This window comes from Tamandua tetradactyla, chromosome 14, assembly GCF_023851605.1.
Source record: "Tamandua tetradactyla isolate mTamTet1 chromosome 14, mTamTet1.pri, whole genome shotgun sequence".
Taxonomy (NCBI): Eukaryota; Metazoa; Chordata; class Mammalia; order Pilosa; family Myrmecophagidae; genus Tamandua; species Tamandua tetradactyla.
In genome coordinates, this window is record NC_135340.1 from 48,304,834 (window position 1) to 48,817,340 (window position 512,507).

At 35.8% G+C, this 512,507-nt stretch overlaps 1 protein-coding gene, 2 long non-coding RNA genes, 2 other non-coding genes and 2 pseudogenes across 11 annotated transcripts; 4 read left to right on the plus strand and 3 right to left on the minus strand.

The window, feature by feature from the left end:
- Window positions 1-93,960: 93,960 nt before the first annotated feature.
- Window positions 93,961-308,315, minus strand: DPH6 (diphthamine biosynthesis 6). Of its 6 annotated transcripts, XR_013162324.1 has the most exons (11): window positions 308,222-308,315; window positions 302,431-302,525; window positions 297,549-297,742; window positions 198,015-198,088; window positions 194,349-194,467; window positions 159,311-159,372; window positions 141,907-142,001; window positions 132,162-132,249; window positions 124,126-124,212; window positions 99,688-99,909; window positions 93,961-94,675 (listed from the first exon to the last, which is right to left on the minus strand). XR_013162324.1 is itself a non-coding variant. In XM_077127391.1 (10 exons), the coding sequence occupies exons 1-9, from the start codon at window positions 308,242-308,244 to the stop codon at window positions 124,174-124,176; spliced, it is 789 nt and encodes a 262-aa protein (XP_076983506.1). In that variant the 5' UTR covers window positions 308,245-308,315; the 3' UTR covers window positions 120,591-123,083; window positions 124,126-124,173. The 6 variants fall into 6 exon arrangements, 4 of the variants coding, with proteins under 4 accessions (XP_076983504.1, XP_076983506.1, XP_076983505.1 ...); XM_077127391.1 differs by lacking the exons at window positions 93,961-94,675; window positions 99,688-99,909 and adding an exon at window positions 120,591-123,083; XM_077127390.1 differs by lacking the exons at window positions 93,961-94,675; window positions 99,688-99,909 and adding an exon at window positions 120,591-123,107.
- LOC143655880 (uncharacterized) lies at window positions 142,490-167,622 on the plus strand. Its single transcript, XR_013162326.1, has 3 exons — window positions 142,490-142,820; window positions 143,094-143,251; window positions 167,426-167,622. It is a non-coding gene; the product is annotated as an uncharacterized LOC143655880 (long non-coding RNA).
- Window positions 247,209-253,576, minus strand: LOC143656492 (proteasome activator complex subunit 3 pseudogene; annotated as a pseudogene).
- Window positions 252,904-252,974, minus strand: TRNAE-UUC (transfer RNA glutamic acid (anticodon UUC)). Its single transcript has one exon. It is a non-coding gene; the product is annotated as a tRNA-Glu (tRNA).
- Window positions 308,316-308,338: 23 nt separating the features above from the next.
- Window positions 308,339-418,160, plus strand: LOC143655881 (uncharacterized). Of its 2 annotated transcripts, XR_013162328.1 has the most exons (4): window positions 308,339-308,520; window positions 345,990-346,116; window positions 415,501-415,739; window positions 417,530-418,160. It is a non-coding gene; the product is annotated as an uncharacterized LOC143655881 (long non-coding RNA). The 2 variants fall into 2 exon arrangements; XR_013162327.1 differs by lacking the exons at window positions 415,501-415,739; window positions 417,530-418,160 and adding an exon at window positions 367,280-368,714.
- Window positions 320,664-323,888, plus strand: LOC143655099 (peroxisome proliferator-activated receptor gamma pseudogene; annotated as a pseudogene).
- LOC143656606 (U6 spliceosomal RNA) lies at window positions 385,332-385,435 on the plus strand. Its single transcript, XR_013162523.1, has one exon. It is a non-coding gene; the product is annotated as a U6 spliceosomal RNA (small nuclear RNA).
- Window positions 418,161-512,507: the final 94,347 nt, after the last annotated feature.

Genomic DNA, 512,507 nt, shown 5'->3' on the forward strand with positions numbered 1-512,507 from the left:
AAGCACTGCTTATGTGCCTCTGCTGATGACTACAACAGAGCTAATGTTTAATTGTATTTCTCAACAATAAGGCAATTTTATCTAGACACTGGGTTCTAAAGGCAGGATAGATTGAGTTTCACAATTTAGATTAGTAATTCAAGTAATTAAATCAAGTTACATATTTTGTGCAGAATCATTTAAAAAATCCATAAAGGAGGCAGAATTAAATCCCAGAGGCTCATTTAGACCTCACGATGCTAAGCTTTCTTCTAATATTATCCACAGTGACTTCTTACCCACATTTATTGTGAAAACTTTCAAACAGAACAAAGAAAGAATTTTACAGTGAACATCCATATATCACCACCATTAACAGTTTACTATACTTGTATCATATATCTTTCCATTGACCAAAAAGATTTTTTAAAAGATGTTGAGAGTTTCAGTTTATTTTTAAAGAATAATTTTTTCAAAGAGTTGGAACAATTATAAATTTAAAGGAAAGTTGCAAAAATAATACAGGGATTTCCTGTTTATCCATCACCCACTCTCAACCCTTACTATCGTGGTACAATTGTCAAAACTAAAATGGCAACACTAAAACATTGCTAGTAATTAAACTCCAGACTTCATTCAGATTTTGCCAGTCTTTCTACTAATGTTCCCTTTTGTTCCTGATACTGCTAAACTGTCCTTTAGACAGGTTGATCAATGTACGCTCTCACCAGCAGAGATCTCATTATCTTAAGATTTCATTATCTTTGCTTCTAGCTTTAAAACATCATATGTCCAAGAATGACTTTCTTTTCATTCGTTCTGCTTGAGAAGTCTTTCTTCAATTCTGGAACATTCTCACTTGTTATCTTTTTTCATACTGATTTTACCCCATTCTTCCTATTTTCTTCTTGCAGAGTGCAACTGGACATATGCTGGATCCCCCTTTCTATCTTTCATGTTTCTCTCTTGTATTGTCCTTGATTTTTGCCCTGCTGTGCTGTATTTTGGATAATTACTTCAGGTCTATATTCCAGCTCATTCATTCTATCTTTCTGCTTGTCCAATCCATTCCCGGAACTTTAAATCTTATAGATTATAGTTTTTCCTTTCTAAATGCCTATTTTTAAAAAAATCTGCACACTTTCAGTAGTCTTCTGTTTCTCCACATTATGTATCCAATAACTCTAACATATGAGGTTCCTGGGTTTCTAATTCTGTTTTCTTTTTTTGTTGTTGTTGATCTGATAATTCTTTGTAGTACCTTGTTTGACGCACACTGTTATTTTGGACAGTGAACTAACATCTGGCATGGCTTTAGCTATGTAACTCCTGCAATACCTGGGTTAAATGTACATTTCTTCAGAGAAAATTTGTGCTTGATTCTGCCACATGCACCACACTACCAACTTACCAATTTGGGACTATCTGAAATTAATTTATCTACTAGGGTTTCCTGGACCACACTTATCATACAACTTCAGCTCCAACTTTGTATGAGGGAAAACCTGTGTGTATAAATTCCCAGGGGAATATATTTTGTTTTTTCATCCAGAGTCCAAACCAAAACAGATAAGTTTCTTGATGTCTCCTTTTGCTAGTAAGCATATTTTTTTCAGTCCATTATTTCACAGAGAATATAGCCCCTCAAGAGTCCTGGCTTCTTGTACAGTGGCCTCAGTCCCTACTCTCAACCTTATGCTGCTCCAAAGCTCTGTTTTCTAGTCCGAAATGCCATTCAAACACAAGAATTTTGGTGACCATGATAAGCAAATAACTTCCACAGTTTCAGTTTCTGTTTACCAATTTCTTTTCCTATGTTGATCTGGAGATTTATTTTGCTTTCTTGTGAGATTAGTCACAAATGGAAGATGATTCTACATGTCTTTTTATCCAACATTTTTGGATGTAAATTTTGATATGTCCTTTGGACTACCTAGGGTGGCTGAAAATACAGATGCCAAGTTAAATGTGGATTTCAAATAAACAAGAAATAAACTTTGAGTGCAAGCATAACCCAAATATTGCATGGGCCATACTTAAAATTGAAGATTATTCCTTGTTTAGGGCACCCTATATTTTTATTTACTAAAGCTGGTAGCCTTAGAATCCAAACTATCACATTGTTGGGTATGGAATATTAAGTACAATTTTGAGAAATCATACTTGGGTATGCATTTTCGGACTCTTACACATTTCAGAATATCATTTTCTTTTCTCAGGTATATCAATTTGGCTGACATATAGGGTTTTTAAAAAAATATTATTATTGAGAAATCTTCACACACATACAGTCAATACACGGTGTACAATCAATGGCTCACAATATCATCACATAGTTGTGTATTCATCACCAAGACCATTTTTAGAACATTTGCTTCACTCCAGGTAAAAAAATAAAAAGAAAAAAGAAAAAACTCATACATTCCATACCTCTTACCCCTCCCTCTCATTGACCACTAGGATTTCCAGCTACCCAATTAATTTTACTCCTTATCTCCCCTATTATTTATTTATTTTTTTATCCTTATTTTTTTTTTACTCATCTGTCCACACTCTGGATAAATGGAGCAACAGGCACAAGGTTTTCACAATCACACAGTCACACCATAAAAGCTATATCTTTATATAATCATCTTCAAGAATCAAGGCTACTGGAACACGGCTCAATAGTTGCAGGTACTTCCCTCCAGCCACTCCAATATACCGTAAACTAAAAAGGGATATCTATATAATGCATAAGAATAACCTCCAGGATAACCTCTTGACTCTATTTGAAATCTTTCAGCCACTGAGACCTTATTTTGTCTCATTTCTCTCTTCCCCCTTTTGGTCAAGAAGGCTTTCTCAATCCCTTGATTCCAGGTCCCAGCTCATCCCTTGGAGTCAGGTCCCATGTAGCCAGGGACATGTAAGGTTTAATTCGAAAATTCTAAGGATAATGTTCCATTGTCTTCACATCTGTAATAAGAAATCTGTGATATGAAAAAATCTGAGCCTGGGGTGGTGGTGCACAGGTAGTTCAGTGGTTAGAATGTCCACCTTCCATGCAGGAGACCTGGGTTCGATTCCTGGACCATGCACCACCACCCCCATTACCTCAAAACTCTGAGCCTATAAAGCCCCCCACCCCAAGTGATCTGCTTCTTTCTAAATGCTTTCTTTATTCTTGAAAGATATATCTTGATACTGGCCATTCTTCATAAGCATGAAACAAATTGAACCTTTTTAATCTATAGATTCTGGTCTTTTTTTCACTCCTGGAGACTTTTCATTGAACTTTTATGGGTTTCCTTTCTTCTGTTTTCTTTTGCCAGCATAAAATAACCATAAGTTAGTTTTCCATTGTTTTAATCTACTTTGGTATTTTTTAAATGCTTGACTTTTTATGACCTCTTATTATCGTGTGAGTTTTCACAATCTGTCCTCTATCACTGTATGAGTTTTTTACATTGCTGTTTCTAATACATCTTTTTCTTTTTGTAGTGTTATTTTCTTCTTAATTTCTTTAGGCCTGCCACCTTCCTTTTCATCCTTGTACTTATCCCATATCTGATCTTATTTCATAAAGTCCAAGTTCTTTTTTTCCCTTGAGAGTGCAAAGCAGCAGTTGCAAAAATTTTAGACTATTTTTTGAAGTGCATTTTCTTTGAAAGTATCCTCTCTACCTGAATTTTGTATGTTCTGATTCTTTGTTTCCTTTTTTCCTTTCTGTTAGATCTCATGTCAAAGTCTCCCTCTGCTAATAAGTAGAGTGGATGTACCCCTTGATTTCCTTTCCTGAACGCCTGGGCACTGAGTACATGCTGTGTCAGAACATACATAGTGGGCAGATGCCAAACTTAGGTATTATTTTTTTGCCTCAGAAGTATCAGAAAGGACAGGAGGAAGCATCAGAAAATTCTGCTTTTGATAGCCCCTCCCTCATTCTACCCATATACCAGGAGGGTTGGGGTGTCTGGTACTCTGCGCTTCATTTTAGTTTCCCACTTCACAGTAACCCAGATATTTCCTGAAAGGTCTGCATGGCTTGACAACACATTCCCCACCCCCTACGCATACTCTGATTTTGTTGACTACTGCTTTCCGCTCCTGAACAAGCCAATTGCTCCATAGAGAGCATTCCCCGTTACTCTCATTCTCTCTTACTGGTCTTGGCACAGAAATGGTCAAGCTTGGTAGCCCTTCCAGCTTAGGGCTCCAGGCGACTAAATTGAAAACATAAGAGATAGGTGCTCCCAAATGGTACAGTCACCATGTTTTTATTTGCCCTAATTTTTTTTTTTTAACATGGGCAGGCACCAGGAATCGAACCCGGGTCTTCTGGCATGGCAGGCGAGCATTCTTGCCTGCTGAGCCACCGTGGCCCGCCTTGCCCTAATTTTACTCCCAATTTGTTTCCTCCAAATTGAGGATAACATGTGGAAGAATGTCTAGAGGAGGATTCTGGGTCAGTTCTACCATCTTATATGTTGCAGTTGTTTTGTATTTAGAGACTGTATTTTGATCTTTTCCTGGTTATAGCACTGATCACACATTTTTGTTTTGTTTAGTTGTTATTTCTTTTTGTTCATTTTTGGTATGTTCTAGAAAAAATGTTTGTGAACCTATCATGTTGACTGCTATTTTCCCTCTAATTGACTATTTTAAAGAAAGGCATATGTCCTTGGGAAAGGCATTTTACTTCTTTAACTCTCAACTTGTAAAATGAGGAGGTAGGCTAAATAATTTACCATGTTCCTCCCATTTCCATGATGACATGAAATGTTATGTTACTTCCACTGTGATGTCAGCACACAGTGAGCACTGAAGAACATACTAACCCTTTGTGCTTTGCCTAGCCCATATGCAAAGATTAATTTAGTCCATAGCCAGTGTCCCTATTTATGACTTCAAGTTCCCTTGCTTCAAAATTGGCCTTGGATACGTGTTCAAACAGCTCATCTGCAGAAACAGGAGGAAGGAAAATGCAGATAGGATATTAAATGTGGAGGTGGAGAGTGAAAATTTTCCTCTGATTTCTTCCATTATTATCTCAGTAAATTAAAGTCTTCTTTAGCGAGTGAAGGAGGAGGAGGAAGTGTTGAAGGTCAGGGATGAGAGGGGAAACTGTGAACCAGTTTATCAAGGAGTGTAAGAGAGTGAATGAATTAGGGAATATAATAAAATTGCTGGATTAGCACTAAGTGCTTAGTTAGTAAAGACTCACAAATTTAAAGTGAAACCAGTTAGCAAGACTGTGGTTTTTCTTTAGCCATATCTAGCTGTCCAAGTGCAAGTGAACAGTAGGTAGCAAGCTGGATTAAACTGGAGTTGGGTTTTTTTCCAGGTGAGTGCAATGAAAGGAGGAAGAGAGCGGCAAGATAGCTGAGAGTAAATGTATGGAGTGATCATGATAGATCCTGAGATTTATCCAGGCAAAGGAAGAAAGAGAGGGCTAGAGGGAGCTAAGAAGCATTAAGAGATGGTAGGCTACAGCAGGTCACGGTGGCTCAGCAGGCAGGAATGCTTGCCTACGATGCCAGAGGACCCGGGTTCGTTTCCCGGTGCCTGCCCATGTGAGAAAAAAAAAAAAGAGAGACGGTAGGCTAAATGACTGTTGGTCCCTGTGGAATCTGAGCTCTACAGAGAGTATAGTATGGAAAGACAGGAGGTGGCAGTCAGAGAGTGAGATGCTTGAAATGAGATTATGGAAAAGTTGTTATCATTGGTAATGATAAGTGTTATCACTCGATGATATGACAACTTGATGAGGGTTAGGTTCCCGTGTCAATGTGGCCAAGTGATCGTGCCCAGTTGTCTGGTCAAGCAATCACTGTGCTAACCATTACTGCAAGGACATTTCATGGCTGGTTATAAACCAGAAGGTTGGCTTATTAAATCATTAACACATTGATTGCATCCAAGACTAATTACACCTGCAGTTGGCTAAAGGGGAGGTCTTCTGCAATTAGCAATATTTAATCAGTCAAAGGCTTTAAGGGAGAAGTCAGAAGAAAGAATCACTCTCTGCTTCAGCCAGGTAGCCGCTCTTGGGGATTCACTGAAGACCTTCATGGGAGCTGTCAGCCTGTGGCCTGCCCTGTGGAATTTGGACTTGTGCATCCCCACAGTTGCATGAGACACTTTTATATAATCTCATATTTACAGATATCTCCTTTTGGTTCTGTTTCCCTAGAGAACTTGACTAATACAATAAGTTTCCATGTGTGACCTTGGAATTTGGTTTCCGAGGGTGGAGAAGAGTAGGTAAGATACTGGAAGAACTGTCTACCTCCAAAGGATATTATAAGCACCAAGAATTGACAGAGAACTTGGTGCTAAAATATTCAAGAAATGTGGGGCAATAATCCAGGAGTCTGTAATGACTAAAATAAGAATTTCTGTAACGAGCTTATTCTACCAGATTTACAAAGATGTAAAAGACCAATAGATTCCAGTATTGGTCAAGTGTGGGAGTATGGTACAACATTTTCATATGGCAATCTGGCAATATTTATCTAATTCTCATACTCTTTCACTCAGCAATTCCATTTGGAGATTGTATTCTACATTAACAGTTGTGCAAGAATGCAAAGGCATTTGTACAAGAATGTTGAACTGCCAGAAATGTTTACAATATCAAAGAACTTTAAATACCTAGATGTCCCTCAATAGACAATTGGTGAAATAAATTATGGTATACCCTTCAATAAAACAATAAGGTTAACCATGAAAAAGAATGAAGAATGCTCTAAGTACAGATACGGAACAATGTGCACAGTATGTTATTAAGTGGGAAAAAAGACAAAATGATATGCACAAGACAGTTTTTGTTGTTAAAAAAGATTTAAGATATTTTAGATTTTATAAGCTTGTATGGTTCTTAAATAAGAAAAAAATGAAGATATTTTAATACAAAATCAACAAAAGGTCAAGAAATATGTGTTGCACAGAACAAATCATCTAGTCTTTGTCAGAGCTTTGTGGACTGTTCCAGTGGCTTCAAGAACTCTGGTCTCTGCCCTGGGCACAGAGTTGGAGAATGAACACTGCAGGAAGCTGAAGTTGGTCTCTAACTTAGCTCCATCCACTTGGCAGACTGAACACTAACTGGCCTTGGACACAGGCACAGAGGACTCGTGCAGATTCAGCCCCGAGTGGCTTCGGGCTGCACCCACTTCTCCCCTCATCACTCACGCCCTTCAACCACAGGGTGTTTTCCTCTGTTTTGCTATCATGCTGAGTTGACTCCTATGTCTTGCCTTTGCGCTTACTGTTTTCACTGCCTTTAATGCTCGTGTAGATCTTTGTATAGCTGGCTTCTTGTCAATCAAGTCTAGCTCAAACAGCACCTCTTCAGATAAATGTTCCATTTCCCTGACCTCAGGTCATCCTGTTTTATTTCATTCATAGTATTTATCACAATCCAAAAATATCATTTTTATTTGTTTACCTATTATTTCCCACTGAGAGAAGGACCCAGTGTGTTTTGTTCATCCTTGTACTTCTAGTATCTAGAAAAGTACCTGATATATAGTAGGTGCTTCATATCTATTAAGTGAAGGAATGGTTAAGAGACAGACATACAGCCTCACTCTTCTGGCCTGTCCCAGATTGGGGATATAGAAAATTCCTAGACATTTACTTAAAAAGCTGTATTTTATGGTAAATCTTTGTTCCAATAGAATAAGTATGGTAGTAAGGCTTCTTTTGTTTGCTTGCTTATGAGGGTGGGAAGATGAGGAAATGGTGGTTGTGGTCATAGTATATACTACCCCAGCCTTCACATAACACACCCTAACTTCTGGGAATTCCTTATCCCTCTTTCCACTCAAAGCCAATTCTGCTCATTCAAATTTTGTAACTTGGCTTAAATATAGTTAAGTTCAGAAAACAGAAAATCCAAATTACAGTAATAAGAAGAGAAACGTAGCTACATATTAATTTCTTCCTAGCATTTACGTTTCCCTTCTTCCTTTCTAATATTGTCCGAATTCCATTCCTAGACTTAATTAAGCCAGAACAGCGATGGGCATGTAACCCAGGCTGAAACCAATGAACATATTGCATTTCTATACAGCCTATAGCCTCATTAATTGGAATATGATAATATGATAGGGCATGTAATCTAAATTGGTTCAATTTGAGCAATCCAGTATATTTGCTGGGGAGATTGGAAAATAAATTCTCTTTTATTTACTTGCGCTTGGTAAAGCTTGGAAATGCTATTAGCATGAGGTTGGAGCTGCTGGAGTTTACATTAGAATGGAGTAAAGTCAGATGAATCAGAGTTGGGAGATAGTATTTGATATATGAATACTGGATGAAGCTACATCTTAAAAGAGATCTATTTGATCTCTGTATCCTGGAACAAAAATATTTTTAACCGATACTTAACTGACCATATTATCTTTTTTTTTTTTTTAGAGAGAGGGAGGAAGGGAAGGAAAGACAGAGAGAAGGAAGGAAGGATGGAAGGAAGAAAGGGAGGAAGAAAGGGAAACATCTTTAAACATTTTCTTGTTTTATTATATTTTGTTTGTTTGTTTGTTTTTTACATGGGCTGGGGCCGGGAATCGAACCGAGGTCCTCCGGCATGGCAGGCAAGCACTCTTGCCCGCTGAGCCACCGCGGCCCGCCATTAACTGACCATATTATCTTAAGTCAGGCTCTACTTCCATCTCTGGCATCTAGGAGACAGCCTGTCATAGACAATGCCATGCTTTGCCCAGATTCCCTTTTATGGTTTGTGTGCATTCACCTCCCTTCAATATGCTTTCAACAGTCATACTCCCGTGGGCTACTGGAACATAAGTGGCAGAGAATCTGGGAGTTTCCCAGTGATGGTCTAGTCCAGAAGTAGGAAAGTTCAGTTCCCTTGTTTTGGTTGGGACAACTCTGCAGCGTAATGCAAACCCCATAGTTTTCCTGTGGGACATTTGCCTGATATTGCACCCTGCCTGGCTTCCTTCCCTTTCCTGCCCTGTGCTTCCTTCATAAATCACTTGCAAACAAATCAGTGTCTCAGGATATGAATCCAAGACATCCTTACAACATGTACACAAGAATCAATCAGTGGGTAGAAAGGGCCAAGTAAAAATATTAGACCCCTGATATGAAAGGTTTCTTCTTTGCCTAATCTGTGTTGGCTCTAGAGAGAACAGTGCGAGCCTGACTATCCTGCAATTTCACAGACTCTTCCTATCAAAAATTCAATTTTAAATGCATGGATGTTCTTAAGAAGGTACAATGTTTAAAAACTCCAAATTCATAAAGACTATTTATAGTCTTTCCATTTTTTTAGGCTTTTGAAATGGAGAATTATTTCTCAAATACTTTAATTTCTATAAACCGAGGTCTCTGCTTATCAACATTATTCTTCCCACCGTGTGATAAATAGATTGTGGTAAACTTACTGTGTTGTAGGAAAATAAACTGCTGCTGCAGGTCATCCAACATAAAAACTACTGATGGTGCCTTCAAAGTTTAGCTTGTGGTAAGAATATTTTCTTGGTTAAAAATGAAACAAAGAAGACTGTGTCTAAGGTTTTTCTGAAATAACACCACCACATATGCTTAGTTTAATGTGTGATAAGATGGAATTAAAGAACTAAGTGCTTTCTATAATACTATTTAAATAGAAATGCACAAGTTTCTGGCTTTAAGCTTTATGTCCTTAGTCTCATTACATATATATATATATATACATATAAATAAGAGGTGTCACATATCTGAGGTCCTCCTTAAATATTGTTGGGATTTTATACTATTCATGGAAAAACAATTATTTCATTTTATAAAGTTAACTTCTAGGTTCATAAAAATGATGTAAAAGTAGAAAGTTTCAAATTGGATTTTGGTGATAATTTTCAAATATGTATAATTTTAGATAGCTAAAATGTAAGAATTATGGGCCATGGAATCTTTTAAAGGGATTTGTCTTACTCTAATTATATGTTAGAAAACCTCAAATGTTGCTGATAACAAGGGACCTACTATTTATATAAATTATGATGGTAATCCACCCACACTTTTTCATGTATTTTCTGTAGACCATCACTATCTGTTATCTGGTATAATCTGATGATTTTAGATAATCAGTTAATAAATAATCTGCTTCAATTAACTATTTTGGTAGTAATAATAATAATAATAATAATGGTAATCTGGAAGTCACTTACTCAATATTTTAAAAATCTGGAACTTTTATATACTACTTTCCCTGACAACTTTGATTCTGGCAAGAAATACTAGTCATAGTTCATAGTGGACAAAACTGACAGATAGAAAGTGGCTCACCCAAATTACGATCACCTGGTAAGTTGTTGAGGGACTTGGACCTGAGAATTTTGAAAGTAAATAGTGAAGTGGCTAAGAAAGTTTTTGGGGAATTTAAATAAAATGCTACTTGTAAACTGTATAAATGTTTTACTCATCTCTGACTATCATTAGTGGATATTTTATATCCAATAAAAAACAGATTAGAAATGTTTGCAACTTAACATTTGTATGTTGCAAATATAACATGGATAAGAAAAATATGGGTTTTGGGGTTAGACCTGAGTTAAGATCTCAGCTTTTCCATTTAAAAGCAGTCATGTTGGGCCACCTAGTTAACATGCAAGTCTCATTATCATGATGCATGCTACAACATGGACGGACCTTGAAACATTAAGAAAAATAAGCTAGACACGAACAGACAAATATTGCATGGTTCGACTTATATATGGGTTATCTAGAATAGGCTAAATTCATGGAGACCAAAAGTAGAATAGAGGTTGCTTGGGGCTGGGCTAGAGGGTGGCGGGGGTGGGGGAGGGAAATAGGGAATTATTGCTTAATGGGCATGGAGTTTTTGTATGGGATAATGAAAAAGTTCAAGAAACAGTAGTGATGGTTACACAATATTGGAAATGTACTTAATGCCAGCGAATTGTACACTTAAAAATGGTTAAAATGGTATATTTTAAATTATGCATATTTTACAAGAAAGAAAAAAAATGAGGTTAAAATACCTTCTTTAGACAGTGGTTGTGAGGTCTATGTGAGTTAAAGTATGGAAAACACCAGCCTATATTTGGCTTTCAGTAAATGATGGCTATTATTGTTAGCGTTGGTAGTGGAAAACTCATGAAATCAGAAAATTACTCCTGGTCTGAATTCTACCCTTGTCCCATAGTAATAGTAACCAAAGTGGAATGGTGGAAAGGATTGATGGATTATGTCCAGTTGGCTTATGAGTTTGTTTGGTCGTCATCGATAAAATTAAAATCAATGGTCATTTATCAAGTACCTCTTATATATAAAATACCATTTAGGCACTATGAGAATTAAGAGATTACTTAAGCTCAATTCTTATCCCCAATTAGTTTGTGGCCTAGTGGAGCAACAGATCAGCCTATGGCAAACTATAATATAAGACAAAGTATAAATGCTCAATTTTTAAAAGAAATGGTTGTTCTCTGTTTCAAGAGGGGTAAAAGAGGCAAGTGGAGGAAAGCAATGACCACCATCATTTTTTATTGCAATTCTCATATTTTACAGATGAAAAATGGAAATCTTTGGTCATGCAGCTAACAAATGGCAGAGGCAGAATTCAACCCTTAACTGTCCAATCCCCAGTCCATGCCTTCAATTTCTATACTTAAAACCACGTAGTGGGGTGAAGGGTAATTCAGTGGTAGAATTCTTGCCTGCCATGTGGGAGACCTGGGTTCGTGCACTTCCCAAAAAAGAAATAAACAAGCAAAAAACAAACAAACCAAAACAAACAAAAAATTCCACAAATGGTGCTGCAATAACGGGATACTCACATAGAAAAATAATGAAATGTGACCCTGCCATACAGCATACAAAAAGAAAACAAAACACAAAAAACCACATAGTGTCTTAGATGCTGTAGTTTTCAAATCGTACACAATGACTGATACAGTTTTTCTTGTATCCGAATAGATACCACTTAGTAAATCTACTTGGGTTTTCCTGCACAGTTTCACTTTGATGGTAATCCTTACATAATATTTGACGTGCCAGCATAGAAAAAGTGATCATTACACAGTACGTGAAGTTTTGATGTCAACATTGGGGCAAGAATTGCTTTCTGTTTACAAAGTTACTCTGTGGCAATAGCTGCCTTTCCCCACTACTGGGCAACATTTCATTAAGACATTTCAGTATGTTTCCTGCTTTAATTAGCGATGCAAATGGCACACCATCTTCAGGAACAAATACTTTACTGAGAGCTGGGCCACTTGGGCAACCTATGCTCACACCTGCAACTCAGTAATGAAATTATCTTGGATAAACTTTCATATTTCGAGACATTTTTATCTCCTTGGAAATTTGGGAAAAGACAATGTTGTCTATACAGTTTTGTCAATTAATTCCTTCCTACTTTATATCATAATTATGCATGAACTAATTTTATTTTCCTTATCAATCTATAGGCTACTTAAAGGCAGGAGCTAAGGTAATACCCACATGATGAATAATTATTGAATAAAAAGCCAAGATCTTAACTCAGGTCTAACCCCCAAACCCACATTTTTCCTATCCATGTTATATTTGCAACATACAAATGTCAAATTGCAAACATTTCTAATATGTTTTATTGGATGTACAATATCTACTAGTGATAGTCAGAAATGAGTAAAACATTTATGCAGTTTACAAGTAGCATTTCATTTAAATTCCCCAAAGACTTTCTTAACCACTTCACTATTTACTTTCAGAATTCTTAGGTCCAAGTCCCTCAACAACTTACCAGGTGACTGTAATTTGGGTAAGGCACTTATTATCTATCAGTTTTGTCCACTATGAACTATCGAATAAATGATTCAGAAAACTGAGATATTTCTAGCGAAGGTTTGCTTGCTTAATACTCAAGAAAGACAGGAGTATTGGATTATAATTTAGTGATGAAAGCTTTGAAAAATAAACACTTTTTAAGCTTTTAAGCTCCTTGAGGGCAGAAGTTGTCTATAATCGTCAATTTTTTAATGTCCAAATAAGAATGGGATATACAAAATGTTTAGTGAATGCCTCTGAATCAATATAAATGAGCATGATTCATAATGCAATCAGTAATCAACACTTTCCCCCAAATTCCAAACCATAAGATTTCTATAGCATTTGCCGCCTCTGTTTTCTTTTTCTGGAAAATGGAAGAGTCCCTTAAATGACCTCTTCAAATGCTAGGCTTCCTTTGTAGCATTTTAGTGTAAAATCTTTTTCTCCGTCTGAAAGCTGGAGGGAGCCTCCTGAGTGATTGATTGGTGAGGTGTCCCCTGGACACACAGGTGCAAACACCATGCAACCCCTGATTGATGGGCTCGCTCTTTCACGAACGCATTCATTTTCTCTTCTCTAACTCACACAATTTATTCATCCCATGATGCATTTTTGCATCTATTATCTCTTTCTTTCAATTTTTAGGCAAGTGAAAAGATGAAAAGTTAATGCTTAGAAGGTGGTAAGGCACACCTATCTTAAGTAACAGATCTGATCTCTCCATATATCCGGAAGGCTATTTCCTAAAGAGTTTTTTACTCTAATTAAGTTAATAAATTTAAAACAACTTTGGGATTATGAAAGACTTTAGCATGGGATGGGGGACTGAAGGTAGAGATACCTGGTTGAGTTAGCTCTTAACACCAGGGCTTTAACTGGAGAAAGACCAAAATTCTATTTATGGTTCTGCCACTCCCTGTGAGCTTGGGAAAATGAAACCTCTGGGACCTCAGTTTCATTATTTGTAAAATGTAAGGATTGAATTCGATGGCTTTGAAGGCCCTTCCAGCTACACTGTTCTCTGATTCTCAATTTGCCTCTATGTGACAGCTATTGACATGACATGAAAGAATCTGATTCTCCTGAAAAATTTAAGCAAAAACCATTATACTTTTGGGGGAAGGTTAGTCACAGCACACATTGGTAATGTCATTTAAATATGAACAACATGGCCACTCAGGCAAAATCTGCTCAGTTTATAAAATAATCTATCATGTAATTCAGGATTCTATAATGCCAGAAACAATTCTCAAACCCACATATAGTCTCGGAGCAAATAGAAACTTATGAATACTGTTGAGGCACTGCTCAAATGGGATAAAAAAGAATGGAGGGAGGGAAAGTGGAAGTTTAGTTTAAGACCTGGCTAGGCTCTGGACTTACAGAAGAGAAAAAGCCTTATCTGATGGGAGGCTGCTTTCATTTTCCAAAGCTTATTTCCACATGGCTTATCACTTCAGAGAACAGTTCTTTCAAATCGAGACAATCAACACATTTTACCTTTGCATGAAATTAAGTATTTTGAAATGTTTTAACTCAAGATATTTCATATTGTTATCTATGAGAAAATTACAATCATAGAGGAAGGTTTAAGAAAAAAGATCCAGGACATTTCCAAGTAAATACTAAAAGATTCTGAGAGATAAATTACATTAGCAGGTTAAAGCATATTGGTGAACATTTGTTCTTCATTTCATTCATTAAAATAGTATTTGTTGAGCACTTCATTGTCAGGCACTGTTTAAAATAATCTCTGGTTAATTCTGTTCATCCATGTATTCTTACTAGAAATGGCATATATTCAGATGATAATTTAGATATTCCAATGTCAGAACTAGTTCCCCCTTGCCCTCCGAACCTGTTTTCCCTTTCAGGGGCTCCCTTTTGAACAGTAGTTTTCTTCAAGGCTCTCCCTGCCATTTACTGAGCAATGGGATTCGTGCCAGACTGCAGTAAGCAATTTGTTCATCCTTGGAGAGCACATTTGCACTACCCCATGATACAGGCATTTAAATGATTTTATTCGTTCACCTGTGTTGAACATTAAGGGGGTAAGTTTTCAGTCCAGGGATTTGGCTTTAAAACTCCAATTGATGTTAATGAGAATTGGTAATGAGCCCCTTCTTCTTAATTAGTGGCACCATACCTGTGACTGTAGGAGGCATGGCTCAGACCTGGGGAGCTTAACGAGGTGATAACAAGGAGAAAATGTTCAAGCCTGGATTTTTGGCCTGGTACATACTTTACCATGCAAACATACTTTAGGAGCTGATGCTTTAAAGTAAATTTATTACCTGGATTTTACGATTTTGTAGACCTACCTTCCCTAAGAACCATCTGTCTTTTCTATAAAAATACCCTTGTTCCAAAGAAAAAAGAGTGAGGCGTGACAATCAAAAGAGCAATAATCTGATCAGATTTTCTTTTTCCATTCATGTACAGCAATTTTTACATTGAAACAAACTATCTCATGCTGATTCCGTTTGCCTCAATTAAGGAATATCACAGTTTATAAACCTCATTCCACACTGAGGGGTAAAATTCCTTTCTCTAGGTAATACTGTGTCTCTAAATATCATTCAGGACATTACAGGGATGATTTAAGGAAATAAAAGTCTGACTTTTATAGCATCTTTCCTTGAATATTATATGATCATTATGGTATGTTGGTAAAAGCACACGTTTTGATCTCGCATATTCTATCTTTTTGAGCTGCTTCTTACTGCTGCAGCACATGACCTAATGCAACAAGAATAAAATGATTGCAGAATAATAAAATTTTCACTGTACCTAGCAAAGGACATAAAAGGTGGATTATTGATTTTGTTTGAATGATGTGCCGTAATTTCATACACCATCAGAGTGGAGCACAAATCTTGGCCTGCCAGCTTTCATTACTGGAACTCACTCTCTTGCCACCAAGTAACTTCCACATAGTCACAAGATAAATCTGGATTTCTTAACTTACTGAAAATGAATTTTTTTTTTTTTAGCCCCAAGTAATTAATAGGAACTTTGGGACTGTAGTATATCTGCTCCAAGAAAAGAAGAGGGGAAACACCTGAGTGGAGACCTTGTATTATTTCTCTGGTTTGTAATTATCCCCCATGTCAAAGATAAATTAATACAAGTGAAATTTCTAAATCTTTTCTGGATTTCCTTTCCTCCATTGGAATGCTGTTTTTGTTCCTTCCACTGGTTTTACTGCTCTAGTTTAAAAAGTAGTAATAATAGAAGAAAGACCTGCACCTCCAAACAAGAAATAAAAGCCAGCTAAAAGACGGAAGCGGACAGATTTGATAGTTCTATACAGCATTTTGCTTTGCTGTCATACATCGCAGAGCCAAGCCCTGACTCACTGTCTAATGATTTGCATGATTCTAAAGGGGATTAATGTGGATGGCAGTGCAAAAGCAATGGTTATCAGCGAAAGGAACAGAATATAATTGTTACAAAAAAATACATTAGCAATTGGTAATGGATTGGATTGTATCTTTCTCCCCACCGCTCAAAAACAGATATGTTGAAATTCTAACCTCTGGTATCTCAGAATATAACCTATTTGGAAATAGGGTTGTTACAGATAGGCAAGCTAAAATGAGGTCAGACTGGAGTAGGGCGAGGCCTTAATTCCATATGACCAGTGTCCTTTTAAGAAGGGGAAATTTGGACAGACAGAGCAAGACAGAGGGGAGAATGCCGTGTAATTGAGGCAGAGAAGACCAAACCGCTGCCAGAGCCGGGGGAGAGGCAGGAACAGATTCTTCCCCGCAGACTTCAGAGGGAGAGGGTCCGCACCCGGATTTGGGGCTTCTAGTCTCCAGAATTGTGAGACAATAAATTTGTTGTTTCAAGCTACCCAGTTTGTGGTATTTTGTTATGGGTCACATTAGCAAACTAAGACAAGAGTCGGTGTGTATTTAGAGGTATACACTGTGCAGGAGACACACTAAGATTGACTTACATGAATGGCAAGTTTTGTACAACAAATCCCAGTAAGATTAGACTTTTACCCAATCTAGAGAGGTTTTGGAGCTAATTCCTATTAATGATTATATAATTACAGGGTAAATAACATCTAAACTTTCATGCACAACAATTTGCCTTGCTCTAATACATCGACTTAAAACGTGCTTATAGAATCACAGTTAACAATGAATAAAAATGGAGAGCCTGCAGGCCTAGAACATCCGTAGAATTATATTACGGAATTATACAATTTCAGACCTTTGGAATATTTTATAATTACTTGAAAGAGAAATGGTGCCTATCAAGACAGAGGCTTGTTTAGTGGTTGAACGCTCTAATAGGAATGTGCTCCATTTCCTGAACAACAGGATGGCCCATGTGTGCTTACGGACCACGGCCCCTGACTTGACCCTTGAACAAGCAGCCTCTTAAAAATCCCACTTTTTCCTGCGTAAGAAATTTCTCTATTATCTGGAGAAAAACTGGCCTGTGAAAGGGAATTAGGAAAAACTTGTGATTCAAGAAAAATACCTAGATTGAAAAAGTTTTGCATATTTAAACAGAAAAAGGTTATGGAACGAGAGCATTTTTCATGGTCATATTTCCTTTCTAAAGCATAAATTCCTTTCCTAAGAATAAAAATAAATCTTAGAAATACTTACATACTTTATACATGGTATAAATCTACACTCCTGTGGATAACATGGACCTGATTAGATTGCTTTATGGAAAACTCTTTTGGGTGGAATGGATAATTATTATAAGTTTTAAGACCTGCCACACTCTTTATATTGGATACTTTTTACTTCTTATCCCTTCGTAGGTGAGATTTATACTCTTGGTATTGGTTAAATAGAGTGGATGGTAGAAAGTAATATGCTGCTTCAATGTGGGAGTTGAGAACTTTAAAAATATTTAAAAATAGCACAGACAGTTCTGAATTTGGGGCGGATAATGTCTTTTCTGTTATCATTTAATTTTGTGTGATATTATGTTAGGGAATGGGGAAAACTGTCACAACGTAAAAGTAAATTAAAATACTTAAAAGCACAGCTTGAGATAGCAGGAATAGCAGTCAACTAACTTCTGACAAAACTGCATAAGGTATAGCATCTCCAGAAGATTTGAGATGCTTGTGTCTTCAAAGAGAAGGTCATGACAAGAGGGAGCCCCACACCCAGAAGAGAGGCTTATCGTTAAAATAGGTGATTATGAATGTTCTCACCACAAATGTGAGGTGCTGAATAAATCTGTGAAATTCTCATTTAAGAAACATCAAACTAGGAATTTGGGTTTATTTCTCATTAATATTCATGCAACAAATGGCAGTTAAAATTTCTGTCATAGGGCAATATAATCTAAAGGTTTTAAAGGTACAAGAGACACATTATTCAAAAGTTCTTACACATTTTATAACTAGGATTGCTGATTATTTTTTGAATTTCTATTTTCAGAATGAAATCAGAGTAATGGTGTTTCTACCATGCATTAAGTATCCAAAATATTTACTAAGCACCTACTATATGCCAAGTGTGGATGGGTCTGGAAATACAAAAAAGATGCAGGTTTCAAGAAACTTAGAATGGGAAAGGAGAAGAAGAGAGGAAAGGACTACATATACAACCATAAATATAAGAAAAATAGTACTTTAGCAGAGCCATGTATAAAGTTTTGTGAGTACATAGACAGGGAAGCAATTTTTCACTATGATTTTTAACTTTGTACATGGCAGTTTATATTTAATTTTGAAATGTATATTACTCACTTACAAGTAACTTAATGGATTGGTCATTTTTTACTTATTTTACAAGTTGTCTTCACAAATTGTGCCAAGCAATTCACACATTACCCTTGAAAAGAAGGTCATTGTTATAAAACTGCTGGTAGGCTGCAGGTACGGGAAACTGTGAAAGACTCTGTGCATCTATTTATAAAACTAAACCGAATCACCATCTATGTAGCCCTCCAAATTTTACATACCAGTGTTTTCCTCAGTTCCTCCATTACTCTGTAATCTCCTCCTCATAACCTCCAATGAATAAGGCATGGATTCTTGACAATTCTATCTCAGAAATGTCTCTTTAATGTCTCCATTCCCATTGTCTCTGCCTCAGTTTACACTCTTGAGTATGCCTGCCTCTCTTCTCTTTCGTTTCTCCAGCCTCATTATCAAGTTATCTTGATAAAGAAAAAAAAAAACACCACTAATCATGTCATTCTCTAGCATAAAAATTCTGTATTTGCTATGTTGTCTGCAGGATACAACTCAAACTTAATACAAGTTCCTTCACACTTTGGCTCCAACCTACCTTTCCACATACCCTATGTGCTTTAGTTTCCTAGGCTGCCCTGCCATGCGATAGGTTGGTTTAAACAATAGGAACTTATTAGCGCCTGGTTTTGAGGCTGGGAAAATTTTCTCATAAGGCATCATCAAGGTGATGCTCTCTCCCCAAAGATTGTGGCATCCTGGGGCTGCCTGCCAGTCATGCTTGGACCTTAGCTCCTCTGTCACATGGAAATACACATGGTGGCCTCTCTGTCCTCTTCCAGGTTTCATTGATTTCAGCTTCTTATTTCCTTGGGCTTTCTTTCATTCTGCCTGATTTTCATTCCACTTATAAAGGACTCCAGTAATAACATTAAGATCCATCCCAATTGAGGTGGGCTACAACTTCTTGACTGAAGTAATCTCACCAGAAGATCCTACTTACAATGGGTTCACACTCACAGGAATGTATTACATTTAAAGACATATCTTTGGGGGGGTACATACAGTTCCAAACTACCACATTATGTTTCCAAAAGCTTATACTTGCCCTCATTCCCCAGACACACTAGTGTCATTTACAAAAAATAAAGTTGTTCTCTCTGGAATTTCCCTACTCCTTCTTCTGACAGTTTCCCAGACATCCAGTAGCTTCTCAACTCCTGGAACTTTTGGGGTCTCCAAGAGTTGGAAATATACTCTTTGTCTTCAGAACTCCCATAGTGCTTTCCTTCTTAATTTTGTAATTGATCTTACCACTTTATTTTTACTTTGTAATTTATCAGCTTATCATGCATGCTTCCCCTTATTTATGCCTTATCTTACTTACTCATAAAATCTCTAGACTGGTCATAATGCCTTATACACAGTTTACTGCATATATATCATATATATATATATATATATATATATATATATATATATATATATATATATATAAGATATACGCTATTGGATATAACCATATGAATAAAATTATGATGCTGGTCTCATTCAATAATAACAGCACTAACAATATTACTATTAATAGTAATACTAAAAAAAATTACAAGAAATAGTAATACTAATAGCAAATACTTATATAACACAATGTGATACTGTTCGAAGTTTTCATGTCTACCAAGTAATTTAATCCCCATGCCAGTCGGTACTATTATTATCCTTGCTTAAAAGTGAGGAAAGTGAGGCACAGAGAATTCAAATAGTTTGCACAGGGTCACACTCATGTTGCAGCATCTCTTAAATATCCATGGAAGGAGATGTTAACAGATTACAGGATAAACGAATAAAGATACCGTGCTCAAATCAGATGGGGAAATGCTACCCTAAATACAGCTAAACAAGTTTCTTTAGTGCAGAACTTTCCAGGGTCTCCATCTATGCCCAGAAGCATTGTTACCACGTGCATCTCCACAAGGGGCATATTTGCCCTAATTCTCTAGCCATAGAACCTTTCTGTGGCCAAGCATCTAGTAAAATAGAGCTCCATGAAACACACTTTGGGAAACATTGCCAGATAGTTTTTATAAGGGATACACAATAAAATCTGTTACCAATTAACGTCTGCATGCCTCCTCCTTTCCTCTCTTTCCCCCATCCTGAGATAGGTCATAAGTTCTATGTTGCTGCCTAAGGACAAAGGGTAAAGAAAAAAACCATCTAAGGCAGCAGGCATTTTCCCTTCTTCCTTCTCTCCTCCTGATCTACAGATATTTTAGTTATATATCAAGAACTATAACCCTTGATAAATTTCTTTTTGCTGGTGTTGAATATAGTTCTTAATCTTAGATCATTGTATAAAGGTTTTTATTTTAGAGTCAGAAAGCTATGGTAGCTTCCTATGTCCAATTATGAAATGTACATTAGAATTACAGCAACCTTCAAATGAGCTCCTATGTGTTTCTGGAGCCAACAAGCACAATGTATACAGAGTTAGGAATAAAGACACCTGGGTGCTGAGTCTGCACCAACAATCTGTGAGGTCTATTTGCCTCAGTTTCCTTATCTGTGTTAAGGGCTTTAGAGAGGCAATCTCTCAAATAACATCTAATTCTAAAAGTCAAATACATGCAAATTGCTCCTCCAAATTCACTGAAGCACAGAACAGGAAAATATTAATTAAATATCAAAATTCCATGGATGGCTTTTTTCCTTTATCATAAAGAAACGTTGGCTGATGAAATTAAAATAGTAGGTTGTGGAAACCATCATCAAGGGAAGTGAAGAACAGGGGGGAAACGGAATAAAATTTTTACTGCTTCCTTGGTATAGACAATTTTTTTTTAGGCTACAGAAATGGCAGATTCTTATATTCTGGTGTACAGGAACTATATGAATAAAACATGGCTGTGCAAATGAACTCACAACCTTATTCCAAAGCATCATTCGGGAATAATACGTTTAATGTCTCATCAACTTCCCCTGCAAAGTGAGAGTAAACCTGTGCACACAGACAAAACAACCATCACAAAAACCAAGGTAGAAATAAATCTGCTATGGGGAACAGATTTGATCGACATTTGAAGGTTTTCAAAACTCCGAGTAATATGCTAGTCACTTAAAAATATTCCCACATTTCTGCTTTCTCCCTTCATTCTATGCCTTAAGATTCATCTGTCAACTTCGAAGCATTTTTTTAAGTACCCCTCCAAGCCTAAAAATCTAGACCACAGAAGAGCCCTCTTTGCTTTGAAACTAGCTGATCAATTCGTAGATCATTTACCTGCAAGGATTATTTGGTGAAGCTAAAGCGGCACATCAACCAGCAGCATCTGAGGGCTCAGGCGGCTGAACGTCAACAACAAATTGTCATTGGCATTCCATTTATGAACCTTCAAACGGCATCAGATCTTTTCCATGGGAAACCAGATCAGGTCAGACTAGAGCTGAATATTTCTTAACAAGCTAACCATCAAAAGAATTTACGTTTTGAATAAAAAGGCTATCATTTGTTGATTTGAATATCAAAGGGATCCACTGCAAACTCCCAGTCTAGAAAAACCTCCCTAAGCTACACTAGACAGGTGTTTAATAATCTATTATTAAGGCACTATTTTAGGTTACTCAGAATTATAAAAAATAGCTGTAACTGTGAAGCTGCAAATGGGACTGCACAAAGAAATGAATGCTATTAACATACTATTAACAATTCAAAAGAATGAGTTGACATACCAATCAAACTTGTTAATTGACTGTCAATGGCCTGTCCCTGAATATACAACATGACTGCATTATAGATTTCAAATGCTGACAGGAAGACAGTTCCATTTGCATTAACTTCATAAACTGATCAACAACCAAACTGCCACATACATTTATAATGGGAAGCTGAATCATTTCAATATTCATGGAGCTCTGTAATTGTAAATTAGGTACTGGCAAACAATACAATACTGTACATACTCTAAAATATCCTAAATTTCATTGACCTACTTTCATCTTGATTTTAAAAGACAGAAAAAAGTTTCATCTTGAAGAGATCATTAATTTATGGTTTGTGCCTTAAGCAAAATTTGTTTGTAATTGAATTGGCAACTATTGTTTATAGTCGTACTCTAGAAGCATCACTGGCCTGGAAAATATGAGGTATAAAAGGTGGTCTTGCCTTACTTGGGGTTTTGGAAAACAGAAATATGAAACATGATGATATCATACTTCCTTGTGTGACAGACGGATGATCCATTATGACAAGATCTTTAGCAAATAAACATTAACATAATGAAAAGAAGGTTATGTGTTAGTCCTGCTCTGGAGCTTTCTCAAATAGACCTGCTGTTCTGAAATCATACTTCAAAATGTTCTATCATCTATCAGTTTGGGAATCAATAGGACAAAAGTGACTGGAGATAAATTAGGACTAAAGACAATGCTTCACTAAGGGCTTCATGATAAATGATCTGAAATTCAATACCAATCAGCATGGAGATATTCCCTTCAATGCTTCTATGCTCTGTTCAAGAAGTAACACAGTTTTTTTTTTAAACCTGCTTTCCCCCGAGGTATATATTACCTATGTCTCTGATAGTTTCTCTGATCTCTAACTAGGCATTACTTCTCCAATCATTAGGAATCGCTCAAACTTTGTGGAGGAATCTTAGCATCTTTAGAGAATTCAAATATGTCTTTCCATATTTGGATATACCAGTTACTCTCATTATCTTCAGTAAGAATTGTATTAAAATGTTCTTGTTGGCAGGGTCAAGATGGCAACTTAACAATGTGCGCATTGTAGTTCGTCCTCCAGAACAACTATTAAATAACCGGAAACAGTTCAGAACAGCTCCTGGGGCCATGTCAGTGACCAGGCATACAGCGTACCCCAGTCTGGACCAGCTGGACCAGCTGTGAGCCCCAACAGAACCATGAGTTCCCTATGCCGCGGTGGCTGGCACCCCTCCCCCACAGGCTGCTTCCCAGAGGGTAAAGGAAAAGAACTTTACCAGCAGCAGGGACTGAGCACAATCAAACACCAATTGTGGAATTAATTAACAAATTCTGACTACTAAAAATATGCCCCCAGCTCAGGTGAACCTGGTCAAAGCAAAGGTTGCTCATTTTTGCCCCAGTGCCAAGGGGGCAGGACTGATGGGAAAAGGGGGGGGGGGGGAGAAGGAAACAGAGGTTTTGGTGGCGGTGTTTCTACAAAGGCTTCACTACCTTTGGATATAGCAGCAGGACTTATAAGGCTGAAACTGCCCCAGGCATAGGCAGAAGTGAGCTCTTTTGGGGGCTTGTCTGGAACCTGTACTTTCCCCAGGGGAGGGGTGAAGCCCAAGTCAGGTGGAATCCCTCCCTCAAGGAATTCAGACACCAGGGTTTGGTAATTTGAAGCCATTAAAACCAGCCTACAACCTCTCCTCTGTCTCCACCACGCCCCCAGCAGGGAGAGCCCACCAAAGATAAAGGTACCGCATCACCTTATGCTGGTGGGACCTGCAGGCAGACAAGCACCACATACTGGGCAGGATAAGAAAAACAGCGCCCAGAGACTTCACAGGAAAGTCTTTCAACCTGCTGGGTCTCACCCTCAGGGAAAACTGATGCAGGTGACTCTTTCCTCCTGACAGGAGGCCAGTTTGGTCTAGGAAAATCTGGCTGGGGTCTATAATATCTAAGTAGACCCTCCTAAGGGTGGGGGGTGGGGGGGAAGCACCATACAAGCAGGGCAAGAAACAAGAAAACAAGAACTGAAAAATTATCCTCTGTTAAACAAAACCTAAGCTAGTGGCCCAGATAAAGCTGAACTGAATGTCAAAGAACAGATAGGCAACAAATTCATCCAGCAAGAAAACCCTAGGTAAAAGAAGTGAAAGCAATCTCCAGAATAAACTAATTAAGGTAATTAAATGCCTAGATGCCAGCAAAAAATAACAGATCCCACTAGCAAAACTGAAGATATGACCCAGTCAAAGGAAGAAACCAACAATTCAAATGACATACAGGAGCTGAAACAATTAATTCAGAATATATGAACAGACATGGAAAACCTCATCAAAAACCAAATCAATGAATTGAGGGAGGATATAAAGAAGGCAAGGAATGAACAAAAAGAAGAAATTGAAAGTCTGAAAAAACAAATCACAGAACTTATGGGAATGAAAGGCAAGGTAGAAGAGATGAAAAAACAATGGAAACCTACAATGGTAGATTTCGAGAGACAGAACATAGGATTAGTGAACTGGAGGACGGAACATCTGAAATCCGACAAGAAAAAGAAAATATAGGGGGAAAATGGAAAAATATGAGCAGGGACTCAGGGAATTGAAAGACAATATGAAGCGCATGAATATACGTGTTGTGGGTGTCTCAGAAGGAGAAGAGAAGGGAAAAGGAGGAGAAAAACTAATGGAGGAAATTATCACTGAAAATTTCCCAACTCTTATGAAAGACTTAAAATTACAGATCTAAGAAGTGCAGTGTACCCCAAAGAGAATAGATCCAAATAGACATACTCCAAGACATTTACTATTCAGAATGTCAGAAGTCAAAGAGAAAGAGAGAATCTTGAAAGCAGCAAGAGAAAAGCAATCCATCACATACAAGGGAATCCCAATAAGACTATGTGCAGATCTTCCAGAAGAAACCATGGAGGCAAGAAGACAGTGGGAGGATATATTTAAATTATTAAAAGAGAAAAACTGCCAACCAAGAATTCTATATCCAGAAAAATTGTCCTTCAAAAATGAGGGAGAAATTAAAACATTTTCAGACAAAAAATCACTGAGAGAATTTGTGACCAAGAGACCAGCTCTGCAAGAAATACTAAAGGGAGCACTAGAGACAGATACGAAGACAGAAGAGAGAGGTGTGGAGAAGAGTGTAGAAAGGAAGACTATGAGTAAAGGTAAAAAGAAGGAAAATTAGATATGACCTATAAAATCCAGAAGGCAAAATAGCAGAAGAAAGTACTACCCATGCAGTAATAACACTGAATGTTAATGGATTAAACTCTCCAATCAAAAGACATAGTCTGGCAGAATGGATTAAAAAACAGGACCCATCTATATGCTGTCCCTACTCAAAGGACACGAGGCCAAGGACACAAATGGATATTTACACACCAATGTCTATAGCAGCATTATTAACAATTACCAAGAGATGGAAACAGCCAAAATGTCCATCAAAAGATGGACAAACAAACTGTGGCATTTACATAAGATGGAATATTATGCAGCTGTAAGACAGAATAAAGTTATGAAGTATGTAACAACATGAATGGACCTTAAGGACATTATGCTGAGTGTGATTATCCAGAAACAAAAGGACAAATACTGTATGGTCTCACTGATATGAACTGACATTAGTGAATAAACTTGGAATATTTTGTTGGTAACAGAGACCATCAGGAGATAGAAATAGGGTAAGGTATTGGGTAATTGGAGCTGAAGGGATACAGATTGTGCAACAGGACTGAATATAAAAACTCAGAAATGGACAGCACAATACTACCTAACTGTAATACAATTATGTTAAAACACTGAATGAAGCTGCATATGAGAATGATAGAGGGAGGAGGGCTGGGGCATAAATGAAATCACAAGGAAAGATAGACAATAAAGATTGAGATTGTATAATCTAGGAATGCCTGGAGTGTATAATGATAGTGACTAAATGTACAAATTTAAAAAATGTTTTTTGCATGAGGAAGAACAAAAGAATGTCATTACTGCAGTGTGCTGAAGATAGATGGTAATTAATATTTTAAAATTTCAATTTATGTGTTAGACTAAAGCAAAAAATGTTTATTTTGTACAAATTTATACTTTGACTAGTGCATCTCCTAATATAACTTATGTAGATAGTTGGTTGAACACCTTAAGTACATGGAACTTGCTATAGGACATGAGATTTTGTTGGTTTGTCCAGGTGATGCCCTGATGAATCCCAGAGTGATTTGATCAGTGAGTAGAAAAGTATTCGCAAAGTCCCCTTTGGGGAATGGTGAGAACGGGGGAAAATGCAACTTCCCCAAGTTGAATTCTTGATATTCTCACAAGCAGTGTGGGCAACCAAAGCTACAGGGTGAGCCCCCAGTCTTGGGGTTTGTTCATATGAAACTTAACCCCACATGGGATAGGTCAAGCCTACTTAAAATTAGCCCTAAGAATCACCCCCAGGAGAACATCTTTTGTTGCTCAGATGAGGCCTCTCTCTCCAGCCAACACAGCAAGCAAACTCACCACCTTACCCTTGTCTGCGTGGGGCATGACTCCCAGGGGTGTGGATCTTCCTGGCAACGTGGGACAGAAATCCCAGAATGAGCTGACAGTCAGCATCAAGGGATTGAGAAAAACTCTAGAATGAGCTGAGACCCAGCATCAAGGGACTGAGAGAAACTTCTTGACCAAAAGGGGGAAGAGTAAAATGAGACAAAGTGTCAATGTCTGAGAGATTCCAAACAGAGTCGAGAGGTTATCCTGGAGGTTATTCTTATGCATTAAGTAGATATCACCTTGTTAACCAAGATGTAATGGAGAGGCTGGAGGGAACTGCCTGAAAATGTAGAGCTGTGTTCCAGTAGCCATGTTTCTTGATGATGATTTTATAATGATATAGCTTTCACAATGTGACTGTGTGATTGTGAAAACCTTGTGTCTGATGCTCCTTTTATCTACCATGTCAACAGATGAGTAGAACATATGGAATAAAAATAAATAATAGGGGGAACAAATGTTAAAATAAATTTAGTTTGAAATGCTAGTGATCAATGAAAGGGAGGGGTAAGGGGTATGGTATGTAAGTTTTTTTCCCTGTTTTTGTTTTATTTTTCTGTTGTCTTTTTATTTCTTTTTCTGAATTGATGCAAATGTTCTGGGAAATGATCACGATGATGAATATGCAACTATGTGATGATATTGTGAATTGCTGAGTGTATGTGTTGGGAATGTTTGTGTTTCTTGTAATTTTTTTTAATTAATAAAAAATTTAAAAAAAAGTTCTTGTTGATTCTGAAAATCATTCCCTATTACTAATAATGAACCAGATAAGTTTATTTTTTGAATGGCAATCATCCTAAATAATTTGAATGTTAACCTTAGGAGATTTCTCATTATCGATTAGGGTTGGGTCCCCCCCCCCCCCATTTTTGTCTAATTAAGCAATAATATACCTTGTAAAGATAAGTGATGTAGACACACACACACACTGTGATTGTTAGATTGTGGTGTCAACTTGGCTAAATTATGATGTCCAGTAGTCTGGTCAGGCGAGCACTGACCTAACCATTGCTGCAAGGATATTTCGTGGCTGGTTGGTAAACCGGCAGGCTAATGTATTAAATCATCAGTCAGTTGGTAGCATCTGTGGCAGATCACATCTGCGATCAACTAAGGCTTGTCTTCCACCAAAGAAATAATCCAATCAGTTGGGGACTTTCTAAGGGAGGAGAGAGACATTTTCACTGCTTCTTTAGTCAGTAAGCCTCTTCTGTGGAGTTCATCCAGACCCTTAATTGGAGCTGCCAGCTTTACACACTGCCCTACAGATTTCGGACTCTTCCATTCTCACAGTTGCATGAAACTCCTTTATAAATCTCATATTTACAGATCTCTCCTGATGGTTCTGTTTCCCTAGAAAATGCTAATACAGCTTAGCACTGGGAGTAATTCTTGAGAAACAGAATCTTAAAAATGAGTTTTTACAATTGGTTTTTTACTCTGATTAGATTCAAAGGCACTAATGACTCTGTTTTGAATAATTAGGATGGCACAGACGGTCCATGGGGTGAGTTTGCAAAAGAGATATGCAAACTATTCCCATCAAATTCTGCTAATTGTACCCTTATATGAGGCAAGTCTCTGGGTGAAAGTATTTTTGACACCTTATGGAGTTTTGTGGAATTAAAACTGGCTGTTTGTTGTTAAATATGCCGGATACAGTGATTAGGGAAATGGTTAAGCTGAAGGCTTCAAATTTGCAACTTAAATGTTGTATGAATGATGTAAAAGTTTCCATGTTTGCCCTGAAAGAAAATCATATTTCCTGTAGTCATAGACTTGAGATCTCTGAAAACCAGACACAGAGCCTCATTGTGTGAGTAGTAGATTTAGAACGTAAACTAAAATCTCAAACTTGCAGGGTGTCTGCTATTAAAGTAAGGGCTTTGATTGAAAAAGAATGGGATCCTGAAACATGTGATGGGGATATATGGTTTGCTAATGATGGTGATGGGGAGATGGAATCCGTGGAATCTGCTGAGCCTTTGCTAGATAAACCTGTAATGGACTTTCCTGAGGAAAGCTTCTGGACCTCAAGCTTGCCTTGAGGAAATAGCTTCCTTACCTCCAGTATGCCCACAGGAGTCTGCCATCCAACCTCTACCTACTAAGAATAACCATTCAGTGTCTGCTCACCCTGTAACCACCTCCCCTGGGGAAACAACCCTCACTCCTTTGTCTGTAGTGACTACTCCTGTTTCACCAGATGAAACAGCAATGGAATGCCCTGAGCTAATTGGCTTGAAAGACACTTCTATTTCTTTTCATGACCCACCCCACTATCCCTCTTTTCCTCAAGACTTGTAACTGGACTTAAGTCCCAACAGGTCCCAAAGGTGAGGTAAAAGTGTGACCCATGAGGAGGTTCATTGTGAGTTTTCCGATCTATATGGACAGAAATCAGGGGAATATGTGTGGGAGTGGATAGTAAGTGTGTGGGATTATGGTGGAAGGAATATAAAGTTGGATCAAGCTGAATTTATTGATATGGGCCCAACTACACAGAGATTCTACATTCAATGTTGTAATTTGAGGGGCCAGAAAGGACATTAACAGTTTCTTTGGATGGCTGGCTGAAATATGGGTCAAAAGGTGGCTGACATTACCTGAGGTTGAAATACCAGAACTGCCCTGGGATAATATAGATGAGGGGATCCAGAGGCATAGAAAGATAGTAATGTTAGAGTGGATTTATCATGGATGATCTGCTTACACATCCCAGGAATGTCCAGAGGACTACACATCTTTTACCAGAACCTTGAGAAATAAATTCATAGGACTAGTTCCATCATCCCTAAAGAGCTCTGTAGTTACCCTTCTCTGGAGGTTAGATATTACTATGGGAATTAAAGTCACTGAGCTGGAATCCTTAAACAGAATGGGGATGATTGGATCCCGAGTTGGAAGAAGCCATATGACGACAGTTAATCATCTAGACAAGGTGAGAATGGCCACCATACTGGACAGCTCAAAGCAGCAGTCAAAATAATCTGATTTGCAGAGACTTGTGGTATTGGCTAGTAGATCATGGGGTACATAGAAGAAAATAGATGGGCAGTCTACTAAATCCTTATTTGAGCTGTATAAGCAGAAGAATTCTAGGTCAAGGGAAAAAAAGTCAAACTTGAATTATAAAAACCAAGAGTCATGGACCCTTAATCAATTCCCAGATTTGTGACAGTTTACAGACCCAGAGACTCTTGAATGAAGGGAGGGGCCAGGTACCCTTGGGGAAGGACCCTTTTACACTGCCCCAAATTTATGCTACTAACCTTCCTCTCAGCCTTCCCCAAGGAGATCTATGGCCTTTACCGATAGGTGACTGTGAAGTGGGGAAAAGGAAATGATCAGATATTTGGGGGATTATTAGATACTGGCTCAGAAACGACACTAATTCCAGGACACTCAAAACATCACTCTGGTCCACCAGTCAGAGTAACAGCTTATGGAGGTCAGGTGATCAACGGAATTTTAGCTCAGGTCCATCTCACAGTGGGTTCAGTAGATCCCTCGACCCATTCTGTGGTCATTTCCCCAGTTCAGGAATGCATAACTGAAATGGACATATTCTGCATCTGGCAAAATCCACTAAAACTGCCCTTACCTAGCAACTATTGAATCAGAAGCAATTCTGTATTACCGGAGGGACTGCAGAAATTATTGCCACTCTTAAGGACTTGAACTATGCAGGGGTGGTTATTCCCACCACATCCCCATTCAACTCTCCTAGTGGGCCTGTGCAGAAAAAAGATGGATCTTGGAGGATGACAGTGGATTATCATAAACTTAATCAGTTTGTGACTCCAGTTGCAGCTGCTGTCTCAGATGTGGTATCATTGTTTGAGCAAATCAACACATTGCTGGTACCTGGTATGTAGCCACTGATCTGGCAAATGCCTTTTCTCAATCGCTTTCAGTAAGGACCATCAGAAACAGTTTTCATTCAGCTGGAAAGGCCAGCAGTATACCTTAACTGACCTGCCTCAGGGATATATCAACTCTCTAGTCCTATGTTACAATCTTGTCCACAGGGACCTGATCATTTCTCCCTCCCATAAGACATCACACTGGTCCATTATATTGATGATATCATGCTGATTGGACCTAGTGAGCAAGAACTAGCAGCTACTCTAGACTTATTGGTAATACATTTGTGGGTCCGTGGATGGGTGATAAATCCAACAAAAATACAGACAACTTCCACCTCAGTGAAATTTCTAGGTGTCTAGTGGCATGGGACATGTCGAGATATCCCTTCTAAGGTGAAGGATAAGCAATTGCATCTGGCTCCTCCTATGACCAAAAATTAGGCACAATGCCCAGATGGCCTCTTTGGATTTTGGAGGCAACATTTTCGTCATTTGGGTGTGCAACTCTGGCCCATTTACCGAGTAACCAGAAAAGCTGCTAGTTTTGAGTGGGGACTGGAATAAGAGGAGGCTCTGCAACAGCTCCAGGCTGCTGTGCAAGCTACTCAGCCACTTGAGACATATGACCCAGCAGATCCAGTGGTGCTGGAAGTGTCAGTGGCAAATAAGAATGCTCTCTGGAAACTTTGGCAGGCCTCTATAGGAGAATCACAATGCAGGCCCTTAGGACTTTGGAGCAAAGCCTTACCATCTCCTGCAGATAACTACTCTCCTTTTGAGAAACAGCTTTTAGCCTGCTACTGGGTCTTAGTAGAGACTGAATGTTTAACCACAGTCCACAAAATTACTGTGAGACCTGAGTTGCCTATCATGAGTTGGGTGTTGTCTGACCCACCAAGTCATAAAGTTGGGTGTGTACAATAGTACTCCATCATAAAATGGAAATGGTATATAAGAGATAGGGCTCAAGCAGGTCCTGAAGGCACATAAGGAAGTGCCCCAAATGTCCATGGCCCCCCACTCCTGCCACATTACCTTCTCTCTCCCAGACCAGCTTCTTGGGGTGTTCCAACAGTCACATGACTGTGGAAGAGAAAACTCGAGCCTGGTTTACAGATGGTTCTGTACAGAACTACCTGGACGTGGACAGCTGCAGTACTACAATCCCTTTCTGGGATGTCCTTAAAAGACAGTGGTAAATGGAGAAGCTTCTACCTAAAGCTTAGCATACCTAAAGGTATGCCTAAGAGTCACCTCCAGAGGACCTCTTTTCTTGCTTAGATGTGTCCTTTCTCACTCTAAGCCCAACTCTTCAAGTGACACCATTGCCTCCCCTGTACATGAGACAATGACATCCAGGATGAAAGTCTCCCTGGAGGCATGGGAGATGATGTCCAGGGATGAGTCTGGCCCTGCCACTGTGGGATCAACAATACCATCCTTACCAAAAGGGGGGAAAGAAGTGTAACAAATAAGGTATCAGTGGCTAAGAGACTTCAAATAGAGTTAAGAGGCTGCATTGGGGGTCACTCTTATGCATGCTTCAGTTAGATATCACTACCTATCATAACTTGCCAAACCCCAACCAAAAACCATTCCTGCCAATCCCAAAGAATACCTAGGGCATTATATAAGATTCTACAGAGTTTCCATGCACTAGGATAACTCTTTAAAACCTACAACCTCCAGATGGGTTCCTGGACCAGATAAGTCCTGAAATGCAGAAGAGCCAGCCCTTCCAGAACATCAATCACTACTATCCCTTAATGCCATATTATCGATAGCCCCTTACAACATGAAAAAGTTAGAAAGGGTATAGTGCAAAATACCCCTAAAGAGTGGGAGAAAGATCAAAGGTGAAGGTAGAGTTATACAGAGAAGGTCAGGTTTAATAAATGAGTATGAGTGCTGAATCATACTAATATTTCTTTTAGCCTCCAGTACCTTAGAGCAGCTAGAAATAAAAACCTAAAATTTTGGAATTGTTACCCACACCAAACTCTGAGATCTGTTCTACAACTAATTGTTGCAATGTACTTTGAAATTTATTGCTTTTATGTATATAGGTTATTTAAAGAGAAGGAGGAGTATAACAGAGAAGACAGGATTTAACAATTGAGTATGACTGCTGAATCATTATATTGATATTTCTGTTGGTCTTCACTGTCTTGAAGGAACTAGAAGAAAAAACAAAAAATTGTGGAACTATAACCCATACCAAACTTTAAAATCTTTCTATAACTACTTGTTAAAATGTACTTGGATATTTAAAAACAACAACAAAAAGACAATAGTAACAGGAAATCCTCCTAGTGGGTGGAACTTTGAGCAATGCACCTGGTTGTTCATTTTTCTTTGAAGGAGAACTGGTCAAAGATGTGTTTGTATACTGACTCATGGGCTATTGCTAATGGTTTGGCTGGATGGCCAGGGACTTGGAAGGAGCATGATTGGAAAATTGGTGACAAAGAGGTCTGGGGAAAAGATATGTGGATAGAACTTTCTGAGTGGGCAAAGAACATGAAGATATATGTGCCCTGTGTGAATGCTCATCAGAAGGTGACTTCAGCAGAAGAAGTTCTTAATAATCAAGTGGAAAAGATGACCCATCCTGTGGATACAAGTCATCCTCTTTCCCCAGCCACTTCTGCCATTGCCCAGTGGGCTCATGAACAAAGTGGTCATGGTGGTAGGGTTGGAGGTTATGCATAGGCCCAGCAACATGGACTTCTACTTACCAAAGCTGACGTGGCTATGGCCACTGCTGAGGGCCCAATCAGCCAGCAGCAGAGACCCACACTCAGTCCCCGATATGGCACCATTTCCTGAGGTGATCAGCCTACTACCTGGTAGGCAGGTTGATTACATTAGACCACTTCCACCATGGAAGGGCAGCAATTTGTTCTGACTGGACTAGACATGTACTCTGGATATGGATTTGCCTTCTCTGCACACAATGCCTCTGCAAAAACTACCATCTGTGAACTTATGTAATGCCTTATCCACTGTCATGGTATTCCACACAGCATTATTTCTGATCAAAGAACCCACTTCACAGCAAATGAAGTATGGGAATGGGCACATACTCATGGAATTCTCTGGTCTTACATGTTTCCCATCATTCAGAGGCAGCTGGATTGACGCAATGGTGGAATGGCCTTTTGAAGACCCATTTATAGTGCCAATTAGGTGGCAATACCTTGCAGGGCTGGACCGGTGTTCTTCAGGAGGCTGTGTGTGCTCTGAATCAGCATCAAATTATTGTATGGTGCTGTTTCTCCCACAGCCAGGACTTAGGGGTCCAGGAATCAAGGGGTAGAAATGGGAGTGACACCACTCACTATCACCCCTAGTGATCCTTTAGGAAAATTTTTGCTTCCTATCCCTGAAACCTTAAGCTCTGCAGGTCTACAGGTCTTATTTCCAAAAGGAGGACTGCTTCTACCAGGAGACACAACGATTCCATTGAACTGGAAGTTAAGACTGCTGCCTAGCTACTTTGGGCTTCTCATGCCACGGAATCAACAGGCATGAAAAGGGATTACTATTCTGTCTGGGGTGATTGATCCTGACTAACAAGGGGATATAGGACTGCAACTACACAACGGAGGTAAAAAAGAGTTTTCCTGGAATGCAGGAGATCCCCTAGGGAATCTCTTAGTACTACCATGCCCTGTGATTAAAGTCAATGGAAAACTGCAACGACCCAATCCAGGTAGGACTACTAATGGCCCAGATAACCTCAGGAATGATGGTCTAGGTCACCTCACCTGGTAAAGAACCATGGCCAGCTGAAGTGCTTGCTGAGGGTAAAAGGAACACAGAATGGGTAGTAGAGGATAAATACGAACTGTGACCACATGACCAGTTACAGAAACGGGGACTGTGATTGCATGCATATTTCTTCCGTATTTTGTTATAAGCATGTTTACATCTGTACATAGGAAAATATCTTGTTTTACTCTTATCCTATGACCTAAGTTGTATTAGTCATGTTATAGTATTTAAGTCATAAGATATGAAGTTTAAGACTGAATGTTACCTAAGGACTTACACCTTATTCTGAAGAGATGTGAAGTGTTTCCGGCTGTATGCAGGACAGTTGAGTATTATTAGGTGAAAAATATTTCTGTTATTGTGTCCTATTTGGAAATTAAGGATGTTTCAAGGTCATGTGTATAGCTACCAAGTTGACATGGGTGAACTGTGATGGTTAGATTCTGTTGTCAACTTGGCCAAGTGATGATGCTCAGTTGTCTGGTCAGGCAAGCTCTGACCTGAATGTTGCTGCAAGGATATTTCATGGCTGGGTGATAAACCAGAAGGTCGGTGTATTAAATCATCCATCAGTTGATAGTATCTGTGGCTGATTACATCTGTAATCAATTAAGGCTTGTCTCCCACCAAAGAGATAATCCAGTCAGCTGGAGACTTTTTAAGGAAGGACAGAGACTTTTTCACTGCTTCTTTAGTCAGTAAACCTCTCCTGTGGAATTCATCCAGACCCTTCATTGGAGCTGCCAGCTTCACAGTCTTCCCTATGGATTGTGAACTCTTCCGTTCCCATGGTTGCATGAGACACCTTATAAATCTCATATTTACAGATACCTTCTGTTGGTTCTGTTTCTCTAGAGAACTTTGACTAATATACACACTCACAAGGTACACACACACACATAAACATGTTTATAAAAAATAATTATATAATATGTATATAAATATATCTTTATAAATTAATATAAAATTGGAATACTATATATGTATAAACACACATATACATACATAAGATTTTATTTATTTATTTATTATAGTGAGATATAACATACAAAGCAATAAATGTCAAAGCATACCACACAATTAGTTATAGAACAGACTTCAGAGTTTGGTATGGGTTACAGTTCCACAATTTTAGGTTTTTCTTTCTAGCTTCTCTTGGATACTGGAGACTAAAAGAGATAGCAATATGACTCAGCAGATTTTTAACATAATCATTTGTTAAATCCTATCTTCTCTGTGATAACTCCACCTTCTACTTTGAGCTTTCTCCCAATTTTTAGGAGTGTTTGGGCTATGCCTATTCTAATTTTTTCAGGTTGGAAAGGATTGTTGATAATATGGATAGGGGGATGGAAGTAGTTGATGTTCTGGAGAGGCTGGCCCCCCTGGGTTTTAGGACCTATCTGGCCTAGAAAACCATCTGGAGGTTGTAAGTTTCTGGAAAGTAATCATCTTGCATGTAACCTTTGTAGAATCTCAGATAAAGTCCTAGGTGTTCTTTAGGGTTGAAGGAATGGTTTTGGTTGGGGTTTAGCAAACCATGATAAACAGCGATATCTAGCTAAAGCTTGCATAAGAGTAGCCTCCAGAGTAGCCTCTCAACTCTGTTTGAACTCTCTCAGTCATTGACACCTTATTTGTTAAATTCTTTACCTTCTTTTGGTCAGGAAGGCATTGTCAATTCCACAGTGCCAGAGCCAGGCTCATCTTTGGGTGTCATATCCCACAATCCACAATATCCAGCGAGACTTTCACCCCTGGATATCATGCACCATATAGTGGGGAGGGTAATGATTTTCCTTGCAGAGTTGGGCTTAGAGAGAGAGAGGTCACATCTGGGCAACACAAGATGTCCTCTGAAGGTAACTCTTTAAGCATAACTTAGGTGGGCTTAGCTCCTCTTCTACATAAATAAGCTTCATGAGAGCAAGCCTCAAGATCAAGGGCTTGTCCTATTGGCTTGGGAGTCCCTAATGGTAGAGGCAGCATCCGGGTTTTACCGGTGGTAAAGCTTAATGGTTCCATATTTTACTCCCATCCCTCAAGGGACTTTGTCAATACTGTTTTTTTGTTTGTTTGTTTTTTGTTTTTGCATGGGCAGGCACCAGGAATCGAACCTGGGTCTCTGGCTTGGCAAGTGAGAACTCTGCCTGTTGAGCCACCATGGCCCGCCCTGTCAATTACTTTTTAATTATCTGCTCAACATACTCTGGGATGTAGCTGGGCATTATCTCAAGCTATACAGAATTACAAGCCCTCATTCCCATTCTGAGCTTGTTCTAGTTTGCTAGCTGCCGGAATGCAACACACCATAGATGGATTGGCTTTTAAATAAAAGGGGATTTATTTTGTTGGTTCTTCAGAGGAAAGGCAGCTAACTTTCCACTGAGGTTCTTTCTTACGTGGAAGGCACAAGATGGTCTCTGCTGGTCTTCTCTCCAGGCCTCTGGGTTCCAACAACTTTCCCCGGGGTGACGTCTTTCTGCATCTCCAAAGGCCTGGGCTGAGCTGCAAGTGCTGAGATGAGGAATGCCGAGCTGCTAGGCTGTGCTACGTTGCATTCTCTCATTTAAGCACCAGCCATTTAAGCCAAACATCACTCATTGCAGCAGACACGCCTCCTAGCCGATTGCAGATGTAATTAGCAACAGATGAGATTCACGTACCACTGGTTTGTGTCCGCAACAACAGAACTAGGTGCCTTTACCTGGCCAAGTTGACAACTGAATCTAACTACCACAGAGCTCTATGTGTTTGGGTTGTTTAAATGATCTATCCAGACAGTTTGAGTTAGATTTATGCGCTACAGAAAATTTAGGTTTTGGATTACATAAATGTTCTATAACATTTAGGTTATGGATACATAAACCTCTCTCCCTTTGGTCTCATAGAGTAGGTGAAGTTCTAAAGTACTTCTTTACCCCTGTATTCTGGTTTACTTTAGTCCTGACCTGATCAGCTTCATTCTTATCTCTAATTGAAGCCTGATCTCTTTCTCAATTTCTTCAACAGTTGTTGTACATGGCCATGCTGACTTTCAGACTTGCAGAACTACTTTTGGGTAACACAGGTACCCAGAGACCCAGGGAAATATCTGAGTATACATATATGGTATAGGATCTCAAAATCTAGAAATAAGAATTACAGCTCAGAATGAATGTGACAGCTATAAGAGCTTACAATCTAGGTATTAATTTTCTTATAACTTTTCTAATAGTTATATTAGAAACCATACAATTAGAACATTAGAGAACATACAATATTTGCTCTTTCGTTTCTTGTTTATTTTGCATCACCTGATATCCCAGAGGTTCATTCACATCATTGCATTCCTCACGACATCCTTCCTTTCTGCAGCAACACAATATTCGATCATATGTATACACCACCCTTTGCCATTCTATTTCTCAGGCAGTGTATCCTTCAGCCACCTCCATCCATTGGGAATCATGAGTAATGTCCAAAGTCAACAATCCATGTCTCACATTATTCTCATTTAGTGGTATAATCATCAACACTCTCAATTTTAGACCATTTTTATTGCTCCCAAGAGAAAAATAACTGATAAACACACCTTCACCAAAGAGAAGACAAATTTTTCTTCTTTGCCTTTCGTCCTTCCGCCCAATTATCTATCTGTGGTATTGCTGTGGTACTGTTGATGTCTTCCTATTAAACGCAGCCTATAGCATGCAATAGTAGTTTTCCTGCCATACCTTGATATTATAAACTCTTTGTACAAGATTCACACCTTTGAAGTAGTTCATGTAAGAACTTAATTCATATTTGTACTGTTAATCTGTGAGATACATGGCTCTATACAACCCCTTTCAATTATGTTCACCTTCAATATGACCATATTACTTATAGGCCCACTAATTAACTGCTTTAACTTCTATTCATTCCCTTACATTTAAGTTCAACCTCATTAGTTAACCGTTCACCCGTCTCTAGCTTCTGTGTATCTCTAGGTCCCCTATATTTTGTATTACAAGCCTCTGAGTTTACCTTTACCAAAATCATTAAAGCAAAATCATATAGTATCTATCCTTTCATGCCTGGCTTATTTCACTCAGCGTTATACCTTAAGGCTCCTAAGTTTCAGGACATCATTTTGTCTTACTGCTACATAACATTGCATCATATGTATATACCACATTTTGTTTATTCACTTGTCTGTTGATGGGCACTTGGATTGTTTCCATCTTCTGCCAATTGTGAATAATGTTGCTATGAACATTGGTGTGCAATTGTCTGTTTGTGCCACTGCTTTCCATGAGTAGTGGTATTGTTGGATCATAAAACAACTTAATATTTAGTTTTCTAAGGAACTGCCAAATTGTCTTCCATAGCGGTTGCACCATTATACATTTCCACCAGCTGTGCATAAGTGTCCCAATTTCTCCACATACTCTCCAAGATTTGTAGTTTCCTGTTTGTTTAACAGCAGCCATTCTCATAGATGTGAGGTGGTATCTCATTGTAGTCTTGATCTGTATTTCCCTCATAACCAATGGAAATGAACATCTCTTTAGGTGCTTTTAAGCCATCTGTGTTTGCTCTTTGTAAAAATGCCCATTTTTATCTTTAGCCTATTTTATATTGCGCTGTTCATTCTTTTGCTGTTGAGTTGTATGATTTCTTTATGTATACAGGATATCAAACTTTAATCTGACACACGATTTCCAAATATTTCCTCCCATTGGGCTGGTTGCTTCTTCACTTTTTTGATGCACTAAACCATTTGATTTTAAGGAGTTCATATGTAAGTTTTAATTATACTTTTTCTTTTAGAATAGTTTTAGAGTAATACAGAAGTTGCAAGGACAGTACAGAGATTCTTGTTTATTTAGCATCCAGTTTCCCCTATTTTAAGTTCTTAGCTCATCATTGTACTTTTTCACAACTGCTGAACTAGTATTTCAGAATTAACTAAAGTTGATATATTTATTCATATTTTCTGAGTTTTTGTCTAGTTTCCCTTTTTTGTTCTAGGATCCATCCATGGCACCACATTATATTTAGATGTCATATCTTAGGCTTCTCTAGACTGATGATCTCTCAGACATTCCTTCTTTTTTTTCATCTTGATAGTTTTGAGTACTACCAGTTAGGTATTTTATAGACTGTCCTTCAGTTTTGGTTTGTCTGATGGATAGATCGGGGTTATGGAAATTCATTCTCATAAGTGATATATTTTTATGTTTATCTTTGAAGGTTTTCAAGAAATTGAATATACTTAAAATACAATATTGTGTCTATTTAGAAATAGGGAAAGTCACTTAGTTATTAGTAATAATCTGCAAAAGAGTCTTTGTGGATATAACAAAAAGTACTTCATTACTAATTAGGAGTGTATACAGTATATATCAAAAGATCTGTGTTCACTCTAGGATTTAGCAATTTCTGGGCATGCCTGCAGGACGGATGGTTAGTTCCCTAAGAATCAATTTCCATGACAGTCAGGAGGCAGGAGATGGGGGTGGAAGAACACATACCCTGACCTAGGGGTAAGAGAGTACAAGTTGACAAACTTGCTTCAAGTAAGGGTTGGGGTCATACTTCTCCATAAGTTGTAGCCTAGAACTATTTTCCTCCACAAAGCTAATGGACAGGACAATTTCTCTTTAAAGGAAACAATGGTCATGGCAGTCTCCAGATAAGACATGAAAATGCAAGATATTTTGTGGCCTTAGTTGGCTATACAAATTCTAAATTAATATAATTTTCTCCTCGAATATCAGAGAATTTTAGACTTGGGAAAGATATTAGAAATCATTTGGTTGAAATCCCTCATTTTATACGTGAGAAACTCAAGTCTGAATTCTGTAACTGCTAGAGGTTGGAATACTCTTTAGTAACAGAGCTAGGCTTAGAGTATAATGTTGCTTTCTTCTACACCAAGCTATTTCAGAAAATTTAGAGATATAGTAATGTAGCAACAAATTTTAATCAAGACAGAAATTAGTTTTCTTTGAAATACATTCACTCATTTTTTGGATCCATACTTGGACATTTATCTTTTACAGTTACTACATGGTTTCATAAAGATTCCTTTGTTTTCACTAGATGGTGAATACACACACCTACACTTTAGTTCTCTAATTTCTCTAATTCCTCTCTTCTTTGCTATACATTTACTGCCCTCAGCAATCCATACTCTTACTTTCTTTAAGATTCTTCCTATGCAGTCATCCCTCCCCTACTTTTCCCTCTTGAATTTTATTATGCATAATGCAATTTCTATCAAATCTCTGTAGAGGCAAGTGGAAGCCAGTGCTCCTTGCTGCACTTCTCGTAAAATCTTATGGAACAACTCAGGAAGAGAAGAATTGTCTTAAATGTGAATTATTCAAAGTGGAGTTTTTACTATAAATATGACTATGCATGTACTACACTTCCCACTAGGAGGAACTGTCTTTGATACATATCACATCATAAAAAGGATACATTGCTATAATTAATGATAGTATTTATTCATCATGAGTAAGATTTCAATTGCAAAGCAAAGCTTCACAGATCTATTTTTGCAATACACTATCTCCCTTTTATATCTGGAATAAGGATCACACTGACAATTTCAAACAAGTTAATTGAAATACCGAAATAAGGAATGTCATAATGCTTATCATCCAGAGTGTAATCAAGAACTGGGAAACAAGTTCTTTCCCACCTTCCCAACCACAACAAAGCCACTGAGCAGCCAATACAGGTCTGAAAAGAGCCATATGCTTATGCTTACACATTATTAGCAAAGTTTCTCAGATGTCCTTTCAAAACTCACTTTATTTTAATTATGGTTATACCAAGCTTCTTGTCTGGTTTTCTGTCCACAATAAGTTAGATACAGCAAATTGACAGGAGATAGGAGGAAGTTACTGGACTAGACTCATAGACGATACCAAGTAGTGACAACAAGTCATCTAATAGCTAGGGAGGAAACGTAAGAACTACATAAAGCAAGTACATGTAGTCAGAAATCCAAGAAAGGAAAAACAGCCCCATTAACCTCAATAGCCCTTGAGAGAATTAATATTTTAGGGTAAAGTAGCTCTTGTTCATGATGTGACCTACAACTCATTATATTCTTTTTAACATGCAAAGAAAAGTGTATTTTAGAAATTTTTTCACTAAAAATATTAAGTAATCTGAATACTTCACTATATAGAATATTTTATTTCCTATGAATTCAGGGCAAATAAAATGACTCCACAACTTACTTAGCTCCGATGAAAATTCAGATACAAATTTTCATTTCTTTTATCTAGTTCCTTTTCCTTCTTCCCCATCTCAAGGGGACAGTTCCTTTACAACAACTGTATTATCTTCTGATACTTATTTTTGAGCCTCTGACTGCAGGCAATCCATTTCAGAAAGCCTCTCAACTCCTTCCGAGCATCCTTGTCTTTGTTTCTGGATGTACCAGGCCTAAGGACATCAAAGGGTCCTGGAGAGGATTCCAGCAAAATTGTTTCTTAGTGATGTTCATTAATTTTTCTTGAAGAACTTTAAGTCATTTCTTTCACTTTATATATTTTCTATATAACATTTTAATACCTAACTATCTTTAAAGTTATTCATGTTTTAACTATTGATATATGAAAAGAACTTCCTAGAAGTCAAATCCTACCATCAATTAAATAATTTCCTTTTGGAAGTCATTTCTGCATACCTGAGTCCTTCCTGCCCTATCTCCTACCCAGATGACTTCAGTTTTTATCTTTAATGGATGTTGCAAATACATTCTTTATGCAGTTTCACTAGGCATTTACAGAGAGATTTTATCTTTGCCATGCAGTACAGGGATAGTGAGCTGAGCCTCTGAGCACGGCGTCTGTGACCACACCATTCTCTCTGCTGTCAGGCAGAACAGGAAGCAGTCAGCTAATCTGATATCCAGTATTACCTCGTGGTCTCTGTTGGCTTTAAGGGTTTTTTTCCTTCTTCTCTTGAAGATCTTTTCCACTCTGTCTCTTAGCTCAAGCTAGTTATCTTCATGAGGATTATTTCTCATCATTACTATCTTCTCCAGATGACACTGCATAATTTCTCTTAATCTAACAGTTTCACTTTGACCATTAATTTAGCCCCAAATATAGATTTGGCTTCTCCAAATTATTAGATATTAACTTTTAGAAACTTCCTTTAGATCATTTTTAAATTAAGGAGAAAACAAAGTGAGCCAATTTGAGACAATGTTAACAACGTTTCACTTCATATGGGGGGAAATGGTTAGGTAGACTGATTTCTCAGGATGGAGTAGTGACTTAAACCTAAAAAATTGGTGGAAAAAGAAAACTTCTCCTCTGAACCAGAAAAAAATTGAAATTTTAAGTTAAACTGGGCCAAAACACAGAATAAAATAGTTTCACCTGAAGTTACAGTATGAAAGACAAGTAAATACTATGTATATTTAAAAGATGATATAGAGGGGGAGTAATATAATAAAAAGCCCTCTTGAGAACATCTGCAATCGGCCACTGCGCTCTGGTAGTTTTGTTTAATACAACTAATGAATATAACAGAAAGATTATTTGTAACAAGATTCCATTATAGTCAATAAGTATACATAGACTTGTACCACTTTCTTCCATTTCATTAAAGATTTAAATTTGAATTATGACATGGTGCCCTCTAGAGCCCCTCTACATTTCTGATTTCAAAAGCAATATCAAGGTTTTTCATGTAATCTCCAAAGGGCTTAAAAAATAAGATAAACTTGAGTTCCAAAAAAATTCTAATAATGATTCAAAATACATTTAATCCACAATTTACTATTTCTTCTAATATTATAAAAATGACCTTAGATATCTTCATGAATAACCATGTGTGCACTACATTCTTTACTTCCTCATTGTATAAACATACCTTTTTGTGTTCTTGTTAGATTCTGCAGAGATATTACAAGGTACCTGGTTTGTTTTATCTGGCTGCTAAAACAAATATCACATAATGGGTTGGTTTAACAATAGGAATTATAACAAAGGATGCCAGTAATCCAGATTAAGGCCTAATTTGATCCATTTGGGCATGCCTTAACTGAAATGACATAACATCTTGAAGAGACCTTATTTACAATGGGTGCACACCCACCAGAATGTGAGCCAAGGTCAAGAACATGCCCAAACTGGGGTACAAAATTTAATCCACTACAGTCCGCTGTCTGGACCACTCAGAGATATGTTATTCTACATGCAAAATACGTTATTTCCAATACAGCATCCCCAAAGCCTTAAGTCATTTTAGTAACAATGCAAAGTACAAAGTCCCATCAAAACCAGTTCTGGATATTGTCCGTCCTAGGGCAAAGCTGTCCATGGTCCTGTGGAACCAAGAAAACAAGTTATCTGTTTCCAATATGAAAATGGTAACATGCACAGAGTGAACATTCCCATTCCAGATGAGAGAAATTGTTAGGAAAATAGGGAACATGGTTTCCTGAAGAAGTCCAAAATACAGCAGGGCAAACTTCATTAGATTTTAAGGTCTGAGAATTATCTTTGGATAGATGGTTTGTCCTATAGGCCTGATAAAGCAACATCTCCACCCATGCCAAGTGCTTAAGCAGTGGCCATGCTCTCTATGAACACTGGGGTGAAGGCTCTACCCTTTCTGAGCATCAGGATAGTGGCCAGGCTCTTTGCAAATGGTGGGGGTTGGGGGGCAGGGGCATAGGCTTCACCATCTCTGAGCATTAGTGTGGCAGTATTTTTCTCTAACAACTGGGTGGAAGGCCCATCCCCTCCAAGAGCTGGGGCAGATGGTCTGGCCCTCCAAGCAAAGGGGTGAACTTGCCCTTTCCATATACATGAGTGGGACTGTTCTCTTGGCCTGAGACCTTTTTAGTCCAGACCTCTCCTTCCATGCTGCTGCTCTTGAAGTCATTCTTCATTCAATTTGTCCCTTCTTTGTCCCTTTTAGTCTACACTAGCAGGAGTTCTGCTTCATACACATTTTTCCCAGACATTGTTGGCTTTGCCTGCAGTTCAAGTGGGTCCAAAGCATCGGATGATAAAACTGTCCACTGATTCTTCCTGGGTAATTGCATTTCTAATCCTGACTTCTACTGAAATGGATGACTGGATTCATGTTCAGCCACATCCTCTTTAGTAAAGGGTTGTTCAATTAAAACCTCACATGGAGCCCCGTTCTCTGAGGCATCATATTCTGAAAACTCAGGGAGGTCCCTGATGTAGTCACTTCCGGGCCTAGTCTTAGAGCAAATTATCTGTCTAGTGTGAGAATTTTCCAAATCATCAATTTCTGGTTCCTTTGTGCTTAAACAGTTTCTCAGTTTATTCCTTTCCTTGCACATTTTACTAAAAGTTGCAAAGAGAAGCCAGTTTGTACCTTCCACACTTAGCTTGGAAATCTCCTTGGCTAAATATGTAGGTTCATCCCTTACATGTTCCACTTTCAATCCCCCCCCACAAAAAACACAAAAAACAATTTTGTGAAATTCTCTGCTACTTTTTTCCAGTTTTCAATAACATTCGTCATTTTCTCCTAAGTCTTCATCAGGTGTAACTTTAATGTCCATATTTCTACCAACAGTCTCTTCAAGGCAATCTAAGTTCTTTCTATCAACAGCTTTACCATTCTTCCAGCCTTTCCCATTAGTAAATTCCAAAGCTGTTTCCACAGTTTTAGATATTTGTAATAGCAGCACCCCACTTAATGCTAACAAAAACTGTTTGTTTCCCTGCTGCTAAGACAAATGCCATAAAATGGGTTGACTTAACAACTGGAATTGATTGGTTCACAGTTTCACAGGTCAAAAGGCTTGCTTCCTCCCCGTGGGTTGGTATCTTCTGGCTAGTTCATTGGCTTTTTCATCACATGGCAATGAATATGATAGTATCTTCTCCTTTCTCTTCTGGGTGCCATTAACTTCCAGCTTCTGGCTGCTACCCGTGGCGTCACCTTCTATATGACTTTCACTCTTATAGACTCCAGTAAGCTGGATTAAAGCCCAACTTGATTCAGCTGGACTACACCTTAACTGAAATAACATCTTGAAGAGGTCTTATTTACAATGGCTCTATACCTACCAGGGTGTGGACCAAGACCAAGGACCGTGAGGCGTACGGGTCAGTCTAATACAGTTCCCTCTAGGAGTCTGCTGTGAGATTGGTCTGATATTACAAGTCTCAATGTGGAAAGCTAACATGGGAGAATCCTGCAAGGTTTTGCCTTTACAAACAGAGAATTAAAATTTAAACCTGAATAAGGCATATGCTTTTAAAATATTTGAATCTTGCGCTGTTTTAACTTGATATGGACAATTATGTGCCAAAAATAAGATCTCAATTTAACACTATGAGAAAAAAAAATGAGTATTTTCTAATGAAAAGGTGGCTCAATGGATTTGAACTCATAGTTTTAATTTATTTTTATTAGAAAAGTTGTAGGTTTACAGAAAAATCATGCAGAAAAAAGTAGAGTTCCACATACGGTCTCTCTCAGATTCACTCTGCATGAGCGTGGTTACGTTAGGAAACAATATTATCAGAATTACATTATTACATACAGCCCACGGGTTACAGTAGGGCTCATTGTACTGTACAGTCATGTTATTTTAATCACATATATGCGACATAAATTTTCCTTTTAGTCACATTGAACTATGTAATTCAGTGGTGTTAATCACGTTAACAATGTTGTGCTACCATCAGCACCACCCAATATAAAAAAACTCCCATCACCCCAAACAGAAACTCTGTACCAAATAAACACCAATTCCCCATTTCCTCCACTGACTTCAGTCCCTGGTAACCTGTATTCTAACTTCTGACTCTACGAATTTGTTTATTTTATTTATTTCATATCAGTGAGATTATGCAATATTTTTCCCTCTGTGTCTGGCTTATTTTACTCAATCTGGTGTCTTCAAGGTTCATCTGTCATGTCACATATATCAGAACTTCATTCCTTTTTATGGCTGAATAATATCCTATTATATTAATAGGCCACACTGGTTGATGGACATTTGGGTTGCTTCCATGTTTTAGCAATTATGAATAATGCCACCATGAACATTGGTGTACATATCTCTGTTTAAGACCCTGCTTTCAATTCTTTCAGATATATACCTAGAAGTGGGATTGCTGGGTCATATGGTAATTCAATTTACTTTTCTGAGGAACTGTCAAACTGTTTTCTAGAGCTGTTGTGCCATTTTACATTCCCATCAACAATGAATGAGTGTTTCTATTTTTCCACATTTTCTAACACTTGTTATTTTCCATATTTTGAATAGTTACCATTCTAATGGGTATGAAATAGTATATAATTGTGGTTTTAATTTGAATTTCCCTGAAAGCTAATGATGTTGAGTATCTTTTCATCTGCTTTGCAGCAATTTGTGTGTCTTCTTTGGGGAAATGTCTATTCAGGTTTTTTGCCCATATTTTAATTGAGTTGTTAGTCTAAGTTGTTGTGTTGTAGGATTTCTTTATATATTCTGGATATGAAACCATTATCAGATATGTAGTTTCCAAATATTTTCTCCCATTCTGTAAGTTGTCTTTTTTACTTTCACGTTGAAGTCATTTGATGCACAAACTTTTTAATTTTGATGAAGTCCCCTTTAACAAATTTTTCTTTTGTTGCTTGTGCTTTTAGTATAACGTCTAAAAAATCATTACCTAACAGAAAATTCTGAAGATGTTTCTCTATGTTTTCTTGTAGGATGTTTGTGAGTTTGGTTCTTGTATTTAGAACTTGATCCATTTTTTTTCTTATTTATTTATTTATTTGCATGGGCAGGCACCAGGAATCAAACCTGGGTCTCTGGCATGGCAGACGAGAACTCTGCCATTGGCGCCACCATTGCTCGCCCGGACTTGATTCATTTTGAGCTAATTTACATATATGGTATGAGGTAGGCATCCATTTTCATTCTTTTGCAAATGAATATCATTTTCCCAGCACTATTTGTTGAAGAGACTATGCTTTCCCTATTGAAAGTACTTGGCAACTGTGTCAAAATGAATTGCCATAAGAAACAAAAAGACAAATACTGTATGGTCTCACTAATATGAACTAAATATAATGAGCAGACTCAGAGTTAAGGTTGAGAACACAGGTTATCAGGAGATAGAAAGAGGGTAGGGATTGGGCATTTGATGCTGAAGGAGTACAGAATGTTCAACAGAATTGGCTGTAAAATTCAGATATGGATAGCACAATACTGTGAGATGGTAGCACAAAATTGTAAGTATAATGAACAAAGCGTTGAGTGAAGGTACGGTTGAAAGAAGGCTAAGGGCATATATGATACCAGAAAGAAAGACAGGTGATAAAAACTGGGACTGTAACTAAGTGTAACCCAGAGTAGACAATGATGGTGATTAAATGTACAAATAAAAGGAGATGTTTATATGAGGGAGAACAAATGAATATGATCATTGCTATGTATTAAAAATGGGATGGTATATGGGAAAAATACAGTTAAGGCAAATTAGGGTCTATAGTTAACAGTAACATTGCAATGTTATCTTTCATTAACTGTAACAAAGGTAATAAATCAACGCTAAATGCCAATAAGATGGGGACATAAGGAAGGGTATAGGACTGTTGATGCTGTTGTTGTTTCTCTCTTTTTTATTTTTCCTTTCTCCTCTTCTTTCTTTGAGGAAGAAATTGAAATTCTCTCATACAGATTGTGGTGGTGAATGCATAATTACGAATTATACCAGGAGCCACTGATTGTGTACTTAGGATGGATAGTATGGTGTATGAATAAAACTGTTTAAAAGGTAAACAGAAAGTCACAAGTGCTGGAGAAGATGTTGAGAGAGAGGTATACCTATTAACTGTTGGTAGGGAAGCAGAATGGTGCAGTTCCTCTGGAGGGCAGTGTAGTGGTTCCACAGGAAGCTAAGTATTGGGTTGCCATATGATCCTGCAACCCCAGTACCAGGCAAATGCTAGGAAGAACTGAAAGTAGGGATACAAATAGACATTTGTACACTGGTGTTTATGGTGGCATTATTCGCAATTTGCAATGGATAGAGGTGCCTAAGGGTACATCAAATGATGAACAGAGGGGTGAACTGAGGTGTATGCATGCAATGGAATACTGAGCAACTGCAGGAAGGAACAAAGTTGTGTAATGTGCAACTATGTGAATGATTCTTGAGGACATTATGTTGAGTGGAATAAGCTGGAAATGAAAGGGCAAATACTTGTATGGTCTCACTAATATAAACTGACTATAATGAGCACACTCTGAGAATTGAATTATATATTATAGGGTATCAGGGGATAGAAACTACACAGAGATTGGGCAATAGATGTGTAAGGAGTATAGAATATTCAATAAGGCTCATTTTAAAGCTCTTACAGCAGTCACATCTATTACTGAGTTTTAGCTGTTATGTCTAAATTCTGAGATGCTGTGCTCTTTGTGTATTACCTGGTAGTTACATGGAACTTTGAGTATCTGTGTGAAATCTGAGGCTCAAAGATAGAACTTTGCAGCTCTGAAAATCACCATTTATCCATATAGCAAGTATTACAGGAGATGAAAAAGAGATCAGACTGCAATTAGTGATATGAATGAAAGGGATCTGGTTAGGACTAAGAACACAGGGTAAGGGATGATACTGTCTGGATTTTTAAACTTCTACTTCTATGTGAGACAAAGGAAGAGATGCTTTGTCTTACATAGAAGAGATGAAGAAAGAGATAAATTTTGTCCAAGATTTAAATTTTCTATAACATACTATCTAATGTAACCTGTCTGATCAGTTAATCTAAACAATCTAATACATGGAACCTAGAATAGGGAATGAGCTCTCATTATTTTGGGCAGGTTAAGTAACAGCCCAATACATTCCAGAGTATTTTGGGCAGAAAATAAAAAAGTATTTGGAAATCCCCATGAAGGACGATGCAAAATGTGGAATTATTAATCTTCCCCATATGGGGAATTCTTGATTTTCTCTCAAGCATCAGGGACTCCCAATTTCATAAACCCAGCCTTCAATCTTGAGGCATACCCTTTTGAAACTTCTCTCTGCAATGGCAAACCTAAGCCTACTTATAACCATGCCTAAGACACACTCCCAGAGATCTTCATTTGTTGCTCAGATGTGGCCTTTTTCTCTCTAAGCCAATTCTACAAATAAAATCACCACCCTCCCCACTATGTAACATTACTCCCCAGGGTGTAAGTCTCCCTGGCATTGTGGGCCATGACTCCCCAGGATGAGTCAGCCCTGGCATCATGGGATTGAGAATGTCTTCTTGACCAAAAGGGGAAAAAGAAATGAAACAAAATCATATTTCAGTGGCTAAGAGATTTCAAATAGACTTGAGAAGTCATTCTGGAAGTTACTCTTACACAAGCTGATATTGCAAATTGCCAGAGTATGCCAACTTTCAACCAACAGTATTCCTGAAAACCCTAAAGAATACCCTGGCTCTATGTAAGACTCTATAAATGTTTTACGTACTATGTTTATTTTTTCAGAAACTTAAGGCCTCTAGATTGTTTCTATGCCAGACCTGCCATGTTTGAAATTGTAGTTTTATAATAGGTTTTAAAATAGGAATGTGTGAATCCTCTTTGTTCTTTTTCAAGATGATTTTGATATTTGGAACCCCTTATCCATCTATAAAAATTTGATGATTGGCTTTTCCGGTTCAGCAAAGAAGACTGTTGGAATTTTGATTGGAATTGCCTTGAATTTGTAAATCACTTAGGGTAGAACTGACATCTTAACATTTAGTTTTCCAACTTGTGAATATGGAATATACTTCCATTTATTTAGGTCTTCTTTGGTTTCTTTTAGCAATATTTTATAGTTTTCTGTGTATAAGTCTTTTATATCTTGGTTATATTTATTTTAGATATTTGATTCTTTTAGTTGTTACTATGAATGGAATTTTTTTCTTGATTTTCCCTTCAGATTGTTTATTATTTGTGGACAGAAACACTGCTGATTTCTGTATGTTGATCTTGTACCCTGATACTTTGCTGAATTTATTAGCCAAATGGCTTTGTTGTAGGGTTCTCAGGGTTTGTTTTCTATAGATAGAATCCTATCATCTGCAAATAGGAAAAGTTTTATTTCTTCCTTCTCAATTTAGATGTCTTTTGTTTCTTGTTCTTACCTAATTGCTCTGGATAGTACTTCCAGAATAATGTTGACCAGCAGTGGTGACAGTGGGTAACTTTTGTTTTATTCCTGATCTTAGAGGGTATACTTGTATTCTTTCGCCATTGTATGATGCTAGCTGTGTGTTGAACTGATTACTTTTGATAACTAAGGAAAGCATTTTTTTTCACTACTTTATTAGACCAACTAATAATAATAGTACTACAGGTACATATAACATTTAATCCAGAGGTCTTAGAACATCTTATAAATCTCATTAATTATCACCTGCTCCCATTGTGACTATGTACACAGGAATATAATATGGGTATCAATTTAATTCTAGAAGATTCTTCTATATTGTTTCTGAATTCATATGAGGCTAATACTAAGAAAATATTTTAAATGGAGTCTAATGGTTATATTTTTTAATGGTCTTTTTTTTTTTTCGGTTCCATGTTACTTTTCACAGAGAAAATTTAGCCTTATTTATCAAGCCTTATATTTTTAATTCAAGATAAAAGGAAGGCCACAAGTATATTCTTAAATGTTATAGCTTATTTTTACTTCTAGAGCAAGGAGCAAAATCTATTTCAAGTAATTAAATGTAGTGTTTTTAAGAATGTTTTATAAAAAGCAAAGACTAAAACTGTGCTTCTTTTGCTTATTACTATATGGCTCATTAGGAATTAGATTCAATATGACATTCATTTCACCTAAAGTTTTCTTTTCTCTACTACAGGAACTGTTGCTCTTTCCCTTTAGTATTCTCAAAGCTTTGCTCAAATAGTATCTAAAGTTTTTACTCTGACTGACCCAACACTTTAATATCTCTCCTATATTATCTTGTGGTTGTGTATAAACCACAATGGACTCTCTTTGATTCTGAGAACGCACCTCTGGAAATACTGTCTACAAATGTATGAAAACCAAAAAAGGGTCACTATTTTTAACCTATAGTTAGTAAAGACAGAGATCCTGTGTTTCCCAATCATGTCACTGAACTTACCCTAAAATTCAGTAGGGAGAAATTCAGCAGCAGTCATTCAGAATGGCTGTTAGATGAGATAACAGACAGGGTACAATACAAATATTCATTTGTGAATTTATTCATTCAACAGACGGTGAGTTAGGTCCTGAGAATGCAGACATGAATAGGACATAGTCAGAATCATAATCAAATTCCCAGTACAATGTGGTAAGTGTACCAAGTGCTCTGGCAGCACACAGACTACCGAAACTCTGCTGCAATGTTAAGGAGACATTCGGCTGCCAAAGGCCTATTAGGAGCACAAGATGAAAGCAGGGTTTGGAAGCCCACCTGGGTGTTCAGAAACTACTGAATGAAAGTATAATATACTCCAATGTTCATAACTCTTATTGAGAGAAATAATTATACCATTTTAAGCTAAGCCATGCTGTCTGTAGTACGCACAGTGAAAAATAATCTACCACGGCTATTAGAAAGATAAACAAGCATAAGCCACAGGATCTAGTGGTCAGAAAATGCAAAAATAACAGTACTGTTTTTTTATTATAAGTACAGTAAAATAACTTTAAAGTAAGTTTACAATATAATGAGACTAAAACATATTTAATCCTGAAATGCTTTGAAAAGGGAAAAGCACTCGATATCATTATTGTGAAAAAGGAGTAAATTCTCAACCCAGTCAGGGAAAGCCAAAATACTTCCTTTTGATAACTCTTAAATTACATTTTTCAGAATGTGTCTTTTTTTCTTGAAGGCATCCACAATCTTCCACATGATTCCTAAGTGTAGCCAGACTGAAATGACATTCTTTAGGCATTTCTTCAAAGAAAGGAATAAGATCTGACAGATTCCTTTGCACAGGGGAAAAGGCATAGGAGGACAAGGTCTGGTGTGAATCTTAACATTACTTTCTCCATCTGCAGGATAGTCCTTCTCTGCTACATTTTAATAATAGCTTTTGAAGGTGCTACTACCCAGCAAGACACTTCTCTCTCTTTTAGAAAAACTTGCATAGCTTTTATTTTTTGGATTGAAATAATTTATTATCTTTAAAAACACATACATACATCCCCATAATGTGTTAAGAGTTCAGTTTAGAAATACACATTTTCACCATTTGACATGTAAAATATGGAACCAATAGAGGGGGGAAAAGTAAATTGACAAGTTAAAAAAACACAGCTTCTCTTTTATATTTCTGTCATACGACAGTTGGGGCATTATCAGTATTCTGAAGTAACATTAAAATATGACTGACTCAGTGCAACAAAACACCTAAATTACCTCATTAATGTCGAAGTGTGTAAGTAGCTCTTTTTATACTTAAACCACTTTGTTTACAGCTTTAACTGGTTGAATATAAGCACTCCAGGACACATGTAAGGAATATATTTTTGTAAAAGTGGGTGTGATCTAAAAACATAGGAGCCAAAAGTAATTTCTGCATAGGAAATAATCATAAAGGACTTCATTACATCATTTATAGAATATGGACTTCATTACATCATTTACAGAATATGCTCACTATTGCGTCTACTGCATAGTATTGGTGGCAGCCCATCCAGATGTTTATCACATTCTGTGGACCATAACATTCCAAATATGGAGCTTACAGGTTTATAAAAGTTTTCAATAGATAGTATAATCATACTGTAGTATACATACCCAGGAGAGCTATGGTAGCAAACGGAGAAAAAGAAAACATGGTCAGGCTAAGTATTAAATTAGCTCAACTGGCTTTGATTTGATTGGTTTTGTAGATCTAATAACAAAATAAGTTGAGATACAAGATATGGTGACAGACCAACTGTTGATCTCTAGAAAATCAGGGATTAAACTTTGAGTTTATTTAGTTCTAATTACTGGAGCTTGCATTGTAATATAAATTTGATAATGTATCAGAGTCCATTCTGAATGATCAGTGCCTATTCAATAATTATTGCTAAATATTTTAAACATTACTTCTGATTGGTCTAAAATGTCTGAAGGAGGGAGCCCAGGCTATACACCTTTAACATGATCTTATTTAATAGTACCATGTAGACAGAGATGAAGAATCAAAAAAGATAGTTATTCAATCGATCATTAACCATCATTATTGACAGTTCTCTTATAATCCTTTCTAGCCATGTGTCTACAATTTAATAGGTATGATGCCAGGAGTTTTACTTGAAAGGAAATAAGTATATAGTTCATGCATTGGAGCAGTTTACTAAGAGTACAATATTTAAAATAATGAGAGAATATTTAGTGCAAAACTGGATAGAAATGACTATAAAAATTATAAGAGCTTCAGAGGAACTTATAATCATTGCGGCCAGCAGAATGAGATTTCAACGAAGAGGTAGGTCATAAACTGGTCTTAGAAGAAAGCAAATTTTGGATAGATGAAGGATAAGATGAAGCAAAAGTTAGAATTCAGGAAGTGGAAATGAGGATGGGTAGTATAAAGGGTAGAACAACAACAAAAACAGACTAAGAGCAGTGAAAACTAAAACGATCAGGTCTTGCTTATAGAGAACCTTGTAAAACTGTGACAGGTATGCAGGGAGGAGCTGCTAATCCAATTGGGTGAGATGCCTGACTTAAACTGTGCCACTTTCACTAATGCGTGCCAAAAGATTGTATACAGGCTAGATGCTCTTTTGTGCTTTTCTCCCGCCCCTGAAACTCCAGCTAAACCTTCTGAGTCAGCTGGCTCTCTCTTTCTGTTGCTGGTTTTTTTCTTTGTTTGTTTTTAACTTAATATGCCAAAGAGGAAAAACTGACCCTCTCTCAGTCTGCCTCTCTGTCTTCCTCAATTCTACCAATCCTTAGCTTCCCAGGAGTTATCGCAGGCTTGGTGACTTGCTCATGGCAAATGAGCCTTTGCAGGATGGAGAGGCCATATTTAAGAAGGCCTGACCCACCACTTGCTCATCAGTTTTCTGGAAAACTCCAACCTGAAGTTTTCAGACACTCTGCTAAAATTATATTTAGCCATTATTCTCATTTGGCGTTGTTCCTTATGTATCTATCTCCCTTAGAAACTCCATGAAGACATGGGTAAATGGTAGAATGGGACATGGGAATTCCTGGGTATCATAATCCAATGCTCTGATAGGATCTTAATGCTAGCAATATAATCAAATGGAAGCTAGGTAAAATAATTTGTACTTGATATGGTACATTAAAGGCAGGTGAAGAGTTTTGAGCAGGAGAGCAGCGATGATAAAACAGTGTGGCAGCCACATTTGCAGGAAGAACCAGGAAGGTGGAAAACTGGAGACAGGCCAGATAGAAGGCAACTACACTAGTTCAAGGTGATAAGGATGGCAATGGTGGGACTGTCGATGAAATGACAAGTCTAAGGGACATTTCATGGGGAAAAAAAGGCAGGACTTGATGACAAATTTGATATAGAGTGATAACAAAATAGTCAAAGGTGGCTTGATGGCCCCTATTTTGGGAATCTCAAAGATTTGTGACTTTATAGCAATAAAGAGGACACTGGAGAAGAGACCTTTTTTTTTTATCTTCTTTTAAAGGGATGTAGAAAAAAATTAGTGAAGGTGAGATAACTACAGGGTATCTTCTAATACTATATATTTTTTTGAAACAAAGGATTAGAAGGCACGAAGACATGCTAGGGAACCTAAGGACAGATGTGCTAATCAACAGAAGGTATTACAAGCAAAAAACAAAAACAAAGGACCAGGAATTGAGCTTTGTGATACTATCCACAGTTAGGGCACATGAGGAGGAAAACAAGAAGAAAAGTGAGGTTGGCAAAGTAGGAGGAGAACCATGAAAGGCCATTAGGTAAAGAAGAATAAAATAGAATTAAAATAAAGAATACAAAATAGGTTACATATTGAATGTAACCTTTCAATATGAAAATCACTTTTTTATTATACAAATTTCTGAACAGATAATTACATTGATGAATCATTTAAATTAGATTCTTAGTATCAATCCCCAACTCTTTTGCTGCTATTCAGACTCACTCCTGCTTCCTATAAAAATAGAAAGCATATTATCAGGATCATCCAAATAAACTCCTTTCATATGTTGAAGACTATTAATTCTTCTTGAAGTCATTCCTCTCTAAGTTAAATAATTCCAATTTCTTAAGACACTGTGTTTTTAACTTTCATTGCTGTCATATGAACTCTCCACAAATTTATTAACTATTGTTTGCTTTTGGGATAAAATACCTGGTTTTAGGGTCTGTCTACATCTCTCAAAGTAGGGAGAACTTAAGCAACCCCCTGAAATCCTTAAGCACAATGACATGTTTAGACTTATTTAGAAAATCAGGGCTTTCAGTCAGTAAGAATAACCCATTTTAATGGATTTCAGGACTTTACTTTCTGTATTCTTTATTTTTCTTTCACATTGTTAGAGCTGTGTTTCTAAACCCTTAAAAATGTTAACTGAAATACAAGATACAGTCCACAGAGTCAGAACTGCTATCTGTTAGCAACCAAAAGAATGGTATCCATTGGCACCAACTAGGAAAATAAAAAATGTGAAAGGAAAAGAAACAATGAAAACAAAAGCACTTGCCATAAATCTTCAGCCTGTGCTGGGCTGAAGTAGAAGGTCACTTTCAGAGAAACAATATTGTGAAAAGAGTGTGCCCAGTTCTGCTAATCTTGTCGGCTCTTTTGTTATTTGTATTGAAAGTTAAAAGTAAGATCATTTCAATGGTGAACAGAAACATCTGGGCTTTGGTTCCCAAATCTTGGTCAGAGGTAGGCAGGAATGAATGTTAAATATCTTTTCCAGCCTTCACAAATTGTACCTTCAAATAGTATTATGCTAATAATATAGTCATAACTATTTTTTAATAGTTATTTCTACATAGTTTTTGAACGTAATTAATTAGTGCCTGTGGTCTATAATAAAGGGGACTTTGACTATCTTATGTTCTTAAGGGAATGTAGGGATAGTGATGCTATTTCTCCAATATACTCCGATATCCTGAAATCCTAAATATTCCTGTAAAATGCTCTTGTACATTCTTCCTAGAAGGACCCAGTCACCACATTTTTACATAGTCATATTCTTTTGGCAAAGAAATGGGGAAAGACAGCCAATATTGTTAAGCTCCTAACACATGAGAGAGAGAGATTTTTCATTTAATTCTTACAGTCATTTGATGACATAAGGATCACTTCCATTTTATAGCTCAGTAGACAGACTCCGAGAAGCTAAGTAACTTGCCAAAGGTCACATAGTTTGTAAAGTGGCAGAACTGGGAGTCAAAGCTAAGAGTATCTACATACAATTCTTTTCTTTACTTATTGGTTTAATCAAATAGAGAGAAGAATTTAAATTGAGGTAGGGTATGAACATGTCTAGGAAACCACTGGCAGCAAAACAAAAAGTTTTATACAAAAGGCTTAGGTCAAACTTCTTTTACATTATGAAACTAACCTTTAATTCCCACAAAGCTACCATGCTGCCCAAACCACACACAGTTCCCTGTAGAAGACAGGGATTCAAAGAGAAGTCCACTGATTAAAACAAACGAATACTACCAATCCTTCCTGGATTTTAAAAAAAATTTGATATTTTATTAGATAATTTTATTTTCATAATTCGAAAAAGAGGAGGAAGAAAATATATCCTTTGCAAACATTTCCTCGGGGCAAGAAGATAAAACTAACATCTGATAAGAAAATGAGCAACAATTAAACTTGCCTCAAAGGAAAGTGTCTGAATCAACATGCCATTTCAGGGAAGAACAATAGTTAGAAAAGATCAGTGAGCACAAAGAGAGCACGGTTTACGTATTAAAGAAGCTAGAGTAGCACATATAGGGTATAAACAGTATAGAGTAATACACAGTGATCACTTAGGTTTTCACTCCTTCAATCCGTACTGTTAGGCACTATGCAGGGCTGTGACCAACATGGTAGAATTTCTTTTAAATGTGTGGGGTGGGCATTGAGAGAGCTGTAATACATAAACGATAGTATTAAGGGGTGGCCAAATTCCTCCACGTGGTCTGAAGAAGAAGAAGCTATGTTGAAAGAATACGGAACAAAAGTAAACATGCAGATAAACGCAGAGACAACAGAAGGGAGTTCTGCAGGCTTCCAGAGGCGCAGGCTAATCCAGTGTGGAAAGGCATGGACTCTAGAGCCAGATGGCTTCATCATTCATAAGCTGCATGATCTTGGGCAAGTTACTTAACTTCTTCTGCTTTTGTTTCCTCATCTATGAAATGGTAGTAAATGGTGTCTACTTTAAAGGGTCATCATGGGCAATAAAAGAGTTAATAAATACAAAGTACTTATAATAAGGCCTGGTGTCTAGGAAGCATGACATAAAACTTTGCTATCATTATTGCTGTGATTCCAGTTTCTGGATTTAGTTCTCTCCTGAGGGTTAGCCAATTCCTACCTTGAGCATCATAATAACAGATTTCCTACTGTTTCTTTAAATAACTTAAGTAGTCTTCGATAATTGGTAATCAAAGCATATTAATTAATAAGTGATATTGAAGGTTAGGACAGACAAAAGTCACCTGCAGCTCAGGGCTGGGATGAAAGTAGCATGGAAAAGATAGACTTTAAATTGGAAATTTAAAAGTGGCTAGATTTTTCAAAGATAGAGACTATAGATAGACAAAATACAGTGATAGCAGAGGCCACAGCGCATAGTTACGCATGTTGTGCATATCACAACAGTACACATCAGCCCTGATGGGAATAATAAAAAATGAAATGGGCATCCCATGTTGAGTTTTCATAGCTACAGAGAACTATTTACTGATTTAACGCAAACATATTAAATAAATGCAAATTTTTAATGTAATTATATAGATATTTAAATAAAAAAACATTATTAAGTAAAGTTTAAAAATTGCTCTTTTATGTTCAGTAAGGGTGAAATACTATGAAATCTTTCAATTTTATTCTTTATTCTCTTTGGAAAAAGTTAGTTTAAAGTTCAAGATCTTCCAGGTATCAAACGGTAAATTTGTTAGCTCTGCTACGTCTTTGTTATACAGATAATTTACTATTTTTCTTTGTCTTCCACTGGTGAATACCTCTTCAAATGTAATGTTAAAATAAACAATTATTTTCATATCCGTCCTTTGGTACCACTTCATATACAATTCTGATTGACCTGTCCTGTAGAAATCAAAAGGACATCTGAGTCTTGTTCTCTCAAGAAACTCTTATTTCTAGAAGACTTCAAGGGTGAGTTTCATTGTTATTTTCTTTTAAAACTTTAAACATAATCAAGCATTCTGAAACAAGGTTACCAGAGTATATCTCCCCAAATAGCTTGTCAAATTAAAGACTCAGAAAAAAATTGCTTGAAAACTGTTATTCAAATACTCATTGGCATATTTTGAGCCATATTAATTTTTTTAATTCAGAAAACACGCACTAATAATACATGTTTTTTAGTGTTCCTGAAATGACCAAGAGGCTATATGCCTTCTGACCTGTGTGAATGGCTAGAAGCTAGAGAACTGAGTTTCTTTACTATGGCTTTTAACAAAGTCAAGATCTCTCCAGATCCATTCTTTTCTTCCTTTAAATTGACCCACTGTTCAAGTGTCATCCCTTTTTAGAAAGACATTCTTCAATCTCCAGACTAAATGAAAAAAAAAAAAGCGCTCATTCATTCAGTCATTCTTTCATCCCTAAAATATTTATCGACTCTCTTGCATGTGTCAGGCCCTGTTCTAGGTGCTTCGATTATACCGGTAATCAAGGTGGAAGGAGTCCCTTGCTCTCACGGTGCTTCTCATGGAAGCTCATGGAAGACATGCAGTGATAAAAAAAATTATAGTAAGGTATTTCAGATAGTGATAAGCACTGGGAGGAAAACAAAACATGGCACTGTGATAAAGAAGGTCTGGGAAAGGAGACACATGGCAAAGGTTGTTCTGAGGAGGGACACATTAGACCTAAACTATGAATGAAGAGAAAGAGTCAGCAAGGTGAAGACCTGAAGGCAGAGCATTCCAGGCTGAGCAATAAGCAAGTGCAAAGATGCTGAGACAGGAATGAGTTTGGTATGTTAGAGGAAGGGGAAAGTTTGCTTTAATAGTTGGATAGAAGAATGAATCAGTGAAGGTGACTAAGAAGAAGAAGCCAGAGATGGGAGAATCCAGAGAGTAGAGTGATATGAAAATGAGAGATTGTATTTTAAGGATATCGTGTCAGAGATGTTGAGCTGAAGGTAAAAAGAGGTCACAGTAACATCAAAACAAAGTTTCAGTATAAGAGTTACAGATGAAGTCAGATTTTAATGCTTTGAAGAAAGACAGGGAGAAGAAGTGAGATTTGTTTAACTTTTTATTTTGAAATAATTATAGAAGCACAGGAAGTTGCAAAAATAGTACAAAGAGACTTGTATATCCTTTGTTCAGCCTTCCCTATTAGTGACAATATAAAAATTAGGATATTGACATTGGTATATTACTATTACCTAGACTACAGACATTCAGCTTTCAACATTTTTTTCAAATTGTATTAATTTGTGCATATATATGTATGTGTGTACGCTTTATGCAGTTTTATCCCATGTAAAGACTTATGCAACCACTCTCACAATCAAGACACAGAACTGTTCCTTCACGACAAAAGAACTCCCTTGCCCTATCTCTTTGTGGTCGTACTATGTGCTACCTCCACCCCACTTCTTGTCCCTGTCCCCTGGCAACCACTAATCTTGTCCCCATTTCTACAGTTTTGTCATCAAGAATGTTATATAAATAGAATTATAAAGTCTGTATCTCTTTGAGATTGTAACTGTGAGTTTTGAAGAAGGCATTTTACAAGAGGTTTGGCAGAGATGAAAGGTGATGGGGCCATACGCTTAAGAAAGTAAACAGAGTGGAACAACAAATCTTTTTTTTAACATGGGGAAGTTAGACCACTTTGGAGGCTTATGGGAAGGAGACAATGGGAGGAAAGAGAGAGGATGGAGCAATCAATTTAGAGGTAGATGAGAGTGTATGGACTTAAGAGTGTAGCATTAGTGTTGGAAAGGAGGATTGCTGGATTCCTTTTCTAGAAACCATGTACCACACCCAGTTTCCTACATGCACTCCAGTGACAGCAGATCCAGGAAGGGAGCCTGTAAGTCTTTCAGTACCCTCTGGTCTAGGCATTATCATATGCAATGATTTTCTTTATGTTGGCTTGTTTTCTCTTAAATCTATTTCTTTATTATCTTCAGTTAATAAAAGAATAACTTTAGTATTTTTCTTTAGAAGATGCTTTATATGACTGTAGACAATATAACAATATTAACAGTATAGCAATATTTAACTCATTTTATTTTTATATTAGCTGCTTCTCAAGGAAAACTTCCAATTCTTCTGTTATCTTCTCAAATAAAACTAATTTCCCAACAAAAACAATTGCTTTTGTTACTCCTCCCACATGATTTAGTTTCTGCACAAGTTTTTACAGGACGTCAATCTTTACTTTTTTATTGGGTCCCTTCTTTCCCAAACTTGAAAAATGCCATATAATAAAAACAAAGATTTTAAGTCAGAATTGAAGTTAATATGCTTACTCCATCAGTTATCAGCTATGTGCTCTGGACAAGTCACACAACTTCTCTAAAACTCATTTCCATAACTGGAAATGGGAATAAAAATATTAGTCTCAAAGGATATCTGTGAGGTTTAAATGCTATAGAGTACATAAAATGCCTAGTATCATATGAGAAATATCCTGGGTCTCTTAGCTCTAGGTCCTGATCAGTTTCTCTCGTAGGTCTGTGCTAACCTTTGGTTAAGAATGGTCCACTATTCAGTAAAGCCAGATCTTCATTTATTTTTCTAATTTACTTTTGGGTCTTCTCTCATAACAACCATGTGGCCTTGGAGGGGGATATTATCTTTTCCTGGCACTTGAATCTATCACATTAGACCCCTTTCCTGGTCAGAAGCAAACTTCATGTGTTTTCCTGTTACAACTCTTCCCATGTAATGGGGCTCCTGAATGATGCACTACTTAGGTGGTCATTGGTCTCTCCGGCCCCAGTGTAGACCCACACTGAACTATGTACTCAAACAATCTCATTCCCTGTTCCTGTGGGTGGGAACCCATTGCAAATAGGACCTTTTTTTCAGATGTTATTCTCACTTAAGGTGTGGCCAAATGAAGTAGACTGGGCCTCAATCTGGGTTACTGGAAGCTTTATAAAGAGAAGGCCACAGGGAGAAGCAGGAAGTCAGCAGAAACTGGAAGAGCAGTCATAGAAAGGAAAGGACAGCGCCACGTGATGATGGGAAACAGAGACACAGACCAAGGACTCCAAGGATTGCTGGCAGCCAGCAGCACAATGTTATAGTCTTTGGGGAGAAAGCAAGTACTGCTGATTTTAAACTTCTAGCCTCAAAACCATGAGCCAATAAATTATCATTACTTAAGCCAACCATCATGTGGTATTTGTGACAGCAGTTCAGGCAAACTAAGACACCAGGGAAAAAGTCTAGAATCCCATCACTGACACTGAAATACCTTTATATTTTTGGCCAAAAGTAAACATTTTTTTTCCTGTATGCTTTACCTAAAGTAAAAACAATGGTCACCATTTCTGACAAGAAAGATCGTTTAACTTTTCTCACTGAGCTCATAACACATATATGGAGAGACACAGCCTCAGAAAACTTCAGAATGCCCTGGAAAACTACTTCTAACATTCTATATACAAGATATATTCCACAAAATATAAGTTGGTAGTAGGGAGAACTAGTGCTACCAGTGTCATATTAGTGTTTCTTCCTGCTCTCTCTATCTTCAGCGTATTCTTTAATCAAGCATACATTTTCAGGAGCCATTTTCTTCATCTAGTTCAAGGAGCTCACAGAACATAGAAATACTACTTCCTTTTCTGGACACAGTTCTGTGCTGTCAGCTCCATTTCCAGTGTGAGCTGATCATCTCCCACCGTTGAAATAGGGGCTTTTTTTTGTCAACTGGTTTTCACTAATCAACTGCCGTGAATTTTCAGAAACATTGAGAGCCTGATGACATCCCAATGTAATAAGTATACAGTATGATCTTACCACACATTTACAAATAATATCTTTCCCATATAATATATGCAAAAGTTAATCCTTCTGAATCACCTGTGAAGAATGTAATTACCATGTGTTTGAAGGAAATGAAGTACTGTTTTTCCGTTTTTAAAGGTAAAATGACTGTCATTGGTTAAATTCTTATCCTGAAACACCCCAAGGAGCCTTATCTACATTGTGGGCTAAAAGACTGCAAACAATTCCCGGGCAATAAAAATGGTGGTTTAAAAATTAATGAAGAGAAAAATAAGTGAAAGAACTCATTGTTTAATTTTATAACAAGAATGATTTTATAGTATAAACTATATATATATATATATATAAATAATAAGTTATTTAAATTTTTTGTTATTATTATTTTTTTGGCATGGGCAGGCTCCAGGAATCAAACCCGTGTCTCCGGCATAGCAGGTGAGAATTTTGCCACTGAGCCACTGTTACCCGCCCTATAAGTTATTTTAAACAACTAAATATTACCCTACTTTTCAGGGGGACAATGGGTTTGGAAAGGTAAAAATGGATGAAGGAAGGAACAACTGTCTTTTCCTACAACCCTAATAAAAGGACTTCAGGGCCATTGGCAAGTATGAGACAAAAACAAGTACAATTACTTTAATAGTAAAAGAAAGCAAACTTATAACAGATAAAAAAGGAAAATTCAAGGAGAGTATTCTAATATTTATGTACATTGAGGTGCATTAAAGCATTAAAGACATATACCCTGGTAGAAAACAAAGCACAACTATATATAAAATAAGTATATCCAATTCTTAGTCTTGATTTCTTCTTTCTAAGGTCTTTTTTATTATCAATAGTTTTTCAAAGAATTCACAGTGGTCAAATTTTTTAAACAATAATTTCCAAATTAAGATTTTCAATAAAAATTAGCTAAGCGATTAAGTAATTTGATGTAGCATCAAATTCAATGGATAATTGTTTAGCTAGCATTCTTATTTACTCAAAGAAGTTAACTATTCTGAAATGTCTACAATAAATGTCACTATGGAACATTCTTCCTTAAGCTATATTGGTTCTATAAGATTCTTTGCTGACCCAATCATCGTATTATTCACCGCCCCCCTCCAATTTAGACTACTTGCTCACCTTAGAGAATCCTAAAGAATAGCTATAAATTGATAGCAAGTATTAGTAGAAGCAGCTACTGAAGCTGGGACAAAATGGAAAAAAGACCCAAACACCATTAAGAATCTTTGAGGCGTGAAGTTTACTAAGAAGATAAGAAAGTAAAAGGCGAATGGAGAACAAGTACAGTGCTTCCTCAAGTCACCTATCCTGGGCAAAAGAAACATTTTATTCCCAAATAAACTGGTGATTTGGTTGAATGACAGACTATGTAGAAAAAGAAACAAGCTAGACCTCTTCTGTTAGAAAAGAATTATCAAGTACTTAGATAATTCAGCAGCAATGAATCTTCCAGGCAAGTACCAAGAACTGGATCCAATCCCAATGCAATGACAGCTAATTCCTCAGGCAACCCCTTCATTTGCTGAGACTCATTTGCAGAGTGGCAATAACATAACCCTGGTTGAGGCATTTTGCCCCATAAATACCTCTTGATTAAACTCATTGATTGGGCCTTCACTTCTCATTTCAATTCTCTGGAAATCCCTACTGGAAATAAACTTTCCCATCATATCTTTCATAGGACATAGTTGGGGCACTATGAATGGTATGATCATATGCAACCGAATAAACAAATGACTAAATAAGCAGGTCAGAAGAAATTAAGAGCTAAACTTGTATTGTTAAGTTAGTGGCACCAGACAGAATAATAGACTTTTTTTTTTTTTTTTTGCATGGGCAGGCTCCCTGGGAGAATTCTTGCAACTGAGCCACTGTTGCACCATCCAGAATAATAGAATTTTAAAGCTTAAAGACAGTGTAAAAATTACTGGTATTATCTACATTACCCTGCTTATTCAATTTAGAAAATTTGTATGAAAAATATAATTAAAACTTAATTTACTAAACTTTTGGGACATGGGTGGTGTGATATATACTTATTTGAAAAAGTTTCTTCATTATCTATCACCATTTTCTGCAACGAAGGCTAAGAGCATTTTTTTTTCCCCTGAGGATTATCTGAGATTCCTATGACTTTGCCACATAAGGAAAAATGCTAAAAAGGTTCTAACCAAGGCACTTAGAAACACATTTCCTCTGAGGGAAGAAATTTCACAAAAGTAACATGTACCTCTGATTTGTACTGTAGCATCCAGTGAAAAGATGACAGTGGGAAAAAATGGTTTAAATGTGGCATAAGATAAAATGAAAATGGAGTCTACAATGCCAGTTCTTAGATATGAAATAAATATCGTACAGGATATTCACTTATAACCACAATGCTGAAATGGGCTGAGACCTTATTACCCAGCAAATACGGTTTCATTAAAAACCCTTTCTATGAGTCAATATATGATATATTAGGGAAATAATGTGCATAAAAACCTAGTTTTTGACAATTGACACCATAAAGCAGCTATTATCTCTGATTAGTAAAACAGTTTGAAAGAGATCAGTTTGGAAGAATATAGACAAGAGGGCAGGAGGGACAGGTTTAAAAATTATGAGGTTTATATAGAAAGCTATATTTTACAAACAACAAATTATTCAAAATGGTCTCAACTAACATTATTCAGAGTCATATTCATGTTTTAGAACTCAATAAATAATATATTTTTTAAAACTTCACACAATTTTTCTTGATCTACTTGTAATTGTATGGCATTAATAGTTTCATGTGTATCATGTTTCCATATTCTGGGTGTTGAAAGATTTATTCCAGTTGAGCTGTGCCCTCAGGTAATTTTAGTTTTCATAAAATCTAATTCTACAATTATAACCATCTGTGAAAATGAGTAGTCTTCCTATATGACACCATAGTAAGAAGAAACATTTTTATTATGAGCCTGAACCTAACAAGTGATTATTATTTCATTGTCCTTAAACTCTTTAATTAAAAAAAAATTTTTATTAGACCCTCAACCCACAAATGTTCAACTGTCATAAAACTGATTAGTAAAAAATCAGTGTTACTAAACCCGCAGCATTAATCTTTTGTTTGAAATATATAAAGATAAAGAAATATAAGTCATTACAAAATGTCTTTGTGGAGTAGAGGCAGATATTGAAATGATAAATAACATAACCTGAAAAACGCCAGCTATAACGTTCTTGGAGAGAAGAAATTTCTAAATATCAAAGATAGTGGCATCACTGTCAGGTGCTCCATAAATAAACCATGGTCAATTCCTGACATTGGACCTTTTATTCTTGCTATGCTATGCTAAATAAGCATGCTCCCCTTGCCTGTCTGAATTCTACATGCCCATTTCCAGAAATGCTGCCACAGATAAGCAACACTGTCATGTTCGTTTTGTCAACTGCATGCCGATTATCCTTTCCTATCTGCAGTTTGGGAACATAATCAAGGTCAGAAGCAATTTGTCAGAAAACCTTTCTTAATGTAGCTGTATTTGATAATTTCTATAAGGTGCTTCCATCAATACATCTTGCAGGAACACACATGTATTTTTCATGATTTTACTCAGACCATGGAAAAGGCTTTGAGAATTTAAAGCCAAAACAGAGAATGAAGTCACTCTTTGTATATATTTTCATTTAATTACTGAAAATGTAATTTCGAAGAATGGCATATCCAATCCTTTGGGATGATTCCTCAAAGACCCTACTTTCTCTACTTCCTAACCTCTTGCATTTATTTTTGACAAATTGCTTATGAAGCATTTGCAACTGATGCACATATCACAAAATTATTTCTGCCAAGTTTCCTCTGTGACCTGCCCGTGGGACATGACATGCTCCAGGACGCATCGCTCTATCAACCCACATTTTTCCAGGACAATGCAAATTATGACAAATTCCATCATCCTGCATTATATGTTTCATGCTAATCTCACTAATTCTAAAGAATCAAGAGGGCTTGCTGTTCGGCTGAAGGGCATACTGTCTGATTGAATGATAGGAAAACAGGATTTGCCAGCCTCTTCTCACAATCTCAGCTGTGACCACCACTGCCCCATTTCTGCCAGGCAACTGCTCTTGCTGTGTAAGTTTCATGCCAGAATTAACTTTACATTAACTGAGCTGTTTTGATGAGAAACTCCTCATCACCCACAAAGATCGTTCTATAGTCTAGAAAATAAAAGGCAAGGCACATGGGAAAACGATGAAAAGTGACTATAGTGTTTTTACCGACTGTTTGATACCCTTCTTCATTTATAGTTAGAAGCGAACTCATTACTCATATGGTAAATAATCAGACAGTGTCTGGACTTGAATGCTTTTGATTGGAAGTTCCTTGCTGCTGGAATCACTTCAAATGGACATCTGAGGAAAGTCTCCCAAGAGTGAGACGGCTAACGTTGAAGACAATTCCTCTGTGCTTCAGAAGGTGGCAGTATTACTACGCGAAAGAAGCCTATAGGCGACGTGATAAGCCATGGCCACACTGCTGAAATAAACATGTTTAATTCCCAAAGAAACATATATTTTATCCGGTGGCATAATTTACTTATAGCATTAAAACTCAAACATGGAGCAATTTGTAGCAATAACCATGATTATGCTGTTAGCGGCCCAAATGTCACTGTCTAGATTAGGCAAAATGATACCCAGCACCAAAGAGCTTCTATGATTTATTTTTTATGATCATGGGTAGAACTTGCATGCTTAAAAGGCTCACCAGAAAACAGCCTTCAATAAATAAAAAAGGATGAAAAGATCGAAAGAATCTCATATTAGTGTTCAGAGATGTGATTGTAAAAAATCGTCACAGGAATGAGGCAAATTTTGAAGCTCAGAAACACTACTGGGAAAAAAGAGTAACTATCTTAAGCATTTCTAATGTTATATATTGGATTTTAAACTATTTGTTGTCAGCAAATGACTCACCTAATGGAATAGTAAATGATAATGTAACCGAACTTTTTTGTCTTTTTTGAGTATCTTCTAAAATGTCAGAAGAAAATAAAGGCTTTTTAACACTTGTAATGCACTAAAATAGATTATTTTAACTAATTCTAGAAAATGCAACAAAATAAATCTTTTGATAAGTGCTAAGAATAAAATATCTTATTCAAAACATTTGAATAATTTACTTTTGGGGAGTTCTGGTCTAATGTGCACTTCCACCTGGAAACTATATAATATGATAGATCGTTTTTGTCCATTTGTATACAACAGATTAAAATTATTGTTCATAATAAAAAAAAGGAATGTAAACTGTTCTATCTAAAGTTGAAAAAGGATTTTACAGTGAACACACATTCTACCAGTGACTGAAATAAGGGCAAATTTAAGTCAGCATTTATATCTGTGCTTTAATGGAATGTTGCATAATTGGTTTAATGTTTTAGTGAGTCCTTGCAGAAGCTTAATAAGTACACGGCACAAATCGACATTAAAGCATTACTAGGACGAGACAGGAAATCCTTTAGCTTTCTACTTTCCTCCCAGGGAGACACAAGCACCTCAGAGGAATATGACGATGTGAGCATCATTTCAGCCAAGGCACTGGGCACACCCATGCATGCTGTGGCTTGTTGACATGAACCAGGGCAGGCAGACACCAATAATACATGAAGTGCGGTTCAGAGGCAATTAGGATCAGTTGTCAAGGCCAGGCCATTAATGAAAGAACATGTCAGAGGAGCTGGAGACTTCAATGGTTGAGGGCAAGAAGGCGATTTAGTGTGACAGATCGAGTCCTTCCAATGTCCTCAGTGGTACATGCTAATACCAGCCTTAACAACCTTTTGTGGCAGTGTATAATGTGACTAACATAGACTTTGATTCAGCAAAATGACTGCTGCCACTGTTAGTCTGTCTCATTCGGACAACAGCAAAAGCATTGCTACAAATAATTACCCACTTTCATCCCTCCCTCTGCCACTTAATGCATCCGTCCTTTGTACATGCCATACTGTTTGTCACTAGCAGGTTAGGGTGCCTGGTGCTTCTGGTTTATGTGATACTTTTTTTTTTTCTGGCATGCATAATTCCAAATAATTAATAATGGATTTTAAAAGGTAAGAAAAAAAATTAAACCCCAACCCATTCTCATGTAATTAATAGAAAAAGTTCTCAGCACAAGTCAAATTTGCCCAAAAGAAACAGTGTCTAACATACTTCTCATCGGCAATAAGGAAAGTTACCTAAACTTCAAACCCATTAGCAGAAAATTAACCTAATCGTCAAAGAAGCGAAAGCAGAAGCACTACAGAAAATCACTGCACTGCCTTTTTTCAAGTTTCTACAATTTGATAGTAATTTAAAAGGCAATTCTATATCCCTATAACCTGACAATCAACAATAAGTAGGAAAACTATATTAAATACTGGTTAGCAATCCAGATTATTGGTAACAAGGGAATCATGCTAGTCTAACATATTTAGCCTATAGATTTCTACATTATGATAAAGTTCCACTGCATCACACTCAAGTTGTTTTTACATATGGACTGTTATTTATTAATTTTTGGCTCTTCTTTTGTATCTTCTGCTCATTTGAATAATATATTCTTATGAAAGGGAAAATGCCTTTAACTTAATAGAGAAAAATGGCTTAGGTTTTCTCATAATCTTTTAATGTTGGCACCTCCCTCCCAATTTTCCAGGATTTACTTCTACCATCTCAGCTACAAAAGAAGTATTACCTTAGGGCTTGAGGCAGATAGCTTAGCCTTGTCCGTTTATGACTGGCCAGGCAGGCATGAAGAAGGGTGTTCGGGTAGAGATTAACGAGAATCACGTTGTCAGAGTGGTACCTTCTTAGGAAATACACATTTTCTTTCTGGGTCTTATTTTCCTTTTAATTCTGAGATAGTCATTACTTCTTTATTTTCTACTCACACCACTGGTCTTTTCTTTTGTTATTTTTGTTCAATTCTCTCTGTACACTCCTTTTTTGTTGCTGACCTTAGCCACTACCACTCCCTTTGCCTATTATATGATTCACTACCAACATTCTTGCTTCCTCAAATAAGCATCTTCTTCCTTTCTCAGGAGGATTTTCATAACTGGGCCCTAAAAGAAAATACTAGTATTAAGAGAATTATCAGCATAAACATCTAAATGTTCATGCAATTCCAAAACACATTCATAAATAATTTTTTTTATTTAAAAAGTATTTAGGAAAAAAGGTTACTGTGCTAAAAAATATTCTTTATAGTTATAGCCAAATAAACACACTTCCGAAACATCTGGAAGTATTATTAAGCTATCACTATGTAAAAAATATACTACAAATGCAGATCATCTACCTGGTCCTCACTGATAATTAATACCTCCCCTTCTAGTTCACTAGTCCACTGATGTGCTCTCGGTGAGTCTGTAAAACATCTAACTTACCATCAGCTCTCCATGTCTGGTTCTCTGTTGTGAGAAAACTTCTGTGTCTTGATCTGAGAGTATTTGATATATGTGTGATGTATAGGATATATTTGATATATGTGATACATTTTCAGTGCTAGTATGATAATGGAACTGACCCAGCTGGTGATGGAGCCTACTTTTCACTATTTTATCAGGCTAGGTTTCATGACCCAGAAACAGGCTTACTGGGCAAAAAGTAAATCTCAAAGTCAGTGATGATCCCATTCATTGGTAGGATCAGGACTTTACAATATATTTATTCAAATCTATCAAAGAGAAATCATGAGAAACTTCCTATTATTAAAAATGAGTACATTTTTGAAGTGAAAAACACTTTTGAGAGAACCTTTGACACTGTGCTCTTTCCCCCACTTTCTCTTAAAATCTGGCATTTCTCATCTGTCATAATGCATTTACTTTGAGAATAACATTTTAAAGGTATTATTTTGTCTTCCAAAAACTGACTCCTAGAAGGTTTGTTTTCTTTTACAAGCATAATTATATCTAGTTTCTTCAATCATTACCTCATATTTTAATAATAGGTTGCCGTTTGGGTATAGCTATAACCATAATAATGAACATGGGGTTCAAAGATCACTAGATATATCGATGGTATGAACCATTAGCAAGAAATATTCTACACCATAAGAGATCACACATTAAAGAAACTGAAATTCACTATAGAATTTGCTGGTCTAAGGCATCTTACTATGTAATTAACATAAATCGCTTTACAAAACATGCTAGTTTTAATAACAAATAGGGACATTTTACAGGAAAAATAAAGAATAGAACACAAATAAATTATAATATGAATAATTTAGATATCTCCTCATATCTCATAATGACATTGTAGAGCTATAATGGACCTAAACCGGAACTATTTCCCTGAAAAAATAGGCTTATTTCCTTTTCTTCTATGCCATTGAAATTCATATCATCACTTCCACACACACACACACAAAACACATAATTAATCCTAGTTGTTTCCAACACTCGGGAAGAGAAAAGGAATCCGTGGTTTCTGCCTTTTATGTGTGTTAAGTCTTTCTGGCCACAAGGGCATAATTTGGTAAATTACTTCCTCCAAAATGCTGGCCAGTGTCCTTTTGGCTTGAAGGAGTTAATGCAGTTGCCAGAGGTGAGTCACTTGAATTCCTTTCTGACAGAAAGATGAGAATCAGTGATTGCTCAGAGGTGTCCCACTCTACTATTGAATGATGATTCAGAAAGGGTAAAAAAACAAACACTTCTCACACGCAGGTCTTAACAAGACAAATGAAGTGTATGCACAGAAGAAGCATGTGTGAAAAGAATGTGATGGTTTTTCTGCCTGGCACAAAATTAAAACGGAAACTGAAAAATTCCCTAAAGGTGAACGATTCTTCAACTTTGTTATGACTTTTGCCCAAGATGATCTACATTTCCATTATTGTCTTATAAGACTTGTCTTGTAAGATCTGTGTGCTTAACATCTGTGTAATTAACACTTACTAGCACAGGGGAAGATCAGTTCCCATAAAACCTTTGGCATTCTAAGCTCTAGGCTCCTTAGATCCTACTTGGTTGGGAAGGAGTCCCACATTTCAGCCAGTCTAGTTTACTTCACCTTTGACTAACTCTGTCTTTTCCCAGCTATCTTTGGTGTGACCAGACTTCTAAATGTGCCCTAGTTCCTGAATCTACTCCAAATTTGGCCAATTGTTTCCCAGCTTCTAAACGCTGCAATGTACTTGATATCTTCTCCCCACTCATCCCACTCCCCACCCCCAAATCATCTCTTCTTTTCTTGGGTCCACCTCTCCCCTTAGGTATTTACAGAGTTATAATTGATTGTCATTTCCATAGTCACGACTAGGTTCTTGCAAGAGTAATTGTCCCTAGAATTTTGCTGTCCTCCAAATTTCCATCTCACATCCATCTGGTGATTATTATTTATCATTAACACAGTATTTAAACAGGGCTCTGTTTTCAGATACTGAGTTTACAGTATTTTTCCTTTAAGGTCAGCTGGATCATGTCCATGAGGAGTGAGCCATAGACCTTCAGAAGAAGCCCCACTAATTGCAACAGGATGCTCGCTTTGCAACTTCAACGGTATCTCCTGTTGGCCCTTTTTTTTCTTAGCTCCCTTTGCATTTTTTTATCCTTCATCAACATCTACTAGCTCTGACTTCATTAATTCATACAATTTATCTTTACTGAGTAGCAGCCATGCCAGGGATGTTACTGTGTTAAAGGTACGACTGAACAAAAACAGGCATAGTTTCTGCATGGAGACTAGTCTAGTAAAGGAGTTGAACTTAATAAACTAATCTCAAAATAAATACAAAGCTGCAATCAACAACATACATATAAAGGTGAAGTACAAGGTGCTCTAAGAGCCTGGCTGGGAAGGTCAGGGTGTCAGGGAAGGTTTTCCTGAGGACATGAGGCCTGTACAGAGATCAGAGAGAAGATGAACAGCTAGTATTTTCCAGGCATAGGGTGAGGTAGGTGCAAAGGTCCTGCTGCAGGAAGGAGTATGGTGAGTTTGAGTGAAACTGTTTTACTTCAGTCTCAATCTACCGTGTGAATGCTACGACAGCTACCTCAGGATCTAAGGAACATCCCCCAACCTGCCTTGCACCCAGAGAGGTTGCCTTTCCTCATCTCAAACACTCATCATCTCACCACTATAAACTGGTGAAGAAACCAATCCTGTGAAGAAGACTAATATGGATGGATTATCTATTTTCCTACATTACCAACAAGACATCAGATCCATGCTATTCTCAGTACAAGCCTCCCAAGTTGTTTTTATTTGACTCCATCTCCCAGCCTAGGATTTTGGAAGTAATACGGTCACTGGTGGTGACAAGGTCAAACAGTGTTTCTCAAAGTTTTTGGACTGGACATAGGAAATAATATGATTTTTAAAACATTCCAGTATGCACTCACATATATGATAATTAATTGAAAAACCTTTTTAATGAAACAATGCTTACTTTACTGCATAAAATATACTGTGATTTTTAGTCTGTGCTGTGTTCCTTAAAAGAATAAACTCAGCTACAATTCATGAAATTGATTTTATGATCACTAATGGGCCCCCTCCTCTACATGGCGTAGTTCACCCTGCTACATATGAAGCCGAACAGTGTAGAAGTGAAGAGCCAGTCTGGGTTCAAATTTTGGTTCTGCCATTTGCTAGTTAATTATTTATCCTTTCTGCGCCATGGTTTCCTTAGCTATAAAGAGAGAATAATAATATCTATGTCGCTGGGTTGTAGGGAGAAGGACTTAATTCACGTAAAACCCAAGGAACAGTGCTAGCACACAGTAAGTGCCAGGTGCTATAAATGTTAGCTGGTATGGTGATATTTGGCAAAGTCAAATAACTTGAACTCTAGCTTCAAGTTATCGTTGTTGTTCCAGAACCAGGACAGGTGGCATGGGAGTTGGAGTAAGGGGTGAGTAGAAAGAGTACGTGAAAGGATAGTCAGGGCAGGCCTCTGAGAAGATAACTCAAATGACAATGAGGAGCCAGCCACGCAGGGACAATGGTAAGTGAGAATAAGCTTGCATACTAGATGAGTATAAATAGAAGACAGAGTGTTGGAGTATGATGAGATATGGCAGGAGATTATAAGAGATGGGGCAGACAGGGGTTTTTGTCATGTAGGGTTCATAAGACACAGCAAGGAGTTGGGATTTCATTCTAAATTTAGTGGGAAGCTATTGAATTACGAGGTCAGATTTATATTCCTAAAAACTTACTTTGAGTGCTATGTGGAGAACAAATTGTAGGGAAGGGAGCAAGAGGAAAACTAGGGAGACCAGATGACTTGGCTATTGTAAAATTCATGAAGGTAGCTTGGACTAGGATTGTAAAGATGGAGATGAAAAGCAGCAGGCAGATTTTGACTGCATTCTGAAAGTAGAAGTAGCAGGATTTGTTGGTGGACAAAAGAGGAAATATGAAAAATTCCTATATTTTTGGCTTGAACAACTCAGTGAATATTTATGTCATTTCCCAAGATAGGGAAGAATGAAGGAGAAATGAGTTTGGGAGAAAGGGTGGAAATCAAGTCAAGTTAATAAACCATTATGTTTTTTTATTGTATTTTGCCCATGTGCTCAGTCTAGATATCACCCACATGATTCTGCTGACTGTTTCCCTCCCAGAATTTCTTCACAAACACTTGAGGATGAAAGGATCTCCTGGACCACGTTGTCCCCATACCTCTGTAAGGTTACAGGCACATATAATGGTTATGCCAGGGTCTGCAGTTTATTCAGCTACATTACCTGCCTCATAGAGTACCAGCAGCATGAGTCAACAATCTATTCTATTACTATCTCTCAGGATATAAGAAAACCATCTACTTTGCCAAGTGAAAAAGGGAGCTGATGATAACTACAGATGTATCCCAGGACTATTCCGGGCACCCTGGGACCTTTGATCACTCCTCTCATAAAACACGATGCCTTGAGAATGAAAGCCCAGGATAGCACTTGGTTTATTTAGCTAAATTAAGTGATAAAATATGAAGAATAAAGTAAACAAAAATCAGGAATTCTGTATCTCCTTAATGTTTTCTTCTGTGTTTTCACTTGGTTGATTTAAATATATAATTACCTACTAAGTTTTGTGTTTACATACCTGTGAATTTAATTTGTGATACAAATCTAAATAATCTCATTTCATTACATCAACCCAAGTCATATATTGGGGCTATCTAGAGGATGTTATAGACTTAATATCATTCACACATTAAAAGAAAAATGAAACAAACACCAAGATAATAAAATTATAAAGATCAGAAAAAACTAATTCCAACATTTATTGTAGTAATACAATACATACCTTAATACTTTGCTAAAATGTATACATACAAAGCAAATATGATTTACACATAAAATAAGACTATACTATCTAAAACTAAGCCAAATAAGGGTGAATAACAAGTCTTTAGCAACCAAAGTGAAAAGGTTCTCCATAATGTAAATATATACTTGGGGATATTTATTTTCTCATTTCAGTTATCATTTTCAAAATATGCTGTATTTTCTGTGTAACCCATTTTTCATCTGCCCAATTACTAGCAATCTTTTTTCTACTATCAAAAATGATCATTTGTTTCTTTATTGTAGTAGATAAAACATCCTTTCATTGTTTCAGCTCACAAGCTGTGCAGATCCACTGTTCTTGCCTCCAGCACTTCACATTATTGGTGTATTATTTCATGCATGCCCTACTCTTTTATCAATTGCTTTTGAAGTAATGTTAATAGACTAGAAAATTGAGACATTTATGAAGTATAGGCAGTGTTTATGAAAAAATCCATAAAATATGACACAGGCAAGACAAGATAAAAGCAGCATTTTAATAGATTATGGCAAAGAGATCCCGTCAGAGTTGACAACTGACTCCTTCGAGATCACTAATTTTTATGAGATTAATTCTGTGGTATAAAAAAAAGAAGTTAAATGTTCTAATTAATCTGTAAATAGCACACACACAATTAAACCTTGTGGCCCCTTCTTGGATTGGAGCTGCAATGATTTTTGAAAAGTAATTATCGTACATTCATAATGAAGAAGGTTTCTTTTTTTTCATTTTTTTCTCATGGCATTTCAGCTAATGTTCACCTGAACCCAAAGGCAAACTGCAGTCTTCTGATATCCATATCAGTTCACAGTATGATGTGAAACCACACTGATTAGACTCACAAGCTATATACTTAAGAATGGCTTATATATTAAATAATAAAATTTGGAGAAATGGCTCAAGAGTGAGGTGGTAGAAGAAAGCCTAGAGTTCCCTCACAATGGAGAAATTGTCCTTTGTTTCACAATTTATGGCACCCAAAAAGTGGATTAACTAAAGTTGTCCCTTCTCTGTTGGAGGTGATAACGTGTCAAGGCCTTGTCTCTTACATAAGAGTCGGAAAATACACTCGACCGCTGGCTTTTCTTTGGTGCCGTGCTGTGTGTTCATTAAATGTTGGTTCCATTTCCCCTTCTTTCCTCCACCTTTAATATTCGACTCTAATAGTATGTCTGTCAGAATATGACATTGCCTATGAAATAGAATGTTATTAAATATAATATTTTAGAATATTTTTATGAGCCAACATTCGTAATATGCATTTATAATTCACATTATTTCATTTCATCCTGAAAGCACCTCCAAAGACAAATATTATTGCTACCACTTTGTTAAAAATAAGCTAACTGAGGCTCAGCGATATTAAAGAAATCACCTAAATCAAGTATATATTTATAGTAAGTGAAGGAACTGACTCTTGAAGTCAGATCTCCTAACTTCAAATCCTATGCTTTCTTCATTATAAGTGACTGTGAGGTTATGTCTTTGCAACCAGACGTCTTTTGATATAGGACACTATAAGTTTGGTGAAAGGGAAATTATTCAAATCAATGTGCTCTTGATTTAAAAAATGTTTAGTGACCAATTATTTTTCATTTGGATAGTCTGTGTTTCGTACAGCAGTAGGAATACGGTCATCATTTGTAAGGGTACAATTATTTTCTTCCTGAGTCCTGTGGGAAAGTAGGGGTTCTGAAAATTAATCATGTTTTCATTCATAGTTTATGGCCCCGGGGTAATAGGTAAATTATCTCAGATACAACAATCCAGTTTTCTGATTGCCTATAGTCTTATGTAAAAGGTTATATATTTTGGCTGAATTGATCCTTTGATGTGGTTAATTTGATTTAATAACTTATTTATCTGATGTCTGCCTGATGGAATGAATATATTTAGCACTGGAAGTCTCTTAAAGGCTCACCCAAACCCTTTACATTTCAAATGAGGAAAGGGGGACTCAAGAGACACTAAGCAATTTGCTCAAGATCATATAAAATTATGTTGTAGATTTCTGACTAAAACTAATTACTTCTGATTCCAACTTAATGCACTCTTCCAATAAATCATCTTATCGGATTTTATCAGACTATTATTCAATCAAAACCTTGTATACGCACGCTCTAAGATTTTAGCACATACTCTGATGGAGCATCCTTCAACAGGTGAAACATTTAAGAACAGGCAGTCCCAGTATTATAAGCATGATTGCAAAGAGAAGTCCTAAACTGACAGAAAGAGAAAATAATAAATGGCACCTTTTTCATCTCTAAACTCTCTAATTCCAAGAAAACACCCTAAAGCCATTGCCTTAGGTAAAAAATATTTGAAATGCCAAATCCGGTTATCAATTCATCTCTATGTGTGTCAGAAAGGATTACTATAGTTAAGTATATTCTAAGCCTGTTTATACCCAGTATTACTCCTGATGTTCCAATAAGAGTGTCTATTTTTATTTTTATTTTTGAAGTGACACTAACCTGAGAAGAAAGAAAAAAAAAAAAGAGTATGTTTAAGCCATTCTTCAAAGCTCATCTCTATGAAGCTATTTTGATGGTTTAAAAATAAAAAAGGAAGCAAGCTACATGCAGCTAAATTAGATAGCATTAGTCTAACATTCTATGAATACAAATAACAAATGGACATGATATACTTACAGATTTTGATAACCAAATCTGTAATTCTGCTTATTTTCTATTGTTACTATGTCCTAGAATTAGAGGGGCCCTTTTAATATGATTGTTTTCAGATCTTCATATTAGAGCAAATGAGGCAATCACCTGGTAGGACATGGATAAATGTAGCATGGAATTTTCATATGACCAAGCCATACAACCAATAATACTGCAGAAATATGAATAAAGCTTTTTTTAAATTAGTGTTTAATAATACTTGTTGAATGAACACACTTAGGTATCTCTGAGTCAGGTAATACGGGGTTGATTTGATTAAATATGATGATTTTAAATATCTTTAAAGGTTGCACAGTAACTTTTCTCTAGGGTGTGCAATTCTCCAAACTATTTTTAGTAATATTAATTACATTCACAAAGTGTTCAATATCATTGAATAGAAAACAATGACCATAGACTTTAGGATGTAGAATTACTTTTCATGACTTAACCACACACTCTCACAAACTCTGCATCAACAAAATTAATATTTTCCAAAGCATTTAGGTGTTCAGCTTTAGATCACTCCCTTGTAAATACAATTGCCACTTCAGAAGGATCACAATTGATTTGAAATATGCCATTTGTCTACTAGTCATAATTTCCCCTATGTGAGAGTTTGAGGAATGTTGAGGCAAGTGGAGAGGAAATTATAGATTCTTGCTTATTGTGCTTAGACCATTTAATAAACCTACCAAAGAACTTACATCAGCAGAATTCTACACATATTTCTAACAAAGATAGGGTGCATTTTAATATTCAAATTTTATAAGAATATGTGTTTTCACTTAACAACCATCAACCAGAAGACACGAAGTAAAACAACATTAAAATTGAAATAGAAAATCAACATGATGAACAAGAAACACACAAATAGACCTCAATGGTCAACATGGTAAATCAAGTTGTATAATTTTTCAAATAGTTATTATTCTATTATTCTTGCACTAGGTGTCGGTACTGTTCAAACAGTAAGCCTTTAACAGCTGTGCACTTTGGATCACCATAAGCCAGCTGGTTTCTCTCAAAATCGCTCATCTTTTGTTCTTACTACGTTCTGACCTGGGCCCCTAGACTTAAGAGAGCAATGTGCTTTCTGCAGCCAGGATATCCTCTTCAAGACTGTCAGACAATCTCGAATGATTGATGTGCTAGTCTGGTGCTCTGGTATTTTTCCCTTCGGTAAGTCTCCAGTAAATCCACGGCTCAATCAATAAGAATGCTAATTAGATCTACTCTTACTAACTTCATGCACATTTTTATTTTCCTGTATATTTGGAGGCAAGCTTGAAGTTTATAACACAGTGTGTTTCTAAAATAACTTTTACAGTAGTGTGTATAAATAAAACACATTTCCACTAAGGGAAACAATTTCAGCAGTAAACTCAGTTGGCTCTCTTCCCTCTGGAATTGTACTATGCATCCATGTTGCAAACCTGCAGCGTGATAGCTAGGCCCACTCTGGAGAGTAGAAATCATTTACCTACTTTCTCTTTACCCATTTTTTCAACTATTCTTTATTATGCTTGCCGCTATTTGGATCCTATTCTACCCTCTTTGTCCCTCATGATCAGAGATAACCAGTGTAGGAGGTCCTGGACTCCTTGAGCTCTAAAGTCCATTTCAGGATCTGGTCCAGAGGGTCATTGGTGGTGGGAATTCTCATCTCACATAAGCCATGCCCCTTAATGAGTCATGATCTTCTATCAGTCAAAGCCCAAGCAAGGCAGTGTCCCTCTTTTAGGTCATCAGGTTGGCTTCCTTGCTAAAGAGACATTTCCCCATAAAACAGTCCTCCATCCACTTGAGGACTGCAATTCTAGACCTCTTGCCTTATCAGATATTGTATCATGTCCCCCAACCTTTCCAAGTTGGCTTTGAATCTCATGACTGATTGTTCATTTCGGTCTTATACAATATCTCAGTCTGAGGCTTAGAACTGAGTTTCAGGCTTTAAACTTTTGCTTCCAGTCTTGACCATATTTGAACTTTCCATTCCAACAGGTCACTTCCTCAGTAAACTGCTGGGTCACTATGGCTCCCACAACCCTATAACTACCACAGTACAAGCCCCCATAGAGAACATACTAACTATGTTCACCCTGCTTCCAAAAGCAAGACCCAGACTGAGACAGGCCAGAAAGCACATGCTGGTTGGATACATTTGTGTGGCTTTGGGTAGACAAAACAGCATAACAGCACAGTAGATGAGAGGGAAGGTGTCAACCAAGGGCTAAAGAAAGGTAGAAAGGAACATTTAGACAATTTCAGGGCTTTTCCAGTTTAGCTGTGCACAGTAGAGTGATAAAAAATGTTTACTACGAGTCATTTAAAAAGATGTGATCTAAGATATTTGCATCAAGTCACCTCTCCACAGATTCCTTATTAATGGCAAGAGAAAAATTAATGACAAGAGGAGAAATTGGGAAATATACACCAAAATTAACACATCCCGTAAGTGACTGATGGATATAGTGCCCTGATAACAAAACAACATCACGTCAGTAATATCCGGGCACAGAATGCATAACTTGAACCTACCCATGAGGAAACATCACACACACAAAGAACAGAAATGAAGAACATTCTATAATTTTAAAAGAAGAGATCATGGTCTTCAAAAATGTCAGTCATATAAAGCAAGGAAAGCCATACAGAAGTGGTCTGTTTGAAGGAGACTAAGGAAACCAAGTATAATATCTGATCTTAGACTGAGTCCTGTAGTAGAGGGGGAAAAAAAAGTATAAAGGATATCTCTGGGTCAATTAACAAAATTAGATTACAGATGGAAGATTTTAAAAGTATTGTATTTTTAAAAATATTAATATTACTAATAATTAATATAATTAATAACATTAATATTTTAAAAATACTTTTTAAAATATTAAATATTTTAAATAAAATATTTTAAAAATAGTCTTCTTATTAATCAATAATATTATTAATAATTATTATTAAGAAGAATATTTAAAATATTCCTGTACATAAAAACAATCTTGTTATTCTTATTAAGAACCACACACTGAAGTAAAAGGTCTTTCAACTAATTTTTGGAAGATTCTAATAAAGTGTGTGTGTGTGTGTGGGTGGGTGTGTGTGTGTGCGTCTAATCCAAGAGAAAGAGAAAGTGAGCACACACATTCATTCGATAAAGCAAATAGGACAAAATTATCAACAAAAGCTAAATCAGGGCAGAGGGATATATGAGTGTTCTATGTGTTATTCTCATTCTTGCAACTTTTGTGTAAGCCTGAAACAATCTCAAAATAAAATAACAAAGAAGCAAATACTGGGCTCTGGAATGTAAACATCTTCTACCATATACAGTGAACATGGTGAGGGAGAGGGGGAGACTGAGGAAGGCAGGAGGATTTGGAAAGACACCCCTGAAAATTTTATGCAATAGATGGAAATATCTTAATTTAAATACCTGATGGACAAAAAGGGAGAGAAAATAGTTGGATAATCCACAGTTGGAAAGGCAATTCCTATTGAGATGAGAGTGCATACATTTTCATTCTTCTTTATATGCCATAAACATTTAGGAGTTGAAATATTTTGTGTTTTATGGAGACATGTATAAAAAGTGACTTCGTGGATTAATGTCTATGTTATTTACACTTCTATATACTAAATGGAATAAATGTAACTTGAATGTATCAAAACAAACAAGAAGAGGACCAACACTATGGATAGAATTAATATGTGCTTATCTGGAAGTTAGCAAATAAAGAGATACTGCCAAAATAAACAAGCCCAAAGTGCGAACGGACATTCAAAGCACATTTTTGTGTTACTGGAACATCTGATACTAACACTGTCAAGTTTACATATGTTCTCAAATACTTATTTATGTAACAATCAAATGCTAAGCATTCCAGCTGCACTTGTAAACTTTTTATGAACTGAAGTCATACGCACAAGCTCAGTTAAGTATACTCAACACAGGGAGGAGCGTGAGGAAACTATTAACTCTCAGAACTGAAGTCTGATTGTGGCACAGCCTTCTGGCAGTATCATGCGCCAGGGTTGAGGATGGGAGCTGAGCTTCTGGCTCATGTGAGATTCATTTCATTCCAGTTGATTGAAGCAGAAATACCTAACTCATGGGTCATAATCAGGATTTGGCAGCTACGTTTTTTGGGATATAATTTAGTCATACTCAGGAAAGAAAACGGGATGGAGAGAAAAAAAAACAGAGCAGAGGACATGATAATGCTCAACATATCCTAGAGCTAGCACAGGTGATCCGAATGATCGTAATAATGCACAGATTAGAAAAGACAGCACAAAAGAGGAGGTACTTTTGTGTGATGACCATCTAATATTTCTCATGAAAATTAATTGTGATAAACTAGTCTCCTTAGAAATAGAATAAATAGTAACAGTCTTAAACCTGTTTTAAAAAGTAAACAGGCAAAAATAAAGGGAAACAAGCATTTCAATGCTCTGTTTTTCACTTCTGCTAAGAAGAGAAAGCAGACTTTTTTCTATGTCTACCTAATCATTTATTTTTATAGTTTTTAGAGTATATAATATTGCAAAAAGAAACTTTATTTTATGAACAGAAGATCTCAATCAAGGTGATTTATCTAATTGAGGTCTTCTGGGGGATAAAAAATGCCCCTACCCACCCCTTTCTGACTGAAGATTCTGAAAGTTTCCTTTAGAAATAACCAGATGATTCACTGATCCTGAGGGGTGAATCTGTAATCAGTGTGATTCTGGTGCACTTTTTTTTTTTTTTTTTGCTGTTAGTAGCACTTGAAGCACGTCAGCACTTGGAATAGTCTTTCTTAAACCTAGAGAAAATCATATGGTTTTCTGTTTTTGTTTCTGTTTCATTTTTGCTCTATCATGATGGCTTTCAAACAGTGCTTCCAACTTTAGCTGCAAATTTGAATAACCTGGGGAGCTTTTAGAAATCCCCAAAAGGCCCCATCCCAGATCATCAGAATAGAACTCAGGCATCAGCATTTTTAAAGCTCTCCTCTTGTGCAGTCAAGGATGAGAACCCTGCTTAGGATAAGAATGGACATTCTTTCAAGACATTTGGATTCATTTTGTAGAAATGAAATTTTCAAAATAATGGAGGAACTAATTTTCAAAATAACAGAGGTGCTTCTCATCCTCTGTCTTTTAACTAGGCCTTGGAAATTCTGGAGATATGAATACAATAACCGAATCTTTAAATGGCCACCTCTTCTCATACCTTGAAAACACCTTAAGGGCAGATAGGGTTCTATTTGAGGGTAGAATTTGGGCCATTGAAGCCCTATGGCTTCCCCCAGTTTAGCTGAGGAAGGGTGGAGCAAACATAATTGATGTTTTGCACTTCTGATGGGTTATGAAAAAAATAGCAATTTTTGCTTGGGAAACTCTACTGTGCAATCATGAATGTAAGGAGTGGCTGGGGACGTAGATGAAAATGGGAGTTTAAATCATAAGCAGGATAGTCCAAAATAACCCTTTAACAGTGCCTTTGGTGTTATTTGAAAAAAATGTGGCATATATACACAAATTTCTGGGTAATAGTATCAAAATAGATTCAGTAAGAATAACCTGGAAATCAGCTTTAAGAAAAGTGAATTTAAGTCCTGGTCTGTCTAGATAGTTAGTCTTTAAGCTTATTGTCCCACTGTAATTACTAATAGTACCTGTTTTGACTCTCAAAGTGTCCTGTTTGTATTGTAAATTATATTAACAATGAATTGGAGTGCTCTTACTGAATAGAGAATTTAGTCTAAAAGTAGAAACACAATATATGAATTATACCATAAGTACCAAATAATTACTAACTGCTATATTATTACTGTTATTATTATTAATTCATAAATAAGTTTTGTAAAGACAGCCTATAACTATGAAAAGGAAACAAAATGCACCCTCTCCATACTTCAATCACATCATTGCAATTGAAGATTGGTTTTCTCTGCATCCTCATAAGCAGTATGTAGTCTTATCTTTGAAAAAGGATGGCAGTGTTCTATCTAAAAATATAATTCAAGATAACTACAAAAGGATTTATGTCTTCAAAAGGTCAGAGGAATTTGTATAATGTAGAGCTGTTTTAATTATTACCAAATAGATGCCCTTTCTCCATGATTATTAAGCCAAGCTTAGAAATTTATGTTCAATGTTTTGGTACCAGAAAGTTAAAAAAAAAAAAAAAAAAGCAGAAATGTCATTTATAGCTGCTTTAAGTACAGCTATCTGAAATGTTCTTATGTTTTGACTTACTCCAGAAGGAAAACGTGAAACAATGAGCAAATGAGTAGAAGTTACAAAGAGGCATATTTTAGCTTAACATAAGGATTTTTTAAAATAGAGTTGTCCAACAGAACGGATTGTTTCATGAAATTATGAGCTCCTTTGCTGAAGATATCCAAATTGAGACCGGATGAGCATATGCGAAAGATGCTGCAGGAAACATTTCTGTTCTGTGTGGGAGGTTAGCCAACAGTAGATGATGTTTTAGGTTCCTTCCAACATTAAATTTTATAATCTTATGACTATTCCAAACATGAATAACTATTTTAATGATACAAAGTCTAAAGCCTGATTGAGAAAATGAAAACAAACAAAAAAACAAACAAAGAAATAAACTTTATTTAGGTAACGGGAGAGAGCAGACTATAGGAAGAAGCTTATTTTTTAATGCTGAGATAAAGTATATATTTTTTTATGATGTGTGCAAGTATTTTATAAAATCTATTACAAACAGAAATGTTTACATTTACACAAGATAAATGGCTTGAAGAATAAGAAATGCACTGAAATGTACAAAAAAAGGCAGCTTGAATGCTAGGCAGAAAGCCACTGAAGTACTGAGAAAGGTTTTCCTTGTCTTACAGTGCTGAGACAAAACTTCCAGGGGGAGGGATTCTGATAAAAAACCCACGATCTAAATTGGGAATCCAGGTGTTCTAATACTAAAAGCAGAGACTAACCAAAGATAGACTGAATCTGCCACTCAATCCTAGAATTAGAATAAAGTAATCTGACAACGTTCTATTGGGCAACCAGCAATCAACAGATAAAGGAAACAATATCCAGAGTCATTAAAATCCAGTCATTACAGTTATATCAAACACAATATTTTGCTTTACTATAAAGAGAAAAAAACAGACAAGGCACAAAACAGAACAGGAGAAAAACAGATTCACAGATGACCCATTTATTGGAGTTATCAAGCTGTATAAATGTTATCAGGGTGCATGGGTGGTTCAGTGGTAGAATGCTTGTCTTCCATGCGGGAGACCCAGGTTAGATTCCTGGACCATGCACCAACACCCCCAACAAACAACAAAAAAAGAAATGTTGTCAATATATTAAAATTGCAGATGACATGGTGAAAGATTTATAGATTCTAAAGAGCTAGAATTTATGAAAAAGAATCAAGTAGAAATGCAAGGATAAAAAATGCAATAGTTGAAATAAAGAATTCAATAGGTGGTTAAGTGGCATATTAGAAGCCAGAGAGGGTTAGTAATCTGGGAAATAAGTCACTAGAAAATATTTGGGCCAAAATGTGGTGAACAAAGGGATATAATGTAAATAAAAATATTATAATATGGCATTAGCAAAATAGTATACCTAAATGGAGTCCCAGAGTGGGGAGGAGAGAAAAAGACAGGTCATAAGCAATAATGAAAGAGGTAAAGGCAAAGAATTTCTGAAATGAAAACCATAAAGGTCCAAACAGGGTAGATGCAAAGAAAACCTCACTGAGGTGCATCATGATAAAACTGCTGAAAATCAAAGCAAAGGAAAAACAAACCTCAAAAATAGCTAAAGGAAAAAAAGATACATTATATTCAAAGATACAGCATTAAGAATTATTGTTGGACTTCTCAATAGAAATAATCAAAGACAGACAACTGAATGGCATCTTCAAGCTACTGAAAGAAAACTGTCATCCAGAATTTTATACCTAGCAAAAATACCCTCCACAAGTAAAGGTGAAATCAAGATATTTCCATGCAAGCAAAAACCATTGATACCAATTAACTTCACCAAATAAACACTAAAGTTAGTTCTCCTAAAAGAAGTAACTGACCTCAAATGGAACACAGAAATTCAGGAAAGAATGAAATACAACTGAAAGAGTAAAAATGTGGGAAACATAAATGAATATTAACTGTACAAAACAGTAGTAAGGGAATTTCTTGGAATAAATATATGTAAGATTAAAATGTTTGATAACAACACAAAGGACATTCATATATGGACTTAAAATAATCTAAAGTCCTGGCATTGTCTGAGAAGTGTTAAATGTAAGAAATTATATTAGGGCATAGTAAGTCAAAGCTGGATATGGTATTCTTACAGGTATATAATAAAACATAGTAAAAGAATGTGTAACTGTAAACCAGTGAAGTGGATCAACAGAATAAAAGATGTCTGATTAACCTCAAATAATGCAAAGAAAAAAACAAGACATAAAACAAGTCAAGCAGAAAACATGATAAATATAAACATGAATATACCATTTATTACATTAAAAATGAATTGTTCCAATTAAAAGGCACATATTTTGAAAGTGGATTTTTAAAAAAAATCACACAACTACATAATGCTTATGAGAGTCATCCCTTCAATATAAGGATAGAGAAGGGATAGAAGTAAAATGATGCAAAAATATATCCCATGGAAACACTAACCAAAAGAAAGCTGGTGTAATTATTCTATTATTACAGTAGATGTTGTTTGTTTAAAGGAAATCCAGGGTAATTCACAAATATAGCAATGTAAGACATCCCTGGAAAAGTCCTCCCTCAAAACCATCAAATAAAAGGACAAATACTGCTTGGTTAGAACTCTGAAGGATGATAGAGAGTGGAGAAGGAATCCACAAATGCTGAATTGAAGAGAAAGAAAAATAATCTCCAAGATTAGATAGGAGATATTCTTCCCAGAGCTGCCAGTCTGGACAACTCCCCCTCATTGGGTCTGGTGCAGCTTGGAAGTCACACAGAGGAAGCAGGGCCTGGGTCTTCCTGCTGGTGATGCAGACTATAGAGTACACACAGCAGTGAGTTAGAACCCCAGCACATCTAGGCACAGAGACCAAAGTCCTCAGACACCCAAGGTGGAACATAAGCATCTGAGTGTGTCATGAACAAAATGGTCCACAGAGAAAACACACATACACACACACGCACAGACACAAAACAGGGACTGTGGCAGAACGTCTGCCAGGTGGTACACACACTCAATCCAATCTTTTTGTTGGACCACCTAAAAGCAAAATGGAATTTTCTGGATTGACTCCCACCTGGGTCCCAGAAGAAAGTGGAAGCAGAAAAGCCTCAAAAAATAAGAGGGGTAGGGCGGTGTGATGGTGGTTCACGGGCAGAATTCTTGCCTGCCATGCCAGAGACCTGGGTTTGATTCCCAGTGCCTGCCTGTGCAAAAAAAAAAAGAATAAAAGGGGTAGGGGAGTGAGGTGAGATGGTGTAAGACAGAATGGATGCCAGAACTGAAAAGTACAAGGAAAAGGGGTCACTAAGTGGGGGAATGAATTTAAATGAATCACAGCAGTTGGGGAGAAAATTCTGCACAAAAACAGAATAGATCAAGATTTAAGGAGAAGAAACAGTGGAAAGGAAGCTTTCTCCTGGAGGTAAAAGTGCACGAAAAGTGCAATCTTAAAAACTGTACCACATAAGCAGGGCAAAAATCAGATGAAGAATGTCTGAGAAAATCTGAACAATTAAACATGGGTTACTCTACAGATCCAGAATAAGTTAGACCAAGCTTCAATGAAGAGCCTTAACACAAAGCCAATCAACAATAAAACCCTGAGCAAGAGGGAAAAACTGACCTTTAAAGTTAATGAAATAATTAATAATTAACTTTAACTGATATCAAAATAATCAGATCCCAAATATCAGCAAAAAATTACAAAGTATACTAAGAAACAGGAAGATAAGGCTCAGTGAAGAGAATCATGAAAACTTCAGAGAAGAAGCAGATTTTGGAACAACTAGTCAAAGAAGTTCAAGCAAAACTCCTAAATCAATTCAAGGGAATGAAATAAAATATGGGTATAGATATAAGGATATTAAGAAAATAATGTGTGAGCAGAAAGAAGAATTTGAAATTTTCAAAAGCAACATAAATTATGGAGATGAAAGACATAATAATGTAGACTAAAACTACAATGGAGGCATACAACAGCAAATTTGAACAGGCATAAGAAAAGATCAGTGAACTAGAAGACAAGACAATTGAAATCATAGAGACAAAAATAGATAGAGAAAAGAAGAGAAAACCTGAGAGGGTCACAGGGATTTGAATGACAGCATGAAGCATCCAAACAAATGCATCCTGGGTATCCTAGAAGAAGAGAAGGGAAAAGAGGCAGAAAGAATGATGGAGGAAATAATTACTGAAAATTTCTCATTGCTTATGAATGATATAAATACACTTATACAAGAAATACAACTTACTCCAAATAGAATAAATCCTAACATACTTAATCCACAATATATACTAATCAGAATGTCAAATGCAAAAGACTAAAAGAAAATTCTGAAGGCAGCAAGAAAAAATCGATTTGTTCTAGTTTGTTAGCTGCCAGAATGCAATATACCAGAAACAGAATGGCTTTTTAAAAGGGGAATTTAATAAGTTGCTAGTTTACACTTCCAAGGCTGAGAAAATGTCCCAAATAAAACAAGGCTATAGAAATGTCCAATCAAAGGCATCCAGGGGAAGATACCTTGGTTCAAGAAGGCCGATGAAGTTCAGGGTTTCTCTCTCAAGTGAAAGGGCACATGGTGAACACAGTCAGAGTTTCTTTTTCATCTGGAAAGGCACATGGTGAACACAGCCAAGGTTCCTCTCTCATTTGGAAGGGCACATGGTGAACATGGCATCATCTGCTAGCTTCTTCTTCTGGCTTCCTTTTTCATGAAACTCCCCGGGAGGCGTGTTCCTTCTTCATCTCCAAAGGTCACTGGCTGGTGGACTCTGCTTCTCGTGGCTATGTCATTTTGCTCTGCTCTCTCTGAATCGCTCATTCTCCAAAATGTTTCCTCTTTTATAGGACTCCAGAAACTTATCAAGACCACCCAAATGGGTGGAGACATGTTGTCCCCTAATCCAATTTAACAACCACTCTTGATTAAATCACATCTCCAGGAAGATGATCTGATTACAGTTTCAAACATATAGTATTGAATAGGGATTATTCTGTCTTTATGAAATGGGATTTTGATTAAAACATGGCTCTTCTAGGGGACATACATCATTTCAAACCAGCACAGTCACATACAAGGGATCTTCAATAAGATTTAAGTGCCAATTTTTCATCAGAAACAATGGAGGCAAGAAGGCAGGGGTATGGAATATTTAAGGTACTAAAAGAGAAAAAGTCCCAAACCCAAATTCTTTATTTGGCAAAATTATCCTTCAAAAATGAGGAAGACAATAGAAGGAGGTGGCTGAAGGATACATCAACTGAAAAGTAGAATGGTAAACTGTGGTGTATACATATGATGGAATTTTTTGCAGCTATAGAAAGGAATGAAGTCATGAGACATGCAATGAGATGAATGAACCTTGGGGACATTATGTGGTACAGAAACAAAAGAAAAAATAATGTATGGTCTCTTTTAGAAAACACTTATAAGAAAATTGGGGACTAGATTGGAAGCTTTATAGCAGTTACATTCAGTCTGGAGCTGCAAATGTTATTTCTAGATTTTGAGATACTGTGCTATAGGTTTATAATCTGGTATCTCCATGGAACTGTGGCTACCTGTGTGACACCTAAGACTCAGGGGAGAAGTTCTGCAGGTCTGAAAGTCAGCATGGCTTTCAACTGTTACAGAAACTGACAAAGAGATCAGGCTTCAATTAGAGATAAGAACAAACCAATTAGGTTGGGACTAAGGTAAATCAGAATATAGGGGTAAAGATGACGTTGGTATTTTAGAATTTCATCTACTGTGCAAGACCAAAGGAAGAGAGGTTTATGTTGTCCAAAATCTAAATTTTCTATGGCACATAATCTAAGTCAGCATGTCTGGAGAGCTCATTTAACAACCCAAACATATGGAGCCCAGAATGGGAATGAGGGCTTGTGATTCTGTATAGCTTAATGTGATGCCCAGATACATCTCAGAGTATATTGAGCAGATAATTAAAAGTATTAACAAAGTCTCTTGACTTCTGGGAGACAAAATATGGATGTATTAAGTCTTATAACCAGGGAAAGCCCTGATACTGTCTCAAACATTAGGAACTCCGAAGTCAATAGGCTAAGCCCTTGATATTGAGGCTTGCCCTTGTGAAGCTTATTTCTGTAGCAGAGAGACTAAGTCTACCTACAGTTATGCCTAAGGTTACCTCCAGAGGACCTCTTTTGTTGCTCAGATGTGGCCCCCCTCTCTCTGTAAGTACAACTCTGCAAGTAAAATCATTACTTATCCCCCTACATGGGACATGACATCCAGGGGCAAAAGTCTCCCTGGCAACATGGGACATGACTCTCAGGGATGAGCCTGGCCCTGGTACCATGAGATTGACAATGCCTTTCATATAAAAAGAGGGAAAAGAAAGGTAACAAAATAAAGTATCAGTGGCTAAGAGACTTAAGAGGTTATTCTGGAGACTACTCTTATGCAAGCTTCAGCTAGATATTGCTAAACACCAGGGCTTGCCAAACCCCAACCAAAACCATTCCTGTCAACCCTAAAGAATACCTATGGCTTTATCTGAGATTCTATATAAGTCTCATGCAGTAAGATTACTTTCCAGAAAACTACAACCTCCGGATGAGTAACTAGGCCAAATAAGTCCTGAAATCCAGAGGCACCCAACACTTGAAGAACATCAACTAGTTCCATCCACCTATGTCATATTATTGACCCCACTTCCCAACATGAGAAAGTTAGAATGGGCAGAGCCCAAATACCCCTAAAGAGTGGGAGAAGGATCAAAGGAGAAGGAGGAGTTATAACAGAGAAGATAGGATTTAACAAATGAGTATGACTGCTGAATCATTATATTGATATTTCTTTTAGTCTCCAGTGTCTTGGAGCAGCAAGAAGAAAAAGCCTAAAATTGTGGAACTGTAACCCACCCCAAACTCTGAAATCTGTTCTATAATTTCCTGGCACAATGTACTTTGAAATATATTGCTTTCTTGTATACATATTTCACAATAAAGATTTTTTTAAAAAATGAGGGAGAGTTTAAAATATCCACAGATAAACAAAAAATGAGAGAGTTCATCAACAAGAGACTTGCCCTACAAGAAAAACTAAAGGGTGTACTTTAGTCTGAAAGAAAAAGACAGGAGAGAATGGCTTGGAGTAGTGTGAAGAAATGAAGATTATCAGTAAGGGTAACCAAAAAGGGAAACAGAGAGACCAAAAAAAAAAAAAAAATAGGACACATAAAAACCAAAGTATAAAATGGCTAAAGTAAGTACTACCTTTACAGCAAAAACACTGAATATTAATGGATTAAATATACCAATCAAAAGACACAGATTGGATGAATGAATACATAATCATGATCCAACTCTATGCTGTTTACAGGAGACTCACCTTAGACCCTAAGACACAAATAGATTGAAAGTGAAAGGTGAGAAAGAAGATATTCTATGCAAATAGTAACCGAAAAAGAACTGTGATAGCTATACTACTATTGGACAAAATAGACTTTTATATGCAAAACTGTTATAGGAGATTTATATTAATAAAATGGGCAATCAACCAAGAGGAAATAACAATCACAAATATTTATGCACCTAATCATGGTATCCCAAAATGCATGAGGCAAACAATGGCAAAAACGAAGGAAGAAAAAGATGCTTCTACAATAATATTTGGAAAATTCAATACATCACTTTCTACAAGAGGCAGAAAATCTAGAGAGAGCATACCATAAGAAAGATAATATGATGAAGGAACTATACCTAACAGCTATATACAGAGCACTGAACCCCAAAACAGCAGGATATACAGTTTTCTCATGTGTGCATGGATCATTCTTCACAGTAGACCACAAATTGTGTCAGAAAACACATCTCAATAAATTTCAAAAGGCTGAAATAAACAAAGCACTTTCTTTGACCTTCATGGAGTAAAGCTGTAAATAAATAATAGGCAGAGAACTAGAAATTTAATAAATACATAGAAGTTAAATAACACTCTTAAATGTTATCAGTGGGTCAAAAAATAAATTACAAGGAAATCAGTAAATGTTTTGAGATGAGTGAAACTAGAACACAACACATCAAAACTTATGGGATGCAGCGAAGGCAGTGCTGAAAAGGTAATTTATAGCCCTAAATGCCTACATTAAAAAAGAAGAAAGTGCTAAAATCAAAGACCTAACTGCACACCTGGAAGAACTAGAAAAAGTTCCAAATTAATTCCAAAGCAAGCAGAAGGAAAGAAATAACAAAGACTAGACAGAAACAAGAGATATTAAGAATAAAAAAACAATAGAAGGAATTAACAAAAACAGAAGTTGGTTCTTTGAGAAGACAAGTAAAATTGACAAACCCTTATCTAGATGGATAAAGAAAAAAAGAGAGAAGAGCAAATAAATAAAATTAGAAATAAGAGTGGGACATTACTATTGACCTCACAGAAATAAAAAGGATCATAAGAATATACCATGAACAAATATGCTAAAATATGAGATAACCTAGATGAAATGGACAAATTCCTAAAAACACACAAACAATCTATACTGAGTCTACAAGAAATAGAAGATCTGAACGGATTAATTATAAGCAAAGAGATTGAGTCAGTCATCAAAAATCTCCCAACAAAGAAAAGCCTAAAACCAGATGGCTTCACAGATCAATTCTACAAATTACTACTAATCCTACTCAAACTCTTCCAAAAAATTGAAGAGAAAAAAAACCCTACCTAACTCATTTTATGAGCCACCATTATTCTAATGTCAAAGCTAGATAAAGATACTACAAGAAAAAAAATTACAGACCAATTTCTCTTGCGAATGTAGATTCAAAAATCCTCAACAAAATACTTGCAAATTGAATCCAACAGGACATTGAAAGAATTATACACCATGATCAAGTGAGATTTATTCCAGGTATGCAATGTTGATTCAAAACAGAAAATCAATTAATGTAATATACTACATTAACAGAATAAAGAGATAAAAACAATATGATCACCTCAACTGATGCAGAAAAGGCATGTGACAAAATCTTGCATCCTTTTTTGATAAAAACACTGAAAAATAATGATGGAGGGAAACCTCCTCCACATGATAAAGAGCATATATGAAAAACCCACAGTTAACATCATACTCAGTGGGGAAAACTAAACGTTTTCCCGCTAAGATGTGGGACATAACAAGGATGCCCACTGTTAACATTGTTATTCAACAGAGAAGTTAGGCAAGAAAAAAGAAATGAAAGGTATTCAACTTTGAAAGGTAGAAGAAAAGTTTCACTATGTTCAGATGGTAAGACCACATATATAGAAAGTCCTGAAAAATTTAAACAAAGATACTAGAGCTAATAAACAAGTCCAGCAAAGTGAAGGCATGTAAGATCAACATGCGAAAATCAGTAGTATGCTTATACACTAGTAATGAGCAATCAGAGGAGGAAATCAAGAAATAAATTATTCGCAATTGCCAAAAGATGGAAGCAACCCAGGTGTCCATCAACTGATGAATGGATAAACAAAATGCAGTTTATACATACAATGGAATAAAATTCAGCCATATAAAGAAATGAAGTCCTGAGCATGCAGCAACATAGATGCACCTTGAGGACATTATGTTGAGTGAAATAAACAAGACAAAAAAGACACATATTGTATGATCTCACCGAACTGAAATAATTAGAATAGTAAACTCACAGGCTTAGAATTAGTATATAGATTACCAGATGCTGGGTTGGGGGTAGGGAATTTGGAATCAATGCTTAATTTGTACAGAATTTCTATTTGGGTTGATTGTAGAGTTTTGGAAATGGATGGTGATGATGGTAGCACAACACTGTGAACGTAATTAACAACACTAAATTAGACATGTCATTGTGGTTTAAAGGGGAAATTTTAAGCTGTATATATGTTACTAGGATAAAATTAAAAGATTAAATTCAGACTGTACAAAACAGTATACCCCATCAGGGTTATAGTAATAATACAATTATAAAAATGTTCTTTCATGAATTATAACACATACATCACACAAATGCAAGGTGTTAATAACAGAACAGTATACTGGAAAATAAATACCTCATGTAAATTTAAGGATAATATTTTTTTTTTAAAAAAGGAAATCCACCAGAAAGATAAAAGCCTTCAAAATTTGCTTTCACATACTTTCAAATATATAAAGCAAGAATTGATAGAACTTAAAGGAGAATTGAAACACATACAACCATCTTTCTCAATTAATGATAAAAAAAGGAAAGATAAAATCAACAAAGATATAGAAGATATGAAGAACATACTTAATACATCTTACTTAGTTGGTATATATGAAACACTGCACCCAACAATGGTAAAATACAAGTTCTTTATTAGTGGATGTGGATCATTTACCAAAACGGATCCTGTGCAGGCCCTTCACATGAGCTCCAACAAATCTGAAGAGATGAAAATCCTCTAGAGTACCTACTTCGACCAATATTTAATTAAGCTAGAAATGGATAACCAAAAATAACAACAAATATCTCTACAGCATACCATAAAGTAAGACTATAAAAACTAAAAAGCACTAGAAGCTTTCCCCTGCAGAAATGAATCCAGGAATCATTTTAAACACTTATAAAGCATACTTCTTTCACTTAATTATCAAAAAAAGTACATAGTACATGTTTTGATTTTTTTAGATGAAATAATATGTAGGATTACTTTTCTTATTTATTTTGGCCTACAAATCAAGTTTCCTCTTTCTAATTATGGCAATATAGATTACCTGGGATCATCAGTATGAAAACTATTTTAGTTGTAAACCATGTCATTAAAGAGCAGAAACTGGTCAACTTATTTCACATATTTAGTTGACTGCTACAAAACAAGGAGCTATAAGCAAATCTACTAACCTTGACGGAATGACTACACAGTCCAATGCTAGCAGATGCCCAGTAAGAAATAGTCTGAACATGTAAGTTCTCTTTGGGGTGAGAGAGACCATTGCCAAACTTTGTGCCATTCTGGTAGACAAGGCAATCTACTTAGAAAAAGAGTTCCGGTGACATAATTTCTACACACACCCTGAAAAAGAAATCAAATTTAAAAGAACTAAAAAAAAAGATTCTATTGTTGTGATCTAAGGTAACTAACTGAATATAGGCATTTATCTCTTGACCATCCCCCAATTCTAGTGAAATTATACTGGAAATACAGAAGTGTAAATCTAAAAATATATCTAGTGGTACTGTAAGGTTAGAGGGATGCTATTAGCATACAAAATTAGTAAGGAATTTCCAGGAGATATAAAGCAATATTGATACTGGGTTTATTTGTTTTGGAGGATCTTTACCATCTCTATGAAGCTGCAGGTTCTCCAGCTTTGCTGGTATTAGTCATCAATCTTGTCCTATCCCTGATAGTACCATTCTCATATTTCTAAAGCTGCTATAGATTTGTTATTAGTTTTATATTTCTTCTGTCATGTAAATGGAATTTTAGAAGGGAGGAGAGATAACAGTTGTCAAAATGTTCAGTCAGCTCTCTTGAACTAATATACAAGTTTCCATGTCAAGCCACTTGAATTATCTGAGCAATTAAACACATGCAATATAATGACACTTCCTAGTTTATTCAGATAGGTACCATGCAGTCTTAATTTCAACCTCCTTACTTCACATTAATTTTTCAGTAAATTAATCCAGAATTTCCTTTTTCAATCCTGCTTCAGCATAAGAAATAAACCTCTCCCCTCCCCCAACTTGTGCTTTGAGGGTGCCCCTTCTCATTTACTTTGTAATACTTTTCCTCTTTTGCATCTCTCCTCTTTCTCCTGTGGGCTCTTTCTCTTCTACTACAATAGATGCTAAATCTTCTCATCCTAAAACTACCTCTTCCATTTCATCTCCCTATTACCCTTCACAGCACTCTCATTAACTCCTAAATCCAAATGCCAATAAACATTGACCAACACTAAACCCTCTCCTAAAGGATGTCTCCCTTAGAATTCCATAGTCCTACTCTACTGCGGTCCTTGTCCTACTTTAATAACTCCTTAGTCTGAAAGTAGTGGGGTAGTGGGGGAGTTTTTTCAATGTAGAGAGGAAAGCATAGGAATACCTGAGATAAAGAATCCTTGAAATTTATATAAAAAAAAAATGGGATGGAAAACAGTGCTGAGTCTTTCACAGGTCAAAAGCTTGCGTTCTTTTCTTAATTTTCATCTACAACAATGAACTCTATTGAACTCTGACCCTCTCCTTATAGGTGCCTTTCCTAGAAGTTCAAGGATGTACTTGATCTTGATCCTTTTTCTAACTCTTCAACAATTCCTTCTAAGTATGAGGCAATTGATAAGTTTCCACAATATGGAGTTTAATCAGTAGGCGTGTCAAAGAATTTTTAAAAATCCTTGAAATCTATCAGGAATTGGAAGGAAAAGATGGAAAACAGGATTAAGTCTGAGATATAGGGCTTGAAGCATTATAAAGGGAAAGGTGGACCAAGACAGTCAGTTGGGGCACAGAACAAAAATCTCACCTGGGTTTCAGAACCACAGAGGTCTGTTTGGGAAACTGTAATATTTCACAATGTTATTCACATAGAGGAATGGTTGGCAGATGCCCAGGTGCTTGAGCCCCTAATTATAAAAGACTCTGATATAGATGACTCTTTCTGATCTCATTTGCCTCATGAAGAAAGAGCCTCTGGTATCTTGGGTCTCAGTCCTCCACTGTTCAAGGGGAGATGGGATAACCTGACAATGGCTGGATGCTGTTTCCTGTGACCAGCTGACACCGGTCTAGAACAAGGTAGAGATCTTACTAAAACTGCATTTTCCTTGATCAATGCCACCATAATCTGACCATTCTTTTTTACCATTTATCAAGTATTTGAATATTCTCATATCATTAAATCATTTTGTGTTAACTGACTTTTGATGGGCCTTGGTTTGTTTTATAGAAGAACTGTTTTTTTTTTTTTTAATCTCTAAGCTTGTTAAGGAAAAAGTCCTCTCTCTTTTCTCTTCCCTTCCCTCCCCTTCCCTTCCCTCCCTTTCTTTCTTTCCTATCCTTTAGTTAAGTGTTCTACATCAAAATTAAATGTATATCTATTTCTAGAAAATATCCTATAAAAGTTGGCATTTCTGTGAAATTACTGAGATTTTCCTTAAGCATTTTCTATTATATAAGGAAAGTCATTTTTCTTTATTCTTTCTGTTTTTATTTGATGTATGTTGAAACAATTGGACAACATAACCCAATATTAGCAAATTCCCTAGGTTAGTATTGTGTATACAAAACAAAACAAAACTCCTGGCATTTAGTTGTTTTTTTACTGTGTTTGAAATCATTTATTTCAAGGTAAGGAAACAGATCCATATTGGACCATTTGAAAGTGTCTAACGACTGGGGGCATAGATGAGAGTTGAGGGAGTAACAGGGAGGGTGCACGAGCTTCAAGAGATTCCTTCTTAGTCTCACTACCAAGGCCACTCTCCATGTTAATTTTCCTCTGCCTTATACCCCTGAATATCTCTACTTCTCTGACATTTACATGTATCTGCATCTATAGATTATTCACAGTGGTGTTAAACAGTAAGAACAGGTAAATAAGAGAGGGAAATAAAAGACATCTGCAGTAAAAATCCAAGTCAGGAAACACAGAAAACACAGTCACAAGAAGGAACAGCAACCGTGTGTCAGTTGAAGGGGGGATGATACAGAGCAGGGTTTAAAGCCAGAGAAATCAGAGCCTGAACCTTTGGTGAGTACTAAATGAGATAACCAGAAAAGTGACAGTAAAGGTTTCATACCTTGCGGGCAGGCAGAATTTGAGTGTGGTCTCATATGCTGAGTTTATAGCTGAAAAATCTGTCATGTTTTTCACATAAAAATGGACTAAAATAATATCTTTCAATTCTAATCCCTTAGATTTAATAGTAGCCGCAAAAGAAAGGATATATTGATAAGTTTTGAAAAATCAAAACCCGACTAAGAAAATTATGAATGCTATCTGGAGTAGACTTAAAAAAAATAAATTCCATCATGATAATGGATTACTGTGACTGCAGTATTTGGTGATGGAATAACGTAGGGACTAGAAAATAGTTTTCTGTAAAAGGACCAGACAGCAAATAGTTTAGGCCTTGCAGGTCAAGAGGGAAGATCAAAGATGTGATATAGAACATAAAAATTGTAGAAAATCTAACAAAGTATAAGAAAAAAATGTTTTACTGGTGAAATTCAAAACATAATAAAAATAATTGAGTACATTTAAAAAATACACATCTACTAATGAGAAGAATGGAATTCTTTTTTACTTTTTTTGATAATATTTTCCTCACTGAGGGTCCCTAACATTTAAGTTTCCTAAAGTTTAGATTCTCTAACACAGAATCAGTTGCTAATGTAAAAATTACTCGTAGTGTGGGGATAGTATAAAAGCAGGTAGCCAGTGGTTTTGGTGCTGTCTCCTGGAGTAATGTACTCTAAAGCATCATGATTTGGCCTTTTAAAAAATTGAAATGCAACTGTAAATTTTAGGTTTCTTGAAATCAATCAACTGTGACTCATCAAATTTTTTTCTTTATAAACTTCACATTAATAAAATTAAATTGATGAACACATTTCAAAGTGTTACCCATGGAAGAAACAATCCATTGGTTTTTATTTTAGAATTAATACTTCTAAAGAGGAATCTCAATGATTTTAATATCTTATCTCTTAGCAAATAATAGCCAGGGGTAAGAAAGAAACCATTTCTCAAATTTCAGTGAAAAACTGATCTTATTTTTAACTTCGGAAACTGCTTGGAATTTCTACACTAGATCTGAGATTTGAACATGTCCCAGATAAACTAAGTTTAGACAATAGATCGCAAATTCTATAGAGTTAAAATAAATACCACTTTCTTAAGGGTTGCTGATTGTATTCATTAAGTTATCTCTTACTTTCTCTAAACCTCCAGAAAATAATGAGATAACTCTTCTTGGAGCCAAGATAAAGAGAATTAACATGATAAGAGAAAAGCCAGAAGAAACATGTCTGATGAGACTGAACACAGAAAAGGACAGTAAAAGTCTTGGGATGAATTTAATCCAGGGATGATCATTAACTTTTCAGAGTTCAAATGTTAAGGGAACTTGAGAGAAAATATCTGTCTTCAAGGGTGTTCAGTTAGATCTAAGAATTACAGAGTGCTTGTAAGGTAATTGCACAGCCAGTCATCAAAAAGAAGAAAAAAGGATTAGGATTTTAAATATAATACATATTTGAAATAGAAGGAAATACTAGAAAACAAAAATAATAACTTAGAAAGAGTTCCATTTGAGGACGTTAAGCTGCTTTCTAAATCATATTATTTCATTCATACATACTGAAAAATTAAGTCAAATATAATAACCAATTTGCCTCGTGTCAACAGTCATTCCTGCAATGCCACATCTATTTCTTTTGGGGGTCACTATATTCACTTTTATTTTGGAGGGAGCATGGTCCAGCAATTGAACCTGGGTCTCCCGCATGGAAGGCAGGCATTCTATTCACTGAACCACCCGTGCACCCTATATTCACTTTTAAAAATTCATTGATTATATATTTTTTAACACATAATTACATACCAAGCATATGAATTAGAATGATTCTAAGGTGACAATAAAGATTTAATCTTAAAACCTAAAACAAAAAATAATTTTATATTTATTAAGAGCTTCCTCATTGCAAAAATTATAAAGCAATGGATCACTGGAAAGTCTTATTCTGTATATATTTCAAAGGAAAATAGACAGCTGTTTTTCTGAGTTAAAGTAGAATTCTTCCGAAGAGTAAAGATCTGGCACAGTGGAGCCCTTGCCATTCCTTTCTGTTCGGTGATTCTTTGATAAATCTGACACCACAGCATTCACACCTAGGAGGCAGAGGACAGTGCTAAGAGGCAAGGGATTTAAGTTCCCATGTAAGAATCTTTCTACATATTTCCTAGTCCTAGATGTAACAAGAAAATTTGAAACTTTCCTCATTCACATCTGCAGTTTAGTGTCTGACAAAGCTGAAGAGAGAGAATGAATAGGAAATTCTAGATTATACAAAATGTACCTGATTCTGAGACTTGGATCTTCCAGTTCAAAGCTGTACTTCAATGAAGATGTGCATGTTATAAGGGTTCCTTCTTCCAACTGCTGGCAAAATCTGGCTGGTTTGACTTCCTGCTACTCGCACTTGGGATGGAGTAACTTTGGCTCCTGGTGTTCTGGGAGCACTGAAGTCCTTAGACTCTCACACTGGAAATACTGGGTGTCCTGCCTACATGCAGTTAACCTGCAAGCAGGAACAAATTAGAGATGGGCTTAAAGTTTCACCATTAAACATGGCTTCCCAGAAGGTTCAAGTTCATCTGCTACTGTGGCCAATCTCCTTTTCTCCAAGTGAGTCTACATCAGCTACGGATGCCAAGGAAAGCTACCCTATGAGGATCAGGATACCCTCTATTGCTCTTTAGTCCTCTTGAGATGAAGTTTCTCACTGTGCCATTAGACTATCCAAGTTCATGACTCTAATGTTGGAGGTTTTAAACTAAATGAATTTCCCACAGAAACATTTTCATCCATGAAATCAGTTCATAAGATAAATCAATTCATCAACTCATATACATGTAAATCTCTCAGTCTAAAAATGACACCAGACAGACACTTGTGACAATTGACTTTGCCAGTAATTTTACAGAGATTTGTTATCATGTTAACTTTAAAAATAAGAGCTAACTGTCCACAAATCCTAAGGTTCTTCATCTCTTGAGCTTAGAAGATTGCATTTCAACCATCTCCCTTTTAAAAATCTGGGTTGTGGGAAGCGGGTGCTTTAAAATAATACTTTAATCATTTTTACATGTGTTGAGCATTTCATGAATTTTAAACAACAACCAGCTATCACTCATTTATTATATTGGTCTAGATAAAAGATATTAGTAACCATTTGAATAAGTATGTGAAGAAGCTGACACTCTCATGCACATTTACTTAAACAATTTATAAATTGGTTCAATATTTTGGAGAATAATTTAACAAAATGTTCATAACCCATATTTACAACTTGAAAGATAAAACAGTACAGCTTTTGGAAGGTAGAGTGGTTTCAAAACTTTGAAACAGGGAATGATTTTTGTTAAATGAGACATGGAAAGCATTAACCTTAAAGAACAAAAAAGGAATAAATTGTTCATTAAAGGAAGTGAAAAAGAAGCCAAAGAGTAGGTGAAAATACTGCAACACATGTTTGACAAAGGGATTGAATCTAAAATAATAAAAGAATGCTTAGAAATCAATTTAAAAAACATGTCAGACAATCATTTTAAAATTATGTGAGAGAATTGGACAGGCATTTCAAAAAGAAGATGCCCAAATGGCCAGAAAGCATGTAATCAGAGAAATACAAATTAAAACCACTATAAAGTCCATAAACATGATACAAACTCTATGAACACTAAAAGCTACTATAAGACTAACACTATCAAGTGTTGGTGTGGATATGAAGCAACTGGAACTCTATAAACTGCTGGTCGGTGTGCAAATTATTTTAAACATTTTGCAAAACTCAGCAATTCTATTCAATAGAAAGTCATACATATTTGCACCAATGATATAAATGTTCATGGCAGCATTATTTTTGTATTCTATTTATTTATCTTTATTTATTATTATTATCATTTTTTGCATGGGCAGGCACCAGGAATTGAACCCGGGTCTCTGGCACAGCAGGCTAGAACTCTGCCACTGAGCCACGGAGGCCCGCCCAAAGGCAGTATGATTTTTCAGTGTCATAAAACAGCCCAATGTCCATCATAGCAACATGGATAACAAAATTGTAGTACAGCCACACAATGGAATATTGGAAAAATAATAAAACAAAAAAACCAAATTACTTATATAATAACAAGGATGCATTTCATAACCATAATTTTGAAATAAGCCAGACACAAAATAATGCATAGGAATAAATACCAAATATTTTCATCTATCTAGAATTCAAAATAAAGCAAAACGAATTATCTGTGGTATTATTTGTAGGAACAGTGATCACCTTCAGGAAAATGGGAAGGAATTGTCACTTGGAAGGGTACAAAGCAGAGAAGAGAACTTCTGCAGTTCAGGTAATGTACCGTTTCTTGATCTGGGTAGTGGTTATACAGGTGGATCACTTTGTGAAAATTCAATAAGCTGTTCATTTGATTTGTGTTCTTTTCCATATGTATGTTATACTTCAAAAAAAAATAGCTGTATGGATTCCTTAAAACAGATTGTCCCAGTATTATTTCATTTATCAAAAGGTGACTCTAGACACATACATTTCTTTCCACTTCTCAATTTGCATTACCACATTTTCTAATAGGTTTTGGTCATATCCTGCTAGTATTATGTAAAATTCTCTCTCATTGTCCTTTCTATATCATTGCATTTATCTTGGAGTTATATTTTATCACCCTGGTGGCATCTGAGAGAGTTTTTGGTGGGAATACCAATCTGAATAATCATGTCTTTTAAAATTCAGGACAATTTTCTTCTATTTTCCAAAATTACCTTTTCACTACTTTCTATTTCTATTCTATTTATTTGAAAGTAGGACCATTACATCTGTTTTCTACATCTCTCAATTTTCTCCCATATTTTCCATATCTATTTGTTCTATATCCTGAGACATATCCTTGACTGGTAGGAAATGACCAGATCATCAGCTGGACCTTGTGTTTGGAACTGCATTTTATATGCCTCTGAACATCTAGTCAATCTCATGCCATATATACTTGATTGCAGGGATCCAAACAATATCTGGAAACCCTTGTCAGCTTTCAGAATAAATTTATAGTTTTCATTCAAATATTTTATTTTATCTAGAGTTGATGAAAGAATAAAGAAAATAATAAAGACAATGCTCATGGATGAGTCTGAGGACTTTAAACCCTTTCTCCTCAGATTTTATATTGTGGAGATATAATGTAAATAAATTGGACTTTAAAAGACTAAGATAAAATTCTGAATATGGTCTTTTTATTTTTTAAAATTACATTTAAGGATGATGCTATTAGGATATAATAGACTTTAGACATGCCAGTTTCCTATGAATGCTTTTCAAACAGTTTACTTATAGAGCATTTTTATTTTATGCCTGACTTTACAAATTTTGGGGGTCTTGTTTCAATGAACATATTTGTGGGATAACAGCCAAGAAAATGTGCCACTTGGGGAAGGAAGTGGGAAACATTTTGTTTCCTTTGGGTATTTTTGTTTATAGGGAGAACATAGAATGGCATCAAACTTCCAGATCTGAACAGTAGAGGTGACTGTGTCAGCATCACTCTGCTCCCAAAGCTTTCCAAAACAGTGCCTTTGTCAGCTGACCTCTTCAAGTTACCACCACATTTAGACTTTAATAAAAGCCTATTGTTCACCTTAACCAATATCATTTTATCTTTATGCACTATTTTCTCAAGATGAACTTATTTATAAGGATTAAATCTTGAAAGTTATTTTGCCATTGAGTTGCTCAGTAACTAATTTAAAACTAAATGCAGCCACAGAATTCATCTAGTAAGTATTTGCTATACTTCAGCACTGGGAAACCATTGCTATTAGCAGTTCATTGGAAGTAATTTATTTTATACCATGTGGCAAATTTCCACACTTAGTTTTCTCAATTAAAATTTCATAGTTTTTTTCAAGTAGCTTGAGAAAAGTACCCATATTTCAAGTAGCTTGAGAAAAGTACCCATATTTTTATAAATATCAATATTGTAGAAATATTTATCAATATTGTAGAAATCTCATTTTTTTTCCTAATTAATTTGTATATTTAATGCATTCACAATCTAAATTCTAGCACTTTTTGGTTGAAATTGATACACTAGTTCTAAAACTTTCACGGAACTGCAAAAGCTAAGGGCCAAGGTAATTTTAAGCTAGTGTGCTTGTGTGCATCCCACCACTGACTAGTATTGTAAACTTGGTCTGGTTAACTTCTAGATACCTGTTTCATCATCTGTAAAATGTAGATAGTAATAGTACCTAACTCATAGAGTGGTTGTGAGGATAAGTGAGTTAATACAGAGCCTGACACATAGTAATGCTGAACAAAATTTGATTCTTCACCCTTTATAGCGGGGAAACAATAGAGTATGTCTAAAGATGCAATGTGAGTGTATTGTATAAAGACCTACAATAGAATTTGTTAACTGCAGGAGTAGGGGGAATGGGAGGGGAAGATAGACCTTTATTTTTTTCTAATCTCGATAAAGAGAGAATGAAGGGTATAATAAAGACAAGTGCATAAATTAATTAAATATTAAACACTCCTTCTCACCGTGCCTTCCAATTCTGTTACTTCTGTTATTCTCAATGCTTCTAGCAGCTGCCTTTAAGACTTCAAATATTTCCTGTCTCCTATCTCCCAAAGAATGCACATACACATTCATAGGAATCTGAGGAATCTGCAAACCTAAAAGAAAGTAAGGGCTCCAAATGCAACAAACTCCCATAATTATTCACTTCTTTGTGATTCTGCCCTGGGTTATGTGGAAATTCTGTGGCCACCTTCTAGCTCACTAAACTGATGTTTAAACCTGTTTTTTTTTTTCCTACTATTTATTCCCAACACTAAGGTTTTGTTTTGCTTAAACATTTAACTTTCACTTCCATAGCAGCCTTTTTTCTAAGTCAGATATAATATTTTCCCTAATTTATTTGATACAGTTGTAATAATTTTAAATTTCTTTTGTTTCCATATTGACTCAGTCTCCTAAAAAGATAAATTATTTTTGATTGTTGAACTTGGTGCTTGTTTTCTGTGCCTTTGTTGGTTTTCCTTAAATTTTTGATGATTCTTTGTTATATGTTGATATTCATAAGCATCTAGATTCCTGATTATTGCCAGCTGCTGTATAGGTTCTTGGAGCAAGTGCAATCTTTTCTCTGAATACAGACTCTAATTACATAAACTCTGGCCATGCCGTCAGGCCAGCTCATGTAGGTCATTTATCTTTTAGAGGTAAGCATCCCTGTCTCTTGTGAGGCCACCCCTACTCTGACACAGAATACACCTCTGGGACTCTATCCAGCAGAGTTAGATTCACATACTTGGGGCTTTGGTTTAGGGGTGGATGGCAGATTCAGGTGCTTTGAGAGCAAGGCACTGATGAAATTGTTCTACCTTCTGTAAATAACTGCTCAGCCAGATCTAGCCTACTCCTCGAATTTCTGGTTTACAAATGCCATGCTATTTGCTTCAATCTTAAAATTCCCAGATAAATAAGCAATTGAAAAATAAATAACCTTAATGAGGTCTATACCATGTTCATGAATTGGAAGTATCAATATTGTAGAAATCTCATTTTTTTCCTAATTAATTTGTATATTTAATGTATTCCTGATCTACATTCCAGCATTTTTTTGGTTGAAATTGACAAACTGATTCTAAAACTTTCCATAGAACTGCAGAAGTTAAGAAGAACCAAGGTAATTTTAAAGATTTATTCTATTGGATAAGCTACTGTAATTCAGATAGCGTGGAACTAGAATAAAGAAGGAAAAACCGATAAATGGAACAGAAAAAACTTTGTAAGTAGAGTCACAGTTACATGAATACTTAATTTATAAGAAAGGTAATGTTGCAAATGAAAAACAATTGTCCTTTCAATCAGTGGTGCTGACTCCACTGTATACCCACCCATACGGAAAACATAAAACCTGAACTTTTCTTCACTCTATATACAAACATCAACTCCAGGGGAATTATATACCTAAATGTGAAAAGTAAACAATAAAGCTTCTAGAATATAACCTTCCACTTCTTCATGGTATTGGGCTTGGGGTTGTGCACCAATTTGAAAGGATTATGTACCCTAGCAAAGCCAAGTTTTAATCCTGATCCATCTCATGGAGGCAGCTGTTTCTTTTAATCCCTATTCAGCACTGTAGTTTGGAAATTTAACTAGATTATCTCCACGGAGATGCGACATGCCCAATTGTGGCTATTAGCCTTTGGTGAGAGGGAGATGTGGGTCCTGATTAGTTTACTGGAATCCTTTAAAAGAGGAAGCATTTTGGAAAAAGCTTGAGAGCAACAGAACCACAGGAGAGCCACAAGACCCACGAGAGTCCACACAGCCAGAGGCCTTTGGAGATGAAGAAGGAAAATGCCCCTGGGGGAGCTTCATGAAACAAGAAGCCTGGAGAGAAAGCTAGCAGACATTGCCACATTTGCCATGTGCGTTTGCAGTTGAGACAGAAACTCTGAACTTCACTGGCCTTTCTTGAATGAAGGTAACCTCTCCTTGGTGCCTTGATTTGGACATTTTCACAGCCTAGAACTGTAAACTTGTAACTTATTAAATTCCCCTTTTTAAAAGCCATTTTGCTTCTGATATATTGCATTCCAGCAACTAGCAAACTAGAACAGGATATTTTCTTAAACAAGACACAGAAAGCACTAACTATAAAGAAAAAAGTGATAAATTGCATTACACTGAATTAAGAAATTCTGTTTATAAAAGCTTTCATTAGAGAGTGAAAAGACAAGTTATAGAATGAGATAATATATTTGCAATATATGCATTTGACAATGTCTTTAGAATATATAAAGAACTCTTATGAATCAGTTAAAAAGCATGGATAATCCAAAAGAAAAATGGGTAAGACACTCAAACAAGCATATTACAAAAGGATGTCAAAATGGCTAGTAAATATATGAAAAGGTCTTCAGTCTCACAGTACTTAGAACAATGGCAATTAAAACTACAATATACACACAAGAATAGACAAAGTTGTAAAGAGATACAATATCAACTGCCAACAAGGATATAAAGCAATAACCACACACAGCAGGTGGAAGTAGAAACTGACACAACTTGTAACGTATATGGAAATATTAAGTTGTATACATAATTGATAAATCATTTTTTTACCTTCAATTTATTTTAGAAGTGTCAAAATGATCTTTGTGGTTCTAACTACATTTTTATTTAAACTCTCCTACAACTTAGGAACCTGCATTGGTTAGTTAATTTACTTTACTGTAACATGAACCATTAAAATTTCCATGCACTGGTATGAAGTTTAGCTAATCACATCTGTGAAAAATGATACTGAGCACCATATTTCCTCAGTGTGATAAAGGGAGAAGCTGGTTAGACACAAATATTGGGGCAGTTTGGAAGTAGCTGCCTTTACATAGCTAAGCTAGGTGAAGAGGTAGGGAGAGTCTTCATGGGGGTGAAAGTACAATTCTTTGAATAGCCTATAGAACTTACTTTTCCTACAAGAAAAGTCCATCTTAATCTTTAAACACCATTTTATAACTGTTGTCAGTCGACTGTAAACTCTTTTAGGGTCTCAATGGCATGACGCAGAAACCTACATAGTACATATTCCACGCATGCTGGTAGCGTGACTTATGTTGATCCTCCCTTTCCTGCCGCTATTTTCAGGCCCTCTGTGGTATCATACTCCCTCTTGCTTCTCAGCCTCACAAATACTATTTATTGCCTCTGGCAGGCAGCACTTTTCTCTTTCCTTTTCCTCTCTACTTGGCAGCTACCTAAACACACAACCCAAACATCTAGGTTAGGTGCATCTCACTCTCTCCTGCTCTCTCTCTCTCTCTCTCTCTCTCTAGCACTTACCCATTGTGTTTCATTAATGTACATTTTCTCCACTAGACTCGAAATCCTTTGAGTGCACAAATAAGTCTATTTTATTCTCTGTTGTAAACCCAGCATCTAGCACAGTATTTGGCACACAGTATTTACTAAGCAAGTATTTGTTGAATTAATGTTATGGAATAAAAGAATTCTAAAATGTGACTGGCCAAAAGGTAAAAGAAATATTGGAGGAAAAAGTGGTAAGAGGAAACAAAGACTTAAAATTATTTATCAAGAAAGATAAATAAAAATTAAGACTTAAAAAGTCATTGTAGGGTGGTGTGACAGTGGCTCAGTGGCAGAATTCTCCCCTGCTTTTTATGCCAGAGACCCAGGTTTGATTCCCAGTGCCTGCCCATGCAAAAAAAAAAAAAAAAAAAAAAAGTCATTGTAAACTAGTATTACAAAATGAGTGCTAAAAAATTAAACTGAAGAAGAATCCATATAAATCACAATCATTAGTATTAAGATTATTTTTCTATGAACTGTACCACATAGGTAGGAACATAGCATCATTATTCCAAGCAGTGGTACTTCCTTAGGAGTCAGTAAAAGATATTAGTACAAACTGATGGTTATTAAAGAGCATTTAAGTCTGTCAAATTATAGTATCAGATGATCACAACATAATAATTACAATGTAATCTGTATTATTAGCAGTCAAAATGTACTGATTTCTAAGATTAAAATGCACAGATGTGATCAGGCAATATTTGTTTTTCTATAAAATACAAGGAAATGAAATTGTGAAGGATGGGAGGGGTGTCAGCTTTCAATAAATTAATAACATGTATGCGTTTTCCAAGAACTACTTGCATTAAGAAATAACTCAGTCTTAATTTTAATATTACTTAAACTCAGTTGTAAAAGTAGATTTCTAGATTCCTCTGGAACAAAATGATCTTTTTTGGGGTTATTAAATCAATTAACCTTGCAAAGGGACAGTAAAAAGGACTTCTGAATGCTCCATTCTCACAGCATGAAAGAGAACAGGCAGAAGCCTGAGTAAACTGCTGATTGGGTTCAAGAGAAGGCTTATACCAGGAGATGATCTATTCTTGCTGAAATTTGACAAAGAAATACAGTGTGGTTTCTTCAGATGACAGCATCATAATTCATTTAGCTCTCCTCTAACTTTTCATAAAAAGGCCAAAACCCCATAGGAAATGTGAACACTGACATTTTCTACCCAGGATCAAAAACTGACTATTTTGTCAGAAATTGAAAACAATATAGCTAAAACAGTAAATACATGGTAATATGTTGAAAGAAATAGGCTGCTGGCCTGGCCAGTAACACAATCCATCACTTCTATTTTAAGTTCTGATGGATGGAAAAGCTATATATATATATATAGTTTGTATTGGCAGATGTCCATACAAATACAATGAAAACTAAATGAATATTAAAGAATACCTTTGTATTAATTTACAGATCATGCTCCAAAGATTTATACTGAACACAGTGCCTTTAATGGCAAGTTTGATTATACTTTCTAGCTGATTTCCAGGCAGTTAAAAGCTAGCTTAAGGGCCATCTAGAAGGCATGATTTCTTTGCTTTCTACAAAATGCTAAAGCTTCCTTATCATTCTGTATTCAGCCATGAACTCAGCTGCACAAGCCAAATGTAAAGATTTTATGGGCCAATCCATCATGCGAATTCGTGAACAAGAATACAAACCTTCTCATGCAATACTAAGGGTGATTTCCATTTTTATGAATGAAGAAGAACCCTGCATAAGCATTCTTTATTTAAAGTTTCAAATGAAGAAAGATGCAAAACAAAATGGGAGCATTTTGTTTTATACGTCAATATCTTCTAAGAGGGGCAAAGTAAGGAACCTGGCTCACATGACTCCCAAGACAGCACTATCTCCTTTGCATTAAGTACATAAATGAGATTTATGGTCACTGACCTAATCTTAGATGCCAAAATGTACAGCAGGAACAGCTTTCTGGAAAACTTAATTTAAAATTATGGTGTTAACGAAAGTACTTTAGGAAGCATACAACACACCCAGCATACATACACACATGCATCTAAGAGTCCAACAACAGAAAGAAGCCATGATTATTTGCATAAAGTTGTAGCATATATTTCAGAAAGAATTCTAATCCACGGGTTTTACTTTTTCTCCATATTACCTTGATGTTTGTGAATTTCCAAATAAATGCACATCCCTGGACAATCAATTTTAAATCAAAGGTAACCAATAAATGTCATTTAATGCTGGAAACACATTGACTAAGGTGTTTTTAGAGGCTTAGAATAAAGAAAAATAAACCTGTTAATTCTTTTTCTGAATTTTCAAAGTTGTTTTCTTTACTAAGTACTAACTAAATTAGCACCTTGGAGAGAAGAAAAGCCTTGAGCAGTTGCACTTATAACACTTTCTTCACTGAAGGAGAGAAAGGGGGCTGTGATCCTGCTAATCCACTAGTAACCACTTGGAGAGATTCCTGAACACAAAGGTTCTCAATCTTGAACAGAAAGGCAAAAAAAAAGAAAACAGTAAATGAAACCTATAATAGATATCAAATCAACATTTTCCTTATACAGCCTCATAAAACAGAATTACTGGATTTTTATTGAAGAAACAGAATTACTGGAAAAATGACATCCTACAGGATAAAATGTCAAATTAAGGAAACGTGTTCCTTCCCTAATCTACCTATTTATTTATTTATTTGTACGCTGTATGGCGGGGGTCACATTTCATTCTTTTTTCCATGTGAGTATCCCCTTATTGCAGCACCATTTGTTGAAATTTGGCTTGTTTGGTTTTCGTTTGTTTGTTTGCTTATTTGTTTGTTTGGGATGTATGAGCTGGAAATCAAACTCGGGTCTCCCGCATGGCAGGTGAGAATTCTACCAGTGAACTCCCCTTGCACCTCCTATCATTGGGTTTTAACAAGCAAACTGCATAGTCAGAGAAGGTAAACAAGTAGGAACGAATGTTTTCCAATGATTTCAAAAGTTTTCACTTTTAAATACAGATTTGACGCAAGGAAGTATCTGTGTCAGATATGCATAAACGTATCCTTTCCCTGATAAGAGACGAGCCATACACTATGTTTCATGTACACAGGGCTAAGTAGATTTTTAAAGAGAACGACTGAACATTTGAGTTCTTTAAGTTATGTGAAGATTCAGCTCCAAATTCCTGTCTTAGTTTGAGTTGCTCCCCAAAAGTCTACAATATAGACTTGGGATGTAGGAAATCTGTTTGGGTGACTCCTAGGAAGTAGTGTGAGGAGACATGGGAATGAAAGAGAGGAGTCACGACTACTATAGAGTTGGTTATGGCTCTGGGCAACTGAAGATCAATTCTACTGGGATTTCTCTGAGGAACACCGTAGAATGTGCCTCAATATAGATATCTGAAGGATGTCAGGCAGGAGCATTTATTCACAGATTTTGTGTTCCATTAGTTGAGGGTTGTTGTAGGTGGCCAGTTACCCCCTCACCTTTTCATTGTTCCTGGCTAAAAAGGCTGTATAAGCTCTCTTGGTTTCAGAGTAAGCCCTGAGGCAGAATGGAGAAATGCACAGCTAGTGCTTATTGTAGGACACTGTCATTGTGCCCAGAACCCTTCCTCACGGCTATAGCTGGGATCAGAGGTGGGCACTGGTGTGATGGGGGCACAATATCCTATGCCTAAGATGCCAGGTCGCCTAACAAAGGTCATCACCATACTACAAATCAGCCCACAGAATGAAGGTAGTAAGATTCTTCGTGTTTGTGTTCTAAAATACAATATTACTTCTACCTAAAAAAAAAAATCTTAAAACAATATAATTCACAAAATAATTTAAAGAAATAATTCGGGTGTCCATATAACGAATTGTTTCCTTTCAAGATTTATTATGTGTGTGAGAGTGTGCTTATGCTTTCAGAAGAAACTAACGTTAAAACTAGGCAAAAGTGGGATAAGTGAATAAAATATAAACAAAAGACCAGGCAGAAGGACAAATCAGAATTTTAAAGAAAAAGAGAAGCAGCCAATGATGTTAAAAGAAAAAGTATCACCTAAATATATATTTATGACAACAAATTTTCACATTGTGTCTACACTACACAATGATTTAAATAGAAAATAATATAATTCTATCAATATCATCTTTTTTTATCTTATTAAAGAACACTCAGATTTGGATTAGTTTTACATTTTCAATTGGTTGTTTCAGCTTCATGAGCACATTATCTTACTTCTTAAAAGGCCGAATATTATAGTGGTTAAAATTGTTAGGTCTTTGGGTCAGATCTTATATTTGAATTTCCACTCCACAACTCACCAGCTCTGCAACATGGTGACAATGAGAGTGTTTTGTAATATATTCAGTAACTGGTAATTTAGGATTAAATTATATGGCAAATATGGAGCTCTTTGAAAAGTTTCTATCTCATAATAACTGCTCAGTAATATTAGCCATTTGTCATTGTTAATATTCTGCAAAAACTAGGAAGTAAAATGTCCTAACAGCAAGTTTGTAATTATGTGCATTGACATGCAATTCCACCACAAAGCAATTAAGGAGATAAAGATAATATACAGTAAAATATAAACTCACTGTTTTGTAGAGGAGGAGTCAATGATTTCCAGATGTAAACTGGAATTTCATTTTGGTTCTCTTCCTCTGTTAAAGTAGGGATGTTATCCTCATTAGAGTTCACCTCACATGAGCAGTTGCCCCTAAACAGCTTGTCTAAGAATGCCAAATGCTAAGGAGAAAGATACTAGTGAGCAGAATAAGAAATGATGAACAAGAAGCTAAAAGATGCTGAAATTGGATGGGCAAGTACAATTTACATTTATTCAAGACAAAATATTAAGGAAAAGGAGTTAACTCATTAACAGTAACATTCAATATCTGAGAATGGCAACCCAACTTGATATTGGTCCCACTTTACATTGGCCAATGACCAATGTAAAGTGAAAGAAACCTTGTTATAATCATACAAATACTCCACCTATTACGATTATACAAAGTAACAAAGGCATAATGCTACAATAGCATAGAGTTAGGTTGTGAATTGCTCAGAGAAAAAAGGAAACATATCATATATCTATTAAAGCAGAAGAGACAAAATATAAAAGCATCATGTAAAAAAAAAAATCCAGTGGAAAGAAAGATTGATCATGTAGTGGCAGGCCACTATTAGAAAGTCACAGGTTAGTACCATTAATAAATGAGTCCAAATAAATTAATGAATTAACATATAAATTAATAACATTATACAAAGTATGGCAAAGTAATACAAATAAAGACACTTAAATCACTGGACATACCCACAAGAAACTAAATTTATGTTGAATCCGGGTTGAATTTGTGATTGCATGTTGGTACAATGGATATAAAATATTACAGGGATTTAATGGGCACCAAAAAGGCAGTAGACGCCCTTTTTTTTTAAAAAAAAAAATTTTCATTAGAGAAGTATAGGTTTACAGAATAACCATACATAAAATAATGTATTCCCACATATCACTCCACCAACCACACCTTGTATTGGTGTGGAATATATGTTACAATTGATGACAGCACTTTTTTATAATTACTTTTTTTTTTAATAGTAGTATCCAACATTATTTACATGAACTATCTCATTCAAAACACCTTGTCATGGTCAGGTTCATGTGTCAACTGGCCAGGTGGTATGTGTGGTTGGGCAAGTGCTAGCCTGTCTGTGGCTATGAGAACATTTCATAGAATTAAATTATGATCACATTGGCTGCATCCACAGCTGATTGCATTTGTAATCAGCCAAGAGGAGTGTCTTCTGCAATGAGTGACATTTAATCTAATCACTGGAAGGCTTTTAAGGAGGATTCAGAAGAGACAGTCTCTCTTCCTGCTTCGGCCAGCAAGCCTCTCCTGTGGAGTTCGTCCAGACCCTCTGTTCTAGTTTGCTAGCTGCTGGAATGCAATATACCAGAAACAGAATGGGCTTTTAAAAAGAGGAATTTAATGAGTTGCTAGTTTACAGTTCTAAGGCTGAGAAAATGACTCAAAGCAATCTAAGGCATCAAGGGAAAGATACCTTGGTTCAAGAAGGTCGATGAAGTTCAGGGTTTCTCTCTCAAGTGAGAAGGCACATGACGAACACAGTCAGAGTTTCTCTCTCATCCAGAAAGGCACATGGAGAACACAGTCAGGGTTCCTCTCTCTTCTAGAAGGGCACATGGCGAACACAGCATCATCTGCTAGCTTCTTCTCCTGGCTTCCTGTTTCATGAAGCTCCTTGGAAGGCATTTTCCTTCTTCTCTAAAGTTCGCTGGCTGGTGGATTCTGCTTCTCATGGCTATGTTGTTCTGCTGTCTCTGAATCTCCAATTCTCCAAAATGTTTCCTCTTTTATAGGACTCCAGAAACTTCTCAAGACCCACCCAAATGGGTGGAGACATGTCATCACCTAATCCAGCTTAATGACCACTCTTGAATAAATCACATCATCCAGGGAGATGATCTGATTACAGTTCAAACATACAGTATTGAATAGGGATTATTCTACCTTTATGAAATGGGATTTTGATTAAAACATGGTTTTTCTAGGGGACACACATAATTTCCAACCAGCACACCCTCCATCGGAGTCATCAGCTTCACAGCCTGCCCAGTGGTTTTTGGACTCTACATTCCCCAGGTTATATGAGACACTTTTATAAATCTTATATTTAAGGATATTTCCTGTTGATTCTGTTTCTCTAAAGAACCCTAGCTAATACAGTTTGGTACCAGGAGTGGGGTTTGAACCCATGTGGACACGTGTCCATTGGACCACTCCCTTCATGGAAGTGGCAGCAATTTTTTCTAACTGTAATAGACATATACTCTGGATATGGGTTTGCTTTCCATGCATGGAGTGCTTCTGCCAAAACTATCATCTGTGGACTTATGGAATGCCTTATCCTTATCCATCATCATGGTATTCCACACAGCATTGCTTCTGACCAAGGAACACACTTCACAGTAAATGAAGTGCGGGAATGGGGATATGCTCATGGAATTTTTTGGTTTTACCATGTTCCCCATCATCCAGAAGCAGTTGAATTGATAGAATGGTGGAATGTCCTTTTGAAAACTCAATTACAGTGCACACTAGGTGGCAATATCTTGTCAGGGGTAAGGTTCTCCAGGAAGCTGTGAATGCTCTGAATCAGCGTCCACTGTATGGTGCTATTTCTCCTATAGCCAGGATCCATGGGTCCAGGAACCAAGGGGTGGAAATGGGAATGACATCACTCACTATTACCCCTAGTGATTCACTAGGAAGATTTTTGCTTCCTGTCCCTGTGACCTTGAGCTCTGCTGGTCTACAGGTTTTAGTTCCATAACGGGGAGTGCTTCCACCAGAAGAGGCTGCCACCTGGTCACTTTGGGCTACTCATACCTTTGGATCAACAAGCCAAAAAAGGATTATTTTACTGATTGGGGTGATTGACCCTGACTATAAGAGGGAAATAGGACTGCAACTATACATTGGGGGTAAAGAAGAGTTTTCCTGCAATACAGGCGATTCCTTATGGCATCTTTTAGTACTACCATACCCTGTAATTAAAATCAATGGAAAACTGCAACAACTCAATCCAGTCTGGACTACCAATGGCTCTGAAACTTCAGGAATGAAGGTTTAGGTCAGCCCACCAGGCAAAGAACCACAGCCAGCTGAAGTGCTTGCTGAGGGTAAAGGGAGCATGGAATGGGTAGTGAAAGAAGGTAGTGATCAATATGAACTTCGGCCACGTGATCAGCTACAGAAACGATGACTGTAATGCTGTTTTGTTCATGTTATAGTATTTAAGTTGTAAGATATCAAGTTTAAGAATGACTATTACCCAAGGACTGCACCCTATTCTGGGGAGATTTAATGTGCTTCCAGTTGTATGTGGGACAGTTGAGTATTGTTGGGTGAAAAAAAGAAATGTGTTTTTTATTGTTTTCTGTTTAGAGATTAAGTATGGTTAAAGATGATGTGTATAGATGCCAAGTTGACAAGGGTTGGACTGTCATGGTCAGGTGGTTTGTCCAGTTGGGTAAGTGCTGGCCTGTCTGTTGCTATGAGGACATTTCATAGAACTAAATCATGATCACGTTGGCTGCATTCACAGCTGATTGCATTTGTAATTAGCCAAGGGGAGTGTCTCCTGCAATGAGTGATGTTTAATCTAATCACTGGAAGGTTTTTAAGTTCCTCGTCCTGTATTGGCTGGTGAGCCTCTCTTGTGGAATTCGTCCAGGGGTCGTCAGCTTCACAGACTGCCCTACGGATTTTGGACTCTATGTTCTTATAGTTATGTGAAACACTTATAAATTTTATATTTACGGATTATTTCCTGTTGATTCTGTTTCTCTAGAGAACTTAGCTAATACACACCCAACACACAGGCTTGTGAAATGACTTGTTATTTTTTTTAACATTTTACATTAGAGAAATGATAGGCTTACAGAAAAATAATGTAAAAACACAGCATTCCCATATACTTCGCTTCCCTATTAATACCTTGCATTAATGTGGTATATTTGTTATAATTCATGAAAGATCATTCTTATTATTGTACTATAAATCATTGTTTACAATACAGTTCACTATGCTGTAGTCATTTGTTTTATTTTATTTATCTATTTATTTATTTTGCATGGACAGGCACTGGGAATCGAACCTGGGTCTCTGGCATGGCAGGCAAGAATTTTGCCTGCTGAAGTTTTATTTTCTCACTTTTATTTTAGTAACACATATAAGGCTTAAAATTTCCCCTTTAAACCACATTCACATATATAATTAAGTGCTGTTAATTATACTTGCAATGTTGTGCTACCATCATCACTATTCATTTATAAAAACTTTACAACCCACTCAAATAGTTCTGCACAAATTAAACATTAACTCCCAATTCCCTAACTCCAACCCTGTACCTTATAATCTATATTCTAGATTCTAGCTCTGTGAGTTTCCTCATTCTAATTGTTTCAGTTCAGTATGAACATACAATATTTGTCCTTTTGTGTCTGGCTTATTTTACATAACAAAAATGTCCTCAAATTTCATCCATGTTGGACTTTATTTCTTTTTATGGCTGAATGATATTCCACTGTATGTGTATACTGCATTTTGTTTATTCATTCATCAGTTGATGGACACTTGGGTTGCTTCCATGTTTTGGCAATTGTGAATAATGCCACTATGAACATCAGTGTGCAAATATCTGTTGGAGTCCCTCTTTTCAGTTCTTTTGGGTATATAACATAGTAGTAGAATTGCCAGGTATGCCCATTTGAAACTACTGTGTACCCCAGAAAAGCCATGTTTTAATCCTGATCCAATCTTGTGAGGCTATACCTATTGTTTAGGGTGGGAAACTTTGATTGGATTGTTTCCATGGGGATGTAACACATTCAATTGTGGGTGTGGCTTTTTGATTAGAGGGAGATGTGACTTTACTCATTCCATTAGTTAATAGAGTCCTTTAAAAGGGGAAACAATTTGGAGAAACCTGAGATGCAGATGCTTGGAGAACAGCTGCTTCAGATCTGACAGAGACATAGATGTTTGGGAAGGTTTGGAATGCCGACAGAGAGAGTGGATGCCTAGCATGGGCACAGCCCAGCAGACATCACCATGTGCCTTCCCACGAGATGTTAAGCAAGCCACAACCTGGAGAGAACCAAGGGAAGACAAGAAATGAAATCCAGCCTTGGGGAGCCCAAGTGAGGAACTGCCACAGAAAACAGAGGCTGAAAGCAATGGAACCCTGGAGCAAGGGACTAGCAGATGCCAGCCATGTATCTCCCCAGCTAACAGAAGTGTTCCAGATGGCATCAGCCTTTTTGACTGAAGGTAATGTCTTGTTGGTGCTTTAATTTGGATATTTTCTTGGTCTCAGAATTATAAACTTGCAACTTTATAAAAGCCATTTCATTTCTGGTGTATTGCATTCCAGCAGCTTTAAAGAACTAAAAACATATGACCTGGTGATTCTATGTTTAGCTTTCTAAGGAACTGCCAAACTGACTTCTACAATGGCTGTACCATTTTGCATTCCCACCGGCAATGAATAATTATTCCTATTCCTCCACATCCTCTTCACACTTGTAATTTTCTGCTTTTTAAATAATAGTCATGACAATTTTTCTTTCTTTGCTTTTTTTTTTTTGGCATGGGCAGGCTCTGGGAATTGAACCAGGGTCTCCGGCATGGCAGGCAAGAATTCTGCCACTGAGCCACTGTTGCCTACCCCATGCCTATTTTTAATTCCCCAAATTTTGTATTTAAAAATGGAATAGGGAAGGATATCTATTTGAGAGTCTGCTAATTATAGGTCTAAAAGAAACATTTTAAAAAGATGAAATCTGTCTTTTTACCTTAAAGAGCAACCTATATTAATCAATTCAAACAGACTCCTGAATTTCTAATAAAGTTTGGTGTAAAATAGGTAGACAAACTAAAATACAGCTTGCAGGTAAGCTTGTAAAATAATAATTGTAAAATGCAGTACACTTCCTTTTTTCTTTTATATTTTTACTGAGAAATTTTCACACACATGCAGTCCACCATATGTGGTTTAATCACTGGCTCACAATATCATCAAATAGCTGTGAATTCATCACCATGATCAGTTTTAGAGCATTTGCATCACTCCAGAAAAAGAAATAAAAAGTAAAAAGAAAAATCTCATACATCCCATTCCCCTTACCCTTCCCTCTCATTGACCTCCAGTTTTTCAACTACCCAGTTTTTTTACGCTTTATCTCCCCTTATTGTTTTTCACTCATCTGTCCATACCCTGGATAAAAGGAGCATCAGACACAACACAATCACATAGTTACACTGTAAAACTACATAGTTATAGTTTCTCAAAGTGGTTTCTAAGTGTTTTCTTTAACCGAGCCTTCATAATGAAAATGTTTCTTATAATATGGTTTTCATAATATGAACCTGAGAAAAAATGGTGAATGTTTCCAGTAAAACTAACCAATGAATTTGATATTTTAGAGAAGTCAAAGCTGATTATGCCATGCTCACTAGATCTGTTTTTTTTTTCTTCTCAGTTTTCTGGAATGGAGTTGTATACATCATATACAGTCAAATAGAATAGAAACCCAGTCTTATAGTGCTGCCAGTCAGCGCCAACAATTATCAGCTCAAGGCAAATCTTTTTCTACTATACTCTCACCCACTTCCTCTTATCCACAACACAGATTATTTGAAAATGAATCCCAGATATCATAGCATTTCACCTGTAAATATTTCAGTAAGTAGACAGGGAACTCTTTTCCTTCTAAAATAAAACCAAAATACCATTGTCACACCTAAAATATTAATTCCTTGATATTATCAACAATCATAGCAATGTTTATATTAAAACTTAAGGAAATACAGCAAAATGAAAGACATACTACCACAAATGGTCAATGCAAAATCTATAATCTTTAAAAAGTCAAAATAACCACATGAAAAAACACAAACAAAAAAACACATGGGCTTTGATCTTTTAAAAGACAAAATTAAAAAACACCTATACTTAATCATATAAATGCCTTAATTTAAAAAACATGTTTGATAACAAATTGAATGTTGTTTTCTTCTGAATTATTATCAGGAAAAGTTCTCAAGTAAATATCATTATTTACTCTAAAATCTCCATTCGATACAGAAAAAAACTGACTTGAAGATTCAGCACTCAACACAGAATTATCTCCAGGGTGTCCACTTTATCCTGTGACCAACCCTCCTGACTCTACATTTTCACAAACACACAGACTAAAAAAGGATGATGATGTTTCTATACACCTGTTCTAGTTTGCTAGCTGCCGGAATGCAATATACCAGAAATGGAATGGCTTTTAAAAGGGGAATGTAATAAATTGCTAGTTTACAGTTCTAAGGCTGAAAAAAATGTCCTAATTAAAACAAGTCTATAGAAATGTCCAATCACAGGCATCCAGGGAAAGATACCTTGGTTCAAAAAGGCTCATGAAGTTCAGGGTGTCTCTCTCAAGTGAGAAGGCACATGGTGAACACAGTCATGGTTTCTCTCTCAGCTGGAAGGGCACATGGTGAGCACAGCGTCATCTGCTAGCTTTCTCTCCTGGCGTCTGGTTTCATGAAACTCCCTGGGAGGTGTTTTTCCTTCTTCATCTCCAAAGGTCGCTGGCTCGTGGACTCTGCTTTGTGGTGCTGCAGCATTCTCTGCTCTCTGAATCTCTTGCATTCTCCAAAATCCTTTCTCTTTTATAGGACTCCAGTAAACTAATCAAGACCCACCCAAATAGGTGGCAACACACCTCCACCTAATCCAGCCCAACAGCTACTCTTGATTAAATCTCGTCTCCAGGGAGATGATGTAATCAGTTTCAAATATACAATACTGAACAGGAATTAGAAGAAAGGGCTGCCTTTACAAAACGGGATTAGGAGTCAAACACGGCTTTTCTAGGGTACATACATCCTTTCAAACCAGCACAGTATCACACAAAAGTTCATGATGTTCTTACTTAGATCACTGCCTCATTTCCTATTACATACTGCCTTGTGCTCCAGTAACTATCTGTAGGTATAAACAGGTAGGAACCTACTGTACTTTAAAAGGTGGATTTTAAGTAAATCACTCATCCCTTGAAAAATGTAAAGGATTAGCTAATTTAAGTCAACTTAATTCAACAAATATTTATTGCATGCCTATCAAATACGAGGCCCTGTGATATTATAGCAGTAAATAGCAGAGAAAGGATCCTGATAGCACTTATAGTCTTTACAGTAAGAAACTATAAAAATATGTCAAGGCCATGTCCAAGTACTTTATCTCTAAAACCATTTTAGATATTGATATTTCCATCACAGGAAATGTGATGTATAAAACAATATCTGTCCAGCAATATTTATTTCACATGTGGAAAAATATGATGTTACTAGGAGAAACAAATGAGGAGAGGCAGGAAGGAAGCTTTGCATATAGACCATTCAGTGGGACTAGACTAATTAATGAGAGACATAGCTAGGTTTTCTCTGTATTAGGCATTATTTCTCATGTTTAACAAAGATTAGTTGCGCTTAAGGCAAATTAAAAATTAAGAAATTAAGATAACTGCCCATGTAAAAAAAAATTAAAAAAGAAAGAAGATAAGTTTGAAACATTAAGTCTACATTTTACTGTAAGATGGCTTTTTTTTTTTTTTTAAGAAGTTTATGATCACCATTGATGATAAAGAGGAGCTAGACAGGAAACAAAAAAGAAACAGAAGGACATACAGTAAGTCCAAAGAGGAAATACAAATTGTCAATCTTAAGCACATTTAAAAATGTCCTGTTATTAGAAAAATGTTGGTTCCAAGCTGAAAGCCAGATTATATGCACTGGAACTGACCCTTGGCTTATAATTAGGCCTCGATGCAAAGTCTAAACCAGAAATTCAAAATATACATAAATGTTTGACTTGAACAAGCAAAGAAAGTCTTTAGTTAATCAAAGTTCTACATTCAAAAGTTTTCAGGAAAGACTTCGGTTACCATCCCCCATTCTTTTAGGAAACATAATTCAGAAAAGGTTTAAAAGAAAGTTCAAAAATCTAGAATCCAAAAGGACTTTATATTCTCTCATTAGACATTAGTTTATTTAATTAAATAAATGACCAAATGACAGCCATCAAATTGAATCAACAAAAAATCAATTAAATAGTACATGATAAAATATGTTGTGAAATTTCCCTATACATGTGGACTACTGTGTAAATTATAAACAAAATAAAAACTTAGGTTTCTGGAATCCATAATTCTATTCTGAATTTTACTTGGTTACAATGAAGTTGGAAAATTATTTATCTATTATGTGGTAGTTAACATGTAAAAATAAAAGCAGGTAGTAACTCCTAACCTGTATCTCATTTTAACTGAACTTGAACTGCAGTGTTCCTAATCTAGGGGAATTACTTTTAAATTAGTGGGGAATCTTATTTCTGCAACGACCTTATAGTAGGTCTTTTAGTAAAATTATTAAGAGTCATTTTTTTGAGAGAAAATGTTTTTTTTTTTTGTTTAACATAGATCAACAATCCATCCACATGCACAAACGATCAACTGAGACTATAAAATGTGTAGTTGCAAAATATTAGATTACACTATTTTCTTAATAAGGATAAAATCTTTGGTGCAATGTGGCATTCAACCTACTGCTATCATTCATTATTAAAATATTATTACTCAAATAATATAAGAATTTAGACATTGTTTATGATTAACTAATTTTTACTATTTGAGACTGAACTACTTTTTTATCCTTGCTTTGCTTTAACCTTAAATTCTTGAGACTTTTTTTTTCTAGTCTGTCTACTACTACTTTACTGCTTCCAGGGATCTACTTTAATTCTTCATCTCACTTTTAATATGCTGAAAAGGTACCATATACTAATTTAAACATTATATTGAAAAAAAAATCAGTCTTTTGATTTCTCACAAAAATTCTGCATTTGTGATATATTGGGAAGTTGTTCCTTTTCTTTAAATGTGTACCTATAGATTGTTTTGTGTCCCTAGATTGTAAACCCTTGGCATTTTTAATAAATTATTACCTAACTTTAACACAAATAAGAAAAATTTTGAAAAAAAAAATCTAGAATTCCTTTCTGGCAAATCATTTTTCATGTTTTTTAGTCCTTTTTTCAGATGCATAAATTTTATATACCTACAATCTTACTGTAGACACAATTATCTGTTTACCTTTTAAAGATATGCAAAAAGAAAATTTCAATATTATATATTCTGCATGGTTAATATTTTCAATGGCTATATAATATTGCATGAACTTGATGTACCATAATTTAACTGTTGCCATTAAAAAGAAACAAAGCAAGGACCTTGACATGTAAAATGTTTAGAACAGCGCCTGATGGACAGCAGGCTCTACATTACTGCTGCTTAGCACCATCACCATTATTGTTAGCATTACTATTATCATTGAAATAACAATTGTCCTTTTTTTTAATTAGTTTTACTGATAAAATATACTTAACATTATCACCAGGTTAAAAACTAATACAATGACTGTATCTCATGAAGTTAAAGACAGGGAGGTAAAAAATGATTTGTCACACTGAAGATGTCAATAAGGCAGGAGCTCCCTCAGGTATCAGAATTCCCAAGATAGGAGCTGACTTATTTCTTCTTTTTTTTTTTTTAATATATATTTTTATTGATAAATCTTCACACACATACAGTTCATTTTTGGTGTCCAATCAATGGCTCACAATATCATCACATAGTTGGGTATTTATCACGATGATCATATTTTAGAACATTTGCATCACTCCAGAAAAAGAAATACAAAGAAAAAACTCATACACCCCATACCCTTTATCCTTCCCTCTTATTGATCACTAGTCCATCTACCCAATTTATTCTACCCTTTATACCCCCTATTATTTATTTATTTGTTATCCATATTTTTTTTACTCATCGGTCCATACCCTGGATAAAAGGAGCATCAGACACAAAGTTTTCACAATTACATGGTCACATTGTAAATGTTGTGTCTTTATACAATTGTCTTCAAAAATCAAGGCTACTGGAACACAGCTCAACAGTTTCAGGTACTTCCCTCCAGCTACTCCAATACGCCATAAACTAAAAAGGGATATCTATATAATGCATAAGAATAACCTCCAGGATAACCTCTCAGTCACTGGAACTTTATTTTGAATCATTTCTCTCTTCCCCCTTTTGGTCAAGAAGGCTTTCTCAATCCCATGATGCTGGGTCCTGGTGAAGTTTCATTTAATCTTAAGAAGGAAGATGGGCTCAAAGCCAATGAATTGTCCTTGAGGTACAGAAAAACATGGCACTCGAAATAATGAAATGAAATTTATAAATATTTAATATAAATTTATATGTCTAATAGTTTTGCAAAATTCAGGAGTCAGCTATAAATATATTAGAGGTAAAATTTTAACAGTTTTGAAAAATTAATTCATAAAAAATCAGAAGCTTTCTTTACACAAACAATAACTTGTTAGAAAACACAATGGAAGAAAACTGTAAGTATAGCTAACTTTTACTGAACATTTATTAAGTGCCAAGCTCCATGGTAAATACATTAAGTTTATTTACTCATTTAATCCTTAAAACCACCTTAATGCTGGTTCATGCTACAACATGGATATACCTTGAAAGCATTGCGTTGTGAAATAATACAGACACAAAAGGGCAAATATTGCACTGTTTTCTTATACGAAATACTTAGAATAAGTAAATCCCTCAGAAAAAAAGCGGAATAGTGATTACAAGGGGTAGCTGAATTGGGGAATGAGGAATGTGAGTTTTGGTTTGGATTGTAAAGTAGTCTGGAGTAGAGTGGTGAAAGTTACACAATATTGTCAATATACTAATGTTAAAGAATTGTCTGCTTAGTATAGTTTTGTTATGTGTATTTTAACAATTAAAAATAAGTAGATTTTTAAAAGATACCTTATGAGGTATATGCTACCATATTTCATCAAATTTAACACTCATCATAATTTCAAAGATGTTAAAATATGGAAAACGTGTCTTAGTATCAGTAAAATATAATAATATCATTTCCAATTTACAGATGAAGAAACTGAGGTAAGAGAGGTTAGGAAACTTGCCCAAGGTCACTCCACATGTTAAGTGGAAGGCAGCCTGGTTCACTTTCTATTTCTTGGTATACATAAACGAAACTTTTATTAAATTAACCTGTAGCTAGAAACATTGCCATATTTGCTATTAATCGTAAGAATGTGCCTGTATGTTATGCATTTTCCATGTATACGGTCATCATCTGCAAATAATGGTAGTTTTATTTCTTTTCCAGAACTTATACACTTGTTTATTTTTCTTACCTTACTCACTGGTTGAATGGAAGTGGTAATATCAGGCATTCTGTCTTGTCACACTAAACTCCAGCACAAAGGTTTTATCATTTCACCCTGAAGTATAATGTTAGCTGTATTTATTGATATGATCATATATTGTCTTTATTGTCTTTGTTATTTTGTTAATATGTGAATTTAATGGTTTCTTCTTAGATACCAAATCAACCTTGCATCTCTGAATTATTCAACTTAGTAGTAAAGAATTATTCATTTTATATTTCACTAGATTTGTGAAGGATTTAAAAATCTATATTCATGAATGTGACTTATAATTGTCCTTTTTTTAACATTATCAGGTTTTATCATTTCAAAATATATATGTGTCTATTGTTAAAGTTAGAATTATGAGACATGCAAATATAGATTGATCATGTATCAATATCAGAAAGATTTATTTACTCCACTGAATATAAAGTTGATACTAAGAGAATCAGAGGAAACATATACGTAAGGAAAGAATGCTATAATAAGATCAATGGGTAAAAATACACAACTGTTTAATGTCCTAAAGAGCAAAAATAAAAACACACTATCTTCTGGAGTTATTTTTTCTACCTGACAGAAATCATTCACACCCCTATGTGATTTTTTTTGTATACTTTCTAGTTTGTATACTTTCTAGTTTGTTTGAAAAGAGTATGCGTTTTGCAGTTATTGGATGTATACTTTCTAGTTTGAAAAGAATATGTGTTTTGCAGTTATTGGGTGTAGTGTTTCTATATGTATATTGGGACAAGCTTGTAATCATGTTGTTTTAATCTTCTATATTCTTAATGTTTTTTTTTCAGTCTGCTTTTTCCATTAATGCCTGAGAGAGGCATGTGCCAATCTCACCCATGACTGGATTTGTCTATTTCCCCTTATTGCCAGTTTTTGTTATATAAATTGTGAGACTATCACATGCATACAAATTTAGGACTGTTAAACCTCCCTGATGAATTAAACCTTTTAACACTATGAAATGTACTTTAAGTCAATAGATATGTTTTTCTTCTTAAAGCCTATTTTGTCTTCTATTAAAATCGCTACATGAACTCTCTTTTGCCTTGTGTTTACACAGCATGTGCTTTCCTATCCTTTTAATTTCAATCTTCCTGCACTACTATTTTTAGCTGTGACTCTTCCAAACAGCAAATAATTTAGGTTTCCTTTTTATAGTTTGATTTTCTTATCTTTTATTGGGACATTTGATTCATTTATCTTTAATTATTGACATATTTATGTTTAAATCTATACTCACACAAGATTTTTTTTATGCTACCTTTTCTGTTACTTATATACTCTTCTCTTGCCATTATAAAAATAATTTAATCTATTTTTCCCCTCCATTAGATTGCATGTTATACCTACTTAATTATATATTACAATTACTTAAAGTAGTTTATACTATGTTTTCTTGATTTATAAAAGTTTATCATTAATATAAACATAGGCCCTTTTCATTGACAGTGTAACACTTGACCAATTTAACTTGGTTTCCCCTGAACCCTGACTTATATGTGTTGCTGTATATTTAACTCATTGCTCTTTGATCTTTCCTGCATCTCTGATCCTCCATGTGGGATCATTTTCTTCTGCTAAACATCCTCTAGTATACTTTGGTGTGGGTCTGCTTATAGTGAATTGCCTTAGATTTTGTTTGAAAATTTCTTCACTTCTATTTGTTACTCAATATTTTATTAAGACATTTTTAAACATGTAGAAAAGTAAAGGATTTTACCATGAACATGCATTCATCCATTCACTTATTAATCCACCTTATATTTTTGGATGAATTTCAAAGTAAGTTGAAAAAATCATTATGCTCTATTCCTAAACACCTCAGCATGCACATTACCTAGATTCAATATTTGTTTATTATTTTGTGAAAAAAAAACATATATACTATGAAATGAACAAACCATAAGTTGTACAATTAAATGAGTTTTTTTTTTTAACTAATTCATTACTATTATGCCTGAAAGTTTTCTCACTGGTATTCTTGAAGGATATTTTTGCTGGGTACAGAATTATTGGATGGCGGTTATTTTTGTTCAATACCTAAAAGATATGATCTCATTGTCTTCTGGCTTCAATTTTTCTGTTGATAGGTTAGGTTTTGATTGTTGCTTCTTTTAAAGTAGCCTGTTTTTTTTTAATAGCCTGTTTTTAACCTGTTTTGGCTGTTATCAATTTTTTGTCTTTTGTTTTCAACAGTTTTATCATGATATGATTTTTATTTTGTTTGGGGTTCACAGGACTTCTTTGACTCTCTGCCCTGAGTGTATTTCATAAATTTTGGAAAGTTCTCAGCTAAAATCTTTTCAAATATTGCATCTTCCCCATTATTTCTCCTTCTTTTTGGTATTCTAACGTCATGTATTTTAGAACATCTGTTTCCATGTCTCTTATCCTCTTATGTGTATTTTCTACCTTTTCTTCTCTCCAGGCTTCATTCTGCATATTTTGTTCTTACCTATCTTTCAGTTCAGTGAGTCACTTTTCAGCTATGTCTACAGACTCGTAGCAAGACCCTTACCCCTTCCTTCCTGTCCCCCTCCCCAGTACTCACAGCTCACTCACTACCACTCTCTGCCTTGAGACCCAAAGAACAGTTTTGTTACCCTCAATTTGGGCTTAAATTTGTTACCACAAGAAACCCAGTATTCCCAGATCATGCTTATCCTCTGAAATCCATTCCCCATGTTTATGGACAATGAGGCAAATTTCCTATGATCCTTTCCATCCTATACATTTTATTTTACTTTTTTTGTCTGTCTCACTCCTTAAGATGTAAACTTCATGATATGTTCTTCAGGGAGGAACTTCTTTGCTTCCTTCCCTCTTTCTAGTTTATGGCTGCCCCAGAATTTCTTGGCTTGTAGCATCTCCAATCTCTGACTTCATCCTTATATGGCCATACTCACAATGTATTCTCCTCTCTGTGTCTATGTCGCCTCTCCATTTCACCCTGTTAACTTGATTACATCTACAAAAACCCTATTTCCAAATAAGATTACATTCAGAGGTACTGTGTGTTAGGACTTTAACATATCTTTTTGAGGGACAGAATTTAATCTAAAACAGGATCATATGATATTTATCACTCTAAACCTGGATCAAAAAAATAAATTATGGTCACAACTTCGAACTAAAGTTACACCAAACTAGCAATATCTATCCCTGGAATCATGATACTGGGTATAATGATTACTGGTAATCACTTCAACTTAGTTAAAATTAGAATTATTCTGTAATTTGTCAATATTTATGGTGAATTCCATGTGGACCTAACACAGTTTTTAAAACACAGTAGGTGCTCATAGGTATTTGTTGGATTAAAGGAAAAATAAAGCACAAAGATAGTTTAATATGACATAGTATGAAGTTTTTAAAAACCATTTGATGATATTTCTAAAATAAAGCATAAAAACTGAGAGTCAACAATGGACTATGAGACAGAAAGTGTCTTTCAAAAGTTATAACTTCTAATAATGTGAGTTTTTATAATTATATAAAATATGTAATATACAATTATCCCATGAGATTATTTCAAGTAAAACAAAATTAAATACTATGTGCTAGGCATATTATAACATTGGGACTAAATTTGTCTGAACCTAATCTCTTTAAAAATACAATGGCTTTGTTAGCAATTAATTAGTAACACCATTTAATGGAGTTTAATCACAAAGCTGTTTGGAAATTTAAAAATAACTATCTAAGGAAGAGAGAGCTTCCAAATAGTTAAAAGTAAAAATTTTGATTCTTCTGTAAAAGGTTATGCATTTTAATATGATTTTTTGCTTGATTTATGTAAAGCTTTGTATTTTTCATTTTCTCAAGCCTGTCATAGTAGTGATGTATGGTACATTTTAGCATCAAGTTTGCCAGAAGCAATAAAGTCAGGGCCCTAAAGAAATTTTAATATATTTCCTCATTTTTAACCCAGAGCTTTCCATTATCCAGCTATTTTGTTTGGGATCCCATGCTTAGTTGATATCATTTTTACACTCACATTAATAATTTAACATTTTACTTAAAGGTAAAATTCAAATGGATCAATTATTTAATAGGAAAGTTTAAGGGTCATGGTATAGAGAGTGAAAATCTAAGTGATAACTAAAATTTATATCAGCAACCTCCTTAAAAGTTGTATTTTATATTCTAGTTTGCTTGAAGCACTTTTTTCTAACAACCAGATATGAAAAAAAAATAAGAAGTAAATTGACATGACATTAAAAGATGTGAAACATGAAACAAAACCACAAGTATATCAAAAGTATATAGAAAGAAAAAATAAAGTTGAAAGTAACAATTAGTTAAATTCAAAAATTTTTACTGCAGACCTAATAACTGTTATAAAGGGTATATAAGAGAAAGAAAAAAGAAGAGTCTCAGTTTCCAAGATTTGTATTAGATTTTACTACAATCTAGCAGAAATAAAATAAGCCCTTCATCTATAAAGTAAAGCTGAAAAAATGTATTTGTCACAAGAAAGGGAGAAATAAAGGGCTACAGTAACTCTTCTGGTGAGACTAAAAAGATGAGAAAATATTTGAGGTAAACTCTATTTAACAGGCAGGATGTAAACAGTTAAAGAAAGGGAAGAAAGGAAGGCAGATAAGACAGAATGAGCCAAGGCAAGGGAGCAGAGAATCAGAAGGGATAAAAAGGGAGTGTTCAATGTTTCATTATTATTGGAGTAAAGGACACATGTAGGGGAGTCATGGGGCAGGACCAAAAAAAGACAAGGGATAATACGAGATAGCCCTTAATTCCCGTGAATTAAGGGGTCATTTATTTGTTTAGGAGACAATGCAGCATTATTGTGGATTTTTGTGTAGAAACTTAAAAAGTAGAAAGAAAAATCAATATGGCAGTGGAATCAAATTTGGGGAAAATGCAAGAAGTCCACTCAGAGATGTGTCATGCCTAAGAGTTTGGGCAAGAAACTACTTTAACTAGAGAGACAGGCATAGGGATGGAATGGTGTAAGAGACATTTAAAAATTTTATATTTTGGAACTAAAAAGGATTAGAACAAACTGAATGTCAATGATAAGGGAGCTGTCAGAGATGATGCCAATATACAGCACCTGGTAATAGGGGGAAGCAGTCATATTAAAAAAACAAAACAAAGAAACAAACAAACAAAAAAACAGGGAAAAAGAACATTTGGATAGGATAATGAGTTCAAGGATTGTATATACTGCAATTGCTAATACTGCCATGTGCAGCAGCAGCCAATCAGGATCTAGAGTTAAGGAGAAAGGATCGAAAGAGTAGTATAAAAACAAGAAATAGAATGATTTGGGAATGCATAGAGGTAATAAGTAAATTTGCAGGAACAGATAAAATTCCTGAAGGAGAGAATATTTGGGAAAAAGGGAAAAAAGAAGAGTGCCATAAAAAGAAATTGAGGAATAGGTACACAGAAGGGAACAACAAGAAGATAATCTACCAAAGGAGACAGATGAAAACTCGAGAGAGGCTGAATAAAAGTCAGAATAGAACAGTGATATATAAGCATTATAGGGGAAAATTTCAAAAAGGAGATGGTGGCCAATATTACCAAGGGAAAGGATTAGAATTATGAGGACTAAGAAAAGACAAAGCAGTTCATCAAGGTAACTGAGGTCAAGCTAAACTACAAAACATGTCATAGAGTAAGTGGAAACAGAAGGAATTTAGGGAACAGTTATGGATTTCAGAATGGTATTCTAATTGAGTACAGGATTCTAGGCCTCACTGTTAGTTGGGATAAAGTGTTCGTTAATTTGTTAATAAGAGTTTGAAATCACAATGTGATTTAAAAAAAAACACTTGGGTATCTGTCATTTTGGCTATCTAGCATCTATTCATCTGTTCTTTGGTAACCATACTTCTTTTTTGCCCCTAGAGAACCAACTTCTTACTGTTTTGGTGGGTTCAGAAGTAAAGATGGTGATGTGGCCAAAGCTGTATGCTGGACCCTGACCGATTCTGGAATGGGTATGCCAGCTAATCTGAGCCATTAATATGCAATGAGATTTCTGGTAACGTAGCTCTCACTATTTTTCTGAACTCACACTAAGAAGATGCCAAGTTTCCCATTTCTATAATAATCTTGCTACTTCAAAGTCTGTTTCCTGCTATAAAAACAGTTTTAACTAAGGCACCATTTAGCATACTAAGTTATAACACTGAAAATAAAACAAAGTTTTCTAAAGTCATTTAGAAATAAAAGAACCAGTAAGAGTTGATTATATTCTTCCAAAATGGTCAATAATGATGAAATGGTTCAACAATGAAAATATTCAAAACAAAAATGATAAATCACTTTGGTGATGTCCAGTAAAATAAGTTTGACAAGCTAAATAAAGTGATCGCCTTTTCATCCTCATTTTCAAAATCTCTGTATCATATTATTGGTAGAGATAGGAGGAAGGAAGAGAGGAGGAAAAGAAACCACTTTGATGAAAGCAAAGACAGGTTATAGAGATGGAGTAAAAAGGAAATAAAAGCATATTATCACATTCAGGTCAGGAGGAGGATGTGTTAACAAAAGACAGAAAGAACAAATCCTGAGGAAGTTGGCAATACCAAGGAGCAAGACATTCACATTTCCTCAATTAATCAATGGTTCTGTTAACTTCTCATGAAGGTATATAATTTCTAAGCAACCCAGAAAAAAACAGCAATTAGAAAATTCTAGTTACAATAATCAAGCAAATATTATATAACTTTTTCCATATAGAAATGATAGGTTAGTAAACCATGTACAAAAAACAAAAATGCTTTTCAACAGTTATATATATAATTAGATGTTCTGGAGTTATCAGGCACGGGGGACACCTAAAAAAAAGGAAAATGCACACATATTTTTATATTTTTTCAGTGTCAGTGTTTATCTCATCTGAAAGAAATAATGCTGTTTTATGCAATAGGCAAATGGACTATGAAAAACAAATACCAAAACTAGGTGGAGAGTGAGCTATTCATGTCAAACTGAACACATAATGGCAGAAACATCTAGACAAGAATTCGGTGTTTTAGATTTTTCTGTTTATGGATATGGGGGCAAAAGTAGCAGAGACCTAGAAGTAAGGGATTCCATTTAATGGATGTGAAATATTTTGGATAGCATAATTTCATATGCTTACCATCCAGCCCAATTCAATGACTTATTTTCTATCTTGTTTATCCTCATTTTTCTCTAGAATTGGTACCAACAGTCTCTATTTCTAGAAACTCTCTTTCTGAGATTTCTGGGTGATCATTTATTTCCTACCCTTGCCAAATGCTCATTAATCCTCTTGTTTCTTCAGACTCCCTATCATGTAACTGAATTTGCTCAAGACTTTGTAATATAACACTAATGATGGAGAGAATTTTTTTCAATCCTTTTAGTGTCACTACACTCATTCCCTCAAATAATTTCAGCTATCTTTTCTGTAGTGAGAAATATAAAGCAAACATCTCAAGGATCAGATCTTTCAAAGGATCAAATCCACATTTTTACCTATTTCATAAGACATCTTTAAATCAATAGTCTTCTGTACTTTGACAATGTATTTAAAAAACTCTTTATAACACTTCTTCTTTCTCACTTTACAGCTTACACTTATACTACTGCTCCCCTGTAAATTTTTTGAAAAATTATTTTCTCTTTTTTTCCCTCTCTTAAACCTTGTATAATGAAGATCTAATCAATCTTCAAACTTTTCCCCATTGCTTATGTGAAATAACTCTACCCTTATCTAACTAGTTATGTACTGTCCTGTCATTATCGTTTTAATGTATTAATGATTTTTTCCCAACTATACAACAAATTCATCAGAAATATCTTTTCTATCATGTAGAATTCTCAAAACTATAAACATATCCAAATTCTTATTTTTTGAGTGAAGATCTGACTAAAGTTTACTAAAGATAAAATAGGTATTTTACCCTTTTATCTGTTGCTACAGAATTACATATACAGAGCCAGTGCAAGTAGCTCAACTTTCTAATGAAATCAATGTTAATCTTAGATTTACTTGCCTTATCCTCTAAGTGCAATTCCAAAAAGTGTAGATAAGCCACAGGTGCAAATGCATCAGCTGAATGTATAACTACTTCTGATGAATCCCTGAAAAATAAAAAAATTTATAATGCATTTATCTAATATAAATTGTGAGAAACCATTTACAGCTATTGGCTAGAGAATACCAATGACCGTTGTTTAGTATTTATTTCCATTGACATACAATATTTAGTAATTAGCACACATTTTAATAATCCAATATTTCCCAGAGAAAAAGATTAGAAACACCAAACTTTTAAGAAAAGAAATGAAGCTTTTTATCTTTATAAGGACATACAGTTCAACTTTCAGGTTCACTCAAAGCACTTCGAATAGTTTTAAGACTTACATTTCTATTCAATTCCATTTTCACAAAGTTACTTGATATGGGATAAACATTAAACAATAGTGCTTCATCTTCATTATTCTTTTCATTTTCAAGAGGTAATTCATTCAGTGTTTCACACAAAATCTTAATTATCCTTCACAAAAGCAGTGCTGGTGATGGTTTTAAGCTCTAGATGAACTCTTCACACTGCAATATCATTGCTATTAAAATTGATTGTCTGACATAGTAATTACCACATTCAGGTAAAATGATATGAACTGCTTGCTGGCACCATATGGATACATGTAAATTAACTCAATTTTTATCAAAGACACCCTGTAAAGCACATATGAATAACTAACATTATGTGTGAAGTTCTAATAACTAATTATTTTTATTGTTGTTTATTATGAAAGCAATAATGTTTTACATTCCAATTGAAATTTTAAAAAATAGAAATTCTTCATGCCTAACGTTTCAGCAAACTAGTGCTATTATTGTTAATATTAATATATTATTAACATTTAACAGTAGTAGTACAGCAAAATAAATCCTTACTTTGACATTCAGCCACTAATGAAAAAAGAATTGAATCAACTTTGCAGTGCAAAGTTATTTAGTAGCAATAGAAGAGACCTCAAAATACTTGGCTCCAAACTGTTAAATTCTGTGAGCAAAATCTGTTTAATTGCCACTTGAAAGTTCCAAGATACAGAAAAAATATATTTGATGATAAAAAATAATCAATTATCATTCATGAACTTTCTGTATCAAATTTGCATCTTGCTAATGCTCAGGAATAAAAAAAGATACTAAAAATACCTTCTATAACATTAAATAGAAAGCAACTTACAATAGAAATAGAATCGTTAGAGTCCTGATAGAAAGTTATAACCTGCCTGTACAGGCTACATTTAAACACTATGAGGAAGCAAAAAGATAACTCCTGTTACAATGAGGAGGACAAAGAGGAGAAACTGAGGAAGCTCTCTTATTTGCTACCACCTGCTTCTCTGTCTTGACTACCTACCTCTTGGTTTATAGACCTAGTTTTGTTTATTTCTTTCAGAGTTGCCTGTTCTGGTCCTATCACAGCTTAGCAACCAGATTCAAACCTCAATTCCTGTTTACAATTGCACTCTTACTTCAAATCTATTCTCTCCATTCCTGACCCTAGCCTTGGAAATTGACCCCAATCCTTAATTATGCTGAAAGTAAGCAGCTTGGTTTTGATATCTTTGACAATGGAGACACCAAAACTATAATTAACCCCAACCAATACTACTTCGTAGAATGGGTTTCAGACTCTCCCTTCTCCTGACAGTTACCTCCACTAGAAACAGAAGGTTGACAGCAAATTGCCCGCTTAATTGATATAATTATTTCATTCTGAATTGAGATTGTTATCCTGAGAAAAGGTATAGCATTCTGAGCACTAAATGAAGAATAATGTAATTTTTATGGATTCTATTATAATCATAATCTCTAATTGACTAATGTCATTTTATTTACTTGTATAAAGCCTGAATCAACTGGGAAAGGCTATATCTCAAATAAACAGCTTTTGATCTCAAACAGAATAATGCCCCTTTTGCACTTCTTTTCTTCCACAAACTATTACCTGAAACTCAACTTTCAAGGATTTCTGTATCCATTTGCTTCACGGATTTTCCTATCCCTGAAACTTAGAGGCAGGATCTGTCGAACTATTCTCAGATTAACCCAGACAATTAAGACCAATGTGCCACAGCATAAATCTTTCCAGGTGGCTGCCTTCCTCCCCTTTCCTTTTAATGTAAGTAATCAGTGCAATCACTACCTCTCAGACTGAGGGTTCTCCCAGCTAAGAGCGTCTCCATGATCTCTTTTATCACTCTTTTGTCTCACCCCTATTCCCCTAGTCACAACTTCAAAAGGAAAGCTGGGTGCAGGTCTGAGATCCTCTTTCCTGATTGTACGCTCCTAAATATAAGGTCAGACCCTACCTCTCACTCCAAAAGAAAACAAAACAAATGCTATTATCTTGAGACTTAGGCATATTTTTTTGTTCTTACCGCTCCACTAAATAAGACGGGCCAGGCTGGAGCCGAGGCACTTTTTACTTCTCTTGCTCAAACATATGATCTCCAAACTCGAACTCATCAGAAGTGTACATATATTCCTTTTGAAATCACACTTTACCTCCCAGACATCTCAAATGTCATTTCTGTGACGCCTTCTCTGCATTGTCAGACAGTGCTCACATATGACTACTATGTTAACCTGTTGTGGTTTGAAACTGTATGTACCCCAGAAAATCATGTTCATAAAGCTAAACCATTCCTGTGGGTATAAATCTACTGCAAGTAGGACCTTTTGATTAGGTTACTTCAGTTAAGGGTGGCCCAGGTGGGTTTTAATCCTCTTACTGGAGTCTATCATAAATAGGATGAAGACAGAGAGAGAGGGAAAGTCACAGAAGCAAGAAGCTGAAGGTAAAGAAACCCAGAAGAGAAGGGACAGGCCAGCAAAATATGCCAAAAGTGCCTTGACATATGACAGCAGTGTCCAGAATAAGGTATCATCTTGATGATGACTTGATTTGAGTATTTACACAGTACTATAAGCTTGTAAGCTAATAAATTTCCATTGCTAAAAGCCAACCCATTTTACGGTCTCTGCTTTCAGCAACCAAGAAAATGAAAACCTCTTTCATAACAATCACATTATAATTATATGTTTGTGTGCTAGTCTTCCTTCTTAGAGAAGATCCAAGTTTTGTTCATTCTTTTTCACATTCCCCTACCCCACTCCACCACTGTCAGTACATACAGCTTGGTATTCATTAGAGATTTGTTGAATAAATAAATAACTGTATTATCAAATTATTGTTAAGTATCCTCACATTAACACGCATATGTAAACTGAAACTATCACACACCCACAATGATTTTTTCAATTATCTACCATCACATGACTAACTTCTCAGACATGCAAGCTCCACATATAAATTTATTTACACAGGCATACTATTATATACTAATGACAACACATAGCTTCTCTAGAATAACAAAAATAAAGGTTAATAGGTCAAAAATTTTAAATACAAGGAAAATAATTTATGAAAGTAAATAAATTCCCAGGTGATACTGGATAGATGTTATAAGGTAGTGAAGATTAAGTACTTGCTTCGCTTTCATCGCTAAATGCCACATTATGGTTCTCTGTACTGAGTTATACCTTGAATGGGTAGAATATATGAGTAGGTGGGTGTGCTGGTTTGAAACTGTTGCATACCCCAGAACAGCCATTTTTTAAAAATCCTTTTCAGTATTGTTGGATGGGATCTTTTTTGATTGTTCTCATGGAGATGTGACCAACCAACTGTGGATGGTAACTTTTGATTAGGAGGTGTGTCTCCATCCACTCAAGGTGGGGTTGCTATCGGAGCCTTTTAAGAGGGACCCATTTTGGAAAAAGTTTTAGTGTTGACAGAGCTCACACAACCAGAGATCTTTGGAGATGCAGAAGGAAAATGCTCCCCAGGGAAGCCTTATGAAATGAGGAGAGAAAGCTAGCAGATGTCCCATGTGCCTTCCCAGCTGAGAGAAGTGTCTAGAAGCCAGAGACCCCAGCAGACACCAGCCACATGCCTTCCCAACTGACAGAGGTGTTTCGGAGGGTATCAGCCTTTCTTCAGCGATGCTAACTTCTTGTTGGTGCTTTAATTTGGACATTTTCAAGGCCTTAGAAGTATAAACTTGCAACTTAATAAATTCCCTTTTTAAAAGCTTGTTCCATTTCTGGCATATTGTATTCCAACAGCTTTAACAAACTAAAGCAGTGGGGAAAGCAGAAAATGAGTGTATAGTGTTGCAACACAAGGATTTAACCATTTGTTCCTTCTTTCTTTACCTCCATCCATCCAATATTTAGTGACTATGTAGCTGTGGTAATAACTCAAATGCAAATATAAGGTTATATCAAATAACAATATCAAAAAATTTGTGTTCACTCAGAGTGAGAGGAAAATTACCAGTTTCATGAATACAACATTTGGATTTTAGTTCTTAATTCGTGTATATTTTAAAGTATGAAGTAATAATAAAGGAGATCCCATATTTGAGATTAAATATGTCTTGCAATTGTCCTCGTCTCTTAAAGACTAGACTGCAATTCTTTTCACTGGAGGTCCTTAGAAAGCTCATTTTCTGACCTAAAAATTTGTATCTAAAGGTGAGTGAATTCAGATACTAACTGACAGTGTTCTGGTTAGAAAATTTTTTATCATCACAATTGACTTTTTTTCCTTTTTTGTGTATGAAAACATATATACAAAAAGCTATAAATTTCAAAGCACAGCACCACAATTAGTTGTGGAACATATTTCAGACTTTGACATGGGTTACAATTTCACAATATCAGATTTTTACTTCTAGCTGCTCTAAAATATTGGGGACTTAAAGAGATATCAATTTAATGATTTAGCACTCATATTCATTTGTTAAGTCCTATCTTCTATATATACTTCCATCATCACTTTGATCATTCCATACCTCTCTTTGGGATTGTTTGGGCTATGGCGATTCTACATTTTTGATACTGGAAGGGTCTGTTCACTAATATGGGGTATGGAGATGGAACTATCTGATGTTCTGGAGAGACTGGGCTAGGTTTCAGGACTTATCTGGACCAGGGACCAATCTGGAGGTTGTAGGTTTCTGGAAAGTTACTCTAGTGCCTGGACCCTTGTGGAATCTTATATGTATTGCCTCTAGTGTTCTTTAGGACTGGCTGGAATGGTCCTGGTTGGGGTTTGGCAGGTTATGATAGGTAGCAAGGTCTACCTGAAGCTTGCATAAGAACAACCTCCAGAATAGCCTCTTGACTCTATTTGAACTCTCTCTGCCACTGACACTTTATTAATTACACTTATTTCCCCCCTTTTAGTCAGCATGTAATTGTTGATCCCATGGTGCCAGGTCTGGATTCATCCCTGGGAGTCATCTCAAACGCTGCCAGGGAGACTTTCACCCCTGAATGTCATGTCCCACATAGTGGGGAAGGCGATGATTTCACTTATAGAATTGGCCTTAGAGAGAGTGAGTCCACATCTAAGCAACAACAGAGGTCCCCCAGAAGTAACTCTTAGGCATCCCTATAGGTAGTCTAAGCTTCTCCACTACCTACATAAGCTTCACAAGATAAGTCTCATGATCGAGAGCATGGCCTATTGATTAGGGTGTCCCTAAAGTTTGACACAGTATCAGGGGATTCCCTAATGGTAAGGTTTACTAGTTCCAAATTCTTTCTCCCCTCCCTCAGGGGACTTTGCCAATACTTTTGGATTATATGCTTAATATACTTTAGGATGTTTCCAGGCATTACAATAATATATAGGATTAAAGGACTTCTTATTTTGTGCTTCCTGTGTTTCAGTTGTTCAAATGAACTATACAGATAGGTTGAATTAGATTATGCACTACAGAAAATTTCAGTTCCAGATCAAAGAAAACTTTCTTCCATTGGTCACAAAGAGTATGTGTGGTTCTAAAATATAGACACTGTCTTCCTTATCCCTATGTAGTGAATTACATTAACCCCAACCTCTTCAGCTAGAAAATTTTTAAATCACTTCCAGGTAAGGACTTTTCCCAGCCTTTCCCACAGGATTTTAAAAGCATTAATTGGAATTTGACACAAAATATATCTAGTAATAAACTTCTACAGCCACCTAAATTTCTGTAAATTATACTATTCAAAAAGGGTTCAACCTGTACTTTGAAAAGATTTATAATTATATTAAAATAATTTTGCATGTAAACATTTACTTCTTTTCCCTTAGAGGTCATCTTCTTTTGCTCAAAAACAAATACCATTTGAATCAGATATTTGAAATGAGATTCTTAATACATGATTACGTGCATGCTAAGTAATTATGATAAATTATAACAGAATTATGATAAAATATAACAGAATAAGTTATAAATTTGCCTCAAAAAAGGTATTCTAATTTACAGAATGCAGCATTTTAATGGTCTAATGTTAACAAATAATTATAGGAACTAAAGTTATGTTTTAATTGTATCTATCATATGGGAAATTATCTTTAAACAAAATAACTTTTGTTTACATCCAGCATTAGAAATTGCAATGCATGTTCAACCATATCAATCAAATAGATAGGATAAAGAGGAAGAATAACTTTGTTAATTATAGTAGATGACATTCTTTTTCCACTAGACCAAGATATGCCTCAACAGATACTCTCTAAAAAAGAAATGCATAAAAGTGAATGAAAACCAATTAGAAGATCAAGCAGAAGGGGAAAGGGCATTGAAGAAGAGGGATGCTATACTCTGACTACAGATGACCCGACAGCAAGGAAGGAAACTGTAAAAATTAACTACAAAATAGAGAAAGCATAATTATAGCCTTGAGTCACCTTAAATATCAAGACAATCAACCTAACTATGGCTGAAATGCATCTATGACATCTCAATATTATTACAGCACCATGTACTAATGGTAGGGTTGTCAGATTTAACGAATAAAAATACAGGATACCTAGTTGAATTTGAATTTTAGGTAAACAAGGAATAACTTTTTAGTGTCATGTATATTATCTGGCAGTCCTAAAAATGGTCTATAAGATGGTGACACTGAGTCATCAAGAAAAGTTCAAATTACAGCTAGTATGTGGTTCAAAAAGTGTTACAAAAAAAAGTGTGTTACAAATATAATATCAGAAAATGTCTCACTGAAGCATTTAAGACTAAATAAGTTAAAAAAAAGAAAAGCAAATGAAAAATAGAATATATAAACAAACACTAAAATGGCAAATTTATTCAGCAACAACTAACAAACACTTATTAGTGCCTACTGTGGTTTCTGAGAGTCCAGATATGAGAACAAGAAGTAGAAGTCGTGGGAGATGAAAGCTTTATAAATGAAAGCTTAGGAAAGTGGAAGAAATGGGAAGATGATCTAGGGAAAAGGAATCAAGTAAGGAAATTGTGAAGCTGAGATAAGGCACAGCCTACAAAGAAAAAGGCAAAGAATATGCTGAGTATCAAAACTAGATTGGTGATTGATAAATGATTAAGAAGACAGTGCTTCCTCTTACTCTCAAGGCATATACCTTTGTGGTAACACTTATCACATATTGGTGATGTGCCTGTTAGTCTCTTATTATGGGAAGAACTCCTAAAGAGCAGGGCAGCAGTTTGCAAAGTTCCACCTACTTAACTGGGTCTGTTCAGTTGAACTGAACTGAACAACTCATTTTGGCACTAGAAAGTTCTAATACCTCTCCTCTGGTGCCTGTCTTTTTAATACCGTTAACTATTTCCCCTCATGCCACTGTTTCAGTAGGCTTTAGTTTCCTTGTCTGCAAAATATGGAAGTCAAAAAAAGATTCATTTTCCAGGTCTTAGGTACTATGGTAAATAGGCATTCTGGTTATATAATGAAAAGCAGTAGATAGCTTATAATTCTGTGTTGTCCATAAAGACTTCTGGAAGTACTCTAGTGCCTCAAGTCTTCAGGCAAATAGGCAAATTACTATTCTTCAACAATTTTTTTCCTCCTGGTTATTGTGCTTTTGTCCCTAATTTGGTTAGTACCATATTAATAAGGAAATATCTCACAAGATTCCCATCATACTATAATTTCATTCTAGAGGATAAATGCATTTCTTGAATAACGAAACAGTATTATTTCATAGAAGTAGTAGCTCATGTAAACGTCATTCATGAATCATTTCAGGATCACCTTGGCCAGAAATAATATCTTCTATTCATGAACTTATTTTTATGATTTATCATTTACTTTGCAGCATAATTAAAAACAGATGTGTCTTCCTCCCACTGCAGTGGAAGGTGGACTATCTTTGAACAACAGTGATACCCAGTTGAATGCTTTGGACACAAGTAATTGATAAATAATTGCCAAATCATTATGATGATTACTATTAATGGAAAGGAAGTTATTTTGGTTTGCTAAAGCTGCTGGAATGCAAAATACCAGAAATGGGTAGGCTTTTACAATAGTGGTTTATTAGTTTACAAATGTACAGTTCTAAGTACATGAAAATGTCCAACTAAAGGCATCAAGAGGAAGACACCTTCTCTGAGGAAAGGTTGGTGGCATCCAGAAAGGCACATGGCCAATGTCTGCTGGTCCTCTTTCTCTTAGGTTTCATTGCCTTCAGGTTCTGGCTTCAGTGTCCTTTCTCTCAGCTCCTGTGGGTCCTTCTTGCTTCTCTGGGCATTTCTCCCCTTATAAAATCTCTCAGCTTTCCTGTCTTTCATCCTCTCATAAAGGACTCCAGGAAAGTATTAAGATCCACCTTGAATGGGCTGGGTCACATCTCAATCGAAACAACCTAATCAAATGTCCCAAACATAATAGGTCTGTCCCCACAGGGATAGACCAAAGAACATGGCCTTCTTTGGGGTACATAACAGCTTCAAACCAGCACAGAATTTAAAAAGTACACAATAGAAGCAAGAGTGGGTGGATATTGCAATATGGTAATAAAAATGCTTTGGCCATATTTCACTAGATAAATATATTGTTTTAAAAATCCACGTAGAGTTGTCTTAATTTTTGTAGATCACCCCTTCTGTCATTATTAATATGTACAAAGAAGTTGGCTCTCAGTGCAGAAAAGACTGAAGTTGCCCATTCAATAAAGGACTCCAACCTTTCATAAGATGAGGTTTATGAAATCAAGCATAATCAAAATTCTGAGAATCTTTTCCAAGAAGCATAAAAGCTTGGGGAAAGCAGAAAAAATGCTCTCTTAGCATATGAGAAGAGCTTCATAAATTAGAGCACAGATAATAATGCAACAAACTGAAGAAAGTTCTTGCTTTTACTACACTAATTTTAGCAATTTACGGCAAAGAAATTACACCATTCGTCATAAACTAAATTTATTTAAAAACAAAGTTTATATATAAAAACAACCCCAAATAATTGAAATGTTTAGTATTATTCTAAGTTGTTAAAGATAAGAAAAAGGAAAAAGAGGGTGGTGTTAATGGAACCCATAGGCTACTGATATGGCAGTTTATCAAATGTAGCTGTAATGAAAGATAAATAATACAGGCAATTCACACTTCATGAAAGGATAAAAGTGTCAGTGTGTAGGTACCAGTTTTACTGCAGGCCATAATCAGCAAGTAAAGGAAAGTGCAATGTCTAAAAACTTTATAGTCTTCTATGAAGGCCTCCTCTTGTCAGGTATTGATTTAGGTATTCAGAAGACTTCACCAGTATTAAACAAATTGAGTGTTTGTGAATTTAGAGGACAGATTCTATCTCTCCAGAAGAAAGTTGCCTCAAGCTTAATGTTAAGTTGCTTCCATCACTTAAATTCAAGGAATAGGAAGAATGAAATGATATCTTACACAATTATTTTCTTCTTAAATAGAGGGCAATCCAAAGTGAACGTTTCATACTCTCCACCTTCTCCACAAACATGGACTCCATATTTCTCAGAAAGCTGGAAATAGAAAAAAAGGAACAGAAAACCTAAAATTATACAACAAAAAAAATGCTCACTTAACTTATATTATTTTGTATTGAAAAAGTCCATGCAGAAAATTTTTTATTCCACAATAGACTGCAAACTTCAGGAAAATCACTTTATATTTATCTTTAAAAAATGTGTTTAAAGCCATTTCAAAAATGTTATCATAAGGCATAGGGTTTTTAACAATCCCAAGCCCCTTGTAAAAAGGTGTGAGAATCAACATGTTTGTGTATACTGAGAAAACTTAAACATACCCATAAATCTTAGGAATGACACTAGCTTTAGATTCAAAGGGAAGCTAAGAAGAAAGGTATTCAGTCACTATGTAGTAAATGAGAATATATGTAGCCAAATTATGCCCCTTATCCACCACCCCCCTTTTTGACCTATTTATGAAGGGGAAAAAATACACTGTATTTAATTTCTCAGGGACTCAGCGAAAGCAACCCAAGGTCTTTTCTGTGGAAAAAAAAAAAGAAATCACAGATACAGTTATTAAGCCTCGGTTTACTACTATTTGGAATGTTGTGAGGGTATTGAGAACTAGAGAAGTTCTAAAGTTGCAGATAAGACCTCAAAAGGTCTAACCCCAAGAAAGCTGAGGAACATTGTCTAATCCAACCTGAATTTGAAAGACAGACAAGCATGCAAGCAAACAAAAAAACTGTGATTTGCATTTAATATAAGCTATATTATTCATATGATGTTGATACTGAAAGTAAAATCTTTTATTTGGCTATTAAATGCTTGGATTTTTCCTGGAAAGCACTTTCACTGGCTGCGGTACAGGTAGGAATCTTTCTGTATATGTGTTGAGACTTTATCATTATGATTCCATCTCTTCATTCTGAATTTCATAGCTTTCCCTGCTTACAGCCTCTTCTAGCCCAGAGACCTCATAACCCAAAGGATGAGTGATTCCTTTGATGTTCTCTGTTATCTGGAGTCTTGGGACTATGACCTAAGTTTTTGGTTGTACTTGCAATTATGTGTCTACTTATTTGGTTATTTTTTTGTAGTTGTGTTACGATTCTGAATCCATTGTATTTCATGTGCTCTTAGGAATTTCAAGCATGGATCTTTGAGAATTTTGCTTCTCTCTCCAAGGATCAGTAAAAATGAGAATGACACTGAAATTATATTCCATTAAAGCTAAGCAGCAAGAAAAGAGAGAGTAAGAAAATTGGGTTACATTTGCTATAAGAGTTCAGAAGAGCAAGGTAGGTACATTTTCACAATGTTGGGTCATGAAGTAGAAAATCAACAAGGTAAAATTATGGAAGGTGGTCCTTATGGGGACAGAAAAAGGGATGAGATTACCATATTAAATTAGATTAAATTAATATATGCTTTATAGTAAAAATGTAGGGACAATAACAGGATATAGATTTCAGTGCTGCTTCCTTGTTCTTCCAAATAGTACCTGATCCCTTCTATTCTCTGCTGATTTCCCATTTTCCAGTCTTCCCATTCCAATAACTTTTCACCAAATGAACCTCCTAATTTCACTTTTATGTTAAGTCTCTTTATATAGGGGTATACCTTATCAATTATTAACTTCTTGTATTAGAAAATATTGTTTCATTAAGCTTTGCACAATTTCTATAATCCACTACCAAAGAATAACCAAACATTTTATTAAAATTGGCATGGCTCTAGGCTACTACATTAATATATTCAAGAGGGGACTCACTAAAATTTGGATGTACAACACTGATATTTTCAGTTCATATAAAATATTTCCACAATATTCATTAACTTAATCAGATCTTCAATAAATATTTATTGAACAATGATTATTACCACGCCTTGCTAGAGGATGAAAATCCAAAATTAAACAAGACAATGTCCCTGTTCTCTTGAAGCTTACCAAATACACTGCACTCTATATTTCAACACCACAGAATACTTATGAAACAGTGATGCTACCTTTATAAATGTATATGAGCTCTCTTCTCCCCTTCTATTACTGATTTGGGAGTACAGCACATAGATTCCAAGTCATGGAGCCTGGATAAAGAATCCAGTGGTTTCTGTGGCTGAGGAACCAAGAAATCTCTCTATGAAACCTTAGAATGTCCTTTGCAGCCTCAATAAACTCTACTAGCTTCGAGCTCTAATGTACACAAACACTCAGAGAAGAATCCATCATTTCTGGCTTACTGTTAGCCACTCCACGGCCTTTTTCTTTTTAACGCAATTTTATTTATATTCACATACCATACAATCCTTCCAAAGTGTACAATCAGTGGCTCACAGTATCATCACACAGTTGTGCAAACATCACAATCCATTTAGAACATTTTCATTACCCCAGTAACAACAATAATATAAAATAAAAATACAAAGGAAAACCCAAAATATCCCATGTCCTTTATTCCCCCCTATTGCTGACCCCTAGTATTAATGTGGTACATTTGTTAGTGTTGCTAAAAGAATATTAAGATATTACTGTTATTTATAGTATAGTTCATAGTTTGAGTTTGCAATAGCGACATTTACTCCCAAATATCCCTCTATTAAGTCCTTGTAATAGTGTCATAAATTTGTTCTAGTTCATAAAAGAATATTTTAAATCTGAACTGTTAATTATAGTCAATAGAAGACACTGTACTGTACATTCCCATATTTTCACTTCTAACTTTCCTTCTGGTGACATACATGACTCTAAACTACCCCTTTCAGCCATATTCACTTACAATTTAGCACTATTTATTATACTTACAGTAATATGCCATCATCACCTCTGTCAGTTTCCAAACCGCACATATCAAGCAACCATTTAATTTTGCACATATTTAAACATTCCACACTTATTAAGTAACTACTTTCCATTCTCTAGCCTCATTCTATATCCTGGTAAGCTATATTCTAGACCTTGTGTCTATGAGTTTACATATTATAATTAGTTCACATGAGATCATACAATATTTGTCCATTTGTATATGAACACTCAACATTATGTCCTCAAGGTTCATCCATGCTGTTACATGCTTCAAAATTTCATTCCTTCTTACTGCTGACTAAGATTCCATTGTATGTATATACCACATTTTATTTATCCATTCATCATTTGATGGACACTTGGGTGGTTTCCACTTTTTGGCAACTGTGAGCAATGCTGCTATCAACACTGGTATGCAAGTGTCTTCACTTCACAGCTTTCAGATCTCCAGGGTGTATACTGAGCAGTGGGATTGCTGGATCATAAGGTAATTCTATTCTTACCTTCCTGAGGAGCTGCTGTACCATTTTACATTCCTAGCAGAAGTGAATAAGTGTTCCTATTTCTCCACATCCTCTCCAACATCTGTGGAGAGGCCATTCTAGTAGGTGTGACATGATATTTCATTGTGGCTTTGACTTGCATTTTCCTAATAGCTAGTGAAGCTGGGCATCTTTTCATGTAGTTTTTAGACATTTGTATTTCTTCTTTGGAAAAAACGTCTATTCATGCCCTTTGTCCTTTTTTAAATTGGACTGTTCGTCTTTTACCGTTGAGTTGTAGGATTTCTTTAAATATCATATTTTCTCCCATAGAGTTGGTTGCCTTTTCACCTTTTGATTTCAATTTTGAGGAGGACTCATTTATCTAGATTTAAGTTTGTTGTCTGTGCTTTGGGTGTAAGGTCTAGATAACCACCTCTTATTTCTAGACCTTAAAGATGTTTCCCTATATTTTCTTCTAGTAGTTTTTTGGTATTGGCTCTTAAATTTTGGTCTCTGATCCATTTTGAGTTAATCTAGGTAGATGGTGTGAGATAGGGGTGCTCTTTCATTCTTTTGGGCAAGGAAATCTAGTTCTCTGAAAACCATTTATTGAAGAGATTGTTCTGTTCCTAATAGAACAATTGAGATATATTTTATTTTATATTTTATATTTATATAATATATTTATATTTTATATTTTATATTTTATTGAGATATATTACATATTCACACATCATATAATCATTCAAATTGTACAACCAGTGGTTCACAGTATCATCATATAGCTGTGCCTTTGTCATTTGTCATCACAATAGATTTTTGAACACGTTCATTAATCCAAAAAAAGAAAAAGAATGAGTAAAAATAAAAGTGAAAAAGAACATCCCATCCTTACCCACATTATTTAATTATTCTTTTCTTACTCATCTGGCCATATACTGGATAAAGACTGTATCAGTCACAAAGTTTCCACAATAACACTATCACACCTTAAAACTCCTTAGTTATTCAATCATCTTAAAAAATCCAGGTAATTGGATTACTGCTCAACAGTTTCAGGTATTTCCTTTTAGCTACTCCAGTACACCAAAAACTGAAAGGGGATATCTATATACTACATAAGAATAACCTCCAGAATGAATGTCTCAGCTCTATTTGAAATCTCTCAGCCACTGACTGAGAGATTTATAAATTTATAAAATTTATAAAAAATTTTATTTTGATTCATTTCTCTTCCCCCTTTTTTTCAAGAAGGCTCTCTCACTCCCATGATGCCAGGGCCAGGCTCTTTCACTGGAGTCCTGTCCCACGTAGGGATGAAGGCAGTGAGATCACCTGAGGCATTGGCTAATACAGAGTGGCCACATTTGAGCAACAAAAAAAGTTGTTTGGGGGGTGTCTCTCAGGCATAATCATAAGTAGGCTTAGCTGCTCCTTTGCAGGAATAAGTTCCATAAGGGAAAGCCCCAGAGATAGAGGGCCTGGCCCATCAAATTGGCAGTCCCCAATGACTGTGAGAATATCAGCTCTTCCCCAAGTTGGGAAGTTTAATATTTACACCTTTTTCCCCAGTCTTTCAAGGGGACTTTGCAAATATTTTTTAATCTCTGTTCAGATTACTCTGGAATATACTGGGGCATTCCATTAACTTGTAGGAACCAACAAATCTCACTCCCTCTTCAAGATTCCATGATTATGGTATTCAAATAAGCTGATCATACAAGTTAAATTAGTGTGTTACTGAAAAATATAAATTTTGCACCAAATAAGCACTTCTTCCTTTGGTCTCACACAGAAGTTGAAGTTTTAAAATACAGTCAATATCATCCTTTACTCTAATCTGTTTTACTTTAGTCCTACCCAACTCAGTCTCAGCCCTCTCTAATTGAAGTCTGATCACTTTTGCAGTGTTTTAACAGTTGTCGTACGGGGTAATGCTGACTTTCATAGCCGCAGAACTCCAGTTCTGAGTTTCTGGTGTCACACAGATACTCGAAGTTCCAGGGAACAACCAGGTTATACACAGAAAGTTCAGCATCTCAAAATTTAGAAATAATAATTACAACTCTGAATAGATGTAACTGCTGTAAGAGCTTACAATCTAGGAACCTTTACAACAGGCCTTCCTGTGATGACCTACGCTCTTGAAATCAATTCTCAGAGTATGCACATTATAGTTAGTCCATATTAGTGAGGCATAATAATATTTGTCTTTTCGTTTCTGGCTTATTTCAGTTAACCTAAAGTCCTCAAGGTTTATTCACTTAGTTGGATGCCTCATGACTTCATTCCTTCTTGCAGCCCCTCAACAGTCTCCTGTACATATACACCACAGTTTACCCTTCCATTTCAGTTAATGTACCCTGAGGTCACCTCCATGCATTGCAAATCATGAACACTACTGCCACAAACACCAGTGTGCCAATGTCCATTCCTGTCCCCACCCTCAGATCCTCCAAGTATATACCTAACTACAGGGTTGCAGGATCATATGGCAATCTCACTGCTAGCCTCCTGTGGAGCCACCACACCACCCTTCAGAGGGGCTGTACTCTCTAGTTCCCTACAAGAGTGAATAGGTACATCTGCCTCTCCACATTTCCTCTAGCATTTGTATCTCTCTGTTCATTTTAAAACAGTTTCATTCACACATCATGTAATCCAACCTAACTAAAAAATCAATGGCTCCTGGTAAATCACATAGCCATACGTTCCACTAACACAATCCTATGAGTAAATTTTCATTTCTTCCCAAAGAATCTCATATTCTTCCCCCATAGCCCTCGCTTACTGACATTTAGTTTTGGCATATTGCCTTTGTTACATTCCATGGAAGCATATTACAATGTAACTGTTAATTATAGACCCTAGTATGCATTTATTATATATTTTTTCCCACATAGAATCCCATTTTCAACACCTTGCAATGCTGACACTGATTTGTTCTTCTTCATGCAAAAACATTCTTATATGTGTACATTTAATCACCATCATTGTTCACTCTATGCATCTCTAAGTTATACCATCCCAGTCTTCATCTTCTATCTTTCCTTCCGGTGTCATGTATGTCCCCAGGTCTCCTCCCTCAATTATACACACAGTCAACTTCGGTCAGTGTACTTAGAAATATTTTGCAACCATCAGACCGTATTGCGCTATCTATTTCTGGATCTTTATCATCAGTGCTATTGAACATTCCATACTCCTTCAGCATAAAATGTCCAATCTCTACCTTTCTATCTCCTGATAATCTGTGGTCTCAACTTTAACTCTCAAAGTTCACTCACTAATGTTAGCTCATATTAGTGGGACCATAAAGTATCTGTCCTTTTGTTTCTGGTTAATTTCACTCAGCATAATGTCTTCAAGATTCATCCTCATTATTACAAGCTTCATGACTTTATCCTGTCTTATGGCTACATAATATATCATTGTTTGAATTTGCCACAGTTTGTTTATGCACTCGTCCTTTGATGGACATTTGGGCTGTTTCCATCTTTTGGCAATCATGTATAATGCCATTCTAAACATCAACATGCAATTGTCTGTTTGTGTCCTTGCCTTCACTTCCTCCAAATATATACCTAATGAATTGCTGGATCATATGGCAATTCTACACTTAGCTTCCTGAGGAACTGCCAAACTGCCTTCCAGAGTGGTTAGACCATTCTATATTCCCACCAACAGTGAATAATTATGCCTCTTTCTCCATATCCTCTCCAGCACTTGCTGTCTTTGGTTTTTTGATAATGGCCATTGTAGTAGGTGTGAGATGATATCTCATAGTGGTTTCATGGCTTTTGATATTCTGAGAAAACTCCCTAGAAATGAAGTCTATTCTAGTCATTTTTCTAACTACTTCCTTTAATGGATCTTCTGTTAAGACCCAAAAAAGCCAGTTTAGGTAAGTGAATAATTCACATTTGCACATTTCAGAGAAATATTTATAATGCACAACCTTCAATTTCCTGAAACATGTAGATCAGTGTTACTAATATCAACATTGTTCACAGAAAGCAGTAACTTTATTCCTAATATGTATCAGGTCTGTTTCTTGCTCCAACTCAAGTAGGCAATACTGTACATAGCACTAAATCACTAAAAACACAGTTTTTTCAGTTCTCCTTGGTAAATATTTTAACATCATAGTAATTAAAAATCTAAATAGTTAATAGTTTATCTAAAGTTTAGTTTTTCACTGAATAATCATGATTTGTTCCATAATTTACAAATGTGCAATAAAATCTACTGAAAAAAATAAATATTTTTCAGGTTGTCTATTTTTTAGAGTCGGTCTACTATTCTTAACAATGAGAAAATACTTAATAGTTCAGTTAGTATGTTAAAAAGTAGTAGTAGATAGTCATTCTCATCATAATAGCAAAAATACGCCAGATAGGCTAGAAAAATCTTGTTTTGCTTTGTTTTACATGAAAAAAGCCTAGAAGGCAAAGAATTCTGAATAAACTAAATTACAGAATAGGATGGAGATTTTTCTACGTGAGTAAAGACCCATGGCCACTTTCATAACAGGGAACAATGGGAGGAGAAACAAACCTTCATAGATAAGGAACTTATATCAGTGTATACAGAAAACAGTCAAACTTTTGATGGCCATCTGTGGATGGCTGTGGTATGTTATTAGCGTCCCGAGGAGACCTAAATTCAGAGGTGTCTGTTATGGCCTGCCAATTCTTTCCCACAAAGCCTTAATCAAGTACACCCTGTGGCTTCATCCAGAAGGCTGTAGCCAGGGCAGAAGAGTGGAGAGATGCCCTGGGAACACCCACCTGTCCACTCTTTTCTCCTGGGTTTTCATTTCACCAAAAGCTGAAGACAGGGCAGGAAAACAGAGAGACCTTCCAAAGCTTAGGGATTCAGGGAGTGGAACAGGAGAAGACTGAAAGCAGAAAGCCTTCTAGGAGGCCCAAAATGCTGATGGCAGGAATGTAAAACAGATGGAGAGCGGGAAAGGAAAAGCGTGAGCGAGAAAGAGCAACAGAGAAAGAAAGAGATCTAGACTCATGGGAGCTTAGATCCCATCCCTAATGAAGGGTGAGCCCTGATCATGCTCTCAAAGCATTTGAAACATGTAGTAAACTGAAATGAAATGCTACTCAGACCAGACCCAGCTCAACTGGAAATTAGACTGATGTGACTAAGTACCTCACCTAAGTTATCACAGGAAGGGATATAGCTTTTTCTGAGGTAAATAAATTTACTTCAGTCTCTATTGCTCTTTTTTTTTTTTTTTTATTCAGTTTTGTTCCACCTTTCCATTCCTATTGTCAGCAGCTTCAAACTCCAAGTTCTCACACCTTTTTTTTTTTTTTTTTTTTGCCTGGGCAGGCACAGGAAGTCAAACCCAGGTCTTTGGCATGACAGGCGAGAACTCTGCTTGCTGAGCCACCATGGCCTGCCCTCTCACATATGTTTTTTATAACAGCATTTCAGGCTTTTTCATTTCCAATTTCTTCTACTCCCAATCTATGAATAAAATTGCCATACTAAATTTCCTGCTATCTTTTATTAATATAAATCTCTGCTGATGAGCCTTCAATGTCTTGCCATTTCTTAACCTAATCATCTGGACCATCTCTTAAGGTTCTTCATGATTGGGCCCCAAATTTTCACCCCACATGTTTCTTACTAGTCTACCAACACCACCTCTTCCTTTCATTTAGAACAAGTTCCTCATTGTCCCTGCAGTTTTCAGGCCATGGGATCTTCCTTCAGTTTGATTTACTTTGTTGCCACTGCCCATGTAAATTTCACTGATCCTTCAAACCAGTGAAGTACAAACCCTTTCATGTTATTGTACTTAGTTGCTCTAGGTCATGTAGTGCCATCTTCCATCTTTTAGCTTCCAACTGAATTTCTCTTTTTTTTTTTTTGCATGGGCAGGCACCGGGAATCAAACCCAGGTCTCTACCATGGCAGGCGAGAAGTTCAATTGCATTTATAAGTACCAATTTGCCTTTATGTGGTCCAATTATTAGGGTTCTTTTTTTTTTTTTACCTGCTAGACTCTAAATCCTTTGAAAAAAATGCCAAATCTTTGACTTATTTTTCACCCCTTATAGCCATTAGCATAAAACTCAGTACATAAGAAGTTCTTCACACGCTTATTATTCAATTCTATTTGCATCACATGGCACTGACATCTAAGAGTTCATCTATGATACACACTCAGACACGAAGAACTTCTGCAAGGTCATACAGTGGGACAGTTATTAACTACAGGGAACTTCTCCTCAAATACAACAATCAGTGGACACTGCTGCCAGGACAAACTCCCTAGAGTATATCTTTAAGAATTCCACTTCCTTCCTTTAAAACCTTCAGCTACTCCTCAGTGTTTACATAATTAAATCCTCACTTCAGCATTCAAAGCCTTTTGCTGTATAACTTCAATCTCCTTTTCCAGCTGCAATTGACATATGCAAATAACACTCCAACCAAATGAGACTAACCTCCAAAAATACCGTGTTTTTCCAGCCTCAAGTACTGGCATAACTGTTTTCTTCACCTGTAACAATTCACCCAGCCCAAAATCCCAACCATCCCAAGGCCAATGTGGGTGTTAATTTATCTGTGGATTCTTAGAATAACATGTATTTTTTTCTTGGAAATCCTATGGTATATTTTGTACTTTCTTAGATACATTTTAATACACCTTGCAATTTATGTTCACAGTAGCCAATGGACATCTCTACCATAAAGTTCCACATTTTCTTTCAACTCAATATGTTCAAAATTCAAAATCTACTGACAAAGATGTTTGGATTCCTCTTGACTTCTAAAGTCACTTAAAGCTGTTCTCTTCCATGAAATCGGCTCCACAGGGCACACATCTAAAATAGCCACCTCTTTCACTCATATCAAATCAGTTTTGATAATTGCAAATAGTGCTTCTGTCAAACCCAGAGGGATGACAAGGTAACCCACACAGAACAGAGGGAAGGAAAAATGTAACTAATGAGAACTGGACATAATCTTTTTATAAGAAGTAATCAGGAAAAGAAGCCTGTATCTTTATATTGGTGTTCCTTTTGGGTTCCAAATGAATACATTCCACAATCTTTAAGCTTGAAATTTGTTTCATACTTATACTGGTGTAGTGCTTATAGCACCTAGCAAAGCTGTGTGCTTATTAAATAGTCAATGCATATCTGCTTACCTGTGACTCAAAGCCAGAGTCTAGATTTCCAATTCTATGTGATATAGCCTGGAAAAAAGCAACAAAATCTATATACTCTAGAAGATTTTAATATTATGTCTTTACTCTTCCAAGTAGCAGATAATTTGTACTTAGATGATCTTAAGAAATCTCTGGATTAAAGAGTAACTGCATGGTAGGGGCATCTACTATGCATCTACTGTAACAGCCGTCTAAAATTTCACTGAAAGGTATATCATAAAAAGGCATAACCCACAAAGAGGGAGAATACTAGGAGAGGAGGCCAAGCATCAACTTATTTAGCAGAACCAAAAACAATGAGCCCTAGGCCAACAGTGAGGAATTCTGAGGACCAACCTGATTTTCACAGATTAACAAAAAAGGTAAGAAATTGATGGCACCAGTTACCTTTGAAGCGAGCAGGAAAGAAAAAGGCCACTAAAATAAGGAAGGTTAACTGACAGATACCTTGAAGCCCCTCCTTCTAGGGTGAAAACTGCCTCTCTTCCAAACCTTGACAGACAACTAGAGGCTTATTCTCTGCAGAAGATAAAACAGAGGGGCTAGCCTGGGAGAAACAAGACACAGTTGAGGGTAGAGGTATTATAATAAAAACGTATGAATGTACACAAGACTCTGCAATATCTTAGTCATACTTCCCACTCAACTCCCAGGGAAAAATGTTGCAATTTGCTTTCATCTTCAAGATAGGAGACTAAAGAATCCTTTTCATTGGAAGATGACTAGCTTTTTTTTTGAATGGTCTAGCTATACTTCTCTAGAGTGAAACTCAAAATGCCCTATCCACACACTTAGTTTACAATGAAATTTTTCGCTACAAACCTTCCTCCTCACCACCAAGTCTTAAATACAAACAGAATACCAAAGATTAACAGAATTCTGAGAAACATCTGTAAAAGGACCAATAGAGAAAACAGATTACATAGGGGAGAAGAAAATTAAAAGAAACAAAAGCTAGCAATATTGTCAGAGAGATAAGATAATATATTACAATAAGAACAAGGTAGTATAACTTTTTTTTAAAATTCCAAGAGCAAAATATGAGGTCTTAGAAATTAAAGAGGTGATTTAAGAATTGGAGTTCTGCAGTCCTGAAAGTCAGCATTGCTACATGAAACAAGTGCTAACAAAACCAAAAAAGAGATCAGGTTTCAATTAGAGATAAGAAGGAAGCCGATCTGGTTAGGACTAAGGTAAATCAGAACACAGGCTAAAGGATGACAGTGTCTGTATTTTAGAACTTCACCTACTGTGGTAGTTAGATTCAGTTGTCAACTTGGTCAGGTGAAAGCACCTAGTTCTGTTGCTGTGGACATGAGCCAATGGTAGGTGAATCTCATCTGTTGCTAATTACATCCGCAGTCGGCTAGGAGGCGTGTCTGCTGCAATGAGTGACGTTTAACTTAATTGGCTTGTGCTTAAATGAGAGAACGCAATGTACCACAGTCTAGCAGCTTGGCATTCCTCATCTCAGCACTTGCAGCTCAGCCCGGGCCCTTGGAGGTGGAGAAAGAAATCACCCTGGGGAAAGTTGTTGGAACCCAGGGGCCTGGAGAGAAGACCAGCAGAGACCATCCTGTGCCTTCCATGTAAGAAAAGAGCCTCAGTGGAAAGTTAGCTGCCTTTCCTCTGAAGAACCAACAAAATAAATCCCCTTTTATTAAAAGCCAATCCGTCTCTGGTGTGTTGCATTCCGGCAGCTAGCAAACTAGAACACCTACTGTAGGAGACCAAAGGAAGAGGGTTTTATTTTGTCCAAAATCTAAGTTTTCTTTCAGCAGCACACATTCGAAATCAACCTATCTGGACAGTTCATTTAAACAACCCAAACACATGGAGCCCAGAATGGGAACAAGGGGCTTATAATTTAGTACATCTTAATGTAGTACCTGGGTACATTCCAGAGTATGTTGAGCAGATAATTTAAAAGTATTGGCAAAGTCCTTGAGGGACTAAAGAAAAAATATGGAACTATTAATCATTCCCACCTGGGAACCCCCTGATACTCTCTCAAAACCTAGAGACTCTTAAGTTAAAAGGCCAACCCCTAGGTCTTGAGGCTTGTCTTCTGAAGCTTATACAGAGAAGTTTGGGTCTCACAAATGAGTATGAGTGCTGAATCATTATATTGATATTTCTTTTAGTCCCCAACATCTTAGAGCAGCTAGAAGTAAAAAACTTAAAACAGTGGAACTATAACTCATACCAGACTCTGAAAACTAATTGTTGTGATTGTTAGGTTTCAGAAGAAGAATTTAATAGGTAAAAGGGACTTTTCACCCAGCGGCGCCTCAGCTTCTTTTGCACATCGAGATGTGGCAGCAAGATAAACAATCACAAGGTTTATCCCAGACATCTGGTGCTGCCCCCCACCAGAAGGTGAATGATGCAATACCAGATATGAACCATAAGGAGGTGGTCAAGTCCTGTTACTGCTGGATAACGCTTGCCTGTGCTTGTACATAAAAGGAGAGCAGTGAGTCAGAACCCCAGCAACCAATCAGATCATAAGTTAACAAGCCCCCATCCAATCAAGGGATGACACACCACCTAGTAGGCACCCTCCCCTCTCAGCATAGTTTTTCTTTTTAATGCAGCTCCCAGAACAAAGAGCCAGAGACATTTTCTCTCCTTTTGGTGGCTCCCAGGAGCCAGTTTCTTTCTTTTGGCTGCTGGCTCCCACTTGCTTTCTTTCCTTTTGCTAGCTCCCACTTGCTTCCTCCCTTCAATAAATCTGTTAAGCTTTAACTCGCTGTCCTGTGTGAACTCCTTAACCACTCAGACCCAACAGTGATGTGCTTTGAAATAGATTGCTTTTTTATATATATGTTATTTTTCACAAAGAAGAAAAAGTCAATTGTGATGAAAAATGCACAGCTAGATGGGAAAAAAAATTAATGTCATCATGCACTGCATTAAAAAATAAGGAATTTAAAATCCTAAAACAAAAAAAAACCTGGATATTAGTACTTGCATGGGCTGGATTATTTCTTTTACTCTTAATGTATAGCCCATTTAGGGACGCCAACTGAAAACTTGGAGAATTAATCAGATCTACTCCTATTTGGTGGGCCTTGAGCTCTAATTTTTGTTTTCCCAACTTTAGGGAAGTGCTAAAAGCCCTCCTCAGCCTCTCAGCCAGGGTTTTTCCTCAGTTTCTTAGCATCTTTGTGCCATTGTTGAATTAGCAAATGCCTTCAGAAAAAAGGTAATGCTCTGGGTTTCCATTCTCTCTGGAATTTTGGACTTTCAAATGATCTCTGCTTTAATAGTTCTCTAATGTCTTTAAATAACTAGTTTTCTTTTAATTTCATGCAACTTTTTGATTTGTTTGCTTTGGGAGAGTTGTCTCATGCAAGCTATTCTACCAAAGCTGGAAATGGAAGTCTTCAATATCTATTAAAATTTAAAACATATATACTCTCTGACCCAGCATTTCCATTTCTAGGATAAAATCCTACAGAAAAACTCATACATGGCCTGAACATTATATGTAAAAGAATGTTTATTCTAGCATTATTAATAACAGCAAAAGACATGAAATAAATGTCTATTAATGAAGCCAGGTTCAATGTATCATAGCATATCCACAAAATGGAACATAATGAAGTTGTAGAAAAAAGTAACCTGGATTTACATGTGTTAAGATAGAAGATGAAAAACTGTGTAAAATAAGCTCCAATTTAGGTAAACAAAGATACATACATATTTGCATATGCAAAAAAAATGTTTCTGGAGAAAAATACAAGAACAGAAAAAAGTGGTTGCTCTGGGAAAAGACAGAAAAAGTGGGAGTTTGGATTCACTGGGAGATTTTTCATTATTTAATAGTTTTGAATTTATCTTTTACATGTCTAGTGCTGGTTTGAAAGGATATATGGACCCTAGAAAATCCATGTTTTAATCAAAATCCCATTTCATAAAGACAGAATAATTCCTACTCAATACTGTATGTTTGGAACTGTAATCAGATTATCTCTCTGGAGGTGTGATTTAATCAAGAGTGGTTGTTAAACTGGATTAGGTGATGACATGTCTCCACCCATTTGGGTGGGTCTTGGTAAGTTTCTGGAGTCCTATAAAAGAGGAAACATTTTGAAGAATGAAGGAGATTCAGAGAGAGCAGAAAATGCTTCAGCACCATGAAGCAGAGAGTTTTTTGGAGATGAAGAATGAAAACACCTTCCGGGTAGCTTCAGGAGAGAAAGAAACCGGGAGCCAGGAGAGAAAGCTAGCAGATGACACTGTGTTCACCATGTGCCCTTCCAGCTGAGAGAGAAGCCCTGACTGTGTTCACACTTCTCACTTGAGAGAAACACCCTGACCTTCATCGGCCTTCTTGAACCAAGGTATCTTTTCCTGGATGCCTTGATTGGACATTTCTATAGATTGCTTTAATTGGGACATTTTCTCAGCCTTAGAACTGTAAACCAGCAACTTATTAAATTCCCCTTTTTAAAAGTCGTTCTGTTTCTGGTATATTGCATTCCAGCAGCTACTAAACTAGAACAATGTCATATGCTTGATTTTATAATAAGAATTATTTAAGAAAAAAACAAAATAAAAGGTGCTATATATGTGAGGCAAATAGGAATATGGCAAAGAAGATTTATTTAAGCAAAAAAACTTCACAATATTCTGAATTTAGCTTATAATAGCAAACTGGATTTAGCTGGGTAAATAAGAGATAAAGCATGTAGAAAAGGAGACTAGAAAAGGGGCGAGGACATGTAAAAGTCTGAGGTATAAGAGTAGTTCAAAACTCATGAAATACAGGGTGGACCTGGGAGACCGACCACTTTACAAGTCTCATTCTCCCTCGAGGATAGACTGTGCCATGTTACGGAGTTCAACTGTATTTTGAGACAATGGAGAGTTTCAGTGTGATATCAGATGCGCATTTCATATATACCACAATGGTGGTCTGAAAAGATAAAGTATCTAGTTGGCAAATGGATGTACATGCCTGGAGCCCCAGAAAATGATGGAAGACAGATTCTGATTTTATTTAATCAAAATAAAATTGGTACTTAATCATTGGGAGGTTTAGGATCACCCTGAGGAATGCTATATATGGAACCCACAACATTCAAGGGTTAAAGTATTTATGGGAAAACGAAAAAAGAAACTCAGAAATAGAATTCACAACATTTCAGGAATTTCACACTATTTCAGAGAAATGTACAGAAAAACTATATAATATACTTGACTGCCTGACTACTGTGCTAGAATTACGTGATATTTGTTTGAAAGTCAGATTCCTGTATGAATACTTCTATTTCAAGGAGACAGTTCGTCCACTCAAAATGAGGTGAACAGTGAAGGGAAGTGAGATTTGAGGCAAGTGAAGAAGGTATGAAATGGTCATTACGGACAATATGGAGAAACTTTTTGTATGAAAATAGAAAAATTGCCAGGCTAATATGGAATAAAATGATTCCATTTTTTGGCAATTTTGCACTTAAACATCCTATAATAATATCATAACTAATAGTCAACATCCTGGTAATCCCCAGAGCCATATTTGCCTTTTCTACAAAGAATCTCTACATACTTGAAATTTGAACTAATAACTTCACATTTTAAAGGCAGCTTACATGAAATTCTTTTACCAAATCAGTCTCTCATTTCTGAAGTTCTTTTTTTCACTTTCTATAAACTTAATTTCATTATTTATCCACATTGTTTTGACAAAAGGTAAATTTAGTCTGATGGTAGTGAGTAGATATGAACATAGATAAAACAACAGCCACAGAACAAAGGACTGGTGAAGAGTCCTAATGGAGGGGTACAGAAGGTACCCTGTTCCATAAAGTGTCTCAAATAAATTATACCAAATTATCTAGAACAAAATATAATTCGTCAGAATTATGTAACCGTTTCATTTTTCTTTTTAATTATAACTATCTGTTTGGCACATATTGGGTGCTTAATAATGCTTAACGAAAGAAGGAATTAATATTTCAGGCATTCCTTGGCACTTAGTACCTAATGATAAATGATAAAATAATCAAATAGAAACAACCCCCAAAGAACCTATGAAATCCATAAAAAGGTGGGGACTATAACTGCCAATAGCTTATCTGATAGTAATGGTATTAATGCCAGGAGATACTGTCAATGAACTAAGAACCTGGGATGGGGAATGATGACTTATTAGAGGAGTTCAGTTCTTTAATAAAAGTAGGGTGATTTTATTTTTTTCAATCGTGATTATAGAATTTTAAACTCTAATAATGACAGTAATCTAGTTAATTAGGCACTGCCATACTAATCATAGCATGTGCCCCCAAACTCTAAAAAGATACAATACAGTTAATAGGAAAGACTAAATGAAAATAACTGAATCTTAAATGTTTAGAACACATTCAGGGTCTGACAAAGAGAAGGATTAAACAATGTAACTTGAGACCTTGGGATAGTCTCTTTACTACTCAGTAAATTAGTGTCCTAATTGACAAAAGAGAAGAGGTTAAATTCGATAATCACTTCAGGAACTTTCCACCCAGGTTGCTTCTGATGGCAAAGCAACTGATCAGATACTTAAGGAGTACCGTACCTTTTCTATACCACACAAAGTTCATTTTAACAAAAATAAACTTTCCAACAGGACAATTTCCTTTGAGGTATACTTTACTTACCTTACTTCCCTCTTATATTCTATTCTGGTCTACAAGCTGGTAATAATATTCATAAATAAGTCAAAATATATATTCAAATCTACTGGAAGCATAATTTTTTTCATAAAAACATATCATGAAAGCATGTGATTTTTCAGAAATAAAGTTGATTTTATTATCAGCATATTATAGAACTATTTCTTACCCCTTGATATGCCTATCTTTTGAGAGTTACTATAAATTCTTACCTCTAAGAGATAAGGTTCCATTTGATCCAGGGTTTTTCCAAGATGCTTATCTGGATCTAAACCTGCCAAGAAAGGTTACATTTTTTTTTAGATAACAATCAGATTGGAAGTTTCAAGACATCTTTCTCCTTCCCTTGATCCCTCCTTACCTAGGAAACCAGTATTTTTATTTAAAATTGCCTTTGATCCTAAAATAAAGTGTACTTTGCTAGAATTTACTTTCTTATTCGGGCAACCTGTTTTTTTTGCCCCTCAAAAGTAAGTTTCATTTTGATTGCACTATGTCAACTATCAGATGCACTGTTTCAGTTTTTTTCTCCTGTAAATAGAAAGGAAAAAATAAATATCAATTCAAAGACATTTAATTTAAGTCCTTGGTTTTTAAATTACTATTGTTAATTTACTTGAAGACAACATTGTGAATTTTGTGACTTATCCCTATTTTATCTGAATTTCAAACTTCTTAGAGTAGAAAATAGAAAAGTGACAGACTATTTAATGATAGCAAATGGAAACAAATAACTGTATTATCAAATGACATTTCATTTGAATGATCACTTGTGCAAAAATTCATTTTTGAAGTAAAAAGACAATTTTGAAAAAACACTCTTGTTCCAATAGAAGGTGTTTTAACTGTTGATAAAGATATTCAACTGATAACAGTAGAATTTACAGGTGGACAAGTGTGTGGTAATAAGACTCTTTTGTATACCAAAACTGAACTTGCCAGGAAAAAAAATCATGTGCCACAAGCTGGCTATGAAATGAATGAATTCATTTTAGCTATGTACATCAACATATATATGTATTGGCTTAGCTTCATTTAAATGTAAGTTATTTTAATTTTTTATTGGTTTAAATTACTCAGTTTATTAATGATACAAATTGATTTATAGTTTTCTATTTTCGATTGGCTGCCCATATTGGTAACATAATGTTTCTTATATCCACACATCAGAATAACAAAAAGAGAGTCAGGTAAAAATTTAAGGTTCTACTAACACCTCTATTAAAGTAAATCAAACTCAAGACGAAACAACTCAGAGTAGTAGTGCTAGGCAGGATGAGTTAATACCCTTCATGGCAATTTTATTCTAATGGTGTAGTTATTCACTAAAATTTTAATTTCAATTGACTAGATGAACACATAGATGAACTATTCTTTTACTTTGTCCAGTTACTCTATTGTTGGGAAGTCAATTATTTTGTAACTCAATATTTAAAAATGAATAAATACTTCAAAACAAACATCCATGTAATTGTCACCCATATTTAGCAAGCGCTGATCGCCTTGTCATGTTTTTCTTAACTTTCCTCTAAGAAATAAAACAGTACAGATGTACTGTAGGAATTCTACAGCATATCCACTCCTCATCAATCCAATTCCCTCACCCTCTTCCATCTCAACTGTGCTTTTGTATGTTACTACAAATGAATGTATTGTTTGTGTATTTTAAATTTTTATATGAATGATGTAAGTTTATAACTTGATTTTATAACTTGAATACTGTAACTCTAGTCCATCTATTTTCACTGCTGTGTTATATCCCTTCACGTGTACATGGCAGCATTTACTTATCTGCTCTCCTATAGCTGCACGCTAAATTGTTTCTAATTTGCCATTAGCACTTTTTAAAATTTTTTACTTTTATTGTACGCTGTATGGCAGGGGTCATATTTCATTCTTTTTCCACGTGAGTATTCCCTTATTGCAGCACCATTTGTTGAATTTTTGTTTGTTTGGTTTTTCATTTGTTTGTTTGCTTGTTTGTCTGTTTGTTTGGGAAGTGCATGGGCTGAGAATTGAACTCAGATCTCCCACATGGCAGGAGAGAACTCTACCATTCAACTACCCTTGCACTCCTACCACTAGTGCTTTTTATGCTGCAGTGAATATGCTTTTATGTGTCTGCTTGTAAACATTCACATGAGTTTTTATAGAGTATATAGAGTGGAATTATTCTGAGACAGGATACCTATAGATAATACATGTTGTTTTATGTATATACAAAATAATTTAATTACATATTGTCAAGTTCCTCTCCAAAGCAGTATTATTAATCTATACTTTCACAATCATGGAATTACATTTCCCATTTCAGATTCCGTGGAATAATTTAATGTTAGATTTTTAAATATTTGACAATCTGATAGATACTTTGGACATTAGTTTTGATTTCCATATCTCTGATTATAAGCACATGCATTTTTTTCACATTTTATTCTACATTCATTGAAGTTTTCATTTCTATGAATTGCTTATAATGCTCTCATTTTCAATGTTGAATTTTGGGTTTTATTTTATGATCCCTGTTTTTTGAGATATTCTGAATACTAATCCTTCATGATTATGGGCATTGTAAATGTCTTCTCTAATCAGTAACTTGCCTTTACATTCTTTTTGCAAGGTGGAGCATCTTTTAATAAACATGTTTCAAATTTTGTAGTAGTCAAACAATAGTTTTGCTTATTTATATTTTTTTCCTTTGTATCTTAATAAATTCTTTCCTGTCCAAGGTCATGTTAGTCTCCTACATTTTCTTTTCAAAGTTTTAATATTTTGCTATTCCCATATAGACCTTTAATCCATCTAGCATTATTTTGAGATATCATATATGGTAGTGTTATAATTTTATTTTTCACTAATGAATAACCAGGACTGTTAAATGGAATCCCTTCCCTAATGATGTATATGCCATCTCTGCCAAATACAAAGTTTCCAGACATATGTAAGTCAGTGTAATGTCAACAGCAATCACTTTTAAATACTTCAGCATAGCCAATGTGATATATAAGTGTCTGTTGTAATCTACACCCTAGAGATGGTTAGTCAGCAACTAAAGGACTCTAATCATAACCCTTAATTCCAGAGGATGCAACTTCTAGTGAGACAACTATTTTTATTTCTGATCAGCAATAGACTTTGCTAATTAATTTAATGCCTGTGAGAAAATATTTTTTCCTTGTGAAATTTATTTTAAAAACACATATAGTACTTACTATGTGTAAGGCACATAAGAATTCTCCTAACAAACCAATGAGTAGGCTCTATTTATTGTCCCCATTAAAAATATGAGGAAATTGAAGCAATATGTTGTTTAGCCCAGCTAGAGTGGAGCGTCAGGAAAGAACTGGCAAATCATTATATATAGATAACCCCATGAAGAAGGCCAGCTAACTACAAGACTGACCCTGCACACCAGAGAAATCTGGCCATGGGGTCCCGCACCTGTAAGACTACAAATCCCAGCATACTGGGCATTCAGCGAGGTGCAAAGACACAAGATTTAACTATAAAGGAAATCCAAATTGCTTGGTTGGAATTGGTGAGAGTATTTGGTTAGGTGCAATAGATGAAAATAGTTTTTATAACATCGATGATCCCAACTGTAAGAGGAGAGAAAAGAACTTATTTGCGGGCCTGACTAACCTTGGAGCCACTTGTTATGTCAATACATTTCTTCAAATGTGGTTTCTCAACTTGGAGCCTCGACAGGTGCTATACTTATAATGCAAGTACTTGTGGTGACCGTGCGATGGGAGATGATATACAAGAAGAGAAAGATTATGAACTTCAGGCAATTTGTGAACATCTCCAGTATTTGTTTGGCTTGTTGCAAAATAGTAATAGGCGATACACTGACCCATCAGGATTTGTCAAAGCCTTGGGATTGGACACAAGGCAAAAGCAGGATGCCCCCAAATTTTCACAGTTCTTTATGTCTCTACTGGAGGATACTTTGTCTAAATAGAAGAATCCAGATATGAAGAATATTGTTCAACAGTAGTTTTGTGGGGAATATGCTTATGTAACAGTTTGCAATCAGTGTGGCAGAGAGTCTAAGCTTTTATCAAAGTTTTATGAATTGGAGTTAAATATCCAAGGCCACAAACAGTTAACAGATAGTATCTTGGAATTTTTGAAGGAAGAAAAATTAGAAGAAGATAATCGATATTTTTGTGGAAATTGATACAGCAAACAATGCAACAAAGAAGATTCAGCTTCTTAGCCTACCTTGTACTCTGAACTTGCAGCTAATGCATTCTGTCTTTGAAAGGCAAACTGGAGCTAAGAACACTTACACCGGCTTCTCAGAAATTTTGGATATGCAGCCTTACGTGGAACATAAAGGTGGAAACCATGTGTATGAATTCAGTGCAGTGCTCATACACAGACGAGTGAGTGCTTACTCTGGCCACTACATTGCCCATGTGAAGGAGCCACAATCTGGTTTATATATAAATTTAATGATGAAGATATAGAAAAGATAGAGGGGGAGAAATTACAACTAGGGATTAAGGAAGATCTAGCAGAACCTTCTAATTCCCAGACAGATAAACTCAAGTGGGGCAAAGGAACTCACTGCTCTCGAAATGCATACATGTTGGTTTATAGGCTGCAAACTCACGAAAAACCCAACATGCCTTGTTCAGGTATAAGCGTTTCTTCAAGAGCTGGTAGACTGGGACAGTTCCAAATTTGAGGAGGGGTGTATCAAAGTGGCTGAGATCCATAAGCTAAGTACGGATTAAGGAAAAGCAAAACATGAAGAGGTTAAGGAGCTGTACCAAAGGTTACCTGCTGGAGCTGGTCTGTAAAATATTCTGGGACAGCACTGTTGCCATTAAGTGTCTGGTCTTCTTGTGTGTGTTTATAACTGCATAGGAACAGACTCTATTTTTTTTTATATACTCTAAAATAGAAAAATATGAGGAAATTGAGGCACATAGTAAGTAAATGACTTCAAGGTAATCCACTACCAAGATGTAAAGTCAGGATTCAGACTCATGTAGCCTGGCTGTGGGAGTCTATGCTTTCAACTACCATACTTGGTTGCTTCTTGTCATTGGGTTAAAGAGGTTTCCCCTTATACCTAATTTGCTAAGGTTTCATCATTGGTGGTTTTGTTGTTAGAACCTGAACAGACACTGAACTTTACAAATACTTTGTTCATATCTACTGAGATGTATTTCTAAAATTTTCACTAATGCTACAAATTATTACTAAATTTAAAATTTTTGCCATTCTGATAGAGAAAACTGGCATTTATCTCAGTATTTTTCTTTGCGTACCTTTAATTTCATATGATTGAACTTTTTTCAGAAATTTATGACCAGATTTATAACTTTTTTCCTGTGAACTGCCTATTCATATTTGCTGCCCAGTTTTCTAAAAGATTAATGATTCTTCATTATTAATATTGAAACGCTTCTTCTAAATCAAGACTATTAATCTTTTATCTATCAAATGTATTTTTTCCTAGGGTTTGCCATTTGTTTTATTAATTTAAGGCATCAGATTTTATTTGTGATTGTTTTTTAAAAATTTGATAGATCTTGACAGACATTTGGCAGTTTAAGAAGTATAATCAAAGTGTCAGCTTTTTCTTTTTATTTATTCCCCTTTTCAACTGCATGAATTTTACCCTTACTTTTACCATTTCTTTTCTTCTGCTTTCTTTGAGTTTACTCAGTAGCTTATTTATTTCTAGTATCTTGAACTGAACAATTGCTTCTTTTACACTTTCACTTACATATTTCTTATTTAAGAATTTAAGTACCAATTTAGTTATTTCCCAGACGATTTGAAAGGCGGCACTTTCAATGTCATTTAGTTTTCAATATTTTTCACTTTTATTGAGTTATTTAAGGCTATACCTGTTGGCTTCAAATTGTTTATTTTTACTACTTTTTTGTTTTTTCTAATTTGACTGCACTGCGGTCAATCCTTTAAAGGTGATAATCCTTTAAAATTTGGTCAAGTTCCTTTGTGAATTAGGATGTGAAATTTATAACTGCTCCATTTGTCCTTGAAATAAAAGTGTGTTCTCTCTATCTATCTTTTCCTTTTCTTTTTTCCTGTCTCATACTGTATTGAAAAGATCATCGTTTTACTCTGTTGATTTGGAGACTGCAGATTTAATTTCTACTCTTTCAGTAATCATGTGTAATTTTTAACATTCATGTAAAACAAATATTTTTCATCCTACATTTATTAAGTATCTTTAGCCACCTTCTGACCAAAAGAAGTCGGCATGTTTTAACTAGCCACTAAACAAGCTCTACTGTTTCTCTTATGGTGTAGAATTTTATCAAGAAAATGTGAAATTACCAATATATTTTACAATGTCTATGTTCACTACTGTTTCTGATTCCTTTCTCCTGCAAACAATCTATTTCTTACTGATGTCCATTTTTTATTCTTTCATTGATGATCTGTGAGTGGTAAATGCTCCCACTTCTTATGTCTGAAATGTCTTTATGCATAACAATTTAGTTGTAATGCATTACTTCTTCTGGCATTTGAGAATTATGCTATCATCTAAAAAGGATCTTCAAGGATCCTATTCACAAATGAGTCCAAACCTTAACTAATAATGACATCGTCAAAGATCCTATTTATAATAGGTTCACACCCATAGGAACGCACACTAAGACTTGGGCATGTCTTCTGTGGAGTACATGATTCAAATCCAGCAATCAGAGGCCACATGACATGCATTTCAGATAGTTTTTATGAACTACTTTCTTGGATAAGATCCAAAGAAGGATCTCAAGCCACTGTCCTTGAGAAAGCAATGGCCAGAAACAACTCAGTGGGCATATACCACCCTGTTCTCTTTTGAGATTTCTTCTAAATCAGTTGAGACTATTATATGCTGGATGATACTAGCCAGGGATATGGTGGGAAAATTATTCATCATACCAGAAAATAAGAAGACACAAAACTTTCCTCAAGAAATTTTCTAATGCTTAGAACATACAATTACTATTAAAGTTGATGCAAATTAAAATTCTTTGTAATTTGTTTTTATGAATATAATAAATGAATACTTAATTTGTTTACACTTCTATATATTTTTTCACAGGTTTGCTAATTTTAGAAACATCTAAACTTTGTATGCAGAGGTTCTATAACACATATTTTATTTTCTTTAAGTGGAGCAGAAGACAATTAGACAAATAATTTTTAAAACTAAAATCTATAAAAACAGATCACTTTAACTTGAAAAACATTGGAATTTTTTTACTAGATGATGCGTACTGAGAATTCTGACATTTAAGAACCTTCATAATCGAGACTGGCCAGGGTCATATTAACATAAACTAAATATATTGATTATTGGACTTATTTTTCAAGTTTTATGTTTAAAATGTTTAGGAAAAAACATTTTAAATAATGAGGTATGTTTGAGTTAAAATTAACACCCAGTTTAGAACATAACTTCTCAGTTTAATTTACTTGCTTTACCAACAAGAAGAATCCACTTATATTTCTAAGCACAACTAAAGAATGATGGTAATATACCAATACATTTCTTCTCAAATGATTCTACTACCTAGAATCATTTTAAAGTATGAGAATATTTAACAATAGCTCAGTAATTTTTAAATCCATCTTATGCATTCATTCTATTTTCAATTTTTTAAACGGTAGCCATTTAACTGGAAAATGCAGCCAGTCTAATAGGCGTAATCTTCTCTCTCTTTAAATAAACCCTAGTTTCTAGACCCAGTATGATTTCAGTATAAATTGAAAACCTCTCTCCTTATCTTTATAATGTCATCATCCCATTTTATTTTATATAAAATTGCATTACGTTAAAACTCTTTAAGGAACTGTGAAAAAGCCTATGAAAAAGCCACAATGGCTCATGGGCTTTTTCAATTCAATTCAACTTTATCTAAAAGCTTCAATTTATCCTAGTCCTGGAAAAAGATGTTTCTTTTTTAGCTTCATTTCAATTTAGTTGCCTCTTTTCTAGCGAAGCCTGGATCATGAATGGACATAAATTGTGCTGTACCAAAATCCTAATAGGCAGTCCAATTTACCTCCTGAAGCAGTCAACTGTGGAATGTGAGTCTCAATGGTATTCATCTTCCCTATGAAAACCTTTATAATCATTGAGAGAGATGGTTACATTTATTAATGTTGATATCAATATCAATATCAAGAATTATCAATATTAATAAAGAGGACTATAATCTATAAGTCCCAGGCTGATGTTATATTTAGAGTACATTTAAACTCAAATACTAACAAGATTTTCTCTTTAGTGCAAAAAAAAATGTACTGTAAATCCTGACACCTAACCATTTAATCGTGTCTTACAGAATTTCCTTGATGGAAGCTGGTGGATGAATAAACCCACAACAAGACCTAGGCACTGGATAACTCCATGCAGAATTAAGAAATTAATTAGGAGGAAGAACCATAATTTGCAAAGCTGACATCTATTTTACTTTACTTGCATGTATCAATGGGAAGCAATTACAATTCAATTAAAATATTCAATTTTATTACTTTACTGACTGACCTTGAAGTTAATGCCTGTTTTATTTAATTGCATCATCTATGAATAAATGTTAACCCTGCAATGTTATGCACCATTATTTTCAATGCATTTTTCAACTTTTCAACTGAATTATATCAGTCAATTTATTGTATACTGTCATGAAAAGTAGTGGAGGTTTATTTCTTCAAGACAGCCCAATACATGATGAGAAAAGCATCACAAATGTTTGCTAATGCTATTTTTAAGTCGGTCAAGTAAAATGAATTATGCTCTCATCTTAACTTCTGTAGCCTAGACTTTTACTGTAAAATCAGTAGGTGATATTAGAGAAGGCATAATCATTCTGAGAAGCAATTTCTAGTCTGCCTATAACTCTTAATAAATCCATTGCAGACAAGAACTGAGTAGCTCATGTATCTTCAAAAGTAAAAACAACAGCAGTAACAAAACCCCCGATAATCTCCACCTAATGCTAGCAGGCTCACTGGCCTCCAGAACTAGTAGATTCCATTTTTAAAAGTCTAATGGTTCCCTTGGTAAATATAAATGTTATTTGTTCCCAGATTCTAGCTGAACATTCCATCACTCTATAATTCAGCATCTTAGAAATAAAATGACAAAATTTGGTGTGAAAGAAAAGATTGATGATATGAGCTCTGAAGTAAAAATGAGTTCACATTTGACAGCGACTATCTGGAAAAAGAGCTCATTTTAAGTTCCAGATTTTCCATTTCTACAATGACACCACTAAATGCTTACCTATCTTAGAAGGTGGTTAGGAATCATCTCAATAAGTGACTTCCTTCTGGAATCTCCAAGCTGACATTTTAGTTTGAGCATAAATAATATAAAGTAGACTTAGAGATTTTCTGGATTCACTTTTAAGAACTATAGTATCCATAAAATGAAAGATGAAAAAATCATGTTCAATTTAATTATGTGGTTCATGACAATCAATATCTGCTGATGATTAGGTCAAATGGGTTGCTTCATCTTTAAAAATACTAGATAGTTTTTAAACTATAAAGAATACAAAGTAAAAAAATATGTGGAGAATGAAGGTTTTTTTAAAGGGGGGATATAAAATATTAATTTTAGAAACATCTTCTTAATCTGTAGTTTAGTTTTCAACATGGTGAGTACTAGAAATGAAAGAAGCTCAGTGAGAGTAGAGAATTATAAAGGGGTAAAAGCTGAGGCTTTAAAAAATAGACAAAGGCCAGATCCTAACAGAGTCTTGGTGTTCCATTTTAAGGAACTTATAATTGAAAGAAAGGTCACAGAGAAGACAGAGACATTTTAAGAATGACATGATCCAATTTGTCTTTTAGAATATCACTCTAGTCACCAAATAGCTCTTTGGAAGGGAACAAGACTGAAGATAAGAAGAGTAGAGGCTGCTACAGTAATTCAGGTGAGAGAGGGTGTATAAGGCAAGGGGTAGAAAGAAGAGAACAGATTTGAGATTACTATCTGGTAGACAGGATATACAGACTTGCTAATGAATCGGGTGTGGGGAAACAGGAAAGGAAAAGGAAACAAAGATTCTCAGGTTTTTGGCACTGGGTAAATAAAGAGATGGGGGCAACAGTTACTTCAGATACAGAATACTAGAATAGAAGTTTGGGGAGGAAAATTAAGGGTGAATTTTATTTTAGGCATGTGTTTGAAGTTCTTATGCATTGCCTGAGAAAAGACATTTATTTGGAAGTTAGGTATATGGGGCAGGGCCTAGCAGAAAGATCCGGGCTGGAGGTATTAATACAGAAATATCAGTCATGAGATGAAAACATTCAAGGAGAATGTGTAAAGTGAGAAGAGAAAATGCAGGAAAGAGCCCTGAGGAATGGTAAACTTTGAAGGAAACTAGTCAGAACGAGTTGTCCAAAATGTAAATCTGATCTGGTCACTTCCTACTTTAATAATCATATTTCATCCTTGCAAAATGGTTATATGAGCATAGCCATCAAATTCTTTCCTTTTCTTCCCCTTTTAGTCCAAACGCACCTGAAGAAATTACTAAAAAAAGGAAGAAGCATCAGGACTGAAAAGTAGAAAAAAATACTATTCTTCATGCCCAAATTAATTAAATTTTGCTAAGTGAAGATGGAATTGAATTTAAAGGAAAGATTTTACTATAATTTTCTCCACTGAAAGAATAAATTCCTAGAACAAGAGGTACAGGAGACACTGAGAACACTGATTACAGCCCAGACCTAAGAGCTGTGAGAGCTGGCAGAGGGTGGGTCGTGAGGTAGCCCAGGTACCGACCTCTCCCTCCATGCCACAGAGTTCTTATGTACCTGTTCTGCCTCCTTTTCTCCACTTACATCTCTCTTCTTCTCCCCTCATACTTCAATCCATTTCTAGTTTTCTGTTTCTCATTCTTATAATCCTCCTCATACCTGTGTTTTCATGTTTTGGGCTTGATTTTTTTTGCCTTACTTTATTATACTCTAGGACTTGTTCATATAATCATGTTCATCTATTCTTTTATATCTAACCATTCCCGATCAGTACTTGCATTTGTATTTATCCAAAATCCAGGTCAGTTTATTCTCAAGTTCAACATATTTTGGATAACTTATTCCTTTCATACATTCCAGCCTTTAACACTTAGCAGTGTGAATTATGGATTTCTCACCCTTTTGACCCCATTCTAAATCTCAGTCTCTGAGGAGGAGGCATGACATTTCTGAACTTGTTGACCTTCCACTGCAAGATGCAAAAGCTCACCCGGTTCTTATCTAAGTTTACACTGACTTAGGCCTATGTACATTTAAACAAAGTTGACATTTTTATCATTTATCACTAATCATTGTAATATTTAAATTTAATAAGTCTTTTTTCCAATTATTTCATCATTGTGAATTTTACATATATGAGAAGTTTTCTGCTTTCTACTTGTGCTAAGATTAGATGAAAGGTTATTTTTTAACCTTTCGGTTAATTCTATTTAGCAAAGGCCATCTAATAGCCATCTTAACTCTATTTAAGAGTTAAGCCATCTTAACTCTATTTTTTTTTTTTTTTTGAGGTGGCTTTCATAACACACCAACATGGATCATTATCAATGGGAAACTTATACTTAGTGGTTGGAAAGATCTAAAAACATGATTGAGACATCAACTAACAGTATAATAGTACCTATCTGAAAGAGAATTCATCTGACAAGACCTACAGACTTTATAATATATCCTCGCTGCAAGCAGTTTTAATACATATATGTTGGGCCCATTGTTAAGATAGGAATATCTCATTTTTCAACCACAACAGATGTGGAATATTAGTGGAAGTAGTTGTATCAAGCTACAAACACAAATATCTTCTTGGGCAGTATATTAAATAGCCTGACTACTAAATAGACAAATTGAAAAAGAGTTGTGATTTGCCTTTTCAGTAAGCATTTTTAATTCATTGTTACATAGTATCAGGAAAGTTTTTTTTCTCTTTATAATTTATAATCACATTTCGTATAAATGCAATCATACAAAATGTAGTATTGTTGTGTCTTATTTCTTTCACTTAGCATGTTTTGTTTTTCAAAAATTGTTGTTTTTATTTTTTTAAATAGAGAGGTTTTAGAGTTACAGAAAAGTCATGTAAAAATACACAATTCTCCATATATCCCCTTATTATTGAAACATGTTATAATTGATGAAAGAATATTAAAATATTACTGTTAACTATAGTCCACAGCTTAGGTGTATTTTTTTTCCCTGTATACCACCTTATTATTAACACCTTGTAATTGTGTCATACAGTTGTTATAGTTCATGAAAGAACTTCCTTATATTTGTATTATTATTATTTTTTAATATTTTTAAAACTTTTTTATTGTACAGTATAGCATATATACAAAACAAAGAAATAAAAAAGCAATAGTTTTTAAAGCACTCTTCAAAAAGTGGCTTCAAGATAGATCCCAGAGTTTGTCATGGGCTACCATACGATCCTCTCCTATTTTTCCTTCTAACTGCTCCAGAATATAGGAGGCTAGTAGGCTTAAACACTTTATCATCACAATTGCTTTTTTTCCTTCTTTTGTTGTGAACAATAACATATATACAAAAAAGCTATAAATTTCAAAGCACACCACAGTTAGTTGTAGAACATATTTCAGATTTTCACAGGGGTTATAATGTCACAATTTTAGGTTTTTACTCTAAAATACTGGAGACTAAAAGAGATATCAATTTAATGATTCAGCATTCATATTCATTTGTTAAATCCTATCTTTTATGTATAATTCCACCATCATCTTTGATCTTTTCATATCACTCACTGGGGTTGTTTGGGCTATGGTAATTCTAAATTTTTTATATCGGAAGGGTGTGTCACTGATATGGGGTAGGGAGATGGAACTATCTGATGTTCTAGAGAGGCTGGGCTAGGTTTCAGGACTTATCTGGACCAGGGACCCATCTGGAGGTTATAGGTTTCTGGCAAGTTACTCTAGTACCTGGATCCCTTGTGGAATCTTATAAATTGCCCTAGGTGTTTTTTAGGATTGGCTGGAATGATCCTAGTTGGGGGTAGGAAAGTTGTTTTAGTGTAACCTGCCTGACAAAGTCATACAGGCTAATACAGAAGGCTAGTTTTTAAAATAGCATGGGTTAAAATAAGATTCTTATTTATTTGTGAATATTAAATTTGTGCATTTTTATTTCTAAAGATTAGAGGGAATTAGATTTATTGATTGAGATAAAGGCAGAAAGAAAGGTTTAACAAGTATAATGTAGTACATATTTTGGGGGGAGGTATATACATATCTACAAAGAAGCTTTGGGATGTACTAGAATCTAAATCTATTCGAAAATTCAAAAGATGTATCCATACCAGCACCTAATAGTTATGGGCCAAACTTATTTTTAGAACAACATAATCTAATGAAAAAATGTTCCAGCAATAAAATGAACAGAAACAGCATTTATTTCCTCTGCTGTTACAATGTGTTACTCTTCCTTACAGACTGAGCAAATGGCTACTATATTAAGAGATAGGTGACTATGTGACAATATTGTACTTGCAACTTAAAGAATTACTTTAACATAATACCCATATTATATTTGAAACTTGAGTTTTTTTTCCCTAAATAGAAAATGGTAATCAAGTAATTTGCAAGACATTTTGGAAATTTTTTAAGTCTTAATTCATTGTTTCAATACTTGCAATATAAATTTTAAAATTCTATCCTAAAGTCCTTTGTATAAAAATAGAAATACATTCTAATCACAATTTACTATACTTGAAAGCACATTAAGTCACCTTTTTTAACAAAATAATCAAATGAACAAAGTTCAGGTGTAAAAAAAATGCTATGTTAACTATCAAATATTAAAGAATAATGTAAATTGCTTTTAACCTTTACTGTTCAGCATTCTTTCCCAGGAAAGCTATTGCAATGAATGATTTTAATTGTGTCCATTATTAGCCCAATGAATGACAGAAGATCACAATGTATAGAAGCATTAATTAATATGCCTTATCTTTGCTTATTTGGTACAATTATAAAAGAAGAAGCAGATTATTGTAACATATAAGAATTATTACAGGTGATTATGTGTAGGAGTGGAACGCAGCAATTGGGAAGGTTAAACAATTAAAGCTCATGTTCTAATTAGTATGGACACTGCTTAATGTTAACCCAAAAGGTGAGATTTTGGGTTAAAAATCTGAAAGGAGGGGGAAAAAGGTGGTTAGCAGCCCTACAAGAGGCAATTTAACAGTTTAAAAATAATCCAGGCTGCCTGGGAGACAGAGGAGGATACCGGCTATGAGAAGTATATGCATTGTGCCATTATTTGAAAGGTCAAAAGAGAGAGAAAAAAAAAACCCTGAGGATAGCTTTAAAAAACTGGAAATAATTCCATAGAAACATATATAAACACACTGAAAGCATATAAACGATCTTTTAACAGTAGACTCTTTTTTTTTTTCCGAACTGAATACCAAAATATACATTGTCTTTGAAAAAAGGAATCTGAAAAATAAAAGATAAAAGGTAACATGAGGACTAAACAGCCAACATAAGGGGTCTGACTAACTGCTGAGCTTCTCCTCATTAGGCAATGAGGACAAAAAGTAAGAAGATGAGAAGTAGCACAAAAGTTTAATTTAGTTTTATTTTTCATTGACCTTCATTATACAAGATAGTGGGGAAACGACTATTCCAAGGGCACTTTCTGATGAAATCAGTGGGGCAGTAGCAGAGAGCAATCTCCTAGGAAGAAATAAGAGAGCAACTTGAGAAATTCCACAGCAATAAATCACCATGACCAGATGGTATTCAACTGAGAGTTCCTAAAGGAAATAAAGTGTGAAATGGATGAGCTACAGATGAGGGTATGCAATGTATTTGGAAAATCAGCAACTGTTTCCAAATACTGTGATTTTGTGAATATGAAGCTTTTCTTTTGGAGAGAATAAAAAATTTAGATTTCTAGAATTACAGACCAGGGGCTCTCGTGGTGATAATGGAGAAACTGATAGAGTCCTATTAAGAACAGCTTCCTTCAACATCAGGATAAGGTTAACCTGCTAAGGTCAAATCACCCACTGAGTCTATAAAGAGAACACTGCTCCTCTCCATCCTATTAAACTTATCTGGAAATGTCAATAAAATACTAGATAGAGGTAAACCAGTAAATGTAATTTATTTGAGAATTACATGAAGCTTTTTAACAAGGTCACATGAGACTATTGGGGAAAATAAATAAGCACAGTCTTCTGGAGGAAAGACCACAGAGAAACTCTGGTCATTAATTGTAAAACTTGCTAAGTAATGAAAACAGTTTCAGGGACAATTCTCTTTCCTTCTCTAATATTGGATTACCTCTTCCAGAATAGATTAACTTGAAAGTTAAAAAAAAATAAAAAAAAAAAAAGAATTTCACTATGGAAAAGATCCAGAATAACAGTAGGGAAAGATAGGCTCCTAAATCAAGAAGGAAACCAGAGATTAACAGGCAAGGGCAAGATAAGCATGTAATAAAATTTTTACCTAGCAAATGGAATCTTCAAACTACAATTCAGTTTAAGTTTCTTATCATTGTGTTCTATGTAAGCATCAGCATTTAATAAGAACTAACAAGTAATAAAGTAATGACACTTTTTTATGTATTCAGATGAGGGTTGTCTCCTTCAAAGGGGTCACCTTGGACAGTATATACTCATTCCAATATTACGCATTTGCCCTTGATCAAGTCATTTTGAAATTTTTCTCACTAAAGAATAATTGCCTTCATAGACTGTGGCATATTGTTCTGAATTTATCCAGTATTGGCTAATCTTCACTCTTTGAGAATGGAGACAGAAGGCATTAGAAAAGGACAGAATTATATGCTCCCAACCCTACTCACAAGCAAAGCAACCTTGGTAGACAGCTAGCACTATTCTACAACCTCCCAGTAACTGTTTCTATGTCAACAAGAAGGAGCAGTAGTATATAGAGAAAGCGCAAGGACCATACAATACAAGTTTGAACAAATCCAGCGATAAGGAATACATATGGGCCTGGTTAACACCTCTGTCACTGTTTGAGAGCTCTGGACATATTGAAAGGTTCTGATAGCAAATCAAGGCCTGCTTGGCTATATAACTTTCATTTGCTTTTAGATTTGTCCTCTGATGCCCTGGAAATTATCAGCAGCCCTTCAAATACCATGGATTCCCACGAAAATTTCTGTTCTCCTTGGCCCAGTAAACTGCTGCTTTCTCTTCAGGCTAAATATATAGCTCCTTTAAATAGTACTCACGTGGCACAGTTTCTCGTTCTTACATTGTTCTGGATACTCTTCACTCACTGAATTATAGTTGTTTATGTGTCTCATTTTAATGCAAACCTTCCCTCCTGCTTACAAAAGCAATTTCTGCTCATTGTTAGAGATACAGAAGAAACATGAAAAAGAAAATTGTGTAAAATAATGTTTTTTGAAGATATATGCTAATGTACTCAGTTTTATTTTCAGGGACTTTTCTATAAATATCTTTTGCACAGACTTGAGATTCAATGGTTTATCTTGCCTTTTTCTTAAGGTACTAGAGCTGTCACCCTATGAAATAAAGGTGGCTAAAACAAAATACAACATTCCACATTAAATGTTAATTCAACTTCAGATCTCATTTGATGCTTCGGTAGCCACAATGTGCCAATAACACATATTAAGTTTACTGACATATATCCCTAAGACCTAAGTTCTAGTGTTTAACTAACTATATTGCACTCATCCTATTTCGTAAAGTTGGTTTTAGGGATTGACATTCAGAACTCGATTAAATTTTATCCTGTCAGATTTAACCTCTAGTTCCAGTCAGTTAATATAAAACAGATTTTAATTCTATCACTGAAATTACTAGTGATCCTCCAACTTCTATTAATGATAAATTTAATCAGCATGCCATTCAAGTACTTATTCAAATTGTTTAAAGAGTAAAAAGGGTAGGCTTATGAAAGAATGATGTAATACATCAACAGAAGCCTTCCTATATGTTGATGTTAACCTATTAATTTCACATTAGGTTTATTTGCTTATCTAGTTATGAATTAATGATTTATCTCACATTCCTTTTCTGTAAAGCACAGTGCTACATGAAATCCAGTCTTTCGTTTATACCAGAGATATGATTCTGAAACTCTATAAACAAATTAAATCACATGGATTCTGCAATGAAAAAAATCTTTCCCTAATATGAATTACACTTTGTTCATGCTATTTTAACTATATCTTAGTGTGTAGTTTTTATGAACTAGACAAAATCCAAACAGCGTTTGAACAGGGACTGGATCCTAAGAGACTGTGGACGGAGAACTAAATCTAGTCTGTAGAGGGTTGAGCTGGTGGTGGAAGAGAGTAATTCCTTAATGTGATCTGGCTAACCTTGTTAAATTGTAAAGACAGAATTAGAAAAATAAGTGTAAAAAAAAAAAGATAGGTACGTGCAAAAAATTAAAAAAAAAGATAAAAAATTATAGATATGTACTTGTTCAGATATGTGTTGCACAAGTGAAACTTAAACCTTTCCAGTAGAAGTAAATTGAATGAAAGGGAGCAAAGGACACAAGTAGTTTAAAGTCACAGTAATGATAATGAATTAGGGACACAGATCTAATTAACTGCATACCATTACCTGTACTCACTTCTTCCAAAAGAAACCTATTATTTTTGTTAATGCATTCATTGCTACTTGATTTTAAAAGTACCAATGGTTATTTACCTAAAAGTTATATAGGTAATCTGCACCTAACTTTTTTGCCACTTGATATGATGACCAATCTTCATAATTAAAAAATAAATAAATAAAGTGCGATTATTGAAGCTTAGCTGAATGGCCCCTGAACACAAGCTCCATTAGATCTGCTTACATCTAAATACTCCTGACTAAAGCAGGTGGGAAATTTATTCTGGTAAAATCTTTCTTTATCCTGAAGCCAAAAAATAAAATGAAATGAAATCTGTGATTTTCAGTCTAATTACTATCTAAAACTATCTATGGTATTTGTTCTTTAAGACACTATAAAGCTGGTTTTGTACACTAACCACTATAATTATGTTTTTTAGCTTCTTAATAGAAACATTTCCTCCTAGAAAAATTAGTGTAAGTCATCATTAATGTCAGCTATGAATGCATTTCCTGTATTTTTCCATTACACATTGTGAGGTAAACTAAAAACTTTATTTAGTAATTGTGACAATGCCGCTGTTCCCTAAAACATGATTATATCTGATTGGAAAGAAAAAAAAGTGAGATTACCAACTGTAGCAACTGGAGTATAGGAAGCCAAAAGCCCCATGTTTTACCACACTTTAGAAACTGACTCTTATGAACATGTCAAAAAAAAAAAAATAGTGAAAAAGAAACAGCCCCTAGTTTCAGTTTCATTGAAAACATAGGCTTTAATTTTCTTGCCTATTTTCTTCTGTTGCATGGGAACCTCCCAATGGTTTTTAAAGGTGGTGAAAAGAAAGACAGGTGTTTTTGTTTTATGTTGCAGCACAGTTATATGATATCCAAGATTTTTCTTAACTAAACAGGAAAATGAAACATGAAATGAAAGATACGAGAAAAGCTTGACCATTAAGTTCATTTGTTCACATGCATTAAAGCATATCAAAAGTTGTTTATAATTTTACTTATAACCACCTACAAAAAATAATAATAATGTGGGTAACATATTAAACAGTACAAAAAATGTTTAAAAACACTGTCCTGTCTTAGTATATGTTTGGTCGGGCAAATGTTTTTATTGATAAGAAAATAGAGACGTGGAAAAATTGCAAGGCTAAAGAAAAGGAAAAAGCAGGACTTGAAGTATTTTGGCATTGAATCCAGCACTCTTCCCTGAAAGATCATTTTAACCATAAACAAATAAAGAAGTACTTCTTAAATTAAGGCACATAAACAGCTACATTCCACTGGTCTTCAATCTTGGCTGCTCTTTAGAATTACCTGGCACCAATACCTATGTCCCACCTCAGAACAATCAAATCAGTGTATGTGGGAGTGAAGCCTGTGTTCAAGTACTTTTTCAAAGGATCCCCATGAGATACTAATGTGCAGTCATATCTGAGAACCATTGATATAGTATAATATTACACAGGTAAATGAACAATATGTGGAGGAGTCCTAAGGTTTAATGCAAAGGCTAGAAGTATAAGAAAGAGTTATATAATAGAAGAAAAAAATCTATATGATGCTTGAAATGGGTAAAAAAGGAATATTTCATGGAAGAGCACACTTCTGATTTACACTCCTGATTTGCCAGTCTTCCAGATACAATATTTGCTATAGTGAAGTTTCCTGTCACCATTCTCTATCCTCTTGGGTAGGTTTTTAAGTCTTACATCTGTAATATAGCTCCTAGACCAATCACAGATCCTATGAGAAATTAACCCAATGAGCACTACTGGAAAAAGAAATGGGAACCTGATTTTGGGACTAGGGCCAATTGTTGAGTCAAACTAAAAGCGTTTCCTGCATCCCAGGAAGGGAAGGGGGGATGGAAATACATCCAAGAAAATGTGGAATTATTAGCAAAAACAATACACGCACACAAACATCCATGCAAATAAATAAAAAGTTAATTACATAAGAGAAAACTCAAATTAGCCACTAACATATGTTAGCTTTCATATGTTAAGGCAAAGCAAAGATAATGTGAGCTCAGCAAAAAAAAACCTGGAAATACAATTGCTGAGACAGGCACTTGAAGGCCTATTTCACTGAGTGAATTATGAAGAAAATAAAGCAGTCAAGAAACGGAAAGCTAGTGACATAAAACAGTTAGAATAATGAGATAGTTGTATCCAAGAAGTTTTGCAAGTCATACTATTACTTTCTGAAAGAGAAGCAGTATGTATAAGTAATAATAGCAATGATATAATGAATAATGCAAGTTCAAACCTCAAGGACTAGAAAATGGGGATTAGGAAATGGGTTGGAAAAAGTAAAGGGTAATAATGATTGACATACACATGAACAAGTACTGGCCCACATTCCTTTAATTTCAATTAGAAGATATAAGAACTTTAAGAAGATAGCATTCTAAGCTGGAGAATCAATGACATTCTCCCAGACAGAAAGGAAGCCTCCAGGTCTTTAAATCTCTTGAAGATTCCCAGATAACAATGAAATTTGTTGAACAAATGTGAGAACTGTCCCTCTAGACTGGTGTGCTGGTATGAATCTGTGGTGGACCCCAGAAAAGCCATATTTTTAATCCTCATTTAATATTGCTGGCTGGGAGCTTTTTGATTGTTCCCACGGAGAAGTGACCCACCCAACTGTGGGTGGCAACTCTTGATTAGATAGCTTCCATGGAGTTGTGATTCCACCCATTCAAGGTGGGTCCTAATGAGTTTGCTGGAATCCTTTAAAAGAGGAAGCATTTTGGAAAGAGCCAGGAAGCAGAGAGCCCATGCAGCTAGAGACCTTTGGAGATAAAAAAGGAGAGGTTCCCCCGGGGAGCATCATGAAACAAGAGGCCTGGAAAGGAAGCTAGCAGACATCACCATGTTTGCCATATGTCTTTCCAGTTAAGAGAGAAACTCTGAACTTCATCAGCCTTTCTTGAGTGAAGGTAACCTCTTTTCAGTGCCTTAATTTGGACATTTTTATAGACTTGCTTTAATTGCGACATTTTCATGGCCTTAGAACTGCAAACTTGCAACTTAATAAATTCCCCCTTTTTAAAAGCTGTTCCATTTCTGGTATATCACATTCCGGCAGCTAGCAAAACAGAACTGGTGTTGGCAAACACTTTCTGTAAAGGGCCAGGTATAAATATCTTAGGCCTTGCAAACCATAGTCTCTATCACAGCTATTCAATTCTGCCATTGGAGCATGAAAGCAGCCACGGACAATATGTAAACAAATGAACATGTCTATGTTCCAACAAAACTTCATTTAAATATACAGGTGGCAGGTCAGATTTGGCCTGCAGGCAGTAATCTGAGGATCTCTGCTATAGACCAACAGTTCATTACCTTGGCTTCATATTGGCTTCACCTGGGAGGCTGTAATAAAATCTAGGTACCTGGGTCCAACCCAAGACATTCTGATGTAATTGGACTGGGGTACAGTTTGGGCACTTGGGTAACCACAATGTGAAGCCAATGTTGAAAACCATTATTCTAGAAACTCACCCTGGACTCTTTAATATGTGGGAAATGGAATAAAAAGAAGGATAGGGATGTGTTAATCTGGCTGTGACCATTCCCAAACGTGTGGCATCAGGCTGCCCAGAGCAATCTATAAACCAACTGCTGGGGTATCAGGGCATCTTCTGAAAATGTTTATATCTATCTGTATTATCAGCTTATAAACTAGTTACAAATCAGAGCCAACACATTAACACATTCCTAAAACACACATCAGGCCAGTTTGAATCAAAGGTCAATCTTTGTAGCATTATGGGGCAAACTGTATCTCTACTGCACCACCCCTGCCCCCCAATATATGTTCAAGTCTTAACTCCTGGTCTTATGAATGTGGCACCATCTGGAAACAGGATCTTTGTAGATACTTTAGTTAAGATGAGGCCAAACTGGATTGGGGTGGGTCCTTCATCCAATATGTCTGGTGTCCTTACAAGCAGAGAAAATTTGGACACAGTAAGAGAGACAGGCCATTCATGCCAACACCAGCCAAGGAATGCCACGGATATGTGACCAACTATCAGAAGCTAAGGGAGAGGCATGGAATAGAGTCTCCCCTTGAAGAGAAAGCATGGACCTGCTGACACCTGATTTCAGACTTCTAGCATCCAAAACCACAAGATGATAAACTTCTGTTGCCTAAGACAACTGTGGTACACTTTACAGCAGCCCTGGCAAACTAAGACACTTGTATCCCTGTAATTTAATGACCCATCTAGGATTAGGCTCCAGGACTGTCTATAGACAAAGCCCCTTGAATTCCTTATATTGATTAGTAAGGACTGAAAAGATATTATTTTGTTTTTGATTTTAATATTTAAAGAATTACAATATAAGAATGTTTTTGAAAACATTAATGAGATATTGTGGGTTTGGTTCCAGACCACCACAATAAAGGGGATATTGGAAGAATAAGGCAAGTCAGGTAAATTTTCTGGTTCTGCAGTGCACACAAAAGTTGTATATACATTATACTGTAGTCTATTAAGTGTTCAATAGCATTATGTCTAAAAAAGAATGTACATACATGTATGTAATTAAAAAGTGACACAGAGGCATGAAGTGAGCACATGCTATTGGAAAAATGGCGTCAAGACATTAACTGGATGCAAGGTTCCTACAAACTTTCAATTTGTAAAAAACACAATATTTGTAAAGGACATAAACTAAAGTATAATGAACTAAGGCATGCCTGATTCCATATAGCAAAAGATAGAAAATAAAAGGAAAAGTAATAAAGCATGAACAACTGATGCCATAAAATAAATGAAAAGAAAAAATTAAGAAATAACATCAATTTTACCAGTAAATACAGTAGTTTAAGTTTTAAAACAAAAATTGGGTCAATAATAAAATTCAATGCCATGATAATTATAAAACACCCATCTAAAAGTACAAAGCATATACATACATACCTGTAGAAAGGTTAAAAAGACCCTGGGGTCTACCTAAGGAAGGGGACTATCCTGAGACTCCTTGCTAAGCCAGAATCCTCAAAGGAGACTAAAATGTTCCTAAGACAGTGTTATCCACTGCCTCTTAATATAAAGAAAAGGAAAAACAAAAAGAAAAACAAACAAACAAAAGAACCACCTGCACACAAATTCTACCCAGAGAACTGAGATAGATTAAGTTTAACCACGTAAAATCACACATCACCAAACACATAAGGAAATAAAGCAATACGAACAAGAATCAGTACACACGCGTAAACAAACACACAAGGAGATTTAGACCACTGAAGATTTCAGATAATGAAATGGTTAGATAAAGAATTGACTAAGTATGAGATGTTTAAAGAACTTTTTAAAAAATGAACAAGAGACAGTAAGAAAACAGCCAAAATTTCCACTTTCATCCACAGAATTTCAGGTAGCATAACTGTGGTGAAATAAATGAGGTGAGTCCTATAATGGTAACTGGTTTCTGCCTGGAGGAAATTTTTAGACTGCTGTGCATAAAAAGGGAACTGAAACTGAGGTTAGTGATCTTTCTGAGTTGAGGAGCTAGAGATTATAGTTTGGGGAAACTGAGGTGCCTAGAATTTCTGGAGAAGAACAACAGAGACTAAGGAGTTACAGAAACAGTTTCAGAAAACAGATTGGGCTCCTTGAGTTATTGGATAAAGACAATCTGCCCTTGCAGATTAAACTGAATGAGGCTGGGCAAAGAACAACGCTGGGGAAAGAATGACTACCAGGGAACTACATAATTTCTAGAGATTATACAAGGCTGGGAATCATCTGATTTACATCAATCTATTGGGGTAGAAATTTTGTTAAATACATAGGACATTCAACAGAAACCTTAAAAGTGTGGGTAAACTAGCCCTAAATATAGATTACCATAAGTACAGTCTTCACTAACCACCCTAAGAAAGTTTTAAAGCAAATTTCAAAGAAATATTAGACAACAATATTCTAGAAATGGTTTAGGTATAAATCCACAAATTGAGGATATCAAAGTAAGCCAATTAATTAAATTAAAAAAAATCCATATCACTGTCACACACTGAATTGAAATCGCAAGAGATGAAGGGAAAAGAACGATCTTAAAAGTAGCCAGGGGGAAAAAAGCACATAATCCACCAAAATATAACAATTACATTAAAAGCAGACTTCTCAGCATCAACAATGGAAACCAGAAGACAATAGAATAACATATTCAAAGAGCTGAGGCAAAATAACTACAAAAGTAGAATTACATAACAAGAAAACTCTATTTCAAGAACACTGAAGAAAAAGTAATTTTTCAGATGATGAAAACTAAGAACATGCATTTCACTTGGGGAACTTCTAAATGATGGATTTTCTGTAGTCACAAGAATACAAATACATTTTCTAATAAGGTGATAAGCCCATCATCTTCAACTTTACAATTCAGGAGATGTCTCCTTGGTCGTGGGCTCAACTGCCTTGAAATGTAAATATGTATCTCCAGAGTTTTCACTATCTGTTCAGTCACAAATTCACTTGTCTTTTTGACTAGGTTCCAAGTTTCAATAAAATTTGCTATAACTGTACCTATGAAGTTCTAACAGCAAAACAAAGAAACATTTCCTCTACAGTCCCATGTAGGTAATGTGGTATAAAGAAAATGAGAAGTTAACACGTTAACACAAAAGACTGGATTGTCAAATCAGACTCAGACAAATCAGATACCATACTCAGTATCAATCTTTACTGACAATCTGAAGAACAGAAGGAATCAAAACACCCAGCAAATCGGAGGGATTTAGAAAAACTCCATAAATCCTTCCCTGCCACATTGGATGTACCCTGGCTCAAGTTAACACGAAAGGTCAGCAACAATTACAGTACCATTCTCCATTTCTTACCAACAAAAACAACTTTTCTCATGTACATTTACATTCACAATCACTGGGAAGTGACCACAGATTGTTCAGTAAATCCGGGATTCCATCTAGTTTGTGGCTATAACTGTATCTCAGATGACACAGTACAGGTTTTAACAGTCATTGGCTTCCAAACGTCATTATTCAATGCATCATCCCAAAGTACTGTTCCTTTATCTAATCTCAACCAATTGTACTATGGGAAAGAAAAATATCCTTTTTATCTGTGGTACCTGGGCCAACAGAGAACAAATATAAAGGCCACAATGTCCAGTAATGTCCTACCACAATAAGGGCTGATCATAGTGTTCCCAGATGTGGACATCCTTAGCACTCCCAGCAACTTCCATAGTGATTGGAATACTCAATAGTCTTTCCAGGGTAAGGCTCCAAGTCCTCCAGCTGTACTGATGACAAATATGACGTTGCATTAGAGTAATCACTCAAGTAATCCATTCACTTAAAACTTTATTGACCCTCCAGGGCCATTTTCAGATGCAGCAAGTCTTCTGGAAAAGAGCTCCCTCTAGTGTCTTATTTGTATTACCAAGTCATTTTGATCATGATGAGCTTTCAGGAACATTATTTTGGACTGACATAGTACCCCAAGGCCAGTACTTAAAATCCCTGAAGAACATTTGGCACAACAGGCACAGTACTGATCAAACCACCACATAGGTTGTTACCTTGGTACATTAGTAAAATTTGTGTAATTTAGGAAAATGGTTTGCACACAAATATAATATGTCCCATAAGATTGCCAATTAGTATATCATATTCCCAAATAGAGTTCTGCCTGGCTGTGTCATAGGTTTCTCATAAATGTACTTTGCATATCTCCGGAGAGGAGTTATCAGAGATACTGGCTCATTACATCACACTCAAATTCATCTCCCTTGAGGGTAGTCTGGTTCCACTTCCAATTTCCTTAAATGAATTCTATCCACAGTAACATATTCTGTATTTGAAGGAGTAGATTAAGCTATAGCAGGCAGTAGAAATCTGATTTCTATATATAGTAAAGGTCTTAGCAACTTACTATTTTGATTTTTGCCTACAAAGAGTACAAATCTCTACTGTTCAGAATCCTCCACCCTATACAATTCATTAGTAATAGCCAAGCCACTGAAAAATAAGCAGAATGGTAAATATAGTCTATAGGCCAAGAACTGAGTGGTAACAGTAGTGAATTACCCCTATATTAAGGCATCATATAGAGTTCAATCACTTTGTTGCTCAAAATGACCCAGATGGAAACTTTAGGTGGAATTTGGAAATCAGCAATTTCCCTTCTCTGGAGAAAATAGGTCTAGAGTTCACGAGCATTCAGTTACCACTAGATCTGAGAGATAAGTAAAAGTGTTAGTCTCTGGCTCTGAGGTATTGGTACGGAAGTCACCCGAATGCTCCCTTCTATAGAACTGTAACCCATTTTTAAGTTTCTTTCCATCTTCTTTGCCACTTATGACCTATTTTGACCCATATCTTTTCCTCCATAGATTGGGCTTCGGGTCTCAGTAGATGTACTATAACCCACAGAACCAGTAAAAATAGCACCCTTGCAAATACTTCTTCTTGAATTCACTCCCAGGCAAAGGTTGCAGGATTTGGCAGGTAAAGAATCAAAGGCCACTTAGTAAAGGAGCTCTGTTTACAGTTAGGCCATAATTTGCCAAATGGGGTGAAGTTATGACATACCCCTGCCTTTATGAATATGTACAAATTTAATGATATTGATACTGAGGCTTGTGCACTGATAACATTATTTTCCAATGGGACATGTAAATTTAATTAGACCTAGGAACACCAGATCAGACAAAACAAAATAAAAAATTGTGAAATGGGAATGTTGTGTACTTGTATTCCTTTCCATCACCTCATTCCCATTTCCCAATCCTAGAAATCATCCCAGTAGAGTCCTGGCATTACTTCCTTTCATAGTCAATGCCAATACAAAATTAGCAAATCCTTAAAAATCTTTTAAACCAGTTGATTTAATTAGAAAGTGTTTCAATTGGCCAATCTACCTTCAGACACCACTTCTTTAAGGATCACAAATACAGTATGCCCATAAAACATTTCTTGTCCATTTATGAGAATTGGTAGCAGTGAAATGTACACACGGGGCAGAAGATATCAAAATGGGACCAGGTGATAAAAAGTTGGCTATTTTAATCTTTACTTACTTTCTAATGTTGCTTTCTTGGGGTAGAATAGGCATCAATCCCAACTAATGCCCATTTATAGTCCTTTGTGGCTACTGGTAGAGGCACAATGTAATTCACTTACAGCTGTATGCCAGCGCTTGTCCTTTGGAAATTTTATCCACTACCATATTCTTTTTCCTTTTTTAAAATAAACTTCATGATAAAATTCAATTATAAATGTGGCATTTTTGTTTTGATAAACATATACAGGCATGTGTAACCACCACTACAAATATGATAGAGATCATTTCTACCATCTCAAAAAATTCATGAGGCAACTACATTCTGCCTTCTATTTTTGCAGTCCATCCTTCCCCCAATCTCATATAAACTGAATCATATAATATAAAGCTTTACCTGCATCCCACAGATTCTGATGTGCTTTATTTTCATTCAATTCAAATACTTTCTAATTCTCTAGTAACCTCTTTTCTGAGCAGTGGTTTATTTAGAATTATGTGGGTTAATTTCCAAAAATGTGGAGGATTTTCCATCTCTGGTCAGAAACATACTTTGCATAATTTCAGTATAGTACATCTATTGAGATTTGTTTATGTTCTACAATATGATCTATCTTAGTGATGGTTCATATGCACTTGAAAAGAAAATGTAATTTGAGGGTACACAGGTAGTTCAGTGGTTAGAATGCCTGCTTCCATGTGGGAGACAGGGTTTGATTCCTGACCATGCACCCCAAAAACAAACAAACAAAAAGAATATGTATTTTGATGTTGATGGATGGAGGCTTTTATAAGGAGCAAGTAGGGCAAGGTGGCTGGAAGCGTTGTTCAAATTTTCTATATCCATAATAATTTTTTGTCTACTTGTAAAGCCATTGCTGCGAGAGAAGTGATAAAAGTTCCAAATATAATTGTGGATTTGTCTATTTTTCCTTGTAGCAATTTTTCATCTTATAGTTTGAAGCAGTGTTACTGGTGTGAAAACTTTAGATTGTTATGTTCTCTTAATAAATTAACACTTTCATCAAGAAATGTTCCTCTTTACGCCTAATACTGTTCCTTGTTCTACCAGTTGCTTTGTCTAATGTTAAAATAACCACTTTAGCTTTATTTTAATTAGTGTTATCATGCAATATCTTTTCCCATTCTTTCAGTGTTTTTTTTTTTTTTTTTTTTTTTTTTTTTGCATGGGCAAGCACCAGGAATCAAACCTGGGTCTCTAGCATGGCAGGTGAGAATTCTACCTGCTGAGCCCCCATGACCTGCCCCTGATTCTTTCATTTTTAACCTGTCTGTGTTTACAGTTACAATGGATTTCTTATGGAGAACAAATGCTTTGGTCTTGACTTTTTGTTTATAAAACCCAATTTTAATATACCTTTCTTTTAATTAGGAGTATACATTTACATTTAATGTAATTATCAAAATGGACAGGTTGAAATCTACCATCTTGCTTTTTATTTTCTATTTGTCCCATCTGTTCTGTGTTTCCTTTTTTATTCTTTTCTTGCCCTATTTTGTATAATTTTACAAGATTTGATTTATTCTCCAATATTGGCTGATTAGTTATGCCCCATGTTTCATTTTTTAGTTGTTCTTTTATAGTTTGCTACACATCTTGAGTTATCATAGTCTTTGTTTATATATCATACTACATCCATATAAGAATCTTACACGTTATATTATACTTTTATTTTCCCCTCCTGTCATTTATACTATTGTAGTTTTATATTTTACTTTCCATGTTTTAAATCCCACAAACATTATATTTGTATAGAATTATCTAATATAAGCTTTTAAAGAGATTCAAAACCTGAGAATAGATTCTATATTTTTCTCTTATATTTACCATTTACATTGTTCTTTATCCCCTTGTACAGTTTCCATCAATTATTATTTTCCTTCTGACCAAAGAACTTTCTTAAATATTACTTCATTTTTCTTTCATTTTTGAAAGTTATTTCTACTGTACATAGAATTCTGGGTTGACTTTTACTGTCTTTCAGTACTTTAAAGACTGTCTCTTCATGGTTTTCAAGTTTGTATAGCTTCTGAAACAAAGTCTGCTGTCATTCTTACCTTTATTCCTATATATAATAAATCTTTTCTCAGCTGCTTTTAAAATTTTCTCATTATCCTACTTATATTCAGCAATTTGATTATCAGTATGTTCTTTGGAATTTTTATTTTTAATGTTTCTATTATTCCATCATGACTGAAAATAGAAGTCCCCACCCATAGCCATCTTCAAGCAATTCTTTCTTGCTGCCATTGGATGCAATTTCTTGTCACATCAGCAATTTCATCATCTGCAAGGAGAATGTGTCAACCCCTGAACCTTACCCATGCCATCTCATTCATGAACCCAGGTAACTACCTACAAGGATCTGACTAAACCATCTAGGGCATATTTGTCCAGCCATATTACAAAACCACTGACTACAGTCTAAGAATGTATGAATATACACTTTCCTGAGGATAACAGCCTAACTCTTCCATTGCTCAATAGACTTTGTGTAGGTTTGCTTCTGTTTCTTCCATTAAAATTTTAACAACTTCAGGCTATGTTAATGCTGATTTTCAAACAGCAATGCAGCCCTCAATGCTTGAACTCCCATAATGAACCAAACAGTGTGCTTTGTCGTAGTTAAAAAAGATCATAGGGTTCAGATCACACAACCAAGACTTAGGGATATCCCCAAGGGTTCTATCATTGGCCTTATAGGTTGTGAAGTAACTGCTTATACATTAGGTAACCCAACCTGAATATCCCCTATCACCTCCATAGTATGCTATAGATATGTCATTTTCACTTTATTAATGAAGTAGTTTATCCTACTGATCCTTCCTTACTATTCAAATATCTTTTTTATCATTACCCAAGATTTGACTGGTATTTCCTGCTTCTGTGGTAGGCTGCTTTAACGAGGATCTAGCGATAAGCTTGCAACTGTCTCTCAAAGGGGCTATCATGAGCACCTTTAGGTAGCTTTTAAGTCCCAAATTCAGAAGGTTTCCACTGAATAGCCTTATCCAGTTTCTGCCAATGGCTTCAGCCTGTAATTGTTCTAGCTGAAGAAACTTTTAAGATTATCTAAATTAAATCATAAGGGTCTTGTCAGACTACCTTTATTATAACCCTCTATAAATGCTTATTTTTGATCAGTTCTTAAATTCAAAACTTCTTTGTGACAACTTTATGAATAAAAGCAAAAGGATTCCTAAATGAGGAATATGACTTTGCCAAAATCCTTAATCTCTGAACCCCTTGTTTATTGGTATTCTACGCGTGTCGTAGGGAGTAAAGTAGTTACTTTTCAGCGGATAAGACTGTTAAATTACAGTGTTAATCCACCAGCAGCAGGTTCCTTGTCAAACCATTCAGAAGCATCCAGAATGTACTATCATACCATTTATTCAATATAAATAATCTTTTCCATTGAACAATGTCTAGAAGAGTAATGCAGCACCCTGATTAAATTCTAAGACTCCATGTCAATAAATATTCCTCAGACCTCTGCCGATATTTTTCTAGAAAGTGCCCTAACTCTTAAACAAAATATCTTAGCATTTAGTAATTACCTGACCTTGGCCTCAAGTTATTTGTATGGTTTTTTCTAGTGAGTAACAGTCTTAACTTAATTGTTTTGTAAACAAATGTATCTCTCAAGAAGCAGATTTTCCATCAATGGGTAAAACTGATCTGTGTTTTTCTTCCTTTTTTTTTTTAAGGATCCTAGTTTTATCAAGGTTGTTAACAGCAGCTAAGTCCTCATCATGCATTCTCATTTGTCTTTCCCCAAAATGCCATTATATCTATGTGTCTGAAAAACAATCCCTTAACTAGACTAATCTGCAAAAACAAAAAATTGGACTGTCAAGTCAGATAAAATATAGAACTTAACTGATATCAAGCTTTATTAATAATTTAAAGGATACAACCAATCAAGAGTACTAGGTGAAACAGGTAGGTCCAAGAGGTCCAACCAGTGCAGCCCTCTGGTCCTTTCTCACCGGACTGGATATTCTCTGACCCAGGTTAACATGTAAAATCTCATAGCAATGTATACAGTTCACATAACTTATCTCTATCATGAAACTCCATTTCATATTCAGTTAGTTCTATATCTTACATAACTTTTCCTGGAAGTCATGTCCCCAAATCCTAAGATTCCAGGATTGTTTATTAAAAGTAATAGCAATCATGGCTAGCAGATATATCCTGCTAGAAGGAATTCGGTGTAACGGACTCTTTCCCCCTAGTAAATACCATGAGTGTTTTGGGGGAGGTCTGTCACTAGAATTATGAAGAGATTATATGGGTTATTTTTTCTTTCTTCCCAGGAAGCTTATCCCAATTACTGAAAAGAATGGATCCCAGACCTGCTACTTAGTATTTACCTTCCCCAAAATGACAGGGTTTTTAATGATGACATCTCCCATGTCCTCTTCATTGTAGAAGGAAAGAGACATAGATGGATTATAGAATTATTATAGTCCTTATATAGTCCTGTATTTGATCTGAAAATACGAACTCATGAGGTATAATATTCAAATATACATATACACGTATGTATACAACAATATATATAGGGTATATGTACATGTATATACATATGTGATTTCTCACCGAATGTTCTAGGTCTAGCCTGGAAGATATACAAGATGACCACATATGGCCATAGTGGCACTATTTCTAATAATCCCAAACTGGAAACTACCTGTATGTCATCAGTCATAGAATGGGCAATTACAATGTGGTATATTCATATAATGGAACACTGATAACAATGAGAATGAACCCAATATTACTTCATTCAATGATGTGGATGAATCTCATAAACATAATATTCAGCCAAAGAAGCCAGATAGAATAGAGAATACACTGCATGATTCCATTTGTATAAAATTCAAAAACAGAAAAAACTGATCCATGGCTTTAGATGTCAAGAGGGCTGTTAACTTTAAGGAAGGCAAACACTGACTAGGAGGGATTGAGAGGGAGCTTCTGGGCATTAGTGAGGTTTTCTATATAGATTTAGGTGTTGATTCATAAGTATATTCATTTTGTGAAAATCCATGAAGTTGTACACTCAAGATTTGTTCAGTTTTTGGATTTATGTTATATGTCAAGGAAAGGTTATTTAAAAAACAGTCAAAACATGAGGTAGCTATACATTTATTCATATGGAGTAAAATCTGTTGAGTAAAAAGCCAAGTTCTAGTTCGATACACAGAGTAAGATAGCATTTATGTAATATTTAAAAAACCACAAACAATCACGGTATTTCTATAAGTACATATATACATATAAAATAAAAAATGGAGCTAATAGGACCAGTTCTCACTTTAGTGTGTATCTGTGGGAATGTGAGTGGGATGGCGAGAGGGAGAACAGAAAAAAAAATCGAATCTTTTCTTTACCTATGGAGATTGAACATTACATAACAAGACTGCTTTCATGCAATACCCATACAATTAAAATGAATAATTCTGAAAGACAGGATTATTCTTAAAATTCAACAAGCAAAATTTTTTTTATTTAACCAAGTCTAAATTACAGTAGAAACTCCTTTAAACAAGCTATTAATGTGAAAATTTCATGAGTTCGCTGATGACTGTGAGACACAAAGGCTATATAATATAATTTATATATTCATGTAGAACTGACCATTTTCTGTTACAAAATTACTCTATGCCACAAAATTCTATTGGACCCCTTCTTCCACGGAAAGGTCCTATAGTCTCATTTTTTCCTTAAAAACTTTCCTGACAATTTTAAATGGGGGGAGGGGGGAGAAGCTTGAAGACCTATATTTATGATTCTATATCTTTAGAAAGAATGTGCCATTTAATAGATCTATCTTTAAACTGTTCTTTAGAATCACTTTCATCTTTGCACATCCATAGGTAATCAATAAAAACCATATGCTGTAATGTTAAAACATTCATATTTTTGTCATTGAGATGCTGCAACAAATTAATTTTATATTTTACTCAAATGTTTAATACAGCTAATCACCATTTCTAACACACAGAAACATAGATACAATTAAATGAAGGGACAAGGAATATCTATTGCATACTATTTTAACAGTGGCAGTGAAGTTAAACTCTATGGCTCCGCCTTTCCAAAGAGGCAGGTTATCTTGCTGGGTCAAAATTCATTTCATTCTCTGGTAGTAAAATGGACAGTATATGGACCTTCCATTGAGGTGTTATTTAAACTTCACTGCAAAACCATGCAATCTTAGAAAATCCAGGAGAGAACAAGAGTAAGAACGAGAGCTGTGTTCTGTAGATTCGCATAGAAACTCATATGACAAATAAATCTGTTTCAGTTTGCTAAAGCTACTTGTGCCATTTTGAAAGGATGTATGTACCCTAGAGAAAAGTCATATTTTAATCCTAATTCCATTTAGTAAAGGCAGCTGTTTCTTATAACCCCTATTCAGTGCTGTATGTTTGAAACTATAATTAAATCATCTCCCTGGAGCTGTGACTCAATCAAGAGTGGTTGTTAAACTGAATTAGGGGAGATGTGTCTCCACCCATTTGGGTGGGTCTTGATTAGTTTACTGGAATCCTACAAAAGAGAACGACAAGAGAGAAAGCCAGGGGATTCATAGAGAGCAGAGAATGCTGTAGCACCACGAAGCAGAGTCCACCAGCCAGCGACCTTTGGAGATGAAGGAAAACACCTCCTGGGGAGCTCCGTAAAGGGAAGCCAAGAGAGAAAGCTAACAGATGATGTCCTGTTCACCACATGCCTTTCCAGATGAGAGAGAAACCATGACCGTGTTCACGATGTGCCCTTCCAGCTGAGAGAAACACTGACCCTGTTTGCTGTGTGCCTTCTCACTTGAGAGAAAGACCCTGAACTTCATCGGCCTTCTTGAACCAAAGTATCTTTCCCTGGATGCCTTAGATGTGACATTTCTATAGACTTGCTTTAATTGGGACATTTTCTTGGCCTTAGAACTGTAAACTAGCAACTTATTAAATTTCCCTTTTAAAAGCCATTCTGTCCCTGGTATATTACATTCTGGCAGCTAGAAAACTAGAAACACTACTGGAATACAATATACCAGAAATGGGTTGGCATTTTCAATGGGGAATTATTAGTTACAAATTTAGTTCTAAACTCATGAAAATGTCCAAATTAAGGCATCAAGAGAAAGATGCCTTCTTGCTGGCATCTGGGGTTCCTCTTGTCACCTGAAAAAGCACATGGCAACATTTGCTGGCCCTTCTCTCCTGGTTCTGGTTGTCAATAGCTGTTTCCAAAATGTCTGTGGGCATATCTTTCTCTCTCAGTTTCTCTTGGGGCATTTTCTTTCTAAGCTCTCTATCTCCATGAGCTCTCTTCAAAATGTTTCTCTCTTAAAGGAGTAAAACCCACCTTGAATGGACAGGGTCACATCACCATGGAAACAATCCAGTCAAAAGGTTGCACCCAATCCGCAAGATTGTATTAAAGAATACAGTCTTTTCTGGGGGTACCTAACAGATTCAAACCAGCACAGTGTCTATAGTGAGAACTTCACTCATGATTGTTGCTGAGTAACCTTTTCTCTAAAATGAGAACATGACTCCCCCTCAACCTTTTACTTTTTTATAGCTAAGGAGATCAATTTCAGGTTCTCTAAATAAGGCTTTTCATTAAAGACCTCACCTCAACTGGTATAGAAGAGAGTAGACTGATGATTTTTAAGGAGAGATATTATGGGATTTTGCATAATATCTTTTAATATGAATTTATCTGTAGTCTTCCACAGCTTGAGGCATTATTTCAGAGATCAGCAAGGTAAACACTCTCAAATGAGGTAAATGATTTAGGCTTTAGGAACCTTGAGGCTTCAAGACATTTTCTATAACAGGTTTATGAAATAATTGTTTTGGGTTCAAACCCTATGGTGTCTCGAAAATGAGTAAAATTATGAAAATACAAAAAAAAATTAAATTTGCATACATGTAATAGCCATATTTGAATCAGATTACTACCTCCTTGCTCCATCTATGCTAAGACCAAATGATATTCTCTTAAACATGATTTCCACATCACTTACCACAAAAGTCCACTACCCTGTTTTATTATGATAGCACAAAAAAAATCAAACTTTTAATTTATGAAATACTTTAAAATTTCTTTAAAAAGAGGAAAGTAATGTGTGTTATCAAAAACAGATTTTTTTAAAGCTGAAAAACAAAAATCAACCTATATTTCCTACTTCCTATATCTGAATTCCAAATCCTATAAGAAGAATTAAAATTGAAGGACAATAATATATTATTAGTTTTAGAGTAAGTTGTCTTAAAATAAATAAATAAATAATATATAAATAAGAGACTCTATTAATTGCTTTGGTAAATGGTCAAAAGTACATTTTAAAACTTCCTCTTTACATATTTTGCCTACTCAATTTCTTCAGGTTGTGACTCCACACAGAGTTTCCACTTTTACATTTTAAACCATCTTTCCTTTTTTGTTGTAACTGCTTATTAGTCAAGTAAGATTATCTTTGTTGTAACAGACAGCATCCTTGAAAGTCTGGTTACATACCCAAAGCTGCAACTTTGATGATCACTGCTTGAATGTTAGATGATATCATCTCTCGCAGCAAATCTTCCTGGTTTCTCCTCCAAAGGTAAGCTAAAGGCTGGAGATTAAGTCTTTTACACCTACAAAAGAAAAAGAAAAAAAACCTGATGTTATCTTAATGTCCTATATTTGAATCTATAGCAATTACTTTGATTTTTAAACATAATGTATCTCTCAAGGGTTGTAGCAATTAAAATGCCATAAAAAACTTGTTTTGCATAATGAAGTTTATATATACAACATAAACATTTGATTTCCACAGGCTGTGCATAAACAGATAAAAACAAAATCTCTGGGAAGATTAGAAATATTAATTTTAGTAAGACTTTAAGTTTAGAAGTCTATGCAAAAGAGTTTCCAAATGCCAACAGATGATTATTCTCATTTTTTAGAACTTTCTTGGGTATTAAAAGTGTGAAACATAGGCAAAATAGGTAAATACATTTATTCTAATAAAATAGCTATATATTGATAAATTTATAATAGCCATGATTATTGAAATCATTTTTAATACACTGAATGAAAAGAGAATAATGACAAAAAATACAACTTATTAATAACATAAGTTGTACACACTATGCTAAATACTTTGTTTTGTTGGAGCAGTAGGAAGAATGTGGGCTTTGGAACCAAGACAAATTGGGTTTGAAACCTGATTCCGCTACTCACTAGTTGTCTGGCTTTGTCAACTTAACTAAACCTTCCAAATCCACAAGTACGGACAAAAATATTTCTTTTTAAAGTTCTTGAGAAGTTTAAAAGATTAGAGAGTGAAGTCATTCTTTATTCCTCTTCCCATACCTCACAACTAATCCAATCACTGTTTGCCAACACCACTAACACCCTGGTCTGAGCTACCATCATCTCTCAAATCAATATCCTCCTATCTTCATTCCCTGCTTCCTTCCTTGCCCCTTTAAAGTCCATTTTCAACACAGCAGCAGTGTAATCCTTCAAATTTAATACAGATTGTGAAATTCTTCTGTTTAAAACCTTCCAGTGGCCTTGAGTCACTCCACATAAAAGTACTTTCAGTGGACCTACAGAATTGCGTATTGCCTCTGGTTCACTTTCACACCTCTTCTCCTACTACTTGCCCCTCATTCCAACCTGCCACCTCTGCCTGCTTTCTCTTGCCTAATATACAAAGTAAGCTCCCTATCTTCCTCTTCTTTTATGCCTTTGCTCAAATATTTTCTCAGAGAGAACAATAACTGATTAAACAATTAAGAGTAAATAGATAAAGAATATAGTATATTATCAAATGTTGGTCAAAGCAAATGACTTGCCCAAGTTGAACAGTAACTGGTTGACATCAAATTTACAGCCAAGAACATAACTCTAAAACTGTCAACCCTAGTATCTGTAAAGTCACTGGTTGACTACTGAGGCCCACACTGATATGCATATATATATATATATATATACAGATATACATAAATACATACAAATATATATCAGGGAATCCCAGTACTTACTGAATGCACTACAAGTATAGTCACCTACTCAAACATGGCCTTAAAAATATGAGTATTTTTTTCATGTATATATACCTGTACTTTCAAAGTAACCAAAACATTCCTCCCTGAAAGAACTGTTAAACAAGATTCTCCTTTGTATGTCCTAGAGTATCTAAAACAATGCTAATAAATGCAAAGATAAGAAAATGTAAACTACCCATGTAACATAAGCATTAAGGTTACTGTTGTTCTTTCATCAATGCTTAATGCCTACTAGTCAAACTTACCTCTATACCATTTTTAGCTACTAAGATTCTTTTAATTAAAAAAAAGCTTTATTCTTTACTATCCCTATTGTAAAATTCTCAGCTGTTGCTTTGATATCCATTAGTCATTTTAATCATTTGACTAATGAATTATTGAATCAAATCAAACGTCTTTTCCCATTTCAGTTTACAACCATTCAAAATATCATGGCTCAAATAAACTTCTATAAATCACTGCTGCATTTACTATCAAATACTCTATATTTTGAAAATATAATGCTGTAACATAAACTACAAATTAGGGTGGACTACTCCAAACTGAATTTGTAAACCAAAGGACTACAAATAATATGACTTTAAAAATCTTCAAGGATAAAATTATTGCGGCTATGCCCTATGGAATAAAACTTTGGCATCTCAACCCATGCAGTGAAGTACACCTTAGACTTAGACTTTTGAAAAAAACCTTGCCTCTATCCATGAGTTTGACATGGGCCCTTCTTCCATACAGAGATAAAGAAGCTTCTTAAACAGAAGCACATCCTAATCTGGTATTTTAAACTTTCATAAATAGATTTAAGCCTAACTTGCAGTTTGGCTACCCAATAAACCATGTGGCTACCCATCATTACAAAGATCTGTAGACTAAATAATTCTCAAAGATATGACCTTAAACACATTGTCAATCAAAACTTGTTGAGAAAATATTATTTCTAAAGTACGACTTAAGGGATATGCAGACCATCTCCATCTGTAGATCAGTAGCTCACAATTGTAGGTAGGTAGAATGAAGGAAAGCTTTTTCAAAACACACATACTTGACCTTGTCCTCCTCTTTGAGTGCCACCCTTCATTGTTCAGATATTCCCAAATACCGCCAAACTGTGAGATCCTTATATTTCCCTTTACTTAACTATGCTTTACCCTGCTTCCTCTTCATTTGCTTTTAAAATCATTTATTTTTTTAACTGTTGAATCCACTGTGGAATTAGGTAATAAATATAATAAAAAATAAAACAAATTTTCAGTCAATCAATATACAGATTTTTAATGAGAATAATAAGAATGTTTCTTTGCTAAGAATATGTTGTTATTCAATAAATACAACTCTTAGCTCATTTTCATTTACCCTTTTGAATGGCAAAAATCAGTTATTCCCAGATCAAATTGCATTCAGGGTTAATACTGGAGTCCATATTTTCTTATTTGCTAATATTACTACATATAAAGTCTCAGTACAATATTTTATCTAAATAATAAATTTTAAAAAACAAATTCATTCAGGTGGGGCTCTGCAAAGCCAAATATTAAATAATCAATATTATTTGTCCTTATGATTCTGGAAAATGGATCAATTTCAGTGTTTGTACATACAGACTAAATGTTTTATCAGCACTAAATTCTTAAGGGGGACAGTTGGGAGGATGAAATGGGGGAAGAATCTACTAAATTCCTTGAAAGTTGAATGGTTCTCTATACATTTCAATCAAAACAATATTTTTGGCAAAACTTAAATTCTATGGACCAAAGAAAAGGAGAATCCTTTGATAAGCATTTTTTTTCTTTAAAATATTAGGGCTTTCCTTCTTTTACCTTTTGATTCTTATTGTAGGTGAAGACTTAAAAAGATTAACAGGAATACTGAATCATATAAAGAGATATTCAAGGTGACACCTCTAACTTTTTAAATGTCTGTCTCAATATTTATTATAAAAATTTATTTTTTTCCTTTTAATAATTAAGAGTTTTTTCATGTGTACTCTGAGGGCAAAAAAAAGTATAATGTGGGAATTTTGTTACAGTAGAATATCACACCTGTTTATTATCTGGATATAATTATTTTCATTTATTCATATCCTTAAGACATATATATTTAAAATATGCGACTAATGTTCTCTTACACATTTTCGACTCGAACACGCTGATAGTCAGAAAGTATTGCACCTACTGATACTCCCTCTACTTCTTCTTTTTCCTGAAAATAAAGAAAAAAACATACAACTTTAAAAATAAATAGTCACATGGTGGTATATCATGTTCTGAAAATTATAAATATCCTGTAGCTTACCTAGGATATTTATAATTACAAGCAGAGCAAGTTACTTAAAATATAATCAACACTTAGGAAGAAAATACACACAATTATTCAAGTTGTCCTCTCAGCTATGGGGAAAATATTACTCTTTTACTTAAAAATCTCAAATAATTAGAGGCTATTTTCATGGAGAAAGTAAAGACTTTAGCAGCACTTCCAAAAAACATTCTCACTTAACAAATTTTTAAAGTCTTCTTGATGTTTGATGGAAATTTTAAAGAAATTCTTATTTATGGACTATTTATTTCCACTCAAGGGTAACTTCAAAAAAAAATTAAGTAATGGCATAAGTAGATAAAGATAACATGATTTTTATCTGGATTTTAGCAGAGATAGTGGAGGCATTACCTGGATAACAGTATAGCACAGTGGATAAAGAATTCTACGATAGGAAGGAAGCAATGAATTATATCAATAGAGTTACAGCTGAGAATATCCAGCAGTGTATCCAGTACAGTCCCACAGTGATAAGGACTAGTTTTTGCAGCATACTCACTAATGACCTGGAGGAGAATGCAAATTCAAGTACAATCAAGTTTGTAGATAATACAAAGCAAGGATGGATTAAAAAAAAAAATCAAGTGCACAGATGGATATGGACAACTTGGGGATTTGGAAGGACAGATCTAAGATGAGAGTTAATGTAAAGGAGTATGATAATACAGTTAGGAAAGAAGAACACAAAATACGGGTACAGACTAGGGGACTATTATCTAGAAGAAAAATATAGACATATGAAGAAAGTGACCGTGGGGTAATTACTAATAACAAAGTAGGAATTCTCCGAATAGGTAAATGAAAATCAATTCTAGTATATGGAGATAGAGAAAGAATTATTTCAGAGAGATAACTTCATGATTAAAACTTTGGTCTTTCCAAATATGGAAATCTCTCATCACTTCCATGAAGCCTACAAAGAAAAACAATAGTTTCACATAAAACAAAAGTAATACTTCAAGAAATAATGATATAACCCTGTGTTATATCAAAAGGATATAGGCATAAGAAATAAAAAGACACTAAGAATCTCTTATGCCTTTGGAGGTTAAGCCAATTTAAAATTTCTCCACCAAAATGATAGACAAACAAATGCTCAAAGCTCCCAAAACTAAAATGGTGCTTTTTTAATCAGATAAGTTTTCAGGAAAAGAACTATTTCCTTTACTTTTCCATTTCAGCAACCTTTTGAGAACAGTTGCTCAAATGTTCATTCTATAACCCTTTTAGGCATTTTCTTCTCCCAAAAGTCATTAGAAAAAGTCAGGGTATAAAGTTTCTGATTAAATGAAAATATGGCATAGATCACAGAGTAGAAAACAGCCGTGTTAAAAGATCAGCATTTTAGTTATAGTCATATACTATAAAATTGTTCATTTTTAATGTATATGTGTTTCTCTATAGATCATAGAAACAAAAGAAAAGAGCACTGAAGTTTTTCTTCCTAAACTACATCTAACCACTATTAAAATAATAACTGACATTTATTATCCATCCATTATATCTTAACGTGCTATGATTTTCATTGAATTCTCACTACTATCCTAAGATAATTACTATTTAATTCTTTTTAGTTCACCTGCATTCTCTGAAATTTTCTACTTCCATCTTTCTATTTTCTATCTGGATATACCTAAGTGATCACTCCAGAATCATATATCCAGACACATTCTAACGGTTCTTCATAATAGAACTATATGTAAATCATTAGTTTTATTTCTTCAACAATCATCATTATTACTACCCATTAAGAAGTCAGCCTACAACTACTAGCTCTGTGATTTTGAACAAATTATTAAATTTCTGTCTCAGTTTTCTCATCTATAAAATGAGTGTTCTAGTTTGCTAGCTGCTGCAATGCAATATACCAGAAACAGAATGGCTTTTAAAAAAGGGAGATTTAATGATTTGCTAGTTTACAGTTCCAAGGCCAAGAAAATGTCCCAATTAAAACAAGTCTATAGAAATGTCCAATCTAAGACATTCAGGGAAAGATATTGTGGTTCAAGAAGGCAGATGAAGTTCATGGTTTCTTTCTCAAATGGGAAGGCACATAGTGAACACAGTCAGAGTTTCTCTCTCATCTGGAAAGGCACATGGTGAACACAGTCAGGGTTCCTCTCTCATGTGTAAGGGCACATGGCGAACACGGCGTCATCTGCTGGCTTCTTCTCCTGGCTTCCTGTTTCATGAAGCTCCCCCCTGGGAGGCATTTTCCTTCTTCATCTCAAAGGTTGCTGGCTGGTGGATTCTGCTTCTCGTGACTATATTGTTCTGCTCTCCTCTCTCTGAATCTCTCTTTCTCCAAAATGTTTCCTCTTTTATAGGACTCCAAAACTTCTCAAGACCCACCCAAATGGGTGGAGACATGTCATCACCTAATTCAGCTTAACAACTACTCTTGACTAAATCACATCATCAAGGGAGATGATCTGATTACAGTTTCAAACATACAGTATTGAACAGGGATTATTCTACCTTTATGAAATGGGATTTTGATTAAAGCATGCTTTTCTAGGGGACATACATCCTTTTAAACCAGCATAGTGAGGATAGTAATAGTTCCTATTTTCTAGTTTTATTGTGAGGATTAAGTAAAATAAGTAAATAAGAGCATCCAGAAACTAGCAAACACTCAGGAAATATTTTCCTTATTATTATTACTACTTCTACTATTATTACTACAGATGACTATTGTTACTACTACTCTGCTGCTGGATAAATGTCCAGCTTTCACTTAACAGACAAAGCTCATTATCTATCACTTCTCAACAGCCCATTCCAACAAATTCTCCAACCTAGTGACTCCTGAACAATTCAGAAATAAGACTTCTATGAACTCCTTTATCATTCTGAACTACTAGCTTTGAAAAAAGGCAAAACAAACCTCTAAAAGACAAAGACCTAATACATAATCCATCTCCTCTGAAGAAAAGACAAAGCTAAGCTCAGACTCTGACACACAACATTTTCAGAGAAAAATCAGTAAATTAACAAAAGCTGGAGAATGATAACAATAGAAGTGTCAGCTGAGAAACAAAGAGAGAATAACTATTAGGATAAAAGATATCACACTGAGCTGGCATAAAGATACTCAAATTGCTTGTGCCATAGCTGAAATAAACATGATTGTGCTGCAAAAACAGTTACTATGGAATGTAGGGATCCAGAGGTTTGGCCAAAATGTAACCAGCTTCCCATACTTTAATCCTATGCTCACTAAAAACTTCAAACTACAATTTAGATTGCTTTGTTACTTTCCAACTCAGAAAGATTATGCTAATCTATCCAAAAAAGCATTCTCATCTGTTTAACACAAGATGTCTACATTATAAATTAATTGTCTTGGCATTCTGGCTTATGCATTAGTCTTATATGAGCTTGGTTTGTATTAGTCTATACCGGAGACACTGATAACCTCTTGGTACGTTGTCAAAATCAACGCTCTAGCCTGAAGGGCTATACATCAGTGCTCACCAAGGTAATTTTTTTTTCATCACATAGTTGTATATTCATCACCATGATCATTTCTTAGAACATTTGCATCACTCCAGAAAAAGAAATAAAAAGAAAAAAGAAGAAACACATACATATCATGCCCCTTACCCCTTCCTCTCATTAACCACACGTATTTCCATCTACCCAATTTATTGTAATCTTTGTTCTCCCTATTATTTATTTATTTTTAATCCATATTTTTTACTCATCTATCCATACCGTAGATAAAAGGAGCATCAGACACAAGGTTTTCACAATCTCACAATCACACTGTGAAAGCTATATCATTATACAATCATACTAAAAGCACATGGCTACTGGAATACAGCTCTACAGTTTTAGGCACTTTCCTCTAGCCTCTCTAATACACCTTAAACTAAAAAGGGGATCTCTATATAATGAATAAAAATAACCTCCAGGATAACCTCTCAACTCTGTTTGAAATCTTTCAGCCACTGACCCTTTATTTTGTCTCATTCCTCTCTTCCCCCTTTTGGTCAAGAAGGTTTTCTCAATCCCTTGATGCTGAGTCCCAGCTCATTCTAGGATTTCTGTTCCACACTGCCAGCGAGGTTTACACCCCTGGGAGTCATATCCCATGTAGAGAGGGGGAGGGCAGTGAGTTTTTGTGCCATGTTGGCTGAGAGAGGCCACATCTGAGCAAGAAAAGAGGTTCTCTGGGGGTGACTCTTAGGCCTAATTTTAAGTAGGCTTAGCCTATCCTTTCCAGGGATAAGTTTCATAGGAACAAACCCAAGATTGAGGGCTCGGCCAATTGATTTTCACCAAGGTAATATTACCAAGCCTAAGAAGCCATGTAAATTTCTCTGGCAACGTGGGGATGAGCTGGGAACCAGCACCATGGGATTGAGAAAGGCTTCTTGACTAAAAGGAAGAGAGAAATGAGACAAAATAAAGTTTCAATGTGTGTGAGATTTCAAAGAGGTTATCCTGGAGGTTATTCTTATGCACTCCTTTTTAAGTTTATGGTGTATTAGAGTGGTTAGAGGGAACTACTTGAAACTGTGGAACTGTATGCCAGGAGTTCTGATTCTTGAAAAGACTGTATAACTATATAGCTTTTACAGTGTGACCATGTGTTATGAAAACCTTGTGTCTGATGCTCTCTTTATCCACAGTAATGGACAGATGAGTAAAAAATAAGATCAGTAAACAAACAAATAATGGGGGGGGTGGATAAGGGGGAAAAATGGGTAGACTGAAATACTAGGGGTCACTGAGAGGGAGGAGTAAGAGGTATGAGATATATGAGCTTTTTATTTTTATTCCTTTTTCTAGAGTGATGCAAATGTTCTAAAAATGATCATGGTAATGAAAACACAACTATATGATGATATTGTGAGCCTACTGATTGTATATTTTGGATGGACTGTATGTGTGTGTATGTGTGTGAAGATATCTCAATAAAAAAATTTTTAAAAAGATACTACTTAATTTCCCCAGTAAATTGTATTCATTTAAAGTACATGATTCATTGAGTTTCAACAATTGCATACACCACCAAAACTAGCGCCACAATCAAGACACAGATAATTTCAATTACTCCAAAAGAATCCTTGTGCCCTTTTGCAGCCCAACACCCCTTTCACCTCTGTCTTCAGGTAACAACTAATCTTTTTTCCCTATACATTAGTTAGCATTTTCTAAAATTTCATATAAATGGTATCATACAGTATGCATCCTTTTGAGATTCATTCACGTTGTGCATGTATCCATAGTTTCTTCCTTTTCATCTATTATAGGGATATACCAAATATTATTTATCCATTTACCTATTTGTGAACATTTGAGTTATTTCCAGTTTGCAGTTCCTGTGAATAAAGCTGCTGTGAACATTCCTATATAAGTCTCTGTGTGAACATCTATTTTAATTTCTCTTAGGAGAGACTGTAGGATTTTAAGTGAGTGATAAGCACAAAGAAAAACAAACCTGGTGACAGTGTGAAGGACAGACTAAAGAGTCAAGAAGAAAGAACAGGGAACCTAATCTGAAAGAATTTCTAAAATGGCAGTAAGAAGCCAAATTCAGAAAATAAAGACAAAATTAGTGGGTCTTGGGAGCCAAGTGAACAGAGACAAGAAGCATGAATAAAGGATAGGACCAATGATTTAGTTTTAATGACTATTAATTGAGAAAGGAAACACATGATCTAAAAGAATACTGAATTTATTTAGCTTTATATATGCATGTGTTTAATATAATTTCTAGATACTCAGAGCAGATAAGACTATTTAGGCACATTACATATAACTTTAGTACTCAACAGTAGAGAAAAAGATGAGAGTGTCATCAATATTCAGGAATGAATAAGATCCACAAGAGACAGAATATAGAACGAGAAGAGGGTTGAGTGTAAGAACCTGGGGTACACCAACATGTAAGAAGGATTAAAAGAAGAATTCAGTGAAGAAACTGGAAAAGAATGGCCACAATGATAGATGATGCAAGCAGGATAGAGTAATGTGGTGTTTATACGAAAAGACAGAAGTTTGATGAAAAAGGAAGGATAAAGTACAAAGTTACCCAGTTCCTAGGACAAGATGTGTGCTAGGTACTTTATATATTTTATCTCTGTTAAGCCTCATAACAACCCAAAATACTATTAAACTGATTTTACACATGAGAAAACAAGATTAATGTATTCAAGTTGACATAACTGGTAAGAATAACAGCCAGCTTTAAGTTGAGGTTTGTATGACTACCACACGTGTTCTTTCCTAAATACATGGTATCTTATGCTGCAGAAAGTTCAAGACCATTGGATTTTTCATTGAGGAGGTTGCTGGTGACCACTGAAAGGGAATTTGCACTCATCTTTGACAGAAGCAAAAAGAAAACATTTGAAGGAGAAAGACATGGATAATTGCCAAATTTTTCAAAGAATTAATTTCATATCTATAGTGAAATAAATATGATTATCTAACCAATGAATATCTATTGCTTAAATTCAACCAAATTTAGAGAAGTTGGACAGCTGAATATCATTTAAATAATATTTCTATCATCTAGATGACCAAAAACTAACTCAAGCTGTTAAGAACAAAAGGAGAAAAAAGAAAAAGAAAAGATAATAATGTCAGTAACAGAAGTTAGAGAAAAAAGCTGGACCCTAAATAGCTTAGACACATATCTTAGCAACAGAGGCTCTCAGACACAACTGAAAACCATTCAGGTTAGGCCATTATCACTATCAATGACGGATGTATAAGTTCAATCCAGGAAATAATAAAGTCAGCAACAGCATCACTGACTGCTAGAAACAGCAGTACACAATATCATTAAACATTTATATTAGTTATTGCTCTCAACAATGCTCTTAGGTAGATTACCATTATCTTCTCCCTTTTATAAATACGGGATGCTAAAAGATTCTTACAAAGTCAGTTATTACCAGACTAAAAAAGCAGATAAAGCAGGCCCTTTTGTTGCTTTTAGAACACTTTTTATCCAAACTTGGTCAACATGAAAGACACCCACAAGTTTGTTGGGAAGCTAGTCCAGGCTGCCATCAGACCAACATCGCCAATTGTAACAAAAAGGCTCTTGCAAAAGCAAACATATTTAAGAAATCAAGGGATGAACAACCACACATCTCAGAATACATTAAAAAATCAATTCAGAAAAAAAAAAACATTTTGTAACATATAACACAGAGTTAATAAACTTTTCTTTCAAATCAACAAGAAAAAAGTTAACACATCAATGGTCAAAAGAGGGAAAGGATATTAATAGGCAATTTTACGGGCACTTTTCAGGAGAAAAAATACAAATGACTAATTTAAACCTCCAGATAAATAAAAGCAATAAAAGTCAAATTAAGATACTTTTGCCAAACACCCATAGTTGTTGAGGATATGGGGAAATCACATAGTCTCAAAGACAACTGGTTGCCTGCTACTAGTGCAACCCTTCTCAGAGGCAATTTTGTAATATATCTCAAGAGTCTTAATTATGACTATTTTCTTAGTCCCAGCAATTTCATATTTCATTTCCAGTAATTTAGTCTATAAAAATAATTGTAAATTTGTATTAGGATATTCTCATGTTAATATTTTTTATATATAAATACATATAAAAAACTAAAAATATGAGTGCAGTACATTTAGAAGAGAGAAGACAAAACAGCCATTAGAAATAACATTTATAAAGGATATTTAATGAAAGGGATTTCCAGGAAGATGGCCAAAAAGTGCAGTTCAAGATTAGCCCTGCTCCATGGAAAAGTTAGAGAAGGGATAGGAGGGTGACTGAGGAGGCAATTCAGGACTGTGGCTGACCTGGGAGAGCCTTCTGCACCACATGGGGCAGCGCTGGTTGCAGAGGCTGAGCAACTGAGAGGCAGAAAGCTGGAACCTGGCGTGGAGATGCGGAGCCAGCAGGAGTTCACAGACAGGAGCCTGGGACTAGGAAGTAAGCCAGGCTGCGTTCCTAGGGTGCATTAACTTCACCAGCTCAGCCCCATGACTGGCAACTCACCCCACACCCCATACACCCAAACCCCGTTACCTGCTCCCATTCCCCACACTCCAGGTGCCCCCAACCCACCAGTCCCCAACCTACCTCTTCTACACCCTCCCGAGCACTATCTCCCACTCCCTATTCCTTGCAGGCTACTGCCAGTACAAAAAAGCTGCGGGCACTAACCTCCATACCTAGGTTACCCTTGCCCTTCCCTGCCCGTAGTGTTGCATAGCCCCACTCTGCCCTGACTGAGCTCTGTGCATCCATTTACGGCACTACCAGGCCCACACATGTACACGGGCCCCCAATCAGGTCATTCAGCTCTGGGAACCATACTTTATGGTAGTTCAAGAACAACGCATACACAGGGCCCTCAGCCATACTTCCCAGCTCTGAGAAGTGCTGACCTGCACAGCTGAGTCACATCTGCCCCCAGTCCACGAAGGCATAACACCAACCTGCTGCCACAGCTCTACACATGCGCACAAAGGACCCCATGCCCTAGACCAGCGCACACTAGGGTTACTCCCCCGAGACCAGTGCATCCACACAGCTGAGTCTTCCCTAGCCACTGGGTGCCCACGTTCACAGCATCAGCTTAATATCCCCAACCCACACCTATAACTTCCCTGAAACAAATCACCACATGAAGTGCCCCACCCGTTCCCTGCTCCCTGTTGTACATCCATCCCACAAACACAAGGCCATAGACTACTGAAAGAAATAAACTCCCAAAGTAAATCAATCAAGATATTTACATGCCACAAAGACAGCAGATCATTAAGTATATCATGATGCAGATAGATACAGCCCTGTCTAATGACCAAATTAAAACACCATAAGAGACACAGACGCTGGAACAACTCATCAAAGATGTTCATATAATTCTACTTAATAAAATAAGTGGTAGAGCAAATGACATAAGGAAGATTAAGAAGACAGTAGAAGAGCATAAAGAAGAATTTGTAAGAATAAATAGAAAAATAGCGGATACCACAGAGATTAAAGATTGTTGAACAAATTAAAAACATGCTAGAGGCACCCAACATCAGATGTGAAGAGACAGAAGAAAGAATAAGTGATATAAAGGACAGGATAACTGAATTAGAAGACTCAAAACAGCAAAAGGTAAAAAAAATGGAAAAAATTGAATTGGATCTCAGGGAAATGATAGACAAAACAAAGCATGCAAATATAAGAATCAGTGTCCCAGAAGGAGAAGAGAGGAGTAAAGGACTAGGAAGAGTAGTTGAGGATACAATAGGGGAAAACTTCCCCAAGTCTCATAAAAGACATAAATAAACAAATCAAAGAAGCCCAAAGAACTCCAAACAGAATAAATCCAAATAGGCCTTCCCCAAGGCACATACTAATCAGTCTGTCAAATATTGAAGAGAAGCAGAAAATCCTGAAAGCAGCAAGAGAAAAACAATCTACTACATGCAAGGGAAACCAAGTAAGACTGAGTTCAGACTACTCAACTAGTACCCTGGAGGCAAGATGGCAGTGGCATGATATTTTCAAGATCCTGAAAGAGAAAGACTTCCAGCCAAGAATTCTGTACCCAGACAAACTGTCCTTCAAAACCGAGGGAGAGATTAAAGTTTTCACAGACAAAGAAGTCCTGCAAGAATTTGTCAACAACATACTGGCCCTAGAAGAAATACTAAAAAGAGTTCTGTGGGCCGAAAAAAAATGACAGGAGAGGGAGGTCTGGAAAAGGGCATAGAATTGAAGAGCATCACTAAGAGTAAGGTAAAGAATACAAAGAGAAAGAGGGAAAAGAATATATGGATCTGATAAATAAAATAATAAAAAGATAAGATGGAATGGGCCACGGTGGCTCAGTGGGAGAGTTCTCGCCTGCCATGTCAGAGACTCTGATTAGACTCTTGGTGCCTGTCCATGTAAAAAAAAAGGTCAAAAAGATGTGGATTCAAGAAACACTGTTAGCAGACTAAACTTACAAATTAAGAGATACAGATTGGCAGAATGGATTAAGAAACATAATCCAGCTATAAGCTGCTTACAAGAGACTCATCTAAGACACAAGGATACAAATAGATTGAAAGTGAAAGGACGGAAAAAAATTTTCCACACAAGTTGTAACCAAAAGAAAGGAGGAGTAGCTATACCAATATCAGACAAAATAGATTTTAAATGTAAAGACATCATAAGAGACAAAGAATAGCATTATATACTAGCGTCATTAATTAAAGGGTCAATCCACCAAGAAGATATAAAAATCATAAATGTTTATGCTCCCAATCAAGGAGCACATGAGACAGATATTGGTAAAACTGCAAGGAGCAATAGATTTTTCAACAATAAGAGTAGGAGACTTCAATACACCATGCTCCTCTATAGATAGAACAACCAGACAGAAGACAAATTAGGAAATAAAGAAGTTAAATAACTTAATAAATGAATTAGACCTAACAGACATATATAGGTCATTGTACCCCAAAGCACAAGGTTATACATTCTTCTCTAGTGCTCATGGAACATTCTCCAGGATAGATCATATGCTGGGGTACAAAAAAGGTCTTTATAAATTTAAAAACATTGAAATTATTCAAAGCATTTTCTCTGATCACAATAGGATGAAGGTGAATCTCAATAACCACCAAAGAACAAGAATATTCACAAATATATGGAGATTACATAACACACTCTTAAACAAACAGGCTTAACAGAGATAAAATATGTAAAGTACCTAGCACACATCTTGTCCTAGGAACTGGGTCAAAGAAGAAATTGCTAGAGAAATCAATAGCTATCTGGACATGAATGAAAATGAGAATACAACTTTTCAGAACTTATGGGATACAGCAAAGGCTGTACTGAGAGGGAAATCTGTTGCCCTAAATGCCTATATTAAAAAAACAAGAAAGAGCAAAAATTGAGGTCTTAACAGCACACCTGGAGAAACTTGAGAAAGAACAGCAAACTAACCCCAAAGCAAATAGAAGAAGAGAAATAACAAAGATTAAAGCAGAGGTAAATGAATGGGAAAACAAAAGAACAATAGAAAGAAACAATAAAACCAAAAGTTGGTTCTTGTGAAAATCAGTAAAACTGATGGGCCACTAGCAAGACTGATGAATAAAAAAAAGAAAGAGGATGCAAATAACGCAAAATCAGAAATGAGAAGGGATCCATTACCATAGATCCTGAAGAAATAAGGAAATCATAAGAGTATACTATGAACAACTATATGACAACAAACGAAACAACTTAGATGAAATGGACAAACTGCTGGAGACACACAAAGAAGCTATACTGACTCAGGAAGAAATAGAAGATCTCAACAAACCACAAGGAAAGAAATTCAATCACTCATCAAAAATCTTCCTACAAAGAAAAGCCCAGGGCCAGATGGCTTCACACGGGAATTTTATCAAACATTCCAGAAAGAACTAACACCAATCCTGTTCAAACTTCTCTAAAAAATTGAGGAAAAAGGAACTCTACTTAACTCATTTTACAAAGCTAATATCATCTTAATACCAAAACCAGATAATGATGCTATTAGAAAGGAAAACTACAGGTCACTCTCCCTAATGAACATAGATGCAAAAATTCTCAATAAAATATTAGCAAACCGAATCCAACAGCACATTAAAAGAATTTTACACCACAGCCAAGTGGGTCATAGAATGCAAGGATGGTTCAGTGCAAGAAAATTAATTAATGTAATATAACACATTAACAAATCAAAAGGGAAAAACCAGATCCAACACAGTACCAATCAAAATTCCAACAACGTACTTTGAAGATTTGGAAAAGCTAACTACCAAATTCATCTTGAAGGGAAAGAGACTCTAAATAGCTAAAAGCATCCTAAAAAAGAAGAATGAAGTTAGAGGTTTAACACTCCCTGACTTTAAAACCTATTATAAAGCCACAGTGGTCAAAACAGCATGGTATTGGCACAAAGACAGAAGTATTGACCAATGGAATAAAATCGACAATGCAGAAATAGAACACCAAATCTATGGTCAACTGATTTTTGAGAAGGCCCCTAAATCCTCTGAGCTGGGACAAAACAGTCTTTTCAATAATTGGGCATGGAAGAACAGCCAAGAGAATATATATATCAATAACTGAGAGAATGAAAGAGGACCCCTATCTTACACCCTACCCAAAAATTAACTCAAAGTGGATCAAACACCTAAATATAAGAACTAACACCACAAAGCTTCTAGAAGAAAATGAAACATCAAGACCTAGTAATAGGAGGTAGCATCCTAAACTTTACACCCAAAGCACAAATAACAAAAGAAAAAAAAAAATAGATAAATGGGAACTCCTCAAAATTAAATGCTTCTGCACCTCAAAAGACTTTGTCAAAAAAGTAAAGAGGAAGCCAACTTAATGGGAGAAAATATTTGGAAATCACATATTGGATAAAGGTTTGATTTCCTGTATATACAAAGAAATCATACAACTCGACAACAAAAGAACAAACAACCCAATTACAAAATGGGCTAAAGATATGAATAGGCATTTTTCTGAAGAGCAAATATAGATGGCTCAAAAGCACATGAAGAGATGCTCATTTTCATTGGTTATAAGGGAAATGTAGATCAAGACCACAATGAGATACCACCTCACACCTATAAGAATGGCTGCTATTAAACAAACGGGAAATTATAAATGTTAGAGAGGATGTGGAGAAATTGGGACACTTATGCACTGCTGGTGGGAATGTTTACTGGTGCAGCCACTATGGAAAACTGTTTGGTGATTCCTTAGGAAATTAAATATCGAGTTGCCCTATGACCCAGCAATAGCATTACTTGGTATATACTGAGAAGAGCTGAAAGCAATGGCACAAATAGACATTTAACACTGATATTCACAGCAGCATTTTTCACAATCGCCAAAAGATGGAAACAATCCAAATGCCAATCAACAGATGAGTGGATTAACAAAACATGGTGTATATGTACGATATTATGCAGCAGTAAAACAAAATGACATTTGGAAGGACATGACAAGACAGATGAGCCTTGTGGACATAATGCTGAGCAAAATTAGCCAGACATAAAAGGATAGATACTGTATGATTCCACTTTTTGACAAGCATAATGGTATAATTAGAGGCTTAAAATACAGAATATAGGGGATTTCGAGATACACAGAAGCTAGAGATGGGTGAACTGTTAGCTAATGAGGTTGGACTCCAATGTGAGGGAATAGATAGGAGTAAAGGTGATTCTCTAGTGGGTCTATAAGTAATATTACCATATTGAAGATGAACAAGATTGAAAGGGGTTGTATAAACCTATGTGTCCCACTGACTCACACTAGAAATATGAATTAGTTCTTATAAGAATTACTTCAAAGATATTATGCTTGTACAAAGAGCATTTAAGTCCAGGGTAAAGGGGGAAAACTGCTACTGTATGCTATGCGCTATGTTCAGAAGGAAACCATCAGCACTATCACAGCAATAGCAGAGGTGAATAATGGGGGGAGGGACAAGAGTTAAGAGGAGGTTTAGATTTCCTATTTGGTGATGGTGTGTTCATTGGTTTTCTTTCTCTTGGGAACAATGAAATTATCTAAATTTGAGAATACTGATGAACTGTGGACTTTGGGCCTTCTATATGATGCCTGATGAATACAGGTGGCTGAAGGATGCACTGACAGAGAATTAAATTGGCGAAAGATGGTGTATTCTTATGGACAAAGGTTGTGCTGCTACAAAAAGGAACAAAGTCGTGAGGGATGCAACAAAACGAATGAACATGTGGGACATTTGACGAGACAAAATAAGCCAGAAACAAAAGAACAAGAATGGTATGGTTAGCTTTAGAAAATGTTTATAAGAAAACAGGGGCCTAGACTGCAAGCTTTTAGAGCAGACACACTAAGTCCAGAGTGGTGATTATTATTTCTGGATTTTGAATGTCTGTTTTACATATATATCCTGATATTTACAGATAAGAATGAAGCTGAACAGGTTGGGGTTAAAGTAAATCAGAACACAGGGGTAAGGAAGACAGTGTCTTCCTTAGAACCACACATATTCTTTGAGGCCAATGGAAAAAAGGTTTATTTGATCTGGAACTGAAATTTTCTGTAGTGCATGGTCTAATGCAACCTATCTGTATAGCTCATTTGAACAACAGAAACATAGGGAGCACAGAATAAGAAAGAGGTCCTTTAATTCTGTATAGATTATTGTAATGCCTGGAAATATCCTAGAGTATATTAAGCACATAATCAAAAAGTATTGGCAAAGTCCCCTGAGGGAGGGGAGAAAGAATATGGGACTATTAAACCTTACCACCAGGGAATTCCCCGATACTGTGTTAAACTTCAGGGACACCCAAACCAATAGGCCATGCCCTCAATCAGGAGGCTTACTCTTGTGAAGCTTATGTAGGCAGCGGAGAAGGTTAGACTACCTATAGGCATGCCTAAGAGCCACTTCTGGAGGACCTCTTTTGTTGCTCAGATGTGGCCTCAGTCTCTCGAAGTCCAACTCTGCACATGAAACCATTGCCCTCCCCACTACATGGGACAAGACATCCAGGGGTGAAAGTCTCCCTGGCAACGTGGGAGAGGACTCCCAGGGATGAATCCAGACCTGGAACCATGGGATCAACAAGTATCAGAGGCAGAGAGAGTTTAAATAGAGTTGAGAGGCTACTCTGGAGGTTGCTCTTATACAGGCTTCAGTTAGACATTGCTACCTATCATAACCTACCAACCCCCAACCAGGACCATTCCAGTCAATCCTAAAGAACACCTAGGGCAATATATAAGATTCCACAAGGGTTTCATGTTCTAGAGTAACTTTTCAGAAAACTACAATGTCCAGATGGGTCCCTGGTCTAGATAAGTCCTGACACCTATCTGGACTGCTCCAGAACTGCTTTCAGCTGCTCCAGAACATCAGATAATTTCATGTCCTTACCCCATATTAGTGAGAGACCTTTCTAATATCAAAAATTTAGAATTGCCACAGCTCAAACACCCCTAAAGAGGGATGGAAAGATCAAAGGTGATGGTTGAGTTGTATAGAGAAGATTGGATTTAACAAATGAATATTAATGCTGAATCATTAAACTGATATCTCTTTTAGTCTCCAGTATTTAAGAGCAGCTAGAAGTAAAAACCTAAAATTGTGAAACTGCTATTCTACAACTAATTGTGGGGCTGTGTTTTGAAATTCATAGCTTTGTTTGTATACATGTTATTTTTTCACAGAAAAAGAAGGGAAAAAAGTCAATTGTGATGATAAAAAGATATTTAAGCCCTCTAGCCTCCTATATTCTGGAGCAGCTAGAAGGAAAACATGAGAGGATCGTATTGTAGCCTATGATAAACTCTGGGATCTGTCCTGTAACAGTTGAAAAGTGCTTTGAAAACTATCACTTTTTTTTTATTTTTTTGCTTTGTATATATGTTATACTATACAATAAAAAAAGTTAGAAAAAAAAGAGTAGAAAAAAGGATATTTAATGAAGAAATACTTAAGACACAGGGTTAAGTGAAAAAATCCATAGATTTATAAATTTCATAAACTATTTGGATATTTTTTGAAATATCCATAGGAATACAAAGAAGATCAAATTATAATAATATATTTCTGAATGATGATTTTTCATTTTCACTATTTTATTTATGACTTTGCACTTTTGCAAATATTTTTATAATATATATATTACTTTCTTAATTGAGGAAAGCCATTAAAAATGCACCAATGCATATATGCATCCATCTTCCCCAATGCACCGGTAAATGGCAGGCAAAATTATCTATACACTTATTAAATAGTAATTTAAGAAACCTACTGTGTGTTAGGTCCTATACTAGGAAGGGGGAAATGGATATTTTGAAATAGTACAGCAGCTGATCTTAAGAAATTAAAATCTAGTTTTGAGGGAAGAGGGGGCATGGACAAGTAAACAAATAAGTGATAAGTCTATATAGAGTATAACAGGCCACAAAGGATGGAATTTCTGCTCAGCAGATAACATCAGGAAATACTTACTTTGTTTAAATAATTCTTCAAATATTAAATAGTCAGGCATGATGCTCCCTTGCCCGTTTATCAGAAAATAAATGTACAGTAGATAACTATTGCCTTCCTATATCTTCCTTAATATACCATCTATGTAAATCACTATTGTTTTTCCCCTAAAGAAACAAATCTGGCTTTAAAAAGAAATATAAATAATTCATCAGCCATCAAGTCTACAATTAGTTCCGAATTGTATATCTCCATTTGGTAACTGTACAGTCAAATCTTCCATATTAAACAACCAATCAATAAGGGCCCAATATGCCAGCCATCCTATACCAATCACCCACAGATGTATGAACATGAACCTGCCCATGAGAGCTTATAACTTAGTCCCTAAAGACTTAATGACCACCTCTAAAACCAGAGTGCTAAAGTAGCAGGAAGATACACAAAAGGATAGAAATGGAGCTCTACTTGGAAATGTGCCTGATGTAATATTCCCATTCACATGAAAAGCTCAATCATATCAGAGCCAAATGGCACCCAATACAGAAATGAGAATGATGAAGGCATTCAGTCATCGAGTAACAGCGATAATAAAAAGTTTAGAAAAAGAGTTGAAAGGTAGAAATTTAGACCCAAATTATATTCTATTCACTCAATATTCATTGCCTTAATACTGAAAGGTTGGTTCACAAAGCTGACAAGTTAAATTGAAAATAAGCTGTTCTGTTGAAAACTGTCCATATGAAAACTAGGCCTACTTATTCTAAAGATGAGAAGATATGCAGCAAGCATTTATCGGGGATATTATTTTCTTTGAAAAATGCCTCAGTTACTAGTATATTCTGTTAATGAGTTCTTGCCTATTGAGAAAAAAAATGATCTGCTGAGTGTAAGTGTTTTTCATCTGAAAGGCATTCTAACATTTTTTAATATGAACCATTCATTAAAGAAACACACTTGCATTATAGCTCTGAGTAGCAAAATTTGGACTTCTGGCAACATGACATTATTAAATCGGAAACATTTGTGAATGACAACAATATTCCAGGGTCTGGATAACCAAACAAGAAATTTATATGGCCAGTAAAGCACTAGATGTGCTTCCTTAAATTTCAATTCTTTACTTTAGTAGAATCATACGAGTCTGGACTAATAAAATAACTACAGTATTTTGTATGAAATAATTCTGAAAGTGACACTTTGAATTTCGAAGTGATATATTTAAGCATCTGACTAAAATTTTGACTCATTAAAAAGGGTTTTGTGTTTTTTAGCATCATGAATATAAAAGATTTCCAAAATAGGAAATGATCACCATCTGGAGTTCTCCCATTAAACAGTGAGCTCATGACAGTATTAGGTCACTAATATGTAGCATTATCATCATACTTTTGGGCTGTTTCTTCAATTAAATAGGGAAAAAGTTATTTAGGCTGAAAATTAAATGACAAAGAAACTGCAGAAGATCATAATAATTTGTCAGCTATTTCCATTTAAAACTAACAATGTATTATTTTACATTTGAGTTCCCATTTCAGTTGCAACAGTGTGAAGCCATCCCAGACCAAATGCAACCTACAGAATTCTATAAGTATGAATTTTCCAAAAACATCCTTCTTGCTAAAATATAAGGTGACATTTTGAAGACGTCTATGAAATCTTTTAGGAAAAAAATAACATATAGGATTAAATTTTCCAATTTTTGTTAGAATAAAGCAGCACTCAGGAAGTATTCATTTCTAGGCAGTTCAGTTTCAAAGAAAAGGTTTCATCTCCTTAAAACTGCTTTTTAAACTCATTTTACAAGTTCCTAAGGAAAATTCCTTTTGATTAATAACTTTTGAAATGCAATTTATAGAAACAGGTTATAAGTATTCTAAAATTTATACTTAAACCAGTACAAGAAAGAAAAAGTAATTTACATAAAATTCCATTTGTAACAGTAGAATCACATTGAAATGCATGCATGTATGTATGTGTGTATACTTATATATACAGATAAATTGCATCCACAATTCATAAAATCTCAATTTCTTGAAGGATTTTGTCCTTCGATATGGACAAACTTCACTCTGCTTCAATAGTCACTCAAATTGAATTTATCAAGAAACTATCTGCAAAAGCACTGTGCTTATCATGGTTACATGCATTGTATCTTTTGATATAATGGTTCTAACAAACTTTCAAAGGAGCTCTTACTATTCTCTTTTTTACAGTTGAGGAAACTGAGGCCAAGAAACTCTATATGACTTGTCCAGAAAATCTCAGTAATAAGTGGGAGAGGAAGAATTAAAAGCCAGGTGAAAATTCTGTGCTTGTAACTACCATTGTGCTCCACCCGGAATGAGCCATCACTGTCCCAGCCCCTGCCTACAGTACTTCCTCAATGCTCTTAGTTAAGTGTACTGTCTGCTCAAAATCCTCCAATGGTTACACTTTACTCAAAGTAAGACAGATCCACATTACCTCTCTATCCTCATACTCAACTACTCTCCTTCTCACTCACACTACTGTAGGTCACAAGGAAGCCTTCTAGGGTAGGGTAGAGAGTGAGTAAGGCTCAAACTTGTACTGAGTTGTGAAGGACCACACCCATCTTGAGGAACCAAATCCTTTATCCCAATGGGCAGGATTATCAGGGGTTGTGGAGTGAGAAACAGAAAAAGCAAGAGGGAAGGGAGCAACTAGTAAGATGGGTTGAAAGGGTAAGGACTGGTAGAAAGGGGGCAGTTAGCAGAAGATGGGAATGAAGGGTAGGCAGAGGCACACATGAAGTGTTACATGCCATACTTTACAGGCCATAGTAAAGAATTTAGATTATATTTCAATATAATAGATGGATGGATGGATGGAAGGAAGGAGCCAGGGAAGACAGAGGAAGGGAAGGGAGAGAGAGGCGGAGGGAGGGAGGAGAATGGGAGGGGAAATAAGAGAGGAGAAACACGGGAGGAAGAGTGAGATGTTCCCTGAAAGACTCTGACACGATAATAATGTTATAGAATTTATATTTTTAAAAGATTATTTAGGAATATTGATAAGAAAAGACTAAAATTAGAAGCAAAACAATTAGTTAGACCCCTAAGGAAATCCAAGTAAGAAATGAAGGGCTAAACTAAGGCTGTGATTATAATGATGACAAAAAAAAAGCAGATTCCATATATGTTTAAAAGGAAGAATCAACAGATTTTTGAAGCTTGTGGCTGAGAAAGGAACCTAGAATACTCTCAAGCATTTGGCTTGGCCACTTGATGGATTATGTGTTGGTCTGGAGCTGTTATGTGCCCCCACAAAAGGCCAAGTTCTTTTAATCTGTCCCTGTGGGGGCAGATCTATTGTGGGTGGGACCTTTTGATTCAATTAAGATGTGACCCAGCCCACTCAGTGTGGGTCTTAATTCCCTAACAGGGGTCCTTTATGAGGAAGAGGGAGAGAAGATACCCAGAGACATTTTGGAGAGAACCACTGAAACCAGAACCCAGGACAGAAGGATCAGCAGCCATTGCCATATGCCTTTCCCATGTGGCAGAGGAACTGTGGACACCGCAGTTTTTCCTCTAAGAAGATATCTTTTTCTTGATGCCTTATTTGGACATTTTCATGGCCTTAGAACATTAAATTTGTAACCTAATAAATTCCCTTTGTAAAAGCCAAAACATTTTTGATATATTGCATTCCAGTAGCTTTAGTAAACCAAAACAGAGTACAATGCCTCTGATTTGACAAGAATTACACAGATTTGAGGAAGAGAATGATGAGCACCATTTTGGACATTACTGAGTCTTACGTGGCTTTTGGTCATTCAATGAGATATGTCCAGGAGACAGTTGGTTATGCAGCTCAAAGGAGAGGTGTGAGTGATATAAACGTATAGTAGTAGTAGCACAGCTAATGCCAATGTGTAGTGGTAGTACAGCTAATCAGTAGTGGCTAATGCCAAGAGAAGGATGACATCAGACAGTGAAAAATACAGACTGAAATAAAAGGGTGAAGAATGAGGCCCGGAAAAGCTGCAACATTGAAAGACTGGGCAGAGGGGCGGTGCCACACTGGGAGCCAGGAGGCTGTGGTGAGAGGCCAGGAGGGGACCGGAGACGTTTTCAAACCAGGCCCCAGGGGCATTTGCGGTGGTTGCAGTGGCCACGGTGACAACAATAATGTAGAGTCCCTTGTCCTGGAATTAATGCCTTCCACACAGTGAGTGGGGAGGGTCCGTGTGGGAGAGGGGGCTTGATGAGCGGAGGGGAGGTAGGAGCACTTGCTCAGCACTGCCCTGGTGCCTGAGGGGGACCTCTGGGCTGGGCTGTGCTGGCCCTGCCCACTGAGATCCAGGATGAGAAGACTGATCAAAGAAGAAGCTAGCTGAACAGCTATAAGATGCCCAAATCTGGGTTTACAAACCAGTTCAGAGTGAAAATTTTAACGGTGACAGCAATATGGTAGAGAAAACGTGGAAGAAAGAGTTAAGACAAAATTGCAACCTATAGCAAAATTCCAAAAATTGATCGAAGTGATTTGGTCAGGGAGATGAAAGAGAAATCATTCATGAAATATAAATTTCCTTTTACTATTAGTCCATCAAGAAATGAAGAACGAGATTCAGACACAGAGAAAGAAGGTCCAGGAAAGAAGAAAACAAAAAAGGAAGCTAGAAATAAGAAATCTACAGCAGTTAGCATTCTTTTTGGTTATCCATTTTCTGAGAGAAAGGAGATGGCACTTCTCATGTAGATGACGGCAAGACACAACAGTCTGGATACCACACCAAATCAACCACTGCAAACAACACTGGCCCAGAAGAAAACTTCCAGTTGCTCATTTAGACAAAAAGATAAAGTTAATAAAAAAAAGAATGTGATGAAACTCCTTTACACATGGCAACTATTCAAGGAGATGAGAAACAAGTCAAAGAATTATTAAGTTTAGGAGCAAATGTGAATGTGAAAGATTTTGTAGGCTGGACACCACTGTATGAGGCTTGGATGTTATGATGTTGCTAAGATACTTATAGTAGCTAGAGAAAATGGTAATACACAGGAATTAGATGATGACACTGCACTCCATGACTGTGCTGGTAGTGGATACAAAAATGTCTCTAGTCTAAGAAAATAAACAAAAAATTGGAAAAGTTTCCAATCATAGCAATGTTCACTACAGTATTATTTAGACTAAAAATTGCTGATTTCAATTCCCTTCCCAATCCCCTAAAATGCCAGTAATGGGAGATTTTAAAGGTCATAGACCCACAAGGACAAAGAACAGAAGAAACTAGGAAACCAATATTTTGGGAGATAGAAATTAGAGGAATGAGCAGTTACTGGCCTAAAACAGGGTATGGCAAACTTTATCTATAAAAGCCAGACAGTAAATATTTTAGGCTTTATAGGTCACTTGAGGTCCCTGTTGCATGTTCTTGTTGTTTCCCTCTTCCTTTCTTCTCCTCCTATCCCTTTCTCCTTCATCTTCCTTGTTACTTTCTGTGCCAGTTTGAATCTGTGGTGGGCCCCAGAAAAGCCATGTCCATTAATCCTCATACAATATTGCTGAGTGGGAGCATTTTGGTTGTTCCCATGGAAATGTGACCCACCCAATTGCGGGTGGTAACTTTTGATTGGATGATTTCCATGGAGGTGTGTCTCCACTCACTGAAGGTGGAATTGTTTACTGGAATCCTTTAAAAGAGGAAACATTTTGGAGAGATTCCCTATTTGTAGAGCCACGAGAAAGGCAGCCGATACCACCATGTTCGCCATGTGCCCTTCCAGCTGAGAGAGAAACCCTGAACTTCATCAGCCTTCTTGAACCAAGGTATCTTTCTCTGGATGCCTCTGACTGGACATTTCTATAGACCTGTTTTAACTGGGACATTTTCTCAGCCTTAGAAGTGTAAACTAGCAATTTATTAAATTCTCCTTTCAAAGCCATTCCATTTCTGGTATTTTTAATTCTGGCAGCAAGCAAACTAGAACAACTTCCTCTTCCTCCTCCTTCAATAATTTTTTTCAAATATAAAAACCATGCTTAGCTGGCACTCTGGATTTGGCTTAGAAGATCCAAGAAAACTGAAACCAAAGCAGCTGGTTTACAGCATAGGATTCCAGAAAAATTAAAGCTCAGGAATTGATGGCATGAGCTACTTCTCGAAGTGCCTGTTAAAGTGAGAGACTCAATGAAAGAAAAAAATAGATAAATAGGACATCAAAATAAAAAAAAATTTCACCTCAAAGGACTTTATCATGAAAATAAAATGGCAACCTACGCTAAGGGAGAAAATGTTTGAAAACCAAATATCCAATAAAGGTTTAATATTTAGACCATATAAAGAAATCCTTGAACAGAATAACAAAAAAAAACAAACAACCCAATTAAAAAATGGGCAAAAGTCATTAACAGACATCTCTCCAAAGAAGATGCACAGATGGCCAGAAAGCACATGAAAAGATGCTCAATATCATAATCCATCAAGAAAATGTAAATCAAAACCACAATGAGAGACCATTTCACACCCATTCAAAACGGCTGCTATTTAAAAACAGAAAATAAGTATTGAAGAAGATGTGGGAGCAATAGGAACACTCATTCATTGCTGGTGGCAGTATAAAATGATTGCAGCCATTGTGGAAGACAGTTTGGCAGTTCTTTCGAAACTAATGTATAGAACTACCATATAAGCCCGCAATCCGATTACTCAGTATATTCCCCAAAGAACTGAAAGCATGAACTTGAACCCTTGTTCATTATGGCATTACTCACAATTGCCAAAAGAGGGAAACAACCCAAATGTCCATCAACCAATGAAGAGTAAATAAAATATAGTAAAGACATAACAACAGAATATTATTCAGCTGTAAAAAAGAATGATGTCCTGTTACATGGTTCAATATGAATGAACCTTGAAGACATCATGTTGAGTGATGTAAGACACAAAAGGACAAATATTATATAATCTCACTGATCTGAAATAATTAGAATAAGTAATCTCATAGCCAATATCTAGAATGTAGGTTACCAGGGGATGGGTGATATTAGAGAATGGGAAATTCAAAGCTTAAAATACATAGGATTCCTCAGGCAGTGCAACGTTGGCTCAGTGGCATAGTTCTTGCCTGCCATGCCTGAGACCCAGGTTCGATTCCCAGTGCCTGCCCATAAAAATATACATATATGGTTCCTATTTGGAATTATGGGAATGTTTTGGTAATGGGTGGTTTGTATTAATTTGTTAAGTTTCTGGGAAGACAAGTGGCTGGTGTCTGCTGGTCCTTGTTCCTGGTTTCATTGCTTCCAGCTTCTGGTATCAGTGGTTTCTTCTCTAAGCTCCTGTAGGGCTTCACTTAGCTCCTCTGGAACACAACTCTAGGTTCTTGCTTAGCATATCAAGAGAAGGCACAAAGCAATGCTGCTGGGCTTTGCCTGTATCTAAGCATCTGCTCTCTGTTGGCATTCCAACCATCTTCAAACATCCATGTCTCTGTCAACTCTCAAGAAACTGCTCTCCAAGTGTCTGCATTTGTGTCAGCTCTGAGTGGTCCCCAAAATGCTCCCCTTTTAAAGGACTCTAGTAAACTAATCAAGACCCACCCTCAATGGGTGGAGTCACATCTCCATCTAATCAAAAGGCCACACCCACAATTGGGTGCACCACACCTTCATGGATATAATCTAATCAAAGCCTCCAATCTACAATGTTGAATTAGGATCAAAAGAAATGGCTGCTCCCCACAAAACTGGATCAAGATTAAACATGACTTTTCTGGGGTACATAACAGTTTCAAACCTGCACAGTGGTGATGGTAGCACAACACTGTGAATGTGTAATAACAGCACTGAAATAAATAAATACACACACACATGCATATATATATGAATGTGGTTAAAATGGAAAATTTTAATATGTATATATGGTTACAAAATAAAAATTTTTTAAAAAAGTGGGCAGAGAAAAGAGTACTGAAAGAAAACTAAGGACAGAGAGACAGTGGAAAACTAGGAGGAAGAGAATCACAGAAGCAATGTTCAAAGAGGTTTTAAAAAGGGAGCAGTGTCTACAATGCCATCTATAACAGAGGTCAAAGAAGAGAAAGAATATGACAAAAAAAAATAAAAAATAACAAATGTCCACTGGATTTGGTTGTTACTGACCTTGACAGAGAAGTTTCAACAAACTGGTGTTGTTGGAAACCAAACTGAAACAGGATATAAAGAGAACAGGATTTATTTTTCTTGATAAAGAAAAATAAATATAAATAAATACTTGAAAAAAATTGGGGGCAGGTGCTAGAAAAACATATAGGGAAAAGGCACCATATTCAGTACTAAATCAAAACCAAATGATAGCCATACAAGACTTACATAAGTTCACCATAATATGGTAGAGCTACCATTATGGAAAGAATCCAATATACTATTTCACAGTTCAGTCTTACTTGCACTAACATGCAAAAACATTATCCAGTAAAAGAAAGACATAAGCATGAAAAATATATGTAGCATTATATTTTTTAAAAGCATGGAGTTTCTACAAAACCAAAACAAAACTTCTATCTTTGCCTCAATTATAAATACTAACTGTATTTCTATCAGAAAAAAAATAACTTTTAAAATATTTTATAGCTTTCCTTTAAAAACTTAAAAAGTTTAAGTCCAAAACTTAACTCACCTTCATTACTAAAAAGGGCTGTGATTTATGGTCAAAAGAATGCATGATTTTAAAATGTGGCCAAGAAGTTAATGAAACAAACTATTTTAAAAAAGATAACCATGGAAACAAAAGATGTGAGTTAATGACTACTTTACAACATACCAAACAAAATCCTATATAAATTCTTTAACTCTCATAAACTTTCCTCATCTCTAAAAGAGACATGATAATATCTAGTTCTTAGAGTTGTGTGAGGCAATTAGGGTAACACATAGGGAAGTGCTCCATTAATTATAAAGAGCAAGACAAATACTCCTTTCCCCTCAGTAACCTTCATTTCCTCATTTCCCTATTGCCATTAGCATCGCCCAGGCTTCAAAACGTATATACAAGTCACCTCAGGCTGCCTCCACTCTATGGGCATATACTAAGGGCAAGACAGGTGTTGAGAATACAAAGACTCCCTTTACTCAGTCACCAATTTCTTCAAATTAAACATTTCATTACAGTATTCTAGTTTACATCCTCTCAGCTCTCCATGGAATAATATCAATGGACCCATCAATGCTCCCTCCACCACTAACTTCTTCTCTCTACAACTGATCCAGCCAACAGGTTTATCTTCTTAAAATCAATTCCTCCACACTTCCCTAGCAGCCAAATTAGTTTCTCTCTCTAATCTATATTTATTCTTTTAGATTACAAAAATTATATATCTTCACTGTAAAATATTCAAACAGTATGAAAAATAGAAAGATTAATGAAAAGGCCTAGAGATCATCACTGATAATAATAACTTAGTCAATTAGCTTTATAGATGTCTCTCAATGTATACATATTCACATTTAAATATACATAAGTATATACACATATGCTTTTAATCTTTTTAACCTTTTTCCGTACCAATAACTATAATTCTAAAACATTATTTTAATGGATGCATTAGGTACATTGTATACAGAATAGTGCTTGACACTCAGTAGGCCAACCAATAGTTGTTTAATTACATTTCTTTTTTGTATAGGTAGGCACCGGGAATCAAACCCAGGTCTCTGGCATGACACCCAAGAACTCTGCCTGCTGAGTCACCATGGGCCACCCAATTATATTTATTTTTATGAATCATTTTCATAACTACTATTTAGGCTGAACATACTAATTTCCTATCCCTATGCCTTTGGTTGATTCTACTTTACATTTGGAATGTTCTACTCACCTTCTACCCCCAAGCTCTACCTAGTGCAATTCTTTTCACTCTTTACAACCTACGAGGCCATGCCTGATTCCTTTATGCCTGATCCCTCTAATCAAAAGCAACTCCTCCCTCTTTTAAACCCTTAATATCTCTTACTCTGTGCATTTTTAAAGCAATTTATATCTTATTTCATACATGTACTCTCTGTTTTATTAGATTTTGTTAGCATCCCCTTAGCATCCAGCATCGTGCCTGACATGCAATCATCAAAGGAATACATGAAAGGAATTCAGTTACTTACAATAATCCTTAATAAATGTAAAGGGGTGACCATTTATTTAAATTGTTGTTAAGGAATATTAAAGCTGTGCTTTATAAAACTAGGACTAAAACGATTCTGTCAGGGTCCAATCAGGAAGACAGAAACCACTCTAAATAATTAAAGAAAAGTTCAAGGAACTGGTTACACAGATGACAGAACTGAGAAGCCAAATAGGGTAGTGAGGGAACCTGGGATTAGCAATATCAGAAAGCAATTAATGTCCCCAGGCTGAAGGGACAAAGAGAGAAGTTAGTGTTATCAGAGTTAAGAACTGAATATCCTGGCAGTAGCTGGAACTTCAGTGGGCTGGTCCAGCAGGAGCTGAAGCAAGAGGAGAACCAGCCACACTATAGACTCCACTCAGGCAGAAAAAAGAAGGAAGAACCAGGGTTTCTACATTCCTCTTACCCTACAATCTGTAGTGCTTTCGCATTGGCCGTATCTAAGGGAAATCCAGCTAAAACAAAGCATGGAAAACTAAGCCCCCTTGGAATGCCAAGCAGTACATGGAAGGAGTAAGGAAGGGAAATGAAGGCTGTGCCCAGGCGCAGCATAAAGTCCTTGTCAGTATGTAATCATCTAATGTAATGCAATCATCGAAGAAAATTAAAAAAAGACTAACTAATGTAAAATGTCTAAATACCAGCAAGAGACAATTCCGATAGATTAATTTTCACTCAGCAAACTATTCAAAAATAGCACACAAGTAGACATCATCCCTGCCTTCATGAAGCTTACTGTCTAACAAAGACTTTCTAGAATATATCAAAAAATAAGACATAAAAACACACCATAAAATCCAGTGCTTTCCACATAAAGAGCCAAAACCTGAGGGCTATCAACTGTGTTTGAAACTGTACTTCTTTCTGATTCTGCTAAATTCAGTTCAAATCTGGAAACCGACAGAAGCAATTTCACTGACTTTACCCAACATGAACACTTAGGTGAAGCAATTCTTAAGATACTTCCTTTCAAACTATAGAATACCATGCCAGGAGCAAGGAATACGAAGAAAATCCAAGTTTATATACCCTAATTCATAAATACATATAGATTATTCAACAAACAGGAGGTGTCTCATTTTTATCATGAAACCTGGTAATATTCCTGCAAAAGAAAAAAAAAAAGACACAGTGCCAGCTTTAAACGTATGCAAATCATAGCAAGTGCTAAGATTTACCAAGTAAATCAGAGTTTCAGCATTACCAGGAAAAGGCCACCAGTCTCACTACTCTCAGTTATTTGTTCTTTTAAAGAAAAGAAAAAAAAGAAAAGAAAAGCTCAGATCAGAAATAATGGTCATGTAAAAACCTTCCCAGCTTAATCCAGCTTCTAAACATAAAAGTACCTTAAAAATTGCTTGAATACCTAAATAATAAATAATATTATTAATCTGCATCAATAATCAAAGGGTCTTTTTCAAAAAACTATAAAGAGGGCAGGAAAACAATGTATATTGGTATACTTTGGGAAGGCCTGAACTAGGATTATGGCAATATCTACAAAAATTATAAATATATGTCCCCTTTGGTCCAGAAATTCCATCTAGAAACTTATTTTACAAATATATTCACACATACATAAAACAAAATAAATAGGTACCCAGATATTCATGGTACTACTAGCAAAAGACTGGAAACAATATAAATGCCCATCAATAGGTTAGTGCTTAAATAAATTATTTCACATAAACATATAATGGAATATTATACAACCATCAGAATGAGAAAGCTCTTTATTGAAATGAAATGATCTTCCAGGATGTATTATTAAATGAAAAAAGCACGGGACAGAACACTGCAAATGGTGTATGTGTGTATATGTATGTGTTTCCTTTTATAGACATGAAATATTTCAGAAAGATAAATAAGAAATTGTACATTGGCTGACTTTGAAGAGAGGGAGGAAAATAAGGTGGGGGAGAGGAAATATCTTTGAACCTTTTGAATTGTGAACCAGGTCAGTATTACGTATTCAATAAATAAATAAAATCAACAACAATCACAACAAAATCCTTTAAATGTCTGCCCTAAGCAAATTTGGCAGCAAATTGATTTCTAAACCAAGTTGATTTTTTCCCGCTCTCTCAAAGAGAGAAAAATTCAAGGGAAATCCTCCAATTAGCCCTGATCTATATATTATTGCAAGCAGTGCTGTAACAACATCCTATCAATAAGTCTCAAAACTCCACAGAATGTTGCCATATAAACATATGGAATTGCACAGAAGGAGAAACAAATAGTGAGGACATTCTTTATTCTTTTTGGTCCTTGATAAACACAAATAAAAAAAAGACCAACAGCCATAACAGCAAAGTTTCAAGGCAGACACAACTTTCCAGAATTCTTTTACATTAACCTGTATATAGCCTGGATATGGTATAAATGAATGGTTAATTTTGACTTAAATTAGCAATTTAACTAGCAAACAGTACTATTTGCCAGCTTTTCTTGATAGATATCTTTTCATTATTCATTTTAGGATCCAGAAGAAAAAAGAATACTAATCTCCAGCCAAACTATGTTTCTCTCAAACCATATTCTAACATTATGCAAATGTAAATAATTTAAATAATTTAAAAATGTTTATTATTTATCAATAAGCTAGTGTTACATAATTAATGAACATAAGCTCCATGGCTGTACTCAATAGTAAGAAATGCATGCAATATCGTCAGTTATCAGTTGTTCAGGAAATCTTTGCTACAAGAGTTGGGACACAAAGGCCAAGTTCAATAAAGGGAGTAATTAGAGTGCTGCCCCTTATACCACCTGTAAGCTATCACAATTGGGAGGATTAAGAAAAAGCTTAAACAGTTACCACAATTCCTAACTGGGTCCTTCCTTCAGGTTTTGCTCCAGCTTCTGGATATTGAAGTACTGAACTAGATGACATAATAAGATATATTTAATCTAAATACCCAGTTATCATGGTTTCAACTGCCATACACCAAATATTGTTTAAATGAGAGATAGAATGGAGTGTAAGAGTTAAAACATGGAGAAGGCCTTTTATAAGTTTTCTTTCCATATGTTGAACTACATACATATCTAACAGATTGCTAGTGTGACCTTCTAGTTTCAGAAATTATAGCCATGAATGTTTATTAGCTTCTTTGAACTCTATGCAATCAAAGGCTCTTGGAAATCATAAAACTGCAGAACCTAATTAGACCGTCTATACCAAATTTGCCACAGTCTTTCAAGACCAACTATTCACTAAGGTGGCTCAATATTAAAAAGACTGTAATCCTACTGTGGACAAGTTGATTGACTTGAATTATGTATTTCTCAGGTCAAGCCTTTGATAGTTTGTGGTAGTTACAGGAAAGCAGAATTTTTTAACGCAGTTAATAAAGAAACAGGGAATTTTTCTTTTTTAATCTTTTTATTTTTTTCTTAAAATAACAAAAAACACCAAAAAACCGCAAACATTCGTAACTTTTGATCATTCTGTTCTACATATACAATCAGTAATTCACAATATCATCACATAGTTTCATATTCATCATCATGATCATTTCTTGGAACATTTGCATCTATTCAGAAAAAGAAATAAAAAGAAAACAGAAAAAAATTCATGCATACCATACCCCCACCCCTCCCCCTCACCAATCACCAGCATTTCACTCTAAATTTATTTTAACATTTGTTCCCCCTATTATTCATCTTTATTCCATATGTTTTACTTGTCTGTTGACAAGGTAGACAAAAGAAGCATCAGACACAAGGAGAAACGGAATTTTAATCATGGTTTGAAGCAGTATATATTCTATTCTGCCAAATTTGTATTATATTAACATTTTAATATTGTTAATTTTGGACATAATGTACCACAGGAAGCTTAAATTAACATAAGAACACTGGTTACAATAGACAATTTAGAAGAAGGGAAAGGGTGGCAGAAGAAAAATAATAATAGTAATATAAACTGAAAGGGAAACAAACTGCAAAGAATTTTAAAAGTTGCATAGATTCTCAGGAAGCTTACATTTTAGCTGGAAAAAAGACACACGAATAAGGTAATTAATAATACAAAACAGTAAGTGAAAAGAACAAAAACACTAAACATTTTATAGGAAAACAAGACATCAAAACATCACTGGAAGCAGTTACAAAGGGTCCAGAAGAAATGAAAAACAAAGATTTAGGACAAGAGGCTTACTCACTTTTCAAAAAAAAAAAACCTTAAAAAATATAGAGACTTTTAAAATTATCCTTAAAAAATACAGAGAATTTTTAAATTATAAAGATCATTAGATGATCTATAAAGGAAAGATTCCTAATTGGCTGAGACATCACAACTGAAATAGCATCTTACTAGGTATATATTTCTGATAATGACTAGCTCTAGAATTTTAGCTAAGATTCCTAAATTCTCAGGATCTCAGTTCCCACACTGGTAAAATAATGAGGGTTAGAGTAGACAAGCTCTTTGATTCTTCCCAAGACTATTATTTTGATACTGAGCTGCTGAGGCTAATAAATGTGGTCATGTCTAAAATCAGCATGATAGAAAAATAAATGATCTAAGAAGGTACATTTTGACGATTTCTAGTGTGGTAAATCAAATTAGTGAAACGTGGTCTCACTTTTTACAAAGGAGGTTATCAAAGAATGAGTATAAATAAAGGCTAGAAATGATCTTTAATTCTGAATTACAAGAAAATCAGCATTCAAACACAATTTAAAAACTTAATTTTAAAAAATTTCACAAAAAAGCACAGAGTGATTTTTCTAGTTGATGATTTTAATTTACTAGTACTATACTATAGTCAATGTATGGAAGAAAAAATAAATTACACTGAAACTTCTCGATTACAATCTCATCTAGACCTTTGTTAGAGGTAAAAGTTCCTTTAATCTTAAGCACCTATGATTAATAAGGTGCAAGACAGACTGACTTTAGATTGAATTCCACTTGACAGTAACAATGTGTATCACAGAGAAATTCAAATGTACTCAATAAATCTTCAGAACACTTATTAAACATGAAGTTATAGGACACTAAACGTTAAGAAAAATAATCTATGAAAAATGGATAGCAAATGACTATGAAGATTTCCAGTTCATAAAGCTTTTCATTTTTATAACATTATTTTTCCATGGAAACTACTGACTTTCCTGTTCTAAAAATGAACACAACATGAGCCCTTCTAAAACAAAAACAAATATATTTGTGAACTGTAGCAAAAAACATTTAGAAGTGGCACAATACTTCATTGTATCTACAAAGATAAGACTTCTTAATCATGGGTTTTATATTTCATATAGGCTGAAATGATTACATTATTCTAGTTTTTATTATACCCTATGCATATCATTAATGAAAGTGGGAAAAAACCCTGGAGGCTTGCTGCTAGATTAAAATGTACAATTATACAATAACCATCTATCAAAGTATAACATTTATTGTCTGAATTTCATAAAATTTTAAATAAACCCTTTTTTGATTTTTTGTTGTTATTAAGGGATCTTTGAGGGGGGTAGGTTGTCTCTTAAATATTAAGTTGGAGCTACTCTGCTTTGTTATACAGCAAAAAATATTTTTCAAAGTAAAAAATGAATTATATTACCAAGTGTTAAGAGCCATATAACAAGCATAGTTACTGCAAAGGCCCCATAGCATCAGTGTACTCCATCAACCCAGCATATTCATTCATTAGAGTAGTGCCATCATACACACATATAACAGCAATACATTGATTACTGGCAGACGTATTGCTTTTACAGATCAGATCAGTATAATATTTCATAAACCTATAGTATATAGTAATTTCATTCATTTAGAATTTTCATTTCTTTGTCAGCCTAAAATGGGAGTTTTTTAAACAAATACAGTGATTCATATTTTATATCTAAATTGTTTTAACTTGTCAACTAACCAGTTGTTTAAAGTGATGAACAGATAAGTTTTCTTCAATTTCACATTCTTACTTCTTATCCAGCCATCTTAAGGTTCAGCAAAAAGAAAATTAGTGATAATGCTTTCAATTTAATTAGTATATTACATGCACTGTAATTATTAGCAGGAAATGTTATATTAATGAATGTAAAAGTTAGCAGTAAATTACCTTGTAGCTATTATCAATTTCCCAAGCTACTGCTCCTTAAGATAACCCTCTCCCTATGGTCCTTCCGGTAATTTTTCTTTGCCTGATAAACATGATGATTAAATAGCACACAGAGCAAACCTTTGGTACTTTTTAAATTAAATCCATGCCCAGCCTAAGGGCTGTGTCTGATTTCAACTAAATGTGTCAGTTAATCAGATAAAAAATTATCAGTAACTCAAAGAAACAGCAGCCTTAGGCTTCATCAGTGCCAGGCAAAGCTGAGCAAAATAAGACATTCAGACAATATCACATTATGTGTAAAGGTTACTGATAAGCCTATAACTAAACAGAACTGCTTACCACTGTAACAATGTCTGTCTGGAAAGAAATTTACATTCAACATTCAAATTACCTTTAAAATTTTATAGAAAAAGGAATTTAGGAAGAGGCTAGGGATATTTTATTCATACACATATAAAACATACACACACATAAATTTAAACATAAACAAATTCACATAAAGATGGTAAAGATATGCAGTGGATTAGGTAAGTAGAATTCTCAAAACTGACATTCTTAGGTTTTATTGAAAAAAGTGCTTATTATCACCAATGGTACTTCTAAAACACTTCACATAATTTTATAAAATAAACCAAATATTTAATAGCTTATTAAGGATGGCAAATATGATTTCAAGATCATTTATTCAAAGAGTTCTATTTAATACTAAAATGATATCTATGCAATTTCTTAAATTAAAAAAAAAAAAACCTGGGGTAGTCTAAAACTCTATCAAGATCCTAAATTAAGAAAGCAGATCATTTTTAGCCTGCAACAATGAGCATTAACATTTGCTTTTACAATATTACCAATTAAAACATCAGAGGCCTGATTATTTTAATAAGCAGATTTAAAAGCCTCTATAATTATTAGATGGGTTGGCAAACCCTTAAACTTTTAGAATATATTATGATTTTTAAAGAATTCTCAGATTCCTAATAAAGATTCCTCTAACCACAGAAGAAGGCTATCTTATAAATTAATGTATCAGTAACTGTAAGAAAGAAAGTAAATCAGAACAGAACAGAAAATTATTTTTGAGAGACATAATGGGCAGTTGCTATAAGAACTCCACTGACAAAGCAATAAAACACGAGCCCCAAACCTCTGACAAAGAAAATTTCAAATTAATTCCCCATCATGTTTATTCTTCTCTTCTACTGTGGTCAGGTGGTATATTCAACTGCCATAAGATTCTCATTCTTCTTTACAAAGTACAACTTTTCTCTAAGTAGACATGTGATAGGAGGGGCACTGGGTCAATTCCACGTATAAACTGCTAAATCACAGATCCATGCAAATTCAAGTAATCCAGAAGAATTCCAAACTTAATACTGAAATATCGATATAGGGTCACTGTAGCTTAAAGTTTAATTCTCAATAACCTGAAAAGCTTAATACAGATCCTCTGAAATCACTGCTTTAGTCAAGAATCATTCAAAGTACAGAGGAAGTAGTTTTGTTTTCCTAACTGCAACAAGCAGTAATGTATACTTTTCAGGAAATGCCTTTGATGATGGGATCCCACCAAAGGCTAACTCTGGTTAAAACTAGGTAACACTTCTCCTAGTCTTCTATGCATTTCGGAATTCACCAAAGAGCAACTGAAAAATTATTTTAGGGTTACAGGATGAAATTCAAACTGCTGACCAAGAGGTGAGTTAATCTAGCTGCCTCCAGCAATCCCCCGAGGTTTTCAGTTCTTCTCATACCACAAGGTTTAACTGTTAATGCATGCTCCCTTTGACCCCTGCATGTCTCACATTAATGATCACAACGCTATTCTTCTTAATGGTCCATAATTTCAAATCTATGCAAAAGTGTTAATGACTTATTTAAATAAAAAACCCATTGATTTATAAGTATTCAAAATTCTAATTAAAAAGAAAATTATCAAAAGCTCTTAGTTGAGCCCCTCAATAACTGCAACAGTAGGTCCATACTCTAAAATTAACTGAAAGCAAAATAAGAATAAAGCATTTATTAAAATAATATATTTATTATTGGATAAATACATGTGAAGTATTTTCAAATATATTTTCCTGGATAGTGAAAATGTTACTCTAAGAAAAAAAATTCTTTAGTGATAAAGTTTATTTTGAACAATTATTTGATTATATAAGAATAATCCAACTTTTCTCCTTGAGGTTGGCTCAGTACACAAGAAGACTTTATAATAATATTAGCTAAGAAACCCAGTAATGGGGGTGCAAGGGTAGTTCAGTGGTAGAATTCTTGTCTGCATTGTGGGAGACCCAGGTTCAATTCCTGACCCATGCAGTTCCACTTCCTACCCTACCCCCAAAAATTAACAAATGATGCCACAATAACGGGATAATCACATGGAAAAGTAATGAAATGTGACCCCCTTACCATATAGCATATAAAAATAAAATCTAGTACTAGGTAGATGATTGTTTGGAGCCAAATAATAAGCAATTGGAGCAGATTTTGTTTCACATAAAGGGTTAACTCATTTCGTGGTTTCACACTTAAAGAGCTCAAATATTAAAAATACTTGCCTATAGACAATTCTTTAGGAAATTTTATGCAAGCATAACCTCCATCACAGACCTGGTTATGGTATATTTAAAATTTGACATAAACAAGCCTCCTAAGATTTAAAAAATTAAAATTATTCTGCAGTGATGAGGTGCCAAAGGACAGCCACAAAAATGAAATCTTAAGGCTATATAGGTTCTTATCGCATATCAAATAAATAAATAGCAACCATACTTGAAGGATTTTAATAGGATGCCTTTTTGTCTCACAGTTTCAGAGACCAGAAGTTCTAATCAAGGAGTCAGTAAAGGCCATGCTTTCTCTGCAAAGTCCTAGCACTGTGGTGCTGGTTTGCCACAACCCTTGGGGTTTCCTGGCTTGCCCCTCTGCCTTCTGTCACATGGATCTCCTCTTAGTGGTTTTCTCTGACTTCTGGCTTTTTTTATAAAGGCCACCGGTTCTACAAATTAAGGCTGGGCCTGATTTAGTTGAGCCATACCTAAAAAGGACCTTAGGAGACCCTAGTCACAAATGAGTCCACCCTTGAACTGATAATACATATTCAAAGGGTCCTATTTATAAATTGGTTCAAATACACTTGAAAATAGATTAAAATTCAGAATATGGCTTTAGTTAGGGTACATAATTCATTCACAATAGTTTTTTAATAGTATTTTTAATACTTTTATCCATTAACAAGATTTGTGCAATTTAAAATAAAGACTATAATATTTTACTTATAGCACACTATCAGTCTTAATTTATGCATTCTACTAGAATAATTTAATGAGAAAAATAAAGCCATACTTTATGTAAGGTTGGTTGTAGTTTTTTCAAAAATAATATTTTCTGATAAGGCAAGAATAAGAATTTATCCTGTCTTTCCTATATGAAGTATATCACTGGGTAGCTACTGAGTTAGTTTTAATAGGTAAGGGAAAATTTCTCTTTAGAAAATATCCCAGCTAGTAGATGAATGAGGAACGATAGAAATGGAGTATCAACATTTTACAATCTTTAATGAAATAACAGATTTAAGGAATAATCATCAATCATAAGGAATAATAAGCACCAACATCACTAAAGAAAGACGGAGGACATACCAAAACTTTAAAAAAATCTAAATATGATCAAGCTTCTACATCAGCGCTGTCCAAAAGAACTTCTGCAATGATGGAAATATTCTACTTGAATTAATAGGGTTACTACTAGCCACATATGGCCATTAAGCATTTGAAATGTGGCTAATGAGACTGAGAAAGTGAATTTTTAATTTTATTCAATTTTAATTAATTAAAACAAGTTTAGATAATGACCTATCACTAGTGGCTACAGCATTGAACAGCACAGCCCTAGATTCAACTACCAATTTACAGGAAATCACAGAACACAAAGGAATACTACACTTAGGGGATTTCATCAGTCTATGGGAAACTCACTGGACTAATAAGCTATTCACAAATAAGCTAAAAGAGGGAGAGAAAACATACAGATGAGAGATTTAAAAGTCATAACCAATTGCAAAGCATAAAACTTCTTTGGACCCTGATCCAAACAAACTGAAAAACACAACCAAACAAACAATTTAAGGCACTTATGAAACAATTGGAAATTGAACACTGACTGGATATTTGATGAATTAAGAAATTTACTGTGAATTTTTTTTAAGGTATGACTATGGTTTTGCCACTATGTTTAGAAATAAATCCTATCTCTTAGAGAAAAATGTTGAAATATGCCTGAGATTTGCTTCAAAATAACAATGGATGGAGAGTGAATTAGGTAGGTATATGAATCAAACAAGATGTGTTATGACTTAACTGTTAAAGCTGAATAATAGGTACTTGGAAGTTCATATTTTAACCTTCTTTTTATATGTTTAAATTTTTTAAAAGGAAAAATCAAATAATGAAAGGTTAAAAAAAAAAGAGAGAAAGTCAAGGCTTCAAAAATATGCTTGATTAATTATGGGCAAATCCTGTCCTCCCAAAAGCAGTGATTAAACTGGACAAAATTGTCAAAAACACCTATGTTAGGGTTCTGGAAACTTACCAAAGGCATACACCAAATTGAGAAGTGGTTATTCATGAAAATTTACTAAGCTTAGGGTAAAAGCATTCTGGACTGGGGCTATTCCCATACCAAGCTGGGACAAGTTGTGGAAACTAGCAGTTTCATTACCAGAAGGTGTTGGCCAGATTTGAAATGGGGCATGGAAAGTCCCCATGCCCAACATACTGTCAGTAACAACTCTGATACCCTTGGCAAATGAATGGAGAAGACAAGTGTTTTAGTTTTTTAAATGCTGCTGGAGTGCAGTATACCAGAAATGGAATGGCTTTTAAAAAGGGAATGTATTAAGTTTCAAATTTACCATTCTAAGGCCATAAAAATGTCCAAACTAAGGCATCCAGAGAAAGATACCTTTTACTCAAGAAAGGCTGATGCCTGTCACATGGGAAGGCATGTGGTGGTCCTTGTTTTGGGTTCCATTGCTTGATGTCAGTGGTTTCCTCTCTAAGCACCTCCTTCACTTAGTAAATCTGGGACACAGCTCTGGGTTCTGGCTTGCTTAGTATCTCATGGGAAGGCACATGGTGATATCTGCTGGGCTCTGCATCTCCAAACATTGGTGTCCAGGAATCTGCTCTGTCTGTATACACGCCTAGCATCTTCAAATGTCTGCATCTTTGTCAGCTCTTAAGCAACTGTGTTTTCTCCAAAATGTCTCTCCTTTTTTTTCTTTCTTTTTTTTTTTTTAACATGGGCAGGCACTGGGAATTGAACCCAGGTCCTCTGGCATGGCAGGTGAGCATTCTTGCTTGCTGAGCCACCATGGCCCACCCAATGTCTCTCCTTTTAAAAGACTCAACTAAACTAATCAAGACCCACCTTAATTGGGGAGTCACACCCCCATGGAGTAATCTAATCAAAAACACCATGCCCACAATTGGGAGGGTCAGTCTCCATGGAAACAATCTAATCAAAGTTTTCCATGCTACATACATCAGGATTAAAGAACATTAAAGACCTTTCTGGGGGTACATAACAGTTTCAAACTGGCACAATCAGTGACAATAGCTAGCCTAAGATTATAATTCAGATGGTCAAGCAATGGACTGATTATCCAAACTAGCCAGAAGTTTGACAGGAAGCTTTTGAAAATTAGACAGATGCCAAATAAATTGATAAGGTCTATCATATACATGCAGAAGAGACCAGAAAGGACCCAGGCTGACTGACCGTTAGCCTGTGCAGAAAAGATGCAAAAGGGACTGTGAAGTGGGAAGACTTACACTATCTAATTTCCAAATATTCTAAATTTGGTATAAAGCCACAATAATCAAGGTAATGATACTGGAATAAGAATAGACATGTAGGGCAATGGAACAAAATTGAGAGTCTAGAAATAAATGTTTACATTTATGGCCAATTAATTTTTTTCACTGTAAACGTTATATTTTTACACAATCATTTTCAAGAATCAAGGCTACTGGAACACAGCTCAACAGTTTCATGCCTCCAAATGGCCAATTAATTTTTAACAAAGCTTAGGGTAATTCAATAGGGGAAAGGACAGTTTTTAAACAAGTGGTGCTGGGACAATTGGATATTCATATGCAAAATGATTTGCTTAGACCTTTATTTCAACCATATACAAAAAAATAATGAAAAATGCAACATAAACTTTAAGAGTAAAATTATAAAACTTTAGCTCAGAAATACTACCACAAATATGATCCATAAAAGAAAAACACTTGACAAATTAGACTTTATCAAAATTTTAAAATCTCATACTTCAAAAACCACCATTTAAAAAGATGAAAAATAAGCCATGGATGGAGAGAAAATATTTGCAAATCATGTATCTGATGAAAGACATACTGAGGGTATACAACAAATTCTTGCAATTCACTAATATGATGAACTTAATTAAAAAATTGGTAAAGGATTTCAAAGACATTTCACCAAAGAGAATGGCTAAAAGGCACATGAGAAGATCAACATCTTTAGTCATTAGTGAAATGCAAATTAAAACCACAATGAAATATCAATATATACTCAGTAGGAAAACCTACAATCAACAAGACAGACAATAACAAGCAGTGCCAAGGATGTGAGGAAAATAAAACCTTCATCCATTTTAGATGGGAATTTAAAATGGTATCTCACATTTGAAATAGTTTGGCAGTTTCTTCAAAAGTTAAATAAATGTAATCTAATGACTCAATAATTCCTTTCCTGGTATCAACTCATGAGAAATGAAAACACCAGTCCACACAACTTCTATGTGAATATTCATAGTAGCATTTTAAATACTACCAAAAACTGGAAATCTAATTTTCCATTAATCAATGAAGGCATAAGCAAATTCCATAAAATGGAATGCTACTGAGCAATAAAAATGAATGAAGTACATATATGTGCTATAACATGGATGAACCTTGGAAACATTATGTTAAGTGACACCAGACACAAAAGACTATGTATTGTATGATTTCGTTTATATGAAATGCTCAGAAGAGGCAAATCTATAAGGACAGAAAGCAGATTAGTTATTGCCTGGGGTTGGGGGATGGGAGTGGGATTAACTGCAAATAGGTATGGGGAATTTGTTGTGGTGACAGAAATATTCTAAAAGCTGGATTGTGTTGATGACTGTGAATCTCTACATATTTACTAAAAATAATGGAATTGAACATTTATAGTAAATGTATTCTGTTGTGTGATGCAAATTATGATTCAATAAAGTTATAATGAACAACCAGCAAGGGCTAGGAAGTGCAGAGGTGCAGATGAAACAAGTTTGGTAATATATTGATAATTGTTAAAGCTGTGTGTAATAGTTATCTATTGCTGCATAATAAATTATTCCAAAATGCACTGGCTTAAAACAACAAATCATTATTTCACTGCACTGCTTAGCTGGGTACCTCTGGTTCAAAGTGTCTTATGAACCTGTGAGACTGTAGTCATGCTGTGAGCCAAGGTTGTGATCTCATCTGAGGATTCAACCGGGAGAAGATTCACTTTCAAATTTATTTACATGTTATTAGCCTATTTCAATTCTTTGTGTGCTGTTGGGCTGAGGGTGTCAGTTTCACACCAGTTATTAGCCAGACACCTTCCTCGGTGTCTTGCCTTGTGGGCAGCTCACATCATGGCAGCTGGCTTCCTCAGAGCAAATGGGACAAGGGAGCCCAAAACAAAGCCCACAGGATAAAAATCACAGTCTTTTGTAACATAATCTTGTAAGTAACATCCCATCACTTAACTGCATTATATTCATTAAAGCCAGTGATCAGCCCCAGTCCACACACAGAGGAGAGGAAATTACAAAATGGCATGAATACCAGGAAGAAGGGATCATGGGGTCATCTTAGTAGCTGCTTACAATGATCAGCGACAGGTAATGGAGTTTATTATACTTCTACTTTTACATATATTTGAAATGCTTTCATAATAGAAAGTTTAAAATGAAGAAAATACTATTTGCAGAAACTAAACACAAGAAAGCATTTATTTTTAATACAATTTAGGACATTTTTTCCAAGCAGCAAAATAATAATAACACCCTTAAACAAAAAAAAAAATCTTATTTTTTTAACCACTTTCCATATACCAGACACTGTTCAAAACACTTAGAGTGTATTGGTTAATGTAATTTAATTTTCTCAACAACCCTCTGAGATTGGCATTATTCTTCCAAGATGAAAAAAATACGGCACAGAGAGGTTAAACAATTTGTCCAAGGTCACACAGTTATTAAACAACAGAACAAAAAAGTTCCATGGGTGGTGGGAGGGAGGAGAGGACGGCAACATATGGGGATGATATAAAAAAATTAAGAATTAAAAATCATCAGTGAAGAAGACTGGGATTTTTTGGGTAGCCAGGTGTTACCCTATTAACATTCAACTCATTAATACACAATTCACGTGCCAGGATACGTTATTAAGCCACAATACTGAAACGGCCTTATTCACTTTTCCAACCCCATTACAAGATTTTTCATTACAAAGACAAGCTTACTCTATTGTTCAGCCTTTGCTTAGATTATCAGGATGGATTATTCTGAAGTAGGATCAATAGTTAACAGCTAATCTAATTACTCCTTTATACCATCAGTAATATGGCCAATTGTCCTTTTCAATTATTTATTGTTCTTTCACCTACTCAAACACCTTCATCAATCTCTGATCAGCTGGTAAAGCAAACTTCCCTTTTCCATGTTTCACTCCCTTGTGCCAAAGACAAATGTCTAATAATAATTGTTTGGATATAATACTTTTGAGCTTATAAAGCACTTTCATATACATTATCTTATGATCCTTTTTACAGTGACCCTGTGAAATAAGCTTAGCCGTTTTTGCTTTAGTATTATTATTAAATTCAAAGCGCACACTCAGGTCTCCTGCTTCTTAGCTCAGGGCCCTTCCCAGTATACCGTACTGTCCTCCTCCAAATGGTTCTGCAGTTTATAAGATTAGAAATCACTAATCACTTAAGTAATTAAATGTCAGTTAGGAAAGAAAAAGGAATAAATTGTACATTATGTAACATCAAGTTCTAGGGGGCCATAACAGAGATAAAGATGATCCCAGATGTAATAAGTAGGAAAAAGGAATGAAGAAATCTGGTTCAGAGCCACAGACTTTGTAATTCAGAAATTAGGAGACTTCAATTTTACTAAATTCCCTAAAAATACAAAATTGATGCTGCAATTTTGTATACAGCATGTTAAAAAGTCACCTAACAAGTTTGTAATTTCGGTCAACGAAAATAGTAAATATATACTGCACTATCTGTACAGCTTCTCTTTACTGGAAAAGGGCCACCTACCATCTATGGGGCAAACACATGAGAACCAGGAAGCCATCTTTTAAAAGATGATTCTTTCCCTTTAGCAATAACTAATTGGTTCAATAGTGGCATCTACCCCAAGGTGGGCAAAAGTTTGTTTCTCCAAAATCTGAACTAAGAGATTTAAATTTCAGGCTAAAATGAACTTGTGCTAACCACCTTTTCTAGCTTCTGGAAACTAAATAGTTAACAAAGGTGGTGCCAAGTGGCCAAGACCAACCTATAATTCTGATCCCAGTTACAGGGTCATCACTTTCAAATATAGCCAGCCAATCCAAAAGGTACTCCTGGTTCACCTTTGCAAACTTCCCACAAAAATCACATTAAAGACACTATCTTGTTCCATTTGCTCTCTGCCTTGTGAAGGAGCCTATATTTTTCCTGTGTGACTCTGCAAGGGGTGCTGCCCTCTCCTTATGGAATGGTGATTATAATAAATCCTTTACATTCTTCTGGTCACTCTCTCTTGATCTGCATCTGGCCTTACATAACTCACAGGAGGCAATATAAACAAAAGTGGACTCCTTGAACAGACTGCTGTAAACTTATTCAAAAGATTAAATATAAAAAATAATTATAAAAAATTTTTTTTCTGGAGCAATATACAAAAACTATTAAATGTTTTACTTCAGGAGAATAGAAAAGAAACTATCTTCTTGGGTAGTTTTGCATGCCCAACAATGCATTTTTTTAAATTGTCAACAAGGAATATATGGATTATGGGATTATAAAATGTTTTAAAATACTTTTAAAGCCTAATAATGATTGCTTTTTAAAAGTACCAAAAGTAAATAAAACAATTTTTGACAGACAAACAAGCAACATTAATGAAAATGTCCAAGCCCAAAAGGAATGTCCTTCATATAGAGAGGGCACCCCAATTTAAAAAAAACATCTTTAGGCTAAAGACTAAGCAATTATCTCCCTACTTGGCCTAAATCTATTCCAGGCTTACTAGCTTTTTTTCAACTGCACCTCAGTCCTTGGGTTAATTTGTACTTTACTTTAACAATATAGTCTGAAATTCATGTGGCTCCAACTTATTCCTTCTTAAAGAAAGGAAAAAAATAGAAACAAGACAGGCTGAATTGTCAGTCATAAAGAGGTCTGTAGTAGACCAAATGAACATGGGATATAGCCAATAAGTAAACTATGCTCTTTCACTGTAAAACAAAACACTGTCAGTCTATTTGACCAATAAAGGAAAAATTGTGAACTATTACATGTTTTTAAGCCATATGTAGCCACTTGGAGTCACACAATAACAATCTGTTATGCCAGAGGAATTTTCTTTAGGTCCAGGATTATACAAAAGGATATTTCCTTGTAATAAATTCATGTGTCTCTCTTCATTCATGCTATTTTATTTAGAATTTCTCTTTTTTGAGATAGCCTCCTGGGACATGCATCTCATTTTCATGAGGGTCCCTGAGAGACTCGAGCATACAGTATTTACTTCAGTACAATATCAACAACATATTGCAGAACATTTCATCTAAAATAATAATAGAAAATGTTGAGCCATATTTCTGCCTGGGAAAATAAATCCGGAAGAATGTGATGTCTGACAAAGTCACACTGCTTAAACACTGTTCCATCTCAGCTTATATATATATATATATATATATATATATATATATATATATATATATATAAAATGTTAAAGAATAGAAGAATAAAGACAGATTAAAAGCTGTACAACACTAGGTAAGAGAAAGTTAATGGAGGTTCACAAGCAGTGCCTAGTGCAGAGTAAACAAAAGTGCTTAAATGTTAGCTGGCTACCTGGCTTTGGTAACAGTAGGTTGACTGGATTAGTTGATAAAATAATTTTATATGAAGTAGACTGTTATTGAAATTAGTGCCCGAAACCAAGAAGTTTCAAACTCTTTCCATAATCATTTCCTTAGTGGCACTGCTAACTGATTATCTGATCTGCTGTGGTCAACACCAAATATAAAGCCAATGAAGAAAGTTAAGTATCTGGTCAGTTTTATCTTGAAGAAATCAATATTTTCCTAAGAGGACCCAACCATCAGTAGACTCCTAGCTCCAGAGACACATGCAACTTCAGAATTTAGGTGGACTCAACTACTAAGTTATAACATAATACTCTCTTTGTTTTCTCCTTTCCTTCCTAGTCCATTTGCTGTAAATTATGAAGTTGGAATTTCTCCCGTAAGTCAAAATGCCTTCAGAGAGGAAAGATAATAAACTCACCTATTATGTTACTCAAGTTTTTCCTGCTAGACTATGAGAGTATTTGCCACCTAACAGAGAAAATTGTATATCAAATAATTACTAGAAGGTAATCAATAAAATTTTCCTCCCTCTGTCATCAGTAACAGTAATCTATAGGAATGAGATTTTCTAAGATTCAGGAAAATTTTCCTCTCCCATAGGATTATTTTTACTGGCCACCACTGACTCAAATTTTCATGGCTGAGAGCACTGCTAACAGTGATTGCATCGTTAATAAGTACATGCTATATGCTAAGGACTTTATGTGTATTCTTATTTAATTCTCATTATAACTTCATAAGGTGTATTCTTTCACATTTGATTTTACAAATAAGAAAACCAAAGCACAGAGGGATTAAGTAACTTGTTCAAGAACACACAGCTACTCAGTGACAGATGGCATCAGGATCTGATCCATGGCAGACTAGCTCCATGGTCTGGACTCAACCACTATACTAAAACATTAAAGCAAAGGAACAGAAAGAAATGAACAAGGGTTCTACCATTTTGGATTACAAGACACAAGACAGAATTTTACAAATATAGATTCAAATGTGCAAACTACTTTTTCTTTGCATCTAAAAAAAAAAGCAAAACATTTTTTTATTTCCCACCATTAGAAGGCTGTTGATTTATTTGTTCAAGATTAGTAGATTCATACTGATCCACAAAACTCTTTTACTTGCCATCAAAATAAAAACATTTTTGAGATCTTGGTTGGAAATAGAATCTATAGCCACTGATAGCACAGAGCTAACTGGCTAACTCATTCTTTCTAAATAACTGAATTAAACAGCCACAAATATTAAGTGGGTGTTGTGTGAAGTATGCTTGCAAGCTTCATCCCAGAAGAACTGCATGTCACAAATCTATTTTAAATGATGGTTAGATCTCCAGACTAACCTATCGAACTAGTACTATACCCAGATAAATGTTTGTAATGAAAAAGAATAAAAAGCAGTAGTTAAAATTTTAGTTACAGTGCAACGAAAACAAAACAGAAATCGATTTAAAAAAGCGCTTATATCTCAAATACTTCACGCTTAAGGAAAAACAGGTTTAGTTTGAAAGATGAAAAAGTAGAATGGGACATTGCATTTCAGGCTAAGACTCTTAAAGGTTAGGTTCAGCAATCCTAGAACTTTTGAGATTAAATACTTCCACTCTGTTTTATTGATAAGGAAATCGAGGACCATGATTCTTCATCACCTGTAATTTCATATCAGGGCGGTTTTGTTGCTATCAAGGTGCAATGATGGGGTTAGACTAAATGATAAAGTAGACCAGGGTTAGGACTAGCACATGAGCAGGGGCAAATAATAAAGTCATAATTTGGAGAACTCTAGTATTTTATATGGCAGCATTTTAATAACATTTTTGTTGCTCCTTCCATATTTTCTGAGTCTGGAATTAAGGGTAGTATTATAGTGCCATCTATTTTGAAATTCTGCCATAAAATTAAAGATTTCTGTCCCAACATAACATAAAGAAGGCTCTGGAACCAACTGTCTGAGTTCAAGTCACAATTAGTTGTGTGATCTGAAACACGTTACTTTATCTTTCTGTGCCTAAGTCTCCTCATTTGTTAAAAAGAAAAGTGGGGAAGAATAAAATGATATTATGGGAGTTTTTGTAAGGACTGTATTACTGCATATAAATACCTAGAAGAGATGCTGAAACATTCTAACTGCTCAAAAAAACTATTTAGGGTGGGCAATGGTGACTCAGTGGAGTTCTTGCCTGACATGCCAGAGACCTAGGTTTGATTCCCAGAGCCTCCCTATGCCAAAATAAATAAATAAATAAATACCTGTAGTTATTGTTACTATTATTTATACTATTATTTCAACTATTCCTTGTCATCCATCTATTTCTGAATGACATACCTTTTAATGATTTCCAGATAGCCCCAAATAATAATAGTTTGTGCAGTATGCGGTTAAGTATTTTGCACATACTGTTTTGGAGTACCAAACCCCAAAATATTGAGGCAAGGTAAAACTAGAATAGTTATTTTTGTTAAGTGAAAATAAATTGGTTGTTAAAACACTGAATGAAGCTGCATCTGAGCTATAGTTTTTTGTTGTTGTTGTTTGTTTGTGTCTTATGTTTTTTTTCTTTTTCCTTTTTTTATTATTATTATTATTTTTATTTTTTCTCTATATTAACATTCTATATCTTTTTCTGTTGTTTTGCTAGTTCTTTTCCTAAATCGATGCAAATGTACTAAGAAATGATGATCATGCATCTATGTGATGATGTTAAGAATTACTGATTGCATATGTAGAATGGAATGATTTCTAAATGTTGTGTTAATTTCTTTTTTTTCTTTAATTAATAAAAAAAAGGAAATAAATTGGATAACAACTTTAGTCTACCTGTTTAGCAAACCTCAAAGAAGCAAAAATTACGTTATAATCACTTAAGTTTCAATGATTACGACATGTGCACCTTTAGAAATATTTAATAGCTGAACTTTTAACTTTTTCAATTAATTTCACACTTAAAAAAAACCTTTCCAGGTTCCTTTCAGTCTTTCCTTTCAAATTTCACGGAAATTAAGAGGCCACAAAACTTCCACTTCCAGTGAACAAAAATTTCTCTTTTCCACCATTCTCAACATAAAAATTATCTAGTAATAAATCCGATCAATTTTTCTCTATAATAGCAAAAATTAAAATGATAGCACTGTAATAATTTTAAAAGTATTCTGGCCCAAGAAGAAAAAAGTGACCCAATGGAAGAGAACAGAGAGTTCAGAAACAGATCTGCACATATATGTCACTTGATTTATGACAAAGATGACAATACAGTATAATAGGGTCTTTTCAATATAGTGTACTAGGACAAATGGATATTCATTAAAAAAAAAAAAAGAAACTTTACCCCTAGTTCACAACATACAGAAATTAGTATCAAGTGCAGATCTAAATGTGAAAAAAGCAAAAGCTTCTAAAAGAGCATAGAGAATATCTTCATGACTGAGGTAGAGAAAGATCATTTAAAGAATAAAAATAACAATCATAAATTAAAAAAACTGATAACTTGAATTATTTTTTCACCAAAGATACCAAAGAGTAGAAGATGCTTGCATTCAACCTGAGACACTGACAGAGAAAGGGTTTCAAAAATATAAAGAACTCTTACAAATCAGTAGGAGAGCAAGAGAAAACCAAATAAAAAATAGGCAACAGATTTGAGCAGGTACTTCGCAAAAATAAGTATCAAAATGGTCAATAAGAATAAGAAAACTTTACAACTGCATTACTCATCAGAAAAATACAAATTAAAACAATATATAACATTACACAAAGCAGAATGACTAATATTTATTTTTTAAAAAGTTGACAATGCCAAGTAGCTGCAAGGATGTAGAACAACTGGAACTCTCATACACTGCTGGTGTGTAAATTGATACCACCATTTTAGAAAACTATATGGAAGTACCTGCTAAAGTTGAACATGTGCATACCCTATGACACAGTAATTCTACTCCCATATACATTCCTAATAGAAGTGGGTACATATGTACACCAAAACACATACACAAAAATATTCATAGCAGCACTTTCTACAAAAGTTCCAAACTAGAAAAAGCTCAAATGACCATGAACAGTAGAATGAATACAGATAATATGGTATATTCATACATTAAGAAAATTTGCTGCAATGAAAGTGAACAAATTACTACAAACCAACACAGAGGTATCTCAAGACATAAACACAGCAAAAGAAGTCAATCAAACTCATAAATATTATGACTCCAATTTAATGAGTTTTAATAATAGGCAAAAATAATCTGTAGTGATTGAAGTCAGGATGGTGGTTACCTTTGAGGAAAGAAAATAAATGACTGTGAGGGAGTATAAGAGGGTTTCTAAGGTGTTCTGTTATACAAAACTTTGGAACCTTAAACAATTCACTGACGTGTACACCAAAAAATTTTAAATAGACTTTATTGAAGTATAATATTCACAAACTGGACAGCTTGATGAATATTTATAAATAAAACACACCCATATAACCACCACCCAGATGTATCTAATTTGGCTTCTATTTCCAGCTTTCCTCCTGGGTGCTGTAGGCATTTTGACTTACTTTCAGCCTCTACTACTCACCAAAAGGCTACTCTCCCACCAGAAGCCTTTGCTCCCATCCACCCCTATGGCTGAAACACTCCTCTTTCTTGAAAGGAAAGCCTGACTAGGGAAACTTTCTACACTCAACCCTCACTTCTTTAACAAAATGTTTCCCAATCTTTGACCAGCTTAAATTCCCTCGCATGGTTCTTGTTCTTCTATTTTGTAGACCTGTCATAGTTTCAACTTCATGTTTTTAAATTAATGCTTGTAGACATTAATAACTATGTAATTAATTATTAATTAACATAGACCTTAATTACTAGACTCTAAGCAGATATTCACAGATAGCCCATGTCTTTTTTTATTTTTTTGAGGTCCATGTCTTTTTGTTCATCAAAACTCCTAGCAACGAGCACAGGGCTGTCACATAATAAGTACTCAATGAATATGTGTTGAATAAATGGATGAAAGGAATATAATCAAAGCAAACCATAAAGTAGCATGTGATATTAAGAAATAGATTTCATTTGTGAGGCTTTCTTTTAAACTATAATTTTTATCCTTGTTGCTGTTCAAGAGTGAATTCCCAATTACTTATGCATTTTGAAAACCACACTGACACCAAATATAAAGCTACCCAGCAAAGTCAGAATCACCCTTACCCTTTTAAACAGGTTTCTTTTTCATGGAGCAAGTTTCCATCCCCCAGGGAGAGTATTCCTAAGTTTTTAATAGTCATATCCATAGTCAGAAATGGAGAGAACAGCGTTTCTCCATTTGGGTAGTAATTCACTGCTATTAAAACCTACCTTCTTTTAATCAGCCTGTAATATTCTGAGAGAAAAAGGAAAAGAAAAACTACAGACTCTGTAAACTAACAAAGTTCCTATCAACTCTAAATAAAATGGAGAGAATGGGATGATTCAAAATCACAATTAAAAACAATAAAACCAAGTCATAAAACTGATCTAATTCAAAATTAGTTAACATTATTCAAAAGCTATTCCTAAATAATTTACTAAAAATACCCACTATTTAGGAAATAATTACTATTCTACTAATTTTATCCAGTGGTGAAAAAATAGGAGTACAACAAAGTTCAGAGACACCAAACACATCAGTTAATTGATGATAACAGACCAAAAGATTGTTATCTGTTAAAATAGTTTATTATTATTGACAGATGTTGTGCTGTCTCTTTTCACTATTAGAAGGAAACCTATACGAAATTAGTTCTTCACTATACAGATCATCCTCTTTACTTTCTATAGGTTGTGCAGACACAAGACTATTAAACATAGCATCATGCAGTATAATATATTAATAGTTAGAACCTCCTATCCATTGAGCTTAAAGGCAACCCTTAATTCAGAAGCTAAAAACACAGGCTGTTGGGGGTACAAGGTTAGTTCAGTGGTAGACTTCTCCCCTGCCATGTGAGAGATGTAGGTTCAATTCCCAGTCCATGCACTTTCCAAGAAACAAATAAGCAAAACAAATAAAAATTCAACAAAGGGTGCTACAATAATTTCATTATTATATGGAAAAATAATGAAATGTGACCCCTCCATCCAGCATACAAAAAAAGGGGGGTCAAAACATAAGGGTAAGGTTACCCATGACTCCTTTACTCCTTCCCCACTAACCCATCACAACCACTCCCCCCCTTCAGGAGGTACAGCTAAGAAATACCTGTCAGTAGAAAATAAAGCTTCACTGTTGGCGGGAACGGGTCATATGATTCCTAATGATTCCCATAAAATTCCAACAACCACATAGCAAGTGTAAAAATCAAAAACAATCCAAACGGACACTTCCTAATATGCTATAATTTCTTCACAATGAGCATTACATTCCACCCCAACTAGTGTACTCCAAATCCCAAGTTACTCTATTTTTGTTATACTCCCTCTTAGTCTCCAATCATAGTTACTGTTAAATAGACGTTGTCAAAGTATATGTAAAATTCTGTATCTTGTTATACCATACACATTTTATGTGTTAATATATAGGCATTAGTGCTTTAATGCTACACAAAACCCCATTTAATGGGATAATTAATTAGCCGTTCCGACAATGTTGTACCAATTAGTGTAATGAGTTCCAGTAGTTTGCTGTTCCTTAAGTAAACTTGTCTATACTTTCCTATTTTTCCTACATTTTTCTCTTGCCAGTTCTAGAAAACTAAATGTAGGATGAACTTTTCATCATACTCACACACCTCCCCTATCTATCCCCTCTGCTCTTGACGACTCTCACCTGAGATACTATGAACAGAATCAAATGAGATAGTCTAAGAGAAGGGCCTTCAGAACTCATACAAAGAGAATTTCCTTCCTACTTCCTTCTTTCCTTCCCCCATTTTTCTCCACGTTCTTTTTTTGATATTATGTAACTTCATTACCTTGGGTTACAAATGTACATTGGGATGATACTTCACACCTTTGTCTCACACCACCAAAGCTGGGCCGAGTGCAAATATTATCAACAGCACAAAATACAGAAATATCTCTGTCCTCTCCCCTACCTTTAACAAAATTTGGGTAAAGGTTTAGGTGTGAAACAAGCACTTTCCACTGTGTTTGTGGGGAGGGAGAAGACAAAGAAGCAAGAGTTAAGAAAGATGGTCCCCTGGGTACTATTATAGGGATAGAGACCTGTAACGTCAACAACATGGTTGTTTTACGCCAAATCACTGGCACACCAAAAGGTGAATGTGATTGAGTATTAAGGGGAATACTGGTCCCAGCAGGAAAAGAGAAATCACAAGTTCATGGGTCTGTCAGGTTCTTGCTTTATCACTTACTTGCCACAGTGTTTGGCAGGCTTGCCTGTTGGGCATAGCGTAGGTATGTCATGCCAGGGAGCTTCCTATTCAGCTTAGGGAGTACCTTGCCAATTGCTGTAGACTGCTAAAAGAAGCAGGACCGAAGTTCCCGGCTGTAATATGCCATCTGCCAAAGGGACTATCCACAGTTTTCTGGGTATCAGCAAGGTCACAGAATTTTCACAGTGCAAGGAAGTGAAGCAATTAATGAGATAAGAGATATAGTTAATAATCTTAAGGGAGTTGTCATATTTTTCTGGTTCACTCCAGTCATGATCATGAGGAACATTTTTGCCCCATCCTTTAAGTAAGGCCTGCATTTTCTCAGAGAAATAAATATATTGTAGCTACAATATAATCTGCATCATAACTGCTTCCATATGATGATGATGGGATCTTACCCTGGCAAGACAATGAAGGGCTTTCCCTTTGTCAGAAGCTTCCTACTTATACTTGCCATGAGTTGAATTACATTGTTAAGGTCAATGAACATGTCATTGATGCCTACCTCTCCACCTTACAAATGCTTACAAATGTTTTCTGCAGCCTAACCAGAAGCTCGATATGACCAAAGTCAATTTAATTTCACATTTACAACCTTTTCTCAGAAGTGCATCTGAACGCTAGGGCTGCTTTTTTTTTTTTTTTCAAAGTGCCTGTATTTTTAATAATTTCTTGACATAGTAAAAGAATTTTACATTACGATCCAAAGGTGGTAGGGTGAGGAGGGACAGGGGAACAACCCAACAAAAAGGGAAACGGAGAAACATGTGATAGGAGGGAAGGGTTTTAGGCTGGAAGAGTTCCAGAGGGTAGGTAGGAGCACGGCCCCACTAAAAATGCAATTGGTTTGTGACTAAGTACTGCTCATGGGAAGACACTGTTCTGATTCCTTCTCTATAGCATTTTGGGAATAATACACTATAGAGATGCATCCCAGATGGAGATATGATGAGGGAGGAGGGAAGGTAGGAAGATGGAGATAAGGGGAAGAATGAAAGTCAGGAATGATACAGAGTCACTGGCAGGCTGACTACAGATATCAACTCTCTTAGTAGCAGAATAATAAATCTGGGGAATGATAAAGAGTAACACAAAATTTGTAACAACAAAGGATTTCTCTGGAAGATTCCAGAAATAGGAGGCAACTCTTCTATGGTTTTGACTTGCCCAGCAGATTTTCACATACATACAATGTGTGCATGTACACACATATACATACACAAATGACTATTTTCCTTGGAAGTACAATGTTATAAATAAGAGCAAAACTTCCCCAAAGGAAAGCCCAGCAACAACAGCAGCATCTGAACCTCACAGTTGCAGACATCCCCACCCCAATTTATAACTGGCTTAGGAAGAGGCAATGAGCAGTCAGAGGACCAGCATTTGCAATAACACCAAAAAAGGACCCTTGTTACACAGGAAAGGTGCTTTCCCCATCCCTCTATTTCTTATCTCTCAGTTCTCCTCACTTTAGGTACCAAGAGGCTACAATATCAGAAGAGGAGTTGGGCCCAAGACTTTGGTCTGGGTGGATGATGACCAAGATGACTTGACAATCATCCTACTGAAAGGAGTCTGTGTGACAGCATTCGGAGGAGGGGGAGCTATTACATAATGGAGTAGGAAGGCATGTGTCTGCATGCCTGTGTGTGTGTGTGTGTGTGTGTGTGCGCACAAGCATGGATATAAGTGTGAAAATCATCATTACAAAAACATCCGAAGGAGCTAGGCTTAAGTTCTAAGGTGTTTCTTGCCTGACCAGGTTCAAGATGAGTTGTAAGCAGACGGGAAACCTAAGTCACCACCAGAGGAACTACGGCAGAGAGGGTCTAATGTCTCACAGAGGCAAGAGACACTAACCTTATGTCAGGAAGAGAGGAACTGGGTTCCCCTTCTGCCCCAGTTCGGAAACACTCAACACTTTCCTTCCAGTTCCCTCAGCTTCTAACCAACTAATCACAAAAAGGAAGGATCTATAAAGCCCAAGACACAGGAAAGAGAGAAAGGAGACAGAAAGTAGAAGCATGCTGTGACAACATCCTACATGCACAAATGTGGAGTTCTCCAGAGATTAGGACAAGTGAGGTGTGGGGTATTAGGGAAGGAAACAGAAGAGTCAGTTCCTGAGGCCTGAAGAAAAAGAGGTAAACACATCACAGAACTAGTTGAGAGTTTCATTAGACTCTAACTTAAAACAGAGAGTGGTGTGACTACTATTTCCAGCCAGTTTCCCCATCATGATGGTCATATAACAAAACAAGGCCTTGTCAGTTTTGAGCCAGACTCACAGAGTCCCCTGGCCCTGGCCTCAGTACAATGTCTCTGCATTGCTACTCTGGGGCCATATGATCTTCTCAATATGTTTCAGGATCATGTCATACAGAGTGACATAGTGATTCCTTAGTTCTGATATGAAGAGCCGAAGGCAGATAAATTCTTTCCCATGAATTTCTGTCATGATGTAGTGATAGTCCTCCACATGGGGATATTTAGCTATTTTAGAAACCAATTCAGCTCCTGTAATATAATATCTAGAAATCTGGTCCAAGTAAGATGTAGCTTCACTCTCAATGGTCCTTAGTTCTGCAACTATCTCCTCCTGAATGGACACCCCAAAGTTGTTCCCATTTTCAATTGTGGGAATCAGAAGCTGCACCCACATTTTGACTGTGTTATATTTGTTAATCAGCAACTGGATCTCAGATTTCATCTTCTCAATAATGTCCACCAGTTGCTGGTTGCTTTTTAGCATCTCACTGGGCATCACAAACACCCTGGTTCCTTGGAAGGCCTCTGCGCTGGTTTGAAAGGATGTATGGATCCTAGAAAAGCCATGTTTTAATCAAAATCCCATTTCATAAAGACAGAATAATCCCTATTCAATCCTGTATGTTTGAAACTGTAATCAGATCATCTCCCTGAAGATGTGATTTAATCAAGAGTGGTTGTTAAACTGGATTAGGTGATGACATGTCTCCACCCATTTGGGTGGGTCTTGGTAAGTATCTGGAGTCCTATAAAACAGGAAACATTTTGGAGAATGAAAGGGATTCAGAGAGAGCAGAGCAGAATGACATGGCCACGAGAAGTCCACCAGCCAGCAACCTTTGGAGATGAAGAAGGAAAACGTCTCCCAGGGAGCTTCATGAAACTGGAAGCCAGGAGAGAAAGCTAGCAGATGATGCTGTGTTCACCATGTGCCCTTACAGCTGAGAGAGAAGCCCTGACTGTGTTCACCATGTGCCTTCTCACTTGAGAGAGAAACCCTGAACTTCATCAGCCTTCTTGAACCAAGGTATCTCTCCCTGGATGCCTTAGATTGGACATTTCTATAGACTTGCTTTAATTGGGACATTTTCTTGGCCTTAGAACTGTAAACCACCACCAACTTATTAAATTTCCCTGTTTAAAAGCCATTCTGCTTCTGGTATATTGTATTCTGGCAGCTAGCAAACTAGAACAGCCTCTTAACACCCATCCAGCATTCACTTCTAAGTGGGACAATCCAGTCCACTGCGGCAACTGGTGAGAAGAATGGGGTCAGGGACTGGGAGATTTATGTCTGAGTGGATCTGAGTTAGGTCGTGGATGTTTAGGATTGGTTCCTTCAAAAAACTATCAAGTTCTAACAACTTTTTCGAGAAAAAAAATTGCCACCAAGTCTTCCGCCTTGCTTATGATCCACTCCCTGAAAGAATCAACCTTGATCTTCACTTCCTTATCAACCTTCAGCAACAAGATTATAGCCAGGCCAGGCTGTGTCCACTCCACTAGAGACCAGAGGTGCTATGGGGGCCAGAGGGGTGGGGGAAATTTCGACCGCCTGCCATGGTTCCCTCACTGCTTGCTGGTTCTCTCTCTCTCTGTGCATCTGTCGGCCCACTGGAAGGCTGCCTGCTCTAGGGTTGTTTATTTTTTTTTTTTTTAAGGGGGAATGCATGGTGCAGGAATCGAACCTGGGTCTCCTGCATGAAAGGCAAGCATTCTACCACTGAACCACCCATGCACCCTTAGGGCTGTTTTCAAGAACAAGTATCTAACAACTCAGGAATCCTTTTGTGATTTAATTAATAACTCAAACTATCATCCTGGAAGCAGTTCTGATCATTTCTGCTGCATAGTTATTCACCAGAAGGCTGTACCTAAATATAGGCAAGGTACTATACTCACAAAAACCTGTAATATCTCCCACAGTTTTGTTTCTATTAAGAATAAATTTCAAGCCAGCATATTTTAATATGCACTCCTTTTTTGTGATAATTTATTATTGTTATTATTATTATTATTATTATTTTGTGTGCATGGGAATCGAACCTGGGTCTTCAGTATGTAAGGTGAACATCCTACCACTGAACCACCCATGCACCTGATAATTATTTTTTAACACTAAATAAAATGGGACACAGTTTGATTATACATTACATGAATTTCTCCGTTTTTCTCTATCTCACTACCCATTCTCTGTCCACAAGATATTTCCCCTAATGCCATAATTACAAAAATAAAAATCCAAGATATAGAAAAATATCAGAAGCTCCTTCTTACATTGATGTCACTTTTCCACTGAAAACTGTATCTCTTATTAATATCTAAAGTAATGGTTTTCATGAATGCAAAGGTAGCCTTCCTGTTAGTTCAGAATTTTAGCGTACCATCAAACATTCTATTAATCCTCCAAAATGCTGAAATACAGTCAATTTTTGACAACTGTAACTTTTTCTAGGATTCTTTATGTCTCACATAACCTTTCTTCAACTTTTTGGTAAAAAAAAAAAGCCTTAGTCTATTACAGACTTAGAGAAAAAAATTGAGGAACCATTGAGTTGATCTGATTACTGGAAAGTCAGTTCAGTGGTTGGTTTGTTTGTTTTTTCATAAATATATCAAATATATTTCTGAAAAGTAAACCAAATGCAAAATTCTGATATTTCTGTTGCTGTGTTAAGAAAATTGAGAAACTAAAATTACTACGTTTAACCTCTAAAAAAAATATGTAGGAAGTCATTCTGATTTTAATTTCATTCAAATGCTTTGAAGGGTGGCAATATTTTAAAGTATACTCAGAGGTTTCCTAAGCAGGGCATGAAGGACTACTCAGTGGGTCAAGGATGGCTCACAACCTGGACTTTAACTAACCCAATTTAATTATATAGCATGTAGCACTCCCAAGAGAAGTTCAATCCTTATTCAGCTTAGGTGACTGACGAACTTAACTTATATAATTTATATAAGATATACTTAACTATAATCTCTCTGATAATGACCTGTATTATGAAGCTGTGATTTTCCTAAATGGAAAAAAATTAAAATAATGGGTTAAAAATACTCACTTAGCTGTATGGAAAAACCCAATTTACTCCTTCAAAATATGATTATACAAAACAATGCTTAATTTTAAATGCTATTCTGGACTTTTACATATTTATAATAAAGATGTGAAACATGACATGAGTTGAAAACTATTTAGACTGGGGGACTGGAATATGGGGATTTATTAAGCTACTCTCTCTCCTTCCATATATATTCAAATTTGCCTCAATCAAAAGTTGAAAAGATCCTAGAATGAGTTGGAACATAGCAAGAAGGGATTGAGAAAATCTTCTCGACCAAACGGGAGAAGAGAGAAATGAGACAAAATAGTGTCAGTGGCTGAGAGATTTCAAACAGAGTCGAGAGGTTATTCTGGAGGTTATTCTTAGGCATTACATAGATATCCCCTTTTTAGTTTAAGGTGTATTACTAGAGGGAAGTGCCTGAAACTGTAGAGCTGTGTTCCAGTAGCCATGTTTCTTGAAGACGACTGTGTAATGATACAGCTTTTGTAATGTGACTATGTGATTGTGAAAACCTTGTGTCTGATGCTCCTTTTATCTATGGTATGGACAGATGAGTAAAACATATGGATTTAAAATAAATAAATAATAAAGGAACAAACATCAAAATTTAAAAAAATACATATATTGGATAGATGGAAATATTAGTGGTCAATGAGAAAGAGGGGTAAGGGGTATGGTATGTATGAATTTTTTCATTTTTCTTTTTATTTCTTTTTCTGGAGTGATACAAATGTTCTAAAAAATGATCATGGTGATGAATATACAACTATGTGATGATACTGTGAGCCACTGATTGCATACCATGTATGGAATGTTTGCATGTTAAGAACATATGTGCTTGTATGTTATTTTATCAATAAAAATTTTTTTAAAAGTTAAAAAAAATTAAGCATTAAATGGTACCTTGAGTAATAACTACAAGTGAGAGAAAACAACAAAACAAAACAAAATAATCCCCCAGAGGCTTGTTTTCTAATTTACAGATCCAAACCATAAGCAGTCGATTTCTCCCAGAGGAAAAAAACAGTAACAGCTCGCACTGAGGTATTTTTTAATCTTTTAAAATATAAGTTAATGCATTAAATGGCAGTTGTTGGTTTTTTTATTTTTTGTATGGACAGGCACTGGGAATTGAACCCATGTCCCCAGCATGACAGGCGAGAACTCTGCCTGCTCAGTCACCGTGGCCCGTCCAAATGGCAGTATTTTTTTTTTAGTGGTTGCATTTTAAAGATTACTCTCAATTACTAAAAAATAGGAAAATTGCTCTATAAATTAAATATAGGAAAACATTTAAATAGTAATATTTGAAAAGTAAAAAAACCTAACAAGACTAATTCTTTCTTGAAACAACTCATAAATAAAGAAAATTCACCACACTGTGTCATTATGCAGACATGTATTTAACGCATTTGCGGATATCTTCTTTTGTTTCTATTTAATTTAAGTAGATTGTTAGGCATCTATTTCTACTTAATTCCAATTATTATCAAAGTGGGAAGAATATTTGTTTTACTCTATGAATTGTTTTCTGGTATGCTATTCTTTCATCACTGATCTATTTAAGTGACTATCATAAAAGTGACTCTATCATCTATGGTTTGTTACCCAGAAAATGTATTCCTTGGATTCCTGCATTTATTTAACTTCATATTAACTTGGTATCACCTATTCTGAAGTATGAAAGATTTATTCTCCAAAAAAAAAGGAATTTTCGTTTGCCATGATTTCTGGAACGATTTTTTTAATATATTCCATCATAAAGTACTTACCTTTGATATACACATATGTTACCTGCTTCCTAAAAAGTGATCTTATCTACCAAACAACCCTAGTTTTCTTTTCATTATAAATGATGTTAAATCCTGAAGGTCGTATCCTTTTCAAATAGCTGATTTCCAACCATCCCTAGGGTCTGGGCAGTTTGGCAGTCCTCAATTCTAGTTTCCTTTTCTCTATGAGATCATTCCAAATATTTAAAATTCTCCTCAAAACCCCTAATTACTTCTACAACCTCTACTGATTCGAGGTAAATGATCTCATCTCCAAGTTCATACAGAAAAATACAAGCTATTTGTGACCAGTCCTTCATCATTTCATTTTCTACTTCTAAATATATCTATACTCCTCTGTCAATAGCTAGCCTATCTACCTGTTCTCTTTACCTTATGTCTAAATTTTCCTGGATTTTAATCAACTATCCCTTTTCTAATCTATACCTTCACTAACGAGAATTCTCTATTGGCTGCCTGTTGTTAACTTATTTTTTTTTCTTTTTTTTATTAACGGAAAGAAAAAAAAAGAAATTAACACAACATTTAGAAATCATACCATTCTACATATGCACTCAGTAATTCTTAACATCATCACATAGATGCATGATCATTGTTTCTTAGTACATTTGCATCGGTTTAGAGGAACTAGCAACACAACAGAAAAAGATATAAAATGTTAATATAAAGAAAAGAAACAAAAGTAGTAGTAATAGTAAAAAACAACAACAAACAAACCAACAAGCAAACAAAAACAAAAAAAACCCTATAGCTCAGATGCAGCTTCATTCAGTATTTTAACATGATTACTTTACAATTAGGTATTATTGTGCTGTCCATTTTTGAGTTTTTGTATCTAGTCCTGTTGGACAGTCTGTATCCCTTCAGCTTCAATTACCCATTGTCTTACCCTGTTTCTAACTTCTGCTGAACTCTGTTACCAATGACATATTTCAAGTTTATTCTCGAATGTCCGTTCACATCAGTGGGACCATACAGTATTTGTCCTTTAGTTTTTGGCTGGATTCACTCAGCATAATATTCTCTAGGTCCATCCATGTTATTACATGGTTCATAAGTTTATCTTGTCTTAAAGCTGCATAATATTCCATCGTATGTATATACCACAGTTTGTTTAGCCACTCTTCTGTTGATGGAGATTTTGGCTGTTTCCATCTCTTTGCAATTGTAAATAACGCTGCTATAAACATTGGTGTGCAAATGTCCGTTTGTGTCTTTGCCCTTAAGTCCTTTGAGTAGATACCTAGCAATGGTATTGCTGGGCCGTATGGCAATTCTATATTCAGCTTTTTGAGGAACCGCCAAACTGCCTTCCACAGTGGTTGCACCCTTTGACATTCCCACCAACAGTGGATAAGTGTGCCTCTTTCTCCGCATCCTCTCCAGCACTTGTCATTTTCTGTTTTGTTGATAATGGCCATTCTGGTGGGTGTGAGATGATATCTCATTGTGGTTTTGATTTGCATTTCTCTAATGGCCAGGGACATTGAGCATCTCTTCATGTGCCTCTTGGCCATCCGTATTTCTTCTTCTGGTAGGTGTCTGTTTAAGTCTTTTTCCCATTTTGTAATTGGGTTGGCTGTCTTTTTGTTGTTGAGTTGAATAATCTCTTTATAAATTCTGGATACTAGACCTTTATCTGATATGTCGTTTCCAAATATTGTCTCCCATTGTGTAGGCTGTTTTTCTACTTTCTTGATGAAGTTCTCTGATGCACAAAAGTGTTTAATTTTGAGGAGCTCCCATTTATTTATTTCCTTCTTCAGTGTTCTTGCTTTAGGTTTAAGGTCCATAAAACCACCTCCAGTTGTAAGATCCATAAGATATCTCCCAACATTTTCCTCTAACTGTTTTATGGTCTTAGACCTAATGTTTAGATCTTTGATCCATTTTGAGTTAACTTTTGTATAGGGTGTGAGATACGGGTCTTCTTTCATTCTTTTGCATATGGATATCCAGTTCTCTAGGCACCATTTATTGAAGAGACTGTTCTGTCCCAGGTGAGTTGGCTTGACTGCCTTATCAAAGATCAAATGTCCATAGATGAGAGGGTCTATATCTGAGCACTCTATTCGATTCCATTGGTCGATATATCTATCTTTATGCCAATACCATGCTGTTTTGACCACTGTGGCTTCATAATATGCCTTAAAGTCAGGCAGCGCGAGACCTCCAGCTTCGTTTTTTTTCCTCAAGATGTTTTTAGCAATTCGGGGCACCCTGCCCTTCCAGATAAATTTGCTTATTGGTTTTTCTATTTCTGAAAAATAAGTTGTTGGGATTTTGATTGGTATTGCATTGAATCTGTAAATCAATTTAGGTAGGATTGACATCTTAACTATATTTAGTCTTCCAATCCATGAACACGGTATGCCCTTCCATCTATTTAGGTCTTCTGTGACTTCTTTTAACAGTTTTTTGTAGTTTTCTTTATATAGGTTTTTTGTCTCTTTGGTTAAATTTATTCCTAGGTATTTTATTCTTTTAGTTGCGATTGTAAATGGGATTCGTTTCTTGATTTCCGCCTCAGCTTGTTCATTACTAGTGTATAGAAAAGCTACAGATTTTTGAATGTTGATCTTGTAGCCTGCTACTTTGCTGTACTCATTTATTAGCTCTAGTAATTTTGTTGTGGATTTTTCTGGGTTTTCTACATATAGTATCATATCGTCTGCAAACAGTGATAGTTTTACTTCTTCCTTTCCAATTTTGATGCCTTGTATTTCTTTTTCTTGCCTAATTGCTCTGGCTAGAACTTCCAACACAATGTTGAATAATAGTGGTGATAGTGGACATCCTTGTCTTGTTCCTGATCTTAGGGGGAAAGTTTTCAATTTTTCCCCATTGAGGATGATATTAGCTGTGGGTTTTTCATATATTCCCTCTATCATTTTAAGGAAGTGCCCTTGTATTCCTATCTTTTGAAGTGTTTTCAGCAGGAAAGGATGTTGAATCTTGTCAAATGCCTTCTCTGCATCAATTGAGATGATCATGTGATTTTTCTGCTTTGATTTGTTGATATGGTGTATTACATTAATTGATTTTCTTATGTTGAACCATCCTTGCATACCTGGGATGAATCCTACTTGGTCATGATGTATAATTCTTTTAATATGTTGTTGGATATGATTTGCTAGAATTTTATTGAGGATTTTTGCATCTGTATTCATTAGAGAGATTGGTCTGTAGTTTTCTTTTTTTGTAATATCTTTGCCTGGTTTTTGTATGAGGGTGATGTTGGCTTCATAGAATGAATTAGGTAGTTTTCCCTCCACTTCGATTATGTTGAAGAGTTTGAGGAGGGTAGGTACTAATTCTTTCTGGAATGTTTGATAGAATTCACATGTGAAGCCGTCTGGTCCTGGACTTTTCTTTTTAGGGAGCTTTTGAATAACTAATTCAATCTCTTTACTTGTGATTGGTTTGTTGAGGTCGTCTATTTCTTCTTGAGTCAAAGTTGGTTGTTCATGTCTTTCCAGGAACCTGTCCATTTCTTCTAAATTGTTGTATTTATTAGCGTAAAGTTGTTCATAGTATCCTGTTATTACCTCCTTTATTTCTGTGAGGTCAGTAGTTATGTCTCCTCTTTCATTTCTAATCTTATTTATTTGCATCCTCTCTCTTCTTCTTTTTGTCAATCTTGCTAAGGGCCCATCAATCTTGTTGATTTTCTCATAGAACCAACTTCTGGTCTTATTGATTTTCTGTATTGTTTTCATGTTTTCAATTTCATTTATTTCTGCTCTAATCTTTGTTATTTCTTTCCTTTTGCTTGCTTTGGGATTAGTTTGCTGTTCTTTCTCCAGTTCTTCCAAGTGGACAGTTAATTCCTGCATTTTTGCCTTTTCTTCTTTTCTGATAAAGGCATTTAGGGCAATAAATTTCCCTCTTAGCACTGCCTTTGCTGCGTCCCATAAGTTTTGATATGTTGTGTCTTCATTTTCATTTGCCTCTAGGTATTTACTAATTTCTCCTTTGACCCACTTGTTGTTTAAGAGTGTGTTGTTGAGCCTCCATGTATTTATGAATTTTCTGGCCCTCCGCCTATTATTGATTTCCAACTTCATTCCTTTATGATCCGAGAAAGTGTTGTGTATGATTTCAATATTTTTAAATTTGTTAAGACTTGCTTTGTGACCCAGCATATGGTCTATCTTTGAGAATGATCCATGAGCACTTGAAAAAAAGGTGTATCCTGCTGTTGTGGGATGTAATGTCCTATAAATGTCTGTTAAGTCAAGTTCATTTATAGTAATATTCAGGTTCTCTATTTCTTTATTGATCCTCTGTGTAGATGTTCTGTCCATTGATGAGAGTGGTGAATTGAAGTCTCCAACTATTATGGTATATGTGTCTATTTCCCTCTTCAGTGTTTGCAGTGTATTCCTCACGTATTTTGGGGCATTCTGGTTCGGTGCGTAAATATTTATGATTGTTATGTCTTCTTGCTTAATTGTTTCTTTTAATAGTATATAGTGTCCTTGTCTCTTTTAACTGTTTTACATTTGAAGTCTAATTTGTTGGATATTAGTATAGCCACTCCTGCTCTTTTCTGGTTGTTGTTTGCATGAAATATCTTTTCCCAACCTTTCACTTTCAACCTATATTTATCTTTGGGTCTAAGATGTGTTTCCTGTAGACAGCATATAGAAGGATCCTGTTTTTTAATCCATTCTGCCAGTCTATGTCTTTTAATTGGGGAATTCAGTCCATTGACATTTAGAGTTATTACTGTTTGGATAATATTTTCCTCTACCATTTTGCCTTTTGTATTATATATATCATATCTGACTTTCCTTCTTTCTACACTTTTCTCCATGTCTCTCTCTTCTGTCTTTTTGTATCTGACTCTAGTGCTTCCTTTAGTATTTCTTGCAGAGCTGGTCTCTTGGTCACAAATTCTCTTAGTGACTTTTTGTCTGAGAATGTTTTAATTTCTCCCTCATTTTTGAAGGACAATTTTGCTGGATATAGGAGTCTTGGCTGGCAGTTTTTCTCTTTTAGTACTTAAATATATCATCCCACTGTCTTCTAGCTTCCATGGTTTCTGCTGAGAAATCTACACATAGTCTTATTGGGTTTCCCTTGTATGTGACGGATTGTTTTTCTCTCACTGCCTTCAAGATCCTCTCTTTCTCTTTGACCTCTGACATTCTAACTAGTAAGTGTCTTGGGGAACGCCTATTTGTGTCTAATCTCTTTGGGGTGCGCTGCACTTCTTGGATCTGTAATTTTAGGTCTTTCATAAGAGTTGGGAAATTTTCAGTGAAAATTTCTTCCATTAGTTTTTCTCCTCCTTTTCCGTTCTCTTCTCCTTCTGGGATACCCACTACACGTATATTTGTACGGTTCACATTGTCCTTGAGTTCCCTGATACCTTGTTCAAATTTTTCTATTCTTTTCCGGATAGTTTCTGTTTCTTTTTGGAATTCAGATGTTTCATCCTCCAAATCACTAATTCTATCTTCTGTTTCTTTAAATCTGTCATTGTAGGTATCCATTGTTTTTTCCATCTTTTCTACTTTATCTTTCACTTCCATAAGTTCTGTGATTTGTTTTTTCAGTTTTTCTATTTCTTCTTTATGTTCAGCCCATGTCTTCTTCATGTCCTCCCTCAATTTATCGATTTCGTTTTTGAAGAGGTTTTCCATTTCTGTTCGTATATTCAGCATTAGTTGTTTCAGCTCCTGTATCTCATTTGAACTATTGGTTTCTTCGTTTGACTGGGCCATATGTTCAATTTTCTGAGCGTGATCCGTTATCTTCTGCTGGCGTCTGGGCATTTAGTCAGATTTCCCCGGGTGTTCGACCCCACAGGTTGAAAGATTTTTCTGTGCAATCTCTGGGTTCTGTTCTTCCTATCCTGCCCAGTAGGTGGCACTCGTGGCACACGCCTGTCTGTGGTTTCCACCAGCGAAAGTTGCTGTGGGTCCCTCAACTCTGGAAAACTCTCGCCGTAGGGGAGGTTCGGCAGCCGAAGCGTCTTGGAAGAATGCCAGCCGGCCCGGGGTTCCAAACGCGGGGAGGGTCGCCGGCCGTCGCAGCACAGGAGAGCGTCCGGCCAAATTAGCCAGTCGGCCCGGGGCACCAAGCGTGGCGGGAGGGCGCAAGCCGTCGCAGCCCGGGAGAGTGCACTGTTCCCAGCCGACGGGGGAGTCACGTGTTTGGAAGGGATCCCCCGGTCACTGTTCTCCGCAGTCTGGGGATTTCCGACCCAACTATCTCAGTTGTTCCGGGGGGCCTCGTGTGGTGGGGGCACCAGCCGCCGCGGCCTAAGGGGACCGCCTGTCCAATTCTACCAGCTGGCCCGGGAAGGTGGAAGGGAGGGACTCCGGTCGCTTGCCGTCCCACCCAGGAAAGCCCGTGCCCCTTGGTGATCTCACCGGAGCTGGTTCTCCCAGATAGTCAGCCGTTCCAGGATGGGGTACGCTGTCCCTTTGATCTCCCTCGTGGCTCCGGGAGCTGCTCTGTATTATCTCCACTCCCCTAGTAGCTGTTCTGGAGGAGGAAAGGTGAGGGCGGCAAGGCTGTTGAGGCTGGTGGCGGAGGAGCACGGTGAAGGCGGGGGAAGAGGGCACCGTGGTGGTTGGAGAGCAGCCGGAGCAGGAGGGGGAGGAGAGGGGAGAGGGATGGCAGGCGGCTCGGCTGCTGCGGGGCGTGGGCGCCGCGCGGCGGGCTGGCGGAGAAAGAGAGGGGAGAGGGATGGCGGGCGGCTCGGCTGCTGCGGGGCGTGGGCGCCGCGCGGCGGGCCGGCGGAGAAAGAGAGGGGAGAGGGATGGCGGGCAGCTCGGCTGCTGCGGGGCGTGGGCGCCGCGCGGCGGGCCGGTGGAGAAAGAGAGGGGAGAGGGATGGCGGGCGGCTCGGCTGCTGCGGGGCGTGGGCGCCGCGCGGCGGGCCGGCGGAGAAAGAGAGGGGAGAGGGATGGCGGGCGGCTCGGCTGCTGCGGGGCGTGGGCGCCGCGCGGCGGGCCAGCGGAGAAAGAGCTGTTGTTAACTTATTAACACATCCAAATCTCTTTCATCTTACAAAACTCTCTCCTTCTACTGATTGACCATTTTTCCTCCTTCTTAAAAGACTTCATTTTTCCCCCATTTTCATGGGGGAAAAATCTACCTTCTCTTCTTACTCTCAGCTCTTAAAAGCTGTACAACAATAATAATAACTAGCAGTATATTAACTCATTCAATCTCCACAGCAGCCCTATTAGGGAGGCAGTAACTAGCCCCATTTTATAAACAGGAAACTGAGGCACAGAAAGGTGATGTAACTTGCCCAAAGTTATACACTACCAGGCACCAAAACTCAAGCTCTTTCCCACTATGTAACACTTTTCCCCCTGGGTAAGCTCATTTAGTCACAGGACTTTGATGATTGATTATATGCTGAAGACCCCTTGCATCAGTGCATCAATGTATCCAGTCCTGATTTCTTCCTATTTAGTACTGCTGCCTATTTTGAGAAGCATAATCTCAATATATTAGAAACACTAGCCCCCTAACCCCCATCTCTACTTTCTCTATGCCTCCTCTACACTGCTACAAAACACACATCTATCCATTTTGCTTCTTAACTTAAAGTCTTCAATGACTCCCTATTACCTACAGAATAGAAGTCCAAACCCTTCAGTAGGGCACACAAGGCTCTTCACAATCTGGTCCCTAGTTACCTTTTCGTTTTTATCTCCTCCCAAAGCTCATATATACAGCTTATCCTCTAGCCACATAAAACAGCGAAAGCTATGTGCCATGCTTTGTACTGTCTCAATGCTCCATGTAGAACACTCTCTGTTTGAAAAGCAATTCCTCATCTTTTCCTCTTGATAAATCATTACTTATTTATATATCTCCAATTGCCCATCCTACCCTTTTTCCAAGTAAAAACTAATCTTTCTACCTTCTGTATTTCCATAACACTTATTAAAAAACAAAACCCTGCTTTAACAATACTCTTTTTTTTTTTTTTAACATGGGCAGGCCCTGGGAATCGAACCTGGGTCTCCAGCACAGCAGGCAAGAATTCTGCCACAGAGCCACCAGTGCACTGCCCAATAATACTGTATTTTAATGACTAATTTAAAATATGATCACTCAGAGAGATGGAATATTATCTTATTGGTATTTGAACCCAGCACCCAGAACTCAGGAGTCACTCAAAACACATTTGATGAATGAATGGATATAGCTCTTCTTTAATATTTAAGTCAATTGTGTCCTGGACATAGGAACATAAATTAATTCATCATAGAAGATATCATAATCTTAATTAACCACTGTTTTCCTATGAATTGTTTAAAAACTTAGCAATATGCAGAGAGTGCTTTTGATTAAATATTAACATAAGTATAGACCATATTTACTGAAGTGCAGTAACAGAACTCCACCATCTACGCAAGCAATTCTTGAATGAATAATAAAATACATAAAGACAAAAAGATACTCAAAAATATTAGTTCTCTCTCCAGGCCACAAGACTTGAACATGAATAGCCATCAAATTGTAAAAATTAAAAACATCCCCACTAACCAAACACTGAAGTGCTAGTCTCAATAGTTTTCCCAGCTGCACTAATTACTAGATATACAAAATATTTTGGCACAGTATGACACAGTCATAGTACTTATCAAATTACATTCATAAATCACAAAGGCATTAGTTTACAAAACCAACCGCATTTACGTGTGAGGTGGATTGAATCTGTCTCACTCAGTCACAAGTGCGGGACCCAATGCATAGCTCAGTTTTGTTTATTAAGAGTAAAGGTAAACTGCATTAAGTAGAACTTCAAAGAAAAATGCAATCAGAAAGTAATTTGACTTTCACTATGTTTTAATGGTTGTTTCCTCTGCAGGCAATTCCCCTTAATTCCATTGAAAAAAAAAAATGCAAAGTTTACCAGAAAAGGTAATGAGAGAAATGCAAAGTAGGGCAGAACAGAGAATGATGCCATATTTAAGCAATTTGGATATAAGAGATCAATTAAATTTGTCTTATTTCTTTAAAAACTGTTGAATAAAATATTTCATTCAGGCACTTTTTATAATTTATACTAAATTCCTAATATAAATATTTTCTGAATGCATTTAATAATGTAAGTGGCTTTCACTAATTCAGATACTGAAGCTACTGCCTTTCTTAAACTCTTAAGAGTCACAGATGGGCTGGTCTAAAGTTCAGGGTTCAAAATAACGCAACTTTAATACATGTAATGAAAAATTAGACCTAAGACAGTCACCAAAACACAAAGGCAATATTAACACTGTTGTTGTAGACTAAACAAAAGCAGGAATCATAATTCTTTATCACTTTTACTGTTTTTCTAGCCCTACAGGAAAAGCATTTTGGAAATACGGAATTCATTAAAGAAGTTCTTTAAACTATTGCTGAAATTAGGATCTTTATCTTATAGATGGAACTCTAAGCAAGATTTAATGCTCGTTCTTATTTACATTTGTATTTAAAAATTTTTATACTCTAAATGGAACAGCTGACATCTGACATCACAAAGTCCATTACATCAGCGCCACAGTATGTCAAATCACTGACAAATCAAGATGCAAAATGAGAAATAAAACTTTCATTTGTTAAGGAAAAATCTATCACTTGCAGTTTTTCTTCTTCCTGCATCAAAAAGTTTATATTTTAATCTTACTTAGGACCCATGACTTAGAGCAAAATGAAATTAAAACTAATTAATTACAAATTAATTCAATAAAAATATTAAATCACCAAAATCCTAGAACAAAAACAAATATCTAGGGGGAGGGCAATGGTGGAGCAGCAGCAGAATTCTCGCCAACCATGCCGGAGATCCGGGTTCGATTCCTGGTGCCTGCCCATGAGAAAAATAAAACAAAACAAAAAAAAACACCAAACATCTAGGAATGTTTAAAGAAAAAAAACTTTCTAGAACTTGTAAAGGAGCTATTTACATGCCTTTCTGCATTAACAAGAGGGCAGGTAATAATGATGGCTTGTATGACAATATTGTCTTTGTTAGTTTAGCCCCAACAGAACTAAAGATTTCCTGATTACAACTTTGTAATCTAAGTCAACTGAAAAGATTTCTGGGGAAAGGAAACAAAGAGGAGTCTGAGTGCCAGCATTTAAGTGGAATACTACCTAAATTTAATCTTCAATAAAGGACACTGTAAGTAAAAGGGGCTCCTACTTCTACAGCCCATGATAGGCCATGACCTAAGCTCACTGTACTGCTGTAAAAGAGAAGGTTGTTCTGGAGTCTCAGATTTACATGATTCTTTTCTTCACCTTCAAGATCTTGTAGTCACATAGGGCCTCACAATAAAGTGTTCCCTCTGTACTGTATTTCATTGTCAAGATTTTTAAACAGTTGCTTTTTTATTATAATGAGTCAATTATGAGCCAGTCACTCAAGCAGTCATTAACAATAGATTTTTAATTGCATTTTTAATGAATTTTATTTTGGATAAAAGCCCTTAAAAGTACCTATGGCAAAGGGTAATCATACATTGAATTACAAGGAAAATCTGTTTAATAATGACTTGTCTTTTATTTACTACAACAAAATAAATTCCAGTGAGAACACTAAAAAATTGACAGTGCCAGAGAAAAAGATGGGAGTAGGAGTAGCAAGTGGTATTGTATACTTCTACAAAATAAGAATAAAAGTGAAATTATATTTTTTTGTATTTAGCTATCTCCATATTCTTTCCTAATTTTAAGATACAAATAAAATATTATCTTATAGAGATCTTGATCTATATTTTGAAAATAATGACATTAATATTTTATACATAAGCTATTATTGATACCTAATACAATTACAAAAGATATTAAATTTTAAACAGAAAATAAGGAAATCTAACGTACTAATTTTTAAAGATGAATATACAGAGAAGATATGTTTAAAGATTTTTTTTAAACTCTTTATTTGTTTAAAAATCTTCACTCATCTCCAAATACTTTCTAGGTATGGATGAATAGAAAGGTCCTTTCTAAAGATAAAAACACAATCTGAATGAAAATTTGAATGAGCATAATTTGCATTCAGTCAGATACATAAATGTACTTCTTAGACTCTCTTGAAACATAAATTTATAGGCATAACCTCATTTGAATTTCAGTGTGTTTGTGACTATTTCTAGGAACAATGAAATAAGGATTAACATCTTAAAGGTGTACAATGATACTAGAAAAACCTTTGGAGGTTAAAAGTATCATACTTTGGTGGGCTTTTAAGCTTTTAATCCATTAAAATAACTCACTCATACAAAAAGAAGAAATGTGTGTGTCTGTGCATTTGTGCATGCACACATGTGCAAAACTACTTCCAAAAAAAGTGTAACTATGCACTCCGATTTTGTTAAGGAAAAGAAAATACTTTTTTGAATGTTCAAGGTTGTAAGAACTTTGTATTTTCTACCTCAAGAATGGGCTGACTGAAAGCAAGAGGCTCTGCAGGAAGACTGTGCAGCCTCTAGTTAATTAATTTGCTGGCTGAATGACAGTACGCCTAGGGGCATGGTGCTGGCATCCCACACAGGGTCCCAACGTGCTTTAAGCCTTGGATAGCTACATTCTGCATGCCAAGACTTTGCCCAACAAATAGCAAGAGGCTTTCAGAGCCTTCCTTCTTCTGCCTGAGACATTCCATTTAACTAAGGTAATCCTGCTTTATCTTAAAGCTTTAATAAATTTAGAGGCTGAGGCAAAATCAACACATCTACACCACTGAATGCAGTCACTAGTTGCTATAACTCTTTTCTTACACATCCAAAAAGCTTCTTTGAGGGATAAAGAAAATGAAAGCAAAAGATGTTAAAACCTGTAGATAAATTTTCAAACATGCGACAATCTATTCAAAAAACATATTTGTACAACTTAATGTTTAAGTATTCAATTTAATGAATCTGGCAATTTCTATTTCACTAGGCTTTAAGATTTTTATGTTATAAAAATATAAATCATACTCCCACCTCAAAACACTTTGAAAATTACTAATACCCAATCTTGAGCAAGGTAAGGCTATTTTTACAGCAACAGGATACAAAAGACATTCTCCTAATCCCTTTCGCTGCCAGAACAAAACATCTTTCAAATCAAGATAAAATCACTACATCATGAATGTTAATATTCTGAGAAAAATAATGCCTTGTGACTAGAAAAGACCATCCCTTTAGGGAGAAATGTTGTGTTAAAGTGGATTATTCTTTTAGTAGTGTAATAGAATGTCTTCTACCTAGTCTCAGGTGGAAAATCAAAACCTGCATTTAAATGGAAACATTCTTAAACAGATAGGACAAAAGGCTAAAGCCATAAAGAACACTACTTCTTTAGATTTTTAAAATCCAAAATGCCATATGAGAACTTTTGGGGAACATTTTGGTTTTAAGATTTTGTTTATATATTTGCTTCATTTTTATGAAGAGCTTGCAGCCCAACATAATTTCACAGTTCAGTGATTAATACATACTATTTGTGCCTGTTATATAAAATTCACAAATTGGATCAAGAAACTGGGCTGCACAATTTTTACTATTACAACAGATCTATAGTTCAGGCTGATGCAGAGTTAAGAATGAGTCCTTTTTTCCCCCTTATTTGTATCCATGCCATTTATATGTAATTCTAACAAAGCAGTAGCAGTTTGTTGAAATCAAATAAAATCTGAGTTTCTTCAGCATTGACTCAAATCACCACATGGTTACAGAAAAGAGAAAGCAAAATGCTAGGCAATATTATAACAACTGCTCTTTGAGACCTGAAGGATTATTTTCAGTTCTTCAATATTTAGGGCAATTTTCTTAAATCCTAAAGGAGGCTGGCAGCACTGCACATTTCTTAATGCTTGCATTTACTTTTACATTATAAAACAATAAAACAGCAGGATAATGTTCATGCAGTTTGGAGACTTCTAACATTACCACAAATAATTCTACTGTATTATGGCAAAGCATAAGCTTTTTAAACGTATGCTGACTAAAGAAAGGGCAGTCTATACTTATTGAGAGTACACAGAAGAATAAAATTGGAAATATAACTTGAATGTCATATCTAGTCCTAAAACAATGTTTGAAATGTCTGAAAAATCAAGATTCATGTTGATATTTTTTGTCAAAAATTAAAATATAATTCATTTTCAAGCATAGTGCTTATTAGCAAAATAAATGCTTCCCATCTTTCTTTCTGAGAGTTTATAACTGAGTATGCCATGTTAAGAACCAACCACATTAGGTAATTTGATGGCTTTACCTCAGTAACATTGTAAATCAATATATATGTTTGTAAATCAAGTATACCAGCTTTAAAAACACAAGTGTTCTGATGGAAATCACATTTGACTATTGGACTGCAAATAATGGTGCAACCTGCAGACTTTGTCCATGTAATTTCCCTCCTGAAACCATCCCATTTTCTAATCACAATTCAGGTTCTGATGCATGTCCTTATTGTTGAAAAGCTGCCCATTTCTTTACAGGAAATTGTGCAGTTCTCTTTATTTAGAAGACAGCTTATTTAAAAGCATAATGAGAACAAGAATCCCTGGCATATGCATCAGGTAATTTACTCACTTTCAACAGGTAATTCATTTCAATCCAACAGTCCATGACTCTCATAGTGATAATCATAGAGATGAGAAACAGAAAGTAAAAGCATTTCTCTGTAGTAAGCCAGTTCTCAGGTTTGTCCTGAGGCCTCCATCTCTGCTTAAGCTCTGGCTTAAGTTTATCCAGTTACACTATTTATTCTTCATCCAGAGATGCAAAACAATGAAGGACAGAATAGTATGGACCCATAAAAACACCTAAATATTACTGATGACCATTATTTAAATACTGAAAGAGAAAACAAGGAGAAAGTTTGTATAAATTTTAAAAATTAGAACTTTATTATATTAGATCTAGATCCTGTAATTTTTTGTTTAACAGTTGAAAATTCATTTGTATATGTGCATGTGCATATATGCACATATGTGAGAGATGAGAGAGAAAGGAAAGACAGAATGAGAATGTAAGAGAAAAGTATAGGGAACAACGGAACCATTAAAGTGTGCATAATGTGTACCTTAAATGTGTTCATAGATAAAAAGTGAAAGAAACAAACTAAGAACACAGCAGCTTGGAAAGAACAGAAACAACACTCCTGCTCAATAACACTTCCACACTCCCACTTAAACACACATGTCCAAGTCAGTGTGGTAGCAACGTTTTCATATCACTAACAAGAAACTACAAAGATATAAATATTTTAAAATTTAAAAAAATACACAGAAGCTATGTATTCCCCAAATTGCATTAAAAATACAGGTAAACATGGAAAGAATTAGTAGTGAGAAAGTAAAAAGACCAATAGCAAAAGGTAGTTAAAACACAAAGGTGATCCAGTATCTTTTTCAAAGTTAAAATAATCCTTTAATAATAATCGTAAAATAGTTTTAGTTTTACAAATGAACTTACTACTTAATACCTGTCCAGTAACTAAATTAAAAATAGTAGCACTATAGCTTAGTTTAATTTTGTTTGTTTCTAATGCTATAGTAGAAACTGTCAAAATCATTAAAACAAGTTCTTAATAATGAAGGGAAACAAGAAATTTTCTATGGAATATTTGGTGGGTATAAAGTAATGTTTTAAACCTGCAGCAATAAATTGGTGGTGTGTGAAATATATCTAAACTATCACATCTGTTATAAAAAACATGTCCCAAGGTGGGCCACGGTGGCTCAGCAGGCTAGAATGCTCACCTGCCATGCCAGAGGACCCGGATTCGATTTTCGATTCCCAGTGCCTGCCCATGTAAAAAAAAAAAAAATAGTTCCAAATGCTTAATCTACTATGATTTATGCAATATTTCATCATCATTTATTTACTGAGAAAAAAATCAGAAATCATTTATAAACACTGCCAATAGAAAATAAATTATGAGGTCAACAGAATATAAATTAGTTGATATCTAGTAGGAGGACACAATATGGCTAGTAAGAAAAAAAAGAACCTACTGGGAAAAAAAAGGAGCATAATAAACATTGCTTCTGTAATTGCTTTTAAAATAACATATATGTGCCTATCTCTGTACCTTTATTTATCCACATGACATATTATTTGTATACGGTATGACAAAATTCAGCCCACTTTACAAGCTGGTCATCTATCCAATGTAGCCATCAAACTGCTGGAAAGTGACTTCTCACAATAATAGGGAAAAGTGACCCTTTGCATTACATGACTGAATTGCTCTTTGGTTTTGTTCCAAGAATAAAATTCAGTCAAAGATGAGCAGAATGCTACTCCCAGCTCATAGCCACCAAATGCCAGGAACAATAAAAATAAAATTTTAAGTTTGAAGGTTCAGACATATTAAACAAAAGACTGAAGTTTCTAAATATAAGAAATAAATTATAAGGAGATATATTATTTATGGAAATCAACTAGGCAATAAGTAACAATGACCTTAAAAATAATCATATAATTCAAGCCATTTGTTTAATATGTCTGAACCTTCAAACTTAAAATTTTATTTTTATTGTTCCTGGCATTTGGTGGCTATGAGCTGGGAGTAGCAGGAGTGTTGTTTCTGTTCTGCAAATCTATTCTAGGGAAATGTTTTCAAATGTAGACAATAACTTATTATCCATATCTAAGTGCAATTACTTATAGTAAATATTACATTCAAACTACTTTGCAAAATTAGGGACTCATTAAGAAAACTGTTATATAGCTACATGGTGGAATATTAAGTAGCCACTAAATGAAACGTTCATGAAAATATTTTCATGTATGGGAAAAATGCCTCCAAAATTTTAAAGTTGAAAAAAAATCAATATACAAAGTCGTATATAATATACAAATAATCTCATATAAATGTATATACAATGTTTGTGTATGTATGCATGTGATATATGAGTGTGGGGATACGTCAAAAAGTTAACTGGTAGAATTTTGAGTAAGATCTTCATACTTTTTATAGGTTTATGCATTTTCTCTAATTTAAAAAGCATAATTTTCCTAAGTATAAAAGAAATTTATGTAAGAATTTAGTTAGAAAACAAGACAAAAAGAACAAGGGGAGAATGCTGCTTGGTTACAATTAAACCAAATCACAGAATAAAGAAATCATGTGCATCACCAAGAGAAATACCAAGAACCTAGTCTCAGAAGAAAGATGCTTTCTTCAGACTTTCTGACATGGAAGACAGATGAAAAAAAGCAAATGTTTAAGCATAGAAACAATTAAAAATTTTTTTTAAATGAGGAAGAGTCAGATTTTCAACAGTGTAGTAAGCAGACAAAGAAATCAAAGGGAAAATCATCTAATGTCAATGTTATTTATCTATGCAAAGACATCAAATAATCACAGAAAATAATTTAAGAAAGTAAATTATAACATTTAGTTTTAGAAGCCTAATTTCAGGTCTTGGGTTGACTCACAGGAAAGAAGCTAGTTACTACCAAATTATATCAAAACAAAATTGATAAATGCTAATTTCGTTTTCTAAAGTTGATAGCTACAAACTTACTCTCTTTTTTTGGCAAATACAGTTAAAAAACACCATTAACTGTCCAGATAACGGGCACTGAAATAGGTATATAATTCACAAGCCATGTTTTTGATAGAACAATATTTTAGTTACTATATTAATTAGTAACAGTAAGTTGTAACTTACTACTTTTCCCTTAACTTTTTATAAAAATCTTTTTATTTGTAAATGCTTCATAATAATTTCCTTAGCATGTATATTACAGATTGACCAATTGATTCAATTGATTCAATTGGTCAATAAAAACATGGGTTAAAGAGTAAGAAACTTTAGTTACACTAAATCCATTATAAAAGGCAGGGAATTCAGCGAATAGTTGATTTTACACATGGTAGGTGCCCAGTAATTATCAATTAACCAGAATGCAGAAAACATCAACATAAGCACCAACATATTACTACATCAAATCTTCACAAACTGATTTTTAAATCTATTATATAGCATTGTCTTGTCTAAAATATATACATTAATAGTTTGGGAAAAAACAATATGCACAATAACATGAAGGAGAAATCAAGTCACTCAAAGCTAAAGTCAAAGTTTCTACCTAAGTATATATGCTCAAGAAGTCCAATTGAAAACAAGGTTCCTTGACGATAACACAAAAGTAAAGTTTATAGGGTATTATCTAGTCTTTGAGAGAATCTAATCCATGGCAGTCCTAATGAATTTCAAAAATAAATGTGATGATGCTTACAAAATAAGGGGAAATGGATGCCTGCCTTTCCAAAGCAACTAATGTAAAACAGAAAAAGTAAAAGGAGTCTAGTCTGTGACCTTGAACTGGAAGCTTTATTTAATTGCAGCATGAAATCATACTTCACTTTGGCAAATACCTGGCAGCAGTACTATGGTGGAAGCAATGAGAAAATTATGTTAATATGTCATTATCTCCTATCTATTGGTGGGGGCCAGGAAAGAGAGAGAAGCTTAACTAATCTGGAAGAAATCTAGAAATTCTAAGACCAAACAGATTAAGAATAAACTGATAAATAATTTCAAGGTATTAATATTATACCTTAAATCAAGAATGATAAGCATAATTTTCAAGCAGGCACAGGTAGAGCATTATCGAATCCTAATAACCATAGTCTTCTTAGGAGAAATTCAGTAATGCTGACCAGACATGGAATGATGAATACCAAATCTTGGAGCAAAGAAGTCAATTATAAGGAATATAAAATATTCTATAAAGAGCAAAGAATTCATCACAAATAATATTTTTGACTAACGAACAGCAGTAACTTTCTCCCTTAACACTCAAAGCGCTAAGTCATTGAGACGGGCACTGTGCCTTTATTATCTATATTTCTAACGATTAGAAAAATTCTTAGAATATACCAATATAAAAGATAAATAAATGTATGTTAACAGTCTACAATTCATACAGCATGTGTAAACAATATAAAAGTTAGTTATATAGCATTTGATTTCTTATCTTTATACCTCTTGCATTTATCATTTACTGAAGCTCAAAGAAAAAAGCTACATAAAATAAAGCCATTTATCATTTACTGAAGCTCAAAGAAAAAAGCTACATAAATAAAACCACCTTTCTTCTTCATATAATTGCCTCATATAAACTTTTTTTTTTTTTTCCACACAGGCAGGCACCGGGAAACAAACCCAGGTCTCCAGCATGGCAGGTGAAAACTCTGCCTGCTGAGCCACCATGGCCAGCCCCCATTTAAACTTTTAAAACTCTTGGTGAGGTGCCCCTTTTCATCTGAACAGCTTTCCTAATTAATAAGAAGCTTTAATATTTCAGATAATGTTCAGCAACGCCAAAACAGCTGATAATATGAAGCACTAGGAAAAAAACAATTGAAGACAAAATAGGGAGTGGTAGCATTTCCATAACATATACCTGAAGAAATAGACAGGCATGGTTAACTTCTCTAAGACGAAATCAAAAGATATACCATGACAGAAAACAATTACCTTACAAATTAGTTAAGTATGAACAATGCTTTATGGCCCTAATGCAAGAGGAAGTGTTATTTCCAGTGACAAATAACAGCAATGTAATAGTTAATATTTAGTGAATGACTCTATGATCTATTTTACATAAGTTATCCCACTTTAAATGTTGAAAGAAACCCTATGATTTAGGTATTATTATTAGCCTCATTTTATAAATGTGAAAGCCAAGGCATACAGAAGTTAACTTAATCAAGGTCATAGAGCTAGCATATGGTGGTGCTTAGAACACAGGCAAGTCTGACTCAAGAGGCCTCCACATATACCTCTGGGGCAAAAAGGAAAAAACAAATCAACCAACTTTCTCATTACACAGAGTATTGATTTCCTAAAATACATTTAATTATGAAGACATCAGTGGTTATAATTAAAATAAAGGATAAAAATGTGCAGTGTAACAGGGATTCTCGGCCGTTTCCTTGGCCTCTAGACACTCACATGGGCAACACATATCCCTCATTACACATCCCCTATCCGGTGATAGAGTGGAGGATGAAACATCATCCAGCCGATTCTGATACACCTCTACGAGGCTTCTGCTCCACCTTGAGAATGCCACAGAATACAAACCTACATCTTTATTTGTAAGTGACATTAATTCAGGACCTACCCAAGTCGTGCTTGTGGCTCCAAAAGATTTTTAAATAAAATGGACAAAGATTTTGCCACATTTCTCTCATGTAATGCCCAGGTGTGTTTGTGCATGAATACATATACTCATGAGGATACACATTATCACATACTTAAATACCAACTCATATAAAAGAAAATGGAATTAATAAAAAAATAAAATGTCACTTTTTCCTCAAATTTAATCTGTTTCATTCAGCAACAGTAATGATCTCGCCTCATATTCTACCACCTTGAAAAAACCTGAAGAAGGATTTCTGTTTTGGAGGACTGCTATAAAATTATCACTGACATTTTAATTAAAAAAAGAAATGTATGTAGAATAAACAGGACATTTCTTCTAACAGTCTATAGTGGCTGCTCCACTGCTTCTTTGTACAGTCTTGGTAAATTATGCAGGCTCTCACTAGACAGAGCAGCTGTAATTCACTGTCTTCAGTAATGTAATCTGCATTTATCACTATTTTAATTAAGCGGATTCTTAATTTGGTACCTTCATTGCAAAGAAAAAAATACCTTATTCATTTTTTTTTGGTAGGCAGCATCTTGTCAGTTTTGTAAGCCAGAATTTAATTTTAAACATAGTTCTTACTGTTATTGGTCATAATTTTAAAAAGAACTATATTTGGTTTATTTAAAGCTAGTTCATTTTCATTTTACTGACTTAATACATTGGTTCCTTCATTATAAAATGATTAGAAAACAGACTCTTGCAGTTCTCTATTTTAATCCAAGTGATATACCAAAAGAATATGTGGGTTATCATAGCATTAAATTCAAGTTTCTTCTAAATCAATACGAAACCACATTAGAACTTTACACAGGAAATGTTTTACTGAAAATTAAGAAAATTCAAAACAGAAGTTTTTGTGCAAAACAATTTTTATCCTTGGGTCATCTGAAATATCTGAATTCTGAGCTAAATTCAACAATGTGGAATACAACTGTTTTTTAATAATTTAAAGAAAAGTTCTGAATTTTTTTCATTTATTTCTCATTATTATTTGTAGCTAAAACAATTTGATTTTTTTATAAATAAATTGATGATTTATATTAGAAGTATGTTTGTTTTAAATGGTTCACAGAGAAATGATCACTGTAGCATTACACCATACATTAAATTGTGCATTTTAATATATGGTATCTTAAATTTTACGTAACAGTAAGACGGCAATGCTGATTTCAAAATTCTATATCTAGCATACATTAATTGAGCATCTTTTATGTGACAGGCATAAAAGTAGATGCTATACATTCAAATCATAGTAAGACCTGGCCCTTGCATGCAACAAAAGGAGTGTGTGTGTGGACATCCATGTGTGTACACATACATACACGTACATACATTTGTAGTACCAAGTGACTTTCAAATTTTCATTTTTTGCAAGTAGGCCCATCTTCACTTCAACCAAAAATGCTCCACTTTCATCTATTTTACATATCCTATTCTTTGTAGATATGTGGAGAAAGTAAAAGCCACTAATAGAAACATGAATAAGGACTCTAGACTACCACTAAAAACACAGGTAAAGGGAAAAAATTCCTGAGTACACGAAGGGATTCACATGCTGTGAATGCCTTCACTAAAGGAATCAAATTTCAGATAAACTAAGGGAGGGGGAGAAAAGCTCCTTATTTCTCAAAAGTTTATTTATTATAAATTTCCACACACTGTCAAATCCTGTTTTGAGGGTTAAATGCCTATTAAAATAAAGTTTCTAAACTTGGCTTATTTTAAAAGTTTGGGGATGAGGTTGGTAGAGAGTTTAAAGTAACGTACCTCTCACTTTGTTACTATACATTACCAAGGGATGCCATGACAGCTTTCAGATTCACATAAATCACCAGAAGTTATAAAATAATTTTTTCATCTAAAAGAGCATGCTAAATGTATTCTAGATTTATATTAAATCTTCTCTAACATAAAAGAAAGCCCCTTCACATTGTGATATTTAGAATACTAGTTACCATTTGAGCACCTGAGCAATTTATATATCTCCAATTGTCATAAAAACCTCAAAAGATAAGCTGTTTTTACTCCCATTTTACAGATGAAAAAGCAGACTCACAGATTATGAGATATTTTCAATATTACATAGCTGATATATAGAGAAGGTAGGATTTGAGTCCATGATCTTTTTATTAAAACATTTTTAGAAGCCAAATAAACTTGGTCCTTGGAATTTTTCTTTTCCAATCACATCTAAATACGATGCCTGCTCTTATTATAAATTTAATAATTTCACAAATAGTTGTATTTTACAGTGAGAAAATTTAACTATCAACATATGTAATAAAGTTGGTAAACAAAAGTGAAAAAAGGGAATACAAAATATAAATCAATGTTAATGAATGACAAATATTTTAGTCATTGTGTAAATTCCTAGGTTTGAATTTAAATCATGGCACGTATAAAGCCTGGGCTACCCAATTCAGGAACAAGTAAAAGTTAAGTTCTAGGCAGCCCACTCAGGCTCTAATTAAATGAAGAAACAAGTACAAAGGAACCAAATTATTTGAAAAAATACTCCTGTTGGAGTTCAACTTCAAAAAGATATTTCATGAAGGGACAGTACAGCTTGTAAGATTTCTTCTATCTCAAATTACTCTGATGAATGTCTGATAACACTTGAAATTTGCCACTGGGTAACAAGAGGTAGCCAATAATTCTAAATGAAAACTCAGAATGGTCTTTTGTTCCCTTTGTTTAAAGTAAAGCCACTAGTGAAAACCAAGAATGTCTACTGAGGAGAAAGGGGCCTGCTGTCTGAGCAAAATATAAAGTTAAATATCCGGCTGGCTTTTTACCTAAATAGTTCAAATCAATCTACATTTATCTACTGCTCACTAAAAGACTATAGAGGGCACTGTTGCATCAGCTTTGATGCTTTACAATGGACTCCTCGAAAAAGAAAACTGTCGATAATGTGCAATTTCTTTAAAGGGTCAAAGCATGGAAATCTACTAAGCCTAATATAAGGGGAAAAAAACCAAAAAGTATGCTTTTCTAAAATAGAACAGGCATCAAAGGGGCAAAAAACTTAACAAAAACAACTGTCAAATTGAGAACATTGCACTGCACATACTTTGCATTTCCCTTTGTAGTGCTTTAATGAAAAAGGTAACTAATCATGGCACCTCCTTATCCATTGGAAACAGCACCCCACTGCAGAATCCCGTTACAATCAATAGGAAAATGAATGTGGCACCTCATGCAATCCTTCCATAATTCTATCAACAGAAAGAATGCAGTCTGTTTGCATACTTTTGTCTAAAAGGCCAATTCCATTTGTCCTCTCTTTGGGTAAAATGACAGCTACAAATCAATCACTCTCACATGAAAGTAAAAACACTGCCAAAAAACAAGGCTCAAAATTAAAATTCTCATCTTTTTAAAATGTAATTTTATTACACATAAAAACTCAAATTCAAAGTAAAATAGGACAAGTAAGTTTTTCCTCATAGAAAAACATTTTGTGCTATTGTCTAATAATACCAGTTACACACGGCAGTACTCACAAATGTTATAATTATATATGGCAAACATTCAATTCAACTTCCATATATTTTATGTTCTCTCACATCATTCCTGTTATAATTCTTTTAAACTAAATTCAATTAAATACAGTGCCAAAGCTTTTTAAAAATACGTTTGCAATGTATCCAATAAAACTAGTATATAAAATATAAAGCTTCTTATTACACTACCACTTAATTTTTTCCACTTGTCTATTCACCAAAAATTTACATTTTCAGCATTACAAATAATACAGAAGTGAAAAGGGAAATCAAATTATTTGATTTTGGTAATTTTAAAATCATGACTACTTAATTGGTAGAGAATTTCTGCTTAGGGCGATGGAAAATTTTGTTAATAGTGTTGGTGACGGTAACATAATACTGTAAATACCACTGATTTCTATATTTGAAAGTGGTTGAAATGGAAATTTGTTATATATGTTACCAAAATATAAATTTTTAAAAAGTAAAATAATATTAATGTCCTAAGTTGCTGAAACCCTGAAGAAATACTAATATTAGCCATGAGAATTATAACACAATTACCGAGCAAACTAGAAACAGTATATAAAATCAGAAAGGAGGATATTCTATTGAAGCGCATGAAATCACATCACCACACCACACCACATGTTAGATAAATCAACAAACAGTTCAGGTATCATCATAAACATAAAACCTCTAATAATAAAGAATCCCATATTCTCTAGAAAAGTCATATAGAACTCATTTTGTCACTCTCAAACTTCCAAAGAGGTTAGTGCCTTCTCTGAAATCAAAGTGAAGCACTGTGAAAGTGTTAAAATTCTTCAGTGTCAGCCCACTCATAAATCAAAAAAAGGGGAAGGGGCTTCAGATGATCTGTAGATTTCATTTTATTACAAAAGTACTAGTTTAACAAGTATCCTGGATATTAAAAAGATATCACCTGGCTCTTTTTTTTTGGAAGTCATCCTTGTGGTAGATGAAAAACAATTGTTACAAATAAATTTTCTCACAGTTCATGCCTCTTTCTGTTAGATTTCCTTAAAATTGCATATGTCCTACTCTTCAAGTTATTTCCAGCCAATAAACGTCAAAAGTAAAGCATTGTTAAAGAGGCTACCACTAACTCTAAGACTTTAACATACTCACTTAAACAAAATGCTGCTTTAGTATTGCTCCCTAAAATTAGTAATTTATGAGTTTTGCTTAGTCTTTTTCCTGGGACAAAACAGTTTGTAGGTATGTTGAATGCATGTAAATAAACAGAAAACTTTTATAATGGTATAATAATACACCAAACATAATAAAAAATCTTTTTAATTGAATGTTAAATACACAAACCTATGAAACTATGGAGTAGACGTAATAATTTAAAGAATCTATATGATCTACTAAGAGGTCAATGCACAAATTCAGAAAAACCAAACACAAGCCTATTGCTTTTCAATGATCTTGTAAAATGTTAACAACAGAATCAGTGTTGCTATGACTATGAAGAGTAGGACATATGCAATTTTAAGGAAATCTAACAGAAAGAGGCATGAACTGTGAGAAAGTTTATTTGTAACAATTGTTTTTCATCTACCACAAGGATGACTTCCAAAAAAAAAGAGCCAGGTGATATCTTTTTAATATCCAGGATACTCAACTAGATATTTTAGTTTCCTATTGTATAAAGAAGCATAGCATATTAAAATCAATTTTAGTTAACTCTAATTTATGCAAAGCTTGATTGTAAGCAATAGCTGCTAAAGGGAATGTAGCACTGTTGATTCATATACAAGCACTTTACTTAACTACATTGGATAATAGCCGTGCTCCTAAAGGAATATAAAAAGTAAAGTGATTAGCAGTCATTACTGTTAATTAGCGTTCACATTATATTCCTTGGGATGAATCTCCTTTAAATTGAATAAACGGAAAGTTTATTTTTGAAAGTTTGCCAAACCTTGCCTAGGTAAGTATTGGAATAAGCCGTCAACTACCAGTAAGGAGAATAAAAAGCAGGGACAGATCAGCAACCAATTAGTATGTCTATGTTTTTAAACAGGAAAAGGGTTGAGGGGAATAAGTAAAACTGGAAACTCAAACTTTACATTCTGCAATCTTGCTGATAAAAGGAGGAAATGTGTGTTTATCAAACTTGCAGTGACTGCACAGTTCATTTGGAGTCCTGTAAACAATCGCTTAGCTGCCCACTTCCAAATGCATGTGAAAATCTTGGAGATTCAGAGCATCATATTCAGCAAGCAAGGTCACTCTAGTGATGCCCTGGAAATGGGAAATTAGGAAAACGTGGCAATCAGAGGTTTAAGGCTGGCCAGAAAAAGCCCTGAGGCGGACTTACCATCTCTCACCACCAGCCAGTCTGTCTCTGCTTATTCAGTATTAACACAACAAGACTGCAAGTGAATGAAAATAACTCTGCACACCTAACTGGGACATTAGCTTTCTTGTTTAGAGAACGATAGGCATTTGCCACAGGAAAAAAAAAAAAAAACCCACAAAAACTCTCAAACACAGCTTTCAAGAACCAGTTCTGTCAGAAAAACAGTCCACTCTTTAACCTTCAGAAAGGACCTGGAGAATGGCCGGCATCCTGTTGATCATCAGATTTCCTTTCATCTATACACCCGTCTGTGCATTTTTAAATGTAGGCCAAATCTTCAACATATAAAATACAAAGAATGACAAGCTAAAACTATTTTTTGCCAAATACTAAAACCAGAGCCTTTCTCCCAATAGAGGACTCAAATCTCACCTTCATCACTCTCTCAAAGAAGTGTCAAAAGCAATACATGCTTGTTACAGAAAAAAAGCAAACAATTCAAATGTGTAAAAATCATACAAATGCTATTGATAATTTCCACATACAGACAAAGCATGTCCTTCAGATATTTTCCTATGCATATATTTATAAAAATGCATTTTACAAAAATGCAATTATACCACAGACAGTACTTAGTACTCTATTTTCTTCTCCTAACAATATGTACAGATGCATTTTTGAAACTTCATTTTGATAACAAGCAGAATTCCACTATATGGCTACATTAAATTTTAGTGTGCCAATCATTTTTACAACTTCAAGTACATCTTTAATTATTTCCTTAGGATAAATTCCCCAAAGTGGACATGCTTGGTAAAGAGTGTATATTTTTATGTCGGATGAGCAACTGCCAAATTACCTTCCAGAAAGGCTGAACCAATTTAAGGGACCATTGGGAGAACATAAGGATGCCAATTTCTCTAAGACCAAGTATTATCATTTCTTATTATTGTCAAAGTGAGAGTTATACTTTTTACTTAGTGAAACTGGACATTTTTTGGCCATTTGAATTTCTTTCTCTGTGTCTATGCCCTTAATCCATTTCTCTATTTGTAAGCATGCTTTTAAATATCCCCCAAATAGTAAAGGCTCCTTATCAAATGATACCTTAGGAAATTATCAATATGTGATTCTCTTAAAAAGGATATAGCTGAATAGACATTCGAACATCCTATTAGGTTGGTAACTTTGCATGAACCTATTTACACATACGTTATAGAAAGGGACTACCCAGCCCCCAAACCACCCAAAAATAAAGTCAAATTATAAACCTGAACGGGTACTGCAAATATTATCTCACTGAAGCCACCTTCACTTTCCATAAACAGATAAACCTATTATATTTAGTTGGCTTCATCAGCAATGTTTTTTGTTGTAGCCGTCTTTTTAATTTTTCTGTTATTCCAGGGAACAATATCTAATTCGAATAGATCAAAAAAATATTTCAAGTTGCTTTATTAGTTATTTTGATAAATCAAGGCAGAAGACTGTAACTATGGATGAAGGACAAGTTCTTCATGCTATTATCTTGGATCAAAGATTTAATTAAAAATGTGTCATTCTTGAGAAAAGTACTAAACGTATGGAAAAATGAAATTTGCCCCCATCTCCCCCTTCCCCCCAAAATCTATTCAATTTAGAGGCTTTTCTCACAGAACCAAGAAACCGGGAAAATAGGCAAATGTATTAATTCACCCTCAGAAACAAGTTTAGATCAGAATGTAGTTTCTAATTGCAGATGACAATTTTACTTTTTCAAATAAACCATCACTAAAAACCTGCAAATCTGCGACCTAGAACAGTGCTTTTCAAACTGTTAGGAACAAGTTGTTTTGTCATTGTTGTTTTGTGTTTTTTTTTAATTTTCAAACTTCGAAGACTGAAACTTTTATAAAATATAGCAATGATGAATTACAAGAAAAGAGAAATTCAAAAAATATAAGATGAACATTTTATTATTTGATTCAATAGATATAAAAATTGTTTTCAAATTACTATAGAAGTTTCTAAATGCTAATTTTCAATTTCTGTACATACCTCTTCTTGGACCAATAATAAACACTTCCTGGACTAGCATCAGCAGGGCTCTAGACCTCACTTGAGTGATCTAAAACTATTCTGAGAATTCTGAAATGAGGTGAGATCAAACGCAGATAGGTCACTTTGATCCCTGGCTTAATAATCTCCTCTACCCTTATCAAATCACACACCTGCCCTCCGTCTTACTGTTAATTCATACATGCCTTAAATGAATGTACTACAAATATACTGATATATAGTAATATCTGCACTAATTAACACAAATACAATGCTGAGAAGTAGCAGAGTGTAGTGGGAAAAAAGTACATACTTAGCCATTTTCTAGCTGTGTAACCTTGAACAAGTTATTAACCTCTCTGTATCTCAGTTTATTGATCTGTAAAAAAGGAATAATAAGCCACGGTTGATGTAAGAATAAATCAGAATATAACATACAAAGAGGTTACAACAGTAAGCTGATGGTGCTACAGCCTGGCCAATAGTATGACATAGATAAAAGCAATTATAGTTATTAAAAGACAAAAATAATTGAAAATTATTGCATGATTCTGGGCTTTCTATCAGTACAAAGAGGAAACTAAAATCAGCTGCATGATTTATAGTGGTCACACAATAAAAACTCTCTAATAGTTATAGTAAGGCAAAACTATTATAAATACCAAGTTCTAAGAAAAATTTCACACTTGGATACTCATAAAGTTGGCTGGGATATGGTGAAAATCTTCAATAATATCTCTAGAGTAAATATACAATTTTTGCATTTTGAGCATCTCTTATAGACAAGGCACCATGCTGAGCAATGCACAGTATCCAAAGTACAAAAACACACAATTACTGCCTTCAAGAAGTTGATAAACAGGGAAGATAGATTATAAATACAATAATTATGCAAAATAAGGTATAATAACCACATACAAAAAGGGTACCAAATGTAGTAAACTCAAAAAGAAAGCCATACTTAAGGAAATCAGAAGTAACACCTGTTACATCCTTATCCTTTTTCTCCTTCAAAAAAAAATCCAAAGGCCTATTTAGAACCAGCCCAAGCACTTACAGAATCCCCAAACCCACTGTCCCTTCTCTAGTTCCCATCACTTCTTACCTGAAATTTCAAGAGGCCACTTTATACTTTATTCTCCCTGAGACCTTAGTATCTCTCTTAAGAGCAGCATGGATTCTCAAGGGCCCTGCTATGACTCTTCTCTTTGCTCTGGGAAGACCCAGAAGGCCTTTCTGACCTCACAGCACATAGCAAAGCGTGAGTTCTAAGCTAAAAGGAAACTGACTCCTGACAGTCATGAATACCCTCAGGTTACAAGACTTTCTGACACTGATGGCTAAAGCAGTTGTTCTTAAACTTCTGAAGTGAACAGACAACTGTGAAAATATAATAAAAATTTGGACCTCCTCCCAGCAAAATTCACATACACAAAAAACTTGCACAAAATTTTAAAGAGTTCAAGGAAATCACTCTCCTCCAGGTTAAAAAATCCTGTTTTACCTTATGTCCGATGCTCCTTTTAGCTACTATATCAACAGAAGAGTAGAACATATGGAATAAAAATAAATAATAGGGGGAATAAATGTTAAAATAAATTCAGTTTGAAATAATGGTAAATGAAAGCGAGGGGTAAGGGGTATGGTACATATAGTTTTTTTTCTCTATTATCATTTTATTTCTTTTTCTGTTGTCTTTTTATTTCTTTTTCTAAATCGATGCAAATGTACTAAGAAATGATGAATATGCAATTATGTGATGCTATTAAGAATTACTGATTATATATGTAGAATGGAAAAAAAAAATCCTGTTTTAAAGTATTATCTGATTCTACATTGCATAGTCTCCAAATCTGATCCTTATTAGCTCTCTGTGATCAAACATGTTCTATGACCACCCAAAATCAAAAGACCATGGATGAGGGTTAGTTAAGAAAGTCAAAAAAAACTGCTATGACATCAATAAAAACGTTTAAAGGAACTAAAATGTGAAAGTCTCAAAAGGGTTATTTATCAAATGATGATGATCTCACCCCCCCACCCCCATTCCACCTCCTTGTAAAATTGTCATGTAAGAAAGAGACCATAAGTGAACCGTCCTAAAAGACCATGGGCCATTTCAATGGCCCTAAACCCATTCTAACTTTGCACAAAAGGAAATAAAATTCTTAGAGTATCTACCTCTTTTGATACATCAATATATTTTTTTAGGCATCTATGAGCACCAATATTAGCTGAATTTTGTCAAGGTTAAATAGGGTTAAAGTACCCACTGTGCACAAGTATGTGAAGTGCCCATACAGCTCCAGTATTGCATATGCAGAATCTTTGAATAAAAAACATGGTTTAATGGTATAATTCTGCTGATGTTGAGAAATTACTGCTTTTATACATGGAAATATAAATACTATCCCCAATCTATGGTCTTTTGACATTCACAGGGTCATTTTAAAATGAATCTCTTAATTCTTCATATATTCTTTGCAAAGTCTAACTACTCTAAACTTGTTTCATCTAACTTTCAAATGGAAGTTCTTCCTTGAGGTTTTTACAAATAAACTGATAAAAATATATACTGTATAGATTTTTTAAATAAGCATAGAGTTAAATCTTAAAAGAAACTGCAAAATAAACTTTAAGGTAAAATATTTACTAATTAGATCCTCTGTCATTTGCTAATTAGATCCTCTGTCATTTGCGGGCTCACCTCTTTTCTTCTTTTGAAATTACCTGTGCCTCAATTTAACCATATAGGACACAAGAAAGAAAACATTAATTCCACATGCCATTTGCAAGGCTAAACTATCTCACTAAAAGAGTCTTAAGATTCAGGAGAGCCAAAAATTATAGGCAACAAATGTAGAAGGATAAATTTAATCCAATATATAATATAAATGTGTCCCCATTAAACCTCTTTCACAATTTGAACGATTACCATTCTTTTTCTCCTCTGCACTAACTTACTAATAAAGCCAAGAGAAATTACACTCATCTCAATGCCTACTTGCAGCTGCTGCTAAATATTAACATACTAATGGAACTCTGTATGGAATTCCATTACTGGAATATTTTGGAAGCTAGGGAATAAAGAAGAAAGAAGACCTAAGACTGACATGAGTTTGACAAGAAAATAAAAACAACACTAATTTATATAGCTTTCTTTCTAGAAATCTGAAGCAGTTCTCATGTATTTTCTAGTTGTTCTAAAAACAGATGAATGAGTAAGACAAGAAAACAATATATCTACATTTTCCAGATGGAATAATTGAGTTCCAGAGAAATAGGGTGTAGCACAATGACTATTATAGTCCAAGTTTTACATGAGGTCCCATAAGAAATCAAGAAGAATGAAATATAACCCCTGCCTCCCTAGGTACTCACAATCTCTAAACAAAAACAAACAATCAAAACCTACAAGATAAATACAGAAACAGAGTAACTCTAAATATAAATACAGATTAAGTACTATTAGAAAGATATGTTATGTAAAGGTCCGAGAGAGAAAAATTATTCTTTTTTCAGTGGCCACAAATCAAGAAAGACACTCAGAGGGAGATGGTATGTGAAAGAAGTTGGGGAGGAGAGTTTATTCATGACTGAAAAGTAGCATTTCATGCAAGCTATTACATGGATGAACCTTGAAAACATTATGCTACATGAAATAAGCCAGACACAAAAGAGAAAATATCATATGAATATCCTTACATGAAATATCTAGAATAGGCAAATTCAGAGACAGAACATATAGGATAGTAGGGGCTAGGGAGAGGGCAGAATGGGGAGTTATTGTTTGATAGTAACAGAATTTCTATTTGATGAAAAAGTTCTGGAAATAGACAGTGGTGATGGTTGTAAAAAAAAAAAAAATAACACTATGCAGGAAATGAGAAGAATGAATTCTGAAAGTAGTCAAGTTCAGCTGAAGCATAGACACCACATAGGGGAAAAATGGGAAAAGACGAAGATAAGTTGAAGTTATACTGCAGAGACCCTGATGGATCAATGTGACTGGATCTGTGTTTCAGAAAAACTAACCTGGTAGGAATATTCAGGATACATTAGGGAGGATGAAAGACTGGAAGATGACTATAAGGAGAATATAAGGTGTCAACAGGCAAACCTAAAGCCACTCTAATCTGATGTGATGCTCAAAAGGCAAAAGAATCTATTAAGACTTGATATTTTGCTTGAATTATCAATAAATAAATTTTCAATGTAAGTACTATAATAAATTTTAATACCATCTACATGCATTATTTTAAAACATTATCATGTTTCATTCTATGAACCCACACTATGTGCTTTTATTTAGAGTCAAGAAATGAGGATAAAATAATTTACTTAACGTGTATTTTAACTCTATGGAGAAAATATTCAATGTTCAATTGAAGGGATCATCAAGACTAAAATTTACTAAGAATGAATCTTGATTAAATGAAGCCAGATTGACATGAAACATCTTCTATAACATCTTATATTAGATTAAAGAGATAACAAAGATAAGATGCTGCAAAATCTAGGATAACTTATTTGTAATATTTATCTTTTACGGGTTGCACTGTGCCCTCAAATAGGTATGTTCGAGTCCTAACTTCTGGCCCATGAATGTGAATGTGACCCTCTTTGGAAATAGGGTATTTGGAAATGTGTTTCAGTAAAATGAGTTCAAACCAGATTAGGGTGACCCTTAATCCACTATAACTGGTGTTCTTATGAGAATGGAATAACCGGACACAGAGAGAATACCATGTGATGAGTGAGACAGAGAATGAGACCTAGGGGTTGATGGCAAACACCCAGAAGCTAGGAAGAGGCAAGGAATGATTCATCACTACAGATTCTGGAATTCTACTCCCCAGAACTGTGAGACAATAAATTTCTGTTGTCTTAAACCATCCACTTTGTGATACTTGGTTACAGCAGCCCTAGGAAATTAAGACCATAATTCACTTTATCAATATCGTCCAGTGAAAGCTGAATAAATATTAGCCATGGAATGATCAGTTTACAAGGCACTTAATGTATACTCTCTCTCACTGTTTGTGTAACTATCACCCAAGAAGCTCAATTAATCCACCTTTTCAGTGTCCCCTCTTTGTCTTTCCCACTGCTACTCAGGCAGTTCATAACCCTTCAGTTAGTCTAGTAACTTGGTCATCAAACTTGACTCCTCATCTCCAAAATGCCACTTTGCTAATGAATTTTTTTGCAGTTTTAGTAGTTTAACCTAATGATCTTGAAGTTCCCTTCCAACCTTATACTTCTATGCCATTTCTTTTGAAAAATCCTTCAGGGTACTGGTTTTCAAACTTCTTTGGTCATAAGAACTTGTTTAACAATAAGAAATATATATAATGTAACAACTTAGCAAATAAAAACCATATTTGTGTGTACATATACACAAGTTTCATAGAGCAATAAATAGCCTTACTAGGTACAATGCATTTTGGTATTTTGTATTTTATTCACCTCTTCCATTTTGTATTTTAACAAACAAACAAAAAGGTCCTTCCCATTAAATTGAGTTTAGAAGATACTGCTTTAAGGGCTCTCCTCTGCCTGAGCAATACTACTGATCCAGAAATAAAGTAAAAGACTGCAGGACAGAAACAAACATCTAGCATCTCAGACAACATAATTTCAAAAGTAAGGTTTAGAAAATAACTGGTAGCACTGTCAGGAAAAAAGAAAAAACTCAATAGTACAGACACCAGAGGTTGAATAGCATGAAGAAAAATAAAACAGTAGCAATCTGAAAGCGAAGCCAGTCAAACAAACCCAACATTTAAAAATATATAGAGTAGATGATAAGATAAGAAGAAATCTGTAGATCACAGAAAAAAGGAATATACACATGTAAAAGTAAAGATGTAAAAAGTAAGTCAATTGTTGACTTTAATAGAGAGGTGATAAATCAGGGAAAAGATAAACACAAAGAACATATACACACGTTATTTTTGATACTAAAAAAAAAAACATATACAATCATTGATATTGAACTGAGAAAGTTTAAGATTGAGGAGACAGAATGACAGTTTTGCTAAAATGAGGGAGTTCTGTTTTCTAGGCTTTAAGGGAAATGTGTTGATGATGACTCCAGATCTGTGATAAGTTTAGGAACTGTAACAATTGACAACTACGATCCAGCACTTTATTTCCAAGCAGATCTTCATCATGGGCTTTCCTTGTTGGCTTTATCATCTGGAAGGTCCAGAGATGACACAACTTCAAAAAAGTCACGCATGGGAGTGAAAATGATAATGGTCTGTCCCAATTCCAAGTCTTCCTGTTGGAGTACAGAAGCAATACTAGAAAAGCATTTCTTGTGCCGGGCGATCAGGTTTAATGTCCAAATCTTGGGAACTGACAGGGCATAAGGCAAGCTGCACAGTGCTAAAGAGCCAGGAGCAATCTGTATGGGGGTATGCGCCTGTTTAATTAGCACCATGTCTGAAGTCTGCCCTTCAAATTTTAAGGCCATCTTAATGCTTCCCCCACTCCAAACCCTTTGAACTTGTCATTGCATGAACCAATGATCTATTCTAGGTTTTTTCCCTCATGATCTAAAGTGAAAAGAGAGCCATGATGCTACTTTTTACCATAATAGACAGGTTTTCTAACATGCAGACACCGAAACTAACTTGAAAAAATATTTGTTAAGCTTTTTAATGAGATAACATACAGCTGAAAATTAATGCTAGCACATTTAAGCATTGCCAAACCTGGTAGTATACCTTAATTTGAAAAGTTTCGCCATGATACCCACATTCCATTAAGCTTCTAAACAGAAAAACCAGAAAATGAATTTATAATGGTTTTACAACATATTTTGTATCAATTCCTATGTTTCAGTTCCTCTGCACTAAATAAAATTATTATATAAAAAATAATTTCTTAAATTTTGGACTAAACTAATTGGTTTCAACAATCCTTTATTTTAGGAGACATCTTTCTGCCAAGAACTCTGTTAGTAACTAGAAATACAAAATTGAAGAGCAATGAGCAATCTTTGAGGTTCATACAATCTAGCATTTTTAAATCAACTTAGAAATACGCTGAGAATCACAGTAGAGGCACAGACAAACTGCCATGGAAGAGATAGAAGAAGATAAATTAGAGCAGGTTTCACAGAAGGGTATGAAGTGAGAAGGGGTTCTTCAAGAGAACAAAGAGATAAAGGATACAGAAAAGCACAAAGACTCAGACATGAAAAATAATGTCCTAGAAATCTAATCAGTTTCTTATAACTTGAACACAGAGACTTGTATGCAAATGGAATGGTAGAATTGCAGGTCCTCATCTTAAAGAGCGTTGTGTGTAGACTTTTATCTTAATAATAGATTACTTAAGCATTGATGCAGAACAGTGAGCAATGTGGTAGTAGAGCTGAATGGGGCACAGGGCCACACTGAAGGCAACCTGAGTAGTTTAAGACTCTTGAACAGTACACTGGTAATGAGATCAAAGAGCCATATTTCAGAAGTAATATGAATATTATGAATAGGACCTAGAGACCTAATAGTAGGAGTTGGGGCAGGAGGGTCGAAAGGGAAAAAGCGTGAGTTGAGAAAACATGGAAATTTAACATTGAGACCCAGGTTTTGCCTTAAGTGATGAAGAAGACAAAGATGCTATTAATCAAGAGGGAAATACAGGAAATGGAACAAGTTTGTATAGGAAGATAATGAAGAACTTTTGAACAAGCTGAGTTTACTATATATGTAGGAGATTAAGGAGAAGAAATAATGAGAGACTTAATATACGCATCCTAGGATGGTCACTTTTAATTTTAAATTGTTATGTCCTCAATGCCCCAACTATTTTTGAAAGAAGATAAAAAGGAAGGAAGGGTGGGGAAAAAGGAAGGAGAAGGAAGGGAAGAAAAGAAGGAGTGAACAATAAAAAGGATGGGAAGGTTAGGTTAGCTAGTCTGGAACTCAAAAAGAGAGGTCTAGTCTAGAAATTTAAATGTGGAGCACATCATCATATAAGTGGAGATTCAATGGGTGTCATGATATCATACCAAAAGACTATATAGAATAAGACAACTAGTGTCAGAGATTTAAGGCTCTCCATTAATAGGAAAGAAGATAAAATAATCACCGACATCCAGAGATAATAGAGAAACCAAATCTGTGGTCATTAATTTAAATCTGTTACCAGCATTTTCCCCTTTCAATCCTTGCTTGAAGCTGAGTTAGCACCCTTTCTCTTTCTATTTCAAGTCTTTAGTAGGCAATAAGAAATAAGAAATTAATCAAGTAAAAGTTAAGCAAGGAGTTAACAGTATGTGGTACAAAGTTACATGGTCGCTATTCTATAAAGTCTACAGTATAAACAGTGGAAAACAAGTGAAAAATTTTATTTAGGGAGTGATATGACCTTATCTGTATTTTACATATATCACTCTGGTAGCACAATAAAGGTAAAATTGTAGTAGAATGGGATTGATTTTTAAAAAATGTTAGAGGACAGGGAAAAAAGGAAACAAAAACAAACAGAGCTTTAAGGGTAGAACAGCATACAACTTATTGGCCTATTAGATATGAAGAACGAGAGAGAAAAAATTTCTAAGATGGTTCCCAAGTTTGTAAACAATTGGAATCTATTTTTAGGAAACTTTCTGATAATAGGTCTCTTGCCACTTTTCATCCTTCTACCAGCAAAAGCCTGATTTATATTTGGAGATCTATGACTTTATCTCTCACTCTAGGAGTGGTGCATAATTCAAGACTGTCTGATCAAATTAAATCATCCTCTCCCCAAAACAACTGGCTCATGAATAGTCCAGTTCAGGCCAATGAAAAACAATGAGACATAATGAACTTTCCTTTGAGCTATTTAAGAAAACTAGAGTTTTACTCCCAGATTTGAACCAGGAAGAATGTAACTGGGAGCCATCTTCTAACTAAAAGAGTCCTAACAAAGAAAAAGTGAACAAAGTAGAGGCAAGAGACAGAAATAGGGAAAAAAAGAAAAGAAAAAAGCCATCAGATCATAACTACATTACATATATCCTATATCTAGTCTACCAGCATAACCAGACCTACCGTTAGATAACTATCAATAAATTATCTTCTAATTTAAACCAGCATGAATATGACTTTTTGTCCTTTGTAATCAAAAGTATCCTAGCCAATACAATGAATGAAGTGGCAATTAATGTTTCCTATAAATATCAAATTAAAATCTACTTTTTTAAAAGTAAACATTTATTTACCAACAATTCTTTCAATGGTAAATATTCCATTAAAAGAGGAACAAAGTCATTATTTACTTATTGCTGTATTTAAATTATAATACAAGTGCTCATTAGAAATTTAAGGTCAATACTACAAAGATAAGATGACTAAGGAGAAAAAAACATGAGAGAAAATAAATAGCCGAGATTATAAAAGGAAAACTAACACTAAATATTCAACTTAAGGAAGAATATTAAATGAATTCTGTTCACAGGAAATTAACACATATTTCTTGATCAAAGGATTCTATTAAAATGAATGTAAAGAGAGGAACTGAGGTATAACCGCAAAAATAAAGAGAACAGGAGGGGAGTCACCAATAAGCAAAGGATTTCCATTTATTTATGGAAGTCAGGAAGCAGATGAAAAGAATGGTGACTGGTAAACCAGCAGATAAAGCCTTAACTCACTATATGCATAGAGGAGAATAAAGCCAAGAAGGGAAACAAACCAAGCCACGCTATCCTGGTATGAGATGTGAAGCTGGAAATTCTAAAATCAAAAAGCATTCACAGCCAGCTTTCCTCTTGAATTGTTCTTAGACATGAACAGGCAAGCAAAACACTTGAGAAATGCCTACAATATGAAAGAAAACAGGGCAAAAAGGACCCCAAAGAAAACATTAATATTTCAGGGAACAAATGACAAATGTTTTTAAATCTCAAGTATAGATTTGAAGAGGGATAAAGATACTGGATTTATACAAGGAGAAACAGGTTGTTATGAAAAAGAAAAATCAATGAACAAAGAGAAGAGTTTTTGGCTATTGAAAATATAATTCCCAAAATTTAAAAATTCAATAACAAGGGGTGCTGGTTTGAAAGGATGTATGTTCCCTAGAAAAGCCATGTTTTAATCCTAATCCTATTTTGTAAAGCATGTTACTCTCAAACTCTATTTAGCATTGTATGTTGGAAACTGGATTAGATTTTCTGCATGGAGATGTGGCTCACTCAAGAGTGGTTGTTAGATTGGATTAGGTGGAGACTTGTCTCCACCCATTTCAGGTGGGTCTTGATTACTTTACTGGAATCCTATAAAAGAGGAAACATTTCGGAGAAGTAAGAAATTCAGAGAGAGCAGAGAAGGATGACAGAATGATAGAGAACCACAAAGCAGAGAGTCCACTGGCCAGCGACTTTTGAAGATGAATAAGGAAAATGCCTCCTAGGGAGCTGGAGAGGAAGCTAGCAGATGATGCCATGTTCACCATGTGCACTTCTAGCTAGAGAGAAACCCTGACCATGTTCATGTGTGCCTTTTCCATTTGAGAGAGAAACCCTGAGCTTCATCAGCCTTCTTGAATCAAAGTATCTTTCCCTGGATGCCTTAGATTGGACATTTCTATAAACTTGCTTTATTTGGGACATTTTCTCAGCCTTAGAACGTAAACTAGCAACTTATAAATCCCCCTTTTTAAAAGCCATTCTGTTTCTGGTATATCGCATTCCAGCAGCTAGCAAACTAAAACAGAAGGTAAGGGATTTTAAAAGGAAATCTCACAGCACAATATAAAGACAACAAAATGGAAAATATAGAATAGAAGAAAAGGCAAAAGACTTGAAGATTCGATCAAGGGGGCCCAACATCTGGAAGTTTCAGAAAAAGGGAACAGAGAAAAACAAACACAGCAAATTATAAAAGAAATAACGGAAGAGGATTTTTTAGTCATCCTCATGCTGTAATTCTATTGGCTCTGCCATTTTTGGGGGTCAGATTTGAAATCAGGTTTGCCTCCCTCATAGATAAAATAAAAAAAGGAGGGGCTACAGCAGTTCCAGGTCTCACATTCACATTAACCTCTGTAGAGAAAGAGAAAGAGCTTATCTTCTGCCAAGCATCCATCATCCTAGATTTCATCCTATTTGGACCAACTTAGGTTAACATAACTACCCCTGATGCAATCACCTGACCAGAGGAATGCCATAGTGTTGCTGGATTTCAGCTGGATTACATGGTCATCCTTGAATGAAACCATCAGTGAAACAAGGAGGACCTGAATGTGCTGCTACTCAAAAGGAAGCTGCGGAAGAGGTAGGGAGGGAGCAATCCAAAAATGTCCAATACAATATTACTATGACAATTCAGTACACCAAAGATAAAGGCACATCCATAAATACTAAAAGAGGAAAAACAAGTCACCTTCTTGGAAGAGAGTAACAACAGAAAATACCACATTAGCTTCATGTTTCTTATCAATAAAAAGCTAGAGGTCCAGGGAGCAATGCTGTCAATAATCTGAGGAAAAACAACTTTTAACCTAAAATTTTAAATCCAACCAAAGTATCAATGAAATGTAAGGGCAGAATAGGAACATTTTCAGAATGTAAGAACTTGAAAGTACCCTCTCAAAGGAAGTTTCTCAAAGACAGACTCTATGGAAATGAGGATATAAACCATGAAAAAAGAAGACATCAGATTAAGTAAACACTGGGTTCAACTCAGTAAAGAAACACTTGCATTGATCCTTAAAATATAATTTCTAAATTATATTGTATATGCTTTAGTAACTATTACATTGCTTATATGACAAAAAACCCACAGATTTTGAAAATTATTCTATTTTTAATTAATAATTTAGGTTATTTAAATGCCAAGTTAATCCATATAAGAAACTAAAGTGCATTTTAATATCAAATTCTAAAGCACAAAATAAAGACTAGCTATATGAAAATCAGATACTCTGCAAACAATTTGAGATATATCTTCCTTCCTTTCCTAGTCACAAGGTACAGGCTTATTATAGTTCTATTAATTATCATAATCGTACAAAATAGTTAGGAAACTTAAAACTCTATAAATTCTTCCAAGTCTCTCCTACTTCTTTCAATCAATCAGCATATTAAACACTGAAAAAAGGAACACTGCCTACTCAAACACTAGCTCTAACATTTGAGGGGGGAAGCTATAAAAACAAAAGACTGATATATATGAAAGTCACAAAACTGCAACCTGTTATAAATAAATGTTTAAAATGAACATGAATCTAAATGCTTTCAATGCTCCATTAATATTCAAAGGATTTTTTAAAATGCACTTCTTTTTCTTAGAACAAATGAACACTAACTTGAATTATAGCTCTACTCGATTCGTTTTTTTTCCATAATTACTCAATTATTCATTAGAATATGTAAGATCTCTATTGCAATCTTTACACTAGTGTTTCATAAATGGATTTAACTATAAAAGCCTGGTTATACAATCTCTTCCATAAAAGCAATATATTTCCAATATTTCTGTCTTTAAAATATCCTATAGTAAAATTAATATTTCTATACAGGAAAAGAAGGAACTATTTAGTCCCCGACAACTTGATAACATCTCTTTCAACTATAGTTATAATTATCATGTACGAACTTCCAAAGCAGAAGTTGTCAAGACTTAACATTAGCATTAATTTATGTCATAACTGACGGTTACTATAAAGATAATGGTAAAGCATCCCTTTCTCCAAAGACAGAGATCGAAAGGGAAATTTCTTCTTAATTATTACATTTTTAATTAAATTGATTAGTAATTTATTATCTTTCCCTTTCTTGGAAAGCTGCTACTATCACAGAGCTTCTCTGATAAGAAGAGTTTGCAATTTTAAGCAACCCAATTACTTCCAGTGTGAGTCTCACCATTCTGTAATACTGATTTATGTTAAAAACTTAATATCCAGTTTCTTTGTACCCTGAAGAAGCAATCTGAAGAATCAGGATCTGTACTCAATATTTTACACATCAAAACGAATACTGTCAAGATCTAAGTTGCATCCTTATAGAAAGAGGACATAACAAGCTGTATGCTTTTATGCCTTCCCCTTTGTTTGATAATGAAAATGGTTTTTATTAGCCTGTATTTTCCCATAAGAAAGAAATGAGGTCTCTGTGACTCCCTTTGAAAAAAATTTACTTCATAAGCCATCTATAACTGAACAGGAGATTATGAACTACTTAAGGTTTTTCTATATCCCACCTTTTCTCAAAAAGGGTAAATAAAAAATGGAAATGTTCTGACATACAAAATGAGAAATATTTTAATCCAGCAAACTGTAAAAGAATTTAAGTGCTCCTTATAGTATTTGAATAAAAAGCCATAATTGGTATTAAACTTTGATCAGTATTAAATTTAAAGAGTAATGTTGCAGTAGCTATTTGGGACTGTCAAATTTTCATGATATAAGTTCATGACACAACTTTTGAAAAGGCTGAATTCTCTGAAGAGTGACAAAATAAGATGCAATGTCATTTGGCAGAAGAAGGGGCATAACCTTCTTTTCTTTTTCTTGTGAAGAAAATGCTAAGACTTCCAGGAAATACTGGCTTAAATTCCCTATTTTACCACATACTCATATGAACTGACTGTGACTAAATGGATAAAAATTGATATTTAAGTAGGGGAATACTGAACTACATTCAAATAGTTGGCTGTCATTGAGAACAAAAAGATGATTACCCAATAAAATATCATATCCATTAAGTAACATTCACTGAATATAGTTCCTACTAGATATATGAATCTCACAATTTCTCACCTAAATTTTCTGTCTAGACAAATTAACAATGAGTGCACAATGGCTGCCAAACTTATATACAGTGACTTAAGTATTTAATTCATACTCCTCCATAAGATTTAAGAAAGGCTCAGTCTGTCACTTAGTCCGTTCAAGTCACCTTATCAGAAAGATCTTACTTAATTACCACATACAGCATCACCCCCAGAGCCAACCCCTGCCATCACTTGCTATTACTTTGACTGTGTTTCATTCTTCTTCATAGGACACTCCACTAACAAGTATGTTATTTATTTGTTTATTGTCTATTAAAAGTAAGCTCCACTAAAAAATAAGCTCATCAGAACAGGATTTTGTCTGATTTGTTCATTACATTAGCTATCCTCAGTAGCTAAAACTATACTCCAAGCACACAGTAGGCATCCAAAAAGTATTTGTTAAAAAAAAAATTACTCAACAGCTATCAGCTCCAGTATTTTAAGGAAAAGAAAACTTAAATATCATTTTACAATCCTGGATTACAGACTATACCAAAAGTCACAATATTAAACATCATTTAATATAAAGGCATACTAATAGTTTTTTCTATCCAAAACAGGCAAAATACCCTTTCAAAGATGTGTTCAACTACTAATCGTTATAAAATAGTTATTACTTTATAGTCTCCATGCTAAATTCAATAAATGTAAATTCTTAAAATCAGTTATTCTGCATACCTTAACGAGTTTCAAAAGCTCATAGAGATCTTCAACCTCATCACCCTCACATTTGGTGTACACTTGTCCTGTGTTCACGCTCCTTCCTTTTATAGTTCGGCGATAGAGGGGAAGAGCCATTGCTTCCGCATATAAGTCGATGGCATGATGACCCACTGTCTGATACATGTAGCTATCCAGTTCATCTGACCCCCCTGCAACAATTAAAGTGGAAATAATCAGTAAAACAGAGTGAAGAACAGAGTGAATTTGAAAGCCCATCTAAGTTTTACTGTATAGAGAGCGGTCCTTACAGAACTTAAAAGTTTACTATACTTTCCAGTGAAATAAATACAACTGAAATAAAATATAAAATTTTATAGGGAAATCTTTATGTAGCAAAATAAAAGATGACTTGTATATTTGTCGAGATGCATCCAGGTCATATCAGCTCTTGTCATTTCTGCGATTACAAATACAATTATATATAATTTTTTAACTAGATACAATGAATGTTTAGAGATGAGTAAAAGTACCCAATAAATTCTGATTAGTTTATTCAATTAAAGATTTCATTGTATAAATGTATTTTCAGATCTTCTAAGGTTATTCATGAAGTCATCTAAACTTGTAGGAAAAAACCTTTCTTAATTATTTACTTATCTGATAAGTGACAAATATGTGCAAGAAAAAAATTTAGATGCTTTTGATATACTTAACAAAAAATACAAAAATATGTAACTCAGTATCGTTAGAGCAGTTCATATCATACCTTTTGGTGATATAATGAACTTCGAAATACATAGGAATAAACATTTTGATCTCATAATCCTGCTTTTTAGAAAAAGAATCATGAATATACACAAAGATTATTTACCAAGATATTCACCATAGTATTATTTATAATAGCTCAAAAATTATAGTTAATTCATATAATGAAATATTATTTAGCCACTAATAACATTTTGAAGAACATTTTCCAAAATGTATTCTGAAAAATACAAATCCTGTAAGATGTTAATAAGTAAAAGATGAACAAAAGGATTCAATAGTCAAGTTACAAAACACAGAAATAAAGAACGTTAAATTTGCTGCAGGTCCTTTAATGTTAATATGTTTCAAAGTACCCCAAGAAGGGGAGAAAGTAAGGAACTCTCTCTTAAACTTATGTACCCCTGGAACATTTTTTCTTCCCATAGTATATTGCAAGTAGTATTTGGGTTCCAAAGAAAAAATCTGGAAAACACTACCATAGGATAATACCTAATAACACAGAAAGATGTTCACTATTAATATGTTAAAAAAAATTACAAAATAACATATTTGAAATGCATGTACATTATGCATATATGTCATAGAGGTCCAGACTTTCCAGTGAATGTGAAAATATCCTATCAAAAGAAATAATAAGCAATAGTGTACAACCCTTTAGACAATCAAGACCATTACTTTCTGCCATCACATTTTGGCTCACCAAGTTTCTGAACCCACACATCAGACTGGCTTCAATCTACTCCTGGTTCTGGTAAAAAGAGATCTAGAACAAAGGTACCTAAAAACTTTTCAGCCTTTCTTCAACTCAAAGTAGACAGAATCTTAGAGTGTATTAGTTTTAAAGGATGCTGATAAACATCAAATCAATACACCCAAATAACTTTGAGCTTCATAGCAAGAAATATTTTACTGGCTTCAAAAACTTAGAAGACATTTTTTCCTTTAAGGCTCCATTTAGTCCTAACCACAATGTAACTTTTTTTTTTTTATTAATCAAAAAAAAGAAAAGAAATTAACACAACATTTAGAAATCATTCCATTCTACACATGCACTCAGTAATTCTTAGTATCATCACATAGATGTATGATCATCATTTCTTAGTACATTTGCATCGATTTAGGAAAAGAACTAGCAAAACAGCAGAAAAAGATATAGAATGTTAATATAGAGAAGAGAATTAAAATAATAATACTAATAAAAAAAAATATATATATATATAAAAGGAAAAAGAAAAAAACAAAAACAAAAGATACAAACAAACAAACAAACAAACAAAAAACTATATTTCAGGTACAGCTTCATTCAGTGTTCCAACATGGTTACATTACACTTAGGTATTATTATAATGGAAGCTACATAACAATGGTATGAGATCAAATAAAACCAAAAGGTTCCACTGTTGCCTGAAGCACCTCAACTAATAAGCCACAAAAGTTCTTACTACAAATTTAAAAAGATGGTTTTGTAAATTTTATGGCAAGCTTACATTATCCCCATTGCCAGGGATAAATTCCTTTCCAGACTACATACTGAAAACCCAGTGCCATGAATTTACTCTGCTTTACACTGGAGTCATCTCTACCAATCATTCTTCACTAAGGTACCCTTTATAACATGTTTGGAGATTAAGAAGCCAATCAATGAATTATTTAATAAACACCAACTTCCTGCTGGCTTTAAATAAAAATTAGTAAAACCTCTTTCCAAATACCAACCCACAGCCATCTATTCCCCTCTAATAGGATTATTATAGTTGCAACAGATTTTTTTCTAGTGTTTCACTTGACGATATTCCAATTCCATTTGCTATTGAATTTTTTCTCATAATAATATTCTAAAAAATGCTTCTATTTTACTGTGAAGGACAATTTAAAGATGTATTTTGCTTGTCATCTTACCCACCTCACTGGGCAAGATTTCATTACATAAATATATGTCTATTACATATTTTAACATTATATTAATGTATAATACAGATTTAAGCATTAATGATTCAGTACAAGGTAACCATAATAATTATTCACATGTAAAAGCTAAAGAGAAAATAAAAACTCAGCAGAGGCAATTATTGTTTATTATAGATATATAATATTATATAGTGAATATAACATATATTATATCATATCATATTATATGTATCACATGTTATTTAAATATAGAAGGCTTAAAACACACTATTGCCAGTGTGCCCACAAGGGATGAGGGGAATTTCTTTCCTTGCCTAAATAGGATAAAAACCTGAAAAAAATACTACTTCTTTTTTTATACTATAGACGTTATTGTACAGTTCCTATGCATCTTCAAAGATTTCTCTTTCTTAAAGTCAGAAATAGAATGTTCATTTTCAAAACCTCACTTCTAAAACAACCAGCTATTATGCACTGTCAAATTCTCAGCACAAAATCCTTAGGGTGTGCTCTATAGACACTCTATAGAATCTATTCTATTTCTTCCTATGAAAAATTCCTAATCTTTATCTTCACATATTACTTTCACTTCCAGTATTAGTTGGGTCTTAATCTCAGTAGGAAAAAAAATTTAATATCTGACTAAAACAATTATTCAAAAAAAAAAGTAAAAAAAAAACCCAATTATTCACTATTTCAGGGCTAATTCACGTTAGTTCATTATTCATCCATCCACTAGTAAGCTTTTAATGAACTCCTAGCAGAGGAACAGAACTGTCCCAAATGCTGAAAGGCAATAAAGGGAAAATAAAAGATCTGATCTCTCCCTTCAAAAGTTTACTAGGGGGTGTGCAGGGATAGTCCAATGGCAGGATTCTCACCTGCTATGTGAGAGATCCGGGTTTGATTCCCAACTTGTGCACTTCCTGCCTCCCTGCTTCCCCATCCCGAAAAATTCAACAAATGGTGCTGCAATAAGGGAACAGTCACAGGGAAAAAGAATGAAATGTGACCCCCCCCCCCCATAAAGCATACCAAAAAAAAAAAAAAAAAAAAAACTTACCAGTAATCTATTTGGGGATAAAAACAAAGATAAAAAAGAGGAAAGGTAAAATAATATTAAAAAAAAAAACAAAAGTAGCCTGGCAACCTTGAAGAAGTGGAAAGAAACAAAGAAAAGAAGGAAGGAGGGAAAGAAGGAAGGGAAGAGGAGGAAAAGGAGAGAAGAAGGGGGGAGGGAAAAAATTAGTGTCAGATTCAGATTCAAGGAACATTTATGGAATGCCTGCTTTATATTTATGGAACTCTGATCAGTGTTTCCACACATACTATTCATTTAATTTATCTCAAAATAGCAGTAGAGCAAAAGCACTGAGCCTTGAAAGAAGTTGAATAAAGGAAATACAACATCTTAGTATAAAAGCTCTCTGGGACAGTAAAAATAAAGTAAGTTAGACAAATGCTGATCTCTGCTTCCTATTAGCTTTCAGTAGTTATTATTTACATATATGGGTACACCAAAAGAGTTTAAAAAGCATACTATTCACTATATTACTTTTTTGAAAGGTTCTAAATGGAGAGATTTCATTGGTGAGAAAACTGAAGGAAAAAAAAACAAATAAAGACTGTGGATTATTCCTGGATGTCCTTGTTAACCACAGACACAGGCAATGTGGAAACTTCCGCATAAAATTAAACATCAAGATACTAGATGAAAAGGATTATTTTATGCTGCTCTTACATCTCACATGTTTGGCTTAAATCTAAGATGGCTAAACTGAATTCTTTTAAGAATAAAACTCAAATACATTGTTTATTTAAAGTATGTCTTACTTCCCAAACTCCTTGATTCATGAGGTTGTATCTTTTTCTACTGTACAATGCCTGTACCACTTGAAAATGTAGTGTGGTGGAGCAACAGTTCACTCTGAAGTGAGAGCGTTCAAGTGTTGCCTCTGCAAGTTTGTTCTAGCTATTTTGCCCTGGTTTTAAACTCTGAGAGCCTCAGTATCCCTCTCTTTGAAAAGTAAGATTAATAATGCCTTTATCTAGCAGTTATTATGAGGATTAGACAGAACTTAGCATAGAACCTAGCATTTAATAGGTACTAAACATATACAAGTTCCTTTTTGGTCTTTACATATTATATATATTAGGGACACAATTAGGAAGTTGGAGTTTCAGTCATTTAAAGAACTTTCCAATAATGGTGTATACTTACCTTGGTTTTCAGCTGGTCTTAGATTTGCTAAAGCAACAATCTGATGCCCAGCAGCAATGCACTGCATCATATTATAACAGCTGTCCTTCCCACCACTGGAAAGTAAATAAATAGATAAATAACAGGAAACTGACCATTTCCCAACAAAAATTCATTAGACATCAAAATGGAATACATTATTCCTAGAATATTTGAGGGACTGCTTTGTAGTTAAAAGCAAAAACACATGCAATTCCTAAGTCATAAGAAAACAGCAAATGAATCTGAATGTCTAAGGGTGCATATCACAAGAGCTTGTGAAATTACATGCCATGTAACAAAGAACCTTCTAAACAAAATACAACTCTGGTTTGTGATGATGGCTTTACTTAATATACAAAGCGTTCTGTGCTCCTAAATAAAAATGATTGAACTTTATATCTCAGCTAAATACTTATATATGCTTCTTAGATGAAATTCTTTATTAAAAAGTAGAAAAACACTGCTCCACTATAATAAATCTAACTGGCTACTATCACCAAAAGGATCAAATATAAGATTTGAGATCTTATCTAATGACAAAGTTTGACATAAGCTGCTTGAGAGAGAAAGTGAAATGCTGAATTACACTAAGTTAAACATCAGTACTTCACCATCATCATATACACACACGCGCACACACTCACAGACATACACATATACGTGTGTGTATGTATGTATAATGACAGAAGCCTTAATAACAGATTGAAAGGAATTTTTAAATTCTTGTTCCAAATCTCTCAAAGACAGAAGCAAATCATTCAGTGAATAGAAGTCCTAGTTCAACTCTAGCAAGGTTGAGTGGCAACCTATAGGCACTTTTCGCTTAATTCTCTACTGCTTTGCACTATGCTTTATTCTTTTTACCACTGTCTGTTTCCCTTTTATATTTCTTTTTCCTCATGTTTTCTTTCTGTCCAATCTTTCCTTAAGATTTGTAAATGTATTCCCAGGAAATACATACATCTGTTCATAGCCCAAGAAACTAAGTAACTGATCAATCTAGGATCTGGCCCTTTTGTCTTTGATTTTAGTTCTGAACATTTGTCCATCTCTACCACACTCTCATCTACAAATCTCATTTCAGAATTTCTCAAGGGGAGGGAAGAGTTCAAGTAGGCAGAAGTCTGAAAAAGCTCACAGTCCTTCTCTTTAGGTTCTGATAGTCCCCTAAGGAGGCATTCCTCACCTTCTCCTATTGAAACCCACTGCACTATTTCCTCAGTAAAAAATGATTTGACTGATTGTTTACAGTGTTAAAAATTAAAGAGTGTATATCCACAATCAGAACGCAGCCTTACAATTTACTTTAAAACATGCCAACACTTCAAATACAGTTTGAAAGTAGCATTTTCCAAATAACAGCCAACAAAATGTTAATCAATTACTCTAAGAATAAAAGGTTTTCCAGGTCAAGTAAGTCTGAGAAATGCTGAGTACTACACTCTCTTCTTAGAACTCTACAAAATATATAAGCATATAATTTGGTAAAAAGTCCTACAGAAGAGATACTAAGCTGTTAGCCAATGTACTTCGGTTTACATGCTTCATTGTAAAATTAGGGAATGGCCGGGCTAGATAATCCTTGAAGTATCATTAAACTCTAAAATTCAATGACTCACTTTCTTGTGTATTAGAAAAAAAATGCTATCTTTATGGTCTGGCTAAAAATATATAAAAATCTCAGTTTCACATATTCCTTTAAGCACACAAACATATCTCACCTCTCATTTCACTCTACAAAAGCTATACTGCAAATAAATGCACTGTTCTCAAGTTTAAATACATATGATATGTATATATTGGCTTTTCATATTTATATACATACTTATAGCATAGCTCCTAACATTTATATAAATTTTACAGTTTAGTAAGAATTTTCACATACTTTTTCTTATTTATCATAACAGCATTGCAAATAACATAGGTGTTATTATCGCTATTATAAATATGAGGAAACAGCCTCAGAAAAATTGAGATTCAGCACAATAATTCAAACTCAGATCTCCTGCCTACAACTCCTGACCTCTTTCAACTGTACCACTGTCACAGTTATACACTCCTAACTTAGCTGTATTATAAAATGCAAACAATGCTTCCAAGATTGCCTTTACTTTTGAGTAATTTTTTTTTTTAATGATAAAAGCAATACATGGGGGGGGTGCAAGGAAAGTTCAGTGGTAGAATTCTCGCCTGCCCTGTGGGAGACCTGGCCCATGTACTTCCCAAAAACAAAAAACAAACAAACAAACAAAAGAAAGAAAAAACACAGACAAAAATTCAACAAATGGTGCTGCAATAACGGGATACTGACAAGGAAAAAGAATGAAATGTGACCCCCACCATACAGCATACAAAAAAAGAGTGATATATGTACACTACAGAATATTTAGGAACTAGGACAAAGAAAATCACTTACAATTCCATTTCTCTAATGTAACGCTATTGTCCCTTGGCTGCATTCCCCTCTAGTTTATTCTTGACGTTTTCAAAACATAAAAGCAATAGCATATAAATGAAATTTATATTTTCTACCATCTGTTTACATCAGCTGAAAATTATTCCTTTTACGCATATCATTCAATCACCTGTAAGCATGTTGCTAATAATCATATGCTAAACTAACTGTAGCTCAGTGATATCTTGGAAACAAAAATTAAGGAGATTTTTTGAGAAATTAAACTATAATATAAATGTACTATATAAACCAAACACGATAGTTATTAGATAGATATTATTAGATTTTATTTAAAGTGCTTTACATACAGGATTATCAACATTGACATTTGTACTCTCCAAAAATCATTTGCTGCTTTTTTTCATTAGTAAAGGAATATTTTCAGCTCATATGAACAGTGCTTTGAAATAAATGAAAAATTACAAGAGCCTAGAGTAAGGTGCTTGTTTTCTAAGTTTTCTAGAGCTATTCTAAAATGCAGTAACAGTGAAATAGTTAAATATTTATGCCAGTATTTATCAAACTAACCACACATTGTGAAGTTGGCAGCTGAAACACTGAGAAAAGCTAAAGCCTAGGTCTAGAAGAGATGCAACATCAATTGGCTAAAGCTTTGGAAGCCAAATCACAAGAGTCCATGGTCAGCATTTCATCTCAAACTCTGAAACATATGACCGTCCTTTAAAAAAAAAAAAAAGCCTAAATGGGAAAGTCAGACATAAAACAGTTAAAATGATGTCAGTAGTGCAGACCAACTGCTTGGACCATGTTCAACTTCATCTCTTCATCTGAAATGTCAGTCTGTGTGTCTTTAATAACTATTCTAACTTGCTAGCTGCCGAAATGCAATATAGCAGAAACAGAACGGCTTTTAAAAGGGGGAATGTAATAAGTTGCTAGTTTACATTTCTAAGGTTGTGAAAATGTCTAAATTAAAGCAAGTCTATAAAAATGTCCAAATTAAGGCACCAACAAGAGGTTATGTTCACTCAGAAAAAGTCAGTGAAGTTCAGGGTTTCTCTCTCAACTGGAAAGGCACATGGAGAGCATGGCATCTACTAGCTTTCTCTCCAGGCTTCTTATTTTATGGAGCTCCCCTGGAGGCATATTCCTTCTCCATCTCCAAAGGTTTCTGGCTGTATAGGCTCTTGTAGTTCTCATAGTTCTGTTGCTTTCAAGCTATTTTTCCTTTTTTAAAGAGTTCCAGTAAGCTAATCAAGACCCACCTGGAATGCGCAGTCACATCTCCATGAAGATAATCTAATCAAGTTTCCAAACTGCAGCGCTGAGTAGGGATTAAAAGAAACGGCTGCCTCCAGAAGATGGATTGGGATTAAAACATGGATTTTCTAGGGTACATAATTCTTTCAAATGGGCACAAATGACTAATGGCAAATTGGAGTGGATGTGAATTACTCATTTCCTCAACTACTTTAAATTATTTTCTATCTAGATCAAATGATGACCACAGTGGTTAAAGCTGAATCATTCATTTTATAAAATTCACAGAATAACAATAGTGTAACACGGGAAGAAATTGGAATACTCAGTTAATACAGAAACGGTAACAAGACTATTATCTGTCAGTATAATTCTGCTTTGAACTAAAACATACATAAAGTTTTTTAGAGGATTACAAAAGTACATACATTGTTGCAATGTGTCTTCTACACTCTACACAGGTACAAATCTCATGAAATAAGTATCTAAAAAGTCTGAATTTATGTTTTAAAGTTGTTAATGCATTACCTTTCGCTTCACCCTCAAGTACTGAGTAGGGAGACATTTAAACTAGCTTATCTTTGGTTTGTGTTTCATGGGATTTACTATAGCAACCCAAATATGATGGGTTACCATGTATTTCAAACTTGTTTTAATTGCGGTATGTTATTGTAACTGAAAAATTAAGAATTAACACATAATTATGATTACTAAATCATTATATAGATGCTCTCCTTACTCTATAATGAAATACTTAAAATTACTAAACTGTAACCCAGCTGCCTCAATCTTTGACAATGATTGTATAACTATATTAACTTTTATCTTGTGATTGAAGTTAATATAAAACTTGTGACTGGCTCCACTTGTACCCTCTTATCCTGTTTTTCCCAACTTTAAGACTGTCCCTAATGTTTATTAATGAAGGAATTTGAGTTAGCCCAGTACTAACCTACCCCAATTCCTAAACTAATTAGACAAAGCTAGATCTAAGCAAATTTAACCCCCCTGACGTGCACAGTTAAGGTTAAAGCTTAAACTTTAACCTACAAATGATCTATATATTTCATTAAAATAATAAAAATCATGCCCATGATCATATTGAGGCCACCATTTTATTACATACGTTCTGTGACTAAGCATGCAATCAATCTATAACTTTGTCATCTTGAGTCATTGCATTCATTATCCAAAAACCCGCCCATCTTTTGATACTATAAAGCAATCAGAGTTACCGCAGTTCTGAGACAGATGTTTTTGACCAATAGGCCTTGATCTCCTGCTTCATGTTTCACAACAAACTCTCTCTTTGAAACCCCACTGTCTCAGGAATTGGTCATTTGAGCACTTCAAGCTGAGAATCCCGGCTTTTGCGCAGTATCAACTATCATAATGTAACTCTAAAGCAACAATGAGTGTCCAAAGCAACAACAACTGGATCTAGGACAAAACTCATAGAACTTCGTCTTCATAGTGATTTCCTTTTGTACTGCAATAATCCCCAGGGTAGAAACATCCATTTCACAAACAATGTATATCTGTCCTGCCTTCCCCATCACACACGTGGGATACGAGGTGGAGGGCTGACTGCGGGACACGCTAGGCCAGGTGAGAAGACTGAAGGGGACTACAGAACAGCCCGGAAAAAATGTAAAGATCATTAACTCAGCAAATAGAGTTAAGCGGTGGCTCTCAAATTTTGCTGCCTATTAGAGCTTCAAAAACTCCGAAGCTGTGCCACACCACACTTAAGTCAAACAGCATCTCCCAAGCAAGGTGGAACCCAGAGGGCAAAAGTTTTTAAGCTCCCCAGGTGCTTAAAATATGCAGCCACGTTTGAGGACCAGACGACCAAAGGGCTGGCTATGGACACCGGAGAGGAGTGAAAGCCAGGACCAGGGGACTAGCCCCGGCCGGGCAATAACTCCAAGGCTCCGCCTCTTCCCTTCGCCAAGAGGAAGAAGGCAGGCCCCGACACGCGGCTTCCGCAGACAACCTCTCTTTCAGTGGGCGCGGTGGCTGGGACAGCTCCTGTGGACTGACTGAAAGTGACCAGAGACGAGCAGGGGAGGAAGAGGGCACCGGCCGCGTTACCTGACCAGCGCAGCGACCCTCATGCTGAGCTCAGTGCGCGTGCGTGCGGCGGGGCAGGCGGGAGCCCGCGTCCTCCGCTGCGCGCGGGGCGGTGCCGTGCCGCGGGGCCTCGCCCGGGTGTTCACTCGGCTGCCTGACCCCGGATCTGCGCCTCGGCCCTGTGACTCCCGGCGAGGCCCCCGGCGCCGAGGATGTGCCGCTGTGACTCCGTGCGCCTGTGGCCGCGACACCGCAGCCCAGGAAAGAATGATTCTTAGGCACGGCCTAACCACCCAAATGAGGGCATTGAAGTTGCTGGGGTAAGGGCAAGGTCCGCATCTCGGTGCCGGAGGGCAGAGGCCTTAGGTTTGTTTGCGTGGGAGGATGTTAAAAGTTTCACAAACTGCAGATTGAAACACTTGTGGATTTGCAAGGGATGAGGGTGTTGACTCTCACTCTGTCAACCACCTCGAGGAATTATATGCCTCTTTCGCTTTTTAATGTATGTCCCTCTGTCCCCCAAAGCTGTGGAAGGGGAAAGGAGACCACGTGTGAAATCAACCCTCAGGAATCGCTGTATTTTTAAAGCCTGGAGCTTCCCCATTACCTCCAGGCCTTCTCTGATTGTGGCTCTTTGTGTAATAGAGAAGTTGAGGTGACCCCGGTTTTTAAAAATCTAGCTTTTAACTTCATTCACCAGTAATTAATTAGTACCTTTCATGTGCCAGGAACTGATTTGGGCTCTTAGAATCATGCCTGAATAAAATAAAACAAAGGTCCCTCCCCTTAAGGGTTATTGGGGAGTGGGGCAGGGAGCACAAAATATACAGATAAGTAAATTATATCTTAAAAAGCGATGTGCTCTTCAAGAGTTCCGTGCACTAGAGTAACTTTACAGAAGCTTACAACCTCCAGATGGGTCCCTAGTTCAGATAAGTCCTGAAACCTAGAGGGCCCAGCCTCTCCAGAACATCAGACAGTTCCCTCTCTACACCCCATTAGTGACAGACTCTTCCAACGTGAAAAATTTAGAATGATCATAGCCCACACGGCCCCTAAAGAGAGGGATGGAAAGATCAAAGGTGATCGTGGAGTTCAACAGAGAAGATAGGATTTCATATATGAATATGAATGCTGAATCATTAAATTGATAGCTCTTTTAGTCTCCAGTATTTTGGAGCAGCAAGAAGTAAAAACCTAAAATTGTGAAATTGTAACCCATGTCAAACTCTGAAATATGTTCTGCATCTAATTGTGGTGCTGTGCTTCAAAATTGTAGCTTTTTTGTATATGTTATTTGTCACAAAAAGAAAGAAGGAAAAAAAAGTCGATTGTGATGATGAAAAAGTATTTAAGCCCTTCTAGCCTCCTATATTCTGGAGCAGCTAGAAAGAGAAATCTGAGAGGATCATATGGCGGCCCATGATGAACTCTGGGATCTATCCCGTAACTCCTTGTTGAAGAGTGCTTTGAAAACTATAGCTTTTTTTTTATTTCTTTGCTTTGTATATATGTTATACTATACAATAAAAAAAAGTTAAAAATAAAAAGTGATGTGCTGTAGCAAAAAAAAAAAAATTAGAAAGTAAGGGAAATCAGGAGCCAGTGAATGGGGAAGTTGCAGATTTGAATAGAATGGTCAAGGTAGGCCTCATTGAGAAGGTGAGAATTGAGAAGATGTGAAAAGAGTTCAGTTAGCAATGTATGTAACTGGGGAAGTGTGCTCCAGGAGGAAGATAAAACTAGAGCAAAGGCCTTAGGTGCCTGCTGTCTTTGTGGAAGAACAAGGCTGGCCACTGTGGCTGAAGCAGAGTGAGAAAAAGGCAGAGAGTCATGAGAGATGGGGTGATAGAGAGAGTTGGATAGTTACATTGGTTTTATAATCCAGGAGAGAAATGATAGAGCCTGGAACGAGGGTGGTACTAGTCAGGATGTTGAGAAGTGGAAGGATTCCAGCTGTTTTGAAGATAGCGCCCATACACTTAGATGGATTACATGTGCCGTGTAAGAGGTAGAAAGCCATGAAGGATGATGTCAATATAAGAATTAAGTTAATGTATGTATAGAACTTAGAATTGTACATGGTACGTAATAAACATTCAGTTATATAATTCCATATTGCCATATTGATCTCATTAGCCCCAATCCTGCTACTCACAGTCTGGACGATTAGAGTAGTGATAGTCTGCATACAGTTTCAGCATGTAAAATGAGGGAGAATTGGATTCCAACATTTCTTGCAGTTTTAAAATTCTGTGGTGATGCATATTTACTAAGTAAGTATTTAGGGAGTTTATAGTCTAGTTCGGGAGACTTAAATGCATTAAACAAACAACAATACAAGAGGACATATTCTGAAAGTATCGAATTATGTAATGCATATGTCAAGAGTCCTATGAGTCGAACCCATAGGGCAAGAGCCATAGGAAGGATAGGACCTGAAGAATGGACAGATTTGAATAGAAGGGGAAGGTGGCTTTCCGAACAAAGGCAGCAACACAGAAATGTGGTGTGTTCGACAGCTGTGGAGATACCAGCCTGTTGAGTTGCAAGTGGATATTGGAGAGAGAAAATAAATTGGGTGGGCAGAATGAGGCCAGATTATCCAAGGTCATAAAAAGCCAAAATGAGGAATTTCAATACTAGGAAGTTACTCTGTGTCTGCCATCATTTTTTTTCAGGAAATTGTATGAATTAGCAATAATTAACATGGTAAGGAATTTTGATGGTTTTGATTTGCTAAAGCTGCCAGAATGCAATATACCCGAAATGGATTGGCTTTTATAAAGGGGATTTTTTTAATTATAAATTACAATTCTAAGGCTGTGAAAATGTCCATATTAAGGCACCAATGAGAGGATATGTTCTCTCATGAAAGGCCGATCGTGTCCAGGGTTTCTCTGTCATGTGGGAAGGCACATGGTGATATCTGCAGTCCTTTTCTCCGACTTCTAGTTTCAAACAAGCTCTCTCTTCTCCTGTGGGTCTTTCTGGCTTCTGCTGGGGCACTTTCTTTCTGCATCTCCAAATGTCTGTGACATCTCTTCTCTGTATCAGCTCTCAGCTCTGTCTCTCTGTGAGCTATTTTAAGGACTCCAGTAAACTAATTAAGAGCCACCTTCAGTGTGCAGGGTCACATCTCTGTGGAAATAATCTATTCAAAGGGTCCTATCCAAAATAGGTTTGCCCCACAAGATTTAATTAGAAAAACATGACTTTTTTGGGGTGCAGAACAGTTTCAATCAGCACATTGATGAAAAATATCTAAAATACTCCAAAGATTTTCTTTTCTCTTTTTTTTTTTTTTTTTTTTGCTTGGGCAGGCACTGGGAATTGAACCCAGATTTCCATGCGCTACCTGCTGAGCCACTGTGACCCCCCCATTTATCTTGCATTTTTTAGCAATTGGTAGCTTTTGCTTGTCACTGACCAAGAGGAATGGGGAGAGAAGGTTCTAAGGTTTCCTTTCTGAAATTATATCCTTAGGATTAAGATGTTTGTTTCTCTCTGGTAACAGGGCTCTGTGAGATATGGTTTAAGATATCTTCAACAAACAAGTTCATTATAATGTATATATCCTGGAGTTAAGTTTTCTAAATTAGGAAATAATGTTGAAACCATTCTCCAAGGGCACCTGGTCTTTGGTTTGATGATATTGCTTTCCTACCCTGGATTCATCCTAGTACCTCTGCATTAAGTATCTCTTTTCCATGTTGTTTTACCTTCTTGAAATGAAAATTCCTCTTGCCACTTAACCCTATTCTTTTAGAAACTTTTTGTACTGGTTTGAAAGGATGTGTGTCCCCTAGAAAAGCCATGTTTTAATCAAAATACCATTTCATAAAGGCAGAATAATCACTATTCAATACTGTATGTTTGAAACTATAATCAGATCATCTCCCTGGATATGTGATTTAATCAAGAGTGGTTGTTAAACTGGATTAGGTGACGACATGTCTCCACCCATTCGGGTGGGTCTTGAGAAGTTTCTGGAGTCCTCTAAAAGAGGAAACATTTTGGAAAATGAGGCAATTCGGAGAGAGCAGAGCAGAACAACATAGCCGCAAGAAGCAGTCTACCAGCCAGTGACCTTTGGAGATGAAGAAGGAAAATGCCTCCTGGGGAGCTTCATGAAACAAGCCAGGTGAAGAATCTAGCAGATGCTGCCATGTTCTCCATGTGCCTTTCCAGCTGAGAGAGAAGCCCTGCCTGTGTTTGCCATGTGCCTTCTCACTTGAAAGAGAAACCCTGAACTTCACTGGCCTTCTTGAACCAAGGTATCTTTCCCTGGATGGATGTCTTTGATTGGACATTTCTATAGGCTTACTTTAATTGGAACGTTTTCTTGGCCTTAGAACTGTAAACTAGCAACTCATTAAACTCCCCTTTTTTGAAAGCCATTCCATTTCTTGTATATTGCATTCTGGCAGCTAGCAAATTAGAACACTTTTCTACCTGAATTCTGCCCTTGATTTCTATCAGATAATGATTTTTTTTCTGGTCACCTAATGTAGCACTACTACCTGTGTTTTCTCTTATTTAAAACATTTATATCTGCCCACAGCAGTTACTACATGAGGCTGTGTGCTTCAATGCCTGATTAGGACCACCTTAAGTGCAATAGGCTCAATCTATTCTAGCCCAATAGGCATATTTGCATTTTTAAATCAGCATATATAAGATTAGTCTTGACTCACCCATCAGAGTTATTCTTATATTCGTATATCTATTTTGGAGGATCTTTTAAAGTAGCTAACTGTACTGGTTTGAATCTGTTATGTACCCCCCAAAAGACTATGTTCTTTTAATCCATTCTTATGGGGGAGACCTGTTGTGGGTGGGTCCTTTTGCTTAGGTTGTTTCTATGGAGATGTGACCCACCCAATTCAAGGTGGGTGTTATTCCTTTACTGGAGTCCTTTAAGAGAGCTCATGAGGAGAGAAAGAGAGCTTAGACAAAAAACCCCTGGGAGAAACAAGCAAAGACCCACAGGAGCCCAGACACATTGTAGAGAGAAGGACCAACAGATATTGCTATGTGCTTTCCCATGTGACAGAGGAACCACAAATGCCATCAGCCTTTCTTCAGTGAAGTTATCCTTTTGTTGATGCCTTAATTTGGGCATTCCTACGGCCTTATAGTTGTAACTTGTAACTTAATAAATCCCCATTGTTAAAAACTAATCCATTTCTGATAAATTGCATTTTGGCAGCTTTAGCAAATCAAAAACTAATGACCTAAATCAGAGCTATTCTTGACTCCCAGAAAAGTTCTATTAGAAACTAAAGGTTAGGTTATTTTCTACCTTTTCCTATCAAAGATCTTTCTTAAATCATTCTAATCACCTTATGTGGTTATCATTCTCTTTGCTGAAATTCAAAATACAACACCTAATGTGTCAGTTACAGTATTCTAAGAAGCAGACACTAAGACAAGATTGGATGTTCAAGAAATGGATTGAAAAAAAGTGTCTATGAAGGATAAAAGGGGAGGGAGAAAGAGAAGGCAAGGACACTCAAACCAGAATGCGAATTAAAACGTGGAAGCATAAAAAGGAAGGAGGAATGAGTAGGAAGAGCCTCAGATTGTATTGCAATTCTGAGATTACCTCAATATCAGAATACCAGACCAGTGGAGATCCCTGAGCTAAAGCTGCCCTTTAGAGGAATCCCAAACTGATTGGGAATGGCCTAGTTTTAGTATCTCTCACTGTGTTCAGTCATCGTCTGAGAACAGTCAGTGAAAGTATGGCCTGGTTCAAACTCAGTGGTGGATCCAAAAGTTCAGCAGCTAGAGACTACCAGTCAGTTCATGACAATGTTCAGGGTATATCTCCATGGTTCCTGTGGACCTCTCTTCCTAAAGATAGACTTAGAAAACGGAGGATAATAAAACTAACTGTAGTTCCTGTCATTCCAGTTCGTCTTGGCGCTACAACTGGTACTCATCCTGTCTTCTTCTATCCATTCTATAATCCCCCTAACCCTCAGCTGTCATCTCAGCAGATCTTGTTGACTCACCTGGTGAAATCACCCAACCATTCATTCTAAAGAGATCTTGGCCCTTGTTTATCACACGTTCCTTAGTCTGGAATTGCTGCATATGTTCATTCACAATTAGAGTTGGACAAGGGAGTACCAAGAAGTACCTCAGTGAATTACTTGGGTCCCATATATATTTCTCCATGCCTTAACGTATAAAAACATCCTCACTTTCTCTAGCTAATCAATGTCAGTTATCCCTATTTGTTGGTCCCTGGGTTCAAAAAATCGTTAAGTGCCCTGGTGAAGGGCTAGGAGTGTGAGCAGGGCTTGAGCTGCTGCCTGGGCACTTGAGGCAGGCTAGAGGACAGCAGGTACCATGCCATGACTGCCACAGATTTGAAAGAAGCCAACAGTGAACCATCGACATACATCAGAAAGGCCTTTTTCTCACAAAAAGGTCATCTTTTTATTTTTTTTAATTAAAGAAAAAAAAATTAACAGAACATTTAGAAATCATTCCATTCTACATATGCAATCAGTAATTCTTAACATCATCACATAGATGCATGATCATCATTTCTTAGTACATTTGCATCGATTTAGGAAAAGAACTAGCAAAACAACAGAAAAAGATACAGAATGTTAATATAGAGAAAAAAAATAATAATAATAGTAAAAGAAAAAAAAGACACAAACAAACAAACAAACAGACAAAAAAAAACCTATAGCTCAGATACAGCTTCATTCAGTGTTTTAACATGATTACTTTACAATTAGGTATTATTGTGCTGTCCATTTTTGAGTTTTTGTATCTAGTCCTGTTGCACAGTCTGTATCCCTTCAGCTCCAATTACCCATTATCTTACCCTGTTTCTACCTCCTGCTGGACTCTGTTACCAATGACATATTCCAAGTTTATTCTCAAATGTCCGTTCACATCAGTGGGACCATACAGTATTTGTCCTTTAGTTTTTGGCTAGACTCACTCAGCATAATGTTCTCTAGGTCCATCCATGTTATTACATGCTTCATAAGTTTATTCTGTCTTAAAGCTGCATAATATTCCATCGTATGTATACACCACAGTTTGTTTAGCCACTCGTCTGTTGATGGACATTTTGGCTGTTTCCATCTCTTTGCAATTGTAAATAACACTGCTATAAACATTGGTGTGCAAATGTCCGTTTGTGTCTTTGCCCTTAAGTCCTTTGAGTAGATACCTAGCAATGGTATTGCTGGGTCGTATGGCAATTCTATATTCAGTTTTTTTAAGGAACCGCCAAACTGCCTTCCAGTGGTTGCACCATTTGACATTCCCACCAACAGTGGATAAGTGTGCCTCTTTCACCACATCCTCTCCAGCACTTGTCATTTTCTGTTTTGTTGATAATGGCCATTCTGGTGGGTGTGAGATGATATCTCATTGTGGTTTTGATTTGCATTTCTCTAATGGCCAGGGACATTGAGCATCTCTTCATGTGCCTTTTGGCCATTTGTATTTCCTCTTCTGAGAGGTGTCTGTTCAAGTCTTTTTCCCATTTTGTAATTGGGTTGGCTGTCTTTTTGTTGTTGAGTTGGACAATCTCTTTATAAATTCTGGATACTAGACCTTTATCTGATATATCGTTTCCAAATATTGTCTCCCATTGTGTAGGCTGTCTTTCTACTTTCTTGATGAAGTTCTTTGATGCACAAAAGTGTTTAATTTTGAGGAGCTCCCATTTATTTATTTCTTTCTTCAGTGCTCTTGCTTTAGGTTTAAGGTCCATAAAACCACCTCCAATTGTAAGTTTCGTAAGATATCTCCCTACATTTTCCTCTAACTGTTTTATGGTCTTAGACCTAATGTTTAGATCTTTGATCCATTTTGAGTTAACTTTTGTATAGGGTGTAAGATACGGGTCTTCTTTCATTCTTTTGCATATGGATATCCAGTTCTCTAGGCACCATTTATTGAAGAGACTATTCTGTCCCAGGTGAGTTGGCTTGACTGCCTTATCAAAGATCAAATGTCCATAGATGAGAGGGTCCATATCTGAGCACTCTATTCGATTCCATTGGTCAATATATCTATCTTTATGCCAATATCATGCTGTTTTGACCACTGTGGCTTCATAATATGCCTTAAAGTCCGGCAGCGTGAGACCTCTAGCTTTGTTTTTTTTCCTCAAGATACTTTTAGCAATTCGGGGCACCCTGCCCTTCCAGATAAATTTGCTTATTGGTTTTTCTATTTCTGAAAAATAAGTTGTTGGGATTTTGATTGGTATTGCATTGAATCTGTAACTCAATTTAGGTAGGATTGACATCTTAACAATATTTAGTCTTCCAATCCATGAACACGGTATGCCCTTCCATCTATTTAGGTCTTCTGTGATTTCTTTTAACAGTTTTCTGTAGTTTTCTTTGTATAGGTTTTTTGTCTCTTTAGTTAAATTATTCCTAGGTATTTTATTCTTTTAGTTGCAATTGTAAATGGGATTCGTTTCTTGATTTCCCCCTCAGCTTGTTCATTACTAGTGTATAGAAATGCTACAGATTTTTGAATGTTGATCTTGTAACCTGCTACTTTGCTGTACTCATTTATTAGCTCTAGTAGTTTTGTTGTGGATTTTTCCGGGTTTTCGACATATAGTATCATATCGTCTGCAAAGAGTGATAGTTTACTTCTTCCTTTCCAATTTTGATGCCTTGTATTTCTTTTTCTTATCTAATTGCTCTGGATAGAACCTCCAACACGATGTTGAATAATAGTGGTGATAATGGACATCCTTGTCTTGTTCCTGATCTTAGGGGGAAAGTTTTCAATTTTTCCCCATTGAGGATGATATTAGCTGTGAGTTTTTCATATATTCCCCCTATCATTTTAAGGAAGTTCCCTTGTATTCCTATCTTTTGAAGTGTTTTCAACAGGAAAGGATGTTGAATCTTGTCAAATGCCTTCTCTGCATCAATTGAGATGATCATGTGATTTTTCTGCTTTGATTTGTTGATATGGTGTATTACATTAATTGATTTTCTTATGTTGACCCATCCTTGCATACCTGGGATGAATCCTACTTGGTCATGATGTATAATTCTTTTAATGTGTTGTTGGATTCGATTTGCTAGAATTTTGTTGAGGATTTTTGCATCTATATTCATTAGAGAGATTGGTCTGTAGTTTTCTTTTTTTGTAATATCTTTGCCTGGTTTTTGTATGAGGGTGATGTTGGCTTCATAAAATGAATTAGGTAGCTCTCCCTCCACTTCGATTTTTTTTGAAGAGTTTGAGGAGAGTTGGTACTAATTCTTTCTGGAATGTTCGATAGAATTCACATGTGAAGCCGTCTGGTACTGGACTTTTCTTTTTGGGAAGCTTTTGAATGACTGATTCAATTTCTTTACTTGTGATTGGTTTGTTGAGGTCATCTGTTTCTTCTTGAGTCAAAGTTGGTTGTTCATGTCTTTCCTGGAACCCGTCCATTTCATCTAAATTGTTGTATTTATTAGTGTAAAGTTGTTCATAGTATCCTGTTATTACCTCCTTTATTTCTGTGAGGTCAGTGGTTATGTCTCCTCTTCCATTTCTGATCTTATTTATTTGCATCCTCTCTCTTCTTCTTTTTGTCAATCTTGCTAAGAGCCCATCAATCTTATTGATTTTCTCATAGAACCAACTTCTGGTCTTATTGATTTTCTGTATTGTTTTCATGTTTTCAATTTCATTTATTTCTGCTCTAATCTTTGTTATTTCTTTCTTTTTGCTTGCTTTGGGGTTAGTTTGCCGTTCTTTCTCCAGTTCTTCCAAGTGGACAGCTAATTCCTGAATTTTTGCTTTTTCTTCTTTTCTGATATAGGCATTTAGGGCAATAAATTTCCCTCTTAGCACTGCCTTTGCTGCGTCCCATAGGTTTTTATATGTTGTGTTTTCTTTTCGCCTTGAGGTATTTACTAATTTCTCTTGCAATTTCTTCTTTGACCCACTCGTTGTTTAAGAGTGTGTTGTTAAGCCTCCACGCATTTGTGAATTTTCTGGCACTCCGCCTATTATTCATTTCCAACTTCATTCCTTTATGATCCGAGAAAGTGTTGTGTATGATTTCAATCTTTTTAAATTTGTTAAGACTTGCTTTGTGACCCAGCATATGGTCTATCTTTGAGAATGATCCATGAGCACTTGAGAAAAAGGTGTATCCTGCTGTTGTGGGATGTAATGTCCTATAAATGTCTGTTAAGTCTAGCTCATTTATAGTAATATTCAGATTCTCTATTTCTTTATTGATCCTTTGTCTAGATGTTCTGTCCATTGATGAGAGTGGGGAATTGAAATCTCCAACTATTATGGTATATGTGTCTATTTCCCTTTTCAGTGTTTGCAGTGTATTCCTCACGTATTTTGGGGCATTCTGGTTCAGTGCATAAATATTTATGATTGTTATGTCTTCTTGTTTAATTGTTCCTTTTATTAGTAGATAGTGTCCTTCTTTGTCTCTTTTAACTGTTTTACATTTGAAGTCTAATTTGTTGGATATTAGTATAGCTACTCCTGCTCTTTTCTGGTTGTTATTTGCATGAAATATCTTTTCCCAACCTTTCACTTTCAACCTATGTTTATCTTTGGGTCTCAGATGTGTTTCCTGTAGACAGCATATAGATGGATCCTGTTTTTTAATCCATTCTGCCAGTCTATGTCTTTTGATTGGGGAATTCAGTCCATTAACATTTAGTATTATTACTGTTTGGATAATATTTTCCTCTACCATTTTGCCTTTTGTATTTTATATATCATATCTGATTTTCCTTCTTTCTACACTCTTCTCCATACCTTTCTCTTCTGTCTTTTCGTATCTGACTCTAGTGCTCCCTTTAGTATTTCTTGCAGAGCTGGTCTCTTGGTCACAAATTCTCTCAGTGACTTTTTGTCTGAGAATGTTTTAATTTCTCCCTCATTTTTGAAGGACAATTTTGCTGGATATAGAAGTCTTGGTTGGCAGTTTTTCTCTTTTAGTAATTTAAATATATCATCCCACTGTCTTCTAACTTCCATGGTTTCTGCTGAGAAATCTACACATAGTCTTATTGGGTTTCCCTTGTATGTGATGGATTGTTTTTTTCTTGCTGCTTTCAAGATCCTTTCTTTCTCTTTGACCTCTGACATTCTAACTAGTAAGTGTCTTGGAGAACGCCTATTTGGGTCTATTCTCTTTGGGGTGTGCTGCACTTCTTGGATCTGTAATTTTAGGTCTTTCATAAGAGTTGGGAAATTTTCAGTGATAATTTCTTCCGTTAGTTTTTCTCCTCCTTTTCCCTTCTCTTCTCCTTCTGGGACACCCACAACATGTATATTTGTGCGCTTCATATTGTCATTCAGTTCCCTGATCCCCTGTTCAAATTTTTCCATTCTTTTCCCTATAGTTTCTGTTTCTTTTTGGAATTCAGGTGTTCCATCCTCCAATTCACTAATTCTAGCTTCTGTCTCTTTAAATCTACCATTGTAGTTATCCATTGTTTTTTCCAGCTTTTCTACTTTGTCCTTCACTCCCATAAGTTCTGTGATTTGTTTTTTCAGTTTTTCTATTTCTTCTTTTTGTTCAGCCCATGTCTTCTTCATGTCCTCCCTCAATTTATCGATTTGGTTTTTGAAGAGGTTTTCCATTTCTGTTCGTATATTCAGCATTAGTTGTCTCAGCTCCTGTATCTCATTTGAACTATTGGTTTGTTCCTTTGACTGGGCCATATCTTCAGTTTTCTGAGCGTGATCCGTTATCTTCTGCTGGTGTCTGGGCATTTAATCAGATTTCCCTGGGTGTGGGACCCAGCAGGTTGAAAGATTTTTCAGTGAAATCTCTGGACTCTGTTTTTCTTATCCTGCCCAGTAGGTGGCGCTTGTGGCGCTCATCTGTCTGCGGGTCCCACCAGTAAAAGATGCTGTCTCTCCTTTAACTTTGGAAAACTCTCACTGTAGGGGGGGTCGCCAGCCGAAGCGGCTTGGACGAGTGCCAATCCGTATCTCCCAGCTGGCCTGGGGATCCGCACGCAGGGAGGGTCGCCAGCCTCTGTGGCTTGGGGGAGCGCCTGTCCAAATTTCCCAGCCGGCCCGGGGCGCCAAGCGTGGTGGGGGGGCACTGGCCTCCGCGCCTTGGGGGAGCGCCTGTCCAAATTTCCCAGCCAGCCTGGGGCGCCAAGTGTGGCAGGGGGGTGCCAGCCACCGCGGCTTGGGGGAGTGCCTATCCACCATTCCCAGCCAGACCGGGAAGCTACGTGTTTGGAAGGGACCCCGGTTGCCGTTCTCCGCCGCTTGGGGATCTCCGATCCTATTCTCCCAGCTGGTCCAGGGGGCCGCGTGTGTGGGGGAGTGGGCGCCAGCCGCTGCAGCTTGAGGGGTTCGCCTGTCCAATTCTCCCAGCCGGCCCGGGAAGGAGGGAGGGAGGGACTCCGGCCACCTGCCTCCCCAGCCCGGGGAAGCCCGCGCCCCTTGGCGATCTCACTGGAGCAGGTTCTCCCAGCCAGTCAGCCGTTCCAGAATGGGGTACACTGTCTTCTTGGTCTCTGTCGTGGCTCCAGGAGCTGTTCTGTATCATTTCTGCTTCCCTAGTAGCTGTTCTGGAGGAGGAACTAAGACCCGCGCATCTTACTAAGCCGCCATCTTCTCAGTCAAGCAACTAACACCCCGCCACGAAAAGGTCATCTTTTAATGGATGACATAGAGATGCTATTTTGGCCCACCAATTTTGGAATCAGCTCCATGGATCTTTCTGTAATGTGTGACTGACCCTATTCCTTTGACATCGAACTCTTCCTCACTGTTCATTTCTCCAGCATTTATACGCCACACTATGAAACATTCCATTCACAAGAGATGTCCCAGTATTTGCTGATTATAAGTGTGACCTGAAGCTCCAAGAGTATCAAACTGCAATCAAAGTGAAGTCTGCATCCCCACTCTATTATTCTGAAAAGATCTAGCCCTACAGTAAGCCTCATGAAGAGCCTTCCAGCTCTGTCAGGACCTGTGAATGCCTAGTCTGTGAAATATAAAGCCTCGGGGTTCCACCATGGGGTTCATGCTTGTGAAGGACAATTTTATCTGAAGGACAATTAGATTGGAGCTCATTTATGATAGTGTGATCTTTACAGTCAGATCCACAAAAAAAAAAAAAAGTAGAAATAAATGTCAGTACTGTTGGTTTCAGAAATGCCTTGCTGTGGGATGTTTTCTCATGCTATCCAATTTGAGCAAAGTAATATCTTTGTTTGGCTTTGGTATTAGGACGATGTTGGTTTCATAGAATGAATCAGGTAGATTTCCCTTCTCTTCAGTTTTTTTAAAAGAGTTGGAGGAGGATTGGCACTAATTGTTTCTTGAATGCTTGGTAAAATTTATGTCTGAATCCATCTGATCCTGGACTTGTCTTTTTTGGGAGCCGTTTGGTGACTGATTCAATTTATTTACTTGCGATTGGTTTGTTGAGGTCATCTAATCTCAAGTCAGTATTGGTTGTTCATGCTTTTCTAGGAAGTTGTCCATTTCCTCTACATTGTTTAGTTTGTTAGCATGTATCCTCTTAGTATCTTCTTTATTTCTGCTATGTCAGTATTTATTTACAGCCTCTCTCTTTCTTTTTTTTGGGGGGGGGGGTGGGGGTCAGCCTAGTTAAGTGTCCATCGATTTTATTAATTTTCTCCAATAACCAATTTTTGGTTTTCTTGATTCTATCTACTATTTTCATGTTCTCAATTTCATTTATTTCTGCTCTAATCTTTGTTACTTCTTTCCTTCTATTTGCTTTGGTTAGTCTGCTGTTCTTTCTCTACTTCCTCCAGGTAAACAGTTAATTCCCCAAGTTTTGCTCACTCTTCTTTTTTATAGGCATGTGGGACAATAAATTCTCTTTCAGTTCTACCTATTTGCATCCCATAAGTTTTGATATGTTGTGTTTCCATTCTCATTTACTTCGAGGTATTTACTGATTTCTCCTGTAATTGACCCACTGGTTGATTAAATGTGGGTTGTTTAGCCACCATGTATTTGTGAATTTTCTGACCTTTTGCCTGTTATTGACTTCTATTTTCATTTCATTTTGATCAGAGAAACTGTTTTGTTTAAGTTCAGTCTTTTTAAATTTATTGAGACTTGATTTGTGACCCTATATGTGGTCTATCCTGGAGAATGATGTGTGAGCACTTGAAATAAATGTGTATCCATTATTATGGGGTATGATGTTCTGTAAATATCAGTTAAGTCTAGTTCATTTATCATACTATTGGAAATCTCTGTTTCCTTATTGATCCTCTGTCTAGAGGTTCTGTCCATTGATGAGAGCGGTGTATTGAGGTGTCTGACTGTTATTGTAGAGATGTCTACTTATCCCTTCAAGGTTGTCATTGTTGCCTCATGTATTTTGGTTTAGCAAGAATGCTTAGTGTTTTATGTGGATAGTGTAAAGGCAACTTCAGCACAGTGAATGTCAGCAAGTTAATAGATTTTTTATTAATACAGTCTAAATTATACTATTTATAATACATTAAAATGACTCATCAAAGATTCACCTTTCAAAGGCACTGTGAGTTCACGTCCTACATTCTCAAACTGATATGCATATATGACTATGAATTGGCCAACAGAGTAGGTGAACAGCCCCTAAAAACCTCAATCTCTTGACAGTTTGCTTAAGGGAAACTCTATATAGCCAAACACTTGCTAGTAATAAAAAGTTGCAAGCTGTCACTTAATTCTGCTTCCTTGGCAGCACATCTCAATGATGCACCAACTGATCAAGATTCAGATAAGCAAATCAAGAATGCTCCAGGTTCTCCTCAGAGACCTTGAAATAATTTAAGTCTCAAACTGTTGCATTCTCCCTGCAGGTATGCCATATATGGAGCGATCAGAAGGTCATCTGATGAGTATTTAGGAAAAAAAGAATTAAGTTGTTATTTGGGACCTAAATTTAAGGGCATCTGAGTATGAGTACCTACTGCATCTATGTTAATAGTAGTGATAGTTAACTCTCTTCTAGTGCCTACAAGGGGTCAGGCACTTTTCTAAATGTTTTATGTAAAATGGTGACTGATTTAAACATTACAGAAAGCCTGGGAAGCAGAAACTATTGCTCTCCTCATTTGCAGATGAAGAAACTGAGCATAAAGAAGTTAAATGACTTTCCCAAGGTCCTAGTGCTAATAAGCAACAAAACCATAATTCAAATCCAAGCAATCTAGCTCTAAAGTTTCTACTCTTACCTGTTATATTGTATCTGCCTTTGAAATGGACAGGTGAGTATTTTCACTAAAATAGCCTATCTCAAAATATATTTGGGCAGACCTTGCCATCATTTACCTTTAGACTTTCCTTTTCCTGAAAGAGTCAAATTGTATTATTATAGGAAATGATATATGAGGTAATTATTAAACATTGTAGACCTATGAGTAGCTCTGTCTCCTTTAGGTATCTTTTTTTCTTTTTTTCCATGTGGAGAACAGCAAATTCTAAGGCTATAAGAGCCAAATAAGTAACTCAAATGAGTGAAGTAGCATAATATTAGACAAATTTGGAGTGGTGACTATGGCAAACCACTACTCACTCATCACTTAGTTCTAGCTGCCCTGTGCAAATATTGACCCAATGTTACTAGATCTTTTAATTGTTCAAGAGGTGACAGAAATCTTCATTTTAGCAAACTCTTTTTAATGTTGGAAACTAATTTTTTAAATTATAAACACTGCACACCAAATAAAACACATCTATGTGTTAATTTTACAATTTTATAGAGTTTTCATTCCTTCTCTCAGTGAATATATATTGATGGCCTGTTACATGTTCTTTACCAAAATTTTGAATCCTCATACTCTTTGACTACAGAAATATTTATCCTACAGAAATATTTTATGCTCACATATCTGTAAAATTGTATAAAAGGATGTCTATTATAGCATTAATTTGCAAAATGGAACCAATCAAGGCAGGGCCTTTCTGTTACTCATTTCTAGAACAGTCCTGGGACATAGAAGGTCCTTAATGTGTATTTGTTGAAAAAAAAACATACATTTATGGATAACGAATCTAAATAAATTATGATGCCTCCACACAATGAAATATTGTGTTGTAGTTTAAGAAAATGAAAAATTCTCCAAGACATATTTTTAGGTGTAAAAAAGCAAATTCTGAAGTATGTTCCCATGTGTATAAAAAACAAACAAACAACTAAACAAAACCATATTAAACATATATGTGTGTGTTGATATATATATATATAAGTAGTTATTAAAAGCTATAGAAAGTTTATTAAACTGTTACAGTGGTTACTCCTGAAGAATGGGAAATGGGAATTCTACTTATTAGTCCCCCTAATAAATGCAAATAAAACAATGTGATATCATTTCTTAACCCTCAAAATGGCTAGATAAAACTAAATTTATGTATAGTCAAAATAACTAGTGAGGATAGAGACCAATGTTGGAAAGAATATAGGGAGACAGGGAAAGGAACTTTCTCAGGCTCAGTTCCTAGAGAAGTACAAATTACTTTTCTGGAGGGTAAATTGAGGTTATGTATTAAAATTGTAATGTGTGTTCACTCTAAGCATTTCCATTTCTAGGAATTTATATTAAGGAGATAATTGGACAATAGTATATAGATATATGTACTAGAATGCTACATGTGATGTTTATAATATTGAAAAATAGAAAACAAGGTAAAAGTCAATTATTAGGGGATTGGTTAAATAAATGTACCATGGTAATTCAGACAGTAAATGTACCCATAGTATACTCATGCAGTAAAATATTATGCAACCATTAAAAATGGGACGTTTATATTTATTAGCATGTGAATATTTATATCCATAAGATGTACTAGGATTGCATTCACATACAAAGAACACACATTCACGTATGTACATAAGCATATATATGGGAGACAAGGCGGAATTGTGATTAAGCACTTACATTCTAGAGTCAGTCTCCCTCAATTTTACTCTCAGCACTACCACTTATTAAATTTAGTAATTTGAGACAATTTGCTGAAAATTCCTTTTCTTTACTTTTGTGTAAAATAGGGTTAAAAATAGCATTACTATGCTAAGTTGTTGAAAGGATTAAATGAGACTAGTCCATTATAATAGCATAGTCTGTTATTATTTTACATAGAAGTCTGGGAAATATCAACATATTGATCATGACTGTCTCTGGCTGGAAAAATTGAATTAATTTTTTTTTTTGCTTTCTTATATATATTTTCAAAAATGATGCATTTTATCTTTATTTGAATTTTCCAAAATGAGGCATATTATCTTTGTAAATAGAGTAAATGATAGTTAAAAAAAATGGTTGAGGGCGGGCCGCGGTGGCTCAGCGGACAAGAGTGCTTGCCTGCCGTGCCGGAGGACCCCGGTTCAATTCCCGGCCCCAGCCCATGTAAAAAACAAGCAAACAAACAAAATATAATAAAAAACAAGAAAATGTTTAAAAATGTTTCCCGTTCTTCCTTCCTTCCTTCCATCCTTCCTTCCTTCTCTGTCTTTCCTTCCTTTCCTCCCTCTCTCTTTAAAAAAAAAAAAAAAAAAAAAAAAATGGTTGAAAGGAAAGAAGGAAACAAGGAAAAGCAACAGGTTACTGAATGCTTCAGGATGATTCTCACAAGCAATACCCTTATGAAATTACAGAAAAATATAAGATCTAGACCTCAGTTCCAGAGATTTAAAAATTCAGCTTTACCATTTCATCAGATGTAGATTATACTATAGGGAATTTATGGAAGTTATGTGCCAATTCATGGAAGACTTATTAATAAATCAGAATGACACATACTATGTATACATACAAATACGTAGGTGCCAGAGGCAGGACTATTTCACAAGATAGCTCATTCTTTTGCCAATAGGAAAGCACAAATTGGAAATACAACTGTGTGCTGGTTTGAATCCTATTTGTACACCAGAAAAGCCATGTTTTAATCCTGATCCAGTCTTGTGGGAGCAGCCATTTCTCTCAGTCCTCATTCAATATTTGATTGAATTATCCCCATGGAGCTGTGGCACACCCGATGTGGGTATTAACTTTTGATTAGATGGAAATGTGATTCCACCCATTCCTGGTGGGCACTGATTAGCTTACCAGATTCATTTAAAAGAGGAGACATTTTGGAGAGAGTCAGAAACAACAGAGCCTAGAGAAACGACAGAAGCCTCAGAGCCGACAGAAACTTCAGAGCAGAGCTAACACAGATACGGAGGTGTGCAGAGCAGAGACACGGATGCTTGGAGGTGCTTAAAGCCCAGCAGATGTTGCACAAGCCAGAAGCTGGAAAGAGCCAAGGGAAACCAAGAGATGAAAACCAGCCCTGGAGACATAAAATGAGGAACCTCCACAGAAACAGAGGCTGAAAGCAATGGAGCCCAGGACCAAAGGACCAGCAGACGCGAGCCACGTGACTGCCCAGCTGATAGAGGTGTTCAGATCCACTGGCCTTTCTTGAGTGAAGGTAGCCTCTTATTGGTGCCTTAATGTGGACACTTTCACTTCCTTAGAACTATAAATTTATAGCTTATTAAATTCACCTTTTAAAAAGCCATTCCAATTCTGGTATACCACATTCTGGCAGCTTGCTAATTAACACAAATTCATTTATCAAAATGTTGCTGGTAATTTGAAATCACAGTAAGATGCCACTACTCAGCTCTTAGAATAACTGAAGTGAAAAAGATTGACCATATCAAGTGTTGACAAGGATGTGGAGCAACTGGAACACTTATATATTGATAGTGGGAACGCAAAAATGGTTTTGATTTTGAAAAACAGTATGAGAGAAACTTATAAAGTTAAAGATACTTTACCTTATAACCCAGAAATTCCATTCCTTTGTATTAACCCCAGAGAAATGAATATACGCCCATGCAAAAATTGTATATGAATGTTTATAGCAGCATTATTCATAATAGCTAAAAATTTGAAGCAACTTAACCATCCATCAACTGGTGAATGGAAGAACAACTTGTGATATATTTAAACCACAGAAAACTGCTCCACCATACACACAAAAACATGGATGAGTTTCAAAAACATGCTGTGAAAAATGTCAAAAATAAAAGACTATATTTTATATGATCCTGTTTATATAATATTCTGTGAAATTTTAGAAAAGCAAAAATGACTAATGTTAGAAAGCACATCACAGTTGCCAGAGTGGGTGGGTGGGGGGGCTGTCATCAAGTGCAAAGGGTCTCAAGGAAACTTTTTAGGGTAAGGATATTCTTTTACACCTTGGTATTCAGTTACCTAAATTCATCAAACTATACACTTAAAACTGGTGAAACATGCAATTAATATCTTAATAAAAGTTATTTGGTGAGGAAGGAGTCAGATTTTATTATCTGATAAATCATATTATCCCATTAATTTTCTTTCTGAATATACTCATTTCTATCATAGGCATTAAACTTTGAAGGAGACCAGTTCCATTGTTGGTCTTGTTTGTTTCATTCTTCTATCTAAACAGTGAGAGTTCCAAAATTTCTATATCGAAGGGGGTTTTAACTAGGGTAGTTATCTAATTAAAAGTAGGGACAAGGGGACTGTCTTAAAACTGCATTTGTATATTAAGCATACTCTTTTTTAGGTTATAAGTTTATATGAGGGATGTTGAAAATTATAGAGGGTCTAAAGTCTCCTAAACTATTTTCATTGGCACCTATACTTTCTAATACTATATAGATTTCAACTAGGCATTAGTCAGTGATAATGTATCTGAAAGGAAATTTGCATTTTCATACTGACATAATTAGCAACGTATTTGAAAACTTCAACTTAAGGGTAAGATTTTACTTCTGCAGATAGATAATCTATTCATTGTTATGTTTTATTACATTCAGTTTCATCATTCTTTTATAAGAAGATTGTTTCAAGTCTGGGTAATAGTTGTATAATTAACTTGGATTTATGAATCATTTTTCTTTTGACAAGTTCCAAATATTTTAATAAGAACTGTTTCATTTATCTTAATACTGTCCCTATAAAATGGTTGAAGAAAATATTTTCTTTCCAATTTTACAAATGAAGGAACAGAAACACAGATATATTAGGTAATTAGTGCTTGACCACACAGTGTATTAGTAGCAGAGATGGGACTAGGACCCAGGTTTCCTGATTTACAAGCTAGATTATAAATTTTGGAAGTATAAAACTATCTATCTGCACTATTGAAAAAGTAATGACATACTTTCACACTTTCTGCATTTCTAGAGTGTATTAATAATCCATTAAAAGAAAAGTTCTTCCTTTGAGATTCTCATTGCAAAAAATGTAAAGGATACATATTATTAAATCACCAAAATTCTCTGTAAAATGATATTAAAATGTGATGCCATCAGGCCCAATGTTACACCTATTTTTATTCCTCTAAGATATTGTCCAAATACATAAATCCTGCTGGACCCTAAATCAATTATTTGAAACTGGTTGATGACAGCTTTGAAAATACTGGAAACAGCATCGACATCACGCCCATCTGTCATTTCTTTTTCATCACCAAACATATATAGCCTACAGTCATTCATTGCAATATATCTCATGGCTCTGGTAAAAGCTTATGAATAGGCTTTTCTGCCCAATTGAGTATTTATGAGTAAGTAAATGAATTCAAAATTCCAAGAAGCTAAATTCTAAATGGTGTCTCATGGCAACAGGAATAGTTAAATATATTACTTTGTTTAAATAAAAAATCCATATTTATCTGAAGTCAAACAATTTGCAAGAAAAATTGGAAAAACTATCCTATGTGAAGAGAATACAAATTTGGAAAAATGTCATTGTACTTACAATACGACATTAGAATTTGACCAAACGATATTTCAATTGTGGTCATTTTCTCTTTGAGCTTTCATTTCAGTAACCCTGAAATTTCTGTTCATAGGCTTTGATCTCTTCATAGGACCCTATAGGTTAATTACTGTGTTTACCCATATTAATGGTAATTTTAGATTATGTTTGTCATAATTCTTATACTATTTTTCATTTCTCATCTATATATCTGAGCATGTGTACATACGCATAGCATAATTATTCAGGTGTGATGAAGGAGAACATGTGGTTAGTATGATTTAGTTTTTCTAAAGTAAAAGCTATGATAGGGATGAAATAGGATTTTTAAACAAGCAAAATTTACTCTGTAAGCATCCATGGAATCAGAATAATAGGAGATTTTGAGAAATAATAGAAAATGTATACTTAAAATTATTCATTGCAAAATTGATATTGATTCTAGAAATTTAAAAATAAGAACATTGTGCCATATCCTCTTACAAGCATTGATTTTAATTTTCTTACATTTTATTTTTGTTTATACCATACTGACTTGGAAAAAATGAGTGCTTTTTATGGATAAGAAATTCTTTAGAAAATAATGTGGTAAATATTTATTTGATTAGATATTATAAAAATCCTTCCGATAAAATCCCCTCACATTTTTAAAAAATGAAAGGTAGTGATATAAATTAATAAAGAACAAAGAAATAAATCTATCTGATTCATTCATAGAATTGTCTTCCTTTTTCTTTATCACCGAATCCCTGACTTCTTTTTCCTTCTAAGGCAAAAGGAAATTTATATAGCTTTAATTCTGCTCTTTTTTGAAATGCACAATAATTGTTGTCAATCATTTGAAATAATATAGAATATTAATGTGTGAATGGATGGAATACTTTGACCATGTCAGTTAGACTTAGTGTAAAATCCAGCATTAATTTCATATCTCATGGAGAACATCTCTGTTTCCCAAGATTAACAAAGATTTTTCAAGACTATTTGATTTTCACCCATTGATAGTATCCTATTTGGTAGATATAATAGATTTCATGACTGTTGATCAAATTTTCTATTTATCTTCCATATAGACCCCCTTGCTGTAGGAGATAGTCTCAACCCTGTTGGAGTCAGGAAGGGCCATTTAATTTGTTTCGTGCAATAAAGATTCTTTAAGAGTCAGCATGTGGATCACTGATTCTTAAAGAACTTTTAAGAGTCAGCAAGTGGATCACTTTTCCCTCTGCCCTGAGACTGGCAATCATTCAGTTATTGCTTTACCAGTCTATGTCCTGGAATAGAGCCCTCAGCTGTCCTGGAATGGACATTTAGAATGACTGAGAAGTAAGCCTTTGCATCTATAAACTGTGGAGATTTGGAAGTCACTGAAATTTGGAGATCACTGACTTATCTTAGGAAAGATGTAATCTTGCCATTTGTTTCCACAGCAACTTGGCAAACATATATAGGAATGGCTTCTAAAGGCATTAGGTCAAGGAGAATGAATTGTAAAATTGAATTAGGTATAGTTTAGCTTATCCTAACAGATAAAAAAAAAATAGCAGTTTTTCCCTCAGAGTCCTTTTTTTCAAGAATCTTAAACATTTAAGTTCACAGAACCTCTTTGTGGTAGTTAGAGTCAGTTGTCAAGTTGGCCAGGTGAAGATACCTAGTTCTGTTGCTGTGGACATGCGCCAATGGTACGTGAACCTCATCTGTTGCTGATTACATCTGCAGTCGGCTAGGAGGCGTGCCTCCTGCAGTGAATGATATTTGATTTAATTGACTGGTGCTTAAATGTGAGAACTCAAAGTAGCACAGCCCAAGCAGCTCAGCATACCTCATCTTAGCACTCACAGCTCAGCCCAGGCCTTTGGAGATGCAGAAAGAAATCACCCCGGGGAAAGTTGTTGGAACCCAGAAGCCTGGAGAGAAGGCCAGCAGAGACCATCCTTTAAACTACCTATCTGATCCCAAAAGAAGCAAAAGGTCTAGGAAATTGCTCAGTTAATAGGGAACCAAGAATCCTTTTAATTAAAAATATTTGTAATCAACATCCCAAATGGGTAATAAAATATGTGACTGAATGTGGAGCAGGAAAAGAAAAAAATCACAAACACATTTATTTCTCAAAAAATCATAACATTATATTGGGAAATCTGTTACTTATTCACCTGCCAAGTTCTAAAGTTAGAAATCTTTTTTTTTCACTGCAACAGTTGATGCTACTGAAAACTGCTAAGTCACTTGAGGAACTTGCTCCCAGTTCTACTTCAGGTGTTTCTTCATCAATAACTTTTTATTAAAAAAGCTTTACAGAACACCCTAAATTTAACAATGCTTTCAGATTTTTACCTCGTGTAAAAATTATATATAATTTTACAGGTCTATTAAAATTTTTACTGTCTTCCATGCTGAAATAAAGCTCTAGGTACAGTATCTGACTTGATTCACTGATTAACTAAAAAATTTCTACTACTGTATTAGTTAACCTCTAAAGTTTATGGCTCTGTTGACTGCACAGTACCTAGTAGCATTCATACATCTATTGCCAGCTCTCAGTATCATGTGCTCTCAATTTTGTTCATAGTTAAAATAAAATTGTTTTCCTATAAACTTCATTTGAAAAATACTTAACCAGTCACCACAATTAGCCACCATTTCATTCCGCTGCTATCTCTTGATAATCTTATATATGCATATTGCCATAGAGTATTTATTTTTGGGAGAGGAACAGAGAGAAACATAATAAACCACTAACAGTATCTTCCATTAAAAGGTGCTAAAGGCCAGAGTCTTTTGAATGCCTTTCTTCTTCCTGCATGATATGGTAGCTAAAACTCTTATAATAGGGTAGCTCCACTTTTTAAAGGGTCCAGGACAGTTATATAACCTGATAACATTAGAAAGCAAATAATCTCAACGAAAAATCATGCAATGCTCGGGTAACTCTCAACCTATCTGTAAATAAAATAAAACCCATAATCCCTGCCAATGGGTTTGGATCCAAACTTAACTTTAATTTGTGTCTTCAAATTTTACAATATTTCTACAATGTAAAGTGCATTTTTTAACACTCCAGAAAGAATTTTAAAAAAAAATAGAGAAAAAAATAACCTCTTTCCCCACACACCATCATATAGGAATTTAGAGAAAGCCCCAACGATTAAGAAATGTATGAGAAGATCTTAAATGACAGAGCTGGTTTTATTTTTACTCTTATCCCCACCCCAACTGCAAAAACAAGAACATGAGTGACCAAAAGAATAGGAGAAACAGATTTTCTATCTATAAGCCTAAAAGAGACCAATGAAAATGGGTATGAAAAGAAAAATTTTTAAGTTATAAGGAAATATTACTCAAAGCAATTTATAGATTCAGTGCATTCTCAATCAAATTTCCAACAATCTTCTCCACAGAAATGAAAAAGCCAATCGTCAAATTTATTTGGAAGGGTAAGGGGCCCTGAATAACAAAAGTCATCTTGAAAAGAACAATGAAGTTGGAGAACTCTCACACTTCCTGATCTTAAAACTTATTCCAAAACCATGTATATATATATATATATATATATATATACATACAATGGAACATTATTCAGCCATAAAAAGGAATACATGTGAGATACATGTGAGAACACAGATTAACCTTGAAGACACCACCTTGAATGAAATAAGCCAAATACAAAAGGACAAATATTGTATGAGCTCACTAATTTGAAGTTATTAGAATAAGCAAACTCAGGGAGTCAGAATCTGGAATATTAGTTATCAGAGGTGGTGTGGGGTAGAGAATGGGAAGTTAAGTCTTAATTTGTACATGTTCCTATTTGGAATGGTGGAAATATTTTGGTAATGGATGGTGGTGATGGTACGACAACATTGTGAATAAACAGCACTGAAATATATATCTAAATGATTAAAAGGGGAAATGTGAGATTGTATTTGTGGTTACAGAATAAAAATCAAAAAGAAAATCCATGTAGTTTGCATACTACACAGCAAACCCTAAGTTAAACCATGGACTTTAGTTAATAGTACAATTATAAAAATGTGCTATCATCAATTGTTCCACACCAATGCAAGGTGTTGTTGATGGGGTGGTATATGGGAATCCTCTATTTTATGTATGATTGTTCTGTAAACCATAACTTCTGTAATAAAGGAAAATTTTTAAAATAAAGTTATAAGGAATACATTCAAAAAAGCTTTCAAATGAAAACTAGCAATAAATGAATTAGATAACAGCAGAAATTGAGCATACACCAAAACCTGGAAGAAGGAATGGTGCTTAGGAAATAAAATTAATATTATTAGTGTCAGAAAAACGAGAGACTAGTTTATTTTTGGTTTAGAAACCTATCCAAGTAAGAATACTAAAGCAAAGAAATTAAAGTTTGTGGGAAATAACTTTGCTACAAAGAACACATTATAATTGTAAGTGCATAAACTATGCTATGCTGGAATGATCATACAGGCAATTTGAAATGACATTTTAAGGAGTATTTTTTAAATTTACAAATACTTAATTTGGATAAATTAAAGAACTGGTACTGACTTTGGGCAAACTTTTAACCTCATTTTGTGTACCTCCGTTTTCCTATCTGTAAAAAACTTACCTCATAATTTCTTTTGTTATCATTAACCTACACACTACAGGTAAAGCATTTAGAGCTGTATCTAATATGCAGAAAACACTCTGAATATTATTGTTACTGTGTCCTTAATAACATTGCCTTTTGCTTAAAATATCTGAATAACTTCTTCAATTTCTAGTATACCTTAATCATCTTAATAGAGAAAGGTTCTGTGTGAATGCCTGCTCTAGGCTGAATAATGGTCCCAAAAGACACCCATGTCCTAATCCATGGAACCTGTGAATGTTACCTTATATGGCAAAAAGGACTTTGCTGATGTGTTTAAATTAAGGCTCTTGATATGGGATGATTATCCTGGATTATCATGGTGGACCCTAAATGTGATTACAAGTGTCTATATAAGAGGGAATCAGAGGGAGATTTGATTACAGAACAGAAGAAGATGGCAATGTGATAAAGTAACCAAGATGCTATGCTTTTGGCTTTGAGTATGGAAATAGGGGCTCAAATCGAAGGAATGCAAGGAACACAGATCTATACTGTAGAAGAGGCATGTAAACGGTTTTCCCTAGACTCTCCCAAGGGAGCACATCCCTGCCAACACTTTGATTTTAGCCCAGTGAAACAGAGTTCAGGCTTCTGGTCACTGGGACTGCAAAAGAATCAATTTCTGTTGTTTTAAGTTAATAAATTTGTGGTAATTTGTTACAGAAGCAATAGGAAACTAATACAATGCTGTACCATATTTTCTTTAAGTGTGTTTACTAAGCATCTACTATTGAGTAAAATAGGTCTGAGAGGGTAGGACTATCTAGTTTTCAGTCAAAATATGGATCTATTTCAATATTACAAATTGATTTTTTTTTGTTTTATTTTGGGCTAACTTCAAATTTACAGAAAAGTTGCAAGGTTGTTACAAAGGACAAATTCATCAGTGTCTAACATGTACACATTTTTCCCTTTGAAGCTTTTAAGAATAGTTTGCATATATCATATCCCCTTATCTCTTTTTTATAGCAATGTTGCAAATTACTCAGTTATTATAAGATACTAACTACAATAACAATAAATCCATTGTAGTCAGCAGTTCAATCCCCCCATAATTTTATTCATTCCTCCAGTCTTGAGGGATTTGCGATGATGGGCACTCTGGCTGCTTCAGGCTGAGGAGAGACATAAATATTATGGGGCAGAGGAATGGAATTGTTTTGCTTGCAGTTGAATATACTTGCTTTCAGGATGGGACTGTTCCATCATCATTTTGTTAGTTGTCAATGGCAGACCTAAAGAACTGAAGAGTGGGAGTTGATTTAATACGTGCTGAGTTTCATGGCTCAACCAGTATAGTACAATCCAGAAGTTTAAGTCTCTGAGAAATAAACTTAACAAGTAAATTGGAAATTATGGGTTCAAATAAAAGAAGTAGAAGAATCATGATTAAGGATTTATAACTGAATATAAGAGTAATCTCCAGATTGACCTCCCAACTCTATTTGAAATCTCTTAGCAATACAAACTGCATGTGATTTAACATTTCCCACATTTGATCAAGGTCTTTCTCCAAATGCTGATTGTTTGGTAATAATCACTTGGCACCAGGGAGTCTTATCCTGGGTGTCATGTACCATGAAGAGGGGAAGGTAGTGAATTTATTTGCAGAGTTTGGCTTGGAGAGTGGCCCCACTTGGGGACAAGGAAGCTTTCAGAGGGTGACTCTTAGGCATTAATTATCATTATGCTTAGTGTTGTAATAACACAAATAATGTTCATAGGTGCAAGCTTTAAGATTGAGGGCTTGGCTTATTAGTATATTTTCTTTTATTAGGCAAGCCATTTACCTTCAAAGCTTTTGACCATATTATTTGTGAGAGTAATAGGAATTTCCAAGGTGGGGAGGTGTAACAAGTTTTTTTAGCTACTATGAGGGCAGTAGCCTTGAGACAAGGGAAAGCCTCTATCCATCCAGAAAACAGACTTATGACAACAAGGACACATTTATACCCCATAGAAGTATGTAGTTACATAAAGATCAAAAAGTCCAAAAAGGCAATGTCAGTTGAAACACCTGACCTTGTCCCACCTTTATATTCTTACCAGGATTACTTTAATTGACAGGTATAACAATTTATATACTAACTGCATGCACTTTCAGAGAAGCATCAGAGTAAATGTAACTGACAAGGAAATATGTTCTGTGACATTAGCATTTTTCTAAGTATAAAAAATACAACAATCCCAATTGAGGAGCTAAGATGGTGGCTTAGTGAGGTGTGGGATTTAGTTCATCCTCCAGAGCAGCTAGGAAATATCCAAGAATAGTACAGAACAACTACTTGGGCCACATCAGTGACTGGAAACGCAGTGTACACCAGTCTGGAAAAGCTGGGCCAGCTGCGATCCCACGCAGAACCATGAGTTCCCCAAGCTATGGCAGCCTGGGCCCCTCCCCCACAGGCTGCTTCCCAGAGGGGAGAGGAAAGAAACTTGACTAACACCAAGGGGCTGAGCTCAACCAAACTTGAATTGTGGAATTAATTAAAAAATTCTAACTACTAAAAATAGGCCCTCAGCTCAGCTGAACCTTGTGTAAAAGCTGAGGTTGCTGGTTTTGCCCTGGCACAGAGGGGGCAGGGCTGATGGAAAAAAACAGGTTTTTTTTTTTTATCAAACAGCACAAAATACTTGAAAAGGTCTGGGCCCTGAAGGAAAGGAGGATGCACAAGACCTAGAGATACAGAGAGCAATGTACACAACTTAAGCTCTTGATTAGCAAAACTGAGGAATGGGGATCCTACTCTGAAAAGGATTTTTTTCTTTTCTTTTCTTTTTTGTGGCTGTGTTTCTATGGCATGACTGCTCTTTAGATACACCTGCAAGGCTTCTCAGGCTCCAACTGCCCCAGGCAAGGGCAGAACTAAGCTTAACTGAGAGCTTGTCTGGAGGCTGTGCCTTTCCCAGGAGAGGGGTGGGGCCCATCTCAGGTGGAATACCTCCCTCAAGGAATTCAGACCCCAGGGTCTGGAAAACTAAAGCAATTAAAGCCAGCCTACCACCTTTCTTCTGTCTCAACCATGCCCCCAGCAGGGAAAGTCTGCTGAAGTTAAAGGTACCACATCACCTTATGTTGGTGGGACCCTAAGGCAGACAAGTACCACAAACTGGGCAGGATAGGAAAAACAGAGTCTAGAGGCTTCATAGGAAAGTCTTTCCACCTGCTGGGTCTCACCGTCAGGGAAATCTGATGCAGGTGACTCCTCCTGAGAAGAGGCCAGTTTGGTCTGACTGGGAAAATCTAAGTAGACCCTCCTAAGGGGGGAAAAAAAGGCACCATACAGGCAGGTCAAGAAACAAGAAAACCAGAACTGAAAAATTCTGATCTGTTAAAACCTAAGCTAGAGATCTAGAATAAGCTGAACTGAATGTCAAAGGACAGAAAGTCATCGAAAAGGAAAACTGTAGGTACAAAAAAGTGAAAACAATCTTCAGAATAAACTAATTAAGGAAATTAAATAACTAGACACCCACAAAAAATAACAAATCATACCAGGAAAATTGAAGATATGGCCCAAAGGAACAAACCAACAATTCAAATGATACAGGAGTTGAAACAATTAATTCAGAATGTTTGAACAGACATGAAAACTTCATCAAAAATCAAATCAATGAATTGAGGGAGGATAAACAAAGTCAAGGGATGAACAAAAAGAAGAAACTGAAAGTCTGAAAAAACAAATCACAGAACCTATGGGAACGAAAGGCACAATAGAAGACATGAAAAAAATACAATGGAAATCTACAATGTCAGATTTCAAGATGCAGCAGATAGGATTAGTGAACTGGAGGACAGGACATCTGAAATCTAACAAACAAAAGAAAATATAAGGAAAAGAATGAAAAAAAATATAAGCAGGGACTCAGGGAATTGAATGACAACATGAAGCACACAATATACATGTTGTGGGTGTCCCAGAAGGAGAATTGAAGGGAAAAAGAGGAGAAAAACTAATGGGGGAAATTATCACTGAAAACTTCCCAACTCTTATGAAAGACTTAAAATCACAGATCCAAGAAGTGCAGCATACCCCAAACAGAATAGATCCAAATAAACATACTCCAAGACACTTACTAATCAGAATGTCACATGTCAAAGAGAAAGAGAGAATTTTGAAAGCCGCAAGAGACAAGCAATCCATCACATACAAGGGAAGCACAATAAGATTATGTATAGATTTCTCAGCAGAAACCTCGGAGGTGAGAAGACAGTGGTTTGATATATTTAAGAGACTAAAAGAGAAAAACTGCCAACCAAGAATTCTATATTCAGCAAAATTGTACTTCAAAAAATGAGGGGGTAATTAAAACATTTTCAGACAAAAAAAATCACTGAGAGAATTTGTGACAGTGTATTAGTTAGGGTTCTCTAGAGAAACAGAATCAACAGGGAACACTTGCAAATATAAAATTTATAAAAGTGTCTCACGTGACCGCAGGAATGCAGAGTCCAAAATCCACAGGGCAGGCTGCAAAGCCGACGATTCTGATGGATGGCCTGGATAAACTCCGCAGGAGAGGCTCACCAGCCAAAGCAGGAATGGGACCTGTCTTCTCTGAGTCCTCCTTAAAAGGCTTCCCGTGATTAGATTTAGCATCACTAATTGTAGAAGACACTCCCCTTTGGCTGATTACAAATGGAATCAGCTGTGGATGTAGCTGACGTGATCATGACCTAATCCTATGAAATGTCCTCATTGCAACAGACAGGCCAGTGCTTGCCCAATCAGATAAACAGGTACCACAACTTGGCCAAGTTGACACGTGTCCCTAACCATGACACCAAGAAACCAGCTCTGCAAGAAATACTAAGGGAGCAGTAGAGACAGAAGGAAAAGACAGGAGAGAGAGGTGTGGAGAGAGTGTAGAAATGAAGACTATCAGTAAAGGTAAAAAGAAGAAAACTTAGATATGACATATAAAATCCAAAAGCCAAAATGGTAGATGAAAGCACTGCCCGTACAGTAATAACACTAAATATTAATGGATAAAATGCTCCAATCAAAAGACATAGACTGGCAGAATGGATTAAAAAACCAGACGCATCTATATGCTGTCTACAGGGGACACATTTTAGACCCAAGGGTAAACATAGATTGAAAGTGAAAGGTTGGGAAAAGATATTTCATGTAAACAAACAATTAGAAAAGAGCAGGAGTAGCTAAACTAATATCCAAAAAATTAGACTTCATATGTAAAACAATTAAAAGAGACAAAGGACACTATGTATTAATAAAAGGAATAATTCAACAAGAAGACATAGCAATCATATTTATGCAACAAGCAAGAGTGCTCCAAAATACATGAGACAAACATTGAAAACACTGAAAAGAGAAATAGACACATGTACCATAATAGTTGGAGACTTCAGTTCCCTGCTCTCTTCAATGAACAGAACATCTAGACAAGGGTCAATAAACAGAGAATTTGAATAATACAATAAATGAACTAGTCTTAACTGATATTTATAGAACATTACACCCCACAACAGCAGGATACACCTTTTTCTCAAGTGCTGATGGATTATTCTCAAGGATAGACCGTATGCTAGGTCACAAAGCAAGTAAATTTAAAAAGATTGAAATCATACAAAATACTTTCTCATATCATATAGGAATGAAGTTGGAAATCAATAATAGGCAGAAGGCCAGAAAATTCGCAAATGTGTGGAGGTTCAATAACACACTCTTAAACAACCAGTGGGTCAACAAAGAAGTTACAAGAGAAATCAGTAAATATGTCGAGGCAAATGAAAATGAAAACACAGCATAGCAAAATTTATGGAATGTAGCAAAAGCAATGATAAGAGGGAAATTTATTGCCCTAAATGCCTATATCAAAAAAGAAGAAAGAGGGTGGGCAACAGTGGCTCAGCAGGCAGAACTTTCACCTGCCATGCCAGGTGAAAGTTCTGCCTGCTGGTTTGATTCCTGGTGCCTGCCCATATGAGAGAGAGAGAGAGAAGAACTAGAAGAAAGATCAGCAAACTAACCCCAAAGCAACCAAAAGGAAAGATATAATAAGGATTAGAGCAGAAATAAATGAAATTGAGAACATGAAAACAATCAAGAAAATCAACAAAACCAGAAGTTAGTTCTATGAGAAAATCAGTAAGGTTGAGGACCCTTAGCAAGGATAACAAAAAGAAGAAGAGAGAGGATGCAAATAAATAAAATCAGAAATGGAAGAGGAGACATAACTACTGACCCCACAGAAATAAAGGGGGTAATGAGAAGATACTATGAACAACTTTAGGCTAATGAACTAGCAAATGTAGATGAAGTGGGCAACTTCCTAGAAAGGCATGAACAACCAACATTGACTTGAGAAGAAATAAATGACCTCAACAAACAAGTAAAGAAATTGAATTAGCCATTAAGAAGCTCCCAAAAAAGAAAAATCCAGGACCAGATGGCTTCACATGTGAATTCTACCAAACATTCAAGAAAAAATTAGTACCAATCCTGCTTAAACACTTCAAAAAAATTGAAGAGGAGGGAAGGCTACCTAACTCATACTATGAAGCCAACATCACCCTCATACCAAAGCCAGACAAAGATACTATAAGAAAATTACAGACTAATCTCTCTAACAAATATAGATGCAGAAATCCTCAATGAAAGTCTTGCAAATAGAATCCAGCAGCACATTAAAAGAATTATACACCATGATTCATTCCAGGTATGTAAGAATGGTTCAACATAAGGAAATCAATTAATGTAATACACCATACCAACAAATCAAAGCAGAAAAGCTGCATGATCATCTCAATTGATGCAGAAAAGGCATTTAATAAAATTCAACATCTTTCTTGTTGAAAACACTTCAAAGGATAGAAATAGAAGGAAACTTCCTCAACATGATAAAGGGAATATATGAAAAACCCACAGCTAACATTATCCTCAATAAGGAAAAAGTGAAAACTTTCCCCCTAAGATCAGGAGCAAAACAAGGATGTCCACTATAACCATTGTTATTCAACATTGTGTTGGAAGTTCTAGCCAGAGCAATTAGACAAGAAAAAGAAATACAAGATATCAAAATTGGAAAGGAAGGAGTAAAACTCTCACTGTTTGCAGCTGATATGATACTATATGTCAGAAACCCCAAAAAATCCACAGCAAGACTATTACAGCTAGTAAATGAGTACAGAAAAGTGGCAAGTTACAAGATCAACACTCAAAAATCTGTAATGTTTTTATACACTAGTAATGAGCAATCTGAGGGGGAAATCAAGAAAAAAATCCATTTACAATTGCAACCAAAAGAATGAAATATTTAGGAATAAATTTAACTAAGGATACACAAGACCTATACAAATAAAACTACAAGAAATTGCTAAAAGAAATCACAGAAGACCTAAATAAGTGGAAGGGCACAGTGTTCATGGACTGGAAGACTAAATATAGTTATGATGTCAGTTCTACCTAAATTGATTTATAGATTCAATGCAATGCCAATTAAAATCCCAAAAACTTACTTTTCAGAAATAGAAAAACCAATAACCAAATTTATCTGGAAGGGCAGGGTGCCTGGAATAGCTAAAAATATCCTGAAAAAGAATAATGAACTCAGAGTTCTCACACTACCTGACTTTAAGGCTTATTACGAAGCTACAGTGGTCAAAACAGCATGGTACTGACATAAAGATAGATATATTGACCAATGGAATCGAATAGTGTTCAGATGTAGACCCTCTCATCTATGCTCAAAGCATGAGCATTGAAGAAAGAAGTAGATAAATGGGAACTCCTCAAAATTAAACACTTTTGTGCATCAAACAACTTTGTCAAAAAAGTAAAAAGATATCCTACACAATGGGAGACAATATTTGGAAATGATATATCAGATAAGGTTCTAGTATCCAGAATATGTAAAGAAGTTGTTCAACTCAACAACAAAAAGACAAGCAACCCAATTACAAAATGGGCAAAAGACATTAGCAGACACTTTTCAGAAGAGGAAATACAAATGGCCAAAAGGCACATGAAAAAATGCTCAACATCACTGGCTAATAGGGAAATGCAAATCAAAACCACAATGAGACATCATCTTGCAGCCACCAGAATGGCCATTATCAATAAGACAGAAAATGGTGACAAATTTTGGAGAGGATGTGGAGAAAGAGGCACACTTATCCACTGTTGGTGAGAATGTAAAATGGTACAACTGCTGTGGAAAGCAGTTTGGCGGTTCCTCAGGAAGCTAAATATAGAATTGCAATATGATCTGGCAATACCATTGCTAGGTATATACTCAGAAGACATAAGGGCAAGGACACAAACGGACATTTGCATACCAATATTTATAGCAGCATTATTTACACTTGCCAAGAGATGGAAACAGCCCAAATGTCCACCAACAGATGAGTGGCTAAACAAGCTGTTATATACATACAATGGAATATTATGCAGCTGTAAGATAGAATAATGTTATAAAGTATAACAACATGGATGGACCTTGAGGAAATTATGACTAGTTGAGATTAGCCAGAAATAAAAGGACAAATACTGTATGGTCTCACTGATAGGAATTAGCATTAATGAATGTACTTGGAGAATTTCAGTTAAGAGCAGAGGCCATCAGGAGATAGAAATAGGGTAGATATTGAGTAATGGGAGCTGAAGGGATACAGATTGTGCAACCGAACTGATTATAAAAATTCAGAAATGGAAAGCACAATACTACCTAACTGTTATACAATAATATTTGTACACTGAATGAAGCTGAATATGAAAATGAGAGAGGGAGGCAAGCTGGGGGCACAAATGAAATCAGAAGGAAAGATAGATGATAAAGATTGAGATGGTATAATCTAGGAATGCCTTGAGTGTACAATGATATTGACTACATGTACAAATTAAAAAAAATGTTTTTGCATGAGGAAGAACAAAAGAATGTCAATATTGCAGGGTGTTGAAAATAGATGGTAATTCATATTTTAAAACTTTAACTGATGTGTGAGACTAAAGCAAAAAATATTTGGTACAAAATTTACATTTTGACTAGTGCATCTCCTAATATAACTTATATGGACAGTTTATTTGAACACCATAAGTACATGGAACCTTGAGTAGGACATGAGATTTTGTAGATTTGTCCAGAGTGATGGCCTGATAAATCCCAGAGTGATTTAAACAGTGAATAAAAAAGTAGTTGCAGAATCCCCTTGGAGGAATGGTGAGAAAGAGGGGAAATTCAACTTCCCCATATGGAGAAGGCCGAATATTCTTGTAAGCAGTGAGGACAGCAAAGTTAATAGGCCAAACCCTCAATCTTAGGGTTTGTTCATATGAAACATACCCCCACAAAGGGTAGGCTAAGCCTACTTAAAATTAGGCCTAAGAGTCACCCCCAGAGAACCTCTTTTGTTGCTCAGATGTGGCCTATCACATGGAAAGCAAACCCCCTCTCTATGTGGGACATGACTCCCAGGGTATAAACCTCCCTAGGAGCATGAAACAGAAATCCTAGAATGAGATGGGACTCAGCATCAAGGAATTTAGAAAACCTTCTTGACTCAAAGAGGAAAGAGAGAAATGAGACAAAATAAAGTGTCAGTGGCTGAGAGTTTCAAATAGAGTTGAGAGGTTTTCGTGGAGGTTATTCTTACGCATTATATAGATAACCCCTTTTTGGTTTAAGGTCTATTAGAGAGATTAGAGGGAAGTGCCTGAAACTGTAGAGCTGTGTTCCAGTAGCCATGTTTAAGATGATTGTATAATATAGCTTTTGCAAGTGACTGTATAATTGTGAAAACCTTGTTCTGATGCTCCTTTTATCTCTGGTATGGACAGATAAGTAAAAAAGATGGATTAAGAATAAATAAATAATAGGGGGAACAAATGTTAAAATAAATTGGGTAGAGGGGGAAAAATGCAACAATCCCATATTCACCCCTATTGTTGATACTTAGCATTGGTGTGGTACCTTTGTTGCAATTTATGCAAAAATATTAAATATTACTGTTAGTTATAGCCCATATTTTGCTTTAGGTGTATTTTCCCATGTAAATTCCTATTATCAATACCTTGTAATAGTGATATACTTGTGTTATAGTTCCTGAAGGAACATTCTTATATTTGTACTATTAACCACAATCATTGTTTGCAACGGGGTTCACTGTGTTCTACAATCCCATGGTTTAACTTCTAGCTGTCCTTCTAGTAATATACGTGATTCAAAGCTTCCCCTTTCAACCACACTCACACACATAATTTAGCATTGTTGATTACAGTGCTATTCACTGTAGTACAGTGATGTAATACACACTATATACAATATGTACACTGTACACAATAATGTACTACCATCACCTATGTCCATTTCTGAGCACTAACAACCAACCTATTTAGATTGGTTAGTTTTAACAATAACCTCACATTGTCTACCCCCATTCTATCTCCTGGCAGCCTATCTTCTAGATTCTAACTTTATGCATTAACTTTTTATAATTAGTTCATATTAGTGAGATCATATAATATTTGTTTTTTTGTCTGGCTTATTTTGCTGAGCATAATATCTTCAAGGTTCATGTATGTTGTCACATGCATCAGGACTTCGTTCCTTCTTATGGCTGAATAATATTTCGTCATATGTACATACCACATTTTGTTTATCCATTCATCTATTGATGTACACTTGGGTTGCTTCCATCTTTTGGCAATTGTGAATAATGCTGCTATGAACATCAGTATGCAAATATCTGTTCAAGTCCCTGCTTTCAGTTCTGGGTTTATACCTAATAGCAGGATCGCTGGATTATATGGCAATTCTATACTTAGACTCCTGAGGAACTGCCAAACTGTTTTCCACAGAGGCTGTGCCATTTTCCAGCAGTGAATGAGCATTCTTATTTCTCAAAATCCTCTCCAAATCTTGTAGTTTTCTGTTTTTTTAATGCTGCCCATTTTACAAGGTATGAAATATATCATTGTGGGTTTGATTTGCATTTCCCTAATAGCTGGTAATGTTGAGCATCTTTACATGTTTTTCTTTTTTTTTTTTTTACGTGGGCAGGCACCAGGAATCGAACGCGGGTCCTCTGGCATGGCAGGCAAGTATTCTTGCCTGCTGAGCCACCGTGGCCCGCCCTCTTTACATGTTTTTGATGTTTTTATTTTATTTATGTGATATTGTATCATAATTCTCTTGCTCATATTTTTTCATTAGACATTACATTTGAAATATCTACCCAGGTTGCTATATATGCTTCTAATTTATAACTTCTAACTTTGTGGTATTCCATAGTTTGCATCAATTTTATTTTACTTATTCATCCTAGTAGTGTACATCTATGTTGCCTCTAACTCCCTGTTACCAGAAACGATGACGTGGCAAACATTTTCATACACAACTCCTTATATACCTAAGTGAGGACTTCTCTGAAATCCAGGATGGGATTTCTAAACTTTATCATTCTGATAGACTGTAGTGAATCTGAGCATCTCTTTGAAGATCTCATGTTAATTCTGTCTTCCTTTTTGTGCCTTGCTTATTCATGTCTCTTCCTATTTTTCCATTAGTTGGCTTCTCTTTTCTTGTTGAGTTGCAAGAACTTTTCAAATTTTATAAATAAAAATATCTTGTTAGTTTTAGATGTCATAAATATCTAAAGATATTTAACTTTGATTTAACTTTTTTCATCTTGTTAGTTTTAGATGTCATAAATATCTAAAGATATTTAACTTTGATTTAACTTTTTTCTCAATTGAATGAATGACTTCATTCAATTGAGAAAAATTTAATTTTTTTATTTTATTTTTTTTTATTAACGGAAAGAAAGAAAAAAAGAAAAAAAAAAGAAATTAACACAACATTTAGAAATCATACCGTTCTACATATGCACTCAGTAATTCTTAACATCATCACATAGATGCATGATCATCGTTTCTTAGTACATTTGCATTGGTTTAGAGGAACTAGCAACACAACAGAAAAAGATATAAAATGTTAATATAGAGAAAAGAAATAAAAGTAGTAATAATAGTAAAAAACAACAACAAAAAAACCCTATAGCTCAGCACAATAATACCTAATTGTAAAGTAATCATGTTAAAACACTGAATGAGAAAAATTTAATTTTAATGTAAGCAAATTGATGACATTTTCACCCCGCTTTCCGAGCCTTAAGAAAACTTCTTCCAGCTCTTAGACACAAAAATATTCTCCTAAATCAATGACATAGTGTACATGGTTAAAAAGTAGTACCAATGTACATATGAGAACTTAATATAACTGCTTGATATAATCACAAGTCAATAGGAAAAGGAAAAATTGTTGAGTAAATGGAACATCTATTTTTCAGTTCTTTGCCAGTACCACAGCATGGCTTACTATGTAGCATGCTTAGTTCCTTTCTTTGTCCTTATTTTTACAGCTGACAACTACATCCTATTGGAGAAATTAATTCTTACCTTTCAAAGTGATCCAGCAGCATCAACAACATCCATGCTGTTGCGTACTTCAGGACTTCATTCCTTCTTGCTGCTGAGTAATAGTCCATTGTATGTATATACCTCACTTTGTTTATTCATTCATTGATTGATGGACACTTGGGTTGTTTCTATCTTTTGGCAATTGTGAATAATGCTGCTATGAACATCAGTGTGCAAGTATTTGTTCATGTCCCTGATTTCAGATCTTCTGGATATATACTGAGTAGCAGGATTGCCAAGTCATAAGGTAATTCAATATTTAATTTTCTGAGGAAAAGCCAAAAATGATTTCCACAGCAGCTGTGCCATTTTATATTCCCACCAGCAGTGAATGAGTGTTCCTATTTCTTCACATTCTTTCCAATACTTGTAGTTTCCACTTTGTTTAATAGTGTCTGTACTAGTGGATGTGAGATGATAACTCATTGCGGTTTTGATTTGCGTTTCCCTGATGGCTAATGATATTGAGCATTTTTTAATGTGCATTTTAGCTGTTTGTATTTCCTCTTTGGAGTAATGTCTTCAAATTTTTTAATTGGGTTGTTTATCTTTTTGTTGTTGATTTTTGGACTTCTTTATATGTACTAGATATTAAATTCTTGTTGGATATGTGGTGTCCAAATATTTTCTCCATTGAGTAGGTTATCTTTTCAGTTTCTTTGAAGTGAAAAGTTCTTTGAAGCACAAAAGTTTTTAATTTTAGCATTGTCCCATTTATCTATTTTTTCTTTTGTTGCTTGTGCTTTGGGTATAAAGTCTGTGAAACCATAGGATCCTGAACGTGCTTCCCTATATTTTCTTCTAGGAGTTTTGTACTCCTGGCTCTTATACTTAGGTATTTGGTAAATTTTTTGAGTTAAGTTTGGTATAATGTGTGAGTTTGGAGTCCTCTTTCAGTTTTGAATATGGATATCCAGTTCTCCCAATGTCATTTGTTGAAGATACTATTTGATCCCAGTTCATTGGACCTGGCAGCCTTGTCCAATATCTGTTGGCTCTATATGTGAGGGTTTATTTCTGAACTTTCAGTTTGACTGCATTGGTCAATATATCCATCCTTTTGCCAATATCATGCTGATTTGACTACTGTAGCTTTGTAGTATGCTTTAAAGTCAGGAAGTGTGAGTCCTCCAACTTCATTCTTCTATTTAGATGTTTTTGGCTATTTGGGGCCCCTTACCTTTCCAAATAATTTGGATAATTGGATTTTCATTTCTGCAGAGTAAGTGATTGGAATTTTAATTGGGGTTGCACTGAATCTGTGTATCAATTTAGGGAGAATAGACATCTTCAAGATATTTACTCTTCCAATTTATGTGTACAGAATATACTTCTGTTCTAGTTTGCTAGCTGCCAGAATGCAATATACCAGAAATGGAATGGCTTTTTAAACAGAGAAATTTAATAAGTTATAAGTTTACATTTCTGAGGCCATGAAAATGTCCCAGTTAAACAAGTCTATAAAAATGTCCAATCTAAGGCATCCAGGAAAAGATATCTTGATATAAGAAGGCTGATGAAGTTCAGGGTTTCTCTCTCAAGTGGAGAGGCACAGAGTGAACATGGTCAGGGTTTCTCTCTCATCTGGAAAGGCACATGGTGTAGTCTGTTAGCTTCCTCTCCAGGCCTCATGAAGCTCCCCCAGGGGCATTCCCCTCATTTCCGAAGCCTGCGGGCTAGTGGACTCCGCTCCATGGCTCTCATCATTCTGTCATCCTTCTCTGCTTTCTCAGAATCTCCAAAGGCTGCTGGCTGGTGGACTGTGTGTTTCTCTCAGCCTCATGGTTCTGTTCAGCTTGTCATTCTCAAAAGGAAGTCTACTTCATGGTTCTGCAGCATTCTAAAGCTTTCTCCAAAATACTTTCACTTTTATCGGATTCCAGTAAACTAATTAAGACTCACCTGAATGGGTGGAGACATGTTTAATACCCACATTTGATTCAGTCGTATCTCCATGGAGATAATCTAATTAAAGTTTCCAACATACAGTACTGAATAGGGATTAGGAGAAACAGCTGTCTTTACAAAATGGAATTAGAATTAAAACGTGGCTTTTCTAGGGTACATAAATCCTTTCAAACCAGCACAACTACCATTTATTTAGGTCTTCTTTGATTTTGTTTAACAAAGTTTTGTAGTTTCTGTGTATAGGTTCCTGACATCCTTGGCTAAATTTATTCCTAGATATTTTATTCTTTTAGATGCCATTGTAAATGGAATTTTTTTTCTTGATTTCCTCCTCAGATTGCTCATTACTAGTAGTATATAAAAACACTGCTGATTTTTTTGTGTTGATATATATCCTGCCACTTTGCTGAACTAATTTATTACCTCTGGTTAGTTTTGTTGTAGATTTTTCTATGTATAGGGTCATGTCATATGCACATAGTGGAAGTTTTACTTCTTCCTTTCCAATTTGGATTCCTTCTATTTCTTTTTCATGTTTAATTTTTCTGGCTATAACTTCTAGAATAACCTTGAATAGCAGTGGTGACAGTGGGCATACTTGTCTTATTCAAGATTGTATTAGTTAGGGTTCTCTAGAGAAACAAAATCAACAGAGAACACTCGCAAATATAAAATTTATAAAAATGTCTCATGTGACTGCGGGGAGGCAGTCCAAAATCCACAGGGCAGGCTGTGAAGCCAAGAATTCTGATGGAGGGTCTGGACAAACTCCACAGGAGAGGCTCGCCAGCCAAAGCAGGAAGAGAGCCTGTTTCTTCTGAATCCTCTTTAAAAGGCTTCCAGTGATTAGATTGAGCATCATCATTGCAGAAGACACTCCCCTTAGCTGATTACAAATGGAATCAGCTGTGGGGAGTTATCATGATCTAATTCTATGAAATGTTGTTGTTCTAGTTTGCTAGCTGCTAGAATGCAATACACCAAAACAGAATGGCTTTTAAAATAGGGGGATTTAATGAGTTGCTAGTTTACAGTTCTAAGGCCGAGAAAATGTCCCAATTACAACAGATCTATAGAAATGTCCAATCTAAGGCATCCAGGGAAAGATACCTTGATTCAAGAAGGCTGATGAAGTTCAGGGTTTCTCTCTCAAGTGAGACGGCACATGGCGAACACAGTCAGGGCTTCTCCCTCAGCTGAAAGGGCACATGGCAAACACAGTGCCATCTGCTAGCTTACTCTCCTGGCTTCTCGTTTCATGAAGCTCCCTGGGAGGCATTTTCCTTCTTCATCTCCAATGGACTCTGCTTTGTGGTGCTGCAGCATTCTCTGCTCTCTCTGAATCTCTCATTCCCCTTTTATAGGACTCCAATAATCCAATCAAGACCCACCCAAATGGGTGGAGACATGTCATCACCTAATCCCATTTAACAACAACCACTCTTGACTAAATCACATCATCCAGGGAGATGAACTGATTACAGTTTCAAATATACAGTATTGAATAGGGATTATTCTACTTTTAGGAGAAATGGGATTTATATTAAAACATGGCTTTTCTTAGGGGGCATACTTCCTTTCAAACTAGCACAGTCCTCATTGCAACAGATAGGCCAGCACTTGCCAGACAAACAGGTACCACTACTTGGCCAGTTGACACATGAACCTGACAATGACACAGATCTTAGAGGAAAAGCTTTCAGTCTCTTACTGTATAGTATGATGTTAACCATGGATTTTTCATATATAACCCTTTATCATGTTCAGGATTTTTTCCTTCTGTTCCTATATTTCTAAGTGTTGTTATCAAGAAAGGATGCTGTGTTTTGTCAAATGCCTTTCCTGTGACAATTAAGGTGATCATGTGTTTTTCTCCCCTTCTTCTGTTAATCTGATATATTATGCTAATTAATTTTCTTATATTGAACCACCTTGCATACTTGGGATAAATCCTACTTGATCATATTATATAATTCTTTTAATGTACTGCTGGATTTAATATGTTAGCATTTTTTGAGGATTTTTGCTTTTATAGTCATAAGAGAAATTGGTCTGTAATTTTCTTTTCTTGTAGTATCTTTATCAGACTTTGATATTAGGGAGATATTGGCCTCATAGACATCACTTAGTAGTGTTCTCTTCTCTTCATATTTTGGAAGAGTTTGAGAAGAATCGGTATTAATTTTTCCTGGAATATTTTACAGAAGTCACCTGTGAAGCATCTGTTCCTGAACTTTCTTTGGGATGGAGAGGTTGGTGATTAATCACTGAATCTCTTTTCTTGTGATTGGTATGTTTAGGTCTTCTGTTTCTTCTAGAATTGGTATAGGTTGTCTGTGTTTTTCTAGAAATTTGACAATTTCATCTAGCTTATCTAATATGTTGGTACAGAATTGTTTACAGAATTCTTTTATGATCCTTTTTATTTTTGTGGAGTCAGTAGTAATGTCCCTCTGCTCATTTCTGATTTTATTTATTTGCATCCTCTCTTTTTTCCTTGTCAACCTAGCTAAAGGTTTTCCAATTTTGTTGATCTTCTCAATGAACTGGCTTTTGGTTTTGTTAATTCTATTTTTTTAATTCTTTTTTTTGTTTATTTCTGCTCAGATCTTTGTTATTTCTTTCCTTCTGCTTGCGTTGGTATTATTTTGCTATTCTTTTCCTAGTCCCTCCAGGTATGCTGTTAGGTCATTGATTTTGGCTTTTCTTCTTTTTAAATGTAAGTATTTGGGCCTATAAATTTCCTTTTCAGCACTGCCTTGCTGTATCCAAAAGTTGTTATATGTTGGGGCCTCATTCTAATTTGTCTTGAGATATTTACTAGTTTCTCTTGCAATGTCTCCTTTGACCCACTGATTGTTTAATAGTGTGTTGCTTTATCTCCATATATGTGTGAATTTTTCAGTGCTCTGTCTATTCTTTATTTCCAGTTTCATTACATTTTGGCCACAGAAAATGCTTTGTATAATTTCAATCTTTTAAAATGTATTGGGTACATGAGAGGTTCAGTGGTAGAATGCTCAGCTTTCATGCAAGAGACCTGGGTTCAATTCCTGGACCGTGCATCCCCCCCAAAAATTATTGAGACTTGTTTTATAACTCAACTTATGGTCTATCCTGGGTAATGATCTCTAAGCACTTCAGAAGAATGTATGTCCTGCTGTTTTGAGGTGCAATGTTCTGTATAAGCCTATTCATCTAGTTCTTTTATCATATTATTCAAGTTCTGTGGTTTCCTTATTGATCTTCTATCTAGATGTTTTATCTATTAATGAAAATGGTATATTGAAGTCTCCCACAACTATTATAGAGACACTTTTCTCCCTTCAGTATGCCACATGGGGCATCCTGGTTAGGTGCATAAATATTTATGATCATTATTACCTCTTGGTCTATTGCTCCTTTTATTAATAAGTTGTATACTTTTGCTTTTTATAACAGTTTTGCATTTAAACCTATTTTGTCCAATATTAGTACAGTTTTCCAAGCTGTTTTTGTGGTTACTATTTACATGGAATATCTTTTTCCATTTTTCAATTTCAACCTATCTGTGTTCTTCTGTCTAAGATGTATCTCTTGGAGACAACATATAGATGGATCTTTTTTCTTATATAGTCTGCAAAGTTGTTTCTTAAATTTGGGAATTTAATCCATTGTTGTTCAATGTTATTACTGTAACAGCAGATCTTACTTCAACCATTTTATCCTTTGGTTTTGTATGTCATATCTTATTTTATTTATTTACTTTTTGCCCTTTTAGTTACTAATAATCTTCATTTCTACACTCTCCTCCAAGCCTCTCTTCCTGTCTGTTCCTTTCAGTCTATAAATCTCCCTTTAGTATTTCTTGTAGAATAGGTGTCTTTTTTTGTTTTAACCAACTCTCTCAGTTTCCATTTACCTGTGAATATTTTAAACTCTCCCTCATTTTTCTTTTTTTGGCATGGGCAGGCACCGGGAATCGAACCCGGGTCTCCGACGTGGCAGGCAAGAACTCTGCCTGCTGAGCCACTGTGGCCTGCCCTCTCCCTCATTTTTGAAGATAGTTTTGGCAGGTAAAGAATTCCTGGCTGGCCATCTTTCTCGTTCAATTCTGTAAATATGTCATAGCACTGCCTTCTTGCCTCCATGGATTATGATGAGGAATTGGCACTTAGTCTTATTGAGCATCCCTCATATGTGATGCATCGATTTTTTTCTCTCTGCTCTCAGAATTCTCTTTATCTTTTATATTTGGCATTCTGATTAGTATGCATCTTGGAGTAGTTCTGTTAGGATTTATTCTGTTTGGTGTACATTGCATTTCTAGGACATGTATATTTATGTTTTTCATAAGAATTGGGAAAATTTTCAGTTATTATTTCCTCAAATATTCTTTCTGCCCCTTTTTCCTTCTCTTCTCCTCTGTAACATTCACGATACGTATATTTGTACATTTCATTCTGCATTCAAATCCATGAGATCTGTTCAATTTTTCCATTCTTTTCTCTATTTGTTCTTCAGTCTATGCAGTTTGTATGTCCTATGTTCTAATTTGCTGATCCTTTCCTATGCCTTTTCAAATCTGCTGTTGTATGCCACCAGTGTATTTTTACTCTCTTCTATTGTGCCTTTTCCCCCATGTGTGCTGTTATATTTCTTTGCATGCTTTCAAATTCTTCTTTATGCTCACCTAGTGTCTTCTTAATATCTTTTATCTGTTTAGCCACATTTTCCTTCATCTCCTTGAATTGGTTTAGGAGATTTGTTTGAATATCTTTGATCAGTGTTCCAAATTCTGTGTCTCCTTTCACTTTTTAATTTGTTCCTTTGCCTCAGCCATATCTTTCTTTACCTTAATATGGCTTGTAATTTTTGCTGATAGATAAGCATCAGATTATCTTGATACATTTAACCTGAAGTTTAGTTTCTGTCTCTTGCTTTTGTCTCTTGGTTTTGTTGTTGATTAGCATTGTGTAAAGACTCTTCTTTGAAACTTTGTTCAACTTATTCTCAATCTTTAGAATTACCCATGTTTATCTGACCAAAACAGGGCTAGAGAACCATGAAGGGGGTGCAGACCGTTTCCAAAGGGTCCTGATGGAAAGGTAGGGAAGGAGACCAAAGAGCCTTTACTTTGGCTCTCTAAAAGCTGAGCTTTCCTGGCCTGTGGAGCAGATGATGCTATTCATCCACCTGTTCCCCACAGCCCTAAAGCAGGTGTGTTTTTTTCCCAGCCTTCACAGACTCCACCCCTGTTGAAGGTGGTGTTGAAACAAAGGCTGGTGGAACCCTGACCATGGCAGCCAGAACTGAGGTTTGGAGCTAGGACCGCATGATCCAAACTTGCAGATCAGAAACCATGCTCACTTACTGGTGGTGCCCCTTCCTGTTCCCAGGAAATAAAATGTCTGCATCCTTCTCTGTTTTGCAGCAGCAAGGTACAGTTACTGTCTGTACCTGAGGCTTCTTGCCTCAAGCCTGGGGCATGGTGCCAGACAGTGAGCCATTCACTTACAGTCTTTTGTTTGTTTGTTTCTTTTGCCACAGCTTCTCCGTATCCCCATCCTGTTCTTTTCTGGATGCTAAACAGTGCTTCCCTGGCCTTCGGAACCCCAGAACCGTTGTTTATGACAGTTTCTACTTGTTCGCTAGCTGCTTTTGGAGGAGAAATATATTGCATAACTCCCTACTCTGACAACTTCCCTGCAGATCTCCTACAACTTGATTTTTCCTGCTAGTCTCCCCAGTGGTTTTATTTCAACTGTTTTTAAAGAACTATGATAATTTAGTAAGAGTCCTCTCTTAGCTATGCTAATATTATTACTTTTAGGTGGCATAACTGGCTTAAATATAGGCGTAGAGATCTGCCAAATTTTTTATAGCAATAAGTGAATGTACCAGGCAATGGAAAAAGCATTGGCATGGAGTCAGGTAAATCCTTGTTTCAAGCTTGAGTCTATTGAATGAGCTTTAAGACCTCTATCATCTTTGAGCTATATTTTCTTCCTGTGTAAAATAAGAATTTATAGAAAAGGGTTATATGCAGTAAAAATTAAATCACATTTATATTTCTAACCAAATTACAATGTTCCAAGCCCATATTCCCTTTAGTAGCAGGAAATCCAGTCTTTTTCCAACGGCTCCCATTATCAAAATTTCTGAAAATTTAAATTTATACTCTCTGCCTTAGAATGGGGCAGCAAATCAGATGATGCCTCAGGAATGGACTTTAAAATTGCAGGTCTCTCAAAAGATATTGACATCTGCTATCTCAGAGGCCCCCAAATCTACCTCTGCTCCCTGCTGCCCCTCTGAGGGAGGCTGCAACCTGCTCCTAGCTCCCTCTGTGCACATTTGCATTGAGTGTCCTGAGAAAAAATGTCAAGAATGGATTCTTAGAATGAGAGACTAGACTGAGCATAGATGATGCTGTCCCTCTATGCTACACTTAGCCAAGGTATTTTCTATAGTGAAAAGCATCTCCCCAAAGCAGCATTGCAGTGATTTGTGTTCTAGCTCTTTTGATTCTTACACATCTGACTATTTTCCCATAGACACAATCCCTAGTACTGAGTTTGCTCTATCCAGAAAAATGGTGGCAGGAAGAATTTAGATAAATCTCTAGTTGACAGATCCATTGAGTGTTTGTCATGAGATGCCAGCTCTATTTAGGAGAATTTTTAAATCTTTTGTAGATGGTTATAAAGAACTGTGATCTTCTAGGAATTATGCTACAGTGTCACTAAAACACAGTACTGGTCCAGATTAAAAATTTAAGCTCAGCTTCTTCTCTGCATAGACTAGGAGTCACTAAATTTGCAGATGTTTTTTCTTAGGACCCATCATATTACAGATTCTGCTGAATTGATATGATTTTTCTAAGCCTAGAAGATAAAGGCCAGTAAACAATCTTAGAAAGCATCTGGAAAAGAAAAAATGGTTTATCAAGTTTTCAGACAGAATTTTGAAGTCTTAGGGCTTTCTTCACTGTGTCAAACATCTTAGTGTGGACCAGCCAGAGCTTTCATTTGGTGGTAATAGCTCAGTATCTATCTAAATATATTAAATAAATATATACAGCATTGGATTTTTTTATCATTTAGGGAACAATCTCTATTGCCTATGATTGGTCAAATAGAAACCCTTAGTATTCCAATAAATAAGTGGTTCTTAAGTTTTGTGGATGACACACTTCTTTCCATTACAATTAATATGCATGAAGTCCATAAAATGTGGTATATAATAAATATCAAGAGAGTTTTTGGTCTAAGGAGCCCAAATTGAGAACTCTGAAGTACAAATAAACTCATATATGGGAACATAATTTTCAGACGATGCTAGATTGGGTTTTTGTTCTATCCTAGAAATAATTGTCCACAATCAGCTGGATTGTTTACCTTCAATCCATTTGAGTGATAGGTTTAGCCACAATATTTGATTTGGTGCCACAGATAGACTTAAAAAATCCTATTTATATTGCATAGTATCTGAATTTAATTTGCTCAATTTACGTGTAAAATTATTCTCTCTCATCTCCCAACTTTAACAGTTGAATTATCCTTCAAGTTTATTACATAGTATAGAAATTTCTTCTTAGCTTCTTAAGTCAACATAGTATCAGTAAAACAAGCAATGGTTAATTTATGGCCCAGAGCAAATTTCTGCTATAGACAAAAAGGCTTATAAAGTAAAAATAGTAATGACTCAAGTTTGACAAGCTTTTCTTGATTTTTAAGTGTCATCATGGAAGGAATAAAATAAATGTTTAATATCTAGTTTTGAAAAGATTTATAATATTTGCTTAATTTCCATGTTTGCTTCTTATTTAGAAAAACTGGTGTATAGGCTCCTCTTGGGAATGTAGGGACTATACAAATATTTTAATCCTCACCACAGCAACTGATTTTTTAATATTACAAGCATATCAATAATATATTTGTAAATCTGCCAGTTGCAGATGGAAATTGCAAGGGAAAAAGAATTGGTGGGTTTATGTTAAAATAAGCTAAAAGAACAAATCTTAGACATTTATTTAGAAATAGTACTTTTATTGTTAACTCTCAGTATTAATCTAACCTTCCCAAATAAAACATCTTATATTACTGTGCATGCAGTAATGACAAAAGGTGAATACAAAGAGGGCAAAAATTATTCAGCTCAAGCATGGATACAACCCAAAGCAAGTAAAATTAATATCAGATATTAAAATGGTAAATATTTAGGCAATAAATCTTGAAATATCAAGGTGACCAGAAGGTCAGTTTCCACATTTGTTAAATGGTGCCCAAAGAAGCCAGTCTAGTTTTTCCTCTTCCCTCACCAAAAATCATTTTCCAAAGAAGAAATTAGTATTTTATTAAAATTTGGCTTTTTTTTTTGTATTTTCCAATGTGCAGCCAGTATCTGAGCAATATAAAATGCATGCAAACCTAGAAAATATGCAAAATACATACAAAATTTTAACCCCATTCCACAGTGCATCAGAGGAACAGCAGAAATAATTGCTGTCAGTTTGTACTTTTTTGACCAATAATTCTCTGCATTTCCTGCAAGTAACTTGAGTGATGCAAATGACCTTATTTTTACAGCATGCTTTTATTAAATAGTTTATTATTTTGGCAGACTAATAAAGATTTTGGTATTTGCTTTTATTTGCAATAATATTACCACCACATAAAAAAGGATTTTATGTTCTTTTTGAGGAACAAGGAGGATAAAAGTGGTGATGGATAGCGCAACTGAGGCATCAGCAATGAGCTGGAAATGAGACACATAAATATGAAAGCAGAGCTAAGAAAATAGAACTGCACCCTTGGCCTTTCTTAAAAGAACATGCACACTTCATGGTTCATTCACACTGCTACAGAAACTCCTTTTGTTTCCAATGAATCAGGGAATGCATGTAAAGTCTGAACTACTATTTTTACTCATAGCCCAGCCTGACTCCTACTTAATTAGATTCATTCTAGGAAAATATTTGCAAGTTTTCTGAGAATTTTTTGTTTTGAGGAAAAATCATCAATTGAAAAGATGGTGGGTAGAAGAGGAGTAAAAACAGGTTTAATATTTTGATCATTATTTAGCACAGAATACAGATATCAAAGCATTCTACACATTAGCATCTTTAGAGTCAACTGAGCAATTGTGTAGTATTTAAGGATATACAATGTAGATGGCTACGTAATTGAATATGTCTTTAAGGGCAAATTATATTCAACATATATATAGAAACATGGGGCAGACTATATTAGATGGAGGCTTTGGGGATTATAGCATCATATCTTGCTATTGATGGCATGTATTTATTTAAAAATTATAGTTGTTTGCATGTTGCCTGTTTTCTGATTTAATGTCAGTATGTAAATTTTACATGTCAAATAGTATATATTATTGTCAGTGGAGTATGTTTAGCATTAATTTTATCTTCTTCCATTAATAACTTGTTTCCTCATAGCAGTATTTAATTGTTACCGTGAATGAAAGAGATTGTGATGAAGAGACCAAAGGGAAGGTAAATCTGTAATTCCAAACCAGAACCTGTATTGGTACACAGTAGCTTTTAGCTCAGTAATATTCAGAAGTGAAATTATTTCTCTCTGTGCATGGAACTGCAGCCAATATATGGAAGTAGGAGGAAGTAATATATTGTGAGCCTAGAAATCCGCTGCTTCATTATCGACATGATTCAGATCTTACAGAGGGAGAGAGCTCTACCATTTGGACTCCTGTCGGAAAATCTTACAATAGACATGATTCTGACAAGAGGTTGGTGGTAGCAGAACAGACTTAACAATTAATGGTATGCCAAGGCTGAGTTCAGAGAATTGCTTTACCCAATGCCAATCATTCATTCCTGGCAGTAGCACTTCACATCTTTCCTGGGATGCCATCCAACCACAGTGGCATCTAAAATATATCGAGCAGTGTTGTTACAGTTGGAGGTGAAATTGAAATTTGCGCCAAACAGAAGTGACAAATTCACATGGCTGAGTGTTGCCTAGCAATCAGGTCCAAGGGGGACGTGGCAATTCTGCCTTTACCCATGAGGATGTGAAACGGGGGGGAGAGAAACAGTTACATTAGAGTTTGGGTGGTCTTCCAAGTAAAGCCAGGTATATGACATGCTTCATTTTACTGCTAGGTTATAAGGAAGTAAAGGATTAGAGTGGCATAGGGAAAGAAGGGCAGCAGCTGAAGTTGATAGGATAAGCAGCTTTCAAGGCTGAAGTTCTCAGCAATTAACCTGGGGGAGGGGGAAAAGCATCAAGATGCCAAGATGCCAGATTTGCTGCAGAAATTGATGGCAATTGGCCATCCTGCTGCCTTTTGACTGCAGGCCTCTTGATGCACCTCTGTTCAGCTGGCACTTAGCAGCTGGGTGGCCCCAGGGTAAAGCAAGCAAATGGTGGCTTTCTTTTCCCAGAAATCCACCCAAGAGCAAAGCTCCCAAAAGGGCAGCTTGACTCAAGAGATTAATGGAAGAAATGGAACACTCAAGCTGACATTCTTGTCCTATGTCCACTCTCATTTTCATTTTTGTGTTCCTCATTCCACTTAGTTAGTAACTGTCTTTTCTTCATATTGTATACTACTATTCAAACTCCCCCACACCCCTTCCTCTAAAATGTGAAGTGACTATAAAATCAATGTTTAACATAGGAAGTAGCAAATGGCTATATCAAAATACCAATTCTGGGGAAGGAGGCATAGTGTTGGCTGTATAAAATTTTTTCAGGTCCCAACCTGAGAAGTTTTGCACAAATAATTTCTTTTTCTGTTTGGTTTGTTTGTCTGTTTTCTTATTTTGCCACTCTTATTTGGAAGAAGCATAGACCTGGAAATGAATAGGGTGGATTTGACTCTTTGATGGAGGAACTTATAGAGGCATCCCCCTTTGGCCTTTGACCATTTTTGTTGTTGTTCTTTTTTCTATTGAACTGCTGGGACCTCATTAACCTCCTGAGTCTAGTCTTCACAGCATAAGACAAGCACCCAACCTAGGTTGGTCTTTGTTAAAAACTTTGATTTCCTGCTTGGTGTCCCTCCCTCCACACACCTATTCGTAATGAATTTCAGACCCATGTAAGTACACATCCTCAATATTGCAAAACTTCAGAACAATATCTCTGGCATTTGGCTGAATTTATATGTAACCTCTTGTTTTCTCAACGTAACTATAAATTTTTGAGGGCAGAAACCATTTCTTCCAATTATTATCAGATCAGATAAACATCTGCAAATGCAAAGTGCTATACAATTATAAGATATTTTTGTTATTCTTATTACATGTAGTGTGCTGTTCATTTTGCAATCAATGTTCAATAAATGCTGGTGAATCAGTGGATGGACTGAATATGTAAAACCACATGTAAATTTAAGAGAGTATATAGATCATAAAGTTGGCTAATAAAGATTAGTTTTTTGAATTTTCATTTTGTATCATTCTAAATTACTCACATAAGTTGTCTAATCCTCACTACATTATCAGGTAGATGATATTCTCATTTAAAATGAGAAAATAATTGCAGAGAGGTTAAAAGTTTTCCCAAATTGTTTATAAGTGGGGGAACTACTTTGTAACTGGACACGAGAAGTTATGTGCATCCATGGTATTAATTAATTACCCATATATATGAAAATGTAAATTTTTGATCAATTCTATTTCATTTCTATATGCATAAAAAGGTAAAGAAGAATGCAGTCAGTGGACTCTTATTGTAGGCAGAATAATGCAGCCCCCCAAAGATAACTATCTCCTAATTCCTAGAGCCTGTGAATATGTCAGGTGAGGTTGCACATAGAGTTGAGGTTACTAAGAGAGAGATTATTTGGTATTATCCTGGGATCCCAGTGTAAACACAAGAATCCTTAAATGTATAAGAGGGAGGCAGAAGAGTCAGACTGATGCATTGTGAGAAAGATGTGACTGGCTGTACCACTGCTGGCCTGAAGATGGAAGGAGGCCATGAGCCAAGGAATACAGGTAGTCTCTAGAATCTGGAGAAGGCAAAACAAAGGGTTTCCCCCTCCACCCTCCAAAAAGAAACATAGCCCTGCTTGATTTTAGCCAAGTGAATCCATTTCAAACTTCTGACCTCCAGAACTATAAGATAATACATTTGTGTTGTTTTAAACCATTAAGTGTGTGTTAATTTATTATAGCAGAAACGGAAAATTGATACAGCTCTCAAATTCGAAGTTACAGAATCAGTTACAATTCCTTGTTAATCTAGGACTGGAATTTAGTAACAACTTTCCAGAGTTGGAAGTTGAAAGTCCTGGCATACTTTGGATTCACTATTAATTTCACCTTCATTTGAACTATGTATGAAGAAAGTGCCTCTACGTATAATTCTATAAATCCTGAACAACAACCTCTAAAACAAGCAATATCTCTATTTATTCTAAGTACATCAAAGGGTTTAAAATTATAAGCATAGACACTAGAAATATCCAGAAAAGACACAAAAGCCTCGCAGTCCACAGCGCAAGCCTTTCTGCCCTGTCGCTTCACCTTCCTTTATTTCTTTTCCTCTTCTTGCCCGTCTTCCTCCATCTGTCCTTTGTTAACCCAGAAAATCATCTCCTCAAGTCTGATATTTCTCTGGGTAAAGACCCATAAGAATGTATCCCAGTTTTTCTCAGTCTTACCATCTTAATATTTCTATCTCTCCTCCTTCTTTTCCCTTACAACAACAATAATAATAGCTATTATTATATTCTATGTTTATTAAGTGCTTAATATATGCCAATATGATAAATGTTTTACATTCATTCCTTTTTTAATCCTCATAAAACTCTAGAAGGTGAGTATTATTATTGTTTCTATTTTCTAGATTTAAAAAAAAGTGGAAATTTAGAGGGGGTTTGTAACTTACCATAAGTCACATAGCTCAGCAGTGGAAGAGGGGCTGTTCAAATCCAGACAACAGTCTATCTTCAGGTATGCAATGTTAACTTCACACTCAGCTGCCTTCTTATTTGGTTTCACCCTGGGAGAAGTATCACAGGAAGCTGCTAGACCCCCTGACAGTAGGAAGTGCCTGAATTATGCTAGGGAACATGATGCTAGTGGTTAAGCGTCAGCCCTGAGTAGGACCCTAGGTGGTCAAGAAAATAAACAGACTAAACATGGGGGAGGTAAGAAACCCAGCTAGGAATTTAGCACTGGAAAGGCAAGGTTATCCATATCAGAAATTAGACTCTGAGAATCTCATTGGAGGAATCATGGCTTATTTACTGTCATATTTTCAGCACTTAGCACCAGCAAGCTCCATCAATGATTCTCAACCCAGCTTGATGGACCACCCGAGATGTGATGACAATGATGGGAAATCCATGAGTTTTACAGCCAGTGTTCCAAAAGTCAAAGGATATTATCCATCTACGATTATCAGACTGCACAGGCTGTTTAAAAAGACAAATTTCTTGACTTGGGCTAGAATCATACCAGTTCTGTAAGATTATTTACTGGTTACTTCATGATGACCAGAAACTTTGATTAACAGATATATATATCTGTTATATATATATATATATATAAAAAACTATATATATTATATATATATAATTAAATGGGAAATCAACTATCACTTAGAATGAATTTTTCTTGATAAGCAAAATATTTCAGAACAAGTGGACATAGATTATAATGAATTGTTAAAGCTTTACTTGATAAAAAAATTGAGAACAAAAATGTACACTCAAGTTTTTATTGGACGTTAAGTGATTGATTCAAGTCTTGTATCTCCAAATTTTCCCAGGTTTAATTTACTGCTTCTGTTACAGATTAATGGGTTACTTCTTTTGGGCATCATTCCTTAGTGCTAATGTGCTCTTCAGCTCAAGTTCTGTGAGAGGCCACTGAAGGAATGCAAATTTTACTTAGAGAAGGGTTAATTTTATAGAAAGGACTAGTGTTTTTCAAAAGTTAGATCAGCTGGTGCCAGTCTGTGATGAAATTTTTATTGTTCTGGCAAAAAGCAATAAAACAAACAAAAAATAAAAACAAAGTGGTGAGCATTTTATTTAACTGAGCCAAATTTAATAAGGCATTATCTTTTATTCAAGATTCTTCCTACTACTTTGGTGTCAAATTGTCTTTTTATGATACAAAAGTGATAAAACATAGTAATTGTTTATTCAAATGACCTTGCATGGAAAAATGAAAAGTGTGAAAATAAAAAGTTGGCAACCCTATGCCAATTTCCCAATTTTTCAAGCTGCTGATTAATTTTCAGGTTCATAAAATTTGGACATCTATAAACCACCAGCCAATAAATAGTTTTTATTTTCTATCATTAGCACTGACGTTAGCACTAACAATGCTGAGAGCAAACTTTCTGAAGAGGAATCCCTGATTGTTGAAAAATACCCAGTTATTAAAGCCTCATCGCCTTGCTTAGTATCAAAGCCTAAATAAAATAATAAAATACTTCTCTCTCTGAAGAGTAAAAGATGTAAGAAGAAAGACGGGGCAAGAATCAGGACTTTTTCTGCTCCTGTGGGATCCCACTGACTGAAATATTTACAAGTGTGGAAACGCCACAGAGGAAGCCCACTCGTTGGAGAAGGAAGGTTGGAATCAGGCTTGTAGCTGCTTCACTAAGCTGACTCAGAAGGAACCTCTGCCCTGATCTAGCTCAAGGCATATAGCTACCAGGACTATTTGAGCAGGCAATACAAAAAAGGTAAAACACCAGTGGTGCTTTAAATGTCAGAGGTGCTGCTTGAGTTGCCACACTCCCAACAGAATAACACAGCCACATTTTAGAGCATTTTCACGAAATTTTAGCAGGTATATTGTAAAAATGGAGAGTTATATTCCAAAAAATTTTAAAGTCATGCATAGAACATCTAAATAAGGCTCAGTTTTGATGACCTGTTGACTAACCGTTGAAGACATTCCTATTGTTAATTAATACACAAACTTTTATAATGACTAGAGCTGCTTTTGACATAAGAATTCAATAAAGATACTATTAATGTATAAATCAGTTGTCCAATGTAAAGAACTGTTACGTTGCTACTATTTTTCTTATTTTCAGCACTATTTTATGTATTCTTCCAATTGTCTCTCTGTGAAATGTGACTTCAGAAATAATGCTTATTTGTGCATGTCAACTATTAGTGTTATGTATCTGACATGTTGTTGTTCAGAATGCCAGGGGAAAAAGGGAACCTGAGAACTGACTCTAAGAGCTGATGGTATTAATTTCTTATGAAAACCAGGGACTTTTATATTTGGAAATTTAGCTTGTTCTGGTTATATTAGGCCCCATCAATAATATTAGATACTTGATTGGTCTGAACATAGATTCATATTTGAGGGAACATGAAAAACAACCTCATGTCAATCAGTGTCAGGAATCGTTGCAATAATATAATAGAGTCAACAACAATGATATTATTGAAACCTATATTCCCAAAGAGAAAGAACATGGTCTCCAACCTGATGGGATTATCTGATCCACAGTTAGGATTTGATATTTTACTACTTAGGAGAACATCTCATCCTTTTACCTCTCCTTCTGAATTGAGAATTATTAATTGCCCATATGGTGGTCTATTTATCTCACTGTTAGAGAAAACAGGAAGGAGTTTCACCTCTTTCTCATTGCTGTGCATCATCTGTGATGGGATAACCCGTATTGAATTGACTAAGATTCGCATCAAAGCACCACAGAGGCACGCACCAGTCTTCTTCAGGTTTATTTTGATTATCTGTTTGTATTTATGTGTGTATGTGTGTATTTGGTAGTGTTGGAAGGGAAGATAAGCACAGCCATGTACATTTTGATTTAACCCTTGAATCCTATAAAGGAAAATTTAATATTTTGCTCTCTTAAACCAAGATTATAGATCTAATTACTCTATTACAACATGAATTGAATGGAGAAATCTTTTTCTTTACTATTTCATATTGTATTTTCACTTTGAAAATTATTCTTAATCTTTTCCCCCATCCCCAAAGGCCTCAAGATTTTCTAGATGCTCTTACCAGTCAGGGTGTATCTCCAGGTATATGTGTGCGAAGGGTGGGGAAAGGTGGCACACACACCTCCTAACATCTACTCAGCTTTAGACTTACTGTGGAATCCTTCAAAGGATACAATATTATGCTTTGTTCATGTCCCAAACAAAATTTATAATGGTAATTTTTTCATGCTTGTTTCAAAATTTGGACATTCTGGTCTAAAAAATACACATGGCCTCAAAGTACCTGAAGTACACAGAAAATCCATGGTTATTCAAGTGGCACTCCCTGACCAAGTCATATAAGGTAGGGTTTTTATTTTCATACTTTCAGACAAAAAATTTTAGACAATGAATACTTAGATAACTTCTAAATCAACTTCTCTTGGAATCAGCATGTGCTCTTTTAAGGAAGGAGAGTTATATAGATTATAGTAATGTGCCAGATTCAAATGGACCACTCCAAGAAAAAACTGAAATTTTTTGTGTGTATTTGTGTACCTCCACATGTTTAAACGTCTAATCCAAAAGAACCCATAGAGACTCCTAGGCCTATAGTCAAACGTAGGTGCACAGATTCTTACTTTATGATCAAGCATAATTCTGCCACCATCAACACTTTGCATTGGAATAGGATAAGCTGGTGTCACCAAACAGGAAAATTAATTCACTCAATCCTTAGTATGCTCATGGAAGCTATACAATTCATTATAAGCATATTGCCAATACAAAGGCAAACAAACAGCAATGTATCTTATTAAAACTAAATCATTGCAGGGAGTCGAGCTGGTGGAAAATATAGTGTTATCTAGTCTTGTGCATTCTGAGTTGTACTTGTAAATGACTTACTGTATGCTAGGTTCCACTCCAGTTCCTTATAATTTACACAAGGTTATTATACATTGTATCTCTTCCCAAATCAGCTATCTCCATAAAAGACTCATCGCTTATAGAGCCAGGGGAGTGCTTGAGATCAGTTGAAGATTACTCTGTCCACAGGTGGAAAAGGTAAAGTAAAAATTATTCCCTACCTATATGCACAAAGAATGCTGATTCCTAAACATCAGACACTCCTAAGCCTCAACCTACAAAGATCCTCATGGCTAGTCTCAAGAATTACGTGATTGGCAGATTGGAGTAGATAGTTCAACCTGTCATGAAGCTATGGTACCTGGCTGGTTAAATCTTTTGCAAGCTTGCTGCTTCCCACAAAATTCCCCACAGGATCTCATGACAATCTCACTTTTATTGAGTATCAGGAAGAGCTGTCTTCCTCTCTCACACACATACTTTTAAAAAAAAAATGGATATATTGTAGCACTCATTCAAAGTTCCCTCCCTGTTAATTATTTTTCCTCCCTCTTAAATTTTAATATGACTTCAGTTATATTTTCTACTTCAGAAACTATATTCTTGAACCTATATAGAAGTGATACTTTGAGTTCTATATGCTATTAGGATAACCAGCTGAAAAGTATAATATTCAGTCAACAGCATTCTAACAAGTCTGTCTCTTAGAAAGCAAGGAATTTTTTATGGCAACTAGATATGAGCTTTAAGAAAGGAAAGATTTTAATGTTTTGTTCACCATTATATCTCTAGCAACAGTTTTGAACTGGTGATGTGTCATTCACCATGGAGTTTACTATGTATTTTTGTATGTGTGCTCAGAAATCCAGAGGATAAAGCTTGTAGCAACTTTCAATAAAGGATATACTGGTATCTGTTATTATCTTATATTTGTATAGAATCCGAACAGGATCAAAAGAGCCTGTTAGGAATATATTTGATTTCAAATAGCAGAAAACTGCCACAGTAGTCCTAACAGACAGGGTATTGTCTCCTGAAACAAGAAGGTTGGGAACAGGTAGTCAGTACTAGGCAGGTGAAGCAGCTCAAAAATGCCACTAGGAACCTACACTCTTTCCATCTTTTTGTTCTGCCAGGCATAGTTTGTAAGCTTTTACCCTCAAGTGTGGTATCTTATTATTGCAGGAAGGATGCTTGTCTTCATGTCTTATGCTCATATTTTAGCAGACAAAAAGGAAAGATGAAGGCATAAAGAGGGAGGCAGGAATGGGTGGTTACTGTGTCAGGAAAGCAACAGCTTTTCCAGAAATCACAGCAGATGTCTGCTTACGTTTCATAGAGCAGGACTGTGCCACATGATTAGGATGCAAGGGAATCTGGGAGAACAAGCATTTTTAGCTGGACAGATTGCTGCCTCCCCAAAAAAGTCAGGGTCCTATTGATGAAACAGAAGTGGAGAAGGGTATTGAGTAGGCATCTGGCCATGTCTTCCTCAGGGCTGAAGTGAGGAAATTAGTTTAATTAACAGAATATAAAATCTGAGCAAGACCCCTATTATTTAACCCTTTTGTAAAAGAAATTCAGTCAGAATAGTTTTGGGGGCAGCAATTTAAGAGGATATTTGTCATGACTGAGTTAATTCAGACCTGATATCTTTTCATAAATAATTTAACAAGTAGGTGAATATTTCTTGAAGGGTTTTCAATCTGCGTTTGCGACTTAGGTAAAAACTAGTTATTGCCTTCTTTCTACTTGGAACTTAGGTCCTCTGAACTTCTTTCTTATAACCCCTTCCAAATCCATTTTCTCTAAATAGCCAAGAAGTATTAAAAAGGAATCCTACCAAAATGTGAATGGTTGTCAAGTTCTTCCTGTGTTGTTCTGTTTTAGAACTATTTACAGTTTAATGGAACAATTACCAAAAACCCAATCTCTGATTTCAGAAACTACTGAAAGAATGCCCAAGAGATAAGAATGGGAGCATCTTGACCATAGCTGCTGAGGCCCTATAGAGTCAGTCAATTGACTTTCTTATCTAAGTATATCACCTTGTTTTTATTTGCTAAGAGTGGCATAAAAATATCAATACTCTTTCTCTATTTAATACTTGACAGTGTGCCAATGGAACAATGATTTCTTTAGCAGATGACCTATGGGAATCTTGTGATTTTCTGATGCTTTGTTCATAGGAATACAAGCAATTTAAAAGACTCAGGAGCTGGAGATGCTCACATCTCTAATAAGGTTCAGACCCTTTCCTTGAATCTGTCAGTGTTTCTTTTGACCAAATATTTATTAATACATTGTAGGGAGATGTTTGGCAGAAAGGTATATGTAAGTTGGTCCTCCTTAAATTTAAGAAACTAGAAAGGGAAGATGGAATAAGTCATTCATGAATAACAAAATGAAGACTGTTGTGGGTTTTCAGAAGTATTATAAGTGCATCCAGAAAGTCTGATCTTGGAAACAACTTTACTTCATTTATAAACCACAGCCTTATCATGATGTATTTACTGCTGCCATCCTAAATTTTCTTCTAACTTACCTTCTCCTGCAGGCTTAACTCTTGGCAAAGAAGAAGACTTGAGGGAAATATACAGTTGACTTCTCATTGTTGCAATATTGTTTCAGCCTTGGAGCCAGTCTCAAGGAGTGTGGCTACATATCCCAGAACAATTCTTTGCTTTTACTAGAAGGGCTCTGAGGGACCTTACACCTCAGTAATGTGAACAGAAACTCTTGTTCTAAGGATTCACAGAGATGCACACACTTCCCTTACTCATGTTGCTGGAAGATCTCACCCTTAAAGAATCATGGCCTGGGCTCTAGACATATAAGGATAAAGGACATCTGAAGACGCATCGTCTCTACTGTGGTAGGAGACCCATTTTCTCAATCCTTTTATCTCCCAGCCATCAAGGTTGTGTAGGTTTTCCTCTCTACTGGACTATAGAAAGCCCAAAGCTTTCTGCCCTGAGATAGGAGTCGGGGGTGAAGATGTGTAGCATGAATGTAGATGGGTCTTTTTCAGAAATTGTCAAAGGACAAGGAATGCCAGAAAAGGATGTCTTTGCCCACACATGGGGCACATTGTCCACTGACTGTCCAAAATAAACCATGTTAGGCTTCTTGACCCAGAGAATATCCCTCAGGAATGTCACAAGAATAGTCCCAATTAGTGATTACTTGAGTGGGGATCATGTACTTAATGATGAGCCTCTACTCCCAAATGGCATGAGCTCTTGTATAATTTAGCAGGCAAGGACACTTTAAAGCAAGAAGGCCATACTTAGAGTAAGGGAGTATTTGTGTTCTTGCTTACACATGTGCATGCTGCTAAGGGTGAGTTTGAACTGGAGAAATACAACTAGATTTAAAAGTGGGATAGAGTTAGTATTTTTAATGGCTAAAAAGCTCATTTTAATATATAAAAAGACATTAAGACCCCAGAGACATAAATGGATAAAGGACATGAAGAGTCAACTTACCCAGGAGAAAATAAAACCAATAAACAAATGAGGAAAATGTTTGCCTTCAAGAGGTATCCAAGTTGCAGAATTAAAACAACAAGGATCCATTTTATATCTACTAAAGAAAGCAAAACTTTAAGAAATGATACTATGGAATGCTGATGAGATTGTGGGGATGCGAGTAAAACCGGCTGCTTAAACCCTTTGGAAACAAATTTGATGGTTTTATGGTATCAAAAGCCTTGGAAAATGTTTATGGCATGCTAAGAAGTACTTAAATAAAATAATAAAAGCCATTTGAACATAGAGTAATTACTATATTTATGTCTAATAACAAAATTAGAAATAATATTAAAAATTAGGAAAATAGGTACACATTACAAAATAATACAATAAAATGAAATATGTCTTTTATAATGAATGATTATGATATTTTCAAATATGATACAGGAAATAAAAAATAAAAATTATGTTGATTGTGATTATAGCTATGTAAAATGTATAATTATGCAGGTTAACAAAAACTAGAAAGTAAATATATGAAAATTATAACAACGTGTTAGTGTGGTATGATTTTCAGAAATTTATTTTTATTCAAACATTTATTTTAATGTGATAAAAATAAAAAATCTGTAATGAGTTACTGAGAAGTCTCAACTTGTTGAGGGATAAATATGAAATGAATTTATTTTTGTGATGAATCTGTACTATACTGATCTCTCCAATTTTTTAAGGGGGGTGGGGTGGGTGCGTGGTCTTGGAATCTAACCGGGGTCTCCCGCATGAAAGGCAAGCGTTCTACCACTGAATCTCCAATTTTTGTTGTTAGTATTTTAACCATATCTCAGTCCAATTCTACAGCTTTACTTTATTTTCAGTTATCACAACTGTATCTTTCTAGTTTGTTACTAAGTCATGAAACCTTTGTAACTTCAATCTTATATTCAATTCAAAATCCTCATACCCTCCCTCCAGCTTCAGTTAGACTTTTGACTCATTTTCCTGCACGTCTTCTCTGGTGAACATGGCTTTTTTTCTTACATGTTTCCCTTTCACTAAGCTGTTCTTTATCTAATGCTAACTGGCTATAATTGTCTTCTGGTTTCTTGAAAGGAACCAGAGAGGCCCTCTCCATTATCTCCTGGTATGGGAGATAAGGTTGGCCTGAATCCCTTCTTGTCTTGTCATCTGTCCTATTTAGGATCCTGCTAAGTGGAGTCTCTTTATTTCTTGGAGGGTGGGTTGATACCAGTAACAAAGCTCAAGCCCAGCCATCTTACTCCAGATCTTATGTATGAAGTCATGGCTCATGGCCCCCACCTAACAGTATAATGCAAGCTATTTCACTCTCTCTCTCTCTCATACTATATTCCTCCAGTCATTAGCCATGCTAGCAACTTATTTTCCATAACCTTTGTTATTTTGAAATAATTTCTAACTTGCAAGATAATTGCAAAAATAATGTAAAACTCAGAGAACTCCAACATTCCTCCCATTGAGATACCCAGATCTGCCAATTTTAACATTTTGCCACATTTGCTGTGTCATTCCATCTATCCATCTATTTTCTAAATATTTGAGAATAGGTTGTGTACATTATGCTCCTTGAACACTTAACACTTCCATGTTCTTTCCTAAGAACAAAGATTCATTTACGTAGCCACCTTGAGTACAATTATCAAGTCCAAGAAATTTAACTTGATATAAGGTTACAATCTGTATTCCAACTTTTCATATGTCCCAATAATGTCCTTTTGAAGAGTTTCCCTTCCATTATTAGATTCAATCTGGGACCATGTATTGCATTTAATTGTCATTGTCTATTTAGTAGATCTTTATTTTTCTTTCAATTGAGGAAATGTATTTACAGCATGCTTCTCAACTCAGCTACTCCCAACATGCCATTCAGTGGGATTAGTCAGATTGTCATTGTTGTATCACAATCTATTACTAGGTCTTTCCCATCACCCTAAACAAAAGTTCTGTACCTGTGTCAGTTTGAATCTGTTGTGTACTCCAGAAAAGCCATGTTCTTTAATCCTCATTCAGTATTGCTGGATGGGAGCTTCTTGATTGTTTCCATGGAGATATGACCCACTCAATTGTGGGTGGTAACTTTTGATTAGATGGTTTCCATGGAGATGCATCTCCAACCATTCAAGGTGGGGTTGCTTATTGAAACCCTTTAAGAGGAAACCATTTTGGAAAAAGCTTTAGAGCCCAAGCAGCCTGAGTCCTTTGGAGATGAAGAAGATAAAGGCCCCCCAGGGAGCTTCATGAAGCAAGAAGTGTGGAGAGAAAGCTAGCAGACACCACCATGTTCACTATGTGCCTTTCCAGCTGAAAGAGAAACCCTGAATATCATCGGCCTTCTTGAACCAAGGTATCTTTCCCTGGATGCCTTAGTTTTTGGACATTTTCACATCTTTGCTTTAATTTGGACATTTTCCCAGCCTTAGAACTGTTAACTTCAACTTAATAAATTCCCCTTTTTAAAAGTCATTCCATTTCTGGTATATTACGTTCTGTAGCTTGCAAACTGGAACAATAATCATTATTCATTAATCCCCCACTAGCCCCCATCCCATGGTAGCCTGTATTCTATGTTTTGACATTATGAATGTGAATATGACATTTATTTTGTGTAAGTGGATTCATATGATATCTGTCCCTTTGTGTCTAACTTATTTTACTCAACATGATGTCTTCAAATTTCACCCATGTAGTGGCATATATCAGAACATCATTTCTTTTTAAGGCTGAGTAATATTCCATTGTATATATTATATCACATTTTGTTTATCCATTCATTTGCTAATGGGCATTTGTGTTGCTTCCACCTTTTGGCTATTATGAATAATTCTGTTATGAACATTGCTATATAGATATCTGTCTGAGTCCCTGCTTTCAATTTTTTTTGAGTAGACAGATAGAAATGGGATTGCCAAGTCATATGATAATTCTGTGTTTAACTTTTTGAGTTTGAGGAAGTGCCAAACTGTCTTCTACAGCAGTAATACTAATTTACATTCCCACCAACAATGTACCAAGGTTCCTATTTCTGTATATCCTCTCTAACACTTGTTTTCCACTATTTAAATAAATTTAAATTTTAGTGGGTTTGAAGTGATATCTAATTCTGGTTTTGATTTACATTTCCCTTGTGGTTAATAATGTTGAGTATTTTTTCCATATACTTACCGGCCATTTGTATATCTTCTTTCTAGTGCATGGCTCAGTTTTTAATTCGGTTGTTTGTCTTTTAGTTGTTGAGTTGTTGAAGTTTTTTATGTGTTCTGGATATTAAACCTTAAACCTTTATCAGACATATGGTTTCTAAATATTTTCTCCTATTATGTTGATTGTCTTTTCACATTCCTCATAATGATATACAAAAGTTTTAAATGTTGACGAAGTACTGTTTATCTGTTCTCTCTCTTGTTGCTCATGTAATAATTCATTGCCTAATACAAGATCCCAAAGACATTCCACTATGTTTTCTTCTAACAGTTTTATAATCTTAGCACATATATGCGTCATTGATCCATTTGAGTTAGTTTTTGTATATGGTGTGAGGCAGGGGTCCACTTTCATTCTTTTGCATATGAAATCCAGTTTTCCCAGAACCATCTGTTGAAGAGCTTGGAAATTTTTAAGTTAATGATGATCAGCTTTCCCAATTTAGTAGAAGGCAGGATTGTTCAGACATTACCAATCATTGAAAATAATTCACCTGGGGCATTCCTCTCTTTATTTTGGCAAGAAATGATACCAGAATTTTTCTTCCTCCATGGGAAAAACTGATGGGGAAACAATAGTCTTGCTTTTCAGCTTTACCACAAATGCACCCTCCTAAAAGCTGCACCTCATTTCTCACACCCTATCTTTCTCTTACATCATTCAAGGTGATGGTGATGGTTTTCATAGTTGTTTTGAAAGGGAACTCTGTAGAAAGATGCTGGCTCCAATAACTTAGAACCTGGATATTTAGATGCCAGGTTAACACTCAGCATCTAATACCATTTAAAACACAGAGATTTATTTATTTTTTAACTACAGAAGTGTAGTTAATTTGCAGCATTAAATGCCCTCATACTAGTATAAACACAGTGCCATCAACCCTTCATTGACTGAATTATTAAATGCTTTTGACAAAGATCAAGAAAACAGTTCAAAATATTATTGAAAGCATCCTAACCCAGTCACATATATTTTATTTTCAGAGTTATTATCATTAAGTCCTTTTGGCTGAAAATCCATTCTCTCTCCCAAATACTTGTGTGTATATATCTTTGTCGATCTCTTGGCTAAAATTGTTGCAATTATGAGTATGGTGGGAAAGTTTAGGGAGAGGAGAACAAGAGTGATGGAATAGATGGAGAGATGGGACTTTCAAGCAAACTTTACTTATTCTAGATTTATCATGGTCCAGCACCATCATTCACTTGATAATCAGCATGAATTTTGTGTTTCCTTTTCACGGGCAATTAAAGGACCAGAAGGCATAGATCTTCTATCTCTTCAGTAAAAAGTCTAGTTAATTACCCAACACTAAATAATACATATAGTACTAATTCTGAATCTTTTCCATGAATTAGACAGAGACAATGGTACAACTTCAAATAAACCAGTTCTTCACCATTAGAATTCAAAATATTATAGTAAAAACTGGCTTGGGTCCTAAAACTTAAAGAAGTGGAGTGAGGGAGAGAGAGAAGGGTTTTCTTTCATTGCTCCTATTTATGAATTTTTTTTTAAGTTAGAAAAATTTCACCAAAGTCTGTGAAGTGCTTTTGAATTTACCCCAAATGTTATTCTAATGAGGTTATTTATATATTTTTAAACACTTTCTTTTTCTCTTCTTATGAATTTTGCTTGAGATGTGCATCATAGATGGATACATTTTTAAATTGATCAGCTTGACATAGCAGCTTAAAATACAACATGTCTCTTAAGACCCCCTGTCTTTGAAAAGGGGGATCATGAGGTTGAAATGGCTTAAGGCAGAGCTAGAAAAATGACCTGTATTAATATCAGTAAGTTTGTTTTGCTTTTGATCATGTACAGACAGAAATAATGTCTCAAAAGGGAAATAGTTGTGTACTGTAAACATGTCTCCCCATTGTTCTTTTAATATTCTACAGTGAATACTGCTAATGATGATTCTTTATTTAGACCTATGTGTTGAGTTTTATGAGACTTTAGAATGATATGTGATTGGAAATAATAAATTCAGTAACATATAAAAAATTACATGCTAGACAAAGCTCTATTAGCTGCTATGGCAAATTGTCTTTGGAAAGACAAGAGCTGAAGGATCTGTCTACTATAATTTTGTTCTGTATATGATGACAACTTTACCTCCCACGAAAAAATAGCCAAACAGCGTAAACTTAAGTATCAATGGGCTGTGAACAAACATTTGACCATTCTTGAAAATTATATGTGCTCATTTACATATTTTATCTCTACCATTTATTTAGCTCTTAATTGCAAACTGTCTTGTTTTCTATTTTAACTTTACATGTACTTATAGGTTTTCTTTTCTGTTCTATATCTTTGCTGTTTCTCCCCTGTGATCACAATATAACAGGAAATTAAGAAGAACAGAAGACAATCTCCCTACATCCCAGGGTCAATCTCTCCTAGTATTCTATTTATGTGCATTGTACCTTGAACTTCATGTCTTCTTGAACTCCAACTCCCTCTAGGAGTTGTGATCCCTACAAACTTGTGATGATTTCTGAAAAATTGCTGAACTTCTGTACTCAGGCATTATTTCTTAAATAATGTTAAAACAGACTAAGAAAAGACAAGGTGGAGAAAGACAGTGGGGGGTGAGGGGGAAGAGTTAAAATGAAAGAAAAAAGAATAAAAAGAAGAATCTTTCCAACTCTTTGCAGATTGACTCTGCTCTGGGGCACCCCCTCAGTACTCAGCCAGGCTGTTTAAATCTCAACCTCAGTCTTTACTTCCTACCCTCACTGAGCCTAAAGATCAGTTAGAGCTTAGGGTCTTCTCAGGTCTTTTCTGAGCACAGGTTCACTAATGCTCTTTTCAGATATATCTAATTTAGTTTAGTCCACCCATTGCATTTTTTATTTCAATTACTAAAAAGAAGTTATTAATTTGTTTATCTCACTTGTGCATACAAAATATGCTTGTTTTAAAGTCTTTTCCAATCTTTTCTATGGAATCACTTTAATATGAAGCAAGTCATGTTCTGATTGCTGTTTTTATTGATTTCTTTCTTAGTATTAGATTCCTTCGGGTTTTTGAAACATCCGTTTGAAAGCTTATTTTGAGCGCAGAGTTGTTTTTTCTCCTTCTCACTCTGGCTTAGTCCCACTTGTCTAGAATATTTGAGGGTTTATCTATGTGGATACTGCTCAGCAAATATTCTTGTTCCTTTCTACATTTCCCAGCCTTCTTTACATTTGTTTTGGGGTTATTTGACCAGTTCTCTCAAATGGAATGTGAATAGAAGTGCTATTTATCTCCTAGACCAAAGCAGTTAAGAGCATGTGTGAAAGAGACATGCTTTCTCTCTTATCAAGGGATGTACAGAACACTGAGTTGATAGAAATGCTGGACAGCATCATTCCAGATTCCCACGTTACTGCTGAGGAACAGGAGCCAATGAAGAACACCTGACTACATTAGACTCTTGTGAGCACAGAATTGTTGTCTAAATCTGCTGAGATTTGGGGTTTGTTACTGCAACATAGTTTATCCTACACAGACATCCCACAATCATTCCACCCCTACCCCACACCAATTATTGCCTCTAATCCAGAACCAGGTTATAAAATGATGGCTTGAAGTTCCTGCCCTGTCATAATATTTGGAATATCAAATCATCAATCACCAAAGAAATAACCAGCAGGCAGGTTATTTCAGTTCTTATTATAAGACTTGCCTTTGTACTCCGAATTTCCCAGGCCTGAAGCTTTTCTCTAATATGAGGTAATATTCAGCAGAAGTTTCCCTAGCCACTGATTGCAAATCATAAACTGGCTCTGGCCCTTAATCTGGAGTGCTTTAGGTTCTGAAGCTGAATTGCCTGCTGCCAGTCTGCTTTTGGACCTGTCTGGTGCTTGGGAAGCCAGTGGGTTCAACCTCACTTAAGATGATGTATTTGTTTGTGGTCCAGTGATATGCTTATCTTTAATATTTTTAAAAATCTGAGTGTCTCTTTTTTTATTTTATTTTCATACTTGTGTTTGGAGTAGAGGAGTGTGTCATGTCATGAATTTATTTCATTAGCTTGACTAGAAGACTTTTTAAATGCAATTCTTCAATCTGGAGTTTGAGAACTGGCATTCATATAAAGCAATGATGATTCAGGCTGGCCTTCTCAGATCCCTGTGAGAGTGGGAGAATGTGAAATTGTTTTAACAATGTCTTTTCACTTTTATTAAATTTTTATCTTCACTATCAGTTGCCCACTTCATACTCTGACAACTTTTATGATGCTTCTTAAGAGATGTTTTGCAAGATGTATTGGAAACGCTAGTATAGTGATTCTCAAATATGAATGGCATATGATCTTTTGAAAGAGAAGAAAGTTCAAGAACCTCCTTAATGTGATTAAAATTACTATTTATTGTTAATTATATTTATCTATTAATATGTACAGACATGAAACTAGGTATAAACTTACATTTAAAGCTCAGATACAGTTGTTTAAAACAAAAATTATAAGTCAAATACAAATGAATCTGTAAAACCAATAGTATACAGAGTAACACATTTACTTTAATACGACAGATGATGTTGCTCTGCTGAAACCAATTTGATGCTTGTAAATTGAACACAGTAATGACTATTAAGTTTCATTATATCAGAAAAATCATGGCAGAAAGTGATGGCATTTCAGGAGAAGCATTTGAAGAGAGTTTAATAAAGGGACTATTTATAAAAGTATAGACAGTTTAGAAGAAATCAAAGAGGTTGAAGAACAGCAGCAGTTAAAAGCCATTATTATCACGCTGAGACTGTAGAGGCAAAGGAAATGGTAATTATCAGAACCTGGAGAATGTGGCTCCAAGTATAGGAGAGGAGCAATTTAGAGGAGCTGTGGTCTTCGTTAGAGGAACACAATCAATTTGTAGAAACCCAACAGGAAGGAAACCAGGAAAAGAAATAGCCTGACCTCTCTGTTCTGCTACTTCAGTGCCCTGCTACTGATTGCTATTGGCTGAACCTGTCAGAAGCCAGAGGGAAAGACCCTTGATATAGGGGATGGGCACAGAACAGAGCAGAGAAGGATAGAAAGCATAATCTAGAAGTGTATAGGGAAATAATCATTCAAGTTCTTTCAGGTTCAGAATATAATGCCAGGTACTTTGTGATGACATAATTCTTCCACGTTTCCCTTTTAAAACATTTTAATGAGAATGAAAACATTGCCTTTCACTTGGCGTGAATACAAATTTACATTTGAAGTCTCCTTTATGTTTTCCATATTAGTCTGTAACAGTTTAAATGATAATTAGTGGCAACATGATGATAAACAGAAAGAAGGGCTGAACACTGAGATTTATGGCAATAGTCAATTATAACCAGGTCATCTAGCCAATCCTGAATATACATTTACAAATTTCAGCAAAATGAAAATAAGATGTTTTTAAAATGGTGTGAAATCCTAAAGGAGAACTTAAATTGTACCAATGATCCACCTGAGTTTATGGACTGCATTTTGAGAATCATAGAGCTAAGTTATTTCTTGCTTCAATCTGAATAATTTCTCCCTGCTTCAAAGCACCCTGCATACAGCTACTAGAAAAATCTACTTGAAGCCCAGGTATGATTTGTAATTCTCTTCATCAAAATTCTTAAAAAGCTCTTCATTGAAAGATGAAGTATAAGGTCCATGGTCAGGAATTCAAGACCCTCAATGTACTTTTGTTAGGTTTATTGTCTAACTGTTTTCTTAGTTATATTGTATACTCTTGCCAAACTAGGATAAAAATATATATATATATATATAAAATGCCATGAACATACTCTATGTTTTTATATTTTCTCATCCATATTCCTGTTTTTCCTTTGCTTCGAATGATAGTTGCCTTATAGTTGCCCTTTGAAGTCCCATACACCTCTCAAATCTCATTTCAAATTTTACCACTTCCATGAAGACTGAGGTAAGACCAAGGATTAGATTGTCAAATCAGATTCACGTGAATCAGAGATCTTACCAGTGTCAAGATTACTACTAAGTTCAAGTATCTAAGCACTCAAGAAACACAGGCAAGGTAAAAAGAGGGCTAGTACATCCCAGAGGACCTCCCATGGCCTTGTATTTACAGAAAACTCAGAATAATACATTAGGTCTCTAATGAGGATTTCAGATCATTTCACACAGTGGGAAACATTTAAGTTATGAAACATGTTCATTTTACGCCCCAGAGAGTTGTGTAACATGCCACTTTATCCAGGGAGCCATGCTTCATAAATCCATAGATTGTGGGCTGGCTTACTATAAGCAATCCTATATCAAGCACATCCTACATCATTATTCTCTTTGCCTTAAAGTCCAGTTTTCATATTTATAAGGAGTCGAGACTGAGTCAATGCCTTAATTCTTTTTCTGGGAGAAAACCCAACAAACCCTTGATAATTGGGAAAGGAATGGGCTACCGTTCAATTGTTTTAACTTCCTTCTCGCCAAACACTTTCCTGATTATTCTAATCTGATATAATCTTTCCCTTCTGTCACTTTGTGCCTCCACCATAACACTATTTTTCTGCTAGTATTATACATATTTGAATTATTTTGTCCCCTTCTGCAATCCAGCAGAAGGGGCATGATTTATTCATTTTAAGGTCACTAACAGAACTTTTCACTGTATCTTGCACATACCAGTTATTTAATAAATGTTGAAGTGTATTTGGAGAGCATGAGAATTTTCTATGCTCATTAGTTCACACAGATACCACTGTTAAGTCTTGGACAGTGGAGGGGGGAAGAATCAGACAGCTCAAGTTCAAGTGTATCTAAATATCTGCCCACGTAGAGAACTAAAGAACAACACCACAAAATTATCCAAACTTGTGAATTTGGTAAAATTTTCACTGTGTCATCATTCCTGAGCTCCATTTCCTTCTCTCCTCAGGTACTTATGTTTGGTTCTTGTTTGTAGGGATTGCCTTCACTCAGCAATTGCTTCACTGGTACCAAGGCAATTACTAAAGGATATTATCTAGAAATTTGTCCTTGGAGTATCTGAATCAATGGTAGGAAAGACAAAAGCAATAATGGATCCATGGCTAGAGGTTGGGAAATTGGAAACTAGTCAATTAATGTCATCTGGAAAGATATGACTGATACAATAATGGAGCCATGGCTAGAGGTTGGGAAATTGGAAACTAGTCAATTAATGGGTCATCTGGCAAGATATGACTGATACAAAAGCAATGAAGAGACAATGAGGAAGGTAGAGAGAGTGGGAAAACATGCCATGTGATGAAGTGAATGTTCAATAATCAAATCTGAAAATCTAGAGCCTCTTTGGCATTATTAGGTTAATGTGGGAGTTAACCTAGCTTTGCTGGGTTAATTACAGAATAGGCAGTGTTCTTAGGTTCTTCTCTACTCCTAATACAAAATTTACTTCTCAATATGTGTAAATGATTAATAATAGTTTAAAATGTTCTTCTCAGCAATGTTTAGATATGCACAGGACTCAAAGTCTTAGGCTGAAATTATGAAGGTCTTATGGTGCAATTTTGTCTTTCTCTTATTGGACTGAGGGGAATTGAGGGCATAAGGACCCTCCTGACACTCTTAAATTGCCTGCTCAGATGTATGATGTGCCTGTTCTCTTGATCACCTAACATTGAGAACTTATCGACATTTTTATGCCTAATCTCTTTAATTGGTAAAATAATTTTCATGCTATTTCTTTTTTCCTGCAGAGAGAGCAAAAGAGCTCACAGCTATATTTACTTAATTCATTTTGTTTGTTTTATAACTGTGTGTCTTTCCTTATCTGTTTTAAAAACTATGCTTCTTGAAAGTTGTATTTTTTTTTTCTGTTGTTGCGTAACAAATTAACACATACTTAGTGGCTTAAAACAATACACATTTAGCATCTTACAGTTTCTTTGTGTGAGGAGTCTGGGCATGACTTACCTGGGTCCTTTGTTTCATGTCTCATGAGACTGCATTTAAGGTGTCAGTCATGGCTGAGTTCTCACCAGATGCTCAACTAGGAAAGATCTTCTTCAAGCTCCCTAGATTTTTGGTAGATTCATTTCCTAGCAGCTGTAGGATTCATAGCAGCTTGTATCTTCAAAGCCAGCAACAGGGAGAAAGAAACTTCAGTAAGACAAATGCTATGTAATCACATATATGTGACTATGTATATCCCATCACCTTTACCATATTTCATTACTTAGAAGCAAGTCCCACCCACACTCAAATGGAGGGGATTACATAAGTGAATATCAGGAAGCATGGATCATTGGGGCCCGGTATAATGCTGTTTATATAAATCAAAGTGCAATCAATCTGTACTCATGTAGTGGTGATGACACTAATGATGGTGAAGATCATGGCAAGAAGTTAATCCTGCATATTTATCCTCACATTAATATATTTCCACTGTGATGGAAACATCACCCCAAGAAAAAGATACAAGATAGATTTCAGAGACTTGTCCTCAAAGAAGAAAGAACACCTAAAGGGTAGAGGCTTTTTCCAGCATCCTTCACTTTGATATATGCCCTGTATGCAGCTGAGATGTTTTCTAACTAGGAGTTAAATTTCCACTTCTTAGTTTTACGGCATATCATAAGCTTGCAGTTCTTAAATTTTATATTCATTCTATAATGTTTTGGGGACCTATGGTGTATATGTCCTCTACTGTGATTTATATATATGAAATAGATGGTTGAAATATCTTGAACTACTTATGTTCTGGAGCCATAGAAATGAAAATAACCACCATGGTAACTTGCTATTGCTTTGGGTTTTAAATCTAACAAAGCGACAATAGGGAGGGTAGTGCTGTTTTCCAAAGTTCAAGAATTTTAGACTCATGTAAGGGCCTGTGTGGGAAGATAAGGCCTGTATTTCTCCACTGCATTAAAAACATTTCATGATTAATTGATGTTGTTTTTCCTAAATATACTAAAGGATACATTTTTATAAATACATATTGAGAAAACATAGAAAGATTTTCCTATTTCAGCATTTTCTGTGGGAATCATTTTGAGGATCTGTATTTCAGATTTGCTTCATAGAATATACTGTTACTACTACCTGCCAAGAGGAAATGGTTCCCTATAGGAAGAGAGAACAGTACCTGGTTTTCCAAATACATGGATTCCAAACTTTTATTCACTATTCCTCTTCACCTATTTTATAATTGCCAAACAAGGCTGCCAACTGCTCTCTGAACATGACTTGTGCTTTCCTGCCCTTTCTTGCCCCGCTGAGAGTGCTCATTTTTCTGTTTCAACTGCTGTTCTTCACATTATATATGTATTTCAAATGCTAAATGTTCCTTAAGTTCATTTCAAACCCTGTCACCCATCTTTAGTTTTCTGATTGGTCTTATCTTCCTTTAATGTCTCACAGTACTTGGCAACTCTCATGGATCCTGTGGCTTACTACACTGTATTCATGATTTTTTTGAGCTAAAATTCACCATTTTAACCCATTTTTAAATGCATAATTCAGCGACTTTTATTAAATTCACAGCATTTTGCAAGCATCACTACCATCTAATTCCAGAATATTTTCATCATCCCCCCAAGTCTTGTATCCTTTAAGCTGTCACTCCTCCTTCCCCCCCTCTCTAGCCCTCAGCAACCACTAATCTGCTTTCTATCTCAACGGATTTGCCTATTCTGGGCATTTCATATAAAGTGAAATAATTCAATATGTGGCCTTTTATGTCTGGCTTCTTTAACTTAGCATGTTTTCAAGGTTCATCTATGTTGTAGCATATATTAGTACTTCATTCTTTTTATGGTTAACTAATAGTCCATTGTACAGATATATCACATTCTGTTTATCCATTCATCAATTGATGGACCTTTAGGTTATTTCCACTTTTTTTTCTATTATGAATAATGCTGCTATAAACATTCACGTATAAGATTTGTTTGAAAACCTATTTTCAGTTCTCTTAAGTAGATAATTAGGTGTGAAATTACTAGACCATATAATAATTCAATGTTAACTTTTTGAGGAATCACCAAATTGTTTTCCGGAAAGGCTTGCCAATTTTGCTTTTCTACCAGCAATGTCTGGGTGTTTCAATGTTTCCACATCCTTGCTAACACCATTTTCTGTTTTTTTTTATTCTAGCCATCTTAATGGGTGTGGAGTGGTATCTCATTGTGGTTTTGATATGCATTTTTCTAATGACTAGTGATGTTGAACATATTTTAATGTGCTTGTTGACCATTTGTATGTAATTTTTTGAGGTATTCCATAGATTTTATGTTCACTTCTTATCTCTTTTCTGAGACTACCAACCTCTTGAGGGCATGGTGTTAAACGTTTAAACTTTCAATCTTTCAGAGGAATTATTAAATTTATTTAGGCCCCCTAAGTACTCAACAAATGCTTATTGAATTTAGGAGTAATAACAAAAGTGGTATTACCTCATGACAACCCTGAGGTAAAGTCCTCATGTTGCATCATTTCAGTACGAAATTATCCTTACTCAGGAAATTAGTGGATTCTTTGTTAGGAAATTCATTTTTTAGGATATTTCAGTGGCATCTAGCCTGTTAACCATCTCCTCTTTTTCGAATATTTTCTTTCCCTGGCTTCTAGGGTATCAAACATTTCCAGGCTGTACTTCCTGATTCTCCAACTACCCCTTCTCATTCTTCTTTGTGGGTTTCTCTTCTCTGATGAACAACTGAAGGTGAACATTCTCTAGGTATCTATCCTTAGCCTTGTTCTCTTCTCACTGGTGCTGGTTCTTTCCAAATGCTGATCTTCAGAATGGTGTCATTCCATGATAAAGTCATTTCATGATGAAGGCCCATGAAATGAATCTTCCATGAACCTCAACTGGTTAATTTGAAGAATTGCCCTTCATTTTAAGGTTATGTTTTTCATACATTTTTGTGTGAAATTATCCCTCTATTTTTCTATGAAATAATGGTGATAGTAGATATCTACATATATGTAAAATTCAATGTCCTTAAAGCAAAAGTTTAATCGACCACATGATGGCTCCCTTTCTCCATACCCTCATTAAAAAAAATCCTGGAAATTGATACCTTGTTCCCTAAATGATTGTATTCACTGATATAATGTCACTTATCACTTCTAAGTCATAAAATTCTCTATTAAGTTCAAATTTGTATATCCAATGTCTTATTGAATAGCTCTACCTTAACGTTCTATAAAAACTTTTTAACACATCTAATTTTGAACTCATTGCCCACCTTCTCACCTCCCTTTCCCTCTCCCTGTGTTTCCTATCTCATTGAATGGCATTGTTTGTTCACCTAAGTCAAAAAACTTTACATCTTCTCTTATTCACCACATTTTCCATACCTAATTACAAACTTCTTGCAATTCTATCTTTATGATGTTCTTTCAGACCATATACATCACTTGAATTCCCATCTTCTTGCTGCTACCTTATTTTAGAGTATCATTCAGTCAACAAACCTTTACAGAGTCTATACTGTGTGCCAAACATTGAGAGAACTACATGAAAATAATACAAGAACCTGCTTTGTGGAAATTGTCTTGTGATTAATGGGCATTTTAGGAATTACATTCTAGTCTAGGTAATGATTTATTTTCCACTCATGAATATTTTGAAATTTTTCCCATGCTGGGTGGGTTCTGTATATATATTAGAGTTTGACATTGCAAATTTTTGTTTGTTTGTTTTGGGAGATGTTAAATGAATGGCTTATGGTGAGCAAAAAAGTTATTGCCTGAATATGGATTGTGGCCTAAGGGAATTTTTTTAACCTTTATTTTGGTTTCCCACTTGGAAAATAAGATAGGCATGTAGGAAACAAAGGGAGATTAGCTGGTTTCTATGATCCAAGAGCTCTTTGGGTGAAAATGTAAAGAACAGATTTCTTGAAGGTTAGCCCATGACAAACCATGGGATCTCTTCTGTAACTACTTGTTGAAGAATGCTTTGAAAATTATTGCTTTTTTCTTTCTTTGCTTTGTATATATCTTATATTATACAATAAAAAAGGTTAAAAAAAGTAAACAAACAAACAAAAAGACAGATTTGCTTTTCTTTTCATTAAAGAAAGCTTTACCTATGTATGACCTCCATGTCCTGGGTATAGTGGTTTAGAACTACTAATACATATTTAGGTGCATTCAAATGTTGCCAATTATTCTCTTACCAATCGACAAAAAATCAGAGTATAGTATTAATGTTTAATGGGATATTAAAGGTATTTAACCCAGGACCTAGCACATCAGGGACATGAAGAAATTGGGAACAGAATCTACATCTTCTACATTGTGGTTCAAAGCGAGGACTGCTGGAATATGCTGTTTCTCCAAAGTAAAGCTTGCAAAGAATGGAGGGAAAGGGTCAATGTCCTGAAGGAAAAAGGAGAAGCTTCTGGCCAAGTTCCAAGGAGGCAAGCAGAAAAGAAGAAGAACAGCCTCTCTGAAATTGATTATTACACCATCTGCTCTTACCTTGGTTAGTGTCCAGTACTTGATGTTTCAGGAGGGAAAAAACCCAGCTTTTTATGTTTTTCACTTGGTAAATTATTAAAATATGGAAACTATCCTTCCTACTACGTTTTGTTTTTCCCTTCGAAACTTGGTTCTTTCAGTTTTCCTAACTCGAATAGATTATGAAAAAGTTTCTTCTGCTAGAAGGCTGGGATACATGAGTATTCAAAGCTTGTAGGTAATATGGCTGCTTTGCCAAAATTCAGTGCAATAGAGTGTCTAGAGAATTTAGAAGGGTTTATACAAAAAGACAAAAGTTTGACACATCTTAATGGTCTGATATGTACTGCTAGAATTTATATATATATATATATTTTTTTTTTTTTTTTTTTTAAGAGAGAGGGAGGAAGGGAAGGAAAGACAGAGAAGGAAGGAAGGGAGGAAGAAAGGGAAACATCTTTAAACATTTTCTTGTTTTATTATATTTTGTTTGTTTTTTACATGGGCTGGGGCCGGGAATCGAACCGGGGTCCTCCGGCATGGCAGGCAAGCACTCTTGCCCGCTAAGCCACCGCGGCCCGCCCCTAGAATTTATATTTTTGATGGTGGTTTAATTTTTGTTAGCCATTTCAGTTATTTTCTGAGTAAAGATATGGTCAGGGGAAGCCAAGAAGAGGAACAAAAGAAATATATAGAGCAACTTCCTTTATAATCCTTGACTCTCACAGTGATACAAGGGAGATGGCCAACATCAGAACTGACATGTTACAAATTCAGAAAATTGCCCTTAGTTGTAGTATTTGTTTGGGGTCCTGAAGGGTATGAATTTTACATCTGAAAAGATGATTGGGGCAGCATGTCCTTGAATAATATTCTCCAACTATGACTGAAAGAGCAGAGTTCTTTGTCAATAACTGCTAGAACTTTTCCAATTTTCCTCCTCCATTGTTTTTAATTATCTTATAGAATCATAGAATTTTTGTAATAAAAGGAAATAAGGGATTGTCAATTCAAAGTTCTTCAAGTTTGAGTCCAAATTTTGGTCTCTGATGCTTCAATCTCATAACTTGTTCATGGTTACCAACCATTATTTGCAAAACTGTGACTAGACCCAGGTACCCACTTCTTGTCTATGTTTATCCCTGTTACTTTATACCTAATAAGCTCCTTTCTTTGTTAATAATGTTCTTCAAAAGTTACTTTGAAGAAATTGAACAAAGAGAGCTTGAAATGTCTGCTTGCCAAGTATTTCCTCATGTGAACTCCATCTTTAGTTTTCTGCAACAATAAGTTTCTTCAAAGGGAATCATAGAAATTAGAGCTGGAAAGAATATTAATGGATTCTACTATTATTACACAATCATGGAAACCAAAGGCCTTGGGAGACTAAATCACTTCTTTGAGACCACAAAGATAGTGGCAACACAAGGATATGAATACAGGATTCCTGTGAGTTTAGTGATTTTTGCCAGGAGGACTATCCTATCTCAAAAGAGCCTCACGTGCTCGCTTTGGCAGCATATATACTAAAATTGGAACGATGCAGAGATTAGCATGGCCCCTGCACAAGGATGACATGCACATTTGTGAAGTGTTCCATATTTAAAAAAAAAAAAAGAGCCATTGCTTTTTTTGAACCATGTCCATACTGGTGGTATACATTATGGTTATTAATTATACATTAAAACCTATTAAGGCAATGGGACTCTGGAGCCCATGAGACAAAGTTGCTCTAATATTTCATGATTCTTAGAAAATTAGTAAGAAAAGGATATAGAAAAATTTAAAGAAACAAGGGAGTAAATGAAAATCAATTTTAGAAAGGGAGTTTTAGATGAAATCCCAGATATAATAAAGAATGATTTGTGCTATTAACAATATGGGCTAATTAATTAGTGGCTTTCCTGATGTTAAAGACTGGGGTTCAATATTTTTCCTCTAGAAAATACAAGGACAGGAGTTTGTTCTAAGGCTTCAAGCCATTCCCTATGGACTGTTCTCGGCCTCTGCCTTTAGAGCCTATAACTAGAAAAAAAGAAAATTGACTGACTGAAAAAAAAAAAAACCCTTAACAGATGGAGGTTCAATTTACCTACATGGGAAAAAGTATTTCAGTTTCTAAGATTTCTCCTGGGTTGCTCTATTTGGATGTAGATAGAAAAACCAGAGGAAAATTTACCAAGAAAGCTTTTAAAAGAAATGCTATGAAAAGAGCAAATCCTGAGAATCGTGTTTAATAACAGCAATGATGAATTTCCTGGCAGTCTGTACCAAGCAGTTAAAGACCAACCAGCATGTGAAAGAGGCTGGGTTGGTTAGAATGGTCTAGAGCAGCCTAATAAAGAGTGTCAGAAGCTTTATTCTCTCATATGTATAATTTTGAGATATGAATGATTCTATATTTAATGTGCTATAACCAGCACATTAATTTTTACTAAGAGCTTCTAGTTTGACTCAAAGCAGGGCCTGAAAAATGGAAGAACAATGCTTCAAGCCACCAAGTTAGTGCCCCACGGAATATTTTAAAATTATTTAACACACATCATCTCAATGTCAACAACTCATCACAGATAAACTATCTAATTAACAGAACCCTTCATAGTATTTGATAACTGAGTCTTGGCTCAGTTTTTATACCAGAAGGGCAATCCTTGATAAGCAGAAATTATAAAAGCAGATTTAAAAAGCATTAATTCAGAAATAGAACCAAATTGGTTTCAAATTAACCCCCTGTTGGTATTTAAACTTATTTAAAACCACTTGGCTTAGAGATAACACTTGGAGAGGCTGCCTTTGACCAGAGTCAGGCTTTGTCTAGACTGTCAGCCTCTGTATTTTGATTTCCTTTGTTCTGTACCAGCCTCCCCATGCTCAGGGTAATTGATTTGGGTCTTGCACTAGGGACAGATGAGTTTATCCTGTCATTGAAGCCCTTCACAAGATGCCTTAATTATTAGAGCTAATTCGAGGAAATGGGCTCTGTATTCTACTTGGGAAGCCGATTGTTTTCTCTTTCCAATTCCATGTTGGCAACACTTCCAGTGATAAATCCAATAAAGAATTAATAATTAGCTTGTTGCCCAAATTTGGCTCCCTGTGATCGTGGAAAAACTACAGCAAGAATGAGCAACAATAATAGCGACTATTTGTATAGTATCCTTTTTTAATGCAAGGAAGCTATTAATACTACTGTTTAGGGACAGAGACTCATGCAAATGTTGAGAAGGAATCTGAATAATTTCTTTAAGAATTGTAACTTTTGATCCTTTGATCTCTGCAGGCAATTAATATCCATTTTGCAACTAAATAGGAAATTACAGTTTGCAATGGAGAGAATTGCAGTTAGAGAAAGGGTAAAACATTTTCATTAAAAATGACCTCTCATGTTTAGAATACAAGATGGCAAGAAAGAAGAGACCAAATTAAAATGTGGTTGTTGCACTTAGGTAAATCAGATTACTAAACTTTCAACATATAGATTTGGTGGGTGTGAATGCTTTTAGGCAAGAAACTATTCTCACATTTCTTTCAGACCACATATTTAATTAAGGCTTGTTGAATTTATCCTGGATAATAGCTGGATTGGCAGAGGCATCCATATATAAACAAAAGAATATACTTCTCATGATTCCAAACAATACATACCACATGATTCAATTTTGGTAAAATGGATGTTTCAGTGCAATGATGGGTGGTACCACAGTATCAATCGTAGTTATTTCTGAGTGGTGGGACTGTAAGCACTTTTTATTTTATTTTTTGTTTTTAGTTCTATTTTCTACAATGAGCATGCATTATTTTTGTAATAAAATAGTTTTTCTTTCAAAGTGTCCCAGGATTATCTTCTTGTAGGTAGAATTACTTTACCCATTGGTGGACGTGATAGTTAGGTTTACTTATAAACTTGGCCAGGTAATGGTGGTCAGTTGTTTGTTCAAGCAAGCACTTGCCTAACTATTACTGTGAGGGCATTTTGTGGATTTCAATCATCAGTAAATTGATTGCATCTATGGCTGCATCTACAATCAACTGAGGAAATTGCCTTCAATAATGAGAGTCATTTCATCTAGTCAGTTGACAGCTTTGAAAGAAGTGATTACCTCAGCAGTCAGAAAAGAGAATCTTCTGGGCAATTCATCAAAAACCTTCATCAGAGTCTCCAGCTTGCAGCCTGCCCTATGGAATTTAAACTTGGGCATCCCCACAGTTGCAAAAGATACTCTTGTAAAATTTCGTAGTATTTACAGGTATCTCCTATTGGTTCTGTTTTCCTAGAGAACCCTGACTAATACAGTGGATAACTTAGTGAAATTTTGAGATGATTTCAGAACCTTATTTGGAAGCCTACCATAAAGAACTAGTTTTAATTTTTAGTCTAAATTTCTTATATTTCATTTTGCCATTTTTGTTGTTTGTTGTTACTGTCCTGTACTCTGTGCTCAGGTCATTGCATGGCTTTGTGGGCCAATATTAATTGATCTCTTAAACATCTCCTCTCTAGATTTAAGTTTCTTATTTCTTATAGGAAATATATCTTGTAGATAGACTTCTTTGGTCTCATATGGAGACCACCAATATGACATAATTTGAGGGCATTAAAAAAAATCTCTTCTTAGGCCTGAAATGATCAAATTTTAATTTTTGAGATCTTAAAAAATAATTCTAATTCCTGATACAAAATTTTATGATTACAAAATGACACATTAGGGTGGGCCATGGTGGCTCAGCAGGCAGAGTTCTTGCCTGCCATTCCAGAAACCTGGGTTTGATTCCTGGTGCCTGCCCATGCAAAAAAAAAAAAAAAAAGACACGTCAAACCCTATCCTTGGAGATACTGATTGTATATGTGTTGAGCAAGACACAAGCTTGCACTTTCATTTTCTTAACAGTGTCTTTTAAGGAAGTTTTAATTTTGATCAAGTACTGTCTATCAATTGTTTCTTTTATAATCTGTACTTTTGAGTGCTATTTAAAAAAACTCACCTAACTTGAGGTCACTAAAATTTTCTCCTAGGAGTTATATATTTTTAGCTTTTAAATTTGGGTCTGTGATCCACTTCAAGTTAATTTTTGAATACAGTGTGAAATAAGGGTTGACGATTAAAGTTTTTAGCTTTTGTGTTTGTTTTGTTTTGTTCATGTGTGGGCATCTATTTCCAAATTTTCCACCACATTGGAATTCAACTCAGTTTTTCACATTGAATAACCTTGGCATGCTTTTCAAAGATCAATTGACCATATATATGCATCTATTTCTGGACTTCTACTCCACTGGTCACTATACCAATCATCTTGATTATTGTGGCCTTATTTTAAGTCTTGATTGAAATTGTGCTGTGTAAGTCCTTCAACTTTGTTCTTTGTTTTCAAAATTGTTATGGTTCTCCTAGGTCCTTTACATTTCCATATAAATTTTAAAGACAATTTGTCAATTTCTAAAAACAATTTATTGAGTTTGGATTGGAATTGCATTGAATCTGCGGATCAATTTGAGGAGAATTGACAATTTAACTATTGAGTTTTTTTGATACATGGATATGGTGTATAATGCTTTATTTAAGGTGTCTTTAATTTCTTTTAGTAATGTTTTGTTGCTTTCAGTATAAAGGTCTTACCTGTATTTTGTTAAATATATCCCTTAATATTTCATACTTTTGATGATATTTTAAATTGCATTATTTTCTTTCTTTTCCTGTCTCCTCCATTTATTTATTTCACACTTATTAAGGTGTAATTGAAGTACAACAAACTGAACATAATATAAAGCTTAAATTTGGTCAGTTTTGAATTATTTACTCACCATGAAACCATCACTACAATCAGACAACTACTACCCTGCTTTCTCTTATAGATTAATCTGTATGTTCTAGCATTTTATGTAAATTGAATCATCCAATATTATTCTCTCTCTCTCTCTCTCTCTTTTTTTTTTGGCTTGTTTCACAAAGTGTAAGGATTCATCCATGTTGTTGCACATATGAATAATTTCATTTTATTGCTTGAATGAATTATAATGAAATATATAATTGCATAGTATATTCTATGGTATGGATACACCACGTTTTATTTCTCTATTCAACTACTGATGGGCATTGGAATGTTTCCAGTTTATGGCTATTACAAATAAAACTGCTAGGGACATTTGTGTATAAGTCTTGGTGTGGACATAAGTTTTTGTTTATCTTGGATAAATACCTATTAGTAGAATGTCTGGATTGTAGGTAGGTGAATGCTTAACTTTATAAGAAATTGCCAAACTATATTTTTATAATTTCAGTTTCTGATTGTCCAATGCTAGACTATAGAAGTTAAATTGAATTTTGTATATTATCTTTGTCTCATGATCTTGCTAATCTCACTTAATATTTCCATACCTTTTTTGTAGGTTCCTTAGGATTTTCAACAAAGATGATCTTGCTGTTTTAAAATATAGACAGCTTTACCTATTATTTTTAAATTTGTAAACCTTTTATTTCTTATCATTGACTTAGTGCCCTGGCTAGGGCTTTCATTATGATATTTTATAAAAGTGGCAATAGTGGACATCCTTTCCTATTTCCTGATCTTATGGGAAAAGGAGTCAGTCTTATACCACTAATTATGGTTAGCTGTTGTTTTTTTTTTTGTTTTTTTTCCTTCATGGACAGGCACCAGGAATCAAACCCGGATCTCTGGCATGGCAGGTGAGAACTCTGCCTGCTGAGCCATCAAGGCCTGCCCTAGCTGTTGGATTTCTAAAGGTGCCTTTTATCAGGTTGAGGAAATTCATTTCTGCTCCTAGTTTGTTGAGATTTTTATCATGAATGAGTGTTAAATTTTGCCAAATGATTTTTCTGCCTTATTGAAATAATTATATGGTTTTCAATTTTAATATGTTAATATGGTGAATTGCAATGATTGATTTTTGAATGTAAAACCAGTAACCTTTCATTTCTGGGGTAACCCCCATTTAGTCATGGTATATAATTTTTTCAGGTATTGCTTGATTTGATTTTGTAAAATTTTGTTGATGATTTTTGTATCTATAGTCTTGAAAATAATTGCTTCCTAGTTTTCTTTTCTTGTAATGTCTTTTTCTGGCTTTTTGGTGTCATGGCAATGCTGATCTCCTTGTTTGAGTTAGGAAGACTTTTCATCTCTTCTATTTTCTCAAAAGTTTGTAGAATTGTTTTTCTTTCTTTTTTAAATGTTAAGTCAAATTCAACAGTGAAGCCTGAGTTTTGTTTGTGGAAGTTTTAAACTAAAAATTCAATTTCTCTAATAGATACACAACCATTTAGTTTAACACATTTCTTGAGTGGGTCTTAGTGATTCGTTATTTAAGAAAGTTGTCCATTTTATCTTAGCTATCAAATTCATTGGCATACAAATCTTCTCTTTCTTACCTGATCAGTCAAGCTAGAAGTTTATCAATTTTAGTTATTTTTTTCAATAAACTAGCTTTTCGTTTCTTTGAGTTTTTCTATTGCTTTGCTGTTTTATATGTCATTGAATTATTCTCTGATCTTTATTATATACTTCTTTCTGCTTGCTTAAGTTTAATTTGTTCTCTTTCTAATTTCTTATGTGGAAGCATAGATCATTGATTAGAGGCCTTTCTTTACCCCCTAATACAAGCATTTAATACTATAAATGTTTCTCTAAGCACTGTCTTATCTGCACCTCACAAATTTTTTATATTATATTTCCATTTACATTCAGTTTAAAAATTTTTAATTTACTTTGTGATTCTATCTGTGACATATGGGTTATTTAGTAGTATATAACTTGATATAAAATATTTGGGGATTTTTTGAGATTCCCTTTGTTATTAATTTCTAATTCAAATCCATTGTGGTCAGAGCATATACCTTGTATGCTTTTAATCTCTTGAATTTTATTGACTTCTATTTATGGAACAAAATAATGTATCTTCCTAAATGATTCATGTACACCTGAAAAGAATGTGTAGTTTGCTATCATTTGGTTAAGTGGCCTTTAAATATCTATAAGGTCAAATATTGGTTGATAGAGTTGTTCTTCTGCAGCTGTACTGTTATTCCTTCTAATTAGTCTATTGGTTATTAAAAGTGGGATACTGAAATCTACTATATTTATGAATGTGTTTATTTCTGCTTTCAATTTTGTTAGTTTTTTGCTTCATGTTCTTTGATGCTCTGTTATTAAATATAAATACTCTTAAGATTGCTTTGGCTTCTGTATAGATTGACTTCATTATTATGAATTGGCATCTTTCTGTGATAATATTCCTTCTTCTGAAGTCTACTTTCTTTAATACAAGTATAGCTATTTCAGCTTTCTTTTGATTAGTGTTTTCATGGATTATCTTTTAAATCCTTTTTACTGCCAACATATCTTTATATTTAAATTGAGTTTCTTTGAGACTATATTTTGGTGTTCTTTCTTTGCTTATGCAGTCCAGCAATCTTTCTGTTTGGAGTATTTGGAAATCTATGCCATTTTCATATTTTTTATGCTGTTTTAAGTTGCATTATTTTGTTTATTTTTTCTTCTATCTTTCTTTGGTTGTTTTACAGACTTATTGTCATATAAGTGTAAAAAACTGTATGTATTTAAAGTATACAATTTGATCATTTTTGACATAAATAAACCCATAAAATCATCAGTACAATCAAGATAATGAATTTTCCCATCACCAAACCATTGAACCATTTATATTTAATGGAGTATTAATATGGTCAGGTTTAAATCTACCATTGTGCTATTTAGGATTTATTTGAATTATTCGTTCTTTGCTCTCTTTTAATCTCTTTTACTTTCTTCTTTTTAGGTTAATTTTATAATTCCATTTTATCACCATTATTGGCATATTAGCCATATTGCTTTGTTTTATTTTTTTATATGCTCAACATAGCATTTACATTTCATATCTTTAATTTATCACAGTCAACCTTTGATTAATAGTAAATCTCCTTATATATGATGTAAGAAATTTATGGCTGTGTATTTCTGTTTTGTTCCTCCCAGCCTTTGGCTATTTTTGTAATAAATTTCAATTCTAAATTTAGAGAGTCCATGATATATGATTATTGCTCTTGATTTAAGGAGATGAAAAATTTTAAAAATCTCATATTTCCTCACATACTCAGCTTTCCTTTGCTCTGTATTTCTTTATGTAGATTTAAATTTTCATTTGATTTTATCAAATGAAAAAATATCTCACTTTTCTAAATTTGAATAAATCTTTATTTCACCCTTATTTATAAAAGATATTTTTGTGGGTTATAGGCTTCTAGGTTGGCAGTCCTATGCCTTGTTGCACTTTTAAAATATTATTGTCTTCTGCTTGAGTTATTTCTTATGTGAGGTCTGCTGGTGTCCCCCCACACTGCCCCCATTTCCCCTTACATAATGTGTCTTTTTCTTATTTGGTGGCTTGTAAGATTTTTTTCTCTATCGATAGTTACATTAATTTTATTATGATAGGACTTTCTATAGTTTTCTTCATGTTTGGTTGAGCTTCCTGGATTTATGGATTTATAGCTTTCATCGAATTGAGAATATTTTCAGTCATTACTATTTCAAATGTTTTTTTCTGCCCAATTTGCTTTCTGGAATTTCAGTTATCCTTATATTAAGCCACTTTATATTTTCCCACAGCTTTCTGATGGTTAGTTTATTTTTTTCAATTTCTTTTTTTTTTTTTTACATGGGCAGGCACCAGGAATCAAACCCGGGTCCTCTGGCATGGCAGGCAAGCATTCTTGCCTGCTGAGCCACCGTGGCCCGCACTGTTTTTTTCAATTTTTAAGGAAGTTTTACTGAGATACATTCATATACCATATAATCCATCCAAAACTTACAATCATTATCTCTTAATATAATCACAGAGTTGTACACTCATACCACAATCAATTTTAGAACATTTTCATTATTCCGAAAAGAAAATCTCCACACTTCTTAGCAGTCACCTCTCAATTCCTCCATCTTTCACCAGCTCTATCATAACTATTAATCTACTTCTTTCTCTAAAGATTTATTTATAGTTACATTTTATGTAAATAAAATCATACAATATGCATTTCTTTCTTTTCTTTCACTTAGCATAATGTTTTTTGTTAATTATTGTTATTTTCTTAGAGAAGTAGTAGGTGTACAGAAAAGTCATGTAAACAATACAGTGTTCCCATATACCACCTCCCTAATGTTGACACCTTACATTAGTGTGGTAACTTTATTAGAATTGATGAAAGAATATTAAAATAGTCTTAAATTTTAACAGTTAATAAATAATTGTTACCTATACTCCATAGTTCACATTAAGTATATAATGCTCTTTTAATGCAAAATAAGAGGATTTTTATCAAATAGTCAATACTCTCGTCCTCAAACTCTCATTGCTGTATCTCTCTATCACTCGTAGACTCTGCAAACTTGCCCTCCTTCCTTCCCCACATTTCATGGTTAAATGTATCCACTCACAGTTGTCAGATTTAAGTGTTATTGTTCCAGTCACGTGTAGAGACTCTTGCTTGGTTTATTTTCCTTTACAAAATGAATTTATTAGCAAAGCAGTTGACACTACTAGAAAAATATTATTAAATATTCAACAAGATTAAATATTTTCAGTAATAATTTTAATGAAATTTTATAGTGGTTGGTAGTTAAGAATACTAATTTTAATTTAATATTAATGTGGAAATATAGTCAATATCAAAATATTCCCCACCTTATTTTTTATGCTTGCATAGTCTTAAGTCTCACTGGCTTTTAAGAACACTTGTTGATTAGTTTGTTGAACTAGTCAAAATGATGTCTCTATTTGTTTTTGAGTAATTACAACTAATTCAGAACATATATGTGTCCATATAGAATTACCAAATTTCCTTTCAGTGTATATTACTTTATGTTCCCTGTTCTCAAAATTACTGTCCACTCTCCAATTCTCTAGCATTTTTAAGTGTTTTGTGGAAACCTTCTTTACTTCATCACGAATACATTGTTTGGTGCTGTCAAAAATTCTTGCATTTGAACAGTTCACTAAAAACATGGTGTTATGATCAGGTTCATGTGTCAACTTGGCCAAACAAGTGACCTGTTTGTCTGTTTGGGCAAGTGCTGGCCTGTCTGTTGCAATGAGGACATTTCATGGAATTAGATCATGATCATTTCAGCTGCATCCACAGCTGATTCCATTTGTAATCAGCCAAAGGGGAGTGTCTTCTGCAATGAGTGATGCTTAATCTAATCACTGGGAGCCTTTTAAGCAGAATTCAGAAGAGACAGGCCATCTTACTGCTTCGGCTGGTGAGCTTGTCCTGTGGAGTTTGTCCAGACCTTCCACTGGAATCTTTGGCTTCACAGCCTGCCCTGCAGATTTTGGATTCTGCATTCCCGCGGTCACGTGAGATACTTTTATAAATTTTATATTTGTGAGTGTTCCCTGTTGATTCTGTTTCTCTAGAGAACCCTAACTAATACACATGGCATATTAACTGTCTTTGTAATAAATTATTGTTTGAGAACTGCTACTGAACTTCCCTTCCATAAAACTCAGTGTCACTCCTTTATCTACACCTAATTAATACTTGATTTGGAATAAAAACAAAGAATAAACTTCACCTCATTTGGGGAACTGCAGGAAATGTGGTCGATAGATCACTGGATTAGGAATCATTGTAAAACAACATCAGTAGGGGATTTTGGATGAAAATGAATGAGAAGTTATGACAGACATGCAGTAATTATTCAAAATATTGGTTGAATGAAGAAGTGATTGAAGACAATGCAAGGTGAGTTATCCTTATTCATAAGTTAACCATGAATCTCATTGAATTGGAAAGAAATATATCATTTGCAAATATTCAGCAATAATATATTTGATTATATACATATTGTACAACCTGGGCTGCCTTTCCTAAATTTTCTAAATGTGTAAAGTGAAGCTTACTGCTGTTTGATTTTAAAAATCATTTGTAGATGATCCTTTGAAACATGCACACACACACACACACACACACACACACATATATTTGATTTTTAAAAGCAGTTTTATTGAGATATTTTCAGATACCATGCAGTCCATCCAAAGTGGGCAATCAATGAACCCCTTCATAGCCTCTAATCTAATTGTCTCGATAGATTTATTTATATTTACATTTTATACAAATGGAATAATACCATAAAAATAATGGTACTTTGTATCTGGTTTCTTTCACTTAGCATAATGATTTCTAAAAACTGATTTTGTTAATTGAACCTAAAATTTGTGGGTTTACTTAAAAGTCATGTAAAAACAAAACATTCCCATATACCTCACTATTGTTGACACTTTGCACTGGTGTGGTACCTTTATTAGAACTGATGAAAGAATATTAAAATACTACTATTAACTATAGGTGCATTTTTCCCATATATCACTTTATTATTAATACCTTGGTAATAGCGACATACATTTTTTATGTAATTCATGAAAGTACATTCTTTTATTTGTACTATTAACCGTAGTCATCATCCATGACAGGGTTCACTGTGCTATACAGCCCCACTTATCAGCCTCTAATTTTCCTTCTAGTAGTGTACACAATTGAAAACTTCTCTTTTCAACCACATTCACACATATAATTTGGAACTGTTCATTACATTCACAATAATGTGCTACCATGCCCACTACCCATTTCCAAATATTTACAATCAATCTACATAGTAATTATACACAAATTAAATATCAGCTCCCCATTCTTTACCCCCAGTGTATCCCCTGGAAACCTATATTCTAGATTCTAATACTATGAGTTTGCTTATTTTAATAGTTCGTATTAGTGAGATCATATACTACTTGTCCTTTGTATCTGGCTTATTTCATTCAACATAACATCCTCAGGGTTCATCCATGTTATCACATGCATCATAACTTCGTTCTTTCTTACAGCTGAATAATATTCCACTGTATGTATAGAACACATTTTGTTTAACCATTCATCTGTTGCTGGACACCTAGGTTGCTTCTATCTTCCAGCAATTGTGAATAATGCCGCTATGAACATCAGTGTGCAAATGTCTGAGTCCCTGCTTTCAGTTCTTCTGGGTATATATTTAGTATTGGGATTGCAGGATCATATGCCAATTCTATTCTTAGAAGCCTGAGGAGTTGCCAAACTTTCTTTCATAGCAGCTACACCATTTTACATTTCCAACACGAGTGAATGAGTGTTCATATTTATCCTCATCCTCTCCAACACTTGTAATTATCTCTTTTGTTTATAATGCCCATTCTAGTAGGCATGAAATGATAACACATTTTGGTTTTGATTAATATTTTCCCAATAGTTAGTAATGTTAAACATCTTTCCATGTGCTTTGTAGCCATTTCCCCTTTGGAAAAATGTCTATTCAAGTCTTTTGCCCACTTTTTTTTTTTCAACTGATTTATTTGAGGGCAAATTGCCAACAGGATGCCCCCATCAACTCTCCCATACTTCAGTGTGTATTTCCTACAAATGAGGACATTGTCCTACATAATCACAATACAGCCATCAAAATTAGAAAATGAACATTTATATATTAATATCATCTAATCCACAGATCCCATTCACATTTTTTGTAATTGTCCCAAAATTATCCTTTAGCACAAAAGGACCCAGCACAGAATTATTCCTTGCATTTTGTTATCAAGTCCCTTTAGTTTCCTTTAATCTGGTTCAGTTCCTCAGGCTTTCTTTGACTTTCATGACCTTGACATTTTCAAAAGTTGCAGTCCGGTTATTTTGCAGGATGCCCTTCAGTTTGAGTTAGTCTGATGTTTCCTTGTGATTGGATTTGGGTTATACATCTTTGGAGGAATGTCACAGAAGCAATGCTGTGTCCCCTTCATTGCATTCTGTCAAATGGTGCACAATTTTGATTTATTCTTTTCTTTTGCCCACTTTTAATGGAGTGTTTATCTTTTTATTTTTGACTTGTAAGATTTCTTTACATATATTTGGATAGTAAACCCTTACTGTATATGTGGTTTCCAAATATTTTCTACCATTGAGTAGTTCGCCTTTTCACTTTCTTGATAAAGTCATTTGAAGTGAAAAAGATTTTTTTTTTTATCTTTTTTTAAATTTTGTTGCTTGTGCTTTGGGTGTGCAGTCTAAGAAACCATAGCCTATCACAAGATATTGAAAATGCTTCCCTTAATCTTCTCCTAGTAGTTTTGTAGTCCTAGCTCTTATTTTTAGGTCTTTGATCCATTTTGTGTTAATTTTTGTGTAAGGTGTCAGTTAGAGGTCCTTTTTTCTTCTTTTGCATATGGATATACAGTTCTGCCAGCACTATTTGTTCAAGAGATTATTCTGACCCAGTGGAGTGGACTTGGCAGCCTTCTCAAAATATCAGTTGGCTGCAGATGTTAGGGTCTATTTCTGAACTCCCAATTTTATTCCATTGATCAATGTATTTATTTTTATTTTAGTACCATGCTGTTTTTACCACTATGACTTTGTAATATGCTTTACAGTCAGGAAGTGTGAGTCTTGCAACTTTGTTCTTTTCTAGATGCTTTAGGCTATCATGTACCCCTTATCCTTACAAATAAATTGGATCATTCCTTTTTCCATTTCTGCTAGAGGGAAATGCCTGAAACCATTGAACTATATTCTAGTAGCCTTTATTCTTGAAGGTAATTGTGTAACTATATAGCTTTTATGGAGTGACTCTGTGATTGTGGGAAACTTGTGATTGGCACTGCCTTCATCCAGTGTATTGACAGATGAGTAAGAAAATACAGACAAAAAAATAAATAAATAATAGGTGCATGAATATGATTTATGATTGTTATTTCTTCTTGGTGGATTCCTCCTTTTGAATTACTCTTTTTGTTAATATATAGGGCCCTTCTTTGTCCCTTTTAACAATTTTGCATTAAAGTCTATTTTGTCTGATATTAATATAACTATCCAGCTCTCTTTTGTTTACTGTTCACATGGAATAACTTTTTCTAACCTTTCACTTTCAACCTATTTGTGTCTTAGGTCTAAGATGAGTCTCTTGTAGACAGCATTTAAATGGATAATATATTTTTAAATCCATTCTTATCAATCTGTGACTCTTGACTGTGGACTGCAACCCATTAACATTCAATGTATTTCTCTAAAGGCAGTACTTACTTCAACCATTTTATCCTTTAGTCTTTATATGTTGTGGTAGTTAGATTCAGTTGTCAACTTGGCCAGGTGAAGGTACCTAGTTCTGTTGCTGTGGACATGAGCCAATAGTACATGAACTTCATCTGTTGCTCATTATATCTGCAGTTGGCTAGGAGACGTGCCTGCTGCAATGAATGACCTTTGACTTAACTGGCTGGTGCTTAAATGAGAGAGTGCAACGTAGCACAGCCCAAGCAGCTCAGCAATTACCTCATCGCAGCACTTGTAGCTCAGCCCAGGCCTTTGGAGATACAGAAAGAAATCACCCCAGGTTAAAATTGTTGGAACCCAGAGGCATGGAGAGAAGGTCAGCAGAGATCACCCTGTGCCTTCCTATGTAAGAAAGAACCTCAGTCGAAAGTTAGCTGCCTTTCCTCTAAAGAACTAATGAAATAAATCCCCTTTTATTAAAAGCTAGTCTGTCTCTGGTGTGTTGCACTCCAGCAGCTAGCAAACTAGAACATATGTCATATCTTATTTTTGTCTCTCTTTTTACCCTGTTAATTACCTATACTGATAATCTTCATTTATACTCTGTCCTCCAAGCCTCTCTCTCCTGTCTTCCTTTCAGCCTGCAGAGCCCCTTTAGTATTTCCTATAGAGATAATCTTTTGTTATGAACTTTCTCAGTTTCTGTTTATCTGTGAATATTTTAAATGTTCTCATTTTTTTGAAGGACAGTTTTGCCAGATTAAGAATTCCTGGCTGGCAGTTTTTCTCATCCAACGCCTTAAATTTATTGTACCACTGCCTTCTTATCTCTATGATTTCTGATGGGAAATTGGGACTTAATCTTAATGCTATTTCCCTTTATTTTTTAGTGCAACTTTATTGAGATATATTCACATACCATATAATCATCCAAAGTATACAATCAGTAGTTCACAGTATCATTATATAGTTGTGCATTCACGACTGATTTTTGAACATTATCATTACTAAAAAACAATAAAAATAAGAATAAAACTGACAGTAAAAAAGAACACCCCAAACTTCCCATACTCCCTATATCCCCTATTATTTATTTATTGTCTTTATTTTCTTACTCATGTATCTATACAGTGGATGAAGGAAATGTCAGTCACAAGTTTTCCACAAATCCCACAGTCATGCCATAAAAGCTATATAGTTATATAATCATATTCAAGAATCAAGTCCACTAAATTACAATTCAACAGTTTCAGACATTTCCCTCTAGCTACTCCACTACATCAATAACTGAAAAGGATGTCTATATACTGCATAAGAATAACCTTCAGAATGACTTCTTGACTCCATTTGAAATCTCTCAGCCACTGAAACTTTATTTTGTTTCATTTCTCTTCCCACTTTTGGTCAATAAGGCTTTCTAATCCCATTTTGCCAGGGCCAGGCTCATCCCTAAAAATCATGCCCCACATTTCCAGGAAGATTTACACCCCTGAGAGTCATGTCCCACGTAGTGGGGAGAGCAATGAGTTTATCAGAGGAATTGTCTCAGAGAGGCCCCTTCCGAGCAACAAAAGAGGTTCTCTGGTGGTGACTCAGGCATAATTATAAGTAGTCTTAGCTTTTCCCTTGTAGGAATAAGTTTCATAATTCCAAGCCCCAAGATCAAGGACTTGGCCTATTAAATTGGTATTCCCCAATGATTGCGAGAATATCAAGTCTTCCCCAGGTGGGGAAGTTAAATATTTCCACATTTTTACCCAGTCCTTCCAGGGAACTTTGCAATTACTTTTTAATCTTCTGACCAAATTACTCTGGGATGAATCTGGACATCAAACTAATCTGTATTACCCAACAAAATCTCACTCCCTATTCAAGGTTCCATTTAATTACAGTGCTTGAATAAACTGCACATAAAAGTTAAATTAGAGGGTAACCACGGTGGCTCAGCAGGCAGAATTCTCGCCTGCTGTGCTGGAGACCTGGGTTCAGTTCCCGTGCCTGCCCATGTTTAAAAAAAAAATAGATTAAATTAGATTGTGTGCTGCAGAAAAAAAAATTACCAAATAAAAGCCTTCCTTTGGTCTCACATAGAAGTTGAACTTTTAAAATACATGGGAATTTAAAACTCTTTACTCTTTAGTGTGATTTACCTTAGTTCTACCCAGAACTTAGTTCTACATCATTCATATCTCTAATTGAAGTCTGATCTCTTTTTCATCTTTTCTAACTGTTACTATGTGGGGTAATGCTGATTTTTATAGTTCAAAACTCTAACTGTGAGTCTCAGGTATCAAACAGCTGCCCGGGTGTTACACAGAGAATGACCAGGTTATACACAAAGAGCTCAGCATTTTTGAATTTAGAAATAACAGTTACAACTCAAGAACAAATGTGACTACTATAAGAGCTTACACTCTAGGAACCTTTACAGTAAGCCTTTCCCTGATAACCTATGTTCTTGAATTCAACTCTTGGAATTTGCACTTTATAATTAGTCCATATTAGTGAGGGCATTATAATATCTGCATTTTTGTTTCTGGCTAATTTCACTCAACATACTGTCCTCAAGGTTCATTCACCTAGTTTCATACCTCACAACTTCATTCCTTCCTGCAAACCCTCAATATTCAATTGTATGTATACACTACAGTCTGACCTTCCATTCATCAGTCGATGTACCCTTAGGCCACCTCCATCCATTGCAAATTGTGAATACTGCTGCCATAAACATCATTGTGAAAATATCCATTCCTGTCTCTGCTATCAGTTCTTCCAAGTATACATGTAATAACAAAGTTGCAGGATCGTATGGCAGCCCTTTACTTAGCCTCCTGTAGAACTGAGGCAGTTTACAAGTTTGACCTCAGTATTTTTGTATAACTTTATGAATTCATACGTATCACCTCAGTATTATTGTTGTATAACTAAGAATTTATGCGTATTCATGTGTATATCACCTTATGAATTTATGTATGAGATTATGTACTCCTAAAGTATGTAAAAAGCGGGGAGTAAAATAAAACATCAGAGGCATCTGTTGGCCTCTAGTCATGTCTTGCAGAACAGGGGTCCTCTGCTTATGTCCCATCTCAGACAAAAGAAGTTCCGTAGCTTCCCAGTGTTTACCACCCATTCCCACAGTGACTCCTGCCTTGCTTACTAGTCAATATAATCTGGAAACCAAGTATATTCAGAACTCAGACTTTGAACAACGAGTCCTCTGGGTCTTCCAGCAAAAAAGTTGAGGCCATTTCTCTGAGGCTCAGTTGCTTTCTTGGGTAAATGGAGTTTGCACGACTTCAGAACCACCACACCTCCTTCCAGAGTGTGCACAATTCTACTTCCCTACCAACAGTGAATAGGACATCTCTCTCCCACATTTTCTCCAGAACTTTTAACTTTCTGTTTATTTTTTAAAGCAATTTTATCCACACACTGTACAATCCATTTTAAGTAAGCAATCCATGATTGCAGGTATGTTCACACAGTTATGCATTCACCACCACGATCTTTATGAGGATATTTTCCTTTCTTCCACAAGGAAAGCAGAAGAGGGAAAAAAAAAGAAGACTACAAGATAAAAAAAATTAAATAAAATACAAAGGAGAAACAGTAACAGCAGTAACAAGAATCCCATACCCCTCCCTTACATCCCCATCTTATTGACATTTAGCTTTGGTATACTGCCTTTGTTACATTTAATGGAAGCATATTACAATGTTACTGTTATCTATATGCCCTCATGTTCATTGATTGTAATTTTTTCCATGTGCCATACAATTTTCAACACCTTGCACTATTGACATTCATTTGTTCTGCCTCATGCAAAAGCATACCATCATTGTCTACTTTAGGTTTCACTAAGTTATACAGTCCCAAGTCTTGATCTTTTACCTTTCCTTCTGGTGTCATACATGCCCCTAGTTTTCCTCTTTCAACCATACTCACATTCTTCTCCAAACCTCTCTCTTCTGTCTTGTTCTGTCTACTCATGGTGCTCCCTTTAGTATTTCTTGTAGATCATATCTCTTGTTCACAAACTCTCAGTGTCTGTTTGTCTGAAAATATTTAAATTCTCCCTCATTTTTGAAGGACAGTTTTGTGAGATATAGAATTCTTGATTGGCAGTTTTTCTCTTCCAGTATCTTAAATATATCATATCACTGCCTTTTCACCTCTGGTTTCTGCTGAGAAATCTGAAAATAGCCTTAACCACTATTTCATATTGTGATGGATTGCCTTTCTCTTGCTGCTTTCAGAATTCTCTCTTTGTCTGACATTTGACCGTCTGATCAGTAAGTGTCTTGGATCTATTCTGTTTTGGGTGTGCTGTGCTTCTTGATCTGTAATTTTATGTCTTTCATAAGAGATGGAAATTTTTCAGTGACTGTCTCCTCCATTAGTCTTTCTGCTCCTTTTCCCTTCTTGGACTCCCATAACATGAATAGACCTGCGCCTCGTGTTGTCATTCAATTCCCTGAGACGCTGCTCATATTTTTCCATGCTTTTCCCTATCTTTTCTTTTGTGTGTAGGATTTCAGATATCCTGTCTTTTCTTCTGCTTCTTCAGATCTGCTGTTGGAAATCACCATTGTGTTTTTAATCTCTTCTATTGTGCCTTTTATTCCTATAAGGTCTGCCAGTTGTTTTTTCCAAGCTTTTGAGTTCTTCCTTATAGTTGTTCAATGTCTTCTTTATATCCTTCATTTCTTTTGCCATATCTTCCCTAAACTCATTGATTTGATTTTTGAATTGATTTAACCTGCTTGTTTGAAAATCTTTAATTAGTTGTTTCAACTCTATCTCCTTTAAAGTGTTGTTTGTTCCTTTGATTGGGCCATATCTTAATTTTTCCTAGTATGACTTGTAATTTTTTGCTGGTGTTTGGGCATCTTATTTCCTAGATTGATTTATTCTGGAGGTCATTTTCATTCTTTTACCTAGGGTTTTCTTTTTGCATGGTTTTATTGTCTATCTGTTCTTTGGCATTCAGTTATGTCGTTCTAGACCTCTAGCACAGCTTCTGTTTAACTGGTCATAATTTTTCAGCTCTTGTTTTTCTGGTTTTTGTTGGCTCTACCCCTGTCCACAGTGGTCTACATCAGAGATGGAGGGTAAGCACTAGGCTCAACAGGAAGATTTCTGTTTATAGGTAAAACAAGTCTCTGAGTCCCCATGGTGCTCTGTTTTTTTCACTGGCTCATAAGTCCTGGTTTGTTTTAGGTCACTGCTTTGAGTCATCTGTGTTTCTTAGCCAGCACAGGAGCAGGTTTCCATACAGGAGTTCTAGGCCAGTACCAACTAATTGTTTGGATATATTTTCTGGACAGTGTCTGAAAAAGCCCTGCAATTCCCTTGCACTTTCTTTTCTGTCCAGCAGGTGGAGATGCTCAACAACTTAGTCATCCTCAGAGGCTGCTTGCCTTGCAGCTCATGCTATCTCTGACTGGGAGGGGCTGAAATTGTGGGTTTCCTGTGCTCTCCCTTTGCCAGCCAAAATCTGGCTCAATGTGGGTCTGAATCCCCACTTTATTTGTGGCAACAGATTCCCCCCCCACTTACCCGGTATTTGGCTGACCACCAGGCAGTGATCAGACCGCTGACTGCCGTTTCCTTCAGAGTTGGAGGAAGAGCTTTCCATCCAAGGCTGGAAATACAGACTGTGTCTATGTTTTCTCAGACTCTTTATTTCTCACTGACCTGGGTCTTGAGTTGTCCTCCTCTGTCCCCTGGGTCTCTAAACAGTGGGGGACTCTCTCACTTTTATGAGAGAATTTATATTTTGTGTCCCCAGTGGAAGGGATTGCAGCTTCTATTTCTGTGCTCCACATAGCACAGTGAGGGAGAGGGGAGAGGACTATCTGCTCCAGTACAGAGTTTCCTCTTTTCAATTTGGCAGCTGTAGGGTCTTTCTTCAGTCTTCATTTTCTTCCAGAGCTCTGAAAAATTCAGAATTGTACTAGGTTTTTCATTGAATCCCCTGGGGAGAGATTTTCAATAGCTGTTTCCATCACCATATTGATGACACCACCCCCATGGTTCCCTTTTATGTGATGAATCCATTTTCTCTTGCTGCTTTTGGGATTCTCTGTTTATCTTTGGCATTTGACATTCTGATTAGTATATGCCTCAGAGTAGTTCCATTAGGATTTATTATGTTTGGAGTATGTTATACTTCTTGGACATGTATATTATGTCTTTCATAAGAGCTGGGAAATTTTCAGCTATTATTTCCTCAAATATTTGTTCTGCCCCTTTTCCCTTCTCTTCTCCTTGTGGGACACCTATAATGCATATGTTTGTGTGCTTTGTGCTTTCATTTAAGTCCCTGAGATCCTGTTCCATTTTTCCATTCTTTTCTCAATCTGGTCTTCTGTCTCTTAGATTTCAATTGTCCTATCTTCTAGTTTATAGGTTCTCTCTTCTGCCTGTTCAAATCTACTGTTGTGTGCCTTCAGTGTATTCAGAAGTAATCTCTTCTCTTGTGCCTTTCATTATCATAAGTTCTGTTATGTTTCTTTTCATGCTTTCAAATTCTTCTTTATGATCACCCACTGTCTTGTTTATGTCCTTTATCTCTTTAACTGTATTTTCCTTCATCTCCTTGAATTGATTTAGGAGATTTCTTTGAAATCTCTTTAATTAGTTCCAAATTCTGCATATCCTGAAGTTTTAATTTCTTCCTTTGACTGGACTATAGCTTCCTGTTTCTCAGTATGGCTTGCAATTTTGATGATGTCTAGACATCTGCTTATCTTACTGAATTCACTCTGTAGGTCAATTTCTCTCTCTTTCCTTGGGTTTTATTTTTTATTTTGCCTTTGTGTGGTCTTCTTTGACAGGTGGTTCAACTTATTTTAGACCTTTATAATTGCCCATGTTTAATTGATCAGATTTTCCAGGTCTTCATTTTCTGATTCTTGCCCTGGGTACACAGTGCAATTTTTAAAATTGCACTATTTGTGCAACATTTTTTTATCCCCCAAATAAAAATTCCTTTCCTTTTTTTCCTTCTTTGCAATCTTGATCTGCTCTAGAGCCCCAGAATAGTTTTTTCTTATAGTTTCTGCCTGTCAATTAACTGGTTTTGGAGGAGGAGTGGTTCCTAGAGTCCTCTACTCCACGATCTTGCTCAGAAGTGATTATTGATTTTTTTTACCTTTCTGGAGTGTTTGAAATTTATTTTTTCCATATATATAGTTAATTTATAATTAATAAAATAAAATTCTTATGAAAAAGTCAAAGTGAATAAATGTCATAATGAAAAGTGATTACTCAGGCTTGACATCAAAGCACAAATCACAAAAGGAAAAACTGATAAATTGGATCTTACAAAAATTGAAACCTTTCAGTATTCAAAAATCTTGTTTAGGATGAAAAGACAATTATAGCCTTGGGGAAAACATTTGCAAACCACATTTCTGATGAAGAACTTGTATTAAGAATATATAAAGAACTCTCAAAGCTCAAAGAACTTTCCAAAACTATGAAAATACCAAATAATCCTATTAGAAGACAGGCAAAAGCCATGAATGGGTCTTTTATTGAAGAAGATATATAGGTGGCAAATAAGCACATGAAGAAATGCTAAACATCTTTGGCTATTAGGAAAATGAAAATTGAAACTGCAGCGGGATACCACTATATACCTATCAGAATGGCTAAAATAAAAATTAGTGATAAAACCAACAAAATGCTGGTGGGAATGTAAAATTTATAGATGTTCTAGAAAAGAGTGTGGCATTTTATTACAAAAATAAATATGCAATTAACATAAAAGTCAGCAAATTTACCCTTTCGAATTTATCCCATAAAAGTGAAAATATATTTCCATATATATATATACATACATACATATATATATACACATTAATGTTCACATAGAGGCTTTATTCTTAATAGCCTCAAACTGGAAACAACCCAAACGTCCTTCATTGGGTGAATGGTTAAACAAACTATGATACATCCATTCTATGGAATATTGCTAAGCAATAAAAAGGGAAGAATTATTGATATAGACAACATGCAACATGGATCTCAAGGGAATTATGCTGAGTGAAAAAAAGCCATTCTCAAAAGATTATATGCTATTTGATTCCATTTATAAAACTTTCTTGAAATAGAAAAATTATAGAAATGGTGAACAGATTGGTGGTTTCCAGGATAGAGAGGAGATTTGGGAAGAATATCACTATGACTATAAAAGGGAAGCACAAGGGATTCTTGAGATTAAACTGTTTTGTATCTTGACTATGTGGTGGTCACACGAATCCATTCATGTGATAAAATTACATACAACTATATATACACACAGACACAAGCAAGTACATATAAAACTAGTGGAATCTGAATAAGATCAGTGGATTGTATCAATGCCAACTTCCTGGTTGTGATAATGCACAATGCACAATGTTACCATTGAGGGAAACTCAGTGAGGGGTAAATGGGATCTCTCTATATTGTTTCTTAGAACTGCTTATAAAAAGAAATATTACCCTCTGCCATAATGAATCTACTAGTGAAGTCTGTACATACTATGTTTTGTAGATGCTAATTTGAAGAATGATATCAAATGTCTGATCAGACCAAATGAGAAAGAATTGGGACTGAGATCTCTCCTGAGAGAAATGATCACTGGAAGTTATGAAGGGGATACTGAGATCAGTGGCTGGGGTGTGTGGTCTAGTTGGAGGACACAGTCAAGTACTTTCATGACATAGGTACAGGTTGGTTGGACAGAAGGGCACGGGCAGAAGCTTGGCTGCTGGGTACATTTTCTGTAAGCAGATGAGAAGATGGAATTTGGGGTGCAAGATGTTTATTGGGGATTAACATCTATAAGAGGAAGGCAAAGGACTGAGAGGGATATATCTGTTGAGTGAGTACTGTTTTCAAAATTATCCTGAGTTATATACCCAATGGCTGGTCCTTTAAACTCCCTCTTTGCTCAGAACAGTTGTGGGCCACCCACAGTGGGCATGACCTCAGATGAAGAGGCTTTCTGCAGCTGAGGCAGATCCTAAAAGACCTGATAGCTGGAGGCTGTCTGTTGACTGCATTCCCTATAGCTAGACAGAAAGTCCTAACCTGAGGGATCCAGGCGGTGCATCTTTGTATCTACCACACTTTCAGTGATGAAATTAATATTGCGCTAGAGCAAAGAGTCGAAAGATTAAGATTGGAGAAAGAGACTGGAAGCAAACGTGGGTCTTTTCAACAATACCTTAGTATGTAACTGTCCAACTAAGAATAGCAGGTGTCTGCCCACTGCTCTTTTTTTTTTTTTTTGCATGGGCAGGCACCGGGAATCAACCCGGATTTCTGGCATGACAGGTGAGAAGTCTGCCTGCTGAGCCACCGTGGCCCACCCCCTGCCCTGGTTTTAGGAAGCCTTCTTTCTGGAAGATGATAAAGATGCTGGAAGGCATTGGCTCCTTGCCTCGAGATGAGGATATACAGTGAAAGTGACATAGACTTTGGTCTTCTGTTCTCACCGCCTTAAAATATCCATTCTATGTATTATTTGCAATTGTTAGATTGCTAAGAAGTGCAATTTGAAACACAAATGATTTTATTATTAGAACGGCTATTTTGGCTTTATAGAACAAAGTTTCAGTGCACCTACTTCCTGATTTAAGAGGCAGCCTGCTACCTATCAGTCAGTTACAGAAAATGTTGACAAAGTCTCACACTGAACTGATTTCACCCTCCATTTGAGCAACATGATATTTTATAGATACGGGAAGCTGCTGTTTATCTTCCACTTAGGACTCTCCCAATGCATTCATAAGGAGATGGTTAGAACTGACATGTAACACAGGAAAGCTCTTCAAAGGAGCATGTTAGCACTTCCTTATTCCTCCTGAATAGAACCTGAAAAAAGCTATTGTTACATTTCTTATGGAGTTCCCCAATGCCTCTTATAAATGAGCCATATTTAGTTTTAAACAAATTTCCTTCAGTAAACAGTATATTTCCCTGATTTTCATCTCTCTTGGTGAGCTTCCATAAAACTTGGAAGTGAATTAGTGTGCAATTTGCATCCAAATCTTAGCCAAGGGGATGTGGTTTATTATAATACATGGTACTCCTAATTATTGAACAGCCCAAGAAAACTCGGCCCAGTGTGCATCTGTTCCTGCTTGACCACACTGCCAAACATAATTTGGCAAGCACAGAAATGTACATTGAGCAGACCTACATTCTAATTTGCATTAGAGTTTGTGGTAATTATATGAAAGCTATAACTGAACAAGCTTGTCCTCCCTTTTTAGATCACTTCATTTCTTAAAAATAAACAAGAAGCAAATACCCCAAAGAATTTCTCTTTTTATGTGTCTTGAGGTTTCTCAGTGTGATTTAATCATTGCCCAAGTGTTAGTTCTGCTTATACTTGAAGAGAAAACCTCTTTTGCACATATTTCATGCAGACTTTCTTTTATTATCCTTGATCTCTGTGGGTTGACTGTGCATGTTTCAATGTACATTTGATATCATTACTCAAGAGGGTGAATTAGGCTACTGCTGACCAGGTATCTATACTATTTGGGAATTTGCATCTAAGAATCAATAAATATGTCCATCCCCAAATTGTTATAAGTGGCAATACAGAATCATAGAAAGAGCTCTAGATTAGAAATCTGAGGGTTTCTGTTGAGTTATTATATTCATTGGGTGACCTTGAATAAATCACTTAATTTCTCTGAGTCTCAGTTTTTCTATATATAAAATGGGGATATTGATATCTGCTTTATCTACATTACATAGTTAAGATGGATGCCAGCTGGATAACAATGATATTTAAAGTGTTTTGGTAGAAAAAGCAAAACAGACAATGTTGCTTAAAAATGATATTATTATTAGGTATTATTAGGTTTATCAATGCATACTCAAAGCCTCTAGCAAATAATATGGTGGCATACTGTGTGGTCTACCCACAGAGACCACAAGGGAATCTGAAAGTCCAGCCAGGGAGGGGGTTCTAGGTGTTGGAGGTGATTATGGTCCACATTCTCTAGAACCGCACTTTTCAGTGTGGTAGACACTAGCCACATGTAGCCATTGAACATTGGAAAGGTGCCTAATCCAAAATGAGTATGCTTAAGTTTAAAACATGCACCAGATTTCAGATTCAGTATGAAAAAAGAAAAATCTAAAGCATCTCATGAATATTTTTATGATGATTATTTTCAGTATATTTACTGTGATATATTATCAAAATAATTGCATCTGTTTCTTTTTACTGCTATAATGCAGCTACTAGAAAATTTAAAATTACATAGGCAGCTCCTATTTTATTACTATTAGACAGTAGTACCATAGGGCATGGAGCTAAAGGATATCAGAAAGATCATATCCAGGGCTGAAGCCAGAGTCTGGAACTAAGCAGGCAATTGAAACACAAACCAAGTACAAAGTAAATAGGGTAGAGACAGAGAATACCAAGCCAGAGCTAGTGGGCTTGGAAGAGTGGATAGGAAATGAAGGTTAAAGAAATTTTCTGGAACATGCACTGGAAGTGCAGTTATTTGTGGATGGAAAAGGAGCTGTTAAGGGTACCAGTGAGTTCAGACATACCAACACTATTCTTCAAAACAATTATATTTAATAAAACCACAAGAGTTTAGGGTCTTCAGGAGATGTATACTATTTTTGTGCTTGAGTATTTTGGTTATTTTTGTATTTATCCTTTAAATATCAAAGCTAAGAAAAAAATGAAGCATTTCATATGGAAATATTTCTTAAAATATATTAGAAACGTTTGATTTCTACAGAATAAAGTCAACATAATTTTTGTGAAATCCTATATTATCATGGATACACATTATAGTGTTCAATAATATATTAATGATCCATATAATATTTCGGGCTTTCATTTGCTGGGGGCTTACTAGGCCTCAGTGAGACTATGGATCAGGTTATGTCTCTTTTTACATCTCTCATGCTTTCTCTTCCTGCACACCAGCACACCCTCATGTTCTCAACGTATCTGCAAATAATAATCTTCATCCATGTTTTCTCTTCCTGCACACCAGCGCACCCTCATGTTCTCAACGTTTCTGCAAATAATAATCTTCATCTGTTAATTTGTTATATTTAGTCTGAGGTAGAACTGAACATTGGAAGAATCAGTCTTTGAACTGGAGAGAAAACAAATATAAATATGTTCAAAGTGAGAACCTGAGGGTTCTCCCCTGTGAATATGTTCTGATGATGGATTCTGAGACATTTTGCTTAATCACAGGCATTTACTTTGTTTTGTTTCAATATTGTGAGCTGTGATCTAGCTTGTTTGCCTGAGAGCCAAAGTTTCAAGTATCTGAGATTTAAACATGATAAATTTCACTGTGACATAGGGACAGAAGTAATGGACTTGTTCTGGCTTGCTAAACAAAAACGCATCCTTTTGCATTTGGAAGGGACATAATGCTTTCAGCTTGTTGAGATCCAACACTAAACTATCTCTTCTAGAGCATCAGACTCATGTATCAATTTAAAACTCAGATGTCTTCTATTATTTCCTATGCCTCTTCTTCACATGGTATTCTGTGCAAAGTAATTGAAAAGTTAATGGTGGAAGAAATAAGAGCAAACTGACTTTGCTAAATGCTTAGTCTTGTTACTTCATAAGCTTATTTGACTATAGTACTTTGTTATACTTAATTATGCAAACTATATGAAATATTCATATTAAGCAAGGTAGAAATTTCTGGTTGGGTCTTTTGGCCTGAATTGAAATTTCTGTCTACTTTATCATTTTAATCATCAATTGTATGTTTAGTGAGCACAATGGTATTTCATCTAAACTTTATGATAACCAAATTATGGGTTTAACCACAACAGATTAACTGAAATTTGTACAAAAATTTTCCAATACCCAACATACTCTCTGTGAAACTTGAACTTGGAGATGATATGACTAATAGTTGAGTCTTAAGGACAGCCAGTTTGCTATCACTAGGAAATGCCCCTTTTAGTTCCTAGGGCTGTGATCCCTGTGAGGTGGCAGTATAGATGCAATCCCAAGAGGCAGTGCAACTGGAGTTAAGAGCATGAGAGTCTGGAGCAATTCTGGGCTTGGATATGCAATAGCTACATGAGCCTTTCCATTCTAAGCTCTTCCCTAATCATCTGTAACATACAGGAGACACCTAATATGCCAATGTGATGACTACATGAGACAATGAACATGAATTCTCTGGCATTTAGTTAGAGTAGCTATTGCTATTGTTGTATTTAGGTTCAGTGACAGGTCTTAAAGTAGAGGCAAGATACAAGATACATAAGCATTTCTCTATAGGTATTTGCTCCTGAGATAGTCATATCACTATACATGTTTGCTGATACTGTGCTTTAGACTGATTCAAATGAGAATGGGGGTGGCCAACATTATAGAAAGGTATGTTATGACCTCTGATGGAAATCAATGACAGTATTCATAATGGGAACCCCTACAAATAATTGATAAAATTTCACACCAGAAGATAGACCATTGATTTTGCCAGTATAGAAAGCCACATATTCATTTGCCAATAAAGAATATGAGTAGGAACAACCCACTACTTTTTAAAGGAATATTACTTGCTTAGTAAAAATGATCAGTAAACTTTCTGTCATCGTTCTTTATCTTTCACTTCTTAATCTTACCATCAACACTAAGGATATAGTTGCCAAAATTAAAAAAGACATTTTTTACCGTAAATCCAGTGAGACACATATTGAACTATTTTCAATATCTTGGATTATTCTCAGATTAAAACCTATCATTGTTAGCATTATTATTTTTAATATATATTGAGTTCCTTCTATCAGTGTCTGATCTTATTTAGTCTTCACAGTACATTTTTTAGTATCTCCACTTATCAGATGAAGAAATTAAGGCACAGAGGAATGATAAAATTGCATTAATTTTAAGAGCTAGTAAAAGGGAGAGACAATATTTCAAACCAGGCAGGTTGCTTTTAATTATCACCCAAGAGTAAAATAATTCTGAGAGCTGTTTTAGCTTAAACAATCATGAGGAGACTGTCTATAAAACATACCCAAAAGAGATAACTGCATTATTAATTATTTTACTTTACGTAACACATAGGCTTCCCTAATTAGTTTAACACAAACTCATCCTCACAGTGTTTTCCAAAGCCATGGAATACCTACATTTAGATTTCAATTCACTTTTGTGTTATTTGTATTTAGAGTATTTATTGTATCTGAAAATCTAAATGGATACAAATACTATCCAAAGAGCAAGGGTATTTCCCAAAGAGTCTTTATATCATTTTATTATTATTTTTATATCATTTTAGATGAGCTTTTTGTGGGGTTTACACCAAGCATAGCAGATCTTTCTCTTAGATTGGGTGTAACTGTAATTCATCTGTTGATAACACTAATTTTAACTAATCTATCATACGTCCAAATTCTTTGATGTCATCGAAAGTGATCCATATATCAAAGCATTTTGAAAACAGCCACTATACATTTAGATATAACATTATTTTGAACTTCTAATTTCCTTACCCATATAATTCCTAGGTAAAGGTGTCTGGGTTTCAATTTAAGGCTTCCATACTCACTCACTTAGACTCTCTGAGGCTCCAGAATCATCAGATTCTTATTAAGAAATGTTTATCCCTCTGTTCAGTGAGGCATATAGTTATGCAAACAGATGGTATGAGTTTGGATGGTGGTGTGAGGACCTGAGACCTTGAGGGAGTAAGATTTATCCTTGCCTGATACTCTATTAATTCCAGTAAGCTTCTTAAGTGTAAGAACTTAGGTCTTATTTAACTCTGTATCCCAATCTTCGAGCCATTGTAGATGCAATAAATGTTCATAGAATTGAATTCTCAGTGGTGACGCCATTGATGTGGTTGTGGCAGGGGAAATTGAAACTGCCTCCAACACCTGCCTCACACACTGGCCACTTCCTAGCTTTCATTTCTTGTATCCTGCACAGGGTACAGGGATAGGGGTTCTGTTTTTGTTTAGAATAAGGTGTTTATACTCTATGGGGGTACTATAAAAAGAGTACTACCCACTATTTGAATTAGGTAACAAGGGGGTTTGGGAAACATTTTTAGTTGTTTTTCACATATTACCTCACACTCTTCTCCCACCCCACACACTCTAATATGTGGCAAAGAGACATCAAGGCACATCAAGTCCCCAAAAATATCAGGTGGGGATCTCATAGCTATTAAGAGAAATGTGAACAATAAAATTCCAATTTGTGCTATTATTATTTCTACCAACAATGACGCTTTATTTCTATTTTGAATTTATATTAAAGACTTATATTGCTAAAGTTGACAGGACTTCCAGTTATTCACAATGTATTATGTTCCCGGTCACACCATTTTGACATTAACTCTTTGTCCTGTATATATAGACAGTATTTTATGGTGCTATAAAATCTATACTTGAGAGACAGTGAAGTCTAGATTACTTAGGGTCAAATTCTATTCTTAGCCCTATGAGAGTTTAGAAATTTGAGATGAAAGAGGCTGAAATTTTGGATTTGATAGCACTCAGCAATACTCTGCAATGAAATCAGCTTTCCTTTGTGAAGCCCAAAAGTAAACACTAATATCTGAATCTTATACAGAATCTAATATCAAAGTAATACTTAGACTGGGCTTGAGGCTGAAAGGCAGAGAGGAAGAGAAATACTACTTTATACACAGACTGTAACACTCTAGCATTTCACGTATTTCCTGGAAGACTTATTTAATCCACCCTGTCATGTGCTGACGTTTAATAAACACCTCATTCCTCTCCAGGTATTTTTAACAGTGAGCTGCAGTATAGTAAATCCCCGGCCAGTTAACGGCATTGAAATGACCAGACATTTATAAAGCTTCCCTCTTCAAGAATAAGGTTAATGGAAAGAGTTTTTAAAATGTGATTTTCTTCATTCGGTTGGCTGTTATCAAGTGCATGCACAATATATGTTGCTTCCCATGAGGAAACCTTTCTTTTGCTGTGATATTAATGATGCTTCTATAATGTTAGGCATATGTTTACATTTGAATGACACATTACTCATTACTCTCTTTTATTGGCTTTTATTTTTCGGAGGAATCTTTTTCAGATTAACACAAAAATGTGCCTTGCTGCGCTTAGCACAAATCCTCAAAGAATGCTAATGCTTTACAAATTTGTTGGCTAGTGCATAACCTACAAAGAATATCTGCCACATCGGACGAACTCCATCTCAGCTCAGGAAGCCACATAGCAATCATCTATCAGATCTGACATTGGAGGTATCCATGCGGCCCTTCCCAGCACACACCCTGCCTTTAAAGGTCTTCCCATCGCTGTTATTGGTCTCACAGATGATGGAGTATGACACTCCATAAACAATGAGCTAGGCCTTTTGTAGGCTGCTTTGCTTTTCTTGGCTTCAAACTGCCACTGAATGTCAAATCAATTTGGCTCTCATTAGAACAGCTTTATATGTGCAAATGTATTTGGGTCTGGTTGCCACTTTTTTTTTTTTCTTCTATTTTTTCTCCTTTCCATTCCTCCTCTTCTCTTTGAGATGATGTAATTTTCTATAATCCATGCCAACACCTGTTTCTTTAAGGGAGAGAGGAGAGAAAAAAAGAAGAGAAAGAAGAGTGAGAGAAAAAGCTTGAGCGTGTTGCTCTTTATCACAATCAGCACGAACACCAGGCTGGCACATTATGGCTCAAGTTTCCCCAGAACAAAGAGAAAATGCCTTGTTGTCATGAGATTGTACATCACAGGGCCCAGATAAAGTCAGGAGTCTATGCAAACCTTGGTTCCTGACGTCTGGAGAGACGGCTGTCGAGATAGAGCAAGGTGTGTAAGCTGGTTTTATTGATAAGTAATGAAGCCAGCAATAAATCTGATGCAGTGCTTAAGGAAGTCTGAGCTAGAGGACCATGCTTGATGGAAGACTGTTTTTCTCTGGAGGTGGGAGAAATAGAGAGCTATACCCAAGGGAATAGCGCAGACTTAAAGAGACATTAGGAAGCTGAAAGATGAACAGACAGTTGGAAACAGACAGATGAAAAGACAAACTAGAGTCTGGCCAGTCGCTTTATGCTGACCTATATGTGCTTTTCAGTTTATATGAGAGTATGTTCCCTCTGAGACGTGAACTTTGCAATCTTGCATTCAAATAAGCCATTTTATTCCTACTAATAAAATGCGTATGCTACGTGATTGCTGTTCAAAGAAATGTGAGCAGCTGGATCTTTGATTACACTTTGACTACAATGATACATGCTCTTGTATTTATTTACATTTGAGAAATATACAGTATGGTGGGTTGAGTTTAAAGTCAGAGACCCAGCTAATTATTACAGTACTTACTTAATATTGTATTATGCTCTGCCGTCTGAGAAATTCAGCTGTTTCAGAGTACCTGAATATATATTTGCTTACACACATAGTCATTCATTTATTGAGCATCTATTATATGCACTGTCCTAAAGTGCTTGAGATATATTCTTGAACAAAACTTAAAACAATCTCTGCCCTTGTGGGGCCTATATTCTAGTTTGGGGACCCGGAAAATCAATACTGAACTTAACAAATAATTTAATTACAGAATCTGTTAAAAAGTGATAACTGCTATGGGACAAAGACAAACAAACAAAGAAAAAAACCAAGCAGAGTAAAGGAGATTAAAATGCTGGGCTGAGCTTAGTTAAAACTTTTAACTGTGGGGGAGGTATCAGTATAGATATTAGTGGGAACATGACTTTTGAACAAAGACTTGCAGGAGGTAAGGTGGTGAGTTATCTGGGTCTCTGGGAAGGAGTGTACCAGGGGAGGAGGGAACAGGCAGTGCAGTGGCTCTGACGTGGGAGCAGGACTGAAATGCGTATAAGGCAGGGTGGTTGAAGTAGCATGAACTGGAGAAAGAACAGGGGTAAGGTGGTCAGAGAGGTAAAGGAGGCGGGCCTAGAAAATTGTGACCCTTGTAAATCATTAGAAAGTTAAAGATTTTGTACTTTGAGTGAACTGAGGATTTGTTGGAGGGTTTTGAGCTGAAGAAATATATGATGTGACTTCTTACGCATTCATTTCTGTTTATGAGTGTGTTTGCTAAGATTGTAAGCAGTTTGGAGTTGGAGTTTATCAGAAATCCTGATGTATGAAGAGGAGTTAGATCTGGAGTCTTTAAACCTTTTCATGGACTTCTAGGAAGAAATTTTAATAGGGATGAAAACCAAATCTGTATCAGCAGAGCTTTCTTAGGATGTCAAAGCCAAAATCTTGCTGGGTGAACTGCTGGAGAAGTAACTGAAAAATTATAAGTAATGATCTGTTTAGGATCTCAGAAACAGGAGCACAGGGTTGATGTAGACCCAAGAAAATTAAAGTAAAATTAATCTTCCTGTATAACACACATTGCAGCCAGAGAGATGTAGATTTATATTCCAGTTTTGCTACAAGCTGTGTGATATTAGGCCAGTTAATTAATATCTTTGACCCTTTGTTTTCTCATCTGTGAAATGGATATAATAGTAACAGCTCCCTTGAATAGTTGTTTTGAGGATTAAATTACATACCTATGTGTGTACTTAGTATAAAGTATATGCTTAACACATTGTAGTTTTCTTTCTTTTTCTTCTCCACAGATTCATCTCAACAAATATTTTCAAATTTTTTGGGAGCTATCAGTGACAGATTTTAATGTTAGGGAGAAAAGCCCAATGGAAGAGAAGATACCTGACTGAATCAGGCTCCCAGGAAGGTTTGGACAGATTCACTCACCTGTACATTTTTGGATATCACAAATTGTAAAAATGACAATGCCATGAAATATATCAAGAAACCGTAAACAGTGGGTGGGGTTCCTTTGGTGGATATCCATCTGATCATTTCATAGACTGCTTCTAATTCAACTCAGCGAACGTTTATTAAATGTGACTGTGTGGGCGCCGAAGTAGGATAAAGCATTGTCCCTGCCCTGCAGAAACTTCTGGTTTGTGGAAGAATTTCCAGTCAAATGCAATGATCTGATTCTTTCCCCTCAAAAACAGAGTTTAAATTCATGAATTTTTCCTGTTCTGATTAATAATGCTACTGTCCACCCCTTCTAGAAATATTTATTTTATTTCCTTGGTTGGCAAGTCACTGATAGAATATAAATGAGCAGGTATTAAGGGATGACGAAGGAGCTCCACTGTGATCTCAATGCAAAGTTGCAATGTTCACTGTTCTCCAGAAGGTTATGTATCGAGGCCAGTGTATCTATACTCAAGGGTAGTGTTCCGAGGTTGGGGTGGGATGGGGGTCGGGGCTAGAGTTAAAAGACTTATTCTGTCACTGACAGTGAAGTGCAACATACTTTAATGCACTGTTTTTCTGAAGCTACAAGCTCAAACGTGCTAGTTACGTTAATAATACTGAAGAGGTAAAAATGAGGTGAAACTTTAAAGCCCTGAAGATTCTTAAAAATAGTCTTTGAAATACAGAAAAAAAGAACAGAAAAATTCGTCTAAATTCCTGGGTCCCACAAATGAGATTTTTAGTAGTGGCAAGTAAAGCATATTGATTGGCACCAAAGTATAAGATCTTTGTCACCATCTGCTTCCTGATTGTGTCAGCAAGTATTTTTTCCCCATGAGAGTGTGAGAATACACCATAGCCTAAAAGTATCAAAGTGTCAATTATGCACCACATTTAAAAGTTGGAAGCCCAGTTCATGAAAGTTGGTGACAAAAGTCCTGATTCCCATTTCTTTCCAAAGTGAAATCCTTGCACTTCATTCTCTCTGCAACCTACAAAAAGATCGATGGCTGGATGGCACAGTGAGGTGGGGAAATGTTGCAGAAGAAGAGGTAAGAAAAATGTCATCTTAGATGAATATTTATTGAAAGCCTCCTTTATGCAAGTCACTTTGATAGTATATGAAATTATTATGAGTGCTATTTGCAAATAACAAATTTTAGCAAGTATGGGGAGACAGGGAAGGAAAATGAAATGGAGGGAGAAAGGACACAGCAAGAGAGAAGGAAGAAGAGAAGGAAGAAGGGTAAACAGGGGAGTATTTGGGAGTCTTGGCTAGAAAAAGTAACACAGGAGACACTAATGGAACTAGTTGAAAAATTAGGACAGAAACAATGTAGGGTGGAAAGGGTAGGATTTTCAGAAAGATACAAAGCCCAACATTTTCAGGCTGAAATCAAGATTAAATACATCCCGCTTCCCTTTTAATCTAGAAATTTTCTGTTGTGTAAGCTTGACTTGTGATACCTTTTTTTATTGTGCTTTTCATTGTGATCACTGCCACTGTTAAACATCTAGTGGTTAATTATCCTGCCTTTCTTTGAGTTCCTGCACATGTCACCCTGGGTTCTTCACAGTGAGAGGAAACCCCTTCCTCTCTATCTACCCCAGTTATTTTTTAATGTGCTTCCCCTGTAGGTAGAAGCAGGTGAGGTACCAATTTTGACATTCTGTCTTTCTCAAGAGAGTTAAAATAAGGTACCGAGGCCAATCTTGCACAACTGGAAGAATAACCTAAGTTCAGGTCAGGTGGTCACGGATAACAGTTGCCAGTTAAAAGATGGGGATTGAAAGATAGTTATCTCTTCCTTTTGTGGTAAACCCTTGTGAGTTGTTCCTCTGGGTTGACCCAAATCCTTTATATTGGAGATGGGAATCCTGGACTCCCATAGCACTCTCAGTGTCTAACATGAAAACACAACATCAAAAACACAAGGATTTGTGCTCTAATCAAGGAGTGTAAGGAGATAAACCGACACTGAGACAGAGGCCTCTGTGAAACAGTCAAGAGCTTGTGCTAAACAAACAAATGCATGCCACTCAGCTTTCCTTTACTTTACCATCACCTGAGTTGTCTGCGGCAAGAGACACATCTCTGAGAAGTGGCAGAACACCTTACTTGATGAAAGGAATAGCTTGGAACCCCAACTAGCCATGCCCCCAGCTAAAGACTTTGGGTCAGGGCTTCAGATGTGCCAGGGGAGTAAATGGCCCAGTTCTCTATTCAGGCTTGAAAAGAGGGCATTTGAACCTGTCCAATGAATCTTTCAGGACACCCTCAAATCATATATATCCATAATTAAAGTTATATTCCTCTGAAGTTACTTTCCATACATGGAGTTTGGAAACATGAGATAGCTCAGTAATCTGTGGGTTCAATTTGCATTTGAATACACTGTTGTATGAGGAAGAGAGTATAAAGAGCTCTTAACCTATATCAGAGAAATATCAGAAAAATATCAGATCCATCAAAAAACACAATCATTCATTCATTCATTCAACGAAATTAAACTGAGCACCTACTGTTTGCAGGATGTAAAGCACTAAGTATATAATGCTAGATAGATCACTTTGGGACTTATATCTTACTGAAGGAGAGAACAAATAAGCTAAGGTTAATAAAACAATATCATATTATAAAAATGTTACAAAGGAAATAAACAAGGAACCTAGATAGGGTGAGAGATGACGGTAGTAGTATAAGGGGTAATGGTAAGTGTACCTGAACTGAAAATGAGATATTGCTCTTCATTACAAATATTTTTAATGACATACCCTTGCTTACTCAATAAATGCCTTAGATTGAAAATCAGTGATCTGACAATATTTTACCTTACCTTCTTCGTCTTCTACTAATTGTTCTGATTACGTATTGTGATTGAGATGAATGGAGTTACTTGTTTTCTCATATATACCTGTCTGAGGGTATATGTCCTGTCTCAGTGTCCCCATTCATGGTGCCCCCTGCTCAATCTGTACTTCTTCAGGACTTCTGGATGCCAAAGCCTTTTGTATTTCAAGGCCCAACTTTGATGTCATCTCCTTCAGTACTCTTAGCATGAGTCTCTGAGCTCCCTCTTTCTGTCTCTCACATATGCAACGGTTTCATTCTTCCTGTTTTATGCATTCTTGTGTAATTATTTATTTTCATTTCCTGTTTTTCTTTCTAATTTATAAATTACATGAAACAGTGTCTCCCACAAAAATGTAAAATTTCCTGCTGTCTAGGAAGCATTCAACAAATATTCTTTAAATAAAAAGTAAACAGGGGATGCAAGGATAGGTCAGTGGTAGAATTCTCACCTGCCATGTGGGAGACCCAGGTTTGATTCCCAATCCATGCACTTTCCCAAAAAACAAGCAAATACAAATTAAATAAATGGTGCTGCATAACAGGATACTCACATGGAAAAATAATGAAATGTGACTCTGCCATACAGCATACAGAAAAAAAAAGAAAGAAAGAAAAGTAAAGTAAACCAAGTCCAATTGACAGAAAGCTGGGCAGGTTGAAATCACAGAAATTTTGCTTATAGACACTGTCTTAATTCGTGTCCTACATAAAGTAAATCCTGTGATAAGGATTGGGTACAATGAGCTCATTTGGAAGGTTATCTCAGGAAGCATTGTGAAGGTGAGGAAGTGAGAGATGGAAGAAAAGGATGCCAATAAAAGATATATTAATGAGTACGATACCACTGTGGGCAATTGGGGTTCAGTCTTACTAGGGCCCCTTTTAGAGACTGTGTAGAATACACTTCAGATTTCTTCTGAAGTGTGAGGAAGGGTGAGGATACATCCCTCATTGTTAAAAATTGTCCTGGGATGTTGAACAATGTGTTTACCTGTGGAGTTGCTGTATGGTGTGTTGAGGGAACACAAACTCAGGAACAAATGGATATTTTCAACAAATGACTTATTATTTATACAACCAAAGGATCCAAAGAGCAGGGGAAGAGGTCTCATTGTCCAGTTCCCTGGAGAGGCCAACTGCTGCAGGCAGGGCTGGTGGATGGTGGCTCTGCACACATTGTTTGCATTGGAGATGAGGAATGCCTGTGCTGCCTGAGGCTGGGTATTTATACGCCCTGGGAGGAGTCGGCCTTGCCACTGAGCAAAAAACATGTATCAAGCAACCTCTCTTATCATGTACCTGATAAGAAATTAGCGCTGCTTATTCCTGGTTTTGGATTCAAGGTATGATCAGTCCTTTCCATTAGACTTAACATCTTCCCATGATGCAGAATGGAAGCAAAACGAAATATCTGCACACAAAGAAAAGGAGGGGGAGATGCAAGGGCTGAGAGAAGACTATAGCATCCGTGACTTCCCCAGCATTATCTGGTGTTTTTCTATTTGCTACGGCTTCTCTTCCATGACTATTTTCTCATTCTCAAATAACTGGGTCTGGTGAGAGGCTGTCTGACAACTTAGTGGTTCACCTCACCCTCTTAGGGAGATGGGGTCAGGAGGGATTAAGAATAAACCCTAAATTGTGTAAGAGTCTTTGAGTATATATTTGTACTCTTTGGCTTAGCTTTTTGCTTTGTATTTTCCCACAACGATTCTCTGAAAGGTTTATATAGTTTCCCTGTGATAGAAGAGCCCGTTAAAATTCCTAAATGATGGTGCCTGACGGTTCCATCCTCAAATGAAACAGAGTTCTTTAAGAAAATGGTTTTGAAATACTGCCTATGTGAATGTGACAATAGTGCCTGAGGTTGACAGGAGAAGTACAGTTGATATGCCGGGCCTCCTGGGGAAGAAGTTACTTTTCCCCAGGGTTCCTTAACATAGCAGGAATTCAACCCAAAGCCTAGAAAGAAGGCATTCAACAAGTTAGAACTCTCATCCAGTTGAACCCAATGTCTATAAAAGAGATTATGTTCAATTCCTGTTTTTGTTCCTGGAAAGCAAGCATTTGATCCTTGAATAGCATGCTTGGATGAGATGCTTCAAGGAGGGGCAAGTGTCCATCATGTTAAATCTAAGATGTCCTACAGAGACCCTGGGGTCTTTGCATTGGCTGTTATACAAGCTCTTATGCTTGATCCAGCCCTCCTTAAGGGAGAGTATTTCAAGGCCTCTGAAGAGATCATTGGAAGTATGGAGAGTGCAAAGGCTATTATGGTGTTAATTACATTTCAATAAAAACATCTCCAGCTGTGAATGACAATAAAAGAAATTGTTGCAGATAAACTTAGCAAAGGAGACTGACTCTAGTTTTAAGATATTGATCCTGCCTTGGGTCAGAAGAGTTTTGCCTGACAAAAAGTTGTGGAAGTTCCAGCTGCCTACAAAGAGGACATAGTCCCTAAGGTGGTAACTTTTCATTGTTAACGATTATAAAAGAATAGGAAAAGCTTCCCGAAGAATGAGTTTTTGGTAAGGTTTACCCACAATCAGGTACTTAGCCATGAATGCAGTATCAAAGGGGACTCACAGATGATATATTTTCCTCCTAGACCCCAACACATCCCAGTTTACAGAATGAGAAAAATTTATAATTCATAATCACTATAAGTTTGTCAAAAATGTATGAACTCAGCTCCATAAATTTGAAACAAATAATTGATCCATTTATTTGATGACAGTATAAAAATATCATAATTGTCTCTATTAAGTTAGGAAATAAAAACACAGAAAAACTATGAATTCTGGATGAGATTGGACTCTTCACCAGTTCCTAATGACTAAGAGGTAAGAGAAAGAATTATGGCCTAAATCATCCTAAATTCAATCACCCTCGGAGTTGATGCTTTGTGCCTATGCTTTTTACTACTACATTCACTGATAGCCACAATCCACAAGGAAATATTTTGCCTATTTGCACCAGATTGGCTGAGTGGCACTACTGAGAAACCTTAATTTATTTCATGCTTACTCTTGATGTTTATGGCAAATCTACATGTGTCCATACCTTCCTCAAGGAGCCATGCAGAACTTTAAAGATAAATCCCATTTAAAAAATCTTTGTATTCCTTTTATTGCTTCATTTATATTCCAAAATTTTCTAAGTGAAAATATTGCCATATCCCTATGTCATTTATTAATTTTATTTTTAAATGATCATATAGTGTTTTAGTTTCCTGACTGCTAAAAAAAATACCATACAATGGGATAATTTAAACAATGGGGATTTATTGGTTTACAGTTTTGAGGCTGGAAAACCAAAATTAAGACATAATCAGGGCAATGCTTTATCTTAGAAGACTGTGGCATTCTGGGTCTGACTGCTGGCCACCCTTGGTCCTTGGCTTTTCTATCACATGGCAATGCACATGGTGGCCTTTCTTGGCTTCTCCTTTTTCTTCTGGGTTCCACTGACTTCCAGCAAGGTTCTTGGTCCCTGTGATTTTTCTCCCTGCATGTCTAAATATCATTTTGCTTATAATGGAATTTTTCACTGAGGTTCTGTTGACTTCCAGCTTCTGGTTTCTCCTTGTGACTTTCTCCTTGTGTGTCTGAATTTCATTCTGCTTATAAAGGATTCTAGTAATAGGATTAAGACCCATATTGATTTAGTTGGGCCAAAATTATCTGGGAATTAACTTTATCAAAAGGTCTTATTTACAATTTTACAATAGGTTCACTTCTACATGAATGGATAAAATCTAAGAACATGTTTTTTTTTCTGGGGTACCTAGTTCCAAGCCACACCATACAGTAAATTGGCTTTTTTTGGTGTATAGTTTTATGAATTTTACTGCATGGATGGATTTGTTTAATCACCACCCAATCAGGATACAGAACAGTTCCATCACCCCAGAAAGTCCCCTATGTTATCCCTTCACAGTCACATTCTTCCTACACCCTTGGTCACCACAGATCCATCTTCATCATTGTGGTTTTGTATTTGTGAAAACATATAAATGGAATCATGTGGTATGTTATCTTTTGAGATTGATGATTGTGTTGGTTTGAAGCCTCTGCATCCCAGAAGAGGTCACCCATCCTCTGGATTCCAAAAGGTTATGTTCTTTCACTCCATTCCTGTTCTCAAAGGAGAACTTTTGATTAGGTTATTTCAATTGAGATGGGGCCTACATCATGCAGGGTAGGTCTTGGTGCTCTTGCTGGAGGCCTTTATAAGAGGATAAAAGAGGACACACAGAAAAACCCCAGCAAGCTCAGATAAGCCCCAGGGAAGTGGAGAGATGAATTTAAGAGAACTTTATAGAGAAAAGCCCCAGAGAAGTTTAGACAGGACACAGAAGTTGAGTAAAGAAGCCACCGATGGAGAAGCCAGAAGTTGAAAGCAACAAAACCCAGGAGAGAAGGACCAGCAGACATTGTCATGTGCCTTCCCATTTGACAGAGATGTGCAGATGCAAGCAGCTTGTCTTCAGAGCCCAGATATTGTCCTGTTGATGACTTGAGTTGGATATTTCAATTGCCTAACATAATAAATTGTAAGTTAATAAATCCCTATTGTAAAAGCCAGTCTATTCTGGTATATTGCATTCTGGCAGCTTTAGCAAACTGAAACAGTCATCTTCAGACAGAGTGGAAAACAGAAGGCTGTGAAAGGCATATTTTAGATTGTGTAACGTCGCAAAGTTCTAGAAAAACTTGGTGAAGACAATAACACTGATGGACTAGAATTGGTCAAGACTTGTGTCATGGAAGAGTTCAGGTATGGAGGATGGGTCTCAGAAAAGTGCAGACTTTGTACTGATAGTAGAGACACAGGATAGCAGTTCATAGCACAGAGTATGATAATGTGTGGTTAAGGAAATGAGGAGTCCAGTATGATTGTAAGCGGAGAATTCAAGCATCTTTGCTGGATCTTAAAATGGAAAGAAACATAAAAAAGATAATGTTTTTAAAAGATTAATTAGGCAGAGATATGTGCTATAAATTACCTAGCTTATGGTAGACATTCAATAAATATTTTCTTCTGTTTAAGTTTGCGAGGAAGAAAATAGTGGCAAGGATACTGGTAAGAAACTATCAAAATAATTCAGGCAGTAAGTGATTGACCATGATTAGTGTGGTAATAATGGAAATTAAGGAGAAAGGATGAACTTAAGAAAATAACGTCATAGGATTTGGTAATGATTTAATGTGGGCAGAGAGTAGCATCATGTCAAAAATAATTGGTTTCATATCTGGGGGACCAGGAGACTAGTAATCAGATTAACTAAAATTGGGGGATTTAGAAAGAAAGCTAATTTAAGGGAAAAGATGATTATTATAATTTTAGAGGTGTTTGAGTGATGCAGTGCATATGGTATTACAAGAATGATTTGGGGAGACATATTTAGAAATTAAAGAGAGTGGTAGAACCTCAAGGACAAATGAGCTCTGTGAAGGGAAAAAGGCAGAGAGAAATTAGCATAGGGTCGAAAGCAAAACTTGAGTGACAGTTGGAGTGCAGCGGGAGGGCTCTAGAAAATTTAAATAAGTTACCGAAAGGTTAGTTGTAAAGATTAGAAGAGAAGTAGTTCTTAAAAAGAGGAGGCAGGTAATCAAAACATTAAATGTCATACAGAGATTGTGTGGGATAGAAGAAACATTGGTGAATTTGGAGTGATTTGGTTGCAATAGCATTAATGAGGGAAAAAGGTCAGATTACAAAGGGTTAAGTAATTAAACTGAAGGTGAAAATGAAGTTGAAGAAATCGAGGAAGACATGGTTATGAATCGGCCCCCTAATCAGAAGGAATGGCAGAATCAAGTGAAGGGTTTATAAGTTAAGGAATAAGTGTAACTATTGAAGGCAGAAAAAAGGTATAGTGAGTAAAAACAACAGAGCTAGAAAATTTTCCCCAGGATCAAAAGTTTATAAGGAGCCATTTTAGTCAAATTACATTTGTGTGTATTTTGTCTGATCAGGTTCATGGGACAAATGGACTTTCAATAGCCTCCACCTGCTTTTCTCATTGCCACGAAAGGGGGCCCTACTTTTACTTATAGGTTGTATTTATAGTTCTCTATTACTTATACATTGACATAGAATATACTTTCACCTACCACAAGCTCTGATTGACTAAAAAAAAATGGGGAGTCTGCTAATTCTGGGAGGCTGAATTAACATAGATGTAAAGTTATAGCAGTTATTTACAAATGTAAATACTTTAAGGTTTATAGGGAACTTTCATAAACATATTTATTTCACCTACTAGTAATATTTAGGGTAATAATAAAAACTGCTATGGTGTAGCAGTATGTGAAGATTTTTCCAATTTCAGTATAATGACACCACATTTCTCTCCTGGAACTCAACCATGTCAATCACACAGTAGTATCCCAAAGCATTTGCCTCCAATTTTCTTGAATCGAAGAATCTCTCACAGTTGTTAGTATCTAGCAAGCTGAAATTTTAAACAAGGCTTTGCTTGCAACCAAAATTGATTTCTATAATTCTCTCCAGCATGGCTTTTCTGACAAGACTATTTCTAGATTACCCAGTGTTTGGGCTTGGCTTGTGTTGCTTATGCAACTTTAATTCTTGCCTCTAAGCTGCAGCCTGGTCCCTCTGTCAATCACAGCTGGAAGCATCCTCCCATGTTATGGACCTTTTCATCAACTGGGCTCTACCAATCACTACTATCGACCCTCGACTCCTCATAAAATAAAAACAGAGACTTCCAGGGCATCTTGACATTTTGCTCTGGTTCCCGAAAGACCCATCCAGGACACCTCCATGGATCTGTGTTACTCTGTAAGGATGATCTATTTCACAAAGAACCCACCATAACTCAAAGTAATCTTTAAAATAAACCTTGCAGGACAGGCTAGGGCATATTGATTACCTCTCTTCTACAGTCTTGTTCTGGATAGAAGCCAACCAAGCCTCTGTAAATTCAGGATACTTGTAACTTTCTGCTAAAGGAGGATGGCAATATGTAAAGCTAGCACCTGGAGCCCAATCAGAATTTAAAACTGTTATTCCCTGAAACTCTTCAGGTGCCTTTCTCCCTTATGCTGAAGGACATGTACATTCAGCTCTCAATATTTTCAAGGGGCAAAAGTTTTGCAAAACCTGTAAATCTTCACTATGTTTTACCTGGAATTCATATTCTTTCCACTTTAGTTTATGTTCCTAAACTTATTGAACAATCAAACTGTGGCAGAGTTAATAATTAAGAGTCATGTTAGCCAATTCTCTGTAGTCAATTATTGTTCACACATTCTAAAAATCCCAAGGTATATGGTGAGTACTGTTGGGCTTTACTTTTATTTTGAAGAGAGGTAATAAACAATGCTAAATTGGTTGCTCATGCCTGATTGGAGATGTGACCTCTCTAGCAGATGGAAGTGTCTCTATAGACAAAATGAATGAGGCCCTTTCTAAGTTGGTCCGAGTTAGACCTATATGAAGATGCAGAAATCAGTCACCTTCATGGGTACAATTTCCAAGTCACCTCTGCTTCCAAATTCTCTCCTGAAACATGTCACCAAGCCTGAATTTCCCAATGAAAGTAATATATTTGAACTAAATATTACCTTCTTCCAACAGGTTCCCTTGTGAGGTGTAAGTCATTAATATAAACAAATATGGCTATCAGATTTAACTTATGTCATATCAAGAGCAACGTTTGGTACATGACAGCATTGGATTTGAGGAAAAGGCACACAGAGAGAGGGGGAAATAGAGGTCAGAGAAAGGAGAAAAGAGGGAGTCAAAAAAGTAAACACTTTGCTAAAATCTACTTTAGATAGCTTTTGCTAGGCTGTTGGTGAGTCTGTGCTCAAATATCCCCAATTCCCTTTGCAGGCAACTCTGTGTACCTTGTCCATGTGAGGAATGGAAAAGGAGACAACATTCCAGTGTGTAAAGGCAAGGAAGGGAGAATGGACCCTCAAAATCATTAGCATCATTTGGTTTTTATAAAGGAAAAAGATATAAGAATCCCAAAATTCACCAAAATAGAAGAAATCAACCTGCACTTTGTTATTATATTAAGAGAACTTGTGTTTTCTACACAGTGATTCTCTTGCTCATTACCTTGTAAAAAGTGAAATAACTACAGGGAAACAAAGTCAAGTGAGGCAGAAGAAAATGAAGGATTAACTAAAAAACCAAGAGCATCCCTGTGACTAAGAAGAAGCAAACTTTAAAAAAATGAATTCAAATAGATGTCAATGGGGAATAAAGCTGTAGTGGGCAGTAAGCGATTTATTCTAGTAACATGGGTAGGAATATAAGACAAGAAAAGGTGATATGTTGGGAAAGTGGGTTTCAGGGCTGCTTACCATAAGAAATGGTTAACAGTAAACAAAACTGTCTTCTTTATGAAATTGGAAATGATAGAGGGGAAAAAAGGAGACATCTAAATAATTTACTGTTGCTACATAAGAGATCTCAAATGCATCCCTCTTTTTAACAGTCATTATGCAAAAATGAAAGAGCAGAGTCAGGTAAGAATGTGGGTGACCTAAAGGGAGCTTGGCTTCAGTTATGCTCAGAACAAGAAATGCAGGAAAGGCATTGGCCGTTTACTAAGTACAAATGGAGTATTTTTGCATGGTAAATGAGAAAATGGTAACAGAGAAAGCAGAACTACTTAACTCCAATTTTGTTTCTACTCTGTCAAGAAGGGATAGACCTAGCACAAATCAGAAAGAAGTCTGTCTGAAATTGTTGGAAAATACCCATAAGCTCTCAAGAATCTACCCAGCATTCTTAAGAAGGAATATGTTTTTGTGGATGGATACTATGCTATAATTACAATGACTACTCATCACCATTTTCTTATTTTGACTATTTAAATTTATATCTGTTCCTTACAACTCCCATAAATTCGTGATTATTTTTAGCTTCTTGACCCTGACTACAGTGAGAAATAGGTTTATATTGCATCCCAATATATATCTACACATCCTTAACTAAAGCAAATTTTTCATAAATATCTGTCTTTGCTCAAGTTGCTTCGTATTTCCTATTCCATTCCATTCTGTTCCTTTTCTAAACAATGGGTGACCCACTAAATAGGGTCAGTTTGAAAACCTCTGCTTTGGATTATGGACAGAATGTTGGCTAAATGGATTCAGTTCTCTTATTGGTTCCTTTGTTATGCAAACACATTTTTCCATATTCTTTTTATTCCTGAAGACATTAAAAAAATTTTTTTTACGTGGGCAGTCACCAGGAAGTCAACCGGGGTTTCTGGCATGGTAGGCGAGAATTCTGCCACTGAGCCACCATCCCACCGCCCCTTGCAGACATTTTTAGTTTTCCTTTTACCTCAGATAAAATAATTAGTTTGATGAGACTAAACATCTTGTGGGTTGATTGCAAATATATGAAATAATCCCCTGACTCCCAACGAACGACTGACCTAATTACAAATGAAGCTGAACAATGTTGCCAGCAATAGCCTTTGCAATCAAATACTTTGCAAGCCACTTAAAAAACTCTTAAAATCAAATATGTAAAAGTAGACCCTTATTTAAATATATGAGGAAAATAACAAGCATTTTAAAGAGAAACAATTACTGAATATGCTTTTGAACTGAGCAACCACTCCAAGGTTCAACTTTTTTTCATAAATTTGATTTTTTACAAGTTTTCTAAGAGAACCACAAAGATATCTAATTATCTACACACATTGTATTAGTAACCATTGTACTCATTCCTTCACCAAAAGAAACGTTTTAACATAATCATAAGTAAATTATAAATATTCCTGAATTTTTTTCCTAAATGGCCAATGTATCCTGTTTGACTTAATGCACCAAACCTAGCTTTAACATCATTTCATACCTTTGAGTTATTTGTCCTTCACAGATGTCTACAGTTCCCAAAATTGGTCAGAGTTTAGTAAACCAATTTCATAGTCTACCCCTCATAGTTCATGTAGTTCAAAATTGCAAAACATTGGGAAGTTATCTTACATTGATTTAGTACAGGACTTTTATTTATGCTTTCTTTGTACTTATTCTCTTCCTGTTTTATTTTGAGACAGAGCCAAGACCAAAGAATTACGTATAGAATGGAGTCCCAACCTTGGACCAGAACTTGAGGACAGCAAGAGCACCCAAAACATACTTCTGTGATTTCTGCGACGCTACTCTTCTGTTCAAAAGCTTCATCTTGTATGTCTATAGCAGGTAATAATTTAAACCTAAATTTCTGAATCTACTTCTCCAAATATCTCTCACAGGAACTTTCCTACGTGAATCCTCTGATACAGCCAGGCTGTTTAACTTAATGATTCTGAAGTACGCTTTGTATTTGCCTACTTGTTCATCTTTGATCACAACGGTCTCTATCAGTTATCACCTCTCTTTCCTCTCTCTTCAACCAAGTCCACCTCCTTAAAACAAAACAGACAAAAACCTTTTTGCCTAGGCTGGTCTAAAGTACGTGTTCCCACTTCTTAAGTATCTATTACCTGTACAACTTACTTGTCAGGTAAGGGCAATATAAAATGATATACAGTTTGTTTTCCTTGTATTTTTAAGTAACTTCTCACTTATGCATCTCTATGTTGTTTGTGTTAATCATTTGTTTCACTTACATAATTTATTCTTTATATATTCCACAAAATTTGGGTACCTGATATGTATTCGACATGGTTTTCATGCGGGCTTAATATTTTACATTTTTTCAAAATATGTAGTCTAGATATGACTTTGAACTTGTTCATCATTCTTTTAGAGGATTGTGTCAAAGAATGTTGATATTCACCCAAAATTCATGTGCTCCTTAGTATTTCTCAGCTCTTATACATTGGGGGAGGGTCATGTGACGAATTCTTATAATGAAATATGAGCAGAAGTAGTGCTTCACTTCCGATCGGCAGCATGAAAGAGTAAGAGAGACAGTAAATCTCTATGGAAGGAAGAGAAAAACTCAGAGATAGATGTCAAGGCTTTAAGTTGGAATAAGTCTGGGTCCCTGAGTCCCTGCTTGAAGAGACCAGCATAGAATGTCATCAGATTGTGATGTGAGAGAAATACACCTTCGCTGTGTTAATTTACTAAGCTATAGTGTTTGTTTATTACTGAAGTATGGGCTGTTCTATCCTTACTATACCAAAAAGCAATAATTTTATTTGTGTATGTTGATGTTTAGATCATTAAAGTTGTTTTAATAATGTCAACCCTGATTCAACTATGAGATCCTTGAAAGTAGAGATTATGTGTTCATGTGATTCATTCTCTGTGCCCAGCCCAGTGCTGGGTACATAACAGATAGTAAATATCTATTGAAATGATAAAGAAATAGACTTGTAATAGTTATATATATATATATATATATATATATATATATATATTATACTTAGAGCTAAGTATACTATATAGATTATGGACAGAATACTGGCTAAATGGATTCAGTTCTGTTATTGGCTCCTTTGTTACTCAAACATATTTTTCTATATTCTTTATACTCCTGCAGACATTTTTAGTTTTCCTTTTACCTTGGATAAAATAGTTAGTTTGATAAGACTAACCATCTTGTGGGTTGACTGCAAATTTCTGAAATAATCCCCTGACTCCCAACGAAGTACTGACCTAATTACAAATGAAGCTGAGAGGGAGAAACCATTAGGATAGAGCCAGAAAGGAATAACTGGTAATAAAAGCCAGAGCTATCTAAGACATACATCCAGAAGCAGAAGCAGAGTTTAGCAAGGAGAAGAAGACTGAAGATTAGCATATGAAAATTGCTGTTGAACTAGCAGAATTTCTATATTTCAAACTCCCTTATAGTACAGAGTGGCAAACTGGCTGCTGTGATTTATTAGGTCAGGAAACAGATGTGGGCTAATGAGAAAATTCTGTCAGTCCTTTGAACACGTCAATCTTTAATCTCTGAACTACCAGGTCCCTTCCACAGGTGAATGACATAGGAGTTGCAACCTGAGTCATAGCTCTTTGTTTTCTCCTGTTTGGCTGGTACTTCCTGTTTCTACAGGCAACGTCTCCATAGAATTGGTAGGAAAAATGATAAATGTAGTACAAAGAAAGGGAGCATTCTCCTTGTTGAAAAACAGAAATTAAAATTATTTCTCCGATTATTATTGCCTTCTATTCTTTGTCATAAGGCCTGGTCCAATTCTCTCCATTTGCTCTTGGACAAACCAGCATTCCAGATCTTGAGTGGAAGGTAGAAATTGTGGCTAGCATATATTAGGTTAGGGCTCTAGATTGGGAAAAATGTGATTATATTAAATAATCTGTTTCCTTTTTTGGAAAGTACTCTTAATTAATCTTGAAATTATCAAGGAGAATAATTAAGGATAGTACACTGAAATGACAAAACAGGCGCAAATGTTCCTGGTGTTCAGATCATCCAAAGAAATAAAAGAAAGACAATCCTTGAGCAAACAAAATATCATTGAATGAGGTATCTCTTGTATAAGGATAAATAACCTACATACAAAAATGGTACCAGAAAAAGCAAGTCCAGTCTCAAAAAGATTTAATCCTTTGCTTTTTGCATAGTTTATTACAAAATGTTATCTTTTAGTCTTTTCAGAAATACCAAGCAGTAAAGAGACGGGTTTTCTTGTCTGCATGCTACAGATGAGGAAACTTCAACACAAACGCATGATTCTGCTTGCTTAGTGGCATTCAGAGTCTCCGTGGCTGGGCTGGCCAGAGCTCACTTCTGCTGACTCCTAGTCTGGTGCTCTTTCTACTTCATCACATTTTAAGATCTATGAATATCGTTACTCTAAGGTCAGTCATAGATATGACAGCTCAGCACAGGGGAGCAGAAAGCAAACCAGCAGACCTTACCACTGCAGTTTACTGACAACCTCAGATGCCCTAATAACTCATTCAAGGCAGAACACACTTGAAACACAAAGAAGCACAACTCGACTCCATCCTTTTGATTTCCTCAGGCACTGCCTTCCCAGACAATCAGGTACAGCACCCTCCCTTGCATAGTTGATGGCCTTTCCTGAAGGCTATCAAACATATCTGCTGAGACTGCACAAAATAAAATGGCTGTCACCAAACCATCTGGTGTATTTGAGCCTTTTTTTTTTTCCCTCTAAGATGCAAGTTTTCAGTTTGCACAGCACTTCAAATTTGTAATACACTTGACTAAGTCATTAATATTTCACTTTCATTACCATGTATTAATAACACAAGAGTTTAGAATGATCTTTTTTCATCTAACTCCTAGAAAACAAATAATTACATTAGTGCATATTGATTGTCAGATAACTAAAGATGTTTAGCCTGAAGCTATGAGAAATCCACCAGCAGCCCCAATTTTGGGTCTTAGCCATGTTCAAAGTATATCAAGCTGATGTCTATGAAGTGCTAGAAACAGCAGGAGAGAACTTCTCAGAATCAGAAAGGGGAGTCCTTAAAAGGTCGTCGGTCAGACCCCCACAGTCCTTTATGGGGTAATTTCATCAGTAGGGATTTGGAATGTCTAAAGGGCGTACAAGGCTAAGAACATGAAAGTCTAAAATCATGAAACTTTTGCTGTGGGGTGTGTTTGATTTTGTTTTTGTTTTTTTTGGTATGTGTGCCCATCATTTTCCCTTTCCTCCTCTTTGTCTTGATTAAAGTATGTAGGCCCTAATGATGGAAAAGTACCTTAGACATTTTTGAATGATTCAGCATTCCCTGGGCAGGGGATTATGACCACTGGCGATTTAGCCATAGACGAAACTGTCGTGCTTTCTGCTTAATAGTGAGAGAGATAGTCAATATGAAACCGAATTAAACTGATAAAATAACTCTACACTGTAACAAGTCCTGTGAAAAAAATAAAACCAGCTGCTCTGATATGTATGTGTGCAGAGGAGGGGAAGGACCTCTTTAGGTGTGGGTCAAGGAAGGCCTAGCCTATTCCAGAAGACGCTTAGGTCAATATGTAAAGAACTAGAGGAGGTGCAGTACAGTTACAGGAGCAGTAGTCCAGAGGCCACAGCTAGGAAGGTGCTTAATGAGTTCTAGAAGCCAAAAGAAATCCCAATGGAAAGAGAAAAGAGGGAAACTGATATTAGACAAGAATTAAGAGGTAGTCAGGGGCCAGATCATACAAGGCCTTGGAGACCATGATAAGAAGTTTGGATTTACTTCTAAGTACAGTGGGAATGCATTGAGACCTTGAAGAGTGTTCAGCAGTGGATTAACATCAGGGGTGAGAGAAAGGAAGGAATAGCGTTTCTGGCTTTAGTCACTTAGTGGATGGTGATACTAACCTCTGAGTCAGGATAGGATGGGGAGAAGCACAGGGAAGCAGAGAGGCCAGTGAAGAGAGATCAGTTAGGAGATTAAACCTTTTAAATCCAGGTACCTATAAGTCAAGTTATCATTTGTCCAGGTGTGACTGAAACAGTCCTATTTCTGCATGTGGTCTCACAATTGTTAATTGTGCCTCTGTTTACTATAAAAAATGTAACCGAACCTGGACATGTTAACTACCAAAACTTCTTCCCCAGTTCTTCTCCTGGCTTCACACTGTCCTCACGGTGAGAAGGAGAGCTCCTGCATCCCTGCAGAAAGCTTGCTGTTCCAGCCGTTTTCTGGCCACTACTCTCCTTCAAGAAAGAGAAGTTGGTAAATCAGTCCACAGGTGATGTGATTTCCCTCTCTTGCCTTCCCCTTTGACCATTGCAAGCTCTCTATTAAGTTATGAAGTTTCTTTGAACTATCAGTGGACACCTTATGCTGGGAGACAGGGAATTCACTACACCACACTCCAACACTTTCTGTCTCAACTCATCCTCTTCTAGGCAGTGCAGCTTAAAAGTTGTGGACAGCAGCTGTGGTTTAGGTGGAGCAGACTCACCGATGCTGATGACAGCTGAGGTTTGTCAGGACTCCTGTGGTCTTGGACACACCACACCAAATAACGAGTTTGTGCTGAGATTTTACTCTTTGATTCTCCAAATCGAGGCGGCTACTACAACTACACTGCCCTTTCTTAGTCTCTGAACTGAGATCTTTTCCTCATACCAGAGGTGTCAAAATTCAACCTCGTAACTCACCAGCCTAATCAGCCTTAAATAAGTGTGAAGTCATTCATGCTCAATATTTTATCTTCCTCTAGATTTCTCTTACTTTTTGTTTATACACATCCTAAACTTTAAAAATCCTTGGCAACTTGTACTACTTTCTAACATATATTCTTACACTTTGCACATGGAGTTCTTACTCCTGCAAACTTCATCTGCCTGACTAATTCCTACTCAACTTTCAACACTAAGTGTAGTCTTTTGGGGAGAAATGAAGTATCTGAATTCCTAGGGTTAGGTGGTTGTGCAGGGGGAAAGGACCATGATGCTTTATCCATTAGCTATATAGGCAGAAGAAGCATAGCTTCAGGTTCTCAGGTGTGAAGAGATCTCTCTTTCCTGGGATTCATGTGAGCACCTTCCACTCTTTCTACAAAGGCCGCCCAATTCCCCAAACCCTCTTGTTCGGAACTAGAGATCACAGCCTCTCCTCAACCCCCTTTCCCTGAATCTGTAGAACTGCAGAGGAGAGTCTCCCCGCAAAAAGCTGTCTTAGAAAGGAGGAGAACACTCTTTCTAATAAACAGATGGTCTCTATAGATGAGGGAGTGTTAACATTAAAAACATATGCTCAGTACCAGAGAGGGAGAAACACAAAAGAGGATCATGAGGCACATGGTCTCTGTAAACAAGTAGTCTTTGTGGAAGTTTCCCATGTGAGGGAAACAGCTTTATAGGGTGATATGAAGAAACTTCCCTGAATAATTCTGACTTCATCTGCAAGACTGTTTACCTGACATGAATTATAATAGCACATTACCAAGAAACGACATCTGCAGAGATGATAGCTAGATGAGCTTGTGTTTATTTGTTTGGTTTTGTTTTCCAACCCATTCGATGAAATAAAAGCAGTAGAAAATAGTCACGGTGATCTTGCATTCAGGCTCTGCGTTTGTAGAAAAGAAACATAACTGACTTTTGTCAGCATTTGATATTTGTTGTGTAAATATAGAAGAAAATAGAAATAAATATAAAGACAGCCCATATTTGTTATTGTTCTAGTAACGTAATTTCTATTTAATGTGGTACTTTGACTTTAGAGCAGGGATCTCTATCAAAGATGGAGAAAATTCAGCAGACAGTCCAATAGCCCTGTGTCAAAAAATATTTAATTGCTTATAGGTGAAAATTAGCCTGATTCATTCTACTCATAATTTAATAAATGGAAAGTGAAATGGAGGCATTACTTGTATCATACTAGGTTAATGAATATTTTCCATTAGAAAAGAAAACACATAAAAGTGATGAGAAAGATGAGCTGAGCTGAAAGATACTATGGTTTAATGACTGAGTGCTAGATTAGAAATTAAAGACCCTGTTTTTGCTGCTAACTAGCTGGTAACCTTGGTTAAGGTCATATTATTTCTATTGGCTTCAGTTTCCTTGACTATAAAACAAAGAAGTTAATCTAAGCCAGGATCACAAAGCCATCATACGTGAGTATCATACCTGAATAAATAAGTACAAAACTATAGGTGGTGGTGGGGCTTGAGATGAATTGGAGAAAACATGTCTTCTTTTTTTTTTTTTTAAATATATAAGGAGGTATAGTCTTTATTGATGGAAATTCATTGTGACCGTTTACTCACTGTTATAAACAGTGCAACAAACATTATAATACTTACATCTGGTAAGAATATTGTGCAGGTTTGAAACTGTTAAGTACCCCCAGAAAGCCATGCTTTTTAAATTTAATCTTGTGGATGTAGACTTATGGATGGGATCTTTTGATTAGGTTGTTTCCACAGAGATGTGATATCCAATTGTGGGTGGGACCTTTTGATTAGATTATTTGCATGGAGATGTGACTCCGCCCATTTAGGGTGGGTCTTAATTAGTTTACTGGAGTCCTTAAAAGAGCTCAGAGCCCACACAGAGAGCAGAGTTCAAATGCTTAAGGACAGACAGAAGCTCAGAGAGGAAGCCACAGGAGCCAGGAGCTGAAAGCAACAAAATCCAGGAGCAAAGGGCCAGCAGATGTCACCATGTGCCTTCCCATGTGACAAAGATAGCATGTCTTCTTTAAATGGGTAGCTGCTATTAAAGCTCCAGGCAGATGCTGCCATGTGGAAATAAATGGACATGTTTACAGAACTTCTAATTTTTATTTTCCATTTTCAAGCTATAAACCTAGATTTTTGTGTACAGTAGCCCAGTTTTTCAAAGTTTGCAATCTATTTAAATTAAAAAAAAAAACAGAAGAAAAAATATATGGATCAGACAAACCTGTCAGCAAGTTATATTATGTTCCATGAGCTAAAAGTTTATAATATCTAGTATAAATGATCTTCAAAGCCTCTTTCAGTTTTAAAAATTCATATAGTCTAGGGTAGAAATTCTAACAAGAAGGAATTTCCTTCCGCTAAAAAAGACCATGCCGCTTTTGAATACTCTTAAAAAAAAAAGGCTTTCAAGGATATGGTGTGGTTAATTCAAAGATGGAGGTAAAGAAGAGCCTAGATGGCATTGCTAGGGATGTGGTAAGGGAATTTGTATTGGGTATCTGTGTGTATATGTGAGTGTGGTGCAAGTGTTCACAAGTGTGTCTGTGTACATATTTATAGCTTATTGGTGGAAAGGGCAGGTGCTAAATTAAATTATTCCACTAGTTGTTTTTAGCTCTTTGAGCCCATGATTCTACCTTTGTACCCATTCTCGACTCTTTCTTTCTTCTATTTATTCTTCTCTTCTTGCCCTTATTCTTAGTTATATCATTGTGATTTTTGAAGTCAGAGCTCTGGATATTTGAGAAGTCTGGGTAGGAACAGGTGATGGCAATGGGTTTAAAGGAAGGTATAAAGAAGAAGAAGGGGAGGGAAGTAAAAGAAGTTGAATTACCTACAGATACTGTAGTTAGGAAAGTCTGTTATTTCAAGCTTGACTTGTCTTTACTGTGGACATAAAATATGATCAGGGAGTATGATGTCAGTGCATCCACTCTCAATAATTGATATGATGAATAATCGCAACCTTCCAACACCTTCTGTATCTCCCCACATCTCAAGAAAGTTCATTCATCAGCCACGTTTGAAATGTTTAAGTAATCTCAGTGATGTATGGAACCCTGACACTCCCTTGTTAGAAATTCATGCTACTAACATTCTATCAAATTAAAAAGCCACTGAGCTCTTGTGCATAAAATTATCATAAATTACCTTCTGAAGGTTCATTGCTGTTTGGAATGTTTAATTGCTCACTCAGCTGAACTTTAACAGCTCAGTATTATTAATCAACTTGTCAAAAGATTTTTCATTACATAGTCTTTAGATGGAATTGGGCAAGGTACAAACTTGTGTTCAAGTTGGTCTGATTTTAGCAAATCTCCAACAAATCTTGATAGGGCTTGGCATCGTTTGTTCACTAATTATGATATTTTTACAAAGATTCTTAGGGAACCTAGGTTCTTCTGTAGATTTCAATAGAGCAAAAGGAGCTTTTAAAATAGAGAATTGTACTGACCATTTAAGGGCCAAAGAAGGCAGGTAGATGAATGATGGAACTCTACTTATGAGTGATCTTTCATGTTCCCATTTGAATTATGACAAGGATGATGGATAAATTTCAGAATGTGATATAATGACCATGTGCCTATAATGACCTCCAAAATATGATTTTATAGCATTCTCTTGATTAAATATATTATTTGGCGGAATAGGGTTTAGGAATAGGAGGAATAGATTAAAAATTCTTACTGAGTTCTAGTTCCTTGACCTGTCAACCCCTAAAAAAGGTCACTTGAAGCCCAGTGGACAATGATCATTACTTTCATAAACTCAGAATATAAAAATCCTTCCAGTGAAAGTAAAATTATCTAACATTTTACACTGTGATTAGTCCATGTTCCTCTTCTGCCTTCTCTTTCTCTCTGATAGTTTTTAAATTGTACACATATCTGAAGAAATTAGCATGAAAATTAATGTTTTTCTATAAGTCATGTATTTTCACATCTATAAAGTAAGTTTGTTTCTAGAAACCCAGGAAATAAATTACATTCACCAAAGGAAGATGCCATAGCATTTGTTGATGGTTGTGGTTATACTAGTAGTGGTGTGAAGAAAGATAAACCTCCGAGCCTTCTGATAACTTTGGTATATGTGAGATGTTTGCAAATGCCTGACTCCTATAGCACAAGAGTAAAAATTGCAATCTTATTATGATGCTGTTACAGGAGTTGAAGCTATAGGGCCACCCAATGGTTGAGTCTAAGCTTATTTAAAAAGATCTTCAGTTCTGAAAATAAATCCTTATTGGTTGGGAAATAAACTGCCTTTGTCAGAAATTCTTTAAAGAAAATAATTTGGGTTTGGTTTCAATATATCTGCCTCATTACTTTTCATGTGGAAAAGAATGCAAACAAGACACCCACTGAAAAAACAATTCATATACAGCTGGATCCTGAGATGTCTAAGGAGTATTCACTCTGCCCACATCACTCCTGATCCAGCCACCTAAAACCAGCATGGGTTAATCTCATTCAAAATCCCCATGAGTATCATGTGGTGATTTTAAAACGAAATATTCTATAATCTACCCTGTGCTTTCTCTATTGCTGTCACTTCTATCACTATTTCCTGCCTTCTCCTCCCTCTCTCTGTTCTTTCTTTAAATTATGCAAATATTGAAGAAATTAGCATGAAAAATCTTGTTTTTCCATAAGCCATGTTTTTTTCACATCTGGGAAGAGTGGTGCAGTTAGAGAAGGAAAATAAATTAAATAGCTTGAGAAAGACTTTGCATTAATTGGAATGATGTAAATGGGTAATAGTGAATCACTTTCTCACTAATGGATAAATAGTGGACCATTTTCACTAAGAAGGGAAAATTAATGCTAGGAGGTACATAGGAACATCATTTGTAGAAGTAGCACAGTAAATATCTCATCATCATGATCATGGTATCAATTAGGATTGTGTTGTGTTGCAAGTAAAGAAAATCCAATGAATAATGATTAAAACAAATCTTATTCTTCTCATATAACAAGAAGTCAGGAGACAGGCTATTGCTGCAGTTGATTCCATTCCATAAATTGCTACTGAGGACCCATGCTCTGTTTCTACATTTTTGTTCCACTGTTCTTTCTGTGTTAGTTGTTTGTCCACTTGCTTGTTACTTCATGCTTGTACGATGGCTGCTGTAATTCACACATCAATCTTTGTCCAAGGCAGGATGATGGTGGGGAAGGCCACGTGAACTTTGCACCCTTTTGAAGAAAGCAGGTCTTTCCCAGAAGGCCCTAGCAGACTTCTGCTTATAATTTGTTAACTTTAGCTACAAGTAAGGCTGATAAATATTCGCTCTATCGATATGCTGCTCTTCTAGCCTCTATAGTGATTGAAGAGAAAAAGGGTTAGTGTCTTAATTTCCAACTGCTAAAGTAAGTACCACACAATGGATTGGCTTAAATACTGAGAATTGTTTGGCTCATGATGTTGAGGCTAGGAGAAGTCCAAAATCGAAGTATCAGCAAGGTAATGCTTTGTCCTCAAAGACTGTGGTGCTCTAGGGCTGGCTCTTGACAATCATCTGATCCTTGACTTTTCTGTCCCATGACAATGTACGTGGCCCCATCTTTTCCCTTTTCTTCTGGGTTCTTTGATTTCCAGCTTCTTGCTTTTCCTTAGTCTACTTTCTAGTCTGACTTTCATTCTTCTGTAAAGGATTCCAGTAATCTGGATTAAACCCAAAATTTATTCAGTTGGCCTGAACTAAAAATAATATACTCAAAAGGTCCTATTTACAATGGTTTCACACCCATAGGAATGGATTGTGTAAGAATATGTTTTGCTGGAGAACATAATTCAATCCCCAACGGTTGGGCATGAGGGTTCCAGTGAATCAGTTGACTATATCAGTTACAAATTAATTTTTATTTAGCATTCATAAGATAAAATGTAACTGGTCCAGACTCTGTACTAATATTTATTCAATTAGTTGAATTTTCACCCTATTTTATTCCTCTGCATGCCAAAGGAAGATTTAAAATTGAGAACTTAGAGGAAAGCTTGAAAAATAACATCTAGTGACAGATGAAAATAAGTATATTACAGATAAATCGAAAGAGCCTTTACCATTTTCTAAGTACAGGAAAGTGTATTAGGAAAATGTCAGCCAGATGTTTCACTTCTCTGATATGGCTAGAACCAAAAAAAGCAGAAAGAAGTTCCTATTATGACATGCAGAAGAATTTACGGCCAATGAGGATTTTGGAATCCTAGAATGGGTACACTGTCTTTGGAAAGCTTTAAGAGGACTTTAGACAATAATATATTTGAAATAATTTGGGCAAAGCTTGTTTTCAGTCAGGCTGCCTGAAATAATCTATTGCGGTCCCATTCAGCTTGATGTTTCTGTGAGTCTACGATGCTAAATTTTGGTATGATTGACTAAAATGCCTTTGGAGTAAATTTTGCTCACTGATACTGGTATCATGTGAGAAAAAAAAAAGTAACCTGGAAATTGCCTCTTTATGCACCAGTTGCAGCAGCTGGATTTTTTTGCCCAAGCTTTGTAGTGCTGCATATCAGAGAATAGAGTGGAACTCATAGTGTAAATTTTCTTTAGTGCATGGATTATTGATTTAATAGATCATGGCAATCTATTTTGTCAGAACTGCTACCTCATGGGTTCTGAGTCAGCAAGCAGACAAGCATTATAAAATATTTGCTGTTAAAAAAGCCACTGCATAAGACAAAATTGAAGTTCAGCAGTGTTTCTGATAGTAGAGTGATCTGAACCCAAGAGGCAGTAAAATTACCTCTAAAATCATTAGGGGGAAAAAGTAGTCATTTCATTTTTGCTTCTAAAATCTGTTCCTTGAATGACAAATTTTAACTCAGAGAAAGAAAAACTAGGATTTGGGGCCAACTAAGGATATTGTATATAATATAAAAGATGGAAATGTTATCTAACTGGATTCTTGATTGTCATGGGTGAAGTTCTCTGGAAGTTTGGTTGCAGAAGGTTTATTGAAGAGCAAGAGGAAGTGGGATTGGGTTGGGGGTGAAGATGCAAGAGTAGCTTCAGGCAACTCCACAATTTTCTCTGAAGTTGTTATATCCCTTTTGGAGGTGCCCCAAATCTAAACAATGGCATTGAGCCCTTGTAACAGTGCATTGATCAATCATTGATTATGACTGTCTCTGGCCATAGTAGCTGCCTTTAACCAGGGAAGCTCTTGGAGAAGGATGCAACTATGAGTTATCAGGAGTCAATACAGCTAAGGAAATATATGCCTTAGTTCAGAAGGGAATTTGGAGGGGTTGCACACACAGCGTCCATTACAGTCCACCTCTTTGCACATTCTGGTCCACATGCTTCATACAGTAAATTCACTCCATCTGGAAAGAGTTAACTCCAGGATTCTGTTTTGTGTTCTTTTTTTCCCCCCCTGGGGAAACACACAAGAGAAATTTGGAAGAATTACAGCCCTTACCACCTGGTCTTAAGGCTGTACCTGATACTCAACATTTCCCTCTTCAATTCTGCATTCTAGATTTCCCTTCACTCTCAGCACCATTTCTGGTCCAGGTGATTTACCTGAAAGGGTGATCCAGACTCTCAACTCTGAACCTATGGTCACTGTGCTCTTCTCAGTCCATGGCCAAGGTTCTTGTTCATTTATCATTAAAACTGGTGTCTGGAGTACCAAGAAATGCTCCACTGGATCACCTGGATGCCAAATGTATTCTTCCTTGTCCTCATTGTGTAAATATAGCCCAACTTTCTCCTAATTTTCAGGATCAGTCATCTTTGCTAGGATGGAGACTTCTTTCCTTACCTGATAATATCTTGTTCTGAGAAGACAAAAGTGATCAGGAGGCATGTGCAGCTTAATAGGTCTCTGGATACTTTCCACAATTCAAAATCACATTTTAGATTCTGTCTCCTAGTACAACTCCTTGTTCTAGCTGTCACAGTCCAGGACCCTGGAAAGACAGACTTAAGACTTTACTGCTTGCAAGAAGTTTAGTGAGAAGTCCTCTCAAGAAGGAAATTTGTGAGGGAACAAGAGAAGCAGAAGTGGACAGAGAAAGAAGTTGAGCTGCAGTGTGGTTATGATAGGAAGTTTTGAAGCTGTGACATTGTTTAGAAGTACCCCAAACAGAGGCAAAGAGTTTTGGGCTTTGTACCTCTGCAAATGACCAGTCATTGGATACAGACTGTCCCAGAAGGAAATGTAAACTTGGGGTAGACAGTTTCCTTTGGCCACAGGCAATTTCTGGAGAGCGATATGGCTATGATCTGCTGCCTGGCAGCATGAACGCTTCACTCCTGGAGGGGATTCTGGGTGTTGCACCACAGCGTCTTCTACCTTGATTCTGAATTTATCTGTATATTTAGAATAAAGCCCTAAGAGTAGGTGATTTTTATTCCTTCCTTTCTTCATTATGAATACTCAGTGAATCACTTTTGAATAAATGAGCAGTGGACATGCTTGAGTGCCATGTGCCAGGCACTCTGCTGTACATGCTCTGATGGTACAGATACAGGAAGCAGGCACAGTCTCTGCCTTAAAATCTGGTGAATATCATTCCTTTCTCTGCCCCTACTGGAAGAGATTGAACATGGGCTAGTTATTTAAAACCTTGTGCCTCCATTTCCTTATCTTATAAACTGGTACTACCAGTGCTTGTACTGCTCAATTCAAGATTATAAGCATCAATACAGTGTATGAATGTTCTTAAAGGATTTAAAAAGTGCTTCATAACTTTGTATTGGCAGTAATTATTATAATGATTGCTGCTAATATAATTGACAAATATGTGCTTAACTTTGCATTGGTTGAAGTTGTCCTGAAGCAGACCTTGAAGTTTAGTCATTTAAACATTTTGGGAAGGATACCACGAATTAAAAACCCTTTAATTTCTGTTTACTGGATTTCATTTCAAATCAATATTATTACTATATCAGAACAATGCTTCAGAAGAGGCATTTGAGCAATTTAAACATTTGGAGGAAATATATAATTAACAGATTTAACTGCATTACATTTTTTCTCATTTTAACAATTAAATGTAATCCATCTTACTCTTCCCTTTTATTCATTTTACCTCCATTTTTCTTTCTATAAGGTAACTTTGTTGATAGTTTATCAAATTTTTTAAGAGACAAATAGTTTTTTATACTAGTGTGATAAATGCTAGCTGAAAATTTCAACTGAAAACTGAAGTTTCAGCACTTAACAATATATGAGAATCTGCAATTAGAGGATTGGGGAAGTCATTTCCCGTCAAAACTGTCCCAGTACCACCAGACTGATCAAAATCGAAGTGAACAGCAATTATGATTCTTAAAATATGCCAAATCCTGGGCCACCTGATTGAAAGCAAGATGTGGTCCATGATCTTTAGGGGCTCATACTATAGTGAACGTGTTCATATTTGATCAGGCATAAAAAACAAAATTAGTTTTGCCCTATGCCAATCCAGTGGAAGGAGGAGAGAAGTAAGTGGTTTAAAATTCTGACTAGGATAGATAATTCAAAGTAAACATCAAAAGATTCTGACTTTTTATTTTCCCATTTTTTATCTTCTCAGGAAGAATGGATTTCTTGGGGCTTTGTTTTGTATACATACGTGCATGTAAAATAAATAAATATGTGTGTGTATGTTGCACAAACATGCACATGAAAATACACATTTAGAGATCCCAGAATTTTAATTGCCACTAATTATAGACTAAGACAAAGGATAAAGTTAGAGGCCATCCTTTGTAGCACAAAATGGCCTACAAGCCCAAAATCCAATTGTCACAAAGGAGGTCTGGTTGGGAGAATCAGGGTGAGCCATAACATTTTGATCTGGGTGCACAGAGCTATTTTTGGTCCAGATGTTTTGAAATATCTGCTTTAGGAAAAAAGCATATTTTACCCCAATTTTTCACCAGCCAATTCTGGCAGAGAGAATTTCCCCATAGCTTGCATGGTCGTTTGGCTTTTAAGTCACCTTGTGCTGCTGGAGATTTGTCTGTGCCCTGCTTTTGAGGCGGTTATACATATTACAGGGCCAAAGTTGGCAGTAGCAGCCAGAACTGCCAAGCCTACCGTCACTGTATATAGTAACACAGTGATTCTCAGGTTCCTTTCAGTTTCATAGATTTTACAGGGCTTGAAAAAAAAAAGAAAGAAACTGTCTCAGAAGTTGTGAGAGATGAATTAGTATATGGGCAAAGGAAATGCCTGTTATGAATGCATGACCCTCAAAGGGCTAAGCAATGTTTGATTCTTGTCCTTAAGTAAGTCTTATAAAAGTCAAAAGGTAATAAAGTAAAAATCGAGAAACAAAGTCTTGGCCACCCATGCCATTCATATATCCCAGTGTTTCTATGAGGTAGTTTAGTGGCATCTATTAAGCTGACAAGGAACAGGTTTTATTTTACCAGGCAGAAAAGTTTTCTAAGGATATCAGCAATGAAACATAAATTGCAAAATTAAATAGCTTAAAATGAGCAGTTGGAGGGTAATGTAGAACACCTGGTAGGCAGGTAAATCAGTGTGTAAAGATATATAAGGAATCATATGCATCTACTTTATCAAGCAAATTCAAAACCCGAACTGGAACAAGAATCCAAGGACAAGACCACGATATATCCCATGGAATGTGATGCTAAGTATATTCAGTTTTTTGTGAAAGTATAATATTTATAGAATTAAGTTTTGATTCTGGCACTACATACTGTCTAGCATTTATAAATAAGAGCCAGTCAACTCTGAATTTCCACAAGAATAAAAGAGGAAAACTTTGGCATGGATGATTCCAGCCAACTAATCCTTACTTTTAACAAATATGTAGCAAGTATCTGTTTTGTTGAAAACCTGTGCTTGGCCTATTAGAGTCTTTTTTCAAGGTGACTTTGAAGACAAACTCAATCAGCTAGTAGTATATTTCCCAGGTGCTATATAAAGAATGCCACAAAAAAAGGTATAAAGGATGGAGTTTATTCAGAAGGGCAAATTATAAAAGATTTTATGAAGGAGGCAGCAGTGCATTTTGACAAACAAATAGGAGACATAGTGTTCCTGGGTGAGAGAAAAATACTAGTAAAAGCAAGATTGGTAAGGTGGGTAGTGAGAGGCATGTTTAGGAAATCAGGAATAGATCAGCTTGGCTTGTTATACACAGCACTTGCAAGGATATTGGAATTTAGTATGGAGAGGAAATTGGCCAATAGCATAAAGAGCCTTAAATTTCAAGGTAAGAGATCCACTTAATGCTATGAACCAGGGTTTCTCAACCTTAGCACTAAAGATATTTGGAACCAGATAATTCTCTGTTGTGAAGTGCTGTGCTGGTGCATTGTTTCTGGCCTCGTAGCATTTTTCCCTCTCTGAACTCCCTTCTGATGACCAAAATGTCTGCAGACTCTGCCATATGTTTTGGGGGACAAAATTGCCCCTGATTGACAACCACCACCATAGGTAATGGAAATCATAGAAGATTTGGTAATGTAATCAAAGATATGCTTTTCCTTACCCACTACATCTAATCCATCAATAAGTTATATAAACTATCTTTGAATCCTTCCTTTGTATCACTGTTGCTACTGACTTAGGAAATGCCTTCATCATTCCTACAATATCTACTCTACATAAAATGCTTCAAAGGCTCTCTATTACTTTCATGGCAGAATTCAAATATTTAGTATGACTTGTGTGGCTTTTCCTACCAGTGCAGCCTCGTCACTCATTACTCCTTCCTTGGAACTCCATGTTCCAGCCATACTAGACTATTTGAAGTGTCTTGAAAGTACCACATTCTTTCATATCACCATGTGTTTTTATGCAGTATTCTTTCTGCCTGGAACTCCATTCTTCCTACTTAATGGTTTTTGTTGATACAATTTAAAACTTAATTCAAAACTTAATTCAGGTGTTATCTAATCTAAGCACCAGAAAACCTTTTCTATCACTGTCACCCATATCCCTAACATATTCCTCTTAGCCCTGTAACTTGGTGCTATTCTCTGCAAATTACATTCTTCTTTAACTTACTGTGTTTTTGGTATGTACTTTTCTTAAGGGCAAAAACCACTCATTGTTTTTGTATATCCATTATGTAGGAGGGTACCTGAATTCTATTAGGAACCTAGTAAAGGGTTAAATACAAAATGAAAATTAATGTGGTGGTGATGTAGGTGTACTACATAGGCAAAAAGACTAGAAATGGGGAGGTAAATTACAGACTAATGCAGTAATACAAGAAAGAAATGATGGGAATAATCTCAACTATGAGACAGGGAGAAGGAAGTAAAGGAGGCAGTATATGGGAAAAATACTTGAGATAGAGAGGATTTAGTTATCAGTTCTGGGGATATTAGAAAAGGGAAATAAAGAGTACAAATGATGATTTGATATTTTGCAGTTTGGTTAGGTGTATTATGGGATTTAATGAATTCATTTCCAATATGAGACTCAGCAAATGGGAAAAGCAATCTGGACTTAGCAAGAATAGCATTGTGGAGTGGGGAGTCATTGGTAAAGATACTGAAGCGGTGGAGGCAAATGAAAATGCAAAGAAAGCTGGAAAAGATAAAGAAAAGAAAGTAAGAAAGTATAGAGGACTGAAGATCATCAAATACACAAGTTTAGAGGGCTGAGAAAGAAGAACAGATGAGTAAAGGAACCAGAGTCAGATAATTAGTGAAAGGAAAAAAAAAAAAGAATGGTTAACATTCTTCTATCATTTTGGTTTGGTTCAACAGCTAATAGCATTGTGAAATCTACTGGTGACTGTTTATTTCTCAGAAAATATTAGAAACCCAGGTCCCACTCTTAGGATTAGCCAGTGACCTGGATTTGTGATATTTGGCCACTGTAGGGTTGCTAGGTAAAATACAGGACAGCCAGTTAAATTTTAATTTCAGATAAACAATGAATGTTTTTTTTTCAGTAATAGTATGTCCCATGCTAATTTTAAGAATGTTCAAAATATTGCTTGGGACATACTATTACTAAAAAAGTATTTGTTATTTATTTAAAATTCAAATTTAACTGAGCATTCTGTATTTTAATTTGCTAAATCTGGCAACCCTAGTCTTTTATCATTTTTCATATACTCTGGTCTGTATTTCCTAAAAGAAAGTAATGCAGTTTTTTTTTTTTTTTAAAGAGAGAGGGAGGAAGGGAAGGAAAGACAGAGAGAAGGAAGGAAGGAAAGGAAACATCTTTAAACATTTTCTTGTTTTATTGTATTTTGTTTGTTTGTTTGTTTTTTACATGGGCTGGGGCCGGGAATCGAACCGAGGTCCTCCGGCATGGCAGGCAAGCACTTTGCCCGCTGAGCCACCGCGGCCCGCCAGTAATGCAGTTTTGACTGTTGGTCACTGAGAACCAACATAATCTATAAAATATTAGCCTTTCATAAGGACTTTCTGGCCTTTGGGATAATGTCTGTTTTTTACAACTTTCCAGAATGAGAAGAAGGGGTAGAAATAATCTACTCGCCCTCCACACCTGCTTAAATTACAAGGACTCATCAGGATTTATGTTTTGTGAAGGGACCTACTAGTAGACATTCAGTCTGCTAACTACGTGATTATTTCTGGCTTCATTTAGAACAGGGGTTTTTAACCTGAGGCCGTTGGAACCCTAAGTATTGCACTTAGGTTTATGGTTCTGCACACTTTTCTTTTCCTAGGATGCATAGCTTTGATAAATTTTCAAAGAACTCAGCCTTCTAAAATGGTTAAGCCTCATTTTCTTAGAATCCTTTTATAGAAAGCACCAGATCTCAAGTAGAATTTCAAACATTTGCCCCTTACGGAATCCACTTCTCAATTATCAAAAGATTCTTTGACCATGAACACAAAAGGTCTGAACATGGTAAAAAATTAAAAAAAAAAAAAAAGACATAAAAAAATGATTAAAGTACTAGCTTACAAATAAGCACCAGAGGCCCTGGGTTTGTTTTTATCTTTAAAGAAAAAAAAAAAAAAAGATAAGTGGAGATGCTAAACTTTCTGGAAACAATTTCAGCATCTGTAAAAGTTCTATACTATTTTTGAGTGCTGGCTACTCCCAGGTCTGGCATGTGCTACCTTAATCAACACTTTGGTACAGGCGTAATGGAAAACATGTTTTCTCTGCCATAACTCTAGCGTAAGTTTCTGACATCAGCCAAATGGGACAGACAGTTTGAGTCCTGCGATAGACAGGCCTTCTGACAGCTAAATAGAGGACACCCTGCTCATGAAAGATAGCCTTTATAGATACCACAGCCTCCAAGTGGAAAACCCTCTCTTGGAATAGAGAAATTTGGCACACATTTTCCCAGAAACTGTGCCAAAGGTCTTTAATACCAGAGGCAGTTCTCATAATCACAGACTATTGGTTGGTCTACTGACACAAGTGCTTGGTGCTTTTCCATCTAATCAGACTTGAGCATGGAAACAGCCCAAGGTTTCCTCGGGTGTTTATATTATTTCAATGGCACTTCCTTTGATTTACCTAAGGGATGTTTTGTTTTAATTAAAGTTTATGACCAAAGACAGACTGAAAAAGTATTGAAGTGGATGTACATTGTTTATGGATCTTGAATACAATTATATCAACCATAAAAATAGACCAAACAATTTTGCTTGTCTGCCAGAAATCAATTCTTGATCATGGGACTCCAGGTATTCATTTTGTTTTCATTTAAAGTAATAAAAGGTATTTGCTGATCATTAACTGGGAAAGACTATAAAGTCAGTAAATTTGGAAACTAACATTTATTAAGTGTCAATGGAGAATGTAGTAAAGAGATCTGATGTTGGTTAAATTATGGACCCTTTCCAATTAGTTGGCTCTCCTTCCAAAGCAAATGTACTAAAAATAAAATGACTTCCTTTTTGATGTCAATTATAAAGTGTGTATTTTTCTTCTCTTTTTGTCTCTTAGGTTTTGATAAGATTTGGCAAGATAGTTGCTTATGAACCTATCTGACACCTGCCTCAGAAATGATGCCAGATAGTATAAGGTCATGATCCATTTCCTTCACACTCTCTATGCTTTTATGTACCAGATTCTTAAATTAGAAGCAAGAAAAGTTATGTACAGACTGATTCATCTGTATTGAGGACTTTTATTAAAACCAAACAAGCTCTCTTGAGGCAAAATATTATATTAAAAGTGGCTTCCAAAACATACCTATTAACTTGTTGATGGGTCATATTAGTCCCTTGGTACAGAAACTTGTTTCTTAGAAAAAGATATCCAATCACTGGTGCTTTCTTTTGTGTTTGCAAAGATGTTAAGGAGCACAGTAGCTAGGGGTCCTGCTGTAAGATCACCAAATATATGTGGACTCAGGTTTACAACTGCTCTGTACCTCCCTCACATTCAGCAAATAGAGCAGTTTGAGCTAAGGTTGTGACCTCAGTCTCAAGTCCCTCCTTGGACACCAGTGAGAGTGTTGCTCAGAATATATCACATAGTGACAAAATAGCTGTTTATTTCACCTCAATCCAGGCATCTACTCCAGGAAATAAGCTTTTAAGTTGAGGCTCTGGAAGCAAAGGTATTATTTGAGACTACGAAAATCACATCATGAAGATTTAATTTAATAAAACATTAAAAGTTCTTATTTTAACTGAGAGAGGAAATTGGAAGTAGGTGATCTGGATTCCAGTTCTGATTTTACATCTCATTATTGTATGTTCTCAGTCAAGTCATTGACAACTATAAAGTATGAATACTAACACTTCTTTGGAGGAGAAAGCTGAATGCCTTTTTCCTGGAAGAATGCTGCTATAAATTGTTTGTGTTTACCTTGTTGGCCCAATGCACAAATTAAAGACTGGATCACACATGAATGTGGCCCTTTTATATACCTCTTTGCCCCCATCAGCTTGGATGAGTCCCGCTTTAGAGAGAATAGGTCATCTCTCATGAAACGAGAATGGCATAATTTATGAAATGAGAGTGGCTTGAAAGTGGTTTCCAGCACCCAGTGTTAGTACCAGGATAGCCACTGTAGCTTTTGTGATTTTCACTGTTTTCCACCAGCCCATCCATTCTAGATTGGTCTTTTCTCCCACTGCAATGGTACATATGATTTGTCCTGGGGAGGTAGGGCCAGTACAGGCCTTTACTTACATCTAATTTCCTAGGGCAAAATAATAATTCACACCAGAACATTAGAGTCTTGGGGTCAAAGTCCCAGACAATAAATTGTGTTTTTTGCTCCCTTGAAAATTTTATTATTTTAATTCAGGGAACTTGTAGAGGGTCAATTGATCTAGAGTGGGATTTTGGTATTTAGAATCTTATTTCTGGGCTGTTTATCTCTCAATAGATAAAAATCTACTGGCGTTCCATTTTGACATGATTTACACCTATCTCACAAGGTGGCTTACAAGATCACTTGAAATAATATATGTCAAAGTACATGCTTCAGGTACTATAAATAATTCTACAAAAAATTGTTATTTGTTATTATTTATTGCAGACATATTGTACAGGTATATTTCTGCTGCTTGTTATTTACTACTGTATATCGTACTAGGAATTCACAATTGTTTATTGGTCACAGGTCAGTTCTTCAGCTTCTTCCTTCTCTTTTTGTGTTCATGTTTTCCATCTCACTCTTTTCTGCTTCTCTGTTGTTCAAGTACATACTTCATGGGCTTTCAGATTCTCTTCACAATTACTCAATGACTAGTTATGATGTTTCAGGGACTTTGTGATCCCAACGATAAAATGGTCTCTGGGCTACGTTTTTTGCTGTTGTTCTCTCAAGTATGATAATGTCCTTTCCCTCTTCTCTTTCTAACCTTTTATTTTTTCTGTATTACTTCATAGGGTATAGATGTCTGCCCAGTCTCTGCTTTCTAAATTCTGCTAGCCATCTCCCTTACCACACTTTCTGGGGGGGCGGGGGGTGGTGAACACCAATTGTGAACACTGCCAGGAATTTTCTCATCATAATCCTCACGCTTTGTCTCCAACTACTTTCCCTGCTGTCCTCTTCATACTTCAGTTTTCATTAACTACATCTGATTACCCCAGTTTGGAATCTAATTCATATTCAAGCTGGAGTGGAGCTTGCAGAGCATTTGCCTCTTGAGATAACCTTGACTTTCCCTTTGGTTCCTCAGTCAAGGGTGGAGAATTCAGCACATTTTGATGGTTGAGGACCAGTCAAAAGATTCCCTCCACATCAGTGTTAATTTCTCTTTTTATTCTACCCTGGCATCTTATTTGTTTCCCAGTCTGCCACCCACCACAGTTTTTCTTTTATTTATATATGGGTTTGTCTCTCTCAGTGGATTATGAGTTTCTGAAGGGGCAACTTCACCTTATTTTTGTATAATTTGGGACACTTCCATGGACCTTGGTATATGTGTAGAAATACACTTTCAATACAGGTTCCTTCCTTTCTACATACATGCTATTGCCTCTCTCTGGAGGGCTCTTCATATTCCTTTTATCTACTTAGTACTTACTTTTCTTTCTTCTTTCCATTTAAATGCTGCTTCCTCAGGTATTCCCCCAGACTAGATTAAATGTTCTTGAGATATGTTCCCTTAGCAAAAGTACTTAACTCTGGATGAGGTTCAATACACTTCAAGTTATTTGTTCAACATCTATTTTTTTCTGCTATCCTGTAAGCTCCATGTTGCCAAAGACTAGACATAGCATCCTTGTTCACTACTTTATACCTAGCATGGCACAATTATCTGTTGACTTATAGACTGAAATAAATTCACTGTTTATTATTCTTCTCATTACTTTTTTTTATCAGAAGCTATTCCTTAATGTATCAACTAGGAGCATGGGGGATGATCTCGAATTGTAAGGGTTTATATCACAGCTCTGTCACTTACAAGTTGTACATACTCAACATCTCTGTTCCTCAAATTTCTCATATTTAAGATGAGAATTGCAGCTGTACCTACATTAAAGGTGTGGTAATGAATAAGAGATAATATAAGCAGCTGACTAAGCACAGTGCCCCGCAAATGGAAATCATGCAGTAAAATAGGTATTCTCACCTTCGGCATTGTTCAAAAAAGCCTGTCGAGTCATGTTTCATCTGGCCACATTCAGAGAAGGGAGAGCACAGGTAGATAATATACAGAATTAATGAATCTCATCCTTTCAAACCAAGCTGAAAGTATACTCAGAAGTGTATATGTCCATTCACTCTGGGGAGGCCCAGTATTCCCATGAGCTCTTTGTGGCACTGGGGCCTGGTGTGGGCTTGGGCTTGGGGGTGTTAGCAAGAGCCTGCCTGAGGCTGGGACCTGACAGATGAAGACCCTGAGTGTGCCTCCTGGTCCAAGCCTTCCCTCTGACATCAGTCAACTTTCAGAAAATACTGTTCTGAAATCAGCCCATTAAGGCCTCCTTGACTCCATAGATGAGCATTAGAGCTGTTATAGCAGCATCTTTGAGCAAATAATTACAGCTGCATAAAATGATACCCTAAGTGCTTTTCAAGAACTTTCATCCAGGTTATAGTGGGTTGTTTTCAAAACTGCAGCAAACACCGAAACTCTTGTTTCTTAGTTTTCTTGACATTTTACCCAATCAATTATGAAGTAAATTGCTTTTTGCTCTCAAAATGGCATGCTTTCTTTCTTTTGAACAAGCTTATGAAAATGTCAGAAACTGTTAAAGAAAGTGAAGAAACAAAAAGCCACAAGAGGAGAATTTTAGCTTTTATGTCTAATTGACATACAGCCTTGTTTTTTAGCCTTAGTGATTTGAAATTGTGTGTATTAAGGGTAAAGGAAATTCCACGTTAATTATTCACACTCCTTCTATCATTTGGTCCATATAACTGCCCTGTGAGGGGGTAGGGAGAGTTATTGCTAGACCCACATTAAAAATGAAGAACCTGAGAACAATGACACAAAAGGTCTTAGTTTGTAAGATTTCAAGCGATTAGAATTCAGGTTACCTGATTCTTAGTCCCAGCCTCACCATTTAATAGTTCAATGACCTTGGGCAAGTCACTTCATCTTTGTTGCACCTCAGTTTCTTCATCTGTAAAAATGAGGGTAGCGTTTCCAGTTCAGAGTTCTTGTTAAAATGAATTTAATTATTTCTCGAAGCACAGTCTCTTGTACATGGTAAAGGCTCAGTAACTGTCAGCTGTTAATACAATTCTGTAAAACAAGAATACCTTTGAAATTTGTAGTGAGGTTTAGATGATATAATCCATGCAAAACTCTTCACACGTTTCCTGGCACATAGGAAGCACTTAACTAGAGTTTGTAATTTTTTAAATATTATTTTCATGGCTGTTTTGCTTGATCATGGTGATGAAATATTTGATCAAAGGAGTCACTGGTTGGGGGCTGGAAGACTGAGTTTTAATCCTTTCCTCACTCGAGTACAGGAGAACAACACCCATAGTTCCTTTTCACTTCCTTTACCATCATTTACAGCTCATTTTAAATGTATGATTTTAGGACATAACAACTTTGATAAGTTGAATAAAATGATTAAAACTATGCATTTGTCTATGAATACTATTTACCATTTCAACGACTGTTAAAAAAAATAGCAGTTTGTTCTTTTTTTTTTTTTTTAGCCATCGTTAGGTGTCATTTTATACGTAGGTGTTTTGGAAAGCACTGTAGTGTACATGAGGTGAGAGGCAGCTGGGGATAACAGGCCTGAGCTTGGCAGCATTGTTTCCCGCCCATAGCCTTCTTTTCCTCCTTGTTATACATCATGGGGCCTTAACTGCATAGGCATATCCTAATATTAGGTTTGTCCAGGAAATAAAATGTTTTAAATCAACTGGAATTATTGACAACAATATTGAATGAAATTTTTAACGTTGCCCAGTATAAACCACCAAATTCTGAGAAACCACTTCCTTAGATGCATGCGCAGGCTGCCTAGTAATGGTTTTCAGAATTGGATTAGGTTTTCAGAGTTAGAGTCTTTTGTCTTTTGAACCTAAAGCAGTTATTCCAGTGAGTAATTCTGAACGTAGGCCACTTTTCGTAACTGTCGGCTTATGCTTTCAATATCCCAGGAGGAAATTTTAAATGCCATATTGTCCTTACCTGAAGTGTGAACTGTGATTAACCAGAAAAATGACTTATATCACCAGGTCTTACCTACCTAACTCAAAGCTGATAAATGATTTGAAATGTCTCTAGTATGCCTAAGCTGTATAGGTGAGCAAAATGGAATTAGCTGCTAATTTGGATATACGATCTAAATATCCTCTGCCTCTACAGGTCTAAACTTTTGTCTTTTGATTTCCCAGGTTTGAAGGCCACACTGCAATGTCAGGTCCAGTTCTTCTGTATAGCTGGAAAAGTGAACTTCCTCGCCTATGATCTAATTTTAAATATTTTGGCTTGGGTCTGAAACATCTAGAGTGATTGTCCAGGTGGTCCAGATTCTTCAGGTAACTTCCAGAGCACAAGCTCTGTTTGTGGTGTGTAGAAAACAGCCTTCAATCCAATCTCATAATATTTTAGAGAGCGTCTCCAATATGTTCAACCATGAGCAACGTCAGCCTATTTCTCTGAGAATCCAGCTGTTGGGTGGAAGTTTACATTGGTCTGCTCCCCAGGGGCTTTCGGTGTAGTCAGTATAAAGAAGTCCAGAAAAAAAATGAAGGGTAGATTGTTCTTAGTATGCAGGAAGGAAGTTGTCAGGCGGAAAGAGGATATGGGTCTGTTTGCATGCAAGGGTTAGTATTTGCTGGCTAGATATTTCCGCTGTGTCCACACGACAAGAAAATCCTCAGTTTCCTGTGCTGGACAAATAGCAGGAAAGGGTGTGAGGGTTATTGAATGACATTATCATGTTATAGCCCCCTGGGCAAGGAAAGCCTGCTTATCAAAGCTGATAGCAGCACAGGGCTTGTTTGGGGAGTAGACCCAAGGTGCTGGAGTCACTTCGGGCCTTTTCCTCTTGGGTGCTTTGGATCATTTGGCTTTTGCAGATCTGGCATTCCTTTTCTTGGATAAAAGGGACTGTTCTTACTCACTGGACACTTACTATCAATTTCATTATTTACCAGCTCCCATCCTGAACATTGTACAGTTCAGGTGGAAAGAAAATTAGGGACACTGAGCTTGATTAGAGCAAAGTAGAGAATTTCAAGACCTGAAACTTGAAATAATCTCTTCCCCTTTCATGGTTAGCCATAGCTGCTCATGCTGCATACTCAACTTTATTAGAGTGCAAATGTTTTTTTAGTACAATCCATTTCCAGTAACTGCTGGCGCAATTGCTTAAATGAGTGTGGTGGTCAAAAGTACAGTTAATTCATCCCATTGAAGATTCCAGGTATGACGTTTGTTTCTTAATTTCCAACTATTCCTGTTGAAGGTAAGTATAGCTAATGCCTTCATCCCTAACCTACTATTTAGATAGTGATATAGAGTGTAACTGGGCATTTGTTAATTTGCCCTATAATTAATTAGTGTTTGCCACCTTTAGCAATTACTTCAACCCCAAATCAAGCAATTTGGTAAATAATGAAAAACTGGAGGTGATTTCTTATCAACAACTTACTATTTTATATTAAGCCATTTTAAATTAGCATGCTGAAAACTCAAAATTGGAAAACAACTGTGAGCTAAACAAATCAGTTAAATTGATAATAACCATGTTTAATGAAAGGTATTCTGTTTGTTTTTCAAATATAAATTTAACAATAAACTCCCCGATTTCCAATTAGAAATATTTAAGTTCAATATGAAAGGAAAGGATCAGAGCCTATTCTCAAGAATTCTTTTCTAACGATAAGTAATGGGAACAATTAATATTCTGAGAAGCATATCAAAGAGATCTGAATTGAATCTTTGGAGGAAATAATAAAATGACTAATAGAAAACATTTCAGAATATTAAAATTCTGCTAGAAGTCACTTTAGAAGACAGAAAAATATTCCTGAGAAGACAGAGAAAGGTCTTTAATGATGTCCTGGGGATTGCATTGTAGTTTATCTTCAAGTTGGAAAACCATTTATTCTCATGTTAATTAGGAAGTACCCTTTCTATAGACTTACCAAATAAAACATCCTACCTGGGCAATAACTACCGCCAACAAATTCACAGCCAAGTGTATAGAGTTTGTTTATTCTGTGAAGATTAAATCAATTATAAATAGGTAAAATTACCATATTAAATGTCAACTTTCTCTATTCTGCCATGGAGATGCAATAAAAACATTATACAGTTTTGACATTTACTACTGTATAAAAAAATGATCACAAATTTATTATTTATGATCATTTGTGTATACCCCAAACTTAATCAGTGGAAGCCACTGAAAGCCAAATAAATGAATGTCTTTAGATTGCTTGCCTTAATTTTTTGCTCTTCCTATATGTGGAGAAAGCCTGGTTTAAGTTTTTCTTAAGTCAATGAGATGAGTTCTTATCACTATATCACTTGCTATATGTGATTTTTCTCGGTTTTGGTGTCCTCATCAACATATGGGATTAAAGGTGATGTATTTACTTAATGGAAGTTTGGTGGTCTCTCCTTGTGGTTGGCCTCTTTAAAACCTCCATGTTTATAAGCCTGTGGGCATTCTGGGGAGTGGCAAAAGATGCTGGAGGAGAAGAGGTCCTTCTATGTTCTTAAATAGTGTGAGCATTCAGTAACCGGTTCCAGAGGTGGTTTAGGGTTTCTCACACTGAGTTACTGTCATCATCTTTCATTTGACTTGATTCCAAGCCTCCAGGCTCTTTCCACTTCAAACATTTTCTGCTCGCTTCTAAGAATCACTTTGCTCTCTGAGAGCTCGGACCATATCATTCTGCTTCTCACCGGCCCCCAGAGGCTTCTCATCATTCTTTAGCTTAGATGCTGACTGCTGCCTTCAAAACTCCCTAATACTAATCCCATATTACCTATCTGTCCTTTTCTCCGAAAGTCACAGCAATATGTTGTGTGAACTGGCTGAAAGGGCTTGAGGAAGAAGGCTCTTGCTATGCATTTTTTTGTTGACCTTATAGTGTTGCCCCTGCTTGTTTTCACCTATTCCCCAGGTAGCTGCAAGCTAAGCAAGGAGCTGAGAGTTAGTGTTTGCTCAGGCTATAGGCCTTCATGTGCTCTGAACCTTTGTACACAAGTAGTGGGGATATATATGTTCGATAGACATTTTCATAAGCAATTTTTCTTTTTTTTTTTTAACTTTAATGTCTTCCCATATTGCATTCATCTGCATAACAGTAAACACATGCCCCGACAGAAAGTTGCAGGCAGGGATATTTATTTATAACAGATGGCACAAAGCAGGAGCATGATGAATTGGTGTGAGGCTCCTGAACTAGCAGGCCCATAAATAAAGTATCCTCAGAGCTACTTTGGGGATCTTGCTTGCGCAGAAGGAAGAAAGGAAAGATGATGCTCACAATTTTGTTGCCTTATATAATATAATCCCAAACATGTGCAATTTAACCACATGCAACCATAATTTTATAACTGAATTTTTTCACCCCCCCCAAATTATGGTTTATAGGTATCTTTTCTTATCCCCCAAATAATATGGCAATAGCGATTTTCCTTTCTTAGTTCTGTTTATGTTTATTGCTTAAAAGACTGAATGCATTTTCAACAAGCATATAATTGCAAATTGATAATGGTCTAACCAAGACAGAGACCAAAAGCGTTTATACAACCCTTTGCTTAAAACCATATGTATTGATAGGTAGAATAATGTGATTATTTCAAGGAATAAAGTTATCAAAGCCACAAATGTTATTCCTTGAACTCTGAATAATTTTGTAGATTTCTCAATGAACAAGGTATGCTGGAATAGTAAATATAAAGTCTGAGCTTGGAAGGTCTTGTTAATGTGAAACATTTGTTCACAGAATTCAGAGGCTGAGCTTTTGATTTTTTTTTCATCAGCTTTGTGGTTTCTTTGACCATGTCACTATTTTTTCAGATATCCTGAGATTGAAATTTCAGTTTTATCAATTTTGATGCACATGCAGTGGGCCAAATATTTTCAAAGTAATGTATGTATATATGTGTGTGTATGCATATATGTGTGTGTATGTATGTATTTTCTTTTAACCTTAGAAAAACTATTTCTAATAGTGCTAATATATGCTAATGCTGTGTTATTATTTTGATGGTAGAAGAAAAAAAGAGAAAGAGAAGTCTTAGCTAGTGAGGAAATATTCTTTACTTTTTGGACATATAGTCTGGATTTAAGCTGTGCTTCATGGAAGATAATGTTTACTATTGTGTTTGAATGGACAACTACTTATGTGGAACAAGTAACTTGGCTTACCACATCTTTACTAATTATTTTGGCTCCTTTTTTCTTAAGTGAGGACAAAGAATACCAGGGGTTCATCATCCTAATAAATTAGACAAAACATGCTGACAGCCTGGAGGTCCAGCAGTCTTCACAGTCACACGGTCAGCGCTGTAAGCCCTTTTCAGATTTTTCAAAAATTTTGCTGGAGGCAGAAATATAAAGACTCTAACCTAGTGAAATACTGAAGGGGGGAAAAGCAGGGTTATTTCCTCAAAAAAGCCAAAGACAATTTTTAAAAGATTTGTTTACTAGACAGATATCTATTGAATAGTGGCAAAATTAAATGAAGTGTTCTAGGTGCTGGAAAGAAAAGATGCATAAAGAAGTCTCATTGGGGAGTAGATTGAGTAATGTCCCCCAGGACAAAGCATGTTCTTAACCTTAATCCATTCGTGTGGATGCGAGCCCATCATACATAGATCTTTCGTGGCCAACTGAAAGATAGTTTTTGATTCTATTACTGGAGGCCTCATAAGAGAAAGCCACAGTGAGGAGCTGGAAGCTGAAAGTGAATGGTACCCAGAGGAGAAAGGAGAAGAAATCGTATGTGATGGGAAAGCCGAGGAACCCAAACTTTGCTGGCCAGCCAGAATGCTACCCACTCCAGAAGGAAACGCACCGCCTAACCTGAAACCATGAGCCAATACATTCCTGTTGTTATGCCAAACCATTGTGCGGTATGTGTCTCAGCTGCTGGAAAACCAAGGCAGGGAGATAGACACGTAACTTCAACAGAATGCGGTGAAAAGTTTGACGGGGATATTCAAATGGTATTATGGAGCCACAGAGGGGCACACCCCACCTAGCAGGGTTGACAGGGAGGAAGGAAGAATGTCCTCTCTTTCAAACGTGTAGAATTAGAATGTGGCTAAATGCCTCTCATTGAAGTTTCCTGGGAAAAATGATTTTTAAAGTGGGTTAGTATTGCATATACTTTGAATTTGAATTGATAAATACATAAGAGAGATTGTGCTGCGTTTTTGAAACAGACTTTAAAAAGTCTTGATGGAGGGCACTTTAAAAAGACTAAGGCTTTTAGGAAATAATGCTTATAAAACATTCAGCATATTCACAGCACATGGTAAATGCTGTAAATCTAAGCAGCTATTGTTATTATTATTTTTATAATTGTTGTTATTGTCATTATGTCTACAACTTATACCTCTATGTTTACTGCACAGTTCTGTGGTTAGAAACAATGATATAATAGTAAACAGAAAAGTGATCCCCCTGTGCAAAAATAGGAGATGTTTTCATTATTTAGGGGTATGTTCAGTTGTAAGAAACAGTAAACTGTAACTGGAAAAAAAAAATAGGTGTATTCTGGGTGTTTTGGATAACAAAAAAAGGCCAGAAGTGGGTTGCTGCTGCTGCTGACTTAGTAGGTAAACAATTTCAGAGCCGATATCTCTGGGGTTGTCTTGGCCTTTTTCTTACTGTGTTGACTCACTGGTTTAAAAATGACTATTGAACCTCCAGGTATCAAGCAAGAAAAAGAGGAAAAAATTACTGTGTGATGCTTTGCCTTTTTATTTTGGAAAGAAAGACTTCTCAGCAGAAATTGGCCTATCTCTCATTGTGGAGTGCTGTGGCCACCTTGGTTACAAGTAAGGCTAAAAAATGGAATATATGTCATTCTAATTTTTAGAATAAAGGAAGGCAAGGAAGAAATGTTTTGAGACTAGGTTTTGAGTGGACACAACTACACTGTCTGATACAATGCTATCATTGATAATGTGATGTATAAAAATATGCCACTGTACATTTCCAATGTCACTATTTGACTCCAGGGTCTGGAGTAGCTAATTGCATTAATTCTGAAAGGTAAGGTCTCTATGAATGTTTCCTTTATATTTGTGAACTTTTGACTAGATCAATTAACTGGAACTTTGAATAAATTGTAATCTTTTTTATATACTTTATTTTAAGGAAACTATATTAATAGAATTAAGTTATATAGATTTTTTCATAAAAATCACAGAATGTATGTATGTTTATATCAGTCAGTTTAATATTCTTAATCTACAGCTCTATATGATATTACTGATGGTCAGCCTAAAAGCCTGAAGTGTTTATAAAATTTTTAATGAAAGATTCAATGGAGATCATTTACCTTAAATCTGGAAACACGGCATGACATGTGCAAATGTATTTTTGGAAACAGCAAAACCGTTCATTTGACATGGGAGCTGCCCCAGAAAATCCAATATCCATGGTTACTGCAACTAAACTTTACTTGCTAGAGCAGTGAAGGATGAAGAACACATTTTGGAAAGTTTTTAAAACAATATGTGTGTGTGTGTGTGTGTGTGTGTGTTGTTTCTTCCCCTGTCCCAGATCCCAGATAAACATATAGAAAATCAAAAAATGAAATTAATTACAGCACATCGCTGATTGCCTAACGGTGCTGCTTAATGGAAATTTTGTGGGTGGTGGTTTACATACGCCTATAAATCATTGCACCTGATGTCACCTCATGTGTGTAGGTGTTCTCTTCTCAACTGGATTATAAACTGTTCTTTTTCTTCTGTTTCTCCCACACATCCTTGACTTTTGACCCTGCCCTCCTCAACCATTCCATATGCTTCTTGCTCAGTTTTCTTCTCTTATCTCATAGTAATTTAGCTCAAGGTTAGCTTCATATGGATAAAGCAAATAGAAAAGTAACAAGGTCCCAGGATATACTTTCTTGGGAGAAGCAAACTGGTGCTTTTAGTTTTTTTTTTTTTGCTTAACCTCATTTCCATTTCCTCACGCCAGAAAATAATTTGTATAAGCCAATTATTTTAAAATATATATACACATAATTTGTATAAACAATTGCCTTTTATAAATAATTAGCAGGGTCTCATCTTCTCAAGGTGGTAAAAGAAGGTATTGAGGTGATTAAATGCTCATGATTAACTAACTGGCCTCAAGGACATGATGTATTGCTAAAAATTCAAATCTTCTCTTATCCCTTTAGCATTTACTTCTCTTTTAAGAGGAGCTAAATTAGAAAAAAAAAGTTCTCTACTGAATAGCATCATTGTAAAATCTATTAACAGATAGTATGTTATTTTTTCTCCAGCCACATGTGCCTCTGTTGTTAAGGAACTAAAGTCAATAGTTCTCAGATACACATATATCCAATACAGATAAACAATTTTATTTCATTGCCTCAGACTTAGGGAATCTATTCAAGAAGAAGAGACCTAGCCTCATAATTTATAAACCTGGGAAACAAAATCAGATGACTTAAATGGAATCCAAAAAGATGGCGTTAAATTTGTTATCTCACGGTCATCAGGACAAATAAAGTAAAAAGGAATAGGTTCTTTGTTCTGATTTTGCTTATAACTGAGGCATTGAATGCCTGAATCCTAGTGCATAATCCTAGCTATGTCATTTTAATTTAAATGTAAGTACCCTGTCTTCACAGGGTACTTGCATTTCCTTTGCTATTCTAAATGGAAGTGGAAATCCTTCTTAAATACAGAATACTCTGAAAAGCACTTTTGTTAAAATTCCGAATTTCACCTCCTGAAATACATCGTATTTGCTTTCTCTAATCTCTCAGATTATTTCCTCTAGCACCATTATTAATTCAAATAGACTGTACAAATTTTTGGAAATACAATAAAAACAACAACTTTTTTGTGTGTGCTCCATATATTCTTCTAAATCTCAGTGGGTAAACTATGTAAGATTTCAATTTAATTTGACAAAAATACTCAATTGTTTTTGACCTTTTTCTCAGAAGCCAGTCAATCCTATTCTCGATGGTTCATAAGAGTGTTACTCGTTTACGGGACTCCTAGACGTAACTTAGAAAATTTGCCTTCCTTCTTTGTAATGGCAGCCAAATTGGGAAGATTAAATTGAAAGCAGTAAGAAAATACAATACAAGTTCAAGAGAAGTTGAAATTCTTCAGAATTTGAAAACGGTTTGGAGGAGGTCCCATCAGAATCTTTGGAACGCATGTGCCACTGCTGTTGCTTAGGATACAAGCATAGGCAACTATCACAACTTGGATATTTCACAGATGACTGTGATGGTGATGGTGGCAGTGGAGAAAGGACGTTTTTGTATTCTAAAAATTGATGTGCACAGTCTATTTCGGGGAAAAATAACGTATCTCCACCCACCCCACCTCTACTGTTATTTACCCTATTATCTGTGCTATTTTGTTTTGGATCGTCTGTTATGTATAGATTTTTTTACATTTTTAAATCAGTCTGTCTTTTTTCTTCAGAACCCTATGTGCTAGCCATTGATTTCCTGATCTCTCTAATATTGAATATAAAACACAATGGCCCCTCGCTAAACTCTAAGTTTCTTTAGGGAAATTACTATATTCTTATTCATTGTGGTATTCCCAGGATCTAGGAGAGTAATTGACACATGCTTAGTCTGTTAAATAGATGAAAGTAATCTTCATTTAATCAAGTCTGTGTGAGTGCTCATTGAGGGTTCCTTCAATATGAGAACCATCCAAACTTGGAGTCCCAAAAGGCCCTCCAAAGGATGCACTAGAACTATATGTAGAAAGAAGGGCATACATTCTGTGTGTGAGAACTCCTAACACTGTTTCTCTTGATTAATAGTCTAAACAACTGGACTGCTCTTACATGTATATTCACATGGGTGTATATATAAATCTACATAAATATATACACATTTTTAGTTTCAAGTTTTCCCACTAGAACTATTTTCTACTATCACTTTCTAATTTCCCTTCTCTTTCCTCCCTGAATTGTTTATTTTTAAGTACACAAGTGATATAAGAGTACATTTATAATGTAAAAATATTCAAACAATGAGTGTGTAGTTTAAAAACTGAAAATCCTTTTTCATCCTGTCTTATTCACTTCCATTTCCTTTAGTTAACAGAAAAAATATGCACTTATATAAATACATAGTTCTAGACCCATGCATAGTTTTTGAATTTGATATTATATAAATGGATTTATACTATAGGAATTATTACACATCTTCCTTTTTAAGTTAAAAATGTGTCTTAGAGGCATTTACATGGAAGTACATATATAGTTACATGTCAGCTAGGTGTATGGGCTCTGGTATAAGAAGGCCCAGCTTTGAATCTTATTATCTTATTTCTGTACTTCCTGTGTAACCTTGGGTAAATTAACACATGTCTCTGAGATTCAGTTTCCTCATCTGTAAAGTAAAGATAATGATAGTGGTTAATTCAATGGTTTGTTCTGAGATTAAAGGAAATTATACAGAGCGCTAATGTTGAGTGAACATTAGGTGTTACATTTATCTTCCTTATAAATGCTGGTTGGTTTTCATAGGCATATATTTATTCTAAGAAGAAAATATATGTTTTAGCTATCCTCTTACATATAAATGTGTAATATGTTTATTGTTCTTCAGGTTTCAGTATTTTGCTAGTTTCCATTTTGATCCATTATATTTGTGTGTATGTTTGTATGCTGTATGGCAGGGGTCATATTTCATTATTTTTCCATGTGAGTATCCCGTTATTGCAGCACCATTTGTTGAATTTTTTGTTTGTTTGTTTGTTTTTTTTGGCAGGGGGAGTGCATGGACCAGGAACCAAACCTGGGTCTCCCGCATGGCAGGCAAGGATTCTATGACTGAACTACCCTTGCACCCCTGTGTGTTTTTATATTTCCAAATTTAAGGGTTGTTTTTTGGGGAGTGTTATCTTTTTTTATTGAAGGAGGAGTTTTTTAGATATAAATTACTGATTTTTCTCCATTTATGCAATATAGTCAGAGATATAACATGAGGGGCATACTATAAATTCTTTGGAATGCATTGAAACTTAATTTTGGGTCAAATATGTAGTTAGTTTTGAAAATGTTTCAACATAGGCATAACAGGAATATGTATATATTAAATTGTCAGATGCAGAGATCACTAAAGTGTGATTATTTTGCTATTCAAATTTTTCACTTTTTTGATTAACTTGTAAGTGTAGTTCCTTAATATTTCTTATTATGATTATGAATTTGTAAATTTCTAGTTTTTGTAAAACTAGAATTGTTCTAGTTTGCTAGCTGCCAGAATGCAACACAACAGAGACGGATTGGCTTTTAATAAAAGGGGATTTATTTTGTTGGTTCTTCAGAGGAAAGGCAGCTAACTTTCCACTGAGGTTCTTTCTTACGTGGAAGGCACAGGATGGTCTCTGCTGGTCTTCTCTCCAGGTCCCTGGGTTCCAACAACTTTCCCCAGGGTGATTTCTTTCTCCATCTCCAAGGGCCTGGGCTGAGCTGCAAGTGCTGAGATGAGGAATGCCAAGGTGCTAGGCTGTGCTATGTTGTGTTCTCTCATTTAAGCACCAGCCAATTAAGTCAAACGCCACTCATTGCAGCAGACACGCCTCCTAGCCGACTGCAGATGTAATTGGCAACAGATGAGGTTCACGTACCGTTGGCTTATGTCCACAGCAACAAGATTAGGTATGCTCACCTGGCCAAGTTGACAACTGAATCTAACTAACACATTGTCCATGTAATTCATCGATTTTTTTAATGATTTTTTTGTTAGGTAGATGTAAGTTTAATATTATTATGTATCTTTGATGACTTGATGAGTTTTCATAATATATGATTCCCCTTATTCTTATTATTGCCCTTGATCTTAAAATCTATCTTCTCTGATGTTATAACAGTACTAGTTTTATTTTTATTAGTACTTGCTTGGTGTGCTTGATTGCACTGATGGTCCCAATTAATGGCCTCTATATATCTATGCTATTGTCATATGACTTTGTAGCTCCTTCCAAGAAGAGCTCCACACTCCTTGAGTCTAAGTTGGTCTTGTGACATGGTTTGGCCAATAGAATGACCACGTGCCACTTCTAAGCCTAAGCCTTGATAAGCCTTTTGTGCTTCCGGTTTCTCTTAAAACTCTGCAACGGCTTAAGTTAGCCTGATGGACAATGAGAGAATGTGGCCCACTTACCCCTACTCTCCCACTCTCCACGCCTGCCACTCCCCACTGCCAGCCACTGAATTTTGTGAGGGATGATTATATAGCAATATTCAGTTTATATAACTGGTGTGACTTCTGCTAACCTTTCCAAGATCTGTTTCATTTTGAAATTACTGATAAACTCTTTTTTGAAATGTCATTTTACTACAGTTTTCTATTTGTCTCATCTATTCTATATTTTTGAGTCTTTTAGAAATATATAACTAGACTTAAAAATTCCAATCTGGGAGTCTCTCTTTAATCCATTGAATTTCATTGTGATGTGTGTGTGTGTACACCATCTTGTGATTCTTTTATTGTTATTGTTCATTGTTTCTCTTTTCTTGCTATATATTGGCTTGACAAGATTTTCTTTATTTCTCTACTTTTCCCTTAACAACCTTGGTAGTGATACTTTCCATTTCTTTTTTTTTTTTTTTTTTTTTTTTTTTTTTTTTTTTTTTAAGACAGAGAGAAGGAAGGAAGGATAGAAGGAAGGAAGGAAGGAAGAAAGGGAAACATCTTTAAACATTTTCTTGTTTTATTGTATTCTGTTTCTCCGTATTTGTTACATGGGCTGGGGCCGGGAATCGAACCGAGGTCCTCCGGCATAGCAGGCAAGCACTTTGCCCGCTGAGCCACCGCGGCCCGCCCCACTTTCCATTTCTTTTAGTAGTTATCTGAGCATTTTAATGTGCATGTTTGATTTAACAAAGTCCAAAGACGATCAATATATCTTCCTCTCAAACAATACAAGAACATTAGAGTATTTTAACTTCTATTATCATTTCTTTCTAACCTGCTATGATTACCTCATATTTTCCTACAACCTTGTTTTTAGCTTCTTTCTCTAAATAAGTCATTATTACTTTTTTTTTTTTTTTTTTTTTTTTTTTTTTAAAGGAAAGACAGAGAGAAGGCAGGAAGGATAGAAGGAAGGAAGGAAGGAAGAAAGGGAAACATTTTTTAAACATTTTCTTGTTTTATTGTATTCTGTTTCTCCGTTTTTGTTACATGGGCTGGGGCCGGGAATCGAACCGAGGTCCTCCGGCATAGCAGGCAAGCACTTTGCCCGCTGAGCCACCGCGGCCCGCCCAAAATAAGTCATTATTACTTTTTATAGTCAATGTTCGTTCAGGTTTTATGACATATTTATTACCTTGCTCACTTTACATCCTGCATTCTATTTTTTTTCTTCCATAATTTCTTTATTTTTTCAATCCCTGTTTTAGTAGTTCTTTTAAGGATCTGTGAATGGCAGACTTCCTGAATTTTTTTCTTCTGAGAAACATCGTTACTTGGCCTTTACTCTTGAATTATTGTTTAGCTAAGCATAGAATTTGGGATTATCTCTTAAGATGATAGATATTATTTAATCTCTGTTGTTGGTATCCAGAGAAATTGTTATACCAGTAGTTGTTTGTCTTATAGGAGAACTCTGTTCTCTCTGGTTCCTTTTCAGATTTTTACTTTGTTCTTGATGATTTTGCAATTTCACTAGGAATGTGTCTAAGTGTAAATTCATGTTTATATATCCTGCTCAGGACTTGTGTTTTCTGGATCTGAGTATTCTTGTTTTCCTTCAATTCTAGAAAATCCTAAGGTATTCTGTCTTTGAATACTGTCTCTATTCTATTTCTTCTAAGTCATCTTTTTCTAGGTAAGAATGGCCCTTCTTAGTCTATCCTCCATAGCTTTTATTCTGTTTTTCCTATATCCCTTATCTTTTCTTCCTTTACTTTCTGAGATATATTCTTGGTAATTTCCTAAGATTTATGCTTTTGTTCACTAATTGCCTCTCAGTTTTCTTATCTTCTGTTTAGCCAACTCACTGAAGTTTCAATGATTGCATTTTTTGTTCTGTAACTTCTATTCATTTTTTTTAAATCTGTCTCTTCTTTTGATACATATTTTGTTCTTTACTTATGGTTTCTATTCCCTATTTCATGTCTTTAACACTTATAAATAAACTCGTTCTATATTTTTGTTCAGATACTTATTCTCTTGGTTTGGGTCTTTCCAGAAGTGGACCTTGATAAGATTCAAATGTCAGTAAGAAATTTGGGAGGTGAAGAAAATGTGTGGGAAACAGTACAGAATGCATGCCTCAGAATTATCATCCCCTTTCTCTTCCCAGGACCAAGGTAGCTGGGATGTTTATATATTAATCATTGATTGAGGGCTGCTGTAAGGCTTTACCTCCTTGGAACATGTAGCCTATTGTGCACAAGGACTCAGTGGCTTCTGCTGTTGCTTTAGAGAAAAGCCTCAGGCAAAGACACGCAGATACTTGCAGCTGGGAGTTGACAATGAACACTAAGTGGTAAAGTCCAAGGCACACTGGCTGGGCAATCAATGACATTTGCTGCAGGAAACTGATCTTCACATTGACTTGTTGCTGACTCTTGCTTATGTGTTTTTTGTAAATTTTAGCTATGAGCTCATCTTTAGTGGTGCTGTTCGTGTATGTGTGTGTGTGTGTGTGTGTGTGTGTGTGTGTGTGAAATCCCTGCCTCCTGGGTTTAGGAAATAATCCCTCTAGAGTGATTTTTCATTTGCTTTGCTTCTTCTTTGTGTCCCAGGAGATGCATGTCCTAGGGCCAATTTTTATATTAATTAGTCATTTGGTGGTAGTCCTGCATTACAAAGGTTGTGTAAATTTAGTCTCTAAATCTGTGCATATTGCAGGCATAGGATTTTAATTAATCATTTTCCTTTCCCCAAAGCTCATAGACAAGCTTCCTTGTCATTTCCCTTGGGTGGGCTATTTTCTTTCTATTCTCCTTCTCTCTGAGGTTGTGGCTTTGAAGTTTCTGTCTTTATGCCTAGTTTTAGTTCTAAATCCTTGCATCATATAGGTGCAAGGCCTTGTCTCCTGGACTTGAGTGTTCTTTACAACCCTCAGCCCCTGGTGGTTGCCAAACCTGAGTCCCATAACCCAGGGCTGCTGTAGAGCCACTCCTGTGCTTCATTTTAGCACCTTCAGTTCCCTCTTTGCTCCAGTCCCTTGGGAATTTCCCTTTTTTGTTTTCAAACTTATATATTCCTTAAAATTTTTGTTGTGTTTTCTACTATTTCTAGATGCTAGTAGTAGGCTGGCTTCAGAATTGTCTGCTTTTTAAATATAATTAACCAATTAGATTTTAAATGCTTTAAATACACATGGAATATTTTAAAAATAATATAAATACGCATGCTTTTAGTAATGTGCTCAGCTGTCAAGTGAAAAGATTCCTGGCCTGGGAGTCTGGACACTTAGTCCTAGTCTGGGATCTTCTATTAATGAGCTATAGTAGCCTTAGATAAGTTAATTCAACGCTTTATGAGTCCATTTAATCATGCAAAAGAAGAGAGATGGTATAGGATGTTTGAAGTTTTCTTTTTTCTCTTTATTTGTTTTTCTGGGTTAATGCAAATGTTCTAAAAACGATGATGGTAATGAATGCTCAACTATGTGATGATGCTGTGAACCACTGATTGCATACATTCAATGGACTGTGTGGTGTGTGAATATATCTCAAATTATAGTTTTAAACATAAAGTTTAAACCAAACAAAAAAACAAAACCAAAAGAAGAGAGAATAAGTATTTGCTAAGGTCCCTTCCAGGAATAAAATTCCACCAACTAGATTACAATATAGCATGCAGTGCTGATGTAGACAATTTCAGATATTTAATGTCATTAGTGAATGAAGTAAGTCTACCTGTTTACCCTTTTCACTAGACTGTGAGTATCTCATGGGACAGGAGAGGGTGAAGCATTACACCTTTGTGTACACAGTGCCTATCACAATGCTTGACCCTACTGCACCAAAGCAAGTTGGGAGAGTTTTAGAAGTGTTCCATACCAGGATTCTAGTGGTGCAGAAATTCACTGTTTCTTTCTACCCTCTACTTCCCTACTCGTTCTTTAACAAAACTGAGCCCAAGGTTTTTCTCTTCTTATCAAAACATTGTGAGTTTGCATCCTTTTCATTCTATTGCCCTATCTCTCTCCTTCATGGACAGGCTCTATGAAATAATCATTTTGCTGCCTCAGTTTTTCACATCTCATTCATTTGTTAAATCATTATAGTCAGGATATAGTTCCCATATTCCACTGAAACTGCTCTCGCCAAATCAACCATGACCTCCTAGTTGCCAAACCAAAAATAATATTTTTAATCCTTATGTTGTTTCTAGTTTGTGGCTATTACAAATAAAGTTGCTATGACCATTGACATACAAAGCTTTATACAGACGTAAGCTTTCATATCTCTTGGATAAATACCTAAGCGTGAAATGCCTATATCATAAAGTTGGTGCATGTTCAAGTTTTTATAAAATTGCCACGGTGGTTGTGTCATTTTACATTCCCACCAGAAGTGTATGAGGGTTCTAGTTTCTCCATGTCTTTACCAATAGCTGGCATAGTCAGTCTTTTAATTTTCGCCATTCTGATAACTATGCAGTGGTATCTCACAGTTTAGATTTTTATATACTGATTTGGCATTCATGTATCTTCTTTGATGCAGGGTCTTTTCAATCTTTTGTCCATTTTTCAGATAAGTTGTTTTCCTCCACCCCCACCCCCCATTTTTGAGTTTTAAGTTCTTTCTGTATTCTGGAAAGAAGTATTTTATCAGATATACTATATATATTTTAAACATGCACAAAAAAATAACAGAAGTGAATGCTCTGTAAAGTTACAAAAAAGTATGTGAACCAATCCTCCTAAAAGTTCAAGAAAACTAAATACAGAAAAATGAGCAATAGAAAAATATTGGGTGAAATCTCATTCAAAGTTACTATAAGAAAAAAAAGGATTAAACAGCCTTGGTACCCTGACTGTTATACAGGGCAAACCTCTGCCTTAAAGAATATAGATGGCTGCCTAACTTAAAATTCAGAAAATAAATCAGCCTGTTGCTGAAACTTGAACTTATATCATTAGATATTTATTTCTGTGGCTTATTAATATTAAAAGTCATAAACTACCAAAAGAAATGACATGTTGTTACCAACACTATGATGAATGTAATTTTGTCTTTTTTACAATTTGACAGAGAATTGAGAGAAATTTCTCAGAAAAAAAATCATGCATCCAAAATGTTTAAATAGAAGGAAAATAGAGCCATATTTTGCATAAGAAAATTTTAGGAAAGACTATCTTAGGTTGGGGGTGTTGGAGCCTATGCAGTGGTAGTAGATGGTGACAGCATAAAATCTGGTTTCCTGGGGAGGAATGGAAGAAATGAGGGGTTTAAATGAGGGGAGAAAGAGCAATAATTGCTCACAATTTCACTTCATGCAATCACAATTCTATTCTCCAGGTGGAAAAAAAGAAAGAAAAAGCAAATGCTTCACTCTGAGGAAGGTCAGAAATACAGAGGATTCTTACTGATAAAATGTTTATGACTCAGGAAAAAAATACAAGGAGAAAGGCAGATGGAGAAATGGAAGCCAAAAAAGTGGTGTGTATGGGGAATGGGGGAGAGGGGTGGCTAGAAAGAGAAGAGGGAAGAAAAAAAAGCAACGCAGAAGATTAAAACAATCTTTTAAGGTTTGTTCCCTCTTTTTGAAAAATGCAAAAATATTTTCACCAAACAATATTGCTTTTCTCCTGGTTCTGTTTTGTTCAGTCTTCCTTTCTACACTGTTGTCTGTTCTTTGTTTTGTATCCTAGTTTTACAGGGGGAATTCTGCCTAACCAGGAGAACTGCCAGCTATGTCAATCAGCTGTCATAACTAGGGCCAGAGACCAAAAAAAGAACAGCATAAGCCAAAGAAGGAAGAAAAAAAATTAAAAAAGACAGAGATGGTATGTGGGAGTATGTTATGGGGGGCAGAGGGAGCTTTCTGGGCTGGGAAAATACATTTTACCCATTTCTTCACGAATCACTTTGGCTATACTTTTTTTTTTTTTCAGCTCTGTGGGAAACCAAGAGTAAAGGCCCAGCTTATCAGTGATTTCACTGAGCCAGGAGTCAGAAGGCTGAAGGGACATCCTGTACCAAGCTCTGAAACACTGACCTCAATAGAATCCCCACCCTGAAGATCTAACGGAAAAACATTTGCCTCTTTGTGTGTGGTGGTTCTGTAAGATACGTAGGCTAAGGCAGACAATAGGAAAAATTTAAAGTCAAATATTGACTTAAAATAAAAACTGGACAAATAAGTGGATGATTTCTTGCATGAAACGAAGTTGCTGAAAACTTTACCAAATTCAGCCAGTTGCCTGTGTTTGGATTAGACTTGGGCAGAATCATTAGACCTGCATTTCAGCCAGGCACAGCTAGGATTTACCCATAGTAATGCCCAAATATAGACCTTGACTACAATGTTGTGTCTACCATGTGCCTTGTCTAATCCAGCATGCGCTCTCTCATCATGTTCCTTCCAGACATAACATAAACCACCAGAACAACTGTAACTCACGTTAAAAGTACTGAATAACCTTTGCCTGGTGCTTTTTTGGCCCAACTGTTTGAGTCCAGCAGGAAAAGACATCTATATTCATAAACCCAGCCAAGATCTGATGCCCTCTGTGACCCAATTTTTTAAAACCCAGTGAATTCTATGGACTGCTTAAAACTAGTACATTCAGGTTTGTTCCTTTTATGTGTAACTGGTTCTGCTTACTGGCCCTACTTTTGCTTCATCAGTTATGGTTATAGCTGTGATATTAACCTACAGTTCAGTGTGCTAAAGTTTGGTGGAGGATAAGAACTATTTTTATGTGGATTTCTGATTGTATCACTTTTTTGGGGGTGGGAAGGCAGGCACCTGGTGATTGTATCACTTCTAATATTTTGATCCATTTCTTACACAAACTATTTTTGATACAAATAAAATCTATTTTTTAATTTGTGGCATCTCCTGGGGAAATACACATCTATTTGTGATTATTAAGTTCAGGGCAAGGTTTTTAAACAGCAACTGCCAGAGCATTCAAAATAAAGCTAGAACAGATCAGAAGGCAAGATGTTTCTCTTAGTATGCAGTTCATTTTGAACAAAGTTGCAGTCAATATATGCACCATAACAGGAAATTGTGTGCATGCAATAATATTTTTACAGTGAGTAACATCTTGTCATTTGTCAACACATTTGTCTTTTATATCCCCCTGCAGCTAAATTTGGTTAGAAAAAGCCTACATAAAAAGACATCTATGTATTCATGTATTTCTAGTGCTCATCTCTGAAGGGCCAAACCCTTGACAAGCTGGCTATTTTAACACAAAATGATACAAAGGGATTAGGAGCAGATACATGGGAAGAATATCCACTTTTTTGTTAAACTCCAGGCTTCTCTGTAGCTGTAAATTTATTATCAAATAAGATGAAGGACCAATATGAAAATGGTAGCTTGCAGACACACAATGGTGGCCAAGATCCTTTTCTCTGCTCCAAGTTCTTAGTTGGGTTTCTTGAAGTGAATTTCTTTTTAAACAAATCATGTTCACCATCTTTGCAAGAATGCATCATTTTTTTTGATAATCAAACCCAATACTATAATTTGGTGTGTTGAATTCACAAAGTAGTCACAGAGGAAAGTTTGGGGAGTCTTGGTCAGGAAGGATTATAGAATATGTACAGAGAGGTATCCTTTCTTTCTCCTTCTTTCTCTTTCTCTCTTTCTCTCTTTCTCTATATCTTCCTCTTTATCTGTCTATCTATCTATCTATCTATCTGTCTATATATCTACTATCATATATCCATCCATCCACCCATCTTAACTTCCCTAGTAGGGTCAGACTCAAGTAAGAGAACATGCCTAACTTCTTTTTGAATGATTATTTGCTTTAAACTAATAGGCAAAATTAGTGAACTAAGCCTATAATTAGTGTAGGAAAAATTTTTCAGAATGAAAGAAAAAAATGTGATTGTCCAAATTTGAATTATTTTTAGCATCCCCCAATTAAAGCATACACATACAACATTAACTTCCTTAAGCCAAAAAAATGGGAAAATATGTGCTTTAATAATTCTGGCATATATCTCTATGGGTAAAGCTTTTACCTAAATTCCAAACATTTGACTCCACTTGTCATTCCATAAAATATTTGGAAAATTTTTCCACAAGTGTTTCAGAGACGAGATAAAAATGCCCTTTCACTGTTCTCCATCTGTCACCGTCCCATTTCCTGTGCACACCTACTTCTTGGACAGCTACATTTAATGCCAAGTTCATGTCCTGACTCAAACACTATAACTTACAAACAGAGGAAAATTTTGAAGAGAGAGATACTTTTATTTGACCTCTTGAAAAAAGAAAAAGAAAATCTTTTTTTTTTTTGGAACATTGGGCAAGAAATTGGCAGGTCAAAAAAAGAAAGAAAAGAAAAAAGAAACTGGCAGGTCAAGCTCCAAGTTCAGAATAGGAGAATATGATTCATTCTTAAATTTCCATCCTTGTTTTTGGCATGAATATTTAAAACTCATTCTTTTCAGAAATTTGTTCCCTCCGTATGAGCAGGAGTTAAGGAGAAGATCAATGTTTTGTCTCAATCCCAGAGACAAGGTAACAGCAGTATTTCTGAAGACTGTACAGAACTTTCTTAGGTATATTTGACTTTATAGTTTCTGGGATTCTACGTAAGGTAATTCTGACCGAAGGGGACTATGGGTTAAAATTTCAACATTTTCAAGTAATGGTGTCATTTCCAGCTGAATGTGCTCTCCAGAGACAGTCGTTTTTGGAAGCATAGAAATCTGTCCCAGCAGCCAAGCTGTGTGACAGGGTCAGCGTTCAGTCAAACACGGACCTTCTGTGCCTCCTATTGACTCAGGTGTGTGTTTGTGGAGGAAATTTTGTTTAGAGCCACTCAAAGTTGAACCAGCGTTCAGCTTTTCTGAGATTTAATGGTTATCTTCATTTCCCTTTGGCTGTCTCCTGGGTTTTGAATTTCTGGTCTTTATTGCCCTGAGAACATCCAGCAAGACCCGAAGTTGACTGTTACTGCCAACCAGCTGCGCCCCTCTTTGGGCAGGGCACTCTACAGGAACTCCTAGCGTCCGCAGAGAGAGACGGTGTGCAGAGGATGGCTCTGAAAATGTTATGAGATCAACGTCTGCTCAGTCACCTAATCAAACATAGAAAGTGATTGAGATACTTGCCTAGGTTTGGGGGCCACATCTTTTCAGTGACCTGTGAGGTTCTTTAAATTTTTTTACCATTTCTTTAAAGAGAAGTTTTTGAAAGATAGGTAAAAAATATATATATATGCTTGTCTCATTTCCATAACAGTTAAAGAAATGTTATTGCTTATGTTGTGTTTTCCCTTATAAAGACAACCTAGATTATAAATTTCCATATCAGGTTGCAAGGTCTTTAAATGGAGAAAATGATAGTCATAGTTGTGTTTTCCATGACATCCGATATATTGCTTTGTGCAAAATAGATGCTCAGTACATTTAAAAAAAAAACAAAACAAAACACTCAAGCATATATATTTAGCTTTCTCTGACAGTTTTTTTGAAAGTCTTCTAAAGTGTTTTACCAAAATAGAATGTCAACAAGTTCTCTAGAATTAATAGCTCAGTGATATCCTCTTTTCATGGAAGAGGAAATTAAGATAGAGTACGTACAAATGACTTCAATGGAGCCATAATACAAAGAAAGCAAATAAATTCTAGATATATTATGAGGTTTTCACCCAGAGCCATGTATTGTTTGACTAATGTAGCCTCTTCTGGCATGAACATATGGGTTTGTGGGAAAGGAGAGGGGAAATGGATGATGAGACACTGGGTAAAACTTAGAATGATTCATCCGGTTTAATTCTGTTTAGGAATTCAAATTTATATTGGACACCTACTACACGTTCTGTACCCTGTGGAGGAAGCTTAAGCCACACTTAAGCCTTCTGTAATATAAACATTGTCTCAAAAGGCTTTCTTAAAATGTAAATCTAATTAGCTGGGAAAGATAATGAATTAATAACATGAATTCATAGACAATGATAATTAAGAGATAATCGATAATGAGTTAATAGATAATGAATTAATCTATTAACAACAGCTAATTATTTAATCATTTTTATCCACAAAGATCAGGATCATGAGGCAAGTGGAATGGGAGAGGTAAATGAGAAGAGGAGAGCCAAGAGCATTGGGTTGCGGTTGAGGTGAGGATCCCTGGCCAAAAGAGGTCGTGTGAGGACTCTGGGAACCTCCTTGGGCAAAGAATACTGAATCTGGGCCCTGCTGAACAACCTGACCCAGAGCTGATTCTGAGCTCTTGTACAGTTATGATGGGGAGTGGAAGAGGGACCGATAATAAGGCATGGGAGTGGGGGATGTGGTCTTTCGGGGTCTCTGAGGACCCTCTACTTGAAGAATCATGCAATTAGTGATTCCTCAAAATATATCAGTCTGCTTACAAGAACCAAATGTCTAACACTGTTGTGATGCATTTACCTGACTGGCCAATGTCTTTGATTGGCCATTGAAAATGTTCAGGCTTCTTATAGGTATTTCCTTCTCTGTAGACCTGTACATAGTTTAGTGAACTCAATCCTAATGATGGTCAGTCCTTTTTCTGTTCAGACTGACTTAGGAAGTCTGATTATAAAATTCAACTTCCCTTGCAAATACTTCATTTTAAACCAATATGCCATGTTATTCTATAAGTATATGCTGACATTACTGAGTAAAAAAACACTCTTAATTAAATATTAAATCATATATATTTTGTATGTGAAAATACAGAATGGCGTTATTATTATTTCAAGTTCTATTTCAAGTGGGTGAGTATACTAGCTGTTAGTCAGGCTGCATCAGAGACCCCAATAGGTACCTTTTTGAATTAAATTACTATTTTAAAAGCTGCTAGGAGGACTCTGATTTTAGCTAACCGGTCTTATACACTGTTTGAACTAGATCATGCTATTCCTTTGAAAGATCTGTAAGCTGAAAAAACAGACCAGTTTGCACTTACCTTTAGTGCTTGAATGGGTTGTTCTAGAATTACATAGATGGTCAGAAAAGGGAGACATCTTTCAGTTAGAATTAGTGGGAAAAGATTCAAGCCCAGGATTTCAGTTTGATCAATACTCATCATTTGCTGGCAACGGAAAACAACTCAAACTACTTGAGCAAACATTGGAATTTATGATAGGAATACAGGGCCATTGTAGGTACCTGAGGGCGAGAGTACAGTCAACCCTTGGAAAGAGATTGAAGTAGTTCCTAAGAAAGCTAGAAAATATTCTTTCCCCAACTCTTTCTGCTTCTGATACACATGGCTGGCACACAGCTCTCAGAGGTATAAGTTATACATCTAATCACATGTGGAGACTAACTAAACTCTATGGTAGTCTAATTCAAGTTCCTGGGAGAAGTGGATTCATCCAACCTGGGTCAGCTATCATCCTTGTTCTCGTCACAACTTTCTGGCCAAATTGAGTGGGGTGAGTCGGGAAATGAACTAGACAACTGGGGATTCACTCCTCTGAATGGAAGAGCATGAGGTGGGCAGATACCAAGTGTGGTCATGTCGAGTTTGAAATGGGGTATGACAGTTGATGCAACAATGTAGGGGAAAACGGGAGGACAGAGTAAAAGAAACAAAAGTGGCAATAGAGATACAAGTAACTTTTATTAACCAGGATTAGAGTCAACCATTCTTAAACTCCTGAGTAAGAGTATTCCCTCTCCTTTGCCAATGGGGAAGGGGAAGACTGTGAGACTCATCTCCTCCCTAAAGCATTTCCTGACTAGTCATTTCTCACTGATGCCCTTAACCTTTATACTTCTATTACATCACTGAACTCCTGCTAATTTACTATATATATTTTTTAGTGTGTTATGCAGAGAAATGTGAAAACATAGCTCTTTCAGAGTAGGATTCATGTTTTTTTGTTTATTACTCACCTGACCCCTAGGTTTCCTAGAACAGCAGTTCATTGGAAGATTGGGCTACTCAGACGCTATACCTTTTTTTTTTTTTTTTTAACTCCTCGGCGTCTGTTATTATCAGTGAAATCAAAAAATTGTTTTGGTTGATCTCTAAGATGCCTCCTCGCCCAACATTCACTGACTGCATGGTCTAAGAGATAAACTCTCCCCGGTGCATGGCAAACAATTCTGACACATCACTTGGCCATGAAGTGTCTATGATAATTTTGGCCTGCAGGTGCTGCTGTGGTGTAAGAAAAATTAAGGGGGTGGTGAGAAATTCATGAAACAATAGCCATGAAAAGATGTTTTTAAGGACTCTGTTTACATCCCACGTGAGGGAGCACGTTTCCCCTCCTCCAGCATCTCTCTATGAAAGGACTGGTGTTGGTTTCCCGAACAGGGCAAGAACCAGAGGGTGTGTGTTTTCATCAGCCAGCTGGACCCCGATATCTAAAAGGATGTCCTGTTTACATTTGGCGAAAGAGCTTAGTGATTGCACTGCCTGAGTGCCCCAGAGATGGGATGAAACTCAAAATGGATTTTTCACATAAGTTTAAAAAACAACACTCAAATGACCCAGTCACCATACCACCTGGGATTGGTTTACCAAAGGCCTATATTTAAAAAGAACATTTACTAAGGCGGGTGAGGCTGTGGTATCCAAGGAATGCATTTTTTGGTGGCTTGGAGGATTTTTCTTCATCATTTCCCTCTCTCCCCCTTCTTCTTCTTTTTTTTTTCTTTTCCTTTTTCCCCCTCCTTTCTCTTGAACAAAGAGAAGAGAGAGGGGCACCAGCCTGGCTGACAGCCAGACTCATTTCATGAAAAGACCTGTGTAGGTAACTGAACACTATACCGTGTAATATTATCACAGCTAAGCTTTCAGTAAAGAGAAAGTGAATAGAGCAAGCCTATTTTAAGGTCAGAAAAGTTTTTCTTTCTTTCTTTCTTTCTTTCTTTTTTTTAAAGAAACATTTATCTTTAAGAGAAGTTTGGGAGGTGGTGGTGGAAGTGTGGGGGGAGGCAGAACTAAGCAGAAGAAAGGAATAGAGGAACCAGACTAAAAGTTACTGGTGAAAAATCATTGTGAGAGACAGAAATTCTTAAACACCTGAGTTTTTCAGTCTGGACAGCTGAAGCTCTGGGGAACTGTCTATTTATTCATTTCAAATCTTCATTAACAAAGCAGCTTTCTTATGCTGCCTTTTCAAGTGGCTCCTGTCCTTTCTGACCACTTGCCCTTCTGAGTCACTGACCTGGTTTTACTGTTAGCACTAGGTGTTGTCATTAAGTGTTGGTTGTCATCCTGCCTGGCATTTTTTCTGGCATGAAATGGATGGGGAAATAAATGAGATAGATTAGATAGATGATAGATGGATAGATATGTTTTTCAAGGGTACAACTTTTGTCTCCCCAAAAAGATCCTAAGTTTTCTGAAGGTAAGTCTCTGCCACAAAGCTTTTCTTTTAGACGTTATGGTGCCAAACACTAAAATTAATCAGGGAAGAATAGGAAAACATAGCTGTCCCTAACTTTTGGCTTTTCCTGAAGAAACTGCATGACGTTTCATAACTTCTTTGTTGCCATATTTTTGTGCACAGCAAACTTCAAATACCAAACTTCAAATATTTAATGATTCCAGTGCTGCCCCTGCAATAAGTGGAGCCAGGATTAGCAATTGAATAGCCAAGAAAATGAAGACCAGGTACTCATAACCCACCATTTATCACTGGTTTGCAAGACAACAGCATTTATTTTAATCTGTGTGTGAGAGAGCGTGCCTACCAATCAGGTCAGCGCTATGCTCATCGCACTGTATTTATCTTTAGTCCCTAAACATCGTGTGTAATCAAGGAAGTGAGATGGAGTAATAAAAAGCCATTATGGAGTTCTGAAAGCCCTCAATTTCATATTTACATCTTGGAACCAGCTCATTCTGACTTCATAACTCTTTAATTAGAGGCATAGTCGTTTTCTTTTCTGTAGGGCATTTTTTTCACCCTCACAATACAAGCATATATTTGGTAACTAATACCAGCAATTAGCCTCATCTGCTATGTAAATGAGTGTAATTGCAATTAAATACTTTAGTAGGCCCAAAGGGAAAACATGCAATCATTACAAAGTAGGAGAGCATGGGTAAGGGACATTTAAAAGTGTTAGCAGAAGTGCCTTTTCCCTGGGGTGTCAGGAGCCTTTACTGGTGAATTATTTCACTGGGAGCCCTGGAACTTGACTTGCATTTCTTGTTGTCTTTTCCTATAAAGATCAAACTGTGCTTTTCAGCATTTCAAAGGGTTGGTTGGTTTTGGTGAGAATCAGTTTGGGAAATTGGTTTCTTTCCAGCATGGACCCAGGGCTTAAAAATGCCAGCTTTGAGCTACTTTTGTTGTACAAGCTGGAAAACAACACTATACAAAATAATTTTTTGTATCACTATGTACTTATTAGTAGATCTTAAGGTTGAGAACTGTTGCAAGAATATGGTAAACACAAGGGAGAGAGAAAGAGAGACTCCCTGGCACTCTGGAGTCAGGCAGTACAGGTGCTAGCCCTAGAGGCCAAGAGAAGGCTCTGGAGCTAGAGTGTGAGGTCCTCTCACTAGCTGCCTGCGTGTGGGCAAGCTTACACATCTATTTTCCCCATTTGTAAAATGAGAAGACATAATATATGTCTCATTGGGTTGCTGTGAAGATAAAATTGGGTCATGCACATAAAGCACCTAGAATACAAGCTGGCCAGTGCAAGTGCTCAATCAATGAATGCGTGTTGAAAGATCTCTAGTCCGTCCATTCCTTCATGCAAATATTTTCTTTGGATCAGACCATCAAAAGCAATGCACCTAAATGGAATTGTTTTGTTCTCTAGGAGGAGTGAGCTCATTATACTTCGGTAATATGCCATGAGTCTTTTTTGAGGGAAATGATCTCCAGGAAACTTTACTATTATAGGTATGGATTTACTTTAGGAATGATTCACACTGTAATGCAGGATCTTGTTCATTAACACCCAGATAAAAAAATTTTTTATGTTATTGAAAATGAGTATGTCACATTGGTTTTCTTTCTTTGCATCTGTTGCTGGTGTCTCAGAGGCAACTTTATAGCCAATTTATCTCTAGTTGAGGGTACAGAATTCTACTGAATTTGGGGTATGATTACAGGCTTTTTTCCCCCAAACTTGAAAATGTACTTTTCCTTAACGTTTTTTAGTTGTAAAATATAAAATATATACAAAGCAAAGAAAGAAAAAGCAAGGATTTTCAAAGCACACTTCAACAAGTACTTAGGGACAGATCCCAGAGTTTGTTATGGGCTGCCATTCCACTATCTCTGATTTTTCCTTCTAGCTGCTCCAAAACACTGGAGGCTAGAAGAAATATTAATATAATGATTCAGCAGTCATACTCATTTGCTAAATCCTATATCCTCATCCTTCTCCTTTGATTCTCCTCTGAATCCACCGGGATCTTTTTTCAATTGAGATATCTTCACATACATACAGCCCATGCATGGTATACAATCAATGGCTCATAATATTATCACATAGTTGTTTATTTATCACAATGATCATTTTTAGAACATTTGTATCATTCCAGAAAAAGAGATAAAAATAAAACTATCGCAGGCTTTTATTTCTTTTTTCCCTTACTTCATAGACATCCATTTCCTTATTTATAAAAAAATACTTTACTTTATGCATCTTGTAAATCACTTCAGATGTTCTTACACAATTCTGCTATCCTCAGAAAGTCACTTTGCCTCTTTGAGACCCAATTGCTTTGTTTTTAAAATGTAAAGTTGAGCTAGGTAATGTTTCTTCCAGTTTCAAAATGCTGATTCTTAATATAAGGAAGTTTTTATTGTAGCTGTTGGATGTGACAGGTTGGATAATGAAGGATAGAGAATAGCTCTTCAGAATCCAAATGATGCATAACCTCATTATCAGAGCCAAAGGATATAAAAGATGTAGAAGAATTTTTCTGACCCCCCCCCCCCCCACTTTAGATATTTTTTATTTCTCTCTCACCGGGCATTACCCCAAATCCTCTTAACCAATATAAGCATTTAAAGACCATGATCATGGACATTCAGCCATTTCTTAGTTCTTTTCCAGCCATGAAGGAAAAGGCCAGAGACTTTGCTTCTAGCCGTGGAGATGGATGAAATTTCAGTGACTTTTCCCGTAGTTTCTCCTACATCCTACTCAAGGGAAAGGAAAGTACAAAATCTCAAAGAATAAAGAAAATAAACAGACTATAAACTTTTTTTGCTCCTTTTGATAAATGGAAAAATCTAGAATTCTTCTCTTCTCTTGTTCACCTACTGCTTAAGATGGGAGTTTCAAAGACTTAGCATTGTCCACCCTGTTGAACCATGTTGTCAGAGAAAAGACTGCCAGATGTTTAGCAATCAAACTTGGTACAGAACATAACTTTAATGGAAAACAGAAGGACATTTTGTTTCCCTCCCACTGTGCTATCTAAGTGAGAGACTTCCAGGAGCCCACTTTCTTTTTTTTTTTTAATGAAAACACACACACTTTCTGAAGTTCTATAATTTGACCCAATTTGATATAAGATGAATCTTTGCATATACCTCTTGAAAAAAGCAACTTTGCATTCTTGGGGATGGAGTTTATAAAGTTTGCATTTTGTAGAGTTAAGCGTATTTTAGAGAGCAATTAATCAAATGCGAATAGGATCATTTGGTATTAAACTGCCCCAGAGGAGGCAAGTCCTATTTTCTCCGTATGTATCTGGTTGGCTCCCATGGCAACTCAGTTCAATACCCTTTTTTTTTTTTTTGGGTGGGGGAGGGAGTTTGTGTGGAGGCCTGGTAACTTTTTAGAGAGTTAAGGGAGCTAGGGGTGTAGCAAACATGCTTCTTAGAAGGAAGGAGAAATTGATTTTCCCCTTTATTAAGATGCCTTAAAAAAAAAAAAAAAAAGATGAAATGAAATATCCATCCTATTTAGACCAAAATGAAAAGGAGAAAGTTTAAGTAGAAGTATCACTTGGATAATAAAGTGATACAGCTCAAAACATTAAAATACTATTTAGAATGACTAAGACTTCTTTTAGTTTCAGAGAACAGAGATGTTTAACTTATTTGAAATATCTATTTGCTTAAAGTGGGACTGGCTTTTTTAAAAAGGGTTTGTCACAGACCTCAAAGTTTATTCTTTTCAAACATCTCATAGTTAAGTGCCCATCTGTGGGTTATAAAAAACTCTAGGACATCTGGTTATAGTGGGGCTATGGATAAGCATAATGAAAATTAGATTTTAGTGGCTACTTCTCAATGTTGTATCCTTTAAAAACAACTGCCCATTAAAAAATACCCTGGAAAAATACAGTAAAGTAATATATTATTGCCAGCCTATTGCAGCAAATGTTTTCATTGTTTTGGTGTTAGGCTATCTAAAACCAGCAGTTGCTTTCAAATGTCTATTAATTGTGCAAATCAGTGGGTCTTCTTCAAATCGCATTCTCTCCTCTAATAACACCACCAAGAAAGGTAGAATAAAATAAATGAAAATGCAAACGTGAAATAAAGCAAACTAGATTCTCCTATACTTTTTGGGTTTTTTTGGATTTTATCCTTCAGAAATAGTGAGCCCAGGAAGTAAAACTCCTGCATAGTTGCAGTTTTTAGAAGTGATTGGTTGCGCAAATGTTCCTCTATTGTTTAAGAAGCAGTTCCCATCCTCAACTCTCAGGTCTCTTGGTACCTTTTACTTTACTTTAGTTGCATTTCTTATTTCCCACTCTATTCCCAGTGTTTGGTAAGCAAAAAGCACTCAATATACATAGGCAAAGGATTTTGGACCGGAATTTGCCCCAGCCTACATAGGGAAGCTTTCTTTCACAGATCTTTGAGTCTGTTTCGTATACCCAACTTGATTGACAAACAGTGTTTGGAAAGGGAAATTGTTCAGGAGGTAATAAAAATAACTTTGTTTATAGTCTGAGACTGCAAAACAAAGTCAGAATGTTCTCAGGCCCAATTTCCAGTTCTCTGGTCTAGACAGATCTCTCAGGCTGTGTTGGGCCTCACTTGGTTTCCACTTTGCCCCTTGAGAGGCAAGCTCAGGCTCCTGGTATTGAAGTTGGTCTCCATGTAATTCCAGTCTCCTTCTTCAGCATTCCCTTTAATAACATTATTTTTCCCTCATTTGATTCCCTGTGAGGACCCTTAGAACAGGAGCACTCACCATGTAAATGTGACTGTTATTTTCACTCTGAAAAAAGATAGTGCCTCAAAAAGAAGTCAAGCTTTTGACCTGATCTCCATTTTTCCCAAGTTTATGGTCACGTTCCCAATTAAACAGAAGTTCCTTAGATTGCACTACAGTGAGTATCACCTATTTTAGGCATTCAAAAAGGATTTGACTCTTGAGGAGAGATTAATATCAAATATATCTGTTTCTTTTGAATTGTTGCTCTTAAGTATTGACTTGGCTTATTTCTTGAACTCTTATTAAAAACAAAACAAAACAAAAACAAACCAAGCTTCAAATTCCTGAAAGCAGGTATTTTTAAATAGAAGCAACTTACAAGGAAAGAAAGGAGATTGGACATTTTTGTTTGTTTCATTTTAAGAGGGTGATATATTAGGTGTATGTTTTAAAAATCATTGTTTTAGGAAAATGTAAATCTGGAATGGTATGAAAAGAAATTGCTGGTAGAGTTGATCACTAAAGAATTTGGTGAAAGGAGAATACAGAGTCCTCTCAACTGTGTACTCAAGGATGTTTTAGTTTAGAGGGTATAATTTTTTCCTTTGGATTAACAATTTACATTTCTGAAGTTTTTAATTAATTTGTGACTGCTGCTGAGGCATTTCCTGTTTATCAGGCATAGAAACCTAGACTAGATAGTCTTGATGAAAATCTGTAAAAAAAAGATCAAAATGTACAAATCATAGGATTAAAAATTCATTCCAAATCTTGTTTCTTTGTTTGCTTTTATGGCTAATAAAATGGAAATTCTCCATTTAGGGTCGCTGAGCAACTGAAGATAAACAGAACTAGAATTCGAGAGTAGAGGGAGACAGCCAACCTTAACTGTCACATTTCAATGGATTTCATTGGTCCCCAAAAAGGATGGGGATAGGTAGTAGAAAAGAAAATTGAAAGCACCTTTCCCATTGATGGACCAATAGGGTCATATTTATGCTGTAAACCATGTGACACAGAGGTTTAGTGTCTAAAAGAAGGGGGTTTGGTGTGATGGTGTAGGAGAGCATGGAAGCCCTATACAAGTGCTTTTCATTTATTGTCTAACCAAAAGGGCAATGGTGCAATGGAAGCTCCTAGAGATTATATCTGACCCAAATGAGAATTAAAAGGTTAAAAGCAAAGCAATACATGCAAATGTTTTCTTTGTTTCACCAGCACTCCCATACCTTAGTTTTACAATTGAATGCAATAGCTTCTTTTTGAATATCCACCATGTGCACGGTCCTAGGGTGTCATAAGGGTATCCATGAGCCCAGCAGCCTGCGCTGATGTTTATGATAGGGCCCCAATGTTCCTGGAAAATAGCAGGCATTGACCAGATACCTGTTGAGTGAACGAGTGGAAGAGAGAATACAAAGATCAGTAAGATGAAGTCTCTACTCCACAGGAAGCCTACTGATCATAAAAAGCATTCAAAAGTGCTTTACAATTTACAGAAGCTATTGAACTACATTATTATGAATAGCAGTGGTCCCAATGGAACCACCTGTACTTTTTTTGCTTTTGTTTTTGTTTTTGTGTTTTCAAATGAAGATGTTCACAATCCAACCTGACAGGGAAATGGACTCTTCTTAGGAAGTGGTAGAGTTGGTAGTGGAGGCAGGTATCAGTAGTTTTTTTTTTGTTTTGGGGGGGGTGCATGGTCTGGGAATTGAACCTGGGTCTCCCACATGAAAGGTGGGTCCCAAGTTATCTGTAGTTTAAAAAAGCTCCTCAGGTGATTTAGACACACAGCCAGCCATAGGCTTAGAGAGGATGATAGAGTGAAGAGGACCGGCTGCTGGATCTGGAATCAGACTGAATTCGAATTCTGACTTCAGTCCTTTTTAACTTAAACTCCCCTAAGCCGAAGCTTTCTCATCTACAAGATTGGGAGACAACAACATTAATGACCTTCATGGGACCAGGGATGGATCCAATGAGATATTCCATGTAGAGTGCATACATCTCACAGGGCTTGGCACAGAGTGGGCACTTGATAAATGAAAGTGATTGCTAAACATTAGGGCTTGCTGTTTATTTCATTTTTAGTTGGACCCAAACCAAAGAATGCCATTCTCTTGGCTCCTTTGGGTGAGGTCGTCAGAGCATTTTCTCTGATCTAACTAATTACAAGATGGTCTGAGAAGTTTACTTCTCTGGAATCCCAGCCAGGACCAAGTAGACATGTGGCAATTCAGACTAGAAGAGACTGTGGCATTTCTGACCCACGTTGGACTTCCCTGTAGGATGAACTTACTCATATCGTCTCAAGATTTCCAGCTAGACCCAGCCTGGAAACTAGAAGTTAAAGTTATCTAAAAGGGATAAACTCAGCAACTACATGAAAGTGTGATTTGATCTCATTTCAGAGGTCATCAGAGTTTCAGAAGCAGAGAAACAGACGGCAGTTTAAGGGTTGTTGGAGAGAATCTAGCATTTTCCTGTGGGGAGAAAATTTGCTGTGGAGAGAAAAACAAGTTTCGACAGAAGTGGCTGAGAAAGAAGGTAACATGAAATTAATGATAAACTATAATCTCAGTCTCTAAGACTCACAAAATAAACAACTGTACCAGAGTAAAGTTTATCAGAGTGTGATAGGAAGGTCAGGCATGACAAATTGGGAAACAGAGATGTTGAGCTGACTCATGATAATTATGTAACTAACATCTTTACTAAATTTAAACACCAGCAGGCTTCTCTGGAGGTGTGTGGGTGGAGAGGTGAAGGGCCAGGTGAAAAACAATGGTCTTTATTTTCATAATATGCTTTAATTTTAGGCCAGGGCTGGTGAGAACTTTCAGCTAACATTATACCTTTTGGCAGTCTTGTATTTTTTTTTTAACTGAAGTTCCCCTGTGCCCCATGGAACACCCCTGTTTTTCTGTCAAACTACTATATCCGATGCATTTTTCTCTGGCATCCCTGGAAGTGGAATTGTCTTGGTCTTTCCCTGGCAGATCACAAAACATAAACATAGGAGCATTAAAATGGAAACAGGATCTGGGTTCTCACTGTTTCACTAGTCTCCTTAGCACTGACCTCTGACCCTCATTAAGATCCCATGGAAAGTCTGGTCATCTGGGGCGCACAGCTCACGGTGGGAATTATTGTGGTTATGATTGTTGTTTTCCTTCTCCTGGATTATTTTGGTTTAACCTGGGGCTATGATGTAAAATAAGCCACTTTCAAGAGCTTTTCCTGACTTTTCCTGTTTTGGGGGATGGGCTTAGAAGATAGGATTTTGACAACTGTGGCTATCAACTCAAAGAACCCATTTTCATCTAAAATTCATGTGAGAGAAAAAAATGTGTTTCTTCCATTCTCTTGCCTTAGTGACAGGTAAATTTCAGGGTTTTGAGCACCTGTGTAGAAATGGTGAACTATTGCGTCTTTGTGTTTTTTATTCACGTTACCTTTTTACAGTAGGCCTCTAGATCAGATACCTTCTTCCATGTTTTCTTAAGTTATGCTGTATCAAGTCATATGCTCTTTATTAAAGAGGAGACTTTTCCTGATCATTTTACGGGAAAGATCTTAGAGAAATTCGTTTTTCTTGAGCAGAATTCTTTGTTCTTCCTGAGCAGCTTGAAAGCAAAATTTTCAGAAAGCTAATTGAAAGAGAATTTTAAATATTCTAGCTGAGTGGCTAATACATGTATGTATTTAGGAGTAATTAGTGGAGGATTCAGAAATTTTCATAAAACAGAAGGGTGGTCATCCACAATGAGGTAAAATAATCTTTCCCTCCTTGGCTGGATACCTGTTTGCCTGTCTCTGGTAAGGTCAGAGACTTCCAATTTAAAGAAAGTTGAGTCTCATCTATCACAGACTTTCTCATGGCTCAGCTCCAGTTTATATAGAAAACATTAATTGTTATGAAATATTCTGAAGTGTTTTGAAAATGTTGTGTTCAAGGTGGGGTGAAAAGTTTTCTTACAGGCATTTCAAATTTGTTTTTTATATAACAGAAGCAAATAATATTTTTACAACATTCCCCCTTCATGGAAAATTCAAAGTACTCTCTCAGAAATTCTGGAAAACAAATTGAATTCTTATGCTGAAATGGAAAAACTGAGGCTAAAGGAAGGTATGTGATTGCTTAATGTCACACAGCAAGTCCCAATGAGTACAAAGCTCAAGTTCTCAGTTTCTGATACCAGTACTGTATCTATAAGTAAAAAGAAATGAGCAAACACAACTCTTACCTACCACAGAAAAGTAAAAAAGAATCTGGGAACTCGTATGTGCGTTCTTTCAAACTTTCTATATAAAAATTCACCTTTCCAGGAAAGCTGGGCATATGTGGAAGATCTAAATGCCTCCCAATATAGTCTAATTTTGCTTTAATTTTATTTGAGTACATACGCTTCTAGAGGGCAGATTTATATCTAATATCTACAACCTTCAAGCTATAATTATTCATTGGAAAATGTCTGGAGGGGAAGTAAGGGGACAATATGTGAGTTCCAGGCTAAACAGGCAACTGAAGGAGGCCATGGAATAGATTCTTGCTGTGCCACACCATTCTTTCCCCGTGAAAATACCTCTCCCCTTTACGGTGTATTGACTTGTGTACCAGTGAGTAACAACCTGGCCTGGAGTGATATTTGCAAACACTATTAACCAAGACAGCTCCACAACTACTAGATGTCCCATAGCGTCTAGCATAATAAAACTAATTCTGAAATCAGAGGTTTTAAAGAACCAAAGGTAGGATGAAAAAGAGCCCATGTAGCTTAAACACTGTACTGTGAGCATACCGAGTTCTTATGCTTCATTTGACCAGCATGATTCTGGCTTTAGCTCAGAAGAAAGTTTAGTACGCTTCTGGCCTAACTGACCCACAAGAACTGGGAGGGTACATTTAATTGCAAGTCTCTGAAGTAGCAGAAAATCCAGTATTTCTGAAAATGTTTAAGAAAGATACTCTCTTAATATTAAATAAATTGTCATTATCACAAAGCATATTACCATAAAGCAATCACAAGAATATTACTAAAACCCCACAAAACAACTTGGAATTATTGGTGGATTAACTCTTTTCCTCTCCTCACTCCCAAGCATCAACAACGATACCATATAACATGGCGGTAGTTCCTGTTTTGTTGTTTTGTTTCATCTCTAAGCATTTGTTTGATTTCAGCTGCTTTAGCCTTTAATAGATTGACATCTCTTATGAAATTTAGCTGTTCTGGCTCAGAGCCTTCCATTGAATCCCTCTGCAGTGCCCACCCAGACTTTCAGATCTAGTGGAGATCATTACCATCCATAAATTTTAAATGCATTAAAGATAGTTTTCTTCTCTTGTAATCATCGTTAATATTTGTTGGCTAAGGTATTATTCTTTATCGATAATTTTATAGACCATAGCTAATTTAGAAAGAAAAAATCAGAACTGTAATACAAAGTAGTGCAGCTCCACTTTAAAAAGTGACCTTGTCAAGAGACGCGTTTTTACTTCAATTAAATCCAAAGTCAGTCAGTCCCATAGGTAATGTTAGCAATTATAAGAATACTTTGCAAAAGTAGTTAAAAACACTCAGAGAACTTTTATGCGATGCTAGTTTTTAAAGCAAGAATGACTTTCTTCCCAAACTTCAATTCTTTATGAGATCATTTTGGAGTGTACTGTTACATAAAACATGAGGTCAGTAACTAAGGCTAATTAAATTTTAGTAGGAGCAAAAGTCACCAAAAGGTTTTTGCATTCATCCTACCAATTCTAAAACAGTGATACAATACACCATTAATAGCCTTAGAATTGCTAATTATTTCAACATGAATAGCGATATCAACGCTGTCAGTTTAATTTAATACACTCAGGAGAATTCCTGCAGAATGCATGATTTCTCTATTATTTCCTGGTTTTCACGACGCCTAAAAGCTATAAATTCTCTTTCTTTTCTTCAGAAACAGAGATTAGTAGTCTAGACCTTTCTCACCTTTTTGAGGAATGTTGCCATTGCTTTTTTTTTTTTTTAAAGAAATAGGAAATAAAAACAAAATAGAAATGCAAAGAATGAAAACAGCCCAGGTTTATTTCTGTGATCTAGTAAGAGGCAAGATATTCCCGATGCCAAAAGAATTAAAGCGTTCATGGCTTCTATCAATTTCGCTGGAATTTCTACTTCAAGAATGTACTTAGAATTGGGAGTGAAGTGCCTTCTTTTTGGTGTTGACTGAAATGAAAATCTGGAGGAGTGAGAATTAAGAGAAATTGTTTGATTAAATAAGCAAGAAGATTTTATTTTTTAGGACCTGTACCAAGTCAAAAGGAAGGATTCATTCACTCATATCATAAAGTACTTTATTTAGAAGGCAATAAAGAGCCACTAGAGTTTTATCGTGGGGAAAGGATGATTAAAATTTATTCCACAAAACATTAATTGGATATCAACTAATTGAAAAGCACCAGATTAGGCCCTAATATCATGGAATTTTAGGAATGGAAAAGACCTTCACAATAATCTATTCTAAGCCTCTAATGCATATGAACTCACTACAACTTCCTTTAAAAGTGATTGGCCGATTTAGGTTTGCCTTTATTTCTCTAGTGACAGAAAACTTACTACCTCATTTGCAAACATTCTGATTGTTTGAAAATTCTTTTTTCAACCAAACCGTGTCTCCCTTGAATTTTTACTCATTTGCTGGTTTAATTTAATGTTCCAAAATGTGGAACATGACATGGTCTTAGCTTATATACAGGTACAGGTAAACCTCTTTTGATTTTAATGGTAATATGTATTTTGACAGATTTAAAAAATACGTTAAAATTGTTTAAAAAATACACTAGCGTACCAAACTCAGGATTTCACACATTGTTTGTTTGCTAAAGCTGCCAAACTGCAACATACAGGAAATAGGTTGTCTTTTACAGTGGGGATTTGTTAACTTATGATTTACAGTTCTTAGGCTGTGAAAGCATCTAATTCAAGGTATCACCAGAACAATACCCGGACTCTGAAGAAAGACTGCTGGCATCCAGGACACCTGTCACATGGGAAGGCACATGGCTGGTATCTGCTAGCCCTTCGCTCCTGGGTTTCATTGCTTTCAGCTTCTGGTTCTAGTGGCTTCCTCTCTGACGTTCTGGTCCTCTCTTGGCTTCTCTGCAGCTTTTCTCTATGAGCTTCTCTTAATTTCATGTCTTAATCCTTCTACTGGAGCTTTTTATAAGTGGGTAAAACACATACAGAAGTTAAGGCCCACCTTGAATGAGGTAAGTCACATCTCAGTCTAAGTAACCTAATCAGAAGGTCCCACCTACGATAGGTCTGCAGCCACAGGAACGGATTAAAAGAACATGGCCTTTTCTGGGGTACAGAACAGCTTCAATGACCACATATATTATTATTGCTTAGATGAAATTAAAGGGAAAAAGTTCATCAATGTATGGTTGAGTTGAGAAAACTCTTAAGTAGATGTCAAAATACAAGTGAATATGACCAAAGTGATGAAGGTGGTTTCACTAAAGACGAAGTATGAAAAACAGTCGTCTCACTCAACACATGTGCACCAGAACAGACTCATGTCCTTGCAGTGTGGTGGAGCTATACTGTTAGATCAGTCAGGAAGAGGGTATGTAGAGGAATTGGGGCACAGAGAAGAGGCTGTTGTAATCAACGGTAGAAATAATGGCAGACTGAATCATGGTGGAGGCAGAAGAAATGCTGAGAAAGAAGCATGTCAATGGAGTATCATGGAAATAATATTGTCCTGAGTCTCAAGGACTCACATCTTAGACCCACCTCTGTTCCTCTTACCTCTCTGATCCTCAGTTTCCCTCTCTTGTGAAATCAGGATGTTTTCCTATGTTATCACCAAGATTCCTTCTAGCTTTAAAGTCTTTTGATTATGTAAGAATCATTGTGCAGGTGTGGGCTTGGCAAATCAATGTAAACAGGAGTGGGAGAAGAAAGACTCGTACACAAGAGCAAGGTTTGAAGAACGTGTGATGTGCCATTCACAGAAGTAAGGTCAAGAGGGGAATATACAAATGACAACTCTTTGTGAAGATGTCTGGAACGTCCTTGGGAAACTTGGGAGAGAGTGAGATTCTATTTTCTCATTTGTAAAATAGGTATGTGCTGAGAAATATATATACATATATATATATATCATATATCATATATATCAATAAACATTGATTCTCATGCTCACAGAAAAGTGACCCAGCTGAGCTACTCTGCTTTAGGCTCCAGGTGTGTACTTTCCTGTAATAACTCTACTCCATGTCTCATTCTGGAGTGTAGTTCAGAGCGACAGAGACTTTCTGGGGCATGTTTATCTCATGGTAAGGTCATAAGCTCCCAGAGGAATGACAGAAAACCCTTATGTCACTAAGTAAAGGCTTACATTCAGTTCCCATAGACACTTCCAATCCACACGCTTAATGGAGCAGAGAAGCATACTCCTGAGGCAGAGGGAGTGAATCACTGCTGAACAGCAGTCTATCCCACTGTTATGGATTGAATCATAGCCCCACAAGACATGTTCTAGTCCTAACCCCTGGTTCTGCTGATATGAAGCCATTTGTAAATAGGATCTTAGTAGATGCATTAGTTAAGATGAGACCAAACTGAATCAGGGTGGGTCTTAATCTGAGAACTGGAGTCCTTAGAAGCAGAGGAAATATGGACACAATAGTGGAAGACAGATGGCCATGTGATGGAGGCAAAGACTGAGTTATGGATTTCCCTCAAGCTACCACCAGAATGCTACAGACTTCGAGAAAGCATGATCCTGCCGACAACTTGATTTTGTACTCCTAGCCTCCCAAACTGCGAGACAATAAATTCCTGTTGTTTAAGCCAACTAGTCTGTAATATTAGTTCCAGCAGTCCTGGCAAACTAAGACATTCACTGTTCAAAAAAAATTTTTTTAAGGCAGTAGAATCTATGTCAAAATTTCAATCATTCATCCTATCTGAAACCTCTTCTTTCCCCACTATAGCTCATGCTTGACCCAGGTTTGAAATTCTCATATCTCTCTTCTTTTTCTTTCTCCTCCTCCTCCTCCAGCACCACTACCTCTTTCTTCTCCATCTCCTTCCTACACTGTACCTACTTCCTAACTTTTACATGCTATTTCTGGATTCTCCAAAATAGGGTGCAAGGAAGAAGTGTGATTAGAAGGAAAGAGCAAGTTCTAATCTGGCTGGTCTTGTAATATAAATAGGAATCCTATGTGTGACCCATGCACAGATACTGGTTCTTTGTTTATGAAACACCTTGCAGGTACTTTAGAGATTCCTGGCAGTGACCTCCTGCTGGACCATCCCTTGATAAAAGTGATGCACTTTCTGAATGACCACTTCTGTCTCCTGGTTCTGGTGGTACACCCTGTATATAGTCTTTCAGTCTATCAGACTTTTTGAGTGGGATTCTTTCAAGTACTCAGGCCCTACTACCAAATGCCACCTATGAGAAATAGGTACTTTTACTTGCTATAGAGGAAAGTGTAGCATGTAAAAATTCTAGCCCTCATCTTAACTTTATTCATAATGGCAGCTTTTATCCAGGTGAAATTCAGGTACTAGTTTTAGCTTCCTCAAAGTTTTCTAGAATCATTCCTCCAACCTAGCTTGAATAGTGAAGAATCACCCTGTCTTTTCAAATGCATAGCTCTAACCAACTCTTTTCAAATATATTCTTACCTCTCCTCCCTCCAGTCTATGTCAAGCCTTTTATTACATAGGTTGGAGATGGATGGTGGGCTAAGGAGGGAGATGGCATGCAGAAACATGGATTCTAGACACAGTTCTACCACTAATGAGATGAGTGATGTGAATGTGAATCTAATTCAATATCATTTTTATAAAGAAGAGACTGGGGTTCAGATACTTTTCTTGAGGTATTCTCTTCAATCTGATACGTAGTGGCAAGGTTTTGGCTAGAATCAGTGTTTCTTGGACCACAGTACAATGTTATTTTTTTCCCACTGAACCAAAGCAGGAAATCTTTCCTCATGTTTAAAACTCAGCCCTCTTTTCATGATTTAGATCCTTTCTCCTTGTTCTGGTCTTAGCAAGGACCAGGTCAGGAGAACAGATGGTCACCATTTTTTATATGTGAATATTATAAACAAAAGTCCTTCTAAATCTGTCCCAGGAGTTAGGATTTCTTTTAGGGTTTATAATCCTCAGGGATTCATTTTAGCTTATTCGAACCACAAAAATACTTTGTTTCAGTAGATTTTCTGAAAGACATCAATAAAGATTTCTCCCCACAGTCCATTCTTCAATTAGTCCCTCTGTAGGGCTAGTAGGAGGTAGGTAATCCAAAGCCAGCTGGACTTTGGACTCCTTCCTAGGGGAAGGTATATTTCAAACCTGATTCTTAAATTCCAAACTCTTCTCTCTGTAGGAGTTGTATTACTCAAGTAAAATAACATTCTGAACTCTGAGTGTAGAGTTTTTAGGTGTGAATATATATCCTTTTACTTTTTTTCCACTTTTGGAAATTTAAACTTCATTGAGTTCCCAACCTTTGAAAACTTCCAGCCTCCCACTTGGTTGTCTATCAGCCCAAGGGCCCCCCCTCCTTGTCACAGCCTCTCTCCCTATAAGGATGCATTCTGTTCATGTAATGCTTAGTTTCTCAAGCTCCTTGACATTATTGCTTTTTCTGTGCCTTTCTTTGGAGACCTATGACTGTGCATGTGAATAGCCCACTTCAACACCCAAAAAGAAGATAACAGAACGGAATCTGTCGTCTGAGGAAAATCTGAACTCTTCTCAGGTACTGTAGGCATCTCGTTTCATATTCCTGCTTGAAAACAGAAGGAGGAGCCCTGCATCATGATCTTGCATTATGCTTCAGAACAGGACTTCTGAAAAGTGCAATTCCCTCCCCAAAGGAAATGAGAGAGCTATTTTAAACAAGCAATTAATCCATTTAGAACTCACTGCAATCTGAAGAACATTTCTTATGGTGATGAATAGAAGGAAGAGAGGAAAATAATTTTTTAAAAAATGGATTTAAAAGAAGATTCTGGACCCATCAGCATTCACTGAGTCCAAACATAGAAATTCAATTCAATTTATCATGTAGAGAAAAGATTTATCATTTGCAGAAATCTTGAAACCGGTAGGCTGCTTTCAAATTGTTAAATGAGAATCATTTTTAATTGCCATTATCTGCTTAGTGCTAAACTTTTCTACATGATTTGATTTTTCCTGCTTCAACACGAGTTGTCTTTAATTCTCCTCTTTTAATCCTCAGATCAAGTCCATAGCAACCTACTGACAAGTCTTCAGGGCTTTCTATCCACCCTACCTTTTAAAAAGTTAGCACCTCCCAGGTAGTAACTACTGCACATGAAATGTACTATTTCAGTAATCTGTTTCCTGACTATTGCTATTATCATCTCTGTATTTTTGCGCGTGTATGTAATATACACCAAATGAAGGATCATCTTCTCTTTGTCTGACATTAAGGAATGTCATTTCTATGTGCAATCTACCTATTGTAGCTTGCAGTAATTTTAAGCCAAATCTAAACTACTTTTCTGTTACTTGTTTTGGTGGACTGTTTTTTGGTGTCTGTGCCACCTGACATCTGTTTCTTCTGGCAACATCTTCTTAATCTGGTTTGGAGGAAAACTCTTGCTTCATTGCTTACAGTCTACTGGGACTGATAGTCAAAGTGCCCTGTTCCCCTCTAGCTTAGTTATAGGTCCATATTCCAAGTCTTTTCCTTGGAAGTTGATGTGAGTAGAGTGACAAAAAGCCTTCAAAAGGCAGGAGCTTATTCTTCCCCAAAGAGACTGTCCATCTGTCCCTACTCACTAGATCCCCTAGTGTGACTTTTGCTCTTATCTCTGCTGAGCTTGTTCTTTTTAGCCTCTTTTCAAGCCTGTGAGCTACTCAAAATCCTTCCAATAATTTTTTTTCTGTTTAGAATTATGTTTAAGTACACCCAAAGATTCCTGATGAGACACATGGAACTGCTCAAATATCCAGTCCGGTTGGTTTTCCTGCCTCTGGAAGAATACTACATGCTCTCTTAGGGCTATAAACTTGTAACTAAGGCCTCCTAAAATTTCTTCTCTCTTCTTTCTATGAAATCTTACCCTCTTCCTTCTTTATAACACTTCTTCAAACTTAGCTTTTCATTAAAACCTACAGCCCCAGAATTTGCTCAGTGTTCATTTGTTGTTTGCCAGATCCCAAAGCTGGTTCTCTCTGTCCAGAGATCTCTCAGCACGTGCATCAGGATAAGCTGCCAAACATTGAACAAATAAAAAAATCAAGCTACAGAGTGCCCGCCTGTACTTTTAAATAAACTAAAATCCACTTACTCGTTAAACCAATCCTGAGTCAGTTAGCAAATGGAAATTATCCCCAGGAAAACCATTATCAGAGTTCTTTCCCTCTCAAAGAGTGGGAGATAAAGTTCAGTAGGGACTACGTCAAATCTAGGCAAATGCTTAGTGTACAAAGTTTATGTTTGATCCCTACTAGCAAAAAAAAAAGCTAGAAAATAAAATCTCAGTGGCTCAATCCAACTAAAATATATTTCTTGCTCATATTTCATGTCTAATGAGGGTTAGTAGGGGGTTCTGTGTATGATAGCCTCTCAATGACCCAAGTTATTGGACTCATCCTGTTGAACAGCGACACTTCTGGTATTTCATTGAAAGCATATAACTTGGCTACACCTTTCTATAAATCGGGCAGGAATTGAAATCCTTCCACATGCCTGCAAGGAGGAAAGGCAGAAATATTTGGCAAATAGAACTAGTGATTATGATAGATGTCGCATTCCTTATCTTTAGTCTCCTCATCATGCCCAGCTTTCTTCAACTTGGAATTCTTACCTCATTCCAGTAATTTTTTTTCTAGGTCCTGTATTTGATTTAACCTGGCAGCTACTTGATCTCCAACATGGCATTAGTTAATAAAGACTAACACATTGAATTGGTAGAGCCTTTATAGTTCACAAGACATTTCCACATAAACTATTTCCTCTGACCCTCAAACCCACCCAGGGACATAGGTGGGGTAGATAGTATTCACCCCATTTTGTAGGTGACTAAATTGGAGCACAAGGAAGTAAAGTGCCAGATCCAAATTCAGGTGGTAAAGCTGGGAATCAAACTCCTCAAACTCCCTGTCTTTCCATACTAAACCCTGTGCCTTTTGTCTCTCTTTTATCTCTCTCCCCCCCACCTCTCTCTCTCTCTCTCTCTCTCTCTCTCTCTCTCTCTCTCTCTCTCTCTCTCTCTCTCTCTCTCTCTCTCTCCTCTCTCCCTCTTTCTTTCTGCTTTATTGCACTTACATAGTGTGGTGGTTAAGTTCATGTTTCAATATTTTGGTGTCCATTTGTTTGATCCACCAAGCTCTGGCCAGATTCTTACTGTGAGGGTATTTTTAGATGGGTTTGCATCTACAATCAGTTGATTGCATGTATGGCTGTTTGTATCTACCATCAATAAAGGAGATTGCCCTTAGCAATGTTGGGAGTCTCCTCATCTAATTGGCTAGAGTTTGTAAATGCTGGAACTGAGGATTTCAGAAATCAGAAGGCCCCAAGAAGATAGAAACTCCTTCCAGAATCAAAGAAATGACACTATAATGGTGGTCAGAGAAGCCCCTCTGGTATATTATGACAAGTGAACCGAGGCCTTATCTTCTGTCCTTTTATGTTCGATAGAGGTATCTGCCTATTTCTCTACCTACTTCTGCAATGGTTCGAATTAATGGAACAGGTGTGTATGACTGTGTGTCTCATTGTCAACTGATTAAAAAGATGGGAGAGGTCTATGTAGGTTAAAATTGCTTTAAAAGAAAGCAAAGAATCCCCCTGTGTTGTTAGTTAAAAATTAATGGCTAAACTAACCCATATGCTTGATAACAGTTTCTATCTTTTTTATCAAAAGAATAGTAATGCATATATTTTTTAGCATTCACTTTTCAGGTTAGGAAATTGACCACCTAATATAGGTCAGTTGAATCACTGAGTCACTAGGAACTAATTGGTTGCAAAAATTATGGTATTCTCTTGTTCTGGAATTTCCTTTTTTAGATAGGTGTCAGTGTATCTCAATTTTTGGTTTTTAAAATATAGTCACTGCCACAAGAGGACAGGGAAACACTGAGACTGTGGACTAGAACTTGGATGCCTTATGCCATTCACTTCTCTTGTCAACCTCTCAAAGGCATGAATTATACTACAGAAGCACATTGTGGATAGTACAGAAACATCAGGGTGACAGAAAAGAACAGTAATTGAAAATTCCACTAAGAAAAGACTATAAGACAGATGAAAATGTGAAATTGCCTACCAACATTTGACCCGAAATACCAATCACTGCCAATCACTAATACACTTTTCCAATAACCCAGTCTTGTATTCAGCGTTTCCCTGGGAGGTGCCCATGCAGTGCACCTGCAGGCAGGTCTTTGTTGGCCCACAGGAAGGTCATTAAAAGGCAGTATCAATTAGGGCAGCTCCCCTAGTAGCAGCAATTAACATTCAGAAACCTGGTGGGCATAGGTATATTTTAGGACCTCAGAAACCATTAACCTTCTCATTATTTAAAGGCACAAACAATAGGGGGAAAACAGAGGTTCTTTGCTCTTCACTGCTCCCCACCCCCCTGCTGCCATTCCCCTCTGGCTCATTCTCTCTAACGCTGTCTTTGAGATGTGTGGAATCCCCTACTCACTCTTCGAGAAGGTAGCAATTATAATTTGGTGCCAGTCTGAAAAGTCTCAGTGCAACACGGGAAGTTGTAGGAGGCCACTTGCAAATGGTTGAGTAAAATCATTTTTGCTTGGGGTCCACCCTGAGTGGCCCAGTCTGTGGGGACTTGGTACTGGTCCAAAGCCTCCTGGCTAGGTTCCACATGGTGACAGGTGATGCTGATGCCTGTCACGTGTAAAGCACCCGTTCAAGTGCCTCTTGAAGGCCTATCCATCTCCCTTCGTCCTTCTACCCCTGGCTCTCTGGAAAAGAAGGAAGCCTGCCCTCTCTGCAGGTGAGAGTAAACAGCAAGTCGGCTCGTCCGTCATTGCTTCTGTCAGGTGCAGGCTGTGGAAGAATGTTCAGATACTGGCACAGCACTGGTCAGAGCCTATGCAATGATGACCCTTCTTTTCCTGTTAGCCGGGGATTTCTGATTGGGAAGAAAATAATATCAACATCATTTAAAACGTTTACAGTCAAGCAGTAGCATCTTGTTTTGGATATCTGTTAATCATATGCCTATTAGCCGAGATAATTTACGTCTGCATCCTGATGTCCAAAAAGAGTCTTTGGGGTTTGATTTTACTATCAATTAATGATGCTTTATTCCAGAAAACAACAGTGAAGATAAAAGGAAAAGCATAGGCCAATAACGGTTCTTGAACTCTTTTACCAAGTGTCACTGATGTACATCCTTTTAAGACAAAAAAAAAAAAAAAGCCTATTTCATTAAAAACTAGGTGCTGTTATTTTATTTTAAAAATATTCTCTATGTTCTTAGGCAATGTGAAAATCTAATCTGGCAACATGTTTATGATTGTCACAAGAAGACACCTATGAAGGAATCCTAAGGAGCCAACTGATTCTGGATTTGATGTGGCTTCTGGCAAAGTGAAGAGAGCCAGGATTGCCCCAGCCTCTGAGGATGCCTCTTTAATTTACATGTGCATGCTGAGATGCAGCTGTGCCGATGAATGCATATTTATTGGACCTGGATAGGAGGCAAATGCATAACTAATTAAACTGTCCCAGTGTCAGCTATCTGGCCAACAACCCCTTTCAAAAAGAACATCACTGTTGTTTACAATGCATTTTGAAATAAAAAAGTTACCACTCACAACTGGTTGGCAAATAGTATCTATGAAACAACATTAAGTAATTTTCATTACAAATGAGAAAAATAAAGAGTTTTAGAGATACCTTGAATTTAGAGATAACTTTATGAAAATTTACTAAATGAAGAATCTTGCTCAACTATCTTTGCTCTTTACCTGAGGCTATTGCCCTCTTATTTTAAGTGATGTAAAGAGCAGATTTTCTAGAAAAGACTTAAGAAGGGCATATTGGAGAGCATCTAGTCTACCTATTCCCTTTCTATTTGACCAAGGATTTAAATTTGTTTTAGTTGGTTCAACATGCCTCTTCAGTTACCTCTAGATCTACTCTAACCTTTTGTACTCTTTTTTCATATCTTTACTTCTTACTCTAGAGTTACCTTCCTAATTCTCCTAATTTCATCACTCAAACTTCTTTCCAAGGTCATCAAAGACCTCCAACTTCCAAATCCAAAGGCCTCTTCCAACATCTCATCCATCATTCTCACATCACATTCTTGTTTCTGGGGGTCACTGCTGTACACTGTTCCTTCAAGACTTTGAGAGTGAAATGCTGGTTATTTCTATCTTTGTGAAAATTCTTTGCAGTCTTCTTCATTATTTCTCTTCCTGTGTTCAATCTCTAGATGTGGATATTTCCCAAAGTTCAGCTGTTACCTCAGTCTTCATGCTTGGATTTGCTAATCTTACATACTTCCAAAACTTTTAAATTATCATCTCTATGACAGTGATCCTCAAGTTTATTAGGTTGAACCATATGAAATGGCAACTTTTGTAGGCTAAAAATGGCTGACTAGTGACAGTTTCCTATGGTTGAACCTAATATGTCTCTACTCTAAACTTTTACTGAAGCTGCAAACCTGCGTTTTTCTCTACCTTTTATACATAATCACAAAATTATTCCTTAGGAAATTCCCAAATAGCACATCCAAAACCAAACTTACTATTTTCTTAGGAAACTTCTAGGCTTAACATGTTGGCCTTTTCTTTGGTCCATTCCTTTCTCTATCTTGGCTACCACATGCATGGTTTTGCCTTATTTCTGCACCCATTTCCTCCTGCAAGCTCTTTTTGAGGGACTGTTGAGGAGCCTCCCAACCCTTTGCAGTTCAAGGTGTACTTCCAGGACTTGCATCCTCACTGCACGCAAGCTTGTTAGAAACAAAGAATCTCAGGCACCAACTGGACTTATTCCATAAGAACCTGGGCTTTAAAAGGATATCCAGGTGATTCTTAGGCAAATTAAAGTTTGAGTAGGACTCCTTTAGAGTATTGTGGTGACCATGGGAATTTTTCTAACTTTCCAGAAAGATTATATCAATTTATTTTCCCATGGCAGCAGAAGAGTATAAGAAAACCCAATTCATGATATTCTCCTCAGCACACAGTGTTTTTCACCTTTAAAAAAAAGCTGCATTTTTGACAGGTGAAAAATCGTGTTATTAATATTGTCGATATTTATTCATTTTTGATTACTGGTGAGTTATATTTACAAATAACTGCCAGAAAAATCTCTGTTTATAGTATTTGTTAGCTCTTTTCTCTGATCTAATTATTTGAATAATTTTCTAAATTCTATTAGTGTTCCTGCCTTTGTTATTGCAATGTGGACACCTCCTAGGAACTTTTGTCAACCTACTGATTTTGAACTGAAGGATTCTTAATATTTCTGACAACTATGCTTTTAAATTCTATGCAGATTTTGAGATATGAATTGCTTTCTTCCCAAATCGGTAGTCAGCTACATAAGTCATCGGGCTTTGCTTTAGTTCATGAGCACAATGTGAGGCAATTAATAGATACAAATGATTTTACAGTGAGTACTACAGCATTTGATGAATAGTAGGAAGTCAGAGGTGAACTGAGTTGGAGACCAAAAAAATAAAATAAAGCATGGGCCCCCATTAGCAGCCTCCTCTTATAACCTAATAGCTATAACACAGACACACACACAGGCAGAGTGCTTTGGGGGAGACTAGATGGATAGTGAGACACTGATCACTGGGAATCATGCCTCTTCTTATGATTAAGGGTGATTGGTCTGTTGGTTGTGGTGATCTCAGCAACCTGGGAGGTGACTCGACGAGGTTACATAGGTCAGAGCAGGATAACAAGCTGCAGAAGAAAGAGTTATATGCTATTTAAGAAAATAAATAAACAGCCACGATCATGCTCCTAAAGGTGGCAGCTTCGCTTTGCAGTTGAGTAAGCTGTACTTGTCTTCCTTGGTTCTCTTTGTTTACGAGGATTTCTAAGTCCTTGCCGGTTGATGGTGTAATTTGCTTAGCCAGACAAGCAGGTACTGTACACAATAAGTTATTCTAAATAAAAGGGGTGATTAATCAAGGAAAATCAAACTGTGAGCTCTAGTACCACTCCTTCCTGGCTGGTCCCAGACTCCCAGCTTGTTTATTTAGTGTCACCCATAGTCTGTCATGGCTGACCTAAAACTATCAGGACCAGCCACTATGGCAGCCAAGCATAAACAAAAATCTGAGCTGAAGGTGCAGAGGGACTGCCATTCCACAGATAAGATCTATTGCTGTAATAGCCCTTGATTATGAAGACCAAAGGAGAAAAAAACACCAAATATACAGACACTTTTCTGTTTATTTATACATGAAGAAGGAGGGGGAAGCAAATCATTTACAAAGAGGAAGGGAAAAAAGGGAATAGTGTTTCATGACATGTCAGTGTTTCTCAGTTTATAAAACAAGATTCTGTGATAGCGGGGGTTTGCCCCTGCTCTCCTTTGTTTGTGTGTGGACGTTTTGGTACGCTTAAAAAAATCTCACACTGGGGCCACAGATAGCAGAGAGAAAGGGAATTGAGGCGGGAAACTCTACTAGACAGTTATCTGGGGAAAGCGTATTTTTCTCTTCCATGTAACTAATACAAATGATCTATAGATTTAGCTCCCTCCCACCCCCCAAAAATAGATAGGCTGTTAGGGTGCTGGATGATCTTTCTTGAAAATGGTGTCTTATAAGTTTGTGCTTTTCAGATGAACAAGGCCGTTTAATTATTGTGAGTGTACATGATCTTTTTTTTAAGCACATGAGGAACAGTCTTTAGTGAAATACTTGCTTCTTTGTTTTCCACAGTATTCTTTATGTGGTGGAACTTTTTCACGTTTTCCATCAGGTTATAGCGTTTGGTAATTGCTTGGAAAGAAAATTAGTTGGGTTATAAAGTTTGGTAGCTGTTTGGAAAGAAAGTTAGCTGGAGATACTTACTGTTAGAATGTGACGGATGTACACGCCAGCCTAAGAGCCAATCTGGTCACAACCTCAAGATGGAATGTGAAAAGATTACTTTCATCCTTAAACAGGCCCACAGGTTCTGGAAAGCAATGGAAATGTATCTCTCCATTGTTGTTTGTAGGTGCTTCGCTGCTGTTACTCATGTTCCAGGGGTCAAATTTATCCATTTAATGGAGAAGTGTGTTTGTCCTACTAGCATTCCAATTTATGAAATGAGTGAGAGGAAGGGCAAGATGCTTCCAATAGGGTCCTAGTATTGAGGAATACTGCTTTATTGTTCTCTGTTGGTCAATTACTGGGACAAATGGCTGCAAGAAGTTCTCCCCAATCTATTTTCTTGCAGTCCATGCAGTATTACATTTCACTCCAAAGAGTAAAAGCTCTAATACTTTATCACATTCTAATGCTCAAAAGGGAAATTGCTGGTAAGGTACTTAACACTAAATGCATCCATTTTGGTAAACTGACATTGCCTGGGACTGCAGATATATTTCAACAAATCACACTCATACACTAAGGAATTGGGACCATTCTCTGAGGCACTAATGGAAATAGAAGGCTGTGCTTAGGGAGGGCACATCATGAAGGCTGGTGTTATCAAGACACTACACTGAAAAGGTGAAATGTTCTACCGGCTACTGTGAAAACCTCAACTATGTTCTCCTGTATCACTGGCTGAAAAGTCATTTTCTTTTTCCACTTGGATATTTTGTTGTAAAAGAAAAACATTTAGGAAAGACTGGCATTGGGACCAACAAAAGGTGCACAGATAGTCACACAAAGGCCATGGCTACTAGGACATAGCTCAGTGGTTAGCACTAAATTGATACAAATATGTTAGGTAGTTGCATCCCTCCATTTTCTGCAAGCTCTTCTACATTCTAATTCTACTTTAGGAGTGTTCTAATGATTTAGGATCCAAAGGCCCCAGGATGCTTCAGAAGTACACTATCTGCTGTGTGCTTGCCTGAAGCCCTAACATGGCATTCTCTTTCTCTGCATTCTTCCCAGTCCCTTAGAATGTCAATCTGTTCTCTTACATTGGAGGTTTGTTGGTTCACAGTGGTTATTTGTTAAGGGCATGCTTTTGTATCCACAGTTTAGTAACTGCATTGAGGACATTTTTAGGATGAATTATGGTGAACGGAATCGAGTGATTTGTTATCACTTGCATTGCTTATATTTATGTTCTAATTTTCCCTGTCTGTAAAATATGTTTATTCTCATGCAATTTTTTACTGAAATATAATTTGCATACCATAAAATTCACTCTTTAAAAATATGTAATTCAGGAGCTTATAGTATACTTACAAAGTTGTACAACCATTACCACTATCTAATTCCAGAACATATTAATCATCTCAGAAAGAAACCTGTATGCTTTAGTAGTCAAGCACCATTGCCTCTTGTTCCAGGACTCTGGAAACTACTAAACTAATTTCTGTCTCTATGGATTTGCCTATTCTGGGCATGTTATTTAAATGGAATCATACAATATGAGGTTTTCTGTGTCTGACTTTTTCACTTAGCATAAGATTTTCAAGTTTTGTCTATGCTGTAGCATGTACCAGTACTTTTCATTCTTTTAATGGCTGAATGATATTCTACTGTATGGATATACCATATTTTATTCATTCATTCATTAGTTGAAGGACATTTGGGTTGTTTCTATTTTAGACTATAGTGAATAATGCTGCAATGAACATTTATGTACAAGTTGCTGCATGACATATATACTTAGAAGTGGGTATATAACTATGAGTGGAATTTCTGGGTCATGGGGTAATTCTATTTTTAGCCATTTGAAGAACTGGCTAACTGTTTTCCAAAGCAGCTGAAATATTTTTAAAAAATACTTTACAATTTTATAATTCACATTAAAAAACTTTCCTTATTTCTATCATTCTTTGATTAAAGCTCCATTTATGTATAGTGATTAAGCTGAAGTAGATTGAAAGCTCTTGTTTAATGCCAATACTCATCCTTGTATTCATTAAACTTTTTTCTGATTTAGAATTATTGCTATGCCATTAAAGACAGTATTTAAGGCAAGCCCAACATATAATTTCATTCATAATTGATAAGCAGAGTAAATTTTGGTTTAGTCACTATTATATCACTGTTTTTGTATATACTAATAGCTATTACTAGGAAGAAACCTTAATAATGTTAAGTCTGATTCTTTTTACTCCTTTCATGTAAGTTTTTTTTAAATAATACTCTTTATTAAAATCAACTGCCAGTTTTAAGAAAGATTACATTAGCCTACATCCCTGTGTGAAATCTGCTATTTCATTTAAACATATTCATAAAAATCAAATACATTTTAATTTACAGGGGAGACAGATGCCTTTAATAAAAACAAAACACATCATGATTAAAAGCAAACAGCTATTAACCTCGACAGCAGAATAGTAAATTAATGACTTTGCTAATTGTTCTCTAGGTACTCAACAAATTATTAGCTAATTGATTGCTTAAAGTGATAGACTAAACTATGTAGTTGGGACCTCTTTTAGTTTGCTAAGGCTGCTGGAATGCAATATACCAGAAGTAAACTGGCATTTATAAAGGGGATTTATTTAGTTACGATTTACAATTCTTTGGAGAAAAGGCAGCTAGCTTTCCTTTGGCTTTCTCTGTCACATGGGAAGGCACATGGTGACATCTGCTGGGCTTCCCTCCTAGCTTCTGGGTTCAAATGGCTTTTCTGAGGGGGCTTCCTGTCCACATCTTCAAACATCTGGGTCTGAACTGGCTCTGAGCTCTGAGCTGCATTGTGCTGGGCGGTGCTGAGCTCTTCTCTCTCTTTTGGCCTCTCCTTGTAAGTCTCACTCTTTGTGTAAGACACTTTCCTAGTGGACTGCAGATGTAATCTGCCAATTTCGTATGCTGATGATTTAAGTCCACAGCCACAGAAGAACTGGACAACATCACCTGGCCAAGTGCACACCTGAACCTAACTACTACAGAATCTACCCCTTGTCAACTTGGCAACTATACACTTCATCTTAAACCCAACTTAATCTCTAAATAGAGAACAATAACAGATATTATTTTCCTAACAATGCTCATCTGTCCTGCATACAATGCACTAATTTTTTCCATTTACACAATACATTTATTTCATCACAAGGTCATAAAAGCCTTAAATAATTTCAGGAACAATACAAATTCAATATCAATTTAAAAATGGTACAAAATTTCATCAAAGTCAGTTACAGGTATGGTCTGTCCTAAAGCAAAATTCTCCTCTGGCTGTGGACTTGTGAACTTAGAGCAGTTATCTGCTTCCAATAAACAAAGAAGGAATGGTCATAGAATAAATTATTCCATTGCCATAGGGAGAAATTTTAATGAAAATAGGAGTTACTGGACCTAAACAATCCTGAAAACTTGAAGGGCAAATTCAATTCAATTTCAAAGACTGAGAGTTATTCATCTTCAGGACATTAGAAAACAATGGTCTCACCCTTTCCAAGGGCCCATGCAACAGCACTGTTCTCTATAAACACTGGGATGAGGGTTTCAACACTGGGGAGCATTGGAGAGACCACCTTTTTCTCAGCCCCACCCTCCTTAGGCATCAAAGTGGCACCGGGATTCTCCGCCATCTTCTGGGCACATGCTCATCCTTTTCAGAACAATGGGGTGTCAGCCAGCCTTACCCCAATCCCCAGGGAATGTGCTCCACCCTCTCCAAGTCCTGGAGCACCAGAACTCTTCCTGTATATTGAGGCAGAAAGCATGACCTCTCCCTCTGGGGAAAACACACCCCTTCTACACGCATAGATGGAGCCACTCTCCTGGCCCGAGTTTACTTGGCTTCAGACCACAGCTTTCAAATGGCTTTCCCTAGGGTCTTTTCTTTCTACAGCTCCAAACATAACAGAACTAAGCACCGTCAACTGGTCAAGTGGATATCTAAACCTAATCACTCACAGGACCTATAATAATTTGGAGGCCAAATACCTCTTAAAATATCTAATGATATTTGAAGATTTTTTTCAGAGATAAGTGCAAATGCTGGAAATAAAGCTTATTATTTGTGTTTTCAGTAAAGGAGAAATGACTATTCTGGATTTGATTTGTGTAATCATGCTATTTTTAATAAATTAGGAATAGGATGATGGTCTGGTAAACTTAGGAAATTAGCTCTCTCATAGTTGTAAACTTTGTTCCATTAACATAGCTCCCCCAAATTTACAGGAATTTTAGATGTTCTATTCCTGTGATTAGAATGAGATTGAAAAGTCATGAGAAATTGGATGGGGGAAATCTCATGGGAAAATATCAAATACATTTCAGAAGAAAATTAAGTTTTTAAAGAGTCAATAATTGAACAATTCTAAAGATAAGTAATATTAAGACAAGAATCAAACAAGTACTATTATGGCCAATGGTCAGAGTAAAGACATTTTCCCCACTAAGAACCTTGTGGCGCCAGTTTTACTGTTTACAATAGAGACTGTGTTAATATGCTGTAATTTTTATCCATTTAGGTGATACAATTCCTATTAGGGTGTTTAGGATTACTGACACCATTCTGGTAAAGACTTCCTTGCAAGTCTGAAAAACTTGATTGTCAGCAACGTCCCAGCTTTCATTTCTGATTTTAATTATTTGTGTCCTTTCTTTTATTTGTCAGTATAGCTTAAGGTTTATTGATTTAATATTGACCCCACAAAAATAGAAAAGATTATAAGAGGATACTATGAATAGCTGTATGTCAACAAATTAGATAAACTAGATGAAATGGACGAATTCTTAGAAACACACATGCTCCCCACAATGCCTCAAGGAGAAGCAGAAGATCTCAAAAGACCATTAATAAGTAAAGAAATTGAATTAGTCATTAAAAACCTCCCAACAAAGAAAACACAAGGACCAGAAGTCTTCACTGGTGGATTTTACAAACATTCCAAGAAGAATGAACACCAATCCTGCTCAAAATCCACCCCCCAAAAAAAACTGAAGATGCCAACTCTTCACTAATACAAAGCCAAATAAAAATACCACAAAGAAAGAAAGTTACAGACCAATAACCTTTAGGAATATAGAAGCAAAAATCCTCAACAAAATACTAGCAAACTGAATCCAACAGTGTATTAAAAGAATTTTACACCATGATCAAGTGGGATTTATTTCAGGTGTACAAGGGTGATTTATTATAAGAAAATCAACTAATGTAATATACCACATCAGTAGAATGAAGGAAGAATTCCCACATGGTCATCTCAATGATGCACAAAAGGCATTCAACAAAATCCAGCACCCATTCTTGATAAAGACATGCAGAAAACTAGGAATAGGAGGAAATTTCCTCAATGTGATAAAATGCATATATGAAAAACCCACACCTAACATCATACACAATGGTGAAAGACTGAAAACTTTCCCTCTAAGATCAGGGACAAGACAAGGATGCCCATTGTTACCACTGTTATTCAACACTATACTGGTAGTTTTTGCCAGAGCAATTAGGCAAGAAAAATAAAAAAAACATCCAATTTGTAATGGAAGAAGTAAAACTTTCACTATTTGCAGATGACATGATCCTATACGTAGAAAGCTCTGAAAAATCCACAATGCTACTAGAGCTAATAAGTGACTTCAGCAAAGTGGTGGGGTATAAGCTCAACATGCAAAATTCAGTAGTGTTTCTATACACTAGTAATGAACAATATGAAAGGGAAATCAAGAAAAAAATTCCACTTGTAATAACAACTAAAAGAATAAAATATCAAGAAATAATTTAACCAAAAATGTAAACGATTTAAACACAGAAAACTATACAATATTGATAAAAGAAATGAAAAAAGACTTAAATACATGGAAGGACATTCCATGGTTCATGGATTGGAAGACTAAATGTCATTAAAATGTCAGTTCTACTCAAAGCAATTTACAGATTTACTGTAATTCTGATCCAAATTCCATCCACCGTCTTTGTAGAAATGGAAAAGCCAATCATCAACTTTATTTGGAAGGGTAAAGGGCTCCAAATGGCCAAAAACATCTTGAAAAAGACCGAGAGGTCTCAATTAAAACGTTTAAAACTTATTACAAACCTACAGCAATCAAAATGGCATGGCATTGGCATAAGAAAAGACATAGAGACAAAAAGAATCAAATTGAGAGTTCAGAAATAAATGCACCTATCTATAGCCAATTCATTTTTGACAAGGGTGCCAAGTCCACTCAATGGGAAGAACAGTCTCTTTAAGAAATGGTGCTGGAAAAGCTAGATCTCCATATGCAAAAGGAGGAAGGCAGATGCTTACCTGACTCCACATTCAAAAATTAACTCAAAACAGAACAAAAACTTAAATATTAGGACCAATGCTATAAAACTACTTGAAAAAAATTATAAGGAAAGCATCTTTAGAACCTTGTGTAAGGTTACAGTTTCTTAGACTTTACACTAAATGCTGAAGCAATGGAGGCGAAACACGGATAAGTGGGACTGCATCAAAATTAAAAGTCTTTTTTGCATCAAAGAACTTAATCATGAAAGTAAAAAGGCAACCTATAGAATGTTAGGGTTTAATACCTAGCATATATAAAGAAATCCTGTAACTCAGCCAAAAAGAAAAGTCAAGCAGCTCAATTAAAAAATGGGCAAAGGAGTTGAATAGATATATCTCCAAAGAAGATATGGAAATGGCCAATAAGCAAATGAAAATACACCCAACATCATTAGCTATTAGAGATATTAAAACCAAAGCCACAATGGGAACCATTTCACATCCACTAGAATGACTACCATTAAAAAAATGGAAAATCGCAAGTGTTAGGAAGGATGTAGAGAAATAAGAACACTTGTTCATTGTTGGTGGGAATGCAAAATGGAGTAACTGTTGTAGAACAGTTTGACAGTTCCAAAGAAGGTTAAGTATAGATTTATCATACAGCCCAGTAATCCCAATTTTAGGTATATACCCCAAAGAATTGAAAACAGGGACCCGGAAGGATATTTCCACATGGATGTCCCTGGTAGAATTATTCAAAATTTTCAAAAGATGGAACCAACCCAAGTGCTATCAACAGATGAGTGGATAAACAAAATATGGTATATACAGACAATAGAATATTAGTCAGCTATAAAAAGGAACAGAGTTCTGATACATTCAACAACATGGATGAACCTTGAAGACATTATGTTGAGTGAAATAAGTCAGAAACAAAAAGAAAACTATTATATGATCTCTGTGATAAGAAATAATTAGAAGAAGCAATCATAGAATAGACTATTAGGGGCTGGTGGTGGGGAGCGGATGGGGAGTTAATGCTTGATTGATACAGACCTTCTGTTTGGGGTGATGACAAAGTTTTGCTGTGGTGATGCAGATGGTACAACAATATGAATATAATTTACAGCAATTAATTATATATTTGAATGTGGGTAAAAAGGGAAACTTTAGATGTATGTATGCTGCTAGAATAAAAATTTAGAAACAATATAGTACTCTACGACATGAACAGTGAACCCTAAAGTAAACTATGGACTCTAGTTAATGGTATAATTATAAGAATATTGTTTCATCAGTTGTGGCAAAGGCACTGCATTACTGGAAAGTATTAATAATAGGGAAAACTGTATCTGAGTGAGGGTACATGGGAACTCTGCATGATTTTTCTGAAAACTGCCAACTTCTCTACATAAAAATAAAGTAAGAAAAAAATGGCTTGGTTTTTAGGTGAAAAGCTGATGTGTTTTTGTGAGATAGCACATCAATTCGTGTTTAGTGAATTAGCAGTATTAGACCTCAGTCGCTAGTTTAAGACAGGAAACAAAGACTTCTTGAGTAAAGCTTGCAAATTTTGCATGTAAAAATAATTAATAGTTGATTACAGTTTTAAAGGCCATTCATCGTCCTGCTTGTCTACTTTTAAAATTTCTAATAATGAAACATAATTATTCTTATTTCAGAGTCGAAGCCTCTAAACAGTGCTATTAGAATATTCTTTGTTTTTGTTGCATCACAATAGGAATTAACAGAAAATGCTAACTCAAGGAGGCAAGGAAAATTCATTATAAGGATGCAGGGACATCTCATGGCGCCTAGCAGCAGGAAGGATTTTGGGCTAAGAAAGGAGTTGAAACCAGGCCCTGGAAGGTTACTTCTCATTTCTGCTCCTTTATGGAGAGTCACTTCCTTATCTATTTATTTTTTCTCTCTCAAGTCTGATTTCATCTGCATGGGGAGTGAAAATGCCCCTCTTGCATTTCTAACTCTCCATCTCCTAAGTCCAGACACACCAAAATGAACACTGACAGCCTGAGACTGGGGTGCTTGCACACTCCTAGTTCAGTCAACCATCGCCAAGGGAATGTGATTAATAAAAAGGCTGCTGATGTGACCACCATCAGATGGGGTGGCACTAATGTACCGATTCATAGCAGCGTAATGTAGAGTGTTGTGACATGATGTGGGCAGAAATTCATCCAAAGTATGTATAACCTAGACCTGATTTCAAATAAGTCAAATCGAACATGAATATGAGCAGCAAACTGCTTG

What these genes read in the sequence shown, in the direction of transcription:
- DPH6 (XM_077127388.1), bottom strand. Translation starts at nt 308,244, where the DNA reads ATGAGGGTCGCTGCGCTGGTCAG. An exon ending in AGCTTTTGAAACTCGTTAAG is followed by an intron (nt 198,089 to 297,548) that starts GTATGCAGAATA and finishes CTTTATTTTCAG; the next exon opens with GAAAAAGAAGAAGTAGAGGG. An exon ending in TTTAAGAAGAAAATAATTGT is followed by an intron (nt 132,250 to 141,906) that starts GTAAGATATCAT and finishes TTTATTTTTCAG; the next exon opens with GGATTCATCAGAAGTAGTTA.